The 552416-nt window shown below is 49.9% G+C and overlaps 33 protein-coding genes and 2 long non-coding RNA genes across 92 annotated transcripts in view; 15 read left to right on the forward strand and 20 right to left on the reverse strand.

The window, feature by feature from the left end:
- LOC309444545 overlaps window positions 1-1331 on the forward strand; it is a 13022-nt gene extending 11691 nt beyond the window's left edge. For 2 of the 3 annotated variants that reach the window (XR_014185071.1, XR_014185072.1), the window contains exon 4: window positions 796-1215. This is a non-coding gene — a long non-coding RNA (uncharacterized lncRNA). Of the gene's footprint in view, window positions 1-795; window positions 1216-1252 lie in introns of those variants that run through there. The other variant, XR_014185070.1, reaches the window with a different exon arrangement.
- Window positions 1-3316, reverse strand: part of TSNAXIP1 (translin associated factor X interacting protein 1) — a 22568-nt gene extending 19252 nt beyond the window's left edge. The window contains exon 1 of the mRNA XM_082062460.1: window positions 3099-3316. Coding sequence (XP_081918586.1) covers window positions 3099-3163 — 65 coding nt within the window. The 5' untranslated portion in view covers window positions 3164-3316. The remainder of the gene's footprint in view (window positions 1-3098) is intronic.
- A 363-nt stretch (window positions 3317-3679) lies between these two features.
- Window positions 3680-70430, forward strand: RANBP10 (RAN binding protein 10). 3 transcript variants are annotated; one of them, XM_082062443.1, is made up of 14 exons: window positions 3680-3922; window positions 4771-4882; window positions 21781-21833; window positions 40060-40227; window positions 45615-45637; window positions 49872-50056; window positions 54450-54562; window positions 57198-57306; window positions 58100-58248; window positions 60093-60288; window positions 60884-61008; window positions 61895-62040; window positions 62473-62584; window positions 64445-70430. In XM_082062443.1, exons 1-14 carry the CDS (start codon window positions 3724-3726, stop codon window positions 64573-64575), a joined length of 1821 nt encoding a protein of 606 aa, XP_081918569.1. In that variant the 5' UTR covers window positions 3680-3723; the 3' UTR covers window positions 64576-70430. The 3 variants fall into 3 exon arrangements, with proteins under 3 accessions (XP_081918569.1, XP_081918570.1, XP_081918571.1); XM_082062444.1 differs by lacking the exon at window positions 3680-3922 and adding an exon at window positions 3968-4435; XM_082062445.1 differs by lacking the exon at window positions 3680-3922 and adding an exon at window positions 4507-4630.
- Window positions 70431-71591: 1161 nt separating this feature from the next.
- Window positions 71592-73250, reverse strand: LOC309444666 (C-C motif chemokine 3-like). Its single transcript, XM_082062681.1, has 3 exons — window positions 73095-73250; window positions 72281-72386; window positions 71592-71921 (listed from the first exon to the last, which is right to left on the reverse strand). Exons 1-3 carry the CDS (start codon window positions 73159-73161, stop codon window positions 71831-71833), a joined length of 264 nt encoding a protein of 87 aa, XP_081918807.1. The 5' UTR covers window positions 73162-73250; the 3' UTR covers window positions 71592-71830.
- A 3423-nt stretch (window positions 73251-76673) lies between these two features.
- Window positions 76674-92425, reverse strand: CX3CL1 (C-X3-C motif chemokine ligand 1). 5 transcript variants are annotated; one of them, XM_082063001.1, is made up of 5 exons: window positions 92252-92425; window positions 89305-89425; window positions 87404-88445; window positions 77381-77492; window positions 76674-76996 (listed from the first exon to the last, which is right to left on the reverse strand). In XM_082063001.1, the coding sequence occupies exons 1-4, from the start codon at window positions 92316-92318 to the stop codon at window positions 77427-77429; spliced, it is 1296 nt and encodes a 431-aa protein (XP_081919127.1). In that variant the 5' UTR covers window positions 92319-92425; the 3' UTR covers window positions 76674-76996; window positions 77381-77426. The 5 variants fall into 5 exon arrangements, with proteins under 5 accessions (XP_081919127.1, XP_081919128.1, XP_081919126.1 ...); XM_082063002.1 differs by lacking the exon at window positions 77381-77492; XM_082063000.1 differs by lacking the exons at window positions 76674-76996; window positions 77381-77492 and having other exon boundaries at window positions 84724-88445.
- An 11035-nt stretch (window positions 92426-103460) lies between these two features.
- Window positions 103461-107628, forward strand: PLLP (plasmolipin; the record flags this gene model as incomplete). The annotated part of the gene is made up of 4 exons (XM_082062688.1): window positions 103461-103583; window positions 106313-106486; window positions 106909-107028; window positions 107105-107628. The coding sequence occupies 4 exons, from the start codon at window positions 103461-103463 to the stop codon at window positions 107216-107218; spliced, it is 531 nt and encodes a 176-aa protein (XP_081918814.1). The 3' UTR covers window positions 107219-107628.
- Window positions 107629-109741: 2113 nt separating this feature from the next.
- ARL2BP (ARF like GTPase 2 binding protein) lies at window positions 109742-119305 on the reverse strand. Its single transcript, XM_082062768.1, has 7 exons — window positions 119224-119305; window positions 118256-118376; window positions 116064-116125; window positions 114402-114508; window positions 113687-113772; window positions 112700-112796; window positions 109742-111576 (listed from the first exon to the last, which is right to left on the reverse strand). Exons 2-7 carry the CDS (start codon window positions 118291-118293, stop codon window positions 111496-111498), a joined length of 471 nt encoding a protein of 156 aa, XP_081918894.1. The 5' UTR covers window positions 118294-118376; window positions 119224-119305; the 3' UTR covers window positions 109742-111495.
- A 1300-nt stretch (window positions 119306-120605) lies between these two features.
- Window positions 120606-157442, reverse strand: RSPRY1 (ring finger and SPRY domain containing 1). Of its 5 annotated transcripts, none has more exons than XM_082062450.1 (17): window positions 157318-157442; window positions 145554-145739; window positions 145351-145442; window positions 142909-143405; window positions 138860-138912; window positions 137309-137421; window positions 134509-134635; window positions 132811-132869; window positions 132387-132453; window positions 131500-131631; window positions 130136-130251; window positions 129249-129392; window positions 127127-127238; window positions 126119-126221; window positions 124482-124634; window positions 123355-123459; window positions 120606-122388 (listed from the first exon to the last, which is right to left on the reverse strand). In XM_082062450.1, exons 4-17 carry the CDS (start codon window positions 143253-143255, stop codon window positions 122292-122294), a joined length of 1728 nt encoding a protein of 575 aa, XP_081918576.1. In that variant the 5' UTR covers window positions 143256-143405; window positions 145351-145442; window positions 145554-145739; window positions 157318-157442; the 3' UTR covers window positions 120606-122291. The 5 variants fall into 5 exon arrangements, with proteins under 5 accessions (XP_081918576.1, XP_081918573.1, XP_081918574.1 ...); XM_082062447.1 differs by lacking the exon at window positions 145351-145442 and adding an exon at window positions 150088-150155 and having other exon boundaries at window positions 157318-157399; XM_082062448.1 differs by lacking the exons at window positions 145351-145442; window positions 157318-157442 and adding exons at window positions 150088-150155; window positions 151774-151790.
- Window positions 156761-366959, forward strand: POLR2C (RNA polymerase II subunit C). Its single transcript, XM_082062452.1, has 10 exons — window positions 156761-156765; window positions 359964-360072; window positions 360264-360313; window positions 360560-360628; window positions 360785-360837; window positions 360964-361092; window positions 362136-362187; window positions 362697-362865; window positions 365737-365811; window positions 366472-366959. Exons 2-10 carry the CDS (start codon window positions 359987-359989, stop codon window positions 366614-366616), a joined length of 828 nt encoding a protein of 275 aa, XP_081918578.1. The 5' UTR covers window positions 156761-156765; window positions 359964-359986; the 3' UTR covers window positions 366617-366959.
- On the forward strand, window positions 157724-171167 carry PSME3IP1 (proteasome activator subunit 3 interacting protein 1). Its single transcript, XM_082062755.1, has 8 exons — window positions 157724-157817; window positions 160266-160330; window positions 160715-160860; window positions 161052-161150; window positions 163244-163397; window positions 167110-167241; window positions 169218-169282; window positions 170423-171167. Exons 3-8 carry the CDS (start codon window positions 160731-160733, stop codon window positions 170638-170640), a joined length of 798 nt encoding a protein of 265 aa, XP_081918881.1. The 5' UTR covers window positions 157724-157817; window positions 160266-160330; window positions 160715-160730; the 3' UTR covers window positions 170641-171167.
- Window positions 173985-221150, reverse strand: CPNE2 (copine 2). 7 transcript variants are annotated; one of them, XM_082062744.1, is made up of 16 exons: window positions 215549-215666; window positions 209281-209477; window positions 203323-203502; window positions 199989-200063; window positions 196588-196659; window positions 193288-193371; window positions 190476-190565; window positions 190133-190231; window positions 189331-189417; window positions 188879-188938; window positions 186384-186517; window positions 185539-185593; window positions 181394-181445; window positions 180094-180227; window positions 175304-175540; window positions 173985-174562 (listed from the first exon to the last, which is right to left on the reverse strand). In XM_082062744.1, the coding sequence occupies exons 2-16, from the start codon at window positions 209446-209448 to the stop codon at window positions 174455-174457; spliced, it is 1635 nt and encodes a 544-aa protein (XP_081918870.1). In that variant the 5' UTR covers window positions 209449-209477; window positions 215549-215666; the 3' UTR covers window positions 173985-174454. The 7 variants fall into 7 exon arrangements, with proteins under 7 accessions (XP_081918870.1, XP_081918868.1, XP_081918869.1 ...); XM_082062742.1 differs by lacking the exons at window positions 173985-174562; window positions 215549-215666 and adding exons at window positions 220083-220220; window positions 221093-221122 and having other exon boundaries at window positions 174569-175540; XM_082062743.1 differs by lacking the exons at window positions 173985-174562; window positions 215549-215666 and adding an exon at window positions 221080-221150 and having other exon boundaries at window positions 174569-175540.
- On the reverse strand, window positions 221538-263500 carry NLRC5 (NLR family CARD domain containing 5). 5 transcript variants are annotated; one of them, XR_014185141.1, is made up of 49 exons: window positions 263363-263500; window positions 262519-262819; window positions 260696-260758; window positions 259048-259113; window positions 256171-257935; window positions 255672-255755; window positions 255215-255298; window positions 255047-255130; window positions 254054-254143; window positions 253160-253210; window positions 252230-252295; window positions 251452-251535; window positions 250941-251024; window positions 250469-250558; window positions 249804-249869; window positions 248738-248815; window positions 248400-248483; window positions 247304-247387; window positions 245960-246049; window positions 245789-245836; window positions 245224-245298; window positions 244364-244447; window positions 243545-243628; window positions 242537-242626; window positions 242365-242427; window positions 241593-241676; window positions 241025-241108; window positions 240330-240419; window positions 239321-239386; window positions 238734-238817; window positions 238574-238657; window positions 237890-237976; window positions 237356-237436; window positions 236711-236794; window positions 236231-236314; window positions 235503-235586; window positions 234762-234845; window positions 234586-234669; window positions 233457-233540; window positions 233011-233094; window positions 232125-232208; window positions 230994-231077; window positions 229939-230022; window positions 229702-229785; window positions 227750-227833; window positions 226896-226979; window positions 224180-225814; window positions 222823-222970; window positions 221538-221562 (listed from the first exon to the last, which is right to left on the reverse strand). XR_014185141.1 is itself a non-coding variant. In XM_082062737.1 (47 exons), exons 1-47 carry the CDS (start codon window positions 263366-263368, stop codon window positions 225733-225735), a joined length of 5598 nt encoding a protein of 1865 aa, XP_081918863.1. In that variant the 5' UTR covers window positions 263369-263500; the 3' UTR covers window positions 223635-225732. The 5 variants fall into 5 exon arrangements, 3 of the variants coding, with proteins under 3 accessions (XP_081918863.1, XP_081918865.1, XP_081918864.1); XR_014185142.1 differs by lacking the exons at window positions 221538-221562; window positions 222823-222970 and adding an exon at window positions 222991-223457; XM_082062737.1 differs by lacking the exons at window positions 221538-221562; window positions 222823-222970 and having other exon boundaries at window positions 223635-225814.
- Window positions 263493-266295, reverse strand: LOC309444704. Its single transcript, XR_014185143.1, has 3 exons — window positions 266161-266295; window positions 265235-265329; window positions 263493-263523 (listed from the first exon to the last, which is right to left on the reverse strand). It is a non-coding gene; the product is annotated as an uncharacterized lncRNA (long non-coding RNA).
- On the reverse strand, window positions 267917-277774 carry CETP (cholesteryl ester transfer protein). Its single transcript, XM_082062891.1, has 16 exons — window positions 277461-277774; window positions 277021-277135; window positions 276106-276240; window positions 275502-275572; window positions 274328-274415; window positions 274130-274199; window positions 273766-273826; window positions 273049-273140; window positions 272683-272862; window positions 272217-272267; window positions 271761-271928; window positions 270293-270360; window positions 270131-270173; window positions 269975-270044; window positions 269552-269637; window positions 267917-269452 (listed from the first exon to the last, which is right to left on the reverse strand). The coding sequence occupies exons 1-16, from the start codon at window positions 277603-277605 to the stop codon at window positions 269378-269380; spliced, it is 1518 nt and encodes a 505-aa protein (XP_081919017.1). The 5' UTR covers window positions 277606-277774; the 3' UTR covers window positions 267917-269377.
- On the reverse strand, window positions 282799-290332 carry HERPUD1 (homocysteine inducible ER protein with ubiquitin like domain 1). The gene is made up of 8 exons (XM_082063005.1): window positions 290167-290332; window positions 289062-289139; window positions 288903-288977; window positions 287717-287838; window positions 287247-287369; window positions 286275-286622; window positions 285121-285226; window positions 282799-284493 (listed from the first exon to the last, which is right to left on the reverse strand). The coding sequence occupies exons 1-8, from the start codon at window positions 290296-290298 to the stop codon at window positions 284326-284328; spliced, it is 1152 nt and encodes a 383-aa protein (XP_081919131.1). The 5' UTR covers window positions 290299-290332; the 3' UTR covers window positions 282799-284325.
- On the forward strand, window positions 294274-301331 carry LOC309444864 (partitioning defective 6 homolog alpha-like; the record flags this gene model as incomplete). The annotated part of the gene is given in 4 exon segments (XM_082063068.1): window positions 294274-294378; window positions 294380-294463; window positions 295680-295902; window positions 298702-301331. Coding segments are annotated over 4 exon segments (1200 nt in total). The 3' UTR covers window positions 299490-301331.
- On the reverse strand, window positions 301466-313469 carry ENKD1 (enkurin domain containing 1). 5 transcript variants are annotated; one of them, XM_082063067.1, is made up of 9 exons: window positions 313215-313469; window positions 310359-310465; window positions 309259-309495; window positions 308645-308763; window positions 308123-308347; window positions 306800-306972; window positions 304886-305047; window positions 302748-302884; window positions 301466-302211 (listed from the first exon to the last, which is right to left on the reverse strand). In XM_082063067.1, exons 4-9 carry the CDS (start codon window positions 308727-308729, stop codon window positions 301767-301769), a joined length of 1227 nt encoding a protein of 408 aa, XP_081919193.1. In that variant the 5' UTR covers window positions 308730-308763; window positions 309259-309495; window positions 310359-310465; window positions 313215-313469; the 3' UTR covers window positions 301466-301766. The 5 variants fall into 5 exon arrangements, with proteins under 5 accessions (XP_081919193.1, XP_081919190.1, XP_081919191.1 ...); XM_082063063.1 differs by lacking the exons at window positions 309259-309495; window positions 310359-310465 and adding exons at window positions 303793-303962; window positions 312740-312960 and having other exon boundaries at window positions 301905-302211; window positions 313215-313467; XM_082063064.1 differs by lacking the exon at window positions 309259-309495.
- Window positions 320533-332940, reverse strand: GFOD2 (Gfo/Idh/MocA-like oxidoreductase domain containing 2). Its single transcript, XM_082062376.1, has 3 exons — window positions 332826-332940; window positions 329194-329537; window positions 320533-322804 (listed from the first exon to the last, which is right to left on the reverse strand). Exons 2-3 carry the CDS (start codon window positions 329450-329452, stop codon window positions 321906-321908), a joined length of 1158 nt encoding a protein of 385 aa, XP_081918502.1. The 5' UTR covers window positions 329453-329537; window positions 332826-332940; the 3' UTR covers window positions 320533-321905.
- LOC309444711 (uncharacterized protein) lies at window positions 335671-340285 on the forward strand. Of its 2 annotated transcripts, none has more exons than XM_082062770.1 (7): window positions 335671-336098; window positions 336516-336773; window positions 337281-337514; window positions 337877-337930; window positions 338460-338576; window positions 339072-339118; window positions 339426-340285. In XM_082062770.1, the coding sequence occupies exons 1-7, from the start codon at window positions 336038-336040 to the stop codon at window positions 339612-339614; spliced, it is 960 nt and encodes a 319-aa protein (XP_081918896.1). In that variant the 5' UTR covers window positions 335671-336037; the 3' UTR covers window positions 339615-340285. The 2 variants fall into 2 exon arrangements, with proteins under 2 accessions (XP_081918896.1, XP_081918895.1); XM_082062769.1 differs by having other exon boundaries at window positions 335673-336094.
- On the reverse strand, window positions 343426-351334 carry CIAPIN1 (cytokine induced apoptosis inhibitor 1). The gene is made up of 9 exons (XM_082063110.1): window positions 351204-351334; window positions 348967-349142; window positions 348515-348667; window positions 347045-347121; window positions 346609-346777; window positions 346330-346403; window positions 345884-345999; window positions 345300-345369; window positions 343426-344717 (listed from the first exon to the last, which is right to left on the reverse strand). Exons 1-9 carry the CDS (start codon window positions 351278-351280, stop codon window positions 344607-344609), a joined length of 1023 nt encoding a protein of 340 aa, XP_081919236.1. The 5' UTR covers window positions 351281-351334; the 3' UTR covers window positions 343426-344606.
- COQ9 (coenzyme Q9) lies at window positions 351223-359846 on the forward strand. The gene is made up of 9 exons (XM_082063111.1): window positions 351223-351365; window positions 352417-352588; window positions 353200-353335; window positions 353690-353832; window positions 354102-354186; window positions 355384-355488; window positions 357614-357769; window positions 358172-358225; window positions 359731-359846. Exons 1-9 carry the CDS (start codon window positions 351302-351304, stop codon window positions 359764-359766), a joined length of 951 nt encoding a protein of 316 aa, XP_081919237.1. The 5' UTR covers window positions 351223-351301; the 3' UTR covers window positions 359767-359846.
- Window positions 366960-368161: 1202 nt separating the features above from the next.
- Window positions 368162-372758, reverse strand: DOK4 (docking protein 4). Its single transcript, XM_082062451.1, has 8 exons — window positions 372548-372758; window positions 371569-371676; window positions 370987-371101; window positions 370771-370890; window positions 370482-370671; window positions 370041-370179; window positions 369831-369954; window positions 368162-369739 (listed from the first exon to the last, which is right to left on the reverse strand). Exons 1-8 carry the CDS (start codon window positions 372611-372613, stop codon window positions 369615-369617), a joined length of 987 nt encoding a protein of 328 aa, XP_081918577.1. The 5' UTR covers window positions 372614-372758; the 3' UTR covers window positions 368162-369614.
- Window positions 372759-375096: 2338 nt separating this feature from the next.
- CCDC102A (coiled-coil domain containing 102A) lies at window positions 375097-381833 on the reverse strand. Of its 3 annotated transcripts, none has more exons than XM_082062330.1 (9): window positions 381745-381833; window positions 379355-379928; window positions 378191-378354; window positions 377977-378085; window positions 377609-377725; window positions 377312-377521; window positions 376873-377043; window positions 376668-376771; window positions 375097-375599 (listed from the first exon to the last, which is right to left on the reverse strand). In XM_082062330.1, the coding sequence occupies exons 2-9, from the start codon at window positions 379868-379870 to the stop codon at window positions 375473-375475; spliced, it is 1518 nt and encodes a 505-aa protein (XP_081918456.1). In that variant the 5' UTR covers window positions 379871-379928; window positions 381745-381833; the 3' UTR covers window positions 375097-375472. The 3 variants fall into 3 exon arrangements, with proteins under 3 accessions (XP_081918456.1, XP_081918455.1, XP_081918454.1); XM_082062329.1 differs by having other exon boundaries at window positions 378191-378357; XM_082062328.1 differs by having other exon boundaries at window positions 378191-378393.
- A 97-nt stretch (window positions 381834-381930) lies between these two features.
- Window positions 381931-389209, forward strand: ADGRG5 (adhesion G protein-coupled receptor G5). 5 transcript variants are annotated; one of them, XM_082062322.1, is made up of 14 exons: window positions 381931-382083; window positions 382981-383048; window positions 384084-384203; window positions 384310-384418; window positions 384527-384653; window positions 385424-385561; window positions 385687-385803; window positions 385952-385994; window positions 386155-386261; window positions 386602-386720; window positions 387625-387890; window positions 387983-388082; window positions 388427-388689; window positions 388825-389209. In XM_082062322.1, exons 1-14 carry the CDS (start codon window positions 382064-382066, stop codon window positions 388899-388901), a joined length of 1674 nt encoding a protein of 557 aa, XP_081918448.1. In that variant the 5' UTR covers window positions 381931-382063; the 3' UTR covers window positions 388902-389209. The 5 variants fall into 5 exon arrangements, with proteins under 5 accessions (XP_081918448.1, XP_081918449.1, XP_081918450.1 ...); XM_082062323.1 differs by having other exon boundaries at window positions 384316-384418; XM_082062324.1 differs by having other exon boundaries at window positions 384105-384203.
- A 4817-nt stretch (window positions 389210-394026) lies between these two features.
- ADGRG1 (adhesion G protein-coupled receptor G1) lies at window positions 394027-407606 on the forward strand. 2 transcript variants are annotated; one of them, XM_082062476.1, is made up of 14 exons: window positions 394027-394542; window positions 400713-400800; window positions 401278-401703; window positions 402197-402320; window positions 402402-402549; window positions 402632-402760; window positions 402956-403072; window positions 403613-403658; window positions 404024-404124; window positions 404205-404320; window positions 404908-405245; window positions 405811-405922; window positions 406181-406449; window positions 406924-407606. In XM_082062476.1, the coding sequence occupies exons 2-14, from the start codon at window positions 400761-400763 to the stop codon at window positions 407043-407045; spliced, it is 2088 nt and encodes a 695-aa protein (XP_081918602.1). In that variant the 5' UTR covers window positions 394027-394542; window positions 400713-400760; the 3' UTR covers window positions 407046-407606. The 2 variants fall into 2 exon arrangements, with proteins under 2 accessions (XP_081918602.1, XP_081918603.1); XM_082062477.1 differs by having other exon boundaries at window positions 394031-394542; window positions 404908-405182.
- Window positions 407607-407746: 140 nt separating this feature from the next.
- ADGRG3 (adhesion G protein-coupled receptor G3) lies at window positions 407747-414572 on the forward strand. Its single transcript, XM_082062483.1, has 13 exons — window positions 407747-408675; window positions 409125-409154; window positions 409244-409403; window positions 409485-409602; window positions 410256-410396; window positions 410482-410604; window positions 410687-410726; window positions 410810-410910; window positions 411414-411526; window positions 411665-411948; window positions 412496-412589; window positions 413032-413318; window positions 413762-414572. The coding sequence occupies exons 1-13, from the start codon at window positions 408630-408632 to the stop codon at window positions 413875-413877; spliced, it is 1653 nt and encodes a 550-aa protein (XP_081918609.1). The 5' UTR covers window positions 407747-408629; the 3' UTR covers window positions 413878-414572.
- Window positions 414187-419553, reverse strand: LOC309444552 (pancreatic secretory granule membrane major glycoprotein GP2-like). Its single transcript, XM_082062484.1, has 7 exons — window positions 419295-419553; window positions 418602-418807; window positions 417855-418015; window positions 417127-417372; window positions 416355-416514; window positions 415867-416011; window positions 414187-415201 (listed from the first exon to the last, which is right to left on the reverse strand). Exons 1-7 carry the CDS (start codon window positions 419542-419544, stop codon window positions 415101-415103), a joined length of 1269 nt encoding a protein of 422 aa, XP_081918610.1. The 5' UTR covers window positions 419545-419553; the 3' UTR covers window positions 414187-415100.
- DRC7 (dynein regulatory complex subunit 7) lies at window positions 416359-438008 on the forward strand. Of its 11 annotated transcripts, none has more exons than XM_082062465.1 (19): window positions 419558-419923; window positions 420449-421335; window positions 422972-423149; window positions 423567-423741; window positions 424623-424748; window positions 425935-426129; window positions 426441-426599; window positions 426912-427130; window positions 427861-427989; window positions 428908-428983; window positions 429481-429609; window positions 430458-430586; window positions 431232-431458; window positions 432316-432531; window positions 433303-433410; window positions 434517-434627; window positions 435653-435847; window positions 436377-436516; window positions 436660-438008. In XM_082062465.1, exons 3-19 carry the CDS (start codon window positions 422989-422991, stop codon window positions 436748-436750), a joined length of 2586 nt encoding a protein of 861 aa, XP_081918591.1. In that variant the 5' UTR covers window positions 419558-419923; window positions 420449-421335; window positions 422972-422988; the 3' UTR covers window positions 436751-438008. The 11 variants fall into 11 exon arrangements, with proteins under 11 accessions (XP_081918595.1, XP_081918596.1, XP_081918597.1 ...); XM_082062468.1 differs by having other exon boundaries at window positions 421201-421335; XM_082062469.1 differs by lacking the exons at window positions 419558-419923; window positions 420449-421335 and adding an exon at window positions 416359-416486.
- A 1029-nt stretch (window positions 438009-439037) lies between these two features.
- Window positions 439038-457065, forward strand: KATNB1 (katanin regulatory subunit B1). Of its 4 annotated transcripts, none has more exons than XM_082062479.1 (20): window positions 439038-439055; window positions 439469-439620; window positions 442357-442487; window positions 444527-444644; window positions 446358-446458; window positions 446997-447038; window positions 447724-447807; window positions 448787-448902; window positions 449409-449480; window positions 449757-449907; window positions 450340-450527; window positions 450650-450783; window positions 451573-451623; window positions 451777-451853; window positions 452503-452622; window positions 453585-453734; window positions 454065-454141; window positions 454599-454673; window positions 455390-455506; window positions 456111-457065. In XM_082062479.1, the coding sequence occupies exons 2-20, from the start codon at window positions 439581-439583 to the stop codon at window positions 456241-456243; spliced, it is 1977 nt and encodes a 658-aa protein (XP_081918605.1). In that variant the 5' UTR covers window positions 439038-439055; window positions 439469-439580; the 3' UTR covers window positions 456244-457065. The 4 variants fall into 4 exon arrangements, with proteins under 4 accessions (XP_081918605.1, XP_081918604.1, XP_081918606.1 ...); XM_082062478.1 differs by lacking the exon at window positions 439038-439055 and adding an exon at window positions 439062-439245; XM_082062480.1 differs by lacking the exon at window positions 439038-439055 and adding an exon at window positions 439062-439245 and having other exon boundaries at window positions 450653-450783.
- Window positions 457066-458005: 940 nt separating this feature from the next.
- Window positions 458006-483756, reverse strand: KIFC3 (kinesin family member C3). Of its 4 annotated transcripts, none has more exons than XM_082062464.1 (21): window positions 483726-483756; window positions 473716-473830; window positions 471934-472079; window positions 470376-470517; window positions 468063-468259; window positions 465682-465747; window positions 464952-465095; window positions 464626-464865; window positions 464221-464394; window positions 463949-464096; window positions 463730-463860; window positions 463523-463634; window positions 463111-463292; window positions 462928-463032; window positions 462568-462698; window positions 461765-461888; window positions 461198-461327; window positions 460874-461103; window positions 460123-460257; window positions 459678-459786; window positions 458006-459159 (listed from the first exon to the last, which is right to left on the reverse strand). In XM_082062464.1, the coding sequence occupies exons 2-21, from the start codon at window positions 473798-473800 to the stop codon at window positions 459134-459136; spliced, it is 2757 nt and encodes a 918-aa protein (XP_081918590.1). In that variant the 5' UTR covers window positions 473801-473830; window positions 483726-483756; the 3' UTR covers window positions 458006-459133. The 4 variants fall into 4 exon arrangements, with proteins under 4 accessions (XP_081918590.1, XP_081918587.1, XP_081918588.1 ...); XM_082062461.1 differs by having other exon boundaries at window positions 464952-465098; XM_082062462.1 differs by lacking the exon at window positions 483726-483756 and adding an exon at window positions 478559-478653 and having other exon boundaries at window positions 464952-465098.
- Window positions 483757-484724: 968 nt separating this feature from the next.
- Window positions 484725-513184, reverse strand: CNGB1 (cyclic nucleotide gated channel subunit beta 1). The gene is made up of 32 exons (XM_082062620.1): window positions 512254-513184; window positions 511933-511990; window positions 511743-511800; window positions 511508-511637; window positions 511217-511259; window positions 510959-511037; window positions 510786-510867; window positions 510360-510399; window positions 509870-510020; window positions 509689-509764; window positions 509093-509129; window positions 505544-505718; window positions 504330-504431; window positions 502230-502353; window positions 501848-501890; window positions 499430-499559; window positions 498370-498468; window positions 497242-497399; window positions 496913-497092; window positions 495936-496144; window positions 494999-495049; window positions 494797-494883; window positions 494403-494467; window positions 493814-493936; window positions 492726-492867; window positions 492327-492486; window positions 491616-491713; window positions 491447-491530; window positions 490918-491036; window positions 490125-490271; window positions 489337-489532; window positions 484725-487979 (listed from the first exon to the last, which is right to left on the reverse strand). The coding sequence occupies exons 1-32, from the start codon at window positions 512350-512352 to the stop codon at window positions 487764-487766; spliced, it is 3561 nt and encodes a 1186-aa protein (XP_081918746.1). The 5' UTR covers window positions 512353-513184; the 3' UTR covers window positions 484725-487763.
- Window positions 513185-516191: 3007 nt separating this feature from the next.
- On the reverse strand, window positions 516192-526617 carry ZNF319 (zinc finger protein 319). Of its 4 annotated transcripts, none has more exons than XM_082062757.1 (3): window positions 525947-526617; window positions 522551-524557; window positions 516192-516919 (listed from the first exon to the last, which is right to left on the reverse strand). In XM_082062757.1, the coding sequence occupies exons 2-3, from the start codon at window positions 524189-524191 to the stop codon at window positions 516599-516601; spliced, it is 1962 nt and encodes a 653-aa protein (XP_081918883.1). In that variant the 5' UTR covers window positions 524192-524557; window positions 525947-526617; the 3' UTR covers window positions 516192-516598. The 4 variants fall into 4 exon arrangements, with proteins under 4 accessions (XP_081918883.1, XP_081918882.1, XP_081918885.1 ...); XM_082062756.1 differs by having other exon boundaries at window positions 525937-526617; XM_082062759.1 differs by lacking the exon at window positions 516192-516919 and adding an exon at window positions 517335-522363 and having other exon boundaries at window positions 525937-526617.
- Window positions 526618-526718: 101 nt separating this feature from the next.
- Window positions 526719-531209, forward strand: USB1 (U6 snRNA biogenesis phosphodiesterase 1). 4 transcript variants are annotated; one of them, XR_014185085.1, is made up of 7 exons: window positions 526719-526903; window positions 527008-527159; window positions 527318-527501; window positions 527977-528030; window positions 529207-529312; window positions 529532-529664; window positions 530183-530265. XR_014185085.1 is itself a non-coding variant. In XM_082062553.1 (7 exons), exons 1-7 carry the CDS (start codon window positions 526803-526805, stop codon window positions 530657-530659), a joined length of 786 nt encoding a protein of 261 aa, XP_081918679.1. In that variant the 5' UTR covers window positions 526719-526802; the 3' UTR covers window positions 530660-531209. The 4 variants fall into 4 exon arrangements, 3 of the variants coding, with proteins under 3 accessions (XP_081918679.1, XP_081918680.1, XP_081918681.1); XM_082062553.1 differs by lacking the exon at window positions 529532-529664 and adding an exon at window positions 530555-531209 and having other exon boundaries at window positions 530183-530266; XM_082062554.1 differs by lacking the exon at window positions 529532-529664 and adding an exon at window positions 530555-531209 and having other exon boundaries at window positions 527324-527501; window positions 530183-530266.
- Window positions 531210-532549: 1340 nt separating this feature from the next.
- Window positions 532550-538032, forward strand: MMP15 (matrix metallopeptidase 15). Its single transcript, XM_082062612.1, has 10 exons — window positions 532550-533003; window positions 534121-534269; window positions 534498-534620; window positions 534726-535033; window positions 535246-535407; window positions 535529-535752; window positions 535896-536034; window positions 536277-536427; window positions 536547-536662; window positions 536911-538032. The coding sequence occupies exons 1-10, from the start codon at window positions 532893-532895 to the stop codon at window positions 537360-537362; spliced, it is 1935 nt and encodes a 644-aa protein (XP_081918738.1). The 5' UTR covers window positions 532550-532892; the 3' UTR covers window positions 537363-538032.
- A 6520-nt stretch (window positions 538033-544552) lies between these two features.
- Window positions 544553-552416, reverse strand: part of CFAP20 (cilia and flagella associated protein 20) — a gene marked incomplete at its 3' end in the record, with an annotated part of 11036 nt that continues 3172 nt past the window's right edge. Inside the window, exons 2-6 of one of the 2 annotated variants that reach the window (XM_082063007.1) lie at window positions 548870-548949; window positions 547685-547796; window positions 547136-547324; window positions 545891-546001; window positions 544553-545028 (exon numbers count right to left, since the gene is read on the reverse strand). In XM_082063007.1, coding sequence (XP_081919133.1) covers window positions 545023-545028; window positions 545891-546001; window positions 547136-547324; window positions 547685-547796; window positions 548870-548949 — 498 coding nt within the window. Of the gene's footprint in view, window positions 545029-545881; window positions 546002-547135; window positions 547325-547684; window positions 547797-548869; window positions 548950-552416 lie in introns of those variants that run through there. The other variant, XM_082063006.1, reaches the window with a different exon arrangement.

Here is a 552416-nt window from a genome sequence, read left to right on the forward strand (position 1 = left end):
CAGTAAAGCAATCTAGAGATCCCCGTGAACTTGCAGGCGCTGTACCAGCACAACATGACCACACGTTTGGCTGGTATCTGAGCACTGACTGTGGCTGCCAGCGTGGTCCCACGCTGCGGGGACACGTCGCTGTCGCACCTGCAGCAGATCTGACTCTTAAACGACCCGCCACCCCGGGCAGGTGAGCAGGGGATGAGCTGGACCGGCTCTCAGGAGCCCAACAAGGGCCGGCCCAGCACTGGAATGGGAGATGGTACCTGGTGGGCTGTTGGATCTCCCACCCCTGTGTATAAACCAGAAGCCTCAAGCTGCAGCTTCATAAAACCTGGTAACAGCTCAGCTCTGCTGAAAGGGGGGCCCTGTTTCTGCCCCTACCACACCAGGCTCCTGGTGTCCAGGTGGTGTCACCTCTGCTGTGTGCTGGGCAGTTCTCTGAGCTGCTCTAGTTTGCTAATCCAAGGGAAAACTTGCAGTTACCCAGTTTAGACTGATTAAAAACATAAAATGCACGTTCACCCCTCAGTGGGGGAGTACTTCTGCAGCTGGCAGTGAGGATGGAGACAGAAACCCCCAGCAGTGGGTCAGCCAGCCCAAGGAACTTCTCCTGTGGGTGAGACTCCCTGAGACACCGCGAGCTGATCCAGCAGATTGCTGCTCCCAAAGAGCCAAACCGTCTCCTCCTGCGAGCTCTGCACCTCATGCTGCTGCCACTGCTCATCAGACCCCTTTGTGAGCTGCTTTGGGGCGTCATCTCAGCAGAAAACTAACCCAGCGTCATCTTTTAATTTTGCTTAGTGATTACAGACACACAGAAGACACTTCATTCTCATGAGGAGATGGTAGCTGGCACAATGTGCTTTTGTGGCACTGTTGCACCAGCGTGAGGAAGCCATGGAAGCTTGTGCCATGTGCCTGGAAGCCAGGCCTGAGAAGATCAAACTGTGCTGGCCAGGGACACTCCAGGAGCAGGATGAGCATGAAGTGTCCTCTGGTCAGAACTGCAGTGTGTTTTCAAAGTCTCCAGTATGCAACAGACCATTAAACACACAGTAACTCTTGTTTTAGAATCCAAAGGGTAATTTTAATGCATTTAGATGAAATAAGTTTCCTCGCTATCCAGAAATATTTCTTCTTCTTATCTGCAGCTAAACTTGCTAGCAGTTTGATACTGAGCAGTCTCTACTTCCATGTTCTTTCATAAAAGCCAAGTGCACTTACCACCCAAGAGCATGTGTCTGTTTTTTTCTTGCAGGATGGGATTTTAAGCTAAGGGCAATCTTTACAGCCCCATCAGTCAGTGCACGACCTGCCAGGACAGCTCTTCACTCACCTGACAGAAGCAGGGTGTCCAACTACAACATCCTGGGTTTGGAAACCAAAAGGTGCCTGTTCCCAGGCACCCACATTGAGTGAAACAAACAAACAAACATATATATATATAAATATATATATATATAAAAACCTATCACTTCTCCCGTGAGTGAAAATGGTTGTTACTTGAACTATGGTACAGACAGCCTGGCTTTGGAACCAATGGCTGTTTCAGCACTGTGTAAGCCAGCAAAACCGAAGCACAGAAAACTTGCTCGTTTGATGAAAGGTACTTCCCAGGAGTGCAAAACATTCAGCTTCAATATAAGCAAAGATTCTTTTACCATATGTAAATTTTATTGAATGGATGTGGACCTGGCTGTCCATATTGGAGCTCTCCAGTTGAAAAAGCAGTGACAGTGCGCTTTTAGACCACCTGCATCAACCAAGTCTGAGATCTGAAGATAAAAGCCTGTCTGTGGGTATAAATTAGGCCTTCACTGTGCCAGAGGGAGGCTCAAGACATACAGAGAAAAGTAGGCTTGGCCACAAACACACCAGAATTTTCCTTTTGAGACAGCCCAAGCAGTTGTCAGAGCCTCCAGTCAGCCTTAATTACCCTAACCAGCCTCAGCTGAGCCCACTACCCATGGACCCTCTTGCATTTAAGCTCAGTTCCGGGCTCTCCCTGAACTACTTTGTAGGTGTAACCATCTTCAGCCCTGGAAGTGCCTTAGACCTACACCATAGCCTTGTCTCCCTTCCTGTCTCTGAGCTGCTCACTCTGGACTGGATCCATCCCTTGGCCTTGAGGTGGGTGCTGTTGGGAAGGGCTTTCCCTCTGCTGCTGTCACCTCTGGTGATGTCTCACCCTCCCCTGGGGAGCAGCCCTGCACTCCCAGAAGGGAGGGAAAGGGTGAGCAGCAGAACGGAGACTTGTGTCTCTGAACCATAGAATTATTTTGGTTGGAAGAGACCCTTAAGATCATTGAGTCCAACCATAACATAAGTCTAGCACTAAACCATGTCCCTAAGAACCTCATCTATATGTCTTTTAAACCTCTCCAGGGATGGTGACTCCACCACTGCCCTGGGCAGCCTGTTCCAGTGCCCAACAACCCTTTGTGGGAAGAAATTTTTCCTAATATCCCATCTGAACCTTCCCTGGCACAACTTGAGGCTGTTTCCTCTTGTCCTATCACTTGCTACTTGGGAGACGAGCCCAACACCCTCCATGCTACAACCTCCTTTCAGGTAGTTGTAGACAGCAATAAGGTCTCTCCTCAATCTCAGACCCTGAGAGGAGACTTTGCTGCTTTTATAACTGTTCTGAACTATTCAGACTAACTAGAACAAGGTATTGATGGTAGAGACAGATGCTTTGATAAAGGAATGGTACAGAAAACAAGTAGTAGGGATGGGCACTGATTTCCAAAGGATAAACTAACTATAAACAGGCAGCTATAAATGCTAACAATGGCCAGGTAAACACCACAGGAGTCACTCAGCAAGTTCCTTGCCCCGTTGTGAGTGAGTGTTACCCTTGTTCCAGAAATGCCGTGTCCCGAGGGCAGCTCCTGAACGCCTTCCCCGGTTATTTACCCTTCCAGACAGGCCGGTGCCGTGACCTGCGTCCTGCCGCCCCCGCTCCGCTCTGAGGGCGGCTCTCGGCGGGCGGGATGACAGCGCCCGGGGAGGCACCACAGCCCCGCGGGAAGGGAAGCGCTCCGCTCGGGTCTCCCTGCAGGGCCCGGACACCGACACCCCGCTCCCGGCCCGGCCCTTACCCGCCCGGCGGAGCCCGACGCGCCGCCATGGCCCGGCCGCCCGCGCTGTTTACACGCGTCGCCATGGAGACCCCCCCGGGGCCCCCTCGAGTGCCGCCATAGCTGTCCCAGCAGCGCCTGACGCGCTGGTGCCGTTCGCCAGCAGCGGCAGCCCCGGCGCGGCCCAGCCCTGCCCCGGCGGGAGGCGGGCTCTGAGGAGCGGCCGGGCCCGGGGTGAGGCCGCCGAAACGGTGCTGCCCTCCCCCGTGGCGGAGCGGCTAAAACCGGCCCCTGCGAGGAGGCGTCCGGCAGGCGCAAGGCGGGCCCTCGACGGGCCCTCGACACAGCGCTGCCGCGGAGCACGCCGGGAAAGGGAGTCTCGCACCCCATGGCGCTCACGGGAGCCGGGCGGAGGGGAGACACGTTTCCCAGCGTGCAAGCGCGCCGGCGGGAGGGGCGTGGCTTCGAGCGCAAGGCCTTTCGGGACATGTAGTCCCGAGGAGAGCGAGAGGCTGGAGGGCAGGCGCGGCGCGGACTCCGCTTCCCGTCGGGCAGCGCGGCCCCATTGTGGCCACGCTCGCACGCCATTGGCTGGCGGCCGGAGCCGGGCCTCGCTCCCCGCCCGGTGACACAAAGCGAATCCAAGATGGCGGACGCGGGCAGCCTGCACGGCGGGGACGCGGCGCTGCCGGGCCCGCCCGAGGAGCAGGAGCTGAGCCAGCGCCTCCGCCGCCTCTACCCCGCCGTCAACCAGGAGGAGACGCCGCTGCCGCGCTCCTGGAGCCCCAAGGACAAGTACAACTACATCGGCCTCTCGCAGGGCAACCTGCGCGTCCACTACAAAGGTGCCGGGCTGGGGCGGCGGCGCCGGGTTCGGCTTCGGCCCCGGGTCCGGCCGGGCGGCGGGTGGGCCAGGACGGCCTGACAGCCCCGGGGGAAGCGGCGGCGGGGCCGGGAGCAGCGCGGGGAGCCCCGGTCGTGGGCCTGTGTGCTGCTGGGCCGGGGCCTCCAGCCCGGCGCGGGTTCCGCAGGGCCGGGCAGGCGGAGGCAGAGCCGGTCGGGACCCCGGCGGAGCTGCTGCCTTGTGTCACGCTTTGCAGTGTCACCAGCCCGGGCCTGGGCGCCTCTGTGCAGCCAGATGGTCCGTTTACTCTGTCATCCCGTTTAAAACCCGGCCCAGGGCTCGGATGGCACCGCCATGCTGTGTAACAGGGGCTTTGGCTCCTGGACTTTACACAAAATAGCTGCTCGCAGACTCGTAGGACTTGGGGAATCACACTGGAGTTTTTCTTGCTCGCTATTGGAGGCTGTTCTCCCTCCCCACCCCGCGGAGAACCGATCATTCCTTTTCCTGCCTGGTTAGTAAACACTGATGTCATTCCCCTCTTGTGTAATCGTTTTGTCTTCTGTTTGTGTACATTAGTTTTCAAATTATGTATGTGGGGAGGGGGAGAGGTAGTGCTGTGAGTCCTTATCAACGACTTGATAGTGGAAACAAAGAAAAACTCCAGTGCTTGTAGTGTGGGGAATGGTCACGGTGGCAGTGCAGGACTGTATGTTCTAGTTCTCTGAAAAATGTGTTCTAAATTGTTGCATATGCAGAAATCCCCGCTGTGTTCAGATAGCAGTGTTATGGAGCAAACCGTGTGAGTGTTCAAATCCCATCCGGACTTACATTTCTCTTCTTTCCCAGGTCACGGTAAAAATCACAAAGATGCTGCCTCAGTCCGGGCTACACACCCCATCCCTGCAGCCTGTGGCATTTATTATTTTGAGGTGAAGATTGTCAGTAAAGGTAGAGATGGGTAAGTGCCTTATTCCTGTCAATGATTGGTGATGTGATTGAGCAGTTCTGCTCTGCTCTGACCTCCTTTCCGGAAGGGTTAGAGGTCCCGTGGCTGTCGGGTGGAACAGGCGGGTCCATCACAGGGGAGTTACATTCTCTGGTTAATAGAGGTAAATGTGGTAGAACGCACTGGAAGTGGAGGCACTTACACAGCTGCTCTCTGTGCTGTTTGATGTGGGCAGTTTTAAAAAATTAGGAAACTTCGGGTCTCTGGTGCAATTTAAATTAAAGTAGTTTTTCCTCTTGCTAGCTAGGTCTGGTCACTCTGATTTCTGGAATTATGAGGCCTCAGAAGTGGAGTGAAATAGAACGGAGGAACCTTGAACTTAATTTTGGACTGTTAGAGAGATATTTGTGTGGAGCAGAGTAGTCCTAGCTGCGCTTGAGCACTGGAAGGAGAACTTCTGAGAGTGTGTTTCTGAAACCTGGTAAGCATGATCAAGGAAAAGATATTGAAAGAGAAGGAAATGAGGTGATTGTGAATATAAACTAGAATCTGTGCTGTTTCTGTCATCTATAGTGTAGGACCTGAACTTGGACTCGTGTCATTGTGTCAAGATAGATTGCACCACGGAGTTTTGTGACAGAAAGCAACTGTGGAAGCTTGTGACACTGCTGCCACCAGAATGCTAAATATGAGAAGGTTTTTTCCAGCCAGTAGTAATATTTAATACCGTAGGCTGTTGTGGAGGCTGCGTTTGCCCTGTCAGTCAATACCATGAACAGCAGCAAGTGGAGGAGCTGCAGAAGCAGCAAATCCTGTTGGTAGCATTTGGTGCAGCCACCCTTGTCTGGGCAGCACCGCAGGGAACTGAACTGGCAGCAGGTTTTGAATCTCATCCAGTCTTGTGGTCACCATATTGGGCATTATTTGGATCAAAAATGTAACTGAACAAGGATGTACGTGGAGTTCCTTTAAAACCATATTCACGATGTTGGGAAATGTGGGAAAGCAATAAAAGGGCATCGCTAACAAAGTCTGGGTTTCTACTGCTAGTGTAGATTTCATTTTTAATCATCTTAAAGGTATTGTCAGCCTGCTGTGTGTATGTGTTTGGCATTTTTTGTTGCTAAAGGATCAATATCATAGATACAACTGTCCGGAAGGGAAAGCAGCACAGGAGAAGGTATTGAGTGGAATTAATAAATCCAGTCCTTCAAGAATAACATTTGAACTCTGGCCAGCTTAGGGGTCTTAGGGAAGTGCAGCAAACATTCCTACCGGAAATCAAGTTAATAATTTCTAACTGTTGAAATATTCTGCTGGCATTGTTGAGATCAGAGGTGGCCTGTTTTTAAAGGGACTTGCAAAATATCTCAAATTGTTCTGCATTTAGACCTGTGATAACAATTGGGTTATCTGTGCAGAGGTGGATGCTGGGCTGAATGCTTTACAAATGCAGGGAAAAGACCATCCTTATTCTTTCAGTGCACTGATGTGGTGATTAACTGCTTGTCTCTGTTTTAAAACCCTGCACTTGATTAGTTTATGTAACTACTAAAATTAAAGTAATTTACAGTGAACTTCAAGACCATTTTCCAAAGAAATGACATTACGAAAGGTCACTGAACAGCACTTAATCCTTACTATGTTCTAGATGAATCTTACAGGGACATAAAAGAATTTACTGCTTGTTTCCCAAGATCAATTTTCTATATTAATAGGGTGGTTTTGTTTTTATTCTATAATTACTGTTTCCAGGAGCACTTTCAAAGATGTGGAACCGTGCGTATTATCACAGCAACGTGAACACGCGATGTTGGTGGCTGCGATCCGCAGTCAGGGCGCCGGGGAGCCTTTGGGAGCCTCTCTGGTGGCTCAGCCACTCCCGTGCCTTGTCTTTCTTTTCCTGGTAGAGAGAGCTCTGTTTTTTACCTTGCACACTGTGGTGCTGGGGATTTGTAATTGTGAATTAATATTGTAGCTGCTGCCTGTCTGTCACTGAAAAAGATGCTCTTGTGTGTCTCATCTTTGATAGCTTGCAGTCAGCCCGTTGGAGGCTTGGTATGTTGTAATAGTGAACAGTGGCAGATGTATTTTTGTCTTAGGAAGCTTTCCAGTGTTTATGACACCATGGTGGCTTCAGCTTAAAGGAATCGAAGTCCAGAAGTCTAAAGAAAGGATTGGACGGAATGAAAGGGAGTTTTCAAGTGGTGTAAGTGGTAAAGCATGTCCCTAGGAATGCAACTGGAAGCTCTTCAGCAAGGGGAGAGGAAGAATCCTTCTGAGCTAATTTCCAGAATCAGTACTTCTGGTGTAAAGTCTCTGCTCTATAGCTGGTTGTTTTATTTATGCTGTACAGGTTGGTGAGGTAAGGGTCAGGTGATACACTTTACTATGTCTCTCTCGCTGGAGTTTGTGATAGCTTTTCACATCTGAGTTTAAAATGTGAGTGACTCACAAAACAAGACTTAATCAAAAAATACTGTGGAACAAATTTGAGGAGTTCTGATTGATATCTTTTTCTCAATAACTCAAAGGTGTTACCTTTCTGCGCTAATAAATTGTTAGTCTAGTGCTCCATGCTGTGGTTAGGTGCTGACAGTTGCTAATAAACAACAGAATCTAAGGTTGCAGGTAAGAAATGGGATGGAAGCTCCCAGTGGCTTTTACTGGAGATGTAAGAATTCTGAAGCTCACATGAAGACTTTTTGCAGCCTGACAGAGATGTTGCCCGTATATGATGTGCTGTGGTAAGACGGTTCTTGAATTGGCGTCAGACAGTGTCAGTTCTGGCTTGATGGTGTCTCTTTGGTAGAGAAATCTGAGCTGTTGAGACAACTGAGGGATCAGCATCACCTTTTTACCTCCTCAGCCCTATGAAAGTAACAGAAGGGAGGTGATTTAAATCCAGTACTCTGTGGTTTTCTCCTTTGTTTCCTCCCACCACATTGTATCCTAGCAGTAAAAACAAACACTCTCCCTTCGCCCCGTTTTTCAGGCAGGTTACCTCTCTGCTTGGTTTTGCAAAGCTCAGCATGAAGGAAGATGGAGGGACTGCAGCAGCACGAGACATGAGTTGGTTTAGGCGGCCACAACACGGCATCTGCAGTTGGCTGAAAACCTTCCTCTTCTGTGTTGACTTTCTCACCAGCTCTTTAATGCAACTGCTCCGTAAAGGTGCTTTTGTTAAAGAAGCAAATGAAATTATTTTGAAAACTCTCCCTTTACCATTGAAAGACTTTTCTATCTCGTCACTGGTAAAATGTAGCTTATTTTGCTGGTGGATATTTCAAAGGAAGTACAGCATGCAAGGAGTCCATTTGGTGCACTTAAGAAACTGTTCAGATTTATCAGCATTTATTAACTTTGGATCTTCCACTGCTCATGCACTGAGATATAACCACAGTCCTTTGAGTTGAAGAAGGATGATTGAGACTTACTTTTAGCTGAATGGTGGTCATTTCTTGTCCTGGTGGTTTTAGTCTTCGTTTATAAGAGGTCATATTTATTTACTGGGGTATTTTTTTGTTTTGTTCTGGGAGAGGGAGATTGAGTAACATGTAACAAACCAGATCTGTCAGTAGATTGATCAGTTGTTTGTGCTAATATTTGTTTGGGAAGATGGTCCTTATTCTCAGCGAGTAGAGGAGAATTTAGTTTGCTGTCTCTAGTTCCAGCCCTCTTCTCACCTCCTTGTCTGTGCTGAACACACAGGGAGTGGTTCCACAGCACGTTAAGATGATACAAGTTCAGATTGTGGGATTCTGCCCTTCCCTTTGCCTTGTGTTTCTGTGCCTTCCCTCATGCTGACAATCTGTAACCCAGTCCTGTGGTGAGCTGGTTCAAGGAGATAACTGTCTGAAAACTGGCCGCATCAAAATAATTATGATGATTTCATCTGTTGATGTCACTGTCAGAAATTGCTGTCTTTTTATTTTTTTTTAATTGAGGATACTTTTTAGGGTTCTGCTTCCTGATGTGTGTTGAAGGAGAGTAAATAAAGGGATGAGCTGAGCTGGGAGAGGGAAGGGTAGGATTGCAGCAACCCTCATTTGGTTCCATTCAAATTGTTCTTGAACAGTTTTTTCTTAAGACTTGCTGAGTAATTAATTCCGGAGTCATTGTGTGTGTGTCTCCTGAGTGTTGTCAGTTGGAACAAAAGGACAAGAGGCAATGGGTCACAAGTTGTGGCAAGGGAAATGCCAGTTGGACATAGGAAAGAATTTTCCTTGTGAAAATGGTTAAGCACCAGAATAGGATGCCTGGAGAAGCTATGACACCTCTGTCTTCAAATTTTCCTGGTCAAGGCCTGGTATGACTTTCAGAGTTACTTATGCTTTGGGCAGAAGGAAGAAGAGGGAAGGTCCCAAGGTCCCTTCCAGTCCAGGTCTTTCCATGGTTCTCTGCATGGCTGGGTTCCAGCATTCCTCAGATGAGCAGACTGTCAGAAGTGTGTGTGACTCTTAGGTTCCTGAGCTGCCACAAATAACTCCTGGTTTTATCACCATGGTGTTCATAACAGTTCAACCTTAACTATATTTGAAGCACTGGGCTCTTATCCTCTCTCTGAAATACATGTTGCTGTTTGCTGTTGATTTGTCAGCACATCTCACAGCTTCTGTTTGCCCATTAGATGTTCTCTGCTTGGTAAACAGGAACAGCATAAGACTCATTGGGGCAGGGCAGTCAACCCACAACTTACAGGCTGCTGTGACTCAGGAGGACAGGTCATTTTCGTTGTCCTCATTACGCTGGGGCCAGGTGGATTGTCTCATGGGTGGCAGTGCTTGCTCCTGACTGCTGTTTCAGTTTCCTGACCTGTTTTACATCCCCCAGCTGTACAGTGAGTTGTGATGGAGTGTGACTGGGGAGAACATCCAGAGGCCAACCCTGACTGTGTGTGGATTCCTGATTCTAGCAGAAGTCACCTGTCCTGCATCCCCTTCTCCATTTCTGAGCTGCTCCTGAGAAAGCCAGTGAAGCAGCCTGCGGGTTGCCTTGGCAGTGGCAGTTTGCTGTCAGCAGCTGTCTTTCCTGGTCACTGTTTGGTTTTGGACAGTGTCTCACTCATGGATGCTCTGGCGTTCTGCAGCAGCTCTGACCTCTCGGTGCCTGTCCACGGCGGCTCCACGTGTTCTGTGCAGACAGAGCACATGTGGTCTGCAGGCAGAGAGGTGCCAAGTGGCTCAGCCCTTTGTGCCGGGGAGCCAGGCGGTTTCACGAGGACTTTGAGCTGTCTCAGGAAGGCTGCTGAAAGAGCCAGTCTGAATTTTCTTCTTGCCATGATTTTTTCCCTTTGTGCCAGCACTAGTGACTCTGTGATGAGCTGGATCATGTTAACTGTTCCTTTTGCTGGATCAGTCCTTGATACGGTGCTTTCTGTGAGTGTAGTGGGGAACGAGACCCAGATGGGCAGAAGAAGGAGGGTGGGGAAGACATGGGCAGAAGAAGGAGGGTGGGGAAGACATGGGCAAGGATGTTTTGGCAACTTCACACAACTGGCTTGAAGTGTTTGATGGTTGCTTTGAGATGTGCATCCTGTTGTCCAGAGCTGTGGGTCAGCACTAGTGTAGGTTGTGGGCATTTTTCTGAGAGAGGAAGGAAAGACTCCTTGGAGGAGAGCAGCCAAAGAGCTAATCTAGCTTAATCCACACCATAGTTTATTTATAATAAAATTTTCCTTTAGCTTTCTTATACAAGTGCACCATATCTGAGACTTAAAAATAACTTAGTGTATCTCTTAGTGAAAAAGAAAAATAAAGGTCAGACGTATTGGTTGTTCAGCAGTCTTTACATTAGGAACAAGTAATCTCCCCCTCTCTTCCTTGCTTGTGTTTCTCCTTGCCAACTTTCCATTTCACTTCAGCATATGGTGTGATTGCTCTTTGAAAAGCCTTTCACTCGTGTGCTCTAATGGTTTCCAGATGCTGATAGAAGCGTGTCCATGAAGTGCTCTGATGTCGGTGGCTTTAGGGGCACATTGTCTGTGTGTGTCCATCGGCTGGTTACACTGCGAACACCTTAACAGTGTCATGTGTGTCTGGATGTGGCTGTGGGGAAGGACAAGGAATATTCTGGGGCAGCTGAGGATTTCTAGTGTCTGCACGTGCTGTGTGATCCCTTATTTGTATCTGATAAGCCTGTAAATAATTTATTTCCTCCCCCTTTTTATTTTTTCCATCCTGGTTTCCAAGAATCCCAAACCAGCACAGAGAGCAGGTTGTTCTTCTGTTTGCAGGTATGTCTGCATACTTGAATTTGTGCTGTTCCACAGACATTCATTTAAACAAACCAACACACAAATAAATCCCCCTGAGTAGGTTCATTAAACAGTTCGCACCTTGTTCCCATTTGCAAACAGTTTAGCCCGGGCAAGTCTCGCCTGTTCAGCCACTGACTGACTGAGCTTCTATGCTCCGAAGTGTAGAGACGCTCTCATTTCTGTGGAGGTTTCTCTTCAATTGATGACATCTCATGAGTTGTTATTTTTATGTAGTTGTTCGCCTAAAGTCTTGCGAAAGGGATTAATACTGAGGGCAGTTTTTTCAGTGTAAGGCAAGTTGTGAGGTTGGAATATCTGACTTGCAATTGGTAACTCTTCTTTTAATTGCTTTTTTATTTTGTAAATCAATGCAGTGGAAAGTGAAACTCGGTGCTTTATAGCAGTATCATGGGCCCATCCATTGTAATAGTAGAATATAAATGTTTCATTAAAATAATTTGTGAAATTAGGAAACAAAGCTGAAGTATTGGTGGCGATGTGTGACTTTTTTGCTTGTGATGTGGGCATTTAGGTGTGTCTGAAATCTGCGATCTCCTGGGTTTCAGTCTGTGATAACTTCTTTTTCTCTGTGTTTTTTGTGTGTGTTTTGTGATTTTGTTTTGTTTTCTTCCAGTTAGAGTTGGGAGATTTTGAACAGTAAAGAAGAAAAATTTCAGCAAAAGTTGTGTGGGGTTTTTTTTCTCCTCCTCCCTCCCTATTTTGCTATTTCTGAGTATGTGTTATAGAAAAGGTAGGAATATAGCAAAAGTCAGCTCTTGCAAAATCACCTGAGCATCTTTAGAATGTATTTAAAACATAATTATGCTTCAGCTTTTCAGAATATGTTTACAGTTAATAACTCAAATAACAGAATAATGAGAACTAATTATTTAAATCTTCCAGGCTTATAGATCTAAGCAATTCTCTGTTTAATAATTAAATTGTATGAGTTGCGTAACATTTATAGAGCAGAAACTTTTTTTCCTTCACTTGTGGAGCTCTGGGATGATGAGCTGCTAAAGAATTTATCCGTACTGTGAAGCTCAACTCCTTTTTTTCAGCTCTGCCACTGCCCCTGTGAAGCTGAATTAACCGTGTGACGTTGACTGCGCTGCCAGATTCATTTTCTGAACTGCTTTTCCAGGAACGGGGTTTGCACTGTACCTGTGGTATAAGACTGGATCTCTGTTTCCACAGGACACTTTCAAACCTAGAGATACAATCTTCTTGTTGACCACTTCTTTGTGTCGATGCTCTCCACATCTGGCTTTTTTCCTTCTCGTGAAAATGCCCCATGTGTAGATCTGCGAATTCAGCACGTGTTGCTTCCCCAGTGCTCTCCCCAGCTCTCTGGCTATTTGGTATTGTTTTAAAGAGAAAGTATTCTTGTTTCATAAATACATCCGTCAAAACTTTCTGTGTGTTACTTTTTCTGTAATGTGTTTTCCACGTTACAAAATTGTGTAAATATTGCTGTTATTTTTTTTTTCTGTCATTTAATGAAAACTTGTGTTAGCAGGTAAATCCTCCTTGCATGAGAATAGTTACTACCAGTTTCCCGACTGAAGCCTAAACCAGAGCAAATTAGCCTGTTAAGGTGAGAGAATACCTCTTAAGAGAACCAGCCACCTGGCAGCAGAGTGTTTTCTTCTGGTTTGGGTCTTGCATTTGTATTGTTCCCCCTGTGTTTTAGTGGAGAAAACCAGAACCTGAGCTGCTGTTTGAAACTGACTGTTGTGATGGATCAAAATACAAGGTTAGGCTATAGTGTGGAACTTGCAGCTTCTACTTGTCCTCTTTTCAATGCTTTTCCATTAGATATTTCCAGAACCTCTAGTGTCTGTCTTTGCTGATTCCTAGGCTTTGTTCATGCCTGGGAAAATGGCCTGTTGCTTAGACTGGCAGTCAAACAATCTTAAGCCCATTCAGTTGTGGAAACCTTTTAAACTTCTCTAACATGTTGGATAAAAATTTTCAGCAACTCTGACCCATGCATTTGCAAGTGAGGTTTGTTAATCAGCAGGACGAACTGAACAAAATTCCTACTTGTTCGGTTGGGTGTAGCCGGAATAAATAATCAGAGAATTAATGTCAGTAATGCTTTATGCTGTTCCCAGAGTGAATGCGCCATTTGCCACTGACATGGTTTATGTCAACTTTGTTGAATACCAGTTGACTTAGAGAACAAGTCAGCTGTCAAGAGTGAAAAATCTAAAGTTGGAAAACTAACTTGGCGGGACACCAGGCTTGGGGTGCAGTTGCTTGTGCCAGGTGGAGAAGTTGGTTATTGTGGCTGGATCCTAGCGGTGATTTTATAGGCTTGCATTATGCCTTTTCTCTCCTAAATAGTGTTGAAGTCTTCAATCTCTGATTAGTGTTTTCTGTCTTTCAGCATTCCTCCATATATTGTTAATATACATCATCAATTTTTCCCTTCCTGAATACGGCCCAGAAAAGGGACAGACTTGACTGTTTTGTGGCTGGCAGATGGGAAGATGGGAGATGGGAAGGTGACACCTTCGTCTAGCAAAAAGAGTTTTTATTCTTCCTTTGCAGTTTTGTCAGCATTTAGTCACAAAGAGACTGAGAAGATGTGTTAAGTTACCAGATTAGTGCCTCTCGGTTTTGTTCTGCTCGCTCACCTTCTCTTCTGTGCTCTTTGGCTTTTAGAGCTTCTCTGCCTCTCTAAGGGCTGACGTGCAGTGGACTCCTCCATGCCTCAGGATGCTTGTAGCTCTTTTAGTGAGCTCTTACAAATTTTATTTTCTTGCCTTTATCTACTTCTTTTCAGCCTTGCATTATTTGTCTTTACTGACCTCTGCTTGGGGAATTGGGATTCTTTCTGGAGCCTGTCAGTGCTATTTCTGAAGCACTGTTACAGGACAGCACAATATCCACGAATAAACCCAGAGCTGCTTCCACTTTAGAGATTCACTATATTCCATTATGAAGTAGTTTGAAAATAAATATTGTTAGACTGAGGAATCAGAGACAGTTGGAATCCAGTATTTTATGTACCATAGGCAATTTATTTTAGACAGATATAACTTGTTTTTTCACTGCTTTAAATAACATGCCCCTTCCCCCACCTTAACTGCAACAATGTGGTTTCAGGTGGTAAATTGATACGGGTTATCACTTCTCTCCACTCTTAAAACCTGGCATGAAGTCAGGGCCCTCCACAGACAAGAAGAATGATAGTTCAGGGCTTTGCACAAGAGACTCTGAAAGTCTCTGAAATGCCACCAGTGTGATGAGGTGTATTATTAATCTCTATTTCAGTAATCTAGCTTGATTATTTTAGACTGAACTGTGTGTGTTGGAGGAGTGGGGTGCATGATAGCTGGGAGGACAGGATTCCTACCAGATAGGTGTGGCTATTAGGAAATAATGGCAGGATGCAGTAAGGCTTTGAATCACAAACTCCTCTCTGGATGAGAGGAACATCCCGTGTTTCACTCATGGCTGAGCTGGGTGCTTTGGTCTTGGCTCAGCCACATAATAAAATGCCAGTTCCAGGAATTTCTACCACACGTTGGTGGTATTGTTAGTTCACCAACTGAGCAGGAAATGACTGATTCATTGGAAGTCATGGCCTACAAAACAAATTATTTAGTGTCTCTGTTTTTAACTCGTTAAGTTTGGGCCTCGGTGTATCTCAGCATGTGGGAAGGAGAGACACAGCGTCAGGTGTGGCACCGTAAAGAAGAGTTCTGGGCCTGGGACCATTAGGTAGCCAACCGATGCTAAACCAGTGTGGTTTTCCACCTTCGTTTCCTCAGCTTTCAGATGGGGTGGATTTTCTGTGCTCTCTAGGCAAACTTCACAGGCACGTGGAAGCAGAGTGGTATAGAGTGTTTCACCATCCTGACCTTTCAACAGGTTAAGAAATAATTAGGGAAACTATAATATCTTTCCCATCATGGCAGAGCCTTAATAAATCTGCTCTGCTAATTGTCAGAACTGGCATTTGAGATAAGTACACTTTTTAAGTTTCTTGGAGAAAGTCTTGTAACTTTTTGGGTAAAGAAATACTTCTTTGTTTAAAGTATACTGCCCAGGTCCAGTTATGACCATGGACTAATTGCTTTCTCCCTCCTTCTGCCCCACCTTTATTTATTTTGTGTATAGCAGTGCTTCCCAAGTGCTGGGTGCTTTCCCGGCATTCAAAGGGAGATGTTCTTTGCTCCTGGGATCCCTAAAACTGCAGAATATAAAGTACAGGTATACACGAGTTCTGTCCTACCCAACCAGTTCTTCATTCCGACCTTCGAAAAGCCAAATAGATGTAAGTACTGGAATTTCAGCATTAGCTGCTTGCTGTCAAAGGGCAGGTCTGTTCTTAAGTTTTTCTGCTGGGTTCATGAGGATTTTTGTGGGTTGCTCACACAAAGTAGCTTTAGACTAGCCAAAAAACTTAGGTTGACTTTTTGGCAGGATCTCTGGGTGTCATGTTTGTTCTGAAGAAACATATTTGACTGGAAGTATTGCTTGTCACATGAGTCAATTCGCCTTCTGGGGACAAACCAAACGCAGCCATCGCTGTGTTCTCCTACTTGTATGACGGTGATGCTTAAAACAACCTCTTCAAGAGATCCCTTGGTTTGAATTTAGTCAAATACTGCTACTCCTGTGAAATAACTTTTCTTGTAGCTTTTTGGATAATTTCTGCCCAGTGACAGTCACATTGGGTCTGTCTTTTTTTAAATGCTTTTTGGCAGAGTCAGTGCGTCTGAGATTGTTGTATCTTTATGAGTTAAACTTTAATTCAGACGTACAATCATTGTTTTGGCTCCTTCTGTCTGTCTTTTATTGGCAGAAGCAAAAAAAAATTACATATACAAATTTAAATTGCAACATTGGAAATATCTGCGCTGCACAATCAGCCACATGAGTTCTCCCAGGAGGCAGAAGTGAATTCTGTCCTATTTAAACATCCCTGTGTTGGGGAAGCATATGTGCTGGTGTTTGCTGCTGAAGTGCTTGGGAACTGGGGGGAGGGAACCAAAAAGCTTTTTCTCTTAGAACTTAATTTTGCCACAGTCACGGTGCTGTAAGATCTAGGGGCGAAAATGTTGGCAGTGCTGGTTGTGTGCTGGGCAGAGGCGTGCGTGGAGCATCTTCTGGCATGAGGGTTTACAGCCAAGGTCTGTTCTTCATCTGTGGTGGTCGGGGAGAGCTGGTGTGTGGATAAAAGAGGCAGAGCTGATGTTGTGACAGGTGGTAAGTGTGGCTGATTCAGTCCATTCAAATTTGAAAAAGCAACCAGTAGTGACTGGGCAGGACGGAGGTGCAGTAGTCCTGGAAAAATCTGGTGCTATGGTAACTGCCGAGGCTGCTGGTAAGTGGGAATGACTTGGGATTGAATCACTGGCATGTGTCTGCGTTTATTTTTGTCTGTCTGCTCTATTTGGAATTGATCTACTGATGCAGCATTTTTGAAGCTTCTGATCTGGAGTGGGGGGCAGTTCCCAAGTATTCAGTGCTCACTGCTGAGAAGATGGTTTTAGGAGGTTGCTTTTGCCTGGCATTAATCAAGGTATATATCTTATGTATGATGGATAATGGATTTAAATGGATCATCACCCAAAATCCTCAAAAAATTCTTTTTCTTTTTTGTTCCCCCCATTTGGAAGTGGGTGCTGATGTTTCCTACATTTCTTGTGTACTGCTGTATCAGTGCTTCACTTGCTGTGCATCATCTTCTAAGAGGCTCTTTGAATCCCTCAAAAAGGGCCTCAGATAATGGGCACCCCGTATGGAATCCATCATCACCTGAAACCTCCAGAAACAGGGATGATGCAGAATATAGAGATTTATGTTGAATTATATTGAATATTATAATTTATTCATTTAAAAAACCCAGGCAGTAGGTTGTGCTTGATGATGCACACCAGTAATGTTTTACTAGTTTTGAATTTGTTGTATGTGCAAAACTGGTTTGGAGCATTTGGAATCAAGGAAGTGAGGAGCCGTTCTGCACGAAGATGTTCAGAAAGCAGCCGATGCTTTTCATGGTGGAGGAGTTGAACATGAATTTATTTTTTCTCAGTTTTCAAGAGAATAGAGCAATTTTTTTTTTTTTTTTTTTTTATTTAAATCTGAGACTTTGTAGATCTCAAAGCTCATTTCATGTGTCACTTCTGATACATTAATTTATAGTAGTTGGGGAAAAAAAGTAGCTAGCATCTTCTGAAACAATAACCAGCACTCGAGTATGTGACATTTTGAAGTTCAGGATGTACGTGTAGGCTGTGGAGTTGAAACCCAGCATGGTGAGGGAGTCTTATTTTATTTTAGGTTGTCTGCAAATTCTGCGTATAATTCTACGGTCATTATGATCTTATTTTTAAAGTTTTTCTCAAGCTTTACATGGGAGCATAAGTTGAGGAGCAAAATTTTGTGAACCAGGAAGCCTTGTGGTCATGTTCAATTTTTTTCCTTTCCCAGTGACACATTTCCATGGTAGTGTGTATCTAGATTAAAATGTAATCTTAAATTTAGAATTTCTGGATTTGTTGTACTTTCTTTTTTATGAAAATACAAGCTTCTAGCCCTAATTTGAAACTGTGTTGTCTGAAAACGGAAAGATGCTGTTCTGTGCGTTTTTGCCCTTGGTTATGTGCATGGGATTTGCTGCAATACACAAAGGAGGGAGGATGAATCTGCACAGAAAATAATAAAGCTAAGCAGGATAAGCTGAAGTGGGAGATGACCTATTTTATCCGAGTTCAACAATTACGTTATTTCCTGAAATTTCCAACAGTTTGTTCAGTATTGCCACCCTGGTGGTGTCAATGCAGTGCGAGGACCCAGCGAGGGTTGGGGACGGAGGGGAAGCCATTGAAGTGCTGCAGCCAGCATTCTCATAAAACTGCACCAAGGTGTGCAGAAGTGCTGTCCGCTCTCTCAGTTCAATTCCAGATGTGCTAACATCAGCAGAAGTAGGGGCAGAAGAACAGGCAAGCACCCTCGGGCCGTTTGCAGGGATGGAGTTGCCCAGGGGAGCTGTGCTGTGTGATACCGGACCTGAGGAACCTGACAGCACCGCATGACAAGGCTGCGACAGAGGAGACAAAGTGGCCGCAGTTTTACCGAGTTTCACCCTCAGCTCAGCCAAAAAGATCAGGACATAAGAAACATTCCTTATGCTGAGATGTGTGTTAAACAAAATTTGGCAGCTGCCAGTAAACCCGAGAGGTCTTTGTCTCGCTGGTGTGAGCAGGGGAAGGTGGTGGGGATTGTTCTGCCAGAGTAATTTGAGCGATTTGCTCCTCAACAGATTTTTGCGGGGTGTTTTCAGGTCTGCCGGAGTCAGGACCAAGCACTCTGGTATTGTTGCACCAGGCTTAGATGATGCCTTTGTTGTGTGTCCAAACAATTTGGGTCCTTGAATCACAGCTCCCTTGAGGCTCGAACAATTGGCAGAGGTGATACTTCTGATCTATTGCTCTGAAGCAATGCAGACCGGGAATGTAGCTCTAGCTGTGGCCTGTGATCCCGGCTGCTCATGCATGTAGTTGAAAATAAATCGGAACAGCAAAATCACCATGTAGCAAGGAGAACTCAGTAGCAGCAGGGGGTTCCAGACTCAGCAGGAATAAGAAAACTGAAATACTAATGAGCGTGCTGACTTATCTGCCAAGGTGCTAAGAAGGTGGTGAGGAAGAGCCAGAGCACTCTGTGCAGATAGGAGGAGGAGAAATCTTCAATATTGTGCCAGGAAGGCTGTAAACATGTCCTTAAAATTCAGTTTATTCTTTATAAATGTGTGTGTATCGCGTGACTGTGAGACTAAATTTTTAGATGCCATAAATGACTGCTTTGGAAAGGCTGGTCAGGAACTCATGAGAAAGGATGTCACTTCTGACTCATGCTCTGAGCAGTGCACAAAATGTTTACAAAAATTTGTGTTTATAAGTTGCTCTGCAACACTGACCATAAGTACTCATGTTTAATGTCCTTTGAGAAGCACTATACAAAGGCTGCACCTATCTAAATTGAAGAAGCTTGTTTAAGAAGAGTTAATAAAGAAGATGCAATCATAAGGGTAAAATGCTTCCAAATGGTGTGGAGAGTAAGGAGAGATACATCATGTTGGAGCATCAGTGTAAATGTGTGTGAACTACTGGAGAGACTCAAAATAACTTGGTAGTTGACATAATTAGACACGAGGGTGAAAGAGCGTAGGGTTACACCTTGCCAAAAGTTGAAATTTTGTTAGATGAGAAAAATGGAAAGAACAAAATTTAATTCTAAAAAAGCAGTAAGGTTGACCAAAATGACTCGAGGGACGTCTGGTTCAAGCTCTGAAACATTAAAGGAGTATTTCTCCCTCCCAAAACATTGAGGACGGGATGCAAGCTGGAACATCTGTAAAAGCAAGAGATGTTTCAGGAGAACATGAAGGGCTCTGCAAAAACAGGAATATTTAGAGGCTCCCAAATGCCAGTGATTGCTGTTAAAGGATTATCTGGCTCAAGTCAAAGAGTTAATACAATGTCATTTGTCAATAAAACACATGCAAATCTTTGTTTTTAAATTATTATCTGGCTCCTGTTCAAGGGTTAATAAAACAGTGTTATCTGTCCATAAAACTCAGGAACAAATTATTAGGGGTTATCTGGCCTTCATTCAAGGGTTCTAAAGAATGAAGCTGAGCCATTAACTGTGGAGTGTGATGTTTAACAAGTCTTGATTACAGAGAAGCAGAGGTATACGTGGTGCTATTTTTTTTTTTTTAAAGGGATCCAAAGGAAAGCGCTCACATGGTGCTTCCTCTTAGAGTGTCTTCTGTCCTTGAGATCTCTACAGCAGAGCACAACCTTCCTTGTTGCCTTTTTGAGTGGCCTCAAGGCTCAGGAGCCCTTCAGCTCTCGGTTGTGTTCCTGCGCACGCTGTGTCCCAGCTGGATCTCCCCGTCGTGTCCTCTGTCCTGTCTCAACAAGCTCTTCTTTTCATAGGCTGCAGGCTTTTAGCATTTCTGCAGAGAATATCAGATTTGCTACGTAATAATGCATATCCTAGGTATTTTGGAAACCCTCACAAATCTCTTTTTATCCTTCTAAATGAGAAATGGGGAATCCAGCCAAATGTCCCGGAATATGTCCTCTGTGACTGGGGAGTTTCCGAGATAAACTTGTTTGCCCTTAATGCCATCAGGAGGTTCAGTTTTCTGCTCCTGAACTGGCTGCTACCAAAGCTTCTTTTGGGTATTCTTCTAAGTTCAGTGGTCTTCTATTTTCCTTTATCAAACACTAACACTTTCCTGGTGTTTTGTAATGCCATAATTTATTTGTGGTGAGAGCTGAAGGACCTGGGCTGACCTGTCTTGGTTGTAGGTGGCCATTATGTTGGCACAACCCTGTTTGTCAGTGTTCACCCCAAGAAACTTTGAAGAGCCTTAGTCTTGTGGCAGGAAAACACTGAGCTGGGTGAAGGGAAGGTCAGCAGTAGGTTCTTATGATCATGTATGATTTTGTTCTGAAGAGAGGTGAACCAGAGTTGTAAAATAAAGGACTGACTACGAAGAACTGTAGAAAGATTTGATGGTGCTGGGTGACAGGACAATAAAATGAACGATGCATTTCAGGCTGGATAGATGAAAATGATTCTCACAGGTGGAGAATAAACAGTCCAATCTTGACACAAAAAATGGGCTCTGAGCTGCCTCTTGCAATGCAGGAGCAAGTTCTTTGTGTCCCAGTTCCGTGGAAAAATCAGCTCAGTTCTCATCTGCTGTCAAAAAATTAATGGAATAATAGACAGCAAGAGGGGAAGGAGTAGAAACCAAAACAGAGAACATCATTATACTGATGCTTGTAATAATCACCATGTGTTTGTGTTGTGAACAATGCTTGCGGTTCTGGTTTCCCCTGCTTCTCCAAGAAGACACAGAACTGGAGGTGCAACAAGAGTATGAAGAGGTACAGATGAGCTGTCATATGAGGAACCATGGAGTAGACTGAGAGTACTCAACCTTGAGAAGAGACTGCTGGGGAGTGGAGTGTGAATGGGGGCTTGAAATTCCCTGAGAAAGTTCACACAGAAATGCTGTTCCTCTCTTCCAATTCTGAAAATGCAAGTATGAAGGAAAACGAGCTTGGGCAGTAACTGGTGGAGCTGCAGGATGGTGTTTTTCCAAAGAGCTTACAAAGGTTCAGAAAGCGATCACATTAATGGAGGAAGGTCTATTGTGGCGTGAAATACAGAAAGACCACCTTTTGTTTAGGAAATGGTGTAAAATACCTGTCGGACAATGAAAGAATGTTCTTGGAATGTACAACTGTTTGCTCTCTCCTGTGCATCCACTACCAGCTGTACCTGGAGGCCACACACTGCGCCAGATAGACATCTGTTCTCATAGACCATATCTGTCCTAATGCATTTTACCAACCACTCCCCTGGACCTCAAAATTGTAATTGCTTATTGTTTTCCAGTCCTTTTCCTACCAATTGGGAACTAAAGAGTAGTGGACATATTGTCTTTGATTCAAGAAAGGACTAAAAAAGGAATGAAAAATCTTAGTGATTTCAACATTCTTACCTTAAATGATTTGTGGATTTTTTTTCTTTTGCATTTTTTCTACAGGAAATCTTGTGACTTGACCATTCTGTGCTTGACTGATATTTTGTTTGGCTTTTTTTGAAGGTACATGGGAATAGGACTTTCTGCTCAAGGGGTCAACATGAACAGGCTTCCTGGTAAGTCACTGTTAAAATCTGGTTTGGCTTGCAATCTGTGTTAAATGTTCATTGGAAATATTTTTAACTTATGGATGTGAACTAGCAAATATGTTTCTATTAATAAAATATCATTAATATTAATGCATGGAAGTTTCAACATATTGAGTGTTATCCTAAACTGAGTTTCTGGTAGCCATAATGATTTTAACAGCTAATAGAAATTAATATTAAACTAATAAGTAATAGGTAAGATTATGAGCTTTCGCACATGAAAGTTCTTTGAATCTGAAAAAATAAGTAGCAAAACAATTAGACATTTATTTTATATATCTCACTTGACAAATTTGCTCGAAAGAATCTGAAAATGACAGGACAGTTGGCCTGTCATATTGTCTCCCCTCTTTTCTCTCCCTCGTCCCACTGAAAAACTAGAACAATGTGATAGAGTGGCATTTCCAGTTAATACTGTTGCTTTTTTGTTTGAAATGTTTGTTTTTTGTGTTACCCCAAGTTGGTTAAGTAGCTTGGTTTTAAAAAGAAGTAATTGCTAATCTTTCATTAACAATATCCAGTTTATTAAGTAAAATTATAATTTATAGATTTTGATCAACACAGTGATTTCTGTAGCGGAAGTTCAGCTGGATTTGAAACTAGAAGTTTTCTCTATTTGGTAGCAAGTAAATGTTCTTCAAGTGCCAGAATGAATGACAGCTGGTTCCTATTGGTGGGGGCTTTTTTTGTCTTAGGTGTGATTTACTTCTGGTGGAGTCGTTTTAAAGCTGGAATCTGTGTTTGGCCCTTATTATGCACCTTGGTATCTGCAAGGAGAATGTTCTATTAGTGTCCTAACAAAAGGAAGAGCTTTGTAGGGTTTGCAGTTAAGACCCACGTGAAGTGTCTTCTCAGTGAGGATTTTGCTTTCACCTTCACTGGTAACTTGTGTATTCAGAAAGCAGAATATGCTTGTTTTTTTCCTTAAAACCTCCAATTTAAAAAGTTGCAGCATTGGAGGAAAATCCTGACTATTCTGCTAGCAAAATATGTGATTTTGTATCTCTGTTATAAATTTCTGAAATGCATATTTCTGTAGCTATGTTTCTGAAATTCTGCTGAGACTGCAGGTGGATGATTTCAGAAAACCACCAGCTTTCTGGTGTCTGTTCTTTTAATTGTAAATCTGCTGCTGAATTTTGCAGTGGAACAGCTGCCTTGTCTTGTTACTGAAGAGAAGCCTGGAGATCTTGGAATGAATGAGGGAGTATTTGGGACCTTTTGTATTGATAAAGAAGGAATTTGGAACTGTAGGCTAATTGCATTAGTTAATAAGTTCAATTAAAATTTCACCAGTGAAACTGTAAGTACTGTTTTAGTGATGGGCAGCATGTGGGCCTTTCATAAACCACAAGCATGGCTGACAGTTGCAGACAGACTTTCCTTTTCCAGGTGCCACTTTGATCACGTTGATCGACCTTGAGAAGTCAGAGGCACGTCCTGAGATCTGTTGGTCTGACTTGGGCACAACCTTCTGTGCATCTGTTTTTCTCTGGTAATTTCATATCTGCCCGGAGAGCTTGTGGAACCTCTGACTTTTGAGATATTTAGGACTCAGCTGGATATGGCCTTGACTGACCTGATGTAATCAGACCTTTGAGCAGGGCTTGGACTAAGTGACTTCTGGATTTCCCTTCCCTCCTTAGTTGTTTTACACTTCTAGGATAACTGTATTTGGGAAAATGGTTACACCCATGTTTTAAAGAATTTGCATCTTACTGGAAACTGTATTTGTTAATTACTATGACAACTACAGCATGTACCCATTGGAGAGAGAAGTAAGGTCACAGGTCTTCATCCTCTCAGAACTAGACCAGTGTGAAGGAGGAATGCAGGACACTGCTAGTTTTCTCAAGCAATAATTGGTTGCAAAAAAAGTAGGGAATGTCTAGATCAAGATGCTCTGGTGTCAACAGTTACAGAAGTCTCCGTTTTCAGATTCTGCACTCCTTCTGCCCCCCGTCCTCCTGACCCAAGTGAGTTATGTGTGTGTACAAGGCTAAGCGTGAGTCCCATCATTCTCTTTCCATGGCTGAAGTGCTTGGCTGCTTGGAAGAGGAGTTGTTGGGCTGCTAAGGGAACATGTTCTGTTGCAGAAATGGCTCTCTGGCTTCTGCAATGGAAAGATGGGTGGGATTGTCTTGTAGACTTGGCCTGGTGACTGCTGGTTAGATTATGCTTAACTGAGGATTCTCCTGGGATTATGACACAGTTTATATATAAACGCAGTTGAATACTAACCTGAGATGATATGTACTGAATGTCATAGGTGTGCAGGCCTGAAATTCAACAGCCAAAATAATCTGCCCCCCCCCCCAGTTAGAGACTAAAAATTAGCCAAACCACTTGTGATAAATGGCTTTAAAGCCCAAGAGCTACATGGGCAGTGTTTTGTGGCCAGTTTGAATCAAAGCATCTACACTACTGTTATTTCTAGTGTGTTATTTCTAGTGTTTCTATGTGGCGAATGTCAAATTCTTTGAGTGAAATAAAACATAAAGTGAACTTGAGACTTCAGATAACACGTATTTAGCAGTGAATTGCACAAATTTGATCCTATGAACCTGTTGTTTGTTTGATCACATGCAGATTATCCTGCCAGGGGTGACTCTGCGGGCATAGTTAGGTCGATCTCCCATCATCTGTGTAAAATGAACTGCATTGCTCTGTATTGCAGCTCAATAATTATCTTCCTGGCATTTGGAGAGCGAGTCTGATTTATTTTTTTTATAGCATATTGCTCAAGTAACTGAAGTGAGAAACATGTATCAGGCTTAACTGTTATCAGGTCCTTCACAGCACGGAGTGAGAACTCACAAAGAAGTGACAGACTTTGGAGTCTTGACTTGGCTTCATGTCAAAGTGTAATTTTAACTTTTTGTGACCTGAGACCTTGCCAGGTTGGTCTCCTTAGACCCTTTCTACCTCACTGTGCTTTCACAGATCAGTTTTTGCTTGGTGCACTGGCAGGATGGTATGTGACCCGCTGCAAGTTTGGGAGCACAAAGCCCGGTGTGGGAGCCAAAGTTGGTCCCGTTTTTGTTCCTGCTTTCAGTGAGGATCCTCACACCCTGTCAGGCATAATTCAAAGAACAGCCTTGCTGCTGGGTTCAGTCTTGGACTCCTTTTCCCCCTCCAGAACAAACACTTTGGCCATATCCAGTTCCAAGTCTGGGCATTTGTGCTTTATGCCCAATTTATTTTGGCCTGAGCCCAGCTGGGTGCTGGTGGGGGTAGTGCTGAGCTTTCTCTGAAGCTTGGAAGTGTGGTCAGAGCAACCTGAGCGTTTTCTTAAGCTACACCTCTCTGTGTTGTGAACAGAGACGGCTTTTAAAGGGAGAGTGCCTGTTCCTGTTCGACGCAAGGTTTCTGTGGCCTGTGCTTTGAAATTCAATCAGCAGATGTGAAATTTTTGTGGGATTTTTATTGAAGTGCCAACTTTTGTGACTCTGACGTGTCTTTGTGATTTTTTTTGTTATTTTTTTAAATTTTTGAAGCCATTTGGAACACTCACTAATAAACATTCTGCTTTAACCTCGTGGCTTCTCTTGTAATATCCGTTCACTTCTTTCCCCAGATACAACTTTTTTTCATGTGTGCTCAGCATTTTGGTATCTGAGGATGAAATTACATGTTACAGCTGAACTGATCTAACTGACTGTCATCAAACCCGACCCTTCCTCCTGTCCCCTTGTGCAAGCCCCTGGCTCTGGCACTTGTCACCTCCTTGGCCAGGCCTGGCAGGGACCTGCCCGCTTTTCGGCAGTGTTGGGGTTGTGACAGGCTGCTTCCTTCCGAACTCGCGGAGCAATGCTCTTACCTTTGCATCCTGAACGTAACATCTGAAAAAAAAATCCCTTTAAAAAATTATTTAGCTCTTAATCCAGAAGTGTTTCTGAGCCCAGCTAAAAATACATTGGTGGTTGTTGAGAGATAACATTTCATTTATTCCAGCTCATTGAGGGGAACCCAGACAGGCAGAGAAGGAGGGAGGGATGATTCTCTGTGGTAGCAGCAAGGTCTCAATTCAGCCTAAAATGTTGTGAAACCATACCCTTAGGCATACCCTGCTTCACATTCTGAAACAGCACAGATAGAATCTGACCAATCACTTCTAGAGACTTTAAACACCCTCTGGTTAATAACTGACTTGCCCTGCTATGCAACATTGCACATATGAAAGGGAGCGCCAGCTTCCACTCACCATTGTTTTGGTTTATGGAACTTTGATTATTTTTTTCACCTTTTCAAATGAAAAGATACTGCTTGGCTTATTCACTATCTGCCTGCTTCAGACTCCCTACTCGAAGAACAAGCTTTCAAATTCAAGAATATTTTATAGACTTGAATTAGCATGCAGCCAGATAAGCCAGCAGAATTTGGTGTACAGAAACCTGCTGCCTGTTGGGGTTTGGCTTCTGGGACTGTAACGACTTAAGCCAGGTCAGCAAAACCAGAAACAGTTTGACCAGCTGTCCTGTGCCTTTCTTCAGCAAAGGGTCCTTGTGAGCAATCTGTTTCTGCAGACATGTAGCTAAAATAGAAATGAGCACTTGGGAATGAAGATTTCCCCATGCTCTGTGGAAGCCATCCATCCTCCTCCATAAGCCACCAACATGATGAATGGGCTTTCCATTTTAGCTTTGTTTGGAGATCCCTTCCTTTCCATTGCATTCTCCTCTTGATAATAGGTTTCTGTTGATATTTGTAGATATGACCATTTCTTCTTGCCATATCTTGCGTGTTATCAGAGGAGACACATTATTCCTCATCAGACTTGGGGATGGGTTACTAGAGAGACTCTAGCCTCAGATTTTCAAACCTCAATTGGACAAGGCTCTAGGCAATCTGGTCTGTCTCTGAAGTTAAACCTACCATGAGTGACAAGTTTGGCTAGAGACCTCCAGATGTTCCTTCTAGCTAATTTTTGGTTGTTGTGTGTTTGGTGTGGTGTTTTTTGTGATTGCCAGGGGATCTTGGTACTTCAGATGTGTTTAAAGAATTTCATTTCTATCTATGATCTTACACTTTGGGTTGTCTCGTTGTGTGGTTCCAATGACAAATGAATGACCTGTGCTAAAGGACTTAGTCCCGGTGATAAATATAATAATTATAGAAGATGAGACCTCACCAAATCGTCTGATCTGAAGCTAATTGAACTATGCATCAGTCCTGCCTGACAGGTGTGTGTCTAAACCAGTCTTTCACTATCTTTCTGGCAGCTTCTTCCAACACTTTCCTTGTCTTGGAAACTTTTCCTGATGAATAAGCTGGTTCAACATTTAATACTTTTAGTGGCAATTTGGATCTGTTAATGTTACTTTGATAGATTGGCAATGGCAATACCAATACTGTGTCCTGCTGGAGCAATTCAGTGAAGAATTAGTGTATATAACCCAACTCTGCTTGCCACTCCATGTTGAAACCTTTTCCTTTGCCAGCCAGGAGGAGATTGGACTTGTCAGGAATTTTATTTTATTTGGGCAGTAAGTATAGCCCACATTGAATAGTACCCATATCTTCATTTTGGTGTGTGATTTGCATACAGATAACTGTTGTACCTGTAAGGAATTTTAGAAAAACATCACTTGTTTAGTACCTGCATAAATCCTAGAAGATGGCGATTAATTGTTGTATGTCGGGTTAAGGAAAATATAGGGTTGATATATATAAATATATCTTTTTAAAAGAAATAGTAAATAGATGTGCATTTTGCCAGAACTACTTACAGAAACACCTCCAGGACTTAGTTACACGTGCAGCTCTTCAGCTGGCTGTACCAGTTCCTACCCACAAACTTGCTTATGCTGCTGGTACCCTCTCATTTATCCCAGCAAACCAGTTTGTGGGGCTGTGTGAACTGGATCATGTAATTGGGTTAATAATAACGGGGGCGGGGGGGACATTGCTGGATTTTGGGGTTATTAACTTGGGTCTGTTCGCTGGCCCAGTTGATCATGCAGGCAGTGCAGGTTGAAACAACTCTTCTGTGAAATTTGAATGTGTGGGTTGCAGTGGTCTGAGATTATTTTTGATAGAAACAAATATTGCTCTCACCTGAGATGTGTGCTGAAAACCTTAATTAAGGGCTGAGTGTGCCCTCCAATTAAGTTATCCACTGATCATGGAGACTTTTTCTGAAGGAGCATCTTGCTGGGCAGGCTGGGCTGAAGCCAGCTTGACTGCCCGCGTCTCTCGAGTATTTTTAATCTCTCTCGGCCTTTTTTCAAGTTGTTTGAAGGCGATGGCTGGATACCCTTTATTTCAGTGATTAGTCAGCCAATATTTGAACTTGATTGGGTTTTTGTTTGCACTGAGCTTTGTTTCATTCAGCCGCATAGTAAAGCATTGAAAACAAATGTCAATGAAAGCATATGCTTGTTTTGCTGTTGTCTGTTTGATACTTTATAGTCCAGATGATCAAACGATCGAAGATTTGTGAAGCTACTGAGCTTAGAAGGGCTATTAGCTATTTTGCGAAGGGCTGTGTGCTCGTAGTGGCAATGCCTGGGCTGTGGAAGGGTGGATGGTGATGGAACGTTTCTGAACCAAATGCCTTCTGGCTGTGTGTGGTTTATGTTAAAGAGGCTGTGATGAGTGCACCAGGGTTATTAATGCCCCAGCGTACAATGGGGGGAGAGCACCTACAGAAATCCTCGTGGTGCTGGTGAAGTGATCTGAAATGAAAGGACAGTGACTTCTTGTGCAGAAAGCCTGTTGCAGTGGGAGTCTGAAGTAGAGGCCACCACAAGTTCATTCACAATAAATCAAGGGGGATGCTGTTAATCACTCCAGAGGTGTGGAAGATCAAAGCGACAGATCCTCTGACCTGCGGAGGCTGTAGGACGGAGGGCTGTGATCCTACCGCTGCTGGCTCTGCCTCCCCATGCTGAACAAACATTAAAAATGTATTTTTAGCAAGATGCACTGGAGCATCTAGGAAAGTGTCCTGTTGCTTAAATGCAGCTTACTTGGGAGCAGTTAGCAATGCCAAAAATCTGAGGCTCAGTAGGAGCTGAGGGGGAAAAGCAGCCTGAGAAATGCTCCAAAAATTTCCCTTGGGTACCCTTGTTCCTGCCAACTTAACTAAGTTTTGACCTGAAAAAGTAATTTGTATCTGTCTCCAATGTCCTAAGAGGTTATTGGTATGTTTAGAAATTGCAGGTTTCGGTGCTACGTCATGGAATAAATGAGAACAAAGTGGGTCAGTGTGTTGATTCAGCTCCGGAGTTAGGGATCCATTTGTGCAGAATGGAGTTTTAGAGGGATTCTGCACCACTTGAGAGCACATCTGGATTGATGAAGCTTATTGTGGAGCTTAGAACAGTGTTGGGTAATAAACACATGCTATTAAGAAAAATTTATACTTTACAATAGATTTGGGATAACTGGCCTTTGTAAGCCAGAACCTTTTGTATTTGTCTACATGACTCACTTATTTTGGAAGTGGGTTGTATTTTTTAAGTGAATCTTCTAGTTGTTACCACTTGCTGTACTTTTATTTACACCTTCAGTTTTGCTACTCTTGTTTCATTTAAACTAAGCTAGCAAACATGCTCCAGAATCACAATTAGTGCACTTCAGCCACTAATTACTATTCAGTCCACTGGACAAGGCTAAGTAATACAGAGTATTGTATTTGCTATGAATTAATTCATATCCCATCTTCAGCTCCTAGAAGAACTGGACGTTCATTCTTCCACATTCTTCAGTTTTTCACATATCAATAGTGGACTTTCTGACAAAGTTTAGAATTACAAGATCTAAATTTTGGAGGGATTCAAAGTTAAAACTCAACTGGTACATGATTAAAAGAGTTAAGTGGTTGTACTGTGTGTGGGTGGATTGTGGTATGGAAGGGGAAGTTTGTGGTCTACAAGGATGGTTATGATGTGTTTTTTTTTTTTTATAAAAGATACGTTGAGTGTGAATTGAATGTGAATTGATATTGTAGATTACATTGTGTTGTTAGTGTGTTTGAATAACCTCAATTCAGGTCAGCCATTCTTTTAAAATGCGTATATTCTGTTGAAAGCAGTAGTTTGCAAGGTTTTTGGTCTTGATGAGCACAGTAGCGTTTATCTTTCCTGCCGCTTCTTTGTCTGGGCATGGTGTCCTGCACATGGCTGGTGTTGTCTGGGGCAACAGCTTCCATGGACCCAGGCAAAGGTGGTCAGCTCATGTCTTGTGTACCTGTAATTAGCCCTGGAAAAGGAGCTTGACATATCCAGGACTGCAGAAGGGAAGTTGTAGGGGCACAGAGGAGTCCAGCTTAGGGACCCTGAGCCATCCTGGTGGCTACATATCTAACGAACTTTCACTATGGACATGCTCTGCAGGAACTGCAAGAAATGCACAAATGTGTATGTTAATTTAGGACCATTCCCTTCTTCCCAACAGGTCTTGTTTTTTGAAGTCATGGTGCTGCAGTGTGCTGAATCGGGTCTGTCATTTATAGTGGGTGGACTCACCTGGTTTTTATAAGCTGTTCAGAATAAGCAAAATAAGAAACTCCAAACTGGCAGCTGTATTTGTACCTGGAGGCATGTGCAGTTTCTTTCTTGACCCTCATGGCTGCCAAAGCCTCTGTTGCCATGTGTCCTGTGCTCTGGTCATTAGGTGTACCTCCCCTAATTAGGTTATCTCGCACGTTGCTGGATACAACTTGTTTAGGTGGGACATGTTTTAAAACATGAGCCTTCTGCTGAGAGCTGATACTGGACGAGTTGGCATGGCCTGGGGAGTTGGACAGATATCGTGGGGACACTGCATGACACTCGCCAAAGAGTGACAGAGTGGTGATGATTAAGTCCTCAAATGAGGTCAGACGTGACACTGTCAGGTGTGTTCAGAGCTGGAGAATAACAAAAACAGTTCCTGAACCACAGAATTGCAATGAATAACCTTCTGAATTCACTTTAATCTCATGTTTTATTTATGGCTATTTATGTGAAAATTAGGATTGTATGCAGTAAAAGTTACTGCCCTCTTCCCCTTCAGACCCACTTAAATTCATTTGTTTGCTTGTGTTGGTTGCCCTATCTTCAGCCAGAAAAACTGCTGCAGTTAAATGCTCAGAGGTCAGTGTGGGTGATGGCTCAGGGGTATGGCTGTCCCGCGCTTTTCCGTGCCCCGATTTCTGTGCTGTCATCCCTTGGAGATGAGGTTCTGCATTCTTGCCTCATGCAACATGTCCTCAGAGATGTGGTACGGCTGTGCTGGAGCCTGCCTGTGCGTGGACTTGTGTTGGTTTCACGCCATGTGAAAACCGGGTTTCCAAAGCAGAGCAGGGAAATGACATAGTGGAGTTTGTGTTTTGGCCTTCACCAATATCCCAAGCTACTCCAGCTGTAGCACAGAGAATGGACAATCCAGGCAATCTTGGTGACAGCCAAGAGTCAACTAGCGATTTAGAGACAGCAATTTAGCTGTCAACAAGAGTTGTAATCAGCACTGATTTGTTTTTCAGATTAAAAAATTTCTTTATAGTGGCTGTACCTAATATTTCAGCCTTTCAGATAAAAGGTAACATCAACAGAAAGCTAAATTTCACTACAACTCAAACTGCTGGATAGCAGCTATTTTTACTGATGGATAAATATGATCCTTTTCAGAAAACCCTGTTGCTCTACCTTAATTGGTGTGGCCAAGTATTTAAGAAACCTCCATTTAGAATCTAGAAGGCCTTGTTGCAACCCCTTAACATCATGAGATGTGCTCCTTTCAAAAGACTTCTTTCTCCATAAGGTCTTGTGTTTATAGAAATGGCTTTTGTTCGTAATTTTCTTACCTCATTAAATACCATTTTATGGATTGTTTTTAATAGTCTCTGGATGCTAGCCCCCTGCATTGTGCAGTGAGCTCTAGCATTGCTTTTGGCTGAGTCATTTAACTGCCCTGCCTCAGCGTTTCTGTGAAATGGCTTTTGCCCATTACCTTGCAAGATGTTCCTGAAGATGTCTTAATATTTTATAGAGGTGTTCTTGCCCATCAGCTGAAAGTTGAAAAGTTGGCCTGTAGATGAAAATGTGAATTATTTAGTATGATGTGATTTGAAACCTGTGTAGATGATAAGCTTTTGTATCCAGCTTGTTCTTTGCCCCTGCCACTTAAATGGGAAAACTCCTCATCTGACCTTTTTCTTTTTTATCCCTGTCCTGCGTTGATTTGCACCTCTTCACTTCCCCCCACCCCCTCCAGTGTGGTGTGTCAGGGAATATAATAGATATAATAGTACAGTGGTGACCTGATCATGCTAGAGCTCTTTCTGAGCCTTGCCTTTGTAGATAGAACAAACCTGCTTTGTAGTTGTGCTTTAACCATGTTGTGTTCTTAGCAGGGCTATAAATGGTTTGTATAATAGCTTGTCTTGACCTCTCCGGTATGGGGAAGACCAGTTTATGTTCTGTCTGTGGCAGAGGATGACCCATCAAGCTTCTAAGTTAGGAGGGCTTGCCATGCTTATTCACTCAAAGAAGTAGGATTTTAATCTTGATTACTCTGCGGTGACGTGCATGCTAAATAATAGTGAAACAGTTTCATTAACAAATCTCTGAGGCAGGTGGAACAGACCATTCCTGTTGATGAGGTATTGCCCATGTTGCAGCCATCCAGAGCCTTCTGCTTTTGTGTTTTCCCTTTGTGAGTCAATGGGTAGTGTCACTTTAGATAATTAAGTGTAGACTGTGGTTTGTTGTTTTGAAGCCTAACATGCAGTAGCTGTCAAATGGTAGGAGTTGTTGATCTGGTCTAAAAATCGCCATGCCAGATCAATATTGTTAAAAGAGATTTTACAGTGTTACTTTCTGCTTCTCGCCTTCGTGGCGAATCAGGCAATGCTTGTTAGCACCCCCATTCTGCTGGACCTCCCAAACTCTTGCAATCCTTTTTAGCTTGCTTTCTTGGAGTCTTTTTGATTTTTGGGTCAGTGTGTCCTTTTGTTCCTGCTCTCTGGTAGAGTGAGAGAGATGATGGGATTGTTTTTTTCCTTTGGATGCTTGCCACATGTTTAAGTCCTTCTGCCATGAGGATTTTGTCTGAGCTTTGTCGTTTTTTACAGTTGCAAGTGCAAGTACTTTATTCAAAAAGCATGGAATAACCTCTGAGCCAAACCTACAGCTAGAGCTGCCAAGAGTCCTGCACTCTCTGATTAGCATCAGCTGGCGTTGCTTTGTAGGGGCCAAACTGGCCTTGGATGGATCTACTTGATCTGCTGGGATCTGGGGTGAGAGGGAGGCCACGGAGCAGCAGTCCCTCCCTGGGATGTGTGCAGTGGTGTGTTCACCATTACCTTGTACATGATTCAGTGTGATACTACAAAGACTATGAGAACTGAGCATGTCCAATCCCTGCTTTAAGAAGTTTGTCCTCTGTGAGGTTAAGTGGTTCTATTTTCTGTATATCCATTGATGCTGCAGTGCAGCGTTTGGGCCTGTTCTGCATCTGAAGCAATTTTGCCACCTTGCAGAAGAAGCAGAAGCTGTTATGAGAAAAAGGGTGCACAGATAAAAAGCGAGACGTTATTAGTTAGGATTTCATTTCCTGGTGCCCCTAGGTAAATGGGTTTTAGGGACTTTTCTTTTTTTTCCTTGACTTTTTCTGGGCAGATGTCCAGGCCCTTGAAGGTCTGCCAGGACGATGCTGTAATACACTAAGCACACTGTTCCTGGGCCTATTCCTGTCCTGCAGCTGCTGGTGTGACTATACCTAGACAATTGTTCCATGCCGGGACCGTGCCCCCTATTTCCACCAACCCAGACCTGTAGCATGGGTTCCTGTAGCCACTGAGCAGCTATTTTGTAGGCAGATTATGGAAACAGAAAGATGTGTTGCAACATTAATAGTTGATCTGATTCTGAAACATGGCGGAATGAAGAACAACAGTGCTACCTCCTTGCTCTCACCTGGTGTTTATGCAACTTCATATGGTTTGGCATAGATGCTATAAAACTGGACTACAGCTGAGATGCTGCAGCATCTCAGATGCTTCCTGGGGCAACAGTCTTTTCTTGACCAGACATTTAGCTTCTAAGGCTGTAGGAGCACCAGCACCTGCTCAGCTTTGTCCATAGGGACAAAAGTGTGCTTTCACTGCATTGAGCTAACATACACCAAAGACACGTCCACTGCCAGAGCCAAATCCACTACGAGGTGATCAAGCCATCAATAGAGGGTGGTTCGTCTTTTGTTGTAGTAACAGCTTCTTCCCCATATTTAGTTTTGTCCTGTCCCCTCAGACACCACTCCCCGCCTGGGCCTGCTGTGCCCAGAACAGTGTAGAAGCAGCTCCGAACAGCAACATCCTGCTTCTGCCACACCACATTCATCTGTTCAACCTCTGTTTAATGCACTTTCCCCTCCACTGACTTGATGCTCTGCTGTTACTAAAGACCCAGAACTGGGTGAGCATCAGCAGGCTGCACAGCGCAGTGCATGGAGCTGGCTCTGAACATGGTCCAGCAGCGACTTTGGGCTCTGTAGCTGGCTCCAACCTCAACATCCCCTTCCCCAAGCACTGTACAAGCATGTACATCTGTTTCTGCTGGACTTTGGATTCAATAAATCTAATTAAAATTATTTGGTTTGGTTTATTTCAGTGTGTTGACACAAGTTCTTGTCACTCAGTGGCTAATGCTTGTGCACTGCTTGCCCTGGCCTGGGCAGCTGTGGGAAGCTCAGATTGCCAGCAGAGGAGAGGGAAGAGGAACGCCACAGGCAAGATACTGGACAAGAGCTGGGGGGAGAAAAATGGAAAGTGTTTCAAAATACAAAGAGAGAAAGTAGGTAAAGAAGGTACAGTTAAAAGTTGGAAAGATGCAGACACTGCAAAGACTGTAGAGCAGTCTCTGGAGTCTGTTCTGAAGAATAAGCCTCCAAATTTCCACGTTACTTGGGATATAACAGAGCCAAACCCACTATTTACAAATCTTGCTGCAGATTCTTTCTGAGGATCTTCCATCTTTATATGATCAAATATATACTTCACTGACATCACTTTTCCTGATCACAGATCAGGTTACCAGTGAATTTATATTGTGAACAGGGTCCTGCCCTTTGCAGCAGCTTCTGCACCAGGTACCAGTTTCCTTGAGTATATGGGCCGAGCTGCAGTGGAACATGTTTCTCTCCTGGAATGTATGTGAACAGGGAGTCATCCACAAGTCAGTGGTAAAGTCCACCTGTCTGCCATGTTTTAAAGCCTGGCAAGTGGCAGACCAGGAAGAATCTGTGATGTTAGGGAATAAATGACTGAACAACCATCTTTTCCATGATCCTTATGAATGTTGGCTTCCCAGTTCTCTCGTGCTCTCTGAAAAGTCTAGCATGTTTGAACCTTGATGCATGGGGGGAATGTCATCCATTTGCATTCTTCACACTGCAAAAGGAACAGCAGGCCAGAAAAGACCTATTGCTCCTGGTGATTTCCATCAGAGCATCCTGCACTGCATTGCCCCTGTACATGGCCTGGTGTTACGTGCTTTTGAAGTTGAGCAGTATATCCAGGTCCAAGTGTTCCTAGATTACCCAGTGCCTACCAGAAGCAGCTCAGCACACATTGCTGACACTCTTGAAATTAAAAGCTAAAATGATGTGTAATTTCCCAAGTGCTGAGAGGTGAATGGTTTCCCAGCAGTACCATGTTCCAGTTGTTGCTTTGTGAGGCAGAGCCTGATCTCAGAAACAGAACATAGGCTCATTTTAGGATCTGCCCCAAAAGTTAAGAGTAAAACAGGACTGACATTGAATCGTTGAGGTGGGACTGAGCAGAGATGGGTGTAGGGTGGTTCGGGGTAATAGGCAGCACACTTCATCTGGCTCCAGTGCTCACACAGGAGTGAACATCTGAGTTCATCCTGCAACCATGTCCTGAAGTAACTCAAGTCTTTTCTGCCATGTGGTCCGGCATTGCATAATTCTGGCCTGTTTATCAAGCAGCAGCAATGGAGCTTGCTGGTCCTTTTTTTTTTTCACCCCGTGTTGGGATCGAGATTGTCTGCCAAGAAGATCAACATACCTTCTTTTTCTTGTTAGCAGGCCAAACAGAACTTTGGTTTGGTGCTGGATATATAAAAATATCTCCCAAGCCTTTCTAATGGTTTCTGTTTTTCTTTTTTCCTGTTCTCTGATTGATTGTATGGTCTGAGCTATTCTGCATCTGTCTGGCTATTAATAAATACTACACATATATTTTGGGTCTGGAGGTTGAAGTGTTCACTAGTTGCTGAGGTCTCACCTGCAGAGTGGTTCTACTTGTGTATTTGCATGTCACAGGCTACAATGGATGGTGTCAATATCTTCTTAAATGAGAACTGGACAATTTAATGGCAAGAAAATGCTTTGAGGAGCATGGAGTGAACAGAATCTCCATCAGGCTCAGTGCGTCTCTGTGCTGCGGGCAGCTGGGCAGTGGTAACACCATTCGGAAAGAGCAAGAGATGTGCGTGTCCTATACTTGTGCTGTCTCACTTCTTGAAGAGGATCCTTACCTGGGTTGATTCCATATCCTATATGGCCAACCTTTTTAAGAACATGCACATAATATTTCACCTCTGCCTTCTGGGTCACAACCTTGGCTTCTGGAAGTACTTGAGTACAAGAGGTATGAAGGTTAAACTGTCTGGAGGATTTGCAAATGTAAGTATGGGGAAGGCATATGAGAAATCTGATTCAGCCATTATTAGAATTGTTAGATTTTGTACAGGAAGGAAGTTATTAACTGGAGGCATGAGTGGAGTCGTAAGAGTCAAAGAAAAGGTTGCAGTATCATAGACTTATTACTAGGTGGCGATAGTAAATTGTTAATGATGCAGAAAAGTCCTGAGTTTTCAGCAAATATTTTTGTGTTTGGAGAGAGCTTGGAGGCTGTATTTGAAAAATGCATGTGATGAGTTATTCTCTCTTCTGCCGCTAAGCAGAAGTAATGCCAAACATGTTCTGATAGGGATGTGCTACTTAAATCAACAGGCTGAGATAACTTTGACCTGGTAGTATTAGAAGTAATGATTATTATTTTTAATTGAGATTACTAGGAAATTTCAGAAGACTGGATGAAGTTTGCCAGTGCTGGAATAACCTGTATGCCATTATTCTCATGTTTATTTTGGGCAGAATTTTAGAAGTACTGATACATTATTCGATTAATAAATAACTAATGGTTAGGCATATAATTAACACCACTCAGCTTATATTTATGGCAAGTACAGTAAGTTCTCTCACACAAATCTGGCTTGTTTTCTTCAGGTCACCATGGTGATTTGTTAAGGCTGATAGCCTAGATTTAAAACACTTAGTGGTGCATCGGGTCTAGATTCAGCATTATGCAACATTTGAGTTTAAAAAGTTAACTGTGTATATTGTTAGCAAAATGCTGTGTGAGCAAGATTTCCTTAATCGGTTGTATTAGTGGTTGTCTGTGGAGAATATGATTCAAATCAGGCTTTTTCCAGGCACTGCTGCAATACATACCAAATTTGCCACTGTCCTCAAAGCCTTTATTCAGTCACTTCTTGTTGGAGTTCACCTCACCAATGAGTTATCGCCAGCTTTGGTGGTACAGCAAGTCCTGATACTGTGAAGCACGAGTCTTGCAGGCGGAGGTTTATTTCAGTAGATTCGGTTGTGGTAGGCAGCGAAACCTTTTTTACAAATTTTTCTTATACTGCAGAACCTGTAGTGTCTGCGTTGGCACACATTGTTTGTGGAATTGTCCCTGTGGTTTGGCACACTGTTGCATTTCTCATGGTAACCTTACCTGATGTGTGGTGTGTAAGCATCTGGCAGTTTAGATGTAAATGATTACAAGTTCTTATTAAGTGTTTTGTAATGCTAGGAGTGTTTTCTATGCAGAAGAGACAGAAGTTTGTATTTTGATTGTATTATTAAGTAGCCTAGGAGATAAATTGGTTAGACTTACCGTCTGAAGTTGCCAACAGCTTCATCAGAGAAGTTCTGAACTGACAAACATCTAACAGGTGAGTTTTTGTGGAGACTAAAATAATAGATAAGCGACAGCAGCCTTTGACAGGCCAGCAGCAGAGAAAATAAAAGGGATAGTGGAAAGGAGCCATAGTGTTAAAAACTCAGTATTTCAATAATATTTTTACTGGATGGAGTCTTGGCAGTGGAAGTTTGACAACAGACTCTAGAGCCCATATCACTCCCTCCTTTGTTTTTGGCAAGCCGATTTGGCATCGTTTTTGAGCTCACTGAGCTGTCTGTGCTGCTGTCTCTGTCTTTTATGAAGATATTAAATGGAACTGGTGCTACTGTCAACAGCTTGTTTGGAGCTGGTCCGAGGGAAGATGAAGCTGACTGTTGGGACATCTCATTCTGTTCTTGTGGATGTGGGGGATTTAGCAGAGGAAATTGTTCCCCATTTCTAGACCAGGATTTGTTATGAGTCCTTCACACCTTTCACTCCCCCACATTGCCATGAGGCACAAAATCCTGGACCTTGGCATGTTTCAGTCTTGCTCCATTCCCTGACTTTCCCATTGCTGTTCATGTGGTACAATAAATAGAGGGCCTGGGGCAGGCACCAAATATTTTATGCTTTTCTGAGAAACCCTGAGTATGTGGGTCCTGCTGATAAGATACCTGAGTACATGTAGCTGAGCACCATTTTACGGGTTTAGATTTCTAGTACCCTCACGTTGGTGTTGTCTTTGTAGGAAAATGATGGCTTGCAGAAGTGCTCCAGCTCACCTTCACAGGGCTCCTCTCTGGGGTTTGCAGTGTGCTCAGTCTTTTTCTGCCTTATCATAGGATGTGCACGTTCTGCGTTTTAACCCTTCTTCCCTCATGGTCTTTGCTTTTCTTCTGTAGTCCTTTTGCCAAAACCATTGCTCCATGTTTGACAGGTTCTGCACTACCCTTAGGTTGTATTAGGTCAGTAGATGGTCAAAGCATCTTCTTCTGCTTCAGGTGGCACAGTCCAGCTGTCTGTTTAAAACACAGGTGGTTGCTATTAATGTTGTGTCTATCTCAGGCTTTTTGATAGCAGTACTTCTGTCTGTGAGACATGGTTTTGATTGTGTAATTCATAGGAATGCTCTAAAGAGCTGGAGAAGATCCTGATTCTTCTGAAGTCTTAAAACAAGACAGAGCATGTTGTGCTTTCTTTAAACTCTCTGGGAAGAGGCCGGTTCCCCGTGACTCCCCACCTGCCACAGCTGGTCTCCTAAGAGAGGAAAGGATAAGTCATCCTGAGCAACCAAAGTCAGCAGGGAAGGGTTAGTAGATTGAGGTGGCATTCACTGAACCATTCTGTGGCCACAGCGATGGGAGCACTGTCCTCTGCAAGGACATGAGAGTCCCAAAAAGAGAAGACTGGTGTGTTGCCTGAAAAACACTTTTAAAGGATGGATTAATCTCTCTTCTTTGCAATATTTACCGGTTATATCTGGCATTTCTACATTTAAGAAATTCACAGAAGTTGCAACAGAATTGGAGTAGCCCAGAACAAAATCAGAATAATGGAATTACTGCGAGATGTAGAGGAGAACAGGTAGGCAGGGTGCAGCCCCTGAGCCCAGCTTTAACCCTCGGCACAGCGCTACTGGCAGAAGAAATAAAGGATATTAATGTTAGAACTGACCACTTTGAAAATTGCCCATTGGCGTTAAGGGTTGTGTTTTAAGTTGTCCACAGAGTGGAAAATGTAGTTGCTCAAGGGGAACACAAAAAGCCTTATAAACTGCTAGAAGGGAAATGTAAATGTGAGAATGCAAAAATTGCCTCTAGCCATTTGGTTACATCTGTGAGCAGACAAAGCTGCAGTTGGCTGAGAATTATTAAATGCTTTTGCTGGAAGATTGTGTTAGTGGGAAACACAAATGTTTTACAAAGAGGAGCTTGTTTCACCACAGGCAAGATAAAACAGAAACAGAGTTTTAATTTTTTTTTTTTTTAAACAAAAAAGTCTTTGTCAAAATAACTTTTGGCAATCTGTTCTTTTTCTTATTTCTCATAAGTGACAAATGAGATTGAAACCGAAATGAGTGTGTTATGGTTGATGACTATTCATTTCTTTTCAGTTACTGGTATATGAAAATTCATGTTGGGATGAATCAGGAGTGGGAATCAAAATTTCAGATTTCCTACAAGAAAATTGTGTCCTGAGAGCTGTGGTTGCTGTGTTGTTCTGCCAAACCGGCTTCATGCCTGACCTGCTCTTTTGCCTTGTCTTTTGCAGGGTGGGATAAACATTCTTATGGGTACCATGGTGACGACGGACACTCCTTCTGTTCTTCGGGGACAGGACAGCCCTATGGCCCTACGTTCACCACTGGAGATGTCATCGGCTGCTGTGTCAACCTTATCAACAATACCTGCTTTTACACAAAAAATGGCCACAGTTTAGGTAAGTAAAGAAAGGTTCTCTCAGGAGACGGGTGCTCCTGCTGCTGTTTAATACTTTGCATGTGTTGTTAACTCTTGTTCCACATTTGTGGGTAAGATTTGAGAAAAAGAGCACTAAGCATCAGTCAGGAGATGTAAATTGGCTCCGAGACATAAATACTTTCAGTATGTAAAGGGGTTTCTGTGCTGTTCAATGTAAGTAGGTTAGGATTGCATCTCGAGCTTCTGCTCCTTTCCTCTGCTTCTGCACAGCCAGTGGGAGGTTGGGTAAGATAGCGAATGGCTGGGCAACAGGGAAGAAGTGGGAAATTTAGTTAATATATTAATCACTTTTTAAAGTGACTTTTCCATCTGTAACCCATAATGCATTAGTCCAAATATTCCAAAAGCTAGACATTAATTAAGCATAAGAAGCCTTACTTAAGCACTGACCTATAATTTGGCTCATTCCACAATTGTTTCAGAAGTTCCCCTAAAGTTAAGAACTTCACAATTTTGCCTGAAGAAATATCTCATGGATGTTTTCCAGGCATCCATCATATCTGATTTTTCTAAAGTAGAAAGTTGTGGCCATTTACACCTAAAATGTCTTTTCCTTGGATGACATATGCTCCACCATGGATAAATTCTGTCTTCTTTTTTTTTTTTTTGGCTGCATAAGACATGCTGTAAATTTTGATAAGTTCATCTCACTTTTTGTGCTGAAATTCATTTGGTTTGGCAGGGACAAGCGCTCCTTTCCTTTGCTTCTCCTTGCTGTGTCAGTTCTACAGGCTGAGAGAGCTGGGGCTGTTCAGCCTGGTGAAGCGACGGCTCAAGGGCTTCTCATCAATATGTATAAATCATCAATATGTATAAATACCTGAAGGGAGGTGACAGAGCAGGCAGAACCAGGCTCTTCTCACTGGTGCCCAGTGCCAGGACCAGAGGTTGCCTAGAAATGAGCCACATGCCTTCTGAGAAGCATTCTAGATGAATGACATGCAACATGTCAAGAGGTCTCCAGCCCTGAATGGAAAAAAAAATCTTAGAGCACCCTTTAAGACTTGTTTTTGACATTCTAATTTTATAAACAGAGCCTCCATCAGAAGCCCAGTGGGGAGCTGTTCAAAGTTGAGTGTCTAATCTGTCTTCCTTTTTGAAATTATAGCTGTTTATCAGCCATACCACATGAGATGCTGAGGGACTCCTAGTGAAGGCTTGTGGCTTACTACCTAGCGAGACCAGTCACTAGTAGGGACACTAGGGGTCATTTGTAGTCCATAAGTATTAATTAATTGCCCAGACTTCTAATAACTAGATTATTCTAAATTTAACTCACAATCTGTGGACATTACCCATGTCAGTCCCATACTGAGAAGACAAATGGAGGTATGAAAGCAACAGCTGATGGTGTAGAGCAGGAGCCATTGCTTAGGAATGAGACAGGTTCAACATACACAGCGACTAAGGTGCTGAAATAGTTTAAAAGATTTCACAAAATCTCTCCTTTTAATTGCTGTCCTTAATTTTTGAGTGTATGTTTACACAGTAGTATAGTAGTTTGTGCTGTGCTCCGTTTGTTTTCCTTTGAGTGGGTGGTTTTCCAGCTTCACAGTTTTTTAGCCTGGCAGTGCTGTTACTTTTCATCACAATGAAAGTGTAACACTCAGGAAGGGGCCAGGTCTTATATTTAATGAATACAAATTTGTTCATTTGAAATTTGATTCCTTTTTAGCGACCAGGAGCCTGCAGAGTAGACGAGGTGTCGGTTGAAAAGTCGCCCATTGTTCCACCTCCATTCTGTTCCCAGGGCCGTGTTGTACCTGCATGTCTGGGCAGATGAAGCCAGACAAGGAGTTCAGTAACTTCTGTGTTACTTTTTGTCATTGTCATCCTCTGGTTCTTTGCCTCATGTCCTGCTCGCAGATTTGTTTTGTTTGGGACATTTGGAGGTGTTTAGAGTAATGAAGTTACTGGGTTTTCCTTTCTTGATTTTTAGTGCTGCTTTTCCTTCAAACACGGGGGTTTTGGTTGGAAAGCTTGTGTTTTCTAATCTGATATGGAATGATCCCTTGGGGAGCAGCCTACCCCAGTGGTGAACAGTGCCAGTGGGAAGAAACAGCAGAGGAAGGGAATTAAGTTTTACTGTGCTTAGATTGGAGAACAACAATAGATTATAAGCATCGCTGTGTCCTGGGTGTCCTCCTCTTGGGATTTATGGTACAAGACATAAGATGTATGAGAAAATTATAGGTAGGAGACTGTCCTGAGCATTCAAAAGTGGCTCATTTGTGTAGCAGCTCCTCTGTCAGCTGTGGTGGTGTCATGGCTGTACTCAGAGAGGTGATGTGCTTAGAGGAGGCAGTGACAGAAGTACTAGGGAGTCACAGGCCATCAGTCATTGCTGGGCTGACCTCCCTCAGAAGCTGCTGGAACATGTTACTGTGTTTTTACAAAAGCTGAATGAAAACCTCAGCCGGGAAGACACTTGTTAATGGCCAGTAGTGTCTATTTGTGTGATTGATAAAGAAACAGTGTTCAAGAGAAGTGCTTCCTGTCGAATGCTGAGGAGAGTGTGTCTGAGCCCGAGAAGACCTCAGGTTGCAACCATGTGGCTGTTCCGCAGCTTCTCATGAACAGGTGTATGTGAGAGGGGGTGAGGCAGGTCTCAGCAGGGGAACCCGGACCAGATGGAGGGAGGAGCAATGACTTATTTGAAAGCCAGGACACCTTCTGCCCTAATGGAAGCATCTCCATTAAGATCTTGAACCTTTCCTGATACTTCTGCTAACCTGGAATCTCATTTCTGTGTTGTGTAAACCCAAGGTTTACCTGGAAGAGGATGGATGTGCTTTTTCTTGGTGTTCCCTGACACAAAGTCGCAGAAGCTGTCTCTCTCCTATTAGGATATTAGGTCATTATGTAATCCTGCTGCAGACATAAAAAATATTAATGAGACTAATCAGCCCCTTTGTGATGCCAGTTAGCTTGACAGCAGGGTTTCAGGGCCCTGCCTCTGGGCATTTGAATTTGTCTTGCTTTTAATGGAATTACTCTAGCTTTGTTGTTCCCTAGAGATTATATTATCTCTTCACCATTTCTCCTCTCCTTTTCATCTGTTAATTAGACATGCTCCCTGTTGTTTTTCTTGCAATTTCACCCGTTGCTTAGCTGTGATCTTCCATTGTCTCCATGCTTTTCCATTTAATCAGATCCATCAGGAACACTGTATAAGAACTGTTTTCTTGAGCATCACAAATTCTGGATGCTCTGGTTGGAGCTAAGTCTTGAACTTTGTTTGGAGACGTCACATGAAAACTGTTTGACTTAGTGTATGTAGTCTTAATTCTCTGTTCTGGAAAATGTCTTGAATGTCTTCTGGCTGCTGATAAAATGCTTTTGACAGGTTCTGAGCAGAGTCCTGGTAGTTAAAAACATGATGAGATGTGGCTAGAAGTGTGGTGACGTTGAGTTAGGAGAGTAAAAGGGATAAATGTGAGAAACTTTGGGGCAATTAAGCAGAGAGTCTTGGACGCAGGACATGATGAAGCAACGTGACTGCTATAGGTCTCTGGGATTAAGTGGGTGAGTTCACTCAGGGACTAATGCAGGAGTGCTTCAGATCTCAAAATTTGACAGCAGACCAAGGTAAATGGAGCAGCAGGGCTATAAAAAGAGTGTGCAACCCCAGAGAAAACTTCCTGTACTCTTAGTTCTAGCACAGGCACTCGGAAGGACCAAGTTAACCTGTAAAGTAAAATACCCATTCTCAACCCATTTAGCAATTAACAGGATTAGGGCCAGAACAGGTGGCCTAATGGATAAGACACTAGCCTCCTAAACCAGTGATTGGCATGGAGTTGCCATGGCAGAGCTGGGCCACCTTTGGCTCTGGGTGGTCCTGGGTGGCAGAGGACAACCCCAGGGACTGCAGGCTCCAGGAGGTTGTTCTTATGCGGGTGTAAGGGTAGAAACAAGCCTTCATCCAGCTGAGCAAAATGAGTGCAAAGTGAAAGGTTTGAGTGAGGAAAAATTATTTGGGCAAAGTGCTGAGGTGAGAGAAATGCTTAGTGAACATTTTTCTCAGTCACGTATTCAATACCACTTTTATAGACAATTTTTGGTTGGGTTGTAGAGAGAGTACTCAACAGACAAGGTCTGCCATGATGTTAATTAAACCATATTGTTTATCTACCAGGATTATATTTAAACCTTATTGGCTATTGGTTTAGTAAAATATTCTGGATTTTTTTTCCCAGGTATTAGATTTTGAATCTGTGCTGTTTCGAATAGTAATTATTTATTTCTTACATTGACTCCTAAAATTGGTTTAAATTACCATTTCAGGCTGATCTGGTAACAGTACATTGCAGCTCTTGGTTAAAATAGTCCTAACATTACAAATGGAGAACGATGTGCTCTTGCTTCTTTGCAGCTGTTTCACTGCCACCCAGAAGGGTGGGCGAGAGGTGGGACGTGTGTGAGACCTGGGCACACTGGTGTGGGTACAAGCCTTGCTCTGCCTGGGGGCAGAAAGCATCGCTAGGGGCATGTGTGGAGCAAGACCGCAGCTTCCAGATCGACTCCTGAAACGTTAGCTTAAGACATGAATTAACCTCAGCCTGGTGAGGTGAACAGGGCATGGCAGCTGTTCCCCTGTGCTCTTGGTGAGGGTGACCCAAAACCAGCGGGTTAGAGCTGCTGTCGCTGGCCAGTTCATCTCGCCGTCCTGAACGTTTTCTCGTAGCTCTGACCTCAACTCTGTCAGTGATCGTAGGTGGTGGCTGGCTCTGCTTAAATAGGTACTTTCTTTTCTGGCGTGCCAAATGTAAAAGGAAAAAAAAAAAAAAGAAACCATATGCTTTTTCCGCATCTCTTATATTTGGAACTGTAGCAGCGCACTTGAGGATGAAGCTGTTCTTTGCACAGTGTTTCTCAGGTGCTCTGGGCTGCAGCTTGGTCCTGTCTCTGTTCCCCAGCTGTAATGCAAAGTGTTGAATGTTCATTTCCGTCTGGCTGGCTGATAAGAAGAACTAGTTATAGCCCAAACCAAAGCAACATTATGGTAAAACTTTGTTTTTCAAGCCAAAGTGAGTCTTGAAAACTAACTTCTTCATAGTAACAGAGGGAGAAGCAAAGAAAAGAGGAGCTGCTTTTTAGCAAATCAAATTTTTGGGAGAGATGTCTGAAATATTTAGGTTTTTCCATGAACCTTTCTCCAGATGCAAAACCTTGCAGAGGAGGGGGCTGGGGGGGAAGTTACTTCTAAATACAACAGGTGGTGAAATGCAAGGTCAGAGCTGGGATTTGTTGAAATGCCGTAACCTTTTGCAGCATGTTAAAAATGTAGCCAAGCAGGGAAAAAAATCCTTTGTCTTTTTAATTCTACTATTTTTCCCCCCACAGGTATAGCCTTTACAGACCTCCCTGTAAGTACACCTATTTTCAGTATTTTAACTAAGGATGCAAACAGAAGGGAGGGGGAAGAGTGTGGGGATGTGATTTTTTTTCTGTTTGATGCCCTGGTAAAAAATGGTAACGCACATTACTGAATGATGCGGGTGCTCCCTTCTCTGAAACTTCATAGTCCTGTGGCTGGGTTTGTGGGCTACTCAGATGCCTCCTCTCATCTCTCACCATCTCAAAGAATATGTTGCTCCTTCTCCTGGCATTAAAGCGAAGATTCAAACTTCATTACACGTTGCTGTGTTCCAAATGCAGCTTCAGCTGTGGGGGGTGGATGTGCAGAGTCATTGAGTGGCCTCTCATGTCCCATCATCAAAGAGCACAAAAACGCCTAATGGTATTATTCTCAGCTTTTTCTACTCTTGTCCGAGTCTTGCAGCCGTGGTGTTCCCTTTCCACATGCAGTTAGGGAAAGGTATTTCTGAGAATGAGGGTCAGGCTTAACTGGCTGTATTGTGTATCTCATTGCACAGGTTTTTGATGAGCTTCTGCCCAGGATGAGTGACCAGCTGGTGGAATTGCTGGAGAATGTATTTGGCACCCCCGTGGGGCTGATAGTGATTCACCAGCCCTGATACTGAGTTCTCTTGAGTGCAGTGGCACCCCCTGAGTTACACCATGCAGTAACATCTAGTTGGGTGTTACAAAAGCACAACTTTCACAGTAGTTCATGAACAAAAAAAATGGTTGCTCATTTTCAGACTCAAGTGTTCCTGGGCAAGGAGCAGGTGTTTAGGAAAAGAAGGTAAAACCAGGTCAGGAATACACCGGTACATCACTGCACCCATTTCTCTCACACACAGAACTCCTTGTTCCTCAGGTTGCACTCCTGTCTTTGTATTTAATAACCCCAAACGAATTTCCTCTGAGGAATTTCTTAGTTTCCGTAACTTGTTTGGGCCTCCAAAGTGATTGATTTTCTTGCCTGGCTTCCACATTGTGTGGAAGAACACTTGCTTGTCTTTGTTTTGCACCTCCTGTCAAAAATTTATTTTGTTCCTCTAATTTTTGTGTTGTGAGAAATAACGACTAGCAGTCCCCGTTCACCTTCCCAATGGGATTTATGGCTTTACAGATCTCTGCCATATCCCAGCCAGCGTTTGCGCTGAAAGACATTCCAGTTGCTTAATTTGCCTTTTCACATCAACTGCCAATACAGGGTTTTTTTGGTTCCTGGGCTCTTTGAACTTGGTAAAGTTGCAGTATATTCTAAACCAGAAACTCTCTTTGTGTGGGTGGTTTCACAGTAGTTTATTCACTTGATCCAAATACAGTTTATTAAAGTAAAATAATATTTTGCTTGTCCATGAATATTAACCTTTTGGAGTGAGGTCTTGTGCCAACCTTACATCCATAGCAAGAAGATGCTTCTGTGATATACCCTTTAGTTTTAGGTGCTGTTTTTGCTCTGGATATAGGTTACATTAGGAGTCACAGTTTTACCATATTCCTTCTAATTTTTTCACCGCGTTATCATCTCATTTGGCTAACCTGCTTCTCTTTCTGAGATGAGAGCAGTAGGAAATGTAAAAAAGCAGAATATGGAAGAGTCCAGGGTGGGATTGCAGGGGTGCAAAGGGACAAGGGGGTTAAAAAACAAGTCAAGATGAGCTAGGGGGTTGTGAGCAACAGGCCACAACATCAGAGGCAAGAGGTGGGCCGAATGTGCCGGGGAGGGTGTGCCTGAAGAACCTGGCAGGAGAAGCATCTGCCTGCGCAGTGGGCTCTGGGGTGATGTCTCCCTGTGTCTGGCAGGGTGGTGGAGATACAGGTGGTTCCCAACAGTTGCTATAACAGAGAGGACAGATCCCACATGTGAAAAACAGAATTTTAGCCCAGAGATGTTTTGAGAGGTGTCGGGGGTAGGCAGCTTCCCCTCAAAGATGAACATACCCAAGGTGGCTGAAAAATATGTGACGTGTTGTAACTTGGGGTTTTTTTTACTTCTAACTTTGAAGTATTTGGGGTGTCTGATTCCTGGCTTTGTAAGTCCTTGGGTTCATAATACTAAAAAGTTAAGTTAATAAAAAAGTCTAAAGTACAGACTGTGGAAAAGATCTGATCCCTCATTAGAGATCCATCCTAGGTTTGAGAGACTGACTTTAAAATGGTGTTTTCCTCTGGTAGCTCCTCCTGCATCATGCTGTGGTTTCTTCGCACACCTCTGTACCCCAGTGAATTCCTTGATGTGAGAATAGACAAGGAGGAGGTGTGCTGAGTCAGCAGTGACGCAGTCACTGATTTCAGTTTCCAGCCTGTGTTTATAGATTCATTTTTTCCTTTGTTTTTTGAGGTTTTCTAATTTCAAAGGTAGAGCAGGTTGGTCAGGACCTTATCCAGTTGAGTTTTGAAGATCTCTGAGGACAGCGGTACTGCAGTCTCCCTGAGAACCTGTTCTAGTTCTTAATCATCCTCACAAGGAAAAACGTCTTCCTTATGTCCCATCAAAATTTCCAGGGCTGCAGCTCGTGCCCATTGTCCTTTCACTGAGCACCCTTGAGAAGAATCTGTCTCCATCCTTTTTATCACCTCCCTTTTGGGAGCGGAAGGTTTGCAGTTACATTTTCCCTTCTGCCTTCTCCAAGCTAATTCCCTCAGCCTCTCCCTGTCTGCCAGGTGCCCCAGCCTTCTGACCGTCTGAGCAGAACTCTGCTGGGCCGCCTTTGTGAATGTCTTCCTTGCCCTGGGGCTGAACCAAGTAAGTCATGCAGATGTGGGGGAAAGCAGAGGGACATAATCACTTCCCACAGCACGCTGGCTCCTTATTTGCTAATGCGATCAGGATTCCACTGAGTTCCAACTTGTAACAATCTTAATAGCGTTAGTAAAAAGTAAAATCCACAACTACAGTAGGTCTCAGGGGGAGATCAATGACATTGCTGACGTCCCAGGTCTCCGCAATAGTGAATAATTGAACACATTTTCTAGATAATTGTTGGAAAGCCCACGCCTGTTGCTATAGAGGAGGAGAGAATCACCTTGGCTTTTTCTTAGGATGACAGTCTAACTTCCACTTGCTGATTTGACCTATAGCGAGAGGTCTGCTCCTCTGCTGATCTAACATCTGAACTGTGTTCAACCATAAGCAAGACACCACAACCAGGCACCTTCCAGACCTCAGTTTCCCTACGTGCATCCGCAGGCCTTGCCCTGTGTCTGGTTTCTGGCTCTGTCAGTCTTGTGTTAGAGCAAAGTGAAAAAACTCAACAGCAAGAAGTGCATGAGTGGCACAAGAGAGACTTTTCCTATGCTGTGCAGCATGTCAGCAGATGCTCTAAAGTAGAGGATTAGTGGAGTTTGTGTTGCAAACAGAGAAGTGATTTGTGCTGGGGAAAAGTAACATGACAGTGAATGGAACACGTGCTTAAATAGTGTCATCCAGAGCAGTGAGAACCAGACACCCCTGTACCTTTTCTGATGCCATTTCTCTTTTCCCCACATTTAAGTGGGCTCAGGGATTTGATTAAGATCCATAAGCTTATTCTTAAAATAGCCTGAATTCAGACAACTTCTAGATAGACTTTGACCACCTCTTTTCAATGAGATCATCTTTAGAAGCTGAATTATTGGCTTAATTTTAGAGGTGATTTCACAGTGATAACCTTTCTCTTTTCTCCGTATTATGGTGGAAGGTCAAAGCTTCTATTTGCATCCGTATGCATGTTCTTAAAATGAAATTTGTCTATCAGTGGTGGAATTTCATGCTGTCTTGCGATCATCAAAGCCCTAACCTCAGAGCTCCGCCACCATCCATTCCCTTCTCATCAGAGATGTAAAGTATTTAGACAGCAGCTTCCAAGGAATAAGAGAGTTCAGCTGAAACTGTGGAGAACACATAGATCTGTTGATTGAGAGGATGCCTCTTTCGTTTTTTTAATTATTATTTTCTGGCTTCTGAACTTTGGTAGAAATTGCAGAAAACTAAGGCAGAAAGTGGACACGCCATAGCCAGCAGTCATGGCATCGATCACAGACTGCTGGGGATTGAACCCACTGTCCTGGTTTTATACAATAACTTTGAATAACTGCACAATAAGTCATGAGGTTCCTTGAGATGCGCCTAAAGGGTTGTTGCCCCTACCTATTCCTTTACATCTTTCAGGTTAAAGAGCAGCACTTTTATCTCACTAAACAATGTAACTGGAACCAGAAAGAGAAAGCTGGGTTTAATACAGGTGTCTTTTTCTTCCTTCCCAGTCAAATCTCTACCCTACAGTGGGTCTCCAGACTCCAGGAGAGATAGTCGATGCCAACTTTGGGCAGCAGCCATTTGTGTTCGACATTGAGGACTACATGAGGGAGTGGCGAGCGAAGATTCAGAGCACCATTAAGCGGTTTCCCATAGGAGACAGACTAGGCGAGTGGCAAGCCATGCTGCAGAAGTAAGTCACTGTTCTGGTGTTCAGCTTCTTTTGTTCTGCTAGGCTTTAAATTATTTTTTTTTAATGCTAATTTATGATTTCTTAGACAAAAATTGCCAGTCAGTGCATTTTGCTGAAGTTGGTTTTACCCGCTGTTTTGTTGTTTAATAGTCTTCACTGTGTAGATTGCTGCTGTTTCAAATGTAAAAGATATAGGAGAAGCTTTCAGCCGAAGACTGCATGAAAGCTTGTAGGAATGGAAGAACGTAGACTTGGAGGTGACACATGGTGGGGAGGGGAGTGGAGAGGACATCATAAAAGCTCTAACATGGCAAAAAAGCCAGTATGTAAGTCAGCTGAATTCAGAAATGAAAGAGCAAGAAATAGCTTAAACCAAAGGCTTCCAAACCCAGCCTGGCTGAAAACGCAGTTATGGCACTTTATAAATTTATGAATGTTGAATGCGTTTCCCATTGCAAAAAGGATTGAGTGAAACTTGATTAGAACAATTGACAAGAGTTGTCAGGAGCATCTTCTGCTTGAAGAAAAGACAGAGTTGACAAAGGCTCCACAGCTTGGAAACAGGTAATTGAGGGAGGTGGACTGCAGTTATCTCTCAGTCATTTACACCATGAAGAGCATGACTAGAAAGTGATTGTTCACTGTTTCTCAAAACACAAGAACTAGATGAAGAGCCTCTTTTGGCTTAAAAAAAAAAATCACTAAATGTATGAAAATGTGGGACTTGCTGCTGCAAGAAATTGTCGTGGTTTAAGTGGGTTTTAAAAGATGCACATTTAAATACTCACAGTGATTCACAGAGGCCAATTCCATAGCTGTATTTTAAACCCCAAAGTCTTTGACTGTTGCTTCTATCTCTGATTGCTTTTATTTCTGATTACAGATAACTCTATATTTCATGTTTTTATTATATTCTTTCCCTAAATACCTGATGCTGGTCTCTGTCATCCAGATTTAGATGCAGCAATGATTGCATCCATGTGACCAGTCTTGTTTTCTGCTAGTCTTGTATTTAGTTATTTGCAGATAATTCAGGGCAGCCAGCAAAGCCCTTGAAAAGCAACTGGCAGAAGCTATTGAAAATAATAATGTTTTTCTTCAAGAAAATAAGGAGTAGGAGACCTGCCAGAGAGTTCTTAGGGCCTGTAGAGGATTGCAGCATAAAAAGACACTTTGGGGAAGATAAGACCATATCTAGTTGAGTTATTTGCCTGTGTGTCCAGAAATCAGGTATGTTGTTATCCTGAGACACTTATTTGTGAGGGACTTGGCAGAGGCTGTGTCTGGGATTTAAGCGTCTGTCAAAGAAGCACTGGAAGAAATAAGTGAGGGGAAGTGGAGAAAGTCTCTGGGATCAGATATTTACCCAGAGTCCTAACAGAACCCAAGGGGAAAAGAGGTGAACTTGTGGCTGTGGAACAGGGTTTCTCTCCAAACTGCCTTGGGTCAAGAGAAGGGAGCATGGTGTGGATGGTGCCACGTGTCATGAAGAGTTTCAGGAGAGAGTGGGGCAGCGATGGGCTGAGAGAACCTTCATGTCTAGCTTGGATAAATTCATAGAAGCACTACTGAAGGGTAGATGCATTTGGCACATGGAGAAATAGGGTGTGGGTTTGGCCATGAGGAGCCAGCAGACATGTGAATATAGTTCTTGGGTTGCTGTCTTTGTCTTGCAAGTCCAAAAGGCTTTTGAGAAGTTCCCTTGCTGCAAACTAAGGGGGCACTGTGCAGCCAGAGGCTGAGGGCACATGTCCCATGTGGACTGTGAATTGTTTAAAAGAGAGATGAGAGGGAATGTGTGGGTAAGGGATTGTCACCTTGGGAGGAGGAGACTCTAGAGAGACTTGGATGTGTGCTGGTAGCACCTGTGGTGTCGAGCATGTTCAGAAATGCCTGGGAAGAAGGGACCCACTGGGAAGGAATGAGATCTTTGGGTTATGAGTTATCACCTGCACTGGATGAGAGCCCTGGTCTGTCAAGCTTAGTTTTATGAATATGTTAATAGCACAGGTGCCTGCACCTCTGGGGGATTTTTTCCTTTCCCAGGTGATGGTGACTGTTTTTTGCCACCCCGTTGTTTAACCGAATAATTAGCTATGTTGGACCTTTCCTTTTATCACATGGTAACTCACCTTGTTGGAGAGGCTTTGGTGAAAGACTCTGTGAAATATCATTGGACAACCAAGTGGACTGCAAAAGTATCTTTTTTCTGCCTGCTTCCAGACTCCCTCCAAAAATGGCACCACATTAGACAGCCATGGCTTCCCTTTCTAAAAGGTGTTGATTCTTCTGCAGTAGGACCAGTTCATCCCTGTGTTTGTTGCTTGTGTTCTCCAGAATTGTTTCTTCTGACATGCATGGTGGAGGCATCAGGGTCACCGCTCTGGAGTTCCTCATGTCTGCTTTGGACTTCTTTTTAAGAATCGGCATCATGTTTCCCATCATCCTCCAGGTTTAGTCTGGGCTTGTACCTTATGTTAGTAGTTCAGCTGTTTCAGGTTGGAGTTCCAAGCTCTTGGGACAATGTTTTCTTGTCCTGTGGCTTTGTTAGGATTCATAGTATCTTATTTAATCTCTAACCGTGCAGCTAAGCATTATTGTCCCTTCAAAGGCTCTCCTCCCTGACAGATCCTGAGAGGTGCAGTCTTAGAGAGGTGTCACCAGGGAAGGTTTGCTGCAGGGAATGTCTCCTGGAGAGCAGGGGAAGAAATAACCTGGCAGAATTTTACACCGGTGTTACACTCCTGGATGTGCTGTCACCAGAGAGGCTGATCTGACAAAGTTTTTCAAGCGCTTGAAACCTGAAAGGGACCCACATGGCTAACTCGTCGTCTTTGTGTGTTGTTAGTTTTATAGGATTGCTAATCTTTTTAGCTCGTGCCATGAAGAATCTGAGACTTGAGATCAGCTGATGTGGTTGATTACGGGAGGAAGAATGGTGTAGGTCCTTATTTCTGATAAAGTGTGAGGAGTTGGCATTGCTCATTGGAGAATCTAAGTGGTACCATGCAGAAGGAGGAGAACTTTATGTAACTTGTAGAGAGAAGCCTGCAGTCAAACTCTGTTTTGAAGAAGAAGAGGCACAAACAGTACAAACCTTCCACCACCATGGTCGCTCTAGGTGGGAGAAGCACCCCCAGATGCAGCCCAGAGATGACTGCTCCTGTGGTTTGAGCACTTTTGCTCCCAACAAGTTCCACCCGTGTCTCCCAAGCGGTAAAAGCAATTCCTTTGGATTCCTGGGATTCTGAAAGATTTGTGTTGTCCGCATGTTGCACAGGTCACCCTGGAATGTGATAATGTTCCCCCAGGACTGTTTTCCACTCTGTTCTGCCCGCCCGGATGGCTGTGTTCAGTGTTTCCAGGGTGACCTGGCTGCTGTGTGCGGCAGAGGGATGCGCTGGCTTACGCCTTCTGTGCCATGCCGAGGGCAGGGGCATGTCGTGTACCAACAGTGGTCAGAAGCACTTTGTTTTAAAACAAGTTTTAAAAATTACACACCTGCTTACAATGTTACACCTGAAAATTACTGCTGACTTATAAAATCCTTATTTCTTTTACTGAAAGTAGCAGGTCAGGGGTGCGTTTGAGCTGTGACTTGACTGGATCTGTACCAGATTCATGATGAGAAGGCTGTTTTGAGATTCATCACTAGAAGCTTTGAAATCCTTTCCTGGCTTTTTAGGTTTTGTTAAAAATCCAGTGAGCTTCCACATTTACCCTCCATATCCCGGGAAAGCACAAGTGCTTTAGAAATGGTCTGTTCTGAAAGGTGTTTTTGTTGTGTTTGTTTTCTGGCAATGATACTACCACCCCTTCCCAACACTTTTTGAAAATACAACTTTACAAGTGTGTTATTGTTTGTAAAATCAATATCGACAGTCTACTCTTTGTAAATCAGCAGATAAAAGTATCTGTGAATGTGTGAATTCATAAGGAGAATTGACTACCAAAGATATAATTACTGGGAAAATAAATGATGGAAGAAATGCAGGACCAGAATCTTTTTTTTGAGATCTACTTGAAAGCCATGAGCCTCTCTGAGGTTCGTATTTTGTATCTATATAGGACGTCACTGGCAGTTATGCAGTATTAAGCTCTTACAAGTGACCCTTGGACAGTAGTCATTAAATACATAAATACCTTGTATGCATTGGGTGTATTTCTTTTCCCATAAGGTGAATTTAGAGCCTCCCTCCTGTTTGCTGGGGATGAGGTGCCTGTCTTGTAAATTTACATTGTATGGACCCAAAAGTATGACCATAGTTATGTCTTAAGCAAGTTGAGTTTGGTCACTGAAATTGCTACTTCTGTTGTGTTGGGTTTTTTCTTCACTGTGATTACCCCGTTTTACCAATGCTGCTTTGCCTGTTTGTATTTTCTTATTTTCTAGTATGGTTTCATCATATTTGGTTCATCATGGGTACTGTTCAACAGCGACCGCCTTTGCCAGAGTCACAGACACCACAATCCAGGAAGAACAGACCTCAATAAAGAACAGACAAAGTAAGTCTCTTGGGGAGTCATTCCCAAAGCGTGGAACGTTGGCCACATGTTACCTTCAGGACTCTGGAATTAAGTGCTGTGGAAGTAGAAAAGTTATTCCAGGAGTGTACAAAGGGGTCTGCACCACGCTGCTGACTTTGCTTTGCTGCCTGTTGGCCTGTAGAGCTCGGGGACCACTGCTGGGAGGACTTTTGCCATCATCAGTGTGTCCCCTCTGCCATCTTTGCCTGAAGAACTGCCCTATTCTTTCCTTTGCCTGTCTGCTCTGAGAAATGACCTGCATGCTTGATGGTGTTGAATGTGCTAAGTTTTCCTTGTCAACTTGGTTAATTTCCCTCAGCCTTGTTGAAAATCAATAGCTGAATCCTGGAAGAGATGAGGTGACTCTCAGCTTGGAGTCCAGCAATTTGACACATCAGGCTAAACGTAATGTCTAGGGCAGAAGGTACTTTCTTGGAGGTAGTGCCAAATTGGTGAATAGAATTCTTACCTTGGACTTTACCTGAGCTGAGGTCACCGTCCACCAGAGATCCATTTAGATTTGGGTTCTTCAATGCAGTCTGTTGCAGCAGGAGCAGCTTCGTTAGCACGGTCGTATGGACCCAAACACATCAGTCTATTATTACAGCATATCCCAGAGTTAGCGAGTCTTCCAGTCCCTTTGCACACTTTGTCTTCAGGTAGATTTTTTGCATGTTGAGGGTTTTGCAAATTCACAGCCGATGTGTTTAGCTCACACTAGTGAAGAATTTGTATTCTGTGTCTGTTTTGATTACTGCCGTTTCCTCCAAAGCAGCTCATCTCTCAGTTACTAACGTTCTTAGTGCTTTTGGTTCCTGCAGAATAAGACTTGCAGCTTTTTCCTGCTGTACTCGTTTTGGTTTTTTTTAGCTTTTCTATTCACAGGCTCAGACTGGGGAGTCACAGAACATTGGTGTGCTTTTTGCATTCTCCTGGCTGTTGAATACAGGCTGTGTCCCGCTCTGTGCATTTCCCTTCCCTTTGTGAACCGTTTCTCATGTGACTGTTCTGTACCAGGAGCATCGTGCCCCTTTGTGGCTCACTCTCCATACATTACATGCACTGAGCCAGCATTCAGGTTCATGTGGGGACTCTGCTTAGTACCCAAAATAACTTGTAGTTGCTGCCCATTAGTGCTGGTGGACTCTGTGCTTTGAGGTCATGCATTACACAGCCCTGACCACAGCTGGTGCGGTTTTACTTAACAAAGCCTTACAGGAGACGTGCGAGACGGTGCAGTCCTGCTTGTCTGAGGACATTGGACAAGGCAGATGGGAGGGAAGGAATAGAGAGCTCCGAGGTTGGGGTTTAAATAAAAAGTGCGAGGAAAACACAGATGGGAAAACAAAGAGGGGAAAATATAAAAGGCAGCGACATGTGTGAGAGTTGCCAAACGAGGCAAAGGAGAGAGCTGTCAAAAGCAGCGAGACATGAAAACGGATGTGCAAGTCAGCAGAAGAAACAGAGCGAAATGAAGGAAACTGCGACGCACAGTGTGAGAGCCACGTCTTGGGGTTTATCTTTCAGCTATGATAACAAGCAATAGACACTGAGAGGTGGGAACCAAGACAAGTCGTTATAGATTGTTACTGGGAGTTAGTGATAAGGATCACTGGGCTGGGCTTCCAGCTACTCATGACTTGCGAAAGTTGCAGCCTCAGCTTGCAAAGCACCTCACTGGCGATTCAAAACCTCCTCTCTGTTGTTTGTAAGGAGTCCTGGAAAAAGAGAAAGTGCAATACATGTTTAGTTTTAAGTACATTTAGTTTTAGTTTAAGTACACTTAAAAATAAAATGTGAACAACTGTGGATCAGCAGCTTCTGAGCGTTGTGGGATTGATCAGTGACTGCACTGAGTCTTAACACTGGTGTCTTCCGACCCACTGAAGGAACATACCTTTTCATCACCTGGGTGGTAAATGGCTTCTGCCTTGTATCTTTGCACCTCCTAGAAGGGTACAACTTGTTGAGCTGTGTCTAGTTTGGTCAGTAGCTGATTCCTGGAGCTCACTGGCAGGTGCCACATCCTTGTTGCAGCTCAGGCTACTTCTCTGGGAATAGATTGAGGTGGCATGTGCAGGAACTCAGTTTTGTTGGTATAATTCCTTCTACTTAGAGGTGCAGGCAGCGGGGAAGCAGCACTATGCTGTGGCTTAAGCCCCTGGACTCTAAGAGTACTCTGCTCCTCTGGTGGTCAGCCATACAGTAATCATCCCAGCATGGACCAGGCAGAGGATGTAATGTAGGGGTGGCCTAGGGGGTTCCCCTCTGAAATTGTCATTTCCCCAGCAGGCTCCTTGCTCCATCCAGCTGCTGTGTCCTGCTTTCCTTTCCATTGCTGCAGAGCTCTGTGACCAAAGGACTAAAGTCCCAGAGCACCCACTTCATCTTTCAAATCCTTCTGCTGTTGGCATTTCTGAGCTACTAACAGATTCTCTCTCATTTTCACAGGCTTTTCTTCATCCTAAACCATAATAAACAGAATGTGGTCCCCAGTTCTCCCTGGCCCTTGTGCGAGGTGGGAATGGGGAGCTGTGTGGCATTCGTGAGACAACTCTTCTGGCCGTTCTTGTTGGCCGGTCCAGTGTGTAAATAGGTCTCCTTTTGCTTTCAGGAATACAGAAGCTCGTATTAGCAGGCAGAGTGGGAGAGGCTATAGAAGCCACACAACAGCTCTATCCTGGCCTCCTAGAACATAACCCCAACCTGCTCTTCATGTTAAAGTAAGTATGAATAGTTTTATACTCCCTAATGCTGAAATGTGTAGATGAAGGAGAGAAGAAAGAGGCTGTCCAGCCATGCAGTCTGGCTGCACAGCTTGCTCTGGGTTCAAACTGTTTGAGATCCCTTTGGGGATCCTTTGCACAGTGCCTGTAGCAATGTAGACGTAGCCCCTCTATTGCTGCTCAGACCCACTATGGCTTTGCCTCATGAGGTCAGGCAGAAGTGGGTCTTCCCAGCCTCCTGAGATGTGTAAGGACAGTTCCTAGTTAAGCTTGATGGAGAACTCTCCTCACCGTCACTGTGGATATTGTATTTTTTTTACCCTTGCCTATATGCCATTGGTTTGGCAGATTTAGTATCTTTTCCTTGAAAAAAAACAAAACAAAACAAAACACCAAAACACCCAAACAAACAAACAACAACAAAAAGAAAACAAACAAACAAACTACACACCAAAAAAACCCAAAACAAACCAAAAACAGCGAAACAAAACCACAGTTGAATTTCAGAGTACCTGCAAAGGTGGTGGAAACGGAATCGTGCTGTTAAGGAACAGTTTCTTCTTAGCACAATGGAAATTGCTTTTTGGGAATATCTCAGCATTCATTAGCATCAAAGTTGCATTTTCTGAACTCCTTCCTCTCATAGTATTGTCAGAGCACTTGCAATACAAAGGTACCAGGAGTCTGAAATGTATTTTTCAAAGCCTAGAAATTTAACTCAAAAAACCTCACCGCAGAGCATCCTGGCTGTCACGCACCCTTTTCTCCCTCTTCTCTCCTATGAAATCAGGTGTCGGCAGTTTGTGGAGATGGTGAATGGGACAGACAGTGAAGTACGTTGTTTCAGTGCCCGCAGCCCCAGATCCCAGGACAGTTACCCCGGCTCCCCCAGCTTAAGTCCTAGACATGGATCAAGCAACTCACACATTCATAGTACCGGTAAGTGTGGGATTTTTATCTCCTGGTGAGAAGAGCAAATGTTAAAGGTCAACTACTGTCCATTACCTGCTATTTTCTGCATGTTATTCTATGAAATGCTGCTTTCCTTTGTGATACCCAGCTGAGAGAACATACTGTTGCCATGAGTGTCTCTACTGTCAAAAAATGGGGTTTGCATCAATTATTTTCCACAGACAAATGTCTGCTGAGCACATTTTTTTCAGAGTAAAGAAGCTTTTTAAGGTGGCCTTTTAGTGCAGCCACTAGTGACTCAGTGTTTCACTGACCGAGCTGTAAGAGGAGGTCTGGAAAACAAACCCTGTTTCTTGTACCTTGGAGCCTGCAAAAGAATTGTTTTCCAGTAAGGACCAAGCAGAAGATGCACTGGTCTGGCCAACTGAGAGAAAGGTTTTAAGGGGTGTCTTGCATCAGAGCTTCTCCTTCGCCCATGGACTCTACTGCCCTAAAATGAGAGAAGGGAACAGTTCTGTACCTGCAAAACCAATCTCTGAAGCATCAACTTGTTGGAGTTTGGGAAATGAAACTTCAGGATTTGAAGCAGAAAGAACAAAATAAACCAGGATGGCCAAGATATCTTCCCTAGGTAATGGCTTTGAAGATGGAGTGGGCCAGGGAGTGTGACCTGCAGAGCCCCCAAAAACAGTCTGAGCTGCTTCCAACCATCTGAGGGTATTTTGTTTCTGTATTCCTGCTGCTGCGTGTGAAACTGTGGACAAGCAAACATTCAAGGGAAGGAAGGCAATTGCCCGAGCGTCTACGAGCTGTTACCTTCCTAAGCCAATATCTTTGTTTTCCTATATGATGTTGCAAGAAACTCTGGGTATGTTTCTCTGACTACGTAATCAGAACGCTCCCATCAGTCCGTAAAAGCTCTTTTTAATACCCGTTTTCAGCCAGGAGGTACCTACATTAAAAAACCTGCAACACAAGGCAGCATTCACATGTATTTGTCTCCATGCATGGGATGCCACCTTCCACAGTTCTTTGTCTCAGCTCTTGTGCTTTCAAAATTGTGATAATTTCATCAGTGTGTGTTAAAGATTAAGCAGAACCATAGTGCCCAGTCTGCTGCTGCTTTGTCGTGAAGTGCACAACATGGTCTTTTGTTTGAATCTTAATAGCACCTGTAAGTTTAACCAGTCATTTTGAATATAAAATTTGCAGTAGTGACCAATGGTTTGTGTCCTGTGTCAGTGAGTTCCACAGCTTGATAGGCACTTTTTGTGGGGAGGACGAGATTTCAAGCCTGGTTCTCAGTGATGTCTGTCTTCCTGATCAAGGAAGGTCAGCCTATGATTTTTAAGAGGATTGTTATTGTTTGCTGAGTGTTGTGTGCATCTAATAATGTAAGACAGTAATGTAATACAAGTAATGTAAGCCTGTGAAGTTCTGCTGCCCAAGAGTTCTCCTTGTGGCCCAGGTTTCACCTGGGCTTTCATAGTTTTCTCATACAGAGGTTTTTTGAGAAATATTTGGGCTTGTGAGAAGAGAGTTTGTAAACTTATTTACAAACCATCCATGCTTCATATTTCTACAGTAATTTATTGTGTATGTGTGCGCTGGTTCTGCTGATCTCTTCTTTACAGCCCATATTTGGAACTTCCTTAAGCTCAGATGTTGCTGATGAGCATTGAGTTCCTTCCATGTTAATTTGTGTTTTCTCTAAACTCCATTGAATTTAAGAACAACGAGTAATAATTTAAGATCTGCTGTCTTCTTTTGCTTTCCTCCTTTGGAGTCTACTCTCTTGCTAAATTGTTGACTTCACAATAGAGTGATGTTGTCAGTCTCGTCTCATTTTTCTCTTTCTTTGTGACTTTCAGGGGCAGATAGTCCAACCTGTAGCAATGGAGTCATGTCCACAAAAAGCAAACAGAGTCACAGTAAATACCCAACACTGAGTTCATCGTCTTCATCTTCCTCCTCCTCCTCCCCCTCATCTGTGAACTACTCTGAGTCCAATTCTACAGATTCTACCAAATCTCAGCAGCACAGTAGTACGAGTAACCAAGAAACCAGGTATTTTTTTTTCCTTTCTAGATGCCTGAGGAGGGTGAGATGGTGGAGAGGGCTCATTCTGCTTTCTGAAGAGCCAGAGGGCATCTGTCCTGCTCTTTTGAACAACAGAGCAACTACGTTATCTGCAAAGTCACTACTATTCCCAGCAGACACAAGTGTGTTCCAGTTCCCCTGCTCTGGCTCTGGCTTGGAGGCCCATCTCATAAGGAATATTATGATGCTCTTGTTTCAAACACCAAGCTGTCCCATTAAACTGATGCCGTCAGAGCCCAACATGATAGTTTGCAGAGAAGCTCTCCCATTGAGCCTGGTTTTGTTACTGCTGCCTCAGCCAGTGATAGAATCATAGAACACCAGCTTGGAAGGGTCCAACCTTTCTTGTCAAAAGCACAGTCTAGACAAGATGGCCCAGCACAATCTTAAAAGTGTCCAGTGTCCACTCATTCTCACAGTACTGTGCTGAGCAGAGTTCTTAGTCCCTGTCATGACCTCTTGAGAGCCACACAGCATGTAACTGAGTGTCAAACACTTGTTCAGACTCAATTTACCACCCTCCAGAATAACATCTGACTTTTCTTTCCTCCTTTCACCTCAGTGACAGTGAGATGGAAATGGAGGCTGAGCATTACCCCAACGGAGTCCTGGAAAATTCATCCACCAGGATAATGAATGGCACCTACAAACATGAAGAGATCCTGCAGACGGATGAGTCCAGCATGGGTAGGGCCTCAGAGGCAGGAGGGGTAAAGGGAAATAGAAGGAACTGGTATCAGGAGTTAATGTTGTGATTGGATTGTGGGGAAAAAACATCTACTTTGGGATTCTTTCCCCACCTCAGTGAATGAAGTCCTCAAGATGCCAATTTCACGGGGAAAATGAATCTGTCCTGGAACTAAAACTAGGTCTGGCTTTTCATAGTCTTGCAGCAGTGCTGGTGATGTTGTGGAGCTGGGAAAGCAAATAGGAGTCAAAGGTTTTTTTCAGTGCTGGTGATGAGCAGAGCAGTCGTGACACTTCTTCCAGCTGAGGAACTGAACCAAGCGGTGAAAGGCTGGCTGGTGTCCTCAGCGCAGCATGGTCAGCTGTAACTGTTTTGTTGGTGGGTGCTTTAGCCAGGAGGGAGAGGAAGAATTAGCTCTCCACCTCTGAAATTGAGGATTCCTACAGTTATAATGGGTGTTGTGGCCACCTATTACTGGGAATTTGGTGGTGTTGGCATCTCTGACTGAAAGTTTTCTAAGTCCAGGGTTTGTTAGACCAGGGGTTTCCATGTTGTGTGTGCTGTACTACACACATGAAAGGGTACCATAGCTGGCGTTGCAGGTTCCTGTGATTTTATCAGAAGACTTGGTTTGTAGATAGTACTGAACAAACTGAGCTCAAGTTTTCCCTGTACCTAACAGGTGCTATGAAAAAAACACTACTGGGAAAAACACTACTGGCTGTTGTAAGGCAGGGATCCGAAAAAGCTTCCGCTGGGATAAATTCAGAGAAGTGAGCAGCTCCCTGCTCCAGAAGGGGAAGGAGTTTATGGGTGGCATGACACAGAGTGGGCAGTGCCAAGGAATGAGAGGTGATTGTTATTTCTCCACTGCCTTTCCTGTAGAAGACAGCTGCCCCCAGAGGCAGCTCTGTGGGGGGAACCACGCTGCCACGGAGCGAATGATCCAGTTTGGACGGGAGCTGCAGATGCTGAGCGAGCAGCTTTGCAGAGAGTATGGGAAGAACACAATGCACAAAAAAATGCTTCAGGTAAGCCTGGGCCTTGTGCTGCGCCGCAGCAGTTCTCTGGGCCAGGACTGGGGTTGTGGGTTCTCTTGCAGAGTTCTGGGTGGCCCCCACTTCAGGAGGCCTGTATGGGGATCAGAGCTCGAAACTCGGTGAATGTAGCTCATCTAGACCCAGTTCTTGGCACAGGGGAGAAGAAACAGCTCCTGCCTGCCTTCACTCTTCTCTCTGTGCTGGCTCCCCTGCCAGGTGGAGGGCTCACTCTCTTTAATGTACTATCGTGATAGCCCAGTGTGGTCCCTTGCGGCCAAGAAGAAAAGGGCCATTTATTTTCAGGGAGTGGGCACCTATCAGCTTGGTGATGGCAGAACATGCCGTGGCTGATGGACTTGGTGGTTTTTCTGTGTATTCGCAGCCACATGTGACCTTATTGTGCCTTTCTGTTCTCTCACGCAGGATGCATTTAGCTTGTTAGCATACTCAGACCCTTGGAACTGCCCCGTCGGTCAACAGCTGGACCCGATCCAGAGGGAACCTGTGTGTGCTGCTCTTAATAGTGCTATATTGGGTAAGGTCTGGTTCCTCTGTGGGTGCTACCCACAGGACATACCTGCTCTCAAGGGCTGTCCTGTGGCAGGCAAGCCCTTGTTAGGAAAAGTTCAGAAATACTTGTGTTTAGCTCTTGCCTCGCTTTATGTTGTGAGGGATTGACAGGGCAGTGACACAGGAAGGCAGGTGGGAGGGAAACCTGCAGAGAACAGATCCACCTGAACTAATCTTCTTTTGCTCCCTTCCTTGGGTCTTCCTCAACGCTGCTGCCAAGGTTGCTCCTCAAGATTTTCCTCCCCTACTCACTGAGGAAGCCAAGATCTCTTTGATGCATTTCCTGCCCCTCTTCCGTCTTGCTCCGAACCCATCTGAATTAGTTCACTCGCATTAGCAAGGGCCTTTTCCACGCTGTTTGGGTTGGTATAGTTTTGTCCTGTTACCATCCTGCTTTCTGGTAGGGAATGCAGTTGTTTTGTTGCAGCGGCTTGTAAGTGAAGCAGGTTTCCATAGCATTGGCTCCAAAGCAGAGTGGGCCATAAATCCAGTTACCTTTCCTCTGACATGGGACATGCAGAGTGAAATGGGTCTGTCTTCCCTTTGAGCATTGCCTCTGCATGTTGATCGTGTGCTGTGCCTGCGAGGGCCCAGGGAGCCTGGCTGCCTGCAGTTCAGTGCTGGAATCAGGGCTGTGGTAGTGGTCCAGCCCTGTGTTCTTTCCCTTCTGGTCATAACCATGCAGGGAGGACACCCCTCTGTTACAGGTTGATCTGGTTACAGGTTGATTTTCTTCAGCTAGCAAGACAAACTCCCCTTTTTCTGATGAGCTTTGCTCTTTGTGTCAGCAGGATGGATCATGGTTAGATCCAGGTACGAGCAGTCTCTTGCCCTCCTCTGTGTCCTCAGAGGTGAATGTTTATGCCTGTTCTCCCATTTTCCTTAGACAAGAATGTTCCTTGGTCCAACAGCTTGTTGTCATTTACTCTCTTATCTTGAACCTGGTATAGTAAATTCAGTAGCTTTCCCTGGTGGAAGTCTTGTGCTTGCAGTCAGTGAGTTGCCGTGTCATTGTTGACTTCACATTGAGTGTGCCAGAAGGAGATTTAGAGATTGTCTTCTGGAGGAAGGAACAGCTTTATGGACAAACCCGTGAGAGCTCCTGTATGAGTAAAAGAACAGAAATTATACGGTTTGGGAAGGAGAGTCCCGATGACAGTCAGCATGGGCAGGTGTCTGGCAGGGTGGCTCACTTCTAGCTGTTGTTTGTCCAGTGCTTGAGGAGCATGGACAAGTTGCTGAGGGTTGTCACAAGGGCAACATGGAAGATGGTGTCTGGACATGCTTTGTCACACAGGTCACAAGACACCTTGACTAGCTCAGCTGAGGATTCCCTCTCACATACATACCAAACGTGAAGTTGAAAAGAAGCAGTGATCAGTGAGTGGGTTCGTCTGGGGCCTGGGCTGCTGTGAAGACTTGCACAAGTGGGAGGGATGGAGAGGTCGCCTTTCACTTGGGGTCAGTTTCTCCTGCCTTTCCTTGTGCTTCCATGCTTTGATCTCATGCTTTGAGGGGTTTTTGGCAGACACTGAGGCAGCAGGAGCTCCGCTGCCGTTTTCTTGCTCTGGCCACCTCAGCCGCTCTTTCTCAAAGGCCCTGTTGAGCTGTGATCCCATGGTGGGACGTGTCCTGGGTGGTGGGGTGTGCGGAGGAGCAGCGGTGCAGAGCAGCAGGACTCGGGAGTAGCTTCCTTCCCGAGCCAGCACCTTCTGCCAGGGCTGCCGTGACCGTGCCCAGGTGGGACTGAGAGGTACTCAAGTGCAGGTGAGCCGGCACGCAGCCAGGACGCCTCTTCTAAACACATCTTTTTTTGCCCCCACAGAATCTCAGAACCTGCCAAAGCAGCCCCCGCTGATGCTTGCCCTGGGCCAGGCCTCAGAGTGTTTGCGGCTCATGGCTCGCGTGGGCTTGGGCTCCTGCTCCTTTGCCAGAGTAGACGACTATTTGCACTAGCCACCAGAGCAAGATGGAGCTGACATCGTTGAGTGCTGCCCTTCACCCTCCGTTGCTGCCACTCGACACCACCACCTCGTTCGATAGCCTGACCTCCCTGCCACCAACACCCCCTCTAGCACGCACACACGCTGCCTGTGACAGGATTGAGTGCGTCCCTCACCGCGTGGCTATTCCTGACCCCAGGAACGACCGGCAGATCTTACCTGTCTCCTTGCCATTGCTGCGGCTCCAGCGGCACTCAGTATTTCGCTGGTTATTCTAATGTAGCGCTTTCCGATGTAGGGATTTCTCTTTATTTTGATTTGAGTTGTTTCTCATGGATCCAACAGTATTTTATCTGGAGAGTTTTGCTGAGCTGGTTTCTGCTGATTTACTGAGGAATCTCATCAAGCTGGTGACAACTTGTTCTTTTTTTCCCTTCTCCCTCCATCGTGCACATACAGCATCATCTTCTGTGCTAGTTATCTGAACTCTTCTCGCAGTGGCAGTTCAGAGGGATTTTTTTTTAATTTTATTTGAATCCTGTTTATTAAAAAGGTCTCTTCCACCTCCACAACGTCACTGATGTATTTATTGCCCACAGACTCGATCCCAGCCACGCACATCATACAGTCCTGCAGGAGACCTGGTGAGGTAGGTCCTGTCACACATGAGTGATGGGAATTGGAGGAGCTTGGTCCTTCATGGTGCACACCTCTCAAAGAGCACGAGGCTCCCAAATGCTTGTCTTTGTGAGTGGGAAGAGCAGAAGACTTGATGTCGCCTATGTTAGTGGCTACACTGCAGGAGCATCTCACAGCCCTGAGAAACAGGTAGATCCAGCTCTCACAGCAGCTGGTGGGACAGGAGTGGCAAATTTGAAGTCATCTACCACTGTGCTGGTAGGAGCAGGTCACGTCAGCCTGCAAGAAACATCCGTGGGTGCTGCCCGGTTGGGCTGTCGGTTTTTGTGTTAAATCACAAATCCTTCTTTTTCTCCGTATAGGAGCACTCTGTCACTAAGAATAATAATAGTATTTACTGACCCTTCCACGTAACACTGATCTAAACAAGCACTTCTAAATTTTGGAAGTGTCTTGAGAACACTAGTGTAAGCTGTGCTCACCCCTGCAGGTGACCCATGCCAAGATCAGGTTGAGGGTTGGGGTCAGTACCAGGTTTTTAAGGTCTGAGCTGCTCAGAAGGGAGCAGTAATGTTTCTTTGCAGATTACTGAGAAAATTATTTTAGTTTCAGGCCCAAAACTGACCAGCGGATATCTGTGGATGAGTAACCTCCAAGTAAGATGGACTAATATGTCCCTGCTGCAGTATGTATCAGGTCCAGGGATTTAAGTGCTAAGAAGCTTTTGGCATTCAAACCTTCTGCCTGTGTTTCTGAGCGTGTACCTGTAACCACTGAGGCTGTTCCGCAGGACCACGTCCTTTCCATCCTCTGATGTACTGCTGTGAGACTTCAGGTTCAGTCTGGCTGCACAGGAGGAATTGTAATTCTGCACTAAATTAATTTTAGGTTAGTAACTCTCAGAAGGGCCCAGGGAAGCTCAGACACAACATGTATTTTACTGCTGTTCATTAATTTTTTTTGAAGGGTCAATGAAAGAGGAATGGATTGTGTTGAAGTTTGCCTTTAAAATGGAGGTTAGCCTGTGCCAGGGCTTCAGGCAGCAAGGGAGCTTGTGTGCCGCTGAAGAAAATAAGATGGTGTGTGTCTTCTGTGCAGTTGGCCAGAGCTTGAGGATTTTCTGCATTTGCAGCTGGATTTGCAGCTGGAACATGAGGTCTGAAATCAAGGCAGAGCGGGGGCAGGTGTCACCATGGTGGTGAATGTGCAGGTGCTGTTGGAGGTGGTTGGGAATGCCTGTTGCTGTCTTTTGGTGAAGGTTTTGCAGCCGTGCTGGGCTAAGAAAACAGGCAAAATGAGGTTGAGAGATGAGTTATTTTTAGTGGATCAACTCTCATAGTTGAAAAAAGGCAGAGGGAGCTCTGCCTACTGAAGCAGTTCTGGGCAGACAGGCACAGAGGACTGCACCAAGCAGAAGAATTTAACTTGTGAATCTGGGTCTTATGTTTCAGTTGTGAGGAACAACTCATGCGCCTGAAAGCTCATCTGTTGATTTTCAGCTCTGCTCATTGTCCTAGTGATGGGCATTACCCCAGCCCACAGTTTTTACCTCGCTGCAGTCACAGAGATGCTTTTGTTGAGCAGGATTCTTCTGTGGAGCCTCTGCTGCTGGACCTGCCAGGCTGCCCCAGCGCTGCTGCTGCACCGGAGGCAGCACACGAACTCGGGCTGGCGAGGCGGTTTCTGCAGGCTCCCCGTTTCTTAGACCAAGGCTTAGGGCTGATCGTGGCTGCTTGGGTTGGGAATAATCTAATACCTGGTGTTGCCTTTCACATTCAGTGACTTCTTTGGCTGTTGGTCACTGTTTAACTTGCTGCTGTCTGCCTGCAGTCAGGCCTCTCCTTTGTAGCAACACCGGCTTTATCTCTGAGTTTTCTTTGTTCCTTCTCTGTGATGATTTAAGACAAGTCTATCATATATCATATTAATGCCCCATGTGGTCCCTCAGCACAGCTCTACTGACTATCCTAGAGCATTTTTTTGTTTTGGTTTCCCTTTCACTACCAAGGAACAAGAAATGCTCCTAGATACCTGCTTATTCTGCTGACAAGAAAAGTGTGATGGGATGATCTGTCTGTCTTCTCATGGAGAACCCTCCCTGTGGTGGAAGCTGTCTTGCCGTTATGTCCTGGTTAGTGCTGAGAGGCCACACTCTTAATGAGGATTAATTGCATGTGGCAGGGCTGCGTCACTCTTCCCGCTGCTGACGGTGTGCAGCACGTAGTGACAGTAGATCCCTGTAGACAAGCAGCAGTGGTGCACTCAAAGCAATACTGCTGGGTTGAGCTGGTTTTCCCTTTCCACTTGACCCAGTTCTCGACTGGCCTCGCAGCTGTAACCTGCACCCATCGCTGCTCCGGCTTCTCACAAGCTCTTGGACCTGGTGTCCTGATTCTGGTGTTTGGGGGAGGGCAAAGGCTTTTCTGCTATGACTTATCCATCCCATACCTGTTGCTTTTTGGTTTGGTTTGGTTTTATTTCAAGCTTTCTTGTGGTTTCACTACTGCCTTCTGTGTGTTGTGTTCAGATTCTGACCAACGTGGTCATGACTCAGCGTGGGGAAGAGAAATGTGTTTGTGGTGTGTGATTCCTAGATGAGATTTCTGATTTGGATTTCCCAGGTTATTTTTCAAAGCCTCTTGAAGTGTCCCTGGCTGCTCCTTGGTGGTTTGTGTCAGTTGAGACTTGGTTTGAATTGTTGTGGTCATTTGACAGAGTGAACAGAACTGAACCGAGGTCTTTGAATGTGGTTGTACACCTAACCACAGGCTTCGTGCAATTTAAAAATTACTTTTATAGAAGTAATTTGGGGTTTTTTATTCCAGATGCCTCCCACTTTGCTCAGAAACAGATAATGTAAGAACACTGCAGCTGAGGCTCTGCTCCATCGGGCAGTCCCTCACAGTGTCAGTTCTCCCACCAGCGTGCCGGTGAAGCCAGGTAGATGTTTGTGTAGCCCGTAGCAGAAACTGCTGGCTTCCCAGTTCTCGGTGAGGGTGTCGGGGTATCAGCTGTGGCCCAGCATTACAACGCTGATGACATTGGATACAGGACTTCCCTCACGGGAGGCTGAAACATCGCCAGACTTGTCTCCCACAGGTGAGAGTTTGTGCTGCCCACAGTGGTACACAGTTCTGCACACTTGGGATTTTCCCATCTGCTTCCTTATGATTTGGGTTTTTTTAACAGTGACATCTCTACCTGTCCTCAAGTTGTGTCCTTATTTTTCATGTAGTTTTATCAAGGCACCTTTACCATTCTTTAAATAGCTTTGTTCTTGAGGCTCCCTTGAACAACTAGAACAAGTAGAGCTGGTGTAACTGGCTCTGGGGATCGAATTTATCATTTTCTTCCTTAGCATCAGGCATGATGAACCATCTCCTCCAGCAAAGCAAACCTTGTTGGATTGCGGTGATGCTGCTGTGCTGTGGTACCTCAATACTTGTGTAGCACGTGTGGTTCAGATGCTGGTTTCAGAGTTCCTCCTGCCATCATGGGGCTGATGGAGAAGGTGAACTGTGACATCCAGGCTACGTAGCAGCGTGTAAGTGCCGTGAAGCTGTGCAGTACACAGCACAGCGTCAGGAAGTTCTGTCCACAGAGGGCAGCAGGCAGGGAGGTCCATCATGCTTCAGTCCTGTGGACAGTGAGGCCCCGTGAAGCTGGTCACAACATGGGAGAAGGGACATGTTCCTTGGCAAGGTGGTCCTGGTCCACCCAGGAGTCCCCTTTGCAGAAGGAGCAGCTTCCTTCAAACCGTGCCTGTGTTAGAGCAGCCTGAGTGGTGGATCCAGAGAGGAGCAGGTCTCTTGTAGAGAGCTGGTGTGGGGACTCCAGCTGTACACATCTGTCCGGAGATGTTTCTGCAAAAGGGGGAAACATAACGGGACATATGCTGTGAGCTGCTGGGACCGTTCTGCTGTCCCAGAGCAATGAGTGATGGAGGGAGCTGCAGTCCAGCAGCTCTTACCCCGATCCAAAAGCTGGCTGTGAGCCGTGTCTGCTGTGGAGATCAGAGAGCTGGAGGAACTGTCAGTGGGGTGAGCATGGGGGGAGCTACACCAGATTTGGGAATGAAAGTGGAGCAGTTGAGGGCCTGGAGGCTTCTTCCAGAGGAAGCACTAGCTGCTCTCCACTGGCCTGCCATGCAGCAAGAGGTGGCAGGTGATGGATGAGTGAACGTGGCGTGTCTGTGCCACACCAGAGCTCAGAGCCTGCAGCCTTGAGCTGCAGCAGTGCCCAGCAAGCCCAGGCTTGAGGAGCACATATCCCACCAGCTGTTCTATTTCCAAGAGGGAGGCTTAACTCCCTCCTGCAGGCAGGAAGCCGAGTCCTGTGTGAGATTTACACTCAGAGAAACATTCCTGGAGGCCACACAGACCTCTGCTCCTTGTTGAACCTTCCCCAGCCAGGCAGACGCCTTTTCTCTGGTCACCCCACTTGGGTCCAGGCACAGGGCACTGCTCCCTTTGCTCAGCCGGGCTTTAGCTGCATCCTCCCTCTGGGTGGGAGCACAGGGGATTTGGCAGGCGGGGCTCCTCATCAGCTCAAACTTGGAGAAAGGAGGAACAGTAGCTCTGGGAATAATCAGGATTTTAAAGAAAATTTCAAAACTGCAAATGTGGCGACTCTTCCAGACCAAGGACTCTGCGCAGGTGTTTGATTGGAATTTTTCTCTCTTGGTCCCACCTGTGCACGCTCTTTGTGGCTCTCCAGCCCGGGGAGGCAGGAGGAGGCTGCCGGCACCTGAAGCTCTTGCACGCAACCTGTTCAGCGGTGCAAGCCCCAGGACCTGCCCAACACACAGTGAACTCTCTTCTGCTGGTTGCTCAAAACTCAGGTATGAAATGCTCAGCTGGAGCATGGGGTGCGAGGTCTTTGCAGGTTTCCAACCAGCCCTGGAGCAGCAGCCACCATTGGCCTGCGACAGAGCAGGTCTCCCTGCACCGCTCCAGGCTTCTCATCGCCTTTGGAGGGGGGTTTTCTCCTCTTTGGTACAACATCAGCTCAACGGACATTACACAAATTGTGCACATTGGTTCAGTCTAAGCTTAGTATTTGTGAATTAAGTTATCTGATGCTTCGCATGAAAACTTCAAAAAGGGGAGGGTGGGGGATTTTAACTGAGAAAAAGCCTATGAAAATATACTGGAAATATGGTAAAGAAATCAACGTTCTGCTGTATATTGACAGAATTATTTTTATTAAAATACACATCCATGTGCAAGAGCTGGCATGGAGCTGTGTGCTTTGTTGGTCTCTGCTCGCGGGGGGAGGCGAGCGACGGAGCCGGTGCAGACGGCAGCTCGTGTCCCCTCCGAGAGGGGACGGGGCTGCCTGCCTGTGGGCCGGGGCGGGCAGGTGGTGCAATGATGTCCCACAGCTCGGGAGACATCAGCCCTGGGACCCACCGCTGGCTGGAAGGAGCTGGGCTCTGCCCAACAAGGATGAGCTGGCTCCAGGGTGAGGTTTTCCCATCCAGAGGTGAGCAGATGCCAGCAAAAGTGTGTCCCTGTCATTGCACGGGTCCTTGGTGGTCAGGGCAGGCTCTTAGCTGCCTCATTATTAGAGGGAAACAAGGAATTATGGACTTTCAGGTAAGCCCTACCCAGCTTTGGTAGCAGGTATTTATGGGGCAGTTCACAATGCAGCAGCTGATGGCACGTATATGTATTTTTGCTATAAGATTTTCCCAGCAGAAAGCACATGATGGCTGTTCTACAAAACTTCTTACAAAACAGCTTCTCCCACAGTTGCTGAGCTCTGCCAGAAATAATGGACAAGGGACGCTTCCAGCGCACGCTTGTGGTCAAACCCCTAGAAATTATTAATTGATGCCCTTTTGTCATGAATCACCTTCTGCATCTTGGGTCCTGGTGCCATGCACTGGGTGACGTTCCCATCTGGAACAGGAGGTCCTTGGGGTCGGGATGAATTCTGAATGTCACCACAACTCCCTTCCCCATCCCCCAAAACAGGCTATTGGGGCAGTAAAATCCTCCCTCACCTGTTTAGCACTGGCCACCAGTACATTGGGAGGCTGACAAGGTATTCGGGGTTTGGCAGATCAGTATCTTCGCCCTGAACCTTCCACTCTCCACCACCTAATTTTGGAGGTCCTGCAGAGCCTGTGGGGTTGAGAGCGTGCCCTAAGGATGTATAGCCATGCCTATGGGTATTTGTAACCTCACCTATGGGTCAAGAGCTGGCCCCACTATCAGGTTCCCTATGAAGCGCATGCCATGACCAGCCATAGTTTGCTCCAAGCCTGGAGAAACGTGCCTGTGGCAAAGGGGTTTTTCGGCCACACCGTGCCCTGGGCTGGTAGGATCTGCTCCTTGGGCTGAAGAATCAGGAAAACTCCAAAGAGCAGCTTGTGGAAATGAGTCTTTATTATAAATATTTGCTCCATGGGGCACATCCTGGTAGGGCAGTGACTGCCAAAGGGACTTGGTGGCTGGTCCATGCCACTGTGACACCCGGTCCTGCCGGGTTTCGGGCAGGCTCTGCCTGCGGTGACGGTGCTCACCACCACGGGACCCTTGGAAAAGTGCTGCGAGTGCCCTCTGCTCCATCTGGAACAGGAGGGCTGGGTGGGTGAGTCGGATGGTGGTTGGCAGAGGATGGTTTCATTTTTTCCTTTGAAACCTTTCCATGGCTCTCATCACCCAGCGCTTCTTGGGGTCGGCGCAGATCTCGACACCGTTGAGAGTCACAATCCTGCAGTGAGAAAAGAGTGAAAACGTGAACTGTGAGCTGTTTCCCTCCCGCACGCTACTTCTCCCCTCGGTGTGTGCAGCCCCATCCTGGATGGAGGTTTGGAAATGATGTCCAGCAGCCTGGGCCATCCTTGTGCAGGGCTGATGGCGCATGTCTGAGTCTTCCCACACCACTGGCATAGCAGAAAGCACCCAAACCCATTTTTCTCCCCCTCTGCCTATCCCACAGAGCTAATTTCCTACTGAAGCACCCCCCAGACATGTGCCCCCAGCAGGGACCGTGCTGTCTGTGGGGCAGGACGAGGTGGGGGGAGCAGCTCCCAGCCATGTGGGTTGGGAGGGAACCCCAGGGGTACTCACACAACTGCAGGCAAGGAGCAGGTGTTGGGCGTCTTGTACAAGTACTTTATGTGTCGGACGGGTTTCTCTGCATGGTTATAGCAGCATTCATTGGGCGAGTCGTAGGCTGCAAAGGGAAGAGAGAGATGTGAATTCCCTTGGCAGCGTTTTGCAACAAACTGCATCGCCAGACAGTGACACTGCACAACGTGAATCACAGGATGGAGGACGGGGAGCTTCGCAGCAGCTCCCAGAGTGGGGATTTGTTTCCCTTCATGGCAGCAAGGACAGGATTGGGGAAACATTGACCACAGCGAGGAGGGGAACGGCATGGGACCCGGCACCCCACGCAGCCTGTGACGCGGCAGCTGCCAGAGTGCACGGTGAGGTCAGGGTGCTTGGTCTGGGGATGACGCTTTGCGAGTTTCCACTGCAATGGCACAACTTGCAAGGTGGTTTGGGAAGGTCCAAACAGCTGCAGGGGCTTCCCCCCAGCCCACTTGCTCATCCACCTGAGACAGGGGGAGTGGCTGCCAGAGTCTCCTTCAAGCTTCTGCAGCATCTCCCCAAGCCCCTGAGGACTCCTCTGCAGAGGAACTTCTCTATTTTGCACCAGCAGCTGTGCATCCAGCTTTACTGAGGCACCCAGCACCCTCTCCACCCTCTCCATCCTTCCCTGCACCCCAGGACATGCCACCCTGCCCCGACCAGGGGGTCGATCCTCCTGCCAGCAACACCATCCCCGCTCCATGCCGGTGTTTCCTGCCTGACCTCCGCAATGGGACGTCCCCATTTGGGACCCCGACCCACTGTGGTGGCACAGGAGATGCCTTACCTGCAGCCCGGTGCAGAGAGAAGGTGAGGAGCATGGCGAGCAGCAGGACTGTCCTTGCAGCGAGCATGGTGTCTGTGCGAGGGCTCTTCCTCTGTCCTGCTTTGTGCTGCCCTGCCTGGTGTCTCTGGCTTTGGCTCTTGCTGCACCATAATTTATCCTCTGCATGCTGCCTACTTTAACTGCTTTTCCAAAAATTTTGGACCTCTTCTACGAAACCTCTTCCCAGGGACGAGGGGATTTATATGTCATTGTTTATTTTGGGGGCATGTCCAGCGGTGGGTGGAAGAGGCCAAGGAGTAGGACAGTCATTTCTGCTTTCTGCAGAAGGGCCGTGAGGCTGCGAGGGGCTTCCAGGAGGCTTTGGGGGAACTGAAACTTACCCAAGAAAGGGGATCAAAACCAACTTTCTGTGAAGGCGAGACATCAAGTCTAATGCTTTCCTGTTTATTTCTAAGAGGAGCAATAAGCGAAAATCTCTGAGCAGGAAAAGGCCATTGGTGGGATTAGTTAGTTTGCCTAAGTCATCAAAAATAAGTGACTAATGAGTCCCCCACCCCCAGAGCAGCAGTGAAGCACTCAGCATGGGATAGGAGATGATAGGATGGGGATGGGATATGGGATGAGATGGGATGTTACTAAGCAGAAAGAGTCACAGTGGACCAAACCAGGAGGGAGTGGCAGGTGATTTTGGTGGGTTCAGGAGACTTTACAGAAGGGGCAATGGCATCAGGGTGTCTGAGGACAGTCTGGATCTGGTCCTAAGTCTGATCCTAAGCATTGCCATTGCTTCCCAGACCAGCGCTGTGACTGAAATGAGTGTGTCAGAGAGATGGGGGCTTGTGGTGATCAGTGTACTGATGGGTCACTTCTGTGGGGAGGGCAGGGAGATGGGACAAACCCTACCACAACCCCAAGGGAGTTATCCCGGACCCCCAAGAGGACCCCAAGGGCAGGCGGGACAGGTGACACACACGCGGGCAGCACTGCAGGGTGTCCGTCAGCCCAGCCTCTGTGCAGAGACCTGCTCCTGGGTGGGTGAGACGCAGCTGTGGTCTGTGTGAGGGGTGGTGAGGACCTGGTGGGAACCCACGTGGCATGATGGTGAGCGGGGGCATGAGAAGGGGCCTGGCTGCGGTTTGGTGATGGGGCAAGCCAGGGCTTCTCAGAGGAGAATGAAGGTAGAAAGAGACTTCTGTGAAGATTATCTCATGTCTGTGCTACTTCTCTGGAAGGAGAAAGGAGAAGGAGACAAATGTGCCGACAGCGCTGTTGTGGAAGATGCGGTCTACAGGACATCGGATTTGGTGGTCATGAGGAGAGTTGTGCAATGCACCGCTGGTTTCTAATGCCACTTTCCCCAGGTAAGTGCTCTGCAGGAAGAAAACACCTGAGGTACAACCCCTGAGCTGCCTTTTGCAGACTCTGCATCCCTCAGCTCTCCCACCTTCCCCTTTCCAGCTCCTACCACCTTCCTCATGTACAGACCCTTGAGCCCAGCAAGCCACCAGTGTCACACCATCTCCTAGACACCTGTTAAAAGCCAAAGGTTGAAATTAAGGGGAAATTGAGGGTTAGAAATTAAAATGAGTAGGCACAAACAACAACAAAAAATATAGTGATCTTATCACTCTCTACAACTACCTGCGAGGAGGTTGTGGCATGGAGGGAGTTGGTCTCTTCTCACAAGTAATAAGTGATAGGATGAGAGGAAATGGCTTCAAGTTGTCAGGGGAGATTAAGATTGGATATTAGGAAAAATTTCTTCCCAGAAAGGGTTGTCGGGCGTTGGCACAGGCTGCCCAGGGCAGTGGTGGAGTCACCATCCCTGGAGGGGTTTAAGACTCATGTAGATGAGGTTCTTAGGGGTGTGGTTTAATGGTGGACTTGGCAGTGCTGGGTTGTGGGACTTGGTGATTTTAAAGGTTTTTTCCAACCTAAACAATTCTATTATTCTAAGATAGGAAACATTCTCTGACTCATTCAATGCTCCCCCTGCTCAAGGCTCCAGCTACTTTCTCTTCCTTGGCCCCAGCTTCCTCCAGCTCCTGGTGGCCTGGGCCACCCTGCACCACCAGCACACCGCCAGGTAGGAGGGAGCCCGGCAGACAGGACCCTGTGGGGACCTGCTCCTGATCAGTGGGATGATCCATGACCAGGGCTGGCAGGACCCACAAGCACTGTGGGATGGGGCAAGAAGCCTCTTGATGGGCTCAGCTGGGGCCAAGATCATGGTGATGCTGCTGCTGTGCCAACAGGTCTCTACGAGGAGCTGATGGGGAAGGTGGATGAAGGACCAGGATGGAGGTGAGGCCCTACTCAGCCCCTTGCCAGCTCCTCCAGGTGACGGGATGCTCCTCCTTGCTCAGCTCTGGGCTCCTAGGCACGCTGCCTTCATCCCCAACACGGTGCTGGGCTGGGCCTTCCCGTCCAGCTGCACCAAAGCCACAGCTGTCAGGAGAAGCGCCGAGACCAAGCAAACAGGTGTCTCCATGGTCTGAAGCATGCTGAAGAGTAAAGGCATGAGTTTAAAACTTTTCCTCAGACTGAAACACCTCCTGGTCCACCTGCCTCTTGGTGCTCCTGAGACCTCTGTTTCCCAGACTCGCAGTGTGTCAGCACTGGATGGGTTTTTCCTCTGCCATGAAAGCCTCCCTGGAGATGCTGCAGCCGAAATCCCGTTCCCCAGGAGCTGGGAGCACCGGGAACAGGGCTGCCAGCATGGCTGTTGCTTGGGGACTGGCTGGGCATCATCTGGCTGCTGATAAGTGATGGCTTTTACATCTCTTGATGAGATTTCTTTTGGTGGTTTTCTTTATCCCCCCCTTATTAAACTGTTTTGGGAGAGAAGGAAGAAGCGGGGGGACATTCAGAGTTAGAACATTTGTCTTCCCAAGTCACCATTGGGTGTGATGGAGCCTTGCTCTACTCACAATGGATGAGCATCTGCCTGCTGGTGGGAAGGAGTGAATGAATCTCTTATTTTGCTTTGCTTATGTGTGCAGCTTTTGCTTTACCTATTAGACTGTCTTTATCTCAACACATGAGTTTTCTCACCTTTGCCCTTCCAGTTCTCCTCATCCCCAAACCTGGCAGGGATCACTGGTGAGCTCCCCCCGGCACAGAGGGGCTGCATGTCGGTGAAGTCTGCTTCAGCATTCCCTGTCTGTTCTGTGTGTTCTACCTGCACTGGGACCTCTGCAGATGAATCCTTCCTCTGCACCTCAGACATGATGAAGTCCAGGGAAGATGTGGCAACCAGGCTGTGCTCATGCATGGTGCAAAGCAGGGGACAACCTGAGAGCTCTAAGCCCTAAACAGATGGCAGTTTTGTACCTAAACCCCTGAGAGGAGCCTTCAGTCCCTTTTGGATCCCCTTAAAGCAAGTACCCAAATGCCCAGAGCATCCATGCTGTCCTCATGGGACTGTCCTGTCCCCCTCCCCACCTGCTCCAGTGAGACCCATGGGGTTTTGGGAGGTAGTGAGAAGAGCCCCCATGCCACCCCAGCCTCTTGGCCAGCTCCATGCCGTGACCAACCAGCAGGAGCACTGTTGCTGAGAGAAAGGACACCACTCTCCAATACCACATGAAGAAAATCTTTATTTCATGACTGTGCTCAGTGATAGGTGCTGGCAGGGCTGGCAGTGCCCCAGCAGCTGGTGCCCAGCTGGTCGATGTGGTGCCATGCTCTGGGAACTCAGTGACATCCCTCAGCATCAGGGACCTCCGCAGGCCTTTCCAGGAGGATGAGTATAAACCTTCCTTCCCACTAGGATGTTGGGTAGCCTGGCTCTACATCACGAGGCACGACGTCCTTTCTTTTTTTCAAGATACTTGACTGCTTTCTTCACCCAGTCAGTCTCTGGGTGTGCACAAACCATGGTCCCGTTCCCGACCACAAACCTGATGAAATGAAAGGTGAAGCTTGGTGAGAAACTACAGCTGTAATCCCACTCGTGTCCATGCCACCCTCCCTTCCCTGCCCTCCTTTCCCTTTGACCCTGCACGCTGCCCCCGGGGTATTTGGTGTCCTACAAGCAGCTCATCCTGCAGCCCAATGCTTCTAGAGCCTGTGCAGAACCTTCAGGAGCTGCGATGGACTCGTGTCCTTAACTCGGCCCTGTAGAAATGGCCAGACAGTCATGTCCTCCCATTTTCATGCTGGAAGATGGCCACCCGTGGAGGCCACACACACCTGGCCTAGTCCTGTCCTCAGATAGGATAGATGAACTGAACCCATGGTGTCCCAAGAGACAGCACAGTGGTGGGGAAACCACCAGGACTTACACAATTGCTGGGTCAAAACATTCCGGGGGAGCTATGTAGTATCCCTTCAGTTTAGCCAGCGGGAGACGGGAATTTCTGTAATCGTAGCAGCACTCACTTGGTGAGGAAGGGGCTGGAGAAAACAAAGAGAGACGGTGAACACTGGCTTTGGAAAGCAGTCTTTAAGCCCTTCCTCCATGACAAGGCTGATGCATGGAACATCCCCCAAGCTTTGCAGGTGCTGCCATGACGAGCCCCAGCTCCTTCCTTCCCGGGGCAGGAGGATGCTCCCAGTTATCACCCAGCACCAACAGGCCTGCAGCCGGCTTTGCCAAAGCCACCTGGCCCTGGGACCCTTCCCTGCACCCCAGGACATGCAGCCCTGCCCCAGCCAGGGGGTTGCTCCTCCCGCCAGCAGCACCGTCCCCGCTCCACCCAGGGTTTCTTGCCTGACCTCCCCAACAGGATGACCCCAACCCACAGCAGTGGCCCAGGGGGTGACTTACCTGCATCGCAGCACAGGGACAGGGTAAGCAGTGCCGTGAGCACCAGGGCTGTCCTTGCAGTGAGCATGGTGGCTGCGTGAGGGCTCTTCCTGGGCAGGGTGCTGCTCTGCCACTTCGGAGGAGCTCAACTGTGAGCTCAGGCAAGGACGTGCTCAATTTATCCTCTCCACACCCTCCCCACATTAGCCCTTTTCCAAAGAATTTTGACCAAATTCAAGTGAAAGCTAAGGGGATTTCCATGTCACTTGGGAACATTACCGACTGAGATGATACCTAGAAAGACCGAACAGCCTTTAGCAACTTACGCGTTCACCGAGACGGGTCTGCGGGAAAGCCGCAGCGTGCACAAGGGAAGTGAAATCCTCCTCTGCAGAACCATAAACCCAAAGGCTCCCAAACCCACCAGGAGGGGACTGGTGGTGACAGGAGAGGCGAAGCCTCCGCTTTCTGTGCAAAGTCACTTTTCAGCCCCAAAGCCAACACAAATGTGCTGGAGAGGGGTGGGTGACTTGCGAACAATCTGGGGACCATTAAGTAGAAACACGGTGACTGCTGCTGCCACCAGCCCTCTGCAGCGCAAAAGCTGCAGGATGTCAAATACTGCCAGAAACCGCATCGCATTCCAGGCTGTTCTTGTGGAGAGGAACACATGTTTTCCACCAAAAATCCCTGTTCATAGCTGGGAAGCGTGTGGTGAAAGGAGAAGGGGGTGCAGCAGAGCCCATGCACAGCTCCTGCCCTGAAGCTTATCCTTTCCCCATTCCCTTTCTTTTTCATTCTTTTTTCTTTCCCCAGGCTGTAAGTGCTGCATGGAGCAGCAGGGTCCCACACAGATCCCTGGGACACCACAAATTCCCCTCATCTACTGTGAGCTGCCCAAGTGGCCACCTCAAACCCTTCTTCACACTGGCATCCTCCAGCTGCCCTCTGCCCCTTTGAAGCAGGACATTATGCTTGGGACTGTGTCATCACTGGGTACCTTTTATAAAACCTGGGAGAAAAACACCCGGTGGTGAGAGCTGCTTTGGCCACACCCGGGTCTTCTCAACCCCAGCTGCAGTAGGAAACACCTCCCTGATGATGATGGCTCAAGAAGGAGCCCAGGCAGGGTATGCAAGGCCATTCCCAACATTGTAGACATGATTAGAGTACATACTCAGCCCCTGTAGCTGTTGTGCTTTGGCTCAGCTTCTGTGGAGAGATGGAGTCTCTATATCTCAAAAGCATGATTTGGCCCAGGAGGAGCTGCCATGAGGCCACCCAGGCTGTGCAGCTGACAGAGGACTAAAAATAAAGCATGTCTAAACAGGTCCCACAGCCCCTAAGGACAGTGCTGGTCCTTCCTGTGTGTGTCTTCAACCCTGAGCTATAATAAATTCCCTAATGGTCTCCTGCTGATCCCCAAAGACAACTTTCTCCCACAGCTTTGTGGGTGCTCCCTTCCCTTCTTGGCCACCTCCCCACCTCTGCTCTGCCCCAAGCTCCCTTCTTGCAGACTCACCTGCCTCTCCAGGAGCCTCTCCCCCAAATATGGGCCATGGCTACTGGGACCAGAGGAGCCCCCCACCCATGGAGATTGTCCCAGCAGACAGCCTTTTGGAGACCACAACACTCTAGGAGCTGCATCAAATCCATAACACCAAGCTGGGGACATGGGCCATATTTCTGCTCCTGATGCATTTTTTTGTCTTGCCTGTGATACACACAGGAACAGCATCACCAAGCACAGGTGGCACGATGCTGTCATACCTGTGGCAGGTGTCCTTAAGCTGGGGGAACACAGGCTCCCCTGCAGCCACAGACCAAGGGAGCACAGAGCCTGCCGTCCAACAGCTGGACCCTGAGCAACACAGAAGCGTTTGGGGGATGATAAGCATGGTCTTGCTGCAACCCCATGGCATGTCTTCCCCTGGCCTGGGGCATCACCCAACGCCTCCTCAGCTATAGGGGACGCTTTAGGTGAGCGGCCAGGACAGCACGCAGTGCTGGTGGCTGAACAAGCACGGGGACAGCCAGCAGACAGGGAAAAGGGAAGAGACTGCTCCGGATAGAGAGAACTTTGAGAAGTACAAATGCTAGTGGGGAGCCACTTCTGCAGAATTGGGCTTGCTTCTCTGGCAGGAGATCTGGCCTGGATGCTCTGCTTCCCCTTTCTCAGGTTTTTGAGACATGGCTATCACAGCCAGATAATTCACAATTCCCTGGAGAAACTTTGATGCCTTCCTTCTGTTTTGGGGAAGGCAAATGCTGATGTGCAGTCATTAACTTAGGAGCCCTGGAAAGCCCCACTGCTGGCCCACATTCCCTTCTCATTTGAATGGGCTCTGGAGAATTTACTTGTTTACATAAAAGCCAAACAGCATTGTCTTGATTTTGCAAGAGGAGGAGGGGAGCTTGGAGCCACTTCAGGTGCAGTGTTTGCCAGAAAACATGTCGGTGTGGGGAGGAAGGAGCCGGGCAGAACAAGACCCACAGTTAGAGATGAGGTCTCAGCAGATAAGTAAGCACACCCAGCTCTGCTGGGAAACAGCCAGGCAGTCATCGGGCTGCTGGGTGAGCACAGGCTCTGTGCCACAAAAGCAGCTGGGCTGCCAAGGGAGGAGAGAGGTGGCTGAGCACCACCTGAGCATCAGCGAGTGCCTGAAACCTGCCTCCAAGGAGGCGGTGGGAGGGTTAGGAATAATAGAATAGTTTAGGTTGGAAGGGACTTTCAAAGGTCGTCTAATCCCAGCCTCCAGGAATAGAAATTTCCCCATTATCTTCTGTTCTACCCAGTCACATTGAGTCTTTTCCATTTCCAATAGGAATAATTCTAGTTTTCCTATTAAAACTTCAGCTTTCTGAGCACAAAGCCTCTCCACATTTCTTTGGGGTGCCCACTCAAGGGTGTCCCCAGCTCCATTTTGAAGCTCTGGTTGACTCAGGGTACAGTCACAAACCAAAGACGATGCTCCTGTTCCTCCTTGGAGCCAGCACTCACCCTGCGACTCCAGGTGTGACCATGCCAGCACCTACAGCCTAGAAAGACACTTAAAGAGGAAAACGAGAGTGTCTTCCAAAGCCTGCTTCCTACAGCTGGACCCTGGGGACCACCAAGTACTGGAAGCCGGTGACCCAAGCCGCATCCTGTGCGGTAAGTCCTGCCCAGTGTCATGAGACAGGGAGGCTGCAGGAAGGACGTGTCCAGCAGACCTTCCCTGGGGGATTATCTGCACCAAGTCCTTGGGCAAGCTCACCCACCGGCACAGGGGATGGGGTGGAAACTCAGCACAGCCAGGCAGGGAGCCCTCACCACCATAATCAAGCAGAGATGCAGGGGTGGATACGCCTGGACCAGAAACTGGAAGTGTTCCCTTTGCCGAGGAAGAGAAAAAAAGAAAAGTATGTGACGCCAGTTCCTCAAATGCACGAAAAGGAGAACATTATTTTTTCCTCCACTGAGGTCAGCGAGGTTGATCAGCTGCCTCGAGGTTAAGTGAAGGAGGGATCTGGGGTGTCAGGAGGAGCTGCTGCTCCCAAGGGAGAATCTGCACTGTAGAGGCTTCTGTGTCAGGTAGCAATGAGGGTAAACAACGCTTGGTGAGGACTTCAGCCTCCTTTTTTCAACCTTGACCTTTTTTGAGCTCCTAGAGATAAAGACGGCTGTGGAGAGCTGCTTCAGCTCAGCTTTTATGATAACAGAAAAGTAATAGGACATGGAAGCAATGTCATCCTAATTTTTGGCAATTTAATTCTGAACAGAATTAGTCCTGATAACTCCAAGGAGGCAGTAGAACAAGTTAAGAATTCACTTGCTCCTTAGTTTTTCATTAGGATAAACCCCAGCAATTGGAAAAATAGATTCAGTTGAAAGAATATCCCTAGATATTGTATTTAAAAAGTATTTGTGCCAACTATGGTCTGAGATGGCAAGTTGACATCACATACCTCCTTGGACGGCTCCTCTCTCTTCTTTATATTATATTTTTAAATTATGTACTTTGTGGCCTTGTAGCTCCTCTGTCAGAATTCAAGGGTGCTTCAGAAATGAAGCTTCCTCTGTCACCTGAGATGGTCACTGAAGAGGCACGACTCTGGGGAGCCCTGACGACCTCTGTGTTTACCCAAGGAGGACTTCAGCTACGAGAGCAGCCCTTGCAGTGACACAACCTTCATAAAGGTGGAGATCAAGCAAAACCAAAGCATGGAAGTACCACAGCCACACAGCTTAACTGCGGCTGTGCAACCAGAAAGCCCAAGCAGCAAAGGGGACATCTGCATTCTGCTGAGCCAGCATTATAAAAGTGGTGGTGCATCAGCTTATTCTGCTGAGCCAGCATTATAAAAGTGGTGGTGCATCAGCTTGACCAGAGGCTGCCCTAAGCAAGAGCAACAATTCATGGAAAAACCACCACTCCAAGCAGGGACAGACATCTCGTAAGTCACAATCCAAGGAGGATAGAAACTGCAGGGTCTCTGCTTCACAAGAATTACCGTGTCCCTCACACTTGACCCTGGAGTGAAGTCAGGGTTGCAGAAGACAGTATCGGAGGTGTCACATTGCCAGGTCCAGGTTGCAGGGATCAGTGAGAGGGGACAAGCCAGGACCCAAGGGTGACCCCAGCATAGGCAGTGCCTTCACCAGCAAGATAAGGTCCCACAGGGTCTGAGCATGGGGAACAGAGCTGGGTGCTGGCAACAGAGTCCATCAGTGGTCCCAAATACACCAAAGTGAGGAACCAGATCCAGGATCATTTGTGAGGGTTAGGGAGCATCAGCAGGAGATGGGGACAGAGAGAGGGCTACAACACAAATGGGATCTATCCAACCAGGAGACAAAATACTTACAGAATAGGTCAAAGGTCTATGTAAAAGGTAGGTCCAGAGCCAGGACATCAGACCAGAACTCTTATAACATACTCAAAGCAGGGACCAAAGACTCAAGCCTGAGATTAAGTGGATCTCCTGGCCCTTGGGAAGAGGGTGGGAGTATGTGTGTGTGAGGGTGAGTCCATCCACAGGTGAGGCTGGTCAGGGTGATTAAGACCAATTAATGCCCTCAAGGCCTGCTATTTTCCCATCTGATGGATCCTGTGGGAATGTGAAGGCATGGAAGTGAGCCTGTATGGAGTCCCAGTGACTCCCCTTCTCATTGGGTCAATCAAAACAGCTGGCTAATGAAGTGGTGGAGAAGGTTTGCACTGAAGCAGAGTTGGAAACCAAAGATGTGGGTCAGCAAGGGACCAAGGCACACTGTGACCATGGGATCCCTGTCTCTATGGGCTGTGACAAAACCTCAAGGTAGAAGCACATGTCTTGCACATTAGGTACATGCAGAAGACAAACCTTGTCCCACCTGTGCATGACAGACTTGGCATTAGTCATCTCCTGGGCCAAATTCTATGTCTGATGCAGCCCATGGACCTCCAGGAGAAGCATGGGACGTGCACAGCTGGACATCCTGCACACAAGGTCTTTCTTTGCACTGTCTGATGTGGTGAAGCCAGGGAGCAGCAGCAAAGCCTGTGAGTGTGTGCCACCAGCTGGCTGAGGGACTAAGTGTCCAAAAGCTCCTTTAGAACCTCAAGACACAGCCCCGAATGTCCCCGCGCTGGCGCCTGTGATCACTCTGCCTGTCGGAAATGATTCATCGCTGTCGGGGCTGACTTGTTTACACAGCCTCCCCTTCCCTTGCCTGCCCTCTCCCTGTAACAGAGAGGAGAAAAGAAAAAGAACATGCTTGTCTTTCTACAGAGTTCCTTATCCCCAACATGACCTTTCTGGCCTGGTGATTCATCTGGGGAAAGTTTTCACAGACCACACCATCTCCCCAGTGCCTTGGTCCCTTGCTGACCCACATCTTTGGTTTCCAACTCCGCTTCAGTGCAAACCTTCTCCACCACTTCATTAGCCAGCTGTTTTGATTGACCCAATGAGAAGGGGAGTCACTGGGACTCCATACAGGCTCACTTCCATGCCTTCACATTCCCACAGGGTCCATGAGATGGGAAAACAGCAGGCCTTGAGGGCATTAATTGGTCTTAATCACCCTGACCAGCCTCACCTGTGGACGGACTCACCCTCACACACACATACTCCCACCCTCTTCCCAAGGGCCAGGAGATCCACTTAATCTCAGGCTTGAGTCTTTAGTCCCCCAGGTGGTTGTGGGGCTGGGCATGGTGGGATGAGGGCTCCTGGAATGCAGGGGAGATGCTCATCCTTCGCCCTCTTGCTCCGTCCAGCTCCCCGCTCCAGGCAGGACCCTGGGCACTGACTCCTTTACTGCATCGCCTTTCCCAGCTCTCCTCCCCTGCACTAGAGGAGCACACAAGAGCAGCCCAAAGCCTGGCTGGGGTGGAAGAGGTCCTAGCTCAGCCCTTGGCCTCTTGCCACACTACAGAACCGACCTGGAGCATAATGTTTGTTTTCTGTGGACTTCTGTTTAGTTGTGGCTTGGCTGAAACAAAGCACGACCCCTGTTCTCCCAGGGAAGTGGTGGACTCCCCAGCACTGGACACTTTTAAGATTCAGCTGGACAGGGTGCTGGGCCATCTTGTCTAGACTGTGCTTCTGCCAAGAGAGGTTGGACCAGATAATCCTTGTGGTCCTTTCCAACCCAGTGTTCTATGATTCTGTTTTTTTCAGTATTTCCTTAGCAGGATGGGAAATGTGACTCCCTGTGAGAAAATATATTCCCTGAAAACTTTTTGTGAGACTGAAGCCCATAAACAGTGAGAAGGTGGAGCAATAGCCTGTCCACATCACCTGCACCAGCTTTGCCATCTCGGTGATGCTCGGATTCCCGTCATGGTGCTTAATCACATGAATTTATCTCTGCATCTCTGCAGGAATCAGGCCTGGTCATCCAGCCCTAAGCTGAATCACCCAAGGGCAAGAGTTTTTAACATAAAGACTTTATTACTTTTACGTCTAAAAAAAAAGGTACAGAACATAAATCTTGGCCACACACTCATATATACTCAATACACAAATGAATCAGAGCTTGTAACATCCACTGTGCTCTACAACAAATGACATTTTAAGCCCTGGGAACCAGTGACACCTGCAGGCTCCCTCCTCCTGAGGGGTCATTCACGTTCTGCCCTTCCAAACTGCCCATTGCACAGCATCAGGCAGAGAGGAGCAGCGGTCCCCTCCTACCCCCGGATGTAGCTGCTCCCCATGAGGGCTGCCAGCACCCTGCCTGCTGCCAGCCCTGGGAACAGGAGAGAGGGGCAAGGCGAGGACAAGGACTGGTCCAAGCTGGAGGACAAGCTTCTCCTGGCGAGGAGCTGCATGACCATGCAGCTGGAAGGTGGTGGGAGCCATCCATGAAGCCAAAACCAGCATCCTTACAAAACCACAGCGAGAATCAAAGTGGTCAGATCTGCCTGGTGAACATTCATCTCCCCAGCACCGCTCCAGGCTGAGGACTTAACCGATAGCCAGACAAGACATGTGCCCACTCCATTTGCTGTAGTTCCTGGAGAGCGACCCAGCTTCCATGGACATGCCCAAGCCATCCAAGACCAGCAAGAAAACGGACAAGGCACAATGTTTTCCAATGTTCCCAGAAAGGTCTCAACTCTGCGATGTTCCAGTAGCAAGGACAGGACATTACATACATTCAAATGGCTAGAAAATTTTACTACAAAAATAACATCTCTAGTGTTTTACATATAAAAAAATGCCATAGTACACCACCTCACAAACTGTGGTGCCATGAACCCGCATCGTACAGGAGCAGGACAGATGGGGAGGTGGTGCTGACAGCTCCTGATTTACCCTCCCGGTAAATCAACCGCAACCAGTGTTACACAACTGGGCTGCACAGGAGTGCTGCTGCACAAGGAGTGGTTTCACCCAAAATTCCTAATTACAGTTAATCTGATTGCATTCTGTACTTGCAAAGTTCAAGATTAGTTCCTAGCTCATTTCTTTTAAGACAACAATATGTAGAAATAAAGGACTGAACGAAGGAAGAAAACAAATACCATTGCAGTCCATCTTCATCCTCCAGGGATGGACAGATGGATGCCCTGGAGGTGCAATCTGATGGATCTAACACACCATGTTCCTCTAGGTCCGCTTTCCAACTGGCACACCATTTTTGCTTTTGTTGCATTGCTTATTATGTGTTTTTGCTTTCATTTTTCACGTGCATATTCATACTTTGGGATCTGAGTTTGGCTAGAGGAAGTTCTGACCCTTGATATGTATCTCTACCTATGAAGTATCTTATTGTGAAGACCTTTTCATGCTCCAGCAAAAATCATGCTGGAGTCCATGTCCAATAAGGGCTTTGAGGAACTGACCACAAACAAGAGATAAAGCAATGTCTAGATGTGTAAAAAGCAAAACCAACTTGGGTTAAAAAAAGCCTGGTACTGTTACAGATTTAATAACCTGGTGATCAGTGCTGTACATAAAAGAAAAACTAAAATGCAGCTGAAGTGTAGGACCATGAACAGGCATTTTGTAATCTTTTGTTGATCGGCAAACGTGCTTCTTTCTAGAGAGAATATGGGACCAGAATGACGGCACGTCTGCTGCAGTGAAGTAATTCCTATATGACTAAATCCAGGGTTGCATTTAGCCCTTCCAAAAGAGTATTTCCTGAATTTTGTGTTTGCAGAGAACAGCAAAAGACCTCCAGTGTTATCACAGGAATAACAAAATTGAGTGACGAAGAACATACTCAGTGCCGACAGATGTTGCAGAGAAAGGGGGCTGGATTTCAAGGAGGAGGTCGATTATGGGTTGCCAGCTCCTCTGAATGTGAAACGGTTAGCACTGACCTGCAGTTTCCCAACCAGATACAGTTTTTGTTGCCTCTGTATGACAAGCTAGACCACCCTTTGTGTCTCCGGCAAGAGTGAATGGGGTGCTTGGTCAGCCCATGGAGTGCCAGCACCCCGCTGACCACCAGCATCGGTCTTGGTCTGACAAAGCAGCAACCTGAAGTGCAAAGAAAAGAGCAGCAGAGAACTTGTTAAGTGCAAATTGCGTGGTTTTGGCGTTAAGATTGCTCAAGGTGGTTGAATCTGAGTCCAGCAGTGGGGGTGAGTGGGTGGCTGCTTGGCTGGGCTGTGGTGAAACGCAGAAAAATTCCCAGCAGGAATTTGGAAATTCAGTTCTGCCCACGACCTGGCAGAGAGCCACCAAGCAGCTCTAGAACAGCGACAGCCTTTGTACCTAACAGTGCCAGAAAGAAAAAAGCAGCATCTCATTTATTTCCAAAATACCATAATTGGTCAATGATGACTTAAATATATTTCTGGACATTCTGCTCTGCAAAAAACACAGTTTTCACTGGTACTTTTATTCCCTTTTGTGCTTCCTACTGGTCACCTGCAGCAACACACATATAGTTTAGGCCAAAAATGTTTATACCATAAAGCACTCAGATTACTTCCATTGGAAAGAGATTGTTTTGATATGCTGCCTTCTGGTAGAGCAAGCCCTGTATCATTTCCCTTGACGTTTCTTCTCTTTTGATTCCAAATTTTAGATACAGCCATACAGCAGCGACACTGCAAGCCATCAGACCACCTACCAGAGAAACTGGGATGACAAAATGCATTTGAGATCCTGACAAGAAGCGCGGAAGAGGCAAATTGCTTGGTCTTTCTGTAGTCATCTGTGTTCTGGCTTGACCTGAGAATGTTTGGCTAGTAAAAACTAACATATCTGAAGGACCTTGCTTTCCTATAGATGATGAATAATCAACTATTCTACTACCAAAAGCATCTGCAGAGGAACTGGAAACCTTGTTGATATGGACAGAAGGACCTTCGCCTGTGGCAGTTGTGGGGTTTAGAGTAGAAACTGAAGTAGTCGCTGGTGGAACTGGTGTGGCTGGGACTGTGGCAATCTCCCTGCTGTCTAGGATGGAGTGGAGATCTGGACTAAAACTGTTAGACACAGTATGTGATGTGTTGGCTCTTGCACTTTTAGGGTCCAGGGATTCATTTGGAGAAAGTACAGGATGTTCTGGTCCTTCAGTAATAGCCATGGGGTCTGAATTTGCAGTAGGAGAGGTCAAATCTCGAACATCAGCCATAGCATTTGCAGTGTGTCCTACAGGTTCTTCTGTAGATCCTACAGCCTTGTCAAAGCCATGCACAAGAGCCGTGGGACATGGGGGGGTCTGGCTGAAAACCATGCCTGCTGCAAAAGTTGTTGACGGTGCAGGAGATTTTAAGGAATCTCTGTTTGCTTCTGGAGTGACTTCAGAGCGGGCAGCACCTTCCCCGATCACAGGGGACAATCCTGCAGGGAGCTGGGTGGTGTCCTGCGTGGCTGGCGGGGACTTGCTGGACGCCTCTGTCCTGGCAGCAGGAACATGTATTCTCTCCAAAACTGTTGTGCTGGTCCCTTGGAAGAAACTAGTTGGAGCAGTGGCTTGTGATGGAGCTGTTACTGTAAGACCAATGTGTTTCTGGAAGACACCAGGCCCTTCTGGTGCCGCTGCTGGGGTGGCATCCCGGGGAAGTGGGGAGGCTGCGGCCTTTTTCTGGTCCAGTTTCTCTACGATCTTCTTCACCCACTCTGCCTCTGGATCTGCACAAATCTCCATGGACTTCAGAGTAGTAAATCTGAAAATAAAAAGGCATCACTTACTGGCTAAAGGAAACACTGGTTTAGATGATCAGCATGATGGGGAAGACAAGGCATGCTGACTCTCAAGCTGATAGTAAACACCAGCATGTTGGATAGATTATTTCAGGAAGGGCAGGTGCCTCTGAGATCTGACTGAAGGAGGAGTAGCTGAACATGACTCATGAGTGAAGGATTTCCCCAAGAAGATTTTATCTATTGAGAGTTTTTTCCTGGTGTTTGGGCACAGTGTTTGGCACCAATGCTCAGAGCAGGAAGCTCTGCAGGTCCCAGCTGCCCAGGGGCAAGCATCCACGAAGATAAAAACCCTGATTTACTGAGCAAGATGAGGCTTCCCATGGTCAGACCAGGAGGGTCACTTTGGAGCAACCCCCTGGGCTGCCATAAAGTCTCCATGGTGCCTCATCTTTAGTCTAAGTTGAAAACAACAATTATCCTGGGGGGAAAAAAAAAAAAAAAAAAAAAAGAAGTAGCTTTTCTCATCTCCAGACATGCTCACAAGTCTGAGTTTGTCAGCAGAGAAAATACCTGCTTTCACAGAAACGCGCAAGCTCTTGTCCTGCATGCTTCACTGCCCCGTTCTGCTGACAAGTATGTCAGTCCGTCCCTCTTCCCCCCTATTTCTGCCTGTCTCTCTCTGTGCATGAGCCCCTGATCTCTGCTGGAGGCTGTTGGTCTTGAAATAAGGAAAAAACGCACCCACCCTTCAAATAAATGCCAGTGTTCGCTCGATTTCCAGGCAGCTCCTTGCTCCAAACCAAGGGCATTTGCTGGCAGTTTAACGCGTTATTGGTGTTGGGGGGCGCAGGGCATGGAGGGGCAGTGGGGTGAGCTTACATGATGGCTTGTTTGCTGCAGCGGGGCTCGGTCCTGCGGTAGCTCCTTATCCGCTTCGCTGCTATCGGAGGTGTGAAATGGTTGCACTCTCTTGAGCACTTCAGAGGTGCTTTGGGTTGCCCTGAAATAAAGTTTTCAACATATTACACGCTGGCTATAGGTACTATAAAAATCAGCACAGTTTCTTTTTCTGTTTCTCTGGGGAAAAGGAATCCAAAGATTGCTATGAATGTTTCCAGTCCCTGCTAAAATGACAAGAAGACAAATCCCATCAGGACCAGGATTGTTTGTATCAACCGAACAGGTGGTAAGATACCCAGAAAACTGAAAAGTAATAATTATATATATTTACATAAAGCACTGTGAAAATTGTGGGGCTCTTGAGACACAGTTGCACGTTGCTCTATAGGATGTGCAAGCACTGGCTGGACGTCCTTTGTGCAAGCACCCGGACCAGCAGGTCCTCTCCCCTTTGGGTCACAGGAGAACTGCTCACAGCACGGTGTCTAGAAGACACATTGCTTCATTCCCAAAAGACCTGCTACAATCATCACCAATGAGCTCTTGGTGCAGGTGGTGCAGATCACAGGGCAGCACGCTCAACCTCTCATCTGGAGCAGTCATATCTCTTTCTTCTGCAGGAGTTTCCCTCTAGGTGAGCATCCTGCCTCTTTGTTTGCTGGTATGTGATCTCTGAACACCACTTGTACTCAGAGAAAAGGTGCAGAGAAAGAACCTTTTGGTGAACAATACATTGCTCCCAGAGATATCTCAACAGCCCAGTTTCACAGCAGTTTCTCATAAAAGAGCTCTTTTCCATCCCTACCAGAAAATGTGGTTCTCATTTTGCAAAGTGTAAAAATAAAACCCCACTTGACTCCCTCAAGGGGCAAAGCCAGTCACACCACAGGGGACCCTTCATTCCTGCTCCAACAACAAGCTTTTGCCAAGTGAGGGGAGGTTGCACAACGCAGCCTCGAAATTGGTTTCTGACGTCCCAGAGGACAAGACTTAGAAAAACAAGCCCTGACTTATCCAAGGCCCCCCGTGAAGAAAGAAACTGTAGTCTAATTCAGATCAGGCAGTCTCTACAAAATGTTGTCTCGGTTTCCCAGATGAATTTGGTGAATCTGAAGCAGTTCAGTTAGGAATGACCCAGCCATTGGGAGCAAGAATGAGCATCATAGCAGCACTCTCAGCTCTTTTGATCCATTTACTGGGAAAACCCACGGCTGCAAAAAAATCCAAAGCAAACCCTCCTGTGGCCCCTCCACAGAAGCACATGTCAATCTCTAGGTCTCTGTAATTTTAAAGCAAAACTCTGTTAACACAGTATGTTTTCTGTGGAACTGTAGGCTCAAGAATACCCACTCAGGAATTATCAGCTTCCAAATTAACTTCCAAATTAGCCACAAGATATACTGCTGGTGTCCTCCACTTTCAGCAGCACTGTTCAGCAAAACAGGCACAGCAACAAGAGAGCTGATCCTTCCCTGTGGACAGTCAGGGAGGTGCATGGCATGGACTGCTCCCAAATGCCATTCTCCTCTGATAACCATTAATTGATTTTCTGATTATTGTCACCAGCGCAAATGGTTTGCAATGAGCTGAACTGCTGGTGTGTTTTTCCCTGAGTGGAGGAGCTCGGAAAGCACCTTCTAAGGAGAGAGTGGTGTCAGAGCCAGTCCTGCTGGTCCCTGTCTCCCAGGACACACAACCCAGTTCTCCAAGCTGCATCTGAATCTTTGTCAAAGGGATGTCAGGGACACCTGGGATCCAGCTGTTTATCCACCTGGGAGCACTGCTCCTGGGAACCATTGGTTCCTGCTTCTCAGCATGGCTCCTCAGGAGACCCTGGCCAGGGAGCACCACCAGCCTTTTTCTCTGCAGAGCCAGACTGATTTCAGCACTTCAGAGGAGATGGTCACTTGGCTACAGGCAAGCACAGCCAGGCAGTGCCGAAGCAGGCAGCAGGTTCTCAGGGCAGGGTAAGCTGCCCTGTGTCCCTATTGCCCTGTGTCCCCATTGTCTGGTGTCCTCATTGCTCGCTTTACTCAGGCCAGCCCTGGACAACCTGCCCAGAGGTGTGAGGAGAAGCCACAGCCCCATCCCCAGCTGCCCTTCTGGCTGTCCTCACTCCTCCCATGTGGTGGCAGCAGGGCACAGCTCCTAAAGGCTCTTTGCCCCTCTCCCCACGGTGGGAATAGATCACCCTTTCGCCCTGGGCGAAGTCCAGCTTTGCGTGTGCCGATGAGAATCCAGCTGCCAGCCTGGCATCCCACCTGGTTTAATTGCTGCCTTGGGCAGCAGTCACTGCTCTGTGCCATAGATGACTTAAACCGAGACCACCTGAGGAGAGGTGTGCCCACCTCCTCCCGATTCCCCAGCCTCACTCAGCACCACTGTGGAGCACATAAAGATCTTTATTCAGTGAACAGGGGAGTGTTTTTCCCCTGTGCACACGCACACACACACACAAACACCCTGCACACGCATTGGGGCTGCAGGTGACAGCATCCACCCCTTGCAGTGAGGGGACCTCAGGGTACCTGTGTGGACAGCCACCCATCCTTGGACAGGCTGCCATCTGCCCCCATGGCATGTCCCTAGGGGACATGAGAAAAAGGGGAAAAGAAGTGCATTACACTTATTTTCAGTGATCCAAAAGTCTCTCGGACATTCTCACTGCCCACCCTCAGGAGCGACAAAAGCCATCACGGGGCTGCTCAGACTTCCCTGTTGCCCGATCGCTGCTGTAGGCTCCCCGCACCACTTCCCAAGCCCAGCCCGATCCGGCTGTGAGACCCTTCACAGCCCAAGAAGGTCCCTTGGTGCCCGTAGCCCCATCCAGTGTCACCTACTCCCCCACCCCCCGCCTCACCAGCCCCTCCTGAACCCGGCAGCTCCCCTGGGGAGCTCAGGGGTGGCAAGCAGAGCTGGGACTCACCTCCCGCCAGGGTCACCAGACACAAGACCCACAGCACAAAGAGGACCTGAAAAGAAAGAGCCTTCATGTTCCCGTGGTCGGCAGCAGGAAAGACATGCAGGGAAGGATTACGGGCAGTATTTCCCTCTCCTGACTGCTTATTGCATCCTCTGGAGCAACACAGCTACTGCAGCTCATTCCAGGATTACGAAGCCCCGCGACAGGGTTTAAGCTGTTATTCAGCTTCCCCCGCATGCGTCCCGGGGTGACGACAGGAGGAGGAGGGAAGAGAGGGATGGGGAGGGAATATCGTCCGCTCCAGAGCTAGAGAGCTCCTGGAATTCCCCGGCTGCACTTACATCAGCTTTTCTTAGCGCAGGCAGGTCAGCTCCAGCCTCTTTGCCAAATTATCATTCAGGCACGGACTTTCAGGAGTCAGCTGCTCCTTCCTCCTCTCCCACTGATGTGTCTCATGGCCGGACAGCCCCTTCTAAGGCACCTCCGTCCTCAGGCTTGTGATGCTCTCCCCACCTCAAATCCCCAGCTCCCCCATGCACATTAATCTCACTATTCCCCAAATGCAAAAGCAGCTATTCCCTTCCTTTTTTGGCAGCCATCTTATAACAGCAGCACTTGTCATTAGGCCAAAATCAGGATCACAAGTTCCTCAGCCAGACTGGTGAGCTCAGGCCAGGCTGCCTCTTAGGAGATGGGAGCATCACCAAAGCAAGGAGTAAGCAGGGACCCAGTGGTGTCACCACACAGCTCCTTGTTCCCCGGGCACGTTTTATCTGAGATGTGTGCTTGTTACTGCAGTCCCAGCATTCAGGATAAGGCAGGCTCTGAGCCACTGGGGTCCTGCTGATGCTGAGAGCAGGAGTATGGGGTCCCCAGATCTGCAGCACCCAGGCCAGCTGTGTGGCCTATTGGCACCAGCACAAAGCCAGGCTTAAAGCAGACATAGCCACACAGCAGTCACATCCTGCACCTTTACTTTCTCTTTCATCCCGGTAGAACAAAATATGTTTCCGCTACCGACTCCCTCAACTGAGAGATGAAGATAAGATTAGGACTGAGACAGTGTGGCTGCCCCTGAAATATTTTTTTTCCCCAGAATTTTCTTAAGGCTGGTGGAAACCTGGGCTGTGGGAAATTCCAACAGTTCCAATGAGGATTTTATTCTTAAGAGTGAAAACTCCCCAAGTTTCCACATGGTGCATTTTAAAAACATTTGGTGAAACTCCCAGCCTGTAACTTCGGCCTTTTGTTTATATTGTAATAGAAGATAATTCAGGGAAATAAAATATAAATTAAGACCTCAAACTAGTCTCTTTGATCCAGCCAGAACAGAACCTGCTGCATCTGTTAGCTTGTTTTCTGGCCTCTTCCCTAACAGTGTTTTCTCAGGCTGGGCAGAGCCTTACAATAAATTTTGATTCCAGGAACTGCCATTGCCTGAGGCCACCGGGCACCTTGGCTGCTGGAACTGGTGCGGCAGCCCACACATGTTCATATCTCCCCTAAAGAAACAGGTTTTGCTTCTTCTGCAAAGGGTTTACTGCCAGCCATGGATAAAGCTGAGGAAAGGCTCCAGCGTGCACATAATGTGGGAGGATGTGTGTTTGCTAAAGGCAGGACTTGCCACGGGCGTTGTTGGTTTTAAGGTGCAAACAGCTCTTTGGCAGGGTAAAGCAGGCTGGGCTGGCGATGATTTCACCTGGTAGGGGACTCCTCCAGGACACTCTGAGACCTTCCTTTGCTCCCCATGAGCTTGGCAGCTGGATTCAGAGGTGGCATCTGCACAAGGAAATCCCACAGCTGGAGGGCAGCTGCAGCCTCACAGCAGCTCCACAGAACATTGCAAACTTTTAAGTGCCAGCAGCAGCACAAGTCTAAGCCACCAACTAATCCTTGCAGTTCCCACCAAAAGCAGGACACAGAGGCACAGTGATCAGCTCTGATGAGCAGCAACAAGCCTGGGCTGCAGCTGGCAGAAAACTGGCGTCATCAGTCCCAACCCGTGTCTTGCACCACACTCCCCATCCCATCACACATCTGCCCCTCCAGCACACCAGTGCCAGCCACCTACTGCGTTTCTTCTAGATCTTGCGGTGTTGAAAAACCCAGAGGACTCACTGTAGCCCAGGAGATATTTTGCTGTAACTAGTGATAAACCACAGGGCGTTGTATTGATCTGACAGTGGAGGATCTCAGGATTTCTCTGGGCTTGTCTTTGCTTCAGCTGGTTTTAGCTTCTTCAGTTATGATAGAAATTGTCTAGGCAATTGCTGTTGTCAATCTGATTTGGTTTTGCATTAGTTTCTAGGAATAACAAGTACTTACTCAGCCTGGGTCTGGGACTGCAGATTAAATTGTGATGTGGATGAGGGCAGGCAGAGGAGGACACCAGCAATCCCAGTCCATAAACATGAGTCACAGCACCTAAGCAATGGAGTGTGCAACCCTGCAAGTCAGGGACAACCAGCTCTCTAGGAAACAAAGAGCAGAAATCTGATTAACTGGGAACCAGGGAACATAGACTGTGTGAGGAAATCTATGAAAAGGAAACCAAGCAGACCAAGACTGAGGAGGAAGAAAGGCCACCATGAATCCCACATCCTTCCAGCGAAGACCACAGGCTGGGGCAGCCCTTCCCCACTCTTCCTTAGGAGGACTGGAAGGAGGCTTCTTGAGGTTGTTACCCTTAGCACCCAAAGGCTCCCTGAAGGGCTGCTGTGGCAGCAAAGAAAAGCAGAAGACTAGGAAAAAGGATTGTTTTTTTATTCCCCATTTATCTGTCATGTTTAATGAGGAAAGCCTTTAAGCTGATCCAAAACATGGAAAAAACATGAGCAAATGTACATCTGTGCACCTGCTATCCACTGTGAGCAGAGCAATCACGTACCATTGGGGTTTGGACTATAATCTCCGGGTCATATAACACAGCTCCAGGTTTGATCCCAGCACCCACGAGAGGACTCTGTGACTCAGGCCAGGCGGTTCAGTGTCGAGGCTGGAGTGTGAGTGTCAGGCTCCGGTTCCTCTGCTCTAAGGACAGTTTCATATCAGGATGGGTGTCCTGCTACTTAAACGCTGGCTCTACTGTGGAAAAAGGGAGAAAAAAATCTAGATTTTGGTGACAACACAAGGCATGCTCAGAGACTGATCTGATGCTGTAGCCTTAACCTTTGGTTGCTCACTGGCAACCACTAGCCAGGAGCTTATTGCTCCAAACCACAGACACCCACTGGCCAAAGGGCCAGATCTCATCTTCCCCGTGAGAGACATGAAAGCAGCTCCAGCATTGCCCACCCACTGCAGCTTTGCCAGGGCTGTTCACAAGCAGGTGCTCGAGTTGTGCACAGGGTCAAAATCCCCACAGGTGGAAGGAACATATGACTAATGCCAGGAGAATTGCTCTTGAGTGCTAAAAGCACCTTGACGCTATAAAACAAATATGCAAAACAATACGCAACGACAACAAGGGCTCTGTCCTGAAGAAACAGGAAATTGCCCCAGAACATGGCTTATCTCCTACAGGGTGTTTCCACTTCAGAATTGTATGCTTCTTGGCTCCTCATGCAAGAAGGATTATGTGCTGCTTTTTACAGTAGGTTTGTCTTCCTGGAAATCAGGTGGTGACTGGAGAAAAAGAAGCCAGTGAGACCTAGGAGGCTGTATGTGACCTGGAAGAGAGAGATGCCAGAGCTGATCAGATGAGAATGCTGATGATTTCCACTGCATGGTCTGTTCCAGAGTTCCCAAGTCCTCAGGAGGTGGTGTTCCTGGCCCAGGGAAGCCCAGCAGCCCTGCCAGCAGATAGCAGCAGCAGGAACACTCAGCTTTTGGGAAGATCCAGCCAGTCCTGGTGCTGCGAAGGAGACAAGCTGACCCAGGACTCCAACTCCGGACATATGATGAGATTCTCTTTCCCCTACTAATGCTCCCAGCTCTGAGCTGCCTCGTGGCAGCTCATCCTTGCCCTAGACGCACCTCTCCTCAGCGGGGCTGGCAGCTCAACCACCGCTCTGACACTATTCCCCTTTACTGCAGCCCAAGAACCTCAGGCTCGAGGCAGCGTCCACGCTCACCAGACATTCCTCCAGGTTCCCTTGAGTAGCACACACACAGTGAGGGCTGTGAGCCAGGACGTGGGAGGCCGGCATGCGAAGCCGGTCCCTGACTTCGATGGGGAGAAAACCTTTTTTGGTTTTCTTGCAAAAGCCTTGATGGCTTTTGCAATGCCATGGCACTGGTGACCCAAAGCAGTCCAGAAGTGACGCAACAACCTCCTGTCTCCTGGCCAAGGGAACCATTGCCAGACTCAGGAGACGGTTCCTTACAGCCAAAGGTGGCCTCTCATTCTGGAGATGTCCTCAGCCTGTGTTTAACATAGAGGTCTTGAGCCATTAGTGTAATAAGGGAGAGAATTAAATGACAGGGGATCCAGGAAATTTGTTTGGCACTGTACAACTTCGAATTTTCTCACATTAAAGCAAAAGGCAGGAAATGAGGAGCAGATGTTTGGGGCTGTCTGCAGCCAGCCTCTCCACGGGGACAGAATGACTCCTACTTGGGAACTATCAACCAGTGCAGGGCTTGTGTTTTTAAGAAACTGCTTTACTTAGAAAACATTTTCAAAAATAGCAGAGAACGTTGCACAGGCTTTCACTTCTCTGAACACAATGGCTTCCTCCTTCCTTGTGAATAACAATAAATTTGGGCTCCAGCACTGTATTTTTCCCCACAGTGGGGCAGCCAACAGCTACTGGTCAGTATCCCAGGCTGTGGGACGCAGCTCTTTCCCCCAGCAGCATCATGTCTGAACCACAAGCTGGTGACTGATCCTGGTGGGACATTGCATGGAAAAGTCCATACCTGCAGTTGAAATTGGTGACTTTGCTTCAGCAGCCAGAGCTGAGGACAAGTCATTCTGCAACCATCCCACGGAGCCTGCCAAAGACTGCAACGGCTGCTGCAGTAAACAACACTTAAGTTGTTTGAAGATGTCATGTGGAAAGAAACAAACACACAGTCAGTTGGTTTGCAATGCAGTTAAGCTCTTCCTAAACTTGTCCCCTGCAGAGCAACACAGCCCCTGGGCACAAGCTCTTCCCCAGGACAGTGGACAGGGATGGCTTTTCTGGGAGATGTGCCTGGGTGACACAGATGGAATCAGGGCAGCTTTGCAGATAAGGGAAAGGAGTGTTCTGGGACTTCTCCAGATCAGGCTTGTCTGAGCACATCGGGCCCCTGCAAGGTCCCCATGGAGCTGAAATGTGTCCTGATGTTGCAATCCTTCTGCATAGATGCAGGCCCCAAAGGGAACACTTCCACAGAGCTGGCTTGATGAAGGGGTGCCCGATGACCCCCAAAAGGGCAGTTTCTCACCCCCAAAAGGGCAGTTTCTCACCACCACGCTGCAGGGAAGAGAGGGGAGAGCAGCAGCAGGTCTGGTTGGGATAGACATGCCAGAAGCCCCTATGCACCACAAGAGAACTCACAAAGCTGCTGCAGGAGCTGCTGCCAGCCTGTCCCTTGGTGTCGGAGTGGCTGTGTCTCACCTCAGAGTGGTACAGGGGTAGTCTCCCCTCTTCGGACCCTGGAAAAGGGTCCTACCAGAGCTGTTGTGGGAACAGGCAGAAGGTGAGGAGCTGGGAAAGTGCCGTGGCTTTGAGATTTTGCCTCTGCCAGAGCACAGGGCCAAGCTAGTGCCTGCTGCCCTGGCTGAGGAAGAGGATGAAGCATGTGTCTCTTTGCAGCAGCCCCAGTTTCTCACCCATCCCTCCTGTAGGAGCAGGAGCAGCAATCCCCTGTCCTGGGGCAAGTCCTTCTCCTGTCGGGAATGGCCAGGTCCTGCCCCCAGCCCTTCGCAGGGGTGCAGGGAAATCCCTCCTCCTGCAGACCCTCATCCGCCAGCACGCATGGGCCAGCACCATCATCACCTCTGCACATCCCCTTTCCCGCTTCTCTGTCCTACATGTTTGCACAAGTGCTGCCAGTTTCCAAGAAAGGAGTTTACCAGCAGCAGCTCTGCTTACCTGCCTTCTCGGAAAGGCTCACCTCTTCCCATCTCCTCAGGGCAGGAGCAGGCTGCGTGCCTTCCAACAGCGGCTGCGGGACCAGTTTGACATGAACTTACTGTTAAGCCGCGATGCTGGATGAAGGAGAGGTCCAGAAAGCCTCTCTCCAGCAGTGTTGCTGGGGCTGATCCACAACCGTATCTCCTTGATGATGGCACCTGCAGACCAGCCCCAAAGGGCAAGAGGAGCTGCCAGGGCAGTGCTGGGGCCACTGGCACCCCCTGTTCAGAGCTGAGCCCTCCTGTCGCACAACATTTCAGATCCCTGCCAGTCTCTTATAGAAATGGGACATCACAGCCCTCCAGACCAGAGCTGCCAACCTGCTTGTTCAAGCAGCTCTTTCTGCCAAGCCTTGGCCAGAGCATCTGCTGACCTCCCTGCCAGTGCCCAGGGACACATGCAAACAAACAGCAGCAAGCAGCCCCAGGAGCCCACAGAGCTTCCAACACCCAACAAGCCTTTACGTGAACTCGCACAATAAACATGGCCTGCAGGAAAACAAACACAGGCACACTTTTCTCTGGCGAGGTTCTTAACCCTTTTCAAGCCTTGCTGGCTCAGCAGAGAAACCAGGGAGTCACCAGACCCCTTCCCTCTCCCATGCCAGCTTTTCTGCACCCCATGTTGTAGGAACAGGGTGTCTCCTTCTCCTCTGCTTCTGCACAGAGCCTCCACATTCCCACCAGGTTTCAGCTATAACCCCACTAGTGACCTGAGCCCCCAACAGGTTGGTCGCAGGGAAACACACTTTTGCCCACCCAAACTTTCTTTCCGGGAGCATCCCACCTTCTGGTGCAAGAGCTCCTTGGGCTTCTGACCAGCTGTGGTGGCTGTGGCGTGTGTTTTCAGGGTCAAAGCAGCTGTCTCATCTCCTAAAGAGCAACAGGCTACAGATGCTGGCTGTTAGCATTTTGGTGTTGCCTGGGATTACTTAAAAATGGGGTTGCTGAGGATAAAGGGTGGTTCCTTCCCTATGATTCCTCATATTAACCCCAAGGAGGCAGCAGGGAAGAATCAAAGACAACAGAGATGAAGCATGTCCAGGCTTCAAAATGCTATTTGCAGAACAATTTCCCCCAGGACAGAGCTGATGTCAAACCAGGGCTTGTGACTGAAGGCAGTCCTGCTCACAACTGTGTGCCAAAACAAAACAAGAGCTGCTGCAAGAGACGATGGGCCCATGCCCCTTCTTGCTGCGCTGGACCACAGCCCAGAGACCTCCCCATGGGCATCCTCCATGTCCAGCCCCATCCCACACCTCCAGAGTACCATGGATTCATCTGCTCCAGGCCAGTGGGCTGAAATGTAGGGAACAGCCCAACTGCAGGCAGCAAGACCCTGTGAGGTCCCCCAGAGCTGTGACAGAGGGGATGGGGGAGCACCGGCAAGTGCTAGAGCAAAAATTTCCTCTGCGAGGGTTGCAGGTCAGTGGTGCAGCCACCCTGTGACCCCCACCGACTGCCATTAACAGGCATCCGCCGAGAGGAAAGACCCCCATCTGCAAAGGCTGCGCTGCTTCCCCTGGGCACTCACCGGATGGCCGATAAATTAAAAACCCAACCAAAGTGCCCTAAGCTCCTGACCTGCTGCCAGGGCCCCTCGCTGACCCCACCAGCCCGAAGGTGACAAGGGCCACAAGGAAGGGACACGTGTCCTTTCCTGCTCTTTGAAGGGTCCCACTGTCCCCGAGGAGCTCACACCAGCTCTGCCCCGGGAAGGCTCCTGTGGAGTTTCCTGAGGCGGAATGGCATCTGGCTGCAGCAGACAATGCCATCGTGCGGAGGTTATTGTTTCCTTGGCTGAAACATCCATGCTAAAAACTGCTGCTTCTGTCCCAGAGTTAATTAGCAAACCCCTCTGCCCTGCCAAAGTGTCTGCACAGCAGATCTCCTTGCTGGCTGCTGGTAACTTAGAGTTGACCAAGGCTCCCAAATTCTGACTTCCCTGCAATCCTGGGCACCTCCAGAGCTCGACACCTCTCCCGCAGGCAGGATAGGGACCTCCCGGGACAACCCCAGCCTGTGGAGCTACCAGGCTCCCACAGATCCCACACAGGAGCTGGACACATAGCTCAAGGGGCCATGTGGAGGGATGGATTTCAGGGGATTTCAGGTGATTTCATCTCTGTTGGATCATTTCCTGCTTATTGAGACACAGCATGTGGATGCAGATAACCATCTCTGCTCTGCCGCTGGGACTTTCACTGCAGGACAATGGGCTGACTGAGAAGTTCAAAAAATAGCTTTCTCTGCTGATTATTTATGTGGCTCTAGATGTGTTTCTTTCCCTTTCCACATCCCCATTCACTTCTCCCTTGTGTGACAGCTCTCCCGGCTTGCTTTTTTGGTAACAGCTCATGCAAAGACGGCCAAGAACAACTCTGAGCTGTACCCATGGGCAGGCAGGGTAGGAAGCTGCTGACAGGCTCTGTACAGCCCTTTCTCCAAACTGCCAGCTGAAGTATTTCAAGGAAAAGCCGCTTTGCAGAAGATTTAAATGAAGCCCCTGGCGAGCACCCACTGGGCCTGGAATCACCCTCTGGGGCTCGGCGGTGGCCAAGGGGCTTTCAGCTGCAGCAGCTCTCGGTGGGTTGTGCAACCAAGACCATGTGCCACCACCCAGTCCCACATGCAATTGTTGTTCAAAGTGTCCTGGCACTTCCTTCAGTCCCCTAGCAGTGCTCACTTCTTCGGAATATGTAATACCACGTTTCATATAAAACCAATATTAAGTATACTTCAGAGAAACAGCAGGAGTTGCCAAGAGGTGCTTAGAAACCCGAGTGCTGACTTCTCTGCAAGCGGCACACGTAACAAAGAGCCGGCCCCCATCACATCCTCAGAGGGACATCATTGGCTATTTCTGGCTCCTTTTTTTGATATATAAATAAGCAGGAGTACAGTGTGACGGGTCGCTGCATTTCCTCTCCTCCTCACACTTCCAAAGCTCTGCCATGGAAGCCCAGGACACTGACTCACACTTCCTGCCATTGTGTGGTCTGGCTCTGGTCGCCCCCTGTTTTTTCCCCCTGGACCCCCTGCTGTCCCCCTTTCCCCTGCCCCCGCCGGCGGGACTTTCCCCGGGGTATTTCTGCCGGGAGGTGGATATGGGTGAGCTCACCCTCCCGATTCAGCCGGCCATGCTGCTTCCCTGGCACAGCCAGGGTTGTTTCTCTCGTATGTGGGGAATGCTGGTTGTGAGACTTGACCAGGGCAGTGACGGCAAGTTTATGCCTTTGGGAAACTTTTTGCCTGTGGAGAATTTGTCACAAACCTGCCAGGTACAGACAAAGTGAGGTACCACCACCTCTGAGCAGCACCACTGTTGCCACGACCCACGTGCAGGAGGGCTGCGGGCCCCCAGGCCTGGTGGGAGGGAGGTACCCCCGATAGCCAAAACCCACCGAGAGGGAGCCGCGGGGAGCCCAATCGGTGGTGCCCGGCACCCATGGCCCTGGCTCAGGGAGCCCGGGGCAATAACGGCAGCAGCTGCACCGCGGCGGTTGCAGTTCGTATACCGTCGGGAGGAACGTTGTAGCCGGTGCTGTCAGGATGGCCGAGCGGTCTAAGGCGCTGCGTTCAGGTCGCAGTCTCCCCTGGAGGCGTGGGTTCGAATCCCACTTCTGACAAAACGTTCATTTTTTTCTCACTACGATCCGATTCTTTTACTTTTAAATAAAATTCATTAGTTAAATTGTTTGAATTAGGAGCTTTGTTGTCGTTTGGATTGTGGTGCTTTGCTTTTTTTCTTTTCCCCGTCGCCTCCAAGCAAAAAGCAGTCACCGGGCGGCGCAAAAACGGTACTGTCAGAAGTGGGATTCGAACCCACGCCTCCAGGGGAGACTGCGACCTGAACGCAGCGCCTTAGACCGCTCGGCCATCCTGACCTGCCACGACACGGCCTCGGCGCCGCCCCCTTCTTCCTGCGCCGCCAGGTCGTTCACGATCGTTCCGGAGCGGTCACGGTGAGCGGGGAGGAGTACCCGAGGAAAAGCGGTTGTCACCGCCCCTGCCTCCGGGGAGCTAAGGAGCCGTCAGCCTCGTCCCCACCCCTGGAAAGGTGGTGAAACTCCGCGGCAGGTGAAGGTCGTCAGGAGCATGGCTTTTGGGGCAGGAGACCAGCGTGATAAACTTCTACAATGACATTATGGATCTGGCAAACGAGGAGGGAGCAGCAGATACTGTCTACTTGGACTTCTGCAGGGCCTTGGACACCGTGTCCCATAAGATCTTCCTAGACAAGCTGTTGGTGTCCAGGCACAAAGTCTAGTAGAAAGCGAGTAACCAGTGGTGTACCCCAGGGATCAATACTCGGTCCAGTCCTGTTTAACATCCTCATTAGTGATCTGGATGGTGGGGCCGGGCGCACCCTCAGCGGCTTTGCAGGTGACACCAAAGTGGGAGGAGTGGCTGATACTCCAGAGGGTCGTGCTGCCACCCAGAGGAACCTGGACAGGCTGGAGAAATGGGATGGAGGGAAATCTGCTGAAGTTGAGGGTGATGAAACATTGGCCCAGGTCGCCCAGAGAGGTGGTGGATGCCCCATCCCTGGAGACATCCCAGGCCAGGCTGGACGGGGCTCTGAGCAACCTGAGCTGGGTGAAGATGTCCCTGCTTATGGCAGGAGTTGGACTGGATGGGCTTTGAAGGTCCCTTCTAACCCAAATTATTCTATGATTCTGTGGTTCAACAAAGAGATGTGCAAAGTTCTGCCCCTGGGGAGGAACCAGCCTCGGCACTGGGATACGCTGGGGACCACAAGAAGGCCCTGGTGGGGCCAAAGTGAACATGAGACACGAAGACGACTCGTGGTGTCCTGGGGTCCTTAGGCAGATCATGGCCAGGAGGTTGAGGAGGGTCCTGCCACTGGTGGGGCCGCCCCTGGAGTGCTGGGTCCTGCCGGGCTCCCCAGTACAAGTGAGACAGGGACGTGCAGGATGATACAGGAGGGGCCGCAGCATCTCCCCGGTTTGGAGGAGCTGGGGCAGCCGCGAGAGCTCAGCCCGGCGCCCTCCACCCCCAGCCCGCTGCGCGGGGCCGGGCCGGACCCAGCCGGGCCGCCCGGGGGGGCAGCGGGGCCGTTCCCGAGCTCCGCCCGGGGAGGGGCGGGAGGCGGCCCGGGGCCGTGCCGGTGCCGGTGCCCGCGGCATGGCGGGGCTGCCCGGTGCCGCGCGGTCCCCGGGCGGCTCCCCGGGCCCCTCCGCCGCTCTGCCCGCCCTGGACGGCGCCTTCCTGCTCTCGCCGCTCGGGGGGCTGATGTGCGCCCAGATCGTGAGTACCGGGGAGGGGACACCTGGCAGGGGGGCTCGGCTGTGGGACCGCATCACCCCCTTTGGATGCTTTTCTCTATTGCCCTGGCTGGAAACAGGCAGGTTCCCTTTGGCTGCCCTCCCTACCCCATCCTCGCTTTCTAACCCTAATCCACCTCTAACTCTGACGTCCCTCAGTCCCCCTCTCTCCCCTTCCCTCTCTAAAGCCAAAGGAAAATTTGGCTGCTTGCCCTCATGCCCTTTTGCTGGTTGTACCTCGGCTCGATGCCTGGCAGCTCCCAGTGCTGTGCACGGGCTGATCCACATGGGCATCCCCATGGGGCACGAGCTAGTGCGTCCCATCCCAGCACCCACAGCCCCCGGCCCTGACCAAGGTGTGTTTGGGCTACTCCTGGGGTTCCCACAGGACTCTCACATTCCCCGAGTTCTCCCAGCCCTCCAGGTTGTCCTCCTCAGCAGTCGGATTTGGCAGCTACTCTCAGACAAGCCCAAGGGTCTTTGTACCATCAAAACTCGCAGCAGCACCACCTTTCTATTTCTTCAGCACCTGGGTCAACTGCAGAATAAACTGCTGCTGCTCTGTCCTGGTACTTGGGATCTCAGGTGCAATGTTTGTGCACAGGGGTGGGCATTCAGCTGCATATGAGGCCACGCATGATCCACCCCGGTGTTTGCCCGAGTTGCTGCGCTGCTGCCGCAGGGACCCTGTTTGCTCGTACCCTCTCTCCGGGGCAGGGTTGTGGACAGTGGCAGTGGGACATGCCCTGAGCAGCCGCTGTGAAACACCCAGTTTAGACCTGGATCCCTGCTCCACGCCTGGGCATGGCTGAGCTGCTTGTGACAGGGGAATAAACACTTGGGGAAGGATGCTGCAGGGGGTGTCTTGCAGGAGTATCAGGAAAGAAAGACGGAGCCAAGATCAGCAGAAGGGGCCATTCAACCCCACACCTGGTCTTACCTCTCCAGCCCATTGCTTGGACCACATCATTAAAAGTGCTCACCCAGCTCCAGTCCACCACGCTCTGCTGCTCCCCAAAACCTCCCTCCCAAGGGCTCCTGCTTTTCTCGCCCCCGCAGCTGGAGCAGGGCAGCTCACACATGCTGCCTCCTGCTCCCAAAGCACACCAAGCTTTTCCTATACATGTTTCTCCCCAACGCATGTTTTTCGATCACGAGTGCTAGAAATGGATGCGACAGACAAGGAGACATTGTCAGGGCAGCCAAGCACCAGGGCGTTGTACTCAAGCAGGACAAAGGCCATTGTGTTTCTTCCATGACAATAAGCAATAAGGGCTTACGCAGGGGCAGATTGGCTTTCCAAAGAGCCCTTCTCCTCCCCTGCCAAAGCAGAGGTGCTGGTGGCTTCACCAGCTCTGCCCAAACATCCCAACCCCAGTTGGGAAACAGAAGATGCTGCAGCTGCATTTGAGGCATGTTCTCACCCCCGCCTTGTCATGGGGATCTCCCTGGGACATCTGGGAAATGTGGAGAGTGCAGGGCTGGAGTTTCTTTGCCCCTTGAGAAGCAGGTGCAAATGCTCCCTGCTTTGCTCTGGTCCAGTTGGAGGGGATGAAGGGTGGTGACAGAGCCCAATCAGTATCCCGCTGGCTGCTGGAGCCCCAGCTCTGTGTCCTGGTGCACAGGCTGTGGTTGAGGCTGTAGAACAAACAGGGCAAACCACAGAAAGCGTTGTTTGCTTTGCAACAGCCTTTTCTTTTTCCAGCTCCATCACTATGTGCTGGTGTCCCATCCCCTCCTTGCTCCATCACAGGCTAAGAGGCCTTTGAAATAAAAAAAATACCTGCAAACTTGCTGCTGTGGCTGCTCCAGGGTGTTCCCCAGGGGGATGGTGAGGGCAGCTGCTTCCTGGCCACATTGCTGTGAGCAAAGCAGGGCAGAATCTCCTCCAGAGTCCAAAGATCAGGGGTGGATGCAGCACAGGGAAGGTATAAAATAAATAAAATAAAATAAAATAAAATAAAATAAAATAAAATAAAATAAAATAAAATAAAATAAAATAAAATAAAATAAAATAAAATAAAATAAAATAAAATAAAATAAAATATGAAGTGCCACCTTGGGTTGGGTTCTTCCACCCCTGACTGCCAGGGACCTGCGGGCAGATACCTGCTCTGTGCTGCTGCCTCTGCCCTGCGTGCTCTGCAGGGAGGGGACAGGACGGCTCTGCCTGTTTCTGCCCCAGCACACCCAGACACAGACTTACCCACCTGCTTTTCTGTCAGACACATGAAGCTGCAGTAGCTGCATAGTTAAACCTGCTTAGCAGTGACAGGTGAGCCCTAGGAGCTGTAAGAACAGAAGGTATAGACCAGACCAGACCAGACCTAACCAGTGGAGGGAAGCTTTCTTTAATTTTTTAAATGATGCTGCACCTGGACGGGGTCAACGCTGAGCTGGGACCTGAGAAGCCCTCAGGTCCAGCTTGTCATCCAGCCTACAAGATGTCCCTAACACTGAAGCAGGACCCACAGAGACTGGCCCTGGGCATAGGGGCTTCTTGGCTGAGAAGGGACATTTGGTGGTAAGGATGCCCAGGTTTCAGCCACCCTGCCTCGCAGGACATCCCTGTGCCGGCTCCTGGCGCAGCAGCACTGGGGAGGAGCCCATCCCCAAGTAATGAGGGTCTAGTGAGCCCAGGTTCATGGGCTGTGTCCTGCTTCCCACCTGCAGGAACCACCACATGAACACATTCCCCATTTCACCCCACAGGTGCTCGGCTTACTGGTGTGGGCTCTCATTGCCGACACAACGTACTATCTGCACGCAGCATACGCCTGGGTGATGTTCGTGTCCATCTTCCTCTGGATAGTAACAGTCCTTTTCCTCGTGACTTACCTCCTGCAGCTTCCGCTGAAGTTCTATGTGATCCCCTGGCCCCTCGTGGTATGTAGCCAAGAGGGAGGGAGGGGGGATCCTAAGTGGGAGACATCCTGGGGAAATGCTGCAAGAAGATCAAGGCTTTGGGCTTTTCTGGGCTGATGGAGCAAAGTCCCCTGCACTTTGCACAATGACACCATTTCGTTCTGACCCTCGGTGGCTTAGAAAATTTTCAAAACAGGGAGCCCTGTATCACCCAGAAAGTTGAAGCTACTGTCACTGTTGCAGTCATGTCAACCAGAAACCTCTCAGTGGGGTGTATTTAATGAGGTGTTAACCCAAGGCTTGTTCCTGGTGTGAGGGGCTGGTCCCTTTTGCTGTTTCCCCAAGGGAAGAGGGAGGAATGTGAAGCTGAGCCTTTTGCTCATCACTCACACCAGCGCACACAAGTCGGAGTTCACTCACGCCCTTCTCTTTGCCTTCCCCAGCTGATGATCTTCAACGCTGTAGCGACTGTCCTGTACATCTCTGCCTTCGTAACGTGCGCGGCTGCCGTGCAGCCCACGTCCTGGCGGCAGTGGGATTACAACCGAAGAGCCACGGCATCCGTAAGTAGTTTGGGGCAGGTGAGGGCCATGGGGTGAGGGCGGCCGCCGTGCTCATGCCTGGGGTCTGCTCTTCCAGTTCTTCGCCTGCGTCGCTGTGATCGCCTATGGGGCCAGCACCTTCTTCAGCTTCTGTGCCTGGAAAGGGCTCGGCAGCAACGCGGCCACCAGCCAAGTGACCGACCGCGCGTGAGGAGCGGACGGCAAAGCCCAGCCTGGGGTCAGCTTGTGCCAGGCTCGGTGCCGGGCGCTCACGTACCACCACATCTTGTTCTCGGACCAGCCTGTGCTGGCAGTGATGGTCAGTACTGGGTTGTGTGGACACTGCTCTGTGGCCTCTGATGATGCTTCCAGCTGATGTGCCCACAGCACAAACCCACCAGGTGCTGCCACTCGCAGCCTCGCTGGAGGCTGAAGCTCCTGCTTGGCCCTGGGGTTCATCCAGGTCGTCGCTGCAGCAGCTCCGCTGAGGGGCCTCAGCCAATTCGGCACACTCCAATACTAAAATTCACTAAACCAAGTGCAGGCTCCTGTCTCTGGTCATTCACAGCTGCGGTGTGTAAGTAGTTGCTGTTAACATGATACATAAATGGTGGCAGAGCTGGAGGATGAAGGCTAAGCAAAAGAAGCAGTCTAAACTGTTCTTGTATTGATTTCTAACAATTCGAAACACAAATTTTATGCTTTAAATAAAACTCTTCCTAAATCCAGCACTGGAGTCTGTGACTAAAAAATCTGTCATGTGAGCAGGAGCACGTACAGCACGGCATGGAGTGGAAAGCAGAGATGTCACTGGCGGAGGTGACTGCCCCTCGGCTCTGCATATGGACACTGCAGCCTGGCCCCAACGGGGAAGGCTGTAAGTCCACAGGGCTCACCTTGCTTTGCTTTACACACCGGCACACACACATGTACGTGCACGCACAGCGAGCGTGCATCCAGGACTGTGAGAACACGAAAGAGGCACCGCAGCTTTGAGGAGCTCCCTCCTCCAGGCTCAGCACCACACACCCCCCCATCAACCAGCACGTCAATTTTGCCTGTTAGTTACACACAGTCTTCAAAAACTAAATCTAAGTTTCCAAATGCCCTGGGAACACTCACAGGATCGGTGCTGCTCCCCCACGCTGCAGGCAACACGTTCACCTTTGATTTCCTGGGCACGCAGGCTGGTGTTTGTCAGAAGGAGAGTGACGCCCAGCCAGACACAGCAGCTTTCCCCTTCGCACCCTTCTGTACAAGCTAATGAAAACAGATGGAGTTCAATTTGTTTCCGGATCCCTGTACACAGCAAAGCTGGAGGACAATGAGCTACACCGCAAAGTTTACCTTATGATCTGTGGGGAGAAGTTTTAACAGCTTGTCTACAGAGGCAGGCTCAGGAAACTTAACTGTGTTAATGGAAGGTGTGGATTGAAAAGGGACCGGACAAATGCATTAGCCCCAGGGCAGCTCTGCCTTTATTTGGTTTTCTGTGAGCTAAATGAAGGGTCAAGTTTCCACAACTATGAATATATATATAAATCAGTAACAGTATGAAAATTAGCTTCTTCACACATTGTTATGACAACGATAAAACTCTTCAAATACCTAGTCAGACTTGCACAGAGATAATCCATTGTATATAGAAATTTAATCTCTTTAAAAAGCCCCTCTCCCTGATGGAAAATGCACCAAACCAGGGATGAGTGACAGGAGCATCACAGAGGGATGAGATGTTCTGGGGAGAGCAGCCCACAGAAAACACACAGACAGAAGGGAGTGGCACAGGGGCAGAAACGTATTGGAGGAAACACACAGATACAATTCCCTGCCAAAATAAGAATGAATCCTAACTGTCCTTTGCAGCCTCTGAAATTAAAGGAGACCCTGCTCAAAATACAACAGAGCTCCCTTCAGAAGACAACTGCCCAACGTATTCATTTATACTGCCATTAGCTTAAGTAATTAATTGAAACAATTGTAACAGGAAAAGAATGAACATTTTTTTCAGTTAAAAAAAAAAAAAAAGTCAGGGATATATTCAGTTTTAGCTGCAAATAATCATTTTAGCTCAACAATTAACAATCGAAACATTTCATCGTGTTTCTTTTAAAATTGGCTAAAATCTGTTCCTGACATTAAAAAGTCAACATCATATAAACAGGTAAGAAGTTAAATGAAGAACCCCAGTTCCTGCACTGACAGTAGAAGAACAACTGGACTTTAAGTCTTCAGTTTCTGTGATGTTAACCTCAGGATTCACCCGGCAGAGGAGCTGCACCTGGTTTGTATTAAAACCATGACCCAATGTTTTCATACGCTTTTTCTTTTTCTGGAAATAAGCGTCTTGGAGCATCATCTCTGCTCGCTACCTGCCCACACGGGCCTGAGCACCCACTTCTGTGCTAACAGGAGAAGCTGCTTTTTACAGCACCGGTGGTAGACAGATGTGTAAAAACCTGCAAATCCTGGCAGGATGAGCCCCTGAGGGAGCCTCACCGGCCTTGCTGCTGTGAGAGGATCAGGAACAGGCATTTCAAACCACAGTGCTGCGACTTAGCACCCTTGGGGATGTACTCATGTTGCCTTAGCAGGTTGCTGAAAAGAGAATCAAAATGAGCTTGTGTGGTGTTCACCAGAACGGAAAGCCTATAAAAACCTGCTTTTGATCAGAACACACTCACGAGAATTTTTAACTCCCCCCTTTTTTTTAAAAAAAGACAAAAAAAAGAAGACGTGTTGCAAATTTTAATTTTGCTTCAGCTTCTGGCTTTTATCATTCAAATCTGACAAACAGAAACTTATGGAAGGAGGTTAAAAAAATTCTGAAGGAATATTTCTTTTGTTTTGTTAAAGGAAGCGTGTGAGTGTATCTGTGTATCTGTGTTTGTGCATGTATGAGGGAGATTTCAACAAACTAGAATAATTCCAGACAAAAAAACTGCACAACCATGAGCACAACATACTAGAAACTTAATGAGATTAATTACTGCAGAGTCAAAATATGCTACGCTTTGCACTGCTAGCCAGCTTTTAAAAAGCCGCTATGGTCTGGCTACAAACCTGTTTAATGATACCGTATTTTGTGGTGTAAGTATGGCTTATTTTTGTCTGTGTGGCCAGGAGTCTTGACTGGCATTCAAAAACTATTTCGGCTGAAGAACAAAATCCTGGTACTGTGGAAATCACTGTTGGATGACAACAGGGACAGGATTTCAACTTGTTTGTTCTTGTAGGACATTTGTTGTCCACAAACAAAAATGCGCAATGGCCTGGCCATCACCTCCCTCTGTCTAGGCTGGGTTCTCATCGGGTGACAGCCACCAACTAACACCTTTGCTGCTGAAGGTCATCTCGGGACTGAGCGGAGAGCTCTGCTCCTCACCCCGTGTTTCTGTCTGCTCTAAGGCTTTTAAAGACATACTCGCACTGCCTGAGCACCTCATTAAGCAGAAGATTAACGTGTCTGAGCAGCTCAAGAACGGAGGGTCCCTGCAGCTCCAAACACAGTTTAATCCCAGCTGCCAAGAGATGTGCCTGGGCTTTTGTGACAGGCTTGTGGCCACAGCTCCACCAGCAAGCTGCTGAAAAGGTCACTGCTGCACTCACATTGCGAACAGTTTAACAGCAAAACCACGACTTGCAATCAGCATGACGCTTAGTGCAGTGGGTGACACGGTGGTCAGCATGTTTGCACCCAACCTACCGTCAAGCTTATGTTACTAGACCTAATGCAGCTGTGCCACTGCCAAAAAGAAAGTAAGAAATTGCATACATAGGCCAGATTTCAGTTTATTGTGCTTATTTTTCCCAATGTAGAATAGCTGGGGCCTGAGCAAAAGTGGAACGGAAAATTTTGCACATTAAGGATGAGGCTTAAAAAAGCCAGAGAGCAGACGGATTTACACACAAACATTTCAACTGTCAGAGCTGACACACAGTCATATGATAGAACATCTACATATTAAAACATATTCTTCCAGTAGAAAGCTGTAGCACTTACAATCATATTAAGGTATTAAAAAAAAAAAACAAACCCAAACCAACAAAATATTGACAGGGAGGAACTCAGAGGTTACATACTCACACCTGTGCTTCCAAGAGCCAGAGCGACATACTCTTTTTACATTGTCTTCTTGACTCTGAAAAGTTCTATATTTTGGCAAGACGGTGAAGATGTCAACCCAAATAACAAGCGCAAAGTCCTATTTATTGTCCTCTCAGCGTGCTGGGCTTCTCAGCCTGCGCAATGGTTGGGCTGGTGTACAAATACTGGTAGAGCTGGAAGTGTCTTATTCTGTGGTCATTGAATACCAACCAGAATTCACAAACAGATGCTTTTAGGGTCGGGTCTCTAACGATACAGCCTGGAGGGTGAATGTGTTTCATCATGTAAAAGCACCTTGATTCTCACAACCTTTAGTGTTTTGATGTCCCAATGAAAGCAGCAGCACTCATCTGGAGGAGGAGAGTAGTGCATAAACTCTTCTAGGAAGAGGATATTGATGATTTGTTTAATGAAGTCACCACTAATCCACCGCTTAAATCCAGACTTCGACCTTCTTTTTCCTAGAAAAAGGGAAGAAAAAAAATCCTTGACTCAATGCTGTTTTGTTCAAAAAATTAAACAGAAAATTAATATTCTGTCTATCAAATCAATATAAAACTACACATTACCTGAGCACCTATGATTGCATGCAGCTTGCTGTGAGACTTGAACATGCCTAGCAGAGAATTTATTTTCTCCTGTTCGTATCTGTAGGTGAACCCAAACTTCACGAAGAGCCCAGGCCAGAGCGGAGCTGGGCTGGCTTCCAATCAGGGATGCTCAGCCAGCAGGTTCAGCGGTGCTCAAGGAACCAGTGAAATCCAGCTCCTGGGGTTTGCAAACCCCAACTGAAATGATTCCTGTGGCTGACACATGGACTGTCTCGTTCTCCTCAACCTGTCCCTGTTTTCAGAAAACTGACAATGTTGGGGAAGGCAGCAGAAGACACAATTCTGCCAACAATTTTGACTCTTTTGCTCCTTTGTAAAATGTGACTGGAAAGATTTTACATGTATTTCATTTCCCTAGGAAAGGGCTCATCCAAAACCTTAATACTTTTGTTGGTTTGTTTCTCCACCCTGGACAGAGAGGAGGAGAAATACAATGGAACAAGCTTAAAAAGCTAATTTTGGATTGGCTGAAAAAACCCCAAACCAAATAACAACAAAACCCCATATCATAGACGCACAGAATGGCCAAGGTGCAAAGGGACCTCTGGAAGTCATCGGTCCAACCCCCTGTTCACGCAGGGCCACTCGGGACCGTGTCCAGGTGGCTTCTGAGTATCTCCAAGGATGGAGACTCCATAACCTCTCTGGGCAGCCTGTGCCACTGCTCCGTCACCCACACCATGAGAAAGTGTTCCCTTATGTTCAGTTGGAATTCAACATTAAAGATGCAGAAAGTTTGTCTTTCTGAAGAACTGTTCCACCTGCCAGCTTTATTCCTGTTTTCTAGAAATTATTAAATGTGCATTTTGAGTTTAAATAGCCCCTCAGTGAAGCTATTTTCCTTTTGACTCTGCACATGTTTGAATAAATGCTGCTGCCTACTGGAGTAACACTGCCCCTGGTGCCCTCGGGCAGAGCTACACAAAACCAACAGCCGTTATGCCAATGAAAATAAACACTGTGACATACTTACAGCTCTGTAATCCAAGAACATTTCTTTGAAAGCCAGAAAGTCAGTGAATGTGAGGAGCATATCAAATATATCACCTGCCATTTCATCTTTGTGCTGTCTGTGGAGAGAAAGAGTTGGGGAATTAGAAAATTGTGTGGGAAATAAAGTCTTTATTTTTAAATGGTATGAAGTCAAAAATCATATTGGGACAAGTAGAACAATATAAAAATTCAAGCGAGAATGTTATTACAGGTCTATCATAAAGCGAAACTTTAGCCAAATACCACCTTGCAGGATTTCCAATCCAAATACATTAAGATATTATATTTATCTAAATCCAAAATGTAAGAACATCACACCAGTCCCGGAAAACCAGACAAAGAAACTGACCTGTAAGTCATCAGAATTAACACTCCACTGGCATTTATCTATTTTAATTCAATTTAAAATTAAATTGATTAAAATATTTTAAGATATTCAGTTCCAAATTACACTTGATTCTCTAATTCAAGGGCAAAACCAATGATCTTTCAGAAGTGACCTCTTCGGGAAGCTGGTTAAGCTAAAGTGACCAAATGCAAAAGCTTAAGACAAACCAAACTCTTCTCTGAACGCTTTGTACAAGAATTGCAACAAAGGCATTTCACCACGTGGCTCTTGAAAGACCACCAGGATACTGAGGTGTCCAACAATAAGCCTGAGGGATATGCATGAGACTTAACCTTTGAAGGGTCTGCTTTCAAAGGGACAATGATTATGAAAACCCTCCAGTGTTCTCATTCTGATTTCTCTTCTTACCTTTTAAAACCCATTATATTTCAGCAGGACAGTTCAGAAATTTAAAGTAGCAGGACATGGTGAATGCGAAAAAAAGTGGCCAGTCATTGCTTGCAAGAATGCTTTTTCAAAAAATTAAAGAAGAAGCAACCCAAGCTCTAAACTAGATAAAAATAAATAACTGAGAGGCACATGAGCCACCCCCCAACCCAAAGTAAAGGAGAGACTTACTGCAAAGACATTGTGAAAGCAGTCATATTAAAACCAGGAATCCGATCAAGCAACTTTTCTTCAATGTATTTCTCTACTAGAGAGATCTGAAAAACAAATAAACCACCCCTATAACACCGTAACAATTTTCAGGAGATTTCCAACCAGCACACCTTCATGCCACTTTCTATTATCCTCACTGGGCAACCAGCTGCAGATGCCTCAGCTGGGTGTTGCTGGTTCAATCATTCACATCACTGCTGAGGCACTGAGCTCAACATTTTTGCTGGGAATATTGGTGAGAACAAACACTAGTAATAAATTATTTTTAAGTCACTTCATGGTATTGACTAGTAGGCTGGTATAGTTTCATAATCATGCTTTATATGAAGAATGTAATTGAAGTGTCCAATTCACTAAATAATACAACTGGAGAAGAACAAACTTTGTTATGCACGCAGGTTAAATGCACTATTTACTATCGCAATAGGCTAAATTTCTATTCAAGACATATGCAACTTTCAAAACATCAGGTGAAACAAAAAGAAAGGAACCTGGAGCTCCAGAAAACATCTTTCTTGCTCGCAGATCATGACTGTGCTTCAGAAAGAGACGGCAAGCTGGCTCTGTACCATGTAAACCCAGCATTTTATAAAGGGGGGAACAGAGAACCTGACACTGGCCTTAATAAAAATAAAAAAGCAATACATATGAAAACCAGGAAAAAGTATCTTACATATTCATTAAAAATAGAAGTATAGATGAGCTTGTTTTCTTCTGAGTCATCGAACTCCTGGTAGTGCTTCTCCATAAAAGTCCTCTGTATTAACTGGAAATCATCATCTGGATCACAACAAAACGCATCACAGAGTTACGAGTTCAGTCATTCTTTTTGCAACACAAACCCCACATTCACTAGTCCTCTGTTGCAGGACACGTGCAGAGTCAGTCACACCAGCGCTGCAGCTGCCGCGGAGCCTCCGTTCCTGAGCCATCAGCCAGAAGACAGAGGCGCAGGGCAGCAGGACTTGGGTCTGCATTTAACAGCAGCTGGGTGTTCACAATGGAACAGGATGCACATATCCACTATCACTTCTTATAAGTTTCATTTACACTTAGTATGAGCTAAAAAGCCTTCCTGCTTTACATTTTATTAAGAAGGTTATTTATTTTGAACCTCATTTTGTTCAGGCTTTCAAGTCAGCAGAAGTGAGCACCTCTTCCCTGCAATAACTCAAAATAATTATTCTTTCCTTGAATTAAAAAAACATTACTGAAACTCCAGGACTCATTTTCAATTGTTGAAGAATTTTTTTTTTTTTTCCAGTTGTGGAAGGAAACAAGAATAAAAATTAACACAGTAGGTCACCACTGAATTCAACAGAGCGGGTATAAATGTAAAGTTTACTTAGAGACAGTGTTAAAATACACCAGTCTCAGCTTTCTAAGCCCTGACATAGTGAAAATCAGTTCGCATTTCTCCAGGTTCAGCTACATCACCAGGCAAACTGAGGCTGCAGAATCTACATCTCTCTGGGAAGGATGTGGTCAAAAAGAGTATATGCTGTTCTTTGATTGGCTGATTAGCGTGAATTCTGTCTGGGCATCTTGTAAACTACTTCCTTGCACACACTGACTTTGCAGTTAAAATTATGGTCTTGAGAATTTAGCACCTTTTATTGGCTGAGCTCTCATAATGAGCTTGGCGCCATTCAACCTTCCTGCCACGTTACAGTTGTGCACATCCAAGTGACGTGAAGCCAAATCAACTCCAAAGGGTAATCTCAAAAAGTGGAAAGTGGTACGACACGATGACATCTAGCCCGTTATGCAATGCTGCTGCAGACAGGGAAAATAAACCGTTCTCTGTGTTGTGCAGAGGCAGAACAAGGAACAACACACACAAACTGCAGCACAGGCACTTTGTATCACACATGATAAACCAACTCAGTACTACAACAAATCACGTGGACAAACCATGGCAGCTTCTAGAACAGCCAGACAAACGCGTTAGGAGGCTCAGGCAGAGCTGGGAAGGGAAGGCGCCCTCTCCCAGTCTCTTCCATCCCCTTTATAATTTGGTATAAAATTCCAGAAAGCTTTGATCTCTACGTGAGATTTACAAGTGCCTTTATTGTTTATTTATGAAGGAGTGTATTGCAGCAGTACAGGGAATAATTTTTAAGACTCATAACCCCGCTGCTGTGCAAACAGCACAAAAGAGACTTTTGTGCATAATTTTACCATGCTAGCAGGTTCAGGGTCACAGGAACAAAGGAAGGAAAGCTTCCATGAAGCAAGCAGGGACTATGTTGGGTCTGTATGTCTGCCAACAGAAGGGCAGCTTGCAATATGTTCAGCACCCATCTTGTTGTCTATAACTGCTTGCAGAGCTTACCCATTATAATATCCTCCAGATAGCCAATGACCGCATCAAACTCTGCGTCAGAAGGGGAGGAGCTGAAAATTAAGAAAGACAGTACTGCATAAATACACATTTCAACCACAGTAGAAATAAAGGTTAACATTAAGAAGTGTTAACAAAAGCCTAAACACAAATAAGCCCAGTAATTACAAGATAACTGAATAATTTCCTAGTTGCAACCTACAAAACAATCCATGGCACTGACTCAACTGCTTCACGGGGATTCTCATCAGGCTTCTACTGTATTTTCTGCAGATCGGTTCCTATAAATGGTGTTTTACTGGCATTACTGTTAAGATAATTCCAGTCTTAGTGCAGAAGGATGTAAAGGGTGTCATTAGAACAGCAAATTAAGCATTTTCCAGCCCACAAACCCCAACTGCTACCCCGGGCTTTCCTTCCACTCTCTTCCCTGCTTAACACTACCTGGTGATCACAGGGCTCGGGACACTCTAGAGAATATTTTGCAATACTTGTGGAACCACTTGAACTCCATGTATACACAATATTATATAACCGAAGGAACTTAAATATCTTTTCTTTTTCAAGAGACATCCCTGCATGCCTCGAATAAATGGCACAACATCCTAATGTCATTCAGTTGTGAGCAAATATTAAACACCATTATGGATCTGAAGTCATCCAGGGAAGAAACCTTTGGTACCACCATTTCAGGACCCTGGATCCCTCTGCTAAATTTATTATTGTGCAGCTTGTTCAGACACATTAGACAGTCCACAGAACCTTTTGCCCTGGCATTCAAGCCTCATGTTTGGTGAGGAATTAACTCTTCCTATATTCTCCAGTAGATGAAAGAGGTTTTTATCACACATGAGGGAAACAAGTTTCATAGAACGTTTCTCTTTAAGAAAAGATTAGCTTTGATCAGTGAAAGCACCATTTTAATTAAATTAAATGTCTTTCTACTTAAGTTTCTTTTTAGCAAACAGAGCAAAACACTTTCACACTAAGTTTAAAAGAAATTCATTAAAGTTATTTTGCTATTGAATAATAACTCAGTGAAATTAATCCAACAACAGTTTAACCAACAGTTTAACTACAACAAGTCATAGGGCTCATTCTGACCCTGAAAAATGAAAAGATTTTTGATTTTAAAAGGCATCTGATCACTAAGCAATGTTCTAGCAACATCTGTGATCTGTTAAGCCGTGGGAGATGAGCAAAGGCAAGGCAAGGGACTGGAAAAGCTGTTCCACCGGCAGGACAACAGCACCGAGAGAGGAGCCGGCACTGAGCATCACGTAGCCTGAGCATCACGCCACTTCATGAAACAGGGCCCATCGCTTGCCATTTATGTGCAAGGACAGGAGACTTTGCTAAGGATATTTTCCACTCTTTTTTTCCCCTCAAAAGCAGCACTACTGTTGATTTTATAGCTTATTCCAACAAAAAATTTTAAGTATTTACACCCTGGTTAAGGTCTGTAAGGCAAATAATGAAATGTTAACTGTTTCAAAGCAAAAGCAATTCTACCTCTCTATACAACACACCTGAAGAAACACGTGCTTACCAGTCTTTGGGTTAAGCCTCTGTCTCCTGATCATGTCCAATCTAGGCCAGAACAAGCGGTGCTGCAGGAGCAGCCCAAGGAGCACGTGGCCTCTCAGGTCAGAGCATCACAAATGAACCAAATCTACGAACTAGAGCAACAGAGGCGCGGGCACACATCCCCTTCTGCTACAAGCTTTAGAACAGTATGCCAGACAAATGTGTGGTGAAGCAGCATCCTAGTATCTACCTGTACACAATTTGGTTGAAGCCACCTGTAAAAAGTCTCACATTCTAGAAGGAGCGCGTTCAAACACAGAGAAGTCTCTTCTTAAAACCTGTGACAACGTACGGTCTTGAAAAGGAAGGAGAAATTTAAAATTAACACAAACCCTCTGATTTTTATTATATATGTAATGTATTTTGATCACTTAGCAAGGGGTATCTGGTGCTCCACTCCTTGCAGGTTTATTTAGTTTGACTTCACCTAAACTCTGAAACTCCTAGAGCTTTGCGTTCTGTGCCTTTGTTCTCCTAAGAGGCAGAATCTGCTAATCAGTCTGGTGTAAATTCATTCCTGTGGTTATATTCCTATTAAAATATTTTAACTAGGAAACAGTTCATTGAAAGTCTGACACCGAACGCAGGGTACTCACACGGCTACACCAAAGCTTTCTTCATCGGAAGTCTCCATCGTTACCACATAACCTGAGTGGAGCAGAGGCAACCTGTTGTGTTGCTGCTGTGTGTGGTTATTTCTTCTTTTCAGACAAAGTGCTAAAGAATAACATGACTTAGAATGAATACAAATTCAATTGTTAAATTAGCATACACTTCTCAAACAGCAAATCAGGAGGGAACCTTTTAATTTTTCAATGTACAAGTTTCAAAATAACGTACTTCCAAAGTTACTGCTACTTTTTCTCCCTAATAACTCAAATTCTATAGGAACTTTATCTGCCTACTCAGAGAAGAGGCTCAAAATCATTCACACTTGCAGTTAACTTCTGTAAGGGGGGTTTCACTTGACTTTAATATCTTTACTCCTGAAGGTTCCATGAATGACTATTACAACAACACAGGAAAATGAAGCCAGATAAGATGAAGATGCCACCCTGGCCCGGTGCACAGAAGAGCTGCCAGGCCAGGCGATGGTGATCACACCTGCGGGGGCTCGGCCAGCCCTGGGCTGTAAGCAGTTGCCGGCCCATCACCCAGGCCAGGGCACAGCGCAGCCCAGGCCCCGGAGCCGGTCCTGTGCATGCACTGGGGACAAGCGGCTCCCGCCACCCCCGCTGGTTACACCCAATACCGGCCTTCAGCACAGCCCGCCAGGGCAGGAACCAGCTCTGCAGCACCACGGCACGGGAGGAGGGATGAGCATGAGCCTCGCCTCCTCCTCCTCAGTCCTGGCTCCTGGGGAGAGCGAAGCCCCCGGCCCTGTCCCTCCCTAGGGGGTCCAGGCACCCACCCTGCCTCCCCAAAGGGACCCGGACAGCCCAGCCATCTTCCCCCCAAGAAGATCGGTCCTTATCAGTCCTCCCTTCCCGAGGAACACGGGCATCGGGCCCGCGCCACCTCCGCTCCGCCTCAGAGAACGGCCCCGGGCCTGCCCCACACGCACCGCGGGTCCCGGCAGCCAGCGCCGCGCCGCCATGGCACGCACCCCCGACGCCGCCGGCCCGGCCGTCTCCTGGGAAACGCTTCCTTCCGCCCCGCCCGCAGCCAATCCTAGAGCGGACGCGGCCCTGGAGGGCCCGCCCACACCCTCGAAGGCCCAATTAGAGCGCGCGGCGGGGCCAGGGGGAAGGCGGTTTCCGCTGCCCTGCTGGGCCGTGATGGCGGCTGGAACCCGCCGCACGGGCCGAGTTCGGTGTCCGGGTGTCAAAGGCTGAGCTAGGAAGAAAATGAAGAGAAGACATAAATAATGTGCTTCGTTATGATGCGCGCAGCCCCCGCGCTGTTATTAAGGACCCCGGCCGAATGTTCCACCGGAGCAGGGACACCCGACTGGCACTGGGCTCGTCTTTCTGCCTCAGAGCCGACTTCTCGTTAACCCTGCCCCAGGCACCAGTGCAAACGCATTTGTAACCCCAGCTCCCGCCAGAAGCCAAAGAATTAAAAAAACAACGACTAACCTTCAAGACGTTTTTATTGTTGAATGGACAACTTTGCTACAATTCATTTCCCACCCTGAGGGCCCGGGGAGCAGCGCCTGCCCTCCCCAGTGCCTCTGGGGTGTGCAGGGACCCAGGGTGCCACCAGCCATGGAGGATCCAGCCTTACAAAGACACCCCCAGCGTGGATTGGAGCAGAAAGCCAGTCAAGTTGTACAGTCTTTCCATTTGTGAAATGAACCGGACAGTTCTCTGCAACACAGCTCGCTCCTCCAGCACCATTGGCTTCCTCTGCCCAGCACCAGCTGCACGGAAGACGGTCTGGGGCAAAATTTTCCAAAGTATTTGCATCTTTTCAACAAAGAATGCAGGCACTTAGTCCCACTTCCACAAAGGCACCAAGGCTCTTGGGTCACCTCCATGTCACAGGGACACCAGACACCTGGAAGCCTTTGTGGACCTGGGCCTGAAGAGCTTAATCTCACACAGCAGTTGATACAAATCCCAGGCACTTCTGAAAATTTTACCTCAGTTAATCCCGGCCAGGGAAACCAAAGCCCTAAAGTTATTAGAATCTATTAAGGCAGAGTTCAAAATGGTTCTGTCCTACCTCCTCCCTAAAGTATGGTTTGTATCTTTGCACCTTAGAGATAAAAACCTGCAATTGCATTTGGAAGCATTTAAAACTTCAAGTGATTCTGAAATTCCAAGCTCCTTGTGGCAGTGATGGAGTTCATGTTTGCTGACTCAGCAGAGCAGGAAGGGACTCAGTCACAACTGGCAACAAGGATTTGCCAGTCTGACTTAATCAAAACAGGCATCCAAGGTGGAAGAGAACTCATATTTCTGCAAAAAGATGAACCAATGCTCTATTTTGATTCAGTCTATCTTTGAAAAAAAAAAATAAAATCAACAAGAGAAAGATGGGCAGAACTTTCTTAACTCACACATTGTACTCCAGAGGTTCAATGGAGACACTGTTCCTTTTTATCGCTGCATGGAATTCAGCTCCCTTGAGTTAGCAAAGGCAGGTGAAAGGAGTTCCTAGGGAGCTTAATTCTGGGCCCTGTGTGCAGAGCTCTCGGCCCCTGTTCAGGTCAGTAGGAAGGAAGAGGGCTCAGCACAAAGCAGCAGCCTCAGCACTGCTTTGCTAACAATTTATTGTAGTATCAAGTACCTTAAAAATAAGATACATCACAGCATGAGAATTCACTACAACAGCTTCTGCTGTTGAATCACTGCCAGGAAACTGGATGGTTTTGGTGTAGGTTCTGTGTGAATTAGTAAAGTTCTACTATATTGCCAGATAATTAAAAAAGAAACAAACAAAAAACAACCTGTACAAGTCTTGGAAGAGACGGAGTCATATTCTCAGTTGGTGCAAAATAAGCATAACTCCACTGATTTTTGTGCTACTTCACTGACATCAGCTATGAACCCTGATTCCTTGTAGAAACCTAGTAAAACAGTCAAAAGCTGCCCGTTGAAATGCATCCTTAACATACAAACATCACAAATGTGTAATTAAAGTGGGGCAGAGATTCCCACTGTACAATCTCTACCAAAAATATGAAGTGTGGCCCCAAACCTGCTCAGCGCAGGACTGACATGTGGCAAGCAAGGTGCATTTTTAAGAGTTACAGAATAAGACTGAACTTGCTATCCAAATAACTTATTTTTTTAAGTAAACTGGCCCAAAATTTTCCTCCCATCTTTTAAGATAGCTCAATATTTCCAAAATGAACATAACCTTCAAAAACAACAATTAAAAAAGATGTTTGATGATACCTTAAAAAATACCCAGAATATCAAATTAATTCCAGTCCAGCATTATAATTAGTTAAGAATACCTCCTGAAAACTATAACCTCACAAAAAAAATGTGGGTACAGAAGTTAAAAGCATCAGTAGCATTATGTACTTGAAAATACCGCCGATCTTTTAACATTTAAAAACAAATTGGAACATTCTTTGGAATCACCAAGTTATTAAAACATGTGAGTTTCTCTACAGTCTCCACACTGTCTTTTCAAATCAGTCTGTGCACAGATTAAGTCTTTGAGCAGTTTAATATCCACAGTCGGAAAACACAGTCTCTGACCAGCAGGAGGCTACATTAAACAGGAAAACATTGCCGTTCTGTTTTTAGTACTGACTTCTGCCAAAAACAGACACTTTTGAGCACAAGACAGAACAGCCCTGTTTTGGGAGATTATTTTTTCCTCCTCTTTTCTAAAATGCATTGTACGTGTACTTCCAGTGCAAATTATTTCAGCACTTGCGACAGGCGAGAAGGGGAAAGAAGAGAGACGCTCTTCTATGGTGGTGCCTGGAGGAACCGATAGCCATAGCACGCTGACCTACCAGCTTTCCTTACTGTTGAAACCAGGTTCCATTGCTGGCAATGTGAAATAGCTTATTAAAGATTTCATTTTTAAGATAAATAGATTACAGTTTAGCATGAAATCTGGCTGTGGCTATCATTCGATGTGCGTGAAGACTGGTTAGAGATGCTTCCCCTTTCAGTACTGGTTGGGCTTCATTAAAAACAAGTCTGTGGTATTTCTCCACGTGTGTCATGAAATGTGAGAGATCTGTCTGACTCGGGTTTGTATTTCCTGACGACACAAAGGGCAGGTCTCCAGTTGCAAGGCACACTCCATGCACAGGTCACTGAAGGAGAAGAAAATTCAGTTAAAGTCTGCATTTACAGTATGGAAAACAACAACAACAACAGCACTAAGCAGTTTAGAAACACTCAAGTCTTTGAGTGTGGAGATTAGGAATTGCAAGTCGGGTGTTGCAGATCCACAGGCTTTGAGGGGAGCTCCTGCTGCTCAGCATCTTACTGCCAGAGCAGTTGGTCAGGATTATACTCACAGGCTTTTGTTAATCTTAACACTTGCTCTAGTCTGGAGAAGAGCAGACCCAGTGCCCTGTGTGAACCTGTCTCCACTTCTTATTGAGGCACACTGGGCATGACTCTTTTTAACTTTGCAGTACCCAGACACAACACCCTTGGCAATGCTGCTTCCACGAGTGCTCAACCAACACTACGGAACTGGACTTCACTGGATTAATCTTCTAGCAGGCTACTTAAAGGCAGGAAAGTGCTATTATGGTATTACTCATATTGCTGTCCCGTTTTTAGCTTTTAGAGGAATTCTGTGACTTCAGATAATCTATTTATTTAACTTTTAATACGCATTTGAGCGTACAATGCATTTTCTGCTCTCCTCATATGATGAGGATTTAACAGCACCAGTACAAAACAAGTTATTATCAACAATAATCACCAGTTTGGGATGAGGGTATTTGACTTAGTAGCCATGGGGTAGCAGGGGTACATAGTCACAGTACTTCCCCAGCCTCAAACACACACACACAGTTAGGGATTAAATTAGCTTGTGGTAGGGTGACAGGAAAGATGGGAATACTATGCTTAACTTCTGTCTATCGCATCTGTAAAAAAGGGGTTATTTCCTTTATGCTGGGAGTCAATCAAGATAAGCAGGGACTGCATCTGGCCCTACCTAAACTCAGTGTCAAATGAACTTTTTTCTGTTTGTGTTGGAGTTTCGTATTTTTGTGTGTGTATTTTTTTTTTGTATGTGTGGGTTTTTTTCTTAAAGCTTTTACCTGTGTCCACATGGCCTGAGTTCTGTGTCTGCTACCTCATCACAGCAAAGCGTGCAGCAGTTCTCTCGGATACTCACTTGCTTCAACAAAGCCAAGCGCCTGTGTCTGAAGAAAGAGACACCCCCCCCGCAATGCACACGTTAGTTTGACTTGATAGATTATTAACTATCCCAAGTATTTGATCTTCTCTGCATAAATCAAACTTCTCTGCAATATCAAACTTCAGACTTTGCCAACATGTGACTCTAATCCAAGTATTTAGAAACAAAACTAAAAAATTCCTAAGATACTTAAGTACCTCAAATACACTTGATTGAGCAGCTCGATAATTCAAAACCAGTCTCTGCATTTTATTATAGCCAGAGGTACCCAGCTCAAACAAGCCGCCACCCCCTTAATTCAAAGTAATAAAAGATTATTTCAACCACATACACCAGAACCACTCTAGAGGCCCATCTTTAGACAAAGTTGCAAATCTGGGGTACGCTATAACCCAGATTACACTGTATACTGTTTCTGTTCCAGAAAATTATTTTATTACTAATGACCTAAACCAGAAAAACTGTTAAGTTTTAATTCCTGCCAGAAATTTGGTAAGTTAAAGAGAAATGTATCCAAACCTGTTTCTATCTGGCTTGATTTATATTTAGGTGGGAAAGCACTTCAAAATTTAATAACCTTTGTCAGTAGTATCATTCACAAATGGGGAAATTTCCATCTGGAAAGGATACCTGAAGTCTTAAAATCATTCAGCACCTCCATGCTGCCAACATCACAAATTAGGTCAATTTTAAATAAGACTGTACCTCCTCAATCAACCAAATCATTTTAAGGCAGCAGGAAGCACTTTTACTAAAAACAGTTTACTGTGCAGTACTAGTTAATTTACCTTAATATTACAAATATTACAAAAAAAAAATATTTTAACTTAATAGAGTTCGGTTGTGTATCTCCTGCCCTACTCTTTAAGTTGCACAGGAACCTATGGTCTAATCCATTCCTGAAAGAGACCTATGGAGGTGTGACCCCATAAAAGAAAACTTTGCTCAGTACAACATAGAACTATGCAACTCAGAAGTGAAACATTTTGTTTGTGTGCAAACACACAAGTTAGACAGGAGGGTTACCTGGGCAAAATGATTTTCTCCTCTGCTGTTAGAAAGGCATAATCGTTAAAGGTGCTAAACTTCATTGATGGGGGGTACTTGAAAGGTTTTGCCCCAAAGTTGAACTCACATTGTTGATAGGACATGAAACTAGCTGCAGCAAAGAAGCCAGATCTGCAATATAAAACCCAGACATTTTAGAAAGATTAAATAGAGTTTTCCAGACATGTTACTGTTGTTACCAGACAAAAATATACCCTGAAACAAAGAAGTTCCTGCAGTAGAAGTGTTCTACAGCTAATGGGGAGAAAAGCCTCTAACACATCCAGTTTCAGCTGCACAAACTTCCCTTGTTCAGTTCTGAACTTCTGAATTTACTGTCAGGGTCTGAGTTTACTACTCAGACAGCCAATAAAGGCTCCATACTCTACAACTAGGATTAGTCACACTTACACTAAGAGCAGATACATAGATCTGACCAGCCCACAACCTGATCCTCTTTACACCGATCAGCTCCGATATCTCCTTCAGCACTAGAAAAAGGATTTTTCTTCCACACAACTGCCATTTAGTGGAGTTGTGGGGAGCAGCACCAACTGCAAGGGACACCACCACATCCACTGCTCCTGCTGCTTTTCGAGCAGGCAGAAATCCGGGGAACTTGCAACTCTTGTGCACTTGTTGTGTGGGAGCTGTGCAGAATGAGTCCAGGTCTGAGCTCTCTGAGCACAGTGCCCATCTGTTCCTCCTTGCAGGATTACCTCAGGACAGCTGTCTTTTCTTCACAGCCACCTTGTAAAACCACCACAACTATCACCTCCTTCAGTTTTATTTACTGAAAGGGCCCAAATTGACAAATACTCCAAGTTCTAAGCAAGGAACAGAATCTGTTGAGTATATAAAATGACATACTGCACATAAACAAAGTACAGCAAGCTGAACAGACATGATATTCTCCACCACTTTAAACTGAACTACTATTTTGCTTCAACTTCATTTTGAGTGGAAAACATGAATGAAGTTAGTAGTACAGCAGTATTCATTTACATTGCACTGTAATGTTTAATTAAACTGCATAGCAGGGCTCTCAAGTATCACAACCAGCTTATCTTTTCAGAAATAAAAGGCTGAACTTCTTCATGAGAGTCAGAGGAATTAGCCATGTGTTAATTGTAACAGAGTTGGCAAAATAAGCCTGACATTTTTTCTGTAACACTACCAATAAATGTCCTCCTATGAATATTCAAGATGGTGCTACAGGAACTGGCCCCAGTGAGCAGCAGTAACTTATTACACACTCTTCAGCATTTAGAGGACCAAAGCTTTATTTTTTAAAATATAAAAAAGTCCTCAAGCACCACCAGAAATTTGTTCATCTCTGCTACCGCATCATTCTGCTTCAATGCTGTGCTGGTTTAACAGCAGAAAACATCAAGCTGAACCAACCTTTGGAAGGCCCAAAGTATTTTGGACCCTGAAATCCACCTGTAGCATTATATCCTTCTCATTGTTTTCTAAGCAACTTTCAACTGGGGAACCTGTTTAATGATGGCTTCAGGTAAGCAAATATGAATTTACATCTCAAGTGCGAAACACTTCATATAATTAAAACAATTACCCATACAGGTCACTGTCTTTCCAAATGAATAAATACTTACACAGCAGATGAAAATACTTGCTTCTCAGCAGGAAGCTGGTTTCCATTTAAATAGAAGATCATCTGCTTTTCGTGCAAGTCTAGTAGAAATCCTATTGTGTCTCCTTACATGCAAAACAAAGATAATTTAAAGATTTCACTTCTGTTAAATGCCAACAGCTGAAGCAGCTATTGTTTTAAGTATCATATATCTCACTATGAGCTGTCTGACTTAAAAAGAAAGGAAGAAACATTGATACAGACAGTAACTGAAGAAAAACACACATACAGGACAAAATAGTAAAAAAAAAAAATTAAGACATTTTAGTATGCCAGAGCTTTAATTCTACATAGTTTGAAAGTATTGCGGAATATTGGCCAAAGCCAGAAGAAAGCTGCACTCTGTCTCTCCTTGACTATTTTACACCTGTTGTAGATATCCTCAGAACACATAGCTGCTAAAGTCTAAGTTTCTAATGTGCTTTGCTGTTTATTTTTAAGAGGTGTTTTAATTTAGCCATCCTTGGGAGAAATTTTGAACAGAAGGCGGCACAGTTCACACAAGTGTGGCATGTGCAGACTCCTACCAAGGGCTGAGACAAAATAATCTAATTCAGAGATCAAGCTTTTTTCCCCTTCTCTAAAATAACTCTTTGAGCTCAGAAAGGAAGATGTCAACCCCTTTTTGTAGGACTGCAAACATCTAGAAAAAAATCTCAGGATTAAATGTCCACCTATGTAAGTTAGTGCTACAATTTGTACTCTGCCTATGAAAAGAAAAAAAACCCCAAAATGACAAGATTCTTTTTACGCAGATAGTGGAACAAGAGTGTGGTGCCCACTCTGTACATTTAAACCACTGCAAATGCTAGCAAAGGCACAATAATTATTAAACCTTTAGTGCCACCAGAATTAGGCAGTAACTGCTCTGCTCACACCTACTAACAAACTGTTTTCTAGACACCTGCAAGAGGAAAAAGTCCTGTGCAGAAATACAGTTAGGATAAACAACAGAAGATGGACCAAATACCTTCTTTCCAACAGGGATGGGAATGTGGTTTACTTCTGGCATTATACCAAATCAGCTGCCTGCACCCATCGTACGCACAGGAGTACTCATCGTCCCCAATGCCATAACCTTCCTTTAGAGACAGAGTAAAGAAGTTCAGTCTGTGGCCGTTCCTCACGCAGAAGGGTAAAGCTTATTTTCATTCAACTAAACCATTCATCCAAGAGCAGGAAAGGTTCTCCCACTCCCATGAAGATGATTTTTTTTCAAACTAGTCTTAGTTTTGTTTTCACAAAAAGGATTTGTTGGGGTGGGGAGGGGGGGAAGATGGGGATATTGTCTCCAAAGTGGTTTTCATTTGCTGTGAGCTCAAATCACTATTAAAGTAGTTAAAAATCAGAAAGCTAGGAAGTACCCAAATAGCTAACATTTTACATCTTAAACCACAGAGGCATAACCGCTCTCTTATATTGAAGTCCTAGTACCAGACTTCTAATACCTTCCCCCACTAGATATTCGAGTGCCACCAGAACACACAGTACACAGAAAGAGAACAAACACATAGTCTCTTCAACTGAATTTGTTGCATATTGTGTTCCTTGCAGTGCCAGCCTCCCTCAGTTTGTGAAAAGGTTTTATCAAGTGGTATTACGAAGGCCCAAGACAAATGCAAAACTAAAGTTCCACAGGAGGAGAAGAATTCATCATAGGAAAGCCCAAACATGAAACCCAAAAGCATTATGGTAGGTAACCTCCTCGAACTCAGCATGGTTAGTCAAGAGTGCAAATACTAGACAGTGTCTGATTACACAAGCCTCAGATGTCCCAAATTAAAGCTGAGCCCAGATAATAGGTGTTTAATGTCCACTTAGGACTAGTCTTTTTGTTACACCCGCTGTAAATAAAAAAGTATATAGCTACTCTGCTGATGCTGTGATATATCCAGAAGATAATATCCTTGTATTTCAGGCAGACACCCAATGAACTTAAAAAGTAACATTTAGCCACCAGCAAGAGTTGTAGCAACAGAAAATCACCCTGCTCAGAGCTGTGACATTGTGACATCTCTTATTTTCATGCCTTCAACAGGAAGCCCAGACAGAAAAATACATATACACCAATCTCCTTAACAGTAAGTGAGGGAAAAAAAAAAAAAAAAAAAAAATCTTTTAAGCCTCTTAGCAGTCTAAAGGCAGACACACAGCCTTTTATTTCAAACAGTTTCCATTACACTCAATGTCTACAATGCCCAGGCTCAGGACAGGTCTGCATGGGATTTTTGTCTGGTTGTGGTGCGTGCTTTTTTTTTTTAAATTTCAATCACATTTGCGATTCCATGCTAGAAAAGCATGACTGGACTTTGGATGTGATGTCAAGATACATGCATATTATACATCAGCAGAGGACAATGCTATTTACATGAATAATTAGAAAAGAATGGAGCCAAGACCACTGAACTCACAGGAAAGCTTAAGTTAAATGGTGAGAAAAGCTACTCTCCCATTCCTGTTAGGTTTTTTTGCCACTGTTGTTTTGTTAAATCTTTTTGTAATCATTATTTTTAATTAAAAAGAAGCTGTCACATACCCAAATCATACCATATTACTGCTACCAGCATATCCAATGATATCATGCTATCCCCAAATCCATTTAAATAACTATTTTCCTAGGAAAGTTAATTTAATAGGAAAGTGTGTTAAAGAGGGTAATCAAATGGCTGCTTTGTGACCAGTGTAAAAGTGAGTGCAAGATAATCTGCTAGTTCTTAGTGAGCAACTGTTTACTTCACAAAAACAGACAGTAACCACCGCTGTTATCTAAAGAATTTCTAAGAAGAGACTAAGCCACAAGAAATGAACCATTTCCCTGTAGCTTCCAGACAACAGCAGGTAGATTACAAGCTGTCACTGCTGGCAGCTGGGTGTGACTTGCCTGCACAGTGTCAGTCTGTAGCAGTGACAATACAGCCTTTTCTTGTACCACTGATTTCAGCAAAAAAAGCTTCATGAAAGTACAGTAAAACTGAAGGAAACATGCAAGTGCTCTAATACTACCAGAGAACAACCAGAGCTATTTTCAAAGGTGTTGCAAACAGAAAATACTGAAGTGACATAATCAGCTAGATGCCATTGCATATACTCACATGATTGAGAAATTTGCTGTCTTTGGTAGCCCATCCTATCTGCATCACTCCCGAAGTAACAACTGTGACTTCATAGTACCAAACTCCAGAATCAACACAGAAGGTACATCTAACGCTTTCAAAGGATGAGGCATCACATCGAGCCTACCAAAACCAAACAAAAAATTAAGTTTCTACAAAATTAGTAGTCTGATAATCCACTTTCTTCCCTGAATCAGATTTCTTGCATGTAAGAATACATCAAGATAATTTTAGAGGCATTTCAGACAGAAAGTGACCTCTCTTTATAGCAATAATTGTCACACAAACTAACGAGTAGGCAAGACTGAAAATTGTTCAGTGGAAGCCACAGAGGAAAAAAAAAAAAGTAGAGAGTTTACAGAGTCAATTTAAAGACTAAGACAACCTGGCCAGGAAGACCTCAGTCATCGTTTGTGAGCTGACTCCTGGTACAAAGGATGGAGAGGTGTTCTATGTTACATGAATTAGAAAAAGCCATGGAGGAAGACTAAAAAACATAGGCCTGAGACAAAAATCCTACTGCTTTGGGCTTTTCAAGACTACACGAGACAAACAATAGGGATTATACTTTGTGAGTAATTTTAGTCAAAATTAGTGAAAAGCCAGCTGACTCTTAAGAATCCTCCTCACTTTTCTGAAGTTTTGGGGCACAGATGGGGTGTTACTTTACTGTGAATATTTCTACAATTGAGATCAGTGTAGCAATGTTATAACCCTCTGAGAAAGCAAGATTTCTATAGAGAGCTGTCAGAAAGCATTTGATTTATTCCAGGAAAACAGAGGAGCAAGCAGCAAACAAAGATACTTACAACCTGCCTTTTTCTTCAGACTCCTTTTTAGGTTGAAACAATGAAGTGACATCCTACCTCTAATCCATGTGGCGAGATCTTCAGGTATTCACTGACATCATTACTGTTCAGCATAGCCCTGATGTTGGTCAAGTCAACCTTTTCATATGTAAACTGCCTCCCTTCTTTTAAAACTGCAAAATAAAACTAGTCTTACTCACTGCTGCAGCAAAATTTTATTTTAAACATTTAATACAGTGGCAATCTCTTCAGGATCCAGTTAATTTTTGGCATAACTGAATGAAATATTGACATTTTGCCTGCATAAAGCTAGCAGAACCTCCAGTACGCTATGTATTAAATATCCTCTAAACATCAGAACACAAGCTATAACTCTGACTGGAGCTCCTACAGTTTAATTGCTGCTTTCAGGAAACCCACAGGCAAATATAAGACATCCAAGTTCATACCAAGATGCCAATGTTTCATGATTTACCACTGTATTAGCATATTCAATTGGGCAGAGTTTTTCTGATTCACCACAGTGGAAAAGATTTTGGGGGTGTGGAAGAAGGGGAAATCAAGAATTTAAAGTTTTTTACCCTCTCATTTGCAGGTAGGCAATGAACTTGAAATGAGCCAAAGCAGCTCCTTCCCCCTTCATCCCCTTTTCACATGGAAGGATCAGAAGCATTTATGTTGCCAGGTGACACATGCACATTAATTTACCAGAGATCTTAGCACAGGACCCTTCATGTATCCCAAACTTGCCATAACACTATACAGATGCTTACTGAACACAACTGACACTGGCCATCCATAAGCTGGCTACAGCCCCATAACACCCAACAAGACTTTTCACCCACATTTATCCAAGAGGTATTAGAAACTACAAGGTCCTTAGAGCTGCTGCACCCTTGAAATCACAACTAAAGCAAATGTGATGATTTTTAGTCATCCAAAAGGATAGATCTAGTAAAGTGCTTTGTAAAGCACTTTTCATGTTTGATCAAAAGATCATCTTTATTTTAAGAAGTCTTTAATTTAATAATTCTTTCAGACTGCACTGCTGGGTTACGATCACAATAGTGACTGTCACCAGGATATATCAGTAATCTAGCTGTTCTACAGAGGGACAGAGCTGCATTACTTTGCTACTCAGCATGGCTGCTGAAGCGTGGGTTACAGCAAATATGGTGCAAAGAAAAATTTTCATTGCAGCTCCAACTTGCAGAATACAAACCGCTTCCTTTCACAAACATTTTCCTTGCCAAAATTTCTTTCCATGCAATTACACTGGATTTGCATTGGAAGGACAACGATTACAAATGCAGTCAGGTATATTTACAATCAGTGCTTATACAAAACAAACACAAATTAGCCCTCCATCTCTTTGGAGAAGTGATTAATATTAAATGGATCCATCCCTTCATTGTACCTACACAGATTGTCTAAACTCCACTGGGCGCAGAATCCAACCTGGCGCTTTAAATAGTCTGGATTATCTGTCCATTTCTCTAGCAAGATCAGCTGGTCACTAATGCACGTTTCAGAAACTGTCATTTTATTTTCACCTGCAATTTAAGAGGAAAAAAAAAATTGCTATAAATTAGGGATAAGTTCAGTTAAAAATAGTAACATTCTACAAAAGCAGTAGAACCCCCACTCTACCTCTAAACCTCAGTATTACAAACAGCATGAAATTCTTTCCCCAAGCAGACATGGAGTTAACTGCACAGTCAGATATACAGCTTCTCAGCACGGAGCTGCATCAAGAGGCGATCAGATCACAGCTGTTCTCCACCTCTCCAATACAGAGTTATTTCTCTTCAAGTAACAAAGGTCTCATGTCATAAATCTTTATGTAGCAATTTCTAAGCTGAGAAGGAGGGAATTTCAGCAAATCTCCTAAAGGTTTGTGGGTGGGGTGTCATTAAAGGAATAAATATTTTTTCCTGCCTGCATACACCTGATCATAGCTGTTCTCCATCTCTAATACACATTTATTTCAGTGACAAAGGCCTCATCTTTAAGTCTTTTTGTAGCAATTTCTAACTGAGGACAACTAACTGCACTGAGTTTCAGCAAATATCTCAAGGGTTTTGAGGGGTGGAGGGGTGTTGCTAAAGCAATAAATATTTCTTCTTGCCTGTAAATGGAAAAACATTTCTCTTCTACATTTGTCTTCTCAGCAATCCAGTCTCTTTCACACTCCTGAGTGCGATCAGATGAATCAAGTGACAATCGTGCAACACAATATGTTAACATAGTATGCAACGTAGTATGTTAAGAGCACCATATAAGTATATATATAAAAGCCAATACTTACTTGTTTGTGCAAACTTCTCCAATGCTATTAGTGCAAAAAGCATCACCGTCGGATGGGACTGGAAGTTCTAAACATGGGCAGTACGAAAAGTTATTTAATAAATACCCCGCACAGATGGACAGGAAAAGCTGTTAGGCTGCCACAGGATGCTTTAGGTTGACAAGGACCTCTAAAGGTCACCTTGTCCACCCTCCTGTTGAGAGCTGGTTTGAGTAGATCAGGCTGCTCAGTGCCTTGTGCTACTGACTTATAGTTATCTCAAAGGATGGAGATTCCACAGACTCTCTGGAATCTCGACTTTCTGTAATATACATTACCAGTATTTAGCAAACATGACCCTAACTTTTCAGAATAATAATAATAAAACCCCCCTGGATTATAATTTCTATGTATAGGTACATATAAAAAGTTCAAAGACACTTACCAAGCTGTGAAGTAAATATTCCAATATGCCTGGGCTGAGTAAGCCTATGCTTGCAGGACCTACAAGAACATTAAAAATTAAATCCATCCATGGGAACTACCATATACTCATAATTGCACAGAACTTTAAGATAAGGAAACAAATTAAGGAACATCCAAGCACTTTGCAGCAAAGCAGAACTATAATATAGATCAATTATCATTGTTCCCAGTCAAATATTTGCTACACATTTAATAAGTACACAGTTACTGCCAAATTACAAACATATTCAGTTTATCTACTGTAAATGGGTTTTTCAAGTTAAGACGCCATCAGCCTCCGCTTAGTATTCTCAAGCTCATTACTTTTGAAAGGAGACTGGCTCCCCTTTACTTCCAGAGTTGAAGTACAAAGTACAAAGGCCAGCTCCATTTCACAGTAGCCCAAAAAAAGCAAAACGGAGCATCAAATATGGGCTATTTGATAGTTAATTATACAATATGCAGCAGCACCATGGCAAGCAGCCAATTAAGAAAAAAAAAAGCCCTGAAATACTGTCTGCTTAATCAAGAGCAAGATACTGGAAGAACAGATATTTAGATACAAGAAGGAAATTCTTCCCCATGAGGGTGGTGAGGCCCTGGCACAGGCTGCCCAGAGAAGCCGTGGATGTCCCATCCCTGGGAGTGTCCAAGGTCAGGCTGGACGGGGCTCTGAGCAACCTGCTGTAGTGGAAGATGTCCCTGCCCGAGGCAGAGGGGTTGGAACTAGACTATCTTTAAAAGGTCCTTTCCAACCCCAAACCATTCTATGATTCTATGATATAGGGAATCAAACTCTGGCATCTACAAACTCTAACAAATTGCAAAGTGTTCCAACACACCGCTGATTTGCCACCTGAGCTGATACAATGAGAACTGTTCCAAGACAAAAGTAGATACAGGATCGCATTCCAATTTAGTATAACAGAGTATTATAGTACAAAAATGCATCCAGTCCTTGCTCTTTACTTTTAACTACTTTTTAATAACCATTAGGTGATACCAGACAATCACCTTTTCTTCCTTTTCCTGTCTGCTTTCAGAAAAGGAAAAAAAAAAACTAGATACAAAACCAACCATCAGCAGGAAGGAAACTTAATCAGTTTCCAACAGGCTACTAGAAATGACAGGGAATATAAAATTCTATGAGAAAAAGTCACCCTAAAATAGAATCCCAGCAATTTTAAGTAATACAGAAGAGAGAATCTTTTCAGCTAACTACAATAGAACGATACATCTTTAGCAGAAAGAGCATCTTTCAGAGCATCTTTCTTTTTTGTTTCTATACAGCCTCCAAGACTACTAATTTGATACTCCTGCCTACTGGCTAAAGAACTATGTGTTCTCAGTAATTCACACACAGTAGGTCTACAGAAAAGACCAATTACAATTGCTAAGGCAATACAACACAAAAAAACTGATCCACAATCACTAACCATACACCAGAAAGATCTGGTCTTTAAGTATCTGGGATTGTGAATGGCTCATTCAGAACGAGGGTAGTGACTGTTCAACATTTTAATCAAGCAGTAGATTCACTCACACCTGTCACACAAGGTCTGCCCTCCATGCAGAACATTTTTAAGTTATAAGAAAACATTTCTGCATCGTGGACGCTAAAGCAGAGGGTGCTTCAGCAAGCCAAATGCAAGTTTTCAGGAGAACCCCATGGCTTTACCTGCTAACTTCTCTGCTAAGCAGCCCAGGACTGCAGTTGTGTTCCGATGTTTGGCAGGGTGACAAGCATCCCGGCAAGCAGCAGCTCCACTCAAGTTTAATATTTCAGTTAACTTTTGTAATGCATCCTGAAAAAGAATAATCAGAAGTCACGTCAACATTACTGACAGATACGATTTTCCCCCTAACTCAATATAGTATGACAAATTACTTTTACACTACGTTACTAAAATCAGCATCATGTTACAGACAGCACAGGATGGGTACCTTCTAAGATAAGACGTTAATAAAGAATATATGGGAAGAGAAACATACCCAAGAGTTGTAATTTTAAAATCACCACCAGATTGTTGGTCATTGTTGTGATCAACAACTCAGGACACTTCTGGACATACAGAGTGAGCTACTTATAGCAATAGGAACTGGAACAGTAGACAAACACCACCAATGAGCACATATGGCACATGTAATTTGTTTCCAATGTCCTAAATTCACCCTTCCCAAACAAAAAAGTCTGTTTTAGACTTTACAATTCAGGACTAAAGAAACATGCCCCAAGAGGAGATCCCATAACCCCATCATAAATTTAGGATGCTGTCAGCTTTACAGGACATCATAAATGGTATTCTTGAGAGCATAAATGGCTTTCTGTAGTCACACTAATTTAGGAATTAACCAATGAAGGTAATAAATCTAAAATGCCATGCTTTGACTTGCTTCACTCAGGCAGTATGGCATGGATAAAGTTCAAGATAGATCTAGAGCATACCCCCTATTTTCAGAGTAGTTAGGGGTTCATCTAGAGGCAGAACGAGTTATCCCACAGGGAGAACCTCAACCCACAAAGGTTCAAATCCCCCTTAACTTCCCAGACTTCATGAAAGTTTCATCTGAGAAAGTTTCAACTGATTCAGATTGAAACTGCATAATCTCAGGATCTAATTAAAATAGAAGTCCTCATGTTGAAGTCATCAGCAGGGCATTTAGAGAAAAAAAAACAGGACTGCTCAAGTTGGATATTCATAATTTTGAATTATATCTGAGCCACACTCAAGTCAGTTTACTGCACTGGAGTCTGAGGCTGGTACAGAGGTAACACTGAAAAGTAATTGTTGTTCCCAAAAGAAAAGCCACAAAACCAGAACTGATGAACAGGACTAATGCTAAGGGAAAGAAGAGAGAAAGAAGAAAAGATGACTGAGCCACAGACTTAGGATGGAAAAACGTTACTAAAATTAGACTCTTGACATACTCTGAAACTGCTTTTAGCCATTATCAGAACTGACACAGAGATCAACTATTTTGAGTTAAATAAAGATTTTATAGAATAAACAGTTTACTGCACTGCCAGTTTAACTTTCTGGACTTTATAGCCTACAATAACAGAAAATGAATTACAGCCTGCTACTGTTCTCCAGCTGTGTCAGAAGTGAGGTATCGGTCTTAGGGTTTTCAGTCAAAAACTTAAAGTTATCCTGAATAGAAAGAAAACAGTACCATGCACTTTACTAGGCTGCATGTGACCAGCAGATCCCACAACTGGGACACCTGGTTCAGGAAATAAAACCTCTGTGCACCCTAGAAACAGGCATCTTATTCCTTTTGTCTTGTTAAGGTCAACTATTTCACAGCTATCTCCTTAAAATTAAAGTACCTAAATAGGAGTCATGTGGCTTTCAAAAAACAAATCATTTGATTGCCAAGTACATTGTATAGCTGAACAAAAAACCTACAAAATCACTCTTCATATGATGCATTCACAGTGGTCTCCATTTCCTGATTCATTTTTCATAGCAGGCAAAGCTACTAGTCATAGCTTTGTTTTCAAAATCATTTTGCAGTCTCTGTGACAGTCTATACAACTTTTAACTTGCTCTAAAGCCTCAGATGACTTAAATCAATAGCCTAGAGGAAAAAACCCACTTTGCGTAGTTAGAGAGCTTGACTGGCTCTCCAGCTGCTCATGTAATTGCCTAAGACAAAAAGCTGCCAGCTTTTTATAACCCTAGCAATGCAAATTGAAAACTAAAATTGGCAGCATAAGTAGATTAATAAATGAAAGCTGCAATGATGTCACCATCAGTTTCTGATGAAATTAGATAAAAACAAGCATTTGAAGACAGAGAAGTCGTCTGTACAATCACCACATTTAAAGGGGTTCAGCCATGGCTGGCAGCTTGGAACACTTGAAGATCTCACTAGAACACCTGTACCAACACACTATGAACACTTTGGGTCATCTCTCCATCAAAAAAAAACCAAACAAACAACATATCAGTGGTCAGTAAAAAACAGTATTAGAATTTGAGAAAATTGTATCTAGATTAAAATAAGGTCACCTGTTTAACTTAATGCAGCCACTTGTGTTGCATTCCTTAGGTGCAGGGCAGGAACAAATTCAGTAGTGACTTGTAAATGCTAAGCTCTCAGAACTTGAGAACATGGCAGAACTTGTCCTGCTTTTCCAGCACCTGCCACCCTCACTGCACGGCCTGTACCACGTGACAGCAGAGGACACCAATAAAAACTGCTAAATACCAAAAGGCCTCTTGTTCTTCCCCATGGACCAGGTTTTTTTTTTCTTTTCTTCCCCCCCCCCCCCCGCCCCAGTGCTTCTAGAATTAAGTAGCAAGTAGATACCAAGTCACCACAAATTACTCAAAGTTAGAGTTACACCCATTTTCTGAACAGCTAACAGAGTCTTGTGTCACTGGGGAAACCCACTCAGGAGCTATCATGGGTGTGGCAACCACAAATAACTGAAATTCAGCCACAGATAAATTCATATGCTTTAGACTCACTTTTGTTGGCAGCGGACATTCATCAAGCAGTAGAGTTATAACAGCTGGTCCCAGGGGATCTTCTAATGGAATAACTCTAATTAAAGACTGGACAACTTCCAACCAGCCTTCATCTGTCAACCACAAAACAGAAGTGACACTCAGAATTAACACAGCAATTCTGAAGTGTTCAAAATACATCCATAAATGTAAATTGAAAAATCCTCAAAATTGCCTAGTGAGTTTATAGACACCACAAAAAAGAAAAAAGTTTACTTTTTACACCAATGCCTTAGTTTGCAGTAGTTTACAAGTTTAAATTCAAGGAGGAAAAAAAAAAGTTTACAGCAGCTTGGGTAATAGCAAACACCTCTATAGTTTGAAAACAGTCTTGCCCAGGTCAGAGCATCCTTTAGTTCCCACTAAGTGTTAGGAATAAATACTCATGACCAGTATGGACAATCACTTTGTTCCAGTGTGATACTTAAGTGTTGACATTGGACACCAAACTCTTAAGTGTTAAATGCTGCATCCATGACAGCAAAGAAATATTTCTTCTAGCCAGAATCAAAGCACTCTTGTTGAGCTCCCTGACGTAACAGATCTCAGAGGATCTGCATTAGCTTGACCCATGCCTGGTGGTCTACAGAAAATTTGCCTTCATAATGAACATCTCACTGTTTGAAGATTAGACAAGGGCTTTGACTTACAAGTAAACAACAATCAACATATAACACGTTAAACCACTAATAACGAAAATGGATTTGGATTTACAAGAAACTAATTCCCTTAGAAGTGATAACAGAGTCTGTATCTGCATATGAGTGAGTGAGGTTGAACAGACTTAGTGGTCCCTTCAACAATGACAAGTAAATATAAGTAACATATTGGGGTTTGAGTTTTGTTAGCACATTCCCCTGAAAACACATTTTACTGAATTGCTGCAGTATCTAATCAGGTTGATTAATTTATTTTGATACAAAAATACATTTCCTGAGACCAGTACCAACTCTACTAAGACACAAAGATTCACCTAAGCCAGAAATTTGGTGGAGGTCTTGAGCTGGGAGATAAAGATAAAACAGCCCTTGAACAAACATGGCTCATCTTGCAGGAGTACTTAGGGACAAAGTTGGAACAACTGCATCACTAAAGCAGAGGTCTAAGGAGACAGCAAAACCTGAGACAAAAAGTATGTGTGATTGACCAACACTAGAGCACATGGGTTTAAACCACATCTACATGCATATATGGGTAGTTTCTGCCTTACTGCAAACAGAAATTCTTTGTGGCTTACGGTTTTTAATGACATTACAACGCATTTGTGGTCATCAGTTGGCTGCTTCTGGAGACTTCATGTAGGAAGTGTAAGAGAGCAAAGAAACACAGGCAAATGCAATGAGCTCAGTGAAGCTGAAGCTTCTGAAGGGCAGAACTGTGTTTTGGATCCTACATCTCTAGTGCTACAGCAAGTCATAATGCATACAGCTAACATATTTTTCTTTGCAAACAAAAGAGGGGTTTTCTTGCTATGGAGTCACAACTGAAATGCCCACCACAGTGCCTTGATACCTGTTTCTGCCATTTCATGTAACGTGATCATTGAATAAGGAGGCTCCTGGTCACTGAAAGAGATATTACATAGGTCAAAATTTATGCACAATCATCAACATAATACATCAAATAAAATGATAATACACAGACAGAAAATGAACCCAGTAAGTATTTAACAGAAGGAAGTTACGCTGGCTGCAGACTGCTAATGCGTTTTCAGATACAAAACACAGATGGGATTTGAGCCTTTTTGTGGCGCAAAGTCAACATGTGCATATTTACAATAGCTGATAAATGAAATGGTGATCCACATCTGCATGTCTAAACGCTGAACATAATGCTCAGCCATAGTGCTATTCATTAGCATCGATCCTTGGTGTATGTAACCAGAGACCACATGTCAGAGGTCATGAAGCAAACCAACAGCAGCCCAGAAGGGACAACGGCTTAAACATTTTATTCCCCAGAAATTCTCTGCCAAATATATAAATATTAAAAAAAAAACACCACAAAACTGAAAGGCAAGCCATCTTACAGCATCATAGACTTCAAATTTATTAACAAGAGCTGTAAGAAATAGTTAAGGCAGTTTAACAAGAGATATTTAACCCAATTCCCTTTCCAACATGAAAAACAACAGGTTCAGTCACATCTGTTCCTCAGTCTGGTTTGCTGGAGCAATGGCAGAACCTATGGTCAGTGCTGATTTGCTTATCTGAGCAGGCACTGAAAGCACCTAAAGAAAGGTCTCAAAATCCTGGTCAGTAAGCACCTCCAGGTCCAGAAAAAGCTTATGCAGTAGTATGTTCTAAATACTTTCTTCAGTGCTAGTTAGGCACAGCAAACTAACTTAGAACAATATGTGCCACACTCCTATCACACAGCTCTGAAATGAAATTGAAAATGCGAAATACAGATGAATTTTAGAAAATTTCAACACAGAATTATCATACAGATAACAAAACTCCCTACTTTGGAGGAATTAATTATAAAAGAAGAGGAAAAAAAACCCTCAGTTTTCACTAAAAATACATCATGTAAATACATGATTGTCCTATCAAAAAATTATCACTTGAATATTTCCACAAGAAAATACTAATGCAAAGTTTAAACTCATTTTTATGTTGTCACAACATTTCAACTCTTTGTTTTTTCATCCAAGCATCTCTTTGCCTTTCTTCTGGAAATGAGTCTCACCAGGAGAAAGGAGTGCAATGCTGCCAGCAGAATTACCTCAAGAGAAAGGATAGAAAGACTATGAAGATTAAAAAGAAACATCATAACTACAAGTAAAAGCTGTGACAAAGGATGAAATATTTTATCAGCAAGACTACTGATTCTGTCATGGGTAGTAGATGTCAGCAGTATGGGCACCAAGCAAAGTAGAGTCCTGCCCCACCGACTTGCCATTTTAACCACTTAATTTCCAAGCATCCCCACCTTCTTAATTTGGAAATAAACCAGACATTTTGCTTGTTTCTTAGTTTATAAAGCAGTACTTCATATAAACTCCAAAAATTAGTACTTATTCTTCTGAGGCTAGGAAATGAAACTTAACTCCTTTCTAGAAGGAAAGGAGTTATTTCTGAGAGGAAAAAAACAGTTGTCAGATATGGTTTAGGTTTGAACTTTGAGATTTGATGAAACAAAAAACCCAACAAGAAAACACAAACAAACAGCAGTGAAACAGTGAAAGCAACTGTTCATTGCTGATCACAGTATAACAACTTAATTTACAATTCATCTCAGCATGTCCCCAGGTATTAACTTGCAGTACAGAACTTGGAAAAAAAATGCCAGAAAAAGCATTTTGCCTTCCATTCTTTATACTGTTACCCTTTCCTCTTTAAGGCTGTACTGTCACACTGAAGCTCGTATTTCCAACCTGCTGTTACTTACATGGTTTCATTTTATTCTTGTGTATTTTTTGACACAAAAAGATTTGTCAGCTTCCCTACCATTTCCTTCAGTAGTGATGTTTTCAAAACTGAAAAAATAAAATCTGGCTCTAGGAAGAACAGGTAATAAAGGAACATACTTATTACTACAGTCTCTCAGACTGAAAAACCAAGATTTCCATACATGATTTTTTTCTTCCTCCAAGTGAGCATTCCTATTAATATAAAAAGGGCTATCATTAGCTTCAAGTCTAGCAGAAAGGTTCCTTATACTTTTTTTCAGGCACGTTTAGATAGTCTGCCTTGTGAGCGGACCCCCAGTATTCACAGACATAGGTCTTTGTCTCACCTGCAACAACTTGTAATATGTAACTGTGTTATAAAACCAGCTGTGTCTTACCTGCTGCCTTAATACAAAACAAGGGAAACCAGAACACTAGTCCAGCCCACTTTTGGGATCCCCAGGCCAAGAAAGACATTGCTGGAGATTGTCTAGCAAAGGGCTACAGAGATGGCTGAGTGGTAGAGAACACGTCATACAAACAGAAGATAAAATAAATACATTTGTTCATTCTTAACTGGGGGTAGTGGAGAGGAGGAAAATCTTATTGCTGTCTGCAACCATGCAATAGGAACAAGCAGAGAGGACAGATCCAGACTTCTCAGAAGTGCACAGTGACAGGGGTGTGCTGGACCATGGGAAATTCCATCTCCTTAAAATATGTGGTCAACAGGGACCCAAAGAGCATGAGAATCTCTGTATTCTGAAGATGTTCAGCACTTGACTGGGTAAGGCCCTGAGCCACCTGTTCAGCTAGACCTGGGTTTTAAGCAGGAGGCTGGAGTGGATGAACTTCAAAAGGTCCCTTCAAACAATGTGATTATGTGAGACTAAGGGACTATTTCACTGGAGTCTGTTTAAAAAAAAAAACAAAAAAAAAACAAAAAAAAACCAAACAAAACCAAAAACCAGTAGTTTCAGGAATTTGTCAGAAACAGGACTCCAGGATCAGTGAAATAATTATGCTTATTGTCCTTCTGTAGCACAGGAAAGCGCTTACAAGATTACAAAACTCATTGCAAGACCCACAGGAACAGGATCAACTGTGTACCAGAGTGTTGTGAAACAGCTTAAGGAGCTGAACTTAGGGGAAAGGGGAAGGCATGTGAAATCAGGGAGAGACTTTCCAAAGAATTTGCCATGATTTTAACTTAATGATTTGAAGACAGGCCTCAGTAAAATCTGTTCAAAAAAAGCCTTCTTGGATTTAAATGTTCAGAAAGAACACAAATGTCCTGGTATTTCCATTTAAAGCATTTTACGACAGCAAGACAAACTCCTACTCTGCAGGCACATTCCAGAGTAACAACGCAGGTATATGAGTCAAGGCTCACTGGTCCTGAGCCTCATCCACCTTAAACTCAACCCCCAGCTGCGAAGCTACAGTAGTTTTTTCCTTTTGTTTTGGCCTTTCCAATTCCTAGCCCCCATCTAACCCAAAAGGTGATGAGCTAACTCAACCCATCATTTTTAAGGTCCTTTTAAAGCTTTGTAGAAAGCAACACAAAGCCAAAAAAATAAGGATGAATCCATAAATATCCCCACACACCCTTAATGGATGCTTTGAGCATGCAAGGAATGCAATACTGGGATCATGAGTTGAACAGTCACAACATGCAGTCTTTAAAAAGTAGTCAGACTTATAACTGGAAAGAAAACCTCAGTCTGTTTATACAAGCGAACAAAGATCAAAGCTCTCAGTTTTGCTTAACTATTTCCAAAGAAGTAAATACAGCCTGAAAACAGAAGACTTGCATAACCACCAGTTTTTAGGACAGAAGTTCCCAAATTCTGGAATATTCATTGCTTCCTAAACCATGTATCTACGCCAGACAAGAAATACTGAGCACGCTCCTTGTCCCACCTGGCTGCAGGCTCATACAGGAACTGTGAGAAAGCTCCTCAGCTCCTGGAAGAGTCTGTACCTGGGCACTCAGGAGCTACTTCTATTACCTAGGAAAGGTGCTCCTCTCCTAAGCCTCCAGATGGAAACACGCAGCTGCTTCAGGGAGGGTCAGGTGTAGATCGGTGAGAGGATGGAGTCACAGTTTGAGAGAAGACAAGAACATTTTCATTCATGTTGAATTATTCCTTGAGGAGGTACTTACTTATCTACTAACGTCCGAATTACAGCCAGTGTGTCAAGTACTAGCCCATCCACATTCTGTTTTTTCCTTCTCGGTTCATGAGGCCCTCGACCCCTCCTGGGTGGACGGACAGGGTCCCTTGGGTGGCTTCTTGCTTCAGGTACATGTACTCTACTGTTCTCCGTTTGCCGACTCCGAGATTCCACGTTGTCTTCTGCTCCACTGTCATCACGGCAAACACATGAGTTTCCCATACTGCTAGTCCCCAAGGCTCCCAGTAAGTGGGGAATGTGGTGCTCTAGAGTCAACAGTAAACCTTGAAAAAGGCTTCTGCTAGCATAGAACACAACCAAAGCAACTACAATCATCTAGAAAGTTTTAAAAGTAATGTTTGTGTAATCCTGAATTGTGGTTTTTTTGCATTATAAATGTTGCTACCAGCTGGAATGAATGGGAAGTTGGAGACTTAGTTTCTGTTACAATCGGTTATAATACACATTGGTCATCCAGAGGAAGGTCTGAAAAAGCAAACCCAAAACAAGAGTCAGTGTTACTACTTCTAATAAATAACAGAATAATTCCTATTTTAGTAAACAGAATCAGTCTTGGTGGACAAAGCACCTAGGAAACTTAAGGTTTGTACCCAAAATCTATTGCAGGCAGGGGGAAAGGAAGGAAGAGGAGGAGCAGGAAGTTCACTGGGTAAGTAGCTCCCACCCACACACCATTCCTTTCTTCGCTACCTGTTATTTCCCAGTTCTTTCATAGTGTTTGGATGCAGAGGAGCAACTTTGTTTTTAAATCTAGCACACTGCTAACCTTCACATACCAAAAAAACCCCAGTTTCATTTGTTCTTTACCCTTTACAGAGACATACTTCTTAGGTCATCAAAATAAAGGCTGTACATTTAAGCTTCTCATTTCACATTCAGGAATAATCAATTTCCAGACAGACTCTAAGATATTCAAAACTGTAAAAGACTAATCTTACAGTTATGGCCTATCTCACCAACCAATAGATTTAACAGTGAACTGTTTAGTCCATCTGCTCATAAGCACGTTTTTGGAATGTGCCTGCATCAACTGGACTCTCACCCAAATAAGCATCAGATACTGACTCTGAAATAGCCAGGAGTTACAAACACCATTTCAACACCTGCAAATCTAACTGGGATTTTGAAAGAGGTGTTTTCTGTGCAGGTGCTTGTTAGGATCTGGCATCAACGCACTTCTCTTTTTGGGAACCAAGACTGTTTCAGTCATTCTTTTGTTCTTAATTCAAATGGTTTGGATCAAATACAGGCCCATTAGTAACTGGGACAGTAGGGCAATCCCTCAATCACTGAACTGAGAATGCTAGCAAGAACAAAAGGATTCAAAACCCTGCCCCTTTCCAAGTTATTTTCAAGTCATAGGGTATGTTTCTGTAGAACATTATACAAAGTCTCAGCTAAAATAAAGCCCTACAAAAGACACCATTTCACTAATGCATTTCATGAATGCCAGAATAAATAAGTAATTAAGACCAAATTCATGTCATTATTTTAAAAATAAAGTTTAACACCTAAGCTAGAAACTATGGTGAATATCCTGTAATAGGTTATTACTATTCTACAGTTATTAAATACTTTATTTAAACAGCACACATGGAGCACCATAAAATTAAGTCAAAAGACAGTTGCCACCTTTCGAAGATGAAAGTCCCCTACCATCGGAGCCAACTGGCAATTGTGCAATTGCTTGCTGCCATTTGGTACAAGATCATAACATTATTTGGGAAGCCAGACACTGGTCATATGAGCGAGTCTCTGGATGTACGGCTGTCACTGGAAAAGCACTGAACAAGCTCTCACAGACACTTCTGTAGGTTTGAAGTGCATTATCTTCTTTTAGCATGTTGAAAAGTTCAGTATTAAGAAATAACCTGAATGCTAACTAGGGAAAAACAAAACAAACCCTCAAGGGACATTAATTGCAAAAAAAATACAATATCTTGAGTTCTAGTTCAAGAAATTCCTAAACCACGGATTATTAAAAAGGTTTCAGCATCACAACATGCTCATCTTATTCTCTAAGTACATTGACCACAACAAGAGGTGGAACACCAGGCTCAGGAGTCCTTCCATCAGAGCCAATACAGCTGTTACCTTCTCAGTCAGCAAGTAGATGTGAGGGTGCCAACACAGCTTGCAAAGATCTTAAACAGAATTGTGCAAGATCACAACTGGTTTAAATGATTTTAAAAGCTTGGGGGTAGGGGGCTGGTTGGTTGTTTTTTTTGTTTGTTTTGTTTTTTTAAAGAGCCAGATATGTTAAATGCAAAACATGTCTTCTGAAGGAAAAAATACGCATGTGTTTATGAATCCGGATCACTTAAGGGTATTTTAGTAACCTATGTTACTAAAACTGCATTCTTAGTATGCTACAGATTTATAATCTGAGTTTAGTTAAACTGTTCTGTACCTTAAGAAATGTTAACACAGTGAATCTATCCTGCCATCAAAACCAGCACAGAAAAGCTGTGTTTTAGGGATTAGCGATGAGCAAGAACCTACCTAAGGAAACAAAAAAATAAACCTAAAAGACTAAAACTGATTATTGAAAGCAAGGTTTTCTGGTTGACAACTTAAAGCATGATTCAAAACAAGCAATTATGAACAACTCACCCTTAAGTATGTTTGGTTCAGGAATGGTTGGGTTTGCTCACGAAGTGCTGTAACAGAAGTGGACTGTACTTCTCCAGGGCACAGGAACGGTTGTATCCAGAAAAGCCGCACTTGTAAGCCTTTATCCTGGGCAGTGAGTCATTATGGGTGACTGCTTTCACTTCTAGGAACTATGCTGAAGAGTTCCTGAAGACAGATGGAAAAGACAGAACAATTAACTTGGAAACTGCCCTTCAGATAGATGTATTCCACCTCCTCCCTACACTCGCCATGACATCAAGTCACACTGTTATTTTCAGCTGCATTCAGCCTTTATGGGGGAAGTTCTCTCAAGGTTTCAAAAAAATGTTTGCCACCTACTAGCTTTAGGACTAGAGAGAGCTACAGAAAACTCGATCTGTTTTTACAGCCGTGGTATTCCAGCCACCATAGCAAGTGCAGAGCAGTGACCAACTCCTCCCCTCAAATTACTGCTTACAGGAGGGAGAAGGGAAGCAACAGTATCTGCTCCAGATCACCCTCAAGTAGAGTAGAGACAGCAGAAAATAGAAGCAAGTACACTATAGAAGTTGATTAGATAAAGGGAAAAGAGAAATGACAGGATAAACCCCCCTTATTTAGTAAAGAGCTGAGTTTGACAGCATTCAGTTGGCTGTGGCTTATCATCATGTACAAGGACTTCATTGTCAAGCCACAAACTAACTGAAAGGCTGAATAATGAGGAACATACGGTAGAGATTGCTACAGACCTGCCTCACAAACCAGCTTGTCTAGACAGAATATGAATGCATGAAGAAAGAAAATTTTTCTTTCGCTTCAGAACCTAAGAAAAATATTTTAAAATAGCGATGTGCTAGATCGCATTTGAGCTGGTGTATTTTTTCAGGACAGCTTTACAATGTTATAATGAACTGTGACTTTAGCATCAGGCTGCCAGCGGCCATCTGACTGCCTCACTCCCACTGGTGAAGTAAAGACAGACAAACTTGAGGTCAGCTACAGGATGGAAGAGGGAAATACAACAGAGAAAGGAGATGCAAGTGATGAGAGTCATCAATTCTGCTTTTGCCCAAAACTTTGAGACCTCAGTGACAGAACCAACACACAAAAACAAAAGCATTTTGCCCATCATGAAAGATGAAATATATTATTGTTTCAATAAGAAGTAACAATCTCTTCATACAGAGATGGAAATAAATTTTTAAATATAACTTCAAGCCTAATTTTTGCAAATTCCTGCTCTCAACAAAACCTGGACGCAAAAATACGTTGTTTTGTTGAAGTGTTTTGGGAATTAAAAAACCACAGTGTACTTGCAAATATTGTGGGAATAAAAGAAAAAGACAAAGTCTTAAAAAAATCCCTAAAAGAAGAAAAAAATTCAAGGAGCAAAACAAGTATATCACAACAGCAGTATCCAAATAGACCAAGATAAGTCTCCTGCCCTACCTGGTAGCAGATGCTTAGGGCTAGGTGTAACAGCAAGCACACAATAACAGACAACTAGGCTCCTCCCTAGGGCACTCACCCAGGAGTCAATAGTTCCATCTCCCAAGACAAAGGCCACATGCTTGTTTTGCTGTTAAAATACAGCTAAGGAGGAGAACTAATCTTTCATAATCCATTTAAATTCTTTTCTGGTAGTTACACAGCTAAGAGTCTCTGCAACTGCTTTTAAAATTTAGCAGTCTTCCATTACAAGGCTGTGACCAATTGTTAACTGAAGTGTACTAGTTTTCTTAAAAATTGTGCTATTGGAGAATTTTGTGTGGTTTGTGACTTACCTTTTGCGTTTTAATATCACATTAAAACACTCTTTAACCTAACTTTGTTAGGAGTTAATGGCTAAGATTCACCTAAGCACCAGCAACAAGAGTAAGAACAAGTTCCCCTGGAAGGCCACTGGAACAGAAACTGATTTCCTCCTATCAGGGCTGCAATGACATCATGCAAACACCATTTTCTGAAACAATTCGTGCAAGTCAAAGTAGATCTGAAAGTCTTCAGAGGAAGCAAGCAAGTATGAAAATACCAGCAATAGCTAAGCTACAGGACAGAAAGACGACAGGTTCTCTATGTTAAAAACCGTGACTGCTTTCCCCACAATTAGCTCGATTTTGCATTATTCAGATTCACTGCAACACTAGAAATCTCCATCCCATCAGTTTTGCATTTGTTCTGGAAATATTATTTGGCAAATTTAAAAAGTGGTAACAAGACTACGAAAGCAGTTTGCAACAGCAGTCAGACTTACAGAAGTGACAACACTGTTATTTTAAATGTTATTTTTATAAAAGCTTGACTCCAACTTTGTAAATACAAGAAGTGGTAAAGGCAGCAGCCAGTACGTGCTTTTTAACAGGGATGCTCATAAAAATCATGGAATGGTTTGGGTCGGAAGGGACCTTCAAAGCTCATCCAGTGCCACCCCTGCCATGAGCAGGGCCATCTTCACCAGCTCAGGTTGCTCAGAGCCCCGTCAAGCCTGGCCTGGGATGTCTCCCGGGATGGGGCATCCACCACCTCTCTGGGCCATCTATTCACTCTGAATTTTGACTATGAGATGTTACTTTGGGATGCAGGACTACACAGTTGCAAAACACAAGATCAAAATGTAAAATTTTATTCTGTAAGAAGTATCTGGTATTGATACTTCTCTCTCTGAACACAAGCTGCAGGAAGAGCAGAGAGTGCCAGTGTCCGACACCTCATTTATACCAGAGAGCACCTGCAGAACACCCACCAAATAGCCACCATGGCAAGTTCTTCCCTAAGCAAAGCACCAGGTTCAGATACTGTTCAAGCTGGACACCTCACCTGCACAGAGGAAACCAACCACTGGTCACTGCCTGCAGCAGCTCCCTGAACCCCACGCTGCTCCACCACCATCAGGACTATCCATCCCATCCAAATGGTAAAGAAGAAATAACCAGCCATTGAAGCAAATGCTCTTTAAGTGGATTTGCACCTTCCTGGCAGCCCAGATGCTCAGCCTACCCAGGAGAGGCCTCCTCGCCGCCATCTGACGGAGCATGCCGATGGAGAAGTCAGCTCCGAGCAATATTTTCTCTATACTAAGCAGCCCAAGCACCGGTGATTCATCTCCTCAAATATTTGGTTACAGCCAACCATAATACTGCCTCATGATGGAAAATGCCTCTCATTTCCATGAAATGGAGCACGTTGCCAAGCAAACAAACAAAAGAAAAACCAAAACCCCATGCACATAAATGAGAAGAGAGGGATTCAGCTACTAGAATGACTTTTCCAGCCTTTGTCACTGTTGCAAGAGTAAGACTAGCGATTTCTCCTCTCAAGAGCAGAGTAACACAGGAGCTCAGCCAGCAAACCACACAGCAAAGTTGACAGATTCTCAAATGTAGAACAGAGTTTTGGGCAGCAGTTTCCTATTAAGGAGATAAAATAATTATAAATGTTTCCTCAGCATTTCTTTCTCAAAGAAATGATGCTCCTAAAAAGGAAGAGAGAGAAATACTTGTGATGCCAGTCAGATCAGAAGTTCAAATTACCATGAGAAGGAAACACAGCTATGAAATGCTGCAAGATAATCAGTTTCAATACAGAATAAGAGGGGGAAGAAGCCTGTTTGCAGCGACAAGCTTTTATGACATGGAGAAGATACCAGCTTTGAAATGACAGGGGTAGTGACAAAAACCAAGAATTTCCAGTACACTAAATACAATTATAACATGAAATTTAGACTTTCTCAGGAGATCGCATTGAGATCTGAGATCAACCTCTCAACTGTAAGACTTGTGAAACTACTTGGCACCCAGTGTAGCTACCACACAGTGCACACAAGAAGTGGATTGCAGGCTTCAGGAGTAGCAAGTAAATGCCATGCATGTAGTAACCAAACATTGTATTGTGGAATCTGAAGCAACCCCCAATTCAGTTATATTTTCTTTAAAAATATCCCAGAGGGTTAAGACTAGCGTCAAGCCTCTATGGGAAACAGCATTTACTGGCAGGCAGTGTGTCACCATCCACAAGACAAAGCCACAGTCATTCACCTTCTTGCTGAAGTGAGAGCACCCAAAACCGAAAGCACACTGACCTTGGGTGTGCCTGTTTCACAGAAAGGGAAAAAGGCTGACCATGTCCCAGAAAACATAACAGCCTCTGCCCAAGTGCTTGGCAATGAAAACCCCCAGGGTTGTGCAGAACTTACACAAAAACTGGGCTTTAGCCCTGCAGTTTTCTCTAGATAATTCTAGCTTTGTCAGAAACACAGAGCAAATGAAGGATCTGATCTCTTTAACTTGATAACAGCCAAAAGAGAAAGGAGATCCTACCACCATAGTAGTTTCTTTTTCTGTAGACTATGAAAATCAGATAGTCACCTGTACATTGGACTACTTTGCATTTTTACTTTTCTGAAATCTGTTTTTAAAGCTGGTAGAGGAACACTAAAATTGCAACATGGATTTAAATTGAACATCATTGTCTCACTGAAAACTAGTGCCTCCAAAGAAGGCCTGGTACAGAGAGCTCTGCCCAGGTTTTCCCTTACCTCTGGATTCAGAGACCTCAGTGCTCCAGGGTCCTTGAGCATCACAGGCTTTTCTGCTACAGCTCTTTCTGAAAGAGAAACTGAAGCATTTACCACCTCCTAGTTTCCTCCATCTCAGAGGTCACAATTTCTCATCTCAGTCATTTAGGTGGAAGTGTCCTTTGTACCTCCAGAAGACTTCAGCTGGCTTTAACACTCTGAATGTCTCAACCACCTATTCAACAATAGCATCAATCATACAGAACACAACTTCCTTCTTCCCAAACTCTAGAAAGGTCATTACATTTCTTTTCAGCAACAAAGCTATGCTTTGAGGCAGATGAATACACATCTGAGATAATGATCTTAAAAAAAAAAAAGATAGTGGTTATCTGACAGCTCTGGGGAAGCTGAACAAGAGTTGCCTCCAGCAAGCTGACGTGGCAGAGCTGTACAAGCTCAGCAGCTGCCCAAGGAGCAGAGTGTAATGCGCCACTTCAGAAGTGGCAGAAAGATAACACCCTGCAGATGGCAGGGAACACTAATCCTACAAACTGAAGGGATACAAGCACACTAAAAATTGATTAGCTATACCATATTAAGTTTTGGCACAGACGCTCATTCAGAGGCTTACAAATAAATCCTTCAATTAATGCAAGTTAATCTTCCTTGCTGCCCTGGAAGTTACAGATGTTATCAACAATAAACGCATATGCTAAGCTTTGACAGAAACATTCAAGAGATGAGGATTCAAAATTCAAAAAGGACCAAGAAATTCTAGAACAGACAGTGCTTGGAGGGAAGTGTATCAAGCAGAGGTACGGCATTGCACAGGAACAACACAAACAACCCAAAGCATTTTAAGTTTTTTCTAGTAAATTTAATAATAGTCAATTTCAGAAAGGATAAGGCTTTACCTATATTACTATCCAGAAACCAATGAAAGAGGGAGATAAACTCATTGTAGTAAACTTCAATACTATATACTTAGTTTAAAGCATCTCATACATTAACAAAAGATAAACTACAAAAGCATTTTGAGGGACAAATCAAGAGACTGAGCAGCTCAAACAGTCACACAGTGTAGCTCTGCCACAGGAACTAGATGTAGGGCTTGCACAGAAGCATGTAAGTAAATCACACCATGGGCTACAGGAAGATGCTACAAGGAGGGACTGCTGGAAGTCAGGGCAGATTCTTGTCAGCAAACCACCAGCTGAAATGGTGAAATCCCAGAGTTGTGCTGTTTCTTGTCTGTCAACTAATCTCAGTGCTTTTGTTTCTCCTAAGACAGAGCTGGGGCTCATTTTCAAAGGAAGGTTCGGTACAGAATGATTCTGTAGAACAGTCTAACAGTCTCCTGCTGTGGACCACAAACATGAGCCCAGCTAGATGGCATGACTATGCCATTATGGATGTGTAAGATACCCTGAAAACAGTTTTGGATGTGTGAAAGATTTTGATAACATTGCTGAAAAATGCAGTGACGCCTCAGTTGGAAGTTTGCACTGTCATCTGTCTGACAAGTGCCTCGGACAGCAGAGCACAGAGCAGACAATGTCTAGACCCTCCTATTCTCAGATTCACCACATTTGACACTGGCTATCTCCTCAAACATGAAAAAACTAACAGCACAGCAGGAAACAGGCTGAAGAAACTTCCACTTCTTGTTAAGCAGCACCAGAGGATGCCCCAATCTTTCAGTACCTGTAGCTGAAAGCCAATTCTGTGACTTTCCTTGCCAACCATGCAAAGCCAGCAGCTTTCTTTGCTAGCTTACGTTTGAGACTGTGCTGGCAGAGTAGATGTCCTGATTCGCTTTCCTCCTGTAAGTGGATACAGTGACAGCTGCTCAAAATGCTGCCATCTGAGTCAAACAGAACATATAGGTCACTAGGTTAGCAAACCTGCCTCAGAGGCACTCCCAGGAAGTGTGATCCCTGATCTGAGGCTTCCAGAGCTGAAGTCTATGGAACTTGATGCACAGCTTTGGGCAGGTCTTTGGAATCCTTTATCTCACATATTAAAGAAACAAAACAAAACACACAAGAACCCAGCTTCATTTCTCCCTGTTCGTCTCTTCAGGTTCTGCCTTGAGGACCTTTTCTCTCTGCCCTGCTAAAAGCCTACCACGAAAGCTGCAGGAGAGATCCTGATGACAGATAGCTGACCACATGTAACACAAGTGATTCTGCCAGCAGAGCAGACTCCAGATCTCACAGGTATCCTGCTCCTACCACAAAAATCTAGTGGTTTTTTTATAGTGTTTTAAGGCCTCTGCCTGCAAGAAGAAACTTAGAGGAAGTTGGTCAATGGGTTTCAGACCTCACGTGGCCAAGAAGAGGATGGGGGTTGACTGCCCAGAGATGACTCTGACAGTGCAGGTGGGTTAGGAAGTGGCTGAAGACAAGCGTGTACATGTTTCACAAAGCAATCTAAAAATGGTTTGAACAGGAGTGCATACCCATTTTAGTTTGTCATGGCTGTACATCAAAAAAGGCAAAAAGCTTAAAAACAATTTAAGATGCTTTCAAAAAGCTGTAATGTTATCAGGAACAAAAAGTCACGGTCATCTGAGCCTTTTCCTACATAACTTTGTGAGGAATTTAAGGAGAATTAAGTTTCAACTGTTTTGATAATTATAATTCACTTCACTACTTCACTAAATGTTCCAGAGGGGTAAAAGCTCTAAAGAGAGAACAATTCACCCATTGTTTTGTGGGGTTTTTTTGGGGTTGTTTTTTTTTTTTGATCTTTTGCTCCAGGACTGATACATTGACCAGAGTTTGAGTACAAACACACACACCATTCTCATCAATCTTCATTCACCATTAGGTGAACCCTTTTAAAAGCAGTGAAGAATTTAAAGTTTTCTCCATGCCACCAGACAGCCTTACTTTTTTTTTTTTTTTAAAAAAAAGAAGCACATCAGCATATCTGCTGGATTTTCTTTTTTGAGATCACTTTCTAGCACGTCCCACTGTCTCCCGGAAGGTATAAAATACACACAAATGGCACAGCCATTCTGGCACGTAGTTCACCGGCTGTCCTCTAACCTATGATTCAAGCTATATTAGTATCAATTTGTGCACACGCACTGAAGCAAGCAATCCAAAAAGCCACACCGGTACTTCAAAATCTCCACAACTCTTGTCCTTCTCCTCACATGCAGCAAAACACTCGGATATCCAGAAACTTAAAGCAAAAGTGAAGCACTTACTGTAGCAAAAAAGCCTTAAAAAGGCAGAAAAATAACTACAGATGCAAATGTTTTGCACGCTTAGAAACCACTGCTTCTCCAGGGGGAGAGATGAATTAGGAAAAGGATGGATTTCTTGTCACTGATCGTGGTGACTTGCGGAACCTCCATTAATAAATGACGAGCAGTACCTCACCCCGGACTTTGAACTGTCAGGTATCCCTACTGAACAGACAGAGCCTGTCAAATACATAAAGTTCCCATGGCAGAGTTATGCTTCTAAAGCCCAAGTTTGGGCACAGCTGTAATAGATCAAGGTATCAGGTAATTACAAGCATAGCTGAAGGTGGATCACAATGCATTGGTCCATCACACAACCTTATGAGTCACGTGTGAACACTTGACTTGTATTAAACCTCAGCAACATAATGAAGAATAGAAAAGGAAATAACACACATGGCACAGCTGCTGCCATGCCAACTTTACAGTCACTGCATACAAACCAGGAAGGTAAAACAAAATACATTGTCAGGACACAGGGAAATGCAAAGCACAAAATGACAACAATTCCAATGAGATACTTGAACAACACTGAATCCCAGCACAGCACCTCTACTGCGCTACGTTAAAGCAAGGAGTAAATTCAAAGTCTACTTGACAATCATAATCTCAAGAGAAGAGGAAACAAAAACCCCAAACCAAACAGTTTTAAATGCTGAACACAACATAATGACAACAGAGCAGAATGGGACAAACTACACCGCATTAGCTCATCTCCAATTTACTACGAGGTGATAACATTTTAACTTGGCCTCTGTCTTGAGAGGGAAACCTAACAGTGCACATGACAAGCTCTGCTCTGTTTTGTGGAAATAACACCATGTATCCAAGTGACTTAAAGACACCAATAGGAGACATTTCAAAATACAACAGGTTATCACCCAGGGTAGGTACTGATGTGGAAGGGAATTTGAACATAAGCCAGTATGCATCCCATGACAGATCAGCACTTTTATCTCTAACTTACTGCTTATGGTACTAAATATCTCTCTTCTATTCCTTAGTTTTACCAAACAAGCAAAAAGCTTGACAAAAATGGATTTTTGTATCACCTGATGGACAGAGTGCGAGAGATGTCTTGCTTTATAGGAGGGAACCAAATTGTTTTTAAGAAATCTATTTCAGCCCATCTGTTAGGCCCACAGCAAACAAAACATGCTGAGAACCAAGACCTCTGATGGGAAAATACTGAAAACGTACCACGGAAGAGAACTGAAAAGTTGTAGAGAAAAACCATCACATCCCTTCTAGAAGAAAAAAGAACGTTAAGAAAAGCACAGAACAAGATAACAATGAGATTAAGGGAGCCAGTGGATTATGAGGCCATAGAGTAGGATACCGGAGCAGCTAACAGAAAGGACTGCACTCAAAACTGCATGTACAGAAGGCTGAAGGTAAACAAAAAAGGAAAATTAAAGACTTCAAGGAAACTAATAACCCCACCTACCTGGAAGCACACACTAATATCACAGCTGAAGATAAGAGAGGTGTGTGAACTACCCAAATTAGATATATCAGCAACCTAACAGCAGGTAAATAACCTAGACTAAGGTAACAATCAATCAGCAGTAACAAGAGCAATGAGAAGAGTTGTGCAGAATGCAGAATACAGCATTAAAACACCCTGGAGGAGCTTCCTACACAAGTGATGGACAGCAGATGCTGAAAGCTTTCAGAGTTAGCAGGAACCTCGAGAGAGTATTTGGATGAAAAAGACACAATCACATGCGCTTCACACATGGGAAAAAGAACACACCGGGAGAAATACACAACCTATTCAACTAGACTTGTAAATGAGAACAAATAGCAGAGATTGGGGCACAAAGTGATAGCAGTCATGTCCTAAAGGAAGTGACACAGGAACTGATACCAGCAGGAAAAGGGAGGAGAAAGTAGGAGAAAGGAGGTCTTCTGCTGAGTGGGCTTTGGAGGAGAACAAAGACACATGTAAAAGCACCTGCAGAAGAATGGGCCAGATGTAGACCAAAGAACAGATCAATTATTTGTATTTGGATTAATGCAAAAGAAGACACATTTAACAGCATCCTAGACTCTTAAAATAATACAACCAGTTATAAGGATGCATAGTCCTCCAGAAAGCCACAGTCAACTAAAGGTGTCCGAGAGGACACAAGATGCAAAGGAACATTTCAGATGTCTCAAAAGTGATTAGAACATCCACTGTTATGGTGCAATTTAGCAAGGAAACAGCAAAAATTTCAATATTGAGTAGTAAACGGGAAGAGTCACAGTACACAAACATATGTAGGTCTCCATATGACAATAACCTCATAGCGCTGATGGATGTACAAAAAATTAGGAGAAAAGTCAAACTGAACTAAGGACCAGCATGAGAAAAACAACAAAAAAACAAACACAAAACAGCAGAACAAATAAATGCATTCACTGCAAGACAAAAGACAGAAAATTTAAAAACCTGAGGCAAAGCTAGTGCTAAGCAGAAAAAATAATCCCTTGCTTATGTTGAAGAAAACAAATACTGACACAGACATAAAAGGAAAAAAAACACCAAACACAGCAGCATTCAGAAGACAGTGCAGTATCTACAAGGCTGAATAAATTTAGAAGAGAAAAGGCAGCTCTTACATCTGTGCTTCTCCATGGACCAAAGTTCCACTGCATGCAAAATACTGATAAACGCAGGCTGAGCACCAAAATGAACTCTGGGCTTGGGGTGGATACCGAGAGATCCAGAGGAAAATTTTGCAATAACAAAATAGAAAATGAAAAACAAGATGACTACGGTCATTCTTGGTACCTACATGAAGACTCTACCCAGAAAGGTCACTGTTCCTGCTGCTGCACAACAGAAGATAATAAATAACATTTTTTTTTTTAAAGGAAAAATGAAGATATGCGAGATAGAAACAGTCATCAGCAGGACATAACCAAAGGGCTTAAGAAAGAAATACATGCTCAGTATCAGCATCACCCAAGCAGTGAAAAGACCTGCTTTATAAGCACTGAACTAAGAGAGCAAAGCAGTATCATGGTGTCACCACACTACTAGGAAAGGTGCCACTGTTTAATCTATTGCCAAAGTATTCAAAAGAGAAGATCTATGTAAATAATTGCATTCGGGAGATCACTCCACATCTTCATATTTTTCTCTGTGAAAGAGAGAAAACTTGCTCTGCAGAAATATTTTCACATTGAGAGTGGTAAATACCTTTCACGATTCTGAATTTCACGCTAATATAAAAACATTCAAGGGCTCAACAAAATTCTCCTGAGTGTGCCTGAGCTCCCCAGAGGTCCCAGAGCAGCCTGTCACTTTGTCCCCTGCGCACCAAACCCAAACCGCTGGAGCAAACCCTCGTTTTGCAAGTCATACAAGTACCAGGAACATCTCCCAGCACTCGAGCCGCGCCGTGGAAAAGTTGTAACACCTCATCGCCCCGAGCAGCAGCGGGCGGGGGGTGCCCCATTCCAGCAAAGCCCCGTTTCATTCAAGTTTTGCTGCTTTCTTTTGCGAGCTTCTACTCTTCAGACCCGAGCCCAGCTCCGGGGCCTCCATGGCAGCGCTAGGAGAGCCCCAGGTGCCAGCAGCCCGGCCGGGCACAAGGCGAGCGGGGCTGGATTGTGGCCACCGCCTTTTTTCGCGCGTTGCCCACCTCGGGGGTGCGGGTGGCCCCGGCGACGCAGCCCCTGCAGAAAACAGGGGCGCCCGGGCCGCTGCCTCAGCCCGGCGGGGCGGCGCTGGCCGAGCCCCCGGCCCACCCGGGAGCCTGCCCGGCGGCACGCGTGGCTCCCGGGGAAGCGGAGGGCGGTGTGGGGGTGAGCACCGCGCCGTCCCCTCGCTAACCCCAGGCCGGCCCCGGCGGGCCCGCCGCCACCACCACAGCCCAGCCCGGCGCTGCCCCTTCCCCTCAGCGCCAACCCGGTGCCGCCCCGCTCCACCTCAGCCGCGCGGCACCCGCCCGCTCCACCGCCGCCACTACTCCCCGAGGGCGGTGCCCGCCTGCCCTTACCTCAGCTCAGCCAGAACGCTGCGGGCCCGCCGTGGGGTCCGCGCCCCCGGCCCGGCAGCTCCCCTCCGCTCCTTTGTGCCGCTGCGGCGCACGGCAGGAAGATGGAGGCCACACACCGCCCGGCCCCCCCCGCCCCGCCTGGCCCCGCCCCCCGCCGTCTCCCGGGCGACCCGCCCCGCCCTCGGCCTCGGCCCCAGCCCGAGAGCTTCGCCCAATCGCGACGCGGGGCCGCCCTGACGTCACCTATCAGCCGGCCCTCCCGCTCGCCTACCTTGTGCGCGGCAGTTCCGCGCGCTCCTCTGCCTGCCGTAAGAGCAGCGGGGATTCGCTATCGGGGAGGAGGGTCTGCCTAAGGAAGACCTCACTCGGTTGGCTCTTGCAGGCGGAAGGGGCGGGGCGACCGCCGGCGGCGAGCGGACGGGGGCGGGCCTGTGAGAGGGGATCAATGGCGGCGCGCTGGGCCGGGTTGTGTCTCTCGCTGTGACGGGTCGGCGGCCGCGGTACGTGCTGGCGGCGGCGGCCCGAGCCCCGTGGGGCGGCAGGGTCGGTGGCGGGGGTCGGGGGCTCTGTGAGCGCGGCGGGGAGAGTGGCCGTGACCGGGCTGCGAGGCCTTTGGGGCGCGGCGGCGGAGAGGGCCGGGGCCGGGCCTGCTGAGCGCGGCGGGCCGGGCCGGAGCGCGGGGGGAGGCCGCTCCTGGAGCCAGTAGGAGGAGGGAAGGTGGAGAGAGGAGATCGCGGACAGCAGGGCCCGGCCCAGCACACCCGGGCCTGCGCCGGGGAGGCTTCCCTGCCCCGAACGCTCTCGGGCACCGTTAGCGGCGGGGCCGGGTCCCGGGAGCCGGTTTTAACCTGGCTACAGGGTGGGGAGCGACTCTGCACCGCCGGCTCCAGGGTCGGTGCGCAGCGGTTGCTTGGACACGCTGCAGAGACGCGGGAGCTCTGCCCGGGTTCGTTGCAGCGAAGGGCAGCGGGGCCCACTGTTTACGGGAGGTCTGGATGTGCTGGAACCCGAGACAGTGTCTCTGCTCTGGGTCTGGCCCAGCACAGGTGATGGCAAGGGCTACGAAGTTTTATTTTTTCGATCCTAGGAATGTTACCAGCTGACAGAGTTTACAGCTGTGACATAAACTTCCATCATTTGCAACGACAGCCCATCACTCAGTAGAATAGTTACCAGAGGAAAACATCGGCAACTGTCCCCTCCTCACCTGACACATGTGGTTTGTGTCATGTGGGAGATTTGTGTGTGTTTGAGATCAGGCAAGGCAAATAATACAGCAAGATTAGTAAACTTTGTAAGTGCAAATGCACTTCAATGCGATGCTGCTCAATTTTTAATTTTTCTCCCATCCTTGTGCCCCAGGATGTGGTCGTCATTAAAGTTATTTGCTAAAATATGTTACATCGGATGCCACTTTCCAGGATTGTAGTGAAAATACCATAGCTGTTTGTCAAGTCATAATTAAACTTTAATCCACCCCAGGTATCTTAAATATATTGTGTAAGTGAACTGGCTGATCCAGAAGGCAGGTGGTTTGCTGTTGAAGACTTTAGTCCCCAGATGATACTGTGGCCTTGCCAGATTCCTCTCTTTCAGTTTGTTTTTATGACTTTCTGTCACTGTTGTATTGGAACCTTTCATCTCCTCTGTAAATGGATGGGTTGAGATTACACAAGTGGAGAACCAGGTTATCTTGTTTATATGGCACTTGGGTGGGAAAGCTGCCCTTGTGATCAGGACCTGTATTCAGGAGGGAGATTCAATTTTCATCTTTTCAATAGGTTTCCAGCTTGAACCGTGTTCAGAAATATCACTCAAAGCACAAGTGGTCCATGGTTTCTGGAAAGTGGACTTGTCTTAGGGTGGATTTTTGTTAGACATTAAAAAAGATATGAAAGAAAGAAAAGAAAAGAAAAAAAATCACCAGCCCTTGGTCTGTCCTTCCTTTCCCCAGCTCTTAAGAAAATATTGTCTTTTGATAATTCCCACCTTAAGAATGCATCCTGCTGTAACAAATGTTTGTCCAGTGCTCCAACCTGGATTTCTCCTGAGACCAAGTTTGTCATTTGTATTACAAACAATACCTCACAAAAGTATCGGGTTTTGTAAGAATTTCAGGACTCTGCTTCCTGCAGGAGTGTTTCCTTGTGGTACGAAGGAAGGATGATAAACTGGTTCCTTCCATTATTTGGGTTACTGCATCCCACCCACCCAGTGAGTGTTCTGGGATCTCCTCCAGTGCTGAAGTGCAGGTGAGATCCGAAATGAAAAATACTTGAGGTACTTGCTGATGTTATAGCAAGGAAATAAGAAGAAACTAGGAAAAAAAAATGAGGTTAGTATGACTTTAAGCGAACAGCTGTGTTTATGTTGTGTTTGTGTTGTCCTTGACCATACAGACTTGATGTAAGAAACAAAAATAGGCTTTAATGCTTCATTCTGTAGCATGGAGCTGGCAGAATAAATCCTGAAAGGAGCCACCTAAAACTTGCAGAAACAGTTTGTTTCATCCTGGGCTTACAGGTATCAAGATCACGAGTTTCCTTCTTTGGAATGACTCCTCAGAGCATCTCTACCCTGCACCCAGTGCTGACACAGGGACCTGGCCAAGACTCCCCATTAGGATCTCTTGAGGGAGAGGGCAGGTGTGGGTGTGAGAATGGGCAGCACTTGGTTGGTCAGAAGTGCTGCCCCTGTTTTCTGATCCCAGCCCTGTTTTAGCCCATGGCAGTTCCCTCTTTCTCTCACCTCTTGGGTTCTGTGTAACACTGACAGCCTCCCCAGCACAGTCTGTCTAGCCCTGCTCCCCACAGAGCTGCAAAGAGGTGCAGAATGCTTTTAAAAATTAGAGAGATTAGTTACCAATTTCTGAAATCTCACGGTTAATCCCTCATAAGTATATGTATTCAAATCATTGAAAACAGGCAAGATTTCCCAATTTTTCACAGGATGGACAAAAAGAACATAGGTGAAGTGAGGGCAAAGTGTCAGATCCTTTCTCCAGATCAGAGAGGTGTAAGAACTGAAATAAAAGAATATGAGTATAGGTGTGGGGTTTGATTTTTTTTTTTTTAATATTTGTTTAGGCAAGGTAAATCCAAAGTGGGGTGGGGAAAATGCCATTAACATAAAATTTTTAGAAAAGGAGCCTGAGGCAGACAACTAGCAGGGAAGACATAATGAAGAAAAAGAGTAAAGAGGGAGTAATAGATGGTGCTATTAGTCTTAGCGTTTTTTCAGTGAGGAGGTATCTCAATCAGTACTTAGTATGTAGCGGTCTTTAGAGAACTGAAGTTATGATAAGTGCAGTGGCTCTGCTTTTCAAGATGTGTAGTAATGTCCCATGCACTGACAAGTGAAATCAGGCCCTCGATGTCTTTCATATTGTGTTTTTTAGGACGGGCTGTTCCACAATGGATGGGGGAGATGGTACTGCTGACCTTGTGATTAACAAGAGGTTTGTGTCTGAAGCGGAGTTAGAGGAGCGACGAAAGAGAAGGCAAGAGGAGTGGGAAAAGGTCCGAAAACCTGAGGATCCAAAAGGTATGAGATAGGTTTTAATAACTATAGGAAAGAGATCCAAGAATATTTCACTTTTGTGGAAAACAGAAATAAAAGGTAATAGGTTGTATTCTACAATTTCAAAAGGTTTTTACGTGAAGGCACTAAGAACTGTTGGTGATTTAGTATTTCTGTCATATGGTCTCATTTCCTGATTTGTTCCTCCCTTTCAGAGTGCCCAGAGGAGGCGTATGACCCACGCTCGTTGTATGAAAGACTTCAGGAACAGAGAGAAAAGAAGCAGCAGGAGTTTGAAGAGCAATTTAAATTCAGTAAGAACCAGCAGTTACTATTTTGAACTGAAACCCAGCAAACTGCATGTATTGTGTGGAACAGCTGTATATAACATCTGTGTGTCTTGTCTGTCTGTCTGAGAGATAAACGGAGGCTTCAGAAAAGTATTATTGAAATCTTGTATTTTTCAAAGATGGTAAATGTTCCTGCAGATAGCATATTGTTGTGAACACAGGGACAGCACTGCGCATGAGTGAAACTCAAAAGTCACTTGCAGTTACGAAGCTGCATTCCTGTAAGGTGTGGAACACTAGACTTATTTTTCACATTAAATAGAAAAAAAACCCTGATACAAATCCATGGAAAAGTGGAAATGTAATGTGGTTTTGTGACTCTTGAACTCATGCTTTAACACAAGACCATTCTATCTGAATCAATAAAAAGAAATCCTGTTCCAGCAGCTGTTGCATTTCCAAGCCATAATTAGTTGGCACAAAAGTGGTTTGAGGCTCAAGATAACTAATTGGAAGAAATAAACATACAGGAGTTGATTCTTCAAAAAGTAGATTTTTAACTCTTGTAATGAAATGGAAACGGAATTTCTACTCGTGTTTGAACTTCTGGGTTTGTGGAAAAATCCTTTGCATTTTATCACCTGTATATGTGCTGCTGAGTGCAAAGTTGATAATGAGAACTAGGAAATTATTAGTGAACCATTTGAGGAAAAAGGGAGCTGTTGGCTCTCAATGAAGAGCAGTAAGGATGATACTGTGGAACTCCATTTTAAGGTGGATTCTGATTTTTGGTTCTTTAATTTGTTTTTCTATCCGTGGGAATTTTGAAGGAGTAGAAAACAAATTCTGATCAGTCAGAACTGATGACAGGACTTGGGAGGAGAGATGCCTTAATGCTGAGAGAAGGGCTCAGCCTTTAAAAAGTAACCTCAAATATTAATTGATTTCTAGAGTTTTTCTGTCAAAGAGAAAAGCTTGCCAGTTATCAGTGTAAATGGATTTCTTAGCTTGCCATTAATGTGAGCAGGACTTGACTACTTGGGTGAAGATCAGAAAAAAATATGGTGACCTCATGTAAAAGCCTAAAAAACCTCTTATGGAATTAAGCTCTAATGAAGACTAAAGGTGACGTTTGGGTTAAGATTTCTGAGCGTGACTACAAAACCAGCAAGGCTTGGTCTTTTAAAAAAAGTTTTTTATTATCTCTCTAACTAAATCTTTTTATTTGGAGACATTGGACATTTGCAGAACAGAAAATAAAAGACCTTCCTACTGCACTAGTATGTACTTTCCTTAAAGTAGGGTAGCATGTTTAGAAATAATTTACTTTTACTTGGAAGTTAGGAATTGTCTTCCTTCTACTTTCTTTTTTTAAACAGATGTTAATCTCAGTTAAGTTTCTAATTGTTCGCTTTAAGAAAATGTGCTTCCTATTTTGAGGCAAGATTTATGGGGTGAAGTAACCTGTTTTTTTCCCAGTTTTTGGTTGGTTTAAGAATAGATTCTGAGGACACAGGCTTAAACTCAGTGTCTGAAACCAAAACAACAAATGTATCATTGCTTAATGTAGTTATTCCTTGTTTTGTGTAACCTGTTCCAAATAGTATTTCAGAACTGTAGAAAGGCTGCTTGTGTGAAAACTTGGTCAATTTTCCTTAATTGCATCAGCAAGTCCAGCAGCATTTCATGGCTTCCTATGAATTGTGTCTTTTCTCTGTCCTAATGGTGTTGTGTTCAAACCATGTTAGTTTGTTGCAGTTTGTTTGCTTGAGTATGTAAGAGTTTCGGCTCATTAGCATCCAGTATCATTAACTGGGAAGTATTTTTACTCCTTAATTACAGAATCCAGCAGATTTGCGGTTTGCTTTGCACCTTTTTCTCGACACAGCAGCGTGACTGCTGGGGTACCCGATTCACCCAGGACTCCCCCCGTTCCCAGTGACTTTGGGCAAATTGTTCTACCTCGGCAGTATTAGAAGTGTCATATGCGAGATGTGGACACTTACAGTTCAAAATCATTGGAAAATGTTCTAAGAGAATGGCAAAGTATTGCAAAATAAATGGTTGCTCCCTAAGTGGTTTTAGCTTATCAATATGCATTCTTTTCCTTTATTCAGAAAATATGGTAAGAGGCTTAGATGAAGATGAGACTAATTTCCTTGATGAGGTTTCTCGGCAGCAAGAGCTACTAGAAAAGCAGCGAAGAGAAGAAGAGCTGAAAGAACTAAATGAATACAGAATATCCTTTGCATTAAAATGCCTGACAGTTATGTAGGGGAGGATTAAGAGGCTGGGCTGTATTTTTATTCTGTCATTGACATTCTATCTATAAAACTGCTTTACAGAACGTCTACAATTATAGACTTTTAGTGTTTTCCTTGTAGCTTGGATCTCCCACTGTAATGTTTGATATTTCCCCCCTCCAACCCCCACAACTTTGGTACTTTTCTTTCCTTCTCCCACTCCCCATTGTTTGAGATGTGGTGTTTTGTTTTGCTGTTATTGAGGGCATGAAATACCATAGCTAAAAAGAGAAAGAGAACATAAAGGCAAAACAGCATATTACTTCTAACCTTTTGGTTTTGTCTTATTGAAAAGTAAGTGTTGTGGGTTTGGTTTTGTGTTTTTTTTAACTGCATATTGGTTGTTTCAACATACCTGTTTGAAAGAATGTTTGAACTGCTCTCTCTGTTTTTATTCTTGAACTATTAGCTACTTTCTCCTTTGATGAGAAATTAAATACCTCTGTGCAGATGTGCTGACTTTCTTCTGGGAAGTGAGTGCCCATGAAGACTCGGCTCCTTTGGGTAATACACACTTGTAGGCAGTACTAAGAGAAAGACAATTTGCTGTTAAATGACAAATTTTTGTGAAGATGTGCTAGAAAAGAATATAGCATGCTTTTACTCTCTTATCGGTGCCAGTCAAGGGAGGCTGAAATACCTGGAGGATTTCTGTGCTAAGCTAAATGTTGTTTTTTGAGGTTTCCTGAATCTCTGTAGAACCCAATGGTTTCTTTGCTTCCTAATGAAAACCGTTGCTTTTACGTCATCGGTGAACAAAGCACAAGTTCTCAAGGATGCTTTAGTATAAATGAAAGAGTTTGTGGATGCAAGGAAGTGAGCAAAACCAGTCAGCAAATAAAGCTGAATAGTGCCAGTGCTACAAAGATCTGTATTACCTCGTATTTGTTAATGATTTACAACTTAGAGTGTGTGTTCTGTGCGGAGCATCTAAGTTATCTCAGTAATGCACTTAGGAAATAGCAATACTGATGCGTTTTTTTTACTTCAAATAGCCTGTAATTGGTTAATGGATTTGGAATGTTTTCTTCGTTTGTTCTAATAATGGGGTGTTCATGTGATATATTTAGTTTTGGTGGTGGTTGCTCGCGGGTCTGGCTGATGAGGGATGTGCAGTGTGAGGCTGTGCTGTGGCAGCAGCTGGCAGCTCTTGTTAGGTCACGTACAGCTGGGCTGAACCATACCAGCCCAGAGGGAATCTTATGTCATCTTAAATTAGCCACATAACACACTGATCCCTGTATTTACGGGGCAGGGCCTGTTGAAGACATACAGGCCACGTAAACTCAGTCTTTGCAGTCTTACTAATATCATCTGGCTCTGTATCTGAAGTCTTGCTGTAAATTGTAGAACTAATTGCTGATGGGGTAGAGGGAGAATGATTTATAGTCATCTCATCTCTGGAGAAACTGAGGTTTTAAAATTATTATTATTATTATTTAAACATAGTATTTCAAGCAACCTCAGAGCAACTTGCAAAATGACTCATCAGTGTTTGAATTTTTTGCTGGTATTCTTTTAAAATGCAGAAGGTGTTTTTGCATCTGCAGGTTGATACTAATGGTTTATCACTACAGTGACAAAAAAACAGTGAGTACTAGGTAAACGTCCTGGATCAACAACTGGGGCTTTTTGCTCCTTACCCTATCCAGACGCCATTGGTCTCACAGTATTACAGATTATTTTTTTTTTAAGCCAGTGCCAAGAAATATTCAAGAACAACATCTTCTTGTCTTAAATCCTGTGTAAATGAAGGAAAAGTCCCCCTCTAAGAAGCAGACTTTACTGTAAGACAGCTTTTTAAATGCAGTTGATATTTTAAGAAATAGAGGTTTATTTCTAATGTAGTCTTCTCAAGAGGGGACAGTTCTTGGCTACTTACAGTGTTACATTTGCTGATAGCAGCAGAACACATAAAATAGCTGGTAGAAAATATATCTCCGGTAGTTGATGAGTGCTAGGAGTTCGGAGAATGCCATCCTGGATGGAAGTGAAAAGCCTGAAATTTGGTATTTATAAAAAGTCTTTGGGTTCCTCAGCCAGGCTTTTATAGTGCAGTATTGGAATATAACAAGGTAATGAACCTAAATGTGAAGGTTGAACACTGCAGTGTGTGGAATTGTGTGTTGCAACATCAAACCATGTTCGACACAACAAGCTTTCAGGTTGCTCCTGACAGCCACAGGATGGCACTCCTCTGCCATTTTTAAAAATAAATAGAATTGTGCAGTCTGGTTTGGACTGAGAAGACTTTCAGTTGAGGTAGGGAGCAGTCGGGGTTACTGCTGTATCCCTAGGAAAATCAGATAAGGCATGGCATCTGAACACTCTTAATTGTAAAGTGCTTGAGCCTGTCACTTCAAAGGACAGTGTGAGAGTTTTTGATTTGCAGATGTTCAGTGGGGATAAAAAACTGTGACTTCAAACATGTGGTCCATCAATGTGAAATTCACTGTTCAATATTTTTCTGCAATAACTGAGGCACCTGTGAAACTCCAACTTGTGGTTATGTCACCTGATCAGTGGAATTGTAGGCAGAGAAGAAGCTGGTAGAAAGCTCGATTTAGGGTTGTAAACAATATATACCCTTTTAAATTAGGTGGGTTTGTCTTTGCTATGTGCGGCTTAAAAGTTTTGCAGAAGCTTTTGTGACACCATTGGCACCTCATTAACAAACAGGATCTTTGCTGGACTTCGCTTCATCAGGTGCCAGGTGGACATGAACTGTTACCAGAGACAGGACTAGGTCCTGCCACAGGAGACCCGATCAGTGTGTGCAGAGCAAGTGTGCCTCAGTAACAGACACAGCTCCTTCTTATCCTGTCTGAGAACCTGCTTAAGCCTCTCCACCTCATTAGAAGTTTCAGCTGCATCCCACCTTGCTAGCACAGTTTTAAGCTACTTAGTTTTTCTGTGCAGTCACAGTCGGTTTGGGTGAATATTGGACCACATGCACCCTTAATCAGGTCTGTCCCTTTGGGTTTTGTGTTCGAAGTGGTAGTAACAGCCTCGTGGCTGTTACAAAGAGATGAGCTGAGAAGTTGGAGCAATAAATACCAAAATAGAAGATGGAACTGTTTTGCTTTGCTAGGCTCAAGTCTGCTGGTCTCAGCAAAAGGAGGGTTAGAAGTGTGAAAGTGAGCCCACATACTGCTATGTGGGGTTTTTTTTGGTAAGGATTAGGGGTTGAAGAAGCAGTCAATTTGAATGACAAATGTGTTGATCCCTGTAGAAGCGGGAAGTTCTGCGTCGCCTTTTTTCATTTTTTTTTTTTTTTTTCCTGTGGTTTGTTTGGTTTGGGGTGGGGTTTTTTTTGGGGGGGGGGGATGGGCGGGGGCATAGTTTTTTTTCTAAGACCTTTAGGAAAAGGCAGGGCGATGGGTATGTTTATGAGTGCTGGTTGTGTCCTGTGTTGCACCTTTCTGACTTCAGAAAAGCAGCTCCTAGTCTGCTGCCTGGAGAGCTGGTATTGATACCCGAGCGAGCCCAAACCCAGAGGGTGAAGTGTCTTCCGTCTTGGCTGAAGGTGCCAGCTAAATGTCATTACAAATAAGTTTATTTTGATAGAATATGTGAATGAACTTTGGTTGCTGCTGTCAGCAGAGCTGGCTAAATATATCGAAGAGGAAGTGTCTGTTCTCTGCATTCCTTCCTGTTGATCCTTAACCCTTAATTCACAGCACTCTCACCAAAGTGGGAGTCAGTATGGACCCAAAGAAGGAAACTGAGAAGAAATTGCCCATGAAGTCAGTGGAAAACAAGAACAAATTCTCTCAGGCAAAGCTGTTGGCAGGAGCTGTGAAACACAGAAGGTTAGTTTCACACCTCTATAAATTCATGAGGAACGGAACCCAGTTAGCAGTGTAAAGGGAGGCAGGCCAAAACTGCCTCCAGAGAGTGAGGTGTGAACCTTAGCCCTAAAGACAAAAGGGGGGAGGTATAAGAAAAGACCAGCCTTGTTTCTATAGGCTCTCACAAACTGTGGGAAAAACATGAAGCAATTCAAATAGATAAGCATGTGTAAAGCAAGTGGGTAGACTCTTCATTCTAGACTGCTAGGCTTGGGCAATCCTGCTTGGGGATCTAGAGGGAATCTATTTTACATCTCTATTTGTAGATATCAGTGTCACCTCACTCGTGTAATTTCATTCAGGTTTGCATAATTTAGCAGCCGATTTTATCTGTGTCTAAAATGGATTGTTTGAATTGCTGCCAGGGGCAGCATGGGGGAAATGTAGGTTACAAGAGAAGAGCTTTGTGTACCAATTTGATCCTGAGGGCATCAGGAAAACTTCACTTGTTCTGCACTGATACATCAACACCTTTTCCACCCCAGGGAGATGGCAGCTGGGTTTGTGATCTGTTTGCTGTTTTGATCTGCAAACGCAGCTGCTGGTGTGCTACGGGTTATGGGGAAACTAGGCATGTGGGACCAGACTTACTTCCCGCAGATGAGTCGTCTAATACCTAAGATGATTACTGACGTCTCGAAATTCAGTCAGTGGGTTTGAATCTGTCCCAGAGAATAAGAGATTATTTTAGAAGCTTATCTTGTAGGGTGATGTTTAGCTCCCAGTACATACAGCAGTAATTGCATGTCTGAAAACTGAAGTAAGCATTTCCACTACCTAATATGGGGGGTTGGGTAGTTGTTTGGGTTTTTGGAAAGCAGAGAAGAAAAACCCTGAACTGATAACAGGCAGCCAACAATGTTTTTTTTTTTCTTGTAACCACTGGTACTTAACCCAGTAGGATGTAGAGAAGGAGCTGGCATGTGCTTAATGGTACAGCTAAAGTCTGCAGATGGCATCTATTGAAGAGAGCATCTTAACCGACATGACAGTGCCATTACAGACTTGCTCTGCAGTCTTCTATTTTTGCCATCTTATCTTTATTGCAGACTGGTCAAAACCAAGTGTAGCGTGAGCTCAACATCTGCTCTCTGAGCTTTGTAGTTTCCTGTAAAGGATGTATTACTGTTAAAACCTCCCTGTGCAGAATAACCTTTCATCTGTGCTGCATGTTCTGACAGGGACAGAAAAGAGTTAATGCATAGTAATGCTCGTACTTCACCACTTTAGTTCATCACAACTGAAGCTGGGAAGCATTTTTTTATGCGGCTGGCTTAGGATTTGGAACATGCAAGAGGGGGGAAAAGAAGCTGAGCAGTGACAAGCAAGAGCTACAGCAGCTCTGAGGAGTCAGGTGTCCACGTAATGCTCTTTTTCTGCAACACCACTTTGGACCCCAAAAGGACCCCTTTCTCTTTTAGGTCAGACACTACAGCTGTGTGTGAATTGCTGCAAAACCTACCGGGCTTCTTACTGGGTGCAGGATTTGTAGATGTTTTAGAATGGGCTCTATAGGTGCTTGAAGGAGGGGAAGGAAACCCTGGAAGTCAAAAGACTTGGATGTTGCACCAGAAGGCATGGTGACCATCCACGTGTGCAAGCCTGTGGTCATGTGGGTGGCTGGAGCTCAGGTCGTCATTCCTGATCTCCTGTGGGCTCCTTGCAGCTGAACAGGCAGCTCTGGGTTGCTCGGACTCCCAGAAGCATGTTTCTGTTTCCCAAGTTAACAGGTGATATTTGCAGAGTAGGAGTTGACTTTCGAGGATCCTGCATGTTCCCCCAGGAGCCCCAGTTAACAGCAGTTAGAAGTGGTGATGGTCATCAGGGGATCCTGCTGGCATTCACTGTAGCATTTGAAGCAAAGATGTGACTTTAACATCACAGTAATTAAGTGGCTGCATATGAGGAACAAGACACTTTCTAATTTTTTTCAACAGTTCAGATGGTGGTAACAGTGTGAAGAGGTTGAAACTAGATACTGATCATGACGAAAAGAATCAAGGTATGTCCTGATTTTTGCATGTGGGAAGCTGTCTGTCTCTCACCTGAACAGCAACTGACTTGGTGTTAAATCTGATAGAAGATTTGTGTTTCTGCTCCTTCATTATGCAAGACAGCACAGGCTGCACTTGGCATGTTCTCTCTTAAAGCAGCAGAAATGGTGACTGTAGGTGCTGACAGCCGTCACAGAAAATAGGGCTGGAGTGAACCCCTACAGGTCATCAGCCTATCCCCTGCCCAAACCATTCCTGACATGTGTTTGTCTAAGCTGCTCTTAGATCTTCACAGATAGAGGCTGGGCACCCTCCCTAGGCAGTTTATTCTAATGCTTAACTGATTTTTACCCTTAAAGAGTTTTACCTGATAACTAATAGGAGTCTCCATAGCGGCATTCAAGACTAGTGCTTGTCCTGTCAACAGGAGACACGGGGAACAGATCATCCCTTTCCTCTTCACAGCAGCATTTGATTTATTTGTATACCTTCACTGTAGCTTTTCATGCTCTGAAGCAATCTTGTCCATCCTGGAACCGATTTGTTTCAGAAAATTATGGGGAACTAAAAGAAAAATTAAGTTGCATTTCAGTCTTAGCTGTCAGGGCTGCAACTGACTTGCTGTCAAATACTCTGACATGAATAGGGTGAGCTGCAATTGTGTAATGACAACCCAAGGCGCTTCTTGAATCTTCTGTTCAGTAAACTTTCAGAACACTGGAAATAATTAATTAGCCGTGGAAGATGGGAGACATTGACTAGCAGAGCGATGGAATAAAACTTTTCCCCAACTATGCTGTTATATTGCAAAAAAAATATTCAATTACACAAAGCAGAGCTATTTATTCTTATTTAGTGGGTTTGGTATTTGACAAGCATCAAACTGACAACTTTAGAATAAAAATCCGTAATGCCAACATAGAACTGGGCTTAAACTAGTGATGAGAAAAAAAAAATCCCCTGAGGTAGCAAGTCCTTCCTGTCAGAATAGCTTTATTGCAGCATGAAGCTGCCTTATGCTTTAATTAAATCCTGCAGTCATCCACCGCTGATGTGGCAATAGCAGGTGAATGACACGCAGCAGTTCCTGGGCTGATTAAAAGCCTTTTCCTGCACTCTTGTTTTTGACGGAGGTTCCTCTCTTGCAGAAAAACCGTCCTGTGTTCCCCTGGGGAGCAGCTCCGTGGGAGGCTCCACAGTCCACTGTCCCTCGGCAGCCGTTTGCATTGGGATCCTGCCCGGCCTGGGCGCCTACTCGGGAAGCAGCGATTCTGAGTCCAGCTCGGATAGCGAAGGCACCATTAATTCCACTGGAAAGATCGTCTCTTCTGTCTTTCGTAGCAACAGTTTCTTTGATGGTCCATAACAAAATCCCTCCGTGTGTAATGTAGTGCAGAGTATCTTCCAAAGCCCTGATGATGGATGCTTGATGCATCCTTCTGCCCCAAATATAATCTTTCTAGCTAACCTCTCAACTTTAATACACTCAGATACTCCTAAAATAACTCATATCTTTTTTTTTCTTCCCCCCACTTTCTGGGGTGCATACTGAGCCTGCAAGAAAGGCTGCCATCCTAAACCAGAAGACACACCTGCTAAGGTATTGAAGGTCTGAGGGTAGGGAGCAGAGATCTTTATCTTTTAAAATTCTCACAGGAAGAAAGAATTCTGGTGATCTTAGAAGTTTATACAAGACTAACAGGCAAAAAATACTCACTCCAAGCAGTGAAGAAGTTTTGTAGAAACAGCCATGTGTTCCGTTTTAAAATGTCATTTTTGTTCTGTATTGGAGAAATGGGGGCAGAACAAGAATCAAGCAGATGGTGAAGTGTAGATTGCCATGACACTGTAAAGAAGTTTTAGTGTTACATGATTAAAGACATTCTGAATGCATTTTTTTTTATCTCTGCTTGTGCCATTCATAATTGTTCCCATTCCATTAAGCAATTTCTGCTGTACCTGACCAGGTCCTTCCTCCAACCACCACCCAGGAGAAGTGCAAGCCAGCAGCCTCCTGCAAGCGCAGAGATGGTGATGGAAAACTTGTTCTGAGTGAGTTCAGCGGAGCTGCAGTTGGCTGATCGTGCAGAGGCCGTTGCTCTCAGAGCAGCACTTGACAAGTCATTCAGCTTTACTGCAGTGGTGTCCTGATGAGCATGAATCCAGAGTGGGTGGGATTCCCCGGTTCAGCCAAAGCTTTTTGTGCAGAAGCTGGAGAATTCCACCGGCCTTGGCAGTCAGTGCTTTTTGAAGTTGTATTGGATTTAAGAAACCTTACATGGGCATAATTATGGGTGGCATGAGCGAGAAGCAGGCTGTGAAAGGTGAAGGGCAGTTATCTGAATGTGATGCTAAGCAAGTCGTAAGAGAGCAGCTGGGGTAAAAACAGTGAAAACTGAAAGCCTTTAGTAGGATTCATGCCTCAGCTTGAGTGTTGAACTTTCCCAAAGGCAGCAAGGAGAGTTATGCTCACACTGAAGCTGTCCTTAGCCAAATAGCCTGTCTGTTTGCACAAGCCTGTTCCACAATCAGATCTTTACAAACACACTTTAATTCCTCCCCTGTTCTTCTGGGCTGCCTGGCACCTCTTGTGTTTGCTCCAGAGTTGCTCCTGCCTCTTCTCCAGCTACTGTAATTATGGCACTTTCGGGTGGAAAATAGCTAGATCTCTTGCTGCCTCCCTAATGCTTTGCTTTTGATGACTTCCATCATACTTAGCTATGGAGTGAAATGGAAGCAGTGCACAAAAAAATGCCAGCTTTTCTTGGACGTTGCATTTGCAAGAGCTGTGAGCAGTTTGAGTGAGAGATGTTGGTGTCCTTCCCTGGCATTGAGCTGGATCAGTAATCTCTTTATAAAAGAGTGGGAATGGCCTGGCGTGGCTGTGAGTACTCTGGGACCGTTTTCCTGAGTGATATTTTGCATAACTGCACTCAAAATGGCTGATTTAGACAGAAATTTGTAATGGGATTTGGCATCCAGTTGCGGGCAAATATGGTGGTTGTGGTGGTCCCACGGGGGCTGCAGCTGAGACCCAGACAAGGTATTGGTGGTTATGTTGGACCACGCAATGACAGGAGACGTAATTTGGTAAAAGCAGGCGTGAGAGCCCCCTGCTTCCTTCTTGTTGCCAAAAGACGAAAAATAGAGCACTTGGGGGATGCCTTTGGCTCACACAAGCCTTTGAATCCGAGTCCCCTCTGCTGCTCTCACGGCCTGGCCCATGTGAGCAAACTGCAGAGCTGTCCCAGCTCGTCACTCCAGCTGTTGGTCCCATTTACCTTCTCACAGTCAGAACCCGTCTGTTGTTAAAATACTGAAGTGCGCTGAGAGACTCGCTGGGACAGGAGAAGTGCAAGGGATGGAGGATAAATCAGACCTTCTGGAAACAGCAGCTGTGGCAGTAACCTTGCCCTGGGACAGATGTGCTGGAGAGGAACAGCTGGCTCCAGCAATGCTGTCATTCAGTGGTGGAGTTAGATTTTGTTGTTGTTGTGTTTTTTTAAGACTGTTCTCTCTTTGCCACGACTGCACAGTGTATGCTTCATCCCCTCCCCAGGGACAGCTTCATAAACTGCTTGTTGTCTGTGTGATAGTTGTTAAAGCTTCGGAGAGGTGTTAAAAAAACCCCTGACAACCCCCCACAAGCACTCTACCAGCAGAATCACTTACTAGCCAGTGCAGCTGCGTGTGAGTTCTCTTACAAAAGAAAGCAAAATATTTTTTTCAGAGCCACAGACTTTGATCTGGAAGCTGAGCTGTTATGCAGCATGATTTTTAAACGAGCTGTCCTTCAAAGGCTGCTTCTCCATTCAGAAAAGGGTGGTGGTGGTGGTTTGGGTTGTTTTTTGTTTGTTTGTTTTTTCCCCTTCCAGGTGGCTTTGCAAGGCAAATATTTCCCGGAGCAGTCCCAGCTCTCCCAGGGGATGGGGCCTCACCCAGCGCTGTGCTCGGAGCTGACTCGGAGCTGTCACCTGTGGTTCCAGGGTTTGGCCCAGCCGTGGGATGGCACAGGGCAGCCTGTGTGCTGGTGGTTGGTGGCAACGAGCACAGCCAGGAGCACATGTGTGCAAAACCAACCTCCCACCACAAGAGCTTCTGCTAATGAGTGAAGTCAAGTCTACTTGAGTTTGGAATAAGGCTGAACCACTGGTGGTCCCGGCAGTATATTCAGCTTTCTATCTGCCAGCTTCAAAAGGCCTTAATCTAGTTAACAACAGAAGAAAGCAGCAATTAGCGCTGAAGATGGCACGTTGCTGATGAGCAGCACAAAGGAGCTGCTGGAGAGCAGGATTTCATTACCCAGCCCCCCTTCTCCCAGGCAGCAGGGAGCTTTTGTCACTTGGAAAAATGTCTAGAGATGAAGCAGCAGTGAACCATGAAGCTCCCTGTGCCAGTTTATTGTGGGTTCACTGGTGTTTTCCCAAACCTGCACGTGTGTGCACACACACCAGCCCCCTGCACTTGGCTCCAGGAAGCACCGAGAGCTGACGGGAGGAGAGGGGATGCTGCCCTCCCCCAGACACCCAGATTCGCCTCCACCTTCACTAAATCGCTGCTGGTGATGGGCTGGGGCTGATCCCAGGGCACAGTGAGCAAAACACTGAGCACAGGGGGAGCGGCTGGGGCACCAGGACAGCCCACGCCAGGGTGACTCAAACACCAGCACCACTGATGTGCTCCCAGACCTTCCCATCTAGGAGACCTTCCTTTTAAATGTCCAAGTTTCTTTATTAACCTGAGTATAACAAATATAACATGTACACAGTATAAAAATGAACATAGAGCATGACAGAGGTACAACACAGATACATGAACTATACAATGACCAGTTCATTGAATGATAATAATATATCAAGCATTTCATTGCTTGGAAAAAGCAAGTTTTGATTGTAAAAATTGTATCCTGTTCCACTGAAATTATACAAAGTACATTCAATACTGAAAAGAGACTCAACAGAGCAGGACCAGGGCATGGCCTCGCCGCTTAGTGTTACCTCGGGCCGGGACTGTACAAAATGAACCCAGACGCTTCTCTGGGATGAGTTTTAAGAACTTAGCAATTAAATTAAGAAGTACAAAGTGTTTCAGGGAGGGCATCTTAAAAGCATGTGGAACATGCGCTTTCGGTAGGACTGACAGGCTTCGGCAACATGCAGAGGGCGCAGCCTGGCACAGCTCTACGCGGGCTCCGAGTTGATGGGCGGCAGGTTTTGGTGCTTGAAGTACTGCACGACCTGCTGGGGCAGCTCTGCCAGCACAGCTTTGGCCAGGGTCTCCTTGGGGGCCTGCGGGCGAAAAGAAGCAAACGCCGGCCTAAGAATGGCCATAGTGGAGCGACCGAGCAAACACACCTGGGCTGTCTCCAGCTCCAACCTGTGGCATTTAATAAATACCCCCTCAAATCTACTGGAAGGCAGCATTTTATACACCTGGGATTATTATATTCTATATTACACCTTCCCTCCAGGGGTAATTCACTGGTGGGGAGGAATGAAACATCCTCGGTAGGCTAGAAAAAAACAGGTATTGAGTAACAGCAGGTGAAGTGGAAAGACACTGATTAGCTGCAGAAAGAGGGAAGACAAGCACAGGCTGATTTTCTGCATCCTCTGGAAATCCTGTCCCAGCAAGTGCATCTGACCCAGGGCTGACTCCTGGCTGACCAACATGGGCAGAGAACTGCAGCTCATCTTGTTTTTCCCTTCCTTCCTTCCTCAACTTTTTCCACCACACAGCGGTGGGTCAGGCAGTGGCAGCAGGAAGCCACCCTGCACAGGGGACAAGTGCAGGGCTGGTCCCAGCTCTGCCCCTTTCTACAGGCACTGGGAAGGGACCAGGGGGGCTCAGGTCCATGCCAGAGCATCACCAAGGGATGTGGAGTTCAGGGACGGGGTAAAGCAGGCGGGTGCCAGCCCTCTACCTCTTGCCTCTGTCTGCCTCTTCTGGGGTTGCTCCACATCCAGGGTCATTTCCAGGCTTGGGACCCCATTTCTGCCCGTGATCCCCTCCCTGCTGCCCACACTCACGTTGCGGAAGTCCCGGAAGGGCACGAACTGGACGATGTCGCGCACGGCCTCCTCGCCCGTGTAGGAGCGCAGCACCCGGCTGTCCCCGTCCAGGAACTCCATGGCGGCGAAGTCAGCATTGCCCACTCCCACGATGATGATGGACATGGGCAGCTTGGACGCCTGCACCACAGCGTGTCTCGTCTCATCCATGTCGCTGATTACCCCATCCGTGATGATGAGGAGGATGAAGTATTGCTGTGGATGGGAGGGTGGAAGGTCAGTGGGATGCCAGGGCACCCTTGCACTGCAGACAGAGCCTATGGGGTGTGAGCCGCCAAGATGCTCCACACATCAGGGGGAGGCAGGTCCCCCGAGGATTTGGGAGCACAAAGTTCACCACTTTACAGGAGAGATGGCATAATCCCCTTTAGCAGCGCCTAAAAACTTCAGGTGCTTCCATTCCCCCTGTTTTTTGCAAGATCATAACCAAGCAGCAAACCAACTCCCACTCCAAAGTATTTTGCTGATTTACTGTACTTAATGATGGAAAAAAATTAAAAAAACAAACCTGTGCAGAGCTTCTGTGTCACAGCCAGCAGGAGTTTGGGGCCAGGACACGAGCCCAGCTGGGAAATGTGGGGCACATTTCAGGGTGGTCCCCATCGACATGTCCCTGCGCCAATGGGGAGCATCTCCTGCATCCCAGCGCTGGGCTGTGGGTGGGGGGGCCTTTCCCATGCTCAGGGCTTGTCCATCTCACATACAAAGCCATGGGGCTCGGCGGCACCAAGTGGGGATGCAGAGGGTACCCCAAGCTGGGGGGATACCAGAGCAGCAGCTTTAGCACCCAGTCCCCCTCCCTTGGGGAAAGGAGGGCAATGGGACCAGTGCTGCACAGCTGGGTGAGGACAGATGGACAGACAAACAGACCATCCTGCTGGACTTAGCAAATCTGGGGCATGTGGACCCCCTGAAAAGCTCATCTCCTCTGCCTCCATGGAAAGTAATGGTTCCGTTTTGCAAGTTCCACAGCTTGCGTGTGTTGGAGAAATGACGAAAACAAGCACTTAAGCACATTAAAGCCCTTTGTTCCTCTCCTCATTCTTTCCATTTCCTCTGAAAACCACTAACAAAGCCGTCCTGGAAAAGCAAGAGAGGGAGCGCAGCCCTAAGCCCATTTTCTGGGTCTTCCTCCAGCCCACACCTCCTGAAGCCTTCCCTAAGCGTCACCTTCCCGCGACACTTTCCAGTGCTAAACTCCAAGTACAAACAAGGCTGAGTCGAGCTTAAACACAACCTGAGGATGCGGGTGAGGAGGTTTTCCCAAGCCAGGCAGGCTGCCAGCCCCTTCCCCACCCCGACCTCTTTTGATGCATTAGCCCTGCCACAGAGCACTGCCCAGGGTTTAGTTTTTTCCCTAAATCTGAACTTTTCAGAGCAATTCATGGAGAGACATAGATCTGAAGAGCACACCCCAACATCTAAGTCTGGAGGGTAAGACTAAACTCCAGAAGACCTGCATGCTCCTCTGTGGTGTCCAGCACCGGTTGTCACTGGAAGCAGGACAAGTGACTGGGACCTGACCCTGCTGGGAAGCAGTATGGGAAGAACAGTAAAACCTTGAGGAGTGCAGCTGATAATGAGAATGACTTTAAGCTGATTCCTCCCCTGGTCTCTCTGTGGGGTCAAGAAGAAGAAACTCCCAAAGGACTATTTCCCTTTGTTCCTTTTTCCTGTGAAATCCATAACGAGATCAGAGAAAAATGCTGGAAAGTATGCAGGAAAAGAGGGGGGAGCAGAGCTCATCAAATGTTTATCATTACATGTTTCAGAGGCCAAGTGGAATAAGAGCTGATGCTGAGGGTCAGGCTCAAAGCCTGGGGGGCCCCAGGGGGGCGAGCTCATGGAGAGCATCGTTCCTAGCAAGGGAGCAGCGGTGGGAGATGCCCCAAGGAGCGATGACAGTTTTGGTGGTGTCAGTAAATGGCAGCAGGGCGGGCAGGGGTGCTGGTGGCACCGCTGGGCTCCATCCGCAGTCCCCAGCCGAGGTGGCATCTCTGCAGTGCCACTGCAGCAGGGACCAGGCTGGTCCCACGGCCGGATTCCCCTGGCCGGGGTCTCCACCCCACCCAGCAGCACCTTCCCCCTTTCTCCTCTTTTTGTTGTTAAAATGGCCGATCTCCGAATGCACCGAGGGCTTTGGGGATGATTCCTGATCGTTTGCTAACGATATCAGCAATTAGGCTCACGGCATGAGCAGGACTTGAAGGGATTAAGCAGCATTAAACAGCATGTGGTAAGAAAAGGGGAGGTTTGGATGCAAGGACCCTGCTGGAAAGGTGTGTTTTAATTCCCCAAAGCTTATTAATCTTTCCCCGAGAGTCAAATCGTGTAATCCCTCTGTGTCTCTCCCCCGATCCCGACACGTTTTAGTCCTCCCATCCCTTAAGAGCCAACAGCTCCAGTGTTTGTGATCCGCGTTGCCATGGAAAAACTACGAGGCTTCTGTTTTTGTTTGAAATGTTGGGAGCAAGCGAGAGCGGGAGGAAGAGGAGGGCAGGTGCAGGCGGCCACTAGAGCCGGCAGCATCCGGGGCGGCTTTGCTGCACACATTGAAGATGGGATGGAAGAGGAGAAGACCCTGGGGGAGTAAGATCCCTCATCAATAACACTTAGTGCTTCCAAAAAAAAGAAGACCGAGCCAACCCAATGCTTCTGACTGCACTGTTAGTGCCCATTATTGAAAATCTCCGTTGATTAAACTATTAGTGCCAACGGAGGGGTGCAATTTGCATATGATTAGTGCTTCTGCTCAGTGCGGAGCCTGTGGGCTTCTCCCTCCCCCACTGACGCCGAGAGAAAACGGAAAAATGAGGAGCGACCTGGATTCGTGCTGAATTAAACCAAAATCAGTATTTCCTTGTGCCCACAGCTGCAAAAAGCAACAGTGCTCAAGGCAAGGCTGGAAAAGGGCTCCTTAAGGAGGAGGTGCCGGGTGTGATCCAGCTCTGCTCCAGCAGGAATCAGAAAAGCTTTTCCCCTGTGGCAGCTCCTGCCACACGTGCTGATGCCCACGCTGAGCGGCTTTTGGCCAGCAAAAGCCAGGGGCCAGACCTGTGACCTGCGCGGGCAGCCTGCGGCCACGGGGAGCCAAGTGAGCTCCATCTCACAGTCTGCAGATGTACTTTGCAGCCCTAAGAGGACACCTCGGTTACCACCAGCAAGGCTGGACCCACGGCTGCAGCTCCTGGCACACACGGGCATCCCCTCAATCACCAGCCTTGCCCCAACAAACCACATAGGCACCAGCTTCCTCATGGCCTGGCACACCCAAGCCAGTTGTACGAGCCTCCTGCACTAATGAGCAGCTTTTTGACATATGGATGTGAACGGTCTGATGGACAAATTATCGGGACCGTCCAGGACAACCGAGCAGCTGCACGGGAACCCGAAGCCTGGCCCTGAGCCTGCTGCTTGTCCAAGTGGCGTGAAAAGCAATGATCAAACCAAGCCACAGAAGCATAGAACTGGATTGGAAGGGACCTTCAAAGGTCATCTAGTCCAACCCCCCTGCAATGAGCATGGACATCTTCATCTAGATCATGTTGAACCATCCCATGGTTTTCTGCCATTCCCCCTCAAATATAAACAACTGTCCAAAGGAGAAGAGCAGAAAAGTCGTCTCCTGGCAAAAGGTTCAGATTCAGCTGAAAGGAAATAAGCCAAAGTTTCAAGTCATGCTCAACCTCTTCATGTTTCCCACCCACGTGATGGCAGCAGGATCACTGTCCCAGTGCCTCCCAGGGACCTCAGGACCATCTGGTCTGTCCTGCCCCAGAATGGTCCTGCAGCATGCAGGAGCAGGAGGCTGTTCTGACAGCAAGAACCACGCTCCTCAGGACTATCATTCCCCACTTATCCATAAGGACATAGGTTGCCTCCTCAGAGCAAAGCCCCTTGGACCTCAGCAGAGGATGCTTCAGGAAAAAAATCAGGAGAGAACCAAGTTGTCCTTTCGTGTCTCCTGTCAGCTGCTGCCTGGCACGTGTCAGGGACTCCTGAGCCCGAGCTCACGCTGGTGCAGTGGTGAATGGCCCCAACAGTTGGGTCTGCCACAAGCACACCCTGTCCCTCTCTGGACCTCCAGTCCCCAGCCCTGGGCACTGTCCCCTGCAGTCTCAGCCCCCTGACTCCACTGCACACTGCTCTGTTGGATACCTGTCACCCAGGGGGCCTCAGAGGCCTTCCCCACAAGAATTAGGGAGAAATCAATCACTTTTTCACCAGTCATGATTTTACGTATCTCTGATGTCCCCAGTTCCCAAAAGCTCCTAGCCTTTCTGCTTCTTGTACGGGAGCTGCTCCGCGATGCTGAATGTCTTGGCCAACTCTCTCACTACCATTCCTGGGGCTGTTTAATCCTCTTTGAGATAAGAGGATCAACATTTAAGACGGTGCTCAAGACATTTGTATAAATCCAAGGGATGCCCACTTCATGGCATCTCCCACCTTAATCTCAGTTCTTTCCCCAACAATTTCTGATTTTCCACAGCTGCAGTTTTGTTGACTGTTGTCAAGCTCTTGAGTTATTTTTTCTTCCTAAGAAGCATCTGCAATGACTCTACATTCTCTGTCTGAAGTGACAACAGCCAACTAAGAGCCCGCAGCTGCAGGGACCCCAGGGATGGTCCTGGTAGGAGAACCCTGCCCGCAGCAAAGGGAAAGACATGAAACCAAGCTCAGGCTTTGCCTTCCCTGACCTAAAGTCATCAGGATTGCCATCACATCATTGGATCTTATGGACTTACGGATGCAGCCTCCTGTTGGGTGGCCTGAGCCGCAAAGCGAGCCACGTGGTTGACGATGGGGGAGAAGTTGGTGGGTCCATAGAAGCGGATATGGGGCAGGCAGGCTGAGTATGCTTGGACAATGCCCTCCACACCTTCAAGGAAAGCAGAGGAGTCAGGCATTACAATGTGCCACAGCCCAGGCCACCACAAGTCCAATTAAGCATCATTAGCTAACGCTGCCATGGGAGCCGAAGTTGGACATATATTTTTTTTCCCCCAGACTCATCCAGCTCCACAAGTTTCATCCATCTCAACTCAAATTTTCTAAAACCAGGGGTTTTCTTTTAGTCACTTTATAGTGGATGCTCTTCTGGGGTAAGAGGGCCCTCATAGTACCCACAGTCAAAGGCGGCTTTCCTGGCGTTTCTGCAGAAATCTCAGAATCAGCCAAAGAGGAGGAGCAAGAAGAAAAGCAGCTCCTGGTGTCCGAGCATAACCAAGAACTGGACAGACACGGAGCAGAGGTAGCAGAGAGAAGCAAAACAATGCCAGAAGCACTCTCAGAGCTCCCAAAATGCGTTAGGGACCCAGAGGTCATTGGAGACCCTTCTGGTTCTGCTACGCCAGAAAGGGTGCACAGGTGTGTAATTCAAAGATGACTAAATCCATAATTAATCAGCTGATAATCCATTCTTTGGGAAGGAATTGTCACTGGTAAGAGCTGCACAACAGTGGCTTCTGTACCCTGTAACGCCCACAACAAATGCCTTTTCAGCTACTGGAGAGGGACTGAATGAAGCAAAGGCAGCAGAAAAACAGATGTTCACAGCAACCTTTCAGGAACCAGCAAGCAAGGTTTGGAGGCTGCCTGAGCCCCCGTTTTGCTGGGGTAAAGCAGAGGTCAAGCCAGACGATACCACTCAGGATTTGAGCAGCTCTTCAGCCACGACTGGGATCAGCTCTCAGCTGCCACAGGGAGCGTCAACCCTGAACTCCCCATCTGCTAACCAGGCCTGGTGTTTCTTGTAGGCTTGCTGGAGGAGCAGATGCTGGTCTGGACACGTCAGCCATCAGCACAAAGGCAGATTTTACACTGTCTAAATCCAGCTGCATTTTACCCTGGGCCTTCCTACACACTCCCAAATTTTCACCGCTTTCTTCTGAATGCACCCCTAGCACTTGCTGTGCTACACTGTTCATGTCTGTCTCTGAGCAAACCTTGAAAAATTCCTGAGATGAGGTATTGGCGAAATGCAGAGGAAAGGACAGAAGACACTGAAGGCATCTAAGCAGGGTTAAAGACTTGGTAGATGCTTACCTGAACAGAACGGGTTCGTGGGATTGAAGTTAATTGCAAACTCATGGGATACCTGTGGAGACAAAAAGACCCAGATTAACACGGAGGGCCAGTGCAGGGCTGGATGCTCACTATCAGTTTAGCTGATGCTGCAAAGCTGTTTTGGGTCTGATGCTGCCCCAGGGCAGAGGTTCTGGTCCATCCTGCTGGGTCCACAGCACCTCCCAGCCCTCTGCTGTCCAAACACTAAGGAGCAGCAAATGCAAACGTGATCGGGGTTGAGCAGCGTTTGAGGATGGACCGGTTTCAATGGTCAGTGGAGCAATTTCATGGCCAATTGTGGAGCCACCAGAAATTATTAAATCACACATTCTTCTACAGCTATCAAAGCAGATTTGTCCACACGGCTTTCCCACCGGCTGCCCAGAGGCAAAGCATGCAGAAGGGATGCTCTCAGGCAGCAGGGACATCTCACCAGTCACCAGGAGAAACTGCTTCATCCTGTTGCAGGTTATAAAGGGGAGAAACTCAACATCACAGGGAGCCCCAGTTCTGCCACTTCCAGCACCTCTGAAGGTTGAAGGGGGTGATTTGGGCTTTCAGGCCACCAGCTCAAGGGCTCTGAGACAAAAAGCTCCACTCTGTTTGTGTCAGAGTTACAAAACAAGGATATTTTCTCCTTCTCAGAAGGGTGGTGGTTTGCTGAGCTTCTCAGCCAGGGGATCGCTTCGGGACATGTGTATTCATAACGCTGGCAAAACGACTGTCCTTTAAAACGCTGTGTGAAGCAGAAGTCCTCCTGAGACTGCAAAAGCAACACGCATCTGATTCAGACTTTCCAATTATACTGGGCATTGTGTCGAAAGCAGCAAAAACTATTTTTGCAAGAGGCTGTGGGGTGGGAAAAAGCAACCAAACAAAAGTAGGTCAACCAAAAGTCCTCCCTGTGCTGCAAAGCTGACGAGCTGTCAGACCGGCGAACGTCAACAGCCTGCTTGGGTCTCTCCGTGCCCATAGAGCGCAACCCAGGATTGGACACCCAGGCTGAAACACATGACTGTGTTTTGCATACACCCTTTCTCGTACAAGCCTCAATTTTGGGCAATATATCCAAATTCAAATTTCTTGATTTTCAGTTGTAAAGGCCTCATTTTTTTTTTTTTAAGATGTTAAAAATTCTGCCATACAAGTATTTATAGACAAAGCAAGCAAAAATAATTCCATGTTCTGCACTGCAAAAGAGGGGTTTCTCTTTCTTTTAAGCAGCAACAAAATGGTTTGGAGATGTGTTCCTCACTGTCTACAGAGCGGAGTCCCTGTGTGGCAGAAGTGTTGCAAAACCTCCTCTAGGGTTTTTACAGATTATATATACATATATATATATACACACACACGCACGCACGCACATTATATATATGCTAGAAAATTCAACAGGAGGGCTTCAAAATAACAAAACAACAAAAAAAAATCTAATTCCCTATCCAGCTTGTACTTTGAAAAACAGTTTCTGTGGAGTACAATTAAATGTATATGGAGACAACACCATCAGACTAGAGATAAGGAAGAAATTTTTTACACTGAGGATGGTGAAACATTGGCCCAGGTCACCCAGAGAGGTGGTGGATGAACCAACCTGGGAGACACCCCAGGCCAGGCTGGACGGGGCTCTGAGCAACCTGATCTGGTGAAGATGTCCCTGCTCATGGCAGGGGTGGCACTGGATGAGCTTTGAAGGTCCCTTCAACCCAAATTGTTCTATGATTCTATCTCCTAAACCCAGAGCAACTGGTGGGGCTCCAGTGTTACACATCACCCTCTCGGCTGCTGCCTTGCCTTTGCTCATCCCCCAGAAACCACAACCCATCTGCTTCACTCTCCTGTTCCCTATTGGGAAACCGCTCGAGGCTCTGTACAGAGCTGTTATACGGCAAGATGTTCTTTGACATTTCCAATGAGACTTTTGTGTGCAAAACATCTCGCTCCGATGGGCGCCTGGGAAGCGTTTGGGGAGCCATGGCAACCAGAGCACAAAGTGCCATTTATACAACTCTTATCTCTTAACGATCTTCCCCATTTTCACTCCGGTCTGCGGGTACAACAGCCACCCTTCGTCATGTCCCCCGGGGAGTATCATCAGCCACGCTGCTCCCCGCCGCAACACAGAGCATGGGTTTCAATGAAGAACAGCTGCTTCAGCTTTGAAATTACCCAACGAACCTCGATGGCCAAAAAAATCTCCAAGGAGTGAGCTGAGCCAGTGATGCACAGACCCCATGGGCCAGGAGAGACAGGGAGGGACAAAGCTCCAGGCTGGAGTGGCGCAGGGTGGTGCACGGGGAATGTCCCCACCGCTCAGGTGAGACAACTGATGGGTCACTCTGAGACAAGCACCTGCTCTCTGCTGGGGTTTACATGGGCTTAGACATCATTCTGGGGAAAAACGAGGTGGTTTTTCCCCCCGTAGTGCTTACAGAGCATCCCCAGGCCCACAGGAGCAGCAGAAAATATTTCTGCAGCAGGAGGCACCTGTGGGGTGGGCACAGGAGCATCATCTCTCTGCCCCGCAGCCCCCAGGCAGCATCCTTGACCTGGCACCCACCTCTGGCCTTGCAGGAAGGGCCATTTCCAGCCTGGCGATGCTTTCCCATGGGCACTGACCTGTGCACATCAGCAGCAGGGCAGGATGCTCACCGTGACGATTCACCTGTTCCCCCAGCAGCCCAAGCCATTGTACCCTTTCCATCCCCACTGCATTTTCCATTCCCGTTCTTCTCCACAGTTAATAAAATGGCAGCTGGCTCTTAGTCCTTGGAAGCTGCCTACCAAGATTCTCCCACCAAAAGTGGTGAAGCGACAGACCAGAGACATTTGCTGGCCAAGGAGGATGAATCAGCTCCAAAGTGCACACAGAGGGATCTCCTCCTGTGGCTGGCAAACAGCGAGATCTCCCACTTGAGTCACATGAATTTTGGCTGCTGGGAACGCAGAGAAAAGCACAAAGCTGGAGCTAGCAGGACATCCCCAGCCTCGAGGGCTGGCAGCCATGAGCTTCCCAGCCCAATTCACGGCTGCTCACGACTTAGGTGCCCTGCTGCGCTCAGCCCAAAGCAAAGCTCCCCTCCCAAAGAACATAAAAGGCTCACTGAGATTCAACCCCAGCCCAAAGCTGAGGACCTCTCAACCAGCAAGCAGAAAGAAACGGCACATTAAGAGCGTGAGCAAAGGGCAGCCAAAAGACCCAGCCAGTAATGAAAGATGGTGGTGTCTCAGTGCATCTTCCCAGCCCTGAGAAGGTGTGTCCATCAGCCAGCGTGGGCTGCAGGAGCAGCCCCAACCCCTGCCCACCTGATGAGCAGGATCATAAAATGATAGAATCGTTTTCATTGGAAGAGACCCTCAAGATCATCGAGTTCAACCATTAACCCAACACTGCCACTGAACCACATCCCTAAGAACCTCATCTGTGGGTCTTGTAAACACCTCCAGGGACGGTGACTCCACCACTTCCCTGGGCAGCCTGTGCCAATGCCTGACAACCTTTTCCAGGAAGAAATTTTTCCTCATATCCAAACTAAACCTCCCCTGGTGCAATTTGAGGCCATTTCCTCTAGTCCTATCACTTGTTACTTGTGAGAAGAGATGCTCCAACTCATACCCTTGCAGGAGCAGGATGTTTTTAACCCTTTCAGCAGCTAATCCCAACAAAAAATCAAGGTGGCTTTTAGGAAAACCCCTCTGCTCCCATCCTTGCAGGTTCTGCCCATGTAACATCATGTTGAGGCTACCCAGCTCCCAGCCCCCTTCCAGGCTTTGCCGCTGTCTGACACATTCATCCAGAGGCCCTTTCCCTTGCCCAGAATTGTTCCTGCCTTCTGCCAGGAAAATGAATCAATGCCTGGCTCTGCCCATCAATGCCAGGGAGCTGCTGCTTTCATGCCAGCTTAGCAGGGATGAACCCGCTGCCCAGGCCCCATCCCTGCCTCACTGCCCACGCACACTGCCACATCTCACTCTCCACCAGCTGAAATCCCATATCCACTCATCCTCCCTCTGCCCAACAGCTTTTTCCCGACCAAGACAGCTGGGAAGCCCCAGCAGCTCCGCTCCTGCCCAGGCAATATCAGGACAAGCACAGCTCAAATGTGCAGATAGCCACAACATTTCACCTTCCAGTCCGGTGGGAGCTGGGCACCAAATCCCAGAGCAGGAAACATCTTGTCTCTAAAAGAGAGGAAGAAAAACATATGGGTGTATTTACACACACGAAGCAGGCTTGCACAGCTCTGGCTACGGCCTCCCTGTGCTACCAGCTACCCAACACCCAGCTACAGTGACAGCACCAGCTAAAAAAGGTTCTAGCCTTCCCTTCTCCGAATACAACACTTTGTCTTTTAAAATAATGAGAGCTGAGCAGAGAGAGAATAGATGTTCGCCTTTGGTTTTTGATCTTTAGAGAAAAGAAGAGCCCAGCTTTGTTTAATCACCCACAGGGATCAGGAGCATCCTCTTGCCCAAACACCTGAGTCCCTTGCAGACATGTAACCTTGGAGATTTAAAAAAAAAAAAAAAAGTATCCATTTTGGTGACAAAAGCCAGCACGGTGAGATGTATAAGTTGCTGTTTTTCTGTGTGGTGCACCCCAGGGTGATGGGGAGCAGGGCAGCCTGGCAGTGCCGCTGCCAAGAGCAGATACCAGCAAGCTGAGGGCATCTGCCACTGCGCCGAGCCAGCACCGAGCGGCTGCTCCCCGGCTGCTCCACCACTAACGCACCCTTCCTCTCAACAGCAGCGATGGCAGGCGAGGAGAACCCCCGTCCTTACCCCCCGTCCTCCTCCTGCATCCCAACAACGTGCATGGCAATTTTCTCCCAAGAAGCTTTTCAAAAGCAAGGTAACATTTAGCCGTGGCTTTGCAGATGGAAAATCGAGGCACAGGCATCCCCGCAGCCCCTTGGGAAGCCAGAGAGGCATCTGCAAAATGGGGGTGGAGGCAGAAGGGCACAGTGCTTACGTGTCATAGTCCTGGATGATCTGACCGACAGCCCAGATGGCCGACAAGTACTCGTTTGTCCCCATGGGGTTGATATAGTGCAAAGAGGAGGGGTCTCGTGGGTTCCCGTTGGAGGCTGTGAAGTCAATCCCAACCTGAGAGGACAAGAGAGAAGCACAGACCCATCCTCCGTTAGCAGACACCACCACAGACCTGGCCACCGAGCCTCTATTGCCTTTGAGGTCCACACACAGTCCCATCAAGACTCAAACCTCAAACTTCTGAAAAAGTTTAACAAAATCCAGATCTTCACCTTCCCTAAAAAAAAAAGCTGATTAAATACCAGGTTAGGTAAAGCCATTCACTATTACACCTGCATTTTTCACCAGCAAGCACCACATAAGGTCCCAAAGCAGCCCCTGCCCCTGGGACAATCCACCACCATCTCCAGCTCGGGAGCCTCCCTGCCCATCTCCCAGGCGTTAAGCTCAGGAACTGAGTAGCCCCATGGATACCAAAGCAGCCAGGGCTGCCTGGGCATTTGGATCTCAAGGTCTTTGACCAGAGTCACAACCCTGAGCAGATCTTTCCCTGCAGCCGCTCTTCACCGGGCTTCCCCAGGGACCAATATATGCTGAGCTCTCAGGGGACTTCATCAGCAAGGCACTCAGTTTCCTCCCTCCTCAATTAAGCTTTCTATTTAAAGACATTTGTAGAAATGCCTACATCAGACCCAGTTAAATCTGGTCAGAACAGGCGAGACGTGGAGCCACCCAATTTGAAATGACTGGGAAGGCGGAGCAGGGAAGAGGTGAGCAGGCGGCGTGACTGCGCTCGCCTTGTTTGCTCAGCAAACAGGCAAAAACCAAAATAACTCTGCCAGCTAAATTGAGCTCAGGATTCACGAGGGATTTTTGCTCCACATTTGTAACGGGAGAAGATGAACTGTGATTTGGTTGAGAAGGATCCTTGGCCTGTCTGGGGCAAGAAGGTGTCACAGCCCAGGAAGTGCCACCATCCTCTGGCTGGTAAGACAGGTTCAGCAGGACAAGGGGATGTGGTTTTAAACTGGAAGAAGGTAGGTTTAGATTTGAGATAAGGGAGAAACGTCGCACAGTAAAGGTGGTGGGACACTGGAAGAGGTTGCCCAGAGAAGCTGTGGATGCCCCATAACTGGAAGTGAGCAACATGTTCTAGTAAAAGATGTTCCTGCCCTTGGCACAGGGGTTGGATTGATGACCTTCAAAGGTCCCTTCCAAACCAAACCATCCTATGGTTCTATGAAAATCCAGCTTCTTCATCAAGCAACCTTACAGCCTCACCAACCTGCAGTTCAGAGCTGTGACACCCACACCTGTGCACGGTCAGAGAGCAAGAGGGAAACTGAGGCACGGGGAAGGGGCTCAGTGGACTCAGACGGACACATGCCTGGCTCGTGCAAGCAACGTCACCAAGAGCAGCACTTGGGCAACAAACTTCCGAGGGATGCAGCTGGTCAGCCTCTCACACGAGGCAAGCATCCAGGCATGATGCTCCTCATCTCTGCGCTTCAGCTCTTCTCTCCCCGCCACTTCCCTCGGCGGGGAAGACACCAGAGGCTTTTCCAAATCACAGGGGTGAGTGCAACAGCATCCTCCTCCTGGCCTGGGCACTTCTGTGGAGTGTTGTACCCACTGCAAACTCACACGGGTTTTTGGACCAAAGCAGTCTTGGGCAGGGGTGAAACCCTACAACAACCAGCATATATTAAGATGGAGGGAGGAGATTTCTGCATTCAAGCCTAATTGATACAAGAGCTCTGTGCTACGAATAAACTTAACAATTTTTCTCCTCTATTCGCTCACCAGCACCAAGACCTTAGCACACAGCGGCAGACTGGCACACAAAAAGCTCTCCCAATCACTCCAGTTCCTATGGCAACTCTTTCTCCTTCTCCTACTCTCCCCCCATCATGTTTGTCAGACTAAACAACAAAATACAAACTGAAATACTGCGAGTGCCTGCAGATCTCCAAATACTGCACCAGAAAAGTTTGCAGAAATTGAAAACCCCACTTCTGTGTTGTGGTGGTTTCACTTGGGCTTGTAATGTCCTCGTTCAGTTACTCTTGACAAGCTGTGGTCCATCTTGAAAGAAACGCCAGTAAAAATGCAGAAAACCATCTCATTAACAGCCCAAGCCTCTCAGTTGGCTTCAAAACAAGGAGAAGTTCCGTAAAAAACTGGAGGGTGGTTAAACCCTGCGATGGAGAGAGACATCAGTGACATTTTGTAAAGGGTCAGAAGGTCTTTGTGGAAGTCTGACCTTCAGCTAAAGTCTAGCCAGCTCCCTCCATGCTGTTGGATGCACCTGAGCATGGTTGTAGTGACCGCCAAAGCCCCAAAACCCCATGGTTTAACAGCACAAGGCAGCTCCTCATCGCCATGAAAACCCACCCAAGCTGATGCCAAATCTCACACAGAACCTTCCTCCCCAGTTTTGACCATTACATACATGTTACTGTCAAAAGTCCTTACGGTAAACATCAGCTGGCAGCCTCCCAGGATGTAGTCCAGGAAGGAGAAATCTCTGGTTATCTGAAAGAAAAACAATCAAACAAAAAATTGTTTCATCAGATCATGTGGTGCAGGAAAAGCTCTGTCAGCAATTTCCCTGCTGTGCTGCTGCCATACAAAGGGAGGACTTCACCAACACCTCAGCTCAGAAGAAGGACCTAACCCTGTGCCCCCAAGGAGACACCAAGCAGCTGGCAGGTGTCCACAGCTTGGGCTTTGTGTAGATGCTGCCCATGTTGAACACCACCACCAGCAATTTGCTACATCACGTGCTCCAAGTAGAGAGAAACCCAAGCAGAATGGAGATCCCACTTCTCTCCATGCGTTGCAGATCCTGTGCTTGGAAAAGCAAGGGCAGCTTGGGAAGACCTGAGCTCAATGAGGAGAAGGGAACATCCCGGTATCATACTCACTTTGCAGGACTTGACAATGATGATCCCAGAGTTCTTGTAATTCTTTTTCTTTTTCTGCTTTTTGGGGTTAATGCACTCTAGCTCAAGCTGTAACAGACAAGAGACAGACACCGGTGTGAGAGCTGGGCAGGTGCCACCAGCGGCCACATCTTGCAGGCACCCTCCCTCCACGTTTCAAAGTTCCTAAGAGATATTCATATAAATGAATCACAGAAAGCTACACGTGGGTTGGGCTGGACAAGGGGAGCACAAAGAGAAAGTTGTGTCCACTCTTACAGCTGCAGAAAAATGGGAACATTTAAATACTAAAACCCTTAAGTTTCCTGAATGTAAATGTTACATTTCACAGACTGAACAAAACCAAAACACAGATCTTTTGACAAAATTTTGGCCAGCACTTCAGGGGGAACACAGGGACACCTTTAGCCACAAAACCAGTACAGAGTTGCACGGAGACTGGTGCTCCTGGGGTCCAGGCTGACCCTGCTGCAGATGCAGCCCCGGCAGCACGTCACACCTCCCCACCAGACCCCCGGAATCAAAGGGCACCCCCCAAATCACGGGTGCTGCTTCAAACATCTCAGCAGAGCTTGACTTTCAGCCCAGACCACCTTAGCTTCATCTCTAGCTCAGATGCTTTAGCTACAAGCGTGGTCATTCATGGGGTGGGTGGGAGAATAAAGGAGGTTGGACTTGGTTTCTTCTTGGCACAGGCTGAGTGTCTCAGTGAAGGTACCAAAATCCACCACCAGCCCCAAGGAGCCCCTTCCTTGTTTTTCCCCAAAAGCACGTCGGCACTTACCGGGAAGGCATCTTGGGCTTCACACATCCTGGCCACCGAGGTCTGAAACTCTCCGATGAAGTCATGTCCCCCATCACTGTCGTAATCGTAACACATCACCTGGGGCAGAACAAGCACAAACCAGGCTCAGATGCAGCAGCTATCTCCTGAGAGAAGACCTGTCAAAGTTCCCAACTTCTCCTGTTGGAGAACCCAAACAGGGGTCTTTTTGTTATGTTTTATGGGTGGTTCTGGTTTAGTTTGTTTGGGGTTTCTTTGATAAACAAGCCATAAGGTTTTAAACATGTAACGATTGATCCTGGAGACCGACCACCATGGCACAAGCCAAAGGGCCCCCCGTTACCTTTATCAGCTTCTCCACATCTCCATCGCACAGTGACACCAAAGGCACAGTGAACGGCTTCCAGACGGGGTCCAGCGTGTACTTGATCACCTGCGGGGTGAGAAGGGAGAGACAGCATCACAACGGGTACATCTGCAGGGGAAGACCAGCACAAAGCAGGGGCACGTCTCCAAGAGTGACGCTGGACCAGGTTCTCAGTGGGGCAGGCCAGGCAAGCTGCAGAAAGCCTCAACCCAGCCCTCTTGTGCCTCCTTACCTTAGACACAGCAGCTCCCCAGATTCTGCTTCTCAGGCTGTAGCAAACGTGAATTACAACAGATTCATTTGCCACCTCCAGAGTCAATTAAACAATTAAACAAACCTGTTTGAGGAAACAGCCACACGTGGGCACAACCATGCAACCATGCCTACAGCGTGCACAACCACTTACCCCACCAGTTCAATGCCAGCAGCTACTATTTTTTACAATGAGGGAGGTAAAATACTGCCACAGGTTGCCCAGAGAGGTGGTGGATGCCTCACCCCTGGAGACACCCCAAGCCAGGCTGGACGTGGCTCTGAGCAACCTGATCTGGTGGAGATGTCCCTGCTCATGGCAGGGGTGGGACTAGACCACAGAATCACAAAATGTCTTGAGTTGTTAAGGACCCACAAGGATCATCGAGTCCAACTCCTGTCCCTGCACGTGACAGCCCCATGGTTCACACCATATGTCTGAGGGTGTTGTCTTGTCTCTTGAATACTGTCAGACAGGTTTTGAAGGTCCCTTCCAACCCAAACTATTCTGATTCTATGATTCTATGGTTCTATTTATGCCCTCTGCACCCCATTGCTTGCATCCTACCCATCATTTACCCCCCCTCAGCACGCCAGCGCAGCCCACATCCATCTGGGTTCTGACCACCGAGAAGATGGAGCAGTGGGATGCCACAACCAACCTGGAAAGCCAAACAGCCCTGGGCATCTCCAGCTTTCTTACCTCATCTGCATAACATCTGCTGCCCAAGCTGGAGAGAAATATTAATTGATGCTTTTTGACATTTCCTGAGAGGATGCAATCGCTTGGTGGAAACATTAGCAAACGCTTGCAGGCTCCAGGCACACGCTGTGTACATCGGAGATGCCTGCAGGGCAGGTGAAGACCCTCTTTCACAAAGGTGTTGTGCTCAAAAAGAGATTCACGTGAATATTAGGTAAGTCAGACATGGGCAGTAGATGAAGAAATTGTTTACACTGAGGGTGGTGAAACGCTGTCCCAGGTCGCCCAGAGAGGCGGTGGATGAACCATCCCTGGAGACATCCCAGGCCAGGCTGGACGGGGCTCTGAGCAACCAGACCTGGTGAAGATGTCCCTGCTCAAGGCAGGGGTGGCACTGGATGAGCTCTGAAGGTCCCTTCCAACCCAAACCATTCTACGATTCTACAAACCCTTCTCTGTGCAGGGTAAATAGGGGATATCTGGCATGGAGCACCTTGGACCTTTGGATCTGGAGCAGCAAGAGTGCAGACAAGTGAGGAAGAGGTCCATGGCTGCTGCTGCAGGCAAATGGCCATGTGGGACCCAAAACAGGCATCTTGTTTTACAGACAGGTTCTTATGCGAGACTAGGGGAAACCCTGACACTGCGAGCACAGTTTAGTGGAGAATTTGTAAACACCTCCTCCAGGAGGCTGGAAGAGCAGGGGGAGCCCACGCACCCCGAGATGGTGCCCGCATGCTGCCAGCCGAGTCCCCAGGGTGGGTGGGGAAGGATCTGGTGTCTCCATCGCACGGCACCCAGCTGGGCGTTCACACTTGTGCTAAAAAACAGGCTGTAACAAGCGCATTAATCCTTCCCCGCCAGACACCTCCATGGTGACATGAGACATGCTAGCATCAGACTGAGAGCTGGTTATATTAGAAACATAGAATCATAGAAACATTTGGTTGGAAGAGACCCTCAAGATCACTGAGTCCAACCATAACCTAACTCTGGTACTAAACCGTGTCCCTAAGAACCTCATCTATGCATCTTTCAAATCCCTCCAGGGATGGTGACCCAACCACTTCCCTGGGCAGTCTGTTCCAATGCCAAACAACCCTTTCTTCAAATGAATTTTTCCTGATATCCAATCTAAACATCCCCAACTTGAGGCCATTTCGTCTCATCCTATCACTTGCTACTTGGGAGAAGAGACCAACCCCCTCCATGCTACAACCTCCTTTCAGGTAGTTGTAGACAGTGATAAGATCTCCCCTCAGCCTCCTTTTCTCCAGGCTGAACAGCCCCAGCTCCATCAGCTGTTCCCCATCAGACTTGTGCTCCAGACCCTTCACCAGCTTCATTGCCCTTCTCTGAACTCCCTCCAGCACCTCAATGTCTTTCCTGTAGTGAGGGGTATTGCTGCACCAAAAGCTGCAAGAATGGGGAATCTTATCTCTTTGTATCTGCCCTCAAAACACAACAACAGTCACCCAGTATGGGATTCCTCCATGGGCAGGGAGATACATTTGAGGATGGAAAGTAGTCCAGGGCTCAGCCCATGCCCAGGCTGATCCCAGAGCTTAACATGGGTTAGAAGACTGTCTCTGCTTGGTAGATACAGTAGTGAGCAGTACAGAAAAGATCTCAAGACCTTTCTGGCCTCAGTAAATCTGCATCTGCTGGAGTCCAGCAGCCTCAGCTGGACACCAGGAAGACAGCCGTATGGTTTTGAAATCCCCACATCCCACCCTGCTTTAGGGGTGATCAATAAGATAATGCCTTGAAGAGCAAGAGGAGCTGGTGGAAGGATGGTGGTATCTCAGCAGCTCAGGTTAGAGTAGTGCTCACCTCCGTTCTGTGGACAAGCATCCATTTCCCATCGTCACCTGGTTTATAAAACTCCAAGAAAGGGTCTGACTTCCCAAAGAGGTCCTGGGGGAGAAGAACAGGACAGGTTACATGGTGCTCTGCAAGCAGCGACAGCCAGTCCAAGACAGACCCTCCTCTCCCCAGCAGTGCCAGCCCTGCAGACACCCTCATGTCCCCATGAGACCGGCTCAAGCCCTCCAGCAAACAGGCAGCAGCCCTGGGCAGTGCCCTGCCACCCCGCCGTGGCCTGGTGACACAAATCCCATTGACGTACACCCCACGTTTTGGCAATGACAGGGCAGGCGAGCTGGCACCCTGGCACACACCCGTGGGGTCTGCCAGCGGACACCCACCACCCGGCAAGCTCTTGGGATGGAGATGCCATGGAGAACAACCCCAGCTGAGAGGCAGCTGTGTTTGGGCTTGGAAAAACATCCTAAGCTTCAAAGGCAAAACAGAATTATGAAGTGCACGAGCGCCTTGGGGGAAAAAGGGAAAAAAAAAACAAACCAAACCAACACCCTCCTACACACAGTGATAAAGCATGAGCAGAGGAAATCTTTCAGGAGCAAGCTGCCCTGGTGTTGACAGAGATCATGTAACACGCTCCAAGATACGCAGCCCGGAGTCAGTGTGTGCTGCCTTTCCTGCCAGCTTCTCCTCAGATATTCCCTTGATAAAAGGCTGCTGGTTTAAGAGAAATGTGTGCAGACACACACAGAGGCATCCCTGCTGGGTATCAGCACCAGGGCGGCTTCGGGGCACCCACAGCCTGGAGAGGAGGGCGGTGCTGGTGGCACCAACACAGGGAAACTCCAGCATTTCTAAGCAGAACTGCATTCCCCATTCAGAAAAACTAAGACGTGGCTAACAAGAAATCGAGCCCAAAATATCCCAAATTATTTACTGAGAACTCAAGCCGTTTCAGCTGAGTCTTCCTCCCAGAGGGAGGTGGGCGTCTGAGCCCTGCAAAGAGCTGGAGGAACTTCTTTTGGGTTTGAATGGGAGCTTTTTGGGCTCCCAAGTGATGTGGTGGAGATGCAGGGAGCTGCTTGTGGAGGAGGAGGAGCATGGACACCGCAGGAGCCCTTGTTCACAGTCAGCCTGGGCAGCAGCTGCTGGACAGACATGGGCTCTGGTGATGACCCCGTCAGAAAAACTCACTAACATTTCTATTCAAATCCTGTTTCCAAAGCCAGCCAGAAAAGTAAATCACTGCAAGCTATTCTGGCTTGGAGAAACTATAACCTGCTTCAGTCAAAATTCTTCTGCCAGAAGAGCATAAAGAGCATAAAGGCTCGCAGGGGTGGTCTCTGCTGAGATGAGACTCTTTTTCTCCTACCCTTTTTCACATGTTTCTGGGAGAGAAAACCAAGCCATTCTTTCTGCAGGGTTATGATTATGGCACAGCTCTGTTCCTGCTCACCCACAGTCTGGACTTGGCACTTTCAAGCTTCACTGATGGATTAAAGAACCAGCGGTGGGTACCTGACCCTGCCTACGCTGGCTTAACCTGCAGCCCAGCATGGTTTCATCAGCACCAGCCCGGAGTGGGCTGGTGGAGACACCAGCTCTTGCGACAGCAGGCGGCTTTGAAGGATGTCTGCTGCCACCCCATGCAGAGCAGCCCTGCGAATCTGCGAGTCCGGTCAGCCCTGCTCCATCCAAAGCAGGGTAGGAGATGCCTCCAAGCCACAGGATCATGGGCTGCTATTTTAAAACATCAAAACCACAAACATCTCACCCCTGCAAGCCTGGCAGGAGATGGCAACTGAGCAAGCAAAGGAGCTCAGCAGACCAGATCAATCTGAAAGCCAGTCCAAGCATCTAAATCATCCAGACTGGTTCTCACACACCACAGATAAGGAGGACAGAGGTGGCACTTTCATCAGATGCAGCTCCCCAAACCATGGCTTCCAGCACCAATCCTAGCTCGCTCCGCTTGCTCTCCCCTAGCTGTGCTGAAGCTGGTCACCAAGGCTGGTCCCAGGTGAAAACACCTCTTCTGCAAGTGCTTTTTTCTTACAACAACTCTCCCAAGAGCTGATCTGACATAAAGTACAAGAGCCTCAGGCTGGTTCTGCTGTTGACATGTTACCACTGAGCAGCTTTGGCATTTAAAGCAAGGTAGTGAGACTGAGGCACCAGCACTGCAGGGAGGACCCAGGTCCTTGGCCCTGCTTTTCATGATGGCTACAGCTGCAAAGGGACCCTGAGCATGAAGGAAGGGCACCAAACCTGCTGCAAAACCCCATCCCTTGCTTTGCAAGGCAGCAGAGGCTTTTTCTTGGAGTGCTGGAAGAAAACTTTTGCATTAGGGATGTCTTCATTGACATGCAGGGGATTGACCATCAGCCACATCTCAGAGGAAGCCACCAGCTCAAGGACATCTAGCCCATTTATGAAATGGAGTTATTTGGGGTTTTCTTAATGGGGCACTTGGCTCCCTGCAGTAGGCAGGGTAAGCAGGAGGGTGAGAAGACAGCCGTTCCCAACAGGTGGGAAAAACACTTGGAGAGACCATCTAGTTTGGACAACGGGACTGGACAAATCCTGTCTTCTGCCCCAGCAAATACCTTTCTGCCTGGATCCTTGTTTTGCCCTGGTTTGAAAACTGAGGGACATCCTGCCAATAACACAAGCTCCAGGGAGACTAGGAAGAAGGAAAAAATAATATTCCCATTGATCACTTAGCAACAGCACTGGTTTAAGAGGAATATCTCTGGTTGCCTGGTAAATAAGGTCAGATGGCTTTGTTCAGATAGGTTCATGGTTTCCTTCAGATCATATCTAAGGCAAAACTCATGCATTACCTGCCTCCTTGAGGTCAACACTTCTTCCTCAGAAAAGATGGGCCCTACCATTTGTTGTACAAGCAGATGTCCACTCCATTTGCAGAGGGGCTGAAGGTGACAAGCCAGGAGTGCTCAGCACTTCTGAGATATGGGTTCAAGTGGTATCAAAACTGCCAGCTCCCTCAAGAGACATTTCCAAACGACAGCCACTGAAGTAGTGAATGTGCTGTCTTTAAGACATGCTAGCACACGGATCCTGTGCCACGTGGGATCTTTCCACCTCAACGCATGTGACAACAAGGAAACTGAGGCACAGGCGTACGCAGCAGTCAGTGGCACAGCAAGGACTTGAACTGCTCCAGTCTCACCCTAATTCTTTCTCCAGCAGGACTGTTTTCTGCCAAAAGCAGAGATTTCTTTGGATCCCTTAGCCTATGGAGGACCGATGTTTAATATTGCGTCCCCCAGACACAAGGACACTCACCTTTTTATCCAGTTTTCTGCCAGCCATGCTCAGAGTAATCACTCTGTTATCCGAGAGCTCTTGGGCAGCTATCTGAAAGAGAAGGGAGGGCTGAGTTCATTTCCAGCATGAAAAGAAAATGAACACCAAGCCAGAGGAGAACCCAGACCCTGTGGCCGCACGCTCTGAAGACACCTGCACAACTCCTGCAAAACCCATTTCCCAGCTAAGAGATCAGATGATCTAATGCACATGGTATCTCACTATTGAGGAGTTAAACTAATTTTACTTTTGCAGATCAATTTGGGACCAGAGCCTACTTCCTGGCTCCTCCATGGAGTGGAGAAGATGCAGGAAAAACCCAAATTTCCTCTGGATGGGCATTGCTGTTCACCCTGTGCTAAGGCAGCAACATACTGGTTTGAAAACAAAACAGGACACCATTTTTTTAGCAGAGCACGAGCTATGATGCTGGTGCTGCAGCCAGAGCCACTGGGGCACCCACTGAGCTCCACAGCCTCATCGCTGGGGCTGGGTGCACATGAAACACATTCATTTGCAGGGCTGGGAGTCAACAGGTATGATTAAACCTCTTGAGCAGAGAGCCCAAGGGGAAAATGAGCTGCCAGGACACTGCAAGCAGCCTCCTTCCCCCATGCAATCAGGTCCAAAATGATGCTTCTGGTAACAAACTCATCCCCTTTCTCAGGCCTCACACAGCTTTTCTGTACCCAGGCTTGTGCAGGACCTGGAAAAGCCTCCAAGGACTGAGCCAAGAGGAAGCAGAAGTCACAAAAACCCCTGCCAGCAAGATGTGCTACCTTGTCCTCCATGTCCCAGGCTGGGCACAGCAAAAAGCAGCTGCTCTGTCCCTTGAAGAAGATGCCAGAAGCACGAGGGACTTGAGCCATGTGTCTGCATGATCATGCAACAAGAAAGATCCAAAGATGAAAACTCCACTGTTGTTCCTGAGGAGCTACAGTGGGCAGGAGTGCAGCCCCAACTACTTCAGTTTAAGAGACTTTATTCACATACGCTCCAGAAGGGCTTCGGCTGCCAACCACCAGTGGGCTGGTTTTGTCTGGAACGTGGTCTAATGAGTCTCTTGGTATTTTAAGAAAGGGAACGTTTATAACAAAAAAGCACACCACATTTATTCACTTCTGTTACCAGCCTTTTTCTGAATCACTCGTCTTTTCTTCCTCAAGGCTGTGTCCTTCTCAAGCATCTGCTCCCACCTCTCCCTCCTCCGCTCCCCGGTATGGGCCGAGCCATCCCCAGCATCCCCAGCCGCAGCGTCTCCCCGCAGAGCCGGCACCGGCATGGCGGGAGCACGGCGGGGACATTTTCCTCATGCACGGCGCTCCCAAGCACGGCCGTTTGCTGGCTCTCACGAGGCGCTGTCCTTCACTGGAGATACGCAGCCTAATTACAGCACGGCTTTTAGAAAAACTTGCAGAAATCAAGAGAACAATTTTCTGCAGAACAAGCAATCAGAGGGTTATTGGCACTTGGGCGAGCGGGGAGTTTGCAGAGATGATGAGGCAGGGATACAGCTTTGGAATCCACCTGGGCAGTTGGGCAAGGGGACCAGCTACAGCTCCCAACAACCTCCCAGCCTTTCCATGGAGGGCAACACTCTGGTCCACAGAGGACATGTTCACCTCATGCAAGACCAAATCTTCCCCTCTGCCCTGTAAAGCCGTTAAGTCAGAAGTTCCCTGTTGTAAAGCCACAGCATCGGTTTTCTCTCCCATCTAGTCCTTGATATGCACATGTCGTCATCAAAGCCGGCGTGACGAGGAGAGCTGTAGAGAAGTGGATTAAATTTGCTCTTTGCTGATCCCCACACAAGCAGGTCCAGTTGGTGTCCAGCACTTCAGGGCTCACTAGGGACTACGTAACAGCCAGACTGTGCAGACAAGCCAGGTACATCCTTGTGCCACAGTGCTGCAGGATGCTGGTGGCATCTTCTCTTGGCCAGCATGGACAACAACCACAGCCCCACCGCTGTGCCTGGCAAAGGCATGGGGCAAGACCTCAGGACTGATTGCTACAAACACAGTGGCTCACTTTGGGATTTTCCTCATCTCTTCAAACCTAGGGGCCCACACACAATCCCGTCCAGCCAGCCAAGGTTCTTTTGTTGTGTTCATCCTACTGGCAGCCCAATTAAGAAAAAGGATACCTGGGCAAAATTGAAGGAGATAGGGGTGAGTGAGGCAGGGTTTAGGTCCAAACTCCGTATTTTATATGAGTCCAAAGCAGAAGCCTGCTCCGTGGCTGGTGTGCACAGCCCATGCTCCAGGAAAGGTGGCACCACACATGACCATGTTGTCATCACCAAGCCAGGGCAAAAATAAAACAGATCAGAAAATTGCATCAATGGTACACAACAAAGTAGATGTCTCAGATCCTTTGGTTTTTAATGACACGTTGGTGGCAGATTAGGACCTTTGTTTTTTTAAAGCGTGTAACCTTTAAACTTGACTAGAAGCTTTTCATCTGGCCCAGCTCTTCCCACTCAAGCGCTGGATGGGATGTTGAGAACCCGCTCCTCAGGGACAGCACATGGGCATCAGGCACCACTTGTGAACTTCACTGCGGCTTTTCTTCTTTTGTTTAAAGACTAACTGCAGCAATTAGGAGAGGAAAAGCTGGCAGCATCTTCCCGGCCTCTAGAGCAAACAGCGATGGAGAGGCCCTTGCAGCAACCAGGTCCTGGGCTTTTAAACCCTTCCGGTGCTTTTAAACATGATGGAAGTTTAACTCCTTGCTGGCCTTTTCGTCCACACCTTTCCTGCCCAGCTGTATGTCTTACAAAATCCATAAGACAGAAGAGATCCAAAAAGGATGTGAGATGTGGCAGGAGGGAAACGCACCTAAATTTAGTCTTTTCTTTTCAAACAAACCCATCACTAAAGAGATCCGCAGCAGGAAGGCCACTGCCCAAAGGGGTCTGCATTGGGAGCAGCGGCTGTTGCTATGAGAGTTGTTGCTACGGCACAGCTCACATCCTCAGCCTACAAACAAAAACACCCATCCCTGGCAAAGGAATCGGCCCTTTTACCTCCCGCTGCTCCAGGGAGGGCTGAGCAGGCATGTTGTACAAGATACCAAACAGCAGCAGCACACATTTACTTTGTACTTCTCCAGACTGAGATTTTTCTTACTTGAGAGACCAAAGCAGAGGTTGAAGACTCACAGCGCTGGGCACCAGGCAGACACTGGGCAAGATGGTCCCCGCCCAATATAAATCATCCTGCAAATAGACCAAAGTGGGCAGGAAAATGGGAAGTAAAGGCAAAAATGACCATGAGTTAAACCCCAGTCTCCTGGACCCCAGGTGAGTGTCCTGCATCGCTCCCAGGTTATTATCCACCTTTACACACACAGTAGGTAACGTAAAGGAGTAACTATACCGTTATCATCCCTTTCCCTGCCGGCTTGCCATTCCCCAAAAGGAGGGTCCTTGTTATTTTCTTGCTGGAGACGATCTAGAGAAGCCAAAGAAAATAAAGTCATGATTGTACAAGTGATCAAAAGCAGACTCATAAGCAACTGATCATTGCTCATGTTAGTTAATTCAGATTAAACATTCACAACAGCAGAAGAAAGACATCACACTCAGGGATGACCACGATACTGTGAATATCATCACCATCACCCAAGCCCCTGTGGTGCAGGGAAGCAGCTGAACAGCGCAGAGCAGCTGAATTAACCCCCCTGAGATATTTTCCTTGCTTACTGAGTTTTGGTCACATTCAGACCTGCGGATCCCATAAGTTTCCCCACAAGGCGCAGAGCCTGCATGGGGATCCAGCAACCTGCTGGAAGCAGCTGTGCTCTGCTCCCGCACCTAGTGGGGACCCCTTCAGGATCTAGGGGTTGCAGTTTAAAAAGTGCAGTCCCATGCATCCTTCTGCCTGCACCTTTGGTCCTACATCACACAGTCAGAAAATAATAATTAAAAAAAAAAACGTCATTAAATGGCTGGTTGCTCCTGCCATCCAAGTGACCCAACAATGCTTGGATTCCTCCCATTGCTTCCCAGAAATGTTCTCCCTCCAGGGAGACATTATTGTGGCTTTTCAATATTTAAAAGGGGCTTATAAAACAGAGGGAGACACACCTTTTAGCAGGACAGGACAAGGGGTGATGGTTTTAAACTAAAGAAGGGGAGATTCAGACCAGACATGAGGAAGAAATTTGAGGGTGGTGAAACACTGTCCCAGGTCACCCAGAGAGGTGGTGGATGCCCCATCCCTGGAGACATCCCAGGCCAGGCTGGATGGGGCTCTGAGCAACCTGATCTGGTGAAGATGTCCCTGCTCATGGCCAGGGTGGCACTGCATGAGCTTTGAAGGTCCCTTCCAACCCAAAACATTCTATGGTTCTTGCAATTTCGAGGCAAAACCCCTTCCCCATTGTGGCCAGCCAGCCATGTCCTGGAGCTGTTGATCCATAAGCGCATGGGAAGCACCAGCCACTGTAACCAGATGTTTGTGCCACGCCGTGTACAGGGAGGTGAAATCTCCTCACAACCCTGGCTAGCAGAAACCACGACACCCTCCAGCCTGCAATTTGATCCCTGTTACATTTCTTTTGGCCACAGAGGTCATTACAGGCCCATGAATGATCCAAACATCCTTTTAAATCTTACCACAGACCTAATTAGCTGCAATAAAACGATCTGGCTAATCCGACAGGGCTCCAACGCAAACTCAAATTGAAAAGTCAGATGCTCGCTGTGCGGTTATTGCTGCCCACAGCCACTCTTCTTCCTTTCTAAACGCTGCCCATGCCTCAGAACTGGCAGGCTGACGCAAACATCTCGCCAGACAAAATTCAGCCATCAGAAAACCCACAGCAGGGTGGCTGAACCCACAAGCCCCATTCGCCCTGTCTCACCCCCTTCCTCACAGACCGTGCTGCAAGCCGGTGCTGGCCAAGGGAGAGGAGGATAACAGAGAATTTCAGAAAAAAGGAAAATGAGAAGATCTCTCCATTCCAAGCTGGTGTCTTATTGTGGACTAAAGGTCAACAATCAGCTCACATGGGAAACACTGCAAAAACTCATCAAAAACTGGGCACACACATCAGCCAAGTTCCCTTCTGCAAAGTGTAAATACTTGCATGAGATTACAGAAGTTCAGAGTTTCTGATGGACTAAGCCCACCAGCTGTGCCTAAAGACACGGTAGATAGTTATGCCATGCCCATGAGCCACCATGGCTAAACCATCAACTGTTCTGAGCGAGCACCTTGAATGTGAGACCTGCCAACAGCTGCCCATCCCGACCATTACCACAGCCCCAGGATGGCCTGTCCAGCCCCATGCTCTGAGCTAACCACCTTTCAAAGCACCAGAACGGGCTGGGCTCTTCTGGGAGACCCAACAAGCTGAAGGGTCCATCTTTCTCCTCAGACACACAGATAACATTCCTTTCCGGCATAAGCCTGCAGCGCCCTGAACTTCTGCAGAGCCATGTTTGGGAACAGCAAAGTTTCAGCTGTTTCCTTATGTCCATAAATTCTCTGCTTGCAGCTTCCATCAAGACTGTGACCTTCACAATGAGCATTGCTGAACCGCTCCACAGCAGGGGTGGCTGCATTTCAGCAACAGGAGAACTAATGGTAAAGGATGGGTTTGGTCTAAATCACTGAACACCTGCTTGGGCTGTTGCCTGCACCGTCTCTTAACCTCTGCAGGAGCTGAATTAGGTCATCACAGAGAACTTCCAAAAACCCAGATGTTAAATGTCAAACTCTGTAAATGTCAGTGCTCTTCTAACACATCAAGCTCTTGAGTTGGCAATGGTAAGGTCACTCAGGCCCCCTTGCCATGTGCGGTGCCATATTGCAGTCTGTGCAACAAAGCAGCCACATTCATGAGCCTCCCTGAACACCTTGGGCTGGCTCTCCATCCCAACCCACCTACTACACTGTCTCGTTCCTCCTGTTTCCCAGCACTGAGCCCAACAGACAGGGTTTCTGCCAGCCCCTGTGCTTGTGCCAGGTACCACAGCAGCCCCGAGCTGCCGGATGCTGCAAAAGAACGGAAAAAAATCCCCCCTCATTCCCTGTCTCTGAGTCAGAGCAAACTCAGAGGACAAAGACTTCTGGAGGACGTAGCTGCCAATTTCTAACAGGCTCTGGGCTCATGAATATAAAGTTCTTCCAAAGGCTTATAAATTGCATTGTGTCCTGAAAACTTTTCCACAGGAAGAGCAGAAGACACATTCCTGCACCAACACACTGACGTAGGAGAGACAATTTGCTGCACAATGGCAAGGGACAAAGGTTTGCAAACAAATAAAAAAACCACAAAACCAAAGAAACACCCCCCAAACAGAGATAGAAAGGTAGACTGCAATCCGCAATGCATCCTAACTTTAAACAACTGGACGTTTCCAAGTCTAAATCCAAGCTGGTCATCAGGGCTCTTACTATAAGCCACAGTGAGATACAGATATCTCCAAAAGCTTCCAGTCGATGTCTCTCTGCAGGCACCAGCAGAAGTCCACACTAAGACTAGCTCAGACTTGGCCAAGTAGCCAACAGCCCTAATGTGGAACAGTTCAACCTCAACAGTTGAAGTGTGACAAGCAAATTAAATCAGTGTTGCCAGGAAAGACCCAGGAAACTTCACAGTAGGTAAGAGTAGCAGCTCTAATCCCAGCATGTCCCTGTGGCTGATGCGATTTGGGGTCCCTTTGCTGGAGGACAGTGAGCTGCAGGGACCTCGGGGACTCACCATGCCCAGCGTGCAGGAGAATTCACCCAAGAAGTCATGCTCATACAGCTGCATGCTTGACTTGTCCTGGTCAAACAGGGCAAACTTGAGCTTCTGCACTTCTTCAAAGTGGTAGTCGATGATGAACTTCTTGGCAAAAGCTGGGTTGAGGTTGTTCACGGCTGTCTCTGTCCTGTCAAGCTGCAAAGAAAAAAAAGAGGCCTTTAGGCATGTGCGTTTTGCATCTCTGTCACTGCCATGTCTCTTTGACTTCAGCCAGAGCCACCCAGAATTCCCATGGTGACCAGAGCGTGAGCGCACCAGGTGTTCAGCAGGCTGTAATACCCAGCATACACAAGGTGGGATCCATCTAACAGCACTTCATGCAGAGAGCTGCATCCCCAAGGACGGGGTTTATGGGGCTGTACAAGCCCATCCCAGCAAACAGCCAGGACAGGAGCGCCCACCCAGCCAAGGCTTGGTGTGGACTCCAGGCTCACTGAAGCCAGAGTCTTTTCTGGCTTCCAAGCTCTGTTTTCCCAGGACCTGATGCTCTCACACACCTCCAATCCTCAACCAGACACTCACAGCTGGAATGCCCAACCTGCTTCTTTCAGGCTGTACCGCTAACAGCAGGGACAAACAAAACAAGAAAAAGTGTCACAAGCCAGAACAGCAACCCTCTAGCACTTCCCTCTAGACCTCAAACCAAAACATTCATGTGGTTTCTTCTTTCTTGGCCTTTCATGGAAAAAAAAAAAGTCACCGCAGGCCATTTTTCATAGATCTCATCAGGCATTAGGAGAAACAAGAGGATGCGGAAGGACTCAGAAGACAAGACTTCAATAGACTTTGTCATCCTGAGCTCTTGCAAGCAGGCTGGAAGAAATGATATCTCTGACGGCTTGGAAGGGCAAGCACACAGAGGATGATGGAAACTGGAAGGCGCGTGGGGAACCCGCCGGTCTGCAGCATCCCGCAGCCAAGAGCAGTGATAAGAGCAGAGGAAACTTGGCAGGCAGCCGGGGGAAGTGTGGGTTTACAACACAGCGTGGCACAGGCAGACACAAAGTCTTGTGTGATTCAAAAAAAAACCCCAGGGACAGCCATGCTGGAGATCCTGGGATGCTGCCCTCCAGTAATGGAACTTTGGTCCCAGAGGCCATCGTTCAGACCACAGGAGGGCTGGGAGGACAGCAGCACCAGCCGGGCTCTTGGTGCAGGCTCACACAGAGACAGCAAGCCACAATTTTAGTTAAAGTGGCAGAAAATGGGAAAACAAGGCCAAAAAAAATCTGATGTATTTGCTTCTGGAAGTCAATGACCAAGGAAGGTCTGATCTCTAATGTCAGGGCCCATCGTCCCCACCAGGACATCATCCATCCCAAGAGGCACCAGGAAAAGTGGGAACCTCACAGGCTGGAACCCAACACATAACATAGAATCACTGAATCATAGAATAGCTTGGGTTGGAAGGGACCTTCAAAGCTCATCCAGTCCAACCCCTGCCATGAGAAGGGACATCTTCACTAGATCAGGGACATCTTCGCTAGATCAGGTTGCTCAGAGCCCCGTCCAGCCTGGCCTGGGATGTCTCCAGGGATGTGGCATCCACCACCTCTCTGGGTGACCTGGGCCAGTGTCTCACCATGTTCATTGTAAAAAATTTCTTCCTCATGGCAGCACAGCCCAAGTGCTGAACAAGAAACAAGAAACAAACACCCACAGCCTGGAGGAAAACCCTCCAGCAAGCAAACTAAAAAGGAGCTTTTTCAGGAGAGCAGCTATTGACAGCGTACTGATAGTGTAAAGAGGTGGCAGCTGGTTTGGCAAAGGGTGTTCTGCCCAGGCAGCCCCATGAGAAGCACCGACAGCTCCAAGCATCCGAGCTGGAACAGCCATGTGCCCATCAGAGCTGGCAGAGGGGCTGGCAGCGGCGGCCTTTTGCCACATCGCCCAGTTATCCTGGGATAAGGTAACAGGAACCATTAAAAGAGAAAGAAACAAAGGCATTCACCAGCGTGATTTTATCAAAAGCTGCTGCTCCTGGTGTCTGGAGACCGTCCCACCCTGCTATGGGACAGCAAGGAGCCTCCAGCCAGCTGCCTGCCTCATCTTGCAGCTGGGACACCCCGTCCCAGGCAAGGCTGAGCATCCCAGGTCCCCAGGCAAGACTTCTGTGGAAAGCAGCCCCGTGCTGGCATCCCTGGGCAGCATCAGGCTGTGGGACACTGGGATGTCTGCCAGAGCTGTGGACTCAGAAATAAGTCCAGCAGAGCAGAAAAAAAGCCCTGCCAAAAAAAGAAAGAAAAAGAAAAAAGCAAATGCATACCTCAGTCCCAAAGAAACCCATTCAGCACAGGAGGCAGGTTGTGGAGGGACTGAATGGAAATGTGGTGAGTTTGCTATATATACCAACTATCACAGCATTTTTTTTAAATTGGTCACTTAGTCTATATTAAGTGCCAAGAAGCAACTGAAGTAAATGCTGTGTTCCCAGAATAGCCACCTGCTGCACTCCAGGGAATCAAACACAGCAACACCAGAGGGCTGTAAGCTGGCCAGGGCCATGCAGCTTCACATAGATCATTCCTACTCTGCTGCCATCCCGTACAGAAGGAGCCCAAACACCGGCTCAGAGATGCGGTGGACCAGGATCAGTGGGCATCCACCAGCTCTACCTTATTTCAGCAGCACAACACAGGCAAATCCCCTTTCAAGCCTAGGAGACTGCACAGGCAACAGAGATGGATTTGAGCTCTTTCCATGATCTCTGAACTACTGGGAAACTGGGCACTAAGGGAAAACAGTTCTCTTGCTCCCAGGTGCCAGTTAAAAGGAGATAACTTGATGTTCCATCTCCAGCTTTGCCCTGGAAGGGGCAGCCCAGGGAAGGAGAAGAGAAACCCAGACAACATGTCTTGAGCCAAGCCTTCCAGTGATGGGGCTTCCTTCAACACCTGCATCAAACCAAGCATTTAATCCCCTGCTTGTTGCCAGTGTGAAGAACAACAAAATCACGAGCCCCAGCTGCTTGCCACACATGGTTTGGTCTTTGGTTTGATGCAACACCGGTCACCTTGCCAGCGACCATCACGCATGAGGCCTCTCCATACCACCTCCGTGTGCCATCAGCTCCTGCCTTCCCCTTCACCCCCAAGGCTCCCCCATCTGCGTGCCCTGTAAAGAGCAGAGGTGGCTTTGCCACCCAAGAGCAGAAGAGCACAAGGCTTTTTAAGAGGCAAACAGCCTAAAAGAAGATTTCTGTTTAGATAAGAGTCTTGATTCCACAAATCAAGCATGAAACTGGGAAATCACCTCCAACAACAGCCCTTGTGTTCAGTGAATGCCGTCAGAAAGTCCTCCAGCATTGGAAGGGAGGTTGGCTAGAGACCTTCAAGCATCCCCAGCACGTGGAGACACTTGATGCTCCAACACTGGGAGATGTTCTCCCAACACCAAGGCAAGCTGGTGCTGAAGGCGCAGGGCCAGATGGGTGACTCAGAATGGCACAAAGGCAGCGGCACAGCTGAGTCATGTGTCCCCACTCCCAGCATCACAGGCCGGGGCTTTCATGGCTCCTGCGAGATGACGTCATTGGACAGAACATTTAAACATCACCCATCTTCATGTCACTTCTTGGCCTGTGGTTTATTGTCCCTCCTCTTTCTTCCCCCACCCCCTCCAAGGCTGATTCACAAAGATTTTTTTTAATTCCTATTAAGCTCAGCAAGACAAAATAATTGTATTTGGGAACAAATGTGACAGCTAGAAAGAAGAGCAGGCAGAAACCTTTCTGCTGGCATCAGCTGGTGCCTCAGTCCCACTGCCCAGCCCAGACACCAGCACTACCATGACTGGGACTGATCCTAGAGAAGGAGACCCAGCTCCTAAACCAGGTCTGACAGCAGGGACATGTTGCTGACCCGGTGCAAAGGACGTGGGGCATTGTGGTGCGATGCCTCTGAGATGCTGCTGTCCCCATCCATCCCCTACATTTCAGCTGTGCTACTCAGGCCACCGCTTTTGGACAGGAAAGAAGTTCATCTTAGGCCAAGGAGCATGTCTGTGCAGCCAAAATCCACGCAGGACAATGCAGGAACCCCTGGGGAAGCTCTGAACCATGGTAGCATAATCTGCCAAGGGTTCCACCAAGTGCCCCATACAGTGAGGCTCTCACGGGCGAGCCCACCTCTCCTGGTCCTCCCCAGCACCCAGACACAGCCCAAAGCCACGCACCCACTGCCACACGGGGGTGCAGGAGGATCTCGGTCCCGGCTTTGCCCCCGGTGTGCTGGTGGCCCGGGGCCAGCTTGATGGCATGGAGCAGGGCTCAGTGTGCAACACATTCACCTCCACTGAAACCACAGCAGTGGAGCGCTGAGCAATCTGCCATTCAAGGCTGATGCCCAGTGCCTTTCTTGTATCTGACCAATTAAAAAGAAGCTAAAAATAGCAGAGGAAAAAAACAAAACAAAACAAAAAAAACCACAGACCACACATTTGTATTGGAAAAGGTGCTTTGGAATCAAAACTGCTGGACTGAGACACTACCGACAGCAAGAGAAATTCCTGAAAAGCACAACCAGGTCAAAGAGATGACACCTATCAAGGCGAGAAAGCTCATTAGTCTCATCCAGCCTGCTGAGGAAAGCTAATTGCAGACCATGGTAAGGTGAGGTTTGCCCTACACCCTCTCTGCTGACAGTGAGATCAGCTGCAGGACACCTTAGGTGATGCCCACTGATTCACCAGCTCCTCAGCCAAGCACTCGAGGCTGCCCGGCCAGTCCAAGTATCTGAGAAATGAGAGCCTACTGCCCCAGGAATTGGGAAGATTTTTGTTTGGCTTATGTGATTTTATGCCCTTCAGCTTCTCATTTTGTGCTGCATCCAACACCAGCGCTTGTATCGATTCATCACACCCCCATGCTCTGCTTACCTGCTCCCTCCAGACCAACCAAAAAGAGGTCTTGCACTATCTACAACTGCAATTATAAAACGAAATCCCCATTTTTTTTCTCCAGGCATTTTAGCCCAGAGTCTTTCCCACTGTATCCGTAAGGTTTTTCTTAGTCACAGAGTTAAATGCTCTTGCACAGACTCTGGAGTTTGAATTCATGACAACAATTTTATCACAGACAGCACCTTGGCCGACTCGGAGAAGGAGACGACTATAGCTTTTCCACGTGAGATGCTGAATGGTCAAGAAAGCACCACAAAAACCGTTCTTAGGAGTTCCCGATCCCCTTTGTGCACATCCCAACTGCAAAGCCAGCCTGAGATGTGCATCTGCCTGGGAGACCCCCCAGCTGAGAGCTCCTGCTGCTGCAGCAGCACTGCTGGTGATGACCAAGGTCATGCTACTCAAAGCCAGTTTGGGCACAGGAGGCCACAGGTGTTCAGAGCACAAACTGCCCTGGACCGTGTTTTTCCACTGGACTGACCTGCCAGGCCATCATCCAGGACACTCCTGGCCCCAGAAAGAGCTGTTCTTCAAGCAAAACCCAAAGACCAGCTTCCTATGCAACTCAGGGTCCAAGAACCAGCTTATCTTGACTCACCTTGAAAGATGCCCCGTTGCAAGAAGGACCTCACAACATCTAACAATCACATGGGATCAGCACTTCAGGCACCCAAATCTGAAGTATCCCCAGCTTACAGCAGATTGAGAAGGGGCTGGGAGCACTCTGAAGGTGACAAGATCCTTTCACACCTGCCATGTGCCTTCCCAGAGGTTGGTGTTTTGAGATCTGCAGTTCAGTTGAACCCCCAGCTCAAAGCAGAAAGTACAGACAGCGAAAGGACCAGTTGCAAAACACAGAATAATTAACACACCAGTGCCAGCCTCAGGAAGACCAGAAGAGCTTCTGCCTCTGCTTGGGGAGGAACAAGGACCATCCTTGTAGTCGAGCAAAGAGGGAGAATACACAAGCACAGGCAAACCATAGGAGGAAATCCACAGAATTTCAGGACTTACCTCCACCCACTTCCCATCGACTTCCATGAAGAGGACGCAGAAGGGGTCAGATTTGGAAGTGACATCCCTGTCCAGAAGGTTTTGGCCGCATATGGACAACTCGACTTTGCAGACACAGTACTGGGAGCCGACGGGCCCCGCCGGCGTGGGAGTCACGGTGTACGCCATGGGCTCCAGCGGCAGCAGCTCCAGGCAGTCTGTGCGACACGAGAACAGAGAGAAACCTCAGTGCGAGCAGAAAGGCAGAAAACGCTTTGTTGGCACCGGTGGGTTGGGCACAGGCAGAGGGGCCACGTCCAGGGCTTTCTGCTGTAAGTTACACTCAATAAGTTATGAGGCTTTCCTGGCTCCAAAGCTCTGCTCAGTCACCATCCCCATGTGGCCACCACACCAGGCAGATGTCCTGAGTGGGAGCCCAGCAGAGCATCTGCAACCTGCCTTGGTTTTTCTCCATAAATAACAGATTTTCAAAGCAAGGTAACATTTTCTGCTCACCCCTCTGAGGGAGCGAGGGGTCCCAACCTCTTCTCCCAGCATGCTGGGGTTATTTTGTGGGGAGGAACTACACTTCCACACCATCTTTCAGCAGGAAAACTGGTCATTGTCTGGCTGGTTCCAAGCCATGGACCATGAACCTGAGCCGTGAGGGCCAAACTTGAGCTCTGCCCCCCAAACCATCATAAGAAAAGGGGTGAGACCACGAGTATGAGTGGGGTGCAGGGCAGGTACAGCCCTATCTCCACCCAGCTCACCAGGAAGCAGTGGCGTTGGCAGCAATTAAAAAGTGGCAACAGCTGGTTCACGAAAGAGCAAGGCAAATGTGACAAACACTGCATGACCTGGTGCACGGGATGATTTACAGGGCCCTGATAAAAAAATCTCCTTTGTCATAAGAGAAGCTTACCAAAAGTCTGCTACAAAAGGCGTTTTGCAGAGACAAATGTGTTTTATACCATTAGTAGAGCAAAACCCCATCCCACACAACAGTTTTGCCTTCTGATGCGCAGTTGGGATGCACTCAGCAAAAAACACCAAAGGTGTTCAACAAAGAAGAAGAAAAAAGATTAATTTATACTAATAAATCTTTGCGGCTGGGGTTGCTAGTGGAGAGACAGCTCTTTTCAGCATCTCCTTCAATACCTGTTACCCTCTTTTTTCAGAGTGGCTCCTGGCTCATCCACTTTATCTAAAAACTCCAAAGATCACCTGCCTCTACCTTGATAACCCATCTGCTGCTGTGTGCCATTGAAGCCGCAATTAATATGATTTGTTTGTTTCGCCTGGGCATGAGTATTTACAAACACCGGCGCTGCCAGGAGCTGGGCTGCTGCTCCGGCTCCAGGCTGGGATGGGGGACAGGGATGGGGGACAGGGATGAGGTGACCCCAGCACGGCGGTGGCAGAGGGAGCTCTGGGCTCACTGCCGGCTGCCCTGAGCACTCGGCCCCATCTGCAATGAATACTGAGCAGAAAACAGCTCCCACTTCCAAGGTGTTGAGCCCTCTATTCCTACCTGTCAATATCTCTGCTTGGCACTAAGTCACCCAAAACAAGCCTGATTTTAACCCGCAACAGTAAATACAAGTTATTCATCACAGCCTGCTGCACAGGACAAGAGCAGTGCAATCTTGTCAGCTCCATAGGAACACAGAAACATCTCCAGAAGAAGAAAAATCCCCATCCTTGGCTGCACGCACACATGTACATCACCAAAACAGTACCTACGTCCCTTCCCTGACTGCAGTTTCCCCTCCCAGACCGAGCCCATCTCGGGGCATCGCCTCCCATTCACAGCAGCGTGACACCAAAACAGTGGCACACGTAGGCAACCCTCCATCTACTGCAACTTCAGGAAGAAACACATGCAGAAGCAAAACTCCTCCCGGCTCATCCACCCCAAAGCCCCTGCAGCTGCTGGGGTGACGGCTCTGAAACGCCCATCCCCACCGGAGCTGCCTCTGCGCCTCTCAAGCACATGTTGCCGGTAGCAGCTAAAAGAAATATATATATATTTTTTTCTTTAGCGCACAGATCATCTAATCAATGTCTTAAAATAGCCGGGCTTGTTCTATTTATGCTACTGCCTGCCTGTCTGCCTCTCCCTCCAAAAAGCAAACATGGGGAAGCTGTGCTGGTGTGGACCTGGTCCTGCCAGAGCAGGGAGAGCTGGGCTGGGTTTTTCCATCTCCCCTTCCCCCAGATCTCGGCGCCATCTCACAAAAAGCAGAGACAGCAAATGACTCAGTGGAAAAAGCTTTTTCCCAGGGCTGGCAGGCACCAAAACATCCTCTTGGCACGCTGCACATCGCCCCTGCCCCAGCCCCTGCGCTCAGCCTGCCGTGCTCCCTGGGGAGCGCACGGTTGGAACGGGCATGGGGAAGAGGAGAGGCGGCCAGCACCTGCCGGGGCCACCTGAGGCCAAAGACCTGATGGGACTTGCGTTCCCTGCATGGACACACTGCCCACCCCAGCACCCAAAATAAGGGACCAATGGCCTCTCCCCGAGGTGCCACCCTAGAGAGCTTGACGCCACCTCATGGGTGTCAAGCACAAAATCCTGTGGTTGTCCCTCCCCAGGAAGGCAAAAGGCAGCGGAAAAATGTTGTCATCTCTTTCCCCACTATCCTAGTAAAGATGATTCTTCCACCAAGGAGCTGCTGGTCCAGCCAGCCAACCAGGGACAAAGATGACAAAGAGATGGGCAGCTCTCCCAAATCATGGTGCAGGCTCTCCTTCCCTCAGCTCCAGTCCTGGTATAAAACCCTGAGGAGCATAAGCATCCTGATTTCAGCCAAAAGGTAATTAGTTTAAATTAAAACGTCATTTTCCCAGCCAGGTTGGCTCCTCAAACAACCCCACGGAAAGGGTAACGCTCAGACAGGTGGCAGGAGCAGAGAGTGGTGATGCCAACTGGGCACGGCCAAGTCTGCAGGTGCCACCATTGCCCATCCACACACACCATCCTGTCCCAGGAAACAACCCCAGGGCCACCTCTCCTCCTGCTGTGCTGGCGTGGACCCAGCACCGGCCCTGGGGCCAGGCGGGGTCTGTCCCCTCCAGTCTCAGCAGCAGCCACCAGTCCCCACGGCTCAGAGGCTTCACATTTGAGGCACCACCAGGCTTCAGCGAGCCAAAGGCACTTTAACCCCTCAGCAAACACTTTAAATTCAGGGCGGGAATTGCACTGGCACTGAAAGAGCCGGCTCGTCATCATCTGTATTCCAGTCTCTCCTCCTTTCTTTGTTCTCCTCTCCCTCCATTTGCCACCCTGAACAAGGTCCTGCGACTCACTTGGCATCTGCGGACAAGTATTCTCCCAACGTACAATCCCAGCTGCCAGCTTCGTTCCAATCACACAGACACGTGGGCTCTTGCCAAAACACAGCCAGGCTGACAACGAGAGGTCTCAGGGACAAGCATGAAGGTCTGATTGCCCCATGGTCCCATCTGCCATCAGCCACAGCAGATGTCTGAAGAGATGTCCTGCAAGAGCAGGACCAGGCTGGAAGGACATGGTACCTAAATCCTGTCTGGGCTCTGTTTTCTAGGATCTCCTGATCCAGATGCACCTTTGCACTTTGTAACCTTCAAGTGTTTTTTCCTCCATGACTTGGTCACCTCCGAGTCACTGTGTGTCCACAACGTCCCGCAGTGAGGGGTTTTGCTGCCTGGGGGGCACACACAAGCCTTGGGGCTACCCAGAATATTGAGATGAACATCTGGGAGCCACAGAGCAATGCACACAGATGTTCTCCTCCTTCTCCTCCTCACCTCATGGGCCCCCCGATCCCTACAGCAGATCCCCAAAGCACATGCAGAAGGGCCAGCTGGAAGCCCCAGGATCTTTTGTCCCTCTCCTATCTGAAGGAGGAGGAAGGGAAGGAGTCACCTGTTTTGCAAACTAACTTCTGCCCTGGGAGGTTCTCCGTCTCTTCACAGAAGAAAAGCCCCACAAGAAACAGTTGCTCAGGCCACACTAAGGCCCCATTTTAAGCATTAACAGGAAAAAAAATAAAGCTGTACTCTAAATGAAACTTTTGGGTTTTTTTTTTAAATGTTAATAGTGCTGTCAAACTTCAGCGATCTCCTCTCCTTAAGGAAATAAGATTTATTTTCACAGAGAACGCCAGGCATATTTGAAACAGCCCCAGAAGTACCGATACCCACCACTGATGCCATGCAAAGTCCCTCTGGGTCCCTCCTGGGGATGTCCCTCCCTTCCTTTGGGATCACCTGTCATTTCTGTAATACCCTACAGAAGTCACCTGTGACTCAGTTTACCCCACTACAGCCCATTGCAATTGTAGAAGCAAATCTCCTTTCTGGAAGAGGAGAATGAGAGAGATGAGTATCAAACAGGTGAATCTGGGTTCCTACAAAGCACATATCTGAGCTTACAGGCAGCGAAGGCACAGCGGGAGAGCAGCGGTACCTGAGGGAGGATGAAGAGCAGGTGAAAATGGGCTGTCAGAAGACTGAAGCAAAGAAGAGGAGTAGGAAGACACAGAAACCAGTTGCCCAGAGCAGCAGAAAAGCCAAAACGCAGCACTCACGGAGCTGGAGATGCCAGGAAAAGCTGGGATGTGCTGTGATAGATGCCCGACGCAGCTCCTTACGCCGTCAAAACCCGCACCGGCCGCTTTCCTCCCTCCCGTCAACAAATACAGTCTCCTCCAGAATTATTTTGCAAAGCAAAAATGTTTGCTTTTCAGTCTCGCCTAGGCAACACGGTGGATTCGCCAGACTGCATCTGGTCTTAATAACAGCCTCGTTACCTTCCGAATGCACATGCAATTAGTCATGTACACAGCCCCGAGTTGCTGGTGTCACCAGCAAATGCCTCTGCTGCGGGTGAGCAGGCTGAGGCGGCAGAGAGGGGATGCTCACACATGAAAACTCCCTGCAAGGATGTACCTTGGGTACCCGCACCATCAGAGGATCTTTGTCCCACATGCAAGGCAGGAAAGGGCTGAAAACTGCTTCTGAGCATCCCAGCACGGATGGCATGGCTGAGACTGAGTTCAAATTCCTAGAGATCTGTGGCAGACCTGGCAGAAGGGGATGCCCAGGCTGGGCTCTGGTTTCCAGGCTGCCACACTGTGAGTCCCACAGTCCTGCCTGATGGAAGAAGAAGCCAAGGGCACCGTGGCCCCCACCTCGGCTGTGGCACACAGCCCTCCCACCACAGCCAGAGAGGAGGGGGCCATCCTGTTTTCTGCTTTCTGGAGACCCCTTCCTTGGGCACAGCCCCTCGCTGCTCTGTGCTGCTTCCCCTCTCCTCGAACTCGAGGGTCTGACCCAGGGCTGCCTGTGGGGATTTAGGACTGTGAAGAGGGTTGTCAGCACCTGGAGCCAGGGAAGAGGCTCTGAAGAAGCTGGGTGGATGGAAGTAATAACCCTCCTGCCTGATCAGCAAGTATGGGGGTCTCTCTGTGCTGCCCATTAAGCACAGCACTCATCAGCACCATCCACTGCTCATCTCATTTTGAAAACATCATCACCTGAAAAGTCACTCCAAAGCACTTCCCCTGGCCAGACCAGAGATGAGGCAGCCTCCACAGATCTCACACACAAATCCACCACCTCCAGCTGCTCCTGCCGTCCCCACGTGTGTCACCGCAGCTGCTGGACACCAGCAAAGAAACCAGCTCATGAGGAAGGACCTGCTGGGTAGGAGCAAGACACAGTCCCACCCTGCTCTGCAACCCCCTTCCTGCTGCAGCCCTGATGATGTCCCCGAGGGTCCCTCTGCATCCTCCCGTGACACCACCCAAACCTGCCACCCTGGCTGCTTCCCCTGTCCGAGTGGACACCGGAGGTCCCTGGGGCTGCTCTGCCCCGCACAGCCGCCCTGTAGCTCAGGGGATCTGCTGTCCCTGGGACGAGGGCATCGGGAAAGGCGAGAGCCCCCGCAGCAGACCCAGACCTGTGCCACAATCGGTGGCACAGTGGAGGTCGCCCCTTCATCACTGTGGAGACACGGCCGCCGCCCCGTCACCTTTGTAGGACCAGAGGATGGGACCCACGTCATCGCAGAGGGTCTCACACCCGTGGAGACACTGAAACTGGGGATCTCATAAGCCAGGGATGTGCAAGCAAAACCAGACACCAGGATGTGCAACCAGTGTGCCGGCAGCTGCGGATAGCAGAGCCTGCCCTGCACCGGGGGAGCAAAGGGAACCACTTATTGTTCTCCAGCCCCATCCAGATGAAGTCTGAAAATGTCATCACACTGCCCACCCCCCACCAAGTATCTAAAACCACTTACTGGTGAGAAACCACAAGCCCTGAAGAGCAGGAGAGCCGAGCGCTCTGGAGAGGACAGGCCCCCAGGCTCCCAGCAGCAACGGTGTTTCCGCAGTTCTCCCCCGGCGGAAAGCCAAGGGCTCCGGCCCCGCAAGCGAAAGCAAAACTCACTTCTCCACACCCAGCGTGACGTGCGAGGGAGGCAGCACCACGGCTGACAGGGCTCTGGAGGAGCTGCAGGGACTGAGCGCATTTTGGGAGAGTGCTCAGAAAACCAGAAAGTGGCAAAAAACACCACACAGAAAAAGTACTTCCTCTAAACCCGAGAGAAAATAGAGGGGCTCTGATGGCTGCTACCAGACAACTGCACGCTGGGTGCTTCTGCAGGAGGCAGAGCGCAGCCGTGCTGCATGCCCTGTGCCCGCTGCATGCCCTGTGCCTGCTGCATGCCCCACGGTTGCTGCATGCCCTGTGCCCGCTGCATGCCCCGCGGTTGCTGCATGCCCTGTGCCTGCTGCATGCCCCACGGTTGCTGCATGCCCTGTGCCTGCTGCATGCCCCACGGTTGCTGCATGCCCCACGGTTGCTGCGTGCCCTGCACCCGCCGCGTGCCCTGCTCGCAAATCCACATGTCGTTTCAGGAGCAGGAGCAGCTCTGTACTTGCTGCTCAGAAACGGAGAAAGGGCGAGCAAGGGGCAGGGCAAGACGAGAGCGCAGCAGCGTCCTCCGTTAAGGAGCGCAGCGATGGCTGAGCGCACAGACTGACCCCGTTCCAGTCTCCGCTGGCAAACGCGTATTTGGCTCAGATGTGCTGAGAAGATTGTGCGATTTCACTTGACCACAAGGTGCCTCTGGGGCTCAATTTAGGGAAATCTGTGATTTAGGGCAGAAAACATCGTGATGTCACTGTGAATCCCAGCAATTGCATCAAACCCTGCACACAACCATCCTACAAAGCAGACCCAAGGAAGAGGTTTACGCGCTGCCGTTTCCTTCCCTTCTCCATGCCGGAGCAGAAAACATGGTTGCCCAGTGGCCAGGAGCAAGCGGGAGGCCGGGCGCTGCGGGCAGCCCGGCACAGGCAGCACACACTGGAAGCTCCATCCAAGAGGCAAATGCCAAACACGAATCTCTTACCTCCCCACAGCAGCAATGCTCGTGTCAGACACGTGCTTCGGGTGGGACAAAGAAGCAAACCCAGAGACGCAGCGAGGGACAAGGCACTCTCAGGATTTTGGGCAGATTTTATCTGCTAGCAACTGCATTAAAACTTTCCTACCCCAATACAACAGCAGCCATACAAGCTGCTCTCATGACGGGCGAAATACATCTGCGTCAACAACCAGTAAAAGCAGATTTGGAGGAAGAAGTTGACTTAATTACAGCCAGACCCTATGACGTGTAAAGGAGCAGGGCAGCCCCGTGCGGACGGCTGCAAAGGACGCGCAGCCAGCGGGCTCCCACGCAGGTGCAGAGGGAACCTCCTGCATTCCAAGTGCACTGAACGTAAACTGGCTGTTTAACTTATTAAAGGCTTTTCTAAGTGACTGAAAACAAAATGCTGGCTTTCTGAATTTTAACTGAATTTCTATTTTTAGCCAACACCATATATCACACGTGAGAGGGGAAGAAAAATCAGCACTGAAGTGATGAGAAATACCTTTAACTGCTTTCTAACTGAACCACATGCCAAAACTACAAGCGTGCCGGCCAGAAAGCCAGGGGTGGACATGCAGGTCCCTCCATCCATGCACCATTTCATCCCCGCAGCAGCCAGAGCTTCAGAGCCCTGGTAATGTAAATAAATATTAATTAACAGGTAGTTATGTGCAATGCTGACACCGAACTACATAAAGCACCACTGATGTCCCCAGGGCCTGGAGCCCACCTGCACCCTGCACAGAGGCGACTCCTGTCGTGACAATCTGAGCTTTTCATAAAGAACTGGGTGTTTTTGGCCTGATTTGCAGCAGAAGATGCTGCTGCTTGACGTGAGAAGCTTTGCCCTGAAACCGATTTGTATGCCAACGATCCAAAAAATGCAGCAGTTTACATTGAGAATTACATCTGATAAATTCTTGACTCCTTCCCAACAGCTTTAGACACCGCTCAAGGGAATGTAAAACTCTGTTTAAATGGTTGCACAGCACTGGACTTGCTGTTCAACAGTAAAAGTTGCATTTGTAGCTCGTCTCATATTTAAAATCAGCCTCACGACGGCTGATGTTTCTTCCTGAATCCTCGGCTTCTGGAACCATGTGATGACGGAAAATCCAGGGCTGGGGGGAAGGAGACTATTCTAGATGCAAGTTTTGTCCTGCTGGCTACAGGCAGAGAAATCTGACCCAAAGCCTCAGCAAAAGCAGCAGGCAGACAAAAAGTGGAGCCCTTCTTGCTGAATACTACACTTGCTTGTTTTTCTGATATTTTAAGAATATTATTATGATCTCCAAACTCACCTTAGTTCCTGGGAATTACTTTTTCCCCTGCTCCTGTGATCCAAACAAGTATCCTCGCAAAACCAGCCACCAGGAAACCGAGCCAAAGCGGCAAAAAGTGATGACTCAGGTCCCTCAACAAATATTTTACAGAGGTTTAAAAGACAAACTGCAAGATTTCAGGGGGGGCGGGGAGGGAATGAGTTCCATTATTTTTTTTCACGCTGTTTTGTGGTTTTGCACCCTGCCAGGAGCACCATTTTTAACACCTGGCTACTCCACCATTTCAGAAAATTTACCTTTTCTTCTCCTTTCCCCCTGCCCTGCCTCTGAACACAAGTAAAGGCTCTCACATAAGGAGCTCCTTATAAGCGCTGGCAACCCCAAACCAGGACGGGAGACTGCAAGCATTGCTTTTTCATCAATTAGCCGGGTATTACGTTCTCGGCACACCGACAGCTCCTGGAGAACAGGCCCTGATTTATGGTGGTACAAGCAACTCCAGCCAGCTTTCCCCAGCCGGAGGTTTCCACTGGAGTCAGTGGGAAACTCTTTCTGCTGGGTGTACTGGGAGCAAAAGAAGGTGTTGTTCCTCGCAGACTCTTCACACACCACATTTTGACTGCCAAAAGACTAACAAAGCCGATGCAACTCCAGCATTCCAGTGGGCAGACTGGTAAACCTGGGGGTAGCTGGTGGCCACTCCAGCACTGCGTAACCCCGTTTTAGAGCGAGGCAGCAGGGTGGACAGGGGACGAGCAGAGATGAGGACTGTAAGGGGATGCACAGAAGAGACCCCCTCCAGGGCAAAGAGCATTTTCACATGCAGCTGAAAACCCAGCAGGGAACCCAAACAGGATTCTCCCATACTGGAAACCCCGTGCCCCTCAGTTCCAGCACAGACTGGCCAGGCACCAGGGTCCCCAGGCTTTACAAACTGCACCGGATCGCGAGGAATCGGCACAGGGTCCCTCGCTGCCCACCAGCGCAGACCCCAGGAGTGAGGACGTGCTGATGCGGCTCTAGATGATCTCATTTCTCCTTAGATCAAGCTCAGAAAGGCAGCGGGGAGGGAGAAGCATCACAGGCAGCGTCTCAAATAATACCAGCAGTCGTACAACCCTGTCCACCCTCACATTGCTACAGCGTGATGTCTGCACCCTGTTTGAGAGATGCAAACCACGACCCTGACCCAGCAGGTCCTGGGAACCGCGGGGCACACGCTGACGGTGCCGGCACAGGCAGGCTGCCCACAAACCCCCTCCGGGCTCTCCGAGAGCAGCTCCAGGGCTACTTGTCTACCCAAGGCAAGTGCTAGAGGCTGCCTACACCACGGGTAGGTGCAATTTTTGAGACACCTGGAAGCTTCACTAGGTGCCTCACCTCCACACTATCCCAATCGGAATGTTCCATAGGCAAGAGCAGAGAAAAAAAAATGCACATCATGAGAAAAATGTATGTCCCAGGCTATAACACAGCTGTAACTAAAGCAAATGCAGCATTTTCCCGAGGTCACTCCAGGAAAACATCCTCCACCAACTCATTTCATCAAAACAGATCCTTTCCACACGCCCCGAGTTTTTGTTCCCAGCCTTCCTCCTCCCATCGCTCTGCTCCCTGCCCCCCGACAGGCTACAACGGGATGTGACTTCTGGACTGTAATAAAACATTTTCCAACACCCAGAAAAAGCACAGAGGCATCTCACGGCGGCATGAGAGCTCCCGATACCTGGGCTGGCAGGAGGAGGCTGATGCCGGAGATGCGGGAGCAATATTGGAACTGAGTGTCCCTGAGCTGTGCTCGCACTGGCCTGATTCTGACTCCAGCTTCTCCAGCAAGGTTCAAGTGCACCTCCAGGAGGCTTCAAACCTGGGGTTCGAGGTTCACAAGGATCCTCCCAATTACTTCCTGCAAAGCAGCTCAGGCTCTTGGGGAGTCAGCAGAAAGGACCCAGCCCTTCAGAGACATTTCTGCCACCGCTCTGCTTCCAGCTCACCTCTCCAGCTCCTGCTCCACCCTCCTTGTGGTGACCAGCTCTGAAGGGTGTGTTTGCCCACCAAATCCTCCAGCCCCGCTGGCTTTAATCCAGCCTCTCGCCAAAATTAGGGTTACTCACCCGGAGACTTATTGCATCAGGTCCTCAGGCTGGTGGAGCTGATGGGAAAACACCTCCCTGCCTGCCGTCCTCCGAGCACCCTCACGCTGCTGAGCCAAACGCTCTGCTTGTCGCTGTCTCACAGGACGAGGCGTCTTGCTGGGCACGGGGAAGAAGAGAGAGGCAGCCCATCCGTGAGCGTGAACCCTCTCGGTGTCCCCCTAAATGTGCCGCACGAAGGATATCACCACCCGCCAGAGCAGCATCGGGCTGCAAACAGCTCCGAAGAAGCGTTTCTGCACTTCCCCAGCGTTCAGCTGGCCAGACCCCCTCGCCACTCGATGCTGGAGGAGAAGGAGAGGCGCTTGCAGCAGCTGCCAGGAAAAACCCCAACCAAACATCCCCAGCTTCGGGGAGCGAAGTCACCAGGCCCTGGCGCTTTCTTTTTCTGGGGGGGTTTCACATCTGATTGGCATCTTCGGGAGCAGATGTGGATGCACAAAGTGGGGCCGGGTAGGACAACTTTTACACCGTGCGTGAACAGAGGGGCCCGGGCTGGGGGTGTTTGGAGTGTAAAGTGATGGGGTGGGGGGCAGCCTCAGGGGTCAAGGGGCGGATCCAGGGGCTGGAGGCTCTGTCCCCAGGGATGGAAGGTCTGATCCAGGGGTTGAAGGCTCTGCCTCTGGGGGTTGGGGGGTCTGATCCAGGCGCTGGGATGTCTGTCCCGGGGGATGGAGGGTCTGTCCTAGGAGAAGGAGGGCAGCAGGGACACCACGCACCCCCACGACAAGCCGGTGGGGACACTGCCGCGCAGGTCCCCATGCGGGGGCTGACACCGTGGTTACACTGACCGCGCAGCACGACCCTCCAGGCGGGACACCGGAGCTCACCGCCCGTACCTCCCCACGGCTCCCACCCCCCACCCCCCCACGCTGAGCGATCCCACCGTGGGGCTGGCTCAGCCACTCGTGTCAAGCTGGATGCGCCCCCCTTTCCACCCGGGACCGCGGGGACTCACCCCCGGGACTCACCGCCGCGGGCCGGGCCGGGCCGGGCCGGGCCGAGCAGCTCCCGCGGGGCCGTGGGCTCAGCGTCTCCCCACGGCCGCGCCCGCCGCCCGCCCCCCGCCATCGCCGCCCCGAACGGGGCGGAGGGTGGGCGGCGATGGCGGGGGGCGGGCGCGGCCATTCTGCCCCCTCCCCCGACGAGCTTTTTGGCTTCACTCTTTGTACAAAAGCACATACGAGGCGTGGAAAGGCTGGAAAAAAAAAAACACCCAGCCAGTTAGAATGAAAACATAACTTTGTTGGATCATCACCCTTTGCTTTTAACCCAAACCCAGTGTTTTTTGTGCTGCCTGGATGCCAGGGGGGCCCATCCTGCCCGCGAACTGTGGGTGCTCCCGGTGCTGGCATCACCCTGTCAAAACCAGCACAGGGTCCGGGTCGGGACGCTGTGTCCTGCGGTGGCTCTGGCTGATGTTGCTTCCCGTCGGAAAAAGCTGGTGAAACAAGGAAAATAGGTGAGTGCCCAATGCTGCCCCAGAGCTGGGGGGAGCCCACGCCACGGGGCTGGCCAGCATCGCACCCCCCGACACCCTGCTCGGCCCGGGGAGCCAGCGTGATTCCCTTCCCAGCCTGCCGCCACTGGGGTTTGCACCCAACGTACCATTAATAACCTCACCTGACGCTTGGCAGCCACATCATCAAGCACTGGGGATATTTATATAGATATTTTTTGATATGGACACAGGGTAATAAGACAAGAAGCCTCCCTCTGAGGCTTCAGCTAAAATATGCTGTCTGTATTTGTACAGAGCCCTTTGCTACAGGCTCTGTTTGTGCTTTTAAAGATCACTGGTAAAATAAGCAGTGTATTGCCCCTGCCCAGCTTTCCCCTCTCCTCCAGCTTGAGCTGTCTAAGCCAGAAGAGGTTGAAAGCACCCCGTCAGTTTTCAGCCTGGATGAGGTTCCCCCCCTGCCAGCCCTGCTCCCTTCCCAGCACCCCAGGAGCAGGGCTGGGGACACAGGACAGGCTCACAGGTCACAAACACTCCTGCTCAGCACAGGTGACACCACAGGCAACATCCACCTAATAGCTGAGCCCAGTTTTTAGGAGCAAACACCTTCTTTCCATGTAAATCTGGCCAGAAACCATCACAGGAAAGGATGAGGTTGTGCCTGAAAGAGGAATTCAGCGGGAGAATTGGGGTCTGTGCCAGACCTGCCCTTTTGCCTCCATGCCCATGGCCTAAAATGTCACTTTGTGGAGAAAAAGGCAGAGGCAGACAGTATTTCATGAATGCAAATGTGCCCATTTTCTCAAAAAAATCAGTTTTTCCTATGTTTTCTTTCCTGCCCAGCAGGATGCCTCCAAGTCATGGCAGGTTTAGCTGGAACTGGTTTTAGCAGAGGGGGAACAGCGGCTGTGTTTCCAGCTCTACAAGACAGCAGCCATTGCGTGCAAAAGCCTGGCCCAGCCTGGCTCTGGCTGTTCCTAGCACAAAAACCAGGCTCCTCATCGCCCTCCAGCAGCGTGTTTATTTACAGCAGTGTATTTCTTTCTAAAGATCTGGTCTCAGGGGGCAAATTCCCTTCTGTGTATGAAACCAGTACTGACTAGCTCAGACATTGTCTTCAGAGACTGCAGGCAGCCTGAAACAATAGGGGTGTGTGGAGCGTCCTGATACATTTCCATTTTTGGACCACGATAAATCTGAAACGTAATAGTAACAGCTCTAAAAATGGACCACGATAATTACCTGTTTGGAAATTGGTCTGGTATTCAGCCTTCACACACAATCCGCAACGGCCTGATGTCTTCCTGCATACCAGAAGATTCATTTAATCCCTCAAAAATTACACAAATCCTCCAGGTTCCCCTTGGAAACTTTCAGATGTGAACACAAGCTGGAATATGGACATGAGCAACGAAATGAAATGGGGAGCACAATGAGGAAGGGTGGCCTAAAAGTCCCTGGCATTCAGTGCAAGAAACAAACTCGGGACCAATTGTGTTCTTGTGTTTCGCATACAACTCAATCCAAATATATATATATATTTTTTAAATGCAACCCACGCACTCAAAAGACAGCACAGAGCCCGCTTTTAGCCAAAATCACTGGACTACAGACAACCGCTTCCTATTTTTGGGGTTTTGCTGACACCTGGTGTTCTCAAAAAGATGCTGTGACATCTTGCAAGTCCCTTCCCTGGGGCTTGCGCTGGGGTGGCCGCTCTCTCGGGTCAGACAGACGTGTGTCTGGGAGCTAATCCTGAATTTGGGGAAGAATGTGAGGAATGCAGGTGTGCATCTGGATTCGAGGCACTCTCTGATGCGCTGCAGCTGTACCTCAGGGTGCAGATGTACGCTTCCTCACTTCAGGAGTCAGGGGAGCTGCAGGGGGGGAATATCAGGTCTCATCCATTTTTTAAATAGTGCATTTCATTGCAAGGGAAAACAAACCAACAATGTGACTTAAACCCAACAGATCTCTCTACAGTGGCTGCTCTACCCAAGGCAGCCATTTAGGGTTAGCATCCAAGACCCAGAAAACCAAGCTGACTTGAAAAGTCAAGCACTAATCAAAGTGGTATTCTTATTTATTCAGGTAAAGCACATTTTATTCCTCAACAAAAAGGGAGGAAAAACAATAAGCAAGAAGGAACATTTAACACCAGTAAAGGAGCAAAATAAATTATCGCAACACCTGAAAAAATTCTAATGCAGGAGTGGGTGGCTATAGGAGACGATACAATGGAGCTGAACAAAGATCTGTCTGACAGCGATATTGTCTGGTTTTCCCCCAGTACCTGGGCCTGTGGTAACAGCAAAAGGCTCTGGATGCTATGGAAGATGACAAAGTGGCCATCACCAAGTGCACTAAAAAGTCCACTCCCAGTACTTCCCTTCTTCATACAGAGTAAAACTCAGCCTCTATTATTTACCACACACAGTCCTATTAAAATGATGTTTCAAATGCAGGAAAATTTAATTTTCAGCTCAAAGCCTGGACCAAAACAGACTGTCACTGCAAACTCTGTCCAAACTCCTGTACTCCCAAAAGAAGTCCTAGGAGAGCAGGGCCAGAGAAGAGCCCACCTGACAAACATGCTCACTTTGAAAGTTGTGACGAGCCAACGGCCCTGAGAGGCCTTTTGGTACATGATCATGCTGCCTTTTGTGCCACACTGCTCCTCTATTGGGTGCTGGGAAGATTTGCATCTGCGAACTAGATCTGAAAATACAGAATGAAAATAAAAGCCACATTTGGTGAAGTTTTTCCTAAATTCCAGTGTTTGAATCTCCAGTACTTGATTACTTTATTGAATTATGGTCTGGTAAGGACTTTTGCTAACTTTTAAAATTTGTTGCTGCTTTTAAACCCTTTACAGAGTGCAGTCTCTGCAAAATGCATCCTACATCTATGCAACAATATCAGTATCTCACAGAGCCTAATGCTGATATTTAAATAAGGACAGTGGTTCTCCCAGGAATAGGAGGCACCGTTTCTCCACATCCTCTGCCCAAAGGTTTGCTGGACCAGCATTTCTGTCTCATTTCCATCAATTACATCTCTCCAGGCAAACAGTGCCGTAAACAAAAGTCCATAAATAAACCCACTACAAGGATTAAATATTTACACATAAGGAAAACATGATGAAACAAGTTAATAAATAATTAGAAGGATGCAAGCTGGCACTCCACACATACGAAGGGCAGCTGAAGCAGCCAACTCCGTGTCTGGGATCTTCTCCCTCCAGTTCTCACAGTTCCAACATCCATCACCCAGCAACACAGTGGCTTTGGGATTCAGGGGATGGTAGAAGCTTGAAGGATCTTCCATGTGGTCAGTGCTTCAAGCTAAGTGACCCCTTGCTTCACCTCAAACAGTGCAATCAAATCTTCCAAAAACTCACAAAGGTCTACTAAAGCCCCATGTGAAAATACTCAGTAGTGCACATCTCATGGAGAACAGTCATTTTTCTTACAGTGCTTTGAAGTTTCTCAGTGAAATTTCTGGTGACATCAGCCTTTCCACGTTATCACAGTATAAATATTATTTGGGGGGAATGATTTGAGATTTCGAAAGTCCTGAAGTTTCCACTACGAAACTGAGGCAATTTTGTAGGAAAAGAAGCCTGCTATGAAGCAAACAAACATACATATAACCAGTGCTTGCCTAAAAATCACAGAGGTATTTCACATACAGTTATCCACAATTTTCAAACAGCCTGAGTGCATTTCTAACAAGGTCAACATCTTACAATTTTATAAATAATTTTACATCCTCTCCTAGAGGATGTGAATTCTTTTATTGGAACACCCTGTGGGTGTTGTAATCTTGATTAAAGATAATTAAATACCCTGTTGGCTTTCTGAATGCCTGAGTAGATGCATCTCATCCTCCTGGAAAGAGTTTCAGTGTTTGTACAGCAAGAACACTGCCTGCTCAGCAGCGATTCGTTAGAGTCTTTTGCTTTTCTGCACAAGAAAAGCTCACGAGAAACAAACCACCACAAAGCATTCAAACGGTTCAGTGCAACGAAGGAAGACCAAATAGCTACAGTTTTTAATTGTAGGAGCTTTGATTTCCTGGGTTCTTTAGTGCAATGGTTGAGGGCTGTGTGAGACAAGGTGCAATTCCTAGTCAGGCGAGGGCTTTTCTTTACTAGTAGAAGGAGAAACAGAGTCTTGGGTCTTGGCTTGTCAAATTCTGAGCAAGGCCCTCAGGCACTGGGTTGTCCCACAACCTACAACGGGAGAACACGTGTTACTGTAGGACTAGGTGCAGTGAGCAAGGAGGTGGCACAGTGAAGACAGTGGAAGAGGCAGCTTTGGGTTTTCACCAAAGCAGGTCCAACCGTGAGCCAGGAGCGAGGTACAGCCGTACCTCAGCGAGACAGCAGCAATCCCGCAGCTGCCTGCCCACCGAGATGACTCACCTGCCTTGGGAAAGAGATTAAGGCTTTGGAAAGCCCTCAGGCCACTAGGAGCTCAGAAAGCAGAGGAAGGACTCAGTCACACACAAGCATCTACCTCATTTGGTGGAGCCCACCCAAAAGCTTCCCATACTGGGCCTGGACCTTGTAAAGCAGAGCACTTCAGGGAGGCAGACGGACTGTGTGCTGTGCCCACTCTGAGCAACCACACAGGGGCCCCGAGACACAGCCAGGACCAGAAACATTCCTCAGTGGTTGCTCTTGGGCTGCTCTCACTACTGGGGAAGGCAGAGCCCGTTTCAGGCCAAAGAGACAGGTCAGGTAGGGCAGGACACTTGGCTCTGGGACCTCTGTTACCAGAAAAGTATTAGAGATGCTCTCAGAAGAGTGACTTTTCAAATGAGTGAAGGATGAATGGGTCTCTCCTACAAGAGTTTTCTAGTGGAGTTTGATACATGGGGTTTGGAGCAGCAGTGACAAAGAGCGGGAAAATCAGGTGTCCAAATATCTGCAAGGTATGGATCCCAGGACAGAGTGCGACAGGGCAGGAATGTATCTCAAAAGTGAAACCAGATGCAATGGAAGAAAACTTACAGAAAGAAAAGCAAAAAACCTCCTGATGGGAACATTACACAACTGGGTTTTCATTTTTGCCTCATTTAATGCCAGTAAGCTCGTCTGTCCCTTTTTCCCAGGACTTTCTGAGGGGTGGAGCTGGCCTAGAAAACCTTCAACTTACTTGGCTTGCGTCTGCATCCCCTGCAATATTGTATTCCCTGCCAGCTAACCCAGGGGAGCAGGCCAGCATTGGTCACGTCTGCCCCAAAACTAGTCACCCTGACTTCCCTGGCTGAGCCAATACCAGCCACAGAGCTCCATGATGCCTGCTCACCTTATGGACTGAATTTCCGGGCACCTGGCAAGCTCCTCTGCTAGCTTTGTGGCCCCACAGGCGCCAATGCGATTCTTCTCCAGACTGTTGTAAAAACAGAGAGTTTTAAAATCCATAAGCAAATTAAGAGTGGAAAACAGCTGAATAATCACTGGCTCCTTCTCCTGCCCCGGAAGAGCTACACTTTGCACAAGCACAGCAACACCATATAACTTACATCAGCCTTACCTTGTTATGACTGTGGCCATATTTATGCAAGAAGCGTGTGTGCGCTGCTCCCTGCAACCTCCTTCTAGCAACAGGATCTGTAAGCTCATCTCTTGCCCTTCCAACACTCTAATGGATCCCACCATGAGCATGGTGCCAGAAAATGCTAGTAACAACTTCTCCTGCCTCAGACACAACCTTCCTGCTTGTACTTGTAAATCAGCCAGGCTCCACTGTGTAGTTTCCTTGCTCAAGGCAAACAAAATTCAGTTCCTCACCCTATGACCCACAGATGAATATTTTCTCATGGCTAAGAGATAGAGGACACATGCAGTGTATTCCAAAGAGCCAAGGAAAGCTCCATGAGCAGCTCCTGAGCAGAAGATGATGGTCTCTTTCAAGGAACAGGGTTGGGTTGTGATGCCACCAGGCCAGCACATGAGCTGGTGACACTGACCCCAGCTGCTGGTTGCACTGCAGATCCAGCTGTATCTGAGATTCCTGTGGGCCTCAACACCCACAATTTGGCTGCTCCATCCTGGGGATGGATTTGTTGCCTTGCTGCAGGCTTTCACAAAGGAAGGCTCTCTGAACATGGTACCCATTTAGACCATCCCAGACAGTGAAGTTTGCAGGGCTGTACTCACTCTAACATCTTCAGCTTTTCCATCTCTGGGAGAGCACTGGCCAACTCTCGGGCTCCTCCGTCACCAAGGGCGTTCCAAGCCAGTCTAAGACAGACAAGAAATCCCAACTGTGAGTCAGTCAATAAACACAGGGGAAGAACAGCGGGGCTGTGATACAACCGCCTCACAGATTAGCCTGTTTACAAGAGCTTATCATGGCAGGTAAACGTTCCTCTCATTCACAAACTTAATGTTGCGGACTTTCCTGTTTCACCAGGCGTTTTCATGTACGGTAAGACACTAGGGAGTATTCCCACAGAGCCTGGGGACCGTGGTTGTTTCCAGTGTCTTGCAGGCCCAGGGAATGAGATGCGAGAGATGGAAAAGGCTGCTGAGCACGCAGCTTTATTCCGGGACGACTCTTCCTTGTGCTGATGGTGTTAAACTATTGCAGCAGCTAATATGCCTCTCTGAGCTGCTCTTAAAGCTGCCTTTTGACCCTGAGCTCTTTCAAAGGCTAGCACACAGGGCTCTTGAAAGGCTGGGGTTTTGACTTTCTGGCACATTAGCAAGGGAGAAAATTCTTCAGATCCTTTCTTTCCCACTGGCTGAACAGCCCAGCCGTTTCCCTCTTACCCGGAAAACAAAAACTTAACACATCACCATCAGTGCTTCACTACACCACTCAGCTAAATGATCCTAGGGCCACCCCACAGAGACATTCCTCTACCCACATCTGGAGAAGTCCAGAATTTCTATATCATGCATAGGAGCCAAAAAAAAAAAAATAGAAAGGGCAGGATCCAGCTCAAGAATTGGGGGCTCCCATCAAACAAGTTCACAGCTTGTTCTGGGATTTCATGGGTATCAGCATATTCCTCACTGTGCCACTCAGCTTTCCCAATGACAGAACTCACATGTGCCTCCACTGATAAGACAAGACCCCTCCTAACACTGCTATTAAAGGAGAACCCGCCTATCTGTTAGTAATGCAGGAGTAGTAACTCCTCATGTGATTAACTATTCTTAGTGCCAAGCTACAAGTGACACACCTGTGCACTGAATATTGCTTCGCTCATCCCATTCCTCCACTGGATTCTTGCCAGACCTCTCATGGGCCTGAGAATAAAATCCTGGTTTTGACCTAATCCTCTGAGTCCTAAGAGATCTGTGATCTCCGCACAAATACCTTCAGGAGGAAGGCAAGGAAAGTCTGGTGGGCTTTTGACCCAGGTATCATTTCATTCAAACCATCCACACATACTTTGCAGAACTGAAGCACATAAGAGTAGCGTGACAATCGAGGGTCACCCAGCTGGCCACGGTGGGGATTACTAAAGAGCCAGCAGGTTTCTCACTGAGGTTCTCCTGTGCAGGTGAAGACACATCAGAAGGTAGTTAGCCCATCTCTGCTGTTTATTGAAAACATGTTGAACATCCACACCTCAGAGCAACCCATTATTCCAGTGTGAAGTGCAAGACTGCAGCTGGTGGGACACCCTGTTCATCTCCAGGCTGAACTCACTTTGCTCAGAGTTCTCAATTCAGCCTCCACAATTGCACAGAGAAGCTTCTGCTCTGCTCTGAGACCCAACTGTGGCCACCTTGTAAAAAAATGGAGGCAAGACTTGGACCACAGAGAACAAGAAGAGGAATTTGTCCTGCCTTGCAAAGCAGATGCTAGAAGACCAAGGACAATGGGCAGAGCTTGAAGATGAGTGTTTTCCTCCATATTCTGTTCAGTTCTTCATATTCAGCTTCCATTAAGTTGTTAGTTATACCAAAAATAATTTAGCAGTGAATTTCATCAGTTAGTAAATTACTAGTAAATTTATCACTAAAAAGTACTCAGTCGTAAGTATCAATAAGTATTTATCAGGATCAGAAATGTACTGCAGTTGAAAATAAGAGCAGACATTGAAACAAGAGCGACCTGTGTGTTGAAGGGTCTCCCCATCCATTCCCACACTCACGTTATCTCCTCTATGGAAGGGCACTGTCGGAAGCTGCGAGAAAGTGATTTTGAAGCATCATCAGTGATTCCACAGAGTTTCAAGCTGAAGCAGCAGGGAGAGAAAAAACAGAGGGCACAATGTCAGAACTGGCAGGGAATACAGCACCAGCACCATCTGCTGCACTGCCACCCTGGCAAAGCCACAAACCAAACCAGCCACGCTCTGCCTGGCAGCCGCCGGCGCCCTGGTACTCACTCGATCCTCCGGAGGTGCTGGAAGCAGGGCAGCCCCTCGGACAGGGCACGGATACTCCCTTCTCCAAGGTCATTTTCTGATAAACTGTAAGAGCAATGGAAAAGATGAGTGGCCACAGAAAATGCAGGTGCAGTCAGAGAAAAGTCACCACCAAAACGTAACGATGCGAACTAGCAAGTCAGTAACTAGTACCCAGACTAAGAGAGGACTCTGGACAGCAGGGACAGCCCATATTGGCATATGGCTTGGTAAAATGGGAATGACAGGCCCGCTCTAACTCATAAGTCCATTCAGCAGTGAATTGCTTGCAGACAGTAAGGTGGGGTTATGCCAGTGGCTAAGATGGACAGATCTGCAGCACATTGTGCGTTGCATGTGAAATGGGAAATAAGAACTTATACTGGAGTTAATGGCTGGCGTGACTGAGAAGAAATGATGGTAAGGGAGAGCGGGAAGAATATATGACTCTCAAAAGCTCAGGGGGCAGCAGTTTCCAGCCTTTACCAGGTTGTACTGGTCTGTTCTCACCTACCAGCAAACACAAGCCATGGCAATACCACCCATCCTCTAACATATCTCACACCCAAATGACCAACGCCCTAATTCATCTTGTTATTTAACAATAAACACGTAACAAAGAACCGTGTCACCACGGGTCCAGCAGGAAGAGTTAATTCACATCACCTCCATTCTTTCAGTTCCCTATTTAGAAATTCTGTCACTCCCCAGGTTACCGCATACCGTAGTTCAAAAGCAGGTGGCTACACAAATCCCAGCCAACAGCACTCGCAGACAGGTTTAACATCTAAAGTGATCTAAGCTGCCCCGCAGGCAGTGCACTGCAGCGGCCTTCAGACAGTGTCTCCTCTCATCCTACAAAAAGCGTCGAGGACAGGTGGAGGGACTGTCCTGGATTGTCCTCTGCAGAGTCACCCTGAGCATGGACAGAGCCTACATGACAGTCTCAGGCCTGCGAGCCAAAATGATTCTCACCTGCAGAGTGTTACCAGCCCATACATCTGGCACCATCCCAAGTGCACCTGCCATGGCCTTACCTGATCTCTTCCAGCAGCCCACAGGCCACCAGGGCTGTGCTCAGCTCCATCCCTCCTGCTGGCCCAATGTTATTGTTCTGCAAGCTAACAAAAGAAACATAAGCACTGGGGGATTATTTTAGAATAAAGCTGTAACAAAAGCTCATATTTAACTTGCCAAGAAAACTGCTACATCTTTGAATCAGTGCCCGGTGCTGGTAATAACCTGAGATCTTTGTGGGTAAGTCTGAACTAAGGGGCTTGGAAAACAGGGAGGCAACAGTGGGGGCCAGCACGTCACATAGCTCCTGTTGCTGTCAACAACACTTAGTCCTGAGGATGTGCAAGTTCAGTGGATTTGTCCACACTCACAACAAGCAGCACAGTCACTGCAAAAGCAAAGGCTGCACAGCACCACTGGAGTTTGTCTCTGGCTCTGGGCACATGGGATTGGTTTGAGATGAGTGAGGAACAGTCTTGAGAAAAAGAGTGGATGGGACCTCGTGTTTGCAGACTTCCCAACACCTTTCCAGTGAAGACAAGAACCTACCCAGAGGACTGAAGTCTCTCTCCACTGGGATTCCTTTTCTAAGATATATTTTGATGATACCTTAGGCACAGGCTGGAAAATGCACCCGTAGGCTGAGCCTAGTGAGCTCTCCTAGCTCACCGATTTCTCACTTTGCTACTGTAAAACAGTATGAGAAAGTCCTACATGCTAGAGCCCTGGAAAGACTCCCACAAAAGTTTTTAAAATGTAACACCACTGACTTCAGGGTGAAAAATGACCCAGAGGTGCCTGCACAAAACAGTGAAGGACCACAAAAACATGCTCATATTTATGCTTACATTACACCAGAACAAGAAGACAGCCAGAAGGATTAGAAGCTCACACACTCAAAACCAATGTTAAGGGTTATTTGAGTGTATATACAATGCCTGGTTCATCTCTAAAGTTGTATAAGAATAGCTAATGTGACCTGATGCAGCAGAATAACTGTGGAGGGTTTCTCAATCCCGAGACACTTAAAATAACGTCTAAATGAGAGACGAGTGCAGCACTGCAGTCCATGCCTGCTTCCATGCCTTCTCTGAACCACCCCACATACTCCCAGGACACCCAGCCTTTCTGGGGCAGACGCTGACACTTACTGTAGGGTCTTGAGGTTGGTCATGTGAGGCAGACAGAGGGCAAGTTTCACTGCTGTCTTGTCTCCAAAAACATTCCTTGACAGTCTGGAAGATGCAGAAATGCAATGTCACTGTGAACTACAGAGTCTCGTTTCCCACCTGTGTGTCACCCACATGTATCTTTGACCCCCATTCCTCACCCACACATGTGCGGGACTGTGCTGAAAGGAACTAATGTCCACGATTCAAAGGACTCTGGAAGTGGGAGGAATGAACAAAGAAGTTTTGTAATCTTGCAGCAGGAGTTAAACAGGGAAATAAAACTGGCCTGCGCTTCTCAGCACATTGAACTCCCTTCCTGACCGGCTTGTCCTGAGCTGGATTACACCAAAAATCACACTTTTTAATATGTGCCCTTAGTTCAGTATGCTGTAATCTGAAGGTTGTATGAATAGCTCCAGCACATTAACTGTAACAGATTTTTTTTTAAATTTTATTTCTTTAATTAACGTCAGGGGCACATTTGTTGTATAAACTAGTCTGCAATGGAATGACTGATAATAAATCTGGCTGAGTAAAACCTCTATTTGTCATTTTCCCTCTGTTTTTGCAGCCATATAGATTAATGCTGATTTAACAGGCAACACATGCACTGCACAGCCCGTACACCTGTGACACTGGCCATTGAACTGCAGATTCAGCTGTACAGTTCTTGGGAATCTCCAGAAGACTGCAGTGAACAAGCAATCCCCAAACCTCCCACACATTCCTATCCCATGTAGCTCTGAGCTTTTACCCAGTTCTCAGAAGAATCAGTGGTAAAAATGATTCTGGCTTTACTGGAGCCAGATTAGACTAGTTTCTACGCCTTCATTTTTGCCCACCTTCCTGGCAATGACACACTTACAGTAGCTCCTCAATGCATTTGCAATAGGCAAGAGCTTCCATCAGCTTTTCCCCTCCAGCAGGACTGGGACTGTTCCCTGAAAGGCTAAAATAAGCATGAAAGGCTCTCAGTGACTGAATAAGAACCAGAATATTCCAGTTTAAGATATTTCACTGTTTGCCTGGCATGATGGGAGACCTGGGTCACTGCAGCAACGGGCCATGCAGGGCTGCAGTGGTGTGTCCAGAGACACAGGTCTCTGCAAAATGGCCTGGGGATTTGTAGCGGGTTTTTGTCAAGTACTGAGTCACTCCTGCCCCTGCAAGTTCTGCAGGAAGGAGCAGTTTTCCCTCTCCCAGACAGAACTGGAAATTTGCTTTTTTTGTTCAGGTCATTTCCAGGTTTTTGATTTCCCCACCAACTGTGGCCATAACCGAAATCGCTGCAAACAAAACTAAGGGACTCACTCGATTCTCTTCAGGTTTTGCATTGCCGGCAGGACAGCAGCTAGATTTATCAGGCCTGGATCTCCAATCTTGTTGTGGCTTAAACTTTAAAGAGAGGAAAGGCTGTGAAAATGCTAAGCGTCAGGCAAAGTATGAGATCTTATTTAATATCTCCCATCTGCTGGATGATACCTCTGACCTTGGCAGCAGAATCAAAGAGCTGCTTGTCTCAACTATCTCATCAAAGACTAATAGCTCTTCATGAGGCATTAAAAAATTGCAAAGAACAATCAAAATCACTGGATATTGTTAATGGGTGAGTATAGCGAATGAGGCACGGGCTCTCGATAAGGTGCAAGGAGAGACATTTATTACAAATTCAGGATTGTATTTATACTTGCTAGGATGCTTGCTCAAGCATTACTGAATTGCTAAGTTATGCATTACATAAGCGGTACTTTTGTGTTCCCACTAAAGTCGCTACCATAAAAGCATTTTTTGATCTATCACAAGCTACCGCCCTGTCCTTGATGTCCTGTATCAATCCCTCTGGCCTTAAAGTATCAATCAGTATACAGTCCTTGCTGCTTCTATTTTTCCACTAATGCTTGTTCCCACGTTGTTGATTCTCGCAATTTCTCACAGGCCCAATGTCAGAATACTGCCACAGGTGGGAAATTACTTCAGCCAGAATACCAAGACAGGCAACAGCTGGTTATTATTTTCCAGACTACTGCAGTGGAGAATGGACAGAATCTGGCTAGAGAAGAAAAAAAGCAGAGCAAGCCTAGGGTTGGCTCTAAATTCAGATATTTTCAGAGCAGGGAAGTGCTGGGTCTGAGGCTTTCCCAAGAGAGAAATGGGCCTCTGGCTCTGTTCTGGATCCCAGGAATTCCAGAGAAGAATTAAATCCAGAGGCTGTTTCATCCATTTTCTAGGTGACTGCAGCAGAGTGGGGTTAGATCAAATTCTCCTCTTCTGAACATTAAGCTCTGATTTCCTCTAGCCCAAGGTACCTCACACATGAGCACTTTGCAACCTCCCTGCTTTTGTTACCACATCGTGTATAAGCACATCTGGGTCTCTCCAAATGATGGCACTAGAGGTCACCTGTCTGCTGATGAGAGACTGCAAGAAATTAGAAACTTACTTGATTTCCTCCACATAGTGCATATTCCTCAAGGCTTCAGCAAGTCTGGAGCAGCCATCATTACCAATACTGTTGTGGTTCAAGCTGGAAACAACATCCCCAGGGAAATGGACATTAAGTTAGTGTTATTCAATATCACAAGTCAGGCTAGAGGCCAGTTGTAGTCACATACTCACATAAGCCTCTTCAGAGATGGCATTTCATTAAGTCCCAGCACAAGCGTGGGTATGGCAGCGCTGCTGAGTTCCATGTAGCCCAGGCTAAAAGATGAAATAACACAGGAAAAACTAACTATCCACTAGCAGTTGAGCGAGCACTCAGAGCAGAGAGCAGAACAACGCTGGAAGAGAAGTGGGGGTGTATTCGAACCCTGTGAATAGTTTTCAGTTTTGTTCCCTAGTGCTATTCTACCGGACGTGTTTAGATCCTAATAAAATACAAGAGAACTGCAGATCACTGGAGTAAGAAGCCAGCCCCTCTTGGAGCAAGGAGACCACAAGGTGGCAAAGCTCTCGTGACAGCGACACACAGGGTCCAGCTGCACTTTGTATCAGAAAGCTGCCTGGAAAAGCCATCTCTGTTTGCAGGGCACCAGATCACCCCCCAGGAGAGAAATGCTGGCTCTGGGATGGCTGCGTGGGAAACACTGCCACCCAGCTGGGACATGATACAAAAACCACCACCCAAAACACTTCATTTCTCCACTGGACATTCCCTGCCACAAACCACTGATCTCTGTCTCTCTCACTCATTGTTCATTGCAAATAAAAAGGAATTGTTGCTTCTTCCCTACATGAAGTCCTCCAGCCATCAGGAAAACTATATCTGTCCCCAGTAGAGGCAGAAGCAAGGCTGCAGTTTAACTAAAGCTTCTTAAAAGACCTGGCAGGCTCTGGACAGCCTGGTAACACACTCACTTGAGCTCTTCAATGGCCTGGCAATTCTGGAAGCCCGTGATTAAGGCATCAATTTCAGTTGGCATAATACTGCTAGAGGTCAGCCTGCAAAACAGCAAGGATCAAATGAGAAGGTCAGATCTCAGCACACCGAGAAAGAGGAGTTTACTTCGCTGACAGGCACACTGCCCCAGCCAGCACAGACATCAGGGACCAGTGGGTTTGGAGATATTTCCACAGCTCCTGGGTACAGGACTACAAGGACTGAGCAGTTCAGAGAGATCTCTGAAACACAGGATGTACATTTACCAAACAGCCTCTGCCTGCGCTAACCAACCCCCAGCATTCACTGGCAGAGATGTCCATTATCAGCCTGTCACTCACAGCCAGTTGGAGAGGGCCATAAAAAGGACCAGATGCTATTCATATCAAAAAAAAAGCTCTTTTACACTGTAGGGTGGTATAAACTTACCTACAATGTAAACAAGAGCCAAGGTTTCAGTCTCAAATTAGTTTCACTTCAAAAAACAGAGAAGAGGAAAAACCTCAAGCCATGCAGATGGTTCCCCTATAACCACCTTTAGCATGAACTGCAGAGAGATGTGGAGTTTGCAACCTACACATGGCTCAGGAGAGATCACAGAGCCATGGCCATATTGCAGACAAAGAGCATTTCAGAGAGGATCAGGGTGAGACACAGGGTTGAGTAAACGATAAAGATGTGGAAAAAAACACAGCTGGGGACATACGCGAACTTCTTCAGCTCTGGAAGACGCAGCAAAATCTTGACTAGCATTTCTGCTTCAACATTGTGGAGCTCAACATGAGACCATCTGCAAGAACAGAACAAAATATCTGGGCTGTGTCCACTGATGACAAAAGGTCTGCCCCAAGCCCATAACCAAAGCACATCAGTGCTGGGACACGGAAGAAGTGTCATGACATTGATACTTGACAAGGTCCCACAGGAGCTCCCAGCCACAATAAGAGAGTACAGGTTATCTGACACAGAGGAGACATTCAGATGTCTTCAAAGGATACCCTAAGGAAGCCACTAGCTCTGTGGGTCTTCTCTGTTTTCCATTCAAACACTCTAAGTAGGGGACCCAGAGGACAGGGACTGGGACCTTGCACTGGCCTCTCCCCTGCCCTGCTGTCTGCTCTCCTGCACACACAAGGACAAGCTACTCTCTTCCCCCAAAAATCCTCCACAATGCCTGGCAACTCACCTCAACTCCTGAAGCTGAGCACATTTTTCATGAACCCTTTGGTAGAAGCGAGCGTGCTTCATTTCTGGCTTGTACAGATTCAGTCTGCAGGATACAAACACACAACGCGACTGTCAGGGCTGACCAGCAGATGTCCACTGCAGCATCTGGTGCCCCTTAGGGCCAGGATTAGGAACAGATCAGAGCTTTGCAAGTGCCCATCCTTGGCTCTTCTGCTATATCCCATCTACAGCACAGTCCAGTGTAGAGAAACACAGCCCTTCCCCAACTGCACAAGAAGACAGTTGCTGCCTTCTTCAGCTACACAATGGGAAAAAGACACCAATGCTGTTCTCTCTCCACACATTCACGCAGGAGACAACATGTCATAAAAGTCTTCAAAGTGCTTGTGTCTCCTGAGCACTCCTGGTCTGCGGGGAAGCAAGGTAGATCTTTTTTACCTTGTGCAGGTCCAGTATGGACGTGAAGGAGGATGGTCCAAAAAACACATGCACGTGAATAACATTTCTTCCCCATGTGTGGCGCAGAGGCACTCTGAGACTGAACCCATGGAGACCAGAGCCTCAGACACTCTGAAGGTATTTTTTCATCCCACAGTGAGTTTCAGAACAAGTAGAAAATAATGATAAATGGTCACTTTCTCACCTGCTAACAACTGATTCCACTTTCTCCAGGCAGTGTGGGAACTTTACGCCTAATTGGAAGAGGGTTTTATCTTTACAGATCCTGGAAAGGTAAAGATTAGAGAACATCACAAGCCTGTGAACTCTTGAGGGAGAGCAATGATGTTTTCTTATAAGAAAAATCAGGAGGACCAGGTGGGACTGGACTATCCTGGTGCATGGATGCTAACCATCCATCTCTGAAGGGGTTTGCAGTTTAAGCTTGTTCCAAAGCCAGCCTAATCTGGGCACCCTTTCTTCCAAGGGAGACCAGAAATACGGTCTCCTTTCCACTACACTTTCTAAGGTGTGTGACAACAAACCTTCTAAGCACTTCTACCTGCCAGATATTTGGGTCAAACTTGCTTCAAGCTGGCTAATAGGTTACAAATGCACTGGAGACAGTGAATAAAGAACAGAAGATCAAGTTGAAGTGCTGGTTTCAATCTCATTTCCTTAAAAGTATCAGGCTAAAATAAAATACCTGAAAGATATCAGAATTTGAAGTGCTACTTACACAATCTCAGTAACGTTTCCATAGGCCTGGACGGCCAGGTCAAGAAGGTTTGTGACACTTTCTGTATATACCCATGGCTCTTCTATGCTGCAAAGCAGAATACAGGCAGTTCTTCATTTACATGCACGGCTCCATCTCTGCCTCTGTCAGCTGAGTGCTCAGCACTCTAACACACATGGAAAGGCTGCTTTGCTCATCAGAATAATGTCTACATAGGAAGACGATGCAAACTGAGAACAGAGAAGCAGCCCAGCTTCCCTGCAGAGGACACAAACATCAACATCCCTCCCACCTGCCACTGACAGCAATGAGGGAGCCTGGCTCCTGGGCTCTAACACAACACATTTGGGAGAAATGAAGAACTCATTACTCAGGTGAACTGCAGGATGCTCTGGTGAGGACACAGGAGGAACGTATTCCTCAGAATTAGCAACTTTCTTTGTACGGCAGGAAGAGGCCTACAGAGACAGCAGAGCTTAAGGCCACAGGTTTACATGATGCTTAGTAGGATTCGAGGAGATAAAGCCAAAATACCAGTAACTTAGAGTCTCCCATGGGAATTTCTCAGGCCAATGCTATCTATCTTCAGAAGAAGCACAGTTCACTCTTGTTTTGATGAAAGGAGATCTTAAATGGTCAGACCAGACTGAGATCAGTATCTAAAACAGTTCAGTGACACGGTACCTGATTTTCAGAGGACCCAGATTTTTCCTCAGTGAACGGAAAAGTCTTCCTGCCGCTTGGACTGTCACGTTGTTATTTGAGGATCTAGAACCAAAGGTCACTGTAATCAATGGCTTACAAACGAGCCCACCCAAATGGGTCCAAGCAGCCATTAACTCACATGTATTCTGTCAGACCAGTGCACTTTTCCAGGAGCAACCACAACTTCTCCAAGTGCTCTGGCTGAAAGTTACACTTAGCAAGCCTGAAAGGATGAGAAAGAGAACAGTATTAGTTCTTACAAAAAGTTCAGGCTTTCCAACCCAGGAATGTCACACATCACAACCTTTCTCCACAGACAAAGAAAGATGGCACCAAAACCCTAAATGTCTTGTGGGGCTTCCATAAAAGATTATGGTAACACTTCAAAAGCATCTGTTGAGATGTTCTGATACAGAATACGTGTATAGTAATGGAGCAGCTTTTTGTAGCGCCCTGTCCTGTGACGGGGACTGCAGGCACACCTACAGGTTCCTGGGTGAGAAACAGTCAGTGGGGAAGCAATGACAGAAAGGCACGTGGGATTTTCTCTGACAAGAGAAAGCTCTTCTCAGAAAGTTAATCAGAGGAAATGTATCATCAATTAGTGTAAAATATCACCATGCCAGGAGCTAGGGGCTACAAAAGGTTTTGTCTGCCTCATCCCTAGACAAAGGACACCAACTCTGTCAAAGAAATCACACACACAAAAAAAATCTGTGTTGTTACCTCAAAATCTTTCTCGCGTCATCTCTGCTTGTCAACTTGATGATTAAAGTTGCTTTGGAGCACAAACTGCACAGAGAAGATGTGAGTGTAAGACTTGAAGGGAAAATGACTATTTTTCTCAGTGGTCAGGCTTTAACAATACATCAAACTGCACAAAGCAACAGAGCACATCAGCAACTGAAGTAACCAGTCCAGTTCACCTCTTCCTGGCAATAAACCAGCCCAGGGAAATGCTTCAATAACATTTCAGTAAAGCTAAATTGGCATAAGGCAGCACTGGTGGTTGGAGAAGCAATCCTGATCTGCCCTGCTTTTGTTTGCCTCCTCCTGTCCCTGCACTCTGTGTCAGGCTCTGGGGAGAGCTAAAACAGGAGACTGATCTGCTTTAGAATAGCACAGCCATAAGATCCAGCACCCGCATTGAACTGGAAGTGATCCTGGTTAAACTGGGTTCACAGCAGACCAGCTGGTCTACATGAGCACAAACACCGACAGGGGCCAATCTGCAGCATGGCCCTGCCTTGGGACTGGAATCCAGGAAAAAAATATCAGTTCATGCCAGCGCAACAAGCCCGGAACCTGTGGGTTGTTTTTGCCAGAGAGGAAAGGAGATGAAGATGCAAATCCAAGTAAAGAATATCAGAAATCACTTTCAACAGGCTCACTCTGAAATCTCAGCATCCTGAAGTGAATTAGGGACCACATTTTAGAGAGTAAATGCTGATTGCTGCCCTGAATAGGCTTATTTACAGATGCATACATGACAACAATTAGTATAGCTGAATACCTGTGTTTTTACACACAAAAATAACTTGACCCCATGGAATAACTGTTCTGCTAGCTTCCTCCTTGGCAGCTATGTTTGGCCAGTAGAAACAGACACAAACTTTTATACAAGGTAGTTGAAAATGTGGCCCTCATCATTATTACCTAAAGATCACAAACTTTACAATAATGAAGAGGAAAACATGCAGGGAAGAATCAGAACTTGGTGAGGAGAAGCACACACCTGACTTGAACTTCAGTGGTATTTCCAGATGTGGCAAAGGCATTTATGAGCTGCAGAACTCCATCCTGAGAAATCCTATTATGGCTGAGACTGCACAGAAGAGAAAAAAGGTTTTTCAGGTGTTAAGAGTTAGGGTTGTCCCTGACTCTTCAGCCACACAGACAAAATTAAAGTTGGCACCGAAGGCTGTTTGTGGGGTGCTGGGCCCCTTCAGTTGTGCTAGATGCACCAAACCCCTCCAAGACACAGCACGGATGACTTGGGTGACACAGCAAGTGCAACTTGTCTCTTGCTGATTGCTGGAGCTGCCGCTTCCCCACCAGAGAGGGAAGGGGAGAGGCTGATGTAGGGCACAGCAAAGCTCACAGCATCTGTGTGCCTTGAGTTATTCAAAGAGGACAAGGTGCACAGAAAAGTGATGAACACTCAGGGGACTGGGTCAACTTGCTTTGCATCACCCCTCTCAGGGCCTTGTTATCTCCTCCTGATGCTAACAAAGACTTCTACTTACTTCAGCAGGTTTTGGCTCAGACCCTGAGTCACCTTGGCCTGGAGGTCTTGAGTTGTGCTCATGGCTCGCTCAGACCTTACCTCCTAAGGCATGAGCCAGCAAGAAAAATGATAACCAGTTTCAGGAGGGATCACATTAATGCCTTTCTGCTAGGGCACCTCACATTCACAGTCTGTTTTCTTACTTGAGGGAACAGGTAATGGGCACTTGATGCAAGTGGTCCAAGAGGCACCGCAGACCTTCATCTCCCAGCTGATTCCTGGAGAGACTGAAAGGCAGAAGAACAAGGTGGCCAACCAAAACTCAGCATTTTAAGCAGCAATGCTCCTCTGAGAAGATTTTTAAAAAAAAAAAAGCCAAACTTCCTGGACTTAAATCCCAGCTCAGCCATCAAAGGTCTAACAAAAACTGCTGCCCTACAAAACCACTTCATGCATGAGCTCCAGAGCAAGCTCACATGAAGACTTCCTAACACTAGCTCAGAGCACAGCTCCAATGAAACAATAAATGCCTCAAAACAGCCACAGAGTGAAAATCCCAAGGAATTTATCCCACCAAGCTCAAGCCCTAAAAAATCTATTTATAAAGGACCTATATGGTTACTAATCAATTTTGTTTCTGCATAGTCTGCATAAACACACACGTACACGCAGACAGGGTGGGAAACCACGAGCAATGCTGAACCATGTTGACCCAGCTCTCCCTCAGTGACGCCTGTTCAAGGTGACGGTAACAACCCAAGCCCCACTTACTCGACTTCAGCCGGCCACCCACGCCGCGCCAGGACGCTGCAGAGCTCATCTACCTGCCCCTGACCGATGGCACAGCCCGTCACCCTGAGGACAAGACAGTAAGAGTTAAAGCTTGGCCAGCAGTCAGGCTCAGGCTGAGCAGGGGGAACTGCCCATCACCAGTTTTGTTTTTACACCAGTATCCATGTGGAATTCACTCAGATGAACGCCCTGAGCCACACTGGTGTTTGATACTCCTCATAACAATCTCCGTGAGGTTAGTGATGACAAATCCCACATTATAGAGGGGAAACAGATCTTTTCACAGTTTTTGCCATCTCCTTGGTGCCTAGCTGGAGACGTGTTACAGCGTTCTTTACAGGGGCACCCAGCAACCATCGCTCCCAGAGAGGCTGCAGACACGTGTCACGTACACATCACACTAACACTCATATTGGCATTATCACACAGAATTCGAGGTACGCTTTGGAAAATGCGGTGCCTAGGGCTCAATTCAGTCACTTGTACAGCAGAATTTGGTGCCACTCAAGCTGATCATGAGTAGTCCAGAGGCCACTCAAGAAAGGCACAGGTCTCTTGCCATCCCAGCTCATCTCAAATGGTACTGAGTTGCACTTAGGCAGCTGAATTGAGCCCCAAAGCTTCAGCTACTAGCCCAAGTTCCTTGACTATTAGCCCATGAGTTCTTCATACAAGAGGTGTGGCTACCTGCATTAGTGTTTCAAACCTAATCAAAACAAGTGAATTATGATTCAGTGTTGTATGCCAGTACCTGCAGGATGTCTTTTGGCTTCGCATGCTTGTTCCGAAATGTAAAAAAGCATTTTCATTTGACCTGAAGCAAACACAAAAGACAGTCCTTCAGCAATGCTCTTCAAAGATGACAAGCTTTATAGTCCCTTTAAAGCTGGGCTGCTGGGCTCCAAACAGTCTGAGTGTCTTACCGGACTTCTACCGTTCTGATCCGTTCACAGAGGTTGATGGAGTTGACGAGTAAGACAGTGCAACGTGAGGAAAATGCATTATTCCTAATACTGAAAAGGAGAGGAAAGAACAATGAAATCACCTCCTAAGAAGAATGGCTCCAATACACACAACTGAATTTTCCTGTTGTTTACTTTGAGATGCAAGAGGCTGGATCTACTCCATTTAACTCAAGATCAGTGAACAAGGATCTAAAGTTTTGAGCATTGGCACCCAGGGTTCCATTAACTAAAGGAGAGTTTCTTTTAGTCCCCTTTAACTAAACAGGGAGTACAGACCAAAGGTTTACACTGAACAACTCCTCTCCAGGTGGTAAAGGGTGGGCAACTGGACTAGAGACACCCCAGACTGGAAGCAACCTCCTGAGTGAGCGAATTCAAACTCTCGAGACACTGTAGCTCCTCCACGTTACAGCCCCTTGAAGATGATAGCCACACTGCTTCTGGGCTTTTTGTCCACATAGTGGGAATGCACTAGCCCCTGACAGCACCTCTCCAGCCTGAATTCCCAGGCTAAATGGCTGATCTGCTGCCATGAAACACCTCTGGTGTTGAGTGTGGCGGGATGCCAGATCCCTGCAGGGGCAGAGCTGTGAGATGCTGACCACGCACATGAGTGTTGTGCTGTCACCATGTGTCTACCAACAAGTCCCACATCTGCTATGGATGCTGCTAGCCATGTTCCATGGGACCTGCTAAGTGAGGATTATCTGAGATGCTGTGCCTAGAGTGGGTATTTTTCCTCCTGTCTTATTTTTTTTCTCTATACATCATTAAAGAAAAAATAGTTCAGTGCTGCTTTGGTTCTAGAAACAAGACAGGAACGGGTGTGAAAGAGTTTCTGCATTTTCTTTGCCTAGCTTATTAATCTGCAAGTACTGATTAATGCTCCTGAGACATGTTGTGGTGTTAAAACTTTCCAAACCAATGTTTCGTGGCAGCAATCCAAGCAGGGACCCCAAATATTACCTCAGTAGTGTCAGATGATGGAAGTACGGCAGGAAGCTCAGCAATCTCTCAATGCTCTGGTCACTCAATGAATTTCCACACAGACTAAAAACATGGAAGGAAAAAAATTCTAAGCGAAACTGGTACAATCTGTAAGTATTTCTATAAAATCTACACGGACATGCACACATATATTTGCATGGGGGTGTTACAGGCAAATTTCTGTCCAGAAATGTCCTGAAAGTTGGGTAAGATTTAGTCCTCATAGGCTGATCTTTGTGTTTCTCTACATCCTATAGCAAATTGACATTCCAGGTTTAAAAGACTTACTTTTCTACTACTGTAAGTTTATAAATCACGCTACTGATTTATTTTGTGCATACAATATGGGCATTATGTTATTTTTATTTGTTATTAACTCACTTTTTGTTCCAATTGGTATTATTCTAATTGTGTTGGCACCCAGCTCCTGCCTGGAGTGAGCAGCAATTCAGGAGTGGTTTCTGACTCAGTGGGCTGGGTGCTCTTGCTCCAGCTATACCACAAGCTGGGGCCTTGAGGAGGAGATGACAATACACACAGAGCACATATGTGTTCTGGAGCCTTTACACATAGACATGGTAGACTTTGGAGAGGCCAAACTCTGAAACAGAGAAGGCAGTGGAAGGTGTGGGTTTACCTAAGCATCTGGGGGAAGTTTTGCAGGGGTTTCTAGGAGGCTCCGGTGGGACAACAGATGATTTACACTGGTTGCTAACCTGAGCACCAACTCTGTATCTGCAGGCTGGGGAGATGGGGAGACAGACAGACAGACAGGGTTGCCAAATGCGCAATACTTACTCAATTTCTGTCAGCTGGGAACACTGAGCCTGGATCTGGCACAGCCTGGTCACGTCCTCTGGACCCAGTCTGCAGTCCCTGAGACTGAAGCAAACAAAGCAAAACATTTCCCATGACCACAGTGTGGCAACACTCCCTTCATGTCCCAAAGCCTCATATCTTCAGATGAGACCCATAGCAACCCTCTTACTTCCACTACATATATTTTGCTACCCACGATCTAGGACTGAGAAGTCAAAACCTGTGACAAACAGATGACTTCACCAGCTCTGAGTTCATTCAAGAGCGCCAGTTCACCAAAATATAATGCCATGTTACTTCGGATGTTGTCTCCCTAAGCCACATCATTGGTACTTAAACTGTCTCGGGAGACTGGACAGCATCTTTCCCTGCTCAGCACTGTCTCAGCTTTCCCAGAGCAAGGTTAGGAATGGTGCCTCCTATCTCCTTCTCAAAGAGGGAAATCGCAGAAACCTTCCTGGGTGACAAACTTGCAGATGTCCATGGGATGAGTGCAGTAGCCAGTCAGATCTGTATCTCATTATTTATGGGTTGGAGCTTCCCTTGCAGGAAAGCAAGACAATCCCTACAAGCCTAGCCAAGTAAAAGACACACTATTTATTTTCATATATATGCCTGTAGCAGTGGACATCCCAAGTCTGTCCCAAGAAGGTGTATTATTCACCCAGTCACCTCTGGCATACCACTGTGTCCCTCCAGTGACCACAAGGCACAAGCACCTGGGTTGATGCCAGCTGGCCCAATCTCTTTATGGCTTTGTCAAATTACACCAGCCAAGACCCTTGTAACCAAGTCTCCCTACACCACTGGGTGACAAAAGGAAGTTGGAGATGCCATACCGAAAGCACTGTCCATTTGCTATGTGCTTGGGATGCGCCAGGAAACTGCTTCTCCGCCTGATGGTACTTCTGGCCCTGGGGAAAGAACAGTTTATCCCATGAGTTGTGCCGATGTTATTGCCCCCATGTTATTGAGTCCCTGTGCTGCAGCTGGGAAAGAGCGTGAGGTGGTGGCAGTCGCCTCATGCTCCAGTCTGCCTTATCTCACCACCTGCCAGAACAAGGTCCACGTCATCCCCAGAAAAGAAAGGGCCTTATTATCCCTCTTCCAGCCCCCAGAGAGGTCTGCATCCACTCAGCACTTTGGGCATTTGCTCTGCCCTGGCCCAGAAGGGAGGTGACTGCAGCCCCAGTCAGCAGTGGGATGCTGCTGTCTGCTCCATACCCTCGAGCTGCTGTCAGTCAATCAGCCATGAAACACCTCAGCCCGCTTCTACCACCCTGACTAGAGCTATGAGCCAAATGGCTCTTTAACTGGCACACCTCACAGACTCACACATCACCATCTATTTGAGATTTCATAACAACGAGTTTGAAAGGCTTGGATGAGTGGGTATGATTTTACCTGGTCCTTTCCCAAAATGTTAGGTGAATCACCTGTGTGTGTCCTAAGCTGTAAGCAAAAAAGAACATAATTAGGGTGGAGTTTGAAGACACGTGCTCCTCTATAACACCTCAAAAAACAGAGCTTGAGGTCTTAAATAGCAAAAAATGGGAAAAGTACTTCTAGACATACCTGATGTTCATTGTTTTAATGTGTTCCAATGTACATAAGGACTGAGCTAAGAAAAACACAGAGTTCAGAGAGATCTGGTTGTCATTAAACCTACAGGAAGAAGAGATGACATCAGCTGCTGCAAGAAAAACAACTAATAATTTATACTGCATCACCTAATAATAGCAATCCTTGTCCAACACTCTCAGAAACCGCTTCTTTGCCACCCTCTGCCTGTGTTTCCAACTACAGTTCTGCAAACACAACTCACTTCAGTATTTTTTAAATTCATCTCTCACTCCTAGAATTCAGAGAATCACAGAATAATTGAGGCTGGAATTGAGCTCTGGAGATTAACTGATAAATTCTCCTGCTCAGAAGAGGGTTACACTAGAGCAGACTGGGTTTTGAATATCTCCAAAGATGGAGAATCCACAATCTCTCTGGGTAACCTGTTCTAGTGATTGACCATCCTTACCACACAAGCTTTTTCTGATGGTTAAATGGAATTCCTTGCATTTCAAGACATTGATGCAAGGCAAAAACAACTCACTGACTGTGAGTACAGCTGGGGCAGTACAAATCCCACACTAACTAAGATCATGCTCAGGTCTATTAGGTCTATCACAGTGTCCAGTGTGACTGTGGACAGTGTACTTGATGTTGCGATAAAAAAACAACCAACCAACCTAACAGATAAATAACAGCAGTGTGTTTCTCTGCATTGTTGTGAAGAGATGCTGAAGTCTGTCAGTAACTGGAACAGTCTTGGCTCAAGAATAGTTCAATTAATCGAACTGGAACAGTAAATATATCTTTCAATAAAGCAGAATTGTGCTATACTCCGTAAGCCACAGTCCTGCACACTGCAGTTGCAATGGGGTTGTCAGGAAGAACACCCAGATAAACATAAGCCAACCATTGCAGCTCAATCCAGACTCCACTGCTGAAGCTGTAGCTCCCCAGCATTTATCTTCCAAAGGTGCCCACCTCAGGAGAAGAAGGACAGGGCTGCTCTCCCTCCCAATGAGGAACCAGGAGAGGAAAAAAATCAGCAGCCTGCTAAAGATCTCAGGATGTTTTAGAAACCAGGTGCCATCCCTGCACACGAGATCACCTGTCTCCTTCACGGAGAACTGAGGACAGAGGCTCTCAGGCACTGATCTCAGTCCAGCTTCAAGTGGAGTCAACCTGTTCTGGACTAGAGGTGGGACAGACCAGACAGCACAGTGCATCCATCCTCAACAGACACAGAATACAACAGCACTTGATCCTGAAGAGCCCTTCTCAAATGTGGACAGTGCCTCCACACCCAACACTCCCACAAAAACCCATCCATGAGTAAGGGAAAGAAGAGGGACTCACTTGAGAGAACGTAACATCTTCAAATTCGTGAGGAATTGAAACAGCTGCAAAAGTCCCTCGTCTCCCAGAAAATTATGTGATAGGCTAGGATTTAAAGAAGGGCATTTAATTTTCATAGAAAAAAAACCCAAACAAAACAATAGGCACAATCAGCTTTTAGTAACGAGAGCTCTGAAAGCAGAACACAGGCACTCTGACCCAAACAACTCATGTGCTACCTCTCTCCACTGACAAGGAAACCAGAGACTGGAATTACCCAACATAAGACAGTCAGAGATCTAGCTCAGGGCTCATCCTTTTCTCATGTCCATCAAGTGACTCCTCAGGACTGACAGTGCTTTTCAATGCAGTTACTAGAGACCTGAAGTCCACAGCTCTGAAAAATTATCAACCTGGACAGGCCCAAGAGAGGAGCAACGTGTTAGTCCTCTGATTTAGGACTAAGCCTAAGGATTACAATAGGCTATGGCTGATGGGAGATCAAAGGACATGATTGCTTAAGAATAAAGGCTAAAAATCTCTTCCACAGGCTGCCAGCCCTCAGGTGGTGGTACACAGAGTACACATTTGTGTTGGTCCTTGTTCTGTCCTCAAAACCCAGATGTGGGGGTGCATTCACCAGCCTTTCCCTCAGGCCTGGGTCTGCTCACCCTTGGTGTTACCAAACAGAATGACTCCCCACACGCTGACAGAAGAAAGCGCTTTAGTGCTGGAAGTCCTTGCACACCATGTGTGGGATCACCAGTGAAAACACAGGCTGCCACCGCCCCTTTAGGTGGGACTCTTCATGTTCTGCAGCTTTGCTCCCAAATGGTCCAAAGGCAAAAATGACAGTGTAAGGTTTTACAGCTTTTGTAATACCTGAAATCAGGGCAAGTGGTCAAACACCCCCTTTCTAGATTTATGTCCTGCAACTTTTGCCCTAAGAGAGCACTAGAACTGTGTGCCTCTATGGTAAAGGGTATTAGCCCATGTAAAGCTATGTCTTTCATAAAGCTACTTCTCTACCACATTCTCCATATAACACTACAGAACAAACAAATTGCATTTTCTCAATATATAATAAAGATAAAGACCATAAGCGTTAAGGACTCACTCCAGCTCAGAGATGCTGCTACATTCCTTAAGGACTGCACACAGCTTCTCCAGGTCACAGGCTTGAAAATGACCATCTGTCAGTCTAGGAGGGGAAAGAGAAACCAACAGTCCAGGTCTGCATGATTGCAAACAAGATTGTAAACTTCACTCCTTCAGAAAACCAGAAAATAAACAAGGAGATGATAATGAAATAAAAATCCCCTTGAAATATCTTGCTTTTTTTTTTCTGTCTGCAGCAACTGATAATCTTGATTCACCTCGGACATGCAGGTCACATAAGCTACAGGATCCAGAGATAGGACATGCACAAAATACACTGAAAATGTGCCATGGTACCTTATTTTTTTAGAAGCAGTAGGTGTCTGGTTTTCCTCTCCATGCTGTTGGCCATCAGTAGAGAACACAGGATCTTCCCTAGTACGTGAGCACAAAATCAGACAAAAGTAAAACACACTTCAGCAATTTGTCAGCTCCCTGGCTCTAGCCCACACCCATATCTTGCCAACAGCAAACTCTTCTTTCTTTCAGTGATTAACCAAATACTTGAGCATGCAAGCAACTGGGAAGAAGGGGAAAAGACAGATTTCTCTTCTAAGCTACAGTTTGATGGAGGTTTTTTTTGTCTAAACATGTTTTGTGAAAAGAGTCCATGTATGTGGAAAAAAACTGACTATATATAAATAAATGGAACACCCAAATCCTAAAATATCTGAGTCTGAAATGTCACCTGGTGCCTTGAAGGAGTCACAGACCATGTGAGGCTGCCACTCTCTTTCAAGCACATCCCCAATAACAGGGTCACATCCCATGACAGCCTTTCTGTTCTTCCACAGCCAAGAGGTGGGATGCACGTGTGGTGTGGGAAATGCTATTTTACACTGGGCTCAGTCCATGGAGAACAAGGGAATAAATAAATGAACCTACAGCTCCAGAAGCAACACGAAGCTATTTCTCAAAACATTTGAACTGAGCTGGTTTGACCCATAATTTTCTAAGGGGAAAAAATAAAACTCCAAATTTAATTGGATTTAGGAGTAGCAGAACGCACAGTGTAGTGAACTAAATGGTTTTAAACATGCAGGGATCTGTGAATCTTTTTGGAATTTGGTTTGGAGGTGGTTCACTTGGTTTTTTACACTTCACTATTCACTAGCAGAGCTATCATTAAACAGTCTGCTTTGCTTAGGATGTTGCAGGTTGAAATAACCCCTAGAGACATAAAACATAAACAAGCACTATAGAAGGTAGTGGAGAACTTCCAAAGTGCTAAGAAAACCAGGACAAAGTACCACATTTAGATTCGGGGTGGGGGCAAGAGATAAAGTGTTACCCTTGGTACTTAACAGGATGCAAGAACTAAATGAGGTGCTGAGAAAACACCATTTGTGCACACACGCTCTACCTGGGAGGATGGGAAGCAAACTCTCTGTCTTCAGTAAACCTCAGGACTGCAGTCTCACGACAAAGGCTGTGAAGAAGAGAAGGCATCAATCAATGTTACATTTAGGCTATTTACAGGACTTCTTGTTTTAAGAGTGCTTGATTTTGCTCTGCAAAACTGATTACACCAACCACTTAAAACACTCCCACAGTAAGCAAAAAATAATCTCCATTAGTTTTAAACCATGGTTGGATCAAACTGTGAAATAGCAGGTGACCCAATCTCTCTGAACCATCAGAGAAAGTGCAGACAAAATTGTCACACTTGAACTCCAGGGTGTTTCTGAGGCAAAGTAATAGAGACCTTCCAGCTCCATTCCAGGAGATGTCACCCGTTCTCATACTCCACACTCTCTGCAAAACTTCTCAGGACAGAGAGCAGTAAAGAGTTTAAAAAACTGCCTCCACACATGGAACGACACAGTTCCATACCTTCTCAAATTCTGGTTGATGGCTCAGACAAAATCAGCTTACAGCAATGTATTGCCAAGTGTCAGTTTGAGTAATCATCTTTGGACATGTTCTTCACCCACCCCACTTCTGAGGTGACTCAACAAAAATCTCAGAATGTAACTCTCAGACTTGTATATTGGAGTTTAACTCAGGAATAATTCAAGACCTACATACCTGACTTGTACCTCCACCATCTTCTGGCAGGTATTTACAGACTTCAACAGACTGCAAATGCCATTAACAGAGAGGCAGTTTTGACTGAGACTAAGAAAGAGAAAAAAGGCAATTACTGGTCACCGAAATCCCACAGGACTGTCCTAGTGGACGTGGCCATGGGTGTGCTGCATGGCTGCACCCATTTTGCACACACAGGACCACTACTCCTGAGGAAGGGGTTTTAAATAAATGACACTTCAGATTCATTTAGACCAGTTTCTGTGCGTGATGCTCTGAGCAAGTGACCAACTGCATCCTGAACAGTCTCATGGGCTGAGTCTCATCCTTCCTTAAGGGTGCCCAGAGCTGCTTCTGTAGCACTGGTCTGAGTGAGGCCTTTGCCCCCCAGATCCCCACCCAGCATGTCTGTACAGTCCTTGCTGAGCTCAAGAAAAGAGGACAGTTTGGTTTTGTACAAGGTAACACTTACTCCAGCTGCTTTGAAATTGATATCCAAGGGAGGCTTTCTAGCAGGCAACTGCAGCCTTCATCTCCAAGCTTGTTACCTGATAAACTGAGGCATTTTCCAGTTAGTGGGGAATGTTTTGAACAGTATAAACAACAAAGCCCTCAAAATCTTCTTGTTTTCCCTTTCTTACAATTGCTTTTTTTTAATCTGGACTTTTCTTCTGTCCCACATCAATCTTCCCTGCTTATCTCTGCATGGAGCAACTTGAGACAAAGAGTACTATCCCTAGGACATGGGGGTTACGGTCTCAGGGAGCCAGAGGCTGCACTTGTCACAGGAATCAAAGGTTGCTCAGCATTTATTTCCCGCTGAACCTCACCAAAAATACCCAACCAGGATCCCACCAGACATAACACAGTGCTGGGGCTCCTTCTTTGAGGTCAGGTTCCATGTCTCACTGCCTTCTACATGTACCATCCCCTGCTCCCCACCACCCACCAGCCACTCAACGGGAAGGAAAGGAGGCACTTACTCCACTTCAGAGAGACAGGGACAGCTCTGGAGAATGGCAACCACCTCCTTGGCATGTTGGGGAGACAGGCTGCAATCCTGCAAGCTGTGAACAGGAAGGGTTAACGACGAGACAGTGGGGCCCAGGCACTTCTGGTGTCTCCCTCCAAGGGAGCACACACAGAGGTACTCAGGGAGGTTTTACTCTCTGCTCTACCACACAGTCCTGGGCATATTACTCTCTCTGTGGCTGCAAAAGGAGCACAGAGGGATGCACTTGCAGAGTGCTGTGCAAGCACAACACTTTGTGTCAGAACCACCTAGAATTGTCATCCACGAGAAGGGGATGGATGTAATGGTTCCTGCTGTGCAGAGTAGCACGGGAAAGAGAAGAAGCTAAAGGAGAGACATTTCCCAACCTTAACATGCTCAGATAACATGTCTGAGTTCTCCTACTTTGAGAAAGCCACTGCCCTCCTCTGGAGTCCAGGCAAGAAAGAAAACTATATGGCTCATGCCTTTGGTAGCTATAAGAACATATGGCAAGATGGGCATTATCAAGGGAGCTCTGCCTCTCTGGGGCTGTAGAGCCCAACACACAATAAATAAAGCCATTGGCTGGGCCAGATAGCGTTTTCTATTGTTACTTTTATTTACTGATTCAGGTGTATTTCAAACTTTATCATATGTGGAAATCTCCTCTGTCCTTAAGGACCAACACAGCTGCTATTCTTGTCCTTCTGTAGTACCTGTCACATGCAAATCACATTCACTGGCAAGAATTTCAATGCCTCTCTTACCATAACTTCACATGTCTGGTTGGAATTGCATGGTCCGTATTCTCTTCCCACCCCAAATCCAAAGATCTGCAAGAAAGCAAAATATTTGGCCTTTAATATGCCTCCACAAAATATGAAGACCTGGGGGAGCTGGTTAGTATTTTCTGGAAGTTTTCTCAAAAAGCCACAAGGTTTGTGTTCTGTCTAACCATTCTATGCAAGGTCAAGTGATCTTCAACAGCCAGAAGACTCTATCGGGAGATGGGAGCACAGTGGGTCTCCACACAGGATTTCACTGCATATTTGAATCAACTTGATAACTGGACTTCAATTTGAGGGCACTACTAAGATACAGGGTGTTTTGCTTTCACATGGGATTGTGCCACAACAGAAAGGGATAAACACACCCACATGTGCCAGGCTACCCACACCAGCAGAGATGGATGTTCAGGCACCTGAACAGGAACCATTTCCAGCTGGCTCAGCCTTCACACACACATGCCAAATATCGTGAGGTCCCTTGAGGAATGCACAACACAGTGAGCTCCCTATCAGGAAACAAAAGATAGCTCTGTAGTATCTTAAGGCCAAATCCACTCTCCTTCAAAAGTATGCACAAGAAGGGAGAAGTCAGAAGCCAGCCAGGAAAGGCGGAAAGGTTTTTCCTTCATTTATTCTCACATTCAACTGTCCACTGGCTTCAGCAGCAGTACTTTTGCAATCGGAACACAGCATTGCAAGCTTACACAGGCAGTAAGGCGTTGCCTTTGTGGAGCTGGCTGTTAGGTCTGTGCGAAGACCAGGTATTTTGGTTATATCTTTCTCCTCACCCAGGTGGATGCAGCTCTGCCAGATGCGAGGGCACAGGCAACCAGTTCTGCTGCTGGAGTGGTTTATAGCGACACCAAAATGATGGTTTGAATCAGTGTAACCCCAAGTGTAGTTTCTCACCTTGCAACTTTCCCAGCTGAGCCAGAAAAATATATAATCACAGTGTCCTTCCTGAAAAAGAGAACCAAACCAATGTTAGTACACAGGTGGAAAGATGCTGTTTCTTTAGTAGAGGTGCTCTGTAAGGACCGATGCCTGGATGCTAATGGGGTCTGGACATCTGCAGCGCTAGCACATCGCCACAGGCAAGCAATCGAGCAGCAGGACACCCCGCATGGTGAACTGGGGCTGCAGTACAGACAAAGGAGTAACACGGTTAAGAAGACTGAGCTGGGACTTTCGGTTTTCTTTGCAAGATGAACAGTTTGTTGGGAAGAGGTTCAGTAGAAACTCCATTCCAAGAAGAAAAATAAGAAGCAGCTGTATGCAATTTGACTACTCTTGAGTGACATCAAGGATTAATTTGGCCTGTTAAAATATAAGACAAACATAAGAGCTAGGATTTAAAAATTCTACCCTTTCTCTGTCATCCTCTACCTATGAAAACACCAAAACTTGTAATTTAAAGGAACACAGAAATAAAGCTACTTAAATCCACACCTTATCAGTAATTAGCTGATTTATAGCAAATTTAGTGTAGCTGGTAAAGAAGTTCCTGGTTGATAGATTGCAGAGCTTAAAATAAAGTTTAAAATATGTTATATAAGAAGATATATGACACCCTGAAAATTAATTCACAGACCAAGGATAAAATAACATATTAAAACAATACAAAGAGGAAGCCCACAATATGGTGAATTCCAATTCTGTTTCAAACAGAAAACAAAAAGAAGCAAAATTCATTTTTGTTGACTTTGATTAGCCAACAACTAAGCTAGAAACCAGTGTCCATTTTAAAAGTCAGCATCTAAAGAGACAACGTATTTGCTTTTGTAACAGCTCATGTATTGATACCTGACACGCAGTTCAGTAGCGTTTTGACACGCGATGACTTCCTTTGCCAAAAGGAAAAGAGCAGTCGAGGAAAGATCATTGTTGCTCAGGCTGTGAACATGAGGAAGAACAGAACCTCAGCTGCTAGACCCAACAGCACACTCTTTTCTTAGGCAAATGTCCTCTGTTCTGCACTCCAACTCCCTGAAGCACACATGCTTTTAGTTAAGGGATTTCTCTAAAACTTCAGAATTTCGCATTAAGGACCCAGCAAAAGCATCATCAGATCATAGTTCTTCTCTGTAAGCTATAGCTCACATGAATTTAGAATCAGGGACGCTGACTCTATGTGCAAGAGAAGAGTCACTAACCATTTTGGGGTTATGTAGAGAATGTACTTTATACCTGTATGACTACACGACTGACCCACAGTGCAGTTAAACTCTTGCTATAACTAACCCAAGTACAGCATATTAAAACAGTGTGGTCTAAACTCTCACATTTAAAACATCCCCAAAGACACAATCCTAGCAACCTCTGGAGATTTATTCTTTAATTGCATATTTTTTCCTATTTCATTACTTGCTGGTCCTCATTAAATATGAAACAAAGTCTTGCTTGTACAAATCCTCTGCTTGTTCCCAGAGCTGCAGAGCACCATTCCTGTGAGCCTCAAAGGAATCAACTGTGACAACACCACTGTCTGTGTGTCATACAAATGTGTGAAGGAATGAGGTGTCAGTGGTGCCAGCATTCCCTTGAGACTATGTTAAAACATCTGGGTAAGACCTGTGAGGCTGAGTCTGTCCCAAACTGAGCACAGCTCTGCTTGCACTTAAATGTCTGTGCCTCAGCTTAGCACCCTGCACGCCCCCCAGTGGCATCTCTAGGAGCGAGTGTCACCCTTTATAGAGACATCCAGCAACTCTGCTCTGCTGAGGATTTAAACTCTGATGCTATGCTTGGCTTCACAGTGGCTATCACTTTTAATAGATATAAGCCATCTTCACTCACTCTATTTTCTTCAGCTTTTCCATTCTGGAGAACAGGTCCATCACCCTCTTCACATCTGGATCACGTATCCGATTGTCCTGCAAGCTGCACACAGATTCCTTCTTGTTAGCACCCCAAGCCCCAAGGAACGAGCAGTTGATTTGAGGGTCATTGCCACAACACACTCACTTTATTTCCTCAAGCTGGAGGCACTGTGATAAAGCCTGGACCAAGTCAGTCATCCCCTCAGCTGTGATGCTCCCACCTGTCAACCTGGAAAAAGAAATAATCACTCAAAGCAAGCAGAGGCAGGACTGGCATCCTGTGCAGCGCATGTTAAGCCTGTCTCAGATGTGTGCCTGCCACACTCCAGGCACAGCAGCACAGAGAGATGGTGGCCGGACTCTACCACCTGCAATCAACTCGATACTCCTTTTTAACCAGGGCAATGCAACACTTGTCTTGATACCAGCACAAAACAAGAGCCACATATCTCCATGCTGCTCTGCATAGCACTGCGTTACTCTCCATACAGTGCTGCACAGAGCAGATGAGCCTTGAGTGAGCCAAGGTAACTAAACTGCAAGACAGAAACAGAGGACAGATAGAAAGAGAGAAACCGCTACCCTTACAAGCAAAGACTTACTCTAGTTTCTTCAGGCACTCCATTCCCTGTAAGCTCTTTGAAAGGGCAGCAGCAAAGTCATCACCACATCTCCTACTACGAAAGCTAAAACATGAAGAAAAATGAAAAAATGTAAAACTCCTGTTCAGCTGGTTTATGGTGATTTCACTGAGATCACAACTTTCTCATTTGCTTGCAGAATTCACTCTGCCTTTGTCTTGTCAAGAAATGCCTATCATCTTCTCTCTTACCTACTACACTAATGACCCCATTGTTTGATTGTTTTAATCAAAACAAAGAAACCTACAAAAAATGCAGCCAGAATGGATTTATCACCTTAATATCTTTCAATCAGTCATAAATTCATTATTTCATAAATTTCTTCGGTATCGAAGTTATGCTGTTCAGATCAGAACTTCTCACATGCCTTTTTCCCTTCTAAAACAAATACGAGGCTTCCCCGTTCATCCCCTTGGCCCCTTCTCTCCACCCACCAGCTCACAGCACTCAGCCTGTTTACCTTAAGTGCTCGATAGTTTTACAGCCAGCCAGAACCTCCAAACAGTCAATATCCATGAGACATCCTACAAAATCCAAATAAGTCAAATCCTGGCCTGAGTTTATGACAAAAACCAAGGCCGACATGTCCAGAGGTGTCAGTCTAAAGTTTTTAAACTCATACTTGAAATTCAGCAGGCGCCCAATGTGCTGGGCAACTTTGAGGTCTTGCGTTTCAAAGGTGCAATGGCAGAGCTCGATGACCTTAGGCCCTGTCAGATGAGTGGCCGCCAGTTTCTTGAGAGACTGCAGGATTGCGTCCTGCTTGTCCTGCACCCATGCTTCATCTTGTTCAGCCAGCAGCATGAGAAATGTCCTGCACTCTTTTGACGACAAGCCTGAGAGAAAGATGTGAAAATTCTCGATGAACTCAGTCTTCGTCACATTCTTTAAAGTCCACCTTGACTTCAAAGAGAACTTCTTCTTCAGGTAGTTCTTGTCTACCCTGTTACTTATCATGAGACACACTGCTGCAAAAAACTCTTGCAAGCTCAAGTGCACAAAGGCATAGCCAGTCTCTGGGTGAGTGCCACTCGTCTTCACCTCAAAGACAGTCAGCAGTCCATGTAAGGAAGCAAATTCCTTCACGTGCTCTGGAATATCACCTACATAAAATACAAGTTTCTTATCTTCCAGGCTTTTCAGTGCAAGATCACACAGACCCCAAATGGCGTCCTTGTTACAGTTCAGCTGAGTCACCTCATCACACACACGCTCTCCCTGCTGTTTGTTTATGAAGATGAGAAGCATTCTGATATAAAACTGTGTCATAGTCTGAGGAAGCTCCACACTCATCTGATGTTTAAGGAGCAAATACTCCAAACAGATGCACACAACGTAACACAGAGCAGGGATCTGACACATGCTGAGGAGCTTGGTGTTGTTCTTCAGGTGAGCAATGGCTTGTTCTTTGAATGAATGCTGATTAAAATAGTGGCTGACATACTCCTCAACCTTCTCATGGTCAAACCCCCAAATTTCTCCTAGCAGGTCTACTGTGTTTAATAAGAAGTCAGGTAATCTCTTAGGTCGGCTGGTGACCAACACTGTGCAACCAGGCAGGAGCTTCCCATGACAGAGGTTTGCAAAGAGCTGAGATATGGACATACGGGAGGTAAGAGTTGGGCCTCCCTTAGAAGAGGATGACACGTCCATGTTAGCTGCAAACTCATCCAGCCCATCAAAGATGATCAGTGTACGCCAGGCATTTTCCAGCAGGTACTGGAACACTTCATCAGGGCTGTCTTCTGGCTGAAGAAACAGGTCAAACAAAAGCTCCTTCAGGGTCAATTTTCTTTTTAATAAATTCAGCTGCCGAAACTCAAACAGGAAAGTGAAGAGAAACTGAGGTAGGACACCTTCTGCCCATTTCTGACAAATCCTGTGCATTAGCATGGTTTTGCCTGTACCTGGTTTACCAACCAAAAAGATCACCTTTGTCATGCCTGATGCGATGACGTTACAAAACAGATCTGACACTTTCACGGCTGTACCCACACATTCTTCTGGTTCGGAAGCACCCGCTGCATCCCCCCGGGGTCTATCTGTTCTCTCTTTTAAGCGGGACGCTTTGCTCTGCCGAATGACAAGGTTCACAAAGGCTCGTTTGAAAGCCAGTGGCTGTGTTTGTTGTGTTTGGTGCTGTGCTGCTGCTCCTGCTGCTCTTGTGCTTCCGTATCTCTGGCAGATAGAATCAATGAGGAGACGCCGGTACTTTTCAGCTGAATCTGAGAGAGAAGACAACACAGTGAGTATGAGGGTGAAAAAGTTAATACTAACACTTAAACAAATAGAAACAAAGGATGCTCCACAGAGCTACGTAGAAATGACAAATTTTGGCCACATTAAAATAATCCATAATTTTTCCTACTTTTGCACAAAGAAGAAGAAAATTCAGGGAAAAGGTGAAAAAGCTTCATATAAAAACTGAATCATCTTATCTCTTTAAGAGGGGAATTAGGTATTGGTGTACTATGCATATAATTCCCTGTTTAACCACACCTGGCCTTGTGTCACCCTTGCTCAGCCCTCTGCACCTCAGAACAGACTTATCTTTTGCTTTGAGAATTTGAGATCCCTGATGGTATCCAGCATCTCTTTGATGAAGAGAGAATAATGGCGATAATTAAGGGCACTCAGCACCTTCTGAAAAACCCTCTCCTCACTGCTGCAGAGTTTTGTCAATGGACACGATCTGGCTTACGGGGAGCAGCTCCTCAAGAACTCTCCTGTACACAAACTTGCAGCCCAAACCTGGCTCCAGCCCAAACCTGGCTCCAGCCCAGCTGCAGAGCCGGCTTTGCCACACTCCCTGTGTTCCTCCACCAGACTGCTCAGGCTGCCCAGTCGTTCCTGGAATTACTCTGTCTCAACTTGGTCATCACTCATCTATTCAGTTACTTCTCTACTTGAGAGTGAGCTGAAATCATGAGAGTTTTTAATGTGCTAGAGAAACTGTGGAGCCTTTATTGGGTTTTAAGTTGTCAGTATGCCTCCTGATTTGGTTAAAAAAAATAAACGAATACCAGGATGACCTACAACCGAATGCTTTACTGGCATATCACACTTTAAGGGATTTTTTAGCCTATGCCATTTGCATCCCCTCTGCTCAGGTAGATTTAATATATCTCTGAAATTGCTATGGATGTTTCTTATTATTTGCCAGGTCCCATTATCTGTGTATTTTATAACCTGTTGCATTAAGAGTTTATGCAGCAGATAAACAAAAGTTTCCCTCAGCGCGTGAGGTTGACTTCTTGGGTGTTTCTGCAAAGAAGTTAAATAGGTCCTTCCTCAGAGGGGGACACACCACCGCCCTGCTTCTGGAACACCTACATACCTAGTCGCTGCTGTTTAGCATCCCTATCACTCACAGAGCTGCTGCGATGGCGACGTCGAGAAAACCCTGAAAAGTGAAAAGTCAGAAACATGTCAAAAGAGCATTCTGAACGACGGTTTATCAAAGCTGGATGAGACTCTCCAGCAAAGTATTTGGGGAGCTGAAGAGGCAAAATCAAAGAGGCAAAAGTATTTGCAAACCAGTCTGCCCGCAGAACAGAAAGGCCACTTCTGTTTTCAAGGCCCGAAAGCTGCATGTGACACACGAGATACAGTATTTGCAGTGCTGTGACTCAGAAGGAATCTCTGAGTGAAAAGCAGGGGAAAAAGTGTCTCTGTGACCACACTAATGGCTGGAACAGCAAAGGGTAGGTTGGGAGGTACAAGTGGGTAAAGGCAGCAGATATTGCTCACTACTGAGGGAGCGTGATGCTAAAAGTCTGTCTCTGGCCAGGAGCAGGGAATGCAAACTGCAGATGCAAACACACAGGTACTGAGGGAACTGGCAAATCTCAGCAAGAACCAGACCCAGCTCTGCAAGAAGCTCCTGTTGCTGTGTGAGATTTAGCCAGTCCCCAAATTCACATAGCAGGAAAAAAAAAAAAAAAAAGAAGAGCAGCTTTTCCTTCAAATCATCTATTTTTCACCCATGGGCAATCCAGCACCACCCCACTCCATGCCACCAATATTCAGCACCTCTGCAGAACACACTGTCTGCTCTTTGCTCTCTGCACTCCCAGGGTCCCACCTCAGAGACTCCCCCATGCTGCAGCCAAATAACACAAAGCTGCATTTCCCCATGCTTCATTTCCCCCCAGCACACATTTCAAGAGGACATGGCAAACTGATGGCAGCTTTCTGTGATGATCTGGATTCCTTTTGCTGCTACCTCCACCATTTATCTTCTCACCAAGCCGGAGGACCTGGGCTGGTATTTCATTTTCTGGAAAATTAATATCTGGTGACTGAGGAAATTAGCAGCTTCCAATTATTTCAGCAGCTGTTACATGAGGGTCCAGGGACATGACTCGGTGGCACACACCTTCAGGATTTTCACATTGCACCAAAGGCTTCTGACCATCACTTGGGTGATGGTAACATGCCAGGGGAAGAGGAGGGATCTTGAAAATAAACACCTAATTTAATGATCTGTACTGAGCAGGAAGGCTTCAGTCCCAAATTCACCATTGAAGAAAGCCCTAGAACTACTGCCATATGTTTTCTTCAGCTCCGATAACTCTGCAACGGTTTCTGCTGGATCAACTCCAGAATAGTCTTTCTGCTCTTCCTTTAAAAGCCAAACCAACTTTCTCCGCCTACCAAGGAACCAACCACTGTAAAAGTGCAAAAAGTGGGGATTTTGCAGGGTGGCTGGGAGATTCCCTTGGCTATAGAAACTAAAATAAGCGAGTTCCTTAGCAAAGTCAGGGCCAAAAAGGCTTTCCTAAAACTCAAGGAGAGAAAACGAAATGGGGGAGGTTCATCTGGAAACCACCAAGAGAAGAAAAACCAAACCCGGAGCTGCAGTGGCTTCCCACAGCTTGCCAGCGCTGTGGCCAATACGTGGGACATTTGTAGCTGTGCCCAGCCCACGGGCAGAGAAGATAAACTCCAAGAGCATAGCACCCCAGGGTCTGTTCCAGCCTTACCTTTTGGCACAGACGACCAGGCACTCCCATCTGTACAGGCTTCTGGTTTCTGGCTTAAGTTACCTAAAGGAGTTGGATTGGAAATGAAATACAGTTACTGAAAGTGTCCTCCTCTTGAAATCTGTGGTGCTGCTGGCCAACAACACACACAGTGGTACAAACCAAGACTCAGTATAAGTGCTGATACAATACAGCCGGGTTTCAGGCTCCCCATCTGATCTTTTCCTTTCAGACTGCTCTAAAATACAGTTAACCTCTGCTTTCAAGGGAGGAGTGAAACAACTTTATGATACATACAACCTCAGAGCGTAGGCGGCTTTGGCTGATCTAAAAACCACACTGCAGCCAAAAAGGGAAACCATACTCTTCCCCATTCCTTCAAAGGAGGTGTTTCTGTGATGAAACCGTTGGCAGAGTCAGTTACCAGCCCAGTCAAGGGCCTTTTCTGACTCACTGCACAGCTCAAGCTGCTGCAAAAACCCCCTCAGCACAGCCAGCCCCAAGAAAACATTCACCGGACAGAGTCCACATGCCACCCGGGCTCTTCTGTTCAGATAACTCATGCGTGAAAGCATCGCTCTCCAAAATCAGATAGGAAGCCTTCATACGTTAATTCCCCTCACTGCCATTTCCAGTGATTTCCAGCTCTAGCATCAGCATGAAGCCACAAAGAACAAAGTTCCAAATAGGCACATGTGCTGCACCACAGGCTCACACAAAATCCCTTCAACTGCTCAGATATCCTGACTCTTGCCCAGTGTGCCATATAAGCCTGTTCTGGTGCTGGAAGACTCAATCCCACTATTGTCCACTACTCATCCCAAGCACTGCTTGGACTGCCCCTCAGGTTGGTTTGAGCCCGCATCAGTGCTCCAGTCTTGTTCACCACACAGACAGAAACCCCTCTCCCTGGGAGTCAGTTCAGCTAAAATGACCTAATGGTTAATCCTGCCTAACCTAACACTGCATCACTACTCTAAAGTGTGGTCCTGTGTCATCCTCCAAACCATCAACTCCTGCCCGCACACCTGGGACAGTCCCTGCAACCACAGGGCTGTGCAGAGGGGCAGGGTTAACTGAAAGCCACCCCTAGAGCAAAACCGAAAGCAATTCATCTTCAGAAGGATCAATTACACTCAACTGTTAATATTACAGTTAAACCAGCATAAGCCAACTCTGAAACCTTAAGAAATGTCTTCTTTTATGATACACCACAGGATTAAAAGGCTGGAATTCCTCCCCACTCCCACAAAAAGCAATCAGGAGTCCCTGCAGCACAGCACACCTTTTTTCTCACATTTCAAACAGACTTAATTAGAGTCTCGAGAACACTATTTTTTCTCTGAGCAAAGTGACTTCACCCTTGGGGACACTTCCTATTCAGGAATCCAGATGATATGACCACACAGGTTCCCACAAGGTCCACAGAACCCTCCATCCTCAAATCAGGCCAACTCTTATTGAAAGAATGAAGTAAGTGCCCACCAACACAGGCTTAGCACCAGTGAAAAAAAGCATCTGAAAACATCAACTATTGCTGTTTGCTGGCAATAACTATGTTTGGAGGGACTGATCTTATTTCAGAGACAATGGTGAAAGACAGGCAGGGTGAACCAAGAGGAAAGTCGCATCATTTTTTAACCAAGAGGCTTTGCCTCACTTGTAACTGCCTGGACACCACAAAGCAAACTGTCACCTCTCATTGACCGCACAAGTGGGGACACGAGTGGTCTCACTCCTTACAGTGGTCTGCTGGCTATCGGGGGCCAAGGCACTGGCCGTGTTTGGAGACAGCCAGAAGAAGCTGACCTGATCTCCTTTACCTTCTCCCGCAGAACTCATGAGCAGTATCTCCAGATCCAGGGGGAGGTCGCACTCCATGCAGAGGTACTGCGCAAACTGCTTCCAGGTGGCAGAGCCTGCCGCCTCTAGCAGGTCAAGGAGCACTGAGACTCTTTCTTTGCGGTTGGTGGTGCCCTCCAGGCCATCCAAGGCCACTCCAGGGAGGAAGCACCGGGAGGTCGTGAGCAGCCACTCGGGACGGTGACTGAGGAACTCCACTAGCTGGGGCCGGGCGTCTGCTACGGCTGCTTCCAGGTCTAGATCATCATTCTGAAGTGGGGGCTAGAGGGATGTAAGCAGAAAGAGTAGCGATGGGTATAGGAGCGAGAGCTGTTCACCCACACAAGCCAGCGGCCAGCACAACCCTTCATGACTCTATCTGCTCTTCTACCCCTTGGTTCAGCCCAGCATTTCTTATCTGCCTTACTGTCACTGTCATGTGGCAAACCCCAGCCCAGGCACTACAGGGCAAGAGGACCACAGGGCTCGTCTGCACAGTGCCCAACGCAGTGGCACTGCAAGGGACAGCAGCAAACAACTGGAGCCAGCCTCTCTGGCATCAGCCAGGAAGCAGCTCTGTTGCTGTCTGCATCTCTGCGGTGGCTGCCTGCAAAGTGTAACATCTCAGGCATCTTTCACATGCAGTAGGACCTCTGGGAGGTGTGAGACTCTAAGAGCAAGATATTCGCCTGCACAGAGGGCTCAGGCAGCTGTTCTTGCTGCTCATTTTGTGCAGATGAACATCTCATTTCTACTTCAGTGACAATGTCACTCTCCACTTGTGCTTCCTTCCCATAACAAAGACATGCACACACAGTCTCTTACCTGCATGGTTGTGTGCTCAGCCTCCTCTCATTTGTCCAATGCAAAGGTGACTTCTGCTCCATACCCTGATGAAGAACTGAACTGCTAGCAGCAGCACTTCAGCACACAGTAATTCCCCAACACGTGGTGCATACCTCCATGTAGTTGTCTCGGTGCAGATGCTAGAGATAATAAAAATGGAGTAAGGGTATAGATAAGTAAGGGCACAAGCAATTACACAGGTCCAAGATCTAGAAGCTCTGCCTTTGATCCTGGGGTCAGCCGTGGAGCTTTTCATCTCTAGGTAGCAACCTCAACTCAAACCACCAGCAACCACAAAGTCTGGACGTTTGAGGATCCACTGCTGGTGTGATAAAAATGCAAGACTGAGCCTTGTGCCCTAAGATGTAAGTGACCAGCCTAGTTCAGCCAAAAGCTGGTAACACTGTTGAGTGGAAGCATCCTCTTGGGTAGAACTGTTTCATCCCCCCAATGAAGCTGGTGCACACAGCGCCGTTCCCCAGTAACTGCCCTTTCCTGAGCAAACACCTTCCCAACCCAACAGCAGCAGCCACCCCACCACTACCAGAGTGGAGGGGTGGGATAGTCGTGCTGTGGAACCCACCTTCTCTTGTGTTCAGCCCTCACTCCCCAGATGTGCTCTACTCTGCACTGACCATTCAAGTATCTACAGTAAAGTGAGCAACAGGCCTTCAGGCTTTTTACTTTTGCCTTCTTCTTGACCTGGCCAAGGACAAGAGTGGGAGATTTCTATGGAGCTGAGGGAAGAACTCAAAACAGAAGTGGAAGACACAAGAGCACTTTGCTGTAAAGAACCAAGACCTTCCCATTTGCATGCAGACAACTCCTAATTCATCAGAAAGTCATGCTTGTGCTGGCGTGACCTCACCACAGAGCCATGGCGCTCCATGGGGCACACTGCATGGAGAGAACATCACTTCCTCACATCGCTGCTGGGCATGGCACGCACCAGAAGCTGAAGATAAAACAAAAAGCAGGTCCCAGGTTAGAGCACTGGATGTAAAACCACTCAAAATGTTTTTCTTGTTCATCTTTCAGAGGACATCCCTTCTGCCATAATCCAACACCGCTCTCTGCGCTGCCTTTTGAACAGCCCTGGATGTTTTGAACCTGAGCCAAATGGATGTAGCAAAGGGATGTGACCTGACCAAGTGCTACAGCAGAGGGCAGGATGGGAAGGACCAAATCAGTCTCTTCTGTTCCTGCACCCAAAAAGCCAAGCAGACATGTGATAAGAGAAAAGCTGGTGATACTGCACGGTGTTTTACTAATCTCTGACTTTTCAGGTCAAAACCATGTCAAAGTTGGTTATTATGCAGCATCACCAAATACTGAGACAATATCACTGCAAGAAAGACTCTACCCAGGTTCCATTCCAGATCAAGCTCTCAGGATGTCATACATAAAAACTGAGGCAACTTTGGGATCCAACAAAATGTGGCTAAAACCCTCAGTTCATTAAAATTCTCTAATGTGTCTCATTCACTATTCTAACAAGAACAACAAAAAAGTTCCTGGTGAAATGTGGCTTAACCAGGTTCAGTTTTTTCCTCAGGCTATTTCCATGATGTCAAAAACTGAAACTCAGATGGAAATGAACATGCAAGTTTTCATTCTGAATGCTTTATTATGAAATTCACAGAATCACAGACTGCTTGGGGTTGGAAGTGACCTCTGGAGATCACCTAGTCCAACCTACCTGCTAAAGCAGGATCACCAGAGCAGATCACACAGGATCATGTCCAGGCAAGTTTTAAACATGTCCAGATAAGGAGACTCCACAGCCTTTCTGGGCAGCCTGTCCCAGGGCTTTGGCACCCTCAGAGTAAAGAAGTTTCTCCTCATACTCACATGGAACCTCCTGTGCTTCAGTCTGTGGCTGTTGTCCCTCATCCTATCATTGGGCACCACTGAAAGGAGTCTGGTCCATTCTCTTGACAGCCACCCTTGAGATATATATAAGCATTGATAAGATCCCCTCTTAATCTTCTCCAGGCTAAACAGACCCAGCTTTCTAAAATGTATTTTATATTATCAATTATACAAATAAAGCATGCTAATAGTAAACACATGCATTAAAAACAAAGGAAACAATGCTTCAATTTACCAGAAAGCTTAAAAGCAAACATTTAAACATCTCAAATTTAAATATACTGCAAAATAACAGGGCTTCATGCAAGACAAACATAATTTCCCAGTAGCCTGACCAGTCATCCTTTAGAGACTTTCATTTTACATTTCTCCATCCAAACCCCAGGAATTTGTAGACAGCAATGCCCTGACAATCAAGCACTAGCTATTTAGTAAGACCATATTAAATAAATAACCAGAGCTGAATGGCTACGAAGACTGAAAGCCACTCACGCAAATATTAGGCTCAAATGTATTAACAAAATACCCATATTCAAGAAGAAAACAACACTGAAAAGTTAGATGAAAGCTCAGGCAATACTGCACAGCTCCTGTTCTACTGGTGCTCTGCTAAATAAAACCACCAGAAGCAATGGGCAGTGCCCTACAGTAACATGCATCTGAGCATGAGACAAAGCACAAAAACCTCCCAGGAAGACCCAGAAAACCTTTTGAGCCTCGACCCTTGCCCTCAACCTTCAAATAGAGAAACACCACTAAAATTCATTGCATAAATACAACTTGTCTCCTCTCCCCAACTTGGCATTGACGCCATTCCCAGCGACGAAAAATAAAACCGAAATGTGAAGCTCCCTGTTGCAAACCTCCCAACTTCTTGCACGCTCCAAGGAGAACATACTACTTACTGAAAGCCCAGAAACAGAACAGGGGCACCAAAACCAAACGGGAGATCCCAAAACAAAGGACAATGTCCACTGCCTTAATTTCTTCACTTGCTAACCCACGGCTCTCCCAAGGCACACAGCCCTTCGGTGCCTTTCGGGATCTGGCAAGTAAAAGAGCAAAACGAAAGCAAAGCACAGCCAGGAATTCCCCAACTGCAACTCATCTGTAGTAAAAACAGTGAGGTAAGCAAAAATAAGAACAGCAGAAGAGTGTTATCCTATTCTAAAACCTATGGCTAGATGATAATTTAGGCAAAGCTTTTGGAGAGTGCTCCAAACAAATGGGATCGAGGGGCAAACACTCTCACTGGAGTGAACCCCGACTTGGTTGCAGTTAAGGCTCTTGCAATGCAAATATTTATATTTATATGCATATGTCTGATTATTCTGGGACACAACAAAATATTTATTTAGCATTTCCATTATATCTTAGAGAAAAAAGAAGCAACCTGCCTTTCCTTCAGAATAGAGACAAGGTTTAAGAGAGAATGTAGAGATGTGAATGACTTGAGGAAAAGTCTCAGGTTTCTAGATAGAACTACATGCACAGAGATCTCCAGATCTAGCCAAATAGCATGCAAGAAACAAGTATTGTTAACATTTCTCTAGATGCCAGAGAAGCTGCATTGGAAAACCAGATGCAACCTGCAGCAGAGTACCAGACAAGGCAAGATAGCACACAGCACTGTTTCAAAGTTTATCACAAAAATGAAGAAATAACTAGATCCAGTGACACCCGCATCTCCAGGTAGAAACGCTTGCTCTGGCTGTCTTGCATTGAGCATGGCCCAGGGGATGGGGGGAGCTCTGAGATAACTGGAGATGGATGGGAAGGACCGTGGGTGATGAGGAGCAGCTGGGGAGGTGACGGCCAGCACCCACAGCCACAGTCTGCCCCATTTTGCCACCACCCCTGCCGGCTCTGGCTCCCCACACCTCCTACTGGTGTTTCCACCAGACTAGAAGCTCTCGCAGCCACTACCAACACAACCCCTTTATGGCCAAACTAGCAGTTCTGTGCCTAAAAATCCCCCATCTCATCCTTGACAGCCTCCCATACACCACTCCGGCTTGTAAAAGCTGCGATATTGGTTTGCCCCCAGCACCTGAGAGCAAAAGTCACCCCCAGCAACACTTCCAACCATAGACTTGAACGGGTATGCAAAGGGTGCAGCCAGACGCCCCGTGCCTCCCAAATCTAAATCCTCGTGGGGTGTCCCAGCACGACGCCCCTGCCCCGGGCAGAGAGGAGGTGCAAGGGAGGACACCTTCCCTCCCTCCTCCCCGCCCGGGTGATCTGCTCGCAGCACTCACCCGACCTGCCGTCCCGGCGCTCTGCCCCAGCGGCGGCAGCGGCTGCTCAGGCTCGCCCCGCCGCGGCCGCCTCGAAAACGAAAGGAAGAGGCTTTTCCGGGAAAGCACATGGGTGCTCGGCGCTGGCTCCGCTCCAGGCGGGACGAGGCGCGATCCCCGCGCAGCTCCCGGCGCGGGCTGCGCCGCCGTTTTGCGGGGGGCAATGAAGCCCAAGGGGGAGGCCGCTCAGGACCGTCTGGGGGGGTCCTCTGGCCGCTTCCCTGCTTCTTCACCCCTTCTGCAGAGTTCCTGCTCCCCCACGCATGTTACCACTAAATGTCCCCAGCAGACAGCTTGCCCCAGCGGGGAAGGGCACATCCAAGGCAGGAAAACAAACAAAAACAAACAAAAAAAAGGCTTTTGTTATGCTATTTCTTTTTTTATTCGTGCTCATTGCTCTAGTGGGATGACATTCAGGAGGACCGAAGGGCCCTAGGCTTGGCAGAAGGAGGTCCTGTGGTCTTCAGGAGACATTGCCACACAGGGAGAGGAAATGTCACCTCAGCATTGGTGGCTTTTAGAGCAGGAGAGAACAGGGCCAGGCTGTCAGAGGCAGCAAAGGGAACAAGGTGGGAAACTATAAAGTCACCCACTACACTAGGGGTTATTCAAGGCCACACAACGGTGTCACACCTTTCATGCCACTTGGCTCCTGCTGTGTCATAAGCACAGCTGGTTGAGGACCAGCCATGGAGCAGCCCCTAAAGTCAGCCCACTCACTGTGCCCTGACCTTCTCCACCAGCCTTGGCCTGATGGCCACTGAAAAGGTGTTAAACCGAGCAGTTGTGTGGAGCCAGGAAGGTCTGAGGGAGCTCGGTGGCCTCGGGTAGTGAGGGGAACATCTGTGGAACATCAGTATAATGGGGAGGGAGCTGCCACCATGCCCGGGGAGCCCAAGGAGGTGGGTCCATCCTGCTACCAGCCTCACAGGGCTCTCTGTGGAAGCCCCAACTTTAAAATCACTTTGTATGGGATGAGAACATCATCCTCTGCCTTTGTTAACGGTATCACCATTACAATATTAGATTTGTTGCCCAAGATCTCATGCAAGTGAAAAAACAAATTTAAAAAAGGGAAGCATGTATTGCTACAGGAAAATAACTGAACCACTTCAGATAAGTTATTGTATTGTAGTAGGAAGGAACAGGAACCTGCTGTCTGACTAGACACACTTTCTCTTATAATCTCTTTGGCTTCCTTATTATTTTGATTGCTTGTCTCAAGTTTGCTCCCACTGTCTAAACAACCTGGGCATAACAACTTCCCTATAGCCCTACATAGAGTCTGCAGAATGTGTAAAGGACCCAGGGCATGAGATCTCACCATCATTTTACTGCACTGTAAATTCACATCCCATTTACTTTCTTCAGCCATACGCAGGTCTTTTAGCTTAACTGGTTCTGAGCTTACTTGGAGTTTGGTAATGTCATTTGAGTTGCTGAAGTCTGTCAAAATCAGGATCTTCTTGGCTCATGATAGAAACAAAAGCCCAGGATCAGCACAAAAAGTGCTACATTTCCAAAATGTAACAAGAGATGCCAAAAGGTAAGCAAAGCCCATTTCTGCTACGTCCCAGGAGTGCTAACCCATGCACCTCAAGTGTCCAGCCCTTCCTCCTAAACACACAAGTCCTTTAAAGACCCTGAAAAAGTAGCATGCATAGAGATGTAGACTTTGAGATCTTTGTAGAGGAAAGGCTCTGTGGAAGCATAATTGCACGGAAACTGGAGCATTTCTCAGGAAAATAAAATTAAACCAAAGCTGATTTAAATCAGCTCATCTTTGAATTGTTTCATAAACAATCTTTCTGTTTGTATGCAAGTTCTATAATCTTTTCTGAAGAAAATCAATAAGCAAATGATTTGGGAAGCTGAAGTCAAGTTGTACAATTGCATATCCCTAAAAAGGGAGAAGAAAAAAAAACCAAAGTATTATATTAGTTTATGCCACACTCCCAAGAAGGGCTTTGATAGTCAGGTATGTTTGAACTCTGCTTACCTTTCTTGTGATGATCTCAGGATTTTTGATATCAAATAGATGAAGCCCTTTGCTGTTCATCAGTGAAGTCAAAGCTGGTTCGATCCCTATGGAACCAGTAAACTCATCTAGTTACAGCTGTGGCCATCCTGTCTTGCTGCTCACCACGTACTGCCACCTTGTCTGCCTACAGCCAAAGGCTGATTGTGCCCCAACACCCCATGACCTTTGGCCTGACGGACAACTCACTTTTCCTTTGTCCCAGCCATTGACAAAGGGTTCCCCATTCCCTGAATGAAGTCAGCAGAAATTCACATCAGTAATGTGGTTCCCCCCACCAGCTGTCAGGGTTATTGGGGGGGCTTTTTTAGTGCTTTGGTTTAGGAGATCTGATGTTAGATGCCTTGTGGAATATGTTGGCACTTCCCCAAAGGGAAAACTCACTTGAAATTACTTCTGGGATCCCAACGACTGAAATGACTGTCTGCAGGAAGTTTCTTATGGATGTGTCATTCTGAAAGCCAGAAAAATCATACAAAAAAGGTTTTAAAGACATTGTTTAGCCACAAATGGCCTAGAGGATACTTTCTTAGGACTTACCCCACTTGGATCAGCTGCGCATTCAAAGACTTTAAACTCGATCCTAAAGGGAAGAAAAGGGGGAAAAAAGGTCAGTAAGAACTGCAGAGATCCTCTTTTAGTGCTGCTCTCAGACATGGGTTAAAAGAGGCAACAAAACCCATAAGAGAGCACAGTACCAACCTGGAGTCCAAAGGGTGCAAAATGAGTTTCTTTTCCTCATAGGCAGCTTGGATGGTGACCGTGATTTCCTGCACAGAGAGGAACAGCAGAGGTGAGATGTGGCTCCTCTTGCCTTCTGGCAGGGAGTTGCACTTGGAAATTCTGGTTTCCTTTCTGTGACCCAGAGTTCAACAGCCTTCTGGCTTTACCTCCAGATTACTAGGGAAGGTCAGCATTTTACTTCTCCATTTGCAGACATCCAGCCTCAGCCTGTGGGGCTCTAGACTGGCTCAGCCACAGGACTGATGCTTTTGCCATTTTGTGAACCAAATCCTGCATACAGAAGGAAATGGTTCTGTAGGGTTGAGACCATCTGTCTCAACATGAAAGATCATCAGATGCGGAGAGGCCAGCCCCAGGGTGGCCAGGGCTACCACAAGTAGTCTTAACCATAGTGTTTTCATTTATAACCAAATTTTAAAAGGAAACTATCTCCGAATTCTGACCATTTAGACTCATTTGCTTGTATGCAAACATTTGTTGGAAGGGACATTTCGTGATCCCGATGCAGGTTACAGCCAGGGGCCTGGCAGGCCAGGACCTCCTAAGAGCCACAATTTTAGGGACCACTTCTAGTTTGGTGCTTCTGCACTCCTCCCAGAAATTTGTTTCAACATACCACTTGGAGCACAAAATCAGACATGCATTTTTCCTCAGAAGACCCTGCTAATGTGGAATACTTGCAGAGGGTGGGAGGGAATTATTCTCGATTACAGTTCAACCCTTTAAATTAAAGGGTTTGGTCTACCCTCAGGCAGGAATTTGCTCTCATGCACTATTTAGTGTTACTACCAGCCCATAATTACAAGACTGAACAAACATACTGCTTTCTTGTGATGTTACTTATGACAGCAAGACTGTTGGCATTTCTTTTTCTCTGCCTCCTTAGATTCAGTATAAAGCAGGTTAAGGTAAAACACAGCATAAGCAGGAACTTTCATACATAGAGGAAAAGGTTATATTTTGAACTTTGCATTCTTCAGAGCTCTATCTTCATTTCAGAGACAACCATCCTCTAAGTGGGGGCTGGAGCTAGAATTTCGGAACAAGGAGATTTCAAAATAGATACATTCCAGTGGTGCCTTCATTCTCTCCTAAAATACTTCATATCTGAAGGAGTTTCACTGTGTCCAATACAGATTATCAGGGGCTCATCAGAGCTTTCTGCTGCTTGCACACCAGTGACGGGCTGGTCTAATAGAGGTGTTGAGCCAATACAGTCACCATTATCATTCCCAGCCCCAAATATTGAGGAAAGAGGTGGGAGTGTTAAAAGGAGCTGATACACCTTCTCCACCTCCCACGGTTTAGCCACCACCCCCATCCCAAAGGGCTCCCTGCCATTATGGTCCCTGAGCACCAGGAGCGGTCCAGATTTAGGACAGAGCCTGGCCCGAGGTCCTCGCACTCAGGAGAAGCAAGAACTGACCGTTTCCATGTAGAGAACCGTCAGGGACTCCTCTCCCGGGGGAAAGATGCTGAGTTCCACTGCTACCAAGGACTTCACGATTGTCCCTTCAGGCTGAAGAGAGATTTGTGGATGGACAAGACTCCACACCTTGGCCACAGAGTCATTATAGGAGGTGCCTTGGAAAATCTGGTCAAGTAAGGAAGAACAGAAGAGTCAAGCTTTTTCCATGACACATCCCAATTTCAAGCCAACTTGTTACACAGCCGCATCCCTTTTGTGATCCCCAGTTCCTCCTCCCATTCACGCAAGCCCAGTAACTCATCTGGGTTTCAGGGAAGTACAATGGTTTCTCCAGCAGTCCCTGGTTTCCCCCTTCAGGCCCACTCAAGACTCTCATTGAGGGAAGGACATGAGATGTTACAATGCAACAGAATCCATTTGAAGAGTTCCTCATTTGACACAAAATACAGTTACCATCTGCACCGCATTCCTCTGTGTTTCAGTGTCTTCCATTTCAAACAGCTCCTTCAGAAACAGGTTGTAGAAAAATGAAAGAGGAGATTGTGGTTAACCTTGGTGGCCCATCCAGCCTACTGATGTGTGACTCGTGGCCAGCTCAGAGGCATGGCTGAGTTCCTCCCGAGTTCACCCCCTTTCTTCCTCAGTAATCCCACAGAAAACCATGTCCCTTTACAACTCACAAGACAAGTTTTCTCTTAGCTGGTGTTATCGCTCTAAGGGATGATGCTACCTGGTAGCACATACTTGCTAAGAAGGTACCAGTTTCTGACCAGGATCACATGTTGTGACTGACTGTAGACTTTGTCTTCTACAGAAACTAACTCTCACCAAAAAACAGTATTCATATTATTTTTTTTTTTAACTCTCTCTCCAAAATATGATGTATGAGGTAAGGAGGGAACCACCCTTAAATAGTCACCTGCAACTTCTCCCCTCTCATGGTCAACACCAGGCGCTTATCTAAGAAAGCTGCCGAGGCCAGAGAGTTGAGGATGTGTTCGGACAGCCAGAAGTAGATCATTCGGGACTCGGTCAGCAGCGACGGGGAGAAAACAGAGTCACTGAAGACATCAGAGTAGTTCTTGTACATGACAAGGCCCTTTAAAGGAAAACAAATGTGTTGGGGACGACAAGCAACAGGAAGACAAAAATTACAGTACTTGCGTTTTCATTGCAAGGCAAAAGCCTGGCTGGGCTTGGAGCAGAGAACAAGCTGCTTGGCTAAACGAAAGGCTGGCATCAGACCACACTGCACATGTACCTTTGGCTGCCCCTGTTACTTTACCTTGTGATGAGATTCTAGGTAATTTGCTTTTATTAAAGGCACTGATGCAAGGGAGATGTCAAGTCTGATAGTCTCATCCTGGACAAAATTTGCTGCCGGAAGAAAACACAAAAACCTCACACCAGAAATATGACCTGAAGCAGAGCTCACAACAGTTGATTTTAGGACTTGCTGCAGAAGGTGACTGAGGGTTATAAGAGGACACGGGGATGGGACTGGGGGGTCCTGCTCCTTTGGGTGCTTGTGCTGGTCCTGCTACTGCTCTCTGACTCAGTTTCTCCACTGGGAAATGGGGGGAATTACTCTCAGTTTTACATTCCCTGAGGCTTGGGACTGGGAACCATGGGAGAATCTGCAGCATGCAGATACAGATGCTGTAGTGTCTCAGCCCCAACACTCCAATGCTCCTGTTGTAGCTAACATCAGTCCTTCTGCAGCTATCCTGCACCTCTGGTCATTACATAATGAAGGAGAACTAGCTTATGAACTGAAAAGTGTCTTTCAACCAGTGCAGTCACCCTTAAAAGTCAACCTGATGGAGAAAATTCAAAACATAACATTGCTAAGGTTTATTTTACTGTTGCCTGAGGGCTTGGGATCCCATACACATTTCTGAAGGATGTTTTTGATAGATATGGCTACCGCCCTGCAGGGACTCAAATGTTAAAAGTTGCACATTAAAAAAGAAAGCAGAAAAAAAAAACCCAGGATACTTACCTGCTAAATCATGTATAAAATTTGCCAGCACCTGGGCAAGAAAATTTATTTCATTGCACACCTACAAGAGGAAAAGACAGAAAAAAATGAAGGTGGAGGGTAAGATTGTGGAGCAGAGCTGGGCCTCCTGGTGAGCTCTGGGGGCTGCTGCTCGGAGTCTGGCACCAGAGCCCAGTCTGGCACTGTCAGCCCAACCTCTTGCCTTGTCCAAGCTGGTTTTTTTTTTTGTGGATTCTATTTAATTGTCTTATTTTTCACAAGAACTAAAATTACACTGCTGTTATCTTGTGGGCATGTGTGAGCAGACGAGTGTGTAGCAGACAAACCAACCTGTCCTCTGTCCACAGGCAGTGGCTGATCTTACCTCATTCTTGAGAACAAACTTCAAAGTGAAGGAGATGAAGTCTGTGAAGAGCTGTTTCAGCCAGCCCGGCCTGCACAAGACAGGGAAAACGGTCAGGAACCACCCACCCATCCCCACGGTGGGTGATGCTCAGGTTAAAGTGCTCAGGGACCAGCAGCTGGGTGAGCAAAGCCCGATTTTGAAGGGGGACAGACTCACTCCTTGTCTCCTTGGAGGTGAAGTGTCAGTTTGTGGAAAGTCAGGTAGCAGTCTGAGGCATCGGCAGCCACTTGGTCCTTCTGGCACACTGCATGGGATGAAAGAATAAAGAAAAAAATAGCTAATTTGCTACCAAGATGAGAAGAACGAGTGCACTCGCAGACACTGCAGACCTGGAGCAGGGCATTACTGCAGAGGGGCAGCCAGAGCTGCCCACACCTCCCAGGGGATGAATCCTAGATACTCGGGACCCTGCAAAGTCAGGGCAGATGGGGCTACCTTGTGTCTGGATGGAGGGTTTCTGCTCACAGCTCCAGCCAAGCTAGCTTACCAGACACCTTTCTTCATGCTCCATTCAGATACCTGCCCGCTTCACTAGCTGCTTTTGTCAGGGACTTGGTTGTCCCCTGACATCACCCAGGAGAACTTGGGCAGTATGTGCAACCCATAAACTAGAGTGTGGAGGGAATTAAGTTGTATTGCAAAAAGCTTAGAAATTGCAAAATACCATCACTGAGAGCTGCGTGCTGCTCTTCCCCTAGGAGCTTACCAGGGAAATGCATTTTGAGGCAGGAAAATGTATTTTGAAGCATATATGATAATCCATATCCCTCTCATCCCTTATGGGAGGTGGAGAAGTGTAGTTTGCCTCTGTCTCTTTCTAGTCTAAGTCTATTGACTTTCTCGAGGAAGAGGCTTCATTTCTGAGAACACACCTTGGGCCTGACCCGGAGACAGCTGGAAAAGTGGACTATCGTGACATTCAGACCTCCCTTCACCAAAGCCCCCATTTGACTCGCCCTTTTGAACCATCACCATGTTTTCTTCAAGTCATCCTGAACAGCAGGAGATAAAAAGCGAGTCCTAAAGTCAGTCCAGAGGGACAGACCATTCTTCATTTGCCACTGGTGCAAATCAGCATTACTTCACTGAAATTATTTGTACCAGCTTCCTCTGCTTGGTGTGTTAAAACCATGAAGGCTTCAGATGCCACATTGTCTCCTATCCTGTGCGCACAGGGTGGCAGAGATCCCCTCCCAGCCACTGGATGCTGTCAGACCCCCCCAGAGGTGAGCTTTGGGCTTGCTGCCGCCCCACCAGATCCATCCTGCTGCTCTGCAGGAAGCATGCACACACAGACCCCCGCAGCTACTGATCCCCGGCTGGTACTTACTCAGTTTAATGTTTATCTGGAGGTCAATGGAAGACTCGATTTCAAAATCAACTGAATGAAAAAGCTGCAAACTGTAATGGCAAAAGAGAGGACATTTAGCAATCCATGCTGGGAGAAGTTTCTGGGCTGAATATGACCGCAGGGTGGGTTTTACAACACCTCTCACATTGGTCCTTGCACTGCAATGTGCAAAACCCCAGCACGCAGCAGCTCATCTCAGATACTCTGGCTTTAAGGCACTGCAAACCACCAGCTTCGCAGCTCTTCAGAGAATGGGACCACTAAACCCCTTTTTCCCCCCCCACTCAAAGCTTATAGAGCAACAAAGGGGAGTGAAGAAGACAACTTGTACGCTTTGGCCATCTTGTCTCCTTATGCAAGGGGTGACAATAAGAACAGAAAGGCAGAAAGCAAGATAAGAAGAGCAGCAATGTGGCATATTGAATCTTGCCTTGCTCAGACAATGAGTGACACTGCCATTGCAAGAGAGCCAGAGGAGCGCAGCCCCTTCACATCTACTCGCACCAGGGGCCAGTCCTGCCCGCGGGCAGCAGCAGGAGCTGGGGCCGTGGTGCTCAGCAGCAGCCAGTCCCCAGGTACTTACAACCAGGCCCCAGCATAGCCATAGGTCAGGGTCCCTTTGAAGAAGGCCGTCACGTTTTTAATGGCGATGTGAATGGCATCGTTCTCCTTGAGCTCCACCTCACTCTGCTCTATGGACAAGTCATTGACCTGGATGCTAGAAACAGCAAAAACACAGTTGGTCCCCAGCACCGGGTCTGTTTTTTGTGACCAGGTGGGACAGGTTTGCTCCTGAGGCCATGGGGTGTCTAAGGGGCTTGTGCCAACACTGAACTCCGGAGCTTTTGGAAATCCCAGGGGCCACACACCAGGACAATGGTGCTTTTGCTCAGCCTTGGTGCGCTGCTCCTCCCCTGCGATGTCTGGATACAAGACAGGAGAGGATGCTTCAAGCAGGAAACAGAGCAGTGCGCTGCAGAAACAGCCCCGTTTTATTGCAGCATGCTGTGTCAACCACAGCAGGAAATCCATCCCACGTTTGCATTGTTGCATTTGTTGTCCCCAAGTTGGCAACACAGCGAAACCCTTCCTTGTTTGTGATAAAGTGTGGCCAAGTGACATCCTGCTGACAAGGGTGGCTTCAGCAGCCCCAGCTGTGTCCCCTCTGCCACTCGACGTGCCACGGGCACCATCTGTTGGTGACAGGCTCCAGGAGCTCCAGCCAGCAGGGACAGAGCTCCCCATCCCCATTGTCAGAGATGCGCTCTACACGCTGCCTCACTGCCCACACAGCTGGAAGAGCTCTTAAATAATACATCAGCAGCCTAAACCTTAATGTGCAAATTGTCTGCAAGGCAGAGATCAGAAAATGTGTCTGCCCTGGTCCAGACCTTTGTTTTGACCAGGAACTGCTGGATCAAAGGTCTCTTCAAGGCCAGTGTCTACTCCCCTCCGTCAGCCCACACCTCCCCTGGCAGAGACACACAGAGATACTTACTCAGTCAGCTTGTAAGCCACCTTGCCAAGGAGCCGCATGGACCTTTCCCCGGTGATATTTGGGAATTTGGCGTTTCTGAACGCTGTCTGAATGACCTGCGCTGTTTCCTGGTTCACTGTCGGTGGGAGGAAAGGACAAAGATACCAAACTGCAGTCTCTCCCACCTGCAAAGTCAGGTCTGCACCCTGGATTAACGTACTGTGGAAGAGTTTTATCCAAGGCATTTCCATTAGATTAAGGAAGCACTAGAAGTGGCTTCAGAGTAAATTAAAAAAGGAAAAAAAAAATAATCCCTAACTTCAAGCAGCTGAGGGCAGCTGGGGACAGCAGCATATGTGGCTCAACAGTCACAAGCAAGAAGCCCCCTCACTTGGCTGATCTATCACTAACTTCGTCTGATGAAGAGAGAGGAAACACAGCCCCATACAGCAGGCACTTACACAGCAATGCCGCGGGCTTGGTCATCCTGCAGACGATCCCTGTGACGCTGTAAGGGAAGGGCCCAAACTCACAGGCTGCTGACTCCTGGATGAGCATTAACAAGATCCCAAAGGTCCCCAGCCTCATCCTGCCAGCCCAGAGCATCCTCAGCCAGAGCAGAGAGCGTCGACGAGCCCGACTGCTTCTCGAGCGTGGCAAAGGCTGCTTTCATACCTCCAAGCAGACCTCATCCAAAGCAGGACATGACCTGCTTCCTCCACTTATCAAAACTCATCACACACTTCCTAATCTTCCTATAGTTTCCCTAACACTCTTCAAGTCACACGCTGCCTCCTCCCAGGCACTCTGGCTGCAGAACTTGGCGCTCCTGCCAAGACTGCTTTTGACTCAGGACACGCATGCATCGAGGCGGGTGGAGAAAGCTGGAGGGGGATGGAGATCGAGAGGGGATGAAGTCGATGGAGCAGCCCCACACTCTGCCTCCAGCCAGTTCGCTATTTTCTGTTCACACAGAAATATTCCATATTTTTGCATTTCTGCAGTGATTTCCCAGCGAAGCCATGTTTGAAAGCTACCTACGTTATTAACTGCTCCCCCTTTCTCTGAATTTAGGCACACTGTGGGAAAACTGAGGCATGCTCCTGGGAAAGGAATCTCTCTTGCTACCACTGGGTGAACCCACATCTCCCACACCCCTGAAAAGCTCCATGACCATGGAACTGTGATGCTCTCTGCCTCTTGGCTGGATTTGTGAGCCACCTTTAGCTTGCCATCTTCCAGACCCAAAAGAACTTGCTAAGCTAGAGCTTTTCATGCACCCAGCCTCTCAGCTGCTACTTGGGAAACATTAGAAACCCAAGTTCACATCCACCCCTCATGCACACCTGCCCTGCACGACACTGCGTCCCTGCACCCTTGTTGTGGTGCTGGGGCCCATCCCAAAACAAGCTCCAGGACAAAACAAAATGAGGTTATTTCAATAATAAGGTTCACAGCAGCTCCTGTGAACCATTTTGCCAAAGACTGGTGCAGAAGGTGAGACTGCAGCAATGCTGCAGGAGCGTGCTCAAACTCCTGAGCGAGACAAGGTGCCAGCCTTCCTCCTCTCCCTGGCAGATGCCTCGTCCCCCCCTGTGCCGGGTGACCACATTTCCTCCGGGGAGCCCCGCTGTCCCACAGCCCCCACCCTGCCGCCCTGTTTTCTTCCTGAGTTGGGAAAGTGAATGGCCTCAGATACCCTGTGGGAGGCACTTGCGGTCACTGACCTGACGAGGGTAACCAAGCGTCTACGGGCTTCCTCCAGACTTCTCCAGGCAAATGGCATAGTGGCCTGGGACAGGCTGCGTGCTGCGAGCCAATACCATATTATAAATGAACAATTAAATTTTGGAAGCATGTATAAAGGTAGCAGGTATCGGACCAGTATAGCTCCCACACAGCAGCCCAGCACCATCATCTGAGCTGCCCTGGCATCCTCACCACCCTGGCTCAGAGGCCTCTTCACAGGGAAGCTGCAAAGGGCACAGACATGTTAGAACAGGATTCAGATTCAAGTGGCTTTAACCTGGTAACAGCCCTGGTTTCTGTCCTTCAGCTCATGGCTCTCACATATACATCCCTCCCCAGCAGCTCACAGTTCAAAGGGTGCTGGCACAGTGGCCAAGAACCAGGGCAGGACAGGGTACCCCAGGCACCACAAACACATTGGAGGCAGCAAGGAGCTTAAATCAACAGGGACACAATGCTGCTGGGCATCACAGGAGCACATCTGCCTGCATCCTCAGCACAGCTTTCAGCAGGGGAAGGACACACTCCCTCTGATTGCAGGACACAAACTCCGGAGTGTTGTGCACAGTTTAAGTTCTACTGGAACAGGTCTAGAGTAGACATTGCACTGTGTCACTGGTGTCAGTGACAGAAGGACCCAGAACCCACAGCCAATGCACTGGTCCTGGTAGATCTAGTGCATTTGCAGTCTCCCTGACCCATCACCGCTTCAGAGGTTGCTGCTGGCAAATGACCTGAGCTGAGAGAAGGGAGGACAGGGGACTGCCGGGCATTGACCTCCAGCGAGAACAGGAAGGCTGGGGACTTTCTGCCTGCAATAGCAAAAGCGTGTGGAATGTGGAGGTGCTACAAGCATCCCTGCCCTGGAATAACCAGGCAGAGGCCAAGGCAGCAGCGACACAGCCGCCCACCCTCTTCTTAGTGCAAGGTCAGGCTAGCAGGAGGCAGGTCAGATTTAAAAACCCAAGGAAAGGTTAAATTTGGCTAGCAGGCAGTAGGGCAGGCTTTAAAACCCAAAGAAAGGTTAAATGCCCAAGTTTACAAAAGGGATGCTAGATGTTCTGATAAATATTTGCTGTGTAAGGCTTCATCTGAAGGCCAAGCACGCACACATGTGCTCACCACCTTGCTGTGCTGGACTGTCCTGTAACTGGGGTTGTTTTTTCCCCCTGCACTATCCAGAGCAGAGGTACATCACAGTGCCATTAATCTTTGTTCTGCATTGACCCAAACATTCCATGTTACCCTGCAGCTGCTTCCCGAGATAAACCTTCCAGGTAGCCTGGCCCCACTTTGCTCCGTCAGCAGGATGGGCTCCAGCACCACCTCCTGCACTTATACAGGTCAGCCGTGGGATGGCAGGACAGCAAGCCCCAAAACAGCTGCTCCATCGCACACCAACCCAGGGCTCAGCAGCACAATGCCCTGGTCAATCCCACACACCCAGCACCAGCCCTTGGAGGCTGTGACCCCAATGCCCTGCACTGTCCAGGTTTGTGCAGTCAAACCCCAGAAGCAGCTGAAAAGAGACTCAGCTTTGAAGATTAATTATTTCCTAGAGTTAAAAATTGTGACCATGACAGACTTGGATGTTAGGCAGCAAATAAATTCACAAATTCCTGTTGGTGAATTGTGTTATTTTAACAGGCTATCACTCAGAAGGTAAGCCATCCATGATTTTTTTTTTTTTGAACAATGAAGTTTAACATAATTTTTCACAAAATTATCCTGAAACCAACCTGATTTCTTCTCTTCCCTACCAGTATCACCCATAACAACCTCAAAAAAACAAACAAACCAACCACACAAACAAGCTGGCACACACAGGCACCCCCTCAGCCCAGGCTTTTCACAGCAGAGGCTGCCAAGGGCAGCTGGGTTGAAGCCTGGAAGAGCAACCAGCTGTTTCTGTAGCACTGACTGCACCACCAAACCCAGACTGAAAACGCAGCAAACAACTTTCAGTGCTAATATAAGAAATCTGGGTGGTTCTTCTGCAACACAGGCCACTGAGCAGACACAAGACATGGGCCCAGGAGCAGCACCACCCAGCATTTGCCCAACCTTCCTTGGCAAGCAGCTGAGCACAAACTGAGCTCAAGCTCTTCACCGCAGGTTTGTAACCCTGGCTGTACAACAGGCCTGTTTTTACCTCCATTATATAATTTCATTTGACATCCAGATAACATTAAATACCAGCAGACATCTCAAGAGCTGTTCTTATGAAGAAAAAGGGCTGGGATGAGGCAATGAAGGTACAGTTGGCATGTTTGGTAACACAATGGGGGAACAGCCCAGGGATGGCATCCAGCTGGCCTGACATGTCTCAGAGGAGAGACCCTTTGGATGCACAGCTCTGCAAACCCCACCAGCCTCACAGCTAGAAGTGGATCACAGGGCAAAGAACGGAGGGAGCTCTTAAGGCTTTCCTGGGCAAGTGCACAGCCCTTGGGAAGTCCCTGGCTGCTGAGAACAGGGACAACTAGCATGTGTACAACTGAAACAGCTCTTTGGAGCAAAGGGGAAGTCAGCTCCCCCACACATCTGCACAGCAGCAACCACATTCTCATGATATTTATGCTCCATGAGTTGAGGACATGATAGCACCCTTGGTGACAAACAGGACTTCGGCTCCAAGTAAACAGCCTATTAGAAGTTTATGCAGTGAGAAGAAAAATGCCTGAGATAATACAGCCAGTACATTTCTCCCTTGACTTGTTTTCCAGCAAGGACAGATGTGCTCTCAACTGGGGGAAGTGGCCAGAGGATATCAGGACAAAAAGAAGCAGAGAAGCTGGTTTTATTCTGCTGCTCACTTTGCCACCCCATGGACCATCACCACCCACACCATGCACTGGCCCTCGGAGCAGCCTGCACAGCACAGCCACAGCTGGACGGGCACTGGCGGCTGCTGCGCTGCACTCACATTTGTGTGCAGCATGAAGAGGATTTAAGCTGGCAGCAGAATCCCACAGCTCAGTGTGAGCCAAGACAAACCCAGCTTCCTAAACCTACAGCCTTGAGGCGCTTTCTGTTCTCTGCAACTTCTGTCCCAGCACAGGGTCATGTTATTCCTAGAAAACCTCTCTGGGATTCCTACACTCTTTCACCAGCTTTGCTCTGAAGTTTCAAGGCTCATTTTTCTTAATATCTACCCTGAATTCCCCTAATTTATTTAAGGCTCCTGCTCACTGTCTCACCCACAGCTAGCACACAGGCTACACCCCCTTCCTTCCCATCACTATTTCTATTCTCTCAGTATTTACACTGACCTTCCTCTAGGCTGAGCTGCCCCAGTTCCTCCCACTGCTCCCACACCTCAGTCATCCCCACCTGCTCCCAGGTGAAGCTGAGACCTTCCCTGGTCAGGGGTTAGTGACAGGAGTCATGGCCACAACACGCTCCCAGCCCCACCAAACCCCAGGCTGGCTCTGAGCCCCAGCGCTGCTCTCCGGCCCCTGGTGCAGCACCAGCAGCCATCGCTGCAGAATTACACAGTATTTACTGTCACATTACTTGCCCCATGTCCTCCGCTGTAGTCACAGCTTCCCTCTACCCCAGAGAGGTATGAATTTCACTGAGCCATTAAGAAAACATTCTCTAAGGCCCAGGAGCCCCACTACATCACTCTAGTAGTATTAGCTATGCTTAATTAGTCTCCCAGCTAATTTTAAGCCAATCTGCCTGCTTGTGGGAGTAGCAAAAGCCTTGAGACAACAGATGTTTTGCTGTTTCTGGTAACTTCTCACATTAGGCATTTCACAAGTAATCCAGCACTTGGTGCCTGTTGCCTGAATCATACCAAAACAATTTCTGGCTGCCAAGGAGTACCCTCCGCTCCAGAGACTGGGCCCAGGCACATCTCAGTTGTTTCAGGCACTTTGCTGAGACACTCAAGTGATCAGATACACCCTGAAGAAAAAAACTATCCACAAAATGCACTGCCAAACACAGTCTTACCATTAGTAAGGCAAGAAAAAAGGGGACTCCACCTCCAAGAACAGCTCAAAGGCTTATGCAGAATATACCCAAAGCAACAAAATTCACCTCTCAAATTATTTCACTCTAAGAATGTAAAGGCTTTATTGCTAGATTTTACACTGTCCTACCTATCCTTGCCCAAGTCTCCAGCAAACTGAAGATGTGGCAGAAGAACTACTTGGTAAGAGGCTTGGAAACTGTTGTTCAAAGCAATTTAAAAAATTACTAAGATTAAACTTGACCACAGGTTACACCAAAACATGTCTAATTACATCAGTCTGACCTGAAGTGGCAAGATCAACCATTACCAGTTCAGCTGTTCCAAGTGCTTGTACCCATTAATGCATGTTGGTCCTGACAAGACACCACTAGACAGTTTTGCCAGCTCCAGGTAGCACAGAGGAAAAGAATTTCAAGTTTCAGCAGTAGCTGTTGTTCCCTGACCACACATTTCAAGGCAGGTTAAATCCTTGAGCCAAGAGGATGCATTGCAGCGCCCCCAGGATTCACACAGTGGGCTCAAGGGGTCAAACCCCAAACTTTCCAAATAACTGCAGAATTACCTGCTTCAGGATGTCCACAGCCTCTACCAGCAGCTTCCAGTGAGCAAACAAACGATCCAAGGTGCTTTAAACACTGAAGGTTGCTGAAGAATACACTGAGCTGAGTTTATGGCTCTGTGAGCATCTTTTCCCTCACATCCCAACTCATTTATCATGATTTCTCAAAAACAAGGTGAAAGTACATCCTGTGCTTCACAGTCTAATTTCTGTACAGTGTATACAAGTGGATATAAATGCCTGCAAATTTTATTGGAATCAAAGCCCTTAACCATACGAGAAATTAAAGGGAACACAATGAATACAAGGAATTGCTCTAGAGTAAGAATGTAAAGTTGAACACAGGCATTAGACTGCTGTGCCTTGGCATCCAAAAGGAATGAAGTTTACATCCTGCATAAATTCTTGCTAGATAGAGCTAAACACATTCTTCTCCCGTGACTGGCAGGACAAAGTTAAACTTTGTGTTTAAACTGTCTGAATTGCAGCCTGCAACCCCTCTGAAGTAGTTGCTTATCAGAAGGTCAATGCCTTACAGTCCCCCCCACTTCATCCAACAAGGAATTTGCACCACACATCCTTCACAGGAAAATATTTACACAGAAAATTAAACTATTGTTGAAGCAATTTAACAAGAGATCTTTCCTAAAAATCTGCTAATGCATATCTAGCATTTTAGATCCTACACTCAGTGTAATTTAAATAGCATTTGAAACATTCCAACAGGAATCACATTGCACAGAAGCAATTTGCTTCTCTAACATTTTCGCACACCTGCTCAGAGCCTGTGCATTTAGTGCACAAGTTTACAATGCCAAGCCTCTACATAGGTACCTAATAAACTCTACAGAAAAAGTTCTTTGGAATGAGGACAAGCATCTTTGTCTCTAGACTGTAATGACTTAAGGCTTCTTGTGGCTTTTTCTGCTTGGTCAGTGAAAGTTAAAGTACTATCCACTTTCACTCCTCAGTTGGCACTCAATTCAGTCAGGTAGACTAAAGCCCGTTCTTTTCAGATGAATAAGCTGGTGACAAGTCAGTTGCGGGTCACTCCAGGCCCTTCTGGAAGGAGGGATGCAAAGAAAGTCTTGAAAAAAATCCACACTGTGCTCACAAATGAAGGGTTTGCCTGATGCAGTTCTTGTAAAACTTGTCCTTCATCAGGAGATGCCCGAGATTCATCTTCTCTGCCCACATTTTCCCCCTGCCAAAAGAAAGGATATTTGGTAAATAAGATAATTCTAGAAATGCGTTAGAAGAATCATGTGTCAAACAGCACATTTTGTTACCCAAATGTCACTGTCAATATGAAAAGTTTGCAAGTATCCTCAGGCAACAAAAGTAAAAAAAAACCCAAGCTGCACTCTAGTATTAGTAGTTAACTCATGCTGTGTGCTCAACACTGTTTATGACAGACATGATGCACCAAATCAGGTGAACTATGTGTTCACAGTTACCTTTCACTAACATCAACCAGAAGCATCAGCTTGAAATGCCAGACTGATTGCTTATACACTCAAATCCTACCACCGAGGTACTAGTGTAAACCCATCTCCAGTTACAGAACCTGTTCAGCCTGTGACACACCACTCTGCCTTACAACATCCTAAAGGACTGGAGCAATAAAAAATAAAAGATTCAGCCTGAAATATTTTGTAGAACAGAGGAATTAGCTACACCAAAGGAGAACTCAGGCTGGCAATTGCCCATGGAAGACAGTTTCGAACAAAAGTTTAGAGAAAATTTTTTGCTATTACATGTAATTAGTAAACTGAAATTAAAACTGATAGGGTTTCATGCTTGTGGTTTAAACAAAATTGTAAGACAATACCTGTAAGTTATTGTTCTGGTCCTGGTTTCCAGCAGCTTGAGGAGGAACATTGCCTGGCAAGGGCTGACCTGGTCTTCGTCTAAATGGAAACCATCCAACATGGTGCCTGGGGAAGGCAGTAGACTTTTATTAATACAGCTTAAATGTTACCCCTTCCTGTTACACAGCCACAGTCCGAGTAACATCTGACAGCTCAGAGCTAGACAGCAAGCACAGCATATTAAGGTCTCTTTCTGCTCTGATCCAGTAAGTACTTTCGAAGTCTCCTGTTAACACCAAACCATGAGGGGAGACTGAGCATCTGCTCACATCCAAAATAAGTAGCACTACATTCAGATGTGTATCTAGCATGCTGGCAGGGGTACCGAGAACCTGCTGGGTTACCATCTCATGTACAGCCCTGGGGAATGTCCCTATACTCACCCTAAAAAAGGGGCACAAATAACATGCAAAATACAGCATTATCTTACCAAAACATTACAGGCCACACAGACTTTCTTGAAAAAGCCTGTATCTCTACAGCACCTGCACCTTGTAACCCACAATATAAGCTGTTCAAAGTTACACTTCAGAATTCTCAACAGTGAAATGTAAAGACTTAATTAAGCAATTAACTTTCACTCTCCAAGTCTGCATAGAGGTTGCAAGAGCTGATCATATGAGCTGCTCCAGTTTCAACTGTTAGATCTACCAACAGGAATTCAGAGGCCCACATCACGTGTTTCACTGGTGATTAAAGAATTTGAGAACACAGATTACCCTTCTCAACAAGACATCCCAATCCTGTAAGCTGAGGGCCCATTATTTTTATTGTGCTTCTAAGATTTATCGCAAGTTTTCCCCCACAGAGAAGCTCAAGGCAAGTCAGGGTGCTGCATTCAGTTTAGCTTGGTCTGTTCTCCAAAGAAGCAACACGGAAAAACCCATGTGGGTATGTGACTTGCAGCTTTAAGACACTATTCCCAGACTTCAAACATCAGCTATACTTGTATTTTTGCTAAATCCTGAGTTATAGCTGGATAGAGGAGTGATTCACCCTTTCCAGGTACAAGAGTCATATGAAGCTCAACTGCCAGAACGCTGACCACAGTACAGAGCTCAGTGCTTCACTGAAATATTTCCAAATACAAAAATAAGTAATACCATACACTTACAGATACATCAGAACAGTGCCACCCATAACCAGGAGGAACCTGCTGACACTGGAGTAGAAATAGATGATGTTGACAAAAACGTAGAACAGTGTTGCTGAGTAGAGCCAGTCCAACCAATCTCGATTGCCACCCCCCTCTTCTTCCTCCATGAGGGGACCCCCTTGGGCATTCATCTGCATGTTCTGGTTGGCCACCGCATTAACCTGGGCAGCAGCATTCTGGTTTCCAGGCTGGTTTTGTGCAGGAAACGGGTCTGGGAGAGGAGCTGGAGGTGTCACTGGTGCCACTGGTATCTCCTGAGAACGTCGTGCATGGGATGGGTCAGCAGATGCAGCAGCAGAAGCCAAGCTGAAACCAGAGAACACGAAGTACAGAGTAAGGCTTAGTCAAATCCTTTCACACCTAACACAGGCACAGAATTGTATAGAGTCAGATCACATCCAAGTAGAGAGTATCAAGTTTAGAGACTACAGAAGGATTAAAAACAAGTTTTAGTTCTACCCATGACAACAGTTGTGACTTCAGCAAGTCAAGCCAGGCACCTTCCACTTTATGAACAATAACTTCAGTACTTTTCAAAAACAATGTTTAGAGCAATCTAAAGACAGTCTAGAAGGCTGCTGCAAGTCTCAGCTATACCTCTGCCACTGATTTCCAGCCAGTGCTCTGTGTGCTACTTTAAAGAGTCAAAAAATGGTGAAAAGCTACAGCCCATCAGCAGGATTAACATTTACTCTATGGACTCCTGCTCCCACAAATCAGGAGAATCAGATCTGCAGTTTGCAAGATTCAAAACCACTGGCCTAAGCAATAAGCCAAGCACCACATACAGAGGCACATTCCCACACCATTCAGCATAAGTTAAAAAGAAAAAGTCTTCCAACCATCATCAAAAGGAAGAACTGCCAGAAGTTCTGTTTCCTTGTATTACAGTTTTTACTTCCTACTGGTAGCTTTGGACATAAAACTTACTATTGCATGTAATATTGTCTTGCATAGATCTGCTGGTACCAGGACATCTGAAGCATGCTGTAGGTTGTATACGTAGAGAAGCCAGGAGCCACGCTTTGGAAGGGATGCCGAGTTGTTTCCAGCCTTGGTCAAAATTTGAACGCATTCATTAGCAAATACTGGATAAACTGCAAGAGTCACTTATTACAGGACAATGTAAACAGCTTCTGCTATTTTGTGCATCCAAATGCAATATTTTTTAGTGTATTAAAGACATCTCTTTATCCACATGAATAAGGGGAAGATTTCCAACTAACAGAGCAGTGCATTTTTGTTTAGCTTCTTCCATGTCCACTAAAGCTTTTATATATAACATCATCATTGGCCCATGTTACGGACTTAAGACAGTAAGTGTGGCATAAGGAGCTGGCATTCAACACAAAGGTAACATTTAAAAAAAAAAGCTTAGTGATGTATATAAGAATACTTACCCATTACCGGCTTCTGCCAAAGACTGGCCACCAGAAGAGCACCTCAGTCTCTCACCATTTGAGGAAGATACAGATGGTTCTTGGCTAGCTACTGACGATAACTTTGGTGGATCAGCTTTAACCTAGGGACAGCAATGCAGTTAGCGAGGTTTATTCAGGATGCTACCCCAGCCACATGCAAAAAGCTCACACCACACAGAATATGATTTTATAACTGCTACACAGTTCCCACACTCCTGACACTGCTCTTCGGCACCACACCACAAGTGCCTCTATCAGTATTTTGAAGCTCATTTAAAATGACTGGCATATAAAACTGAATTGATGTTACTCTTCACTTTCACCAGATCTACACCTGTGCTAATTTTTATGCACTCAGGTCCCATCTGGTTATTACAATGTAATTGGAAGGAAACAGAAGGAACTGCACTCAACAATTTGACTTTTTAGCTATGATGAGTTTGTACTTGCATACAAAACCTGCTGCCCATATAATTTAAGAGCAATTTTGTAGCAATACATGTGTATAATATCCATACCAATGCTGGCTCACATCTAGCAGCCACCAGACATGGTTAGGATAAGCTCAGACTGCCTATATTGAGCTATAAACACCTCTAGACACATTAGCACATCCAAAAATTGGTTTTCACCATTTGCACGTAAGACCAATAAGCACAAAGTTCAAGCACTAAGATTCATCTTTGGCTTCCTCTCTACTGGCTGAGTCATTAATGAGAGCAGTTAATATTTCTTCAGCTAACAGCCTTCTGCCTTCCTCACACCCCAAATATACACACGAGAACCACTTCAACTACTGCATCTCCTGCCCACAAGCACAGCCTCTTCCAAAAGAGCCTGAGACACAGGTCATATTCTATTTAATAAAACTGAATATACCAGAAAGCATTTCTCCTAACCAGTAGGTTACAGCTAGATTATAGTTTCAATATTTCCTAACAGATGACATGAGGATCTTTACTGATGAACTGTAGAGTCAATTTTTTACTCAGTTTAATCCAAATACATTCTCACATTTCTAAACAAGTTACCACAAAGTAGTACTGCCATTACAGTAGTAGGAAAAATCTAAGTACCAATGAACTTTTAAAGAATCCATTTAACACTCCCCATTTTTAGTCACAACCCCAAGATTCAGAGTAGTATGTGAACTTAGTGCAAGTACCTCTGCACTGGTTTCTTGTGTATTTGCAGGACTCCTGAAGTTGTATACCAAGTGAAGAGCATGCAACTCCCCATCCTAAAATGTAAATTGAGATATGTTAAAAAAATAAAAATTTTCTTTATATATTTCAGGACAGCATAAAATATTTTTTATACATACCTTTGGCAGCAACTCCCTCAGGTAATGATGATCAAGCAACAACTTCCCTGAATAAATCAGCTTTTGGTCCTCTTCAGGCTTTGAAGAAATAAAAGAAAGAATAGGATGGCTTGGTCTGCCAAGCACATGAAAGCATTAAGTGACACAACTTGGAACCAGATGGACAGAGGCACACAGCTGGAAGCACTCCACACATTAAGGTGCAGTGCACATCTTCAGCTAACAAGAGCAGTACAGTTGAATACTGAAGTGCAGGATTACCAACAAGGTCTAAATCAGCAGGGGGACATAAAGTACTCCTTTGGCACAGAACTGTCTCTGTCACAGTCCAGACAAAAACATTTGTGTTTCTTAGAAGCAGAGGTCTGGAGCACCATCTAATCTGATCAGGACTGGAGATCAAACCACTGCTACACCCCACCAGATAAACACCAGCGGCTGGTCACCCGGAATCTTCCTACCACAGCACAGCATGCAGCAAAACCACGCTGATCCTGCTTTTGGACAATCCCCTTGCCCCTGGGGAAAGCAAGGTAAGAAAAAGCACAAGCAAGCCCCCTTGCTGACGCGCGGTCAGCGGGTGCAGCGCTCGCTGCGCTTCCGCGGTGTCAGCGCTCAAGACACCTGACTCGAAGGGAAGTCAAATTTCTGCATTTTCCCCCCAAACTGCTCTGCGAACCCGTCACCCCGCCGCGCACAGCCGGACCGCCCCGCCCGCGGTACCACCCGGCGGGAGCCCCGGGTGTCCCCGGCGCTGCCCGCCCGCACCCGCGGGACCCGCTGCCCCCGCCCCGACACCCCGCGTGACGCGCAGTCCCGGAACGCGCAGTTAATATTTAACAGCGCTTCAAACAGAAAACAAACCAAGTCCTAAAATAACCCCGGCGGGGCCGGAGCGCGCCCCACGCCAGCACCGCGCAGCTGATGCAATCGGTGCGGGACACCCCGGGGAGCAGGTGTCAGCAGGACTCGACACAGCGAATCGGCGGCGGCCCCGGGAGCCCCACGGCAGCTCCCGCCGTGATGTGTCGCGCCCCCCGCCCCAACGGCTGTGGGAAGGGGCTCTCGCGGAGGGGAAATGCGGAGAACGGGGTCATGCACTCACCGGAGCATCGGGAACGAGGCGTCGCAGCTCGGACTTAAGACGGCGCACGGTCCATCCGGGGTCGGCGCGAAGGCGCAGGTCCGGGTGCCGCTGCGTGGGGCTCCGGACAAGCAGCGCCAGCAGCTCCCCCATGGCGAACGCAGACCCGGTACCGGCTGCGCCCCCCGCCCGCCCGAGCCTTTTATGTGCGCACACCGAGCCCCGCCCTGCTCCAGGGCTGCGGTGGCTGCAGATGATTGGCAGCGACGGGAGCGGAGGCGGGGCCTGCAACGTGGGCCAATGGGACGGAGCCCCTTGGCGGCGGGAGGCGGAGCGGCTGGTTGGGCGGTGCCCTTGGGGGGCGGGGCTCCAGCGCAGTGTCACCATGGCGACCGTGACCCGCCCACCGCGCCGGGCCCGGCGGGTCCGGTGCCGCTGTCCCAGCCCTCCCTCCCTGCCGCCCGGCGGCGGCCGAGCGTGCTCAGCCCGTGAGCCCCACAAGCAGCGAAGCGGCCTCACCAGCGGAGCCGAGCCCGCCCCGCCCGCCAGGCCGCAGCGCCGGCGGCCTCACCGGGCCCGGCCCAGTCTCGGCACCGAGCAGGGCGGGAGGACACGTAACCGGTGCTCTGGCACACCTTCTCCTCAGACTCCCGTCCCCTCTGCCACCTGCCTGCTCCGGCCTGGCTGCCGCGCCGCCAAAACGTGCGTCCAACAGCCGGCAGGAAAGGTGTCTGTGTGTCTCTGCTCCTCTCAGCCCCGAAGGCGGGCGCTGTTCACCGCGGTCTCTCGTTCACCCGCTGAGGCCGAAGCTCCAGCACGCACCAGCTGCGGCAGCACCAGCCTCAGGGCTCCCTGCCTTTGCTGTTGCTGTTCCGCTTCGCCCACAGGAGCAGCGCGGTTCTGTGGGGCCCCACGCGTGCTGGATCCACAGCCTGATCCAGGTGCGACATCACCTCTTGTCATGCAGGTGTTTCACCACACCTGCGCAGCTACCTCAACAGTTGTCTCTGACTTTGTGTGTAAAGGACGCGCCATGCTTCTGCACGGGGCCAAAAGGAGTGTGCAGGGGTGTTGGGGAGAGGTGAGAATTACCACTGACAACAACAAAAACATAAATATGTAAAACAGCAGCTTCTGAGACCTGATCACCAAGCCCATCTTCCTTTAAGATGTGATCGGGCACTGGGAAAACCAGTGGTAATGATCCTGATGCACCAGGAGGGGGTTTTAGTGTACTTTAAAAAAATATCACAGGAATGTGAGAAGTCAGTTCTATCTGTCAGCACCACGTATTTACTCTGTGTGTTTCATTAGCTGCTCAGTATTCCTTGGCAGCCAGACCTGCTGCCCAAAGGCATGAATGAGTTTTCAACCCATAAGAGATTTTGCAACCAGAAAAGGCGCAGCACCAGGAGGATGCATCACCTCGCAGCTTCCCAGGGAAGCGCTGTGCCACGGGGCATCACTGCCATTGGAGGCAACAAAATAAAATTGCAAATAAATGAACTGAGCCTACACCTGGCCCTACGAACCCTCTATGGCTGCCAGGGCACATCCCTGCAAGGACAGAGAATGCCAACGGAGCCCATTCCTCTGTTGCATCCCTCCCCACAGTGAGCATCGCAGCAGCAGGAATCGCTGCAGAGCTGAGGCCGCACTCCCCACCTGCTCTACCCTCAGCTGTCCCTGACCCGGCTCAGTGCTCTGTGGGCTGTTCCCTCCCCAGCCGCAGCTCTGGGTCCTCACCAAGCCAAGGAGGTGCTGTCTGAGCCATCTGCTGCTCTTGATTGGACCATGATCCGTGTCCCCCAGGTCCTGACAGCAGCAGAAGAGGGAAAGACAAATGCAGTGCCCAAGGCTGCTCTTGCCATTGTCCCCCATTAAGGACAAGGTGACTGTTTGCTGCTTGCTTGGTTGCAGCCCTCGCTCCTAGTGCCCAGAGGGCTCCCGGGGGTGGCAGGGACAGGCTAAAGCTGTGGAAATATTGGCATCAAACCAGGTTCTCGGGCTGTGTGTGTGCATTTTGCTGGGACTCCCTGTGTCGTTGCTTGCCAGTGGTCTAAGTGAGCAGCTGCAGCTGCAGCACCAATCCTGCCTCAGGCTTGAACTCCCATGTTTCTGCCCCCGTCACAGGCAAGGTGGGCAGAGCTCACCTGAGCTGCTCGCTGCCCATTCCCTGCCCTCACCATTGCTGGGAAAACCAGGAATGTGCTGGACAACATTATCTTAACCCAGTGCTGACCCAGCCTTGAGCAAGGGGTGACGGAGCAAACACCTAAGGCACCCACCAACCTGAATGCTAAACCTTGGCAGCCCCCTCCAAGTCAGGGGGTGCTGAGCCCCCCTGGAGACCCAGGCCCTCACTGCCCTCACCTGAAGCAGCCAAGAACTGGTGGATCTGAAGTCAGTGAACGTGTGGCAACATTTAGTAGCACATGCTTCAGTTCCAAAGGCTGATACAGAGCTCCTGGTACTAAGGCAAGACAAATACCTGCCCCGATACTGTCTGCTTAGCTTAGGTCTCTCTCTGTAGCTGCAGATCTGGGGTCAAGGCACAAAACAGAAGGTGTGACCAGCCAGTCACCCCACTGTCCTGCTGAACAATTAACTCCGATTTACCAAAATTGGAGATGAAGAGCTGCAAGCTTCTTTTGTCACTGGTACCTGCGTAAACATTAACCCTGGCGTAAATCAGGATTATCTCTCTGACCTCAACACAATTACTCTGTTTAAAAAAAAAAAAAAAAAAATGAGCTGAGGGGGGAGGAAATTGCGGGTGAGTTTACAGCTCTGTGTGCGGTCAGGCTTGTTTTCACCGTGTGGCAATTTCTCAGCGTGGCAGGAGCAGCTGGTGGAGAATTTGCTGGTGTGTGAAGAGGCGTCCAGCAGCCTTGCAGCCTGGTGCGCTCCCTTTGCTCACCCAGCTGCAGTGACACAGGGGAAGACCCTGCAAGGAGCCACCGTCCGGCTTACGCAGGCCCGGTGCAGTGGTGATGTCGGGGTCTGATGCAATTGCGTGCTGTCCAAAGGTCACTCCGTGGGCTGGGACAGGGCAAGGATCAGAGGACAGCATGGTCCAGACAAGCCAGGCTGATTCTTGGGATTTCGTTCAATGTGTTTATTCAGCAGGAAACACTGCGCTTGCCAGGTGTCTACCTTTAAAGAGCATTTCGTTGTGCTGTTGTGACAGTCTCTTTGGATGATGTGGCAGCTTCCTCAGAGCCCACGAACAAGACTTTAGCCTTGTGTCGGCGCTGGGGTTGGTGACCTCGGGCAGGCAGGGAGCTCTCAGCGTGCTCCAGCATCACACAGGCAGGGCTGTGCCATGGTGAGTCTATGGGAAGAGGCTGCCTGTGTGTCTCTGAGCACTTCTATGCCTGAACAGAGCCAGTTCTGCCCAAGACACATCTGGAGGGCTTCACCTGCAGACACAACCCAGCAGCACCCAAGGAAAGGTGCTCTGGCAACACGTCCTGGCAGCTGGGTGCTGGGATGGGCACAGAGCTGCCAACACTTTGTTGTAAACCCAGCAAACCCGGGCAGTTCCCATCCTTTTGCTCAGTGGTTCCACTGCTTGACAAAGCAACTCATCCCCAAAATGACCAACCCTCCCCTGCCCGTGCCACTCCGGACAAGTAACAAAACATTCCTGCTGGACAGGGGAAAAGAACCAGAGGGAACCTGTGACAGGAGGCTGGAAAGAAGCAGCACGGCAGTGTCACAGGCCAGGATTCAGCAGTCTCCTGCTGCCAGGGCTGCCCCGGCCCCGCCAGCGCTTTGCCAAAAGGCCACCGAACCCGCGGCAGAGGGAGCCGGCGGCCCCGAGCCAGCGGGAGGGCAGGACCGGACTGTCCGCCGGTGGGGCCGAGCCGCGCTGAAATATTCGCCCAGGTCTGCCACCAGTGACACTTGTGGAGCGGGGACATCCCCGAAGAGGGGCAGGCGCCCGCCCGTACTGGCTGGGCAGAGGAGCCGTGTCCGGGTGGGCGGCAGCGCCGGGAGAAGTGGAGCCGGCCCCGGCCCGGGCAGAGGGGCTGGGGGCTCTCGCCGCCGGCCTGGCCCCGCCCCCGTTGCCTCGGCGACGTTGTCAGCAACCCTCCGGCCACGCCCCCCACCCCGCCTCGACCAATGGCGCGGCGGCGCCCGGCCTGCTCGCCGGTGACGTCATGGCCGGTGAAAATCCCCCGTGGCCGCGGGAGCGGCGCTGGCGGCGGCGCGGCCCCGTGGCCCGGTGCGGCCCGGCCCGGCCGGCAGCATGGCCAAGCACCACCGCACGCCGGCGCGCTCCGCCGAGCCCGTCATCGAGGTCAAGAGCAAGGTAAGCGCCCGCCGGGCCGGGGCTGGTGCCGATGCCGGTACCGCTGGGTCACGGCCGGGCGCGCCGCCTGCCGCGCCGGACAGCACACGTGGGGTGGCACCGCGCACCGGGCAGCGACGGGGGAGCCAGACCGTGCCGGCGCTCCGCTCCGCCGCGCTGCGGTGGCTCTGCCGCGGGCCTCCCCGAGCCCGGCCCGGCTCGGCAGCCGCGGCGTCCACCCACCGTGGGCTCCGCCGGGCCGCGGGCCCGCTCAGCGCGGCCGGCACCGGCCGCGGGAGCGTGGCCGGGGAGCGCTCGCCAGATGCGCACCCTCGCCGGTGCGCGGTGCTGGCAGCCCCTGTGTGCGGGACGGCTCTGCCGGTGTGGGCGTGCTGGATGTGCGATCACCCCAGGTGTACGCCTTGCCCAGATGTGCTTGTGCCCAGATGTGCATGCTCACCATGGCATGCACATCCCTGGCTATGCTGTCACGCAGATGTGCACCCCCAGCAAGGTATGAACACCCTGTTGTGTCCCCAGATATGTACGCTTACATGGCTGTGTGCTTACCCTGATATGGTTTCCCCCAGATACCTGTGCTTATCCAGATATGTGCTCACCTGGCACACTCCTGCCCAGAAGTGTGCCCTTGCCCAGCTGTGCCCACCCATGCAGCTCTGTGATGTCCCAGATGTGCATTTCCCTGCCGCACCCTTGCCCGGCTGTGCCCTTGCCTGCCCGGGACCCCAGCGGGTGTGCAGTTCCCTTCTTCCCAGGGAGCACCGGCTGTATCTGCCCTGGGATCGGTGCAATCCCCCTTGGGCAGCACGATCCTCGCGGCATTCGTCAGCCTGTTCTTAATTGGCTTCCCCTTCATCGTGACTGAAGGAGTCAATAATTAATGCTGTTGCTCACCAGGTGCTACGGCAGCACCCGTGTCACAGGGAAAGGCTTCCCAGCAGCACAGTGCCTGCTGTGGCTGGTGGCACGGCCAGAGGGCCCTTCCTCTGCTGCACAGGGATCTCTCTGCCTTGTCACTTTGGTGTTTGGGCAGGAAAACAGTTGTGCTCCTTTTATTTTGCTTTTGGGAGGGGCTCTGGCTGGTGGTCATCACTGCCTTTGTGCTGCTGGAGCTCTGGAGCCAGCAGTGCGCGGCTCTGCGGGATGCCCTGCCTGTGTTGGTCATGCCAGCCCTGCCCAGCCTCACCCTTTTCCTCCTCTTCCTCCTCCTCCACAGTTTGATGCCGAATTTCGCCGCTTTGCCATGAAACGCTCCGGTGCAGGCAGCTTCCAGGACTTCTACCACTTGCTGCAGACGGTGCACCAGATCCCACGGGTGGATGTGCTCCTGGGCTACACAGACATCCATGGTGACCTCCTGCCCATCAACAACGATGACAACTACCACAAAGCCCTGTCCTCTGCCAACCCCCTCCTCAGGGTCATCATCCAGAAGAAGGGTAAGAGGGGAAGGGCATTGGGTCTGTCCTCCCCATCAAGGGAGACGAGCTATGTCCCGTGGTATCGTCGATTCCACGTTTGAGCTGTGACTGTGGTGGGGACAGCTGGTCATGTACCCTCCAGCCAGTGCTGGGTGTTCAGATCTGGGGGTGGTGGCACCGGGAGGCTCCCAGAGCCCCACGGGGCTGGGGCACCACACAGGTTCTCTCTGGCAGCCCTTCCCTGTGGTGGGGGGCACCCAGCCCAGCCCCATGCTCCCCAGCAAGCAAAGGCAAATCTTTGCAGTTCACCCCTTTGAAGTCGTGTTTTTCCGGCAGGGCTTGTGTGGGCATCCAGCAAACACCTTGTTGCTCCCCTGAGCACCATGCCGGGAGCCCAATCCAGCTCCCTGCCCTGAGGCAGCAGCAGCAGCCATCATTTTGGCAGGGCTCTTGGGGTGCTGGGTGCTGCTGAGTTTTTGGTGGTGGGAGGAGGCTTGTTGCCTTCCCGACAGCCCAGGGGCTCTCCCTGACCTTAGTGGTGCGTTCCTGCAGAGCCGCTTCCTTGCACAGGAGTGCAAAATCACCGTGATAGCAGCGTCTCAGCGAGCATGAAAGCCTCCTGGTGACAAACACCCTGGGTACGTCTACTCTTCATTGGGAAGATGAGCCGGTCCCCTTCTACTCAGTTTAGTACCATCAAAGTTTCTCTTTAGTAGCACCATCAAGCAACAGCATGCAAAGCTGGAGCCTGGTCTCCCCGTTTCCCCAGCGTGCTGCACAGACAGACTCCGTGTTTCCAGCTCATGTTAGTGGTACCAAGTCCCTGGGTGAGGGGTGATGCTAGTGGCTGGTCCCAGCTGCTATGCCAGTTTTCCTGGTCTTTTGCACTGAGGTGATGCAGGATGCCCTGGACATGTTTCTTCTGGGGCCACTGGCATGGGGGCCAGCAGTGGTGATCCAGGATGCTGGCAGGAGGGAGCTGGAGCTCGTGGTGTGCTCAGGGGCTGCCACTGCCAGCACTGAACGATCCCCTGTGCCTGGACCAACACCGGGGCCCGAGCTGCAGCACAGGGAGCCAGCACAGGGCTGGGTGTGCCGGAGCTGCCGTGGGAGCATTGCTCCTGCTGCCAGAGCCATCCTATCTGCTGCTGAGAAAAGCCTGCGAGGGCCCATGGATGACTGTGCCAAGGGGGCACAGTGTGGAGAGCAGGCAGTCACAGCCCTGGCACTGTGGGCAGCACGATAAGGAAGGCAAGGAGGCAGCTCTGGCAACCCCCAGCACCTGGCCATGCCCGTGGGAGAGGGGCCATGGGGCCGTCAGCAACACAGGAGGTGTGCGGAGAGGCCAGGAGCAAGCCCTGGGTGAGTCACAGCTGATTTAAAATGGATCCAGGTCATCCCAGGGCTGGGCTGTCGCTGAACCAGTCCGGGTCGGTGAGGAATGTGGCTGCAGAGTCTCTCTCTCACGCCGGGCACAGGGAGCTGTGCACACATGTGTGTAGGTAGGTGTGCACACCTCAGTGGGCTCCGTGGCAGCCACTCCTGCCTCAGGGGGTCAAACAGTGAAGGTTGCAGCTTGGTTCCTCTCTGTGCTATCACTCCATCAGCTGAAGCCATCCCTGCGGGGCAGCCTGGCCAGGGACCGGTGATGCTGGCCCTCCTGAGCTGGCTGGGCCCATGGGAAGGGCAGGGGAAAGCCCAGCACATCACCTGGGCTACCGGTGGGCTTGTCCGTGGGGTGCTGGACCTGCCTGGCCCAGCCATCCTGTACCCCTCAGAGAGGAGCTGTGCACTGAAATAGCTGTGGGAAAGCCTCCACCGCCCTTCCCCGAGCTAAAAATATGTCAGGCTGTGAGTGCAGGGAGATATTTATAACCCAGAAGCCCTGGCAGGTTGGCTTAGCTAAGGAGAAACCCGGTGTCCCCGGGGCTTGGGGGCATCCCCAGTGCCCCTGCGGCTGGAGCAGGGTCCAGGTGCTGGTGGGGAGTACCACAGGGAACGTGCTGGCAGTGCAGCATCCAGATCTGTGGTCCCACATGGAAAGGGATGGGGAGAAACCAGAGTGTGCCCAGGGGCTGCTTTCCAGCTCTTGGAGGATGTGGCTGAGTAGGGGACGTGCTGGAGCTGGGCCCCACAGAGCAGTGCCAGGGCAGGGGCAAGGAGGATGGAGTCAAAACCTGTGTGGTGGTGCCAGATGGTGGAACAAGAGGCAGTGGCACAAATCCCAGTTTGGGATGTTCAGGGGCCTCAGAGATGCTGCAGCCCTGGGCTGGGTCTCCAGGCGTTGAGGAGTCTCTGTCCTTGGGGATGGCTCTGCAGGACACAGCTGCAGCCATCCCCATCCTGTGCCACCGATGGCCCCGACTGAGCAGGGACAAGGGACTCGGGTGCTGTCTCATGGGGTTGCACTCACCCTCAGGGAGCCGTCTGCTGCCACAACAGCCCTCATGTGGGGGAGGCTCATGCAGGGGGGGCTTTCCTCTCCCCAAACTGGGGCATGGCTGTGGCTCCAAGGCCATCACGGCTGGCAGCTCTAGTGTTAAATCGCAGAGTTTGGCTTAAAGTGTGATTAAGGCTGAATCACCGCCTCGATCCCACTAATCCCAGCCTCATGTACGCTGGGTAATCCCAGGAGATGCGCCTGGCAGAAACAGGCTGCAGGAAAAGCCGGGCTGATGCTCTGGGGAGAAAAAGCCAGTGAGAGCCGTGAGCAGGGCACTTCTCCCACTGCCCCCCCAACACCTGGGGCCAAGCGCACGTGGTTGTGTCCCCGGGCAGCTGCAGTGCCTGACCCTTGTCCTCCCTTGCTCCCTACAGCAGAGTCTGATGCCAGCGTCTTCGCCTCAAACTCCTTGCAGCGGAAGAAGAAGGGGCTACTGCGCCCCACGCACTACCGAGCCAAGCCTCACCTCCTCATCGGGATGCCCCAGGACTTCCGCCAGATCTCTTCCATCATCGATGTGGACATCCTGCCCGAGACCCACCGCCGTGTGCGGCTCCACAAGCACGGCTCTGACAAGCCGCTGGGCTTCTACATCCGCGACGGCGTTAGCGTGCGTGTGGCCCCACAGGGCGTTGAGAAGGTGCCTGGCATCTTCATCTCCCGCCTGGTGAAGGGCGGCTTGGCCGAGAGCACGGGGCTGCTGGCGGTGAGCGACGAGATCCTGGAGGTCAATGGCATCGATGTGGCCGGCAAGTCCTTGGACCAGGTGACAGATATGATGGTGGCCAACAGCCACAACCTCATCATCACCGTCAAACCGGCCAACCAGCGCAACAACGTCATTCGCAGCAGCAAGGCCTCGGGGAGCTCGGGCATGTCCACAGACAGCACCCCCAGCCAGCAGACGCCCAGCCCGGCCTCGCAGTACCTGAGCAACTACAGCACGGCCGAGAGCGACGAGGAGGGCGACCTGGTCATCGAGAGCGACAGCGCGTCCCACTACATTCCCGGGGGCTGCCCCAACGGGGGCCCTGCGGACGGACCCCTCCAGCGGAGCCTGTCCCCGCACAGCTCGCGGGGCTCCCTGCAGTCCCTTGGCAGCCACGACGGCAGCCCTGGCCGGGGCAGCGGGCGGGAGGACGGCACCCTGCTCACCCTATAGCCGCGGGGTCCTGTGCTGCCCTGGCCAGCTGGCCGGGTTTCTGCACAGCTGGGCTGGTTTTGAGCACTGGGGCAATGACAGGTGGGTTGGCAGGGGCGAGCAGGGCTGTCCGCTGCCCATGTCCCCAGGAGCCCTGCTGCAGCATCCGCACCCACCAGGTGCTGCCCCTCCAAGCCCCCAAGCCTCCTACCCCCTCCTTCCAAACAAGCGGGGTTTTTTAATTGTTTTATTGAAATATGCATCATCAATTAATATATTGCAATGGACAGTAAAACCTTTTCTAGAAAGCAGCCCGCTTGTCCCTGGCTCGCATCATCCCAGGGGGCTGGACCGCAACAGCCATGGGGCGCAGCTGCCTCCCAGGAGAGCAAACAGCCTCGGTGACAGGGTATGGGGCAGGCATGTCCCCACCAGACCATCGCCACACATCCCACATGCTGTGGCCCATCCCAGCGTGGGGCAGCAGGAACGCTGCAACTGGCTCTGCAGGGCCCCAGAGGAAGGGGGACAGGCCGGGGGGGGAGAGCAGGTGGGGACCCCTTGGGGAGGGACCCCAGCCCCACGTGCACATGGCAGTCCTGGGAGCTGCACCCTTGACCTGGGGAATGTTGTAGCTTCACTGCTGGGTGACCCCAGCAAAACACATTGCGGGGAGAGGGGGGGCTGGAGGGACACTGGGGCACATCACTCCCCCTGCACATCCCTGTCCCATAGCATGTGTCCAGGCTGTTTTGGGCAGCGAGCCTGGCCTGGTGGCCTGACACAAGCTTCACCTGGTCCCCACCCAGTCCTACCTTGTCCCTGCTGCAGTGCCTTCACTATGCAGGGGACACCCTGGTGACATCTGCAAGGAGTGGGCTGGCACCTGGGCTGGCCACAGCTCCCTGGCTGTCACTCAGCCCCAGCGGACACTGCCGGGGGTGACACAGCTCCTCTCCCAGCACTGCAGTGCCAGCCTGACTGTGTCTTTGGCCTTTGCTGCTGGCCTGGCCCAGCTCTGGCCCAGCACCCTCCTGCCCACAGGGAGGGATGGGGAGGTGCTGCTGTGGCTGTGGCCATCCCTGTGGTTCTTCACCTCCTCTCACCCTATCTCCTGTGGCATCAACCTTTGGCACCAGCACCAACACTTCTGCCCCAACCCACCAGCATGATTTGCTGGCAAAGTGGCCCACGCACAAGGTCCAGCAGGGAGGGGACACCTGCGGGCAGCGCTTTTCCAGCCTGTTCACCGGAGCTGGACACGAGTGCTCAGGGAGGAAGGGCACTGGCACAGCTCTGGAGTGGGGCGACAGCCGCGGCGCCCAGATGGGTAAGAGCAAAGCAGACAGCAGGGCTGGTTAGTCCAGACTTGTTTAGGGCAGGGAGGTGCACTGGGGCTGGTGCCCACAGTCCCCAGCTGCTCTCAGCACCACTCTCACCCAGCCTGGTCAGCATGGCTGTGGGGTTTGGCCCGAGGGCGGCCCCAGGGGAGCGTGGGGTGATCTTCCAGTTGGGTGCTGAAAGCTTCCCTGTCCCTCGGCAGGAGCTCTGGGTGCTGCAAGGTACCTCGTGCAGGGCTGGACCACTCTGCAACATCTCCACCCTGCAAAATCCCACCCAGGGATGGAGTAACCCCGTGCAACAAGGCACCTGTTTGGGGCAACCATGCACAGCATCCCCACCCTGCACAGCAAAAGGAGATGGGGCAACAGGCACAAGCTGCAACAAGGGAAGTTCTGATGCAACTTCAGGGGAAAAAAGTGTTCCCCTGAGGGTGGCACGGCCTGGGGACAGAGCCCCACGAGGTACTGGCAGCAACCCCATCCTTGGAGACTTCCCCAATTCAGCTGGATGAGGCCCCAAGCTGTGGAGTTGGCTCTGCCCTGAGCAGGAGATGGACCAGAGCTCCAGTGATCCCTGTGCCACTGCTGCTGGTTCCTGCTGCCCACAGTCATTCCTCAGGCCCTGCTGAGCCCACCGGGACCTGCACAGACACCGAAGGAGGGAAATGATGCTTTATTGGAGCATGTCCTGCTCCACAGACAACGAAGGCTTCTCCAGACACGCTGCCAGATCCACCTACAGCCAGCCCAAACAGCAAGGACCAGGGCACACACAGCAGGGGTACAGCACGAGGTTTGTGTGCAGACCGGTCTGCAGGTGTCCAGAATAAGCAATGAGCATGGCCCAGCTCAGGAGAAAGAGGACAAGGAACGCCACACACAGCAGCACAAGAGACGTCCTACCACCTTCTAGAAGTGGGGAAAAAATGGAAAAATAAGAGGTGACACTATGGATCTAGAGCAGAGAACTGATGTCTGAGAGGTCAAGCAGCACAGAGACAACTGTTCTCCAGACTACAGAGTATATTAGGGCATCTCCCACCCTTTTCCCTGGAGGACAGACAGCGCTGGAGGGTGAGCAAGAGACACTGGCTGCACGTTGGACACTGTAGCGGCACCTCCGTAGGCCCAGGGTCCTGAACTTGCCTTCCTCTCCTTCCCTCCCCAAATGATGATCGTTCCTTCCCAGTGACGAAGGATGTTCACGCAGAGCAGCACAACACACCCAGCCCCACCGGCTCAGGAGTCCAGCTTGATGAAGACCTTGGGCCTTGAGAAAATTTTGATGGCCTCTTCTATCTGGGAGAGCTTCCTCTCCAGATCTACCCGCTTCTTCTGCATGCTGAGGGTGTCTGTGCGCACCGGCAGCATCACCAGCTCCTTTATCAGCTGCTCCTCGCCTGTAAAATTAAAAAAAAGAAAAAAAAAAGCAGCTGTGTAAGTGGAAGAGCAAAGAAATCCATCCTTTTCCTAATGCTATAACCTCATCCTCAGTCATTAAAATGGTGGCAGTGCTGTAACAAGGACTTTGAGAGAGCAGCCATCCTTAAAATTCAAAATTCAGCTGGATGAGGACCTGAGTGACCTGCTCCAGTTTTGAAGAACCAAGGCTTGGACTAGAAACCTCTGAATGTCCCTTCCAACCAAAACCTTTCTATCATTTTAAGAGCAATAGTAACTCCTACATCAGGTCCGCCAGACCAGCCTGCTGCAAAGAGCCAGTCTTGTCACCTGCAGATCCCACCAACCTGAAGTAAACTGCTCATTCCACACACGCACCTCCAATGCAGCTATTCCTGCACCATCCCAGCTACGTGCTCTGTCCCAGGCAACTCTCCACCTGGCAGGAACCTGTGCTCCAGGACTCTCCTCTCCCTAATCCTGACTAGGATCACCTGTTTATCTGAGCTGGAATCCCCGTTTCTTTTCCTCTTACTCTGCTTCAGATTGCCGAGGGTCTCCAGCCGCTGGCTCTCCGGCATCATGGTATGACCAGGCGGCATGTCGGGATCTGGCAGGTTTCGCAGCCGCTCCTCCGTCTGTCTGCGCCACAGCTCCTTCCTCTCCAGCAGGCTGGCAAGGCAGGGGAAGGCGGGTGTCAGCACACTGGGCAGGAGGATTCACCCAGGAACTGAGCCCTTCAAACCCCACTGGGCTCCACGTCACTACCTGAGGACCGCAGTGACCCACCCTGCCCACCCTCACTGTGGAGGGATACACCTGGGTTCAGCCCACGTGTGTGGACTAGCAAATACACTCCACCTGCACTGAAGGGCAGCAGAAGACATGCTGAGGCCAACATGAACTCCTTGGAGACAAGGACTTCTGCTCCTTGCTTCTGGCCCAGGCCACTGAGGCCTCTCAAAACCATCTATGGGCCAATGATGGAATGAAGCTGCACAAAACAGCTCCCAGGCAGGGATGCTGGCGGGGACAGCAGGCGCAGCAGCGAGCTAAAGGACTGACACCATGGTCAGTCCAGGACAGGGTCACCCAGGAGCTGCTGGTGGCCACAGAACCCACTTGGAACCCCAAAATGCAAGTCACTAGCTGGATGTCCCTCAGCCTTTGGGTCCAAGGCAGGATGAACACTTGTGATGCAGAGCAAGGTATCTGCCTCTCCAAACCCAGACCTGTCAGTACTGCGGCTATGTCACACAGAGCAAGGCTTGCGGAGGGGCAGAAGCACATTTCTCAGAATACACAGAGCATCCCCATATTAGCATCACTGCACGGCAGCAAGGGAGGAGGAGACAAAATTATTTCTGAGCCCCACCAAACTGGCCACAGGATGTTTGCTAAGTCAAGACAGCAGGAGGGATGGCATTTATTCCCCCAGCCCCAATAAATCACACTGCTTGCATATGGCAAGAGCATCTCTGTCCCTGGCCCCTCATCGATCTACGCAGAAGCTGGGGGATGTGGTGAGAGGAGGTTGCTTGTTATAAAAAGTCCCATGGACCAGAGAGGGACACACGTACTACTGGGGGACGTGGCCCTTTTGCCTGGCGTTGTACTCCTCCTGCTCCCGGTGCTTCTGCTCCAGCAGCTCGGCCAGCGCCTGCAGAGACTGGGAACGCCGCAGTGGGGCCCGCTTAGCGTTGCGGGCATTGTGCTTAATGAAGTCAATGCTCGTGCCCTCCACCTGCATCTGGAAGAAGAGAGAGGGAGGCAGCAAACACTAAGCCTGAAAGGCCTTTTTAAGGACCCCAAGCTGACCCCATGCCCTCAAAGTCAGAAGGACAGAAAGAACCAGGCTTGATGTATTCCACGTGGCTCCTACCGGTGGATTTTGAGTCTACCACAGCAGGCAGAAGGTCAGAGGAAAAACTGGTCAGGCCCTCACCAGGCCAGTCAATGCAACAGAAGCCCTGGCAGAGCAGGAACTTGGCTGGTCCTGCCCCAGAGCCAGCGCCCTCCATCACTGCTCCTCCAATGGTCAGGGCAGGGGAGAAGGTTGCTGGATTTGAATTTCAGGTTTTCCTCCCTGTGAATTTATGCCATGTTTAAACTAAGTCACTCCAAGGCATTTGGGAACCAACAAGCCACATGAGCCAAGGAAAGAAGACATGAGTCACAGGGCAGTTTAGGCCCTCGCAGACAAGGCTCCCTGAAAGGTTTAATTCTTAATACTGATTTAAATCTCCTTACTAAAAATCACACCCTTTTCCCAATTTTTAATCTAACGTCCAAAAGCCACAGTTCCTTTGATTAAGTTGGGAGCAGTCTCCAAACCCCCAAAACCTCCTGCAAAGCCCTAGGAAGAGCAGGTTTGAGTTCACTGGCACTTCTGCAGCGAGGTGGTTGCATTTTCAAAGAGAACTTCACAATCTCTTTAACTACGAGCAAGGATGAAGCCAGAGGGTAGTACTAGCAATCCTTGCGTGCCCATCTCACCACGAAAGAGACTAAGGCCCTGTTCCTTCCCTTCATGCAGGAACAGTACTTACAGATGTCCCTGTTCACATAGCATATCCGACCCAACGCTTTAGAAGAACATAAGAAGAGTTCAAAGCAGGAGCAAAGGATAAGTGCCAGAAACCCCTGGGAACATGCAGTCAGCATGCAACCCACCTTGGTTTCAGCACCGAGCACATCTGGAGCCGCTGCGTGTGCCACAGCTCTCGTTCTGGCAGGTCTCGGAGAGAGTGATCTGCATGGCTTGATGCCAGAGCCGCAGCGAGAATACGCCCTCAGGAACTTCAGAGCCTCTGGATTTGGAGGTGGGGAGCTCTCCTGGGAAAGGCAAGAAAAGATCCACTAGTGGAGGGAGGCTGGAGCGAAGGGAAACCCACCCAGCAAGGCTTGGGAGGTCAACCACAAGCTCAAGCACACGTTTCCAGCCAGCAGACGACAGTACAATCTTTCTACCATGACTTGGCGGAAGTTCTCGGGGGAAGGCAATCTGCACCCAGCCAGCAAAGGCAAACAGACTGCCTACAGCAACAAATCCAGACCTGGCAACTGAACTTTGTAAAGAAACACTAAAAATGGGAGAAAAAAATCTGCAGAAACTTGCATTTAGATCAAATGCATTGACTGGAGAGTCAGTTTACTGATCTTTAGTCTTTACTGATTAATCTGGTAGGCATGAAAGGAGAGCAAAATCAGATAACTGCACAGAGATACCTACCAGGCCTAGGGACAATCTAAATGGGTGGACAGTCCAAACTGACCATGATAATGACTCCTTAAAAAGCAAAATCTTCCTGTGGAAAGGGCAAATGGCAGCATGGGCTAAGCGTGCTGAAAGTGCAGAGACACATGCCAGTCTCCCTTGTTGGCAACACTAGAGAACCTGAATTCCCAGAAGAAGCCACCCCATCTCCACAAATGCAGAGCGTGCAGCGGAGCCCTGCTGCAGCAAGCTGTCATGAAATGGCACAGGTAGGAAACTGACACAGTGCTACTTCTGGAGGAAGGACGGGGCAAACCGAACACAGAGGTCAGCTGGATGACAGTGACAGATCCCAGATCCAGACTGATGACAACAGATCCACCCAAAGATAGCGATGGACTACTCCTCTCCTAGGGAGCCTTTACTTTCTATACAAGCAGGTACACCCCTACCAAGGCAGCCACTTCGGTAGATTTTAAAAAGCTGTTCAACAGAGACATTATTTGAACACAAGGAACCCACTGGGGGAGAAAAGATTATCCAGAGAAAGAAGCCAAAAGCAATCCAAAACCTTCACAAAGCCTGACACCTGTTCAGAACAGAAGGCATGAACGTTTCAGCTGCTGAAAAAGCCTGAGGATAGAAGGCATAGCCCTGCATCCCTAATCCCACAAGCAGGCGTGCAGGGGACAGGAGGTACATACACCCTTGCAGGTTGTGCTGGAGCTCCGAAGACTCCACCCTGACTGCCTGGAGATGTCTGTGTGCCCCCACTGCGCAGTGGTTATTCACCATCGCTCAGAGAAGACTCTGGAGATACACAGCTCACTCTGGGTGCACAGGGTGCTAAGAGGACTTGGACTGAGGTTTGACACAGCCTGAAGACCTGCCCCTGAGGACCGCAATCCGTGGGGCAGAATAACACAGCCTTTTGGCACAAAATCCAGACACACGTTGCCCCAAACACTGGGAAGCTGCAAAGCCAGTTGGATGCACCTCTAGACAGGGAACAGGGCTGTGAGGGCTCCTGCAGCCCAGGAACCACCTTTAGATCCCACACAATCAAAGGGGCAAGTAGGAGCCTCCACACGGATAGTGTGATGAGATTTTCCTCTTCTCAGTTTTCCCTGCATGAGGACACTACTTGGTCAGACAGGATGGGGATTATTACAGCAATCACTCTGCAGACCCAGGCCAAACATTCTTGCTCAACACACAGCCCCACCATCATATCTGCCCACCACGCCTCAGCACCAAGTTGTCCCCAGACCCATACGTTCCACGACTCCTCCATCTCCACTATCCCACAGAACCTCGTGGCTGACCCACATCCCAGGCCAGGAGAATTCAAGAGCTCAGTGGGTACTGACCTGCAGTTTGGCCTTCACCTTTGACTCCACGTTTTCATACTTCTGGGATTTCCACAGAGCTTTCACAGGCTTGGGCTGGCTGTGCTCTTGGGCTCGCTCCCTCTCTTTGCACTTCTTCTGAATCTCCTTTATTCGCCTCACATTTTCCTTCTCGTGGTCCTTGGACTCTTTTCCTGCACAGCAAGGGGAGATGCAGCTTCCACGCCGCAGACACTGCCAAGGGATGCAGGCTCTTGGAGCCCACAGCTCTCTCTCCAAAGCTCTCCTCTTTCCTGCACACTGGATAATCTCTGGGTTTTTCCCATGTGAGATGCACACTCCCAGACTAACCCTTTTCTGCCAGAGGATCTTACAGTGCCCACATAAGCACGAGCACAAGGCTGTGCAATCACTGGTGTCCACAGACTCCCTCGTTCTGAGAGACTGGGGCTCACTTGTCCCATTTGGGACTATGTCAGACAAGCCACACCAGCATCCTCTCCAGAGGAAAGGCAGTTCCCAGTTCAGCATCCCGGCGTGTTTCTGAAGCAGAGAGAGGGCTGGTTAACAGCAGCTGCAGAGCCTTAAACCTGCGCTGTTCCTGGCTTCGGGTCAGCCATTGTGCCACATTCAAGACTATGGACTGTATTTTTTGTTTTCGAGGCAAAAATGATCCTTCCTTAGGCTCCCCAAAGCAGGGAAGATCTCAGCCGACACAACCAGACTCTCCTCCATTCCCCTCCTGCTTTGGCACAGCAGCTGTGGCAGCCACTGCCTGGTATCCACCACGCTGGCACCAGGCAGGGCAAGGGGCAATACCAGCACACACAATAAATCGAATGACACCCAGGTGATTCCCCTTCCTGGACCTCTGTACTCCAGCTGACCTCCCTGGAGAAGGGAACATGTTTCAGAAAGATGTTCTCAATATCCAGAGTCTTCCCAAATCCTGCCTGGCTTTATTAAAAAGGAATTCCCCAGGCTAAACATCCTCTATATATTAAGATTTCACTTGATCCTTATTTAAGTTTGACTATAAAAATACTAGTTATATTCAGAGGCAGCAAAGTAGAAGGACTTGATTTATTTCCAGCATCTCTCAACAGTCTGTCATCCATGACTAGTTCCTCAAGTCCAAATTAAATAAAGACTTTTTTGCAGTCTCTCTGCCCATTCCAGCAGCACCGGCCCCCACATGGGGACACCACTGCCAGGCCAAACACAGGAGATGGGGTGACTGGCCGTGTGAAACTCAAGGTGTCCTCAGGCAGCAGAGCCAAGGAAACCACCCAAACCCCTGATCCCAAATGCAACTCAGGGCAGCAGCAACCCAGCTGTACTTACTCTTGATGGGCATCCCCCCGCCAAGGGAGATCCCTTCAAGCTTCAGTAAAAGACCGAGTGTCCCCTTCTGTCCCTTCTCCAGGAAATCCTTTCCACTGGGGCGAATGCGAGGGGCTGGCTGGACCTGGCGGGCACTGCCCAAAGCAGGGTATGGGTTGGGAAGCGGGTCCAGGGAGCCAGAGGTAAATTCCAGCTTCTGAGCATTCCCTTCCAGCCTCCCTCGAGCTACAGAGAAAGACGGAGAAGGAGATTATCAGGAAACAATCTTACCTCTTTGTTTTCTTCACCCACAGCCTACAGACAAAACTGAAGACTCCCTCTCCACCTCTACCTTATGCTTTTCCATCTTTCAACCAGCCACACAGACCACCTTTCGGATCACCATCCGTGAGGAAGCAGAAACATCTGCACCAGTGTGGGTGGAGATGGTTGAGGATGCCAGAGAATAAGGACATCAAACAGGCAAGCTGTGTCACGCCTAAGTACAAAACCACACATCTGTAACAAACATCAGGGACTCACCTGAGAAGGGGCGTTTGTAATAGTCTGGGAAGAGCGTAGGGTCTGGAGGAATGGGGCCAGAAATCCTGGATGGCCCTTCACACATCCTGCTGCCCCTCTGCCACAAAAACCAACCGCCACTGGGAACAGAAAGGAACAGGGCTCACTGAGCACCAAAAAGCTACATTCAAAATATATATATATATATACATATATATATACAGGTGAACTTCTGACCTTCATTAGAGAGTGCACACCCAGCTACAGAGATGACCTGCAGGCAGGAAACCACTCCAAATTGGACTCCATGCAGGTGAGGCAAGGGATCCAGCAGCACTGTCCCTTTTGTGGTGCTAATCAGCATTTTTACCAGCGTTGAACCTGAAATGTCCTCAGTTGCTGTAATACCGATATCTTCAGCACAGAAAATCCCTCCTGGCTTTGCTCTCCCATACAGGAACGTTTAACACAGACATGCAAGCAGGAGGTGAGCTGCTATAACAGCCCTGTGTGCCTTTAGTGATCAGGACACACAAGGCAGCTAGACATCACCCAACACATTTTAGCCTTACATTTGAATTATCTTGCACCTTGGGCTCTTTCTAATTAGCTCCTGTGGTTCAAACACAACTTACCCAAGGCAAGCTGAAGCCCCTGCCCCACAGAGATAAACCTCTCTGCTGTATCCTCCGCGAGAGACACACCAGAGCCACTACCCCTCTCGAGCAGGCTGGGGCGGAACCTTGAAAGGACCCAATACAAAACGCTTCACTCCAGGACCACGTAGGAGCAGACGCTGAATTTCTGGGCAAGAGCCCTGAGATGAAAAGAGCCCAGCTGTCTCTCAGCTCTCTGGAAGAATGGGGAGTTACCTGTTTACAAAAACATCTTTTTCATTTCTAAATAACTTTTCAATGCAGATCAGCAGGGACCAGCACAGATCAGCAGACCCCTGCCCTGGCCCGCACCAGTCCCTGCTGCCTCTCTCCTCCTCACAAGAGAAGCACAGATCCTTCCTGCATCTATTGCCCCACAATGCTCACCAAGATCTTGTGGACAGCATTTATTGCCTACAAGAAACTCGAGGGATGTGCTCCCCACTCAGAAAATGAGGATGCAGGATGCCGCACCAACAGGCACAGACTGCTGGTGAGCTTTGGCAGATGCCACAAGAGCCTCGATACCTCAGTCACACTGTGATTTTGACAGGTGCCCAGGCAGCTCGGCTGGAGTCATCACTGTAAGAGCTGCGGCTACACCTGCATGCCCTGACTCGCAAGACAGTAATTTCAAGATTTCTGAGACATCTCTACAGGAATACCCCTTTCAGGATCCTCGGCATGCCAGCACTGATGGGATGCAGCATCTGCAGTTTAATTTACAAACCAATAAACGATCAGTACAAGGCTGAGTGAGCCTGAGTCATAGCAACTAATGCACTGCAGTCTTCCTTGCTAAATCGCCCCTGTTGACATGAGACCCATTAGCAAAAAGCTGTTCTTCATCTGCCAGACACAACTGCAGAGGCAATGTAAACAATGCTGGCTCTTGCACATCAGCACGCATGTACAGTCTGTACCCAGCTGCTTTGGAAAGCTATTTCTGAAGAGCAGACACAGACTGTCAGCCTGAGATAAAAGGACACTGTCTTGGTATTATTTCATCTCCTTGATAATGGATCCAACTAAGCCAGAACAGGCTCTTTTATTCTAGAAAAAAAAAAAAAAGCGTTCACCATGAGATCACTCCAGAACCTGGCCTTGAAATTCACATCTGATCTTGGTCTGAACTCGCCTTCAAACCCAGCAATCTACACGCAAAATGACAGGCTGAAATCAAGACCTGTAACAGAGCAGACAATTAGTGTGGGGGATTGAAGGAGGAAAGGCAAGTTGATGGGGGATGTAAGACTCATTCTATAACTTCACACAAGTCACATTTCACGTCCAAACAGCATCCTGCCCTGCTGCAGGGAATTTGCAAATGACACCCACTCCCTGATTTGCAAGTCACATCGCCTCTGGATTGGGATCTTGCAAGATCAGACAACCTTATTTCAACAGTAAGCATCTTGCCTACCTAGGTACCTCCAGCAAACTCACTGACGCAGGACACAAGCCCCCAGCATCAGCTTCCCGGCCCTGAGAAGCAGCAGCCAAGCCTCAGTTACCAGTGATCAGTACGGACTTCCCAAGCTGCTGCTCTGCTCCTGCCAACCGCGAGCATATTCTGGGGACAGAAGCGAGAGAACCTTATAGCTCACTTCTGCCAAAAGGGGACGTGCAGACCCTCTCTGCTGCCATTCCCATCCTTCTGCTTTATCGCTTGTGACAGCTCGCTAGCGCAGGTGGTCCTGTGCTGAGCTGATTCACCTTGCTGCCCCTGCAGGAAACAAGCTGCTTCTTTTGCGGGGTTAGTTTTCTGCTGGTTTACCCTTCTGCCCAAAAGTAACCTGGCTGTTACCTCCCCGGGGGGATCAGAGAAGCACTGGAGCAAGCACAAAGGAAACACAGCAGGAGCACATGCTCATGAACACAGAGAAGGGAGAAACAGGGAACAGGGCCAGCCCCTTGCAGCAGTGACCTGGCAGCTGGCTCAGCCACCCTGCCTGGTTTGCACCCAAGAAAGCACCTTCTCTATCACCATGTCAGAAATTGAAATGTCAAGATACAGTATCTGACCTCTTGCCACGAGAAAAATGCTATTTAGGGCATACACAGGCTACAAGATGCAGGTAGACTCTGCAGACACAGGCCAGTTAAGTCCAGATACACAGATATACATGTGTGCAACTCCTCTCTCTTCCTGACCCCCTGCCAGACTGCAGAACTCGCTAGGGAAGCAGCAAGGCTGCTCCTGGCCACAGGGCTGCACCAGCCCTGTTCCCTGCTGACCTGCAATCAGCGCAGCTACAAAGCGGAGCAGGGCAGTTGCCCGAGTAACCCAAGGACTTTAGCGTTGCTTACTCACCCCTCTGAGCCTGGCTGGCTGCCCACTTCCCCGCCAGGACCACAGCTCAATCCTGGCCTGGCACTCCAGCAACACAGGTTCCAGCCCTACCTCTCCCACAAGAGCATCCCTGCAATTTTAAGAACCATTAATTCAACTCTTTGTGCCCTTTGCTCCAGCTTAAGAATTGGTAAAAATGCTACTTAGCCCTCCAGTAAACTGAGATCTTTCAGAGCCCACAAGAACCACGGCTTCCTTTTGTGGCTTGTTTTTAGCATTGTAGTTAAGGAAACTACAAAACACAGGAACGGACAAGGCTTTAGCAGGTGTTTTTCACAGCCCTGAACCTGCTGCATGCTCCCTCTTCACAGATCACAGTTTCACTGCGCCACCACCACACACAGCGCTGAAGCAAGACCAGCTTCATGCCTTTACGAGCCAAGCTCTGCAAAAAAAAAATGGGGGGAAAAGAATTCCCACAGCTGTGATAATCTGTGATAAGCAGAGCAAGCCCTCTGCAGCAAATCAAAGGGCTAATCTCTATGCAGCTGGTCTTGGCTGTTTGCTTCCTTCCTTGGTAGTTGCAGCTGAAATGGAAAGCAGCACGAGGATAACCTCTGTGCCTGAGGGGTGCACCAAATCAGTGGGGCACACGGATCCGGGGCCGTACCTCCTGCAGAACAAGAGGTCAGGAAATGAAGTCAATTTGCTGTGAACCTACCCAGTGATGTCAGTCTGTGCCTATGCTTTCCCCTTGCTACCCTCTGCAGACTAACAGAAAAGATTAATATTTTCCTTTCAATGCTATTCCACATGCAGGTCCCCTCAGACACCACCAGCTCTTCTCCACCAGCCAGTCTCCAAGACCTATTTTCTACTTTGTCTCTCTGAAAACAAAGAAGGACAAGCATAGCCACGTGTGGTAGTGGCATTTACATGTGGGACGTGTTCTGTAGGAGCTGGGCATGTGCCACCAACAGCGCTTTAGGAACAAAGCCAGCACGTACAGGCTGCCCAAGGGGTCAAACGCATCCTGCAGGAGCAGCCTCGACCAGGAGGTGACCAAAGGCCCCGCAAGGTGGGCAGACACCCGTGTGGGTTTGCAGAGCTGCAGCCACGTCCTCTCTCAGAAGAGCGAGGGAGGGAGGAGGACACGAGAGGCCCCACCTTAACCCGGGGTTCCGCCGGGATGCAGGGACAAGCCACCTGTTGGGTTTACAGGAGCTGATGTGCAACGCCGGGTCCAGCCATGGAGCCTGGAGCTTGTGTCGCCGCCCGCAGCCTCCCCTGGCCGTGCTGTCCGGGGACATCAACACAACGCCTGTTCTGGGGCACGGGCTGAGACCAGGACCCCACCAAACACTTGGCTCCTTCCGCTGCCCGTGTTCCTGGGGAGGGCAGGACACTGACCGGGGGCTGCCCGCACAGCCCGAAGGCCCCGACCCCTTTCCGGGGCTGGCGCCGGGGCTCTGCCTCGCCCCTGCGGCCTCCCCAGCCCCTGCTCGGGCGCTCCCAGCCCGGCTCCCCGCAGGCTGCAGCCTCGGCCGTCCCGCTCTCCGGCGGCCGCGCCCGGACAACGCCGGGGCCGGGTCACAGCGGCCCGCGAGGGATCGGGATCTGTCCGGCTCCCCCGAGCACTCACCGAGGGAGCCCGCGGAGCTCTCCCGGCTGCGGCGCGGGCCCAGGAGGCCGCGCCCTGGGCCTGCAGCGGGTCCGCCCGCCGGGAGCCCAAGGCCCGACTCGGCCCCGCCGCGCTGCCCGGCAACCGCCGCTTCCGCCGGGAGGGGCGGGGGGTCGGGGCGGGCCCTGCCCGGAGCGGGGCCGGGGGCGATCGGCAGCCCCGTGAGCCGGCCCCGGGCAGGGCAGCCCCGTGTCGGGCTCGCTCGGGGCCGAGTTCCATCCCGCTTCCCCGGGGCTGTGCGGAGGATCCGCCCGATCTGCCTGTCCGGCTGCGGCCACCGGCAGCAGAACCGCACGAAGCGTCGGGGCCCGGGGGCCCAGGGAGATCTGTCTCTGGGACCTGTCGCTCTTTATGTGCTCACCCGACAGAACGAGGCGGGTACAGCGGGTTAAACCCCCACACCGAGCAAAACCCTCCTGCGGTTGTGGGAGTGGGTTCCCTGGTATCCAACTTCAGTGCATAAGTTATGCTTATGTGTATGTTCTGAGAGAAAACCCTGAAGGGCAGTTACAGAACGAGGCTTGAGGTATATTTTGCTGAAATATTTGCTTATTTTTCTTTTCTGTAACTTTCTTTCCAGTTCAAGCAGCTGAACTGTTATTTTCCAGAATAAACCTAACTTGGAGCATAGAATCATAGAATCATTTTGGTTGGATGAGACCCTCAAGATCATTGAGTCCACCCGTTAACCCAACTCTGGCACTAACCCATGTCCCTGAGCACCACATCTACGTGTCTTTTAAACCCCTCCAGGGCTGGTGACCCCACCACTGCCCTGGGCAGCCTGTTCCAATGCCCGACAACTCTTTTCAGGGAGAAATTTTTCCTATATCCAATCTAAATCTCTCCTGACGCAACTTGAGGCCATTTCCTCTCATCCTATCTGACGAGATGTATCATGCTCATCATCAAAATGAAAAACCGTCATTTGCTGGGCAAGCACAGATGACTCCATTGGCTTGGTTGAACCTGGAGCAGCATAATGACCATGATACCCAAGTTTGCTGCACCAGGAGACCACAGTGTGTGCATGGGTGTGTTTGCCCATAACCACGCTGTTCCCTCATGACGGTACCTCTCTGCCATTGCTCTGAACCTGGGTGGTTAAAACAATTTCAGGGCACTTATTGGTGAGTGAAGGAGGCCCAGGTGCTTGGGTCAGCCTTTGCCTGCGGAAGCACCCCTTGGATTGCCACATCACTCTCTTCAGGGTATAAAATGCCATTGTGTTTATAAAGGACCTGTGCAAGAGACTCTTCCTCCCATCACAGCACGATGAAGACAGAGGCCACTTCTCCGCTCACAGTCAACATCTCCTGAATGTTCCGTGGTGCAAAAGTCAAACAAAATCCTGGCATTTCCCAGGCGGCTGGCTTGAGGGAATGGGACTTGGTGCTGGTCTTTGTAGGCCCCATAGCAGCATTCTTGGGGAGGGGACCACCAGGGTCCCTTGTCCCCTTCACAGCAGGGCTGTCACCAGTGCCAGATCAGCACATCCACAGCCATGTCCCACAGAGCCCTGTTGGCCATGAGAATGGAGACCACTCACCTCCTGGTGACCCCTCCCAGAGCTGCAGCATCGCCAGGACCCCTGAACCTCTGTCACCACCACGGCCAGCCCCATTGGCCATGCTCCACTGTGTCCCCCAGGTGTCAGAGAGCATCCCCTGGGCCCTCTCCGGTTTCTCCACCTCCCTCCTTGCACCGGAACCCAGATCTGGGGGACCTGTTGCCGGGACAACCCCTGCGGGGGTTTAACAGTCTTTTGGAATCTCCTGCCCAACTGTCACATTCCAACCCATCCCAGGAGCTGAGCCGGGAGGAGGACAGGCCCAAAGTGACAGAGCTCATCCCGTTACTGTGGCTTCTAACACTTGTGGTTGGCTTTTGCAGTTTTCAGTGGCTTGTGCCAGTCCTCCTTGCGCTGCCTCTGGGCGCGGGGCCACTTTGCTGGAGGGTTCGTGGTTGGAAAGGGAAGCAGGTGCGTGTAGGGATGGGCAGTGAGATGCTCTGCGTGGGTAATTGGTGCCTGCAGTTTCTCAGGGTTGTGATCAGTCAGTGGAAATGCTGAAATCCTGTTTGGATGTCCGTTTAACAGGCAAACTGGGAATTAATTTGGGTAGGAGGTTAGGTCAGAAAGGGTTAGTCCTTAATATATCAGAATGTAATGCTGCTTATTAGATACTAAACCTGCGTAGGGGCTGCCTCTCCTTGTTCCTGGGGGAAGGGGAGGCAATGCCAATGCTTCAGCTGGGGGCTGGGTGCTAACGGTTGGCCTGCAGGAGGTACAAGGCAGAGGTTCAAGGTGTGCTGGGGCGGTTGGGGTCTTCTGGTAGCTCAGGGCAGAGAGGGGAGGGGGCTGGTTTCAGGTTTACTGAACATGGAGGTGGGGGCTAATGGCTGAGCTCAGTGTTGGGGAGCTTTCACTTCCGTGTGTCTCATCCCCTGGAGCTCTCCTGGGGATGCTGCTTTGGAGCAGATCATGGGGATCTTGTACTGGGCAGAGCTGAGCCCTCTCAAAGCTGAGAGGGGCAACCACCGCCCCTGCGGCTCGGTAGGGAGAGGCGGACGGTGCCCACGTCCCTGCAGAGGGGGCTCGCGGGGACCTGGTAGAGCACTGCACGCTGGGGTGAGCCCCCACACCAAACCAAACACTCGTGGAGATGTTGGTCTGCATGCAGCCCCACCAGTGGCCTGGAGCATCTGCCATGTCAGCCCTGGTGCCAGAGCCTCCTGCCCCGGTGAAGAGCCCTGAGGAGCAGCAGCACGGCGGCCACGAGCCTGGGCACGTCCTCGCCCAGCTGTCTGCAGCCCTGGACAGCCCGAACATCAGAGCTTTGGAGGTGAAGGGCGATGCTGCGTGGGACACGGGGGTTGCGATGGGCACAGGCTTCATCCCTGGCGCCACGAGCACAGCACTTGCCCTGTGCAAGCCTTATGCACGAACAGGAGGTGCCAACGTGTGCCAAAGCTTGGGGAGGGGGAAGGAATGAGAAAAGCTCCTTTCTGCAGAGGGCACATGTCCCTGGGGCTGGGTCTGCTACCTAGAAACAAAAGGCATGATGTTACTCCCAAGTCTTAAACTGAAACGAAGTGACCCCAAATAATTATCTATGAGCTTCTAGTTAAGCTGCATGAAATGGCAGCTGAATAATTTCCAGCCAGCTCCTTGTAGAGCAGTTTTCTGCCCCAGTGGCATGCTCAGGGGTGTCTCCAGCTGCTGCTCAGGGCCTGGCAGTGCCACAAAGCGTGATGGGAGGGCAAAGTGGCAACCAGAGTCCTGGGAGGGCCAGCAAGACTCATGGGGCCACCCAGCCCCCTGGTCCCCCCCACCACAGACAGTCACTGCAGCAACATAGGTTGCTCCCGCTCACCAGCCAGCTGGGCTTGCCTCTGAGAACTTGGGGCCACATCAGGTGTAAAACCCTAAATCCAGGTGGTTATTAATGGCCAGCAAAGGGTCCAAGGTGGCAGGGACATCCATGCCAGGCCCAAGGAAAGCAGGTGTAGGGACTGACAGGAGCATCGCTCCTCAGCGCTCTCCCCTGTGTTCACCACAGTGGTCCAAGAACGGGAAAGGTGTCCTTGTCCACACCGAGCTGTACGAGGAGGAGATGAGGAAGAACAAAGAGCTGTTCCCAGAGCTGGCGGACCTCGGCTGCATCGCAGCGCTGCAGGCCTGGCTGCTAGCCTACGGTTTCAAGCTCAAGGGGGCAAAGTAAGTCACCACGTCTCCTTTCTGAGCCAGCTTTGTGCTGCAATGCAGCCGGGATCACAATCCAAGGAGCAGCTGCCAGCAAGGTCTGGGTCTGCCCCCGGTGGGCTGCATTGCATGAGGGTGAAATGAGGTTGGGAGGAAGTGATGAGTGTGGGAGAGAAGATATTAGCTTCCAGGAGTTGTGGCTGGACATCATTCTGCTTTGGTTTTTATTTCACTGAGAAACAAGGAGCTTGGTTTGTAGTAATTTTGAGAGTTGCTTAGAGTTTAAGAGAGCAGATAAACCAGAGAAGCATGGAAAGGGAGAAGCCCAAAGAACCATAGGTCTTATGGTGGAAAGGGAAATGGTATCTATGACAATTCAGTAGCCCCAAGCCATCCATCAGCCACAGCCAGTGACCACCAGCCATGTCCAAGTCCAGCCAGCAAGTCGAACCAGCACGGCCAGGGCAGGAACAGAGCGGTGCCAGCCCCAGGCACCGCTGCACAGGCACAGAGCAAGGGCTGCACTTGGACATGGCTCCTGTGCCAGAACACAGAGCCCCACAAAGTGCCACACGGATCCAACTCCCGCTGCAGCTGGACCCCAAGCTGGCCAGGCCCTACAGCTGGTTTCTGTCCCTCAGGGTCAACACACAAGTGCTCCTGTTGCAGCACCCCGATTTCCAGAGGGCACATCCCACTGCCCAGGAGCCAGGTGCCCTTGGAGGCAATGCTGACCTCTCCGCCAAGCAGAAGAAAACGAAGAAAAAGAGACATGCGAGCAGAGGGGCTGCGGCCCAGGACACGCTCGGTGAGCAAAGCTGGGACGGGCTGGCACCCCCAGGACTTCGGCTGATTTGATGCTGGGCTAAGGCTGGACCCATAGTACAACAGGGTGGTGCCCAGCTCTTCTGCTTCTCCCAGACCAGGCAGCATCCCCTGGGTTGGGTGATGATGAAGGCTCTGCCACTGGTGAGTTCTCAGCTGGGCACTGATTCCCAGGCAGGCTTGCCATGGTTTTTTCCTCCAGCTGCTGTTTTGTCTCTGAGATGTGGCCGTATACAGCCCTGGCTTTTATGCCACCAGGCAGCCTCAGTTCAAGGGCACGGCTCCCCTCCTGGCAGGGGTAATATTCTTCCTGTCTTCCCAGAGCTGCTCAGCTCATGAGCTACAGCAAAGCCCTGGCAGGGAAGTGGTTTTCAGTGTCAGGGTCTTCTTGTACCTCACCAGGACAACGGCCACGCCTGCGACCCTTGTACGAGTACATCAACTACGACATGCCGGAGCTGATGGACCCATCGGCAGAAGATGATGAAGGCCCAGAGCTGGCAGAGCCAAGCCAGGTCCCTGCAGCCCCTGGGAGGGCAACTGCTCCACATCTGGAGGGTGAGCTCCAAGGTTTGCCCAGCTCCTGTATGCCTTCCCAGGGATCTGGCCTTATCCTGCCAGTGACATGCTGGTCCCTGTAGCTGATCCCCCAGAAATGGAGGCTTTGCCCTTGCCTGTGCAGGTTGCCTCACCTTATGCTGTTTCTCGTGCCCTTGCCCCTAGCTTTTAGAGACATGGGTTAGATATATCTGAGTTACCGTTTGCAGCAGCTCTGCCCTTGGGTTTCCTCCTGAAGCTCTTAGGTGGCCCAGCCAAACAGAGCAGGACCTGTCACCCTAGGACACAGCCTCCAGGTTCCAGATTTTTTTTTCCAAGACTTGGTGGGACAAAACGACAGGCAGCCTGAGCTGGAGCTGGTGACAGGCCTGCCCCAAGCAGGAGACCGGGCTGGAGACCCAGAGCAGCCATCCCAGCCATGCTGTGGGGACCTGGCATCCTGCTGGTGCAAACAGCCTGGCTCTGAGGAGGTGGCTGGGCTGTTGATGCACTCACTCCTTCTGCAGATACCTCTGCTCCGGAGATCCCAGCACTGGGAGCGGGTGACAAATCCACACAGTTTGATATCGATCGGATGCTCAGATACGCAGCTCACCTGGTGCCACCAGTCTTTCCTCAATACAAATAGCCAGGCAGCTTTCTGCCTCCTGTGTTGCTACTATAGCCTGACCTGCAGGGCGGTGATCAGCACCTGCCCACACAAACAACTGTGGGGTTACTGGTTTTCTCCCTTTTTTCTCTCTCTTTGGTGCAGAGAACCTGATTTACCTAAATAAATAAATAAAATAAAAAAAAATAAAAAAAAAAAGAAGAAGAAGCAATTTTTCATTATAAAATATACCTTCATGTCACTTGTCCTTAGGATGCATGGGCTGTCATTCCTTCCTCATGTGAAAAGCAGGAGGATGGGGACCAGCCTTGAGAGCAGCTGCTGGAATTAACCCCCACAGGGGCCATGGAAGGGGACAATTTCGCACTGCCCATCAGACAGCAGAGTGTGGCCTGGTCCCCTCTGCCAGCAGCACTAAGCAGCAGGAGCTTCCACAACATCTGCGTCAGGGGAACAGGGACTGCGTGGGGAAATCTGGACACGTGCTCCTTTGGCCACCACCCCACTCAGCCCATGCGGGAGGCTGTGCCCAGCCCAGGAGAAGCCCCTTTCACCTATCTGTACACTTCTGTGGTCAGGTCTCCTGCTCACCCAGGAGTCTGGGCACCCTCCTTCCCACACTGGGATCATTTGGGCCTCTCTGGAGGTGTTTTGTGTTCCTTCTTCTCCTGTAGAAGCTGAACTTGAGGATGTTCTGCCCAGTGCAAATGTGCTGACAAAGGCACAAAGGAAGGTTCCCAGTTCAAGGACAGCTTCAAACCAAATCCCAAACTGGCATGAAATAAGCCAGAGCTGTTCTGCCTGCATGAAGGCAGCGACATCCAGGTGACCTCAGGAGACATTATCTCACCCACTTTACATCGCACCCAGACATCATTAGATGCTCAGAGCGATGGCAGAACACCCGTCCTTGACCTGCAAGAGAAGGTTTGCAGAGATGCAGCTTTCAGGGCTCCACAGCTGGGATGTTGAATAAATTTCAACCATTTGCTGTCTCCATCCATTTGACAGGGTAGATGAGATTGCGCAGAGCACAGGAGCAGCTGCGCTCCTACCTTTAAAACAGCACGGCGGCAGACTTGTGTCTGTCAGTGTTAATGTGTTGAGAGCAAATACGCAAAGGTAAATATCAGACTTACACACTGAGCGAAGAAAGCAGTCCCAGCAATTCCATGGGGAAATTGTGTCTTGTTTGGTGTTCTCCAGCAACTTCTGTGAGTCAGGCAGAAAAATAAAGATCCTGTTAATCACAAAAGTTGATGTGCTAAGTCCAAGATAGGCAGGAGGATCTCCAAAACCAGGCGCTCAGCGGCTGTAGCATGAGGGAAACAGCAAAGAGGTGGGAAATAGATCTTCTGGTGGGACTTTTCCCTTGGTGATAAATGAGTAACACTTGCTAGGACAGCACAGAGTGATCTCCTACTTTTTTTATGCACCCAAGCTGCCCAGCTGGCAGCAAAAGAGCATAGAAATAGAGAAGGACTCAACAGGTACTGAGCCCCTGCTCTGTGTCTCCTGTTCACATTTATTAGGATGGTTTGAGCTTGACCAAATCAAACACAAGCACACAGCCGCATGAAGAATGCCCTCAACAAACACAACTTTTTATTTCTGTAGAAAACAAGATATTTTTTAGGAAGGACCAGCTTATGAAACAGCAGTTTGCATGTTAATATACATAAATACACAAAGTTACAATTTAGTGGGAAATACATTAAAAAAACCTTTCAAGTACACAAAAGAAATGTAGTAAAATTGGACTAGCCCTTCCGCATATCTGCCTCAGAGAGAAACGTTATCTCAAACGGAATGAGCTTCCACCCACGACCTGCCAACAAATCTCTCCACTGGACACAAGCTGCAGAAGGGTGTGAGGACGGGCAGGGCCAGAGGGTTAATATCCAGTGTTTGAGATGAAGAGCAAACTTACCCATGACAGCTCAGCCCCCATCCTCTCGGCTATCACGATGTGTGTAGTGTGATAATTACTCAGCCAGGACGTTAAGAGAGCTGCAAGAGGTAGGAAATTCCTCCTTACCTCCATCTTCAGGTCCCTGGAAGGGTAATACTGTACAACTTCATCACCCACGGGAGTGTGGGAACCCCATCACCCCAAAAGGTGTTTATTAACAGTCACGGGGAGGAGAACGTGGCCCCGCAGTCACAGCACCGGTGCTGCCAGGCAGTAAACACAACCCATGGACACAGAGCTTATGGAAAAAAGCTGCTGGCTGCAGGCAGCCTCTTGAGTAGAAGGAATCATGTCTATGGATATGGAAGAATAGCACAAATCACAGACTTGCTGAAGATTTTCTTGCCAAGACACTGTCAACCGAGAATTCATAGCATCATTTAAATAAAATACCAGTTTAAATGAATTTGAAAGACATTTTCCACGTACAGGAAGCCAGAAGGCTGATCCTTATGTTACAAATTGTAATTAATTCCTTCTACTTTTTGTCCTATAGGAGTTTAGAGACCTGTTAGATCACTACACTCTTTTATAAAATTTTACAAACTGAGGAATAAAACTTAGTCTCCAAGAGAGAAGGAAGAAGAATCTGAACAACAGATAATCCCTGAACTTGGTCTACATGTTCTCATATTAAAATTCTTAAAATAAGCAACCTGTGCCACAGGGGTTGCGTCCCACTTCAAGCCATGCAACGGCAGAGATCCCATGCTTCACTTCAGCTACTGCAAGTGCAAAGGGCAATTCAAGTTTTCCTATCAGTCTCCAAGACAAAATTTAAACATTTGCAAAAATGGAAACATTTAAAACTCTTTAAACAATTGAAATCGGAACAGTTGCTATTAGAACATGACATATTTTATGTGTTTTAAAAAAAACAAGGAAGTCAAGTTATTAAATAATAATCTACATATCTTAAAAATTGAGTTTTTTTACATTACAGCCAGAAGTGGTAATTGTCCTGTCTTCCAAAGCAGGGATTGCTCATAAGTTATTTCTCTGAAGTGCCTCGCAGAGGTTTTGATTAGCATCTGGTTCCTCGGTCATCACCTCCACAGCCTCCCACTCCCCTGACCTGCTGGATTTCTTGATGGCCTCTACTACACTCTGCATGTACAGACCATCTTCAAAAGAGGCTGCCATGGAGACAGGTTTATGATCCCAAGTCCGACGGTCTTCCTGGTCTTGGAAAGACTGCCGCAGTGCTTGCGCCATGTACACCATCCCTTTTAGGTACAGCAGCGGGATGTCTTTAAACCCCTTATCCAAAAGGCCCTTGTTGACAGTCAGAGAGTCTGTAAACAGTAGTTCTTCTTGGAGCGCGGTGTTTTTCTGCCCATACAAGTCCGTCCCACGAGCTATGAGTCGCCCGGTAGACCCAACGATCATGACTTCATGGATGAATGATCCAGGCATGTTGAAGTTGAGTGTCACAGTGCAACAGACACCCTCGCTCATTAGCATCTGGAAAAAGCAGAAGTCATCGCTAGTGACGTGGCGGATCCCGCTGATAGCTGTGTTCTGCTTCACAAAAGTCTTGAGCAAACCGTGGACCTTCTCTGCTCTCCTGCCGATGAGGTGAGTTAGGAGGTCGATGATGTAGGTTCCCATCGTATGCAGACCTCCTCCTCCCATCAGCTCGTCGCAGATCCAGTTGTACTTGTGGCTGAGCAGGCTTCCCCCATAAACCCGTACGTCACAGATCATCACGTTGCCCACGTAGTGTTCTTCTATCAACTGCTTCATCTTCACAAAGGCAGGCAAGAAACGGAGAACATTGCCAACGATGCTCATCAGCTTGGGGTAATACCTGGCAGCTGTGACCATCCTGAAGGCATCCACAGAGGTAGCAGCTTTCTCACAGATCACATTCTTCCCTATTCCTGCAGCACAAACAAACGAAAAAAAAATATAGCACACACGAGCAAAACATGCCCAGATGCCCCAAAGGTTGTCAAGAAATAGTGTTTTAAGAGTCAGGCTTTCCTGCTGCAATTTCAAAGGCAATGGTCTGGGAACTAAAATAGGAATGCCAAGTGCAGCAAGACTCAAAGCTGCTTCTAAGACGCTCAGGTTGCAGAGCTGACAAACTCCCACAGAGAGAGGCTCCAAATAAAGAGAGGATTTTTACATCATGAAAGGTAAACAGCCAAATGTCACCACATGGCACCAAAACAAGACATTATTTGTGCATTGTAGCTATAACATTATTTGAATGCCTGTACAGCCAGAGGGGAAAAAAACCAGTCATATACCCTGCGGGGAAGAGGTGAGTAAAGGGGAGATTTGATTTTCACTTTTTATTTCACCATCACTATTTTATTTACTATCACTATTACTTTAAATACATTAGTAGAAAAGGGACATACAAGGCCTGTGTATAGACTACACAAATTAGAAAGAATGTTTGGGTAGGTGGATTGTTTCCAAAGCATCACTAACTGGAAAGCAAAACATTTCGGTCTGCACATCCAGCCTACTCATACAATTAGACTGCAAAGGTGACTGTGAGTTACACAGAGGGGAGCTGCACTTGCGAGCTGACCCACTGCATTTTTATTCCTACTGATGCATTTCAACTTGTGCCCAGCCTGAATCAATGTGAGCAGTGAATAATTCATAAAGCAGAAATAAAGTAATACAAAAGAGCATCCCAGTGCAAGCTTCAATGAAATTCCTGCATTTGGTGCTCTGCTGGTATTCCCTCTTTCCCCCCCATCCTCACCTTTTGCTCATGGCATGGCTTAATTTTTCCACATACATCTGTTATGACAAAATACTTATCTAAACGTTTTTCAGTGTAACAACCCCGGTGTACACCTAGAAGTCTCCAGACATTAGCTGGTCATGTCAGACCTGGAGGTCACTCACATCATACTGCAGTTTCTGCCTAAGAATTGCAGGAATCACTGCACGTTGTGGTGGGCACCTCTCTGAGAGCTTCTGACTGCGCTCCCTGCTCAGAGCAGCTGTTCATCCACTCCCCGATGAGAAGATCCCAGCACAAGCTCTTCAGTTCGTCTCTCACACAAGAGGAGAAGGCAGATCCCACGCTGCAGCTCCTGCTCTCAGCACCCCACCTCCTGGCTGTGCTGCACAAGCCTTTCAGAAATCTGAGCAGTGCGAGGGCCCTTTGACACATTGCTGTGCCCAGCTCAGCCAGGGGCAACTACAGCAAAGAAAACTCTGAACCTGTATTTCTATACGCAAGCAAAATCCAGCCAGAAAATGACAAGATGACAATTTTCAGTAGTCTCTTCCAAAGAAATCCCCTAAAGAGATGTGAATCAATAGAAGCTGAACGAAGGGTAAGGTCAAACTCCTCAGGGACACCCTGGCTGGTAACCCCTTATGTCAGGGATCATTTCTGACTTCCCCGTCCCCAACCCTGCAGCTGAGATGAGGCACAATGCTCTGTTCAATATTCTGCAAGGCCACCTTGAGATGCTTCAGCACCTGGTTTACCTGCCTTCTTGTGTAAATGGCACTTATCTCAAGCCAGGTTACAGAAAAATACAAGCAAAAAGAAAAAGCAAAAGGATCTTCACAGCATCTCAAGCAGACTGCAGTTCTCGGAGTTTGCAGAAAACAGAAGTGACTCTGGATCTGCATACAGACCGGGCACAGTGCTGCAGCCAGTGCTCTGCTGGCACGGGTCTCCCCACTGCACAACCCAAACACCCTCACCACATATTCAGCAGCACAGGAGCCAGCTCAGCGTACAAACCCAGCATGGAAATATTCACTCATCTTGGCTCTTCTTCTGGCAAGTTATTGCCCCAAGTTGGCTCTTCAAGGAGCCTGACACTGTTCGCACAAAAGGAGCTGGGTCCCTGCAGTGGGGGACCAAGAGCAGAGAGGGCTGAGCCACCCCGGCCATCCGGGGGACAGCAGTTCCACACTGGGCGGTCAGTGACACTGGGCTGTCCTTGTCCTGCTACCCACCCTCCCGTCAGCACTGGTTTTTTTTGGCCAGCGTATGCTGAGCCACTTGAGGAGCTAAAAGTGGCTGATGCCTTTTTTTGGGATGGCGGAGCAGTGCATGGGCAGCTGGGCACATCACACTGAGCACTGCCAGAGTGCCAGGATGGGGACCTGGGTACACTGCAACATCTCTGGGGTAACCCTGCAGTCACCCTCAGTGGGACAGCCCCTCAGCTGTCCCCACGCTCACAGAGGTGGCCATGCAGCAAGGACAAGGGCCAAGTCAGAGATGGCTACGAGGTCCCTTATCAAACATAAGGTGCATGACTTCTGCTTTCTGAGACAGAGCAACTTGCAACCCTCGTCACTGTTATTTGGGTAATGAATAATCTGAACTTTGTATCAAATTGTTTCTTAAATCACTGCTGCAAAATAATCTGTTGAAGTTCCCAACAGCTAGGAGACATGAGAGCCACCATGGGATTCTGGTGCTCCTCAGAGCCCTCTGTGAGCCAGTTCAGCTTGCCAACTGAGCCTGGTTTAGAAAAGGAAGCTTCCTCTTTCCAAGTGGGTGGGTTAAACCAGCTCACAGGTGGGTGTAAGCCCACAGAAGGCTGCACACCCGAGAGGAAGGAGATGGGGCTGTGCACTTGAATCTCCCCACCTAGACAGCAACGAGTGAGGACAGCAGCAGCTCTGCTGCCTGCAATGCAGCTCATCCCAGGCTGCCCCAACAATGTGCCTCAGGGTCTTCTCTGTGCACACCTTGGAGTGAACCCTGTCTGCGGGGAGCACATCAGCTCCTGCAGACCAGCACTCCACTGAAGTCCTCCTGTTTATGGCTGTTCAACTGGTTGTAGTAGTAAGAGGGAGGGAAAAGACAATAAAAGGTCACTATTGCCAGGAGTCCTTAAACAAACCATCCACCTGCTCCCATTTTCAGGGGCACAAGAACCTGCTCGATTCCAAGAATTTTCAAACCAAACCTCGATTTAGTAAATAAGCTAAACATTTAAACAGAAGCCTTTTGACTCTGATTAGTATAACGTAGCCAAATCACTCAATGAAATAGAGGATTCAAAGTGTGTTCACATCCCATGGAAGCAATCAAAAAACAACAGGCGAGCCAAGACTTTTTGAACAGCAAAAAAAAAACTAGACAATTTTCTCCTAAAGGAATCTTATGTCTCCAGTCAGATCCATACTGTCTATCAGCACTGAGGCACCAGCTTCTCCTGCAGCTGGTTAGCCACACCACATCCAAAACCTGCCACATGCCACAAGTATTTTACAGCCCTAGTTAATAAAAATGCAAGCACAGAAAACTCGCTGCTTTCTCATTCTACTTGGTGGATGCTGCCCATAGCCATCACAGGTGCTGCTGAAGTGCACCAGATCAGTGCTTTGTCCACCATAAGAAGCAGGGAGCATCTGAGAAGCCTTCCCAAATAACCGGCTGTTTCAAATGTACTTGCTTTGGAAGTTTCCCAATGAATGAACACTCATTTCAAAACACACTCCTGCATTTCATTTCTTGTTTGCCTGTGGTTTGAAAAGACTTCCATGCTACTTGTTAGAGATGGGAAGCACAATATGCAAAGAGTACTCACAGCACGCTTGTTCATCCTGTTTCAAGAACAGGAAATCTGGGCTTGTCTCAACACAAAGCACTAATCAAGCCCTTTCTGACTCTTTCCTTCATAATTAACATATATCTACTATAATTTGTAGGGACTTCAAAAAATCAGACGGTCAATCTACGTTGTAAAGATGTCTTAAATGATGTAATCAACCAGTGTAAACCACGAGAGACAAGTAAAAGGTTTCCCTGTAGCCACTCCACAAACCAACAATTTGACAGCTGGGCTCAGTACATGCAGCAGCATTACCTTTAGCATCCCAAATAAATTTTACTCTGGGGACTCCTCATGTTCTACCTCCCTGAACATCACCCCACGCACAAGCATCCCGTGTTTTACATTCCACCCCAGCCGGTAACTCAGCTCTGGGCTCACCTCATGCAAAGGTGGATGCATTTTAACTGTGGGACAGGAACCACACCACAGGCATTTTGTGAAATTAATTTAGTTCCTCTGAGATCAAAAGAAGCACAAATTTTAAGATAGCTTCTTGCTTTGCTTGTTGTGGAGATAAACCATAAGATTACACTGATCTTAATTTAAATTATCCTCTGGGCTTTGATCTGTTCTCTCTAGTTCATGAACCCAATCCAGCATTACTGCTTTTTCCCTATCATGCCAAAGTTGTACCCAGGGTTGTTTATGGATGCCTGTCAGCAAGAAAATTATGCAAGCAAAATGCACCACGTGGAAAAACTGAGGCTCTCCTCTTTGCCCGAAATAAAAATATAAGCAGATTAAAAATAAATAAATAAATAAAAATGAAAGTATTAAAAAGTATACAATTAAGTAATAAAAGTGTAAGCACTTTAAAAACAAAGAAAAATGCCTCAACAAAACGAAACACACAAGACCGTTACACTGCTCCAATCTGATCTGTTCCAACGCCCAGTCTCTCTAGTAAACACCAATCTATCAGATACACCTCACTGACAAGAATTTTCCAATTACAAACATCACTGTAACAATCGGAACTTTCAGAGAAAACATCCTTGCCATCTTTGGCCCTACCCTGCTTTTGTGTTCCTTCCGAGTGCTCAGTCATGGCAAGCCATCCAACACTGGCTTAAAATACGTCACAACATACTTGGTAGCAGATCTATAAATACCATTGCAATGAACCTAGAAAGCTGAAAGACAAGGTCAGCATCACATTGGGTCTGAGCTGCCTACACTGGTTTGCAGATCAGAACATTTCAGGGCAGACAGAAGTGCAGAATAAACTGCACTTTACTACTCCATCCATTGATTTCCCCAGCTTTTTCAACGTATCTACGCCTGCAGTTAAGCACCCATGTCACCTCTGTACTTCTGCACCAGCTTTATCTCCCTTTCCTCCTCTGGATAATGCCATCTTATGGCTTTCCAGCCTTCAAAGAAAGCTTTTTAGTTAATAATTCACCAGAAAATGTTCAATCCTCTTCCTTTAGCCCACTTGACCATCAACAGTCATAAGAACTAGTGAAACACTTATTACCTAACAAGTGTTTAAAAGAACTTTTAGCACATTAAAGAGCGGAATTCTAACTTACCAATATTAAAAAATCAGAATACCTTAGATTCAAAGGACAGTAGTCTAACAAGGTATAACAAATCTAACAATATAAACCAAAACAAGCTTAAAATCTCACTCTGCATATCTAAGTGGCATTGCAAATGTTTGTGCAGGGAGTTGTTTACTTCCAAAACAAATTACTGCAGAGCAAGGAGGCCAAGAACAACAAACCACCCCAGCTCACATGGTTTGCAATATTACCCATCCTAAAATTAACTCATGTGAAACTCCTGTAAGGACAGTAAAAATATCACACTTATTGTTTACAAAATTAGACGCAAACTCACACCCACGCTGTACCATGTGAGAGGACATTAACACTACAAAGCCACACAGTGGAGAACCGAGAAGTGTCGGGATGCCTGGGCAGTTGGCTCCCACCTCCCTGCCCAACCAGTTTGGGGTGTCGTCCCTTCTCTCCCAGACCATTTTGCTGGATTCCTCCTGCAGTCCCCAACATTTCCTCTTCCCCCAGCATCTGCCCTCCTGCATCAGGTGGAAGGACTTCCCCCAGACATGGGTGTCCAGAGAGAGCTCTGGGTGGTGGTCAGGGACACAGCACGCTGGCCAAAAGCAGCATCTGCAGAGAATTTAGGTCCTACCTCATAAGATCCTACTGAGTGCATACAAACATTTTTTTCCAAAGGATTTTAACTTTCAAGGTTGGTTTTATTTGTGGGGAAAACAGAAAGCAGAGCTTAACAACCTCCCCACCCCAGGCGAATCTGGCTTTCCTATTGCAAAACGTGGGAAGATATGAAATTAATTAAGAAACTGAACTTGTTTGGGTTTTGTTGGTTGTTTGTTTTTTTTTTAAGAGGCATAAAAACATTTTACTCCCTCATCATCATCTCTGACAACAGCTCATTTTTACCAAAACTTGCCCACCATAAGTTCAGTTTGAAGAAGACATTGGATATTTTAGCCCAATTGGTTTAAGATTTGCAAAGTTATAAGCAATTATAAATGGTATTTTTACAAAAAAATTCTAGGTAATCTTTCTTGCAGACGGCACTACCAATTCCACGCAAAATCTTTAGCATTGCATTTGCACATTGGTGCAACTAGAACTGTGCCGGGATATAACAGTTTCAAATTTCAATCTGCCAATGAGTTATGGATTTTTGGTCCAACCTTAAAGATAAAATGGTACCTAGAGCCTTCACAGCAATTTGCCGAGTTAGTGGTGGAGGGATATGGATGCAAACCAAATCTACTTCCTGGTGCAGCAAGACATCGTCAGTCCGACTCGTGTAGAAGGAGATGTTCATTTCCTCTGCCAGCTGTTTGGCTTCCTCTTCAGTTTTCCCCCAAAGCGCTTCGATGGAGAAGCCTTCTGCTCTCAGCAAGGGTACCAGTACCCGGGCGGTGCTGCCAGTTCCAAACACACCCACTCCAGGAAGCATTTTCATTCTGCATTCATTCAAGCATCAGGGTCTACACACAGGCCTTCGATAAAATGTTCAGCTCCTCAGCTTTCCATTCCACCCGCAGCTCCTAAAATGTTAAAGGTTACAAGTCAGTATGAGCAAAAGGCATATTTCGACATCAAACTCATCTAGCCTGAGTGCCAGCTTCTGGCCTTCATACGGCATTCAAAATTTTCAAAGAGCCTCATGAAAAAAAAAAACAACTCCAAAACCTTTCAGTCCTTAGAGAAATAGTATTAAGGGACGAGCCAAACAGTCCTGTTGGAGAAGAATGCTAAGAGAGCAGCTTGACAAATCATGAGCACCACCTGAGCTTCAAAACTCAGGACACACGCACAGAAACACACATGAGCACACCAGGACAAACCAGAGACAGTGTGACCCGAACTGGGAGCGGCAGGAAGCGTCAAGGGGACAGGACATAGAATCTGTCACAGCAGCAGTAAAAGCACCGCTGCTGTAATTGTGATGATGTCTCTTAATGAGATAAAAGTTTGCAAAATGAGGTAATATCTTTTATTAGACTGACTGAGATAGCTGGAAATAATAGGCCAGCTTCTGGGCACATAAATCTTTCTTTCAAATTAAATACACAAACTGAAAACAACTACTTCGAGCTTAAGAATTTTATGGCAAATAGTTAAGTCACTCCAGAGAACATTTAGAAAATATGCCCTGTAGGGAAAGCCTGGATTCACTGAGCTTGTTCAGCCTGGGGAGGAGAAGGCAATGAGAAGAGTTAAATGTCAATGCATCGAAAACTGTTTTCAGAAAGGAAAAGGTCACTCTTCTATGTCCACTCGGGGTAGTTACAAGTTCTACTTAACTTGGGACAGTTAAAAATATCTCCTTCTGCCCACACCATCTAATCTCCAGGAATGTTGGGGTTTGCGCACAATTATTATATTCCCTACACACAAACACTTAGCTAAGTCAGACTTCTTTTTTTTTCAGTATTCCCTGGTAAATTAATCCCTTCAGATCCATACTTGCCAGTTCATCTTAGAACTGTTTCTGGCCATAACTGGCTGAACTGCCTTTGGCATTCACGTGAGCACTAACATCAAGGAGAGATGTCAACAGTCTCCTCAATCTGTAACACTGCAGCAACCTACGATCTGGCTTTTATTCTGTGCCTTTTTGAATTCTTATCTACTACACCCACTGTTGACCTTTTCTGATTTTTTTAGTAAGGAAAAAGTTTTCTTAATTTTATTAACATGACAAATTCATTTTTTTTCAGAAGCTTATAAAGAAAAAGCAAATGCCATGTTGCAAAGAGAACCAGTATGAACACCAGATCAACACCTTTGGAAAAAAATCCCCACAAGCAACAAGAATCACAGTCTGTTTTGGGAAGAGATGGTTACTCATCTCCCCATCCTAAAATACTCACGTTAGGTTAAAAGGTGTGAAAGCAAACCCCAGCACAGCACGGGGAAGCCTGAGGATGTGAGTCAAAGTACCCACAGTACAAATGCTTTGTATGCAATGAGCATTTTGTTAGTCTGGGGGCACCTACACTGACCAGCATAACAAAACGGCCACCCCAACTGGATTTCTAGGTAGCTGTGTGGTATATACACTAACCTAGGAAGCAGAAACAGCAGCACTTGTGTGTGTTTTACAAAACAAATATTCACAAATATTTACAGATACGATAAAACACCTAATGAAATATTTACTGAGCTAATTCAGTATGCTTTTTGTTTGTTCTGTGTGATGTTAGACTTGTAGTAATACAGTCATTGTCATTCTTTATAAACAAAGTTCATTTGAATTAAGTTCTTTTTATCCAGCATTTAGCAGAACACTCCAATAAGGATGGTATCAAAAGGATCTTGAAAATATTTACTATTCTACATAAAAGGGTCATTTCCTGGCAAGAAGGATGGTTTGTATTCAGACTTGTTTTCTATAAATGTCACAAGCAAAAATAAAATCTTGCAACTGGATGGACAGTAAATATAGTTGTTGAAGGCCCCACACATCTATATTTGGCAATTTACAGGCTGGAAGAAGAAAAACTGCTCACAGTGAAAAGAGCAGAAACCATTGTGGACCATTACAGGTGGCCAAAGGCAGTAAAAGAATAACAGCTGGATTCCAAAAAGATACTGGTCAGGGTAACACTGGTTCTGCAGAAGGAGAAAGCAATTCATGCTTCTACAATTCATCCTAAAAAGTTTGATTTCGGTTCCAAGGAAGGTGAGGCATGTGGTAAAGGAGCACACCAGCAGCGGGGGCATTATTTTCATTCAGCTGGTCATTGCTGTTGAGTTTACCAAGAAAGAAGAGACAAGTAAAAAAGTTGTTACTGGTTGTCACATACCCATGGATCTTAAGGTTGCATGAGAATCTTTGACAAAATCTACACAGGAACTACTCAGATTCTCACTTTGCATTGGGGTCTTGCAGCAGTGACATTAATGCCCTGCAGAGACCTCCTGTGAGAACAGATGCTGTCCCAGAGCTGTCAGTTCTGCAAGGATCCAGCAGAGATGACCGAAATGCTGGTGGGGACTGCGGGCATGGCTCTGGGAGCCACCAAAGCCTCTGCAGGAACAGAGCAGGGGAACCTCACTGGTCCACCCCGAGAAGCTGGAGCTCTTCTCATACGTGAAGTAATTTCTTCCCGTTAAACTGCTCATCCAGCCTCCAGGCACACATACACCTTAACCTCTGCATGTAACGGTTCACGTGCACGCCGTTCATGTGTCAATCTCAAAGAGATCAACATACTTTCTTTACTGAATATGCTTTTAGCTCAGTGCAAGCAGGTTGTGTGATAACCCACGAGTCCAAAGCCTCGAGCAACTCCCACCACAGCCCAAGAGAGGCGGCACAGCACTGTCCTTCCTGCTCCCCGCGCAGCAGCACAGGCCCGTTCCTGTCACTGCTGCCCGCGGTACCGCCCGGGGCAGAGGCAGCGGGAGGACTGTGCCTGGACAGCCGGAGGGGGAAAACCGTGGAAAGCAAAAGGGCCCTCGCGGTGACCCTGTGCTGCAAAGCCCGGGCAGGGCCACGGCAGCGCGGGGCGGGGCTCGGGCACAGCCCGGGGCTGCCGCTCTGCGCGCGGGTCCCTCAGCGGGCAGGGCCTCCTCTCCCACCTCACCTGAGAGGGCTGGACCTGCCAGGCCCCCACCTCACCCCACCGCAGCGGGAAGGCCTCCGCCCCACCCCAGAGGGCCGGCCCCCCATCACCTCAACTCCCCACGCCGGCCCACACGGAGGGAGTCCCGCCGAGAACCCCCAAGCCCCTCCCGCGCCCAGCCCACCGCCTTCGGGCAGAGCCGCGCCCAGCCCACCGCCAAGCGCGCCGGGGGCCCCGGGCAGCGCCCCGAGCTGCCGTTACCTGCCGGCGGTGGAGGGTGGGGGCTGCCGGCGCCGCCCCGCCTCGGCCCCCGCGCATCCTCCTGCCGGGCGCGCTCCCGCGGCGGCCGCTCGTTCCCGGCTACGCCCGGCTCGACCCGCGCAAGCGCAACAGCCCCACCCCTTTGCCGGGCAGCGGCGCCGGATATGGCGGCACCCAGAGCGGCTTCCCCTGCCGCGTGGAGAGTAACCTATCACTCGGTCAGAGAGGGGTGAGAGGGCGGGCCTTCGGCCGACGGACAGCACATGCAACCAGTAGGAGGCCGGCACGGCGCGTCATCCGGTCATGGATGGGCTCCCGCTGGGAGGAACGCTGCGGTCCCTCTCGCCGCGGCCCGCGCTGGGCTCATTTGTAATTTCTCGGAACGGTCGGGCGGTGTCGCGTATGGACAAGCAACTACGGCTCGTTAGTGAAACCTCCGTACGAGCCCTGGTGCGCCGCAATAAAGAATGCTCGCTTTATACCACTTTCGAATAGTGTTAGGAGTCTTTTTTGCCGACATTTCGGTATCAGAGCCACCCAGGGAACTTGTGCAGTCCGATTTCCCGGCTGTCGTCTCCGACTCGGGGGATCCACGTCTCACAAGTCTCCATTGCTCAAGGGCAGGATTCTGCTCAGCAACCGAACGTGTGTTTTCAGACACCCCGGGGAGGGGAGAGCAGCACGATGCTCAGAGGAGATCAGGACACCAGGCAGGTGCTCCTGAGCACCTTTTGTGTTTCCTCAGGTCACTGCAAGGGAGCAGGGAGCTGCTGAGAAACTCTGCAGCCTCCCTCTTGCTTTATATATTGCGTAGTGTGCAGTGCGTGGTGTAGCTGCCTGACAATACGGGGCACCCTGTGCTATTGACAGTATTGTCATTTCCTTTCTCCTTTGCAGGGAGCATCGTGAAATGTTGCCACGCAGTTGGAAGGGGCTCTGGTAGGAGAGGAGCTCTGTGGAGGCAGCCATAGGCAGGACATTAACCCCAGTTCTGTCAGCACTGCGGTTGAGAAGACTGAGAAGGTGCTGCCCGCTGGAGAAGGGCCCCAGTCCTGGTGGGATGCATGCAGTTCTGTGAGTGAGGAAGAGGTTGTGCATGGAAACGGAAGGGCTCATGGGTTTTGCTATCACTGACATGTCTTTTCTGAGCCCTGCTAATGATCTTCCTGTTTCCTTCCCTCTCCTAATTGCAATGTAGAAAATTATCCTAACTGAGTGGAGAACCCAACTCGCTAAGGACAATCTAGGTAAGACTTGTCCTTATGTCCGCACCTGGAGCAGGATGGCTCCTGTCCATCTTCTGCACCAGAGACTTTGGAAGATGACCACAGGTACTGCCTGCTCCAGGATCCTTGATGCCAAGATCTCTGAGATGGGAGGAGGATGCAAAGGAGTTCACCTTGTGTCTGATTGGCTTCTTCAGTGCCAGTGAACGTGAGAACTAGAAGAGAAATTAAAGGGAAGGAAGCAACAAGTACGTGTCGTTGTGAAGTCATAAGGCAGGAGGAGAGGAAGGCTTGAGTGCAGAGAGGAACTGAACATCAGAAAGAGCATAGATTAAGAAGTCCAGAGAGGAGAGCAAGAGAGACAGAGTTTCACCTGTCATTCTTGTGGATCTTGTACCACAGGAGTTTCATTTTATGACCCTCCTGTCAGATGGGACCTCAGCTGTGCTTCAGCCAGGAGGTTCCACTGGCAAGTGGAGAAAAGCTCCAGCAAAGACCCTTATCCCCCAGAAGATGCATGTGGCTGGGCTGTGTGTGTCTGGCACGGGGGCTCCGAGGGAGACCTGGGGTGCGGAGAGGTGCAGCCAAAGCCAAGTGTCTAGGACTCTGCCGTCTCCCTCCATAGATGCCCATGAGACTCTGGGAGCACACCTGCTATGTGGAGAGGTATAGGATCAGCCCAGGGGCATGCCAGTGTTCCCAAATTTCCACCATCACTTGCTTTCTGCAACCTTCCTTTGGTCTTTGCCTTGCGAGCACCCCGGTGGGGCAGGCTCTGCTGCTCCCCATGCTGCACTGGAGGTGGTGTTGAGACCACGCTCAATGGTGATAGAAGATGGTCCCAGTAGGATACAGCTCTCCACATTGTTTTGGGGAGGGCTGTGGTTATGAACCCCCAACCTGCATCATCTCAGGAAATCGGGAGAAAATAGGGATGGGAAGAAGGGGGCAGAGAAGGTGGGATGAGGCGGGTGGTGATGGGGACTCATGTAACATGCAGACGTGTGGGTTTGCCTTTGCAGAAGAGAGGATGTGAGGTCCAGCTTCAAAATGAGGCCAGGACGTGCTTACTGGAAATGCTGACAGGAAACTAAAGGGGAAGAAATGGCAAATGGGAGCAGGTTTTGCTCTAAGCACGAAAGAGGAGGAGGGGTGGTATGGGCAGCAGATGTTACACCCATGGAGGCTGTGGGTACAGAGGGGCCTGTGCCCACTGCCTGTGCTGCCCACGTCCCTTCGGTGGCAGTGGTGACAAAAGCCGTAGCTGGCCTGGTCAACGCAGCTCTGGGGAGGAAAGCACATTCTTGCAGCCGAAGGTATCAGGGGCCTGCAGGGGTCCCTGCCTGGCTGGGGCTTGCACATCCCACATGTGGGCAACCAGAAAGCTCTGAGCAAGCCCTTCCCGTGTCAAACCGCAGTGGTCCTCAGTGTCTGGGGGAGGGCAGAGTATGTAGATCCCAAACCAGCCTCAGCCAGCACACCAAATGGGGTGGACATCACCCCATCAACCCGCCGTGACAGCAACATTGCTTTCTCCAAGGTCCCCTGAGCAGATTTGGGTGGCACAGGGAGGCGGAGCTGCAGGAAACTGGGGAAACCCCTTTCCCTTTTGCTCCCCATGCCAGTGACACAGGAGCTACTGGGCTGTGACATAAAATACTGGGAAATGGTCATCAGTGGTGCTCGGCTGCTTGATTTGAGTTTGTCTCAGGATCGAGGACACGTGGCCAGGATGAAACTGCAGGAGGAATCTAAACAGTGAAGAGAGGAGATAAAAATCAGGCTGAAGCAAGAGAAGGGGAAGTGAGGGGAAGCCTGTGAGTGCAGGGTGAACTGCCTGGCTGCCCGGCGAGAGGGAACCTTCGGGCAGGGCTGCAGCTCGCCCCGGCCGAGCAGCGACCCTCAGGCTGCGGAGAGAGGCGGGAACCTCCAGCCGATCCCACCAGGCACCCAGCATCATCACCACAAGGTGGGAGGAGGGGATGGATGTCCAGCTGGCCGGTGGCTTGCTGCCCCTGCTGCTCCTTGCCTGGCTGCCTGCTGGTGAGTCCCCCCATGCCCTCAGCTCTGCTCGGAACTCTCCCGTCTTTGCATTCACCTGCAGTAGGTTTGGGATGTGGCTGCTGCTGCTTTTTCCTCCCATCTTGCAGCATTTAATCTCCACCCCTACACCAGCACCTCACCATGTGCCTTGCAGAGGGGTTCCCCCCCTGCAAGTGCCCGTGCCCAGGCTGCGGGCTCTGCCCATGGGGACTCAGCTTTAGGTTCTGGGGTTTTGAACCACGTTGCCTTCAGCAGCAAGGAAAGAAAACAGTCAGGGGCTGGGGAAGTAAATAGATGCTCACAAGCCTGACGACTGCACAGGGGGTCAGCTCCATGTGGAGGATGTGGATATTCCTTACCACCAACCCAGCCCTCCGTGGTCATTGTTTTGGTTTGGTTTTGTTTTCTTTTGTTTCGGCAGGACTCACTCACCAGACTTCAGCTACGATTGATGTGCTGGTAGGGTTAGATGTCATCCTGCAGTGCCTGCTCCTGAACAGCACCACTGGGGAGGTGAAGTGGTTCAATATCACCCAAAACAATGAAGGAAAGCAGAACGAAAGTGAGATGGAAGAGCATTCTGCCCAGCTCATCTTCCACAATTTGAACAAAGCACATACAGGAACGTACGCATGCAGGATAAAGAGCACAGGGACCAGATATTCTGGCCAGAATCCTGGTAAGACAAACAAGCCCACCAGCCCCAGGGTGAGCATGAGGGGATGGGATGGGGTCTACTATGTTTTCTTTGCTTCTCTAGGGCTGACCATTTCCCCACAGCTCACCTCTCAGTCCCACCTCATGCTCCATGAAATGGTGGAGCCAGAGCCTGTGGCCTCGGTGGCACGTCCTGCTTGGGTGCCAGAAGACCCTTCTGCCTAGGTTGCAGGAGGAGGAGGAGGAGATGTCTTCCCCCTGATTCTCCCATTTTCAGTCCTTTCTGAAACAGAGCAATGGTTGTGCACTGCACAGTGTTGGGCGGCACTAATCAATGTGCAATGTTTCCATGTTCAATGTTGAGGAACATTTAGCAGCCAGATTTGGAAAAGAGCACCAGCTGCTGGAGGAAAGGACAGTTACTTCACTGTGTCTCCCATGAGCAACACATGCCAGTAGGATATGACCCCTGCAAGGTCATATATATGACTTATATTTCACTTATTGCTTATATTTTTGTTTCCTCCAGGGAAAGTCACACAGCCAGAAGAGTCAGACATCCCCATGGATTGCTTGTTCAAGATTTGGTCAGAGAATCTCGTAGTACATGTGAAGTACTCTCCCGTGGCTCTGGGAGAAAACTGCACCGAACTCACCAGTTCTGACGAGAGTGTAGCCAGCGTGGGACAAGGTGTGTGCAGGGTGTTCGTCACAAGAATAAACTCGACAGACACTGGAAATGGCACCCAAGAGGCAGTTCCCAGTAAGTGACACCATTTACATTTTCATGTGGGTGATGAACAAGCAGATAATGATGCTACAATGAACATTTCCTGTGACTGCTTCACGCCATTTCCCCTTAAAGCATCACAGGCACTGCAGGGACTGACCCAGCACAGGCCTTTTGGCAGATCCATCCCACCACGGAGCTGCTTGGCCATCATGTTCTTGAAACACGACCTGCCGCGTACTCCAGCTGCAGCACATCAGCTGAATGCTGAGATGGCTGGAGCTGTGGTAGCAGGAGCAGGACGACCAGGGCTGGGGGGTCCAGGTTTCTGCCCCAAAGCAGAGCAGGGAGCATGGTGTCCTCTGCTATTTCTCACCTGTGTTTCTGTCTTCCAGCCTGTGACCCTGGGGCACTTCAGAGCAATGTCACTGAGAAGGAGACCTGGACAGGTGAGTCTCCACAGTGCCATGGCTGCAAGGGTTGGGGGCAGGAAGTGTCCTCAGGGAGAAAGAGGAGCAGCAAAAGGGGAAACACATCCGAATGTTTTCCTGTGAGTGGGTGGGAGCTGCTGGCAAACTGGAGTGGGCACCAGCGGATCAGAGGCTGTGATAATGGGAAGGGCTCTGGTCATAGAATCATAGAACAGTTTGGGTTGGAAAGGACCTTCAAAGCTCATCCAGTCCAACCCCTGCCGTGAGCAGGGACATCTTCACCAGCTCAGGTTGTTCAGAGCCCCGTCCAGCCTGGTCTTGAATGCCTCCAGGAATGGGGAATCTGATTCTCTGACCAACCCCCTGGCTGAGTTTAGAAGAGTTTTTGGAGACCGTTCCCCACTGGATTTTGTCAGCACCCTGGGGCTGTGTGGGTGATTTGGGGTCTGGAAGCCCAAGTTTGTAAAAGAACTATTGCCCCTGAAGGAGGCAATGGCAACATGTGTCCCTGCACGGGGGGATGGCAGCTCACAAGTGTCTCTTATAGCTTTGTGTCCAGGACTCTACTACCCCTTGTGTATCATCTTCGGCTTAGCGGTCGGGACACTTCTTTACATGCCAATAATTTGCTTTCTGCTGTGGCAGCGCAGAAGGAACAGAAAAGGTAAGGCTGAGCCTGTGCCGAGCCCCCATCTCCTGTGGGAGCCAGTCAGCATCTCCTCCTCACCTTGTCTGGACATGCCAGGGCTTGGGAGATGTCCATCTTTGATATCCTACTGCTCCTGCTCACTCGGTGTTCCCTGCATGAGTCTGTCCTCCTGGACAAGCTGTCCCGGGCTGGGGAGAAGGTTCACCCGCTCCCTTCCCTCTGGCCAGCTGCTGCTCAGGGTCCAGTTATAGCACAAGCCATGGTGAAAGTGAAACAGGTCTTGCACATCACCACATTTCCAGAAGTGTCCAGCTCAGAGATCTTCTCCAGCCCCTCCAAAGGCTTTTAAATCCTTGCTAACCCCTCCTGCCCCTTGGCCATCTTCAGAGCCAGCCAGCCGCTGAGCCCCATCCTTTCCTGCAACAAAAGCAGGACCAAAGCAGATGTTTTCTTCATTTAAAATAATTATAATTATTTTAACTACTATTTAAACTACGTTTCTTTTATCAGGAAAGCTCACAAGCAGGCAAGTGGCAGAGGAAAATCAGCTCAGCACGGTAAGCCAGGGAGGGCTTTGCACATATTGTTTCCTTCTCCCTGTACAAAAATCAAACAAACAAAAACCAAACCACTGGCTGTCGAATACCCATTTAAAGGATTTCAGAAGAAAATCAGCTTTGCTTTTGGAAAACGTGGTCCTAAACACTTACTAATTCCTATTAAGTAGGGGCTTATGAGCTCCTGAATAGGTGACACCTCTGAGCAAGCTGGATAAGTACAAATAGTTGTGCCAGTGGAAAAATATTAGCACGGGAGAGGCAGAAGGGAAAGCCAGGGCTGTGCTCATTGTTCTCTCCCCTGCAGGCAGCCCCAGTGACAGGGACCGAGGACCTGACCTATGCCAACCTGAAGTTCGAAAAGAAGGGGACTAAACCTGCCTCTTCTGACATTATTTACACCGAAATCAAACCATTGCAACAACAGCAGAAGAGCGGGGATGCTGGTGCTGCTGATGCAGGAGTGGATGTCTCCCCTGAAGGAGGTGGCAAATGAGGGAGAAAGGAGGGACAAGCAGCTTATTGTATGTCCATCTGGGTCTTCAGCCCCAAAAAACTAGGCATCAGCTCATATGGAACTGCAATCTTGGTGACCAAAGCCACCTATTTATCCCCAAACGGCTGCACCACTGTGCTTTGCGTTCCCCTGGAAGATGCCATCTTTCAAGGTGAGGACAGAGCTCTTCCAGACGGTTTTCCCTTTGCCTTTCCGCAGCTCCAAGCAGCACCGAGCCTCAGCAACTCCTTTCATGGCCTCAGGTCATCAATGGGCACTTCTAGCAACTTGCACTGTGTTTCAGCAATGTCTGTGCACTGCGCGGCCACCATGGTCCACGAAGCATTCGGTGTCCCCTTAGTGCTGGACATGCTGGGTGGGGTGGCCATGAGAAGCTCCTCTTGGCACTGGAAAAGTCCTGGAGGAGTTTTCTGGGTTTTCGCTGGAGCAGGCACCTGGTGTCATGTGGGTTGACCTTGCTCTGGTTCACTGGCTTGAAACACAAGGAGCAAGGATGGGAAAGAGTCATTTGCTTCGCAGAGGTGCAACGCGGCTGCTGCCGCAGTGATCCACGTGGATCTGCTTCATACCAGGATTGGATGGGTGTCCTTGTGCATGTAGAGCTTTCCTGTAATTTAGGAAAAAAAAAGTAAAAAAAAAAGTGGTCTTTTGCCCTTTTACCCTCAGTGTTTCCAGTTCTGTGCTGCTGATGGAAACCCAGCTGAAGTCCAGCAGGAATAGTCACCCAGCCATGGAGATTTTCTGGTTTCTCCACAGTCCAGTGTCAGAGCAGCTACCCATGGGAGATGTCCCCAGATCAGTGGTGGTGGAGCTCCCAGTGCCCTGGGACCAGAGCTCAGGTCACATGAGGCCAGGAGGACACAGGCAAGGGCTATGGAAAAGGAAAAATTTGGGAAAAAATCCCAAATATGTGGGGAGGGCAACCAGTGCAAAAGGGGGTGGGGTGCGAGGGTCAAACTGTTGAACTGGAGAGGTTCATAGAGGCATCAAGGTTGCCAGGGAAGTGCTGCCCAGGGATGCAAAGCAGAACCAGGCTCCACTAAACTGCAGGACATCCTCACCAGTCTCCTCCTGGGTACCTGCAACCATGGAGGAGGAAGACGATCCCTGGGCTGCCCTGGCTTGGAAAGGGAAGGCTTAAGTTAAACAGGCAGGTATGAAATGCAGCCAAAACCTCAGCAGCAGCTCCTGATGGAGCTGAAGGAGGAACTGAGGTTTGAAGGTGGTGTGCCAGGTCTCCTCCTGGCTGCGGAAAGGAAGCAAGATGGAAGATCTGGAACATCACACTGCCCTTTGCTCCTGGGGGGCTGTTTCCAAACTTCATGGCCAGAGATCCATGGCATTTGTCTTAGAGCAGACACCGCTCAGCCATGGCTCCCACCCCATCCTCATGACAAGAAACCCATTGCTTGCACCTGGATGGGATGTGAGGGCAGCCATCTCACACCTTCCTGACATGGTGCTGGGGCAGCCAGGGAGGCTGGGGTGGGACATAAATCCAACAGGGCATCAGTGGGGTGTCTACTGGCCACTTTTATGTCAACAGCCAGCTGAACATGAGCCAGCAGTGTGCCCAGGTGGCCAAAAAGGCCAAGAGCATCCTGGCTTGTATCAGGAATAGTGTGGCCAGCAGGACCAGGGCAGAGATCATCCCCCTATACTCGGCACTGCTGAGGCCCCACATGGAATTCTGTGTTCAGTTTTGGGCCCCTCACTACAGGAAAGACATTGAGGTGCTGGAGAGAGTTCAGAGAAGGGTGAGGAAGCTGGTGAAGGGTCTGGAGCACAAGTGTGATGAGGAGCAGCTGAGGGAGCTGGGGCTGTTCAGCCTGGAGAAAAGGAGGCTGAGGGGAGACCTTATCACTGTCTACAACTACCTGAAAGGAGGTTGTAGCATGGAAGGTGTTGGTCTCTTCTCCCAAGTCACAAGTGATAGGACGAGAAGAAAAGGCCTCAAGTTGCACCAGGGAAGGTTCAGATTTAATATTAGGAAAATTTCTTCCCAAAAAGGGTTGTGAGGCACTGGAACAGGCTGCCCAGGGCAGTGGTGGAGTCACCATCTTGTGGCATTTAGGGACCTGGTTTAGTGGTGGACTTGGCTGTGTTAGGTTAATGGTTGATCTTGGTGATCTTAAGGGTCAGACTAAAAAGGGCTGTGGAAGGCTCTGCATTTGCTTACATGCCCTAAAAAGAAGAGGAAGGAGAAGGAGAAGTAAAGCACATTGCTTCCCCACAAAAGAGTCATTAATCGATGATGTAGAGAAAGCTGGGATGTTCATAGTGCCGTTTTTGCATCGTCCCTTATGCCCAAGGTTAGTGGGGCTCACATCTGGGATAATATTTTTAACAAGGAACCAGGAAAGAAGCCGTGAGAGAGTCTTTGAGTAGCTACATGAGTGAACAAGAGGTGAAGCAGCCACAACTGTTTGGGGAACCAGCTGAGACAAGGTCTTGGGGGTTTTTGCAATCGCAGACAGGAAGGGTGGGGGCAGTGTCTTTATCCATCCACTGTTTTCAAAAACATGAAGCAGCTATGGCCAGGGCTGAGCCTCTGAATTTCAGTTCTCAGAAAGATGCTATCAGAAGCGGTTAAACAAGCACATGAGGATAAAGCGATAATAAACACAATGCCCTCATTGCCCCAAACGCGTACGTGCCACCTCTGTAGAGAGGTCCCCATGTGTGCTCAAGGCAGGTGGGTGAGACATCTGTAATGGGTTTCTGTAGCAGGAGCACAGGAATGTCCTTACTGCCACACAAGCTCTGCCCACTGCACAGAAGAAGCCTGAGTCAGGTGAAGAAACAGAAGTGCTGCTTCTGCCAGTTCCGTGGTGTTTCTTTTTTTATTATTATTATTGTATTATTTTTTTAGAGAATCCTAGCAGCCAGCACCTGAGGAGAGCATGAAGGAGCTACTCAGCTTCCATGGAAGAAAGGAGGTGCAGCTGGGGAGGTCTCTGCATCTTCCCAGGAGCTGCTGCTTGATGTGGTCCCCAAGCCTCCACCACACTCCTACCCAGTGGGGGAACAACAGGAATCCACGTGGGAAAGAACAGGGATGTGACCCAGCGCACAGTGGGAAAACCCAGAATGAGCAAAGGGCAAAAGAAAATGCAAGCCCAGGAGCAGATGAGGAGGAACAGGAAAGGATGGGGATGTGTGGTAGTGGGGAGGACTGTAGTATAGTTGGATGGTGCAAAAGAGAGAAGGAGAGAGGCCAGCAGAGAGAAGAGAGAAAACAGAAGATAATTATGCAAAGAACAGAGAGGTGGAAGGAAGTGGAGAAAGAGAAGAAGAGGAGAGACCAGAAGAGTCAGAAGGTGAAGACACTGAGGGAAAAAAATAGTTCAGGCTGAGGAAGGCATTGACCTCACTTCGCTGTGAGAAAATGGTAATTCATTCATTGGGTGATTAATTGTATTTCTGCTGGCAAGTTCATTGGACTTTAACACCTCTGAAGCTCTAGGGATGTCCAGGCCAGGCACAAGGAGAGGTTTATTTCCTGCTCTGCAGAGGGCACAGGACGCTTTGCACACCTCCAGGGCTCACTCTCTTCTCTCCCTGCCAGCCTTCTGCTCCTTACTCAACCCAGAGAAAGCCCCTGTCTGATAGACTGAATAACAATGTTAATCTAGGCAGCTCGCTTTTGTTATTTCCAGTGGGCATCGTGTATGCGGGTCATGTTTTCAGTGGAACAATTTATGGAGAACTCCAGGATGTAGCCCAACATTTAAACAGATCCAGAAATCACTGAGGCTGAGTAGAAGATGCACTTAGAACACTAATAATATCAGTCTTAAACACTTTACTGTTGGTCACTTTATTTCAAGAACAGAACAGCCTTTCATCCCAGCTCCCTCCATGAGTTTAATGTGTAACCCAGGTAGCATAAAAAAAAAACAAGCAGTCACATCCTGTAGAGCAAGAGCTCCAGACAAAGCAATCCCCGCTGAGACACCGGCTTTGGACTTTCCTCCTCTCCCTCCCCGGGTAAGAAGCAGGCCTGGCACAGAACGTGAACAGCTCCCGCATCCTGCACCTGGCACAGATGCTTCACTAAGAGCAATTATGCAAATAAATAAAGAGCAGTCAGTATCTCAGAGCTGGAGCAGATGGTGACCACAGATCATCTAGAAATTAAGTTATTGCTATGTTTTTACTTACTGGACACTGCAGGTAACTCACTTGGAAACTGCCAAGAGAGGCGACAATCTCAGATTGGCCTTGTGTTGTCAGCTCATTGGACAGAAAGGCGTGGGAGGACAGGGCAGATCTTGTTTAATCTGCTCCCTGCCTTAGGGACAAGAGTTTTCTCAGTTCAAGTGAATCTTTATTATTTTGATGTAAATAGACAGGGGCAGGGGATATCAACAGCAGACTCCTGAAACACTTGGAAATTCATCATGCCTGCCAGACCAAGGAGTTCATGTAGGCTGCTATGAGTACATACTGCTAGGTGTACTCACTGCTCCTGACTTGCAACGGGAGCTGCTGAGCCACCTTCACCTGGTAAGGAACTGCAGGTTCAAATTTCAAAGAGAGCAGGAGCCCAGTGTCACCCTGAGAGCTGAGCCACAGCTGCTGATTAATCAAGACAAATTAGAGTTGCACAACATGGGCGTGGGGAAGTACCTGTCCCTGCCACATGCAAGAAGTCAGTCTGACACTTGATTCCACTTCCCTCTGCTGGTGGGACACGCTGTGACAGCCAGCGCGCCAGTATCAAGTCAAACCAGCTAAAACAAGGCATAACATGGAGTCAAATACATATGAGACCACTTTGTCACCAAAGATGATCAGGCAGGTTACAAGTGATGAGCGCACAGCAGTGTCAGTGCCCACCATGTCCCTCTCCACAAAGAGTATTGGCCAGAGAACATGAGGTTGAGAGGATGAGGAGGACTGCAGGAAGAACCTCAGGCTGATGAAAAAGCAGAGGAGTCCTTTGCAGGACATCCAAAGACATCTTTGTTATGCATCATGCAGCTGGTTCTCTTTCAGGAGAATCTTCTCCCCAGGCTTGAAGGCAGGCATCCCCAGGTACGGGCAGCTGGCGCAGCGGAACGCATCCCCCAGGTAGCACTGGCAAGAGAAAGAAAAGCACCTTCTGTAATGAGGGGCAAATTTCAGTTCTCTCCTCCTGTGATACATTTTTTCCAGCTCAAGAGATGGCATGTTCCACAGCATCTATCAGAACAGAAACCACTTCCCTTCTGCCTCCTCTCAACACATGCCTGGTTAGCGTGATTAGCAGAGCGTTGCAGGGCACTGTGCTCACGTGGAAGAGGCGAATTTCCACCCCTCCCAGTGCATGTGGGCATGGCCGCAAGCTGGGCTTGGGCAGCCCCGTAACCGCCACCAGCTCCCCTGGGGCTCCCACAGGGTGATCCTGTCTGAGCAGATCACTCGTTAGGCATGAGCAGGGAGGCAAAGTTTTGCTCTTCCCTCTTGACTCCTACAAGGGCAGCACTGGTGCTGGAGCAGACAGCACGCACTGGTACAGAGCAGATGGGTACAGAGCAGCAGGCTGAGGCTCTGCAGAAGCTGCACAAGCAGTGTTCGGAAGCAGTAAACCAGCTCAGGGAGCAATCACTAGAGAACACATTTCTTAGATATAAATCATATCCTGCAAACCACAGTATAGAAACAAAAATGACTATTTACATTTCCACAGGCAGATTTGGGCTGTGAGCTCTTCTTCTCTTGTTCCAGCTCTTCAGCCAGGCCACACGTGCTGCAGGAAAATAGAGAAGTCACCTGCATCTTTCTGCTTAAAGGTCATGAGTCACTAACACTCGTGCCAGCCCTACTCACACCCAACTGCCCTCACTGTATCACACGACACAGCTATCTCTGGGATTCTCATGCTCTTCACTTTGCCCTTCAACACCATGGTTTGTTTAACAAGTGCAGAAACACACTCCTGAGACGTGGGAAATGACTCTACAGCACTTACTCTGTGTGCAATTTGTCCTTGAAATCTGAGAAACCAGGGTTTTAGTGAAGGCTGCACAAACTGTGCAGTTGATCATAGCAGTGTGGTAAATTGTAGCAGTTTTGGTGTGGCTAGCCAATTCTCATTGTATTTGGATATACATTCAAATAGTTAAGATAGCAAGGGACACGACCCAAGACAATTATGCTCTGAACAACAGCAAAGTGTCTACGATCTTTTTAAAACCCACCCTACTCTAAGGGTTTAATGTTACAGTTGAAAGGTTCACCAAAACACTAATCCCAGCACTGACCAGTTCTTGCATGCTTTCTTTTTGCCCATTTCTTTGCAGGATGGAGCTCTGAGGGACAATGGATCTGGCTTTTTCAAATCCTCTGAATCCAGCAGCTCATCGGAGTCCAGAAGATCCTGAAAACATAGCACGGAAGATAACATGCAGGAAACTGATTTGGCAGTTGGGAATGACACTGTGGTGTTATGTTCAACAAAATGGTGCTATCGATAGCATCAGCATTTGAGAGCTGCAGCTGTGTCCTCTTATCCCTGTCTCCTCTCCACCCTCACTACACCCCTGGCTCTCAAGACCTTACATAGTAGATGAGATTATTCTGCCCTGGGGATGGTTTCTACCTCTGGAGTTGTAAAGCTTCCCAAGAGGCACGACTGAAACTACTTAGAGTAGGAAAGGAGAGGAGAGAGAAGGAACAACAGCGAAGCCTCACAAATAAAACCAGATACCATCTCTTCATCGTTCGTATCATTGGCAGACAGCGTCCACATCTTGGCAGTGGCTGGGTCCACTGGGGGTTTTCCTGGAGCCAAAACAAAGGAAGAAACAGTAGTTATTCCAGCCTTCGCCTCATCTACTCCCAGCAAACAGATTTCAAACAACTTTGGAAGGTCAGACTTCATAGGTTACTGTAGTACTCCCTACCCCGGAGCTGCCTCTCTGTTTCAAGGGACACTTGCCACTCAAGAGGCAGGGAATCCAGATGTTTAGCATGCACCACTCCTTACCTGAAGGACCAGGTTTCTTGGCAAAGGAAAGTTTGAGCTGACTTGAGGATCCCACTTCAAAATTTGGCTTCCTGCCTTCTATCTGAGCAATGACAAGGTCATTGCCTTGGTAGCCAAAATGCTCTTGGACCGACTGGGCCTCCTCTGGTGTCAACGCTTCCTTTTGCAGCTGCAGTGGAAGATTTTAGGTTAAACTCATATAGAACCTCTTATTTCAGCACCCAGTCCAGCATTCCAGTGATCATAGACAACTGGTATTTTCAGTCTTAAAGAAAACACTGTATTTGCGGTAACTAAAGTTTGTGGCAGGCGGTGCCCATTTACAGTAAACCAGGGTACCTAAACACCTTGTCACCCAGAAGTCTTCAGGAATCGTCACCTACATTTCAAGGTAACTGCATGAGGGAGTTTCTGAAAGCGGTTAGTATGTACATACCTCCTTCACTTCCACCAGCCCAGAGAGAGTCAGAGCTGTGGGGAGTTTGGCTGCTGTCTTGATTCTGCTGTTGTTTTCTGAAAGACACAAAAGTAGGAGCTAGGAGGAGGGAAGAACAAGAACAGAGGTCACAGGAGCCTGGGAGAGCAGGAGCTTTAGAAGGAAGCACTCAAGAAAAAATTCTGCTTTCAAACTGGGCCCTTTCTAGCTGACAGCAGGAACAAACCACAAAGAACGTAAGTAGTCTGTTCATTAAAATAACAACCTGGCATCACAAGCCATTCTAGCTCCAGATCTGTTTTATATATGCCAAAACTTTCCTCAACCCAATTAACACCCACCAAGAAAAGAAAAACAACAACAACAACAAAAATCCCCACAACACTCCAAAATCCAAACAAAATCACTCAAAACATTTTCACATGTTAAAACAAACACCTCATGAAGTTTTCAAAACGTGGACTCCTAAATGAACTTTACATTCAGAAATGTAACATTCAAGATCCTTGTTCTCATAGGCAAAAATTATTACAATCACTGTTTAATCAGAAACTCATTACAGGCTTATTTGCCTGGGTACAGAATTGTGCTGAACAGAATCCATTCACCTTCTCTCACTAGTCCTGCTTGCACTTTATTCCAAGTCCACCAAATTCCAGCCTGTCAGATGGGACTTTAGAAAAAAGAAATCTCTTGCCCTCCAGACTTTGCATGTTCTTTACTCTGACCCAGAAGTGTTCCCCCCTGCCCCTAAGGTACCACTTGTACCACACAGCCACTGCCAGCTTCAAAGCATCAGCCAGTCTTCCCAACCTGAAGTAAGTGTTTCTGCTGGCACTTACATCACCATTTTCAGCACTGCATATTGTGCCACCAGAAACACTGTCAGCATAAATGCTTCTGTTCTTATCTAGTGGCATATTATTTCCCACTTCTATCCTGAACCAGCTCCCTGTGCCAGTAAGGTCGAGTATAAGAAAGAGGAATAATCGTGTGTTCACCTTGTGTGTTCCTCCAGCTGTCCCATGGCAGGTACTCTGTCTTTACTCTTAAAACTTAGCCCAAACACTTCTACCTTTTCTGAATAACTATTTCTCAGCTGGCTTCTGGGACAGCCTCTCTCAGCATTTGTCACCTGTTCTTAAAATCACTTCAGAAGCTTCTCAGAAACACATCATCTGTAACTATTTAACATTACATGCCCTAGGAAGAGACCAGAGTCCACTGAGCTTCTCAACATAGTTTAGGAACAGGCCTATCCAGCACTTTCGGTAGTAGGAGAGTGACTGCAAATATTTCTGACTGATACCAGCTTAAACACAGGACAAAACCCTTGGTATTCAGGTTAGTGTGTCAGGAGAACTAAAATCTCTGAACATCAGTCAGGGTTCCTGTGCTTTCCATCTCAGCCTAATGCTCACATGAACTGCTGTGTTGCCATGAAAGCAAGGCTGATGTGGATTCTCTCACCTGATTCTGTAATGACTGGTTCTTTCAGGAGGACACGGCCCCCCGGCTTAAGTATCCGAGCTATTTCTGCCAGTACCTCTGCACTGTGCTGAGCAGTACTGCCTGGTACCACACCAGAGAGAATTACATCGAAACTGGACTCCCTGTGAGCCGCTGAAAAGAAAGAAAGAGGAAGATGGTACAATTTTACCAATATACACACAGAACTTTGCTTAATACATCAGTACCACCTCCCTCCTCAACCCTCACACTTGCTTACAACAGCAATAACTGATTAAAGATCCCAGTCGTATGAAGCATGACCAGGGTATCTCACTTACTTTGCTCTACTGCCAGTGATAAGAGTTAGCAGTAGGTGCTATTGTTCTGAATGCTGACTTACAAATCAGCTCACGCAACAGATGCACGCCCTCCCTTTAAAAGAAACACCGAAAAATTAAGCTCATTCTTACACTGAAACAGTTGGTTTATGTTTTCCACTGCAACACGATTATCAGCTCCCACCAGCGTCTGAATTTTATCCACCAAATCCTTCAAGGCTTCAACAGGCGAGGAGCTGTCCCAGATGACAGCCACACGCTGGCCTGGTGTGATTCCAAACTCCCCCATTTCCGCAGCAGCAACAAACCTGACAGTGGCAGAGACGAATGGGTCAGGGCAGACAGAGGGGCAGGGTAAGTGCCAAGCACAGCATGAACTTCTGTGGATTGGGACTTCATCACAGAGCATCGACTTGTTTTAATAAATGTGGATTATTTTCTGGACACAGGCAGCACGGAGTTCCCACAAGCTGACCGTTAACATGACATTAAGAAATAGCTACGCCTAAGGGCATAATTCAGTTTCTCTTCAGTTCAGAGACTAGTTTTAAAGGGAGACTGTAAGCCATGCTTAAAAAATAAAACAAAACAAAATAACCAACCCAAACTCACCTGCTTTTCTTAAAGATTTGAATAAAGACATACACAGGATTTCAGGATTTACAGACTAGTGACAAATATTTGACATTAACCACTGTTCTGTCTCTCCTACTCAGGACATGACCTAGCAGAGTTTGCTTCTGCAGTACATGAAAAAAAAAAAAAAAGTAACTTTGGGCATTTCCAGCATTCTAGATAGAGGCTCTTTCAGCTCTTTTCATTGGTGGCACTGGGTGAGCAATTACAAGGAAAGAGGAAGGGAAAAGAAGTTCAGAATGGGAGAACTCTGCACCTTGTCTGAGCTACTCTGGTAGGAAATGGCTCTAACACAGCCCACAGCGCCAACCAGGTACAGACTGGAAGATCTTGGATGTGCACTACAGGTTAGAGCACCTCACAGCTGGCCTTGAATGCATATGCAGCGCAAGCTAAGCAACTACAACAGATAGGAGCACTAGCAAACACCCACATTAATCCCATTGAAGAGTCACCCTTCCCAGGAAGAAAGTTGAAAACCTCAAAAGATACCTAAGCTGCTAGGCTAACGTGGAAAAAAATAAATCCAAAGTCACACCTTCCTCTCAGAACAGGCAGGTTGTGACATTTCAAGATCACTCAGAGCAACAACAACAGCGTCCATCAATCCCTTGAGACTCAAAGGCAGTAGGAAGCTACCGTAGCCCTCCAAGACATGACGTTACATCTGCCTTCAGTCAGTGTAAAGGCTGGGAGTTACTGTCAAAGAACACACAGTCAAGCTCTAATGGGATGCTGGAGGCAGGGCTGAAGATATTTTACTCTCTATATTTTCTAGTAGAAGGTGGAATTTATTTAAAAGGAAAGTATTTTTAAGTATCATTTTAAGTATCTCCAGCCCTGGATGACAATGACCTGGCTTGTTCAAGCACCTGAGCGCTGGGTTGGCGGGGACTCAGTGAGGACAGCGAGCCAGGAGAGGTTTAGGTTGGACATTAGGAAAAGGTTCTTCACCCAGAGGGTGCTGGAGCACTAGAACAAGCTCTGCAGGGAGCTGCCACGGCCCCAAGCCTGACAGTGTTCAAGAAACAACAGATGACACCCTCAGACATGGTGTGAACTGCGGGGCTGTCATATGCAGGGGCAGGAGCTGGACTCGATGAACCTTGTGGGTCCCTTCCAGCTCAGGACATTCTATGATTCTCTTCTCCACCCCACCAAGGCTCCTCCTGTTCCCCCAGCCTGCCAGGGAGGCCAGAGGGCTACACCGGGGCAGACTGGGCCCTGGCGATGGGTGGCGAGGGGGCCTTATCTTAATGTCACACACGTTTAACCGTCCTCGAGGAACATGACCGCCCGCAACAGGACAAGGAACGGGCTTTAAACAATACTGGGGGTTTCCAGCTTCAACAGATTGAAAAACTACCGCGTGTAGCACGTCACAACTTTAAGCTCGGGCCTCCTGCGCGACCCGCAGCTCCGGGCGGGCCGGGACCGGCCCGAGGCCGCGGGCGCACCGGCCGCGTCTGAAACACCCCAAAGAGCGGCAGAACGCACCGCTCAGGGACCGGGCCGGGAACAAGGCAGGTGCAGCAATTTCACACAGAAACCCTGCCCGCCCCGCCCCCACGCGGCGGCCGCCCCACACGAGGCCTCGGCAGAGCCTTTCTGAGGGAAAAAAAGAGAGTGTTGGCCAAGGCGGGAAGCGCCTCCCACCGCCCGCCTGCCCCCGCGCTGAGGAGCCAGGAGGGGTCGCGGAACAGGCTCCGAGCCCCCGGCCCGCCCGCACTCACCTTCGGACGCGTCCGCCCCGCGTCGTCTCGTCTCGATCTGACGCCGTCACCGCCGCGTCCTGCCCTCGTGACGTCATCGCCCCCTGCCCGCTTCCAAGATGGCGGCGGCAGCGGCGGGCAGCCTGCGGCGGGCGGGCTGGCGGCTGTGGCGGGGCCGCGCGGGTGAGGGGGCGGGGGGCGCGTCTGGGCGGGGGGAGTGCGTGCTCGTGCCCGTGTCTGTGCTCGCGCCCGTGCCGTGCGCGCGGCGGGTGGGGCGGGGCCGGAGCGGGCGGGGCGGGAAGGTGAGGTGAAGGGCAGAGGCGAGGCGCCGCCAGGGGGCGGCACGGGGCTGCGGGGCAGGCCCAGGTTTAGGTTTGTGCTCAGGCTCAGTCTTGGGCTGTGGAGCCGGGCCAAGGCCTGCCTGACACCGGTGGCTCTGGGCCCTGGGGGGCTGGAGGGTGCAGCCCGGCCCATGAGGGTCTCTTTGGGGAGTGCGGTGCCTGGGTGAAGGAGGCTGAGCAGGGCCTGGAGTGAGGAGACCCCTTTGGCCCCTGCCAGCCCCACACAGCTCCCTGGCCGTGAAGCTGCGAGGTGTGAAGGAACCAGGAGGGGGGTTGGTCTTAGGGATGGGGGGTGTTTGGTGGTGTTTTTTTAAAGTGTGGGCCATGTGGCCTCAGCTTATTAAAAAAAAAAAAAACAAACACCAAACCTCACTGCAAATAAATTAAAAATTCTCACAGAGCAGCTGTAATTGAAGCTGCATTGCCTTTGAGTCATCTGAGAAACACACGCTGTGATCAGCAAGTTATATGTGTTAAGACCGCTCGCTCTCCACAGTATTAGTCGCCTCTCGCCCCGAGCTCACGGGTCGGTGTGTTCCTCTAACTTGTTTCTTTGCTGGGGACAGAAAAGGAGAGAGGGCGTGCTGCAGGGGAGTCAGAGCATGGTCCAGTGCCTGGTTTCCAGTGCAAGATTGGGAAACTCTTCTGTCTGCAATACGTGCCATCTGCACGGTTCATTTCCTCATAAAACATTTTCACTTTATTTTCATCAAGTAGATGTGAGCTCGGCTGATACAGGCGCTTCTTGGAAGTGTAAAAAAAAAAAAAAAAGACTGTCTCTACAAATTTCTGTTGTTCTCAGCTGTGTTTACTACAACTCTCATCTTCACCTTGATTTTCTGTGCTTCCTGTTGGTGGAAGGAGACACCTGACTCTCTTGGTTTCTGTTTCAGCACTCAGGTACCAGCTCTCTGTACCACAGCGTGCTCTCCAGGCCTCGGCTGTGCTGAGGAGAGTCTCTGACGAGCAGCACAAGGAGCCGTTGGCATCTTCCTCTCAGCAGCAGTTTGATTCACATCCAACTGATCAACAGCCCGAACAGGAATCTCAGGGCCCTCGCCCCAGGTAACTCACTAGCTGTTTCTAGCACTGTCCTGCTGACGGTGGGATTGGAAAGCTTTGCTTTCCTGAAACTCGCATCTGAAGCTTGGAGACAACGAGATCCAAAGTTAATGGAGACTCAGACTTCAGCAGCTGAAGAGCTGGTTTGCTGTGACAGTGTGAATTCCACTGTCTGCCATGGAGATGGGATGGGACTTGCTTTCAAGAGGGAACCTCTCTGGTCTGCACAGCGCAAGCCTTCGCTTCTGGATTTTTGTGTAAACCTACTTAAAATATGGACAGTATGTTGTCCATATGCCTATAACTATAAAGCCCCTGTTGGAAAAGCTGCTCGTTTAGCTTTTTTTTAAAGGAGGGGGAATCTGAGGCTGATTGGTCTCCAGGTAGGCACCTAGATTGAACCCTCCCGTATTTTTCTCTTCTCCTCTCATGCCAAAGGTTCATTAGGAATCCTTTTTCTGGAAAGGGAAGGATTTTACAGGAGGAGACAAGATTTATACTGAGCAGATCTCAAAGCGTGTCTGCACGAGTGGTGGCAGAGAGTGAGTGGCAGAGGCCAGGTTGCTGATGTTTGATGGTGACGTTCCCCTCACTGTGACAATACCTTCTCATAGTTATACTGGCCAGGGCGGCCAGGAGTCTGAGGACTATGAGAGCGAGGAGCAGCTGCAGCATCGAATCCTCACAGCAGCGCTGGAGTTTGTGCCTGAACATGGCTGGACTGCAGAAGCCATTGCAGAGGGAGCCAAGGTATGTGGGGAGAGAAGCAACAAACCGCTTGAAAACTGGATGGAACTGAAGTCCAAAGAAAGCCAGGGCTGCATGCTTCCCCCACATACTCTTGGGCGATGCACCCTAGTCAGCAAATGGCACCGGGCAGAAATGTGTCCCAGCTACTGCAGGATAACCCAGTCAGACTTAAACCAAGGCACAATATAGTGATCCTAAAGAGAGGAAAACATGTACAGAAAGCACTTTGTAATGCAGCATTGCTTTGTTTAAATTTGTATAACTTTGTTAATGAAATAAATACAACCTATTTCCTAGGTGGATCTTGCTTAGCTGTGTATCACCCAGTCTGTGCTTTTCCTTTCTTACCTGCAGACCCTGGGTCTCTCTGCTGCTTCCGCAGGGATGTTTCAGAATGATGGCAGTGAACTGATCCTGCACTTTGTGTCTCAGTGCAACACCAAGCTGACTGAGCTGCTGGAGCAGGAACAAAAACAAGTGCAGCTGGGTGAAGCAGAGTGAGTATTGGGTATGAAAAGACATCTTTCTTGGCAGACTCTGGGGACTGGACAGAGAGAGAGGGGCCACCTGGGACACAGATACTTTAAGTAAAAAATATAATTTACTCAAATAAAGGCACCTTCCCAGACATGGAGTTGGACCGGAAGCATGAGGATACATAATACTTTGCATCTATTGCTGAGATGGGCAAGATATCAATCTTCAAGTTGAGAATGGAGTCTAACTTGGATGTTCTTCATATTTGTGTTTTGTTTTCCTCATCCAGGAAGAAGCCTCTAGATCAATTCCTGAGAGATGCTGTGCAAGCCAGACTGAGGATGCTGATTCCATATATTGAGAAATGGCCCCAGGTATAAAATTAGTATCGAGATTTTTGTGTGTGTGTGTGTGTTTGTGTGTATTTTAAACACACTGTGGCCTTCAGCATAATCTCTCCACCAGACTAGTTCAAGGTAGTAAAGGTTGTAAAACCCTCTCTGGTTTCACATGGTTCATACCATTCCAGAGGAGAGCACCCTTGGAAGACGGCAATTAAAGATGTCCTAAGAACAACTATTTCTTGCAGTTTGGGAAAGGCAAACCTCCATTGCTCTCTCCTCCCATCTGGGATCCCTAGGGATAACCTGTGTCTCTGTGCAGCCCAGTTGGCAGCATCACTGCAAGTCAGGCTCCTTGCAGCATTGTTCCTGTCACACTGGTATCATCTGATACCTGGAAATGCAGAACTACCGCTTTCTTGCAAGAAACTGCCTGCCTAGTGTGCAGATGACAAACCCTTGGCAACTTGAGGATAGATCTGTGAACTGAGGGGGCTCCCAGCTTCAAAATTCAGATTTAAGTCTCAAGCCTTTCTTCCCAGGGTGAGAAGGGAATTGAATTGTGGCCTCAGAAATGAGCAAAGAGCTCCCAACCTTCAGTTGCAAAGATTGCCACAAAGTCAGCCTACATTGTCCAGAATCACTCTAGCCTTTGAGCAGCTGAATTCAGTGTGCTTTGTAGAAAGAGAAGACAGAATTCTTGTTTTTGTTCCAGATTAGCATAACTTGTGAAGGATGTGGCTGGTTTGTGACTCTCCTGGTATTGTGTTGTTATGTTCAAAGGCTTCAGGATCCCAGTAGGGCCATTATGTCTGGCTGTTCTGCCCTTGGTAGCTGCTTTGAGTTCAAAGTCAAATTCAGAGAAATGAGAGGTTTGACTCCCTGCCCGTAGGGGCACAGCACAGTGTGAGTCAGCTCGGCCTGTGCTGCGTTTCTGTGCCTGGAGAGGAGCTCGGGAGAAACGACACTGTGGCCTTTGAGCCGAACAGAGAGTTTTGGGGTCCAGTACTGGCTGAGTCCTGAGCTCGGCTGCCAGACTCTGCATTCCCCACAAATCCTGCTGGTAGGACAGACCAGTGCTAGCTGAAAAAGAGCTGGGAAGACTTATCCCTGGAAGCTGGAGGCAAGTCAACAGCAACACGAAAAAGATAACACAGCATTGTTGGTCTGCTTTAATGCTATGTCCTTCACTCTTTGACTCTCCTATTTATCTGTGCGTTTCCTTCGCAGGCTGTGAGCATCCTCTTGCTCCCGCATAACATCCCTGCCAGCCTCAACCTCCTCACCAGCATGATTGATGATATATGGCACTATGCTGGAGACCAGTCTACAGACGTAAGTCTCTGTGCTTTGCAGAACGGCTGGTTCTGCCCCTCGGTACTTCAGCAAAATGACAGGTTGAAGTAGATGCTGGGCCGTGTCTCTCTTGAAACAATCCATTTGTTGAACGAGGAAGACATTTTCAGAAGTACCCAAGGGTCTTTATAAGCTACAGTCTAATTTCCAAAGAAACTTAGGAGCCAGTAGGACTATAAATGCAAATTAGTGTCAATGGGATTAGTGCAAAATAAAAGGACCTACTTTCCTAGACTCTTTTAAGTACTTTTTTTTTTTTGAAGACACAGACAAAATTGTTGAGATTTTGAGACTAAGAAGTTGATCCAGTATTCAGTGAGTGAGCAGCATCTCTGTCAAAGTAGCTGTCTCTTCCACCAGCAGTAGCATTTACAGATTTGACTTGAAAACCATAATTTACCTAAAAATACCCGTAGCTTATTAAAGCTTTCATCTTACTGGCAGGAAATAAAAGAAAATTATAACTTCAATTTAAGCAATTAATAATTTAATTCATATAGACACAGGAGAGATGGGAAAAGCTAAATCATAGATCATAGAATCATTTAGGTTGGGAAAGAACTTTAAGATCATTGAGTCCAACTCTAAACCCAACGCTGTCAAGGCCACCACTAAACCATGTCCCTAAGTGCCACGTCTACATGTCTTTTAAGTACCTCCAGGGATGGTGACTCCACTTCCCTGGGCAGCCTGTTCCAGATGAACCGTTTTAACAAACTACTTTAATAAGCTGCTTTTATCTGAGTATAAAAGAGAAGCTACTGCTGTGAAAAATAAATAAGGTGATGTAAAAATTAAAGGAATAAACCAGAAGAGAACTTAAAAGTCCCTTATGGGTTATGAAAGTCAAATTGACACATTAGAGTGAGTGTCTGCGCTGAGCTGCACCTAAAGCCTCCTCACCAATGCAGGGAGTAGAAGAGGTTTTGCAGTTTGTCTTGTGTTTGCACCTTCTCACCAGTGACAAGAGTTTTCTTGGGAAGCTGTGATGATGACTCCATTCCTTCTTTCCCAGTAAAGGGGTTTAATGTCACTTGCAGTGGAGCTCTCTTCACAGAGCCAGCAGCTCAGCAGAGTACCCATGCCTCAGACACCCCTCCAGGTGTTTTCTTTGGAGCAGAAGGAGAATCAACATAAACAGTTTGGTCTCAGGCACCTGAGAGATGCAGCTGCAAGTGGCAGAATCTCTCATGTTTCTCCCCTTGTCAAAGCTTGCAGGTCTTGGTGCAGACAGCAGAGCTTGTGAGCCAGCTGTTGTTTTCAAAATCAAGCCTGGTGTTTTCATTTCTCTCTTGCTTTGTAATCATGAATGGAACAACCACGATTTTTTTCCAGGTACCCACATGTCTTAATCACTGTAATAGCAGCAAATGAAGTTGAAGACTCATTTTTTAAAAATGTTTATCTATTTTGGCTGCCAGTGATGCAACTGGAAATACTGAAGAGTTTGAGTTATTTGTGCAACTTTGCATTGTGTAAGCTACTGTTGTAATGCATCCTACAGCATTGCTGCCAGCAGTGTGCTGATGCATTTAATGACTGAGCAGGCAGTACTGAGACTTCAATGACAGGATTTGGGAATGGTGTATCAGCTGTGCTGTGTAGTTCTGTCCTCTGTTCAGTCCCTTTCTTCATGCTTGTATTTGGTGCAAACTGCAGCTCAAGTTCAGTACTAAATATAGCCATTTCTCATCTAATCAGATCTAGACTCGGAGCTTTGCATTGCCTGCTAGCAGTCTGTAATGCAGAGGTGAACTCTTGCATGGTGCACACAGGCTCACTGAGCAAGGGAGAGTTCCTTACTACCTGCTGCAGGTGCCTGCGTGCAACCAGAAGCAGGCAGTGGGGATTTTATTCAACAGTTTTAGACATCATACTTGTGACCTCTGTCTGGTGCCACAGGAGCAGCTGTGCTGTCAGATGTCGGTGTTGGCTGGCGGCCCACTGCATCACGGAGGCGAGTTACATGGTTTAAGCGGGGAAGGAATGTGCCGTCGCTATGCTATTTTCCTTTGCTGTTCTCTGTTCTGCTTTCGTGAGCTGCATTCTTGATCTGCATTTGGGTCACACCTTCCTCTCTCTCTCTCATTTCATACCCTTGCAGTTTAACTGGTACACTCGCCGGGCGGTGCTCACTGGCGTCTACAACACCACTGAACTGGTGATGATGCAGGATTCATCCCCTGACTTTGAGGACACTTGGCGCTTCCTGGAAAACAGAGTAGCTGACGCCATTAACATGGGCAATACAGCTAATCAGGTAACGTGACATGCAAGGTATATGTGCAGTGTGTCCCACTTCTCCCCAAATCTGGATGCAGCCAGACCTGGCTTTTTGATCATGCAGAACACACACCTGGTACTGATGGGTGATTGTATAACAATCAACATCAATAAATATTCAACATCAATAAATGCTTATATATTTTCTGACAGGTAGGCTCCCTCTTTGTCAGGCTGGCCTGATGGCTGGGAGACATTCCCAGGAAATCACTTACATGTTCCTTATTTGGCTATCAATTGTCTGCAGTACTTTGGCTTCTGTCAGCGCCTTTTCTGTGGGAAATACATATTTGTTGTGCATGACATCTCTGTGTTTGTGTGGCCACAACTGTAACTGCCGAAGAAAAACAAAAGGCCATGTTCTCCTTATGTCTCCTAGGTACAGTCAACCGGAGAAGCACTTGTCCAGGGCCTGATGGGAGCTGCAGTTACTGTAAGTAATGCTGAAACCAGGAGGACTCTATGAGAATTGTTTCTATTCCCTTCCATGCTGAATGTCAGCATGTTGTTTTCCTCCGAGATCTAGAGGACAACATGAAAAAGATTGTCTTTCATAACTTAACTACATGGAAGGATGGTTTTCTGGATAGTTTGGTGTCAGTTCACTGTTTTGTGGTGAAAGAGCTTGTAACAGAGCATAAAACACTAAGTCTGAAGCTGCAGGGTGAGGTTTAGGGATGAGAGACAGGTGATCAGAATAAATACCACTGTTTTCTGTCACTTGTCATGAGATCTCTTCCTCTGGCAGTCCCTGCGCTGGAGATCTTGACGGAAGGTCTGTGCCCGCATGGACACACAGGATGTGGCATCTGTCCCTGAGCCACAGCAGGGTGAATTTCACAACCTGTTTCAGTTGACTGCAGCGTCCTTCCAAGGATTCATTCACTTCATGGTAGCATCCTGGACTGCTCTGTGTCCGTGCAGGGGGAGCTGCACATCTGTGATACAAAACAATACTTTGTGCACACAGGAATGATTTTTGAAGGGCTCTAGGACCTCCCTGTGATTCTATTTTTGGATAACTCCCATTGCATTTAGCAGCAAAGTGATTTCCGTGTTATCAGAAATACGTTTTGCTTGTGCTTACCTGTACAAGACAAACAGGCTGGAGCATAAATTAGAAATAATTTTTACCATATGAAGCAGTTCTTGATAAATTCTCCCACTTCTTTCCCCCTGCAGTTACAGTAGAATTGTTTTATATCTTTAGCATTTCTCAGCCTCTCTCTTCTTTCACACCTGCACATGCCAAAAGGATTCTCCACCAGAGAAATCGCCGAGCTCTGTTTGTGCTCTTGTACATGAACACACTGCTCTCTGCAGTTTGGATCCAAGATGTGTCCTGTTACCAGAGTTCTAGCCCGTCTGTGCAGCAGATCCACTGCACAGATAAACGGGAAGAGCTGACAGATTCTGAAGGGGGGTGGGTTGCAGCCAGCTGGTTTTATGGCAAAATCATCCCAGTACAATTAACTATTAGGGGCAGTCCAGACCTGTTATGTCTGAGGTGCAGCAGCTGTACAGGTGTGCTGAGCTCTCCAGGTCTCTGCAAAACAGAGGAGCAAGCTGAATGCCTCAGAGGCTTAAATTCACTGTTGGGTCAGTGTGGCTACAGAAATAAAACCAAGCTGGACCCCTCTGAGCTCGGGAGCAGGTTCAGGTCAGCAGGATGCCTGCGGCTGGATCTGGGATGATCTTTCCCCAACCCATTTGCATTCACCCCTGTCCTCTGACCAGAGATGGTGCCTTTCGCCCCCACCTCTCAGCTCCCAAACTCACAGCCCTCCCCTCTTCACCCCCGTGGCCTCTTCAGGAGCGACAGTCGCTGCCCAGCAGCGCTGAAACCCCCAGGGCTGGGCAAAGGCGTCCGTGCCCTGGGGAGCGCGGTTTCTCCCCCCGGGGCACCGGTACTTAAACCCTTCTGCCTCCGCCCCACAGATCAAGAACCTGACGGGGCTGAACCAGAGCCGGTGAGGACGGAGCCGACGGCGCGGGAGTGAGAACGGGCCGCGTTTGACCCTTCCCCGGCACCAATAAAGCCGCACCCTAGCCTGGCACGGACTCTTTTTGGGGGCGCACCGGCGGCGGAGGGGGGAGCGGGGCGGGGACGGACCGCGCGGGTCCTCCGGGGCGCGGCGGCCGCAAGGGGGCGAGGGCGGACGGGAGCCGGTCGCGGGGCCGGAGCGGGGCGGCCATGCCGTACGCCAACCAGCCCACGGTGCGCATCACCGAGCTGACGGACGAGAACGTCAAGTTCATCATCGAGAACACGGACCTGGCGTGAGCGCGGGGCGGGCGGGCCCGGGCGGAGGCAGCGCCGGGGGAGGCGGGACAGGCCGCGGGGATCCGCGGGCAGGGCCGGCGGGCAGAGCCCGGGCCTCGGCCCCGGCTGCTGGCCCCTGCGGGCCGGCCGGTGCCTCACGCAGCTCCGCGGTCCCTCGTGCATGAACACGGGTGTTTCTTTCCCTCAGGGTGGCAAATTCCATTCGCAGAGTGTTCATCGCAGAAGTGCCCATCATAGGTACGGCCTTGTCCCGACCTGCGGCCACCGGCCCTTGAGTTCTGCCTGTTACTCTCTTCCCTTCCATTTCCCCCTCCATCTCCAAGCTGCCTTTGGCGCACCTTACCTGTGTTTAGCCAGGATTATGTATCACCAGATGCTGTCTCAGCTTCACCCTAGTCTCCATAACTTTTTCTATGCCCTCACGGACTGTTCAGCTTTTACCCACGGAAATATTTCTGAGCTTGTGACTTTTTCTCTCCTTAGCCATTGACTGGGTCCAGATAGACGCCAACTCCTCCGTGCTCCACGATGAATTCATTGCGCACAGGCTGGGTGAGTGCCAGACGTGGGGAGGAAGATGAGGATGTGCGGCAGGGCAGAGGTCATGTGTGAAGTCAGTCCAGAGATGGTGTCCTGCCCATCTCAGTGGGAGCATTGGTGCTCCCGTGGTCTCACTCAGACATTCCCTCAATTTTCTTCTTCCCACAGGTCTCATCCCGCTCACCAGCGATGACATTGTGGATAAGATGCAATATTCCAGAGTGAGTCAAGTAAAACGTCTTAGGTGCTTGTTTTGGTGGTGGTGGGTGCCAGATCTGATGGGAAGCACCGTTAATTTCTTGCTGGGAGAGGTGTGGTGTAAAGGTCTTGACCTGTGTCTGTCCCAGGACTGCACGTGTGATGAGTTCTGTCCGGAGTGCTCTGTGGAGTTCACCCTGGACGTCCGGTGCAATGAAGACCAGACTCGTCACGTCACATCCCGCGATCTCATCTCCAACAACCCACGGGTCATACCGGTCAGTGTGATCCCTCCACTTGTCAGCGAGTCCCTTCTCTATGTTCCTGTTGAGGTGGGGGTGGTGAACATATGGGTTGTGGACAAAACAAGGCTCTTGAGCACATTTCACTTTGCCTGAAGCCTGACTTAAAACATAGTGGGAGAGTAAAGCAGGAATATCTGCAGAAACAGTGTGTGCCAGTGCCCTCCTCTTCTTCGCCATGTTGTCCTTTGTTTGCTTTCTGATGGTGTGTCAAAGTAGCATGGCCTTGTTATAGCCTCAGCCGGCATCCCTCATCTCGAGCTTTTGCAAGGCTTTAATTCAGTCTCTCCATCTCACCTCAAACACTTGGAGTGTGTGCACTTGTGTCCTGCTGCTGTGTCGCTGCCGTCTCCTGCCCACTTGCTGCCGGGGCTCAGGCAGGGTCAGCCTCTTCGAAGGCTCGGCAGCAACCCAGAGGCCTCTGATGTTCTGGTTGTTGGCTCTCAGCGCAGCAAGGTGTGAGGGGCCCGGGCCCGGGCACTGCTGACAAACAGCTCCTCCGCAGTCGCCCTGGGGAGGGTTGGTGGAGCCAAAGCAGAACAGATGCAAAAAGACTTAAAGGAGAACATTTTAAAATGCTATTGAGGCTGCATCCAGATGTCACCACAACCTGGTGGCTGGTGACAGTGTCAGCCTGGGGAGAGCTTGGCTGTAGCCCACTGTTTCTTGCTTCTTTCGGCTGGGGTGCTGTGAGTGCTGCGTGTCGTCTGCCAGCACTTGTGGGAGCGACTGGGCTGCATTGCAGAACCGTGCAGCGGCACTGGGCTGGGGCCTTCTCTGTCCTGTTGGGGAGAGCGGTGATTGGGGCGAGGGGGCTGGTGGAGTAGGGTGTCACCTGCCTCACTGTGGCTGCCTGAATTGTCCCGATCTCTACTGAACAGGGTGGGCTGGATTTGTTCCTGTAAGTCATGCTAGAGTGACTCTCTGCAGCCTTTAGTATTTGTAGGGAACTGCTACTTGATGTGGGGAAAAAAGTTGATCTTGCTGTTAATTCATTTGCTTTTGTTGTTCTTCTACAGGTAACATCTCGGAGCAGAGACAACGACCCCAATGACTACGTGGAGCAGGATGGTGAGTGGCATTTCACTGGCAATACGAGCTGGAAGAGGAAATGAATTTTTTTTGAGGCTCTTGGAACTCATTCTTCCTTTCCTAGATGTGTAACTGTAAGGCAGCTGTAAAGCCGGCAGTTGAGAGACGCTGGCATCACTGTGTGCATGGGCTTAGCATTTTGTCTTAATGCCACTTAAAGGTTATCCCCAGAACTAAAGTCCTGTGCCAGAGAGTGCTTTTCTCTCCTTGTGAGAGCTTAGAGACAGCAAAGATGCAAAGTGCTGTCCTGTCCGCTGTTGCCTGGGGGCCTGAGCTGTGCCTCTGGGAATGTGTGCAACTCCTTTTACCTTAGCAAGATGTTTCCCAGCTACTCTGGGGACAGAAATGAGCCCCTCTATGAATCCAAGTGAGCCATAGCATCTGGTGACATCTTCCTGGGCACTAAAAATTCCTACCTTTGCCTAGTGTGACCTGCACGCTCATTTCTCCTCTGCTGCCTTCTCAAACGGGTGTGTGCGTTTCCGCAGACATCCTCATCGTGAAGCTGCGGAAGGGCCAGGAGCTGAGACTCCGAGCTTATGCCAAGAAGGGCTTTGGCAAGGAGCATGCCAAGTGGAACCCCACAGCAGGCGTAGCCTTCGAGTATGACCCGGACAACGCGCTGAGGCACACGGTGTATCCCAAACCAGAGGAGTGGTAAGTCCTAATGTCTGTCTGGAGGGACTGGAAAAGATTTTCCAGCAGGCACTTACACTTCAGCCCTGGGAATAATTTGGGATGGTAAGTGATGGTGAGCATGCCTGTTGCTTCCGCTGGCACAGACTCTGCTCCTGTGTTGGGGCACTGGGGCAGTTGCTTGGTTGCAGCTGTATGCAAGGTGGACTAGTTTGTGGCCACCTCTTGTCCTCTTCTCACATACAATTACTGCTCTTTTATCTCGCTTTCATTTTCTTTCCCATGATTTGTTCCTGTTTTTTCTTCCCTGCTCATGTAGGTCAGGGTAAGGTGTGAGGAAGGATTAGATCCATGCAAAGGGGAGGAGGTTTCTATGAGAGCAAGGAGCAGAAGGTTAGGCTGCAAGGCTGATATTGCAGCTCTGTTTGTTTGAGGATGCCCAGTGCATGGTTCTGATTTCAGCCATATGTTTCCTTACTGCTGGAGTGTGAGGGTTTTCCTCTCTGGCCCTTTCCTCTACTCTGGCATATCATTCTGCGCCATTTAATCTAAAAGTGACAGGACTTTGCTTTTGGAAAACTGCTGCTCTGCTTTGGCCAGGGTGAGGACTTCACCTAGCAGCACTTTTCTCTGAGGAGATACCCGAGCTGCTCCTGGCTCTGCTTCCCAGTGACCACCTAGCAGATATCCCGTCATCGAGCACGCTGGAGCCAGCGGCAAGGCAAGGAACCGGGTGCTTTAGCCAAGGCAGGCTGAGAGCAGGGACTGAGAGCAGTGGATCTGCTGCCATCACAGCGGGGCAGCAGCCAGAGCTGCGCTCAAGGTTGCGAAGACCTGGGTACAGGAGTGGGATTTGGTGCAGGGACCACATAAGCCAGGGCTGAGCAAGCGGGAACAAAAGCCTGAGCTGAGCTGCAGCTGGAGGGAAGGCTGAGCAGCAGAAGGGGCTCAGCGGGTTTTCCTCCTGTCACTGCCAGGCCCTGTGCTGCGAAATTTGACTCTGCAAATGGCTGTGAGCACCAGCAGCCAGGTTGTGGACTATTGTATCTCCACACTGTCCACTCTGAGCCTGGGCGCTCAGACCCATCACAGAGTGTGGCCTTACGCTCTCCCTTGCCAAGTTAGCTCTCAGGAAATGAGCTTCCCAGAGGTGCCATTAGCCTTGATTTCACACCTCAGCCATACTGCTGAGGTGCTTCCACTCGGGAGCTGTCACAGACATCCTGTGCAGCCAGGTTTGCACTCAGGAGACTTGAGAAGCCTTTTGTCGCCAAGGGTGGAGCGGCAGGTGGATCCATAACATGTGTGAAATGGGCTGGGATCTGCCTGCAGCCATCCCAGCCCTGCTTTGTGGATGGAAGGAGCAAACCCCACTTGGCTTTGATGGGCTCTGTAGGGCGCGTTTGTGGGTCCGGTTCAGTCAGTCTGGGTGAGAACGGGACGTGTCAGGCGTTCGGCTCCTGCAGCGCTTGGTCAGGGCATTGCTCTGGGGTCTGCAGTAGGAACCAGGCTGGCTGGGAGTGCTGGAAATCTGGAAATGGGCTTTTTGCTCAGTGTTGGTGATCTATTCGTGTGGACTGAAGCTGGACTTTGGAAACTGCCAGCTACAGACCAGTCTGTCAGGAGAGAAAGACTGTGAGACGCTGGTTGTGGTGAGGTGGTGCAGAGCTGAGGAGGATGCTGCTCAGCAGTTTTGTGGTCAGGAGCAGGTCACAAGAGTTGATGGGCCAGCCTCTCCTTTGTCACCAGCAGTTTCAGGGGTGGAACTGGATAGTTCTGAAGTTCCCAAATGATTTGTGGCAGGTAGATTGCCCCAGAGTTTAGTTGATTGTCTGAGTGGATGCTTGAGAAGCAAGAATGTCTCTGTGCTGTGGAATTTCAAATTGGGATGTGAAGTCATTTTAGGCTTCTTTTTGGTGCTGTAAAAATTCTCTGGTTTAATTTCTGTAACGCTGGATAGTAAATCTTTGACACTGATGAAGTGACAGACTTGGAATGCTGCTTTGCGTTGGACAGACAGAGGCCAGGCAGGCTGAGGTATGCCTTCTTTTTGGATGGGGAGTGCCAAAGTGTGAATTTAGGAGAGTTTGGGCTTTTGAGGATGTCGATGTTGTGGAGAACAGCCCCAGCTGTGTGGCGACTGAGCACGTGAGCCTCAGCCATGAGGTGCTGCCCTGGCTGGGGGGCCCAAGGCAGCTGCTAACGTGAATTCTTTGTTCAGTGGCAGAGTTGGCTACGTCTTCAGGAACCTGGTTATGTTACACAACAAGCTGGGTAACTGGAGGCAGTTTTTGAGAAGTTCTTGACAAAATATATGTAAAAATTAGAGAAATCTGAAAGAAATGTTGCTGTTGGAGCTGCCTGTTCCCTGATTATATGTCTGTCTTTCCAAGTTCATCTGATTCCTCATGAAGACAATACAGAGACAAAGGCCTCTGTCATCTAAGGCTAGCTATTATTTTTGGTTTGGTTTTTCATGCTAATTGCGTTTTGAGGCTGCTGGCAGAGCGCTGGCACGCAGCTGGACTCTCAAGGCAGCTGTCTTGGTGGTAGAAAGCTCTGCCCTGTTTACAGTCATGGGTGGTTCTGCAAGTAACATGAAGTTCCAGCTCCATTAGCGCTTTATCTCTCTCAGTGATTTGTTAGAGATGGAGGGTTTGTTTGGGAAGTGCAGTTTTATTTAAGGCAGCTGATGATAGGATGCTGGGATCAGCCTTTCGTGATGTCTCTGGGGCAAGGAAGGCTGGCAGGAGACCTTGGTGGGTGAGGGATTTTCTGTGCTGGCTTCTCAGACAGCTCGAGGCTTTGGGTTTTCTTACATGGATGGTCCCAACAGTGGGACCAGGCTAGAGCCTGGGCTCCATGCTCACCTTCCCTGCTCTTTGATTGCAGGCCCAAGAGTGAGTACTCGGAGATTGACGAGGAAGATGCTCAGGCTCCCTATGACCCCAACGGGAAGCCAGAGAGGTAAGAAGCTGAATGCGCTGCCACAGCTGGGAAATGTGGGAACCAACTGGGTGCATCTCTTTGGCTTTCATTAATACAGGAATATCTACTCTGCGCTGAAGTTTGCCAGCCCGGCGAGCTGGCATTCCCTGAAAAGCAGGGCAGAGGTTGCAGTTAACTGGTGATATGCCCAGGCTTGGCAGGTTTTCCCCTCTGGGAGATAATGGATCACTCTCCTGAGTTCATGTTCTCAAGTAGGGCAGTGCAGCACTCGCTGAAGTGAGAGACCTGCAGGGGGAAATGGCTGAGGATATTTATTCACTCGTGTGGGTCTTGTGCTCTCATTGCTGGTAGTGCCCCCTCTCCCAGGTTATTTAACTGCAGAAGTGCCTGCAGCCAGTTGTACTCTGTGTTGTGGGGCTCTGTGCTGGCTCACAGGTCACAGTGCCGAGCAGAGAAAATCTCAGAAGTGCTCCTGCAGCCTGTGGAGTCACGAGTGATGGCTGTAGAGGGGCAGCGCTGACTGCTGCCCAGCTGGGAACAGGATGATGCTGGTTGGAATTCCCTGCATATCTCCCTGTGGTGGGTCAGAATGGGCTGGAACCGCTCTGCGGGTGCTCTCTGGCTTTGCACGTGCTTGCAGGGCAGATTGTGATTTATCTCTCTGACCTGTAACCTCAGGTTTTATTACAATGTGGAGTCCTGTGGATCTCTGCGCCCAGAAACCATTGTTCTCTCCGCACTCTCTGGCCTGAAGAAGAAACTGAGTGACCTCCAGACCCAGCTGAGCCACGAGATTCAGAGCGATGTCCTCACTATAAACTGAGGTGGCCCCTTGCAAGAGAGTGCTCAGGTGTGAGTGATGCAGAAGGTTCCAGCACTGTTGCTCAGTGACACCTCTTCCCTGGCCCCCCTTCCCAGGGAAAGCCATTGTGATGTGTGGGGTAAAGCAGGAGGGAAATCACTGAGCATCTTCACTGAGACAGGCTTTATCTCTTAGCGATCCCAGAGTTTTAGGCCAGAGTTTTGGATTCTGGTGCTTGGGATTGGGGAGCACGTACCTCAGTTACACAATCCTACCTTATTTGCATGTCTGTTCCTTACTGTGCTGAATAAAGCCTTACCCCCTGTGTTCTTTCATCCCTGAAAGCTCGTCTGGGGCTGCAGGAGGAGATGTCGCATCATTTACTTCTCTCCAATAGACATTAATGAGATCTGCTTCGGAGGGAGCATTGCTCTCTACTGCTGATTGCTGCTCTTGACGTTATCTCCTAAGGAGACCAGAACCCCCCTCCAGCAGGTGACCTGTCACTTACCCACCCAGCACTGCATTTAAAGCAGATGTTTGAGGCCAGGCTGGTAAGCGCGATGCTGCAGAAGGCAGTGCTGCAGGGGGCCCAGATGGGCCAGGCAGGCATCGCCGTATTTAAAGATTCTTTAAGCTGGGGCAGACTCTAACTGTGCACTATATAATCTTTATGTTAGGAGCTGGGCTGGCAGCGAATCTGTCATTAATAACCCTGGCTGATGTCTGCCAGTGCCCGCAGAGCCCTGTCTGGGTTCGGTGCTGGGCTGGAGCTTAGTGCAGGTCCCAAACTCATTGCTGTAACAGCAGCTGAAGGGTCACCCCTTCTCCCCACTCTCAGTGCTAAGCAGGACTTGAGACGAGCTTCTTGGTGACACATTCCTGAGGAGATCTTCCTGTTCCCCACCGTGGTGGCCGGGAGGGAGGGGAAGGTGTGTGTGCCACGGTGCTCATCCCAGCATGGATGTGGGGTGTGGGAACTGCTTGGGGAGTGGGGATGCGTGCTCAGGCTGAGCTGGAGAGAGCAGCTGCCTTCAGCTCCTGGGAAGAGCTGCTGCAGCCAGGCTGCTGCTTTGGTGTCCTTTAGGACGCTGCTTTGGCATGGCTCCCCAAGGCCTGTCCCCCATCCTTGGAAGGAGCGCTGCCCGCTGGTGTGGCTGCGTGGCCTTGAGGCCGGTGCTTTTCCTGGCAGCCATGATGTGGAACTGGCACAGTTCTGCAAGAGCTGGGACATGGAGTGGCTTCAAACTCCTTTACCCAGGGACTGGGAGCCACCACTGCCCTGGCACATCCCAGAGCAGCAGGCGGCTGGGGGTGAGGGGTGGCAGTGGGTGCTGGCATCCTCTTTCACTCAGGGTTGTTTGATAGAGGATGGCAACTCGCTCCACCCTTCTCGCTTCCCCAGCGGCTTCAGGGCTTCACTGGCAATGTCCTGTCAGTGGCTGGAGGCAGAACAAAGCTGGGAGCCCAGCACACTGCCAGGAGCAGTAGGAAATCTCCCTATCAGCATTTTTCTCTCTGGCAGGCGCTACTCCCACTCATATGGATGGAACAGACAAACAGGAAGGGTGGATAAGGGTTGTTTATTCATTGAGCAAGTCCTTTAAAAACAGGAAAAAAAAAAAAAAAGAAAAATAAAAAAGAAAACCCAAACATTTTTGGTTGTTAAATCTTTTCCAGATGAGGTGTGTCGCCAGGAAAAGAGAGCAGGTGACACCTCTCACCCGGGGAAGGACGTGCTGCTGGCGTTCTGATGAGCCCCGCCACACCTGGCCATGCTGCAGAGAGCAGCTCTTCCCCCTCCTGCTGCCCCCCAGGAGCTCCCCAGCCTCAGCCACAAGCTACACAAACCCAAGACACAGTATTTACACACCACAGGTTCCCACATCACGACACTCCCCGTCCCCAAAGCACAGACCTGGAGCTTTAAGGGTGGAAATAAAACCACTGACCACCCAACCCAGCCTGAAAGAAGACTCCAAAGAAACACCAAAGTTTGCACGGCAATAAAAAGATAGCCCTTCTAAAGGAGGTCAATAAATAGGAGAACTAGAAAAAATCAATTGCTTTTGAGTTCAGCACATGAAGCCCAGCTCCCCCCTGGGCGAGAGCTTCCACCCGGCAGGTGAGGAGGGAGCGAGGATGATGGGAATGGGGGTGCACAGAGAAACACGGCTCTTCCCCCATGGGCACGGGCTTCTGTGACCAGGGACTTTTTATATCTGCAAAGCTGCCCCTCAAGGGACAGATGCTACTGGCCAAAACCAGTCCCTGGTTTGCCCACCAGCAGATAAACCAGGGGCATGGCCAGGGGGAGCGGCTGCAGGTGGAGGAGCGAGGGGTGCTGGGGTGGGGGGCAGCACGGGAAAGCTGGGGCGCTGGGCTGTGCCCGGTTGCTCATCCCAGCTGGCCTCCCTGGAAGGAAAACCAGTTTCTCCTGAGTCGTCTCAATTCTACAGCGAGTGTTTAAATAGCTTCGAGAAGTGCAAAAATCAGCTCAGGGGTGGTGGGGCATCCCCAGGAGCACTCCATTCTTCACAGGGAGGTGAGATGCTGGTGCCCCACACCTTCAGCCTGGCACAGCCACATCCTCCAGCGCTGCTCCATCCCCACGGCGGGGTGATTCTCCAGCCTTCCCCCGCTCCGTGGAAAACACACCAAATGTCTTGACCCCTCTCTTTTCTTCACCTCCCAGTTAGATTCCCAAGAGTCAAAAGCCTTTGAGCAACTTTGCCCGAGGGCTCTTCGGCAGCCACAAAGTTTGCATTTGTGTGAGAAGGAAAAAATCTCTTATAATACGGATATTCGGTATATATTTCAAGTCAGTCGAGGCTGAGCCAGCCATCACCTCCGCTAACGTCAGACCAGGGTGCAAGCCAGCACCGGCTCCCCCGCGGTCCTGGCATGGAGGATGCCCCGGCTCAGTCTCACTGCGTGCTCAGAGGGCTGGCTGCCTGTGTCCTTACCACCCCTCAGGGAAGAAAAAGGGGACCCCCACCGCCGTCCCCTCCCCGCCGGCTCACGGGGACGATGCGGGCTCCCTGCTTTCAGGCTTGTCGCTTTTGGAGGACTTTGGCTTCAGCAAGATGAATCTGTTGAGGAGGTCAGTGTCCGAGCTGGCCTGGGCGCCTGCGTATGCCTCCCCTGGGGACAAAGCAGAGGGTGGGCTCGCTTGCGGGGACAGCCCATGGGCCAGAGGAGCAGTGGCTCCTCGGTGGGGGACGGGGACACTCACCAGCATAGCTGGAGGACTCGGCCATGTTCTGGGAGCCGGTGATGTGATGCCAGTAGGCGCTGCGGGGCAGCATGGTGGTGGGGGTGCAGGGGTAGGAGAAGTGCTCGGTGCCCTTGTTCAGCAGCTGTGGAGGATGAAAGGGGGGTGAGAGTGACACAGGGTGCCCTGAGCCCCCTCCCAGCCATGTCCCCAGGGTGGGCTGGAGCTCACCCTAACGTTCTTCTCCATCTCCAGCAGGACCCTCTTGTGCTGCTCGGCGATGGCCAACGTGGCACTGTGCACGCGCTGGTAGATCTGCTCGCCCTCCTGTGTCTGGAAGGTGTAGAGACCTTCCCCCGCGTCACACATCCTGCGGGGACAGCGCACAAGGTGTTACTGCGGTCTCTAAGCCAAGGGATGATAAAAAATATCCCCCCCAGGTGGCAGCTGGACTAGCTTCCCATGTTTAAGTACTATCCCCATGTCCCCTCCATGGTGCTGAGCCCCCATGAGCTCCAGCCCCAAACCTCCCCAGGTCCCTGCCCGGGCCATGGCCACCACCCTGCCATCAGGCTTGCCCTGGGGTGATGGCAGCAGTGCCACCTCCTGCTGTGCCCAGGAGGATGGAGGCACACAGTGGTGGTCCCCGTCCCAGCAAGGGTGACATCTCACCGTCCAGCCTCGAAGGTGAAGCGGGTGGCATCGCGGCCGTAGCGGCGCAGGGAGCAGAGGGGCCAGGAGAGCAGCTTCACCCGGGGGTTGTGCGTGTCCCAGAGGTAGATGTTTTCATGGGTGATCTGCAGCTTGCACTCGCCGTAAACGTCCAGGTTGGGGCAGGGGAGGAGGAACACGTTAAACCGGTCTGGAGAGGGGAAAAAAAAAATAAAAAGAAAATAAAATACTGCAGGGGGGGTGTAGTGAGGCTGAGCCCCAAGCGAGCGCCCTGATGCCACATGCTCACCTGTCTGCTCGCTCTGCACGCCGGGCGCCAGCAGGTCGGGCTCCCCCAGGCTGATGTCGTTCAGGCGGGCGCCCAGGCACTCCACCGACAGCGTCTTGTACCACTCCTCCGCCTCCAGCTCTGCAAGGCACCACGGCAGCCCTTGGGTGACCCCAGCCAAACCAGGGTGCCCCACCTGGCACCCCCAGTCTGGCTCCCCTGGCTGCTGCCCCATACCTGAGTCGCAGGTGAAGGTCCGGGCAGAATCATCAGTGAAAACGATGGCCACAGCCTGTCTCTTGGTCTCCTTGGGCAGTCGGGTGATGCACTTGACATTGCTGATCTCAGTGACCTGCAGAGGAGGTGGGGGTGTCACTGAAGGCTGCACCCAAACCCAGCTTCACTGCATCCAGAGCCCAGTGACACCCAGACAACAGCTCCTGCTGCACCCAGAGCCCAGTGGCACCTGGACCCCAATCACCACCGCACCCAGACCATGGCCCCTGCAGCACCCAAACCGCAGCTGCTGCACTCAGACCCCATCCCCTGGTCTGCACCCAAATCTGACCTACACCTACATCCCGGCCCCTCTGGCACCCAGAACTCAGCTGCCGCTGCACCCAGACCCCAGCCCCTGTGGCACCCAAACCCAGTCTCCTGGGCTGCATCCAAATCTGCCCATCGCTATACCCAGACCCCAGCCCCTGTGGCACCCAGACCCAGCTGCATCCCCCACTGGAGTTCCCATGGCGACAGCCCAGCAAGCTGAGGCGAGGAGGGACCCTCTGGGGCACAGGGCAGCACCCCAGCACCCCTCACCTTGGGGCACCCGCGCAGACACGCCGCCTTCTCATCCGGGTACTTCTCCAGGCGCTGGGGCCCTTTGCTGGAGGATTTGCGGAAGACCAGCCAGCACCGCCGGTAGATCTGCCGGACAGAGAGCGCCGGCAGCTGCCGCCCTGCGGGGCAGGAGGGTCCCCACCCCCACCCCGTCCCCATCCTATTCCCCAGAATCCCTGCCCGGTCCTGCTCATCCTCCTGGCCCAGGGACAGGAGGGGACAGTGATATCCTAGAGCTGCCATCATCCCCCCTGCCCCCACCAGAGCTGATTACAAAGCTTAATTAACAAACATGGGCAAGGGTCCCAAGGGGGCGCCATCCTGGTCCCTCTCTGTCCCCCCTCCCACAGCCTCAGCCCCCAGGGGTGGCAGGGCAATCGTCCCCAAGCATGTCCCCGCACCTCAAGCTCGCTCCCTCTTTGTTCTCCTTAATTAGCGTGAAATTACCCAGCATGCTCGCTGCTGCCTGCTCCGAGAGACTGAGCGAGCAACCAGCCGCCCCGACCCCACACCTATGGGTCCTGCACTCAGCACTCCCCAGTTTGCACCCAGCAGCCCCCCCAGCGGTGTGGGGCATCCCTGGTGCCAAAACTGCGTGCGGAGGGAAACTGAGGCATGGGGGGGCAGGGCGGGGCTCAGGGACACCCCCCAAACACCCGCAGTGACCCGTGGATGGGGTGGGGGCCCCACCCGGTGCAAGATCCAGGCAGTGCAGGATCGGGCCCTCTGGGGCTCCTGGATGATACGGGTACCAACAAGTGGTCTGCAGCCCCCTGCATGGCCAGAGCCCCCAAAATGCCGCTTATTCAACCCAAAAATGGGTGCAGGTTGCAGTGAGAGGCAATATAGCCAGAGGACATGGCTAGAGGACCCAGCCACATCACTTCTTGTGGTAAATGGCACCCCAAATCCATGGCTGCCCTCCCCCCGCTACCCATTCCCTGAGACCCCCACTCACCCCCAGCTTCTTGCTCTTCATCCTCACGTAGCCTTGCTTGATGATGTCGTTAAAATTCGTCGCCATGGTGATGGCCCAATGAGGTGGGGGATATTTTGGGAGGGGGGGGCTGCCTTCACCTTTGCCCCCCCCCCTCCATCCTCTTCCTCTGTACCCCCCCTACCTCACTGTCAGCCCAGCCTGGAGCTAGTGGTGTCCCCCCCCATCCTGGCTGGAAAAGAGAAATGACAGATCGATGGGTGACATCTTCCTCCTCCTCCTCCTCCCCTTCCTCCTCCCTTTGCTGCCTGAACCATCCGAGTGGAACAGTCCAGTGTTAACCCCTGCCAGCATGGCAGTGGCAGCCGGCACGCATGAATGGTTCCCCTACAGCAGCCCCAACATGTGTCCCAGGGGACACCTATGCTGGACCTCGCCCATGGGTCCTCCTCACCTCTCACACTGCCCCTCCTTCCTCCCAAGCTGCTCGCTTGGGCAGCAACGTGGCCCCAGCTGCTGGGCATCAGTAGGGTTCAGTGTTAACGACCTGCCCAGCCAGGCCAGTTCTGCCGTGGGGTGTTACGGCCCCAGCACCAAGTACAAAAGAGACTCCAGTTCCCAACCTCGCACCCCTGGTATAACCCAGGCTCCCTCCAGACCCATCTCAGGCTCGTCCTCACTCAGCCTGGTCCCTGCCTGGTGCCACTGCCTGTGGCTGCAGGTCCCCACCAGCCCTGGGCAGCGGGACCTGATTGGGACCAGTATCCTTTTCCAGCTGGAAAAATCCCCTATAGAAGGCAGTAACCTTAACCTAGGAAACCGGATAAGGCCATCCCCAGAGATGCTCAGGAGCCAGACTGCTCTGTGCTGGTGACGCCCTGGTCCCCAAAGCCCCAGCATCCAGAGGGATCTAGCCCCATCCACCCCTCCCAGAGGGCCCACCCTGCAGCAACTACACCCCAGCATCCCCCTCCTGCCATTGCCACCACCACTGCCATAGCCTGTCCAGGTGCCACCGGGATGGTTTGTGTCCCCAAGAGCTAGGCTGGCCTTGCTGCCTGGGACCCTGTGCCCCAGTCCTGCAGCACCGTGGTCCGTGCTGGGGTGGCCCGTGGCCCATGGCCCATTGGGACCAGGGAAGGGGTGATGGGAGCTGGGACAGCACCCCAGGGACCCTCCACTGCCCCCTTGCCTCTGAGGGGTACACCCCCCCCGCCATCATCCCCATCCCATTGCCCCCTCTCCAACACCCCATCCCACCACCCCCTCTCCACACAAATGAGCACCTCGAGGGAATTCAGAAAAGCTGGGGGGGGGCACCTCCTACCCCCATCCCAACCCACCCCCCCATCTGCCACCTCGGACACCCCCAAACCCGGCCACCCCTGACCGCCCCCATCACCCCCAAGTCTCTGCTGCTCCCACCGCCATCGTCCCTCCCGGAGCTGCCACCCCCCGGCCGGGCCCCCCCGACATCTATCACCTCGAATCTTGGCCGAGCTCTGCCCTGTGTCACCCCCGCCCGCTTCCCCGCCGCCGGTCCTCCCGGCCTTACCCTGCCCCCCCGCTACAGGCGCCGGCTCGGGCGGCCCCGGCGTCCGGCTCCGTGTCGCAGCGAGTCCTGGAGCCGCACGGCCCCGCCCGCCCCTGCCCCGCCCAGACCACGCCCCTCCAGGCCCCGCCCCCCGTGCCGGTTATCCCCGCCACCCCCATGAGCTGCCTTCTCCGTCCCTCCGGGCCCGGCCTGGCCCAGCCCAGCCCAGTCACAGCCACAACCAGCTGCCCTGGAAGAGGCTTCCTGGCTGCACATCAGTAGGCTTCAGAGTGAACGACCCGTAGAGACTGACAGGCGGCAGCAGCTCACCAAGCTGCAGTCCTGGGCTGTCCATAGGCTCAAGCAGATATCTCCTCATCCTCATCCCCCGTTCTGTGCCTCACCAAACCTCTCCTTTTCAGGGCCCCCACCAAAACTGCCTGTGGGCACCTCCACCCTCATTTGTTGGGCCATAAAAAAAAGAATAATCGCTGGAAATAAAAGGGCATTAAAGAAAAAAAAAGTGAGCAGCAGCAAAGAGCTTTGCTTTTAGCCAATCAATTAAAAGGCAGAGCTGGGGGATTAGCTCACCGAAATATTAATTTTTAATAAAGTTGTGTCTGAACTCCTCCAAAGCCCCGCGAGGTGCTGCTCTGTGGGGGGTGGGCTGCAGGGGAGTCAGCTGGGGGGGTCAGCATCCACAGGTGCACCTCTGCACCCATGGGTGAGCACCCATCTGCCTGGCCACCACCCTGCAGGCACAGGCACATCTATGGCCACAAGCATCAGCAGCCGCCCCACAACCCCTGCTTCTCGCTGGGCGGGCCTGGGGACAGGCTTTACCCACAAGCCAGGCTCGTCCCCAGGCATGGGGGCAGTGACGGCAGTGGGGTGATGCCAGCAGCCACACAACCAGTCCCACGTGCGGCTCACAAACACCGTGTCTCCTGGATGCTGTCCCAGTCCATCCCCTCCATCCTCACTCCGACGTGGGAACAGACCAGCAATGAAGCCACCACCAGAGCCTGGGCCCCTCTGGGCTCTGTATTTATAATAAAAAAATCATATACAAATACATACATATATATAATATATATAAAAATGTGGGCAGGAGGCCATGGGTGGCTGCAGGGCTCGGTGCCCCTCTCTGCCCTGTGCTTCCTCCTCCTGGGCTGCTCAGCGATGCTGGCTTTGGTGGCCACATCTGTGTCCCAGGAGATGCCAGTGGCCGAGGGGCATCTGATACTGTCCGAGAGGCAACGGGCTTGGAGCAACTCTGGGCAAATTCCTCCCGAACGTTCCATGCCTCAGTTTCCCCATCTATCTGAGGGTCACCACATGGCCAGGCCCCATGGTGACAGGCACTTGTGGGCAGAGGACGTCCCTGCGGTGGTGGCACCTGGCCCTGGGCTCTAGGGCACCTGGATCTGCAGGTCCTCGTCCTCGTCAGGGTCGCTGGTGCCGTCCCCAGCGTCATCAGGTCCAAAGCGGGCACTGCGCATCTTGCCGAAAAGTGGGGTGCTCTGCTGCCGCCGCAGCCTGCCAAGAGAGAGCTGTTGGGGTGCGGGGCGGCAGAACACAGCCCTGGGGGGATGCTGAAACCAAGCCCGTCCCCCTGCACCCCTACAGCATGACTTCACCCCGCTTGGATCCCATTTCTGCAACTCCCACCAAGCTTTGGGTGCAGCCCTCAAACCCTCCCACCCAGGGTTAACCCTCCAGCGTGGGGCCAGGGAGCTCTGGATGATGCTTGGTATAACTGGGGCACCAGCTAAAACCCTCTGGGGCTGGACACGGCCACACTGAGCATCTTGGACCCAGCCGAGAGCGCACAGAAGGAAGGAATCGTCCCCATAAAATGGGGCTCCCCGCGAAAAAACCCAAGAGTCCCCATTTGTGGGAGCCTGTGGTCGTTTCAGCTCCTCACTTGCCTTGACATTAAAATTCATCAAGGAAAATTTATGAAGCAAATTTGAAATCAAAAGGCCCAGGACCCGCTCAGATCTGACCAGTTTGCTGTGTTTTACCGGAAAGCATGAATTATTTAAGGACAAGCACATGGGGAGGCCAGAGGAGGGGAAAGACAGAGCCTCCATTATTCCTCCATGATTTAATGAAGATGTCCCAATAAAATAAAGGAAGATTATAAACACAATCCCCCCAGCGCCTCCCGGAGACACGGCATCGATCTCTCATGGCCATTTCAGCTCTTTACTGCCGGAGAGGCGAAGCAAGGCCAAGGAAAGTTTTTAAGGGCAATAAAACCAACCGCCCAACTCCCCAAACTGGTGTGAGATGCTCAGAGCCTGCCCTGGTCCTGGGTACCAGCGTGTGAAACCCTAAGCAGTGTGAAACTGGGCTGTATTGGTCTGTGGGCAGCCTTGTGCTGGTTTAACTAGGAGATGAATGCTCTCCAGCTTGCAGTGGAGTGAAGGCTGCTCCAAAGATGGCTGGACATGCTCCAAGGGTGTTGGAGGAACTTTGGCCACGTTTAGCCCAGGGTTCAACCAGGGAGATGCTGGTTGAGGGATGGTGGCAAGGAGAATGTCATCCCACCCTTGGGTCCTCGCTGGTCCCCACTGTGTTCCTCCCCGGTTCCCCACTCACCGGGACTGCAGATGCTCCAGCTGCACTTGGAAGCTCTCGCTCAGCTCCGTCTGCTCATCCAGAGACCGCTGCAGCTTCCGCGTCTGGTTGTGGGCCTCATCCAGCTGTGGGATGGGATGGGATGGGATGGGATGGGGCTGTCAGCAGCTGTGGAGGCAGCAGTGCTGCTCACTCCAACCCCCTCCACCAGCATGAGCTTCCTCACCTCATCTTCAGCTTGGGCCAGCTCCTTCTTCAGCTCCTCCACTCTCAGGCGGAGCTTCTTCACCTCGCCCTCGTGCTGCTCCACGCGGCGGTTGGCATGGGCCAGCTCAGCCATCTTCTCCTGATATTGCTTCTTCAGCTTGGCGTGGATGTGCTTCAGGTCAGCCAGCTCCTGCGGTGGGCATGGGGTCCGGGGCTAAGTGGGTGAGAGCCACCCCGACAGCCAGGTGCCCCCTTTGCCCTCCCCAAGGACCTCTCCCACCACCCCACCACATGATGGAGGAGCTGATGAAGCAAAGATAAGGTCACCACCATCTCCTAGATGAAGCATGGTGACACAGTTTGGGCTTGAGGAGGTCCTGGGGGACGCTGAGCCACTGCTGAAATGACAGAGTCACCCAGGGAGGGGGTGGCAAGGGATGGGACCACCCGCATGGCACCTTGTTTTTCTCAAAGAGCTCGGCCTGGATGGTTTTGAGGTCGGTGTCCAGGGCACTGGCCGTCTGGCGCCGCTTGCGAGCCAGCACCTCCTCCAGGTCCTCGATCTGCGCCCGCAGCTTCTTATTCTCCCGCTCCAGGTTGAGCTTCTCTGTCTCCAGCCGCTCCCGCCGTCCCCACTCAGCTGCGTTCTCCGCCTGCAGCCGCTCCATCTGGGACAGGGACACAGAGTAGCTGGGGAGGCAGTGGGGACCCCCCTCACTGCTCCCTTTGCCCCCCGTGCTGGGGTTGAGCCTCACCTCCACGCGCAGCTCGGCCAGCTTCTTGTCCATGCTGGAGCGAGCACCCAGCTCATCCTCCAGGTCCTCGGAGATGCGGCCCAGCTCATCCTGGTGGATCTCCTTCAGGATGTTGAGCTGTGGGGAAAACACAGCACCCAAGGTGGGCAGTGAGCACACACCTCACTCCACCTGAGCCCTGCCCGCACCCATCCACCCAACCTCTCTGCAGACGGATCTACTGGGTCAAAGGCACTAATTAAGACCCCAAGGAGCACTCTGGAGTTGGGGGGATGTATGTGGGTCACCATGTCACCCACCAGGACATGCCACCCACCAGAAGACAGGCCACCCCGTAGGCACCCTTGGTCCTCAGGCACCTCGCTCACCTGCTTCATCACCTCCTGCTTGTTCTTGTTGAGCTCCTCATACTTGATCTTCCACTGGCTGAGCTCACCCTCCAGCTTCTCAATGTTCTTACTGAGCGCCAGCTTGTCCCTGGGGAGAGCCAACACTGGTGACAGCCGGCAGAACCCCGTGGGACATCCCATCCCAGTGGGGACAGGGCTGGCACCCCCCAAGGATGACGCCCCGAGCACTCACTCCCGCTCCTTGAGCAGCACTTTTTGGGACTCATCCAGCCGCAGCTTCAGGGCGGTGACTTTGGTGGCATCCTCCTCAATGACGCTGACGTCTTCCCAGAGCAGACGGCTCCGTTCCTGGCGGGCGAAGGAGGCCCGGGGGCCCCGCTGCTCCCAGCTCTCGTCCTGCTTGCTCGTCAAGATGTTTTCCATCAGCTCCAGCTCCTGCAGCACCATGGGTGGCCCAGGGCAGGGAGTCACCCATGGGTGAGGGGGCAGCCCTGGCTTCCCACCCCCTACAGCACCCAAGCTTCACCCCATAACCAAGAGCATCCCTCCCTGCAGTCCCCCCTGGGGTTAATGGAGAGGGACTGGCCCTCCTGGGGGGCTCCCACACACCACCACACTCTGCTGCAGGTTCCCCACCTCACTGGAAATTTAGGATGAGAAATACCAATTTATCACACCGACCCCGCTGCAACCGCCATGTAGGCAATCTTCTGCCAGGCTCTGGGAGTGCACTGTACACGGGGTGCAGGGATTTTCTGGGGATGGGACATCCCAGGGATTAACCAGAAGCCCACAGGGGGTGTTCACGCTACTCTCAGATTTGCCGCCCGGCAGCCGTGCCATCAGGTGGACTGAGCTGGCATGGCATGGCACCCCAAGTGGTGACTTCTGCCTCGTGACAGAGCTGATGGCAACAGAGAGTGGACAGCTGGAAGAGCTGGGACCATCCCTGGGGTGGCTCTGATGTCCCCTTCTTCCTCCTCCTCCTCCACCCTTCAGCACAGACCTCTGCCAGATGCTTGTGTGGACATGCTGGCATTAGAGCTGTCGCTGGGAGATGCCACTGTCGCTGCTCAAACCACTGTCCCCTGTATTGGCACATCAACTTGTGCCTAATGCCTCCAAAAGGAAGGCCCCAAGAAGGGGACCAGTGCCAAGAGATCTCCTGGACCGCCCCAAGCTGCTGAGAGGGCTCTGACCCCCAAGGTTGCTTTGTGGGGCTCTGACCTCACAACACTGCTCCAAGAGGGGTCTGCCCCCCACTCCCGCCTTTGGGGGGCAGGGAGTGACCCCACAGGAACGCGCAGGCAGTGGTGGTTTGGGGGAGCATGGGGGTGAGGAGCCCCCCATGGCACCATGCCAGCCCTGCCCGCCCCAGACAGCCCCCCACCCTCACCTTGGCTTTTTGGGGCGTCTCAGCCCCTACATCCCGCACAGGCTCCTGCTCTGGGTCAGCCTCTCCCTCGGCCCCATCGGCACCGGGCTGGCCGTGCAGCCGTGACAGTGGGTGGGCGGGTGGCGGGCGCTCCTCTGGCCGGTCACGGTCGCGGCGCAGCCCGGCCAGCTCCTTGGTGAGGGCTTCCAGGCGATGCCGCAGCTGCCGCACCTCCTCGCGGGCCCGGTTGCGTTCAGCCCGCACTTTGCTCCATTTCTCCCGCCAGTTGGCCGTGCAGTCCGACCACCATCGCATCGTCTTCTCCATCTGGGCCGCTCGCGCTCGCGCCTCCTCCAGTTCCCGCAGCCGCAGCTCCTCCCGCCCTTCCCAGTCCCCTTCCAGCAATGCCGGGGGGGGGCCTGGTGAGGGTGTCCCGCTAGGCGGGGATGGGGAGGGCTCAGGGGCCAGCAGGGCCAGCAGTGAGCCCCCCGGCAGCGGCGGGGAGCCAGCCAGGCGTGAGGCCCCGCTTTGGCTCATGGCGGGTGTCCCCTAGGGCATGGCCATCACCATCGGGGCAGCGCTTGCACCCAAGGACCTGCGGGAGAGATGACAGGTCAGGGGGCCCCGGGAGGCTGCAGGAGGTGGCTGCAGGGGCCTGGAGAGAAGGGGGAGCATGGCCTCTGGTTTTTGGGGTGGCACACAGAGTGATGAGGTCCCTGGCATGGACTTTGGTCTGGTCCCCAGTGAGGACTCAGGTGATATTCCCAGCTGGAACCCTAATGACCCCAGTGAGGTCCCTGGTGATGACCACAGCAAAGAGCCAAGTGACGGCCCCAGCCAGGTCCCCCACAAAGATCCCCATGATGTCCCCAACAAGGACCCTGGGGAGGTCCCTGGTGATGGGGCCAGCAGTGTTCCCAGGGCATGACCCCAGCAAGGTCTGCAGTGCCCAGCCACTGGCACCTTGTCCCAGTTTGGCACTGCGGCCAGCACCAGCCTGGCCCGGGGCACCTCTGCCAGCCCACTGGAGGCAACAGTGTCTCCACGTAATCTGGATGATGTCACCCATGTGAGGTCATCCAGATGACATCAGCTGTGGGCCTCCAAGACCGTCCCCCACGCTGTGATGGGGGGACCCAGCTGCACCCCAACAGCTCCAGCGGGGGTTAAATCCTGGATCCAGAGCCAGCGAGACAGGAACAGCTCCAGAAGACGAAACCGGTAGCAGCAGCAGGATGAGCGCCAAAGCGGCTGGACGCGCTCTCTGGTGACGCCGCAACAAAGGGCCGGTGCCGATCGTGTACGTCCCAGCACAGACCTCACATTCCAGCTGGGCCAGGCGGGTAAACCGCCCCAGGAAACCTTAATGGAAGGCTGCTGCGCGCCCTAATGGGATAAGTACAGAGTTCGGCCGCGACCAGCCCGCAGCCTCCCAGCAGGTTTTCGGGACAGTGCAGCCCGGACCTGCCACCAAATCTAGTCAGGTTGTGAGAGCCGGTGCCAGAGCAGCAGGAGCATTAGCTGATGGCAATTATGTGCTTAGCATGGGGGAATAAATTAATTTCTCTGATGATATTTGCTGAAACAGTGACGTTTTGGTAAAACTCTGAGGTTAGCCTTGGCCTGTGCTGTCTTGCTGCCTGCGTGGCCCGCTGTTGCGGGGAGGAACCCGCAGTCCCAGCAGGATCCAGCACCGGCAGAGCCCCAGCTGCTCTGCAATGCCCACGGGAGCACTGGCATCCATGCAATGCCCACGGGAGCACAGACGGAGCACGGGCACCCATGCAATGCGTGCGGGAGCAGAGGCACCTGTGCAATGCCCATGGGAGCTGTGGCACCCCTGCATCGACCACGGGAGCACTGGCACCCCTGCAGCGCCCACGGGGAGCACGCGTGGAGCACCGGCAGCCATGGAGCGCCCACGGGGGGCATACATGGATCACGGGCAACCCCGGAACACACACGGGGAGCACCGGCACCCACGGACAGCCCGCGGAAGCGCGCGTGAATCGTGGCACCCCACGAACGCCACGGGGCGCGCGCCGCCCTCCCGCCCCCGCCGGCCGTCGTGCGCCTGTAGGCGGGGGCGGCACCGCCCGCCCCCCGCGCTTCCCCATTGGCCGTGCGCGCTGCCACTCCGCCGCCGGCGGTGACGCGCCCCGGCCCGCGGGAGCCGCCGCATTCCTCCGCGTCCGCCCCGCCCCTCCCCGTCCCGCACGGTCCGGTACGGCCGGTACCGCCCGGCTCGGCGCGGCGCGTCTCGGCCCGGTACCCTCCGGCTTGGCCCCGTACCGCCCAGCTCGGCCCGTCCCGGCGCGGCCGCCCCCACCCCCGGCCAAAGTTTTCCGCAAGTTTTCCGTTGGGCCGGCGCCGCGTCCCGCCCGCCGACCCGGCCCGGCCCGCTCCCTCACCGGTTCGGCGCGGCGGCGGCGCGGGCAGCCCGCGCGGGCCGGGGTGCTGCCGGAGGAGTCTCCTCCTCCTCCCCCTCCTCCTCCTCCCCCCGCCGCTCCCGCCCCCCGCCCGCGCCCGGAGGGGGCCGGTCCCGCCGCCGAAGCCCAACCCGTGGCTGCGGCTGCGTGTCCTGCCTCTGGGGGGGCTGCCACGCTGCTTTTTCGCTTGTACGCGTGGGGTTCCAAGCGGTTTTGCTCGTGGGGGTTTCAGACGGGTGCTTGCACGTGGGAGGCCGTGCACAGCGATGCACACCCGTGTCACCCGAGGGCGCACACTGGCATGCTTGCACACGCGTGCAGGTAGGTGTTTGCCCATGGGGGAGCTTGCACGTGCGTGTTCCTGCACACGTTTTAACGTGCAGGTGGTTGCACACAAGTGCCTGCACCAAGGGGTGCACAGCGATGCCTGCACACGAACATGCTGTTAGTGTTTGTACAGGCTGTACGCAGGCATGTCTGCTCACGAGTGTGTTGCACACAAGTATTTGCACGTGTGAGGCTGCATGCTGCTGGTTGCTTGTGGCTGCAGTTGCTCATGGATGCTTGCAGGCATGCACTGGTGCATACTTGCTTGCGGGTGTTTGCACACAAGTGTGGTGCATAGCAGGGCCCTTTTTGTTGTCCTTCACAGTGCTGGTCAGCTTGGATGATAATCGAGCTTTGGCTACATGAATTTTCTCCCTACAGTGGCAAAGGACATCCCTGTTGTCCTCCCACGTTGCATGTCCTCACTCCTGATGTCCATACACTTTCCTTTCCCACAGTAGATCCATGCTCAGCCCCGCTGACCTTCTGCCCTGCTGGCTCGTCTTTCCATGGTTATCCAACCGTGCCGTGTCAATGCTCTGCTTGCAGCCTGGCTCCTGCCCCAGTGGCACCGTCATGGTGCCGATGCTGCCGCAGCAGCTGGCTGGACTCATTGTGGGAGAATAGGGGTTGCTGGTGAGCCAGTGGCAGGGAGAAGCTTATTAGATGCAGGTTAATTATAAGAGATGTGCCCAGGGAGCAAGTTGTCTTTGGGCCACACCAAATCGCAGCCGTCTGCCGTGTCCTTGGGGTTTGGCAGTGCTGGGGATGTCCTCCACTGCCCTGGTCCCTCGCTAGGCTGTGAAAAAGAGTAAGCAAAAAGAAATTTAAAAACTCTTTAGATTTAATCTACTTGTCTGCATACAAACACTTCCTTTTCTGCTGCCCCAGCCGCCGCGCAGGCAGAACAGTGAGCCCGCTGTGGTGCTGTCGATGCCGAGAGCTGCCCCATGACCAAGGTAGGGGTTTTGCTGGAGCGAGGTGAGGGTTTGGGGGACTGGTGCAGTGCTGGGGGCTTGCTGGGTGCTAAGCTGCTCCCCACAAAACCAAAACCCACCCAAAGTTATGCCCATACCCTGCCTTTTCTGGAGGGTGCAGTGAGGAGACGATGCCCTCCCCAGCTTGGTGGCAGTGGGGTCAGTGTTTGGTATTGCTGGGCTGTGTTGGGTGGTGAGGGAGGTCGGGGCAAGCAGCCGCATTGGGCGCCCCGGGATCTGAGGGTTGTGATGGTGAAAAGTAAAAAGGTTATTTATTGCAAAACATCCTAAAAGGGACATGGTGACTGTCCCTTGCTGGGGGTCAGAGGGCAGCCGGTGCAGGCAGCTGCCCAATGTGCTGCCCACTGTGCTGCTGCTCCTGCCCCGTGAGGCTCCAGCTGCGCTGGTCGTCACCAGCCTCGGCACCTCGCAGTATCAATCCCATTGCTGCATCCACAGTAAAACCATTTGTGCACCAGAGCCTCATCCCGGCACTGCTGGACTCACAGCCCCTCTCCTCGGCTGCTTTTGATGCCAACGTCATTACCACAGCAGGCATTGCTGTGAGCAGCACTGGGTGCTGTGTTGCAATGGGTGAAAATCTTTCTGCTAGCTGCCTTCCCCCACCCTGTGTTGGGTCCGCTTCCTCCTCCCCAGCACCACAGCACAGTGTGCCAGTGACCCGTTTGGCTTGCAGGCTGCTTGCTGGGGATTTGCAGCCACGGGCTGGGATGGCAGCAAGGTCTGAGTCCTGATTGGGAGTGGGGAATGCAGAAGCCTTGTCCCTGCAGTTTTACAATGTTAATGGTAAAGTGGATGTGAAGAGCATCCTGGTTGCTGCAGCAAGCACCCTCCTCCTCTCCCTGCACTCCTGTCCACTGCCAACACAGCTGCTTGTTGATTCTGGGCCGGGGCTTCGCTGCTGCGATGGCTTTGGTGGGGCTTAGCTGCTGGGACCCCATCCTTGTCCTGCAGCCAGGACATGGGAAATGGCTGAGGTCTCAGGGGACCTGGGAGGGGCTCTGGGGAGCTGGCCAGGTCCTGGGTGTCTTTTGCAGGAGAGGACCACAGCCATGCCCACCCTGCTGCTCATCACCCTTGTCCTCTGCCTCGCTGCCTCTGTCCTGCATGCGCAAGGTAGGAAGGTCTCCCTCTCCCATCCCAGCATTGAGCTGGGCGCTCTTGGGGCCATTTGGGGCTCCCTGCACTGGGGCAGCACGTGGACAGGGTGCTCTGTGCCGAGGCTCAGCTCCTGAAGTGGATCCATCAGATGTGGAGGTGGCGAATGACATGGAGACCCTGGAGACAGAGCTGCACCAGGGCTGTGGCAGTGCCCACCATGTCATGGAGATGTGAGTGTCAGCTCCTGTCCCACTGTCCCCTGGACTCCTCATGTCCCCCCACAAATCCACAGGGGTCAGATCCTGCTGCACCCTGTCCTGAACACCCTCCCCATGCAGGTTACATCTTGTGGAGGAGAAGCTGGCCCACAGGGATAAATACAACTTCACGGGTGACATGATCGAGACCTACATCTTCAATTTCATGACTGAAGGCTTCGGAGGGTTAAACCTCAGCAGCAACGTGGTTGGTCCCCTCAAGCTGCTGGGGCTATTCCCAGGGGCTGTCTGTAACCCCTGGTCCCCTCGGTCCTTCCATCCCCAGTGGGAGATGCCGGGGAGATGCTGGGGTGGCTGACCCTTGCCCACACTGGGTTCCCATCATCCTCCAAGGATGCTTTTCACCAGCAAAGCCTCCTGAGACATGGCTCTTGCTGGGGTGTCGCAGGCAGCTGTGGCTGCAGGTCCCCAGCATCCTTGCTGGGATAAATCCAGGGACTTCTAAAGCTGGGGGGTTTCTGCAGTGAAGAGTCAGGATTTCCATCCTGAAGCTCTTTTGATTTATGAAAAAGGAAGCCCTGACCCCCACCTCCCCACAGTGGGAAAGGGAGAGGGAAATGGTGGTGGGAAGCACTCAGGGTGCCTTCCCGGTCGCAGTGCAAGGTGGTTGCCTGGTGGCACCGTGGCACTTCCCCAGCCACAGGGCTGCCCTGCCAGCGAGGTCTGACCGCTCCAGGCCAAGGTCTCTTCAGGCAAGTGTGCCCACCCATGGGTGATGGACCCCCTACCTGTGGTACTCCATGTGCTACAGGCTGGAGGGGCTCCAACATCAAGATGGAAGTGGCTGCTATATCTGTGCATCTGCAGGCACCGTGACAGAGGCGGTACTGCCACTATAGCCATGCTGGTAGCTGGGGTGGCTGTACTGGGAGGGAAGCTGTGACAGCACCCCGTCCTCCCCTGAGACAGCCGAGCCTGGGGCGGCTGAACCCATCTCCCTCCTGCCCACTGGCACAGGACACGAAACCAGGTGGCCGCGACAAGAAGTTCAAACACTCCATGAACTTCCCGGCAGATCTCATGGAGGGCGTCCAGGCACAGGGGGTGGAACAGAGGCTCGTCTACATCTACATCCACGGCCCCTGCATCTTCCAGGTGAGCCGCAGGTCCTCATCCAGCAGTATGCCTGCCCCGTCACCCACCCCCTGCCAAGATGCTTGGTGTGGATGGGATGTCCTGGGGATGCGGGACTGTCCCCACAGGCACCCTGACTCTTGCAGGACGCCCGCAACAGCTCCCTGCTGAACGATGAAGTGCAGGGAGCCTTCCTGCAGAGTGGGGAGGTGGTCGGGCTCAGCCATCCTGTGGAGATCCAGTTCTGGCATGACATGGTGCTGGTGAGCAGGGGGGTCCTCAGTGCCAGCATTTCCCCCTGAAGCTGGGGAAAGAGAAAGTCTCCCCTCTATATTGGGACCAGAATGTTTCTGGGATCCCCAGGGAGCAGAGAGGTTCCCCAGCTCTCTCCCTGTGTCCTCTTTCCACCAGGATGACACCAATGCCACCTGCGTCTTCTGGCAGCCAGGAGCCAGTAAGTGTGGCCGCGGCCAGGGTGGGAACAATGCCGGCTCAGTGCCACCCTGAAGGCATTGCCCATCTGCCTTCTGGGAAGCCCTGGCAGGGCTCGACATCTCCTTGATGTCCCCATCCCCTGGCTGCTCTGCCATCCTCCAATGGCTGCTCTCTGGCAGGCGCGGACAGCACGGGCAGCTGGAGCAGAGCGGGCTGCAAGACCACATTCGGGGAGGGCACCGTTACCTGCCACTGCAACCACCTCACCTACTTCGCCGTCCTGCTGGTCCACAGCCTTCCTTCCCCCTTCCTCCGCTCTTCCACCTTCCGTCCTTCCTTCTTCCTCCATACTCCATCTCCCTTTCCCTTTCTCTCCTTTAATCTTCCTCCTTCCCACTTCCTTACGTCCCTCTTCCTTCCCACCTCCACCCTTCTTCCTCCTCCCTGGAGGTTTGGGTGTAGGTAGGGGTGGGGGTATGGGGTGTATGTGGGGGCATGGGATGTAAGGGAGGGTACAGGGTATACGGGTGGTGTCCTGCAGGAGAGGGTGGCCAGGGGGTGGTTTTGCCTTTCCCAGCAGACGGGTGCTGCGGGACCTGCCCCAGCTCACCCCCTCCCTCCGGCAGGACCCAGATGCCACTGTGACCCTGGCCCAGCTGGTGCTGCTCACCCGCATCAGCAACATCGGCTGCTCCCTCTCAGCTGTTGCCACCTTCTCCATCCTCCTGGTCTGCTGCTTCTCCAGGTAGAGCTGTGATGTGCCGTGCATGCCATGTTGTGCTGTGCCATGCATGCCACATTGGGCTGCGCTATGCCGTATTTAGTATCTTTATCAGTGATCTGGACGAGGGGATCACGATCGAGTGCACCCTCAGTAAGTTTGCAGATGACACCAAGTTGGGTGGGAGTGTTGATCTACTGGAGGGTGGAAAGGCTCTACAGGGGGATCTGGACAGGCTGGATCAATGGGCTGAAGCCAATTGTATGAGGTTCAACAGGCCTCAAATCCTGTGTTCAGTTTTGGGCCCCTCACTACAGGAAAGACATTGAGGTGCTGGAGCAAGTTCAGAGAAGGGCAACGAGGCTGGTGAGGGGTCTGGAGCACAAGTCCAGGGAGCAGCTGAGGGAGCTGGGGCTGTTCAGCCTGGAGGAGGCTGAGGGGAGACCTTATTGCTGTCTACAACTAGCTGAAAGGAGGTTGTAGCATGGAGGGTGTTGGTCTTTTCTCCTGAGAAGTAAGTGATAGGACAAGAGGAAATGGCCTCAAGTTGCACCAGGGGAGATTAAGATTGGATATCAGGAAAAAATTCTTCCTAGAAACAGTTGTTGGGCACTGGAACAGGCTGCCCAGAGAAGTGGTGAAGTCACCATCCCTGGAGGGATTTAAAAGATGCATAGATGTGGTGCTCAGGGACATGGTTTAGTGCCAGTGTTGGGTTAATGGTTGGACTCAATGAATCTTGAGGATCTCTTACAACTAGAATGATTCTATGATTCTATGCTGAGACATGCCATGCTACTCATACCACTCTAGGCTGTGCCGTGCCATTCTGTGCCATGCTTCACCATGCTGTGCCACACTGTGCCATGCAATGCTGTGCCATCCGGTGGACACCCACCAGAACTCCCTGCTCTCCCCTCTCTGGCAGGCAGCAGCTGAGGGACAACACAGCCAGGATCCACATGCACCTCCTGGCTGCTCTGCTCCTGCTCAACATCACCTTCCTGCTGAGCACGCCGCTGGCCGCCAGCACCAAAGAGCTGTGCCAGGTCGCCGCTGCCCTGCTGCATGCCAGCCTTCTCTGCGCCCTGGCATGGATGGCTGCTGAGGCCTTCCACCTCAACCTCCTCCTCGTCAAGGTCTACAACATCTACGTCCGGCAATACCTCCTCAAGCTCTGCCTCTTCGCTTGGGGTGAGTGGGCACTTGCCTGGGTCTGTCTGCCTGTGCCTGCTCGTGGCACGGCTGCCCGGCATGGCCCACACAGCCTGTCCCCGGCCCCGCAGGTCTGCCCACGCTGGCTGTGGTGGCTGTTTTCATCTTCAGGAGAGAGACCTATGGGTACTACGTTATCCACACCTCTGAAGGCTACCAGAACATGACTATGTGAGTGAAGCCAGCTTCCCGGGCACCCCTGGCACACCATAAACATGGGCACAGCATGCAGCCCAGGCACCCTGGACGTGACAGGCACCCCATGCACTTGAGGCACTTTGGGCACCCTGACCACCCCATGCAGCCTGGGCACCCTGGACGTGCCAGGGCACACAGAGCTGTCCTAGGGCTGGAGCCAGTGGCTCTGCTAGGTGCCACGTTTTGGTGAGCCTGGCTCTGCCAGTTGCCCCCCTCCATCTTGCCATGTGTGGGGGTACCCACTGCCATGCCCCTCCTGTGCCCAGCTCCTTCTTGGGGTTACTGGCCCTTGTCCCCAAGAGACTCCTCTCTGCCAGGTGCTGGCTTACCAGCTGGCCGGCCCATTACGCCACCCTCTTGTATGCCGGCCTCATCCTGCTCTTCAACACGGTGGTGCTGGGGCGGGTGGTGGCAATCCTGCGAAGGACCCAGCAGCCGACGTGGCAGGCAAGGAAGGACTGGGTGACGGTGCTGGGGCTCACCTGCCTGTTGGGCACCACCTGGGGCTTGGTCTTCTTCCATTTCGGCACCCTCCTCGTCGCCCAGCTCTACCTCTTCACCATCCTCAACTCCCTGCAAGGTCAGTGGGGAGTACTGGGTGGTGGGGGGAATGGACACCCCATAGTTTTGGACCAGCAGGATCCTTGTCACCTTCCTGCTCCATGCAGGAGCTTGATATGCTCATGGCAGTGATGAGGTTGCTATCCACCTGCAGGTCTCTTCGTCTGCCTTTGGTACATCACCGTGTACTACCGGAACAAGGTGGGCTTCATCAGCAACACCTCCAGATAACACACCCCAGCGTCAGGGTGAGGGGCTGCAAGGGGAGCTTGGGGGCTGCTCCCTGAGGACCTGTCGTGGTGGCATCCCCTGGGCTCGACAGCTGGCTCTGCGAATGCTGTGGATTTCTTCAGGGGAAGCATTTGGGCTGCAAAGCCGGACTTCTGGGCAGCAGGAGCTGTCTGGTGCTGGGGCCTGTGGCTCAGGACCCTGCCCTGGGGACCATGGCTGCCCCCATGCTGTCCCAGGGTAGCCCCTCCTTTAGTGACCAACACTGACTTCCGCTGCTGAAGGCAGAAACTTCTAATTAAAAGCACCATTTAATTGACGATGCAGGTTCCCTCGACTGCTGGAGGAGTGGTGTGGCTCTGGCCGGTGTCCCACAGCTGTCTGCTGCCACCCTGTCACCCCAACCCCACGGCTGGCAGCCACGCTCTGCCTTGTCATTAGTGGAAGTCCCGCTAGATGGCACGAGGATTTCAAAGATGGTTCCAGCTCTGGATGTGCACATGGCAGGGCTGGCTGGCAGTGGCACAGGCCTCTGGCAGTGCTGGTTAGTGGTGCCAGTTACTGGCGCCAGCTGGCGATGCAGAGGAGCCCCCTGACAGCTGGGAGGGGATGTCCAATTCCCCTCGGGGAGTTGCCACCACAATATCTCGCATGGGACAAGAAGAAGCAAGGGCTCCCTGGCTACCCACGTTTAGCCATTTGGAGCTACCCACAGCCCCAGGTTAGCAGGCAAACTGGCAAACAGGGCTTTGGCTTGGATGTGCCGGAGCAGAGAAGAGGGTGGGAAGGAAGTAAATGAATGCAGATAATGCAGTTTTCCTCCTGCTCTCACTTAGGATGGCAAACCCTGAGCAGAACTCTTCAACACAACAGAACGCTTTATTGGGGTTTGAGCAGTCCAGACTGTGGGAAATAAACAGTGAGGACAAGTTGCAAGGACTAAAACCATTGGTTGGAAGTGGCAAGTCAGCCCTGAACCCCTGGTGCAGCCCTATACACCTGTCCTAACCCAGGACTGCACTGGTTTTGCCTTTCCTGGTGCCTGAGATTTTGAAGCTGGACATCCCGCTCTGCCTGCTGGGATGCAGCACAGCATCACAGCACAGTGATGCTGCCATGGATGCGGATCCACCCCTAGTGGCAGTGGTGTCCCCATGCTTGCAGGGTGTGCCAGTGAGGTGCCATTTGGTGATGTTGCCCATTTCTGGTCTGTGACAGGGGACCGGGCATCACTGGGCAGCCTCCCAGGGTGACACACTGCCTGTCTCTGCCTTCCCGTGCCGCTCTGCTGAGCGGCGTTTCCCTTTCTGGCTGCCTCCCAGGGGCTGGTTCTGGGCAGCGCAGGAGGCCTCTGGCTCTTGTTCTTTGTTCGGCGCACAAAGGGCAGCCAGTGCTGCCGAATTTCCATCCCTCCCTAGGACAAAAGCCCGTCCCGCCGGGGCCGTGCCCCCCGCCTTCCAGCCCGCTGGGCACCACTGAAGCCAGCACCAGCTCCCCCAGCTCCGGGCACACTCCCACCACGTGGTGATGAGCTGTGTGCATGTCTCACCGCTTCGGTGGCTGACTTCAACTATTAAATAAGAAGCCTTGGGGTTTGGTGAGGTGCCAAATGCCCGGCTTGTCCCCCATGAGCCCCACCATGGGAGAGTCACATCCCAGCTGCAGCGGCTCCATCCCTCCAGTCACTGCTGGGATGTGTTTCCGTGCCCCTTCCTCCCCATCTCGAGATTTTGGGGCTTGTGGCGTGAGTCACGCTGGCTGCTCGTATCTGCATACGCACCGATGCTGGCATGTGAATACACCGTGTTCCGGTATCCGGTGGTGCTTGGAAAACAATCGCTTCATCGGTTGCCTCCCAGCAGCGGGAACATGGCTCCCATGGGGAACCGGCCCATCTAACCTCTCCAAGGAGAAATAATCCTATTTACCTTCCTCTGCACCTTATCAGGCAGGAGGCTGGTGCTGGGCTGCCGGGGGGGTTGTGCTGTCTTTTTTCCATGGGAAACGCAGCTTGGCGTCACTGTGGTGCCTTCATGTTCTGGTGCCAGCCATAGCCTAAGGGGCAAAGCTCTGGAAATACTGCAAATCCTCCAAATTTTGGCGAAACAAGCAGCCAGGGAAGAAACTAAATCCATTTGGGAATGGGTGGGGAGCAGACCTCAGCTCTATTTCTATTTGGCTGCTAGGGAGCAGATAAGCCCGATTCTCTCATCCAGCAGGAGCATCCTCACCTGGTGCTTGTGCAAATAACCTCAGCGACCAATTTTCCCCCAGACTTCTCTGACATCATTGCGGGTTTATTTGCAAAGCCGAGCCTGAACAGATAAATGGGTTTATGACTCTCTCTACAGTTGGGTTTTACAGCCCTAGCACCTGGTGAGTTGTCTGACTGGTGGAAAAACCTCGACATGGGGTGGAGGGGACCCACGTCCCCATTTGATATATTTTTGGGAGCAAGGCTGAAGGAGGTGGCGAGGCAGTGATGAGGGAGCAGCAGCACCCACAGCCACTCAAAGCAACTGCGGAGCTTCCTTGGGGTCCCCTGGGATGACCATCCTCCGAGGTTCCCAAAGCTGTCCTGGCATCGCTCACCAGATTTGGATGGGGGAACCTCTGGGCATCCCCTCCCACCAGCACTCACCTGCTTCATCATCCTCAGCCTCATGCTCACCAGAGCTGGGCTGAGCCCTGCTCATGGTGGCACCTCCCATGGCAGCACCCCAAGGGGTTTTTAGGGGTCTCAGCACCCTGGGCTGGCGCTGGCACCGCTTGGCAGCGGGACTGACACTCACCACCTCGCCCTCGGATTCCGGCAGTGCCGGGACACCTCTGCCCGGGCTTGCCTCGCCGGGGCCGGCAGTAGCCTGGCAGGGAGCCTGGCAGGACGTGTCCTCGCCTGCCAGAGCCTGCCCATCCCACGGCTGCACCGCCACGCCGCCCCGGCACGCTCCCACTCGCCTGCGCCGGCACCGCGGCCTTGAGGAGCTTTTAAGCAGTTTTAGGGCTTTTAGGGTTGCTAGGAGCTTTTAGGGCTTTAGGAAATTTTGGGGTTTTTAGGATCCTTTAGGGCTATTAGGAACTTTAGGGGTTCCCAGCAACTTTTAGGGGTTTTAGGATCCTTTAGTGCTTTTAGGATCTTTTAGGGGTTTTAGGACTTCAAGAGTTTAGGAACTTTTTAGGGCTTTGGAGCTTTTATGGGTTTTAGGAACATTTAGGGCTTTTAGGAACTTTTAGGGCTTTTAGGAACTTGAAGGGTTTTTAGGAACTTTGAGGGCTTTAGGATCCTTTAGTGCTTTTAGGATCTTTTAGGGGTTTTAGGAACTTTTAGGCTATTTAGGAACTTTTAGGGCTTTAAGAGCTTTTAGGTTTTTAAGGACGTCTTAGTGTTTTAGGAGCTTTTAGGGTTTTTAGGATTTTTTAGGAGCTTTTAAGAAATTTAAGAGATTTTAAGAACTTCTAGGGTTTTTAGGATCTTTTAGGGTTTTGAGGAACTTCTCAACATTTTAGGATCTTTTAGTAGCTTTTAGAGTTGTTAGGATCTTTTAGGGCTTTTGACAAATTTAAGGGTATTTAGGAACTTTAAGGGTTTTGATGATCTTTCAAGGATTTTAGGGTCTTTGAGGAGCTTTTAGGGCTCCTAGCAGCTTTTAGGGTTTTGAGGGTTTTTAGGAACTTTCACAGCTTTGAGGAACTTGTAGGGTTTTCAGGAACTTTTGGGTCTTTGAGGAACTCCCCAGCTTGAGCAATAAATCCTTATCATGCCGAGTGAGTGCCGCTGGCCTGAGCCCAAGGGCAAATGTCCCTTGCAAGGGACAACACAAGGATTTCCTCCTTCTCCTGCTCAGCCAGCGTCTTTGAAGAAAGCACCAGGGCCTGCCGACTTACAGATAATCCCAATAACATCAACAAGTGCAGAACTAAAAATAACTCCTGATAACGTCAAGTGCGGACAAAAGGCCCTTTGTTCCATAAACAGTGGCAAAAAGATGGTCTACAATGTCCTTTCGTCATGGGGATGCGGGGTCCCCACCTGATCCCTGTCTCCAGGGGGGGCTGATCCTGCAGGAGCTGCCGCTCGGTTTAGCAGCATTATTCCCGGGAGGTGGATTTATGGTATCTCCTGAAGGAGCCGGTCGGGATGACCCGCAGCGGGCGGCTTGGCTCGCTGTGATGCTCCCGTGGCTCCGGCTGCCACAAGCGTGTGTTTCGGAGCCGGCCCCGCTCCCCGTGGCCTGGGGATGGTTGGGCTTCAAAGGCGGCCGCGTTAGCCATGGTCCAGCCACGTGAAGCCGCGTGAGCTGCTTCCCGTGGGAACTGCTTCACGGGAGAACTGGGGAAATTCAGGGCTTGGAAATGGATATTAAACCAAGCTGGAGGGTGATGGGAACGTGCGGGATGTCTCCAGCTCTGGGGGTCTCAGCACAGCCATGGCACCTCTAGTGCTGCGGCTGCCTTTTATCTCCGTCGCCTTCCCTGCCGAAGCGGAAGGTTGTTTCCACCCTTCCCCCAGCAGAAAGAAAAGTCTCATTCAAGGCATTGAAAATATCTGTAAGAGCAACTATTTACCCAGGGCACTTCCCACCCCCCCTCCTCCCTCTGGCTCCTGGCAGCTCCGTCTTTCTCCCATTCTGCTGCTTTTCAGGGTGCACAAAGGGCTGTCATGGCTGGATTTGGGTATTGCCTGGCAGCGGCTTTGTCTGCTCCTGCAGTGCCCATCACTGCTACAAAGCTTCCAGCCTCAGCTACCGCTGCCACCGGGGGGTCCCAATCATGAGGGGCAGGCTGCCCATCTCTGGCCTTGGGATGGGTGGTGGGAGCCACGTTCCCTGGCTAGGGGGGTTGCATCCAGGTTCTGCACCCCACAGTCCAGCCCATCTCCTCCAGCAATGTGCCATGGTGGGACGTGGGGGACCCTGTCCCAGCTCCCCCCAGTTCAGGGCCTGGGCTCCTTGCCCTGCTTGTCGCCTCCCTCATTTCCTGCGGGGAGCGGGACAGGGTTCACAAGGACACTCCGTCCCGGCTGCTTTCCCATTAATTGTTATTTTTTAATCCCATTCGCAGCCAGGCGTGCAGCCGCCCAGCTCCTTCCCTCCTCTGGCTGCCCGCCAGCCCGCAGCTGAAGGGCAGTGGATGGGGCACCCTCGGCTCCCGGCTGCCCCAGCCGTGGTCCCCAGCCCATTCCGCTCCCGAACCCGGTCCCGGTGCTGGCGCCGGTACCGGCCGGGCGGGGCGGCGCTGACCGGTTCTCCCAGCCCGGTGCTCCGAGCCGAGCCGAGCTGAGCCGGGCCGGGCTGTGCCGGGCTGGGCTGTGCCGGACAGGTGCCGTGACCGAGGGTTGGAACCCCGCAGCGATCCCGGAGGGTCTCGGAGGGGTCGGTGCGGCGCGACCCGTCGCGCTCCCGCCCCGCTGAGTCACCGCCTGCTCGGGGGGGCGGAGCGCGGCGGGCTCGTTTGTCCCGCCGCACCGCGCTGAGCCGAGCCCAGCTGAGCTGGGCTGGGCTGCGCTGCAAGGTGCTCAGCCGAGCTGTGCCGAACCGAGCCAGGCTGCAAGGTGCCCAGTTGAACCCAGCCGAGCCGAGTCTAGCTGAGCCGAGCCGCAAGGTGCCGAGGCGGGGCAGCGCGCCCAGCCCGATCCGGAGCCCAGGTATCGGGAGCGGCGGGGAGCGGCTGAGCCGGGCGGCGGGGGGAAGGGAAGCAGGGGGGTTTGCTTTTGGGGTCCCAAAGGCCACGGTAAGGGGCGCTGCCTGGCTCGCCCTTACTGGGGATACTAGGGGGGGATGCTGTGGCGTCCTCGATGCGGGTGTGGAGGTGATGGGGGCAGGAGGCACTCACTGAGTACAGGGGCAAGTGGTACCCCAAGCCAGGGGACTGCTACAGCCCTGGGCATCTGTCACGCTCTGGGGTGAACTCAGTGGGACTGGAAGAACACTGGGGCTCGAGGTGGTTGGGACTGGTGTCACTGGGCAGCACCCTGGGGTACTTGGTTGCCAAGCAGGGCAGGGAACAGCCTGTCTGGATGGAGCTAAGGGGTCCTCCATGGAGGCTTTGGTGTGCACCCTGCTCTAGTAGGTACAGGGACATTTTGCCTTCCTGCACCTGAGCCGCGGGTTCAACACCTGCGTTTGGGCAGAGCTCCTCTGCCCTGGCCAAGGCACAAGTTGTCTGGTGAAGCCTCCACCCCTGCTAAATGGGGCTCCCCCTTGCCTGCCGCGCTGCCCCTCGCCCATTCACTGGAACCAGGCGAATTCCCAGGCCGTGGAGACACGAAGCTGCTGAGCTGCCCAGAACCAGCTGCTCCTGGCTGCTGCCGCCGGCACAGCTGAGCCCCATGAAGCCTCGGCCGCCGGGCTGGGCCCTGCGTGTGGCTGCTGCTTCCCACCCCGGGGAACCACCAGTGCGCCTTATTCCTCCTCCTCCCTCCTGGTGGAGGGTTCAGCATCTCTGTGGGAATGCTGGCATGTCTCAACAGGGTGATCTCCTTTCCCTAAAATGCCTGTTGGGGAGATTCCTCCTGCAACATCTCAGCTTGCTGCCGCTGGTTCCTGGCACGCTGTTGTGGGATGCGAGATGCTCTGGGTGCTCCCTGTCTGCCAGCTGCCAGAACTGCCCCTCCAGAGGGACCAACAAAACCCAGTGAAGCCAGCTAGAGAATTGAAATGAAGTCTCCTGGAATAACCTCCTGGCAGCAAGTCTGAATGGCTGTTGAGGAGGGAAGGCTGCCAAAGCTCGTTTCACGGTCTGAGGGCTGCAGGAACCCCCCTCCAAGCTTCAGCGCCAGCGGGGAGCCAGAAGGGTTTTGGAGAAGTTGGGGCTGGGCAAATCCTTTAAGCCCGGGACCGCAGTCACAGTGGGTTTTGCCGTGCCACTTGCTGGGTTTGCAGCTCCCACGTGAATTAAGCCAAGGCCTAAAAATGCTGCATACTTGGTTGCAGTCCAGCTCTTAATCCCGCTGCCCGGGGGCTGCTATTCACAGAACAACAGGTTTGCAAGCAACTGCATGCTGCCGGGATGGGGACCCCGGGGCTGGCTGTCCCTGCACCTTGTGGTGGCACCCGTGGGTGTCAGAGGGACGCTGTGCTGTGGGGTTTGCAGACGGCAGGCCGGGTGGCTCCTGGTGTGCCAGCGCCAGTGGTACCAGCTGGGCAGCAGCCTGCTGGCACCTGTTTTTCAGGAGGGCTCCAACCTGCCAACTCCTTTCCCATCACCAACAGCTGGGGTTTGGCAGGGATTTGGGGGGGCCTGTGGACTCTTACCTGGCTCCTCAGGTGCTGCAACCTTTGCCACGGTTGTGCTTGGCTTTTTTTCAGCCAGAAAAGCCTGCTGGGATTCGGTTCCCCCTCACCAGGATCCAGGTTGGCTGCTTTCTGTGCCAAATGCCTGGGAGCCTGATTTGGGGTGGTCCTGGGATGCTCTGCACTGCCCTGTACCTCCCTTTCCTGGCACCCACAGCACGGGCAAGCGATGGGGACCTCGCTCATGTGGATGGGGACAAGACCTGGGAGGGGAACGGGGTGTTTTGGAAGCCATTTAAAACACAGTGAGATAGTTTGGGTGATGGGAAGGTAGAAGCCAACCCACAGAAGGTTTCTACCGAAGCAGGCTGAGCGGTGGGAGCGTGCTGTAAGGACGGCTCTCTGAACCCCCTGAGGCTGGTGACGTGGTGTGGGTGCTAGGGGAGGACAACCTGCACCACTTCTTTTCTCACTTCTCAGCAGCCTGCAGTTCACCGCAGGCAGACCCAGGCCTTTGCAGACCACTTGCAGCCCCTGCAGAAGCCAGAGGCTTTGCATGTCACCAGGCTGGGTGCTGTGCTGCTCAGGCGCTGGAGGAAGCGCTGGTTTAGTTCGCTGAGATATTTCTGATTGTGGTGTTTTTTAATAAATTGAATGGTTTTTAAATTTCAAATGCTACGACATAGCTTTAAGGAAAACTTCCATCTCGAGAGCCGCAGACACAAGCGGTCTGCGTGTGCCAGCCTCCCCCAGCTCTCCCCACACCAGCTCGGGAAGGGACGGTTGCCAGCAGCTCGTGAAGGACAGATCTGGCAGGGAGTTGTGCCACTCCCGTGGGAATCTTTATCAGGTCTGGTTTTGTCTTGTTGGCAAAACTCAGCTCGCGGGTGCTGCGTGTTGTGTGCAACCCCATGGCCCAGGAAAAGCCGACCCCGCGGCACAGGCTGGGGGCAGCCAGGCCGCCGGCACGGCACAGCTGCCGCTCAGCTCCACGGGCATTAACAACCGCGCCGGGTCGGACCCTGCCGCCCACCGGTGACGGGAAAGGCTCGCATGCCGATGCCGTGAATAACATGTGGTCTGGCCCCTGTGCTCACAGGCCACTGGCCAAGGACAAGGGCACTTTGTGAAGCAGCTGGGTGACTGACGCTGGGGCATCCCCTCTGCAGGGGGTCCCCGCTGGGGTACCTGCCTCCTCGGGCAGCTCCAGCCCCAGGGCACATCGTCTGTGGTCCCCACGAAGCTGTATGTGTCTCTGGGAGCCCATCCTGGCTTGCCTCTCCGTGCCTCAGTTTCCCCATCCAGTTCCTGAGTCCTTGCCTGCGTAACAGGCTGCAGGTGATGAGCTGTGGGGTCGTTAGCATCTCGAGGAACAGAGTGTTGGCATATTTTTTTTCTAACAGACCTGGAAGGAAAACAGAGATAAAAGCCTCTGGATTTCCCCGCTTCCGGTGTTTGTTTGAGGCATTAGAGCATCTTCCCTTCTCGGGAAAAACGTCACATCCAAAAGCCACGTGCTACCTCCAAAACCTTAAATACCTGCTTCCAACTCAACCAGAGAGCAGTAAGGTGGTAGTAAACACCAGGCTTTTTGGTTTTTGTGCGCTTTTTAGTTTCTCTTTTCCCATTCGCCTCCAGCCTTAGAGGTCGCAGTATTATTCCTTGGCTTCTCTTAATGGGAGGATACAAGTGAAGACGAGGTCTGAGCCTCCTGCTGTGCGGGTGGTGCGGGAGCCTGGTTCAAACTGTGTAGCCCTTCTGGTGTCCCCATCATGTCTTTTTACACTATCTGGCTGATTTTTGGGGCCCAAACAGGAGTTTTCCTATGCGTTATTGTTCTTGGAGGAGCTCAGCCCCCAGGCTCTGACTGGGGCAGTGGGTGAAGCCATCCTGCCTTGGGGCTGATGGAATAGAGGTGGGGCTGGTGCAGAAGTGGGTCTCTGCTTGGTCACTGTGATAGTGCGGGGCTCTTAAAGATCAGTGGTGCTGGGGAGATGCCCTGGTAGCAGTGGGGACACATGGCATTGCCACAAGCAGCCCTGGGGGGCAATGCCGCACATCCCCACTGCTGCCCAGGGATGGGAAGGTGACGAGTCAGGATCCAGCCCCGGCACGGGCTCGGCGCATCCGGCTGCCTCCGTCACTGCTTATCGGCAGCGTGGATGGGAACTGTGTTTTCCCGCTATGAAACCATTTTCGGGGGATTTTCTCTTGCTATTGTTTGTCTCAGGAAACTGCAATCGGCGTCAGGTTGAGTGGGACCATATAGGGCTTGGAGGGGAAATACCAGCTCCCCCACCCACATCCCCCCAGGGGTTTCTGGTCCCAGCTGAGTAATGGCTGAAAGGGGCTGATCCTGTCCTCTGGCCAACCCAATAAAATCAGGATGAGCTGAAGCCTTATTGGGATTCAGCATTCTCCATCCAGAAGGGATGCTTTCCCAGCATGCTGGCTCTGTACCATCATGCCATGGTTAGCATTCACATGCTCCTTTGTTGCTTTTGATCGATTCAGGTGTTTCCCATGTCCACCGGCATTTTGCCACCCTGGATCTGTGCTTTTTGGATACACGTGCATGTGATTCCCAGGTGTGCGACAAGGCACCGGGATGCTGGCCCCATCCACCTCCAGCTGCTGCTGCCAAGTTATGTCTGCGCTGTACGCCCACACCGGGGAACCTTGTTAGTGCCACACTGAATTATACCCATGGCAGCAGGTTAATTAATAACCCGAAGCCCCCATCTTCCGGTGATAAATTGCTGCAAGAAGCAGACGGGGAGGGGCGGCGAGCAAGCTGTGCCTGTGGCGTGGTTTAACCTGAGCGAACAGTCGCAACCGTGCCCCCTCCCCAGCCCCAAACAGGGGAGGGAATCGAAAGGGAAGGGAGAAAACTCATGGTTTGGGATAAAAATAGTTTAGTAAAATAACAAAATAATAGTAATATACTACTACAAATATGTATATGAAATGGAAAATAGAGTATAAAATTAGTGATACTAAATGCAATTCCTCACACACTCTGTCTGTGCTGAGCAGCCAGTCCCAGGAAAAGAGGGAGAGCACCCTGGTCCTAAAGAGCTGATCCTGGGGAGGGAGAGAGAAAAGACCAGAAAGGTAGAAAGGCCCAGAGGCCACTGCAAAATGGGAGAACAGCCAAAGGCCAAACTGAAGGAGCTGCCGAACAGGACTCAACTGGAATGGAGTTTAACCAGAATGGGTCTCCCTAAGGTGGAACATCCACCTCCCGTTAAATATGAAGCATGATGCTAATGGCATGGAATATTGTCATTGATCAGTCTGGTGTCAGTCAAGGTTTGTGGCATCCGTGCTCGTTTCCCAGCTGCCTTGCACCTGCAGATAGAGAGCCCGGAAAGACCTTGGTCTCTGAGACAACAGCTAAGATATCAGTAAGTTCTTACATTCTCTTTGTTCCAACTCAAAACCACTGGGAAGTTACTTGAAGAAAAACATTAATTCTGTCTCAGGGTGTTATCTTATTACTATCAAACTAAATCCCAACAACAACTGTGCTAGCTATGAAAAACAGAAGTTTCTAACTGCATGAAGAAAATTAACATGATTTCATTCAAACCAGCACAGCCTGTGATGATGTGCTGGTGCAGGACGTGCCCTGGATCCGTGCTAGCCAGAGAAACCTCTGGGAGAAATCTATACTGGTGGGAGAAAACTGCTAACAAGGATGCTGAGTTTTCAAGCAAGCAGTTTTCCCCCAGCCTTCCCATCTGGTGGCACTTGCGTGCCTGGGAGAGCTCAGGAGCCTTTGCAGGGGATGCTGGTGAGTGCCCAGGCACCTGCTTGCAGTATACAAAACAGGATTTGGCCACACGGTGGGTTTCACACACGGTGTGAAGGCTGCGGCCGGGTGGAGCGCATGGGTGCGGTGGCACCTTCGGGTGCTCAGTGCTGGCCTGGGTGCAGTTCATAGGAGCCCCAACTGCATATAGAGACAAAGAAAAGCATGGTGGAGCAGCATGCAGGGTGAAGGGATGCCGGGCACATGGCCTGGCTGGTTGCGAAGGGCAGAAGGGCTCTTGGCAGCTGCGGTTGCTGCGTTGGCATTGCTGAGATGAGCCTGGGAGAGCCCATTTCTGCTGGTCTGAAATGATGTGGTTTGCAATGTGCCTGGCTCCTTGGCTAATCTGCAGAAGCCAAAAGCAACCAAGAAAATAACTTTAGGGCTGGTGAATTAGGAAAACCACCGTTTCCTTCTGTTCCTATCACTTGTGATAAGAAATGAAAGCCCAAACCAAGATGGGAGCAGAAGAGGAGACCACTCCCGTGTCGAGTCGTTGGCAGTTGGTGCCTGTGCCGGGGTGATGGGGCACCCTCCCTGTGCTGAGACCCCCGCTGATCCAGCTACTGGCCTCCCCCATCCTTCCAGCCCCGAAGCCGAGCAGGATGCCTGGTACTTGTGGCTCCTCCTGGTGGCTGAGGCACCAGGGAGGTGGCTGTGACACCGGCCAGTCTCCCTCTAACACAGACTTTGCTCTCCATCCCCTGACCCCATGGTATAGGTGATACCCAAATACTCATGTGGCCCCTTTTCTTTGTACCCTTCTAGGCTCTGCTTTCTCCTCAGAGGCCAAACCAAAGCAGAGAACTGCCTGGGATGAAGGTCCTCCTCCTGCTCCTTCTCTCCCCTTTGCAAGGTAGGCTGCTTCAGCTGCGTCCTGCCCCGGGATGATGAGACATGTATGGGCTGCTGGAAGTAAATGGCAGCCCCAAAAAATTGGCTGGGGCACCAAGGGGTGTTTCCAGCTGTGGCTTCCAGAGAGACAAAATGTCTCAGGGGTTGATACACCTCTGTTGCGGTCTCTGGGGTAAGACGGGTCCTTTTCGGGCATGAAGAGCTCCTCTGTTGGTCTCTGCTGATGTGGATGGTGGCACCTGAGTGAGGATGGCCCCGAGAGATGGGTGGTCTTGCTGCCACAGGAGCCTTAGCAAACCCTCCCAGCACAGCTGTGGGGACATCGGGGAGGTGACTGACATGATGGAGCCTGTCCTGGACAGGGTTGGGACACCCGTGGCAGAGAGCCCGGCATGCCACGCATGATGGCTGCTATAGTGATGCTATGTTTGACTGCCCCTCCAGCTAAACCAACATCTCCGTGTTCTTGTACACACAGGGATGGGAGCCAGCGACTGCCGGCAAGAGGACTTTCACTTCTGTGGTGACCGAAACCAGACCCAGAACAGCTCTGTCATCTATGAGGATGGCCCTGCCCACATCTCCATTGAGAACACAGCCCAGGCGCTGATAATAAGAAGGCCCTTTTTGCCAAACAGGAGAAATTCTTACTACAGGTACAGCCTGCCCCCGGCTTTGGGCAGGTACCGCTTCTGCATCTACTGGTTCAAGGCCAACAGGACCCTGAGGCTGGTGTATGGGAAGCAGAGCTTCCTCCTGGGAGGGGACCCCTCCAGCAGCATCACCTGGGGGAAGGAGAGTCAGAAAACTGAAAGAACCAGGGCCCCCATCTTCAGTGTGTCCTGCATCTCAAAGGACGGGAAGAACACCTCCCTTGTCAGTCATTCTGAATATTTGTTCAAAGGTAAAAGCAATTTTTTTAATGAAATAGAGGGTTTGTTTCATCCCCAGCTCATTCTGGCCATCAGCAGAGCGCTGATGATGTCCCAGATATAGGTGTAGCATGATGTGAAGAGGGGTGATGGAAGGGGATGTAGGTTTGCTTGAAGCAGCCCAGAGGCAGCCCCTGGTACCCAGGCTCCCTAAAGATGAAGATGGAGATTTTCAGAAGTGTTTTGCCCCCTAAAATCCTGGGAAATCATGGGCTTTGCGGATGTCTCCAAGGGTCCCATCTGCATTGTTAGGCACCTAGCTAGCCTCAGCCAGCCTGGTCTCAGTGGAAGATGAGCTCTGGGTGGCAGGAGAAGCACTCTGGGTTGGAGTCTCCATCAGCTCCCAGGGCTTGGATCACCTCGAAGCTTTCTGCTCCTACCAGGGCTGTGTCCGCTTGGTTGGGAGCATGGGCAAGCCAGCTCTCCCTATGCATCTCACAGCATTTCCTTTAATCTGCCTGTCAGCTTCCCCAGAGAACATGCCTGTCTGGGAGCAAGATGTGGAGGAGCAGCTCACCACCTTGGACAGCCTCATCACCCGGCCCCCAGCACTGGCTACAGGAGCTGTGGAGCAGCGGATGCTTCGGCAGTGAGTTCCCAGCTTGCACCTTTCCCACCACCCCAGCGAGGTGCCCACTGCATCCTGTTCACTGCACCCCTTCCCCAACAGCAAACTCGGGGAGCTGGAGAAGACACTGGCCAAGGTGGAACTCGAAGGGCAGAACCAGACCTTTGGGAAGGCCACTGTGCATGCGACTGTCCTGAGGGTCCAGCCCACTCGGGCTCCTCGGAACCTGGCCTTTGCTTCCCAAAGAGAGGTGGGTGCTGGGCAGCCTGCCCTGGTGGTCTTGGCCCACCACCACCCTCTACCAACCTCTCCTGATGTGTGTTTCTTTGCAGGAGGGTGGAGAGGTCCATGGGTTCGCAGTGGACCTACCGGGCAGCCTGTTCATGACAGTGGAGGAAAGTGAGGAGGTGATGGAGCGCAGAGTGCTCCTCATGGACATCAACAGCCAGACCATGTTCCAGGTAATGCCCACACACGTGGCAGGAATGCTATCCAGGCAAGGGTGATGATGCTCACTTGGAGAAGTGCTTTAAAGATGGGCTAGAATCTTGACAGGGAAAGAGGCATGGGACCATCTTCTTGGGAACTCCTACCTGCTTCATGCCTGACAGCTCTCACTTCCCACACTGCCATCACCTCCTCTTCCTCTCCCACAGGATGAAAATAGCAGCCACATCCTGGGTGACAAGGTGGTTGGCATCTCCCTGGTGGACACAGTGGTGACCAACCTCTCTGACCCAGTGGTCCTCACTTTCTTCCATGACCAGCTGCTGGTAGGTGGAGAAACAGCCTCATTGAACCTGATCCCACCAGGAATGGAGGAGCAAAGAGGGCTCGGGCCCTGCCAGCTTAGAAAGCAGTCACAATCCAGTAGGTCTATGCCTTTGGCCTGCCTGTATGGGGTCTCCTACATCTTCTGGAGCTGTATTACGATCATGGCTTCAACATGCGCACTGGTGGTGGAGCTGCCTGTGTCTGTCCAGGAGATGCTGCTTTGCAGATATGTCACCTCCAGCACAATATCCAGGGCTGGGGGACACTTTGAATTAACAGTCCCTTGGCTCATTCGTGGTCCTGTCAGGTGCCTGCTCAAAGCTGAACCCCTTGTTTGAAAAAGGGGACCTGGGAGGAGGTATCTGCTCTGCAAGCTGCCAAGAGAATGGTCCCTGCCTGGAGTCCACTCCCATGATACGGGACAGTTTGTCTCCTGAGACCATATCACATCCTGCCCCATGTTCTCCCCTATCAAATGTGCTGCAGGGTGATGAACCACTGCTGCATCCTGACCAGGGCCCATGGTTTTGTCATTGCAGAGGAACGTGAGCCCACTCTGCGTCTTCTGGCAGGAGAACACCACTGGTGAGTGCTCCTGCACTTGGCTGGGAAGCCAGGTGCTGCCTTTCCTCCTTTTGCAGGGTACCACAGACCTGCTGATAGGAGTAAAAGTTGCTCTGTGCCTCCCTTCATTGCTCCAGCTCCATAATCCTTCCCCATGGGGCTGATTTCAGGTTTTTCTCTCCATAGCTAACCTCAGAGCTCTCTCCCTCCCTAGGGATGGGTTCTGGTGCTGAGGCTGTTACCTGAGTGGGTGTGCTTGGCATGGGCCAAGCTGGGACCACCACTTTTGTCCTCCTCACTGCCATGAACACCTTGCCCTGAAGATCCACAAACCCAAAGCAGATGTTCCTGCTGCTCACCAGATGCTCTCCCTTCCTCTTGTGCAGGCAGCTCTGGGAGCTGGGACAGCTATGGTTGTACAACGGTGGCAGCCGTCAGCCGGACAGACTGCAGATGCAACCACCTCACCTACTTTGCTGTGCTGATGGTGGGTACCATCTTCCCGCAGCTCTCTACATTGTTCCCACTGGTAGTTCTTCCTCACCGTCTCTTATTCGTCTTTCTCAGGTGTCCTCCCCGGAGATCACCTACATACACAGGGATTACCTGAGTATCATAACCTACATCGGCTGCCTGATCTCAGCTTTGGCAGCCATTTGCACCATCTTCTTCCTCTACTTCAGGTAGGGTCTGACGGGTCACACCTCGCTCCCTGTCTTTGTCCTGTCAATTGCCACTACACCTGGGTGGGCACAAACTCTCCAAACACAGTTGGTGGCCTGGCTAGAAGCATGAAGGAGCCGTGCTTGAAGAAAGCAGAGTTCTCCTCTCCAGAAACCACCCTCTTGGTCAGGTCTCCTGTAGGGCACTGAAAAACACTGGCTGTTTTCAAAGATTTTTGGAAAAACAGCTTGGTTGTTGTTATGGATCAGGCAAGCAGAAGCCTGCAAAGATCTTTTCAGGGGCTTGGTAGAGAACATGAGTGTCGTCTTCTGAGTCATGTCACTGATCTTGTGGATGATTCAGAGCTGAAACGATGTCACTCCCTACCCCCATGGTCTAGGCCTGGAATGCAAAGTCAGCTTCAGGGACCTGAATTTGCACATGTGACAGGTGGTCCTACCCATGGGTTGGGCTCTCAGCCACTGACACCACCAGAGGGTCTTCTGGCGTGGGCGGGTTGCCCCGTGCGGAGCTGTGGGGTGTTGTGGGACACCAAGGATGCTGGCCAGGAATGGTGGTGAAGTCTTCCCCCTCCTTGCTTCTGCAGGAGCAAGCAGCGAGACCAGATCACGAGCATGCACATCCACATGAACCTGCTGGGTGCCATCTTCCTGCTGGATGTCACCTTCCTCATCTCTGAGCACTTGGCTTCCAGCAGCAGTGAGGCAGTCTGCAGAGCTGGGGGGCTGCTCCTGCACTTCTCACTCCTGAGCTGCCTCACCTGGATGGGCATTGAGGGCTACAACCTCTACCGGCTTGTGATTGAAGTCTTCAATGCCTACCATGACCACTTCCTCCTCAAGCTCTGCCTGGTGGGCTGGGGTGAGCATGAGGGAGGCAGGGACGCCCTGAGGCGTTGGGCAACAGGGGCTGAGAGGCACCTGGGTAGGTCTTACTCACCATCTCCTGTGCCTGGATGGGGATGGAGACATAGCTGTGGGGGAGCAGATGTCTGAGAGCAGGGGGGTCTCTCTGTCAAGAGATTCGGTGGAGAAGGAGACTCATTGGCGCAGAGCGGAAGTTGATGCTAGAGCAAGGGTAGGTCACCCAGCAAGGCAGGCATGTGAGACCTTGCTTGGGGTCTTTAAACAGTAATGAGATCCTCACTTTCTGGAAGAAACATCCAGGACAGCCCAGAGGCGGGCTTGATGCTTGAAGCACCCACACATCTCTGCTGTGCTTTGGGCAGGAGGCTGCAGTAGGAAGATCTCATGATCTTTGTGGCCTAAAATTCCACGACCCTGGGATACCCTTGGCTGGGATCAGCGCAGCACAGATCATTCCTGGGCTGGAGCTTACTGCAGGTGTCCTTGTTGTGGCTGCATCCTCGTCTGCCACTTGGGAGGGAGGATATTGGTTTGTACTTGGGGAGAAAGGAGCAACAAATCTTTCCAGAAGGACCAAGGGCCAGGGACTAGGGCATCTGCTTCAGTCTGTTCTTGTCACCCAGGACTCCCCTTCTGCTGTGTGATGCTGATCTTCCTGGCCAGCTGGACGAACTACGGCCCCTTCTCCATTCCTGTCTATGAATCCGTTGGTGGCAAATCCACCAACGCAACCATGTAAGTTGTGAGAAATGGGTTGCCTGGTCCTTGGTCTTAGATACAACTGGCTAAGCCTTCACCATGTCCTACAGGCTTTCCTTAGCCCACCTGTGGCTTTTCTGGGGCTTTGTGCAGGGTGGTGGGGGATCTCCGCTTCCTGTTTAACTAAGTTGGGTGCTGGGTTTGCACCACACCTTTGTGCTTCGCCCAACCCCTCCAACTCATGTCCCTGTGGGGTGACATAGCATAACCCTCTGCCCTTTCTCCTCCTTACAGATGCTGGATCACGAGCCCCCTGATCCATAATGTTGTGAACCTGGGTTTCTTCAGCCTGGTGTTCCTCTTTAACTCGGTAATGCTGGGGGCCATGGTCCGGGAGATCCTCCGGCAGAACAAGAAAGGCCACAAGCTGAAGCATGTCCTGGCCCTCTTTGGGCTGAGCATCCTGCTGGGCATCCCCTGGGCGCTGGTCTTCTTCTCATTCACCTCTGGTGTCTTCCGCCTTGTCTCCCTCTACATCTTCACCATCATCAACTCCCTCCAAGGTGAGCCTGAGATGCCAGCCTCCTCTGAAAGGCATTGGGACTTTCCTGGGATATCGGTAGGGTGGTGATAGGGTATGGGAGGAGATGTCCATGGCAGGCTGACTGGCTTGCTCTGAACTGCTGTTGGTTCTTAGACGGGGTTCACCCACCCTGCCTTCCCTTTGGGTGTCCGTCTCTGTTCCCAAGCAGCAAGCAATAGGACAAGATGAAATTGCCTGAAGTTGTGCCATGGGAGGTTTAGGTTGAATATTAGGAAAAATTTCTTCCCAGAAAGAGTTGTTGGGCATTGGAACAGGCTGCCCAGGGAAGTGCTGGCGTCACCATCCCTGGAGAGATTTAAAAGGCTTGTAGATGAGGCTCTTAGGGATGCAGTTTAGTGGTGGACTTGGCTGTGTTAAATTAATGGTTGGACTCAATGATCTTAAGGGTCTTTTCCAACCTAAATGATTCCATGATTCCTCCCTCCTGTCCCAGGTTTTCTCATCTTCCTCTGGTACTGGACCATGGTGTTGCAGGCGAGAAAGCCGCCTGACTTGCAGAGCAGCTCTGACAGCGTCAAGTTGCAGCCCAACGGCAGCCAGAGCCACCTGGGCTGAGCCTCGCCATGTCCGCGCCGTGCTGGGGCTCCCTGCGCAGAGTACGGCCATGGGAAGGACCAGTGCCGTCCGCTTTGTTACTGCACCCGCCTCATAGGGCTGCTCGGAGCCCGGGGACCCACAGCGGGGCTGGCCGCTGCCAACCCCTCACCTCTGCCGGCCCCCTCCCCAATTTTCCTACCCCACCACATCCCACCGGGCAGCGGCACATCCCTTGGCTTGGCATCCTTGGGGCAGGAGGGCGGGATGCTCGCCTGGGCAGCGAGGGCTGCAGAAAGCAGAAGGGGCAGGGATAGTGTCCCCAGTGCCTCTGGACATCCCCTCCCATGCCCCGAGGTCAGGGATGATGTGCGGGAAAGGCCTCATCTTCAGCCCTTGCTGTTGGTCACCAAGAGGGTCCTCCCCCAGTGAAGATAGAATAACTCTGCCCCCGCAACCTCCTCTAGCAGCTGAAATAATATATTTTTGTTATTTTGTTGAATGTATATTTTTGGATGGTGTAGAAGTTTAATGAGCGTGCCTGCACACCAGACTTGTGCCCATTAAAGTTGTTCCTGCTCAGAGCGTAGCTCGCTGGGGTCTCTCTGCTGAGCGCGTTGGTGGACTCTCCAGTGGGATCCATCCCGTCGCCGTGGTTGTCCCATCCCTGGGGCAGAGCCTGGCGTTTCACCCTGCTGAGCTGGGACCATTAATGGTCCTCTTGGCAGAGCACTGGCAGCCCAGTGCCATGGGGGTTGAGGTGACGGAGGGAGATACCATGGCTTGGGAAACTGCTGTGGTCTCAGGGGAATGTTGCTACCCAGCAAAGAGGGAGGATGGGAATACGAAGAGAGAGGCTTCGCAGGATGGGAATCGTCTCCCTCGGTGGCTGTGGGGCCAGGCAGACCGTGGCTCTCCTGGCTGATCTACCTGGCCAGCTGGACGAAGTGCAGCTCCTTCTCCATTCCTGTTTGTGAATCCATTGGTGGCAAATCCACCAGTGCAACCATGTAAGTAATGAGAAATGGGTTGCCTGGTCCCTGGTCTTAGTCAACTGGCTAAACCTTTACTTGTGCCACTTGCAAGCGCAGCACCATGTCTGCCATCCCACCAGTCCCCCTTCCAGATGATGCTCTGGATGCAGTTCATCTCCCTCCATGCAGCCCCAGGTCCTGTTTGGGGCAGGTAGACCTTACCAGGAGGGGGATGTTTCATCCCCAACAGCTCGTAGCGATTCCTGGTGACTTGTCCAGTTTGGGAGAGGGATGCTCCAACATGTCACTGGGCTGGTGAGGGGCATCAGCCAAGGATCTGGCATGATGGAGGTAAAAAGGGGAAAGAAAATATCCCCGAGTCAGCTGGGGGAAGTGGCCAAGGGGGAAACGACGTGGCTCTGACGGTTGTTGCCGTTGCTGTGAGCTGGAGCAGGAGGTCACTTGCCAACCCACAGGAAGGCGCGAGGGGTTGGCAGAAGGGAAATGAAGACACAGCTGTTGACTCAGCTACAAGCCCTGGGTGGGCACAAAGAGAAGCAGAGCCAGCGGGACGAGAGGAGCAGAGCACCGTGGGACAGCCAGGGACAGCCAGGAGACCCCACAACTCAGCATGAACCCGTTTCTAGTAACTGTTCTGCTGCTCTTGGTGCTGCCTGGTGAGTGGTGGGTGAGAGGGACATGGACCCCCCCAGCATGGGGGGTATCTGGGCTTGGAGGTGGGTTTTCCCATGGGACAGGGTTGACCCAAAGACCATGGCGGGGTTTCACCCCAAAATGTGGCCAGGCCAGAAGGGAGTGTCCCTGCTGGGATGTGCACAGGTGAGTGGAGCAGGGGGGGTTGTTTGCTGCTGGGGGCTCTTTTAAAACCCTGGACCAGCAGCCCAGGGTCTCTCCTGTGAGCCACCCTGAGGGGACTGGACGTGGTGACATGTCAATGCAGGCATGGTGGCTTTGCCCTCACCAGCCCCAATGCCTGTCCAGCTGCTTTTGGAAGCCAATGTGACTTCAGGGCTGCTCCTTTCAAGCCTGTGGGCAAGGGACATCCAAGGGACTGGCCCTAGATTTTGGGGCTTTCGCCTCATTTCCCCACGTGTTTTTCTTCCAGATGCTGCCAGGGGACAGGAGAGCTGTGCTGGTGAGTGGTCCCTCCCATCCCTGCCCTCGCCCCCGGTGCCCACCCAGTGCCATGGCACCCAGTGGTCACCCTGGTCCCCTTCTCCCCAGCCCTGAGGCGGGGTGACAAGCACCACTGGTGCTGCAACATCTTGGTGGAGCTGGAGCAGCGCGATGATGGGACCCTCAGCCCTGATTTGCCCCGGCACTGCCAGGAGCTGGGGCGCTCCAGGAGCCCCGCGTGTGCCTGCCTGCGGGAGCGCTGGCTCAGGTAGTGGGCAGGGTGGCTGTGGTGGGGTTTGGGGGCTCAGCCCCCCATGTCCCCCTCTCCCACAGCCCTTCTGCCCCGCAGGCTGCTGCAGTCGGCAGGGCCGGGGCTACGCAGTGGGCTGGCTGGGTTGAAGGTGCTGCTCCTGAACATCAGCAGGGCTGTCACCCATGATGTCCTCATCACCTTTTCCCCCACAGAGGTGAGATGTAGCCCTCTCCCTTGCTCGGAAAGCTCCATGCCTTCCAAGCATCCCTTGAACCCTGCCCCGGGGCTTGGCGTGCCATGGCGTGCTCTTCTTCCAACTTGCTCCATGGACCCAGGTCAACTTTACCATCCCTTGGCAAGGAGTCATGTCAAATGGTGATGGGGAGGAGAGAGCTCTCCCTCCGGAGCTGTCCCAGCAGCAGGTGGGGGGGCAGAGGGAGGAGGAGGAAGAGGAAGAGAAGGAATCTGTGGGATTTGCACCTCCTACCCACTCTCAGGCTCTCTCTGGATGTCCCAGGAGACTCAACCTGATCTAGTTGCAAGATGTCATTGCTCATTGCAGGGGGGTTGGATGAGATGACCTTTGAAGGTCCCTTCTAACCCAAACTGTCCTATGATTCTATGATTCATGTCCCATGGGGTGATGGTGGATTGGGGCTCCCCTGGGAACTGCTCCCAGCTCTGCCCCTTCCCTGCTGGGTGCTGGGGATGAGGTTCTCCCCTTCTGCCCCTGGGGCTCCTGATAATGTTGGTGAGCAAAACCCACCCAGGCTAGGCTGAATTTGTGCCTGGACCAGGGCTGGTGGGTCCTGAGCAGAGAGGTGACGCTACCAGCAAACAACCCCCCATTGCTGTTCTCCACCGCAGGCCCCCACGACGCTGAACATGACAGACAAGGGGAAGGCAGGCAAAATCCAGCTTCCTAAGGAGATATTCCAGTCCCTGAGCAGCCAGACAGAGCGTGTGGTGGTGACAGTCCTCAACATCCACCAGCTTGGCATGTTCAAGGTATGAGCTGGCATTGCCAGCATCTCTCCAGCCACCAACCCTTGCCACACACCGCCTGGGCTCAGGCAGCACTGTCCCCATGCAGGAGCTCAACCAGAGAGGGCAGGTCCTGGACAACACCGTGGTGGGCATCACGGTGGGAGAGACGAGCATCTCCAGGCTGCAGGACCCTGTGCAGCTCACCTTTGCCCACAGGCAGCTGCCACACGTAAGTGAGCCATGTCCTCCCTCCATCTCTCCTCCAGTGCCGCTCACTGTGGCATTGGGTGATGCTGCTGTCCCTCCTGCAGGGTGTTACTCCACAATGTGTCTTCTGGGATGCCAGCAAAGGTATGGTCCTCACCAGGACTGGGCAGGGGGCCAGGCACAGGTGCTGTGCCCAACACTCATGGCTGTCACCATGTCTGCCACAGGGCAGGCAGGAGGCTGGAGCAGCAGCGGATGTGTCACACAGCCTGAGGACAAGGGGACAATCTGCTCCTGTGATCATCTCACCTTTTTCACCCTACTCCTGGTGACAAACCCATTCCCTGAATCTCCTGCTTGTATCCCACTGCCTGCCCCTTCTCCGCGGCCCCTCAGGTGTCACCAGTAGCTGCACAGGGACAGTTGTAGCTGGTCCCAGGCAAGCCCAGGTCCCAAAATCAAGCCCAGTCCTAGCTCAGGAGGGCAGCAGCTCAGCAGAGTGGGAACAGGGTGGAAATGGCCCCCAGGCTAGTGCTGGCTCTGGAACAGCAAGGCTTGGGGTCCCATCTCCTGATAGAGGCTCCCAGGGAGGTGCTCATGGTGGTCCATCTTAGCCTTCACCCCTCCCTCAGTCCACCTCAGGGAGCATCTCCTCTGAGCCACCACCACCCAGCTCCCTCCAAATACCTTCTGGGGTGACAGACCAGAGGGCTTGTGTGGGGTCCCTGCAGCAGCCCACTGGGGTTGTCAGCCCCGTGGCTCTGGTAGCTGCAGTCAGGTTTTCTAGGTTGGTACAGGGCCTGTCTAACCCAATGTGTACATGTTTGGTAGAACCCAGCTCTGGACAGGTCTACGGCACAAGTCTTGATGGCTGTTGCCACCGCTGGCTGCGGGGTAGCCATGGCTTTCTCCATCTTCACCATTGCCTTCTGCATCTTCTTAAGGTAGGATGTGCCAGAAGGTCCCAGATACTCATCAGGCTGGGGAAATGGTGGTGTCTCTGCATGAACCTGCTGTGATACAGCATGAGACACTGCTCAGCTGTGACCCACACCTTTTCTGCTCCCTCTGGGGATGCTCAGGTGCAGGTTCAGATCCGAGGAGACTCTCCGCATCAACCTGGGCCTGCACATGAACCTTGTGGGCAGCCTTTTCCTCCTCAACCTGGCCTTCCTGCTCAACAGTGGGCTCTCTGGTGGGACCCAGCCAGCAACCTGCAAGGTGCTGGGGGGGGTCACCCACTACTGCCTGCTCTGCTGCTTCACCTGGATGGCGCTGGAGGGCTGTCACCTCTACCTCCTCTTTGTCAAGGTCCTTGGCACCTACATCCACCACTACCTGCTGAAGCTGTGCCTGGTGGGCTGGGGTGAGCACCACGAGCCTGGGCAAGAGCTGGGGGGAGCGGCGGACAGTGGGTTACAAGCGGAGAGGGAACGGGGTGGTGCAGTGACGGGCAGAGAGCGAGCAAGCCCTTGTCCTGCCCACAACTCTTCCAAATGCTGTGGTCAGGGCTGAGAAGTGTCTTATATGGGCTTGGTGTAGCAAATTCAGGGCAGCACCCACAGGGACCCTCCATCCCGTTGGGGACCAGCCTCCTGCTCATTGAGCAGGTGATATCCTCCAGGGTCTTTGTTACCCTGTTGCCAGCCCTCCATGGGCACCTTAGGGCACCCTGGAGCAGATGATCCCACAGAGAGGTTAAGAGACACCTTGAGTCCTGCTGCCCAGCACTGTACTTCTTCCACATCATGTCCCAGCAGTGACTGTTGTGACCCTGCGACCCTTGTGCAGGTCCCTAAGCCCCATCTACCCAGAGGTCATCACATCCAGGACCATGCAGAGACCTCAAACTTACCACCTTGCCCACCACTTGCCTTTCTGGCCTCTTCCATGTGTCTCTCTTGTCCTTCCAGGCTTCCCTGTATTTGTGGTGGGGGTGGCAGGAGTCATTGGCAGCTATGGAGAATACTGCATCCAGACCACGGACCACCAAGTCATAGTCCACCTGTGCGTGTGCCACTGCCCACAGTGCTTACGTGCCCCTTTGGCATGGGAAGCGGTAACCTGGTCCTGCTGGGAGCGTGGTGGTGGGGGTTGCACCCATCCTGCTTGGCTTCATGTCATGCTTCCACTTCCCTAATCCTGATTACAACACAGGAGCTTTCTACATCTGTGGCAACCACCACTTCTGCTGCCAAGCCCCCTTGGTCATGTCCACAGGCCTCCAGGTCACGGAAGGACATGCAAGGCTCACCTGGAGCTTCCCCAGGCTGAGCAACCTTAGGGCGATGGATCCACATCCCTATCCTGCTGCTTTCCCTTGGCCTTGGCAAACCTCACCAGCACAAGGGTGTCCCTGCATCCCCCAACACATCCCCATGGGGAGGCTCCCATGGGTGCTGCCACAGCTGGCAGAGCTGCTGGAGAAACCGCAGTTGTCTCTTTTCAGGTGCTGGATCACTTCCAAATATCTCCTGGTCCACTACATCACCAACTGCGGCTACTTTGGCCTCATCTTCCTTTTCAACATGGCTGTCTTTGGGGTAGTGACCCAGAAGATCTGCTGCCTGCGGGACACAGGGACAGTGCAGGGGGACCGCAACACCTGGAAGGTGGCCCTGGTGGCAATGGGGCTCTTCTGCCTGCTGGGAGCCACCTGGGCCCTGGTGTTCCTCACCTACGGCAACTCCTCTATGTTCATGCTCTACCTCTTCACCATCCTCAACTCTCTCCAAGGTCAGGGCCAGCTCTGAGCTGGGCTTGCTGGGCTCTGGTGGGGAAGATGGAGGAGGCAGGAGCCAGCCTGGCAGTGGGTTGACCAGGGGTCCCAAGGCACCAGCACCTTCCCAGCACTGTCATGTCCTTTCCTTCGGCAAGGCATGTCAAGCATCAGGTCCCAGCCACCAGCATGGAGCTGGTCATGGCTTCCAACCTTGTTCACTACAATGAGGGTGGTTTTCTTCCAAGGAAGCCATTCCTTAGTAGAGGAACAGGGACGTGATCCACCCAGGGCATGTCCCAGCCAAATAGCTCACCCTGAAGCATGGGGAGACCCTCCTGCAGGAGCAGGAGTGAGCTGGGGGAGCTCCCTCAAAGCAGCAGGGAAGTGCCAGCAGCATCCTGGCAGGATGTCTCCCACCATCTGCTGCTGCTGAGTCTCTGCCTTCCTTTCCCTTCAGGAATTTTCATATTCATCTGGCTGGTCGTTCTTTACTACCCGAAGACGAAGGAGACCACTGGCTCCCTCACCCACATCATCAAACACAACAAAACCACCACAGTCTCCCAGGACTAGCTGCTGGCTCAACCTCCCTCCCTGCCTGTGCATGCACCTGCTGCAAGCAAGCTTTGATCCTAATGGATGCAGCTCCCCCATAGAGGACAAGACCTCAGTTTACTGTGCCTCAGTTTACCCTTCTGTGGGCATGATCCACCTTAGAAGGGCTCTTTGCTTCAGCCCTTTCTTTTTTAGTGGCCTGTCTTGGGCAAGGAGCTCTGGAGACACCCCTCTGCCAAAGTCCCTCTGGGCTGCAGCTCCTCCATGATCTTGAAGTGCTTGTGATCTCATTCCCCAGGGGCTCTTGCAAGGGTGAGGAGGGAGCCATCAGCTAGGATGGAGCCACCCCACTCTTCACTGGAGGTGGCCTTTGGTGCTGGACCAGCCCAGTGATGGGTTTTCCTGCTGTTGGAGGTGGGAAGATCAACTTGCTCCAGCCTAGACTCAGGATGTTCAGCTCTGGGAATTAGCAAAAAAAGAGGAATCCCATGAACTTCTTTGCAATATGTCCTCTCTGAACGAAGCAGGGCCAAGCTCTCCAGGCAGGGACCTGCGGTATGTTTCTCCTGCAAAACACCCTCTGGGACCAGCAATGGTTGTTGTGGTGACATCCTGCTTCAGCCAAATGGACACACACAGCTGCCTCACAGGGAAAACACTTGTCTTCTCCTTCTCTGTGTCTTAGTATTAAATCTCTGCCAGATGTCTGAGCATTATGGGTTTAGTGTTTGATGCTTAAAATATTGTTTGTTATTTGCTTTATATTAGGGATGTATTGATGGGCAAAAACCTTGCTGGCAACTTGTGACGAATGAAAGATCTGTCATGAATGAAGGAAGAAATGTGTATGGATAAGTGTATGTACACACGTGCATGCAGGCACAGAGCAGCCCTTTCTCTGCTCATGCTGCATCTGTGTCTCACAGAACCACACAAAGTCCAGCAAGTATCTCGTGTGGGTACCTCCATCTTCCCACGTGCCTGAGTGACTCTCTGGGGAGGAGGAAAGCAGAAGGAATTAATTTCTCATCCCTGGGTACATGTTTCAAGTCCAGTGATTGTGGGCCAGGAGGGAATAAGAAGGTCCTAGGGATGCTACACCGAACAGAAACACTCTGATGTGACTCATCCTTCAAGCAACGTTTGCATCCAATCATCGCCTCCTTCCCCCTAGAAAAACTCTAAAGACACAGCTGAGAGCCTCTCTGCTACAGCCACATTTATTTGGAAACAGCTGTTTTCTACATCCTTCGCCACCTGGCGCTGACAGCCGCAGCAGCCATGGTGAGGACACCAAAGGCACACAGTAGGATGATGGCCCCAGGGATCCACAGGCTGGGTCCTGCTGAAGAGGAGGAAGATTGGTTATACATCTGGGTGCCCTCAGCCGGTGCTGATCCCTGGCACAGCATCTCTGGGGGAGGTAATTTCCTCTGAAGGGTAAGAGCCACGGGAACTGGGAGTGTTTCGGCACCCTGAAGGCACCAACAGGACTTGGTCACCCCACCTGGCCTGACCAGAGGCCTCCACCCACTGCCCAGAGGCTCCATTTAGCTTGGCATTCATGCCTGGCCTGAGCTATGCCATAGGGGAGCTAGCCCCCAGCCCTGGACCTTCTCGGATCCCCTGGATTGAATTCAGTGCTGAGAAGGAGCTTGCCTTGCTGGTTTGATGCAGAGGTCCAGTGTGAAAACCCAGCCTTCCTCACCTGGGCTGCTGCACCTACAGCCTTCCGGTTCCTGGTCCCATCAATAAACGGTGACATTGTCCCACCCAGCTCCCCTGCTCAGCCTGACCTGTGCCTGGAACGGAGCTGCTCATGCAGAACTGACCCCTCAGTGCAGGTTTGGCTTCTGGAGCATGCCATGCATGGCCATGACACCTGAAAGGCTCCATGCTTCTGTGCAGGGCAGTGATTTTAGCAGCCCTTTTAAGTAACCTAGCATTGCTCACACTGTTGCAAGGGTCTGTGAGCAGCTCCTGCCCTCCCCAGAGGGACATACGTACCGCCCTGGCCTTGTAGATCAGTTCTGGAATGGCGGGCCTCTGCTGCCAAGGAAGAAGCAGACAGCAGGTGGATGGGCCCGTAGGAGACAATCTTATTGTAGTCATCTGCCAGCGCCCGCTTGCTCCTCCAGCGCCTGGGGCATTGCTGTCAACAAAGCAAAGGGAAAGGTGATGGAACCAGAGGGCAGGGAAGAAGCCCACTCTGGGTGACAAGAGCCGTCCTGGTGGTCTCCCCCTGTCAGAGGCACATTCTGGGCTGCAGCCTGGGACTTGTCAAGACCCCAGAGCATAGAATCAGAGAACAGTTTGGGTTGGAAGGGACATTCAAAGCCCATTTAGTACAACCCTCCTGTCATGAGCAGGGACATCTTTGCCAGATCAGGTTGCTCAGAGCCCTGTCCAGCCTGGCTTGGGATGTCTCCAGGGATGGGGCATCCACCACCTCTCTGGGAGGTTCCTGCACAGTGCAGACCACCGACAGAGCTCACCTTGGCACAGGGCTCCGGGCCATCAGGGAGACAGAGCCGGACACGGCAGTGCAGGAACACCTCAGGGTAACCAACAAACTGAAACATCTGGAAGCTGAACTTGGCAGTAGTGCTCTTTCCAATGGCATTCAGGTATGTCACTGTCTCATCATGGGGACACCTAGGACACGATGGCTCAGTCAGCAGGCAGCAAATGAGGTGGGAGCATCCCAGCCTGGGACACTAGAGCACAGAGGGATGGGCGCAGCCCCCAAGCTTTGCTGAACTGGACTATTTCTGTCTCGGTGCTGGTGGGGATGCCTCCCCTTGGCACCCTGCATTGTGCTCAGCTCAGAGAGGAACTGCCACCAGCACAAGAGCTGGCTCATGTCTTGCTCTCTGGGGCCACAGCTGCTCTGCATGGGTCGAGTGAGCCTGGCTGTGACTCCTGCTTCCCAGATACCCACATTATGGGCTTCAGCTTGACTGCAGCCACCTCTAATGCAAACTCTTCAGCAGAGACCTCTCTGCAAATCCCAGCAAGGTCTCCCCACTCCCCTCCCTGCTCTTTGCCTACCCAGCTGGCCAGGAGCCACTTCAGAGTGGTTAGGGGGTTCATCTATGGGGTTGGTCCACCAATTAAATGACAGTGTCTGCCATAGGTTCCACCTATGAGCAATGATGGTGTCACTGCTCATTGCTCTCACAGCAACCTGTCCTTAGCACCCAGCAAAGAGATGCAATTGTGCTCATGGTACAAGGAGACCAGATGCAGCAGGGACACACCACTCACCCCTTCTCAATGAGCTTGTGCCGCATGTCCTGGTAGGGATCCACGCTTGGGGTGGCCCAGCAGTCCTCAACGCTCAGCAGGAAGTACTTGAGCAGGTGCTGTCCCTCTATCTTCAGCAGGACATAGAGCGTGTCTGTGACAGGGATGGCAGTGGTCGGCAGGTGATAGGGCTGGAGGTAGGAGGCGGTCTTGTAGAGTCTCATGCTGACGTTGAAGTGTCCTTCACTGACCACGAACTGCACCAGCCTGAGAGGAGAGGAAGAGAGGAGAGTTCACAAGCAGAATAAGCAGGCAGGAAGGACATAGCACAAGTCATGCCATTGGCACAGGTGCACTGACTTTGGATGTGCCTCTGCTCCTGGATGGAGCCTCATGAGAGCCAGGCCCCAAGCTGCATCCTGGCTGGCATGTCTGTGCCATGTATGGACAGAGGGAAGGAGCTCCAGGGGTTCCCACTGACCCAGAGAAAGGCAACCCAGGGAGTCCTAACCTACACCTCCCCAGGGGCCTGGTAGGGGTATCTGCCAGTTCCCATCCTGGTTTCAGGCCTAAACCTTGTGTTGAAAATCCATTTTGGGAAGAGAAAGGAAGGCACCCTGATGTGGCATTGCTCTCAGAGCTCTCTAGTGGCTCCCCAGGGCCTTTGCAGATCACCTCATTGAAGGCATCTATTTTTCCGCAAGCTCAAACATACCCTGTCAGCAGCAAGGTGAAGAGGGATCACTCACTTGTCAACAGGGGCGAGAGCAAAAGGCAATTTCACCACCTGCTCATAGGCGTAGACACAGGAGAAATGCACCTCCAGCTGAAACCTCCGGGAGATGACACCCCCGCGTGCTTCCTGTTCTGACTCAATGATGTTGGAGTATGACACATGGGAGCCATTTTGCTGGAATGACACAGAAATAAAGTCTCCCGACCATGTCCAAGTCCATACACAGAGCTCCAAGCTTCAGTTCAGAATGTGCAACTCAGCTCCAGGCCTTCTGGATATCTGCTGGGGTTTTTGCTCAAGACCCATGTTCAGGGGCTACTGGCAACCACCCCCAGAGCAGGCAGGAGTCAGTGTGGTGACCACAGGTGAGAGCCCTTCTGTGCAATGCAGAGCTGGAGCACCAGCTCCTCCATACCTACCCTGACCCATGAATCATGTGAGGGACCAAGGGGCTATATCCAGGGCTGTAGAGCTCAGAGGATGCTGCCAGAAAGCTGAGGGCTGTTATCAGCTAGTAAAGAGCACACTGAGACTTCCATGCTCTGCTGAATAAGACAAGATGTACTGCCAGCAGGGGTTAGATGGAGATAGAAGAACTTTCTCACAGCCTCCAGGGAAGCCTTCCAAGGGGAACAAGAACTTTACAGCACCCAGATATTAAAGGAGAAGCCTCCAGAGCTTCCCCTTGCTGTCCTCACTCAGCATGTCTGCTCCTCTCACAGCTTCAGAGCTATGCAGAGAGGCTCTGCTGGATCCTCACCTGAATTTTTGATCCACAGGCAGTGTGGTTTTCACCTGTAAGAGTGGCTGCAAAAAACAGCTCACCCTCTTCTTCTCTTTCTGAGACCTTGCATGCGTGGTTCTTCAAGTGGACAAGCTCCCGGGGGATTTTCAAGAGTTCAAACACCTCCTTCCTCACCATCATCTCCATGTGCTCTTCCTCGCAGGCCAACTTCAGTTCCACATCTGGAGGAAAAAGCTATCTGCAATAGCAATAAGGAAGAGGCCTGAAGGAGCCCTAGGTCAGCTATGGGATGGCACAGTCCCACTGAGCTCAAGAGATCCTCATGCCAGCCTTGTTGGAGGATGCTGGGAGGCTTCACTGTAGCTGTGCTGGAGTGTGTGTACCTGTTCTGAGACTGGAAGGCAACTGTGCTCCACAGCATGCCCCACTGCCCTGTCATGGCTACACCATGGCACGGCACCTTGACAGCCAAAGAATTAAGGAATTAAGACTTTTGGAGAGAAAGGAAATGGCCTGTGGCTGGGCGTTGTACCAGCGTGCAGTCAGGACATAGTGGTGGTGGCCGGATGCACCCGAACCAGGACCTGGGACGTGCTCCTGGAGCCTGCGGTGAAGAGAACTGGCAACACCAGCGCACCGTGCCCATCACCCTCCCCACTGGTGCCCGTGGACAGAGTGAGGAGGACTCACCAACATCCCCAGCCCTACCTTGGCAGAACGTCCCTGTGAAGCCCGGTTTGCAGCTGCAAACTGGTCTGTCCTCCATCACCTGGCAGCCGCCCTGGTGCTGGCAGGGGTTTGGCAGGCAGGTGTTCGGGCTTCTCTGGAGACGGAGGGCAACCCCTTGCCTCAGGCCATGTGTGCTCACCAGCTCACCTGCAGCAAGAGAAAGGTGAGTAAGCTGAAACTCAGCAAGAATATCTCCTCTAGGAGAGACAGGAGAGCGAACTCGCCCCATGGCATGAAGTCCTGCACAGCTCTCAGGGGCTGAGATCCTCGCCTAGAGTCAGAGCAGACACTTCTGAGGAAGAATCTGCCACCTTGGCTTGCCTGGGAGGAAGTGACTGAGAGCCTGGGACAACTCCTCAGCACGGCTGTAATCTGGATCAGAGTTACGGGTCCTGCCAGCAGCTAGCAAGGAGAGTGGTGGCACCTCACAGCACCTGTGCCCATCTCCATGGGTTATACACCATATGTAGCTGGGATGGAGACCCTGAAGTTTCCACCTATTTTGCCAGCTCTTACACCCCAGTTCCTGTCCCCACAGCCCCCCTCTTGCTGTCCTCCCTTAGCAGCCTTCAGCAGTGCCCTGAATGAGGAATCTGGATACAGATCAGGTGAGGGTTTGACCTCTCCTTTCCATACTACTCATCTGTGACCCGGGAGACTCACTCTTGTTGCCTTCACCACCAGCCAGGCAGAGGGCAGAGACCAGCAGCAAGCATCTCACAGTCCTTTCCTGTAAAAACAAGCAGGCCCTGGTTAACTCCAGCATACTCGCTGGAGATGTTCGCAGTCATTCAGAAAGAGCCGACCCTCAAGCATGAGCGTGATAATTTCTGTAGTGTATGTCCTTCAAAAAATCTAGGTTTAATGGCACAAAGTCATTTCCTATCCCGAAAGGCCAGATCAGAAACTCCTCTCCTGCTCCAGGTTAACACAAGGGTCAAATACTGTCTTGAACATAGGTAGCTATTCCAGAAAGAGGGGGTGGGAGAAACCAGACCTCAGACCTGCAGGCATGTGCTGACAGTGATAAAGCTACATTTCACTAAGAACAGGTACTTTGAGTAAAACCACACAGCTGAGGCATCATTCCAGGCTCCCTGAAGAGGAAAGCCTTTTCTCTCTTCCCAATACAGCTCTTCTGAAGAGTTAGGATTTGCAAAAGGATCCTTGCTTTCCCAGTAACCCATATCAGCCCACTTACCATCGCCAGGCCACTCTGCTCCTCCACCCGCTGCTGCCCCAGGCTGCTCCTGCTCTCATGCTCCACACCTCGTGCCTTATATCGCCTTCCAGCAGCTCATCCTTCTCCCCCACGCAAACACGCTGCCTCCGATTGCACAAGAGCCAGCTGAGCATCCTTCAGCAGCAGCCGGGGAGGAAAGTCCATCCTCCGGCATAGATGGCCTTTTCGATTAGCCGGTGGCCTGGGAACACTGACCCAATTCACAGCCCCGATGGGTTCACAAACAGGGGGAGTATCTGCAAAATCCCCGGGAATATGGGGTTTCGTGCATCCAATTGGTTTCTCAGTACCTGCTTTTGACGCAGCAATAATGAGATACCACAGCGGCACACGCGAAGGCCAGATAACTGCGTGGACTGAACATGCGTGGTTTTGCAACCACAATGTACATTGGCTTTGGCATTTTTTTAGTGACTTCTGGCATCTAAGATTTGGTGAGAAGTACTGGTGGGAGATGGAGGGATGGGGGCTTGGTCCTGTCATGCTTTATTTGGGAAACAGTAACCAGCTGCAAATAGCAATCACTCAAAGTGATGCTTCTTGATATATATTGACTAAGTGCATCCTCAGAGCTTTAATTGCTACAGTCACCATAACATAGGAGCAAATGTGAAAGTCTTTCCATCTATTTTTTTTCCTAAGCACAATGAAAACCAGAAAAAACAAAGTGTTTAGCACTTGACCCTGCTTACAGCCTAATGAACTCGCAATAAAGAAATAAAAAAAAAAAAAGAAGAAAAAAAAGGCCTCCTGCCATCACCTGCTGCCAGCTCTTGGGTGAGGAAGCTACACTTTCCAATGTGTATTTTACAAAGCAATTAATGGGGAGAGAAGCTTTCACAGAGTTACTTAGAGATGCAAAGGCACTGCAGCTCCACAGGCTCAGAAAGCAACAAAAAGATGAGGAATGTGGCGGGGAGGGGGCTTTTTTATGTGTTTTGTAGTGTGGGGGGTTGTTTGTTGTTGTTTTTCGGTTTTTAAGGGCAGCCTTTCTGTCTCCAGGAGCTGGTGGCGAAGCCACCCTGCTGGGCAGGGTTTGGCCGCTTCCCCCTCATTTTGCCCAAAAATCTTCTGGACGGAGGGGGCTGCCTTCTGCCCGGGGCGGGTGTCGGGAGCTCTCAGGGCGGGGCGGGCTGGGGCACCTGAGGAGCCCCCGAGGGCACGGGGGCAGCCAGGGTGTGTGGGGTGCCAGGAGACCCTGCGGGTAAGCCCCGGGGGTAGGGCAGGGGGAGGCTGGGGGAGCCCGCAGCCCCGCCCGGCTCCAGCCGGCCCTGCGGCGGGCGTTGCCATGGTGCGCGGGCCGGCAGCAACGGCGAGGCGGAGGCGGTGAGGCCGGGCAGGCGGTGGGAGGGCAGGGGAGCTGCGGCTGCGCCCGGCCCGGCCTTGAGACGCGGGGCTGAAGGGGCGGCGGGGGGCTGCCGGAGCGGTGCGGGGGCCGGGGTGCGGTGCTGGGCCCAGGGACACCCGCCGTCCCGCCACCCGCGGTGCAAGGTCTGTGCCTCCTTCCTGCTGTCCGCTCCTCACAGGGTCAGCCTGACCGGAGGGAGGGGAAAACAAACAGCCCCCAGCCTCCCTGAGATGTAAATAAATAATATAAACAGCCCTCCGTCCTTGGGGGCTGCCGGCTCTGCTGCAAAACATCCCGTCCTTGCAAGGCCCCTGCGCAGCGGCCGGGCTGGGTGCAGGTGCCCATGTAGGAAACAATTGCCTTGGCAATTTAATAGTCGCAGGCAGGATCTCTCAGCAAAGCATATTTTATTAACGATTTTGCAAGACCGGGTGTTCTACCTAAAGGCAGGCACACGGAATAGGGCGAAAAGCCCCTGCTTACCTCCACCCCAAATCCCAGCTGCAAATTCCCTCCCCTGTTCCCCGTTTGTTGGGTACATCAGGGTTTACAGACTACCTGACGCCTGCCTCTGTTTACATATTTCATTCATCTAATTCTAACAAACCCCTTCCCCTTATCAATCTATTTAAAATATGGATTCCTGGCTCTTTGGCCACCCTTCCTCCTAGATTAACTTTTTTAAAATACAGAAATCAGTTTGCATTCCGGAATTAGTTCGAAGAGACTTTGTTTTACATTAAGGATTCATAGTCTGATGTCTCTCAGTCCTTCCCCCTCGCTGGGGTCAGGTGCCAGATCGGTTGTAAAAACATTCCTCCTTCAATGGCTCCTTAGATCCCCCAGGCTGAGCTGCCCAGGAACATGCAGCCACTTATTTCCCAAGCCCAGCCCGAGCTCACATTCAGTGCTCACTCTTTACTGTTGCAGAAATGGGAATTGTGCTTTTGGCTGCCTGAGCCATGCTCTTGTACTAAATCACCGTGGCCAGAATGCAAGTGTTTCTGTGTTGCTGTATATCTGGGTCCCACCCCTGAATTCATCCTGGTGTGTGCATTTCTATAGTGACAGGAGGAGGCAGAATGGAGGTCCTGGAGGAGCGTGAAGAAGAGGAGCACGAAGAAGAGCAGGAAGAAGAGGAGCAAAAAGACAAAGAGCTGGAGCCTTTGGAGATCAGTGATAAACTCGAGGACTTGAAGACAAAGGAGTCTGTGGAGCAAGTCTGTGTCCCAAGTGATGTACCGTAAGTCATGTGTGTCTGTCAGTTACTGGGATGAGCAGAGATGATCCCTTTGGGGCCCACAGGGAGACTGCACGCGTGTGGATGGCACATATGGTCCTTTTGCACAGGGAGCGGAGTGAATGAGTTTCATGTGCCTGGTGTATTTGTCTGAGAGTGGGCACATGTCAGTAAGATTTGCTTCATATGCATTCATTCAGTGCTGTGTCACGACACTATATAAAGATCCCCTGAGCCTCTGGGAATATGGCAAGTTGCCATCACTCCAGAGAAGCTTGGCTATGCCAGAATCATGTCATTGGATATAATCCCCATTTTTTTCCCGGGGAAACAGGGAGACCTTGCCATGTTTTGATAGCAGGTCATCTTTCCCAAATTGCACCCAGCTTATTACCTGTGTTTCTCCTCCTGCCCTGGAAGTGATTTTGACTGGAGCTCCATTGACACATCTCAGTTACCATCCTCGTACAAGACAAATTCCCCAAATGAAGAGAAGCTGCTGCACATTGCTGCCCATTTCCTCCAGCAGTACACTCACATCTGCCCTGACCGCAAGCCGCTCTTCCTACACCCGGTCAACGAGTGTGGCGTTGAGGTACAGGCTGGTGTGGGGCTGGGCCACAGCGTGGGGGCCACATGGCTTCTGTAGTGACGAATACTGGGGAAGGACAGCAGCCCTCCTGGCCAAAGGGAATGGGAACCCACTTGCTGTGCCCACAGCACCCTGAGCAAGTGCACAACACCCCGGGAACACCGCGGCTGTCCAAACCCACAAGTGCATTGTACTGTGCACATGGTGGTGGTGCCATGTCAGCTGCAGGCAGCTTGCAGCCCTGCAGAGCGACCCTTAGGAAACAGGAACGACCATAAAGGGACATAAAAGAATCATAAATGGACATAAAGGAAACACACGGAATAGATAAGGATCAGGCTTAGCCACAGGTATGGAGTTTGGAAACAGAGTTAGGTCTTATTCTGAACTTCTCAGAAGTTACAGGGAAGGAAGTAAAAGTGGAAGTTTGTGGTCTGGTTTTAAGACTAAGCCCAAGCTGCACAACTTTTCTCTAGTTCTGGACTTGATGCTCTCCAAAGCATCTATAATTGCTACTTTGGACCAGCTTTCCCCAGTATTTATTATGTCATTAACATGCAAGGCAAAAAATGCTGGAAGATGTAAAAGCTAGAAAAGGCAGTAGCTGTTTGTCTTGCTTGAAAATGAAGAGAAGAACTGGATCAGACCTGTAATGTGTGTGAGATGAGCTTGAAGTTTTAGCCACAGACAAGCAGACGGCCTCTCAACTCCATGCAGCTTCCATCTCAGAACAGGCAAGGAGGGTTACTGATGCTGTTCATATGCTCTGGGGAGGTCCTGAACGTGAGCTGCAGCATCCAGGGTTGGCCAGAGGGGATGGCTTTGGACAGGAGACTCTGCCAAGGCCTCTGTTGGCTAACCAAAGTCGTCTTGTTGCCCTGCAGAAGTTTGTGAGCACAACGGTGAGGCCAACCCTGCTGCCTTATACAGAGCTGTACCACTGGGATGGCTGTGCCAGCTTTGTCTCTGATTACCTCATTATGGAGCCCCTCAAGTCCCCTATCACACCGGTAAGAAAGGGATTGCAGTCCCGTCAGAAACAGCCCCGTAACAGAAGTGACAGAAGGGCCTCTTGGCAGGATACAACGTGGAAGCCCCAGTGGCTGGGATTACAAAGGTCTTTGACCCCTCCATCATCCCCTCATTACTTAGGCAACCCTCCAATTTTCCCAGGCCCTTCACACTCTGTTTGGACCTGTAATCCCAGTTCACGTACAGTGCTGTACCTGTCAAACAACTGAGCACCATTTCAACAAGAGTGGGCCTGGCCCTGCTCTCAGTCACCCCAGGTGACCAGCTGGTCTGCTGCAGGTTGCAATGGCAGACAAGCTTCCCCTCCAAAGGACACGATGCCTTGGAACAAAGGAGCATATAAAGCTCAGGGGATGATGGTTGACCTCAGTGACTAGTTCTTAGAGGCTCTAAACACTTCTGTCCCAATTTTGGGGATATTTTGGGGTGGCTAAAGAGAGATTTCTAGACTGGCAAGAAGGGATGATGCCAGAATTGGAGCAAGTTCTTGGCTGGCATGAATCAGCTAAAGCAAAGGAAGCACAGTCTTTGCTAACAAGGACTGCTGATGCTCTGCAGAGTGCCCCAAACAACCTACACAAGCTCCATGCTAGCCAAGGCTCTCAAGAGGAACTCTGGCACTTTGCAACTGCAGATAATGTATCTCCATTTAGCAGACAGAAACTGCCTTGACCACCTAAGGTGATGTCTGAGATCTGGGAGTAGATTGTCTATGTAGAACCTCTCTATATGCGGTATGTGTGTATTGATCCCTTTCCTTGGTCACTGGTGAGGGCCAGAAGGGAATATAATCCTTCCTCTCAACTATAATTTAGCTGATGGGACTTTTGCTTTGAAAGGCTGCAGACAGAGCAGCTAGAGGTGAGGTAAGCCCCACTCCAGTGTTGTGCTTAGCATTAGATTTTCAGTAGTTTGATAAGATTTTTCTGCCCGTCTCTCCCTATGGTTAAATTTGTTACCAGATTTGGGGGCAGAATTTCCACAGATCACTTTGGAGGGGACTTTTGGTGTCTGTGGCTCACATAGGCGTTTTATATAAGAGATTCCCTATGGCTGTAGAGCCCAGGGATATGGGCAATGCCCTTTCTTTCTCCTGCTCTCTGCCTGGTGTATGTTTCAGCCGCACAAGACAAGCTCTGAGAACATGAATCTCTCTCTTTCAAGCCCAGTTCACTCTATTCCCCAACCACCATCCTGAAATATCAGCGAGGGAACTGCTTTGACTTCAGCGTGCTGCTGTGCTCCATGCTGATCGGGGCTGGGTATGATGCCTATTGTGTGCACGGGTATGCCACCCGCGAGATATGCACCCTGGACGAGACTCTGGAGGTGTGTCCACTGCTCAGGAAGCCACAGGAGGTGAGATGTGCAGTGAGCTCTGCCTGTTCATTTCCAGTGAGCTCCACAGTTGAGCTAGGGGAAACGACTTCAGGCCTACACTGGGTTTCAGTCTGTATCAAGCAGGGACCTCACCAAAGGGATCTTTTGAGTGGTCTCTTCCACGATTCCTTACGAGCTCTCTTTGGCTTCAGTGAATTCCTGCTCCCCAGGTCTAATAACTGCAAACTGCCAAGGGATGGGAACTGGGAGGTACCTGTCAGCCATACGTTTTCTGCCTTCTCTTAATCCCTGCTGGGTTTCACAGCAATACCCTGCTTTTGTGGATGCAGGTACCAAAAGAGGAGATTAAGAAGTCCAACAAGTATAGAATTAAGTCCCCACCAGACCTGCAGAGCAAGTTCGAACTTCAGCAAAAGGCCAAGAAGGCAAAGAAGGCAGAAACTGAAGCTGCTCAAAAGGACAAGGAAAGAGGAGAGGAGGTGGTCATGGTGAGTAAGCAAGGTCCAGCTCACTCTAAACTTCAGGAGCAAATGCTGAGACACAGGTAATAGCTGAGCAAAGAAGGGAGGTCACCACACATCACATCAGGGTGATCATGGCCATGTGCACTTGGCTGCTGGGAGCACAGTGGGTGCTGACACAGGAATAGGTACTGGATATGTATTGCCTCACTCTTCTGGAGAGTATTGAGGGCCTGGAAACCTTTAGAAGTGGGTAGAGGAGAGAATAAGATTGCTGTTGGATTGGACTAAAGTGGCAGTAAAATGGCAATAATTACAGCTCTGTCCTCTGCGCTACAGGAAGTGGAAAAGCCCAAGGGGGACCCTTTGCATGGCTTACGGGTGCATGCATGGGTTTTGGTTCTGTCTGGGAAGAGAGAGGTGCCTGAGACCTTCTTCATCAACCCCTTCACGGGAAACAGCCACGGCACCACGGATGAGCAGTTCCTTGGGATCGAGAGTGTCTGGAACCACAGGAACTACTGGGTGAACATGCAGGACTGCTGGAACGGCTGCAAGGTAATGAGCCCTTAAGGACCCTGTGCCTGGGAGGGACAGTTGGGCTTACCCAAGTCCTGGGGAAGTCCAGGATCAGTGGTGATCCCAGTTCTCACCATTCCCTGTGTTGTCTCTGGTCATGTTGCTCTGGTTACATAGACTCCTGAACTACTCCAGGACATCCCAGACCCTGAGCTAGGAAATATGGATCACACTTGTTAAGCATGACAGTGTTAGAACATCAGCTTTTAAGGCTGGCTGGACACCCATTCTCTCAAGCAACAGCTTTTAAGGCAGAGGATATTTTGAACCTGTCAAGCATGGCTCAAGGCAGGAAAGATCTTGATTAGGCCCTTCCCACACCTCAGCTAGTCCCCAGCTGATGTAAAGTTTGGGAGGGGAGGATCTGAGTCAGAGCAGCATTAGGCCTGTGTGGATGACCCTGGCACCGTGCGTGACCCAAGGAAGGAGGCAGAAGCATTTCCAGCAACTTCCAATCATCTGTGGCAGAGGCACCGTGAGGAAAAGGTTCTATAGCGTTCTAGGCACAGGGGCAGTCTTTGGGGTCCCACCAGCCAGCCAAGGGTCTGAGAGCCCACCTCACTGAGATCCAGAGTCTGTCTAGAGTCCTTTAACTCTCTGACACCCAGCTGGGTCCACAGCACCGCAGAGGTGCAGGAGCAGCGTTCAGTTTAGTGTCAGGCCCTTCAGAGTGCCCTGTAATTAATTGGGTTTCTTCTGTTTGGCTTAGGATCTCGTCTTTGACTTGAGTGACAATATCCGCTGGGAGGTTGTGCTTTCGGGGAGCGACAAGCCTCATCAGCTGGTCGCAGATGCTGAGGAGAAAAATGAGTTGCCTGACAATGACATGGATGACGAGGTGAGTAACCCAAATGATGGCTGCTCCGCGGTGGGGATGCTGAATCCAACTGGTGTGTTTCTAGGCCTGCTCATGTCTGCCTGCCTGCTGCCCTCTCCAGGTCAGATCACTATTGCTCTCGCTAAGTTGTGGTTTGCACTTCAGAATCCTTCTCAATCTTGAATAGTTCTGATGCTTTCTGAAGCAAGACCCCAGGTGGTACTTCTGGTGTCCTAAGTGGCGAGGGATGTCCGTAGGCCTCCAGTGTATTGACCCTTAGGATGAAATAATTAAAAAAACATACAGCCCAAACTGGAATTTTTCTGGATACTCTTTCTCTGCTGGTCAGCGCCCTGTTCTCCTGACTGCCAAGTGGAGTTACCAGCCAAATGTAGAAATAATGTGTGTACTCTTGTATAGCAAAAAATGTTGTGTACTGGAAGCAAAAATGGTATGTTGTCCTGGTGGGAGAACACTGTGATAAAGCAGGCATTGCATCAGCACAGCAGGATGGAGTAACACCAGTTACATGGCATTCCCTCCTGTTACCTGCTCTCCTCAGCCTGTGACCATAACAGGGGAGCAAAGCACTTTCCAAGGTCTACATAAAATAAGCTGGTCATTAGTTTGAATGACGATTGTCACCTTCATCACCTGTCCAGCCAAAAGTAGAGAATGTCGTTAGGCTCGAGAAGGGATGTGCTAGTGAGGGTGTGGGGATGCAGTAAAGTTCTCATTCTATGTAAGCTGTAGTGTGCTGCTTACCTCTGTCCTTGGGCTGTGTGTGACCGACACAGCTCTCATAACTCTGCCACTGTGTTCCCCAGGACCTGTGCAGCTTTGCACAAGCTGAGCTCTGATTGCTGCACTGCATCCTCTAGAACCAAAATGCCTCCTGGGAGAAGCTTTCAAAAATGCAAATCTCTGCTTCTGTTTCAGCAAGAACCAGAGGATGAAAACAGGAGTTTTGACATGCCACCAACGTGGGTAGACCCAATTCAGATATCTCCCAGAGGTATTTATTCTTCCTTTGCCTTTTGCTTGCCCCCCAACTAAACTTTTAATGGGTTTTGAATGTTGGTTTATCTCACTCAAGAGTTCTCCCTTCAGGATGGACAAGGTACAGCAGTGAAGTAGGTGAAGGCCTGAATGCTGCCCCTCAGGGCATGGTCCTGTCCTGGGTGGGAACCCCTCCGCAGACACACACACCCCCCCACCCCGTGTTTTCCTGCTAGCTGAATGATTTTGCCTGGGATGGATTTGCTGTTACTGCTATGCACAATGGAGTGCCCCTGCATTATCAAATATCTGCTTTGGGAAATAAAAGAGTTATTATACTATTATAACATTAAAGTACAACAGCCAGGGTCTGAGCAGCTTTACTGGGAGCTGAATGCAATCAATAAATGTCTGGTTTTCCTTAGACCATGGTTTTCTCACTCTTGAATTATTTTTTTCTGGGGCTGAATACAAGGGAGTCCATTTTTCTGCCACCTCTCTTGCCCACTGCAGAGTTTGAGACCCGCTGTTGCCAGGGGACGAAGGTGACTCTGTACAAGAAAGCAAAGCTGGAGAAATGGGCACCATATCTGAATGAAAATGGGCTGGTGAAACGCCTCACCGTCTACGCAGATGCAGAGTGTAAGAGGGATGAGTGAACACACTCGATTCACTGAGCAAACGCAGCTTGGGGTGTGCTGATGGGAAGGGGGAGGTGGTTCCCTTTCTGCCAGAGTTTCTGTAATGCTTTCTCATCCTCCTTTCACATTTCTGGGGGACTTGTCTACTGCATCTTCAAACGCTTCACCACACTCACTGTCTTGACGAGACCCAGAACTTTCCAGCACTGCTAGGGTTTCCTGTCAGATTTTGAATCTGTTTTATACCCCAAGGATGCGGCTGTTCCATGTCACAGGTCACCTACTTGGATTTTCAGTCTTCAAAGAAATGGAAGGCCAGTTTAAATTGATCCAATAGCATCGCTATTCCTACTGGTGTCGACAGGAGCCATAGAAAGGGACAGCTAAGAACTGTGGAGATTTCTGTACTCTGAAGCATTATTCTTTAACAGCTAGTCCAAGAAACTGTGCAGATTCCTAACTGGACATACAGTGTCCTGTCCTCAGCCCTCCTGGGTAGTGTAATGTCCCCACCTCATTTCCCTTCACTCCCGACACTATCATTAAGTATTCGGGATGGAATTTCTCTCACCTAAACATAACCATCCACTGTGCCACCTCCTCTCCCTGAGCTGATTCCTTTAGTTCTTGTAGATGGAGAGGAATAAACCCTCCTGAAGGGTAATTCATCTACTCAAACATAGATTAGAATTCATCTACAAAATGCCCCTATGCCCAGGGCCAATTCCAGTGACTATATGATGTATCAGGAGCACAGGGTGCTTGCACTGACACTGAGAGCTCATCAGATGAATCTTGCCACCTCCAACAGTGTGACCTAAGGTTGTGCAACGGTTTGTCTCCTGCCAGGTTCTGAAGTAGTGGAGGTGAAGGAGTGGTTCACAAACCGAGAAGACATGTTGGATTTGAGAGAAGTGAATAAGCAAACACAGCTGACCACAGACTACTTCAGCCCAGGACACCGCTTCCATCTTAAAGGTATTCCAGCTCATCTGAGCAGCCACTGCAGTTGTTGGGACTTCATGTGAATCCCTTGTAGCAGTGGCAAAAGCCCAAAGTTGAGGGAGTTGCAAACTTCTGGGATGAATTGCCTTGATAAATACAGTCTCCCATGGGGAGAGCAGTGAATTGGGTTGTTGGCTTCCACACCTGGACAGTGCTCGCCCCCCAGCGTAACAGAAGAAAAATACATACCTATCACATATATAGGCTGATATCATTTACTTCTACGAACAGAGGTGATAGAAGTAGAAACTTTCTCCTAGGGATTGTGTTTGGTCTCTCAGTATTGTGCAGCTAGGGGAGAGAAAGCCCTGCATCAGATCTGTTCCTCAAGCAGCATTTCAGCCCGAGAGCCTGCACCCATTCCTGGTTTGGGAAGAGCAGGGTCCTGCTCACTATTGCCTTGCTGTGTGAGGAAGGCAGTGTCCCTGCAAAACTGTCCTGCTGTCCTTAGGCACATTGGTACACAGCAGTGAGGAGGTGACATTCCCATCTTACACTCTTATGTGCATTTGACTTATTGTCTGCTGAAGAAAATGAGACTTCCTCTGGACACAGCTGTGCTCACCATATTGTGGTTGCTAACTATGAAAATTTATGCAATCTCTTTTATGTCCTTAGCTCACACCTACGTGTGGCTGGAACCAGAGACTGAAAATACGATGGAGTTTTACAACGAGGCGCGAGTTGATGGCCTCCAGAAACGCGTTCAAAGTGCTATGGAGATGACAGAGTACTTTGTGGGGCGGGATGACTTCCTGCACGTCCGGTACACGGAGTTTGGCAAAAGAGGGAAGAAAGTACACTTGGCTGGCATGAGAGCTGATGCTAACGCCCGGCCTATAGTGGTACGGCCAGGACAGAAACAGAAAAAGATCTATCACTGTGATATTTATACTATGCAAAACATACTGCCTGGGGCTTTAGGTTCATTTTCAGTGGGCATGGCCAAGGCAAAACTCCAAATGAGGCATCCAAGCCTTGTTCAGCTGCTGTGTCTCACAGTTACTTGCCTGACAGAGAGCTACAGTGTGGCCAGTTGTCACGAACTGCATTGAGCAGCTAGAATGAAACTGGGGAACTAAGACTTGGAAAATGTCTGTCAGAGGAAAGAAAAAAGCTTGACTATGATTTTGAAACAAAATATTCACAAGACTCAAAACTAGTGAAATTATTTCATGTTCTGATCCCAAACTAATAACATTTTAGGTTCCTCATGAAGTGTCCCATCACTCTGATTTGTTACAAGCAGGTAATCTACCTCTTCGTCTAGTCAGGTCTGATTTAGAGAACAGCAGATGGAGCAAATCCGACCCTGGCAGTATGGCTCAGACACTTTACCTGCCAAGACAGAGCCATGCAGTGCCCTGCCTTTGGACTAGCACCCAACATGCTCCTGTTTCCTTCCCCATGTTGGGGAATGTAGGAGACTTTGTGCCCCGAAATACCTTTCTTCCTGCAGTTCCCTAGGCAGGGATGCATCCCAAGCTGACAGATAGACTTCTGTATTACTTTAAGCAGTTTTGTGCTTTTTTTTTCTCTCAGGCACAGGACAGAACAGTAGGACCATGGGCCAAGAGATGCCACTGTAGTACAGGCAAAGACGCCAAATTTTTGCCTTGGGTTTTTACCCCACTCTGCAAATCTTGCTGGTTTTCTGTGTTGCCTAGCCTGCTTCCATCTCTTTCTTTCCCCCCCTTATTAGCAAATCAAGGAGTGTTTCCACAGAAACCCAGAAAAGCCTGCTGATGAAGATGTAGCAGAACGTATCTTTCTGATCACAGAGGAGATGATCCATCTGACATACCACCTCAAGGATAACTACCTTACTGCCTCACAGAAGGATTTCTTCAAAATACCAGAGGGGGAGATAAGAGGAGGAGAAGACGTCATGACCCCAGACATGTGCATCACATACCAGGTATGTCTTGAAGATTTCTAGATCACAATACACAAAGGGAAGGTGGCAAGATTCCTCGCAGGGAAGCTGAAATGTCCTCTGCTGTTCTCGCTTGGAGATCCAGCAGAGAAGCAGATGTCTTGGGTTCTAGCTCCAATTCTGCCATGGACCTATTAGGTCACATCATTGCTTAAATCTCCCAGTTCACCCTGCAGATGCAGAGCAAGATGCTGAGACTTAATGCAGTGCTGATATATATATGTATATAAAAGTGGAGTGCTGTCATTAAGCCAAATTCTGTCTTTTGGGAAGGGGCGTGTGTTACTCCACTAACATCACTGATGTGAGTCTAATCAGGAGCAGAAGTCTACCAGTAAATTCTGCAGTGATGCTGCACAATTACACTGAGGGAAAATCAAAGAGAGATTGCAAATCCAGGATTTTTTTACGTTATGCAAATTACTTTAAAGTTTCTGTCTCCCATTGAGGAGAATACACAGACTGCAATCACTGGAGTGCCATCCTTTCATCTCTAACAATGCAGAACTGGTTCCAACTATATAACAGCAGCATTGGCAAAGTGCAGGACATTCCATCTGGCTTAAGTTACTGATGGATTCAAAATGGAAATGAAGTCTAATAAACTGTTGCCCATGGGTTAGATGTTCCCATGGTGGAAATCAATGTCACTATATTGATTATAGCGGAATTGTGCCAATTTCTGTTAGCAGAGTACCTGCTCCCATGCACCCAGAGAGCACTTCTGTTTTTCAGTAGTTTATCTGCTTCCAGGCGGGGTTCTCTAAGGAAGAGAAGCTGGTCCATCTGTACAAAATGTTGCAGGAGCTAATAGAGGTTGAGAAGCAGCTGAAGGAACAAGTGCGGCGATCAGAAGCAGAGGTAACAGGGAGGTGTCCACGCTCTTGTCAGAGTTGGTCAGGCATGGAATTGGTTTCAGTTGACTGGTTGCCAAAGCATCCTCAGAATAAGCCGTGATAAAAATAAAACTCTGGTGTGACAAAGTTGGTCTCTATGCTGAATTATCAAGCTTGTAACCCAGCCACTATTCAGTAAAGATGTAGCTTTAATATATTTATGGAGAGTCACATACTTTCCAGCTCCTGCTCTTACTCTTCATTGTCTAGTAGGAAGACAGTTTCACAGAGCAAATTATAGCGTATGAGTTGGGGCATCTAGAAATATATCTGCCTTTTGCCTGGGAACAAGACCAAAAAGAAAGGATATTGTATGTCATGCTGTATCTGCTTGCTAGGCATTTCCAGAAAGTCCTGTCCGAAGTATTGAAGTGACTTTTTGTGGGAGCAACTGTAGGGAAATACTTAATAAAATACGTTGCTTGTACTGCTAATCACACTGTGACCAGTGTAACAAATCCGTGTTCTCAGAAGTTGTTGTAATTACTTAATGATACATACAACCATTCTAGCAGATGGAGGCAAAGCTATTGGATTTTACTTTTTAAAATGTTTTTGTGAGGAAGAATTGCTCCTAAAGGAGCTGGTGAGGAAGAGCTCAACTATATTAGCCCAGAATACGAGTAATATTAAGAACAATTCTTTTTTCAGAAATTTGAAGCTAGTTAACTGTGACCTCATGAACTACCTTTCCAAGTTTCTAAGTCTTGATGTGTCAAGAGATAAAATATTCACATTGCTTGTGCTGTATATCCTGTTAAGACAAAGAATAAGTCAAAGCTATCCATGCAATTTCAAAAATAGTGGCAAGACTATGACTCCAGAAGAGCTTTCTTAACAGATAATATCAATAACTGTGTTCAAAAATTTAATACAGAGCAGAAATCTAAAAATAAGACCACTATTGGCTTCATCTATCATCAGGATATGAACATATTTGTATAGATTTTCTATAGTTAACCTTATGCTACAATTCTTGTATGCAGCATCTGCTCTGTTAGCCGGTCAAGTGTGTAAAGTATTGTAATTTTGTGGGAAAGCTAAGGAGTCTTTCTTCTGATTTTTTTGAAGGTCTTAGACATTTTGAAGACCCGTGAGAATGAAGACAATTCCGTTAAATTGTTAGTTTCAATTTATGATACAGAGAGGAATGAAAAGAGAAGACAAGAGTATGAAGCTATGGTAGGTAGACTTCAGTAATGGCAGTATTTATTACATATACACAAAGAGATCCAGAGTAAGCTTTTTCTATCTGAATTATCTTGGAAGAGCTTTTAGCATCATTAAAACATACTGGGCCAAATTCCCAACAGGTGTAAATCAGCACAGCTTCAATTGACTTTGCATGAGAAGATGATCATGCTATGACCTTCTGACTTTCTGGAAAAACGCACATCATTGAGAAATATTATTGTTTTGTTTTGTTTAGTTAATAAATAAAATTATTATAAAGGATTAGTTTATAATAGGGAGCATGATAAGGGAATACAAGCTGTATCTTTCTAGCCAGGGCTCATTTTGTTAGGCAAATATGCACTTCTTTGTGTGATAGGAATCAGTTGTTTTCTTGGTTTTCATTATTCCTTGCAAAGCCAATTTTGTTCTAGGATCTCTGTTGAGGAATTAGTACCTTATGAACATTCTGGACAAATGCAAAAAGCTTTAAGAATAATGACTTGCAATTTTTCAGGATCTCAAGGATGCTTCATCCAAATGGTTTTTAGACTGACCTTTTCTGAATAGAGAGGTTATAAAAGGTGATAGTAGGTTTTACAGGCCAAAATTCTGGTGTGAAACACGAATAGGGACAAAGATCCAAGAACCAGCTATTTGCCAGTCTAGAAGGTGGTATCACTCAAAATACCTTGCGCTAATCTCTTTCTGTCCAAATACAAATGCATTTTGTAGAGTCCTCAGTGGACAGGACATTTTGTGTAAGAGATGTCTCTACAATCAAGGAAATTACAAGAAATGTGAAAAAGGATGATAGAAATAAACTACAGAGTAAAAACCTCATTGGGGAAGGGTTGGTATGCAGACCTAATGCAAAGCAGTAGTTTTGATCAAACTATAGGAAAAAGAAACATTATTTCCTCGCTAGTTGGGAGGGGAGTAGTTTTGGCCTTGGGTTTTATTTTGCCTTATCACAGGGTGTTTGGGGAAGCAGGTAAATGGGATTGTGACTCTCTCTGTCCTTCCTCTTCCAGAAGAAGAGCAGGGAGGATGATCTCCTGGGACAAGAGGGCCAGGATCTGGATTACTTGGCACCTTTCCTTCTTCAAACTGGAAACACAGAGAAAATGACCAAGGCACAGGCCCTGCGCCTCAGAAATGACTGCCTGGCTGATTTGAAGCGGCGCCTCGTTAATAAAGCCAACATCATCCAGGCTCGCTTTGATAAGGTATCGCCAGCCTTGCTCCGGGATGTGTTGTTGCTGGAGTGTCTTCTGCAGGGGTAGGAGGGTAACACGTCTCATTGTGGCGGCAGGCAATAGAGAAACTTCCGTTGATTACTTTTAAGAGATCGATAAACATGCCTGTATATGTGTAGCATGGTTGGGTTTTTGTTTGGTTGTTTGGTTGGTTTTTTAATGTCCTTAGCATGTGAAGGTCAAAGCTCAAAATAGCTTCAGGGTGAAATTTAGTTCCTGTCTCAATCAGAGCTGATTTGGGTCTCCAGTGCTTCTCAGCTACAGTGAGGCAACTCATTCAGGTTTTGCTGCCTCTTGCCGTTCCACATTTTGATTCCCCTTGTTTACTCACTTTGTGAGATCTTATTTCAAACTTATTGCCTCCCGTGAAAAGAAGCCAGCTCTGATTTATGGTTTCCTTCACCTCAGCTCCCTGAACTTTGAGTTGCACTTTGGTGTGTCCTTGCTCCTCGCTCTCCTCTCTGTTACCCTGAATTCTGGTTGTTCGTTCCCCTAACAGGCGGTGGAAGAGCTGCAGAAGAAAGATGAGTGGTTCCAGGAAAACCACGATAAGCTCAGCGAAGAGGAAGAGGAGGAATTCCTCGCCCGTTACTCTGAAACCACGTTCCTTATCCACATTCTGTCGCTGAGACTCAGGAGGTATTGGGAACAACTGCCTGAGGACAGTGCCTGGGGGGAACTACAGGTCACCCCCCAGAAACTCGGCACTGAAGCTGTTCTGTAAAACATTCTACTCAATGTCCCTCTGCAGTTTTCCACTGACATCCCCCTTCTTGTTTTAGGGAAAAGGAAACAGCGCCACAGAAATACCTTGCTCTGGAAGAGAAGCTGCGCAAGGATCCTCGCTTCGCAGAGCACCTCGGTCACGCCTGACTTTACTCCTTCACACCAGACACTGGAAGTTGGTGTGGATGCCTGTTAGATGCAGCCTGGAAAAAACGTGGAAAGGTTTTCCTACTTTCCTGCAGCAAATCTTTTATTATCATCAGATTAATGGAGATTTTAATGAAGTTGTAGAATTCTGCTTTTTCTTTCCCTTCTCTTCTGTTTTAAGGCCCATCTACAATTTCATCGTCTTCTCATGCAATTCCATCATGTTTGAGACTGAAGTCTGAATGAGACCTAAGTTTTATGGTCTGCTTCAGAAGTTGCTATAAATTATGCATGCTGTGTTGCAGGGTTTTTTTCCCCAAACCTGTGGGAATAACAGTTCTTTTCCAACATAATAATATTTTAGCAAATTTATAATTTGGTTTTATAAGTAGCACAAGCAAAGATTTTGAACTTGTGAGTTCATAACAAATACAAAAATTCTTTGACCTCATTTAGAGCCATCTATTAACCTCAAAACCCAGAAAGACTAATACGCAAGCTGACAAACTTTGGATTTTGACATCTTTGTTTTTCTTTTTGAATATCTCCACTCAGTGTTCACAAATATACAGGTAGAAAGTCAAAAGAAATCCAAAAAGCATACTAAATCCAAGAAATTTTAGGTGATCAGGTAATTTGGTTAATAATAATTCCCCCAAATCTGCAAGTGGAAGCCGGTATGTGTGTGCCATGTATTGGTGTTTCTGTAAGTCCCTGAACCTGCTGGGAAGCAATTTCTGATGTCACCTGTAGTAGATGAGGCACCATGGACACCTGTGGTAGTTCTACCTATAGTTCCCAACTGCTACAGTCTTCCAGGAACAACCTCCAATGATCATCTTCAGCAAAGACTATGCGGATTGCAGCTCGGGGAAAGCAGAAACCTATTTTGCTGTGATACAGCAGAAGGGACATTACGCTTGAAATATAGCATGAACCAGAGCAGATTAATCTCCTTGGTTTGTGGTATCTGTCTATTTTAAGTGTAGTAGATACACTAAAGGGCTTTTACAGAGAAACCCCTTGCAATTGCCTATTCTATTGCAAGAGTAATTTTCTGTTGTGTTGTTTCTGTTGCGTTGTTTCTGTTGCATTTCAAGAAGTGAACAAACACAGTGTTAAAAACAGAAGCCACTGTAACTCATTGTGGCTAATCTGAATATCCTAGGTCATTAAAATATACCAAATTACCCTTATAGAGAGCCTGTTACTTTAGGTGTCACTTGGGCTCAGAAACCGAGAGCAGAGGATTCAGCGTGTCCTGTGGAGACGGTTGCGGTGTTTGACACCCACCACAGCACATCCCCAAGTCTGCCCAGGCCTCCAGCTCCCAGTTTTGGGGCTTTGAGATGTTTCACGACAGAACATTCTGTTCCAAGCCATTCGGCACAGTAGCAGTGTATTTCACACCATTTCTGAGAGGTCTGCATCCCTCTTTCAACACTTGGCTAATGTGATGGCCTGGCATACATAGGCCAGTATAATAGAAAGCTCAGGAACATCAGGGCTTTCAGGAACTAGCCAAAACCATTTCCAAATCACAAGGACCATAAACTGCTGAAGGACTGAGTGACCTCAGGAAACAGGGGAGAAAGGAAACGCCAAGGTATCTAAACAGAAATCAATTTAAACAGGAGCGAGTAAGCCTGTGGTTATGAACTCTTCAGCATTAATTCAGCACCAGAAAAAGACATCAGAACAAATTAATTTAAAAATCCTTTTACAGGCACTAGGGACATAGCAGCTGCCAAAAAATCCACTAATAATGTTATCGAGGACTAGCATCAAACTAATTTGATTGCTGCTTTTGATGGAGTAATTGTCCTGAGTGATGGGGAGGGAAGTGCAGAAGCTGCTTGATTGCATCTCAGTCGGGCGGCTCCGGGAGGAAAAATGACCCGAGGTCCCGGCGGGCCCGGTTCGCTGGGGTCAGAGGCGCAGGTGCCAGGGCAGTCCCACGGCAGCTCCAGGCCGAGCGGCCCCCGCCGTCTCCCCGCCCGCCGAACAGCGGCAGCACCGGCCCCGTTCCCCGACACCGCCCCTCAGGGCGGCCCCGCGGCTCCAGCGCGCCGCCCCTCTGATTGGCCGTGCTTGAAAGGCTCCGCCAAGAAGCTGCGTTGCGAATGGCCAGCCGCTCTGCGGTCGCTAAGGCAACCGCTCCTCCCTCAGTTCCTATTGGTAGAGACGCGCGTGGAAACCGGGCAACTGCACAGTTCGTGCACGGCGGGGCTCGGTGGCACCGGGGATTGGCCGGGGGCCCTGGCTCTGATTGGCGGCGGCCGGGCGGGGGCGGGGCCTGGCCGAGGTTTGTCGTGAGGGGCCGGTTGTCAGGCGGCGGTGCTGCTGGGGGGGGTGGGGGGGTCCGGTGCTACCGGAGCCGCCGCCGATAGAACCGGGGCGGCCGAGCAGGCCCCGTCGAGCGCCGCTGCCACCACCAACGTGCAAGAGTCCCCTCCCGGCAGCTCCGGCCGCCGCTCGCTGCTCCTTATCGCCCGGTGAGGCTGCAGCGGCCTAGGGAGCGCTTCCCTCCCGGCCGCGCCCGCAGGGCGCCCCGCTGGCCCGTCGCTACCGTGATGGTCGGCAGCGGCGAGGCCGCGCCCCGCGGTGCTACCGGGCCGGGCGGCGGGTTGAGCCACTGCCCCCTCAGCGCGACCTTCCCGCTCCCTGGCGTGGTGGGGGCGTCGCCGTAACCCCGGCGTGTCTTTTTTTTGCCTGCAGGGCGGGGACGCGGGTGAGGAGCAGGTCCCGGGGACGCTCGGGCGGATGGCTCGGCGGCGGTAGGACGCGGCGGTGGAGCCTCGCTGGGAGCAGGAAGGCGCCGCGCTGAGACATGGCTGTGGCCGCCACCACCAAGACGGCATGGAAGCTGCGTGAGTGTCGCTCGCCGGGCTGTGCTCCCGAGGGAGGGCGGGGGAGTGTCCCCAGCTGGCAGCGGGGCGGCAGAGGCTGTTTGTGATAGGAACCGGCTAATCCCTGCCTCGGGTGTGGGTGCCCTGGCCCTCTTTCCAAGTTGCTGACTGTAGTTTTTAACGCTTAGAAATCCTTTCTGAAAACATAGCAGCATAGTGGAATAGCACAGGGCCATGTCATTGCTGTTTTCGAAGGGTCACGGCCTGGATTTTTTCTGATTAGTTGCCATAATGCTATCCTAAATTTCTAGCCAGCCCCACATGACTCTAATGTAGCACAGGGACAACCTAGGGAGTGATGGGAAACCCCTTCAGAGCCCAGGGTGCAGTGGGGAGTTCCCTCAGTGCCAGGTGAGCCCCTTTGGGGTTGTCCTTCATCACTGCTCACTTGTTACAGAAGGTGCACTGAGCTCTTTACTGCAGGAGAGATGAGGTGACCTTGGCAGGGCCTGTATGTCTTATTCTCTTGAAATAACTTTGTAAGAGGCTGTGAGAATCTGCTGCTTTTACATCCATGATTTTTCCTCAGAAGGAGCAGTACGCAGTTGCTGACTGTCTATTTCCAGCTGCTTCACTGGTCACTGATGAGTAATTTCATAGGGGCTGTTGAGGAATGCTTAGAAGCAATGGGAAGGTGTCTGTTGTTCAGAAGTGTGAGCTTTAGACCATAGGATCATAGAATGTCCTGAGTTGGAAGGGACCTGCAAGGATCATTGAGTCCAGCTCCTGTCTCTGCACAGGACAACCCCACAGTTCACACCAGTGACTTGAGGTCCAGAAATTGGATGACAGAAATGCAGTATTCTTGACTGGTGATGCATTGAGGGAGCTGAGATAATCAAGTTAGTAATTTCATATATTTTTGAGCAGAAAGCCACTTTGCTATGTTATCTTCCCATCCTTGAAACTCCGGTTGTAGGAAAAGCTGGAAGTAGATCAATCTCTGTGCTCTTGAAGTGGGGAGAAGTCCTTGATCTTAATTTTTGCTAGGCTCTGCCCCATCTTAGCATCCTCTTTAGAGCAAGAAGTGTTCTGAGTGTTAGAAATGTTTCAGCAATGCTAATTAGGAGCTTAGTATTACTGAGTTAGTGGGTGATATCTGGTGATGAATATGCCATTAAAAAAAAATTGTGGGTTTAAGGAAATTGGCACTTCACCGAGGGTGAGGATGACACTATCTGGCCAAGGCTGGCATCAGGTTATAACCTGGCTTTTAGGAATGGAAGGCTGAATGCTTCAGCAATGACTTTTAAACTTACAATATATTATTAAGAATGAAATCAAGAGGAGGAAAAAAGCGGCGCTGCTGACACACTCATTTCAGCAGCAATGCTCAGCATCAGTGAGTTGGTCTGTTAATGCTAATTGTACTGTTTGTTACCTTCAAGTCTGTGTATACATGCATACTTTAGTATTGTCACATGGAAGATAGGTCTTTCAACACAATACAAGCGTATTTTCAGATTTGCCTTTCTCATGTAATTTATGATCCAGTTACCTTTGTAATTTGAAAGGTGTTTCTTCAGCTAAAGTGAAAGTTGCGCAGTTTTGCTTTTGAAAAAGCGCTCTGAGAGTTTGAGATCAAAGTACCTGTAATTATTATTGCAGCTGTCTAATATCCTTTTGGATTACTGTTGTGTGTAAAATGATCAGATTGCTCCTCCCACCAAAACAATCTGAAATAAAGCTGAATTGATTGGTACCAAGCCTTTTTACAAACCAGTTTCATAACTATTAGGCATGCAAATCCCATGAACTTTGAAAGAAGTAAACTGGAAGAGGAAGAAATTGGTAAATACATCTGCCAAAATCCCTGACTGAAAACTGGAGGGGATTTAAAAATCCACTGTGAAAATCAGATGTCTGAGTGAAGATGCTCATTTGGCTTCTCTTTTGCCCCAAACTTATTTCTTTATGATGGGGTTCCTTGGGGTTCTGGCATTGTGAACTCCTCTCAGTGTCAGAGCTTCCCCTCAGCCCCCAGTTTTTTAACAGTCTTTTAGTATCAATTGCCTTTGTTCTTTTGTGCCCTTTCAGATATATATTCGTCCTTCCTCTATCACAGTTTCGCACTGTGCATTGCGAAGTTTCACCTGTGTTACATAGTGAGAACATAGCAAAGCCTCTGCCAAAGCTCAGTGAAAGGAGCTCCACCTATCCCTGCTGCTGAGTCTGACTTTTTTTCCTGTATAAGGTAGCAAACTGTACTGCTGCTAACCTGTCAGTTCCTCTTGGGTTAGACAGTCTGCTGCTGCTTTCTTGAACAGGATTAAGGGGCTTTCTGCTAGATCGCTCTGGCTGCTGTATATTATTGCAGCTTCTAAGACAGCTCAGCTCACTGAGACCCACCCAGGTACCGAAGGTAAAGCAGCTTCTGTGAGCAGGTTGCTGCAGTTGAGCAAATCTTTAAAAGCCACTGAGCTGCTGCTAGAGAGAGAAGATGCTTTTTGTGAGCCACATGAGCACTGGCCTTGTGAAGCGTGGTCAGCAAATGTCTTAAGTGCAGCAGGCAGAGCCAAGAAGGACTGTTTTGAGCAAGATAATGGTGTGACTTCTTATCTGAACAGTGGGCTGCTGCAGCTTGGCCAGTGGAAACTGCAAAGTTTTCTGGAAGAATATTTTTTTAGCCCTTTGGGAGGGATGGGATGAAAACTGTTAATACTGGTCTGTACTAACAGTTTGCTTTGTTTTGTGCAGAAGAGATCACTGCTCACAGCAGCAATGTATCCTCATTAGTCCTGGGAAAAAGTTCAGGCCGGCTGCTGGCAACTGGAGGAGATGACTGTCGGGTCAACATATGGTCAGTTAACAAGCCCAACTGCATCATGGTAAGAGCAGGCTGTTTTCAGCTTTTGGGGGGTGGGAGTATTAATTCCGAGGTATGGGGTGTGGAGAATGAGGAGAAAGATTGTTGGGTGGTAGCCTGTGGGACTTGTCAATAGAGTTTATCAACACAAAGCTGAGTGACTGGATTCTAGCTAAAGGCAGAATTCAGTAACTGGTGAAATCATTGCTGCAGAGAGAATCTGGGGTTGCAATGCAGAGTTTTGTACAGGATCAGCTAGATTTATAGTGTGAGCTACAGGGGCCAGTTTTTTATCCTGGAGATTGGCCTCATAGCAGGAAACATCCCCAGCAGGATGAGCTCCTGCCTATCCTGCAGTCACTAACTGTCAGCACAAAGTTTGTCAGAATAGTTTGCTAATGTATCAGTAGGCTGGGGAAGAGTAATGCTGGGCTCAGTGTGTGAGAAAGAGCAAGGTCACCCCAGGAGTGATCACAAAGTGTGCCATAAATATATTTAACAGATGTCAGACCTGCATTGCTTTTGCTTTGAGTTGATGTTGTGGAAAACCATCTGTAGCAAGTGTCACTTGTTTAATTAACACCACAATATTCTTGTGTTACGGAAGGTGTTTCTCTAGCCAGTGTGAACCATGTGAGGAAGAAATCAGGAAAGTAAGGCCAGAAAAGACTAAAAGGAGAATGTGTCTGCTTTATTTTTGTGTTCATTTACTATGGTCAAGTATAAAGAGGTTGAAATGGGTGCAGAAGTTCACCTTTGGCAGTGCTGTGCTTCTCGCATAGCACGGTGAAGCTGTGTCTTTCTAGGCCCTTGGTGGTGGCATGACAGTAGCTTGAAACCAGAGTATTTCCTTCCATGAGATGGAAGGCTGAAGGACTAAATGACTCGGTTCCCTTTCTGTGGGGCAGAGCTGTAGCTCTCCTGTCCTTGCTGGGACCCACGGACATTAGAAGGTGGTGTTTCTGAGAGGCAGGGACTGACTGGAGCTGCTGAGGACTTGTGCAACTCTTGTATATCGAAAGAATCTTTTTTTGGGGGCTTATGCTATATATTTTGTCCTCTGAAATTCACCTTTAGTGTTTACATTGTTAGGATACCTGTGTTGGGGAAGACAGAGAAGAGGAACTTCTCAAGTAGCATTGTGACTGGGTTGAAGTGTGAGCTCTGTTTCTCACTACGCAGTGACAGTTGCAGCTGTGTGTGGACGATTTCAGTTGCATTTGAAATCCTAAGGAAGCCCCATCAGAACAGGCGGCTTTTGGCCAGCGTTCCCAACCCCTGTATGTGTGTGGGTGGCACAGAGCTAGCTTACCTGTCTGAAAAAACCTGCTTGAGGATGGAGTAAAGCGTAAAATAACACTTAATTGACAAGCAGAAAGCCTACAATAGTGGTATTGGTTTTTCTAGAGCTAGTTTTAAATATTCTTGTGTTTTAATTAAATACTGTCCTTTTCAAAATACTTATGTAGTTTGTAAGCTTTTAGATGCTTAAGGGTGAAAGGAGCTGTATACATGTGAATTACTACCTTATGCCTCAAGTTAATACTTTGGTAATAGTACCATGTTATCACTGTGACACGCATTGCTGGCAGCAACATATGGCTCCTTGCTGGTATGAGGGTTTCAAAGTATCCCTGCTTTTGCTCTTGCTTTGATTTTGTAGCCAGTTCATGACACTTACGTGACCCATTTAGAGCAAACACTGCGCCATTGCGCTTGCACAGCATAATTTTTATAATGTAAGCGTGTGTCAATCTTGTCTGGGCGTCTGCACCTCATGTTTAACTACCCACGTCTCTGTTGATACATCCTTTAAAAATTAGTCAGTGTGCCCCAGAAGGTGGGATAACATGGAAAATACGTGCACGGTGCTATATGCAGTGATGGTCTTTAGGATACTCTACCGTACCGGGTAACTGATGAGGAAAAAAAAACAGTGGCACAACCAGGTGGTCCTGGCTCATGGCTGAACGCTTTAGTTACCAGTTGAATATGAATGATGCTGTTGTGGACAGGGCTGTGTCAGTAGCTGTTAATAGTGACTTATGGTTTTCTTTTCAGAGCTTGACAGGCCACACAACACCCATTGAGAGCCTGCAGATCAATATGAATGAGAAACTCATTGTTGCAGGATCCCAGTCAGGGTCCATTCGAGTTTGGGACCTGGAAGCTGCCAAAAGTATGTTTCCCTGAGTTTTCATCTCTGTTAATGCATGCTTTTTGGAATATAATTATGCTTAGTATCTATGCAGACCCAGAAGGTTCCTAACTTAAGAAGGAACAGGAGCCTGGCATTGCTGTCGTCTTAATTTCCAGCCCCCTTAGAGGGCTTTTCCACACTTCTGTTGAGACTGTAGAGCTGTGTATGCACGCTTGACCAGAAATTTGTACGTGTGTTGCAGACATTGATATGAGGAACTAGTTTCTAGGGTTTTGACCTGAGAGTGTTGAAATCTGTATTCCTGATGAGTTTCCATGTATGTACAGAATAACTAGGTATGTAGAATTTGTATTCAGAGTCTCAGCTTAAAACTCCAAAATCAGATTGGAAGTTTTAAGTATATTAGGTTCTGCAGAAGTCCAGGAATCCCCCACTTGCTGATCTCTTCTTAGATTCTTTTTTCTCTCTTCTGCTCTTGCATGACCATATAAATAGACAAAGACCTAATTTTAATAAATTTTAAAAGCTATGAACTCATTAAGTGCTGTTCCTTTAAAGGCCAACTGTTTAGTCATGTTTTATTTATTGCATTTTTCTGAAATCCTGGAACAAGTTTGCAAAAGTATCATGAATCACTTGAGTCCATTCCAGCAGGAATACTGTGAAATGACTGAATATTTCTTATAGGTTGCTGCTTGTTCATAGAAAGAATGTGTATTAAAAATAGACTTACACTTGCTAAGAAGGCAGACAGCAGGTGGCATAAATAATAAAAAGCACTTTTTGTCATTCAGACAGTTAGAATCAGTTCAGTTATAAAATAGCTTTGCTCTACCAGTGAAGAAAACTGATCTGACTGAATTTGTTAGGAGACCCATGAGCCAGCGCCTGGGCAAATGACCCCTCCAGGTTTGGCTCAAGAGCTGATTTCTGCCAGGGGGATCACCAGACTGTCCCAGATGATGGAGAGAAATTGCCCCTGTTATTATCTGAGCAATTTTTCTTCCTCAAATTTGAGTTCTGCGTTCATCTGTGCTCTCAGAGATATGGTGTACCCGTTCTACTGGTCCCTTCTGGTTTCCAGAATTACCGGGGTGTTACTTGGATGATGACTTGCTGAAACACGGTGATAATATCTTTATCTCCTGCCTCCTAAGCGTCCTTTCCTGGTCCTTGGAATGATTCTTGCAAGGGGCAATTGAAGGAATCCAGGGTGAATATTGGAGTGTAAGAGGTGAATGTCAGGCTTGTGGCTGGATGGGGGAGCAGAGTCACAGGAAAGGATCTGTCTGATAGCTGCAAGGTGAACCACGCAGGCAATCCAATCTCCCTTTCACTTCTGGCTAAAACTGTGTTTCCACTCCCCCACTGCCTCCCCCATTTTTCTCTCTTTGTAACAAGTGCAACTGCCTGACAGCTGCCTCAAAATGTGGCTTTTTTAGAGTCCTTAGAGTTTTATTCATAGTTTCCACACCCAAGGAAAGAAATGTCAATAGGATCATTGAACACGGGCCCTCTATTGCTGTTTTGTTGCATTGCAATGGTAAAGTCAGAAACATTTCCATAAAATAATGTATACAGATTAATAAATGATATGTTAGCATGTCTAATATATGTTGTATTACCATGTGATGATAGTATGGCTAAACTTCTGGCTGTGGTTTGGGTGAAATGAACCACTGAATATTTGTTCCCTATTCCTTCTCCCTGCTCTGCTTCTCCTTTTCCCAGTTCTTCGTACCTTACTGGGTCACAAAGCGAATATCTGCAGCCTTGATTTCCATCCTTTTGGAAGCTTTGTGGCATCTGGCTCTTTGGACACGAACATTAAGGTAAAACCCACCTTCCTCTAGTGGTTACCTTCTTTACCTGCAGTAACTTTGTTTTGAAGAGCGCCAGAACATGTTTTGTGCCAAGCTGTTGGTAGATGCTGTACACCATCGTTTCCGTGTGCGTGGGCGGGTGTGTTCGCTAGCGCTTGTGAAATTTGTGGCTGTGTTTTCAGTGGTGGCTCATGAGTGTGACTCCTCTGTTGTGGAATGTGGCTCCGCGTTAGGTGCCAGCTGAGACCTGGTGTCAGCAAGCGCAGATGTCCTGATTGCTGTAGATTGCATCTGCTTCATCAGGCTGGTATTTGGCTGTAGGAACTGAGCTTTTGTAGTAAGAAATACCTTACAGAAGTGGTTTGCACTTGGAGATTTAGGTTAGGAATCACGCCTGAAGCAAACAGGGGTTCAGCAGCCCCTTCAGTGGTTTTGTTCTGCAGTGTTTATCAGCTTGATGACAGGGAGAGCTCTTGTTCTGATGGGACTCTTGGGTTCCCCACATAATGCTCTAAGTATATCTTGTGTTTGCTTTTCTTCCCTGTAGCTCTGGGATGTGAGAAGAAAAGGCTGTGTCTTCAGGTACAAGGTAAAATGCTTCATTAGTTTTCAGGTGGAGAGGGGAGAAAGATTTCTGTCAAGGACTTGTGAGCAAACCTTAAAGTGATTATGTACAATTAACCTCCTAGTTTCTCAGCATAAGAGATCTGCATGATTTGTGAAGTGGCCTGGGAAACCTCTGCAGGCCTCTGTGAACTGTACAGGAATATGACATGAATATCATAGGAGTTAACGTACTATAGTCTGGTTGGCTTCAGTGGGGGTAGGAGCATGTCCATGAGTGCTTCTGTGTACTGGGACTGATATTACCATGCAAGTCGTCACTTCACCAAGATGATTGTATTCTTGGGGCCTCTTTCTACCCAAAGAACTTGCTGTATAATAATTTCATTTAGAAATCAACTTAATGGCACGACGCTTCTGACCAACCATAAATCTGTGTAATTTAAAATAGATTCTTATTAATTAAGCTAGATCTGTATTTAGCATGCTTAAACAGATGCCAGAAATGTCTAGATGAGAAGGGTTATTACACCCATTTAGTGTGGATGGGTCTGTCTCTTGAGGGAAGTGTTTAGTGTTCTGGCAAACTGAGGAGTCTGTGAAACAGTTACTTGATTTTATTTTATTAAATTGTGTAGGATTGGGAGACGAAAGCGATAATTCTGTCTAAAGGAAGGAGGGAATAATACTGCTTGTTTCTCTCACTTCAGGGTCACACAGAAGCAGTTCGATGTCTGCGCTTTAGTCCTGATGGGAAGTGGTTAGCCTCTGCTGCTGATGATCACACTGTAAAGGTAATTTATTGTGACACTCTCCTTATGTACTTGTGGCACGTAGGAATGCTGGGGTTGTCTTTTTACCAGGCATTACCAGCACTCCCTCATAAACAACTTTAGTTCATTAGCAGCTGGCTGAGCCCTGTGGCTTTGCAGGGACCAGTGTGTTTATGATGTTCATGTCCAGTGGCCCACGACATCCAGAAAAGAGCTGCAGGTGTTGAAATGCAGTTACCCAGCAGACACCTTGGCACTATGCATAAAAAGGTTCAAGTTTTGATGGTGCTGGCATTGTTATATCTGAATGCTGGCATTGGTCGTCTCAGTAAATCTTAGTGAGTTTTCCGCAGCATATTGCTTTGCCATACCAATTTTTGGCTCTGCTCAGTTAATTCAGTAGGAGTGTGTTATCATACATGTTGCACATGATGATCAGTTTGAAAATTGCTGTCAGGACTGAGTGGAGCAAGAGAAGGAATTCAGAAGAGTGTTGACTGAAGCAATGACTTCAGTTGTTTCGGATGAGGTATGGAGGAATGTGGGGTGAAGGACTGGCTTTTGTGTTCATCTTCACATGAAATAAACAGATATTTCACTCCGGATTTTTTCAGTAGAGACTAGAGCACAGGAAGAATTAATTGCTAAGGGCTTCAGAGCTTTTGGATTTTTGTGTGTGTGCTTTTGAGATAGAATAGGTGGTATCAGGTGGAACTGCTGTATTTTGTCTGTGTCTCTGAATATAAACCAGAAACTTCTAGGGTACAAAATACATGGAAAATTTAAAAAAGAATGCCAGAAAAAAGTAAGAAGAAAAATATATAGCCTTAGAGACTGGGATGGAACTCGTTTCCTGGTCATTGCTTTCTCTGACAAACTTGAGTCTGTTCTTGGAGGGAGAGAAGCTTTAGAAGGTTGCCAGTGCGAGGAAATCCTTTTGTATTTGAATTTTCTAACATTAAATGTTTTCAAGAGTGTTTCTGTTCTGTTCTTCTTCCAGCTGTGGGATCTGGCTGCTGGGAAGATAATGTTTGAATTTACAGGACATACCGGCCCAGTAAATGTTGTTGAATTCCATCCCAATGAATACCTTTTGGCTTCTGGCAGCTCTGACAGGTACATAAAGGGAAGGAGAAAGAAGGGAATTTTATGTGTTGGTTCTCTTTCCCAATGCCTTTCCTTTTAGAGTGCAGAAAATCAGAATGTCATACAACTCAAACCTGCCATTGCAAGAGCCTGGCATCCAGCCAGTGGCACATCTGGGATGTGCAGAATGTGGAGATCTAGCGTTCTCATCCAAAACACCTTCTGCCATGTTAGAAAACAGCATGATAACCTCAAGCATCTCACTGATCCAGCTGATGACCTGTCTGAACAGTGAGCAGTCCTGCTCAGCTGGCAGAGAGTCCTCTTAGGTCTGGGTCAGCTCTAAATACCGATCCATATCTAGAGCCTTTAAGTATCTGTGGCTGGATTCACAGATCTGAGCTAGACTGGCCTTCTGTGTAGGTTCTTCACATGCGCAAAACAGCAAGCGTCATTCTAGCTGTTAGCATATTACTTCAATACTGGATCCTACAGCAGATTTCTAGAGGGATGAGTGTTTTTTGTTGTATGTACAGGACTGTTCGGTTCTGGGACTTGGAGAAGTTTCAGGTTGTGAGCTGTATTGAAGAGGAGGCTACTCCTGTCAGGTATATTAGATTCTTGCTGTAGTGTACTGGGCAAGGACTAAAGTGGGGGTGAAGGGAGGATTTTCTGAAAGGGGGACTTTAATGGGGAGAAGTTTGGGCTGCTGGAGGTGTTGCACAGGCCCACCAGGTTGCACAGATGAACGCCAGGTTGGTAGGTTGAATGTTAGAAACAGGGCTGGAGATGTTTGCTGAAGTCAGGGGTCCAGCCCTGGGGTTCTTGTGGGACTGAGCAATGTTGGAAAGCTGTGCCGAACTTTCCACCTGCCTTCCTCCCAGGTGTGTGCTCTTCAACCCAGATGGCTGCTGCTTGTATAGTGGCTTCCAGGATTCGCTGCGTGTATACGGCTGGGAGCCAGAGCGCTGTTTTGATGTGGTGTTGGTGAACTGGGGAAAAGTCGCTGACTTATCTATCTGCAATAACCAGCTGGTAAGCGACTACTCCTGAGGAGGGGGGAAGGTGGCTGTGAAACATGAGATTAAATCCTCCTGCCTCTGTGCAGGCTTTCTGACCTTGAAGCTTATTTCAGATGATAAGTGGCCAGGGCTTGCAACATGCCCAGCACTTAGAGAGATCTTGTGTTCTTTTCCTTTCAGCAGCACCATGCTCACTTTTTCTCTCTTTGGCTTCTGGAGGAAAGAGCTAGGGCTTGGTTTGACCAGTATTTAGAAACTATGATTGACAAAAGTTTTATCATAGCCTTTCATAAAACATTGGCAGCTCCAGATTGAAAAAGCCAAAGCACTGAACTGAGAAATTCTCAAGCACAGTTGCTCAGGGTCTCTCCGTCATGCCTGCTCTCGAAAAGGCTGGTGCACACCCTGTTCCCTGGCGGATTATCTTGACCTTTTGCCTTTGCAGATAGGAGGTTCCTTTGCACAAAGCACAGTCTCTTCCTTCGTTGTGGATCTCAACCGAGTCACAAAGTCGGGTTCTGTTCCTCATGGGCTGATCAGGGATGATGAGCCTCTTGTGTCGCCTACCCCTATGGGGTCCTCCCTTCGCCGCATCTATGACAGGCCCTCCACCAGCTGCAACAAGCCACAAAGGTAAGGAAATCTGCTGGCTTGTTGAATTTCAAGATTTTAAGGCCGTATGCAAGGAACTTAGTGCTCTCACTCTCTCTGACTCCGCGTGACTTGCCCTGACAGCGTCTCTTTTTTTTCCACAGCAGAGTGAAGCACAACTCGGAGAGCGAGAGGCGCAGTCCCAGCAGCGAAGATGACCGGGATGAGAAGGAATCAAGGGCTGAGATCCAGAACCAGGAGGATTACAAAGAGATCTTCCAGCCCAAGAATGCGATCTGTCAGTACCAGGGTTTATTGTGCTTTTGAGTGTTTGGATTAGAGCTGTAGGCACTAAACTGCTTCAGTAGAAGTGAGCTTTGGCTTACTAGAGTAGAGGCTTTGCCTCTGACTGGGAGAGTTTAGAAAACTTGTATTTACTATTCTATGCTTGGCCACCAAACCATGGATCATGTTGGTGAACTGCTGGAAGGCAGCACCTCTACTAGGATGCAGCAATGTCTGCTCAAAGCCTGGCTCAGAATCCAGAGCTCCATTGTAAGCATGCTGCCTTCCTGTCCTGACTGGGAAGGACTACTGCGTTACAGGATCTTTATCAGCTTTGAATTTTGATATGTATACAATCAGCAGCCTCCATTAAAGAAGAAAGCACACAATGTTTTGTTAAAGCAGAGATGGTTGTTCAGGAGGCATAGTGCAATGTCTGTATCTCATTTGTATGTAAATGAGAAAAATGAGATACTCTTTCTAAGAAGTTAATAATCATTATTTTGATTTACTTATGTAAATCAATTTACTGGGAGGTGAATTTTTTCTAATATAATTTGTTTGACAATGCTTTTTATTGTGCTTCACACTTCTACAGCAGCAGTGAAGTCCGTGGGTGAGTTTTGTCCCTCCCATCTGTGAAGGCTGAAAGCATCAAGGTCTGAAGGAAATAACTCTGGTTGCCATATCACTGATTGCCCTAATCTCTGGAGTTGTTGATCTCCCAGCTCCAAGGTTGACCTATTGCTAATCTGTAGCCTTGGATGCTCCTTCACTTATTTTTTTTTCTCTCTTCCTGTAGGTCGAACTCCTCCTCGACACAGTGAGCCCTTTCCAGCCCCTCTGGAGGATGGTGAGTATGAAAATGACCCCTTGGTGAGAATGGGGTTAATGGCCCTCAAAACAGGGAGAGCTGCATGTCTGCAGAAACAAATACTTGTAGTCTAGCTGTGTGGAACCTTTGCGCTCAGCCTTTCTGCTTTCCCATTTCTTTCCATCTTGGTAGAGCCTGTAACTGCGAGGGAAGCAGTGAAGCCCAGCCCAGCTGTGGATGTCCAGACCCCGTTGCCAAAGCAGGAACTTGTACGTACTGTATGATCTGTTAATAGCTGTTCAGGCGCCTGCTCTGAAAGATATGTGAGTGCTGGAGATTTTAAGATTTCTGATCAAGCTGATTCTTTCACTGAAGAGCAGTAAAAGTGCAGCTCCAGTCTTTGTCCTGCCACGTGTCTTGCCTAAGCAGTAGAACTGAAGGTCAAGCCTCCAACAGGCAACGGCTCTGTGTTTGCGCACTTCTCATACTTGCAGGGGTGTTTCTCCTTGCATCTCAAAATTGAGACACTCTGAAGAGAACGAAGTGCCAGATTTCTGCAAGTGTTTTAACTGAGGCTGTTTTGTAGCCAAAATAACAGGCAGCTCATGGGCCAGGATACATTACACTGGTGTCTTCAGAATTCCTTCTTTGCCTTCAGGCTGGCCATGCCCCATTGCCCTAATTTTAGATGCTGATAATAACAGCACTTGGTACTTCTGCTGGGGCATCTCCATGTTCTTTGCAAACCTTGATTATATCTTGACGCGTACCTGAGAGATGCTTTATTGCCTCTGCTAGCAAATTGGAGACTGCTTCTGCGTTAGGACCATGCTGTAAGAACACAGGTCAGGAAAAAAAGAACATCAGACCAGGGCCTGATTGTTGCTGTGAGAGCTTTTATCCCGATTTCTCCTGCAGCCTGATCCAGTTCAGAGGCCACCGATTGCCTCCTCAACTCCTTTGACCAGAACAGAGCCATCGGTGATTCCTGCAGCCAGGAATGAGCCCATTGGCCTGAAGGCTTCTGACTTTCTACCAGTAAGTGTCTCTGCACAAAAGTTTCCTGCCGGTGTCTGTGTTGGATGGTATCAGAAAGGGGGTTCTCTGAGGTGCAGAAATGTCTTAGGTGCTTCTGCAGCCTGCAGACCCCAGTGCTAAATGAGAACGTGTTACCTCCTGCTCTCCCTCTTCACTTGATGCTTCTCCTGCCTCCCCACTGCTTTGACGTGCAGTTCCTGTGGCATTAGCACCTCAGGGCAGCTGGACCCAGCCCCCGTTGCGACTGACAGGAGGCTGATGCGAACCCAGCAGCGTTGATCCACACTCATGAAAAATGTGTTATCAAAGCAGAGAGCGAGGGATGAGACCAAGACACTGAATGATTCCACATGCTAGACAGTGATTCATTTAGAAAATTGGTGTCTGCCATTACACATAATTATTTCAAGAGTCTTTCCCTCTTGTGTCTTAAGAGGCCTCTTGGCTTCGCTAAGGAGAGTGTTCCCTGACCCAAAAGGGAGAAGGATCAGAGCATCCTTATGATCCCCGACTCTAAATGTGGGCAGAGGAAGAGAGATTCTGGCATGGTGTTGGCAGAAATCAAATTGAGAATCTAATAAATTGTGCAATATTTATGCTTTGTAATAAAATCTGTTGATTTCAGATAAATATTCCACATAAACAGGGCTTGCATGAAAACATGCTTTCATCAAAACATGCTGGTTTTGAAAGCGTTTTAATTTTTTTCAATTTTGAGAGTTTTTCAAAAGCTTCAAATGTGTTTGTGATTGATGCAGTAGAAGAGGTAAAAGAGAAGTAGCTGAAATTGGAACAAATTGAGCATTTTCATTTCAAAATGTTTATTAAACAATCTGCAAGGAAGGCAGTGTTTACTGGCATTCTGTGTGCCAAAATCAGCTCTCACCTAGGCCAGAGAAAGCTCCTGCCCTTCTGCGCCGTCCAGCTCTGTTATGCTCCTCCATTGGTGTCTGTACTTTCAGGCTGTGAAAAACCAAAGCCAGACTGAGCTCGTGGATGAGGAAGCCATGTCCCAGATCAGGAAAGGCCACGAGACCATGTGTGTGGTACTCACCAGCCGCCACAAGAATCTGGACACCGTGCGGGCTGTCTGGAGCACCAGTGACATCAAGGTAGGGATGTGGAGATACCTGAGGCTCATGAGGGTGGCAGCTGAGCAGCTCCTTTGTCTCGTCTGGCGTCAAATTCCGCCTCTTACACAAAATGGGGGTTCTCGCAGCTTTTGTCCCCAGGTGTGCACCACAGGGTACCACTGTGTCCCACCTGCAGTTGAATGGTCACAAAGAAACGTGGAGAAAACTTTCTCATGTGAGAGCTATCTCCTCTTCCTTAGCCAACTCCCCATTGCCTCTGCCTTGTTTTTAAAAAGTGGCACTTCATATTAATTGCATTAGTCAAGCCAGTTTGAGCTTTGCCATAGACAACTTCTTTTTCTCTCTCAGAACTCTGTGGACTCTGCAGTGGCGATCAACGATCTGTCTGTTGTCGTGGACCTCTTGAATATTGTCAACCAAAAAGCGTGAGTCCTGGTCAGGGGCAGCCCCTGGGATACCCGAGGGCCATCTGGGTGCGTGTCAGGAGCTGCATTGTAGCTGCCTGGTGTCCAGGGGGCCATGGCAGCCTGACATGCATCTGCTCCTAGTCAGATCTTCAAGTCTGCAGTGCCAGTAGCTGCTGGAGTTGTATGGGACCTTTACTGTAGGCAAATGGTGTCTCACAAGGAAAATTGAATTCTTAGGGTTTCATAAAGTGATTCTGCTGAGTCAAAATATATCAGAACCTGCCACTTTCTATCACAAGAGGGAGTCAGTGAACTTGCTTAGTAAACTTGAGTGCTGGTGCCTGGTTGTGGTGGTTTTGTTTTGTTGTTTGTTTTTTTGTTTGTTTGTTTGTTTTTTCCAGAAAGCATAATTTATGTCAAGTCAGCCTTGTAAAGTCTCAGCCTCAGGTCTCAGAAGCTGTCGTCTTCTTTTCAGGTCTCTCTGGAAGCTGGATTTGTGTACTATAGTCCTGCCACAGATAGAGAAACTACTCCAAAGCAAATATGAAAGGTGAAGCCCCAAGAACATGGTGTGCCTGGGGAACAAAGTGTGGATATTGATAGAAGAGCTCCACAGAGTATTTTTTAGCTGAAAGAAAGTCCTTAAAAATCACAGCAGATAGAGTATAATGCTGATATGACACCTGGAAAAGAACAATGGAATTGTCAAGTGTGTCGGGGGAAATGTATTGAAAGTATGCATGGGCAAGAAGAGCAGGATGTTGAGGTTTGGTGAAAGGTGTGTTGGATTGAAAGCTCTGGCAGCCAGGATGGGTCAAATTGATGTAGAACTACAAAACTCTTGGCATGGGACAGCAGGAATGAGTTCCTGCAACAGCCATGGGGTCACTTGGAAGATTGCTTTGAACCTCATCCTTAGGTGGCAGAAAACCCATGCAACCTCTCTTTTATGATAGTTTCTCCCTTCCTTCCTACTGGGAGAGAGGCTCCTGCCATACCCCCTCATCCCCTTGGCAGGACATCTCTGCTCTTGAGCAGAAGGGTCCCACTTAGCAGGGCATATGCCAGCCCTTTGGAAAGGGCTCAGTGTGTCAGTCTTGACTGGAAAGAAGACGTGATGGTGCGTGACTCTTGCTCTCCATTCCAGGAGGTGGAGATGGGCCGCTTGTGTAGGTTATCCCCAGTGGCTGAGTGTGAGTCGGGACTGTGTGCTGCGAGTAAAGGAATGAAATTCAAGTGAGACCTGATTCTCTGTTTGCTTTTCAGTTATGTGCAAACTGGCTGCACCTCCCTGAAACTCATTCTCCAGAGATTCCTGCCACTGATCACAGACATCCTTGCTGCACCACCTTCTGTCGGAGTGGACATCACCAGAGAGGAAAGGTGAGGCACTTACCTCTGCTCTTTCTCTTTTTGAACCAGCCTTTCTCCCGGGTGAGCTTTGCTTCCCACCATCAGGGCTTTGATACTAGTCTGGGCTTGCCTTCCCTTTTGTCTGCAAACACCAAACCCTTCTGCTCTGAGAAAGAGGCCAAGAACTGCTTTTCCCTCTCTCACTCTGTTTTGAGTCATACCGAAACAAATTGTGTGAGTATGTCAGGAGTAAAACCACCCTGTGGCTTCTACCTCACGAGACACCTGAGTTGTCAGCCAAGCCCTAGATTTCCAGTTCATTCACAGGGCAGCTCTGCTCTGAGAATTGGCCCTCCCAAAACAGCACCTCCTTCCTCCCTGGACTTTACTGGCAAAGGGGCAAAGAGGAGTGAAAGAGCCTTTGTGTGGATGCCATTCTCCTGTGTCATCAGGCTGTGGGCTGAATACACGGTGTTTCTGCAGAGCCATACTCATGTTTCAGCCTCTTCCAGGCCATTTGCAGGGCTTGTGTTTTCTCTCCTGCTTGAGTTGCATCTTTTGGCGCTTAGGAACAAGCACATCTCTTGAGCAGCTGAGAATTCATGCTGTGTCTGCTGTCATTTTTTTCTTGCAGGCTCCATAAATGCAAACTGTGCTACAAGCAGCTGAAAAACATCAGCAACATCGTCAAGAACAAGTCTGGGCTCAGTGGCCGCCATGGTAGTGCCTTCCGGGAACTGCATCTCCTCATGGCTGTCCTGGAGTGACAGCTGTCACCACCTCACGTGCAAACCCAGGTGGCCAAGCTCTCTCTGCTCTTGTTCCAGCTGGATTTCACCTCTTTCCCTGTGTCCCATCTTCCCCCCACAGCATGGCAGGGAAGTGGAATCTCGCTGGCTGGTTTCCTGCCCAGCCCTGGTGCCTTATGGGCGGGATGAAGGACTTGAGTGGAGACGCCTGTGCAGAGTGAAGGGACCTGGCTAGTGGGAAGCCTCTGTAGGGAAGCAGCTTTGTTTCAGCTCTTCATCAAGCTCTCAGCTGTTGTCTCTCTGCTGGCCTCATGGGGATGGCTCTGAACCTCCTGTCACCCCTCCTTCACCCACGTGTGCTGCTGGTTCTTGTCACCTGGCCCCGCTGTCTTTGTGCAGCATGCTGAGGACTGCAGCATGCACCCCATAAAATCCTGCTGTGGGGTGCAGTGCTTGTTCCCTGCAGAGGAACTTCTCCAACTGTGCTGTGGGACCAGCCCCCTTGGCTGGCTTCATCAAAGGTGAGCCAGGACCCCGTGCCAGCATGCCTTGTGGAATCTCCAGGACCTGTATATAGAGGAAGATGTCACCTGGCTTCTCAAAAATCCTTGCTGGCACCTCGGGCCACAGAAAACTGATGTCTTCACTGTTGCTGGGAACTGAGCTCTACCTGGATCTGCTAATATATGTGACTTAAACAGGACTTGTCGTATGTGTTTACCTTTGTGGGTGAGGATTTGGGAGGGTGGAGGAAGAGAGGGACATGGACTAATGTCTTTCTACACCCACTGGACCATTCTTAGAGGTTTTCTTTTTCCCCAATAAATGTCTGTCAGAACCTTTCTGTCCCTCTTTCTTCTTTCCTGTGGGGAAAGAGGTTCCTCTTGGTGCTTCCCCTGCTCCTCCCAGCCTGTCTCCCATTTTATACACTGGAGCCTGCCCTCCGGGAAACTGTAACTTATAACGAATTTTATTAAAAGATTTGTAACTCTTTTTTTAAAAAAAAGCTGTGTTAAATGCCTGAATGTCTTGAAGTATTCTTCATCTTGGCGCAGCTCGTGGCTGGGAGTGTCCAGGGAAAGCAGGGTGCTGTTCCCTGCGTGTCCCACAGGGAATCTGGTTGTTCTCACCTGTCCTGCTGGAGGCTGCGGTGAGTAAGTGGATGCAGTGAGCAAAATGGGGAGACGATGAGCAGGACAGGGAGCCAGCACTCAATCAGCTGGCCTGCTGAAACCCTGGGGGAGGTTTCACTCTGCTGGGGAGTTCCCAGCCCAAAAAGCAGTGTCATCGTTTGTGGCTTATCCTCTCCCTGGCCAGATGCAGATCTCACTTTAGTGGCACATGGGCATGCAAGGCTTTGTCTGTGTGGTTTGCTGTGAGCTCTTGAGCTGGGCACTGGTAGTTGGGAATGTAAGAGGTTGTTTCAGGTGTGTGTAATGGGGCCAGCAGCAAATCTAAAGCTTCATCCAAACACAGTTGAGTTTCAGGAACAAAGGGGAGCATCCTATCCTGCTCCATGGCTCTTGTGTCTCACACAGCAAGAGGCCAAGAGGGAGCAAGACACCACAGTACTGAGATTTACTTATAGTTTAACAACTCCATCTGCTAATTAAGAGGGCCCAATAGCTGCGGGGAGGGGGGTGGGGTGTGCCAGAGAAGGGATTTAATGGGCTTTTCCCACCATGTGGGAGATGCTACATGAGTGGGAGGGATGGAGGGAGTACCTGCTTCAAATGGGGCTCCAACCTGCCGCAAGAAAATAACAGCAGCACAGGAGGACTGGCTTTAAGAGTTTACTTAAAATAAGTTTTGTTACAAAACAGGATTTTATTTTAATTATTAAAATACATAGAAACATCTACTCTTACAAAAGGCTAAATTTATTTTTTCCCTTTTTTTTTTTTTTTTCCTCTCTTAAAGAGAATATGCTGTGGAAGAGTGAGATGAGCAGCCTGTGGTGGGAAGGAGCTATCAGTGCATCCAGTCAGGTACTTGCAGCAGGAGGACATGTACCCATGAGTGCTCAGGGGGAAAGTGTGGTCTTCTCCAACCTGCCCCCCCCCCCCCCAGCAGCCACTGTCCTGATACATAAGCCAACAGGCTATTGGGCTGGAGGTTTCATTTTTTTGTTGTTGTTGTTCCTTTTCCCTTCCAAGACCATGTAAACAGGGCATAAATATTTCAAACAATTTCATCTTGACCACACTGTGATCTCTCTGGACAAGACAACTGGTAAATAACTTTACAACAGCTTCATTCAAGACTGAAACATTCATCCTGGTGCCAGGCAAGAGGGGCAGCCAACATGGGGCCCTGGCAGCACTGGCACCACCACGAATGGCAGCTCAGCTCATGCATGGCACCAGGTGCCTTCATGCAACAACAGGGCTTGAGAAACCTATAGGGAAAGGAGATGCTGGGATTTTTTTCTGGCTTAAAATAGAGGAAGCACTGCTCTGAAAGCCACCGGGCAGCTGCCTGCATGTAGGCTTAGGGGAGCTGCAGCCAGGCGGGCCCTGTGGGGTAGTGAAGATGTCTGAGGGAGCTCACCTGGCTCCAAGCCCCCTCCAGCCAGATACGGCTACTGTTGTAAAAACAAAGCTGGAGCAATAAGGGAGCACCCAGCAGCTCCCTGCTCTGCCTAAAACATCCCTCCAGCAAAAATAAAAAATCACAGAGCTGAGCATCTGAGGGGGCAGATCCCTGCCCAGCACCACTGTCCCCCACCCTGAGCTGGGGGTTTGGCTGCTGGGAGACCCCTGCCCGTGGTGAGAGGTGCCATCACCCTCTGGTTGTGGGTCCTGGTGGCCAAGGGCACCCAAGCCTTTGTGTCTGCCAGCAGCCGGCTCTCCGCAGCACCGTGAGGGGCCGGGTCCAGCAGCAGGTTTGTGGCTGGTGCTGGCACTCGTCACACAGGGACCGGCCTCAGCTTCCCTGGGGAGAGACACACATTGATCACGGACACAGCCATTGCAGCCCCAGCCTGTGGCATTTCAGTGGGTGTTGGTACTTCAAGCATCCCATAAGCATCCCCGTGAGCGGCACAGCCCGGCACCCCTGCCTGGGAAGCGGGGCTGAAGCAGAGCCCTCCACCGGCTCCCGCCGCAGACACTCACCTGGCAGCCACGGCTGCCCCTAATTCAGGCTGAAATCGAAGGGGAAAGAGGTTCAGCCCTGGGGCACTGCCGCTACCCTGCAGAGTCACTTCCCCACCTCCCTGCCCCACAGCACCCTGAGCCACTGGCAGCAGCTTAGCAATAGGGTGCTCTTGGGGAAGTACTAATCAGGCTCCCAATAGCTAATTAGACATCAGTTAATGAGATGATTGCAAATCAGCTAGCTCCTGCCAGCATCTGGCTGGGCTGAGTCTGGTGGTGGGAGACTCCTGCGATGGAGGGACCCCAGCTGGATACCCAGGGTGCAGAGCAGGGCCACAGTGCCCCAACACCCACCTGAGGTCTGGAGCTTCCTGCGGATGGAGGCGGAGCGGCCGGAGAGCTGCCCCGGGCTGGAGGACGTGTGGCCCCGGCCAGGGGATGCCGTGGTCCCTGGTGAGTCACCCTGTGGGGAGACAGAGGACAGCCCCGGAGTCAGCCCCGGCCAGTCCCCAGCGTGAAAGAATGGGGCTGGGCTCACAGACAGATCACGCCTGCCCGGGCAGCGATGTCCCAATACACTCTGAGGTACGGTGAGGCTGCTGCAAAACCGGGCTTGGAAAAGCCAAGGTGGCAGCAACAGCCACACACTGCTGCCTGGAGACAGCCCCTGTCCTGCTAAGTGATGGTCCCCGGTGGAGGCGGCTCCCGGGGAACACCCAACAGCAAACAGCTCTGGGGACCATGTGTGGGGACAAAACAGGGGATCCCCTGGGGTGAAGAGGAAGGGCACCTTGGTTACCTCAAGGTGCTCCTGGCTGGGCCAGGACACCAGCTCAGCCTTGCGGGAGACAGGTCCCAGCTCCACGGAGCGAACCCTCTCGGCAAACTTCAGGGAGCACAGCGTCTCGCTGGTGTTTTTCTCAGCAGGAGAGACCTGTGGTCAGGCAGAAAGTCACCCTGCCAGCTGCCTGCACACCCCCCCAGGACTCCCCCCACCCTGGCAAACATGCTGGTGCTGGGCGGTGAGATACTATTATTAACCCACTGGTCCCAGGATAGCCTCGTCCATCTGTATCAAGGCCAGCGTCTGAGCCAGCTGGATCCGCTGTCACCAACTGCCCTGGCGTGAGGGACAGCAGGGAAAAGCTGCAGCAGGTGACAGGGGCTCTGTACAGGCATGTGGGGGTCATAGGGCAGGGATGGAGGAGCTGCCAGAGCATAAAATCCTCCCAGCAAGAAAGGGGGATGGGGAGATGCCAACATGCAAAGACGCCTTGCCCACAGGGACAGAATCCATGTGCAGGTGTGGGTGGGATCACGGACCTCTAAGGGAATTTTCCATTCCTCGGCCTCATCTGGGGTGCAGAGATGGGGACAGAGCTGCCCCTGGCATCGCTGTTGCAGACTAGAGGATGACTCCATGTCCTCTGGTCTCAGCCCTGCTCCTGCCTGCAGCATCCCTCCCGCCTGCCCCAGCACAGCAAGGGACCCCAAAAACCACGCTGACCAGCCGCTGGGATGCTGACGGTGAGCGGCTGCCCAGTGCCTACCTGCACCATCATGAGGGTCTTGCTGTCACCACTGAGTGAGTCCTGCAGCAGGTAAGTCAGCTTGGAGTTGCGGAAGGGCACGTGGCCCTGCCGGGAGCGCAGGGCGTAAATGACGTCCCCCAGCGCCGAGAGGGACTTGTTGATGTGCTGTGCCTCACGGAGCCGGCTGCCCTCTGCGCCCGACCGCCCGACCCGCTCCGAGCCTGCCAGGTCTACGAGGTTCAGCTTCCCTGGGGGGACACACAGCCAGACCCCCGCTGGCATCAGCGCCCAGTCCCAGCACCTCGGGGATGCTGCGGCCCAGACCTGCTGTGTGGCACCTACCTGTGGTGCGGAGCCCCGTGCTGCGGTCGAGGCCACGGACAGTGATGATGAGGAGGGCATGGGAGCGGGAGCTGTGCTCGTTCAGGTTGGTGCACTCTGTTGCCCGGTTGACGTAGCCGAACTCAAAGACCTGGTGGGGAGCACAGCGAGGTGGTGGGGTGAGACCAGCTTGCCCCAAATCCACCACAACCCCTCCATGATATGGAGAACCCCAGGGACATGGCCCAAGTAACAGCCCCCCACAAGGTGCCTGGTCCATCAGGGTGACGGCTGCTGTCAGGTCTCAGGCTGGGTGACACACTGAAGGCAGAGGCTGATGGGCAGGGCACTGCAGTGACAGCCGGCATCCTGCTAATCCCCTGGGAGCCGCCCAGGCCCCATGCTTTTATTTTTAAACCCCTGTGGCTCACCCCATGGGGCAGTGACCGTCACATTGCACCCAGGGACCTATTTTGGTCTGTCGCTCCCCAGTGCTTCAGAAATACTCCCAAATCCACAGGGTCATGCATCAGACAACCCTCCCCCAATTCATCACAGCCCCCTGCTCCCGCCCCTATCTCCCCTCACCTTGTTGATGTCCTCCACGCTCTGCACCCTGAACTCGGTCAGCCCAGGCACGTAGAGCTGCCCGCTGCCATCGGGGCACAGCTTGATCTCCAGCTTCTCCTGCGGCTCCTTCCCCAGCAAGTCCCTGGGCAAAGGGGTACCCGTCACCATCGCCACTCCAGGGGGATGATGGGCACCAGCTCCCGCCCAGCACGGCATCCCCAGCACGGCATCCCCACCGGAGCTCAGGGCAGCGTGCTGAGGCTGCCAGAGCAGCCCTGACCCTTGGGGATCCTGCACATCCTAATTATAGACCTTGGCTCTCTGGCTGTCCACGTGCCTGCTACCATCCAACCCAGACTACGCTCCCATCCCTGCTCTTTCTTGCCATTCCCAGTCCCCATCATCCAGACAGATGCGCTCCCACCCTCCTCCCTGCCCCTCCTGCCTGTAGCTGGGCAGGGGAGGAAAATATTTCTAATGCTCCCAGATCCCAGTTAACAATTTCCAAATATAACGTCTGTGAAGGGAGGAAAGGGGGATGCTGCATCAGGGACGAGGGAAGCGGGAGCAGTGGCAGGGTTGGGAGCCTGTGTAAGTAATGGAACTCAAGGGAGATGCTTTAAAAGGGTGGTGTGCAACACCGAAAATTAAAAATGAATCCTGCATGGCCAAATCCAGCATCCAAGGCCGTGGGAAGAAGCTGTGCAGCCAAGGCAGGGCTGGTGGGATAGGGAGAAGAGCAGTGTGGGGTGATGCCCACCGATGCCAGCTCCCCAGCAGCATTGCTCACCCCCCAGGAAGCTTTGTCCTCCTCCCCGTACCTGAGAGCCTCGTTGTAAATCTCGGCGGCGCTGACACTGATGGCGTAGTCCCAGTCGGCCGCTTTGCTCCGCACCTCGGAGAAGAGGAGCTGCAGGGCCCGCTGGTTGATTCCGGGGTTTGCGGCTGTTCCCTGACAAATTGGGGTGAGAAACGGGAGGGGAAAAAAATGTATTCTGCATTTTTTCAAGCAGGAGCAAAGCCAGGGAGTGTTGTGGAGGAACCCCATGGCAGCAGCAGTGACCATCACTGGTGCGTGCTGGGTCCGAGCTGGCCCCCGGCCTGGCTTAGGGAGGGTGCCGAGACTGGGCACCACGGGATGGGAAGCCAAAGAAGACAGAAGCAAATCCAGGCAAAGTCACCTCCATTGTGTAGGTTTTTCCTGCCCCTGTCTGCCCATAGGCGAAGATGCAGACGTTGTAGCCGTCGATGCAGGAGGTGACCAGGGCTTGAACCTCCTGAAACACCTGGGGGGGATTGAGGAGTGTCAGAAGAAGGTGGCTGTGTGTCCCCCTCACACCAGCAGCGTGGACAGCAGCACCCACCTCCTCCTGGGATGCTTGTGGGGGGAAGACCTTATCCAGCTCGAAGGACACCTGCTTTCCCTTGTGCAGGAGGTGCAGGACAGCATCATCATCGGCGTCAAAGGTGACCGCGTTGGTTGCCTCTGGTCCTTCACCATCCTCCTTTGTGATGGGGCGAACTCGCCCAAAAACACGGATGTTTCCTTGGAGGAGGGGACACAGGGATCACGTTAGTCCTGGCACATCCTGCTGCCACTCCCCCGGTCACCATCAAACACCGGCTGGGCTGAACACTGCACCCCATCTTATGGGGATGTGGAGCACCCAAGCCACCCAAGATGCTGGGGTGCAGGGGGGTGATGCTCCCCTGTCCTTCCTGCACCCCCCTGGGACATACTCTCCCATGACGTGAGCTTCCACCCTCCTCACGCACCTTTCAGCCGCACCAGCTCATTGTGACACTTCTTGCGGAGCTGTAGCTCCCGCCTGTACTTGCGCAGCAGCTCCCGGTTGGTGCTGTGCACCTCCTCGATGGCCTGGCCGATCTAGGGCAGGGGAAGGAGACCAGCAGTTCAGTGACACCCCCAACATCCCCACCCTGCATGGGGGGGAGCCAGCGTGGGGGTCCCGAGGGTCTTACCTCAGCCCTGGCGCTCCGCAGGGTCTCCTGGAGGAGCAGGGGGAAGTCGCGGACCTGGCGCTTGAGGCTGTTGTAGTCGTGGGTGAGGGTGCGCAGTGCTGGCTGCAGCGTCAGCAGGTTGGTCCGGACACCTGCAGGTGTGAGGTGGGGTGAGGGGCAGGTGGCATGACCCCCCGACACCAGCCAGGTGATCCTGCAAGATCCCCACGGCCTCCTCACCTGCCAGGTTTTCGTGCACTGCCTTCATCTCCACCTGGGCACGGGAAAACGCCTCTTCGATGGCGTGGTTCTTCTCTTCCTCCATCGCCTGCATCTCCTCCAGCATCTGCCCGTGGGCTCGCTCCAGCTCAGTCTCGTACATCATGATCTGGGAGAGGAGCAAGCGGGTGATACCAAGCCGTTGACCACCCATTACTGCACCACATCACCTGGCGAGCATCGCAGTAGAGCCAGGCAGGGTGATTTTTGATTTGCACCCATTGTGCTCAGACCTGAGCTCGGAGCTGAGCCGCTGTCTTTTGGGAGCTCCGCAGCTGCTGCTCCATCTCCTTCAGCACCTGTCTCTGCATCCCCACCTGCTCCTGCAGGTACTGGTTTCGGGACTGGCTCTCGCACAGGGCTTGCTTCGCCTTGGCCGACTCCACCTCTACTGTCTTGATGATGTACTGGGGAGAAAAGCACCCAGAGATGAGGAATACAGGGGAAGCAGCCCGCAAAGGGCCTCAGATAGAGCTGGTGTTGGCCTGGGGGCTGCTGACTCTCAAAATCATGGTGCTGCGCTGTGCTCAGGGCAGAGGGACAAGTGGCACTTGCAGGGCACCCACTGGGCCCCACTGGGCACCCAGCCCAGCTCCCTTTGCCCAGCCAGGATAGATGGAGAGCCCTGTGGTGATCACCTTTATCTGCTGGGGCTGGGACTTGAGGCTGGCGATGGTCTCCTGGCTGTCCCGCAGCCGCCGGCTGAGCCGCTCCTCCTCCTCGGCTCTCTCGGCCAGGGAGTCCTTGAGCCGCAGCTCCACCTCGGCCAAGCGGTTCGTCTTCTGCTGCACCTCCAGGTCCAGCTCTGCCAGCTTGGCCCGTGTCTCCTCCGCCTCCCGCTGCAGCTGGGACAGCCGCTCCTGCAGCCCCGCGTTCTCCTGGCCCCAAAACAGCACAGCAAAGACTGTGTCACTCATGGGTACCTGTCACCCTGCTGCTACCGCTGCCACCACTGGCAACTCACCTGGAGGTGGACGCAGTCCCGGCAGGGCGCCTGCTGCTGCTGCCGCAGCTCCCGCAGCTCCCCCTCGCACGCCTTCATCTCCTGCCGCAAGCGCTCGTTCTCGGCTGCCAGCAGGTCCCGGTGCTTCTCCACGTCTGTGCCGCCCTGCTGACGGCAGGGGATGGCAGCTTGCTGCACCCCGGGGACCCCGCCTGCTGCACCCCGGGGACCCCCGCCTGCTGCACCCCGGGGACCCCCCGCCTGCTGCACCCCGGGGACCCCCCGCCTGCTGCACCCCGGGGAGCCCCTCAGCCTACCATGTCAGGGAGGCCCCACTGTGCCCAAGGACCCCCCAGTCTGCTGTATTGGGGATCCCTCAGTCTGCTGTGTCAGGGAGCCTCTAATCTGCTGTATCGGGGAGCCCTCACTGTGCTCAGGGAGCCCCCTTGGCGCTGCCCCTGAGAAGCTCCAGCCCCCAAAGGAGCTTTCACTCCCCACTGCAGGGTGCCAGTGCTGCGGAGCCTTTGCCGTCTGCACCCCAGGGCCACTGGTCATGACACTGCATTGCACAGAAAATCCCCCAAACCCTTGTCCCTCCACATCTCTTTTGGCTCACAGGGTTTGAACTGTGGCCCTGGGGAGATTTTAATCCTCCTACATGCCCCCATGTGCCCCCTTCCTCCTTGGAGACCCACAGCTCTGGTGTCCCTTGGGGCAAGGGAGGCTCAGCCCGAGCCCGGTGGCAGCTCACCAGCTCCGAGCGCAGCCGGCTGATCTCCTGCGCCTGCTCCAGCAGCTTCGCCTTCAGAGTTTCAACCTGTCAACACAGGCGGGGTTAACCAGGAGGCACCTCAGCAGCTTTCGGAGGAGACCCCGCGGTGCCACCCAGCCACTGACGTCCAGTCTGGCTTGCACCTTCATTACACCTTAATCTTCCACCTCGCTCTGAGGACCTGATTCACATGAGCTGATTAAAACAAGCGTTAATGAAAGGCTTGCTTTGACCTTGTTTGACCACAGGTATAATTTGTCCATGTTGAGCACTAGCAGAAACCATTATTAAAAAAAACATAGCATCGTCTTTGGAGAAGGAAAAAAACAAACCTATCCATAATTGTGTTTAAAGAGCCAGAAGTACCTCATCCTGCCCTTGCAACACAGCGTGGCTTTGCCTTCTATATTTTTCTTTCTAGGAAATTTATTTTGGGAGAAAGAGGAAGCAGGAACTCTTCAAGAAGTCCATGAGTCCGAGTCTGAATGAAGGATGCTCCCCAGCCACCCCATCCAGGCATCTACCCACTCCACAGGGACCAGGCTGCCCTCCCTGCAAAACCAGGTGGATTTCACAAATACTCCAATTTTTTTGTGCAGGGACCAGTGAGAGTGTCCCAAAACCACCACAGTTATTCAAATTGATAGCAGCAGCAAGTGCTTGGCAAGGCCAGCGGTCTCATAGGTTGTGTTTTTATTGGGTTTGCCCACCTGCTGCGTGCCTCAGCCCCATGCCCAAAAACGGATAGCTGCTGGGTGAGCATCACCATCTTTCCAAAACTAACCCTGGAGAGAGCCAGACCCAGCTGCGAGTTCCACTGCCACCCCCCAGATACCCAGGAAGCCACCGCGTCGCCAAACCCCTCACCCGGACACGGCAGCCTATTGCCCCATCCCAATAACTGCCTTTCTCTAAGCAACCAGGCTGCTGTGGACCATAATTTCGGAAGTGCTGATTAATACCAAATGCAGATGTGCTGACATGGTGCTGTAATTAACGACAATAAGCTATTAAGCCACGCCCGCATGGGGAAGGCAGCGCGGCGGCAGCACCTCCTGTGTGCCCTGCGCACTCGGGGGGCACGGCCGGGGGTTCCCCAGTTAAGCTCCATGTGCTTACAGCCATGGGCTGGGCAAGGTGGCTGGTCCCTGCCAGAGTTGGGAACCCCCCCTCCCTTGAAGTGGGGCTCCCCTGCCCCGGCCGGGGGGCTGAGTGTGCACTGAGTGTGCACTGAGTGCACCAGCCTCGTGCTTAAATGAGAAAATCCCATTTCCATGTTCAGTAAGGAAGATTAAGATACTTTATAAAAGCATTTTTAAAAGAGGGGAGGGACCAAGAAGACAGAGTCAAGGCATGTTACAGGGAAGTCACCACCCCAACCGGCCAACACACATGCCACAGCCTGCCCACCGCTGCCTGTGCCAGCGGCACCCAAAAATGCCCGAGCACCTCCAGCCCCTACCTGCTCAGGCATCCCTGGTCGCATCCTGCTCTCCAGAGGTGACAGGGACTCCTTGGCAGCCGGATCCGGCTCAAGCCGTGGCCCTGCCATCCCTGAGCTTTGGAAGTTTGGGTCGGTGCTGGCTCCGGCCGGTGTTGGCTGTGCTCACCGCCGAACTGACCGGCGCAGGGCCGGATCCTGCCGACACTCACGCTTGTGTCACACAGACTATGCCAACCAAATGCAGGACAATTACCTCCACCTTTTTGACACCCGTGGAACAAGCAGAACCTGACTGTAGCAGCTTCCACAACAGCCACATGCAAATCCCTTTATGAGCGCCCGGAATTCCAATCTCACTGGGACGACTCAGGTTCCTTGTACTGAGGATGTGGCTGTACCAGCACAGGAGATGGTTTTTGGGGGTTTCTGGTCATGTTGGCCAAAACACTCTCCCCTTTGGTGGACAACTCTGTGCCTTCTCATTCACTTTCCACATCCTGACTCTTGAAAGTCACTAAAATGAATCTGCTGGGTCGGTCTAACGAGCTTATCCTGCTGCAGCAGCCCTGTGCTGGGAGGATGGACAATTGCTGCCAGGCTCCAACCCCAATGGCAAAGCCCTCCCAGCCACGTCACATCCACGTGCCCTTGCCAGCATTATCCTGGTGTCACTGGGGGGCTGTAAGCATCCCCACAGAGGCACAGCTGAAGCCAGTGGGATGGCCACAGTGCTCAGAAGCACCTGGCTCCCAGCTCAAACCTATGCACCTGAGCAGAGAAGATGCTCCATGATGGAAGTGCTACACTCCTTCCAAGCATTCTCCTCGCTAACTACAAGCCATGGTGCTCCAGCCAAGCCGCAGCCTGAAGCTGGAGACTCCGCTGGACCCCCTCATGTTCCCCTGTCACCCCATACCTGGCCTTGCAGCTGGAGAGAGCGGGAGAGCTCGTTGTTCTCCCGGGCAGCGAGCTGCTCCCGCAGCCCCAGCAGCTCCTCCTGCAGCCGCAGCTTCTCCTCCTGCAGGTGTGCCATGGAGGCCATCACCTTCTGGATCACCGGGAAGGGCCGGGCCACGGGCAGGCTGGTGCGTTTCCCAGTGCAGAGCCTCCCTCCTGCAGTGGGAGCAAAGACGGAGCTGGTCAGGATCCAGCCACCTTGCTGCAGAACGGGATGGCAGCCACGGGAAAAATCCTCAGGGGCTGCGATGGAGATGAGACTGTGGGACTTGCAGAAGCCCCCCAAAGAGCAGTGGTGTGCGGGGAGGTCCATGCCAAGCATCACGGTGCCAACTGTGGCCGGCCAGGCTACAGATGGGGGTCTGGCTGGGTGAGCCCCCAGGCTGGGGGTGGCAGCCGAAGGGATCCGCTGATGCCAGCAGAGCATCCCAGGCTGTAACACAGAGCACCAGCCCGCACCACCGCGCCGTGACCCAGCCCCATCACACACTGAGATGCTGCTGCCTCACTCAGATAACAACCGCCTTCAGAACAGCGCTCTGATTCATCCCAACATCCTTTTTTCTGAATGAGCAGGTGCCGGTCGAAAGCAGTACATGATCATGTTATTAAAGACTGCATCATTACACACAAATATAATGGAAACCAAATTAAAATTATATAGGTACCCTGAATGGCCATATTGCCTAATCCTTGTGCGTTTGGCTTTCTAACCTTCCTATTATTATTTTAAGCATCGTTTTCTGCTTGTTAATAGAGCCACCAGTGCTGACAGAAGCCAACCTCGCCATACATCAGAGCCTACCAAATGAATCCCTAAATAAGTTGGTTGTTCCCAAGAAGAAATGAGCTGGCCTGACTCATTCCCAGTGTGGGGATGAGGCGCCGTGGCGGACGAACCGGCGGCCAGGATCCCGGCTGCCCGGCGCCCTTCCCTGCCTGCCGTGGATTTCATCCGCTGCCACCAGAAACCTCAGGTTTTAAAGGCAGGAGGTGATGCTGGGAATCGCTTCGCTGCCTGCAGGCGGATGCTGCCTGCTTTATGGGAAACGTCCTGAATACAAGAGGCAACTTTTTTTTTTGTCTGTGAATCAGACTTTCTACCTTTAAAAGGAATTTAAAAGCCAGCAGAGCGGGCAAAAAAACGAAATGCTGAGACCAACCCACAGCTCTGTTGTTCACTGTGTGTCATGGGACTTATCCGGCAATGTCTGCAGAAGCGATGGCCACATTTTGTCTTCCTGCCTTGGGCTGGATACCCTGAAACCGTGTCAAGAGGCACCAGCTTTTCTTTCTTTTCACGCCAAAAGCTCAGCCTAGCTCAGGCAGGGGACTGTGAGGTTCCGTTTAAATCCAACCCACACAAAACCCACTCCAAACTTCTAAAACTGACACACCAGCTCTCACCCCCTGGGCAGCGTGCAGGAATAAAACAGGATTACAGGAGGCACCAGGGCTCCTGCAGAAACACCGCATGTCTGCACACATCACCCACACTAATCCCAGGCTGGGACTGAAGACAGAGCTGAGTTCAAAGCCACAGCACCGGCTGCAAGTCAGACTGCTGGGCAGGGGTGATCCCACATGGATAATGTGCTCATCCTTGCCCTAAAACCTTCCTCCTGCAAGAGCATCCTTGGGAGAGGAGGTGCCGGCTGGGCCTGAGTTATATCTACCACTGGCAGACGTGGTGATGTGGGGTCTGAGCACGGCAGGCACAGCACACCGACCCTCCCGTTTTACAAAATCCTTTGAAATTCATTTGGAAAGGCAGGTGTTTCCACAGCTCTGCCCCGTTACCATTGCCATGGAGAATCCTTCCAGCATCCCTGCCCCTTCCCACCAGCTGCCCCACACTGGGAGCTGCTCAGGGACACAGCCAGGGACGCCGCTCCCAGGATGCGTCCCAAAAAGTCCAGGATATTTGGTCCTGATGGAGAAAGAGGGGAAACCAGGGGGATTCAGCTGCTCTGGCGCAGCCATACACACTGCAAGCATTTCCACAAATGTTACATTTTCCTTAAGAGGGAGGAGAGAGTGGTGGGTTTGCTGGCACTCACCTGCTCTGTTCACCCAATTAAATAATTTATCGGTTGCCTGGCATCACTCGACAGCTGGCTGGTGTTTCATCTCTACCGAGACCTATCCCCACCCAGTGAACACAGCCTATGTGCACCCAAAAGAGGAGAGGTCTGACTGGCACCCACAGGCAGGTACTGGGTGCTCATCCCTCCTCCCGAGCACCCGCTGCCACATCCCGGCTCCCCCTTACCTGCGTTCTCCAGGTTCATGGTGGAGGCTGCTGGCACCGGGGTGGCAGCTGCCCGCTCGCGGGGGGACGTCAGCGGCTCCTCCGTGGCCGGGGTCGGGTGCCAGTTCTCGTCCCGCCGCTCTCCCGCCGTGTCCCGCAGGGCCTGTGTCCACCAGAAGAAACAGGAGGGAGAGCTGAGATGCAGCGACCATGCACATTGTGGTGGACACAGTGCTGGCAGCTGGCACGTCCCCAGGGTGGGCAGGAGGAGCAAGCGGGGAGGAGGTCACAGAGGACAGCAGGACCCAGGGAAACCCTCCCTGCGAGGGATTTCGGTGTTGGGAAGCTGCTGCGATTAACTTATTGTAGTGCTTTTAGTTCCCCCTGCAAACAATTCCTTCCCTCTGCTTGGTCATGCAGTTATATTGAATATTATCTATTTTTCTCTTTATGGTCTTAAAAAAAAAGACTCTGGCTTGCACGTGGGGTTGAATGGGAAGTTGCTCACTGGTGACCTGTGGCTCAGGTAATGCCATGCCCATGAGATGAAACAGACCTCTGAAGAAAACAGAGAAGAAATCTGCAAGGAGGGAAAGGAATATAGAAAAAGTCCCAATTTTCTGCATCTATGATATCACTGGCTTGTGGGGAAAAAAAAAAAACCCAAACCAAAACAAGCAACAACAAAAAACAACAAGAAAAACCCACCCTGCCTTTTTTTAAATTTTTTTTTTTTTTAATCACCATTTAAAAAAGTGCTATGGTATAGATGCTTTTGGAAATCTGAGCTGCTGATCAGCCCAGCTCACAGAATTGCTCCCTGCCCAGCTCCAAAGTGCCTTTTCTTACTTGTCTTATCTCAGAGCCTGTGGCATCGTCCCGCAGGCCAGCGGTGCCAGGGAAATGTGTCTCACCCTGGCAGAGGGGTGACTACTTGGTACATGCCAAATATTTCTGAGAAGAATTTGGAAGGAGGTGGTGGCAGCATCCTCCTGGAGAAGCTGTGTGTCTGCGGTGCCTCTACAGTTGAGACTCCGGGAGGGTTTTGCCAGAGGCAATTCATCAAGGTTGGTGTGAGATAAGAAGATGTTTTCCTTCTTTCAAAGAAGAGGAATTTAAATAATTTGCCCAAAGCCCAGAATGAACTGGTGCCAGCAACACCAGTACATGATGTCCTGACTCTGTCCCGGGCCATGGTAACCTTCCTCCTCCTCCTCCATCCTACTGGCAAACACCATCTCACAGTGCTGCATTTTCTTATCACACTTCTGCCTTGAGCTCCCCTGCCAACATGACCCAGAAGTGACCCAGAAAATATTATTCTGGGCTGTTCCCTGGCATTTTTTGATGCCTTGCAACTTCCCCTCCCCACCCAGGCAGCAGCTCTGCTCGAGGCACGCAGTGCTGGGATCGAGGTGGAAACCGGCTGTAGTGACAGGGGGGACCCACCAGCTCCCACCAAGGGATCCCAGAATCAGAGAATACCAGTTTGGATGGGACCGGCAGGGTGTGGGGCATCCTCCCACCACCCCAAAAACGCCCTCACCACCCGAGCCGCGGATGGCTCAGTGCTCCTCACCTGGAGAGCCCGGCAGAGCCCGTGGGGGTTGGCAGCGTCTGACCAGCTCACGCCGAGGATTTTACGGTGAACCAACGCAGGCAGCAGAGGAATGTGAGGAGAAGCGCCTGCTCTGCTCCCGGTGATGAGCGTGTCCTGCCCGTGGCCTGAGACAGCGAAAAGCGTCACCAGATCAACCTGAGACCCCAGGATGGACACAGCCTTCAGCCTTGCTCAGCAAACCCACCTCCTCCTCCTCCCCGCGGCCACCACTGCACCGGTGTGGCGGAGACGGTGCATGAGTTTCATTAAAAATGTTAATTATGTTAATTAGAAAAATTAGCCCTTCAGGGGGCGGAGACTGGTTGCCAACAACTAATAATGAAAATTCTGGGTGTAGCATCTGTCTGTCCGCTGCAAGACCAGATTCATTCACGCACTGGGGACATCCTGCCCCTGCTCCTCACCAAGCCGCTCTGCTGCCCACGATCCTTCTCAGAAAAGCTGCCAAAGCCGCCTTGCATCACCGAAACCGGACAGACGGACCTTACCGGTGTCACCTCCCTCCACTGCCCCCAAATATTTCCTTTATTTGTCATGCAGCCAAACCTGAAAGCAGCCAGGGAAGCAGTTTTGAGCTGCATGGAAGGAAAACAGCATCTTGATGAGCTATTCCCTGTGGCTGTGTCCTCCTCTGCTACAGGAAAAGCAGCTAGCGAGGGCTAAGTCCCAATGGGACCTGCTCGGGGACGCTGTGATCCCTCCCCATCCACCCACCACAAGCGCTGCCACCACCATGGGCAGCCAAATGACTTCTCTAGCAGGCAGGAAAAATATCAACAACCCACAAATAAAATCCCACTATAGCAGTTTTTTCCCCTAAAATCATCTGGAGGCACTTGGGGCAGAGGCAGAAGCAGCATCTGGAAGGAGATGTGCCCTCACAAAGTCAGTCCCTCGCTCTGGACTTCTTCCCAGCCTGTAATTAGCCATAACATTTCGCGTGCACTGTGAAAATCCAGTGTTTCCAAAGTGCTGGCAGATGCCCGGATAAAAGGCAATGAGTTCCTCATCCTGGCACGAGCAGCAGCAGCCGCCGGGCAGAGGAAGCGCTGAAAAACCCCGTTTTCGCAGGCGTTGATGCCCACCAGCGTTTGGCTGGGCTGGCATGAATGCCAGGGAAGAAGCAGCACTTGGATAAGCAGCTGCCAGCACACAGGAATGGTGAACCCTGAAACCCACCGCAAAAAAAGCCCAAACGGGGGCATTCAGCCTCCCCTTTTGCTGAAACCCATCTGGCACCACTGGCGAGGGAGATGAGAAGGGCTGGTTCCCGACAAACAGCTGCAGGTTGGGGCAAGCAGCTGCCCGCCCGCCTGCAAAACAGCTCAGCCGCTGCAGAGAAAAACTCAAACTCACCTACAGGGTCTGTGGAGCGGGGAGAGATAAGGAGCCCTTCCAAGGAACGGGGCCGGGGAGAAGCGGGGGCCCCGCGTCTTCCCCGCCATGCGTAACGCTGTTTTCTTTCTTACATGTTAAATTTTAACCTTTCTCCCTAAGCTTCGAGCCCTGAAGGGCCAGGAGGGAGATGGAGGCAGCCCCTTCTGCTCACCCTCCTGGCTGCCTGCTGCTCTCTGCCTGCTTCTGAGTCCCAGTTTCTCAAATCCTGAGCTTCATCCAGAAAGAAATGTGAAAAATGCGGGCTGGCCTGTTCCCAGCCTCTCCTTCCCCAAGCGTGAGCAAGGGCGTGAGCGCAGCAGGCTGAGCCCCAAGGGAAAAGGACGAGCCACTGTGCGTACTCACCGTCCGCGGGAAGGTCCTTAGTCTTCCAGGTGGCTTTCACGGAGGGCACAGATCCCAGATCCCAGGTTTTGTGGGATGTGATCATGGCACAGCAATTCTGAGCGCAACGACACCTCTGCAGAGAAGCGCAAGGACAGACATCTCAGCCCACCTCGGTGTCCAGCTGAAAAAGCCCAGGGGAACGTGCTGGAGCAAAGCGCGATGGCAACACCGTCCTCAACACCCGAATCCTGTGGAAAGTTGCATCAATCCCGATTTCAGTTCTGGGGTCGGGGCACCGAACGCCCTGGGCTCCCTCCGTGCTCCCGGCGGATGTGACATAAACCGTGTCTGTAATTAATTTACTCATTCCTGAAGCCTTTCCAGGCTCCTCCTAACTGCGAGTTGGGGGTTATTTACTTATTAAGTCCCGGACCGCGCGCAGCCCGGGGCAGCGCCCTGCTCGGGCCGGGCACCCCGCAGCCCCCGCCCGCTGGCCGGAGCCGGGCGGGCCCCGCCGTGCATCTCCGGGTTCGGGGGCGCCTCAGCGGGAGTAGGGCCAGCGGAGTCCCGGGTGCCGCCCCCCCCGCCGCGGGGGCCCTTGTTCTCCCAACCGGCGGCCGCGGTGGCGCCGGCGGCCCCGGAGGGGACGGCTCCGGGTGAGCGGGGCGGATCCGGTCCCGGTCCTGGTGCCGGTCCCGGCGCGCAGGAGGCGCGGCCCCGCCCCGCACCCCTCCCGGTGCCGGTGCGCGGAGGCCCGTAACGCCCCGCCGGTGCCGCTGCCGATCTCGGTGCCGGTCCCGATCCCAGCGGCGCCGCCCGCTGCAGGCTAACGGGGAACCGTGCTCTCGCCGCCGTGCCGGGTGCTCCGAGCCGGGCGCCCCTCAGACAAAGGGAATCCCGGTCCAGTCCGGTCCAGCCCTGCTCCCCCACCGCCGGTGGTGCCGGTACCGCCCCCGCGGGACCACTCACCGGGCGCGGGGCCGTGGCAGCGGCGGGGCAGCCGGCGCCAGCCCCGGCCCCGTGCCCGTCCCCGCCCTCGCGGGCACTTCGGTAACGGAAACGCTGAGCTCCGCCCCGCTCTCGTTGCCATGGAAACCCCCGAAACCCCCCGACGGGCGGCGGAGGCGGAGTTCGCCCCCCACCCCCGCACCGGGCGGCGGCGGCCCCGGCGGGCAGGGGGCTCTGGGCGGGTGAAAGGGCCCCGGGGAGCTCCCGGTGCGGCCCCGGTGCACTCACAGTCCCTCTTGCCGGAGCCCTGGGGAGCTCGGGGGAGCCCTGGTGTCGCCCTGGCCCTTCCTGGGGCGTCCCGGTCCCCCTGTGCTCCCCTGACCCCGCTTTGTCAGAGCCCTGGGGGGCTCCTAGTTTGTCCGTGGTACTGTGGATATGTCCCAGGTACCTCCGGTGTGTTCCTGATCCTTCCCACCCTGGTGCCCTTTGGGAACCCACGTCGTACCCCCATCCCGCCCGTGCACCCCTCTCTGCATGGCTTGTTAGGAAGCTCCTGCCCTTCTCCTCCAACACCAAAGCCCAGCATGCCTGCAGTGCTCTTCTCTGGGGAGATAATGGGGACAGGGCCACCAGCATCAACAAAAAGGCCACCACAATGCCAGTGACCTGTATGCTGAGGACCAGAGGTGACAAACTGTGCCCTCACCCTCCACCATGCCCCCCCCACACCCATACCAACTGGCACCCCAGGCTCACTGGGGCCTCAGGGACCCAGATTTCACCTGGAAAGCAACCGGTTTGTAACCCTCAGGCGTGAAGAAAACAGCACAACGTGCCCCAAGATCTCTCCAAAGGTCCCGGTGTCAGAAAGGCAATAAAAGGTTCTGCTTTAAATATGATTTATACGCATTTTTAGGGGGTGATTTGTATCTACCCGTCTATATAGCATATACAATCATTATGTTAATGGTTGGTTTGGGTGACACAAGTTACTCATGACTTGCTCATGGGAATTAACCGGCAGTACTGGATATTTCCCACAACAAAACTTCATTTGGCATCCATGGCGGCGGCAGGCGCCCCATGCTGATGGCTCACGTCCGCATGCCTGATGTCGGGCTGACCCGTGGGGTACACGGGTCCTGGGGGATTTGGGAATGAAGGGGTGACAATCCCTTGGGAGATGCAGGTTTGGTGCCAGCCCTGCAGGGCTGGGAAGGAGAAGGCTCTGCTCGCTGGTGGGGTGTGCTCCCCCCAGGCCAGGGGCCCTTCACCTCCCACGTCAGTCACAGCCTTTCGCTCACTCTGGCCAGGTTTGGGGCAGAATTTGGATTTGTCCTTTCATCTCCTTCTTGGGCATCCTCAGAGACGCCCCAGGACAGGCTGCCCCATCCCATGCCATGAGCCAGCCCCATGGATGGGGGGTGATGGGGTGTCACCAGAAGGGGACACAACAAGCTTCTCCAGCCACCCACCCCATGGAAAGAGGGCTGGGAAGGGTCACCTCCATGTCCGCATGCCATCCGCCCCTAGCACAGCACCTCATCCCTGAGAAGCAAATGCCGTCCTGTCCCAGCAGCTGCCTCCCCCTCTGTGCTGCGGCTGCCTCCCCCCGCAGCCAGCCCGGCAGAAAAACCAACAAAAACCTCCCAGCCTCTGCAAAGCAGCACCTCCCATTTGCTTCAGCCGAGGTTTATTGGCATTCCCAGCACGGAGCCCTCAGTGTGGATGGATATGTGTGTGTGTGCCTGTGCACACACACATATACATATATGTGCCTGTAGACGCCCTAAGCAGTTGTGCTGACTTGCATAAATATCCTATTAATAGTATCTTGGCAGCTTCTTTGTCTGGTTTGGTGATAGTATTGACACACATAAAGTTACTTTCTGCTTTCTGATAGCAATTGTAATACCATATCATCACTGACTTAATTTAGGAGCTGTAAGGGTAAAATAAACGTTTATGTAAATGACTTTAACTGGTAAGTAATTTCCTTGCTTTTGAATGCTTCAGGTTCTTAATGGCATTGCAATTATGCAATGCATGTAAGTTGTATCAATTACATCAAATAAGTCTAAATTAACCAAACATATGTGTGAATTCCCCCATTTAGAAAAATAACTTAATGAATAAAGATGGAGCAAAATTTGAGATGAGGGGTTTGTGCCAACAGTCATATACCAATAATCACTTGTGAGCATTAAACCCCTACTCCCGAAACCGTGGAGCTGATTTTCAGCAGCCCCAGCACACCAGGGTCAGGATCCCCAGGGATCCAGAATTGGGGTTATTTAGGGCTGGATGCATGAATACACACTGGTGGCCAGGCTCTGTGTCCCTTGGCCGCAATGCTATTTAGCTCAAGGGAATGCTGTAAATCCCAGGGAATGCTCATTTGCTGTCAGATGGGTCGGGGGCTGCAGGCAGCGGGTACCCTGCTCCTACCCCCGTCTCTGCAGGGATTCACCTGCGCTGGCTGGGATTATCTCAGCCTGGTTTTCCTTTCCTTGGCTGTCACGTCTCCATGACCTGAGCAAGCACCGGCTGACGACATCGCTGAAGGTATTTTTAGAAACGCTGCTTTGCAGGCAGGCAGAGAAAAGGCAGCGAGTGGTGGGGCTGGCTGTCCATGGCACCCTCCTGCCAGCACCCAGCAGGTAGCGGGAAGGCTCGATAGATCGATGACCGTCAGCGCTAAAACACGGCTGCCCCCCGCCGATGGCACCAGTGCGCCGTGGGGCGCACTGCCGGAGGGCAGTGACCTCGGCGTGGCTTTAGCTCTTTGCTTTTAGCCCAGCCTTTTCCATAGCCGAAAAGCGATGCTGTCAAGTCAGGCAGGTTAATTCGGCTTTTACTTGGATGAAGGGAAGCTCCAGCGATCAAAACACATAGTTGAGCGGGGCCTTTTGCATGAGGCATTTGTTATGCTCCAAGCAAATGTTTAACCTACATCTGTAAGATGGCTAAAAAAATCCCCCAAATCTCAGCAAAAATTTAATTCTCCCTCCCCTCCCTTTGAGCAATCCGATAACCTAGTCCAGGAATGCAGCCAGGAGCATACCTGAAGCCTCTTGTATGTTGGGATGCTCTCTGTAGAAAATTCTCACCAGAAGCGCCAGACATCGTGAGAACGTGTCCCCAGAGCACAATTAATTATAACCCAGCTCATTACTCTAATTTTGCTCCTCCTTGAGGAGGTGAGGGGATTTCTCGGCATTGCTGAGGCATGGCTTACCAAACTGACATGAAACGCTTACCAAAGCAGGAACAAACCCCCTGCATTCCTACATTTCACACAAAGATAGGAGTTTTAATTAAGTCTTAGCATGCTCCTGAGAAATTTAATACTCGTTTTAAAGCTCACCAACTGAGCTAATTTAACCCGGAGGCTCCGATCCCTCCGATAGCGTTGTGTTGAGCTGGGTGGAGAGCAGGAGCTGGCGAGGGGTGTTGCAAGGACTGCTGCCTAAATCCAACACACTGGGATGCTGCCGGTCTCGGCAGCAGCTTTGGATGGTGGTGGGGGCTCTGCAGCTGCTCGGCTCAGCCCCCTGGCCAAACCCCACAGCTGGTTAGGCTGGGTTTGGGCTGCTGGGGTGGGAGGCAGCTGCCCAGGGCAGCGTGGGGCTGGTCCAGAACTGAGGAGCTGGTCTGGCTGGGAGCTGCTGCACCCCACGGCTCAGCTCTGCCTGTGTCCCTCCCATGCAAATCTCCTTTGTATAGAGGAAATTATAAAAGTGACATCTTTTTCAAAGAAAAACTCTACTCTGCACACAGTCAGGGGAGTGCAGTGCCTGGTGTAACAGCCATCAGATGGGATGCTCTTCCACCCCTCCGGATTTTCTACCTTTGACTGTGTTGCAGAGTCACCTAACCCAAGCCGCAGCCTCCATGTCTCCCTTTTACCTACCTTTTCTCTTCATCATATTTTTCAGCTGGCTTCAGGTACCACTTGGCTTTCATGCTCCTGCCTCCCCTGAGCAAAGCACAGCCGGGATCCCCTGCACCATGCCGGCTGCTGGGAGCTGCTCCGCGGGAGGACGGCAGCTCACCTGCTAAGGCATTAATGTTTCATGGCATTAACCAATACGGGCTCCTGCTCATAAAGCACTTCTTAGAAACAAAGCTAAGAATAAACACGAGGTGTCCCGGCCAAGGCTAAAACTGTCTGGTTGGCTGAGGGATGCCCATGCTGGCTTGAGCGGACCCAGTAAGGGAGCAGCTTGATACCAAGTAAATTCTATCCAGGACCTTTTATACAGCACATAAAAATTAAAACAGTACTGGAAAGATCATTGTATCCCAAGCAGGAGGTCTCAGAGCTCCTCGTCTGGCAGGAGACCACCTTGCTTATGAGGCATCCTTGGGACCTCCTGCTCCGGACCCTGGGTGCTTTCTGCAATTATTTTTAGTGAAAACAGTCTATGAAGACAGAACCTGCAGATGGGTCATTGAGATTTTTTTATTCCAGAGTTTTGCTACTTCCGCTGCTCTTTTTCTCCTTGAAGCCAAGTCCCTGTGGTGCCACCGAGCCCCTCACCCTGCCTGGGTGACACCGGTAACAGGGTGTGCAAAGGCAGCCACAGGCACAAGTGATAGGAGTGATCTTCTTTAAAAAAATGCATCCCGTTCTCAGCAAAACCATTTATTTTTAGTACTCTCCAAAGCATGCTTGACTTTGGAGAAGAAATTAAGCAAAAGCAGTAATTCAGAATAATTTAGGGAATAGAGCTTTGGAGCTGATGTCAGCAGCTGTGCTGTGCCAGCGAGGCTGGAGGAATGCAGGGCTCACTAGTAATACCCAGCTAGTTTAGGCATGGGCACAGGTAAATCAGTAAGAGCCTCTCCAGGGAAGAGCGAAATACCCCTGTGGTGATAAAGTAAATGCTCCAGTTAAAGGAAATCCATGAGACAGACTCAGTTGCATCCCGACTGCAACACAAAAGCTGCATCCAACAAAGAGATGAATATGCAAACGAGGTGGGATATTCTCTGATGGAGTTAAATAGCCTTCCCGCTAACCGGCTTTGACTGCTCAGTATCGAACTGTCTGCAAAATCCCACTGTGAGACCAGCCCAGCATGGGTCCCCAGCGCACTCCGGGTCACCTGCAGATTTTCACGTATCCCATGGATGTCCAGTGGGCACGCTCCAGCTGCTCTGCTTGTCCCACCATGTCTCAGCACCAGCATGTACAGGACGCTGTACCACCACTGTTCAGCAGCTTTGACACCAAAAGCCCTCCAGCAGGACAGAAACATTACCCTCCCATGCATTATTGACACCTGTTATATATAATGGATGTCCCTACGTTTGCCCGGGCGATGCAGCAGCGGTGCCTCCGCCAGCAGCCAGGTGGGCACCAGCAGAGCCCCTTGACCACAGCCTGAGGATGTGCCGCTCAGCCGTGCCCAGGACCCCATTTCCATCCCACCCCACATTTTCCCAGCACTGTGGGGGTGTTCCCACTGCCTCCATGGGTGGGTGATGTCCTGGGTGATGTCTTCCCTGCTGTTATCTGCTCTGAGCTGCAGCATGCCAGCCCACCCCGTACTATTGCGGCTTCCCACTTAACAAGGAAAAAGGCTGAGGTCTTTCTAGTTTAACTTACGGAAATGTATTTCATGGTGATTTAATTATTGTGGACTTAACTGGGACCAAAGCTCAATTAATAGGAAGAGTTGCCAAAGAGATCTTTGAATCTATCTGCCAAAATTTTAAAGGGAAAACTATTTTTTCCTCTTAAATCTTAACACATAATTACAACTACCACAAAAATTCATGCTGTTTCAACATGAAAGTATAATTTCTTGTTCCTGTGTTGGTGTTTCAAAGACATCATTCTGTCTGCAGCAGACTACAGAATTGAAAACTGCAAATAAAGTGTCAGGATCTATCCTTAAAGCAGGTTTTACACTCAATGAGTGTGTTCTGCTTCTTGGCTTAGTTGGTGGAAGTTGGGGAGACAATCAAAGGAAATGTTAAGTTCCAGCCTCCTGCTAAGGTTTAGGGAAAATGGAGCAGCACGGTGCTGTGCAAAGCTATTTTAGAAAAGAAAACTTTCACGTCTGCTCCCAGTGAATATTAAACAGCCACCCGCTTTGGCTCTGCCGCCTGCGCCTGGCACAGCGTGAGCTGATTTAACTAGTCTTTACAAAGAGGAGCAGACCTACACCCATATTTTTATGCATATGCCTTAGAGATGTGTGGGATGTAAAGGATGACCCCAAGTCCTCTCTGCCAGTAGATCCATTGAGCAATCAATTACAGCTGGAAAAATAAGGAGACATTAAGAAAAATTCAGCAGCGCAGGCAGGAGGGTTTATGCAGACTGACACAGAGTAACTGCCAGCTTACTGCTTTTTTCATGCAAACTTTCCTGGGCTTTCAGGTCCATTTGGGGATCCTAGAGAGGCGTCGGGTGAAAAATAAAGATGGAGAGAGAAATTGTATGCAAGGTGGAACTGAGGCATGGCCGGGACGGCATCCCAAACAAGGTGGGACCGAGGGTCCCTGGTGCTCACAGTGCCTATTCAGCTACCTTCATCCCACCAGACAAAAAGTGCTGCTTAATTAACCCCCTCAGAAACAGTGGCAGAAGAAATACAGAGCCTGTGTGCAAACATCCAGGCACCTTTCATGAAAACAACTCCAATCCAGAGGCATTTTTCTAGTTTTCATGCCCAGCCTTTGCTTTTGAAGTAGCCTCCACGTCGTTCGCCCCCAGCTCCACCCCACTGCTCTCACCTGGGGGCCCAGCCAGGCCAACCCTGGTCCTGGGCACACTTCTTGGAAGCATCCTCCTCCATGCACCGGTCTCCCCACGACACCCCTGGGTTGGCAGAAATACCCGCTGTGGCCGTGGCGCTCGCCCTCCTTGCCGCGGGCAGGGATGCTCTCCGCAGCCTGCATCCCGCTCCTCTGGCTGCTCCCCTTGCTCCAGCCCTGCACCGACAGTCCCGCCAGTGCGCACAGGGTGTGCATGGCTGGACACGGCCCGGGAAGGGTGCTGAGCTCTGGGCACGGCCCGTGGGGACTCCTGTCACCCTGGGAGCAAGCGGTGGCTGTGCTGGCGTGGCTGATGCTGGCAGCAGCAATCTGGGGTGGGATGCTTCACCACGCTTTTCCACACATGGTGCCACACTGGCACAGGAAAATCATTGCCCTTTCATAAAGCGCTTTGTCAGCTCCATCCAAATCTCAGGGTGAAGCCCCCCAGCAGTCCTCCTCTTCACTTGTTAAGGACCAGTAAATGCTTTTGTAAAGATGGTCTGTAAAGGTGCCTGCTCCCAGAAGGGTCCCAGCAGTGGATGCAGATCCAGGGTAGCAGGACCCCCCAGGGATGCTCCACTTGCTGCCAGCCTCCCTGCGAGTGAAGGCAGGGGATGGCTTTCCACACCCAGTGTCGCCTTTACCACTGAATTTCTCAGTCTGTGCAAACCTCTGACAGCTCTGCCCTGTCCCTGACTGGAGGCAGAGAAAGCAATGTCCCCTCCACTCCCATCTGCCAGGGCATTAAGAAAATGAGAGCCGATTAAAGTCCATCCCCTCCTGAGCACCATTGGTCTCAGCTAAATTGCTGACACAACCTATTTGGTAGCATCAGCAGACAGGTGGACTTTCTCCCTCCCCAGATTTAGTTGGGTTTGGGGTCACTTGGGACTGCTGCTCTGAGCATTGGCTATAGTAGAAAGTGGTTTAATTGCACAGAATAAGTGCCTTGGATTTTTTTTCCATCACCTGTTAAAACGTTGGCTGGGGCAGTGCCTTTCCTTGCAGGCCTGCTTTTCCACCACACACCATGCAAGGGTGCTGAGAAGGGATGGGAAGGAGCTCAGAGTAAAACTCTCCTGAGTGCCCACACCACCCCATCAACCTCAAAAGTCAGCCTTAAGGGCACTGTAGTGCCAAAAACTCTCCTATTTCTCCAGGCAGGCAAGCCCCATTTCCCTCCCATTAACCTCCACCTGCCAGCAATTTCTAGAAGGCAGCCAAGAACAGTATAACTGGGGAGATTTGCAAAATAAACAGTGATCAAACACAAAGACCTGGGTTCCTGCTCTGGAGGGTGTCTGCCAAGAGACATAGATCGTATCAGGCTAATTTACAAAAGGCAAACCACCCTAATTAGTGCTCAGGAAAGCAGTTTAATGAGAAGTGCTTGGTATAAAAAGCAAGAGTGCCAAGAGGTCAAGTCTTTCCTAAACACCAGAAAAACAGGAAACAGGGCAAAGCCGATCTCTGCCCGCCCAGGCTGCAGCACCATTTTCTCACTCTGAAAATTATATTTCAGGTTACTGGTGAGAAATTTAGAAAACGTGGAGCCTAATGCCCAGTGACAGGGCAGTGATGCTGCACACAAGCAGCTCTGAGCATCGTAACACCAGATGTGGCCAGCTCACCATGGGGAGGGTCACGCAGCCCTCACAAACATCTCCCCTCCTTTTTGGGGCATAATACTGGTTTTATGGCTGTAGTTTCCCCTAGCAAAAGGGAGACCCAGAAGCCCTGTCAATGCTACGAGCCCCATCTTGCCGGCGGCTGTAACGGCAGCTGGTAACCATGGCAGCAGGGAGATTTTCACGTGATATTGGTATTTCTGCAGCACAAAAGAGCCTCTTATCTAGAATGAGTAACTAGTCCGGCTGGTCTTCATTCCTCGGGTTATTGCTAAGACAGAATGGCATGGCACGGCCCACGTGATGCTCACCCAGGGGCGAATTTGGACCATCCCTGGGGAGACCCATGGGAGGTTTCGGGATGCAGAAGGATGCTCACACTGTGCTGTGGCAGTGGTCCCACTGCGTGGAAGCAAACCCAGCAACCAAGTCAGACCAGGTAAAGCTGGGAAGGCGGCAGTGGCCATGCCAGTGAGCTCACGTTTGCAAAGCCAGCACCTGTAAAAAGTGTGAGGCACACCAGGCCATCCCGTGCCCTGGATGTGACAGCCCAGAGCGGGCAGGGATGTCGCCCAGCCACCCCATAGCATCCCCACAACCTGATCTATCTTCTCCAGCTGTTTACATGCCTCCCAAATTACTTCCAATTTATCCAAGAAAACAGTTTTTAGACTTTACCTGTTTGCTATCCAGCTCTTCTCGTGCATCAAGTGACCTCTCAAAGCAGAAGAAAATGCATGAAATAAGTACCTAGGTTTTACTTCTTTCGATGACTCAAACCCAACTTGCTGGCTATTGCTCAGATCTCCCTAAGACATTCACCCTAGCATATGAACCAAAGTTGGAAAGTTTTGTCCCAAAATAAGAATGAATACATGAGGAAAGAATGAGAAATGGAAAAATGTCATCCAGCCTGAGCTAAGCCTAAGCTGCTGTTAATAAATGCTGGTGTGGGCACCCATTGGCTTGTATACCTCTGTGTGACCCCTTCCCAAATAGTGGTCTGGCTTTTTTTTGAGGGTGCTAACTCCCGTGGGACCATTATTGCACATAAAAAGAGTTGTGTGCCCAGGACAGAGAAACCAAACTTGTATTAGCTTCATTTTAGAGGAAGGTAAAAGGGTTTCAGGGGGATTTAATTGCAAACATGACTCAAATTAGATCTACACAACGGAAAAAAAAATCTATATAGGCAGAAAAAGTGGTTTACAGACTGTTCCCAGAATTAGGAGCATGTCCTGGTTAAGGTCTCCAGGTTTCAAGGTTAAAGTGCTTAATTTTATTTCAAGCTTTTGAATTAAAACCATTTAACAGGGATTTCCATTTATCATGCAATTTCTTTCTAGACCTGAATCTAATCCCCAAACCTGCTTATTTGTTTTTACTTTCATTATAGCCTTATCAGTGATTAACCTGCAACTGCATTTAATCTTTTTAAAAGATTGCTCTGACTATAAATACAGAGAAGCTACCTGCCCTGTTTCTATTCAGAGGAAAACAACTTCCTTCACAGTCAGATGTTTATGGTTGGTTATATTATTCCTTTTGTAAGTGGATTTTTTTACCAGAGACATTTGTCTTCTCCAACTTCATACAGAAGTTTATTTCAGTATTCCACAAGGAATATGAATACACTTCCAGTATAAAAAGTGGATATATACATATAAAAGTATTTATATATATTAAAACAGTATATATAAAGCCTCCGGTAAAGATGCTACTTGTGATAGTAAGACAAAACCTAATGTGTTAATACAGATCCAACAACAGCAAGCTCTGCTTCTTCCTTTAGCAATTATCTATTCCACTTTTTTCACTCAAAAGCAGAAACAGCTAAAATATCAAGGCAAGAAGACCTGGTTTCTATGACTATGGACCTCTGAGAAATCCCTTAATCAGAAATATAAGTCAGGAGGAAGACTGCAATGCAGAATTTCCAAGGTGTTGGACTGGCAATGAGTAATTGCACGGCAAGATCCCCCAAATACTGCATTAATATTATTAGAGGATCTTATATCAGATCTATCCAACACATCAAAGCGGAATGTGCAAAAGCTAATAAGAAATGCAGTAAAGGTACATGGAGCGTTACCAAATCCATCAAGAACGTCACAAGGGCAGTGGAAAGAACAGACCTGTGATAAGAGCTGCAAGATATTTCACAGGACCCAGTACAAAGGAAGCCCATTGCAAATGCAGCAAAACTGGAGAAAGAATGGAATTACAAAGTTCAGTAGAAAGCCAGTTTATGGTAATCCCCAAACCAAGAGGCACTAAACGAGCTGCCCATCTCCTTCATCTACCTGTGATTTTTAAATAGTCCTGCACAGCAAACAGATCTGAGCTCAACTCTCCAACCCAGCCTGTAAACCCAACCCTACCTTGACCTTAATTATTGCCTGGAAAATAATCTCCCTAAAGAATTAAAGCCATAAACAGATCAAAGAGGAGGATAACTTCACATTTCCCCGCAGTTCCAGAATTACCAGTTATGTATCCACCACAATCTAATGCTGCAACTTGAAAATTAAGATTTTCACACAAGTATTTGCCATTTAAGAAAGTTTTTTCCCCTTCTTCTGGTGATTAAAAAAATATAACAATTCTATTACTAGTATTACGTGACCTGTGAGCCTCTAAAAAGTTTATTGGAAAATCTGTGAAGCACACGTGGGGATTTACCGGCTCCATTGGTGCAGCAGTGAGCAAAAAGACAGAAAGCAACTGGAATTTTGAAATAAATCCACAGCAAACAAATGGTAATCTACGTGGTGTTTATTGTAGATGTAGTGAATTATGAAAGCCATTATAGCCCACGATTTATTTAAACGTTTTTTTCTAAACTGTGTCAAATCATAGCAGCAAATCAGAACCCTAGCTTGACTTTTGCACGTTTCCTACTTTGCTTATATAAATATTTATCTAGTGGAAGCAAAAAATACTTTGCGCTCCCTACTGAAACCTTCCACCCTGCACGGAACTCCTTGCAAATGACTGAGGACAAGAAACCTTTAGGAAGGCTTGGGTGAGCCCAGGTATTCCCCTGCAATGTTATGGGCAGTGGTGGCTTCAGACCCTCCTGTGGTATATTGGAGCTCATTAAATTTGTTTAAAAGAGAGAAAGCCACTGTTAATTAACACTAATATGTATCCTACCTTTTTCCATCACAGAAAACCACCTATTTTGCCAGAGAGGGGAAAAAAATGCAATAAAATAAGAAGACATTTTAGGAGGTGAAGATCAGCCCCAGGCTGCTGATGGGAAGAGGGATCACCCACCCATCATGAACAGCCAGAGCTGTGGAACCTGCAGCACTGCTCACAGGATTTGCTGAACACCTGAAAAATCCCTCAGCCGCGGCTCCAGGGCTGCTCCCTGCAGCAGAACCTGCCCCAGCTTTTCCTCCAGAGGATGGAAACTGGCTCCTCTCAGTGGAGCCAGCAGTGCCATGGAGACCTGAACAGCCAAACCCAGCACCATCTCACCCACTAAGCTCTCGTTGGTGCAAGGTGTGAGGAAGGTGAGGAACTGGTGGTGCTGGTGGAAGATCTGACGCCTTGAGCCACCAGCTGGGCGTGTTGGCTGCTGACCAGGCATTCACCTTCCCATCCAGCACCTTCACAAGCACCCTGGTGCAGTGATGAGCAAGTCCAGAGTGACCTCTCCATGGAAACAAGGCCCAGAGCCAACCAAGTGACCAAAAGAGGATGGAAATGTGGCAGGCCACTGAAGTCCAGCAATGAGCACAGGGACCTCCTGCATGCTTGTGCACACTTGTTTGCATGCTATGGGCTCTGGTCTGACTCTGAAACACTGGCTGGAAGAGGATAGCACTTACTACACTTCTCTTTCCTGTCCCAGCTGGAAAGCAACACGGTTTCTCTGGTCCTGCTCTCAGTTTATCCCTCCAGCAGCAGCAGGTTGGTGCACCCATGGAAACCCAGGGCTGGAAGGGATCTCGAGGAACATCTCATCCAGGATTGTGCTTTTCCGTCACTGAAAGATGTTCATCAAATCTCTCTGTAACAGCCACCAGTGATGGAGAGCCCACCACCTCCCCGGGGTGGGCAGCCGGCAGGAACTCCTCTTTCCAGCAGCAAACCCAGGATGGTCTTGGCAACACACAGGGACCCTTGAACATCTTGCCATCTGTGAACACCAGAACGGACCTCGGCCTCCTTGTGACAGTATGATTTGGTCTGTGATAGGCTTGTGGGCATAGTCCACATCTTTTTTGGATGAATCACTCTCCAGCTGCTGCTGGCAACCTTGAGCCCAACAGAGAAACCTTTTTTTTTCTTTTTCTGGTTGTTCCTGGCCAAGTGGTGACTCAGCTGTCAGAGGTGAATAACTCTTCACGCTTTATCTGAACACTCATTAACCATCCAGAGCCATAAAAAGCAATTTCTTCAGGGTTCCTTCTCCGTAAGGCTGGATTTTGAAACAAGAGGACTGGCCTGAGGTTTAGCGGGAATGTTCATAAAGACGCTCAATAAAAATAGATCTCCAGAGCATGGAAACCTTGTATGGTTCTGGGTCATATGTCAGAGGGCTTTATCAACAGCGGGTGAAGGTCTAGGCAGAAAATAAAGGCAGATCCTACCCGCAGCACCTAGCAAAGCCTACAGTCGCTGCATGAAAATCTTTAATGACAAAAAGCTTCTACCCCAGGTGTTTGCTTGACTCCTACTCCTGCTCCAGGACCTGCCTGATTTTTATTTCTCTTCTTTTTCTTCTTCCTCTTTCTCTGAAATCTCAGCAGCAAGGATTTCTTCATCCTCTTGTGCCGTAGAAATCACACGAATGGTCACTAAGCTATCAGATGATTTTGAGAATATTTCTTCTCCCAGGTGAGTGGGCGCTTTGTGGGAGGTGACAGGAGATCTCCGGTGCACTGGTGATTTTGGTGGGTCTGGACTGAAACTGGAACCCTGCGATCAAAAAAAAGCCCAACACCTTAGAAGACCCTTGTCCACTACCCCCAACATCTGCGCTGTGCAAGGCAGGTGGGTGTTTCACCACCCCAGACCTCACCATCAGGATGTCAGCTTGCTGCCAAGATGACCCTTGTGACAAGGGCAGCTGGGTTACGCCCTGCACATCTCAAGAGAAGTGCATAGAGATGCACCGAGCAGCGAACCTTCCTCGCACCTCCTGCACTAGCTCTTGTCATGCTCCTGGAGCATCTGGACGGGTAGATCCTGGCAAAAGCTTGGCAGAAGTGTTGTTGTGAGGGGGCAGCCCCAGACTGCCCTGTCCTGAAGCCTCCTGTAGAGAGGAGCCTCAGAAACCTCACCTATGGCTGTGCCATGGAGAGGGACATCCTTCTAATGGAGTCCCGCAACCCCCATTAGTGTGGTTACCTCCTAACTCGTGCACCCTCCAGTGACAAGTTTTGTTGACACTACTATATGGAACACACCTTAGGAAGGACAGAATAACAAAAGGCAGCTTCACTGCTGCCTTTAACTGGATATTTGTTAGTGTCAAGCAGCACATTGTGTGAAGCCTCGTCATGCTTCTGTGAAGGGCTGTAGAAATGCAGTTACACTCAGCGTCTCCCTGGTTATTTACCCAGCCTCAAGGCCACCGCGCGCTCCCAATCAGCCGCTCTTTCACCTCCTTTTACACATACAGATGCGATACTCTGCATAGCTCCACGCTGGGAAGTGTAAAAACAAAGTCTACATGGTGATACAAGCATTTTTTAAGAGTTCAGCAGAGACACTTGGAAATAAAAAAAATAAAAAAAAAAGCAGTGCCACTTTCTTTTTCACTTGCTAATGACAAAAAGTGAAGATGGTTTCACTGCAGTGCCCGCACAGCTGGCAGGACAGCGTGTCTGCTGTGAGGGTCTCTGCCCCAACCACTCTGTGAGAGCTCTGCAAGTATTGACTGCTCTGTGAATGCTGGATGCCAGCATCACCCTTTGTCCTGCCAGCACATCGATTAATTATGAGTGGCTCTGTCTCTGCAGCATGGAAGAGATGTTTGTCTGTGGCTGTAGCGCAGCTAGGAACTAGACTTGGGCTTAGCACAACTGGGCAAAAAGTCAATGTATTTCCTTTTGTGTCGCAAAACAAACCCCTGTGGGATAATGACATTCTCCCAAAGCCACGTGTAAGATGCTGGACTGCCCCTTCCTGTCTGCCCACACTAGGTCAGACCCCAATGACCCGAGCTCGCTCTTTCAAGGTATCTTAATAGCAGTGTGTGGAGCTGGTTGGGGAGAGCAGCACCGTGGCACCTGACAAAGTAAAGCCGAATTGCCATCCTCCCTGCACTGACCTGCGTCTCCTGCATCGCCTTCAGCTCCTTCAGGCGCCACCGGAGCTGCGCCAGCGGCCCCTTGCCCCCCATCCTCCCCGTGGCAGCCAGGGCAGCCTGGAAGAGCTTTGGGGTGTCAGCTTTCGGGGGGATGATCAGTGTGTCTCCAGGTGCTCCTTTCTCATCTTTGGGTTTATTGTTGCTTTTCAGCATTTTCCTACAGCAAGGAAATGGAGAGATTATTTCAGTCTGGGAACATGTTATATTGGCTGGATTTTGTAATATAGAAAAAGCAGACTTTGAAAGGACAGGGATTTTTTACATTTTAGGAAGGGCAGAATAACAAGTCTAAGTAATGCTAAAAACTAAAGTGAGTATTTTAATCAGTTTTTAAATGAATGCAGTTTGGCCATATTTGTTTCAGATTTGCATCCACTTTCAACGCTGCAGCTTTGTGGCAGGACAAGGCTGGGTTTGGGCCCCTCCAGCCCATGGAGAGGGACAGGCCCCCTTTGCCAAAGAGCAGCAGCTCCAGCCTCACTCTCCTCCTCTCCTCTCCTCTCCTCTCCTCTCCTCTCCTCTCCTCTCCTCTCCTCTCCTCTCCTCTCCTCTCCTCTCCTCTCCTCTCCTCTCCTCTCCTCTCCTCTCCTCTCCTCTCCTCTCCTCTCCGACTGTGCCCAATGCCTGGCGAGTGCAGCAGGAGCTTTCCCAGTGCTTGGCACAGAGAGAAATCTCCCCTGTGATCTTGAAATCCGTACTTGGCTTTTTTTAAAACCCCACAAGCTAGAAAGCAGCAGCCTGACACGCACTTCGCCTTCTTACGCAGCAGCTTCTGAGACTCCGGATAATGCACCAAAATCTCATTCAAGTCCTTTTTATCCAAAATGAAGAGGTTAGCAAAGCCATGAGCTACGACGTTTGCTGTTCGGCGATTTCCCCCTCCTGCTGCCAGCAAGCTGCAAGAGACACGGCAAGACGTTAACGCTGTTATCAATGAGCTCAGCACAACATCTGTAATTTAAAATCTCCCTTTTCCTATCCTGTCCCCTCATCTCTCTCTTTCAGAGGACTCAGAGCTTATTTTTCACCCCCAATTAAATTTTATAAGCCCATTTTTAAAATAATGCTGGGAAATGATGGCATGGAGTCCTATATAAAAGTTATTTACCTCTTTGAAGGTCTAAATATTGCATTTTACACCAGTCTAGTGTCTGCTGGATTGTAGGGATGCAAACTCCGCCACTGTGTTATGAATTGGTACAGGACTTTACATGTCCATGAAATGGGCAGACTGATGGCTGGGGGGCTGTTGTAGTGAAACATCTTTTCTCATTAATTTTCCTATCATTCCATATACTTCTGCTTACTGTCACTAGCTCCCCAGGCAGAAAACAGCACAATGACAAAAGTAGTGGAAAAGCTCCAGGAAAAAGGCTGTAATTTGTGCAGCAGATCAGTGCAGCAGATTTGTGTGGTTGCTCAGTGTTCGTGGCTCTCAATCACAAAGATTAATTACAGTGCTGCTGATCTCCTCACCTCCCACCCTCCTTGCCCAGAGTCCCTGAGGTGTATTTCCACACTCCCTGGCGATGCTTCACTCACCTGATTTCCCCAAACACAGACCCAGCTTTCAGAGTCACCAGCACAGTTTTGCCGTCGGGTCCCCCCAGCACCTGCACTTGTCCCGCCTGGATAATGTACATCTCGCGGCCGATTTCTCCCTGCAGTGAAGATGGGTGCTGTGCGGGGTGCCCAGAAACGGGGAGACCTTATGGGTGCCCTGACCTGCATCTTGCTGGAAACCCCCGTGATCATACTACCACCTCTCAATACACTTAGTCCTGTTGGTGCTCACTCCCGAGCATCCTCATCTGAGCATCCCAAAGTCTCCTTCAGCTCGGCAGGCTCTGCCCTGCTCTCCTGTTGTTGGTGGCTGCAGCAGAAGAGCTCAGTCTTTGCACAGGACCAGCTGCAACTGAGGATGTTTTTGCTCTGAACTCCCTACCTTTGAAGTGGCTCGATGCCACGGTGATGGGCCAGGCCTGGCTTTCCCCACTGTGCATTGCTCCTAGTGCCCTGCACAGCCCAGCCGTGACACCAGGGATGGGAGGGCACTCGAGCGTCTCATTACCTTCTTACACACATAGTCATTAGGCAGGTAGACCACCGATCTGAGCCGCTTCAGCATGTCGAAGATCATCTGCCTGTCACAACCCTGAGTCGAAACAAAGCCAACAGCACCGTTAGTCTGTGCCCGCACGCCAGGCTCTGCCGTCCAGCACCTGTGCTGCAGGGGGTACCTGGAAGAGGGCCACTTTGCTCACGATGTTGTAGTTCACATCGATGGCGATGTCCAGCCTCATCTTGTCTGGCAGCTGCACCAGCAGCTCCGACTCATCTGTGAGACACAGCAGAAAACTTGCTGTTTGCAGCACTGGATCTGAGTGTGTGTCCTGGGCATGGCAGTGGGAAAGCAGCCCACGTTTTGGTGGCAGAGGGCAGGAGCCAGCTTGCCCAGAAGGGTCTCCTGCAGCCTCTGCCTACCCAGCAACCTGCAGGTCTAAAGTCAGCAGGTGGAGAACCACCCTTTGCATTATCACTGCCCTGGGGACTCCCAGAGACAGACGGTGAAGGTCAAGTGAGCATCTTTCTTGCCCAGGAGAGAAGGCACAGAGGTCCTGTGTGATGATTTACTGGCAGGGTGAGCCAGTGGGTTTGCTGTTGGACACACTCTGGCCAGCAATTGCCAGTCCCTGCCCTCTTCTCAGGGACAGGCGGGTGGGATGCTGAGCTCTGTGCACTGTGTGTGATGCTGGGTCACCAGGGTGCAGTGATACAGTGGCAATCTATATACTCTATGGGTGGGCAAACAAGCCTGTATAGCAAAGAGTAAAATAAGCCACCTCCCACCCCAAAACTGTACTGCTATTTGTAATGTTTCAGCTCTGCAAAGCAACCACAGTAAAACACACGCAATGCAAGTCTTGATCCTCAGAGCAGTTGGATCTCACCTAGCATGCCTTGTGAATGCCACGTGTACTCGTACCATGTTTTCACCCGGTTCTGAACAGTTTTAGGGATTTTGTAGAAGTTCATGTATTTAATGGTACTGTCCATGCAGCTCCGATAGTAAGTTTGCCCTGCAGTCGCGGCGCCAACCACGTCTCTCATCTGAAGGGGAAGAAGAGGTGGAAGAGATGTTTTAAGTGCTGCCCCTTATCCATCACACAGATTAAGCAGTCTAGAGCTGGTACGCTGAGTCCTAACAGCATCCGGCAAATACATTGTCTTCCACTGATGCTGAGCAGGTCCTTGCACAGGGAAAACAAACCTGGAGATGCAAACCTGTGGATCAACCCCACCGAAACCTTCCCCACCTGAGGCTGGAACCCCCCGTGACTCCTGCTCACCTGCCCAATCATGACAGAGAAAGCGAAGACACCCGTGAAGTAGTTCAGCAGCTGGAAGACGATCTCGAACAGAGTCTTGGGATCTGGTAAACCCCCAATGGTGATGAGGGTTTTGACTGCCCAGTAGTAGCAACGGATGTAGCTGGGAGGAGAAGCAGAGGCAGCTTTGAAGGCGTTTCTGGCGTGAAGGCCTGTTTCACGCTCAGCACTGAGCTCACGTCCTCTAGCCACAGCAAGCCAAAGACCACTGAGAGTAATTACAGGTGATGAAGTGAAAATTAAGGGGCTGCAGAGTCCCCACCACACTTGCAGGTCCTTCTGGAGATGCTACAGGAGCAGAGCGATGTAGGGACCCCCCAGAAACCTCCATGCAGGAAACTCAGCTGCTCTGGCTACTCCCATTTTCTGCTTCTTTCAGAACCACTAACATAAACCAGCAATTTATTTTCAGCAACATTTACACCGTAAGAATTAATCGGAGGAAAAAAAAGGGTGCTAAATGAATTGTTACTCAGTGTTTTGTTTTGCACATGTTCTACAATGTGCAGGTATGGGAGCTACGAGGCAGCATTCAGCTCATGAGCCGAGTGCTCCCCCTGCGGCATCCATCACCGACAGTGCAACGAACATTTAACACGTGTATCCTGGAAATGCCACAGTGAGGGGACTGAGAGGACGGAGTGGCCACTGTTCTCATCTCACACCCTGGGAATGAGGGTGCTGGGCTGGTCCAAGGGTCCTGATACATGGCACCCAGGACACACAGCTTTGAGTCTCCATCCTGACCTGGCAGCAGGTCAACATGAACAGAAACAGGGCTCACACTGTCATCCTGCTCAGACAGGGGCTGTTTCCTTGTTTCCCAGCACCAGCTTCCCAGTTTTTCAGCCTCTTCAACCTGCCATCACCTTCCACCTCCGCCCAGATGCAGCCCTTTCATCCTGCAGCACCATATATTACTGCACATCACATTGTTTCTGTCCCTATTTCAGGGTTTTTATGAACCCAGCTGCACCATAACTCCTCCCCCGTGCTCCAGCTCATCACAGCGAGCTGCGCTCTGTGAGAACTCATGCCCTCGTTTGTACCTGTTTCCTTCCCCATCATAGACCCAGGTGGTAGAGCCCAGTCCCTCGTAGGCTGATGCCCAGTAGTAGAGGCAGGAGTTCACGTGCAAGCTGTACAGTAAATAGGCAGTGGTTCGAATCACTCTGTGAAAAAAAGAAATAAAGAAGAGAGAGCGGGAAGGGAGGTGATACGGTGCCTGCTGGGAGAAACACATCAGATTCCCCCCTGTATCACAAGGTGCTTTGAAGCGATGAGCCCAGTGCTGACCATGCATGTCCTGCCGATTCAGGAACCACAGAGAACACAAAAATGCGGCCCCCACTGCTCCCTCCTACAGCCGTGTGGCTCCACAAGTGCCCAAAAACGCAGTTTATCTACTGGTGACTCCTCTTCACCACCAGTACCCCCATCCCCTCTGAGCTGGAGAGGGGTGATCCTACCCACACGGGCTCCAGGACCCCCACATCCCACCTGCATGAGAAAATGCCCATGTCAGCCAGTCCAGAGACAGTGAGAAAATACACCAGAAACCAAGAACGAGTGCACACCCAAGTGAACCTTCTTCCCCAGCAACGAACAGCAACTCTCCGCTCCCTCCCTCCCACTCACCTGTAGATGTAGGCCTTGCTCAGGATGGCCTCCAGGCGGTTGTTGAACTCGAAGAAGGCCATGTACTGGGAGGAGAAGGAAAGCAGCGTGCTCCAGCTTCCCGTGACATCCCCATGAACCCCCAGTCCCCCTCTGTGTCCCCCCTGCAGCCCCCTGCCACAGACAGGTTTGCCTCCATCTATAAGTGCCCTTCTACTCAAACACGAGTGTGTTTTGGGATTGAAATGAAGTGTTTGATCAACAGCCCTGCAAAGCCTTTGTCTTCCCATCTATTTTTCAATCCTCTTGTCATCATTGATAAGTCTGGCAAGCTGTAGCTTACCCTGACCAGTGCGGAACCCCTTCACATCCACTGCAACTGGTGTTCTGCCTGATTCTGTAAGCTCCAACTCACCTTCAGACAGCGAGGAAAACGCAGGAGTGGGTTGACACCAACTTTGAAGTAGAAGAAATCCAGGGGCAGGAGGCAGACCACATCCATCTGAAACCCGCACAAAGAGAGAAACCTCTGTGGGCACCTGCAGGCGTGGTGAGGTGGAGCTGCAAGCCGTGGTTCAGATTAAAGATTCAGATTAATAAATAAAATTATGTCAAACCTTAAAGCGTTGTGATCGCAAGTAGTTCTCTTTCATGGCCTTTTTATCGGTCTGGTTGGGAATAGGAGGGGGAGAGAGAAAGGAAGAGTGATCATCACTTGCAGAAAGGAAAGTCAAGGCCAACACAGTCCTACCTGGCTTTCCTCTTCTGCAACAGGGAAGATGGTTCCTTCATGCCTGGAAAGGGGAGCAGAGCAAGAGGAGCAGGAGAAGACCTGGCCATATGCCATCTTTCCATCCTATCTGGGGACATCCTGCGCTCGCTTTGCACCCAAGACAAAGCACATCGCAGTGCCAGCACCACAAAAGTCAGAGCTTACGGGAGAAACCTCCCTGTCTGAGCATTTGCGTGGGCCATGGGAATGCTGTACCCTCAAGGTTTTATTTTTCACAGCTTATTTGATTGGATATGGAAATGAAATCAAGGGCTTTCACTTATCTCAGGTGCATGATCTATGCATTCAGATTGCAATTGCTTTTGTTACATTGTTCATGCATTCTGCCTACCTATGCTCCTGAAAATTAAACCCAGAGTTTATTACGCCATCAGCTCACGTTCAGCAGTGTATGGCTGTGCCGAGGCTGGTCAGTGTGTACCTCACCGCACCACCAGCAGGATTGCGCCATGGATCAGCACCCACTGAGCATCCCTACCCAGGAACAGGGCGGTCATGGACAAAATGTTTTCTAGATGCGTTAGTATTGACTTTAGGGGGGAAAATCCATATGTTTGGCCAGCCAAAAAGACTGCTGGTTTATCTACTACATGGCAGGAGAGATGCTTGCAGTCCTTCAAGAGTGGACACAGCCCTGATGGCCACAGCTGTGGTGGGATTCAGAGCTCAGTGACCAGCACCATCCGTGCCACTCGGGGTGGTGGGGATAGGAGTCCCTGCAGCTGGTCCCCAGCAATGGGACATGATGTGCCGCCACTCACTATTATGTCTCCCCCCTGAACAAACTGCAGCCGGGTCTGAAAGACGAGGATGTCCAGCAGATAGATGAGGTCACAGAGGTAGTCCATGAGCAGCCAGCAGTGGATGTTTCCCGGTGTCTGGTAGGGGAAAGCCCAGCGGACGGGGATCAACCAGCAGTTCCAGTTCCAGGCCATGACAACGAAGAACAGCCACAGCACGTACATCAGGTCTGTGCACAGGGAACAGAACCATGATTAGCCAGGCACATGTGCCTCATCTGGGTGAATCCACCATGCAAAGGTGTTTTCATCCCCTGACCTGCCCTGGACACACAGAGGAAACCTGCAGGAGGTCTCGTATCGAGAACATTTAACTGCAAGTGAGCTGGGCTCTAGACGCAAAGTGAATACCACCAGTTGCAGAGCACATTGATTTTGATCAGAAAGCCTCTTCTAACTTTGCTGACTCAACTAGGTTTGCTCTTGCTTTGCTCCCACAACACTGAATTTCTTGCTTTGCTTTTCTCCCCGCTGAGGCTGTGCTGAGCCCACTGCTGGCTGCCCCAGCCCGGCAGCTTCAAAATGGCTGTGAAGTAACCAGGACTAAGGAAGGAGCTGGCTTCCTGTGGGGTGTCCAACAGACAGTGCATTTTTCTTTTGTGAATTTTATTTTTATTTGGGGTGTCCACACCACAGGGACAGTGTTTGCCCACTTAAAAGTCTGAAAAGCAGAAGGCGGCTACCCCTTCCCTGCCTGGTCAGGCTCCTGACACCCACAGCTGTCGGGAAGTATTTCGGAAAGCCCGTGCATTGCAGGGAAATCTAAAACTCTGGGTTTTTTTTTAGTAGACAGGTGTAAGCCAAGTTGATCCTTCCTTACTCATCCTCTCTTCTCTACAAGGTCACATCTCTTACATCTCCTCCCCTCCTTACCCCCTCTCCCCCAGCCCCACCAGCTTGCCCCCAGCCCACGTGTGTCACTCTGCTCCATCACTCACTGGTGAGCGGGTCGATGCTGCTGGGGAACTGGTAGTTTTTCAGGCGGTCCAGCCAGGGCCGGTACTTGAAGGTGCAGCACAGCATCTCGCAGTAGTGCTCGTCCCCTCCCGGCTTGTCCCCCTCTGGCTCTGCTGCCGGGGGAGGCACTGGTGCTGCCGCAGGCACTGCCTTGGCCGGGGCTGGGAGAAGCCACACAGTTATTTTAAAGGGCAGAAAATCTGACTTCAATTTAAGATCTTTAAATTATTAGTAAAGCAGCTATCTCCCTGAAAACACAGCGTGTGTGGGCACCCAGCAGTTCAACACTCCCAGCCCAACTCGAACTCACATGCCGTAGGGCTCTCGTCATCCGAGGTGACATCAGGGTCAGTCAGCTTCTCCTTCACCTTCTCGGTCCTCTCTTTGAAGAGCTTCACCAGCTCCTGGAGTCGGTTGTTGATAACGGTGCTGCTCACGCTCGTGGCTGACCCGATGCGCTCGGGCAGGCTGTGAGGAGATCATGCAGATAGGAAAGCCCAAGGGCAGGTTCACGACCCATTTTTTAACCTACAGAATCCTGAATTGGGATTTACCCATATTTATTTGGCTATTGTGTAATCACAAGAACACAAGTTAAGGTGGTTTCAGTAAAATACCATCAAGCAGGGCCAGCCTGAGCCTAACCCTTGCCCTGGGGTGTGAGGTGCCCTCAGAGGGATGTGAGAAGCATCAAGATCCCTGGCTTGATTGTATGTACTCGGGAGAAGAAGATTTTTGGAAGAACTATGTGGTGAAAATGTGTACTAGGCCCCTGAATTTATAAGCATTATCACCTTTTTGCAGCCTCTTTATTAAATCTAGGTTTGATTCAGATCAGGCTGCTTTACCTAGCATGACTGAGAACAAAACCAAGCTCATTTGCCATTGCTCCAGGTTGGTTCATTGTGATAATTGGCACAATGATTTCTGCCCGGGAAGAAAGCAAAATCCTGCACCACGTGGAGGTACAGACCCTCCCTAAGTCTTGACGTCCCAGGGGGACAGCTGGCTTAGAGGCCGTGCCCTGGGGCTGCAGGGAAGCCAGGACCCAGGGTGCATACAGCACAGCTTCTGCCCATGTCCTTGGTAGAAGAAAAAGGTTTTCTCTATAATCAGTAAGAACAAAGTGTCCCTATCATGCTATAACATACACAAACCTAAGGTGCATCTTCTCTGTGGTTAAACCTAGTCGTAAGGAGAATATTTCTACATGGATACAGGAAAAACGAGAGAGCAGTTTCTGCTCCAGGGAGCATCATGATTGTTATTTCTGGAAAGCAGGTACATTACTCATTACACAGTGCAAGCCTTGCTGTGGCCATGGCTCCCTCTCCATTTGTTATCCCAGAACTTCTGGGATTGTTGTGATTTCCTCCCAAGCCCCAGGATCTTGGTGGACCCCCTAGGAGCTCAGCTTGTCCATAGTCCCCCCACGCACCTTTCCCTCTGCTCCTTGTCCCAGCCCAGCAGCCCTCGGGTGGGTGACTGAACCACCAGTCCCTCGGCCAGAGCATCTGCTGGGGCCAGCAGCTTCCTCCTGTGGACACAAACACAACAACTGAGGCTCAGCTTGTCTCCCATCCTCAGCCAGCTTCTCTCCCTCCTCCTCCTCCTCCCAGGTCTGTTTTCCACTTCCCCTTCTCCTGCCATGGTCAATTTTCTGCTCATTTTTGGTGCTGCCCGAGGTCAATGGGAGGAACGCACCCTGCTCATTTGCCGATAAAGCCCTATTTTTTACCATGGGAGTGGTAAAATACTGGCCCAGGTTGCCCAGAGAAGTGGTGGATGCCCCATCCCTAAAGACATCGCAAGCCAGGCTGGACGAGGCTCTGAGCAAACTGATCTGGTGAAGATGTCCCTGCTCATGGCAGGGGTTCGACTGGATGAGCTTTGAAGGTCCCTTCCAACCCAAACTGTTCTCTGATTGTATTTCTCCCTGGGCAACACTGAGCCCGTGGCTGCACGGGCATGCAGCCACCCGCCCCACTTTGCAACCCATTGTGGGCACCTGGCAAGGTGCACAGGGGGTGGGCACCGCTGTGTGCTTATCCCCAGGGCTGCACTGTCACACCACTGCACTCGAGAAGCAGGCAAGCAAAATGCAGTGCTGGTATGGTGGAGCAAAAAAGCAAAATCTGGGAAAAAAAAGGGAAGGTACAAGGGACACCACCTGGCTCTCAGCTGGCTCTGTAACACCTTAAACCTCTGAGACAAAGAGTGAATTGCAGAGCAGTGAGTACATAACTTGGACCCTCGAATGGGATTTTTTTCCACTGGTGTATCAAGACTTTAAACAGTATCTCCTACAATATGAAGCAACCCAAGAGACACATAGCTAGTTGAGTGCATGTCAATCAAGTAAAAGCTAAAGATATCACCCTGTCCAAATCTGCCCGAAAGGGGTTGCTCCATCTGGTTGTGTGCATTTTCCTGTACCAGCACGGTCAGAGGGGTGAGAGCCCCTGGGAGCTGGGAACGCCGCCTGGGCAGAGCCGTACCTGGGGGTTGCCGGTGCCACACCAGGCACTGCCAGCGCGTTGGGAGTGCTGGGCACTGGTAAGTGGGTACCGTCCTCCACCGCATCACCTCTGCCATCCGCATCCTTGCTGCCCAGGGTGGGGTAATTACCTGGCCCGTGGAGAAGGAGAATAATTGCAGGTGAGAGGGGTGCAGGGCCCAGCCTGCAGCCGGGATCAAGCCCCAAAAGCCCCATCGCCTCCACGGAGCTGCCACCAAACCCCAGAGCATGCTGGAAGGACTCTCCTTTTCCTTCTATTCACTTCTTTCTCTCAACAGTTTGGAGCATTTATTTCTCCCTTTTTCCCCCCCCCCCCCAGTTTTTAACACTGTAAGAAGTGCCACCTGCTTCCCTTCTGCTTTCCCAGCATGCAGTGATTGTAACTACTCCCTGCAAGTGCTGGGTTTAGAAAATGATGGAGACAAGGATTAATTACCAGCTGCAGGTGTTATGCAGGAACCCAGGATTTCCAGCTGCAGACCTGCCTGTCAGAGTCTAGAAAATCTCCTGGGTGTTCTGAACAAAAACATATGGATCATGCAAGCTCCAGATTACAGCAGCACTTACTTTTCATGCAGAATAATGCACTATTTAAATAAGGACTTACAGCTTCTCTCTTTTGCAGAGGTAACAGCTGCTTCCTGCACAAGCCAGGTTTGAAGCGGGAAGGCTGGATGTTTATAGTGGGTAAGGAAAGATGCCAGTTGCCCAAGGGTGCTGAGGGTCATTTAGGCTACACACCCCACCAGCTGGGCTGGGAAGTGTAATCTCTTTTCTTAGCTATATAACCAAATGAATTTGTTCCTGTGGAATTTCTTCTAACAGGGATTTTCACACATCTGATGTAGGACCAGTGGATCAGAGTGTGGCTTGATCAAGTCACCAAGAAAAGGCCTGTTTGGATCGCAAAATTAAAATCCCATTGCGTGCAAGAAAAAGCAGCAGAATTTGGCTTGTTGGTTAAAACCAAAGCAAAGCTCCAGAGACATAACTTGTACTTCTGGGTTAAAAGGCAGAAAATGGTGAACTGCAAACCTTCATCTTACCGTCCTCTTAGTATGAGTGGGTTGCACGAATGCTGAGGAGGAAACTGTGTGTGCAGCAGATATTTAACCCTCTGCCTGTGGGTCCTTAGGAAGAGTTTTTGGCCAAACAGGTCAGAACATATAGCGTATAACATACGGATATTGGCAAACGCTCTCTAGGGGTTAGCTGGAAAGGCACATAGTGATCAGGTGGAAGCAGAAAAAAACATGAATTTTGTTCCCCAGCCTCTGTGCTGCAACATGAAGTGAGCTTTTATTTATTGATTTTTCTTCCTAAAAGCAACTACTCCAGGGGTAACCCCTTTGCCCTGCCTCCCCACCACCAAGCAATGCAAGCCCATCGTCAAAGCCGATGTCTCTAATACCTAGCAGGGATTGCTCCTCATTGCAAAAATTGGGGTTGACAACTCCAGCCTTTGGCTTGCTGGTGACAAGGACAGGGGTGCGGCAGGCAGCGGTGGCTCGGTAGCTGGGGACATTGGGGAGCTGCTCTAGCGCGCCGTGGCCGGGAGGGGAGGCGTCCCCGCCGTCCAGCGGCTTGTCATGCACCAGCCGATCTAGCTCGACGTCTCGGGCGCGCGCGGCCATGCTGCTAGGCGCCTAGGTGCTTCAAGCAAAGGACAAGGCATCGGAAGCTGCAATAAAACACAGAGTGGTTTGAGACGGGGTGGTTGTGTCAGTGCTGCTGGGGTTTTGGTGCCGCTCACGGATGTCCGTAGTGCAGGACAGCAGCGGTGAGCATCCTACCGTGTGCTTTTCTAGCATCTCTGTGAGACCAGGGCGCTCTGCAGGGCTGCATGAGCAGAGAAATCTCCAGCCTGTACCAGGGCACAGGTTAAACCATCTCTTGTGCAACTCCCTGACATCAGTGGAGTTACACCAGGACCCGCTTTTGCTCGCTCAGGCTGCACTGGGAGCTCAGCACTTAAGTTTTATTACCAACCTGTTACCTCCTAAAAGGTTTTATTAAAATGCGCTTTATGCCACCGGTTATTTCCTAAACTGAGCAAAGTGGTAAAGAAAATCCTTTTTATCCCCTCTACATTCTTCAGCTGAAGAAGAAACTCTTATTTCACATTAGAGGTTGCTTAATCAACAAGACTAAGTACTGCGTGAGCAGCAGCCTTTCAGAGCTGGCTCCAGCTGATGACACTATTGCCATCGCGCCGTTCCCACGGGATGCTTTAAGCCAGTGAGAAGCCCTGCCTGCCCACGCAGCCCCGCGCTGCAGAAATCTCAGAGTCCTGCTCCCAGCCCGCGGGGAGGGAGAAGCTGCACTTGGCCCTCACTGAGCATAATGTTACCTGCTTCGGTTTCTCCTAATTTCACATTACACTGCTATATTATCATACCTTCAGCATCAGTCTCAGCAGCTTCAGCCGTTTCCTCTTCCACCTTCAAACCAAAAAAAAAAAAAGCCATTTTAAGGAGTAAAATACCTGCTGTGTCAGGAAAAGAGCGGACTTCACAGCTTGATATTCCCTGACTATCCATCAGCCTCTCAGCTGGTTGTTCAGTGCCAGTATTTTTGGGTAAAAGCACCCCTTGGTGCACAGCTCTGGAGATGTTCAGAGATGGGGACATCTCAGTGGGCAACATCCCCAGTGTCCATCCCAGTCCCTGTTCCTCACCAGGGCACTGTGTTCCCCCGGACAAGCTCTGAGCCCCCCCAGCATGCACAGGGCAGTGAGAGCTCACTGCAGAGCTGAGCCCAAGCAGTGAGCAATGCTGTACCTGTACAAAAGCACCTTCCAGATCACTTATCTCAGCTTCTTCCAGCTGCTCAAACCTGAGAGCCTCCTCTGCGAAGTAGAGACCATCCACACCCTCGTCAACGGTGAGACAAGGTGATGGGACTCTGGATGGGACAGATCAGAGACAGGAGCCCTTCCTGAGGTTGCACACATTGTGGACAGGGGGCAACATGTCAACAGGGGGGACATCATGTCAATAGGGTGATGCACAGCTCTCCCATTTTCGGGAAGCACTGCTCCTCCAGCTGTGCTGCAAACCACATTTACAGGCAAACGATAGCACAGAAATCTGAGTTTAATACAGCAGCAGTACAAAAGAAATTGCTCCTTAGATTAGAAGGCACTTGGAAAAAATACTACATGGGAGACCAGGTGAGAGGTGCATAAATAATGCAGGGCATTGCATGTGCATACACAAAAAATGCATATGCAGAAAGATACAGGCAGTATGTTTCTGCCACTGCGCATAAAAATTTCTCATATGATTAAAATTTGCCAAATAAAAAGCCAAGAGCCTAATTTCCAGGGAGGGCTGCCCCACAAGCACCATCTGAATCCCATGTTTTCTTCTGCAAGACATCACCAGGATACATAATTCTCATTTTCCTTCAGCAACATGCAGAGAACCCAACTCTGCCGTTCTGACAAAGGGTGCTCACAAGATCAATTTTATCGGTTGAATATAACTTTATAACTGAAAGTAAAAAAAAAAAGCCTAATCATGTTGTTCTGTGCACTTATCTCCCTATTTGCTCTTTTCTGGCAAGAGACACAAAGCGGGGATTGGGTATAATGAAAAATTTTAAGACAGCTAAACGCATGAAAATTGAAAAAGCATCTTTCTGCATCCTTGGCAGGTCCTGAGACAGAAGGTTAATGCAACAAGCAGTGGCTGCTTCTTATCTTTCATCTCCATGTCTTAAAATCCTGTTATTTTCCAAGGTCTTTTAAAAATATTTTTAATAATTCCACCTCCCTTACTTTTTTTTTTTTTTTTTTTAAATTAGGTTCCCTTCAAATCAATCACAAATCTTTCCATCCTAATCTGGAAAATCTGTCACTGTTGCTCTTTTCCCATAAACAGACAAACACATTGAAGGATGGAGCAGCATCTCATTCACACTACAACTGAAGCTCAAGTTTTTCTAGTGGAGTTCCAGGAATAAATTTTGATGGAATAATAAAATATGGGTTTAACACTGAATAGTCATGTGTTTTCAGCTTCTTCCTGAAAATCTAGCTACTTCAGAGGAATTAACAGAGACTAATATTGTAGCACTAGGTAGTAACTCCCTAAATGTTTATCTCATGTGAAATCAGAGAAAACCACTAAACCAAGCGGAAATATTTTTCTGATACCATCTAGATCAAAGTCACCACCGATAACAGCTGACGATAACTCGGATATTTCCTACAACACAAAAACCAGTAAAATTGTACCTACTTGTATTAAGTGGTATTTGCAGGTACAATGCATAATCCTGTCTTTAAATTCAGCTCTGAAATACTCATAACAATCCCAGCTGCCCTGAATTAATGGATATGGCTTTAAATAACGTGGACCACGTCCAGGAGCCGGCTGCTCGCAGCTCCCTGTGAAGGCACAAGCCGGAGCTCCTGCCTGGCTGAGGGAAGGGATGGCCGGGGCTGCGGTTGCTACGGGCGGCCACGATGGAGATGGAGCCGGTGTCACCAGGAACCGCGTCAGCAGCGAGCCCTGGGGTGAACCGGTTAGTGAAAGCATCGCTCCCAAACGCATCCCTCCTTAACGTGTTCCTCCCAAACACATCCCTCCTTAATGCATCCCTCCCAAACACATCCCTCCTTAATGCATCCCTCCCAAACACAACCCTCCCTGGCGCATCCTTCCCTAGCGCGTCCCTCCTGAACACATCCCTCCCAAACGCATCCCTCCGTAGCTCGTCCCTCCCAGGCAGCAGGCTGGGCAGCCCGGCTCTGCCAGGAGGAGCTCGCTCATCCACGGGTGTTTCAGCCCCTCCGGCTTGTGAATGCAGCTGAAACAACAACTGTGTTCACGCTCGTTTCCAGCAAAGCCATAAAGGCAACAGGAGCCACTCACCCTGTACTCTCCTCCGCCGCCTTCTCCTCCTCCTCTTCCTCCCCCTCCTCCGCCTTTTCCTCTTCCTCCTCCTCGGCAGCACTCAGGGAGCACAGCCACAGCCTGGGGAGGAGAAACTCCTTAGGGGAAATCCAAAAAGTACATCTGAACCTCATGATAGGAGCACTGCTTGGCTCTGCATCCCCTTTGGCCAGAGGTGCTCTGCCTCCATCCCCCAGCCAACACTTTGCGGAGGAACATGCTTCGGCACATTCAGCATATGCTGTTTCACAGCCCATTAACGTCTGCAGCCTCAAGAAGAAGAATGGGAAAAAGTTTGGGAACACAAAACCAGAGTCCTTGAGCCTTCAAATTCCCCCTGTACCATGGGGAGAGGAGGTGTTTAGGGGTCACTATTGCTGATTTTGACCAAAACCTCCCTGCTAATGAAATCCAGCCTCCAGAATAGGATGTGCTTGCCGCCCACAGCTTCTTAGGCTCATATACTAAGGGGAAAAAAATCTGAAAAATATTTTTATAACATGTCGAGTGTTTTCTTCCTGAGCAGAAGAGAGCTCTGTTGAGTGAAGGTGGCTCTGGGCATCGCTTGGGCTTAGTCCAGTCGTGCATCACCCCTGTCAGAGGTGGGGACTGCTGTGTACACCCTTCTCTGCACATGTGCTGGGCTCAGGGAGCGTTTTGGGGAGCTGCCAAACCCTTTGGACACCTCTCATCCCCCTGCTGCAACGCAGCCTGCTTCCAGCTCTGAACACATTGCCCAGCCCTCAGGAGGACCTCAGCAAGGCTTTCTTTTGGAAGACATAGGAAGAACTGCATAGAGAAGACTACCATTTCCAAATATGATGAAAGTCGGATGCGCAGTTGATGGAAATGAGGTCCAAGCCCTCTTGCCTTAGGAATAAAAATCTACTTACAGGAAGCCTAAGCAGAGCATCCTTCAGCTGTCCTCTGCAGGCAACACGAAGCACTGCATCCGTGGCTCTGCCACTGCCTGCCCCAACCCAAATCTCAACACCAGAAGGAAAGGCTGTTTGCTCAAACACTTTTTGGGTCCTTCTGGTGCCCTCTTTTTTGGAAACAGGCACCTTGGCTGCCTGCTGCCAGCTCTATCAAGGAGGGACCCCCAGGGATGTGCTCATCCCCTCCTGTGGCCACCACACTAGTGGCCAGAGAGCCTACAGAGCTGCCCATCCACGGCATCTCCCTTTTCCTGCCTGGTTTCTTCTTCCTGAGGTTCCTCCTGGATGGGGGGAAGGAGACAAGCATCTGTCACCAGCTCAGCCTCACGACCCCAGGCCATCATCTCGCAGGTGGCTTTGTTAATCCACTCATCAGTGATCTCTTCCAGGATGAGGTCGGTCTCTTCGGGTTCCCCGGGGACAATGTGAACTGAAATAGAAATGGGGAAAGGGAGGTGATGAAGCGAGAGCAGCACATTTTTGAGAAGCCAGGGAAAATCCCACATTTCAGCTGCTTGATGCAGAGGTGTTGCCACATGCTGGGACTGAAGCACCTCTCAGACCTGTACAGGCCCATTACCCTGAGCTGTGCCGGACAGATGCCTTGGGCTCTTTTGCAAGAAGGGAGAAAATACACCATTTTGTGCCAAGTGTGTCCAAAGCCCTAGGAAAACTATAACCCTTTGCATGCAAATGTCTGTTGGCTTCCCTACACACACAGCAGCCTCCACCAACAGGTGATGTGTCCCGTCTCCAGGCCACATTTTGACTTTCCTTGCAAACAGAAGCAGACATGGGTAGAGCCCAAAGCCTTTCCCCTTGTGAACCCTGAGCAAAACACTGCACTAGCATAGCCCAGGGACCTTGGCTTTGCAGAGCAAGATTCAATGCAGAGCCCACGTTGGAACACCCCAAGTACCACATCACATCCGCTCTAAACACTCCACTGGGTACAGTGTAGGAAGCATCCCACGTGGCCCAGTTTCCCAGCATCATTGGGGGAAAACCCACGATGGGTTACCGGGAATGCTGCGAGAGCAGCTCCAAAGCAAAGAGCACAGGTCTGACTCGCTCTGTGTCCCGGGGGTTCCCACCCCACCACTCCACAGACCAAAGAAACATGAGGAGGAAGCGCATCTGTGTACTGTAAAAACAGTTTATTTTGAAGTCTGCCTGACAACAAAACTTACATGTCCACAGTGAAGCTGATAGGAAACATGCAAATTTGACTACAGAAAGGCAGGAAACACACCCATGATGCCCATGCTGCCTTTAATTCACTGCCTCTACATCTCCATTAATTAAAATGTAGGACATCAGTGAGGTGGCTTTTAAAATACATCACAACTTTTGGATACGTTATATGAAAATGTGGCAAATACTAAAACTGTAGCCTGGTACCAGCGGGGTTCATTATAAACACAGAGGATGGGGCTCAGGCTGGTTGCTTGGCTCATGACTCGTAGTTACATCTGCCTACATCATCCTAAAGAAATGCAATAAGACAGTGGGAGACCTTGTCGTGGCCTTTCTATGTGTCAAGGAGGTTTGTATGAAAGACGGAGAAAGACTTTTTACCAGGGCCTGTAGAGATAAAACAAGGGGCAACGGTTTTAAACTGAAAGAAGGCATATTTAGATTGGACATAAGGAGGAAATGTTGTATGATAAGAGTGATGAGAAAGTGGAACAGGCTGCCCAGAGAAGCTGTGGATGCCCTGTCATTGCATGTGTTGAAGGTCAGGCTGGAAGGGGCTTTGAGCAACCTGGTCCAGGGGAAGGTGTCCTTGCCCATGGCAGAGGGGTTGAACTGGATTATCTTTGAAGGTCCCACTTAACCTAAACCATTCTGTGGCTCTAAGGTCTGTATTAAAACCTGGGGTGCAGGGGCTCTCACCCCATCCAGCCCGGCCTGCCCGCACCCTCCAGGCTGGAGAGATCCCCAAAGTCCCTTCCCTGCCAGGACACTCCTGCTGTTGCGGCTTCTGCTGCATGCCAGGAGCTGTGAGCTTTGCGAGGAAGCTGCCATAGTTGGGGGTGAGAAGAGTTTGGGGTAAATTCTCCTATGAGGAGAGACCAGGCAAAAGCTTTGAACCATTAACTCCTACCTATTTGCCTAGAGAATAACCTCACCCTGCATTTGCTGCTGCAAACCAGAGCCCTTTCCACTTGCTGGGAGAAAACACTCAGTTAATGGAAGAAAAGCAATGAGAAGCTGACAAGAGCTTAAAGAGATTTATAACATTACACCTGGGAGAAAGAAGTCACCTAAAATAAGCCTGTGGGATACATCTGTGGGTCTCAGGGGGGAATATTCAGATGCCAGTGGGAGTTTGAGAGGGTCAGGGGAGGCAAGAGGCTTTCTGCCTCCAAGGTGTCCTGAGTGATGCTTTTCTACCCTCTTATAAAAGCTCTCATCTCACAGACATCATCCTGCAAAACCAATAGCTCCAGTTCCTGGAGCCAAGAGGGAGCTGGGATGGGACAGCCCTGGGAGCAGGGACACACAGCCTGGGGTCCCTGTTGTCCCGGCTGGGAAACAGCTAGAGACAATCTGTAGGTTGCCCTTCTCTTTTCCTCCCCAGCTGTGCTTTCTCCTCAGGTTGGTCTCGTTTGGTTATGGGAAAGGCTGGCTCACCACGGTCTTCGTTTTCCATTTGTTTCAGAGGCACTAAGCCCCTTTGCCCCCTGAAACAAAAGGAGAAGGAAAACATTAATGAGCGTGCTGGCAGTTTGGTGCCAGAGCAGATCTCTTGCTCAACCCAATTGCTCCCTTCCTTGGGCAGATTAAGTGACCTTGAGATGCCTCAAAGCACCAAACATCTGTAACACAAGCCAGCCACCCACAAAGGCTGTGAATGCCCCACGCATGCAGAAGCATCCCGCTCATTTTGCCTTTTTCCGAGGTCCACAGCAGTGCTCAGGTCTCCAGTTTGTACAAACTTGTGGAGAAATGCCCTCCTGCAGGATTTCCCACTCTGAGATCCCACCAAGTGTCTGCTGCCTTGGCGGGAGCATCCTCCCACGTGTCCCTGGAGGAATAAACAGCCTCTGTGTTCTGTGGCGGGTCCCATGGCCTGACCAACGGCTCCTCCCTGGGGGCAGCACTTGTACGGGGCTGCCTGACATCCCTCCTGCCCCATGCAGCTGTGGAAGCAGCCGTGGCTCCCAGCCAGGAGCCCCGTTTTGCTCAGCATCCCGCAACGTGGCTGGCATGGGGAGCCAAGCCTGGCTGCCTGCAGAGCTGGTGCTTGCTCCCCTCCACAGGCAGGCAAGCAGCAGCGTGAACCCTGAAATGCTCTCCTACAAACATACAGACTCACATTGAACACACCAAATCCCAGGATTTTGTTTTCCTGGAGTACCTTCCTAGACCAGGTTCAGCAAACACCCTTTGGCTCAACAGCAAATGTGCCAAAGGGGGTGATGAAGGGGTCAGGTTTGAATTCCCTTGTCATTCTTTGATCAAATCCCATCAGTTTGGCAAACATCCTCCGGCACAGCTCAAGGACAGACCTTGATGTCAGCGCTAACCTCAAAACCCGGGACCTGAGGATATGGGATGCTGGACTCAGAGAGACTCCCATGGGCTGAGTTTTACCAAGCCCAGGCCACAACCCCAGATCCGCTCCCACTTCTCAAGCTGCAACAGCCTCTCGTGGCTTCCCTGGGGGATTTCAGGGGCTCCCCACCAGGCACCCACGGCAGACCAGGGAATAAAAGCCACCAGTGGCCCCTCTTCCCAATAACCACTGTCTGACCTCAGGCAAGTTAAATGGCATGGTGAGATGGAGCAATTACTTACTTTCTTCCACAGGACTCGAGGTTGCTGCAGCCACTCCCTGCATGGAGGAAAAGGGAAACGTGAAACAATTTCCTACTTTCAGTAAATCTAAATTTTTACCCTAAATGCCCAATTTTCAGTAAACATAGTCCTTTTACCCTAAATACCACATGTGATTTCTAAGGGTATGTCAGATGGCTTGGCTGTGGGCATGAGCATCCCCACACATAGATGGGGAAGGGCAGGAGCACGTCAATGAGCTCGCCTGGGTGCAAAGGAACGACAGGAGAGCACATAAATCTGCTGCTGCTGCTTCTCCTTAGAGCTGGACTGCAGCTGGGTGAGATGCCAGGGCCTGGACACCACCTGATACTGCACAGAAAGGCAAGGAGACAGCAAAGAAAACACGCTATGGGCACTCTCAATGTTTAGAGTCCAAATCCTGGTTTTCAGCAGCTAAGCAGGTTGCGGGGATTTGATTTTTGAAGGAGCTGGGTGACAGCCCTAAGCACAGCACATGCTGGCACTGATTTGGTGGCATCTGCATAGCAGGAGACACCCTCCTGGCTGGGGACATGGTGCTCATGCACCCTTTACCTGCCCAGCAGACAGCGTACCTGTGCATCCTGCTTCTCCCTGGTCACCGGTTGCGGCATCACCTTCTCCAGCCCCTGGACAAACCAGGCAAACATCCTGGTGACCAGAAACCACTGTCAGACCCAGCTGCCGGAGCCTTTGCTCCCACAGCAGCCATCCCTCTGGCCACGGTACCCATGCAGGAGTTGCCACCATGGTTACCTGCTGCCGTCCCCAGCCAGGGACTGAGGGATGAGGGTGGCCGCCGGCTCTGGCTGCCCCTTGGCTGCTGCCGGCTCCACTGCTCCCGGTGTGCTCTGGGTGGCTGAAATGCTGCTTTTTGCCTTTGCCTGGGTTTTAGTCCCTTTTGTGCCTGCTCAGGTTTATTCAGAAGGAGAAAGGGAACAGGTAATGCAGTGGTGATTTTATAAATTGTTGAGGAAGGGGAGCAAGCAAGGACAGGCTTGGGAGACCTCCCTGGCAGCTTCTCCCTGAGGGATGCAGTCTGGGATGGGGACACGGGTGGTCTGGGGACAGATGTGGTGTAGGGGCAGTGCTGTGATGCCAGGATGCGGTGTGCCCACCCGTCTCAGCACAGTTGATACCATGGGGCACAGGGATGGAGGGCAGCCCCAGCGCTGATGCCTGCACCCAGGTTCTTAAAGGCAGTGTCCCTTCTGAAAGTGCCACCCGGGAAAGGGGAATTGCTCACCTCCCATTGTGGCTTCGCACTTCTGCTCCTTTGGCTCTGGCTGCAGAGGGACAAAGGGATGGACACATGTGGCAAAGCACCATCTGTGGCCCTACACCACCCTGGGTGTGCATGTCCCACTCTTCAGGGGGACCCACATGGACAGCTCACACACCCTTCACTGTGGTTTCAGCACCATTTCATTGACGAGGACCATTAAAGCCAGACCTTGGTGTTGGTGGCACCAGTGAGTCCTAAATGGAGGATCCCCCAGCATACCGTCAGGTCAGGGAGCACCAGGATGGCACCCCAAGGTCTCTCTTTTACTTTGCTGAATTCCCCTGGGGTTTTCCTCCCCAAAGCCCCATCCAGGGTGTGTGGGAGGATGGGGACCCCACTCCTCTATCACCTCTGCCACCTGGTTTCCCCGAGCCTGGCAGTGCTCACCTCCGGCTTTTTCAGCACCTCCGGCTGCGGCACCATCCTCTCGAAGCCCTGCGCCAGCCAGCTGAGCACCCGCGCTCCTGCCCTGCAGGGACAGCGTGCCACAGTCAGGGAGCTCATCCTGCACCTCCCTCCCGCCCTCCCACATCCCCCCGCCAGCCTCCCCACGGACCCACCACTCCTTCTCGCCGGTATCTAAGTCAGCCTCGGACTCATAGCCATCCAGCTCATCCTCCTGATCGAAGGGGGTTATCTCTGCAAGGGGAGCAGTGCTGTGGGGATGCGGGAGAGCTGGGGCTCCTGGTCCCCCTAGCACCCAGCTCAAGGGACCAATAGCACCAGCATCACTGACCAGGGAGCTGGGATGTGGGATTGGGGGAATTCCAGAAATGCCCCTGGGATGCTGCAAGATGCAGACTCCCAGCTCTCCTTACCCAGAGCATCCTCTTCCTCATCCTTGAGGATCTGGACCTCTGTCTGAAAAGCCAAACAGACTGTCATCTGCCCAGCAGCCAGCATGGGGGCTCATCCCACCAGGCAGGGAGGGAAACCTGCCCTTTCCCCAAGGATGGATGAAGGCAGAAGCCCATGCAGGGCAGGATAGTGCTCCGTGTTAGCACAGGGAGAGTGATAGAAATAAATTAAAAAAATAATAATAATAAAGAAAAGGTAAAAAGAGCTGGAAGCTCAAGTACACCAGACCATTGTCCGGATCTGTCACCTACCTGATCAGGAACATCAATGCTTGTCTCGAAGCTCTTCCCAAGCCGCTGCAGTGTCCCTGGGGCTGGGACTGGCTGGGGAATCACCTTCTCCAGTCCCTGGGAGATCCAGGAGAGCACACTGCTCCCCACGCTGCCAGGGAAGGAGGCGAGTCAGGCTGGGACGCCCCATCCCAGGCATCCAACCCGCAACCGAAAGCAAAATGGTGTTGCATGCTGGAGGGTGCAAGAGTGATACCTCTCAAACACAGAGCCTGAGTCCTCAGAGGCCGCAAATCCCACCTTCTTTTCCACTTCTTCAATGGCAGCAGGAAAACAAACCAAAAAGTTTTCCCTTCACTGCTCAGCCAGTGCAGATGGGTAACCACTGGAGGAGGAACAATGACCCTCTACCCAAGCCCACCCATCCCACCACTGCAGGGGCTTACCCTTGGTGTGTGCATGATCAGCAGTGTCCCCAGGGCCACCAGCCTTTCCTGTCGGTGCCTTTGGGGTAAAAAGCAGAAGGTGTCAGAGAGTGAAGTGCAGGGGACAGTGTCCCCCACTCAAAGGTGTCTGTGAATCCCAAGGGCTCCCCATCCTTCCTGCTGCCATCAGAGGGGGGAATGTATCCTGGCCCACATCCCTGCTGGGAATGCTGCCCAGCATCCCTGGGTGCTGCAGTGCCGGGGCTGGATGCAGAGGTACTGGACATCTCTCAACCAACCTCATGGGGTCCCCAGTACCTCCCAAACTGGCTCCCCACTCACCTTAGCTGGCTCGGGTTCCTGAGCTGGGGCCGGGGGCGTCTCCTCTGTCAGATGGGGCAGTGGGGGCTGCGGAACCACCCGCTCGAACCAGCCCAGCATCCAGCTGCCTGCGGGGAGCGAGGAGGGGTCTCCAGCCGGCGAGAGGCCAGTAGCAGTGGTGCACGTTCCCTGGGGAACACTGGGTGCATCAGCTGCTCACGCTGTCCCCAGGGCAGCCCAAAAGGTCCTTGGTGTCCTTTTGTTTCCACGTCCTGCTTGGGAAATGCAGCACTGCAGCACAGCCAGACCAAACCCGCTCAGCCTCTGACCTCTCGCTGTTATCATGAGCAAAATACACCCTCTATTTTAAGCACACAGACTTAGTTAAACTTGCTTTTCCCAAATGTAACTGCTTAGTTAGGATTTTTTTTGCACAATCCTCAATGGCTAGTGTCACACAAGGAGAAGTGCTTGTGAAGCCAGAGCAAATAGATCACAGAAACTGTGATGCTCTGCTCAGAGTCCTTTATGTTACCCCTCAGTTTTCACTTGAGGGATGAAAAAAACCAGTAATTTGAGTAGAATTTGTTTATGGGCAAGTTCACACCCCAACACACTTATCAACTCGTTCTGCCCTTAGGAAACCACTCTGCTCCATCACCTTTCAGCCACGGTGGCCACTGGGGCAGGCACTCACCTGGGGCCCTGGGGAGGGCGGCAGAGGCAGCCAGCACTGACTTGCTTTGGCCGCTGTGATGTTGATGGGGTAGGTAAAAATAAGATGTGGCAAAGCAGGGATTCAGCTCTCCAGGCTCTGTTTGCTCACTGGTTTTGGATCGCCCCATCTCTTCTTGGTGTGACTCCAGGCTGGGATGCAGCACCAGCGAGCCAAGTGATGCTGCATGTTCCCATGCTTGGGTACAGGACAAGAGCCCAGCTGAAATCAGGGATGTCTTCTGCTGTTGCCCCTCCAAAGACCACTGCTTTGCCCAAAATGCCCCTCCAAAGACACCCTGCTCTGCTCAATGAGAGTCTCAGGAGCATCTCGGATGGCACCCACGTTGTTGGTCACAGGAGGCATCCACAGAGGGCAAGAGAAAGCAAATCCCTGAGCTCCATCCAGCCCAGCCAGGAGCCTGCATGGGAGCTTTGACCCCAGGTTAACACGTGGCCCCAACCCCCCCCACACAGCAGGTTACAGGCTGGAAGCTGCTCAGTGCTGGGCTCTTTGCATTAACCCCTCACCTTTCAGACATGAAGGATGTCTTCATGTCCCTCGATGTGTTTCATTGGGGGCTGCCCAAAGCCTGACATCTTAAATATTAATGAGTCGAGGTTCACAGACGGGGTGACGTGGGTCCTCAGCTCTTTGCTTATCCCGCCTTGTACAAGTCCAAGATGCGTGTTTGGATGCGGATGAAGCATCACCCCACACAGTACCTGCAGCCCCCGGCACACCACGGGAAGGCTCAGCTCTCCTGGAGACCCTCATGTCCCCAGAGCCGGACAGGGTGGCTGTAAAACACCCCCCCGGAGGCCTGATGACCAGAAACCATTTAAGAAATTATCTTTTACCTCCCACTGGGTATAAGAGATTAAGAAGCTGAGAATGCCAGAGGAACGGCAAGGAAATAGTGGCAGCGCTGTATGGCACAGAAGCATTTCCACCTGTGCTTCAGGACCATCACAGCTCCCAAAGAAGCCCAGGGTCAATTTACACCACTGAGCCCAAACAAGCTCAGAAAAAGCCCCCCCAGGACTGAAGTGAGCCCCCATGACAGCAAAGGTCTCCTCCTCCCTTGATACCAGCTTGCGCAGCTGGAAAAGCCTGGAGCTTAAGCCTGTGCTTGTCCTGGGAAGGAAAGTGGGGGGCCAGGGCTGTTCTGGCACATCCGAACAAGAGAGTGGCAGAAACACTTCTGTGTCTCCAAAAATCTAGTTGTTGGGAGAAACAGGAATAAGCAGTCAGGATTTGCCTGTGATGGCACCAAAGAGCTGGCAACCACATGCGATCCCCCCATGTTGCTGGCACCGGCCAGTGCCACCGCCCATCGTGCCAGGTCTGCCGGACTCGCAACAGCGGGTGCAGAGTCCCAGCCTCAAAGAGCAAGAAGCAGAGTGCAGACCTGTCATCCCCATTCAGAGCAGGACACACCATGGCATTTCCCTTCCCTCCAGAATCATATCAAACCCCTCCACATTACCCATCTCTGTTGCCCTTGCAGCATCACTCCCCACGGACCCGTTCCATCGCTTCCCCACCCTGGACTTGCGCCCCCACCACGGCTCATCCTCTAGCTCTGTTTCAGAGCACCGAACCCCACCACCATGAGCAGAGGTGGTCTTGCAGAAACCCCAGCCACGTCCTTTGCCTCCATCACTGCCACTTACCCCCACACACTCACCGCCACCTCCCCAAGAAGCCACCCCTGGGACGCGTGGGCTCCCTTGGCCACAGCAGCTCACCACTGACCCCCAAACCCACCCCAATCCGCTCAGGACTCTGCAAGGATTAGCTCAGCACTGCCTGCAAATGGGATTACCAGCACCCAGCTGTCCCGAATGCCCCGGCTCCCAGCAGCCAGCCTGGTTTTGGTGCAGGATGGTGCAAAGAAAACCCAAAAATCAAACACGCTTGAGTATCCTCAAAATCCCTGGTCGCCAAAGCGACCCCAGACACTCACCGTCCGGCGCAAATCCAGCTGCACCGCAGGGAAGGCTGTCGTCTCGCCCAGAAGCAGGCAGGCACAGGGATGTGCAGACAAGCAGTGATGGGGCTGCTGAAACTCCACGGGGCAATGCAAGGGTGATGTGCTGAGGGTGATGTGCTGAGGATGCTCCACCCGCAGCTCTGCCCCAACCCCAGAGGATCTGGGGCAGCAGGCAGCAAATCTGCGCTGGGCTGAGCTAAGCCTCCCCTTGCTGAGCTTGCCAATTGCTGCTTGATCCGTTTACCTCCAGCCCTGTGTGACTGCCAGCCTTTCCCATCACCCCTAATCTCGGCCACGGTCACACCTTGGAGTCCTGGTACGGCTTCAGTGCACCACGGCCAGCCCCAGCTTCTGTCTTTGGCCAGAGCTCCCTGGAGCAGCTCTGGAGCCCTGGGCCTGATTCCTCCTTCCCCAGCCCCATGGGTGTCCCCAGCCTGGCAAGCAACAAGTACCCATCCTGTATGGCCACAGCCCAGCGCCTCTGCAGCTTTGATTCACAGCCAGGGAAACTGAGGCACAGTCTCCCAAATCACACCTCGATCTCCACCCACTCGGCTCAGGGAAGCTGACTGAAAGGCATACCTGTATTTCTGAGATACTTTTCACTCTGAAGAGAAGTGAGGACTGCTTACAGTCAGCAGCAGCAGCTCCAGACAGGCGCGGCACTAAATCAACCTGCTGTCCCCCCAGTAGGACCAGCAGTGGAAGCAGCACCGCCCGGACCCTGCACCCTCTGGGCCACAGCAGGGCCAGGGCTCCCCTGGCGGGAGGCTGCCCGGGTCCCACCTAAGAAGATGGGGCTGCCTGACAAAGCAAAGCAACGCAGGGACAGTTTCAAGCTGACTTTTGCATGATCAGGCTCATAAAATCCTGCAGCGAGAGGTTAAAAAAAAAAAAAAAGCAACAGCAACATCTGCTGATAGCAAAACCTGCATCTCCTCCAATGACACTCTTGCAGGCACCCCATCTTCGAACCAGACCTGCCTACAAAAGTCTTTGATTTATTTCTGCAAGCAAATGCCCAGGAGGAATCCTGGAGTGCGAAGGACATGGTTCAGCTCCCCACCTGGGTGATGTTGCTAGCACTCCTGGCACATTTGCTGGATAACTACTTTTCATTCACTTCTGCTGTCTTTTGTTTGCTTTTACGTTCATGGGGTAAGGCAGGAAGAATTGGTAATGATACCTGCACAGAAAACAGCTGCCAAGTAGGTAAGGTCTTCTGGAAAGAAACCAGACCTTCAGGGGCTCTTAATAAGATGCTGAGAGGATGCTGCTCCCACCAACCATTCCTGGTCCTCCCCAGCCTGAGCCTGGGGCTCTGGCGCGTGCAAAAATTATGCAGCTTTCCTGTGATTTAGGGAAATCAAAGACAAGAAAATAAAAACCTGTGTAAAGCACCGGTGCTGCCGATGCAGTTTCCTTGCCTGCCCTGAGGATACGGAGTATTTCCTCAAACTGCAAAGTTCAAACACGGGCACAGTTTAGACTACCAGCTGCGGTTTAACTTTTCATCTTCCCACATAAATCGTCCAGCCAAGAATGAGAAATTAAGGCAGCTGGGAAAGGTGTTGCCTTTCTGCCACTGGGCACGATTCTGTTGGGTGGCACTAACACCCTCCCGAGGTTCAGCACAGCTGCCATGGAGGGACCACTCACCTGGTATCAGCAATAGGGACGGGGGTCCTGTCCCTTCCCCAAGTCGTGGACATCCCTCCTCCTCCTCCTGAGCATGTCTCCATGTAATTTAAGGAGATCTGAATGGAACAGCCAGCCAAGAAGGGACGCTGAGCTGCCTCCCAGCAGCAGGATCCCGGGTGAGTGCCGTCCCCATTCTCCCTTTGGTTTGCCATCCTAAACCCTTCCCAAAATTTCAGCCAGAAGCACTTTCTCAGTGATCCAAACACACATCTCACCTGGCCTGGGGGTGGGATGGAGCGAATCAGGTCATCTGCAGGTAGAGGGCTCCTCTCTTGCTATCACAGGATGGGATGGATGCAAAGCAAAAAAAAAAAGTCTAGGAAAGCTGAAACTCGTGCGTGGTGTTGGGGTCCTTGAAGCACAACATGCATCAGCTTCTGCCTCCTGAGCAGGCGCTGCTTTCCGGCAGGCAAAGAATCCTGGTACAGGCTGTGCCCGGGGCAGGGAGCGCTCCTCCTCCAGCATGCACGCTCTTCCTGCTCTTGCTTTCAGCCCCTGGGGGCCTGCCCACACCCTGCCTCTCGGCTTGTGGTTACCAGGCAAACCACCATTCCTCCATCAAAAAAGTTCAGTGAAAGAAAGAAAACATGAAAAAAAAAATTCAAGCAAAGCCAGACAGGGCACAAAGACAGACAGGTTAGGTGGTGCCCGGCACACAGCCTCCGCTCCAGAAATCTTACACACCCACAGGAAGGTATAAATAACTATAAATTTATTAGTAAAGCAAAACAATTTAACACTCACACAGAAGAGCGGGATGTGTTAATACAATATATATACACACATACATGGAGTATCATGTCAGAAACACACGGAGAGCAGTGTTAAAGGCACTGCAAGCCACACGAACCTCAGCATCCTTGGCTGCAACTTCCCACAGCCCTGGGAACCTGCCGGAAGCCCAAGTGCAGGTTTGGAGGAGCCTGAGAACCTCCCTGGCCATGAAATCCCTCTGATCCACAGCTTGGAGACAAGCCCACGGTCCAGCTCCCACCTGCAGTCCTGCTCTGCCCGCCAAGCATCCCAGGCACGCTGCGAGAGCAGCGTCTTCACGTCCAGAAAGCAGCGGAGGCAGCTGCTGGGAGATGCTGAAGCAGGAGCCAGGCAGTAGGGGAGAAGCTGGGCTCAGTGGGGCCCTGGGGGGAGCTGCTGTCCCCAAACCTTGCAGCCTGCCCTTATTGCATCTTCACATCACACCTGCACGCGCAGGAACCTTTCCGCGGGCAAACTCCCCACCCAACAGAGAATCAAACTCTGAAGAATAACAAGGGTTTTTTGCTTATTGTTGACAGCCAATGGTCCCAAACCACTGTCAGAGGATGCTTTCCCCCTCACCCCTCACTCCAGCACATGGGCCCCAAGACCAGAATGTGCATGTCTTCCCACCCAGGTCACAGGGACAGCATCTGCTCACTGGAGAGCTGGCAGGGCCACCTGGGCATGCGCATGGTCCCAGGAGTGTCCACGCCACTGTTAGCTCAATGCTACAGTCGCTCTGCAGGCATTCCCGGGGGAGCCAAGCAGTTCAGCCCCTCCCCAGCAACACGACTTTTCCCCAGGAATGTCTGACTTAACCCCTGGAGATGCTCTGTTCTGGTTCCTGGTCCTGGCTTAGACTTACTTGCTACAGCCATGGACACAACCCAGCCAAGCCGAGCTGCCAGGCCACAGGTATCGCCTGTGCCCAGCACGATGGATGGCCTCATGGAGGGAAGGACCAGAAGCACCCAATGGAATCCAGCAAAATTTGGGTCCCAAACACCTGACTGCATCATCAGAGGTTTGGTATCACCTGGGAGAGGAATTTGAGGCAGGGAGGAGTAGGAGGAAAAGGGGAAGAAGCCTCACAATCCAAATGGAAAAAGGGATGGAAAGCAAACTGCTGCTTACAAATAAAGAGCTGAACAAAGGGCAAAGAAGCCTAGAAGGTTTTATAAAAGTATAAGGAAAATAGCTGTGGAGGGGAAGGGGCCAAGACACACCTGAAGGCATCCTGTAGGTAGGGTAAGGGCAAGTGAAGATCAGAAAAAAGCCCAGGTAACAGACTGTCTTCTTCCTAGACCCAGGAAGCCAGAGGAACAGCAGCCCTAGAGAGCAGGATTTATCTCCTGGACAATAATCACGCTACTTTTGGCCAGTCTAATTGTCCCCATCACCTCCCCAGTGGCATCCTCATGGCATGCTGAAGCTGCCTGCCAAAGAGAACAACCTTTCGGGAGAGACCATCCCCTGCTCCAGCCCTAGAGGATCCTCAGGCAGTCTGGCAACCAGGTCCTGAAGACATGCAAACACTTGCCACAGGGCTGATGCAACACCAGCTCCAGCACAACAACCCTCCTGGGTGCTGTGGGGTGGTGAGTGACACGAGAGGCTAAGCAGACACAGCATTAAACAGCCTGAAAATCTCTTGAAATAACTGTCAGAAGCGAAGCGCAACACAGGTACAGAGTAGAAACACATTTTACTCCCAAGAGGCTTTGGCTACAACTGCTCTTTGGTTTGAAAAGGAAACACCAGCAGTTAGAAGAGCCCTTGGCAGTGTGATGCCCAGGGGACATCGGCCCCCCCAGGCCAATCCCTATCTCCCCACCCAGCTCCTGACATCCATGTGCCTCCTGCTATTTCCATCCCCTCTCACCTCACTGTACAAAACATGACCCAAAGGCACAGCAACAGAGAGTGACCTGCTCCCCCAGCAACTGTGTACGCAACACAGTTGCTTCCAACCAGACAACCTCCCTGTAAGAATACACCTGAAGCTCTCAGTGGCCGCTCAGCCACCCGCTCTGCGCAGCCCCTCCACCTGCCCGCACTGAGGTCCAGCAGCTGAAGCCTCCACAGGCTCCTGCTGGATTTGGGCTGTTGCAGGGCAGCAAACGATGAAGAGACCGAGTCACCAGGGGCCCATGGCCAGTCCTACTTAATGATGCTCTAATGCCACACCAAGATGTTTTCAAACCTGGAGGCACCTACTGACAACCTGGACCTGAGCTCATCCCTTTTCCCTCAAGCACACAGCCCCGGCGATGCTCTCTCTGCCCAAGGTGCTGCTTGGCCGTTGCCACAGCCTAAGCAGAACCAGAGCTCCTTGCTGGGACACCGAGGGCTTTCCTAGCTGCTCAGCACAAGGGAAACGCTCTCCAACAGTCCCCGTGCCAAGCTGGTACCAAAGGGAGAGGATCCAGCAGCTCCATGGCCAGTGCGCTGTGTCCGGGTCCCACCTGCTCTGCCCCAAGCACCCGAGGCTGCCCAGCTCCCCAGGCAGCCCTCGGGGAGGGCAGAGAGCAGGGCACAGCCATCTGGGGCCCACACTAACGATTTCTCCAAACTCCTACTCTAGCCAGCCCCTGCCCCATAAAGAAATACAACCAGAGAAGCCCCCGGAGGCTCCAGCAGACTCCATTTCACACCCTCCTCATACTCAAGATGAGCGTCTCTGCAAGCTCCCAGCTCTGACCACTGATCCTGGCTGCAGGAGTTGTGCCCAAACAGTCAGGGCGACCACTGAACCCCCACCTCTGGGGACCTATAGCAGCTGCTTAGGGCAAAGGCAGAGCCAACCACAGCCTGAGCCAGGAACAAGGCGAGGGTTCAGATGGGTGCTGTGCTCCCCAGCTAGCACTGGTCCCACACTCGTAGTCTCCGTCACCACCAAGCCCTTCTGTAAAGCTAGGATTAGCCTTCCTTCTTCGTTTTACTCCTCATTTTTACTCCTCCAGTAAAGCATACACTGAACTTACTACATATTAAGCAGCAAAAAATAGCTACCTAGAACCAAAGAGCTCTTTAAAAATCCAAGTTATCACATATTTTTTTTAAAAGATCCAGTATGACATCAAGTTAAACTATACAGTATTTTTAATGAATACTAACAAACTGCTTAAAAATAAAAAAAAGGGAAAAAGAAATACAGACAGACAACTTGGTAGGAAGTTCTACATCTTTGAGGCAGCATGAAGTAAGATAACCATCGGTCCCCTCTTCCTTGGGCAGTAGAGAGCAAGGTCTGCTGTAACCTCCTTAAAGCTGCGCATAAAGAAAACTCAGTCCCAGGGTCAGACTTGTCACTGAACTGTCCCAGCCCCTGCAAACGCACCCCATTCCCCTTCACTGTGCTGGAAAAGAAAAGAAAAGAAAGCCTTTCTCCACATTTCAGATGAGCAAAGCCCAACTCTCTGCACAGTTAATCTGTCTATAGTTGTTGTGGACAACACTTAATAAACTTGTCGTAATCACCTGTGCAGCACACAGGCAACTTACTGGCTGCTGTCCACTAATTAGAGCTCGTCACAAGAGTCCTACCTCATACAAGGGCCAGCCAAGATCACAGAAGAGCTGAGGCTGGCAGGGACCTCTGGAGATCATCTAGTCCAACCCCTGCTCGAGCAGGGTCAGCTACAGCAGGTTGCCCAGGACCCCATCCTGTCAGGGCTTGAATATCTCCACAGATGGATATTTAACAACTTAGTATCTCCAAAGACAAAGGGGGGAAGGCTGGTGGGCAAGCCAGTAAGCACGCCTTCATCCTCCAAGGCATCTAACGGGCATGTAGCATGTCTCTTGGTCATGAGAAGCCAGAAAAATCCTGCAGAGCAAAACACCTCAGGCTGCATTGACCTTGCTAGGGGAAATTTATTTTTAAGTGATGTTTACAAGGACTGTGCAAAACCTGAAAAATACAGAAGAGGTAAAGAAAGAGTAAAGGGATAAAACAGGACTCCTGCAAGAGGAGAAAAAAAAATACACTCCTCCTTCACCCACTGCTAACCTTCCCCTCCCGGTGGAGCTGAGCCCATAGGCCAGGAAAGATCCATAGCCCATAGGCCTCCTGGCTCCCCCTGGTTCCCCTCCAACAAATGGGGCACCAAGCCTGGCACGTGGCATGGGTTTCTGTCAGCAATGGTAATGTCTCCAAAATCGCAGGTTATTAGTAGTGTTCACCTCACCCTTTAGTGTTCACACTGCTGGGACAGCCCTTTGCCTGACCCCCTGGAGGGACGCTAACAGCCCGAGCGGTGCAAAGAGGGAAGGGGCCTGGGGCTGGAGGTTAAGTCCTGGCAGGAGAGCTATGTCCCTCAGGAAGCGGCTCTGAAACACCAAGCTCTCAGCCAGGACTGGGGCATGGACGCTCTCCTCGCCACGCTCTCTGGTAGCGGCGAAGCATTCGCTGCTCATCCCCATGCTGCTGGCAGGGACGGGGTGGGCAGGCTCACCCGGAACCCTTGCAGACTGTGACAGCCAGCGACTGCAAAAGCAGCAATGCCAAAGTGCTTTTTGGAGCTGTGTAGCCCCATGGCTTTTCCTTTCTAGACTCTAGGAGAGCAGGGGAGGTTGGGGCAGTCAATCAACACTAATGATCTGAAGCAGTCCTCTCAAATGAGCTTGGACCAAGAAAGCTGGGAGATCCCAGCAGCGGAAACTTGCTACTTCCTTGCCGTGCAGCACGCCCCAGGAGGAGGGAGGGCTGGCTCTGCCTTGCTCCCAAGCCCTCTCCAGGAGCTACCCAGCCACCCACCACCCCACGAGGCAGGGCAGAGGAAAGAGGCTGCAGGCAAAGGGCTGGTGCCTGCAGTGGGCAGGTGAGCTCCCAGCACTGAAACTGCAGGTACAGCGTGAACTACAGCCCAGGAGACACCAGGAAACTACAGGTATCGTTCCACCTCCCCACCTCTCTCCTTTCCTCTCCACCCCTTCGAGCTTTTCACGTTGTCCGTCATCTCTGCAATACAAGGGATGTATCAACCACAGAGGACTGAGGAAAGTTTACCTGCCCACCCACCACACCACCCCTTTCCCCCAAACTCCCTGGAGGCCATCTGCAACTGAGGAGAGCGAAGGGGAGGCCGAGGCTCATGCAAGCTGAAAGCCGCCGAGGGGACGGAGGCTCATGGCAAGCAGGCAGCCACCTGGTAGGCGCCCTCGGCTGTGTGCTGGACGCTATGCTCCTGCAGCAGGCCCAAGTCCAGGAACCGTTCCCCGCACCACATGCACTTGTACTGCTGCTCCCGGGCGTGCACGCTGTGGTGCTTGTTGAGGTGCTCGCGCTGCTTGAAGGCCTTCTCGCAGGAGGGGCACTTGTAGGGCTTCTCACCCGTGTGCACGCGCCGGTGCCGCTGCAGGTCCGAGGCGTATTTGAACCGTTTTTCACAGTCAGGGCACTTGAGGGGCTTCTCACGGGCTGGGTCGCAGCGATGCTGCACGAATTCAGAGGAGGAGAAGAAACGTCTCTCGCAGAGCGTGCACTTGAGCGGCTTCTCGGCGCAGTGGGCCAGCTGGTGCTTCTGCAGAGCTGAGGCTCGCTTGTAGGACTTGTTGCACACCGCGCACTTGAAGGGCCGCTCTGCATTCTGCACGCACTTGTGCCGCAGCAGCTCCGAGGACTGGTTGAAGCCTTTCTGGCACACGTTGCACTTGAAGAGGTTTTCTATGCCATGCACGTGCTGGTGGTACACCAAGTGTGAGGGCTGCACAAAGCCCTTCTCGCACAGGTTGCACTTGAAGGGTTCCTCGGTCTTGTGTGTGCGGCGGTGGCGCATGAGCGCGTACTGCTGCTTGAAGCTCATCTGGCAGAGGTCACACTTGAAGGGACGTTCCTCGCTGTGTGTGCGCTCGTGCTGCCGCAGGTCTGAGGGACGCTTGAAGGCCTTCTGGCATTCGCCGCAGCGGAAGGGCCGCTCCCCACTGGGCGTGCAGGGGTGCTGCAGCAGCTCCGATGACTCCTTGAAGTGCAACTCGCAAACGTTGCACTTAAAGAGGTGCTCCCCTGAGTGCGCATACATGTGGCGCACCAGGTGCGAGCGGTGCTTGAAGGTCTTCTCACACACTGTGCACTTGTAGGGCCGCTCCGAGCTGTGTGTCCGTTTGTGATGCACCAGGTGGGACGACTGGCTGAAGCTCTTGTCGCACAGCGTGCACTTGTAGGGCTTTTCACCTGTGTGGATGCGCTCATGCCGGGACAGCTCTGAGAGGTGCTTGAAAGTTTTCTGACAGATGGAGCAGCTGTAGGGCTTCTCCGAGGGGTCGAGAGGCTGCGAATGCTCCACCTCAGGAGGCTTGTAGGTCTTCTCGCAGATGGAGCACTTCATGGCGTTGCCATTGTGGACATTGTGGTGCTGTGCCAACGAGGTCAGGAGGGAGAAGCCCATTTTGCAGACGCCGCACACAAAGGGCTTCTGCTCCACCTGGATGCACTGGTGTTCAAGGAGGTCAGTGGCCTGGTGGAAGATCTTCAGGCACTGGGTGCACTGGAAAGAGCGGTCATGGCCTGGCAAGCACTGGTGCTCATGGGGGTTGGAGAGGTGAGCGAGGTCGTGGCCACACACCCCACATTTGTGGGACGGCTCTCCAGCCTGGATGGGGGTGTGCTGGTGGTGCTGCAGACCTGGGTCTGGCTGGAGCAAGATGCCGTAGACAGCACAGCCCAAGGGGTTGTCAGCAGTGCTGGGCGGGATGGAGTGCTCTGGGAGGGCGGCTGCCCCAGTGTGGTGCTGCTGTGGTGGCGGTGGCTGCTGTGGTTGCTGCTGTTGCTGTTGCCAGCTTTCTGACATGCTTGGAAAAAAAACACAGGATTTTAGCAGCGACAGCTTCAGCTTCTCGATTGAAATGGTTCAAGTAGAAACAAAAATCAAAAGTATCCAAGATCCTGATTTCCTGTAGCTGATCCCCTGAATGTGAGGACAGAAAATCCAGCACACAGCCAAGGATCTTGGGAAGCAAAGAGGCAAATGAGACTCCACAGCCTCCTCCTTAGATCAGCACAAGTTCTTTGCAGACTGATTTATTTTGGCTTTTTCTTTTTTTGGACAAAAGAACAGGAGCCAGAAGCAAGTGCCTTGACGAGAAGAGGAGGACCTTCTCTGTGCTGGCTGTGATGGGCTCACATTTGGGAAGGGTGAGGGAGGGAGCAGCGCTCTCTGCAAAGAAGAAGACAGCTCATGTCAGGTCTTGGAAGAAAGATGGGCAACTCTCTAGTCAACCTCCCCTCACAACTCACTTTGAAAACTCTCCTGCAACCCTGCAAAACTACCAGGAAGCCAGTGTGGGGGAGCTAACGAGAACTGGAGCCTCCTTGCTGCTGTGTGAAGGGCCTGAGACAAGGCATGCTCAGCCCAGAAAGGACTGGGCTCTGCCCGGCCGCAGCCAGGTACACGTTTGAGCAGTGTGCTCTCACCAGAGGCAGCACAACCACCCACGTTCTGGTCAGCTCAGCCATTACCCCACACGCTGTCAGTCGCTGCACCCCCCAGACCCGCTCAGGGCACTGACTGAGAACATCTCTGCATGGGCTGAGGTACGCCAAACACTGTGCAATCAAGAAGCTCCCAGGTTAGATTTCACAGATATCAAGGCAGATCCCAGCATGATCCCACCCCAGCTGAAACACCCGTGTGAAGCAGTTCTGCTCTTCCTGCAGCTCGTTTGCCTTCAACGTTATCCTATCTGCAGACAAAACACAGAACCCACAAGCATTGTGCACAGCACTCTGTGTGAAGATAAAAGAAGCATTAAAGCAACGGCTCGGCTGAACCTCCTACCAAACCATGGGATAAAAGTACACTGGAGCCGAACAACCTACACCAGAGGTGCTGTCTGGCCTTACTCTAGAGCATCACAGGGGTTTTGCTCAGTGAAAAGTTCCAATCTTTCTAGAGAAGTCTAGTGAAACCTGATTTCAACTTAAGAGAAAGCCCACCAGTGAGCAGCAGACAGGGGCAGTGCCAACACACCTCAAAAGAGAGGAAGATTCCAGGCCCTGGCTAATGCTCTTGTGTCATGAGTCCCTAACCCTGCAAGAGCGCACCCATTTCTGCATCAAACTGTCTGCTGTCACCCAGGGCAAGTAAAACCTTGACCTTCCAGGAAGGTGTCTGTTGTATTTAAAACTAAGTGACAAGAAGCATCAGAGAAGGTCACTTCTCAGCATCCCCACCTCCCCCTGCGGATCATGCCCCACAGCTTAGGCAGGGCTGGACTGTGCTTCTGCCTACAGGGATGCTGCATTACTTTGTCTGCCAGCACAATTCTGGGTAGTAAGATGTCCAAAGGCCCTGCCAGAACACAGGATCTCCTCTTTCTCCTAAGTAGCTCACCTTGACTGTCGACATGAAGGGAGCACGCACAATTATGATACCTCGCACCTGAACTCCAAGGCATACAAAACTTGAGCACAGCCCAGCTGCCACCTTCCCCTGCAGCCAATGTTACCCATGGCAGAAGCAACCGACGGCAACGGTATCCTAGACCATCTGGCCTAACGGGGAGGGGAAGCTCGGGAAGAATAAGAAATACCAACCTTAGCTTACCGAGGGCTCTGCACGGGTACCCAAGTCGGCGCCAGCTCCGAGCCTAACTCATCCCTCCGTGGGAGGTGGGAAGCGACAACCATTTAAGGAGAGAAGCCGGGAAAGCAGAGGTACTTTCAAACTGGAGAAGCGGCCCCCGGCACAGCCCTCTCCGGCATGGTCCGGTCCGCCTCCCGCAGCCGGGCCAAGGCCGCTCAGGGAGAGGCGCGGCGGGGCCGCGGGGCGCGGGGGCGGCCGGGGAGCCGGGAGAGCAGCCGCCGCCGCCGCAGCCCGCGGCGAGGCCCGGCCCGCCGCTCGCCTCTCCCCATGGGACGGGCTCGTCCGGCCCCGCGGGCCTGCGGACAAACGCGGCGGCGGCGCCCCGAGGCCTTCACCGCCGCCGCGCCGGGAGGCCCCGCGGTGGGGTAGGGGGTCCCTGCCCGGCGGCGGCCGCCCCTGCCCGCCGAGGCCCACACAAAGGGCGGCGGCGGCGGCGGCGGCCGGGCCCCTCACCTGCGGCGGGAGGCCCCTGTCAGCCCGCTCGCCGCTGGCGGGGCCGCGGCCTGCGCGTTCCGCCCGAGCCCCACGCTGGCGTGGGGGCGGTAGCCGGGAGGAAGGGAAAGGGGCGCCGGTGCCGGCGGCGGGCGGGCGGCGGCCGCGGGGCGCGGGCGGGAGTGCAGCGGGCCGGGCCGGCCGCGGCGGCGGAGGAGGAGGAGGCGGGGCGGGGCGGGCCGGGCCGCGGCGGCTGCCCCCTGCCGGGCCGCGCTGACAACAGCGCCCCCCGCTGCCGCCCGCCGACACCGGCGCCGCCGGGCGGGCCGAGCGGAGGGCGCCGTCCCGGAAAGGCCCGGCGGGCGCAGGGCAGGCCGGGGCGGCTATGCGGGCCGCGCTGGTGGGGTACAGCAGCTCGGAGGAGGAGGACGAGGGGGAGGAAGGAGGGTGCCGGGGCGACGGCGCGCAGGAGCCTCCTCGGGCCAGGTGCGTGCGGCGGGATGGGGATTTCGCACGGAGGTGGTGGAACGCGCGGGGCCGGTGAGGAACGCGCGGCCGGGATTCCTCCTCCTCGTTTTCTTTCCCCGTAGCCCCGGGCGCCCCCGCCTGCCCGTCCCCGCCGGCCTGCCGGGCGATCCGGATCCGGAGGAGGCCGTTAGCGACGACAGCTCCCGGCACGGCGGCCGCATCCGCGGATTCCCCCACGAGCGGGGCAGCTGGGCCACGCACGTCTACCTGCCGTGTAGGTAACGGCGGCCCGGGACGGCACCGGGACGGGAGGGCGGGACGGAGCCCAGCCGGGTGAGGGACGGGAGGCCTGGGGGACCCGCCTGTCTCCGGTGCGGATCCTTGGCCGGTGCTGCGGGGAAGGGACCCGGTTCTGACCGTGCTGCGCCGCAGATACAGTGCAGGAGGAATTCCTGGAGCTGCTGGAGCTGCTGCTGTCCCGCGCCCGCACCTACGTCTCCTCGCTGGCCGCCATGGAGCAGTTTCACCTCAGCCTCTCGCAGTGCGTGGTGCTGCGGTACCACTGGATCGACCCCTTTGTCCGCTGCCTCAGGGAGCGCCTGGCCACCTTCCACAGGTACGGACAGTGGAGCCCTGACCTGCTCCCTCGGGGTCGGTGTTTCACCAGCATCCGCACCCTGAGCCGTCTCTGGGAGATGATGCTGCACCAGTAAAGCCCTGGAGAGTTTTCCTTTCTGGCTCAGGACCCAGCACCAGACAAGTCAGGTCTGGGTTTTCAAAGGACGAGGCCGGAGCTGTCCCATCCTGTAAACCAGAGGTGCTCTCATTGCCTACATTGGGCTCAGGCATCTGCTGAGCATCAGCTGCTTCAGGCTGTCCAGGCTTTGGAGGGCTGGAAACCACAGGGGAATCAATTAATTTAAGCCCAGAAAGATTCTGGTTGCGCTGATTTGGTCCAATTGTGGCACACATTTGCCTTTATCTTTCTACAGTTCAGTAGCAGTCCTTTCTTCTCCCCATCTTCTGTTGCTTTCTGTTTGTGTTTTGTTTTGTTTTCCCCACTAGCTGAAATAGGATCTTTCTTATTTCAGGTTCTTCTGTGTGGCTGACCAAGTGAAGGTTTACACCAACCAGAACAAAACCAGGTGAGCGAGCAGCGGGGCAGCCTGCCTGCCTGGGGAGAAGGCTGGGCAAGGTGCTGAGTGGATGGGAAGCATCCCCCTGCCTGTCCCAGGGTGATCAGACTGAACCGTATGACAGGGCTGTATGCAATCACCTTGTCTCCAGTGGCTTCACACCTTTCCACAGCCACTTGCACAAATTTGTAGCTTCAGCGCTGATTCTCTGCAAGCCGTTGGTCTCATTAGTGGTGAGTGAAACTCAGGCTGCAGGATTTCAGTCTTCTGAAGAGATCTGTTCACAGTGTGACCCGAGGCAGGCCTCTCTGCAGGCGTTAGGTTCATGCTACAGTTTCACAGCAGCTACAGGAGGCAGCCATGTTTACTGCCATCTCCCATCTGTTTTGTTCTGCAGTTTTGCAAACCCTTGTGTCAGCATGAGCAGCCTGGGGCGAGCAGAGCCACGGGCCATCTCTTTTGGCAGCGGTGCCAGTCCTGAAATTTTAGTGCAGGTCTTCCAGGAGCTGGAGGGAAGTAGCTTAGATGGTGCTAATTCTCCTGGGTGTCAGCTCAGAAGCCTGATTTCAATTTAATGCAATTAAGTAGTTTAAATGTCAAAGCAAAGGTGATTAAAATTGTGAAAAGTTGCTGAATCTTGTGGGAATGGCAGCCCATGATAGTCCTGCGCAGGACAAAGCAGATCCTGGGTGACACTTGGTCTTCCCCTCCCCTCCTGGAGTCTAGAAAGAGTCATCCAGACAGTTCTTGAGGAGGTACCTCTTTGTCACATCTCTCCAGCTTGATACTTCCCCTTCCCGCTTCCTCTGTGTCTGTAAAACCCCTCTGGCAACTTCTGCATTTTGAGTGCGGCTCCTGCACGCACGGGGTGCTCTGTCAAAATTCCCATCGAGTGCATCCTTTGCCTGGAAAATGAGTTTTCATGTCCCAAAAGCAGCTGAGTTAATCTGGTAAATCTACATGGTATATCATCCAGTCTTGCTTCTCTCTGCTGCCGTATCTTTGTTGCTGTTTTTCTTCAGAATACAGTCAGCATCCTTGAATGCTTAAACCTAGCATTCCTCAAATTATCTTTTGTGAGGGGGTGGGACATTTGCCTGGTAGGAATGCAGGGCTAAGTATGCTGATGGCTGTGCCTTCTGCAGCATGAAAGGGTGCTTGCTGTCTCTCCTTGTCTTTCTTTAGGACCTTTATTGGCTTGGAGGTCTCCGCTGGGCATTTCCAGCTGCTGGAGCTGGTCTCAGAGGTGGACAGAGTTCTGGAGGAATTTGACCTTCCCACCTTCTACAAGGTGAGGGGTTTCCCACTTTTCTGCTGATCCAGGCATGCTGGCTGGTTCCCCGCGAGAGGTACATTAAATGTTCACCCCAAATAAACAGGAGTGGGGAGGTTAGACTGAAATGGTCTCCTCTGGGTTGGTCGGTGATGTTCATACTTAATACTCTGAACATGAGCTTGCTGAGAATGGGACTAGATCAAGTCTATGTCTTTTGTATCATGTCCTGTGCAGGAGACTAAGGATGGTAACTATCTGATGGTCTCCTGAGAATCGGGTTTCTGGGGCGAAGGGCCAGACTGCACATCAAGGTCACTGCCCAATTGTGCATGGAAGCAGAGTTGTGCTGGGACAGAACGGGCTTAGGGTGAGCATTGTGGGACTGAAAGCGATGCTTATGCCTCTGCCTTGGGGCGTCACTCCAGGCTCCTTGCTTGGTACTAGCGCTGGGGGCAGGTTTTGGATTTTGAATGGCCAAAACCTGATTGTCTCCAGAGCTGAGCAGGGGGCTCTTGTGTGTTGTTCAGAAGTGACCCACCTACCTGCTCCACGACTGTCCGCGAGAGTTTCTTTGTGCAGTTGGAAAAGCTACTGCAGAGTTAACCCCAGGGAGGCTGGGAACCAGGCAGCCTTGCCCACTGGTGTCTGAAAAGGCTGGGGCGTGCAGCTCAGGATGCATCACTCCTCCAGCATTGTCCATGTCACCTCTGCAACTATTGAGCTGGCAGAGGGGGCCCTCCCAGCTTTGGGGTCCTCATGCTCATGACTGCAGAGCTGTCTGCCATCCCAGGCAGGGCAGCATCACACCAGATCTCCCACTGTGGCTCTGTACATTGAGCAAAGCCTCCTTTAGCCCTCATGATCTGATCCCTGTTTTGCCTTCAGGACCCGTCGTTCCATATCAGCTTGGCCTGGTGTGTTGGGGACATGTCTGGCAGGCTGGAAGGGCAGTGTCTGCGGGAGCTCCAGGTGCGTCCTCGCGCAATGGGGAGAGCAAGGGAAGAGCAGAGCTGGTGTCCAACCATGTCTCCTTGCTGAGGGTGGAGAGTGGGAAATTCCCTGAGCAAGACAAACTTTGCTGGGTTGAAAGAAGAGATGCTTTTGGGGGAGAATGAGTTAAATCACCCTCCAGAGAGAAGTTCAGAGGCTTCCAACCACAAATGGCCTTGTCTCTGACTTGGTTCAGGGACAGAGCTGCTGACTCCGTCCTCTGGCAGATCCACCCTCCGTGTGTTGACTCCTGCATCTGTTTTCCAGGACATCGTGGATGGGTTTGAGGACTCGGCACTCCTGCTGCGTGTCCAATGGGAGCAAATTCGCTGCAAGTCGGGGAACAAATACTTCTCCTTCCCCTTGAGGTAGGGGCCGGTGGGGCTGTGCACTTCAGAGCCTTGAAGACCCTGATGTTCAACCAAGGACCGTTCTCCAGCACAGCTCTGAGCGATGTGGGCTGTCACGCACCTTCCACGCTCTTCTTGCCCACTCAGCATCTCTGATGTGTTTGTGGCCTCAAGTTGGGCTACTTCCAAGTTTCAGATTCTGGCTGAAAAAATGTGTGTCTGTAGCAGATTTCATCCTTGCTGCTGTATGTGCTGCAGTCAGCACTGGTGGTTCCAGCCATCCCACGGTTGCTGTTTTTGCTGATTTAAAAAGAAAAATAGACAAAAAACCTCTATAAAAGCCATAGATGCCTTATGGGAAGGAGGAAGAAGGTAGCGTGGGAAGCTGTTACTGAAGGGAAAGTGTCCACACAGCTGGAAGTGGCACAGCCTGTTTGTCAGGAGGCTTTGAGCACGCTTTGAGTAGCAAGAGGCAAGGACATGGAGCTGGACTGTCATGCCAGAGCATCTCCCTGCTGTGAGCCAGGACAAGTTCCTGGGTCATGTCCTGTGTCCCTCTCATGCTGCTGCTGCCTCTATAGGGAAATACCAGCATCTGATCCTTTTGCCAAGCCACGGAAGATGAAATCTGGAGGCGAGAAGTTGGAAAGCCCTTGTGTTTCTGTCCTCAAGGATGGGTGTAAAAGAAGAGCTTTGGTTTAAGATCGTGCATACCATAAACCCAGGACTTTTTTGGTGGGCTGCTTCTCCTGAGAAGCTTGCTGCCGTGCGGGGGACAGCCCAAGAGAGGGCAGTGTCAGCTTTTGCCTGAGCTGGGAGGGCCGTACCCACTGCTGAGTCAAGAGGTGGCAGCTCCTGCCCAGGCTCCAGGCTTTTTCCCCATGGGAACAGAAATCCGGTGCTGTGATGGCTCCGGGGATGGCAGGCTGGACCTTGTCCCTTGGGAGAAGCTCTTTTTTAATCCTTTTGTTCCTGTGGGGAGGTCAGCTGCAGCCTCTTGGGTATTCAGGGTAGGATGCCGACGTGCTGTCCTGAATCTTTTATTCCACGTCTGTCTAATGAAAGACTCCAGGACTTCTGAGCAGTAAAAGTCTGTCTCCTCATGTCATAAAAATGTTTCTGTGTATATTTCATCTGTGCCCTTTCTGACATGCCAGCTCCTGCAGACTTTGGACGAGGCGATGCCGGTGAGCTTGGTGCTGCACTGCCTGTCCTTGCACATGAGAGAGCTTGGGGGACTTTGTGGCCATGGGAGCATCTCAGCACAGGTTGTGATGTCTGACGGCACCCGTGCTGGTTTCCAAAATCGTTAACAAAATTCTGTTAAGTCTGTAGGTGGTTAGTTTCTGGGATGGGGATCTCTGTGATAAGAAAGGTGATTACACCCCAAGTTTTCTTTTGGGCAAGGAAAAACAAACAGAGAGAGATATATTTAGCCCTTGGGGACTTCCAGTGAAACTGGCACTGGTACAACTGTTTTCACTGTGGTCCCCGTCCAGCAGTGCCAGGTTAATGCTCAACCGTTGCCCTGCTCCTGCCCTGGCAGAGCCCGGTTTGGCCCCTTGCCCTGTTTGGTGACTCTGGCAGGTGTCAGAGACCCGACTCTCGGTTTCGGGGAAGAGAGCCAGGCTCAGCGGCAGGGCCATGGGAACAAAGTCCGGGGATGGGCAGCTGCTGGCGCGGCCCGGAAGGGCGGGTGTGAGCGGGCAGGTGTGGCGGGCAGGGGGTGCCCGGGGCGGGCAGGACCCGTTCTGTGTGTGGCGGGCGGGACCTCTGCCCGCGGACACGCGTGTCAGCAGGTGTCGGGCTGAGGGGTCGCAGCCCCGCCCCACACCGCCGCAGCCCCGCCCCACACCGCCGCAGCCCCGCCCCACACCGCCGCAGCCCCGCCCCCTTTCTACGGCCCCGCCCCGCTCTCTCCCCGCCGAGCCGAGCCGCACCACTGCCGCCGCGCCCGCGTCCCTCCGCGTCGCTGCTCCCGGCGGGCAGGGCAGGGCAGGGCAGGAGGGGAACCGAGCCGCGGCGGCCGCCCATGTACCGTGCGCCGCCGGCCTGAGCCTGCACACAAAGGCGCGCCGGGAGGCGACAGGCCGCGCCTGGCAGCGCCGCCCATGCCCCGTGCGCAGCCCCTGGCGGCGGCCCGGCCCCGGGCCATGAGGGCGGCGTAGCTCCGACACCGCCGCGCTCGGCCCGGCCCGGCGCGGCCCGGGGGCAGCCGCGAACCGGGGCGGGAGGTGGGCGCGGCGCGGCCCGGTATGGCAGGAGGAGGCGGCGCCCTCTGCCGGGCGGGTGGGCGCCCCCCGCCGTTCCTGGTGCTTCTGGTGCTGCTGGTGGGGGCGGCGGCGGGCGAGGAGATCAACGCGGAGGTGAGCGGGGAGGGGGGGGTTCCCCGGGACACCCTGCATGTGCCCTGCCTGCGCCCTGCCTGTGCTGCCTGCACCTGCGGCCGCCGGCTCTGCCTGTCCTGAGGCCGCAGGTGCAGGCAGGGAACGGGGGTCCCGTCGCCCCGGGGGGGACGGGCAACGGCCAGAGGGGGAGAGGAAGCGCTTTGTGCCCACGCGAGGCCGCGGCGGGGGAGGGGGTGAAAGGGCCTTTGATAAAGTCTCTGCTGTGCCACCCTGCCTGGGGGGGTAGGGGGGTGGAGGGAGTGTTAAAAAAAAAAAAAAAAAAGAAGAAAGATTAACAATTTTTCAAAATCAAAACATTAATTCTTTAAAAATTCGAAAGTGAAAAAAAAAAAACAGAAAATGGAAAAAATTAAAAGGGACTTTAAAAAAGGAAACAAAAAAGAAGTTTTTAAAATTAAAAGAAAAAAAAGAAATTAAAAGGAAATAGAAATAAAAAGGAAAAGATAAAAAATAAAATGCAAAAAATAAAAAGTAATAATAACAAGACAAATAAGAATCAGAGTAATTAAAAAAGACAAGAGGAGGCGGTGGCTGGGGCAGGAAGGAAGAGACCCGGCGCGCCCCAGCACCCCCTCCTGCCCGCTGCCTCTGTGGGGCCCCGGGGGGGCTGCCGACCCCGCAGGACAGAAGCCCCTTTGTGGGTGGAGGCCAGGGTGGGGGTCCGGGGCGGGGGGCGGATTGCTGGGCCTGGCTCCATGTCCATCCATCCGCAGCTCCCGGGGGACACCTCCAGAGGAGGATGGGGGACAGGCTGTCTCCCCAGCAGCTGCCTCCTCCCCGGAGTGACGGTGCCCCTGGTGTCGGAGGATCCCCCACAACTTGTGGGGCAGGACTGGGGCTCTGTTCCTGCCTCCCAGCTGCTGCCCGCATGCTCCGGCTTGCCTGTGCTGCCTGCGCTGCCTGCCTGGGTGCGGCGCTCGCCCCCGGCGGCTGGCAGGGATGCCCTGCGAGGGGGACAGGCTGGGGTGGCGCTTGGCAGTGGGCTGGGGTCTTGAGGAGCTCCGCGGGGAGCTCCAGGTCCCCCGATCAGGCAGTTCCCTGCCCGCGGCCTCACGCTCGGCTCTCCCCGGCACAGGCATGGCTGCGGCTCTACGGCTACCTGCCGCAAACCAGCCGGCAGCTGTCCACCATGCGCTCGGCAGAAACCTTCTCCGCGGCCCTCGCTGAGATGCAAAAGTTTTACGGCATCACTGTCACCGGCGTCCTGGACGAGGAGACCAAGGCGTGAGTTTCTCCTGTCCTCTTGCTCTTGGGCTCTTTGGCTTTGCTGCCAGCCCCGGAGCTCTGCCTGCACCTGGAAATGTGGGTGCTGTCTCCCACGGGAGCTGCATCTCTCCTTTGTGGGCTGGACCCCTGCAGCCAGGACACCTCCCTCACCGTCCGCAGCTGCTGTGCTCCCTCGGGGACCTCGGCTGCGGTGGGCTGAGCCCTGGCTTGATGCCTTCCTGGCAGGTGGATGAAACGTCCCCGCTGCGGGGTCCCGGACCAGATCGGGGCACGGATGAAGTCCAACATGCGGCGGAAGCGGTACGCACTGACGGGGCGGCGCTGGAACCAGAGCCATCTTACCTTCAGGTACCAAACATCTCTAGGGCTTCCTCCTAGTCCGTGGTGAGCCATGGACCCCCTTGGGGAGTGAATGCTGTTGCGGGCCATCCCCAGCGAGCTCTGTACCCACAGTATCCAAAACTACACGGAGAAACTGGGTCGGTACCACTCATACGAGGCCATCCGCCGAGCTTTCCGGGTGTGGGAGGAAGCCACGCCGCTGGTTTTCCGGGAGGTGCCCTACGAGGACATCCGGCAGAAGCGGAAGAAGGAGGCTGACATCATGGTGCTCTTCGCCTCTGGCTTCCATGGAGACAGCTCCCCCTTTGATGGTGTTGGGGGCTTTTTGGCTCACGCCTATTTTCCTGGTCCTGGCATGGGGGGTGACACGCATTTTGACTCAGATGAGCCCTGGACGTTGGAGAACACAGATGTGTCTGGTGAGTTGAGGGACAAGGAGTCTGATGGGCCCCTGGGGCTTAGGGCAGGGAGATGCACTTGTGTGGGCAGATGTGTCTGCGAGAGCAGCTTTGTCATGGGGGATGCAGGCAGCTCCTACCAGAGCACCCTCACTGCAGGGTGTTGGGGTCAAGGACATACCCCATGTGTCGTGTCCTCCACCCCGTTTTGCTGATGGTGCCTTTCCCGGCAGGGAACAATCTTTTCTTGGTGGCTGTGCACGAGCTGGGGCACTCGCTGGGCTTGGAGCACTCCAGCAACCCCAGCGCTATCATGGCCCCCTTCTACCAGTGGATGGACACGGAGAACTTCCAGCTGCCCGAAGATGACCTCAAGGGCATCCAGCAGCTGTACGGTGAGGAGCTGGGTCAGGGATCAGCCCAGAGGTGGGATGCTGGGCATGTGCATGTGGAAACTGAGGCATGGCTGCTGCTGGTCTGCATCACCCCATCCCTTCTGTTGCCTGCCTGGTCCAGGTACTGCAGATGGACACCCTCAGCCCACCAAGCCTTTGCCCACCGTGACACCCTGGAGACCTGGCAGGCCAGACCAGAGGCCCCCTAAACCACGCCCCCCGGGGAAACCGGATCGACCCCCCAAACCTGGCAGCCCAGACCGACCTGACCAGTATGGCCCTGACATCTGTGATGGGAACTTTGATACGGTGGCGGTGCTGCGTGGGGAGATGTTTGTGTTCAAGGTACCTGCCGGGACCCATTCTGCTCCTTCCCTGTGGGTGTGGTGGGTCCCTGGGCAGGAAGACCCCCCCAGCGAGGTGGCTGGCACTGGGGCGGTGTCCCTGTGTCTCCCCCATCCTCTGTCCAACATCCCGTTTCCCATCAGGGCCGGTGGTTCTGGAGGGTCCGTCACAACCGGGTGCTGGACAACTACCCCATGCCCATCGGGCACTTCTGGCGGGGCCTCCCTGGAGACATCGATGCCGCCTACGAGAGGCATGACGGGAGGTTCGTCTTCTTTAAAGGTGAGCAGGGAAGCTGATTGGGAGGTCCAAGGTGCAGGGGGGACCCCAGTGCCCTCCCAAGCTGCTGAGAGCTGGTTGGCTGCATCCCATCCTGATCCCCCTCCCCAGGCAGAGCCACTGTGTGATCCCAAAGGGGTGGGGCAGCTGCAGGAGTCATACCCAGATCCATATCCACATGCGCACCTGCTGCAGCAGCTGGGCATTGCTGCCTCACCCTCTTTCTCTGTCTCCTCCCTCTCCAGGTGACCGGTACTGGCTCTTCCGAGAAGCCAACTTGGAGCCTGGGTACCCACAGCCCCTGGTCACCTACGGGCAGGGCATTCCCTACGACGGCATCGACACAGCTGTCTGGTGGGAACCCACGGGGCACACCTTCTTCTTCCGTGGGGACAGGTGAGTGGCTCTGGGGTCCTCGTCTCTGCTCTGCTATCTCCTGGTCCCTGGCAGGGGTGGGCATGGCGGGTGGTGGAGATCGCCGTGCTCCTCACCTGCTCACCACCTTCCTTCTCCAGATACTGGCGCTTTAATGAAGAGACGCGCGCGGTGGACCCTGGGTACCCGAAGCCCATCTCCGTCTGGGTGGGCATCCCTCCCTCACCCAAGGGTGCCTTCCTCAGCCCGGATGCCTGTAAGTGGAGGAGGAGAAGAGGGCTGGGTGGTGGGGGAACCAGAGAGGATGGGGTCACCCCTCTGGTGGCCTGACCACATAGGGTGGGGGCTAGGAGGGTGGTCAGGAGTCAGCGCTGAAGCCCTTTCTGAAGTTTTTCATGAGTCCTGGAGTAAAACGTGCTGTCTTGAGCACTTGCAGGGGTGCCCAGGTTAGTGGGTGCCCTGCACCTGCTCACTTATCCCTCACCTCCATCTTCTTCCCCCCAGCCTCCACCTACTTCTACAGAGGCACAAAGTACTGGAAATTTGACAATGAGCGGCTGAAGACAGAGCCGGGTTATCCCAAATCCATCCTACGGGACTTCATGGGCTGTCACACGGAGCTGGTCCCCGACCCACATCCCAACTGGCCCGATGGAGACCAACCTCCCTTCAACCCCAACGAGGGTGGGCGGACGGAAGGAGAGGAGGAAGAAGAGGAGGAGGAGGAAGAAGACGAGGAGGATTATGGCGAGGGTGGCCGCCAGCCGGGCGGGGATGTGGACGTGGTGGTGCACATTGACGAGTACACGCGCACCATGAGTGTCGTCATGGTGCTGGTGCTGCTGGTGCTGCTGCTCTGCATCCTCGGCCTCATCTATGTCATCGTTCAGACGCAGAGGAAGGGCGCACCCCGAATGCTCTTGTACTGCAAGCGCTCCTTGCAGGAGTGGGTCTGACCCCGACCCCCTCCCAAACCGCCCCCACCACCATGGTGCTAACAATGGACCTGACCTCCCTTTCCCCCCACCACCACCTCGGCCCCTCTTGCCCCGTTGTTGCTTGGTGGCTCCTGTCTCAGAAAAGGGGGATGCCCCCCCCACAGCCCCTCCAGAGCAGCAGGGCTGGAACTGGGGGATGGTCACGGGGGGGGCTGGAGGGTATCCAGGTCCTGCCTGCTCCCTGGCAGCTGTCCCCCTTCCCCAGCTGTGACCCTCAAGTTGCCACCCATCATGTTGCGCCTGCCTCTGCTAAAGGGTCCCAGCAGGGTCCCCTCCTCCCACGCTGTGCCTGTGCCACATGGGGTGGTGGGCAGGTTGGGGGCTGCTCACAAGTGCTACAAGCTGGCAGGTCTCAGCTGTCGGCACCTGCAATGGCAGGGAAGTGTGAGGGAAAGGGAGGGCCAGGCTCGCAGCTACGTTTCCTGTTGAACTGTGGGAATACAAGGATGTAGTGCCTAAAGATCACATGAGGTGGGAGATGCCAACTTTGCAGCTCCCCGCATGGGCTCAGCTCAGCCCAGACCCTGCCGCTACCATGGGGAAAAGCCCTGTGGACGCGAGGTCCTGTGGTCAGGGCAGCGAGCACGGCCGCCTTGTACGTTTATTAAATGGGTCGGGTGTGTGGAGAGCCATGGTGTCGTCCTTTCTGCTGCGGGATGGGGGCAGGAGCCAGGCGGGCTGTCCTGTGCCAGGTTTGGCAGATTTTGTGGTAATGGGGGTATTTCCTGGGGGTGCCATCCCGCCTGGCACCCACAGGGGCTGGGTGACATGCTGGGGCATGTGGAGAAGGGGCCGGCATGTTCGCACAGCGGCCCCTGCCCTGGGGCTCCCATTTTGGGGGAAAGGGGCAGCAAAAGCAGCCTCTCCTGACCACAGACAGAGCTGCCTTTCAGCAGCTCCCACAGCAGCGGCGATGGCCTTGCTGGGAACACAGCGCGCCTTGTTCTCCCTGGTCGGGGGTGGCCACCTCCTGTCCCCGCCAGTGGCTGTGGCAGCCAGGAGACCACGCGTGGTCCCTCCTGGAGCCCTGGTGCTCCGGCTCCCAGTCCCCGAGGACACGTTTCCTGGGGGGGAAGGGGTGGCTGTATCCTGTCTCACTGCTGCCTTGGCAGAGGAAAGCAGGAGGAGTTGTGACCACTGCAGAGATGAGGGAAATAATCGTGGGAGTGGGAAAGATGAGACCCCGGGGCGGGGATGTAGGAAATTGGCTTTATCTAGGGAAAAATGTTGCTCAGCCTTTAATGGGAAGGCAAACCAAACCACAGCGGGTGCAGAGGCAGCATGTGGTGGTGACAGAGGTAGCGGCCTCCCTGCCTCTGCTGGTGATGCTTACCAGGGTGGGACCTGGGGCCGGGTTTGCCACCTGGGCAGCTTTGGGGCAGGCAGCAGAGACCTGGCACAGTTAATAGGCTGCTGGGGGGTGGTGTGGGGATGACCCTATGGAGCGGGGGCTCTCCCTGTGGGACTGGACTCCAGCTAGCATCCCCTTCCCAGGCTTCCTCCCCCCCGGCCCTGCCAGGTTTGGTGCATAGAGCGTTAACCCATCCCTGACCTGCTCCCCCCTCTCTGGGGCTCCAGCTGCTCCTCCGCCCCCATCCCCATCCTGCCAGCCCTGCTGGGAGGGGGTCCTGCCCTTCGTGGGTAGGGATGAAGCCTTCGTGCCCCTCCACCATCCCACCCCAAGACTCAGAGCTGCTGGCTCAGAGCCCAAGACTCAGCAGCTACTTCCCAGCACTAAATTAACCCAAGCCACTGCACCACTCATCAGCCACTAATTACTTTAAAAGGGAAGGAGCAATCCTGGCTCTCACCCCGCTTTCCTGAGGCTGCTGGTGCTGGGGGAACCCTGTGGCCTGGGCCACCCGTCCCCTGCCCCGGTCTCCATCCCTGCCCACACTGCGCAGCGATTCCCAGCCAGGAGCTGATTTCCCGGGAAACATGCTTGGCTAGGGCTCAGCACGTCACTGCAGCCAAGCAAGAAGCCAAAATCGGGGACAGAAAAACCCCTGAAGAATTGGGGGGGGCGGGGTACAAGGTCTCCAAGTGGCTCCAGGCTGTTATATTCCATCAGTTACGCTGTGCTGGGTCACGTTCCTTGGCTTCTAAATCCTTTCGGTTTTGACTCTACCGCCCAGATTTGTGCTTGTGTGGGTTCTCCCCAGAGCTGCAGCAGGACCCACAGCTCTACTGGAGTGGGAGCTCTGCCATGGGGCAGCCTGACGTCCCAGCCTGCCCTGAATCAGGGCCAAGTCAGCACTGGGAACTACCAAAAGGCACCAACCTGGCCAAAAGGCGAGGCAGGAGGAACGTGTGGCTGGGATTTGCCGCTCCCCGCCCCCATGAAGGCGGCTCCAAAGGCAGACACAGATGCATTTCCCACGGCAGATGCATTTCCCACACTAGATGCACTTCCCATGGCAGATGCATTTCCGACAACAGATTGATTTCCCACGGCAGCTGTGTTTCGCCTCTCTCCCGGGAGCTCTGAGGGCTCGGTGGGATGCAGGGGTGGGGACCCCGCAGCCTGGTACCCGGAGAGACGCCTGGCCTGCAGGGAAAGCCAGCTGAGCCGGATGGGGATGCCCAGGGCCAGACACTTGTGGCATCCCCTTCCCTGGGCAGCCCTGCCATGGCCAGGGAGGGGGCTCCTTGCTGCTTCAGGGTGGGACAAGGTCTGGGAGCAACTCCCCAGGAGGAATTAGCGGCGCTGGGAGCAGAGGCCCAGGCTGCCCGGGTTCAGCAAGCTGGGACGTCACATACCCCTCCTCCCGCTTTTCCCCGGATGCTGCAGTGGAGCCAGTGCCAGAAGCCCAGGGCCATCTGGAATCGCTCATGGATAGCAGCAAGGGACCCCGTCAGAGACAAAGCTCAGCATTTCAACAGAGGCCGGGCTCTTCACCAGAGGCTCCTGCTCTGCCCTACGTGCCCACAGCGGGGTCAGCTCACCTCCAGCCACAAGAACCTGAGGAGGGCAGGGAATGCACCTGGTGCAAGGAATGGGGCTTTTGGTGTCCTGGGGGAGCACGAGTCCTGCCCGGCCTGGCCCTGGCAGGCACCAGGCAGCCCTGCCAGGATCCACCCCCATCTGGCAGCTCCCAGCTTCCCAAAAATAGGCTGGAGAAGCCCAACCTGGAAAAGACCCTGGGAGCTCAGCGTCCTCCAGGCCCTGCCGCTGCAGGATGGGGCTCCACGTGCTGCAGGAGTGGGGGTGATGGGGATGACCAGGGTTGGCAGGGGCTCTCCCTGCCTACTTGGCACCATCACAGGAGAAACTGTGCTTCCTCCTGCCTCCTCCTCTTCCTCTGCCAGCCAGGACACGATCCCTTGTGTGTCGCTGAGGAGAGGACCCGGAAAGCAGAGAGGAAGCTGGGCTCAGTGTAGAGGAAGAACTGGGGCCAGGATACGCTGAGCAGCGACCGGCCGGCCTCAAGGCCAGAGGAAACCATGCTGGGGACAGAGGGAAGAGCCGCGGGGCCCTGGGAGGGGTTGAACCTGCTGCCTGTGCACGCTGCAGGCAGGACAGAGGCTCCGGGAGCTGCCTGGGCACGGCTGGGTGCCAGCACAGCCCTGCTGTGGGTGGGATGCACCCCCGGCTCGGCACACGCATGCTCTGCTCCTGCCCATCGCCTCCCCTCGCACCCACCCTGCAACCAGCAGCTGCTCCCCATGGTGCCGGACCCATCATCTCACAGGGAGAAAAGTAATTTCAGGGGCTCAGGGGGCAACACACGAGGTGACAGTGGAGCAGATGGTCTGCAGGTCTCCTTCAGCACAGCTGAGCATCCATCATCATCTCACCTCTAGGGACTCCAGGGCTTTCCCTGTCCCATCCCAGGTGAGCTCTCAGGGCCCACAGCCGCTCCCTCATCCCAATAAAATCTTGATGGGGTGGTCCCATTTTGCAGCCTGTTGGGGGAAGTTCTCACCCCTCTTCTGCAGGCACCAGCAGGGCAGGAAGAGCAGCTCTCACTGTGTGCAGAAGTAGCCAAAGTCCCCAGTATGGTCACTCATATTTCCTGGGCAGTGGCCAATGGCAAAACTCAAAATAAGTATTTCCCTCGCCCCCAGCACCGCCCGCCCCACGCTAGACAGCAGCTGCAGAGGATTAGCATCACCCTGAAGGTGTAATCCCTCTATAAAGATGACAACATTTGGCCCAAGACACCCAGGGAGATACAGAATGGGAGGCAGAGGGGGCCAGGAGCTGAGAGTTTGGCCCAGACTTTTTTGATTCCTGCGTATCACCTCTGTGATCAGAGTTCTGTGCTCTGTGTCAGGATCCACTTAATAGGGAGGGGACAAAGACTAAGGGGAGTGCCACAGGCAGGGACAGAAGCCTCTAGCAGCGTCCTGTCACTCTGCCAGGCCGCACTCCCACCAGGACTGCTTTGCCACGGCAGCAGAGCAAACAGACTGAAAGATTTCCAGGAAAACCCCATCATCTGCTTCCCCTGCAGCTGCTGCCACCTGCCCAGGCAGAGCCACCAGAGCTGAGGGATGTCCCAGCCTTGGCTCACACCACACGGTGACTGCCAGCTGCTCCAGCTGTGTCTGAGCATCTCTGCTCCCTGGCCCAATGCGGGGAGGGTCACTCCCCTCCCCTGCTCCAAGGTGCTGCAGCCCCTGCATTCGCAGTCCTTCAGCAGCCGAGATTTCAAACAGAAGCTTTGCCTTTGATGTAGAAAGCAGGCTGCCAGCACTCAGGTCCTGATCAAAGCGCCCAAGTGCAGGATCTTGCCCCAGCCCATGGAAGAGGAAGGTGAAAAGCCAGCGGAGGCAAGGAAAACTCATCTTTGGGTGGGCCCTGCTCCGCCCTGGCTTGAATCTAGGGCTCCCCGCAAAGAAAGATTCCTTTCTCTCCCACTAGACGTGAACTGCAGTAAGGACTTAAGCAGGAAGGAAAGAGCAGGCCACCCACAGAAAGGTGATCGACGAGATATTTAAGACCTTTTCTCCACAGGGCTGCCTCCACTGAAGCAGGACTCTGTTCACCCCTCACACCAAGCTGTGGCTGCCCCGGGAGCACGCAGGTGCCTCCCCGCTCTGCACCCACGTCCTTTCTGCCTTCCTCCACTCTTGCCACGTAGGAGGACATTGTGTCTCAGCTGGGTCAAGAGCCATAACCAAAGCAATACGAAGCTGAGCACTTCATCACAGGATGGTTGCTGGTGCACATTTACTCTTAGAAACAACTGCTGATGGGATCGCCTGTGACATTTTGGCTTATCTGCCAGTATCATCCTTTTCTCCCACAGGGAGAGCACCCCAACTCCACTCACCCTCAGCGAGATGGTTAAAGTTTTGATGGGAGAGGTGGATTAGTAGAGGAAGATTTTTGAAGAACACCCTGTAAATCCTCCACTGCCTGGCCCTAAAGGAAAGAGCCAGTATCTGATGATGCTCCACTTTGTGCGGCATGTAAACAGGAAGATGCAGGATTTTGTTTCATAGTAAAAAATACACAGAGGGTCCACAGGGATGTAAGGGTTTGTAGCTGGGAGTTTATTCCAGTGAATCTGCTGGCACAGCTCCTAGAGGTCGGGCAGGAATTGGCAGCAGGGCCCATCTAATCTCTTCGCAGAGGCAGCCAGCCCAGGGCCCCGGGGAGCCCAGCCCCTCTTAACACATTAAGGTCACTCGCTCAGCAATTCCCACTCTTCCAAGACAAGGGGTGGCTCCAGCGTGGGCCCCAAGCAGGGCAGGGAAGGGCAGTAGCAGCTCCTGGCGAGCGCTTGACCATCAACAGCTGCCAAAAACACATGCTCGTGAGCGAGATCTTGTGGGAAAAGATGCACGCTGTATCCTGCCGGGGTCCGATGGATTCCCTCAGCAGCTCCCCCAGCCCTGGCAAGATTTGCAAACGTGGCAGGAAAGCCCCGCCATGGACTTCATTAAGGCTGATCCTTGGCACAAGATCCAGTGTGATTCCACTTAACAAATCTCAAGTTCAGCCAAGCCTTGACAGATGTCAAAGAAAGATGGATGGTGCCTTCCCATGTGAGCTTCCTTTGTTTGGCTCCTTAGACCTAACTCCAAGCTATTCGGCTGCTATAAAAATTGGAGAGTTCTTCTCCAGAAAACCTTCCGCAAGTGCAATCCAGCACCACGTGGCAGCATGGGGTCAGCACCTCCAGTTCAAAGCCCACTGGCTTTAAAGGTGCAAATAATGCAGCTGCATTATCGCTGTCACAAGAACTGGTGACAGAGGTAAAGTGGGATCCATACAGAGGAGCTACTGACTGTGAGGGTACACAGACACGCCAAACTTTTACACCAGGTGGAGCATCAGTGATCAGGATTAAACCCAGAATCTGGGGCAGATGTTCCCAAACACGCTTTCCTCCTCCTGGGACAGATCAGCGTTGTTTGATGGCACAGCAGTGATGGGACAAGTTAGGTCTTCCCAATTCACTGCACAGCCCAACACCAGGGAAGGATCGGTACCCGCCTTAGACACCCACCCACCAGCAGGCTTGGCCCCAGGGAGGAAAGGCAGCAGCTACCCCGAGACTCACTCCCTTACTGGGGGAGGTCTGCGGCCTCCCCTCTGCAAGCCTTTCCACAACAAAGGCAGATTGGTTTGAGGCAGGGAAGGGCAGCTCCAGCACAGGAAAAGACTTCCGCTCCTGTTATGCTGCTTTGCTAAACCTCCCCTTTGATCCCTGGGGAAAGGGACAATTTGGCAGCTGGAAGGCTATTGTGTGCCTCTTGCTAAAAGTAGCTGCTAAAGGCTTGGTTGAGAGCTGGAGGGAGTTGTTTAACTACACAGCCAACAGAGCTGTGCCCTAACAGGCAGGTGAAACCAATTTGTCACTGCTGAGAAAATGGCTTCAAGTAAGGGAATGAAAAACCCATTTCCAGGTAGTAAAAGTGAACAGCATGAATTTTTGTCATTGGTAGCGTACCACAAACCTCATGGGCTGGAGACAGATCCTGTCTCCTCTACAGAAACCATACTATTTTTCCTGTCTCCAGGTTGCTGTTGTTCACATCTGTGCTACCCCTTAAACAGCAAGGCTACCAACCAAAGTCAAATTCAGAGGCAAATTCTAACATCTGGGTTGCTAAAGAAATTCTTTGGCACTTTCTGAAGCGCTAACACATGCAAGTTAAACAATCCATCAAGGAGAAAGAAGCCAAGAGCAGACTTAGAGAGTCAAACGTTTAATAACTTCCCAACAGTGAGTATTACATTTGTATTTAGAACATATATAAAATAAGAGATGGAAAACAAAGAAAAAAATTGGTATCTTCAAGAGGGCACACTTAACCCCAAAAGTCCTGCTGAATCCCCTCTTTGGAGGCACAGTGGCCAATTTGAGCAACCCCTCTGTGCAACAAAAGATCACGTACCAGGCCACTTGCAGTGTTTAGGCTCAGCACTTTAGGAACAGCTAGGAACACTCTGCTTCTGTACAATTCACACACCAAAAACATAGTCCCAGACCTGTTACTTAGTTAATTGTGTCCTGTCCAGAAGAGGGATACCAGATGAATCAAAGTTATCCTAGGAAAGGTGAGCTGGTCTAAAACTTGGTCTCAGCAGTTCCGTCTCTTGCACCTGCTTTTGTTTTCCTACTAACCCCAAACATCTCTCGCAACTCTTCCCAATGTGGTATTATTGCTAGAGAGAGCAGGGAGAAGAAATGAGACAGTTATTAGACTTGGCAACTGTACATAGGCTCCAAATATTCCCCTGACACGCAGGGAGGCTGCTATAGCCCAGAAGACAAGCACCCCAGAGGTGTTACCTACTGATAACACAGCCTTCCACCTCCCACTAAGATCAGCACCCAGCATCCTCTCTCAGCTCCTTGAAATTCTGCCCAGGAATCTTCTCTGCTAAAAGAAGCACCTGCACTTGGATAGGCTGGCCCTGGCAAAGAAGGTGCTTCCTCACAAGCCTCAAGACTGCTGCCAATATGCCAGGGACTCCTATGACCATAAAAGCAGAGCTTGGCATTTATTCCTGTCAGGCAGCCACAACCTTGCCTATCGCTTTCCCACTTCAGAGCACTGTGATATGCACTGGACAGGGAAGAGATCAGAAGGAAGTAAATTTGGGCTAGAGGGACACAAATAGCATCTTGCCTGGAAGACAAGCATGGAGCTGCAGCTAGCTCTGAAGAGCAAAGCCACTGTGCTGAGTCATGGGTAAAAGCTGCAGAGAGATGCTGGGAGGCTGCCGCCCTGCCCAGAGTCCTTCAACACAAGCAGGAAAAACGTGGGTAGCAGCTGCACAGCCCACCCTGCTCCTAGGTGGGAACAACAACTTCCATGTGTTTTGGCAGGAGAGCCGCTCAGCCAGGCACCCCCGACAGCCTGCTCACCCTGGCAGCAGCGAGGGTGCTCCCTGGCTGGTGGCCAAAGCTGGCAAGAGCTCTGCCGCTAGAAGAAATGCTGGATTGTGAAGCCACCCGAGGGAAGAAGAATAGGAAGAGGAATGCTAGCCTGGCCCAGCTGCTCCTTGCCCACAGCTAGCTCACCTTGGCCTTGTTCTGGACAGGCAGATACAGCTTGAACTCAGCCGGGAGCTCATCCTCTGAGTAGAGGCGGTCAGAGAAGTACACCCGTCGGATGCGACAGTTGGCGTGGATCTGAGAGTCAAAACAAAGAGTCAGTCCATTTTCCATATGCTCTGTCCACATTCAGCTTTGCTGCCATGCAGCAGCCTGGATTCCTTGGCTCAGCAGCTGGAGAAGAGACCTCATTGCCTCTCTCTGAATCTGACATGGCATCACAGAAGAAAAGTTGGCCCATGCCCTCGGCTTTGCATTAGATGCTCTCTCCAGTGATGCAAGTGGCTCAAAAGATTTGAGCTCTGGCATCTTTGCAAATTGAGATCTGTCTTAGTTGCTTAAAGGGTTCTTTGCTATGAACCCACCTCTGCTTCTCCACTGGTAACAGCATTTGCCAGAATACTCTCAGCCTCAGCTTGCTGCATGTTTAATGCTCCCTCTTCAGGGCCTCCCTGAGGTCAGGAATGAGACTGTCCAGTTTGCACTGCCTCCACTATCAGCTGGCAGCAAAGGAATCGCTCCAGTCCCCTCATGGGTATGTGAGAAGGCAGACATTTCCCAGCTGACTGCCCATCTCAGGACAACCCCACAAGGAACCGCAGCAGCCCCATCATACTACAGAACAGGCATGCTCTGCACACAGGCATTCCTCAAAACAACACATGCCACTGGACACAGCAAACATGAATCCCTAGAATGTGGAGCAAGTTTCATATCCTCAGCAGGAAAAAACACTGTGTCAGCCCTGGTCCAAGGGGCTTGGTGAACGTAGGGTCACTCCACCTGCACTAGGAAACAAGCTTGACTGGGGATATGTACGGACCATAACACCCTGGGTCTTTAGCAGCCAGGCTCCCACCTGTCCAGTTGCTATCGGGTGTATCTGGACAGTGAGGCAGCACATGGCTAATTCCTGGCAGACCTCCACGCAGCAGGATGCAGGTGGACTGCAATTCTTACCCTAACTGACAGCCAGCAAGAGAAATGAGATGGAAATGAGCTCCTTGATCCCAGTTTAGTCCAGTGAGACAGCACCAAAACCTCTGCTGCCTCAGCTGGGTCTTTGCTCCCACAGTGCTCTGAAAAGAGCAGGACTGGCAAAGGAGCCAGTCAGAGCTAAACCCAGATTCCCAATCTCCAGCAAGGCTGTCTGTCCCAGCCAGCAGGAACTGCCAACCCCTGTGGCCTGGGCAGGACACGCCTGTTTCTCACCTGAACTCTCAGGGTCTCCATGTAGTTTGTCCCATAAGCACGGCGCGTGAAATCCAACAGGTTGAACTGGATTTGGTTCCAGCCATCGTCCAGCCGCATGGGCATGGTGCAGATGAAAGGCTTCACCCGAGTTGTGCTCTGGTAGTTACTCGCCCGGAAACGGCGGCGTACGTTCTTATCATCCAGCACCTGCGGTGAGGAAGGAAAGTGGCTGACCCAGGTGTCAGGGGATCCCAGCTCCCCAAGACAGCAGCTGTTTTACGCTCAGGGTTTACCAGTCTCCGAGACAGGGCTCTCCTACTCCCGCATCTCCATTTCACAGGAGAAATATTCTTAATACAGGAAACAGACCCATTTTCAGGGATAGCAATGACGTGCTTGTGAGCTGACTGATGCCCACATAGCAGAAGAACTGACACATCACATGGCCAAGAAAACAAAATTGTTTTGGGAACCACTCACTGCCAGGGACAAGTTGGAACACACTGTGGGCTCATGGCACCTGCCTCACTGGTGCCTGGATGGACGTCCCCGCTGCACGCTGCTCACCTGCACTTCAAAAGTGAAGTATTTCTTCAGGTTCTTGATGATCATCACCAGGAAAGGTAGTTTGATGCCCAGGGTCTTCTTTGGGTCAGCAGGGCACGTGATGTACGTGGTACTGAGAGGCACAGAAAAACACCTTAGGATCTCACATGGCACAGAGCACACAGGACAAGTCCCATGTCTCTCCCTGGACTAACACGGTCTTGAAGGATAGGCAGAAAAAGACAGCTGTGATCGTAAGATCTCAGCAATAACCAGGGCTTCCTGTAACAGGAGGGAGGGTTTCAGAGGTAGTCTGCAGGGAAAATAAAAAGGCCCAAAGAGTGCATTTCAAATCCCACTTTCCTTGTGCAGGGCATGAAACACCTTTCTGGACAGCTTCACCTCCCCAATTTCAAGGCTATGTCAGCGCTGTTTCCCAACACAACTTCCTCCTTCCCCTTGACTGAACAGGTAGAGCCCTCCAAAGCACAGCAGTGGCCCTGTGTGCTCTATATGGCTGCGAAAACAGAGGTCATGAGCCCTAGAAGTACACGTCATGCCTGGCAAGTTCTGTATCAACACATCTTGGGAGGAAGAGAAGCGTTGGCTCAGCCTGTCTGCAGGAGAGGAGTCTCCGCTGCCCTTATAAGGAGCGCCCTGCTCTGAATCACCCCTGGAGAAGCCTTGGAGACTATGAACCCGCTCATGGAGCTGGCGTCTCTCTCCCCGGTCGATGGAGACGAGGTTGCTAAGTGAAGCACCAAAAGCAATTCCCCTCATAAATCTCCCTTTGATCTTCCTGCTGCTGGGAAAGGAGCTGTCACGTGGGGAGAGCAGCAGAGCAGGCCTAAGACAATAAAAGATGCAGAAGACAGAGTGCTGCTTTCTCAGTAATTGGCGGCACTGACTGGGGACTGGGTATCAAATACAGCTTTTTTCCCCAAGTGATGGAAAAGTAATGGGGCTTTATTTTTTATCCCTTAGCCCCACAGAGACAGAGTTCTACAAACACATCTAGGGAAAGGTAAAGTACAGTGCCACATAGGGGTAGCAATGATCTGACCCCAGATCATATTCTTCCATTTACTGACAAAGAGATTGCTGTAGAGTCCGAAGGATTTGTCTACTGGACACTGACATCTTTGACTCTGCTCCAGGGCCAAGCCACCAGGGCACACGAGGGCAGAAGAAGATCCCTCCTCCTACCTGACATTAGTTCCTTCAATCTCCAGCACCAGCGACTGAATGTCATTGTCGGTGATTCGCTTGATGTGGCCGTTGCGCACCTGGAAGAGTGGGGCAGACAGCATGGGTGTTACTTAAGAGAGAAATAAGAGACACCCATAGGTCCACTGAGAGGGGGAAAAAGATCTCAGGAGGACCCATCTATGGTCACTTGGCTCTTATTGTCCTGGACATTGCTGTTTCCAAGGCTTTGATCACAGCTCCAGAGTGCCAGTGCAAGAGTTTATGGCCCAGCACGCTGCACGGACACCGAGAGTAAGACTTCAGTCTACCCAAATACACTATAGTGAACACAAGCGACTCGAGCCTCATATTAGAGGCCCAAATAAACAAACATAAAAGTGTCAGAACAAGACCAAACTAGAGTGGGATAAGGGGTAAAAACAAGTATGAGCAACAGAGAGGCAAGAAAATGGAGGCACCAGCCACCCATCGGTCTCCAAGGGGTCTCTGCTGCTGGCCACGGCTCACTGCCTCTGTGGAAGGGCAGCACCAGATGAGAGCGTGGTTACAGTTCTTCATAATTACAGCGCACACATGCACAGAGCCATCGCCTGCTCTGCTGTGGGGCACAGGTTTTGGCTACTTGGAGGCAGCCAGTTCTCCACAGAGCTCGGGGAGGCCAGGGCCAGGACCAAGAGCCAACACAAATTCATTTTTCTCCACAAGCAACACGGCTGAATCCCATGGTCTGAGGATTTATTTTTTCAATGAAGCAGCTCACTTCCCATCAAATCTATCTCCATTTAAAAGGCACTTTTGCTAATTAAGCCCTCTGCTCTTCCCCAATGCTAGATCAGCAAATTGAAATGCTCTTTCCGGCTCCATGAATTAATTTCTTCAGCACCCATCACCGCTGCTAATATATAGGATACATTAAGCTTCTAATGGGATGGTTCTAGTCATGAGCTACAAACTGATTTACAGGTTTAGCAATTCATCTTCAACGTTCATCTCTTCAGAGGGACCTACCTGGGTGACGCTACACACATTTGCTGGAAGAATAAGATAAGGCTGTGAGCAGCCCACCCTCCAGCCCATCTCTGCACTAAGTGGTTTAAAGAAACCTCAGCCTGAATCAGCGAGCTGCTGCTGATAAGCACGAGAGTGCAGCTCACCCCGCCAGGCTGCTCCTAACTCTGATTCAAGCCTGCACAAATAGTTCCAGAAAACACTAAGCTCAGAGAGAGGATCCTTACAGGATAACTGTGCCTCTCCTTTGCATCGAATGCAACTCCCATGGATTTATAGGACTGTTCAGAAGAAATCAACTGCACGAAGTCTGGATGTGTTACCTTTTTTGTTGTTGCTGCTGGGGTTCTTTTGTTTTGGTGCGTGTTTGGTTTTGTTTGTTTTAAAAAACACCAGCCCAGCAGAAACCCTGTGTAGCTCTCTGTATTCGAAGCAGTGACTGGCACATGGGAAATTGAGTCCTGGAAGCCACAGGGATACAGCATATGAAATTAACACCAGGAACTAACCCTGCCTAAGCAGGTGACAGTAGTGCACAACAAAGGCTGCCTCCAGGCCACACGAGACAGCTTTCACCAAGGGCAGATTATGGCTCCACACAGGGGAGAAGGTTCGGGTTTGGGCTTCTCTGGAGAGGATAGTAACAGAGAAAACAGCTAAATGTGCTTCAAACCAATTACTCAGCAGTGTTTCTATCTGCAACCAGGTCCCCTTCCTTAGCCTGTGAAGGCTTTCCTTCCCCAGATTACAGGGACAATGAAAAGAAGTATCTTTTCTCCCTCAGCGTTGCCAGAAACAGGATGAAAGACAGCAGAAAGGAGAGGAGATAAGTACAACACAGGCCCTACTGCGGGAGAGCCCTCCCTGCCAGTCCAGCCCACCTCGGTGCAAGTGTTTGGGAGCTGCACCACAGCCCGGCTGCAGGGAGATTGTGGCCTGGTCACACAGGCGACCTTCTGCACAAAAGCCAGCCTGTCTGCACGTGGCTGCCGCCCGCGCTGCCCGGACAGACACAGGGACAGACACAGGGACATTTGGAGCATGACATCCCACGTTGGCTGGAGCAGAAGTCCAAGCAGCCTCACCGTTTTGATTAGATAAGGCTGAACGGCATCAGAAGTGCTCACCGCCAACGGGGGCTCAAAGCGGTGCCCTCCAGGACTGAGTGGGGCCGCACACCCCAGCTCAGCCCCTGGGCTCACTGCAGAGCCCACCTCAGGGACCCCTGACGGGGGACACGTGGTGGTAACAGCCCGGGGAGCACTTTTCTTCCCCTGCCAGCTCTGTGGGTCCAACAGGCTCGTGCAGACCGAGAGGTGACCTCTGGCTCCACCAGGCTGTGCAGGGCAAGGGACAGTCCTGCTCTGCTTCCAGTTTTCAGGGGCTTTCCCCTACCTCGTGGAAGCTCCGAAACAGAAGATTACAGAAAATTTTAGAAATCTAACAAAACACTCCACATTCCTACTTAGCCAATGTTTTCTAGACATCTCAAGTCTAAGAAGATGGATTTTTGAAGCTGGAAAAAAGGGTAATAGCCCTCTTAGAAAATAAAATTTCTTCAAATGCCTAATATCCTCTGTATTGGCATAACTGAGAAGTTAGTTGCTGTCTAAAGAAAACTGGAAAAGCTTATTTTGCAGATGAAAACCTCAAATCTCAGAGGGTTTGGAGGGAGCAGCAGCTTCACAGACAATTGTGCCTGAATATATGTATTTCTTGAGGCTGCTGTTGCTGCTAGCAACACCAGTCAAACGTAACAAAGAGCAGAGGAAAGGCGGCAAGGAGCCATCCTCCCCAGGCCCAGCCGCCCATCGCCGCAGTCCGAGGCCGACCTCTGGAGGCTTGCTCCAGCATCGTTGCTGGCCGTTAAGTGACAGGCTCGTGCCAGCACCAGCAAGCTGAAATACGGCCAGCACCATCACCCAGGCTACTGTAGGCATGGGTACGGCCCAGCCGCAGGACAGGCCAGCACTTCTCAAAGCCACTGGTGGGTCCCGAACAGGCACAGGGCCCTGGTGCCACCTCCCTCCCCTGGGAAGGGAGAAAGGGTAAAACAAGAGGCAAAAGCAAGAGCGACCTGGCTCTGCCACGCACACGGGTTTGGGGAGGGGTGCACAGCAGAGTGCTGTATTGGAGATGCAGAGATTTGGGACAAACCGGACAAGGAGGCTGTGTGAGAGAACTAACAAGCTGGAGAAGGGCTGGAAGAGAAGACCCTGGCACAGCGATCACAGGAACTTGATCCTGGCCACATTCATCAGGGAAATTGCCATCTGCATGCTGGTGGCAGAGCACATGTTTGACATTCAGACGGGTATTGAACACTCGCTGACCTTGCGGCCTCCCAGCAGCATTTGAAATTGCTAATGATATTCCGCGTTGACGCACCAGCAGAAGGAAATTAGCAAGAGGATCGATAGGTTTGACAAGTTTCATCGAACCGTTCCCATTTGCTCTGCAGAAAAGCGTCAGCGAGCCCCTGGAGACTGGTCAGCATGTCTCCACGCGTCGGTGGGGGGACCATGGTGGCAGGACG

The sequence above is a fragment of the Streptopelia decaocto genome (assembly GCF_964273445.1).
Source record: "Streptopelia decaocto genome assembly, chromosome: 11".
In the NCBI taxonomy this organism is placed as follows: domain Eukaryota; kingdom Metazoa; phylum Chordata; class Aves; order Columbiformes; family Columbidae; genus Streptopelia; species Streptopelia decaocto.

Excerpts from the sequence above, each read along its gene's own strand:
- RANBP10 (XM_082062443.1), top strand. The coding sequence starts at position 3,724 with ATGGCGGACGCGGGCAGCCTGCACGGCGGGGACGCGGCGCTGCCGGGC. Across the intron at positions 54,563-57,197 it reads CTCAATAAAGAACAGACAAA|GAATACAGAAGCTCGTATTA; the intron begins GTAAGTCTCTTG and ends TTTTGCTTTCAG. Across the intron at positions 60,289-60,883 it reads ACGAGTAACCAAGAAACCAG|TGACAGTGAGATGGAAATGG; the intron begins GTATTTTTTTTT and ends CTTTCACCTCAG.
- LOC309444666 (XM_082062681.1), bottom strand. The coding sequence starts at position 73,161 with ATGCTCGCTGCAAGGACAGTCCTGCTGCTCGCCATGCTCCTCACCTTC. Across the intron at positions 72,387-73,094 it reads CTCTCTGCACCGGGCTGCAG|CCTACGACTCGCCCAATGAA; the intron begins GTAAGGCATCTC and ends TTCCCTTTGCAG. Across the intron at positions 71,922-72,280 it reads TGCTCCTTGCCTGCAGTTGT|GATTGTGACTCTCAACGGTG; the intron begins GTGAGTACCCCT and ends TTCTCACTGCAG.
- CX3CL1 (XM_082063000.1), bottom strand. The coding sequence starts at position 92,318 with ATGAAGGCTCTTTCTTTTCAGGTCCTCTTTGTGCTGTGGGTCTTGTGT. Across the intron at positions 89,426-92,251 it reads TCTGGTGACCCTGGCGGGAG|GGCAACCCAAAGCACCTCTG; the intron begins GTGAGTCCCAGC and ends ACTTTATTTCAG. Across the intron at positions 88,446-89,304 it reads TGCAGCAAACAAGCCATCAT|ATTTACTACTCTGAAGTCCA; the intron begins GTAAGCTCACCC and ends TTTTATTTTCAG.
- ARL2BP (XM_082062768.1), bottom strand. The coding sequence starts at position 118,293 with ATGGAGACTTCCGATGAAGAAAGCTTTGGTGTAGCCGT. Across the intron at positions 116,126-118,255 it reads GAAAGCTTTGGTGTAGCCGT|CTCCTCCCCTTCTGACGCAG; the intron begins GTGAGTACCCTG and ends CTTAATTTTCAG. Across the intron at positions 112,797-113,686 it reads GCTTTCACAATGTCTTTGCA|ACAGCACAAAGATGAAATGG; the intron begins GTAAGTCTCTCC and ends TTCTCTCCACAG.
- RSPRY1 (XM_082062446.1), bottom strand. The coding sequence starts at position 143,255 with ATGATTGTAGTTGCTTTGGTTGTGTTCTATGCTAGCAGAAGCCTTTTT. Across the intron at positions 137,422-138,859 it reads ACATGAAATGGCAGAAACAG|ATGAAGGCTGGTTGGAAGTT; the intron begins GTATCAAGGCAC and ends TGTGGTTGACAG. Across the intron at positions 130,252-131,499 it reads GTGGAGTTTAGACAATCTGT|TTTTAAAAGAAGGGAGGCAG; the intron begins GTAGGTACAATG and ends TTTATTTTGCAG.
- PSME3IP1 (XM_082062755.1), top strand. The coding sequence starts at position 160,731 with ATGGATGGGGGAGATGGTACTGCTGACCTTGTGATTAACAAGAGGTTT. Across the intron at positions 161,151-163,243 it reads TGAAGAGCAATTTAAATTCA|AAAATATGGTAAGAGGCTTA; the intron begins GTAAGAACCAGC and ends TCCTTTATTCAG. Across the intron at positions 167,242-169,217 it reads GGAGCTGTGAAACACAGAAG|TTCAGATGGTGGTAACAGTG; the intron begins GTTAGTTTCACA and ends TTTTTTCAACAG.
- CPNE2 (XM_082062743.1), bottom strand. The coding sequence starts at position 209,448 with ATGGCGTACACCGTGACTCCCACGCCGGCGGGGCCCGTCGGCTCCCAG. Across the intron at positions 203,503-209,280 it reads TCGATGGGAAGTGGGTGGAG|CTTGACAGGACAGAGACAGC; the intron begins GTAAGTCCTGAA and ends TTTTCTTTGCAG. Across the intron at positions 188,939-189,330 it reads TCATTGTCAAGTCCTGCAAA|ATAACCAGAGATTTCTCCTT; the intron begins GTGAGTATGATA and ends TTTTTCTTTCAG.
- NLRC5 (XM_082062737.1), bottom strand. Across the intron at positions 251,025-251,451 it reads CCCTGTCTCTCTGAAGTGGA|TTTATCAGGTAACAAGCTTG; the intron begins GTAAGTGCCTCC and ends AAAATGCCTCAG. Across the intron at positions 244,448-245,223 it reads GCAAATGGACAGTGCTTTCG|TCTCAGGGACTGCAGACTGG; the intron begins GTATGGCATCTC and ends TGTTTGCTTCAG.
- CETP (XM_082062891.1), bottom strand. The coding sequence starts at position 277,605 with ATGCTCTGGGCTGGCAGGATGAGGCTGGGGACCTTTGGGATCTTGTTA. Across the intron at positions 270,174-270,292 it reads TTGCACCCTTTGGACTCCAG|GATCGAGTTTAAAGTCTTTG; the intron begins GTTGGTACTGTG and ends TCTTCCCTTTAG. Across the intron at positions 270,045-270,130 it reads GCGCAGCTGATCCAAGTGGG|AATGACACATCCATAAGAAA; the intron begins GTAAGTCCTAAG and ends TCTGGCTTTCAG.
- HERPUD1 (XM_082063005.1), bottom strand. The coding sequence starts at position 290,298 with ATGGGGGAGCTGCTGGCGCTGCTTGTCCGGAGCCCCACGCAGCGGCAC. Across the intron at positions 288,978-289,061 it reads TGAGGGAGTTGCTGCCAAAG|GATGGGGAGTTGCATGCTCT; the intron begins GTATGTATAAAA and ends TTTACATTTTAG. Across the intron at positions 285,227-286,274 it reads GGCACTGTTCTGATGTATCT|GCACCATGTTGGATGGTTTC; the intron begins GTAAGTGTATGG and ends TGCCTTCCCCAG.
- ENKD1 (XM_082063063.1), bottom strand. The coding sequence starts at position 312,882 with ATGTCCCCGGACAGCACGGCCAGGGGAGGCTGCGGGCGGCGACACAAG. Across the intron at positions 308,348-308,644 it reads TTACAAACGCCCCTTCTCAG|CTCGAGGGAGGCTGGAAGGG; the intron begins GTGAGTCCCTGA and ends CTTTCTCTGTAG. Across the intron at positions 303,963-304,885 it reads TGCTCGGTGCTGAAACCAAG|ATGCAGGTGGAGGGCACGAG; the intron begins GTGGGTTGCATG and ends CTCTTCTTCCAG.
- GFOD2 (XM_082062376.1), bottom strand. The coding sequence starts at position 329,452 with ATGAAAATGCTTCCTGGAGTGGGTGTGTTTGGAACTGGCAGCACCGCC. Across the intron at positions 322,805-329,193 it reads AATTGCTGTGAAGGCTCTAG|GAATAGGGAAGAATGTGATC; the intron begins GTACCATTTTAT and ends TTTGTGCTGCAG.
- LOC309444711 (XM_082062770.1), top strand. The coding sequence starts at position 336,038 with ATGTCCAGCTGGCCGGTGGCTTGCTGCCCCTGCTGCTCCTTGCCTGGC. Across the intron at positions 338,577-339,071 it reads GCGCAGAAGGAACAGAAAAG|GAAAGCTCACAAGCAGGCAA; the intron begins GTAAGGCTGAGC and ends TTCTTTTATCAG. Across the intron at positions 339,119-339,425 it reads AGGAAAATCAGCTCAGCACG|GCAGCCCCAGTGACAGGGAC; the intron begins GTAAGCCAGGGA and ends TCTCCCCTGCAG.
- CIAPIN1 (XM_082063110.1), bottom strand. The coding sequence starts at position 351,280 with ATGACGTCACGAGGGCAGGACGCGGCGGTGACGGCGTCAGATCGAGAC. Across the intron at positions 347,122-348,514 it reads ACCAGTCATTACAGAATCAG|AAAACAACAGCAGAATCAAG; the intron begins GTGAGAGAATCC and ends TGTGTCTTTCAG. Across the intron at positions 346,778-347,044 it reads GGCTGGTGGAAGTGAAGGAG|CTGCAAAAGGAAGCGTTGAC; the intron begins GTATGTACATAC and ends CTTCCACTGCAG.
- COQ9 (XM_082063111.1), top strand. The coding sequence starts at position 351,302 with ATGGCGGCGGCAGCGGCGGGCAGCCTGCGGCGGGCGGGCTGGCGGCTG. Across the intron at positions 351,366-352,416 it reads GCTGTGGCGGGGCCGCGCGG|CACTCAGGTACCAGCTCTCT; the intron begins GTGAGGGGGCGG and ends TTTCTGTTTCAG. Across the intron at positions 354,187-355,383 it reads ATATTGAGAAATGGCCCCAG|GCTGTGAGCATCCTCTTGCT; the intron begins GTATAAAATTAG and ends TTTCCTTCGCAG.
- POLR2C (XM_082062452.1), top strand. The coding sequence starts at position 359,987 with ATGCCGTACGCCAACCAGCCCACGGTGCGCATCACCGAGCTGACGGAC. Across the intron at positions 361,093-362,135 it reads ACAACCCACGGGTCATACCG|GTAACATCTCGGAGCAGAGA; the intron begins GTCAGTGTGATC and ends GTTCTTCTACAG. Across the intron at positions 362,866-365,736 it reads TATCCCAAACCAGAGGAGTG|GCCCAAGAGTGAGTACTCGG; the intron begins GTAAGTCCTAAT and ends CTTTGATTGCAG.
- DOK4 (XM_082062451.1), bottom strand. The coding sequence starts at position 372,613 with ATGGCGACGAATTTTAACGACATCATCAAGCAAGGCTACGTGAGGATG. Across the intron at positions 370,672-370,770 it reads CGTGCAGAGCGAGCAGACAG|ACCGGTTTAACGTGTTCCTC; the intron begins GTGAGCATGTGG and ends TCCCCTCTCCAG. Across the intron at positions 369,740-369,830 it reads CGAGTCCTCCAGCTATGCTG|GGGAGGCATACGCAGGCGCC; the intron begins GTGAGTGTCCCC and ends CTTTGTCCCCAG.
- CCDC102A (XM_082062328.1), bottom strand. The coding sequence starts at position 379,870 with ATGAGCCAAAGCGGGGCCTCACGCCTGGCTGGCTCCCCGCCGCTGCCG. Across the intron at positions 377,726-377,976 it reads AGCAGGAGGTGATGAAGCAG|CTCAACATCCTGAAGGAGAT; the intron begins GTGAGCGAGGTG and ends TTTTCCCCACAG. Across the intron at positions 377,522-377,608 it reads TGGCCGAGCTGCGCGTGGAG|ATGGAGCGGCTGCAGGCGGA; the intron begins GTGAGGCTCAAC and ends TCCCTGTCCCAG.
- ADGRG5 (XM_082062322.1), top strand. The coding sequence starts at position 382,064 with ATGCTTGCACACGCGTGCAG. Across the intron at positions 385,562-385,686 it reads ACGGCCCCTGCATCTTCCAG|GACGCCCGCAACAGCTCCCT; the intron begins GTGAGCCGCAGG and ends TGACTCTTGCAG. Across the intron at positions 385,995-386,154 it reads CTTCTGGCAGCCAGGAGCCA|GCGCGGACAGCACGGGCAGC; the intron begins GTAAGTGTGGCC and ends GCTCTCTGGCAG.
- ADGRG1 (XM_082062476.1), top strand. The coding sequence starts at position 400,761 with ATGAAGGTCCTCCTCCTGCTCCTTCTCTCCCCTTTGCAAG. Across the intron at positions 403,073-403,612 it reads TCTTCCATGACCAGCTGCTG|AGGAACGTGAGCCCACTCTG; the intron begins GTAGGTGGAGAA and ends TTGTCATTGCAG. Across the intron at positions 405,246-405,810 it reads AGGGGCTGAGAGGCACCTGG|GACTCCCCTTCTGCTGTGTG; the intron begins GTAGGTCTTACT and ends CTTGTCACCCAG.
- ADGRG3 (XM_082062483.1), top strand. The coding sequence starts at position 408,630 with ATGAACCCGTTTCTAGTAACTGTTCTGCTGCTCTTGGTGCTGCCTG. Across the intron at positions 410,397-410,481 it reads ACCAGCTTGGCATGTTCAAG|GAGCTCAACCAGAGAGGGCA; the intron begins GTATGAGCTGGC and ends GTCCCCATGCAG. Across the intron at positions 412,590-413,031 it reads CACCAAGTCATAGTCCACCT|GTGCTGGATCACTTCCAAAT; the intron begins GTGCGTGTGCCA and ends GTCTCTTTTCAG.
- LOC309444552 (XM_082062484.1), bottom strand. The coding sequence starts at position 419,544 with ATGGGGCGAGTTCGCTCTCCTGTCTCTCCTAGAGGAGATATTCTTGCT. Across the intron at positions 416,012-416,354 it reads GCCCGGAGCCCTGTGCCAAG|CAATGCCCCAGGCGCTGGAG; the intron begins GTGAGCTCTGTC and ends CTTTGTTGACAG. Across the intron at positions 415,202-415,866 it reads TGATCTACAAGGCCAGGGCG|GACCCAGCCTGTGGATCCCT; the intron begins GTACGTATGTCC and ends CCTCTTCAGCAG.
- DRC7 (XM_082062469.1), top strand. The coding sequence starts at position 422,989 with ATGGAGGTCCTGGAGGAGCGTGAAGAAGAGGAGCACGAAGAAGAGCAG. Across the intron at positions 428,984-429,480 it reads AATTCAGATATCTCCCAGAG|AGTTTGAGACCCGCTGTTGC; the intron begins GTATTTATTCTT and ends TGCCCACTGCAG. Across the intron at positions 436,517-436,659 it reads CTGTCGCTGAGACTCAGGAG|GGAAAAGGAAACAGCGCCAC; the intron begins GTATTGGGAACA and ends TTCTTGTTTTAG.
- KATNB1 (XM_082062479.1), top strand. The coding sequence starts at position 439,581 with ATGGCTGTGGCCGCCACCACCAAGACGGCATGGAAGCTGC. Across the intron at positions 451,854-452,502 it reads CGTTGCCAAAGCAGGAACTT|CCTGATCCAGTTCAGAGGCC; the intron begins GTACGTACTGTA and ends TTTCTCCTGCAG. Across the intron at positions 452,623-453,584 it reads AGGCTTCTGACTTTCTACCA|GCTGTGAAAAACCAAAGCCA; the intron begins GTAAGTGTCTCT and ends CTGTACTTTCAG.
- KIFC3 (XM_082062461.1), bottom strand. The coding sequence starts at position 473,800 with ATGATCACATCCCACAAAACCTGGGATCTGGGATCTGTGCCCTCCGTG. Across the intron at positions 463,293-463,522 it reads TGAGCTGGTGCGGCTGAAAG|GAAACATCCGTGTTTTTGGG; the intron begins GTGCGTGAGGAG and ends CCCTCCTCCAAG. Across the intron at positions 462,699-462,927 it reads GAAAAACCTACACAATGGAG|GGAACAGCCGCAAACCCCGG; the intron begins GTGACTTTGCCT and ends CCAATTTGTCAG.
- CNGB1 (XM_082062620.1), bottom strand. The coding sequence starts at position 512,352 with ATGCTGGGCTGGTTCGAGCGGGTGGTTCCGCAGCCCCCACTGCCCCAT. Across the intron at positions 511,260-511,507 it reads GCATTGATGTTCCTGATCAG|ACAGAGGTCCAGATCCTCAA; the intron begins GTAGGTGACAGA and ends TTGGCTTTTCAG. Across the intron at positions 510,868-510,958 it reads GATACCGGCGAGAAGGAGTG|GGCAGGAGCGCGGGTGCTCA; the intron begins GTGGGTCCGTGG and ends CTGTCCCTGCAG.
- ZNF319 (XM_082062757.1), bottom strand. The coding sequence starts at position 524,191 with ATGTCAGAAAGCTGGCAACAGCAACAGCAGCAACCACAGCAGCCACCG. Across the intron at positions 516,920-522,550 it reads CAGCCGAGGGCGCCTACCAG|CAAGAGAGGAGCCCTCTACC; the intron begins GTGGCTGCCTGC and ends ATCCTGTGATAG.
- USB1 (XM_082062553.1), top strand. The coding sequence starts at position 526,803 with ATGCGGGCCGCGCTGGTGGGGTACAGCAGCTCGGAGGAGGAGGACGAG. Across the intron at positions 527,160-527,317 it reads CACGCACGTCTACCTGCCGT|ATACAGTGCAGGAGGAATTC; the intron begins GTAGGTAACGGC and ends GCTGCGCCGCAG. Across the intron at positions 527,502-527,976 it reads CGCCTGGCCACCTTCCACAG|GTTCTTCTGTGTGGCTGACC; the intron begins GTACGGACAGTG and ends TTCTTATTTCAG.
- MMP15 (XM_082062612.1), top strand. The coding sequence starts at position 532,893 with ATGGCAGGAGGAGGCGGCGCCCTCTGCCGGGCGGGTGGGCGCCCCCCG. Across the intron at positions 534,270-534,497 it reads CTGGACGAGGAGACCAAGGC|GTGGATGAAACGTCCCCGCT; the intron begins GTGAGTTTCTCC and ends CCTTCCTGGCAG. Across the intron at positions 536,035-536,276 it reads GAGGTTCGTCTTCTTTAAAG|GTGACCGGTACTGGCTCTTC; the intron begins GTGAGCAGGGAA and ends CTCCCTCTCCAG.